The 533,826-nt window shown below is 46.8% G+C and overlaps 1 protein-coding gene and 2 pseudogenes across 1 annotated transcript; all 3 read right to left on the bottom strand.

Annotated features, from left to right (window-relative positions):
• Positions 1 to 79,306: 79,306 nt before the first annotated feature.
• Positions 79,307 to 79,449, bottom strand: LOC147717824 (5.8S ribosomal RNA; annotated as a pseudogene).
• An 864-nt stretch (positions 79,450 to 80,313) lies between these two features.
• Positions 80,314 to 81,647, bottom strand: LOC147717823 (18S ribosomal RNA; annotated as a pseudogene).
• A 3,771-nt stretch (positions 81,648 to 85,418) lies between these two features.
• Positions 85,419 to 519,547, bottom strand: LOC147717822 (regulator of G protein signaling 3-like). Its single transcript, XM_086924605.1, has 7 exons — positions 518,533 to 519,547; positions 334,901 to 335,518; positions 164,274 to 164,347; positions 126,567 to 126,641; positions 114,313 to 114,374; positions 112,676 to 112,842; positions 85,419 to 89,326 (listed from the first exon to the last, which is right to left on the bottom strand). The coding sequence occupies exons 2-7, from the start codon at positions 335,516 to 335,518 to the stop codon at positions 89,141 to 89,143; spliced, it is 1,182 nt and encodes a 393-aa protein (XP_086780731.1). The 5' UTR covers positions 518,533 to 519,547; the 3' UTR covers positions 85,419 to 89,140.
• Between the last annotated feature and the right edge of the window lie 14,279 nt (positions 519,548 to 533,826).

The raw sequence follows: 533,826 nt of genomic DNA, 5'->3' as shown, positions 1-533,826 counted from the left end.
GCATTTCATGCACATCAATATTTTGACTGAACGATATACTTCAGTATCTCGGTGCAATAGTGCTTTCAGTGGAGAGCAGAGATGTCGAGGAGCTGAGAGGTAAACCATTTCTCAAAGCGAAAAATCGATTCCATCTTCAGCTTCCTTGCTAGACAGGATAGTAATAAGAAAGTGCTGCATGTAATATTGATGTGCACTTTAGTAGTGATGTGCTCATAATAATGTAGGGAGAATGACATTACAAAATGTATAGAGCGGAGAGCGGATGCTTAGACTGCAGTTCATCACACGTGGCGCCAGCGGCCAGCTCTCCCAGATGTGTACGTTTCAAGCAATTTTATATGTATACACATATTGTTTATAATATTTAATGAGGCAATATCTAGGCAATGTACCTTTTTATTGGTTACTGCTTTCGGAACGCATTGTTTTATAATGCTGGCTCTCTCAGGACGTATGCGGAGATTTTTAAGGACTTATTGCTAAAATAAAAAAATAACCATAAAAAGTGTTGAACATTTTTTCCCAAGCCTGTCTTTGTGTTATGAAAAAAGAATGTCGGGAATTTCTTAGCTTTAACCACCCACTGCAGGGGTCTCTCTCTACAAACTACTGGTTCACGCATCTGAATTTCGTTGGGACTGATACAGTTGTTCATCTTTCTGAGGTAGGTAGAAGAGAACTATTGAGTTAAAAGTTTTCTTTCCAGCTTTCTATGCGCCAAGCAAGTTATTAGCCAACTGAAGGCTCCGGGATGTTCAAACCTCAGTCCCCCGAGATCCAGGAACAGTGGTGTCAGCAGGAATCCCAGAATGCATTGCCTGTGTGGTGGGCATGCCCTGTTAATATGTTCTTACTTGCCTCGTCGCATGTGGTTTATGTTGACTTAAGCAAGACATATTTTCAAGTCCATTAAAATCAGTTCCATCGATAAACACAAATCTTCGAGTCGTCACTGTGGGTGTCCTGGGAGAAGAAAAATCAATGCTTTCCAATTGAGTCACAAATGTTGGCGCGTGGGGGACCCTGATTAAGTGAAATATTGTGTCATCATCCCCGTTTGTCGATATTTCACCGGGCCCTGAGACACCGGGCACAGGGAGGATACCCCATGTAGGGTCTGTGAGTAGCAAGTAGGCTGGAAACAATTACACTGCCTTTCATATTACTTGGTGCCTTGTCATTCAACCAAACCGTCATCTGTCCAAGCAGTCATCCACCCGGCCATCTAACGATGAATAAGGCTCCCAGTTATCTGTTTTTACTGTATTTACAGATAAATACAGACAGAAAACCATGTGTTTCCTGTCTATTTAATTTTAAAAGCGGCTAAAAACAGAATATTGTGCTTCATGTGAGTGTCTCTCCGTGCTGTCCTTCATGACTTTCATGTCAATGGCTGAACAGATAGACAACATAGGGAGTTAAGAAATAGGATGAGATTACCTTAAATACCTTAAATACAGGTATATGTTAACATGTATTTGTATATATTATGCAAATATGTACCTGCGGTTGCAGTGTTTTGTTATATTTGGCTGCCCAATTTTCTAAAAGTGCAAGTTTATCAGTCAAATAAATGTGGAAATAAACCATTTTCCTACTCAATTTATTTTCAAACACAAAATAAATATAGATGAATATCAATAAGATTGTCAAAAAATAAATATGGATACAGACAGACATGTTCAAAAAAAGAAATACCATAAAACCGGGAGCCCTAATGATGAATAACACTGTCCATCCATTTACACATAAACTCAAGCATACGCTAATGTGTAGAGGGAATGACGGTCTACATATCACACTGTGGATTTGAGAAATATAGAAGCACTTTTGAGATTTGTATTGTCCTTCGTACCATTGCTGTTTAAAGAAAGGACCGGCACAGCTGTGCAAAAATATTTTTCATCTCAGATGCTAAGAAACAAAATAAAAGCATCAACGCGTTTCGGCCTTGCTCGTGATGCTGGTCACCATCTTCTCTCCACTTATAAAGAAAACAAGCATAAATAATAGACATTGCCATTCTTGTAAATGCAGGTGCCATGTTAAAGGTACATCATATGCAAGAACACAATATAAACCACATTAAAGTTAATTATTACATATTGAACTCATCCTAGTTACAAATCCTAAATAAGCTCAGCAGAGACATTTATCAATCTCGTTATGTTTCATCCCTCAACAGACATTTCTGACTTAGTGAGTAAAACACTACCTAATTGAGAGTACCGGATCACTGAAATAATATCGAGAGACAGAATATCGACCATCAAGAATATCGTTGACAAAATATAGACTGACAAAATATCGAGTTTCTATCTACAAACAGGTAAGTACAAAAATATCGAGTTAAAAATATCGTTTACAAAAATATAGTTATAAAAAATATCGACTTTACTAAAAACAATGTTAAATTAAATTAATATTAAAAATTAATTACTAAAATATACTCAAAAATACTTAAATTAACTTATAATAATTAAATAATTAATTAAAGTTAAAAAAAATTCATATTTCTTAAAACATATATATATAGTAACAAAATATAATTAAATAATAGCCAATATGTTAACGTACAATAACAAAAGTGTAAAAATTACTATTCCCACTCCAAAGAGTGCAAGCATAGTGTAAGCGTTGGATAGCGTAGGGGTTAAAATGACTATTCCCACTCCAGTGGGTGCAACAGTAGGGAAAGCGTTGGATAGCGTAGGGGTAAAAATTACTATTCCCACTCCAAAGAGTGCAATAGTAGGGAAAGCGTTGGATAGCGTAGGGGTTAAAATTACTATTCCCACTCCAGTGAGTGCAACAGTAGGGAAAGGGTTGGATAGCGTAGGGGTAAAAATTACTATTCCCACTCCAGTGGGTGCAACAATAGGGAAAGCCTGGTAGTGAGCTCAGGGGTTTCCCATGGGAGGGGGGGTTACGGGGGGGAAGGGGGTGGTAGTAAAAAAAGAAAAATATCCATTATCGATAATGCTCCAGTCGTCACACTTTGTAGTTATTTTCTTCCAACCGTTTTTTTTTACTGTTGGCAGATAAAAATAGGCACGAGAACCTATAGGCAGGTATGCTTGATAAACAGCTCCTACTCTAAGAAACATGAGCAGGCCTAGGATTCTGTCCTGGAATGTTAATGGTCTCCGCACCAAACCTCGAGCTAAAAAAATCATACAGTACCTTCGGGACGTGGATGCCGAGATCATTATACTCCAGGAGACACATTTAACCGAAAGTGAGATATCTGAGTTAGTGAAGAAAAATAGGTGGATACATTCCTCTATCTCAACATCTCAATCACTAAACACGCGGGGGGTTACAATTTTTTTTTAAAAATCTTAAAACTTAAATTTAAAAGTCCTTCAACAAAAAGTGGATAATGGAGGGAGATGGGCCATCACAGCTGTAGAGATAGGAGGGGCGTCTATAACATTGGCTGGTTATTACGGGCCTAATTGCGATGATCCTTCCGCATTAGAATCCTTATTCCAACACTTCTTGAATTTTCCCGAGCCGGTGATCATAACTGGCGATTTCAATATCACTATCATCCCTTTACTGGATAAGTCTACAAACAGCAGACAACAAGTTCCCTCCAAATCTAGAAATTGTTTACTGGGTTTAATGAAACAATATGGATATGTTGATATTTGGAGGCTGAGAGAGGGCCAAAAACAGAGTTTTTCTTTTAAAAATCTAAAATACAGACACAGCTCAAGAATAGACTTTATCCTAACAAGTAGATCTTTGGTTGATTCTATCATTTCGGTCGATTATATTCCATCTCATTTATCTGACCACTCAGCAATGAAGCTGGAAATGGAGTGGGGTACTAAGTCTTCTTCCCGAAACTTTGGTCATTTGACAGGTCATTTCTCACATCAATAGAAGATATATAATTCCTCCAATCTGAGACTCGCAAATTTTTCACCTTTAATACGGATTCAGCCCCTGCGGGTATAGTATGAGACGCCTTCAAATGTTCACTAAGAGGAACAGTCAAGAACAGGGTAGCTCACAGAAGAAGGCAGTATAGGGAAGAAATTTCTTCTATTGAGAACAGTATGTCAGTTATCCAGTCTTGTATAGATACTGACAGATCTTTAGATAATCATAACTTGTCCCTGAAACTCGCAGAGCTAAATGAGCTTAAAAACAACTTATCCTCGATAATGGAGAAGCGAGTCTTGCAGAAATGGGAGGCAAGCAAACTCTCTCATTTCCAGTATGGGGAGGGAGCGGGAAGGCTGTTGGCCTGGAAAATTAAATCAGACCGGGTTCGTAATAATATTGCCTCAATTACATCAGATAAGGGTACCCTTACCAGTGACGCTGAAATTAGAGAGACCTTCAAAACATTCTTCCAGTCAATATATCAGGAAGATCTCAATATCAATACTAACGATATTGGCAACTGGTTAGAGGGCATCTCCCTTCCCTCTCTGTCACCCGAACAGAGCAAACTTTTGGAAGAGGAAATAAGTGTTGCCGAAGTAGAGCAGGCTATAAGAGGTTCCAAAGGGGGTAAGGCGGCAGGAACCAACGGTTTACCGAGCGAGGTATATAAACATTTGCTCTCAGAGATATCTCCAATCTTAACAGCTTTGTTTAATCAAATATTGAGGGAAGGTGTAGCACCGCCTGCCTCATGGGATAATGCCTCTATAACGCTCATCTTAAAGCCAGGGAAGCCCCCTTCCGACTGTGGCTCATATCGGCCTATTTCAATCTTAAATGCCGATTATAAAATTTTTGCCACCATATTAGCCAAACGGCTTGGCCAGGTAGCCCCTGATATACTTCACTCGAATCAAAAAGGATTCATAAGAGGGAGACAATTAAATGAGCTTACTTACGAACTAATAGGATCTATTGATGTGGCCATAAAAGAGATTCTCTCATTGTCTGTTCTGACGTTGGATGCTACCAAGGCCTTCAACAGGGTAAATTCGTTATACCTGTCGGAGGTCTTGAGAAAGTTTAACGTTGGAGATAGATTTCGTAGGGCAATAGATCTGTTATATCGAAGTCCTTCTGCTTCAATTCTGATTAACGGGGGCCTTACAGCGTCATTTAATGTAACCAGAGGAACCCGACAGGGTTGTCCTTTGTCTCCTCTCCTCTTCGATTTGTATATAGAACCCTTTGCACAAACATTAAGAGATAGCGCACTTATTAAACCCTTTATTTTTGGTGATTGGGAAAAAAAGGTGGCACTTTATGCCGACGATATAATGATTTTCACGTCAGACATTAATGCAGCTTATCCAGAGGTGATAGATCTTGCTCTTGAATTTGGCAAAGTTTCTGGATACGAAGTAAATGCTTCCAAAACAGAGTCAATGACCTGGAACACAGTCTTAACTACTTTTAATGAGTCATCTAGACCTCAACTACGATACTTGGGTGTAAATATAGTTAAAGACATCGACCGGATCGCTTCCTTAAACTTTTCTATAATAGCAGCACAGTGTCGTAAAAATATGAGGGATTGGTCACATCTTCCACTTACTATCCTAGGCTAGGTTAATTTAGTAAAAATGTGTATTCTGCCTAAGATCTCCTTCTTATTTAATGCAATCCCACTTTTTTTTGATCCCAAATTAATCTCTAAACTACAAAGCGCGATTTCAACTTTCATTTGGTATAGTAAAAATCCAAGAATTTCTTGGAAGAAAATAAGACGCCGCAGAGAGAAGGAATGGTTAGCGGGACCGGATCTTCAGATCTATGCATGGGCTTTTCAGCTCTCGCACGCACGTATGTTGCTAAAAGTACCAGCAGCAACAGGGGTAGGCCATATGTTCTCTATGTTATTGAACTGTGAGGGAGTCGGACAGGGCAGCTTTTTGTTCAAATTCGGAGACCCAAAATTTAAAAAATAAATAAAACTAAAGACTTTAAAGGGGATAGCCTCCACATGGTATAGAATGAGGCAGGCAATTAAACTAGGATATTATCCAGAGAGAGCTCCAATATGGGACCTACCATCTCCCCCAGCTTGGGCAGAAGATACATTAACCCAACCATTAAGAGCGGCCGGCATCAACACCTGGGGTGATTTGTTTATGGACGGTACACTACCCTTGGGACTACTTAATAAACAAGGTCGGGCCAAGTTTGTCCAGATTCAAATTTATACAAATTTCAAGCTGGTCCCATGTATACAACACACAGACATCCCGGAGTAGCAGTTTACCTATAGGAGCCATTAGCGAATTAGTAACGTGTCTGCTAGATAGCCCCCCTGCAAAAAAGGAAATATCTTTGTGGTATAAGAAGATCATGGAGGAAATAGATGGCAAATTTTGCCTCCCTGCAACATTATGGGCCGACGTATTGCCAGGTATAGATTTGGAGGAGCTTTGGTCAGCTTCCTGTGTGGTACTGTGGGACCTGGTGAAGCCAGCTTGGCTACGTCGGAACCATATCTTCACAATTCACAGGGCCTATTACTCCCCGTTGAGACTGTCAAAATTTTCATCGACAGGTCCGGTCTTGTGCCCAAGATGCCGAATGGTTGCTGCATCTGATATCCATATGTTCTATGAATGTCCAGAATTAACAACATATTGGGAGTCAATAGGAAATGATTTATCTTTGGCATTGGGCTCTCACCTTTCCATAGATCTCGCTCTTGTCATTTTTGGCCTGAAGAACAAAGTACGTAATGCAGCTTCCAACCTCGTATTTTATTCCATTTTGGCAGCTCGCAGAGAGATCTGTAGACATTGGAAGGACGCCCAGCCTCCCTCAATCCATGAATGGCGAACCTCGGTACTCCAGATTTCCAAACTTGATCTAGCTAGAGGTGGAAAAGTAGGAGAGCTTTTTGGACACAGTTGGCACGGTCACATTGAGCCTGGGTTTTTTTTTTTTTCCCCCAGGGTCCTATGTTCCAACGAACAGCCCTAAGTAGGAATTTCCAGGCCTGTGTGAATGTACTGATGGGATTTGGTTTCCACTCCCTCTAACTAAGATCTCCCTCCCAGCTAACGCTGAGATGGTACTGAAGCACAGCCGGTTTTCTTATCTCTGTGGCTTATTCCGGATTGGATAGATTGGAGCTATGCACGCAAATGAGGATACAAAAAAAAAAAAAAAACAATAGGGAAAGCGTTGGATAGCGTAGGGGTTAAAATTACTATTCCCACTCCAAAGAGTGCAACAGTAGGGAAAGCGTTGGATAGCGTAGGGGTTAAAATTACTATTCCCACTCCAAAGAGTGCAACAGTAGGGAAAGTGTTGGATAGCGTAGGGGTTAAAATTACTATTCCCACTCCAGTGGGTGCAACAGTAGGGAAAGCGTTGGATAGCGTAGGGGTAAAAATTACTATTCCGACTCCAAAGAGTGCAACAGTAGGGAAAGCGTTGGATAGCGTAGGGGTAAAAATTACTATTCCCACTCCAAAGAGTGCAACAGTAGGGAAAGCATTGGATAGCGTAGGGGTTAAAATTACTATTCCCACTCCAGTGGGTGCAACAGTAGGGAAAGGGTTGGATAGCGTAGGGGTAAAAATGATTATTCCCTCTCCAGTGGGTGCAACAGTAGGGAAAGCGTTGGATAGAGAAGGGGTAAAAATTACTATTCCCACTCCAAAGAGTGCAACAGTAGGGAAAGCGTTGGATAGCGTAGAGGTTAAAATTACTATTCCCACTCCAGTGAGTGCAACAATAGGGAAAGGGTTGGATAGCGTAGGGGTTAAAATTACTATTCCCACTCCAAAGAGTGCAACAGTAGGGAAAGGGTTGGATAGCGTAGGGGTAAAAATTACTATTCCCACTCCAGTGGGTGCAACAGTAGGGAAAGCGTTGGATAGCGTAGGGGTTAAAATTACTATTCCCACTCCAAAGAGTGCAACAGTAGGGAAAGCGTTGGATAGCGTAGGGGTTCAAATTACTAATCCCACTCCAGTGGGTGCAACAGTAGGGAAAGCGTTGGATAGCGTAGTTGTTAAAATTACTATTCCCACTCCAGTGGGTGCAACAGTAGGGAAAGCGTTGGATAACGTAGGGGTAAAGATTACTATTCCCACTCCAGTGGATGCAACAGTAGGGATAAGCGTTGGATAGCATAGGGGTTAAAATTACTATTCCCACTCCAGAGAATACAACATTAGGGAAAGTAAATATTTCATATATTATTCAAAAATCTTAAAATAAATATCTATTAATAATTAATTTAAAAAAAATAAACATTTTATCTAATATAATAATTAATATTTAAAAATGACTAACAATAATTATTTCAATTAATCACCTATTAATACAAATTAATTAAACATTAACAATTAATTATTTAATAAGTAAAAATTAATTTACAATTATTTCCCAAAAAATAAATTGTAATTAATTTAATTATGTAAATAATTATTAATAAATTACTCCCCACCCTATTCCCCTATAAACCCACAACCCGCTACAGAAATTAAATTAGTAAAATTTACATAATTACCAATTAATCAATTAATAAAAATTATTTAACAATTATAATTAAATTAATTAACACATATTAATTAATTAACAATTAATTACTAATTACTATCAATAAATACATTTACACATTTAATTAATTATAATTAAATTACTTCCCACCCTATTCCCCTATCAACCCACAACCCGCTACAGAATTAAATTAGTAACATCTACATAATTACCAATTAATCAATTAATAATAATTATTTTCCAATTACAATTAAATTAATTAACACATATAAATTAATTAACAATTAATTACAAATTACTATCAATAAATAAATTTACATATTTAATTAATTATAATTAAATTACTTCCCACCCTATTCCCCTATAAACCCACAACCCGCTAAATAATTAAATTACGCAATAATTATAAAAACAAAATTCATTAGATAAAATTATTTATAACATAAATACACACTTTTCACACATATTATAACATAAAAATACACTATCAAAAATTATATATTATTAAAAAATCGATATTTTTAACTATCTATATTATATACTTCGATATTTTAACTATCTATATTTTTAACAGTCGATATTTCTTCACTTACCTTAAAAACGATATTTTTGATATCTATATTCTGTCCTGTCGATATTTTGTCCAGTCTATATTAAAAACTCAATATTATGTCCAATCGATATTTTGGACTCAATATTATGTCTGTGCACCGAGAGTACCATTTCGGACACGCCTCATATACAGAAGTGTAAATTTGTAGTCAAATTCATCATTCATTTGTGACCAGTTCATGCCCAAAGTATTTATATTTTCAAATGCATTTTAGTTTCAACATTTTTGCAAATTCATATTGGCTCAGAGAGGTCATACATCTATTTATAGTTTAGTAATATGGTTCAAAACAGATCTGCACAAGTGGGCTAAATTTAACAACCATCAATTGAAACAATTCACATAATCTCTCCTGAGGTTCTTATGTTCTACTAGCGAGATGCCTTATTGTCACCCACCATGGCAGTTTCTGTAAACACCCAAAAAACATTATAAAAAAGAGACTCCTACTTAAATTCGTCAACTACATAGTGGCGGCTCCCCCGCTATGGCGGAGGAGCATTGCCCCACTGCTTTGAGAATGCAAATAAAGGAAACATAAAATGATAATAACTTTGAGTTATTATCATGTTATGTTTCCGTGCTGCTTTGCGACTGGGTGGGGCTGCTCTGCTCTCGGAGCAGGGCAGAGGAGGAGTGATCTACTCACTCCCAACTGCACATGACTATTTGACCGGCCCTCTGGGACCGGCCAAACAGTCATGCACACTTTCCCTGTTCTCCACGAAGGCTGTATTACAGAAATAACAAAGAACAAAATATGAGGGGGGTCTGAGGGGAAAGAATATTTAAAGACCAACTTGCATCCTGTCCCCCAAACTTAACAGTTTAACAACACACAAAGGATGCTAAGGGTCTCTGAAAAAACTGTGAGAATACTAAACACTCAGTTGTAGTGTGTAGAAAGAGTTGTTCAGGTCAAAGAGGCCCCGCTCTGTCCGTCGTTGCCTCGGTCTATCATCTTCCCCTCGGCTCAGATGATAGACCGAGGCAACGACGGACAGAGCGGGGCCTCTTTGACCTGAGCGAGCGCCAGGCGAGGTGAGGCCTTCTCCATAACAATTATGGGAGAGTTCTTGTCACAATGATATGAGACTACTATATAGTAAGTTCTACACCACTACTATTTGTCTTTCTTTGTTCACTGTTGCAGTAGTGTACATTATAGGTCCTGATGAAAGCCTTGTGAGGCTGAAACATGTTGACCAACCAATATCTATAATTGATAGTAATATTCTTTTCCATACTATCTTCACTCTGCTTTTAATCATGCCGTTATGTTGATCACTCCCAATAAAGTAGTTCCTTGACCTCATAGCAGGCATTTTTAATACTATCACATCTACTTTTCACACTTATTTGAGCACTGCAACTCTTTCCCTTCAACCTACCAATACTACCTGCTGGCTGTCCATCTCACTGGCGGATCCAATACTAGCACTCTTCGAAAGAGATCTGAAGAGGTGTCTAGTGGATACCAGTTTCCAACTATAACCCAGATGATGAGGTTCCGCCAACGGGTGGGCTGATCGGTACTTTCAACTCATTTCATTCTCTAAACTGAACATCGACAAACTGCAGTTTTTTACTGCTTATATTACTAGTGAATTCGAAGTTAAGATCATTCCTATTTATCTCATCCCAAAAATGTTTGTTAGCTTGTTGAGTTGTACCTCTCCAAATGACGAGCAACTCATCTATGTATCGGATTCATAGAAGGATATTCTCTGACCATTTCTCCATCTTGGGCCAATTGAGCACCTGCTTCTCCCACAAGCCGATATGCAAATTTGCATAGCTGGGGCAAAGCTGGTGCCCATTGTTGTTCCCCTTTGCTGTTCAATTAACTCATCATTGAATAGAAAAATATTTCTTCAGAAGTATTACATTATGTTTGTAAACGGTCATGGGCCATCCTCTCAAAATGTGGGATGCATCCCTCATAGTTAGACACAAATGGGGGGGTAGAACGGACTGTTTTTTAATCAGGTCCAGCATACATGTCCAAAACAACAACAAAGCAAAAGGAGTAGGCAGTTATTCACATTGGGTGCAGGATAATAGGTGTTCAGATTGAAATGATCAATGTCATCCGTGGAGTCAGGATGGTGTGGAGAGGGAGCCTCTCCTTCGGAAAAAGCCCTCACACACCCAGCCAGCTAGGTGTCTTGCTTCATCATCTGTTCTGCTCCTTATCGGGCCGGCGGTGCAATGCCCGATCAGGCTCCTGTGATAGGACCTACTTGGCAGAGATCTTTTTTCCTTATTTGCCGATGGGTGAGGTGCGTTTGAGGGCCCTAAGTGAGTGTAGGTGTAAGAAGAGTGTGGGTGTAATTATTAAAATAGGGTAAGGGATCCACTCAAAACAATTTTAATGACCGTGGCCTCTATCCTATTTAAAAATATGCAACAAAGACGCAATGCTTCACTATAAGGATGTGAAGTATGTGTGTTTGTGAATTAAGGTCAACATGTTTCTCGCCTAAAAACCTAATCCTTGGCGATTCATCAGGACCAGGGGATCTACCTACACTTTTTGGTAGTGGTCAAATGACACTGTGGGATGTATAAGTGACCACCAATACAGCACCCTAAAAAGTGGTACCCAGTAGATCATATGAACACAACCTGCAAATTAAAAACATGAAAAACATTAAAAGTGATGAACAAATGCATGATTCAATAATCACAATGGATCGCCTCGCAGTTGAATTTTACTTGATTATTAACTCCATACCATTTGAAGTGACACAGTTATGTTATGTTATGTTATTCCTTTTTGTACAGCGCACGAATCACCGGGGGGCATATCAGCGCTTTACTCAAATCACCTCCTCGAAGGAATTATCGGAGAGCAGGGGCATGATTAAAACAGAAATGCTTTTAGGTGTTTCCGAAAACTAAGCTACCAAGGGATTTCTCGTAGCGGTTGGGGGAGGCTGTTCCAATATTTGGGGGCGATATACGAAAATGCCATGCCTCCTGATGGCTGTCGCCTAATGCGGGGCACCTGGAGTAGCTGCCGTTTGCCAGATCTAAGAAGGCGAGGTGAGGTGTATCTTTCTAGTTTGTCCTGGAGATACAGAGGGCCTTGACCCTGAAGCGCACTAAAATTAAGGCAGCAGATTTTAAAAAAGGCTCTTTGTTTGATCGGCAGCCAATGCAGCCGACGCAACAGGGGTCAATAGGGGGTGCCCGCCGGCATGTTCAAAACCAACCTGGCCGCCGTGTTCTGAATGACCTGCAATTTTTTCAGGGCTGTGACTCCCACCTCTGCCAGCAGAGCATTACCATAGTCCATACAGCTCATAACTAAGGCTTGGGTTATGGTTCTCCGGTGTTCCGTGGGGATGAAAGTCAGGATCTTTTGTAATAGCCTTAATCTGTAGTAACATGCCCCTGATATTGCGGCCACATGGTCATGTATGGACAGGGACTGATTTAATTTTATGCCCAGGTTGTTTGCACATGGCTTCGGAGTAGGGGGGGCGGGCCCAGTTGTGACGGCCACCACTCATTGGTCCAGACCGCTTCAACCATATGCAAATCAGCCTTGATCCTGTGCCTCATGGGAACAGTCCAGCCCAAACTGCCAAGCCATGTCTTTCCTGGACTTGAATCAAGCATCCTAGAACTGGTTTCTGACTATCAGCCGTCTTCAGCCAGGATAGCTTGACTCCAGTGGCGTGGAGAGCACAGGACTCACGTCTGAGCATACCCGTCCCACTCGGGGTGACAAATGCAAAAACAACAGTTGATGGACAGAATGCAGAACAAAATTCATACATTCACCCTAGTACAGAGATCTGGGCCTAAATCCATCGTTTTTTTGCTCACCACACCACCCCACTTCAGACATGGCCATAGTTCAGCCCGAACTGCCAAGCCATGTCTTCCCTGGACCGGAATCAAGCATCCTAGGACCGGTTTCTGGCTATCAGCTGTCTTCAACCAGGATAGCTTGACTCCAGTGGCGTGGAGAGCATGTGACTCACGTCTGAGCATACCCGTCCCACTCGGGGTGACAAATGCAAAAACAACAGTTGATGGACAGAATGCAGAACAATGTCATAAATTCACCCCAGTACAGAGATCTGGGCTAAATCCATTGTGTTTTTGCTCACCACACCACCCCAGTTCAAACATGGCCATATTCAAATCAGCCTTGACCCTGTGCCTCATGGGAACAGTCCATCCCAAACTGCCAAGCCATATCTTCCCTGGACCGGAATCAAGCATCCTAGGACCGTTTTGTGGCTATCAGCCGTCTTCAGCCAGGATAGCTTGACTCCAGTGGCGTGGAGAGCACGGAACTCACGTCTGAGCATACCCTTCCCACGAGGGGTGACAAAACAACAGTTGATGGACAGAATGCAGAACAATGTCATACATTGTCCCCAGTACAGAGATTGGGACCTCAGTCCATAGTTTTTTTGCTCACCACACCACCCCAGATCAGACATGGTCATATGCAAATCAGCCTTGATCCTGTGCCTCATGGGAACAGTCCAGCCCGAACTTAGAAAGTTGACATTTTCTTGTCCCGACCGTTTGGTGCCTGAAGCGTGATCCTGGGTCTCATGGCTAGGTATAGCTGTCAGTTTGTCTTTGTGAATTGCTTCCAGACAGTGAGACAAAGTGAAGTTAGGTGGGGATAGGATGGGCCACTATGAGTTATCAAGAAGGAAAAGCTGTCACCTACCACACGGACATCACAAAGACTCTGACTGGGCACTCTGATAAAGTGTTTGGCACTGGTCTTTTGTGACCCAAGACAAGTTGGGGCCAGGACAGGAAGGAAGGGAATGCCTGACACGTCAGGGGGGAGGAAACCTCTAGAAGCTGTCTCTATTTGAAAGTTGGCCCCAGGTATAAATATTGGACCCTTAAACCCTACTCTTCAATACCCTTCTGGACCTGTGGACAGTGGCGGCTCTTCCTCTATGGAGCTTTGCCTCACTGCTTTTAGCAGTGTCGAGTAGAAACATGAAATTATAATAAAAATAATTTAGAGTTATTATCATTTTATGCTTTGTGTCCTGCTGCTTTGCGGGTTGGCTGGGCTGCTCTGCCTTTGGAGCAGGGGAGGACTGGTTTGCCCACACCTAAGGGCACAATGACTGCATTGCAGCCTTGTGTTTGGCTTAGGGGAGCTAGCCTGGCTGCCTGCTTCCTGTTCCTGGAGTCAGAGACAGGAGAGCGGGAATGGAGACGCAAGACCCGGCCTCTAGGTACGTTTTTTAAAATCCCCCCGCATGACCCACCCACGACACCCCTGTGGCACCCCGCACCTGCCTCCCACCCAAGAGCCAATGCCGGACACCACTGCCTGTGGACTCTGCCAGAAAGGATGACTGCAAAACTGCTGGGCTGCTTTTCGTAAGGACTGCTGCCCTGCTGTTCTCTTGCCTGGGTGAAAAGAACTGGAACCTGCACCACTAAGCAGTTTGACTCCAAAGGCTACTTGGCTGGCCTACTGATAAGAAGCCTCTGGAACAAAACAGGCTTCCTACTACCTTGAACCCAGCACTTGAACTCTGCCATTTCTGGGTCCTGCCCTCCCAAGTGGTGCCGGACCCTTGGAAGTGGGCCTGCAAGTGCTCTGCCAGCCCATCTCAATGCAGGACTCCATATCTTTTTGCAACCAGGTTTAAAGTACTGTTTTCAGTGGACTTAAGTGGGACACTGTAGATGGCCGCTGCACCATTACGATCAACTGCAATTTGTGACTTTGTCTGTCTCTGGTGTGAGCAGATAACCACAGTTGGCACTATGTACTCTTTGGCACTATTTTCACTTAAATCTTTGAAATTGTGTATCTTTGATTCTACTGATTGGATTTGTGTTGTTTTCGCCTCGATTTATTTATTAAAATGCACTCTGATTTTCTAAATTGGTACTGAAATGTTCTGTGTGTTGAGTTTTCACTTTATTACTGTTTGAAATACTGCAGAAATACTTTACACATTGCCTCAGCTCTGTGCCAAGCTACCAGAGGGTTGAGCACAGATTAATTTGGGGTTTGCTTATGACTTCACACTGACATGGATTGTGGTTGCTGTTTGAGTATGGTGTTAGTAGATAAGGGGAACCCAATAAACCCTTGTAGGCTTGGGCAAAATGGATGATTCAAGTAAAAAGTATCTACAAGGGACTTTGTTTTTAGACTCAGTACATATAATTTAGACAATATCACTTCTGGAGTTCATAAATCAATTGAACCCGATTGTATCCATAGGATAACTAATGTATTCTAACGTTGTTCAGAAAATACATTTAATGAAACATCAAAATAAAAATAAAGATAAAAAGAGGAGAAATGGAAAGAGCACACAGCAAACTGATTGTATATGAAAAAGACTTGTATTTGAAGAAATCATGGGGATATATAGAATTCAATCAAAATGTAAAAAGTTATGAAAAGCTGTACATATAAATTCACAGGTCAATTCACAACATCTCATCAACTCCGTTAATTAGTGAAGAAGACACAATTCATAGTTGTACAAAGGTTTCTTTCAATGCACAAATGCTGAGGATATGATGTTTTTGGTCGACGTTTCGGTCTTCCTTGTAGACCATCATCAGGACTAGTGTTTTTTCAAAAAGAAAGCCGCTTGAAAGGAACTGGGCACAAATGCCAATGGTCTTCGAACTGGATATTTTTCTCGAGTCCAGAAGATCTGAGGTGGTAATATAGATCACTCAGTACTACAGAGATTTTGGTTCCAATGATAGCCGCAATGAAGAGGCCACAGTCATGGTATAAATCGCACAGCCAATTCGGTCTCGGCAGTTCAACCCCTCACAGTCTCGAGTTATGGTTTCACTCCCCCTCAACCTGAAACCCAATTTTTTACACAACGCATGCAAACAACATTTGTTGATGGCTGCGTTTACATTTCATGGCACATTAAAACCAGGCTTTTTGGTTTTCCCAAGGCATGTGCTGGAACAGTACCTACAAACAGATTAGTATTGCAGAATAGCAGGAACATTTTTTTATTAAGTTAGTGTCCATGAGTAGCCCAGCACCGCAAATCACCAGTTCAATAAACCATGGTGGAATTTGGGGTGTCCAACTAAATACCACAACATCACACTCTCTATTTGTGTTGGGAGGAGGAGAAGGTTCATTTCTGGTTGTAGTTATTCTTAAAAGGTGCTTTTTATTCCTTGCTAGGCTCCGTAGCACATTTGCAGGGGGTGGCACCATACTCCATGGATGGTCTTGGATAGAAGTGTGGGTTCTAGGGCATCTGATGAAGGAAGTGTTTTAATATTGTGCGTGATAAGCAGAGTTCCACTTATTTTGTGCGACCTTGGTGTAAAAAAAGTGAAATGAGCAGGAGATGGGGCGCCTAGGCAGACAAAGCGCTATAAATGGTTAGGAGTGTGAATGTATTGATGGCTGTGTGAGAAGTGCTCTGGTGTCATGCATGTTTCCAGAGGTTCCTCATGTTGTGTAGCTTTGCTTATGAATGAATATGAATTGAAGGACCGAGCAGGATAGGCCATTATGTCACCCTGGCATTTCCATGGTAGACTGCCATCTCGGGGGGTGCATTCAAGGCAGGGTGGGCTGTCACGTCTCAACGATGTACCTCGCAGCTCCATTCTTATCATGGCTCCCACAGAGATGTGCTGGTTTGAATAATCTTGCAATGGCTAGTTGTGGTTTTCAGTTGGCTTTGGTGGAGTTGAGACATAGTTCGTCGTGTGGTTGTACCTACCATCCTCAGCAGTGACTTTCTCCAGTTCTTATATTTTTTGTGGCAAATTTCACAAGTGCGCCTCAAACCCACTGAGAGTTTGCTGTGTGTTCCTTTTGGGGATCACAGTTCGAAGAACAGCAGAAAAGCAGGAGCATTAACCCTGCCTGCCTGGTTCAGTCATTGGAGCTTCCCTTCGATGGAATGAGATATACTGAACCTTTTAATTCAGCAGGGCCTACTCGAAACTTTGGCACAAGTTGGTTGCCCATTGGCCCTATATTAAGCGCTATCAAATTCAAATTTCAAATCTTTATTTCGATCAGGTGATCATAAAAGATATACAAAATACCACATCATTTAAAAATCCAAAGTATCAATATATCATTGGTATTAAATACATAAGTTTAAAAAGGAAATATTAAAACAAGGGTGACAGTAAATCAAGGGAAGGGAATTTTCAAGGGTCTCCTGCCATCTTTATGTATCGGGTTCGGGCATGCCACATTGCAGTTAGGAATTTAGCTAGGGCAAACACAGTTGGCGGTGATAAATCTGTCTTTAGAACTCTGTATGCAGGTAAAAATGTTCTAAATCCTAGGTTTTTAAGGAGGGGGACGAGCCAAAATTTCCTGCTTTTTTGGTAAACTCGACAGAAAAAAATGACATGTACTTCATTCTCCTTAGTATGGGCACATGCAGGGCACGTCTCTGTGGGGGACAGGCAGGACCATGCTTTGGTAAAAGACATTAGAGGAAGGGTCCCATACCTCCATTGCATGAATAGTTTTCTTGTTAGGACAGGAGTCATGCCATCCAAAACACTTTTAAGGTTATATGAGTCTTTGGTTATAATAAAGCGATGTATGAGAGATCCCTCTCGTGCACTGTCCAGGGCTCGGAGAAGCATTTTGTCGTAGTATGCTCTGGAGAGCGCTTTCCTTGGGATCCTGGTACTTGTGCTTTCTGGGTGTGACCATAGTTCTGGTAGTCCAAGGGTCTCACAAGTTCTCTTGATATAATTTAACCAAGGGGTCTTGGTGGCGTTAGGTAAAGATAGAAATTCCTGTAACTCAGTTCTATAGGAGGTGAGATCTTGGCTACTCCAGATACGATGCCAGAATGTTAATGGTTTGAACCCTAGCTCCTCTGTGATAGGCCTCAGACCCAAGTCCAGTCTCAGGGGCAGGAGTGGGGTACTTGGCGGGAGAGCGGTCAGCTGCCTTAGAAATTTATTTTCTGTGGTCAGCAAGTTGGAGGATGAAATGTGGCCCCACATCTCTCCTCCGTAGGTGACTCCCCCCGCGCCTGGGCTTTCTATATTTGAATAGCGGGGCTGAGAGGGCGGTATGTTGAATTGGTCGCAATTCTCATAATACCACCCACCTTCTGGGCCAGCTTCATATTCGCTTTAATCTGGTGTGCCCCCCACGTGAGGTTTTGGTTTAGGGTTATCCCCAGATACTCTATTGTGTGAACCCTTTCCAAGCGCACTGTGCCAAGCAGGGGATTTGGCCGCTTGAAGCACGTGGGATTTAAGATCATGAATTTCGTTTTCTGCGGGTTAATTTCAAGTCCCCTTTCTGTGCAGAACTCCAGGAAGCCATCTAGCACCCTCTGTATGCCCATCGGGGATTTGGACAGCAGCAGAGTGTCATCCGCAAACATGATTGCGGGCACCCTGCTGCCGGTCAGTTTAGGGGCGTCGGTGTTGGCAATCCCAGTCAGGTGTGCGATTACCCCGTTCACAAAGAGGCAGAACAAGGTTGGTGCAAGCACGCAACCCTGTCTCACCGCTCTGCGAACGGGGAATCTTTCAGTTAGATTACCGCTTCTCCCGCACCTGACCCGTGCAAAGTTGTTGTGATGTAGTTTCATCAAGATTGCAAGGATGTCTTTCGGGACGCCTAACTCTCCCATTACCTCCCACAGTTTTGATCTTGGCACTAAATTGAAGCGGCACATAGGTCCACGAAAACCGTGTACAAGGTGCCGCCCTCGATCAGTGCAGTCCTCCAGTACATGAGGTTTCATCTGAATATTTGGTCAATTGTGGAGACCCCCCTCCTAAATCCTGACTGATATGGGCTAAGAGTGTCTGTTTCCTCCAACCAATTCTGCAACCGGTCCAATATTAGCCTACCGAAAAGCTTCTGTGAGACATCGATGAGGCTTATTGGACGGTAGTTGGCTGGGAGCAGAGGGGATCCCTTTTTAAATATTGGGACCACCTCTGCGCCCAGCCAAGTGTCGGGGACCTCCATACCCTTGAGAACCGCATTAAATATCAGCAGGAGATACAGGGCCCATATCCCTGGCTCTTGCTTGAAAAGATCTCCTCGCACCCCATCAAGTCCTGGTGCTTTTCCTCCTGCCAACCCCGCAATTGCAGCACAAACTTCTTTTTCCGTAAAGGGTTCACCCTCCTGGTTGCTCAGAATAGTGCAATGGGGGGTGCTCTGGGACGCATCCTCCATTGCATATAAGGACTGATAGTGCTCTTGCCATGTGCCCGGGGCAATGTTGGGTTCGATTGCCGAGGGGAGATCTTCTGACCCGTTGTTGACTAGCCCCCAGAATTTACGGGAGTCTTTAGTGGCTAGTGCACCAGAGAGTTTCTCCCAGTGTTTTTGGTCCCATTCGGCCTTAACATTTACCAACAGTATCTTATAAGCCCGTCTTCTGGCTTGTATCTCCTCCCGGCTTCTACGCGCCTTTATTGCGAGTAGAAGTTCTCGTTTTGAGTCCCGGCATGTGACATTATACCAGGACTTTTTATGTGTCCTAGTGAAGTAGTGTGGCTCACTGGTTAGAGGCGGCAGACCCGAGAGCAGAGGACGGCCCGGGACCAGGGTTCGATTCCCGGCGCGGCAGGTTTCTGGACCAGGGTCAGCGGACTCGATAATTCTCTCGCCTCGGTGCCCACTCTGATCAGCGATCACACTCGGCAACTCTGGGCATTAGCTTGCCTCATCTTCACTAACGGCCCCACCAGACTGCCGGGGATGCCTGGTCTCACCCTGGAGATACCCATTAAGGGACCATCTCTCAGGGAAACCAGGAAGGGTTTCGCAGCGGTCGAAGCGCCTTGGGACCCTACGGGGTAAGTAGTGCGCTATATAAATGCCAATACAATACATACATACTAGTTCTACCTGCTCCTTTAACAAATAGATCTAACTCCAGGGTGTTTATTAGATCTTCGTGGGTTCGCCATAGTTGCTCTCTATTTTCCCCATTTTCTAATTCCTTAGCAAGAGCGAATGCGTTTTCCAGCACTGGGGTAATTCTGGCATAGAGCCTCGGTAACTTTACGCCACTTGTGGCCAGTTTCCCCCACCTAACTCTCCTCCTATTATTCTCCAGGAGTAACCCTGTCTTTGCATTTTCTTTGTCCAGTCCTATGTCCTCGATGCCTGGCATGGCATATTCAAGTTCGAGGGCGTTATGGTCACTGTCCTCTCTATAGTACCCTAAAGTCGATAATTCGTGACCAACATGACAATTGGACTAGGACATAGTCAAGTCTGGATTCACTTCTTAATTTATTGAAAGTGCATTTACTTGGGTTGTCTGATTTAGTGCGCCCGCTACATGCCCTTAGACCGTGGCTAAGGGTGAGTGCGGTTATCTGAAGTGCAAGGGGAGTCCAAGCTCTTGGTGGGGGTGCCACCGTGGCGGGTATCAGCCATCTTGAATCCTCCTCTAGGGAGGGTCCATCAAGGCCAGGGAGTGGCTCGTAGTGCGAGTTCAGGTCCCCTGCAACCATGTAGGGGAGGTTCCTTGGGATTTCGCTCAGGAAAACCGAGAGTTCTTCAATGGTATTCGATTCGCCTGATATAACAGCGCGTCTCGAATAGACATTTATTATCATCAGTTTAGCGAAATTTGGCCATTCTTACAGGACAGGTAGTATATCTTCAGAGTCGACAGTTAAGCACCTAGCCTTGCAGCCTAGTTGGGAGGCAACCAAAGTTGCCAACCCTCCTGACGGTCGTCCCCTTCCCCCCATTTAGCGTATTTAGAAAACACTGCGAACCCCGGGCATGTGTACTCCTTTCTTGCCCAGGTTTCCTGGAAGAGGCAGATACTTTTTGAGCTAATGAAAGACAGCCACTCCGGGCAATCCATTTTGTTACCAAGCCCAGCTACATTCCATGAAATCATGTTGAGTGTTGAAAGTCTTGGGGATGGCAACTCAGTATTGGAGTGGTTGTTCTCTTTTGTGACAGGATTTACCATTAGGTGTTGTGGTGATTCCCCCTGTCTAGCCCCTAAATTGCTACCGTTACCCAATGTATCTGCTATAGGGTTACCGGGGTCTTGGGAGTGGCTGGGTTCATTGGGAACAGTTATTAGTTCTATTGAAGGCTCGGTTTGTTCGCGGAAGGTAAATCTATCCTCACTGCCATCTGTTAGGTGAGATTGGTCCTGGCCCCTGACTTTGGACTCGAGCAGTCAGTCAACCATTTCAAGGCTGCTGTACCTGTTAGAAGTGGGGAGGTAAGCTGGGTGGTGCATTCTATATGGCCCTGGGACTCCTCTCACTCTTCCACCCCATCCACCCCTCCACCTAGTGCTATTCTCCCAACCCTCTTCATCACCATATGTAGGTAAGTATTCAGGCACCATACTCCTGTGGTAATGAGGCTCCCTCCTTCCCGCACTATTGCTCTCCCAATCTCCCAATAATTCTTGATGATAGCCCCATCTTGGATCTTCTGTTGTATACATGCTTGATGGGTAAAAGAATGAGAGAGGGAGAGACTGGATGTGGCTCCCTTGGGCGTCGGGGGCCCAGCTGCAGATGTAGGAGGCTGTCCTTGGTTCTCTAAAACTAACCACAACGCAATCACCTCTAATTGTCTTTCTCAGATTACCCACCAAGGCGATACGTCTCACCATAAGAACATCGCTGGTTGTGCCTTGCGGAAGAGGTCTATATATAGACAACCAGTTAATTACTTTGTTCTTGAGTGAGGCAGTCGTCTCTATGGCAGTGGGTAATAGTTCAGGTACACCCGCCAGGATCACTGTGTAGGGGGACGCCTCAGGTGGTAGGTTCACAGGTTTAATTTTACGGGGATTATTTTGCATGTTGTCTAAGGGTTTTGAATCGCTTTGTGTTTTATCAGAGGGATTAACATTATCTTTAGGGTTTGTGGATGTGTTTGAGGATGGAAGTACCGGTGCCTGAGTTTGTGTGGTTGGGATGATTTTGTTTGCAGTAGCCGGGGGTTGCGGGATCTTATTTTGGTTAGGTTTGTGTTGTGTATTTTGAGAAGTGGTTGGGCCAGTTTTCTTTGTTTGAGTTGTGGGATCGACACTCTTTTTAAGCTTTTGATCTAACCCCCCTTTGGCTCCCTTGGTTTCTATTTTGAGACTGTATGCCAGCTGGACTGTAGATTTTTCGATGTTAACCAACCTGGCTTCGATCTTTATCAGCCGGGCATCAAGGGGGCTTTGGAGCGACCTGAACAATGTACCTATGTCTGCGAGTGTAATGTCCTCACTAGAGGATTCTATAGAGATGTTGATGGAATGAGATGGTGTGTCCGTGGGTACAATAACAATTGGTGGGGCCTCTGCACCAATCTTAGATGATTGGCCGGAGGTATTACCGCCAGCACTAGCAGCGTCCTTTACGGGGTTGGGCTTAGATGTTTTTGGCTTACAACCTCCTTTGGTTTGCCCCCCTTTCTTCCTTTTTTGAATGGCTCCTTCCCTTACTCCCCTCAGGGGATCGGAGGTATTCTCGCTAATGGTGACCTATGGCCAAGTCCTTGCTGGGGATTGGGAGTGGGACAGGTGGTATTTGGGCCGTTGGTAGAGTCATAAGGCTCATATCCTCAAGATCGTTTAAGGCCTCCATGGTGAGGTCTGGGTTAATAGCTGACTGGTTTGCCCCTGGACCCTCCTGGTTAGAGATGTGAAGCTCTGGCCTTCCTTCAGGAGTCTTAGCCAGAGCCATTGGACCCATTGATGATCTCCTTACCCAATCGATTTCTTGAGAGATACGTCTTTCAAGTACAGCAATTTCGTCTATCAGAAGTGATCCAGCTTTGACAAAGTAATTATCGATGGTACCTTTGGCGGCTCCAGCCGCAACTTGTGCGGATTTTCTCCTTGTTTCCCTGGTATACATCCCTGCGCCTATGTGGTCAAAGGCTGTGACAAGTGGGATGATGGAATGATCCCGACCAGGGGGCTGGCCCGGTCCCAGTCTCTCCGGTCCTCGAACGGCCTCAAACGGCCCACCCTTTGCCCAGGCTTCGCTCCGCGCTACGTTCCGCGCGCGTCCCGCGTGTGCGGGTATTGTCTGGTTATCTGCGTGTTCACTGTGGGCGTGGCTTACAGGGAGAGCGGGCCAGGTGTCAGCTGTTGGCCTCGCAGGGGCTCCTGGTAGATGGAGTCCCTACCGTCACGCTCATAGCCCTGTAACGCTGCCACACACACCCCGGTGAAGCCCTTGTGCTGCGGGACCCGCGGAGCGGGTCCGGCGAACAGTTGTTGGAAACTGGGAAGTACTAGTGGGTCTGAGCAGCAAGTCCTGGAGTCCGCTGAATCCGAAGTGCAAAAGGAAAGAGAATCCCACCAGGTCCGGCGGGAGGGGCTGCTTTTTAACAAGTCGGTTCGCTGTGGGCGTGGCTTACAGGGAGAGCGGGCCAGGTGTAAGCTGTTGGCCTCGCAGGGGCTCCTGGTAAATGGAGTTCCTGCCGTCACGTTCGCAGCCCTGTAACGCTGCCACACACACCCCAGTGAAGCCCTTGTGCTGCGGGACACACGAAGCGGGTCCGGCGAACAGTTGCTGGAAACTGGGCAGTACTAGTGGGTCCGTGCAGCAAGTCCTGGAGTCCGCTGAATCCGAGGTGCAAAAGGAAAGAGAATCCCACCAGGTCCGGCGAGATGGGGCTGCTTTTCACCAAGCTGGTTCGCTGTTGGCGTAGCTTACAGGGAGAGCGGGCCAGGTGTCAGCTGTTGGCCTCGCAGGGGCTCCTGGTAGATGGAGTCCCTGCCGTCACGCTCGCAGCCCTGTAACGCTGCCACACACACCCCGGTGAAGCCCTTGTGCTGCGCGAACAGTTGCTGGAAACTGGGCAGTACTAGTGGGTCCGAGCAGCAAGTCCTGGAGTCCGCTGAATCCGAGGTGCAAAAGGAAAGAGAATCCCATCTTTGCCTCTAAGCGACACCACCACTCGCTTTCCATTCTCCTTCCTCTCCAGGAGTAAGAGGATGAGATATAATGCAGCACCATGCCCAGAACACATCTCTGGTCCTCATATATGACAACAAAACACATTGACCAACACCATCATCCAACCGTACTCTACAAAAGGACGTGTTGGCCAATGGCTACTTGGCCATCGAAACTGTAAGAATGGCGATCCCGGTGCCTGCTGTAAAGAACCAGGGCTTCTTGGGGGATAATGGCGGTTCTCAACATTCATAAGCACTTGGGGCCAGATGTAGGTGGCCCAATACCGGTCGGTAACGGCCTAAATTACAGAATTTCAGTCATTACCGACGGGTATTGGGCATTTGGGATGTAGATGGCCTACAAAGTGACACCCTGGCACCCTTGAATGTTTCCCCCATTTTACCGAATCGGTATTTACCGATTCAGTAATTGCCATTCATCCCTTTTGGCCTCCAGGCCCATAGGAACCATTCATACCTTTGGGCCCCCAGGCCCATAGGAATGAATGCCAATTACTGAATCGGTAAATACCGATTTGGTAAATACAGAATCTTACGGATTCTGTCATTTTTAACGAAAATTCATCTACATCCCATTTACCTATTCTATAATACCAAATCGGTAAAATTCGGTATTTAAGAATAGGTAAATTGGGATTACCTACATCTGGCCCTTGGTGTAGCCCAGGGTAATGTGTGTGGTCAACATAAAGCCAAACATTTGAGAAGAGAGATTAGGCTGGAAGAGAAAGTGAAGACCCTGGGCACCACCATTGTGAGTAGTTTCCTGAAGGCCAGAAGCTAAGGAAGGCCTGTGGGGGAAGCGAAGTGGGGCTTTCGATGGAGATCAAAGATCTGGATAAAGACGGGATCAATTGTGACTTTTGGGGGTTCTAGTCCGAGGATGGATGCCCTTCTTCAAGTCAATGCTGTGAAGGAGTCTGAGAGGTTGGAGGAGCGACAGGTGATGTGTGGTAGAGATGTGGGGTGGAAGTAGGCGGTCTACAATTCTTTGGTTGTGACAAGAAGTCTGCAAAGTAATTTTTTGTCAAACTTTTTAAAGGTCTCGAGAAATCGTTTCAATTTGGGGAATTTAGAAAACTTTTGCTTGCCTTCAACCATATTGAAGTTGTGACTTCTGTGACAAGGTATGTGTGATATATTCTTATTTAACATTAACAAAATTGATTCTGTAGAGATACCCCTTACAGAAAGCCCCTTTACTACTTGTCCTGCACAAAACCCCCAGAATATAAATACAATGCAAATAAAACCTGCTTCCATTTTACAGCCTGACTGAGCTTGATTGGAGCGACAACTGCCTAGCAATGGAAGAAACGTGTTTTAGCTACATGGAGAAATGCTTTGCACAGACAAAGACACTGCTAAAGTGGAGTGCCAATATTCACATGTGCTAAGTACGCCTTGTTTAAAAGTGAACAGGATCGAGCCTTCTGGCACAGTGCATTGAGGGGCAAGAAGTGACTTGTGTGCTCTGTACACACCTAGCATCTCGGGGCACACTGTTCCCATGAGGAGCTGCGTCAGTACTGATTTGCATAAGGTGGGCCTTTGTCTAGAGTGACTTACTGGGCAAAACCAATGGACTGGAATGCAGCCCTGGGTGATTGCCAGTGGCTGAGATTAATTCAAACATTCCAACCGTTGCCTTGTTGTAGCTTGTACCCAAGACACACCCCCTGCACAAAGGCCAAATCGTGTAATATGCAACATTTGCAAAAATGACATATAGATCGTGTGGAAATACTATGTTATTGACCTTTCCCCCATTAGTTGTGCCTGTTCTCACTTGGCGCTAGGATTCCAAAGAGAGCCATGATATGCTTCTTTACATGACTAGTCAACATAGCTTTGTGCGAAAGACTAGGGTGTTGCTCTGATGCCACCCCATTATGCCCACTTTGTATTGATCATCTGGAATTTTTCCCAATGCGATGCACGGCTTTTGTGCCAACTGCACGCAAACCCTTTTGCAGGTGAAAGTTGAACAGCGACTTTGTGGCTTAGACGGCTTGGCGCTTAATTTGAGAGAATCTGGGCCAAAGTTGAGTGGATTCTGGAGGCGGAAGGGAGGTAGAGAGGTAAATACGTGATAGCTTGAATGAAGGAGCAGTGACCTGGTACCTGGAATTTTTAAAGATGGCAGAGTCCTTTGCAATAAAGGGGTAGGGGGTCGGCACTCTGTTAACTCTGATGTGGTCTGGGTGAAAGGACATTAGATCTCCTGGCGTTGATGGCTAAGGCTCGCTAGGGTCTCAGGTGGAAGGAAAGTTTGTCCCCATGAAGCTATGGTCTCCGGGGTGTCAGTCAGGTGGAGGCTAGGCCTATTTCTAACACTGGTGGTGACAATTAACTCTTCAGGTGAGCAGGGTCCAACATCTTTTATTTGAGATTTAGAGATTGGTATGTGGGGTAAAGAAAGGAGACTACAGGGTCCTGAAGGGCATGCAAGGACATGTGTCATCTACAACAATGCTGGAGCTTAAACGCTTGGATTCCGACAGAGGCAACTTCTTAGTGGCTGCCCCACCCAGATCCATCAACCCATTGCACCATTTCTCTTTAGCACAGAGGCACCAACACATTCACCCAACCCCTGCCTCAACCAGATACATCAACACATTCACCCAACCCCTCCCTCACCCAGATATATCAACACATTTACTCAATCTCTGCATTACCTTGATACGTCAACACATTCACTCAGTCTCTGACTTACCTGGTGTACCATCCCATTGCACCCATCGCTCCTTAACACAGAGGCACCAACCCATTTACCCAATCCCTCCTTCAATCAGATACATCAACACACACACCCAATCCCTCTCTCTCCCAGATACACCAACACATTCACTAAGTCGCTGCCTCACCCAGAGGTATCAACTCTTCCACCATTACTCTTTAGCACAGATGCCCCAACATATTCATCCAATCCCTCCCTCAACCAGATACATTAAAACATTCACCTAACCCCTCCATCACTAGAAACATCAACACATTCACTCAATCTCTGCCTCGCCCAGATGTATCAACCCTTGTGCCATCTCTCTTTAGCATAGATGAACTGTTAGGTCTGGGGGTCTCTAGTTGGCAATGGTTATCAACTTTGTCCAAATAGGGACCCTTACTTCTAAGTCAGGATAAGAAGATTACACTCTTTAATAACCCCTGCTCACCCCCTTGGTAGCTTGGCACGAGCAGACAGGCTAATCTCAGAGGAAGTGTGTTAAGCATTTGTGAATATACACAGAAATACAGTGATAACACTACAGATGGACACAACACAGGTTTTATAAAAATATTATTTATATAGACTTAAACACAAGACCACAAACAACAAAAATCCACAATACTACACTTAAGATTGCTTAAAAGATGATTCAAGTTGCTTAGTTCAAGTTGATGATAAATGCGGCAAAGTTCTCAACAAAGTACCTGGATGAGTGAAGCAAAGTAAACAAAAGGCTTGCAAAAGGGGAGATGCGTCGGTTCCGTGATCCGGGGGAGATGATGCGTCGTGCCTCAATGCTTGCGCAGAGTAGGGGATGCTTCGTGCTTCTTACCGGTGCGGAGGTGATGCGTAGATTCTCGTTCTGTGGGCCCGTTGCGGTGTGCAAGATGGCGCCTTGATGCCATGCGATGATCCAGTTGCGATGTGAGAAGATGGCTCCCTTGATGCGGCGATGCGATGACGATGCGATGACGCCCTGGCAGCCTTGCGACGACTCTGTACTTTGGAGCCGTGACAGGCCCTGCGACGCGCTTCTCCGGTGATGCGATGACGGCTCTCTCAATGCGTCACACTTGCTGGCGATGCGACAGCAGGCAGCTTCGATGGACACACGCTTCCAGGGAGATGCGATGAAAGCTCGCTTCTCTGGCGTTGCAACAATGTCAGCTGCGGCGGCGACACGCTTCTTCTCGATGCTTCGCGCTTCCAGCTCCCGGCGGCACGCAAGTGACTGGAGTCAGAATTCCCAGCAAAGAAATTCAGGAGGGAGCTGGAGGTGAAGTCTTTTGGCCCTGAGACTGCACCAGGAGGCAAGCACAGTTCAAGCCCTTGGAGAATATTCTGTAGATAAATGACAGTCCTTAAAAAGTTCCTTCTCCTTTCCCTTGGCAATAAAGCAACCACTGCAAGCCAACCCAGCAAACAGCACACTGGCCGAGGGGCAGTCCAAACTCCTGCAGCTTCATTGGTTCTTCTCCTTGGCAGAAAGGTTTCTTGTTCCAGAAGTGATCTAAAGTCTGTGGGACTGGGTCCCAATATTTATACCCCAAAATCCTTTGTTCTCTGAAGGCAGAGGGGCCTCTGCCTAGTTCAAACCAGTTCCTGAGCACTTTGTTTACAGGACTCTTCTCTTCCTTTCACTGTGCAGGGCAGAAACATCAGACGCCCCACAGGAGGTGGAGCCAGCACAGGGGAGGGAAGATACAGCTCTGGAGCACTCTGTTGACATGATTTCCCCTCTCCTTTCACAGTGCAGGGCAGAGACATCAGACAAGCCACAGCAGGTGGAGCCAGCATTGTGGAGGGAAGGCCTAGCCCTATTCATGTCCCAGGTGCACACCTCCCTCCCATCTAGGTGCTGATCTCTCTATTCACCACTGGGCTGCCCCAGCCTGTCTCCTGGAATTTCCCCAGCCCTGTCACACACAAACCCAGACAAGGAATACACAAGTCAGCAGAGGCGGGCTCAAGTGGTTAGGAAGCAAATACCTACTTTCTAAAAGTGGTATTTGCAAACACAGGATATTAAAATAAACTTTACTAAAATATGTATTTTACTATTCTGAGTTCAGGCATACAAAATTCGAATTTCTACCATGTTCCCTGAGTCAGTTAGGATTGTAGGAATGTAACAATCTTAACTGCCCATTCTGGCCTATGAGAACAGGTAGCCTTCAATAGTGAAAAACGAAAATGGCTGTAATTCACTATTAGGACATGCTACACACATCAGAGCATGTCCTACCTTATACTTACAATGCACCCTGCCCTTGGGCCTACCATAGGGGTGTCTAATATGAAGCAAAGGGAAGGTTTAGGGACTGGCAAAGGGGTGTCCTTGGCCATGTCGACATGGTAGTCACAGACTACCCATAGGCCTTGCAGTGGCAGGCCTGAGACACAGTTTACAAGCTGCTACTGTGGGTGGCACAACCAGTGCTGCAAGCCCACCAGCAGCATCTGATCTACAAGCCCTGGGTACACATGGTGCACTGCACTAGGGGCTGACAGTAGCTCAAATAAGTCAATCATGGAATAACCAATTAATACATCAATTTAACATAGGGAGGACTTGCACTGTGGCACTGATTAGCAGTGGCACAGGGCCCAAAACATACAACCAGCAAAAACATAACAAAACAGAGGAGGCAATCCGTCAAAAATGGAAGGGAGACTCAGGCCAATGATGTCAGGTCAAACATGCACCAACACATTCACCCAATCCCTCCCTCAACCAGATACATTAACACATTCACTCAGTCTCTGCCTCACTCAGGTATACTTACTCACTGCACCCATCTCACTTTAACACAGAGGTACCAACCTAGTCACCCAATCCCTCCTTCAATCAGATACACCAACACATTCACTCACTCCCAGCCTCACCAAGATACACTAACATATTCACCCAACCCCTCCCTCACACTGATATACCAACACATTTACCCAGTCTCTCCCTTACCCAGGTGTACCAACCCATTGCACCATCTCTCTTTAGCACAGATGCACCAACAGATTCACCAACACTCAGTAATGTTTGCCTCACCCAGGGGCACATTCACCCAAAGTGCCACCAACAATGGAGCATCATGTTGGCTGTACTTACTCTGGGGGCGTTCAGACAATCATTGATTCCAACCTGTAATGCAACAGAGGGCAGCAAAGGGCCGTGATTTACAGCACAGGGTGAACTTTTGGCTAAGATAACGACCTCCGTCCAGTTTGTTATGGAAACTGCTTCCTGTCCTGGACTTATATGTGATAGCCTAATGCATTCTGGGTGCTGTGGTCTTATTTTGCACCATTGAACCGTTACACTAACCAACCTGAAATCAATGATTTGTAGGTGAATAGTTCATTGCTAGAGGCAATATCCGGCCGTAATAACCAGAAGTGAGGTGGTCACCCTATTTATGGCGTAAGTTAATTTTACCATGTATTAAACTTGGGGTGCATTTCCAAACGTTTGCATGATATTTTAAGCACCCTGGGGTCTTTGCCTATTTTCACACTTTTTGATTCAAGAATGATCCATATTTTTCCAAGATACGCCATGAATAGAGAACAGCCTATAGCAGAACGAAACCAATACCACTAGTGTTTGAACATCTCTGCAGGGATACCACTGTCCCCATGCTGGCAGGACCCTTGTCGCCACAACTTCTCTAAACAAAGGGGATACATGTCAAGTCTACTGTCAGGATTTTTCAAAAAGTAGACTGGATATCATACACCAGGGCCTTGAGGTGCAATCCAGACTTGCGGTGTGTTGCCTGCCACTCTTTACACTTACTTTGCCATTGAATAACATGTGGCACTACCTACAAGGTGTCGGTTTATTTCTTGCAGTACTTCTGCTCCTAGGAGAGTTTTCTTTGGTCCTTGAGAATTATCTTTTTATGGCTATTTTGATTTTTTAGTATATGTGTCTTTTGTGGGTTTATGTTCTTCTTAACTTGTTAATTTTTTTTACTTTCTTTTTCATTTCAGTTGTACTCCTTTTTTATTTATCAACCTCTTTCATTCCTTGTTTCCTTCTTTCTCATGCATTCTTTCCTTTTTAAAGTCTCTTTTCCCTTCCTTTTCCTCTATTTCTTATCAAATTTCCTAGGTCTTTTCTCTCAACTCGATCTGTTTCTTTTAATCTTTGTCTCTTTCATGCCATCCCATTGTTGCAGGGATTCTGCTCAGACACAGAACTGTGCACAGAGATCCAGGACCTCAGTGAATTGTGGTGGACCAAAAAACTCACCTCAGTACCTAGAACCCCTAACCCACTAGCATCAGTGTCACATTAGCTCTTCGTCCTATAGCAAAGGAACCAATGATTAGACAACCCAGAACATGCAACTTAGGTTATACGCAGGAATGGTGGGAATCAAGAACACTCTTTCGTTTGTTATTCTCATACCAGGCCACAACAGGAGTAAAAAGAGACACAGGAAAGGTTAAAATATTTATTTTAACGCCGTGCTCTAAGATGCAGTGTCTTTGCAAACATAAGCAGACATATGATTAGAAATAATATGATCAGCATTGTTACAGTCCCCTAAAAAACAAAAGGAGAAATCATAATACAATGATGGTAAAAACAGGTCTTATAGTGCCTAGTATAACACCCTCCCTAGCTAGGAACGATGTTTTATAAAATATAGGTCTCTTAGGCTTATGTGGGGGACTCAATACCTCCAAGATCAGCAAGAGTGAATCACATCAGGATCTACAAAAGCTCTCTGTCTCACTGGAAAACGGAATTCTTCCAAATGCCTGAAATCATGCCTACAGTGCAATATTAAAGGCGCCAGAATCTCAGTAGACTGCAGCTGCATGTATGTTATGTCTAAAGCGGGAGTCGATTAGTCCGAACAACAGCTACCTTGTTATGATAACCTTGGAGGCTTTAGCACTCACTGTGCAGACTAGGGTCGCGATGTAAGTCTAGGGATGCAGAAACAAGCCTTTCTCATGGGAAGTATTTCATGCAGCCTAACTTACGACAACAGCTATATGCAGCGTCATGTGCAAAAAGCAGCAAAGGTAAAATGGTGTTTAAACTTCTAATAAGCCTATGCTAACATAGCTACGTGCGCAAACAAGGCCCAGCCCTCACTACACTATCTTTTTTGTTTCTGTTTCCTCTGCTGTCCCACAGGTTCTCTTTTTCATTCCTTCTTTAATTTCCATTGGTTAACTCTGTTTAGGTCGAGCCTAGATCAGCGCACATGCGCTGCTCTGCAAGACTTGATGTAGAGGAGTATAGAGTTAAAACCCCGCCAACTCTCTGCCCATATTGGTCATTGGCTTGTGTCATTGTCCTTCGTAAATGCTGGCTTCAAATTCGTTAATAGGCTTATTAGTCTCTCCTTAGTACTGCCTTGATTTAATTTGTATCCTCCCATGGCGACTGGTTCTTTTACTTTGGTTGTTACACGCGATGCTTTATTTACTGGGTAAGCATTATTTTCTTTATTGTGTTTCTCTTACTGCAGGCACGACGTGTTTGAATGTAAGCAAAGCGGGTTGTGCCTGCAGTAAGCAGCCGGGACAATGGCGGCCGCTTCTTTACAGTGTCATAGGTCTTGCATTTAAATGCTAGACCTATTGCATTGCAAATATTTTTATTATTTACAGGTAAATAATGGCGGCCACGCATCGCATAACCGATATGGACGCTGCCTTTAGTAGCAGCCTGGTCAGTGTCCTTCTTCTCTCTGCTGCCTTCGGGAGGTACTCATTGGGGGAGAGACGAGGTGCTGGTGCTTGTTTCTTTAAAGTGCTATGATGTTGTGCTTTAACTTTAAATTGCCGGCAGACCCTAAGCGGCCCCGGGTCACCAGGAGCAGCCGCATCGGCACCCACAACTCACTGCGACTAAGAAAATAAAAAGTCCACCTAGTTACAGTAAAACGCACATCTTTTGTGAATATATATATATATACACATATACACATATATATATATATATATATATATATATATATATATATATATAAATGTGACCTATTGCAGTGTATTGCAAATGCTTTAAAAGAAAATAAAGTGCACGTTTAAAATACATCCTGCAACAAAAGTGTGCACGTTTAAAATACATACTGCTAAGAAGTAGAGCAGCCGTGTTTTTCTTTTAGTTGCTCTGCTTCATTGCGGTATGTATTTCACACGTGCGCACTTTTGTTGCGATATATATTTTAAACACGCGCACACGTTATTTTCTTTTGTTGCATTTACGAAGTTTCTCACAGTATAAAATGGCGATATACACATTTTATTTTTCTTGGGTTAGTCTCATTTCTATTGCCACATGATTCCATTAGTTTAAGCACATCATGGTGATCTTGCGGCAGAGTTGCAATATTGTTTGCCTTCATTAGTGTAAATTGGGCTTTGTGTGTATGTTGTGCTGTATGCAAGGATCATGGCAGGTAACCAGCAATTACTTTAATATTTATGCTGATACGCCAGCCACACCGTTTTGAAGGGGTTAAGATGCGGCCTGAGCGCTCCATTCCTCCTATACGCTCTTCCTCCCTGCCAATGCCGTCTGTTCGCTTGAGCTGCACATAGTAAACGTTTTAACCCCTTCCCTGCGGCAATAATTTTGCTGCGGTGTGGGGATTTAATTAGGGGGCGTAACCCCTTGCGTGCTCAGGACGGCCCCTGGCCTTCCTACGTCACGCTGCCCACTAATTAATTCCCTAGCGCAGACGTGGAATTTGTGCCGCGCTGGGGAATAGGCAGTGTTCGGACGGCCCCCGGCCGTCCTGAGCATACGCCTATCGTCACGTAGGACGGCCGGGGGCCGTCCTAAGCACTCAAGGGGTTAAACTGGGTCACCACCCGCATTGCCTCTCAGCTTTGTTATTGTCAGTTTGGGCCCTCCCAGGGAAGCGTGCAGCTTCCATCTCGTCTCCAACCAGGGACATTTCTTTAGATTTGTCATTCGATTTTTGTAATGTGTGGATTTGAACTGCAATTCGGAAAAAGGCGAACTGCAGTACAAACAAAAGTGACAAAAAGGCTGTCAATTAATGTATTTACGTTTTTGCTTTGTAAAAGAAACTGGGTAACCGACTTGCATAAATGTACTTGTGCTTTTGAACAAAAAATACCTAATGCTATCATTACAACTAACTGGTATGTCGTGTTTTCTTTCTTAAAAACGCAGCCGTTAAAAGAAATACGTTGTTTAAATTAAAAAAAATGGTACAGTTATTTAAAACAACTAAATGCACGTGTATTCTGCATGTGTTTTACAAAAAGATTCTTCAGTGCTTTAGCTCGAGCTTTTTGTCTTCTATGAAAGGAAACACGTAATTTTTTCAGTTTAGATTATGAGTGGTTACATTATTATTTATAGTTTATTTTACTGTGCATAAGGACTGACATGCAAAATATTTACGATCTAGCAATACATTAGTTTATCATTTAAATTGGTTTAATTTATCCCAGGGACCATGGGACTAAGGGGCCGATTACGATGGTGGGTGGATCGCCCCCGCCGAGCCAGCGGTGGTCACTGCCGGGCCGGCGGGGCGATACGCCCGCCATCCTGACTGCAAAGACCCCCTGCCATGTTATGATGGCTGGGGAGTCAACGGCGGACCGAAAGCCACCATATTAAACCCGTTTTCCGCCGGTTGACTTGTTGACCGGCGACAAACGGGTTTAATATGGTGGCAATGTCTGGAAGACACCGCCATCCATATTACGATGCAGGCTGTGATCAGCCTTTCCATGGCTGCATTGCCGCCATGGAAAGGTGCCTGTCACATAGTGCATGTAAAAGAACAACATGTATTTTTTACATTGCGGTGGGTGCTGCTTGCAGCACCACCCGCTGCAATGTAAAATATACAGGATGCGCCCAGGATGCATCATAATTCATATGGCGGGACCGCCGCAACTATGGTGGGCGGTCCCTTTTGCAGCTAAAATGGCGGGCGGTCTTTGTCAGCCTGCCATCGTAATTAGCCCCTATGTGACTCTAGTTGGAACAGTACGTGAAGGTAATTAGACCCACCTTTAAAAAGCATATACAATATTTATTATTTATTTATACTTGATCTGTCTAGTTGTGGAAAGATGAGGAGGTCAATTGTGTTTACAGTTGCTTGTGCACAAAGGATGTGGCCTCTGGGTGTACAAATGAGGCTGTTCGCGACCCACAAAGGGGGCCCAATAAGAGGGTGGCCACCTTAGTGCCGCATGAGGGCACACCCCGACAGGCTAGTGTTTGGGCCCCCCGGGGTCCGGCGCTACCTAATGTTGTCATTTCTGCCATGCTAGTGTGCGGGGAGGCAGGCATATAGACCTCCCCGCCCATCTGTCGATCCTTTTGCGCGCCACGACCTCACACCATTGGTCGGGTCCGGGAGCTCTTTGTTTGCGGTCACCCGTAATTGTGACTAATGTATCTGGTGATGTATGTGGCAATAGTGTGTGCAAGTGATAATGTACATAGAAGGAGGTACGAGTCAGCATATCTTTTCTGCTCAGCACTTACTATTCTAAGCACACAGGCATTTAAAGTCATACAGTACTTTATTTGTTAACAAGGGAATTCAATTTCAGGACTCAGTAGTGCTATATTTGTGCACTCAGTTCCTTGAAATCTAGCCTACTACTCACCACATACTTCCAATTACCCAATATTTGTGGACAGGCCTTATGCATAATGCAGCACATTTTATAATAGTATTACTTCATAATTTAGTCAGGTCAAAAACTAAAATTAAGGATGCTGTATTAAATTTGTTAACTCTTAAACAGCACCTTTAAATACAGGTAAGGACATCACCTCAATAATTTCTTAAAAGGCTCTAAAGGAGAGACCTATTGCCTATGCCAATGCTTGTTCTTTCTTATGCCTCTTTTCTTCACTAGTTTTATCTATTGTTTCATCAATTTTGTTTTCTCAACCACTCCGCAGGCTAGTCATGAATGAATACATGAAAAGTAATTTGTGTAGCGTGACTGAAGAATGAATTTACATCTCACTAAGCAGAACGGTCTTCAGCTGAGCCACATTCTCTCGCTTCACCTGTGTCTTGCCACCCCACCCACATAAAGGCCCTGAGGCTGGGTCATGGCCCTGTCAGGCACTGGGACGCACCCTCTGAGCTCGGGGCGCCCTGGGAACCGACAGTAAATATTTCTATAATACCTCTATGGAGATGCCTTTGCAAAATCGGTTTCCTGTGACGCCCAAAACAACTTATAAACTCTGGGAGATGTAACCCAGCAGATAATGAGCACAGTACCAGTACTGTGGGAACTGGAGCGTGACCTCTGACCTCAAGACTGACATCTTCAAGTCCACTAGTGTTTTCAAAGAAACCTACAAAAAACAAGCATCCATCTCATTTTACCATAAAAAGCTTGCTCGCGCGCACACACACACACACACGCGCACACACACCCACTCACACACACACACACACACACACACACACACACACACGTGTAACTCAACATCAAGGGCTGAGAGTGCCTGGTAGTTGGGCATCAGAACCTTCCAAGTACCAACAATTCCGCCAGCCCACGTGTGCCCCTGTACATCAAATTGTTTGTTGTGCAAACAAATGATGGACGGAATGCTGAACAAATCAACTATTTGCTCTTTTTGCTTTTGTCACCCTAAGTGTATTCCCAGGCGTGGGTTCCATGCTTGCGGTGCCACTGGATTCAGGCTAGCCTGGCTCATGAGCCCCAATACTGGTCCCAGGATGCTTGTTTCTGGTCCAGGGAGGATCTGGTCTGGCAGTTCGGGCTATACTGTTCCCATTGGGAGCAGGGTCAAGAATGATTTTCATATGGCTAGGTCGAAATTGGAGTGGCGTGGTGAGTAAAAGAAAAAGATGGATGAAACCCAGATCAGTCACTGAGGGTGAATGTTTGATTTGTTCAGACTTTTCATCCATCACTTGTTCTTTTTGCCTTTCCATCATCAGGCTGCTCTTCCTGGAGTCCCTGACCGCACGTGGGTGCTGCAAGAGCCTTGACTTCCTCACATCACAGGCAAAGAAACACCAGTGTGAAAACACAGACCCAAACTCTAAACGTCACAGTGGCAATGAGTGATAACAACATTTACAGACAATCTGGCGCAACCTCCTGCAAACAGAAGAGACCCATATTTATCAAATCTCCCAAAGTGGCTGCAGTGCTTGCGTGAGAGGGAGAGAGCAGGAAAGTACTGTATGTACTGGCTCGCAATCAGGCTGCCTATCGCCAGGCACACATGCCTTTGTGCCATAGTGCTAAGGTGTCTGTGTGAGTCTAGCATAGGTTTTATACTGGAAGGATATGCTACAAGTACAAAGTACTATGCCTAGACAAGCTTTAAAACTTTTCCAACGTCGGGTGTGTGCTAAACAATGCAGCACACATGTAACGTGAGAATGTTTAGGAGAAATAAGAGCCTTTCTCCTTTTTAATACCTTCTTCAAAGTGACATTATTTTTTGGTGCAAAACCCAGTAAACTATTGTTAGTATTTAGGGCTTTCTGTCAAAAAGCATGGGTGGTTGCACAGGAACAGCTATTAAAAATCAATGGTGCAGTCAGATGTTTAATAAATATTAAGGAAAAGTAACTTTTATAAAATTGCCCTTTACCTGCCTTAACTGTCAGAAGGGTAATTAGCTTAAGCCTCTGCCGGCTCCTAGCCTGTGCTCATGCTCAGGAATATGTGTGAAATGCCTCCCAAGAGCAAACAATAGGCTGTGCTGAATGCGCCGAGGTGACCACTCAGAACTCCTCAGAACATTCAGGGTGGGGGCTGTGGCATCCTGTTGATACCACACCGTCAAATCCTGCTTGGTCTGTTAAGCCACATGTAACACTTTGGGCGCATTTTGAAGGTAGAGTACTGGGTGCTAAGACAAGTCTTGTGTATGGCTTCTTCCAAAAGCTATTTCAGCTCTGGGGGAACGGTCCAGTCCTGTGGTACCAAGTAATCTGATTGGCTGGTTACAACTCAGAATTTTTTTTTGCTGTGTCCTGATAATGTTTAATGTGAATAAAGCGGCATGCTAAGGACATGCTGACCTCTGAGCACTTGTGGAGACACCCAAAGTAACCCCTCTAGAAGCCAAAATAATAAAAAGATGCAGGAACCAAGTACCACGGTAGACTTGTGGGACCTACTGCGGCCCTCCAATCAGGTACTGAAGTACTCCTGCAGGAGTAACTCCATTAGCTGCACACCATGGTGCTGCAGGATCGTGCAAGCTCCACCGTGGAAGTTTGCACACTACCGTAGTATCATGGGGTGAAGCTTGTGCGGCAGGTAAAGCAGGAGTTCCATGGTTCCTGAAAACGAGACAACTAAAACGTGGGCATGCATGCCCTTGTCGCTGGAGGCCAGGTCTTGTGGCCAACCCCCCATGGACATGTCCCAAGGCTGTGCTCACTTAGAGGGGAAGGGCGCGGGGGAAGGGGCAGTCATTGGCTGCCTGCAGTGGTTTTGGGTGCCCGTTCTGGTTAGAGGCCAGGCCCCGTGGCCAACCTCTCCTGCTGCACACAACTGAAGGGTGTGTGCAGCATAGACATTGGCAGGCCTGGACTGGCCGTAGCGGGCACCGGGCAATCCCCCGGTGCGCCGCACAGGTGGGGGCCGGTTTTGGGCCCTGGGGGCCGTTTTTGTTAAAGGGCCGTCTTTGCAGCATAGCTGCAAAGACGGCCCTGTAATAAAAATGGCAGAAAACCTGCCCTGGCAAAGAGCTTGGCGGCACCCCCAACTCCCCGCGGGGGAGGGGGTTAGGGCCGAGCACTTTGCCAGGGCCGGTTTTGGTTCCCAGTCCGGCCCCTGGCCATTGGCTTGCGGTTCCTGAGGGGGTTATGTATATGCTCAAGTTTGAATACTAACAAAAAAAACAGAAATTCACAGACAAAACCAAAGGTTAAAGTGACATTATAGTTAGGTATAGTAATAACATGTTAGCTTACATTAAAAGTAAATGGACATTATACATATAACATTATAATTAGGAGCCAAAATGAAATAATAACTAACATTTAAACAAAAACATTACCTGAAATTCACCAGTTATAGTTAGCTGAGCTTGCTATAACTTGCGCCTGGTCATTTGCTTTTTTTTTAACATTATTTACCAACAATGTAAGGTTACTGAAAAAAACCCTCATGGAAAAACTCAGAGATACTTACCTGTGATGTAACTGTAGCTTATCTATATATTTGTTCACCTCAAATGATAGCCACACAGTAAGTGCAGTGTCAGTTATACTGAGTGATGGCATTTTGTCTGTGCATTTTTGTAGAGGATCTGATTGGCTCGTTTTCTTGTGTGATTGCCTCAGCAGTGGTGTTTTTTTTGTATCGTCAAGTACATTTGTGTACATGTTCTTGGGTTGTGTTTTAATTATAAGCAAGTCACTGCAGTTGAAAGCAGCAAATATTTTTTTTGCTGATTTTAGCTTTCAAGAGTTGGGTACAATGAGTGTTGCCGTTAGGGGAACTCCTTGTTTAATTTATGTTCACCATATTTACATCACTTTTAACATCTGCCATTCTGGAATGTAAGTGCTGCTGTGGTTATCGAAGTAGCTGTGCCCTCTTTTGTGGTGCTTGATTAGTAGAAACAAATTTCGTGTCCTAGATAACATTAAATTGTGTGTACTTATCTGTTTAGTTTGTTTTACTCTATTATGGCCCAAAAAATAATGCTCAAGTTTGGAAAAAATACCCTGTGTAAACTTGGACGTCGATTCATCAAGATGCCAGGGGTGGCAGAGGTCACCTGTCCTTTGACCCCAATGAAATCACAAGAAGTGAAATTACAAGACGTTTGACCGTTTGTATGTTTCTCAACTGTCTCTTTTTTTTACTACACCTCGCTCAGCTGCCTGTCTCACCTGTTGTGGTCTCTTTCTCACTCCTCCTGTCTCCTTCTCAATGGCAACTATATCTCCCTCACTGATCTTGTAAAATCTCACATGTTCCCTTCTCTCACCTGAGCTTCTCACCTGTAATATCTGTTTGTCAGCTCTCTTTCACCTGTTTCCCACCTCCCTTGTCCTTCTCTTTCTAACATGTCTCTGTCTCAATATCACCATCACATCTATAGCACTCACGTTCCCTTCTTCCCACGTATCCCTCAGCAGTTTCTTCCAACCTGCTTCTGTGTCTCTCTCTAAACTGCACAATTAATCTGTCTTCCACTCAGCTCTGTCAATTTATCATCACTATTTCAATTGTCTCTCTTTTTCCCAGCAGTCATCTCAGCAGTCCAACTCTCCACTTCTTTTGCTGTCTTTTTAAACTGTTCCTTTATCTTGCCTCACTCTCACACCCATCTTCCCTTCTCTCTAATCTGTCCCTCTCATCATCTTTTCTATTACCTTTCTCTGACTCTCCTTGTCTCTCAACAGACTATGTATCAGTTGTCTCTCACCACTCTCTCCTCTTCCCCCTCTCTCTCTTATGCCTCTTTATTTCGGGTCTTACCTAGTTGTCACTGAACTGTATCTTTCTTACAAGTCTCACCTTCTTTCCTCTTCCTTTCAGTTGCCTAGCACCAGCTGTCCCTTTATGATTTTTCTTACATCTGTCTCTCCTCCTCGTTTTATCGCTCTTCCATTGGGGCGTAGGGGCGTAGCCCCACCAGCCACAATCGACCCGCATCGCGGCCGCCGGCCGCAATCCTATCTATAAAATACATTGCAGCAGCAACACTCAGCCTCAGCCCACCGCCGGGAATTGTGCAGGGGGTTCGGTGGCCTGCAGCTTGAGTGACACTCAGGCTGCAGCAGACCGTAGTGCGCAGTCCCGCTAGGGAACTTACAGTGCACTGTGCGCATGCTTGGGATAGTTGGCAACTATCTCAAGCATGCGCACTGTAAGTTCCCCAGCGGGACCCAGGGGTACTTGTTCGCCTGCCACAGCCCGGGTTTTCAAAGGGCGACAGGTCGAGAAGCAAATGTGCCCCCCTAGCCAATCTTGGCGCTGCATGAAGCGCCGGGATTGGCTGGTCCACCACGCAGCATCCATCATTGGATGCCGCACGTGGGGGTGGCACACACACGTCTGTCGCCAGGGCCGGACTGACAATGCCGGGCACCGGGAAATCCCCCGGTAGGCTGCCAGGGGTGGGGGCCGGTTTTTTGGACGGGGCCGGTTTTGTTGCTGGGTGTGGGTGGGGCCGATTTTTTGGACACTCAGTACAGTGTAGTAGTCACTTACTACTGTACTCTGCTCCATGCCTGCCTCTCTCCTCGCTCCGTGTGGAAAAAGGCACAACTTAATTAACCTAATACATTGGAGAGCAGTAGTGCCATTTTAGGGGGTGGGTCGCGTGTGCACGCAAACGTCTCCACCTCCGCGCTGCCTACTCTTAGTCTAAATTAACCCCCTTTTGGGCTGGGGGTGGGGCGGGCGCGGCTTTTGGATGTGACACATGCGCATTGGGGCTCGCGCAGGACCGTGACGACGAGAGGCCTTCTCTCACCGAACCATAATTTAATTATGTCTAGCCCCCCCTGGCCCTGCCTGTCCCAGTGTCCCTGCTGCCGAATGTCTGCCAGTGCCGCCCGCCGCCAGGTGAGTGTTGTTTAAATGTTTGCAATCACATGTACTCCTATGTACTGCTCGAAGGCGGGATCCATTCTTCTCATTCCAGGCCCCTGGACGGTGAATGTCTGCTTTCGTAACCACCATTGGAGAAGCTGTATGCTGTTTGCTTCTCAACAGTTGTACCGACTTTTTGCCAGTTCCGATCGAGTTTGGGTCAGGAGTCGATCGCGCAATGAACCACTCCACGCATCAGTTTTGCGTAAAAGGCCATTTATTAGGACAGGCATGACAGATTATCAAAACATAACATTATCAATTTATCAACTTTAACAATCCCCCCAACATTCTGCCTTTCAACCGTCATTCACTCACGTGCTCCACCATCCATTCCCAAATCACACCACAACCTCTTTGCATCCCATTCACTTCCCCCTTTCCACTTCCCGACTCCTCGGTCATTTCTGTCCATCGCACTCCCGTCTACCACTCTCTCCCCTCCTGCGCCTGTAACCCCCTCCCTGTAAGGGTGATTCTGCCCGTCATGGACTCCCCACCCCTCCCGGTTCCCGGAACGTCTCCCCCTTGCCATCCTGTCCTAAACTGGCACGTTGCCCAACACGGCAACCAGAAAAAACACCGCACCCAAAAACCCTTCTCCTTGTAGGGTGGGCGGGTGGCAAAACCTAACTTTCCCCTGAGGCCCCGGGGACAGGAAAGGAAGTCGTTCCCTTCCTGTCCCCCTTAAATAACCTCCTATCTAACCCCTCCCACCCCTGACCTAAACCCCCTACCTCACATCCGCCCGCCGTGTCCTCGCGCGAATACCCCGGGGGAAGACTAGTCTGTCGACCTGCATTCCCCCGGGGGCCGCATCGCGCAATGAACCACTCCACGCATCAGTTTTGCGTAAAAGGCCATTTATTAGGACAGGCATGACAGATTATCAAAACATAACATTATCAACTTATCAACTTTAACAATCCCCCCAACATTCTGCCTTTCAACCGTCATTCACTCACGTGCTCCACCATCCATTCCCAAATCACACCACAACCTCTTTGCATCCCATTCACTTCCCCCTTTCCACTTCCCGACTCCTCGGTCATTTCTGTCCATCGCACTCCCGTCTACCACTCTCTCCCCTCCTGCGCCTGTAACCCCCTCCCTGTAAGGGTGATTCTGCCCGTCATGGACTCCCCACCCCTCCCGGTTCCCGCCACCCAGGGAACCCCCGGAGGGCGGTTACCTGCCTCACCAAGCGTGCACATTTCGAACTCAATCTCTCCCACACCAGATGGACTCGTTCCACAGACAACTAATCAAGTCCCGCAGCTCCATAAGGTAGAATGCATTTCCCATGTGAGAAAGGTGCACGCCGTCGTCCCTGAAAAGAAGAGGTTGTTCCAGCTGGAGCCCGTCATGAGCCAGCACTTTAATCCCTCGATCTGCGCAAAAAAGGCTCATAGCCCTATTCAGTTTCCTGCGGGCCCTTTCCACAGCCGCAGGCTTAAGTGCACCCCTCCAAATCCTTCTTGGCACAAAAGCAGTCCACACAATGCAGGCGCCAGCCAGATTGTTCTTCATAACCTCCAAGTCCCTCTGCATCAAGTAGGTTAATGACACCCCCGATTGTCTCACCAAATCATTTTCCCCCAGGTGAATGATGATCAAATCCGGGCAGCCCAGCTGCGACACTTTCTTTGTCAGCCATGGTAACAGTTCGCCCCATCTCATCCCGCTCTTACCCCACCAATGCACTTCATGATGGCTGCTCCTCAGGCCCAGGCTACGACCGTACACCTGCCTGGCAGCATACCTCGAAGCCCAATGAACAAACGAGTGTCCCACGATCCAAGTGACCGTCTTGGCCCCTGGCCCCCGAACGCAACCTACGAAGAAAAAGTTATTAATACCAAGGCAGACAAGAAACTACGCCAAGCAGCGTCGCCGTCCAAGCGTAGCGCTCCCTCCCCTACTTACGCACGTAGCGTTCGCAGCACCGCGACCTCCAGCGACCAATCCTCCTGATCTCCTCCCATGACCAACCCAAACCCGCCGCCGCAGTAGCCGCCCCAATTCGAAAGGAATGCGTGCCAAAACGGGCCGGGTCCTTACCCAGCCTCCGCAAAGCCATTCGCAGCACAGCCAACAACTGACTCGACGTCAAACGCTTCCGTGACGCATGCACAAAAATCTCCCCCTCTGTCTGCTGCGCTTTCTGCAGAAAACACAGCCACTCCCTCACCGGACACACGCCCGCACACCCACTCACCGACAACCACACCCATTTACCCCGAGCCAGCTGATCAGTCTTGGACCGCCCCAACCAAATGCCCAGACGAAGCCCGTCCACCCGCACATCATCAAACAGCCTACCCGGAGCCCCCCGCGCCCCAAGCAGCTCAGACACCCGAAATGCTCCAAAAAACATCCAGATCATGCATAGGCGAAACAGCGCCAATTCCCCTTCAGCATAGCAACAAAAAACCAATTCCTGCAAAATCAACTTCAAAAGGTCAAACGTGACCGCCTCCCTGGGCAACTCCCCGCCCCCCAACTCAGCCCGCACCCGCCCCCAACCCTTCAACATTCTGCTCAGTAAATCCGAACTAGCCGGATCAAAACCCAAGTACAACAAGCAGTAAAAAGACACACCCGCCAACTTGCCAGCAATCGTTGTCTGTGATAGCCCTTTATCCATGCAGTCCAGCACAAAGTGCACAACCCGCCTCTCGCACTCGTCTCTCGGCAAACCCAACACCCCAGCTCCCAGACCCACAGACTCGCCAAACTCATTCCAAGCCAACCTGTACGCCCGCCTGGTAGACTCCGCCAGCGACCGTTCCACCAACCCCACCACTCTCACTCCCCCCACGCCCAGATACCCTCCGGCACCTTGGTCTTGCAAGCCTCCGCTCCCGGCGCCAACTCTCTGAAGCGCAGCCACTGCGAACGAGATAACGCATCCGCAATTTCGTTACTCGCGCCAGGCACATGTTGCGCGCGAAACAGCACATTGTAACGCAGACATAGCAGCATGAAACTTCGCAGCAAGCGCAGCACCCTCACATCTCTCGCTTTCTGGTTGTTGACCAAGTCCACCACCGTCATATTGTCCACGTGAAACAACACAGACCTGTTCATGAATTCCGGGCCCCACACCAGCAACGCCACCAACAAGGGAAAGAACTCCAGGAAAGCAATGCTCCTGCCCTGCCGCAGCCAATGATCCGGCCATCTTTCTGCGCACCAGCGACCGTCCCAGAAAATTCCAAAACCAGCCGCCCCTGCTGCATCCGAGTAGAGCTGAACCTGCCACACCATCTTGTCGCGCGCAAAATCCAGCGACACACCATTGAAATCCTCGAGAAAGACCAGCCACACCCGCAAGTCCGACCGGACCCCCAGCGTGATCCTGACCCTGTGATGTGGTAGGGCCACGCCCGACATGGCCATGCCGAGTCGCCTACAGAAAGTCCTCCCCGCCCTCACCACTCTACAGGCAAAGTTCAACAAGCCCAGCAAGCGCTGCACAGATCTCAAATCCAGCTTCTGCACCGCAATCGCACTCCGCAAAGCCTCCTGCATCTCAACCACCTTCACCGCCGGCAAGCGCGCCCGCCAAGCCACCGAATCCAATTCAATTCCGAGGAACGTCAGACAACAACTGGGCCCCGCAGTCTTCTCCGGCGCCAAAGGCACCCCAAAATCCTCAGCCAACAACTGAAACTGCCTCAGTGCCTGACCACAATCACCCGAACGTCCAGAACCCACAAACAGAAAATCATCCAGATAGTGAGACACCAGCCGGTGCCCACTGCGGTCCACAAAGGCCCACTGCAAAAAAGAGCTGAAAGTCTCGAAGAGCGCGCAGGAAATCGCACAACCCATTGGCAGCACCATGTCCACAAAAATGGCCCCATCAAACTGCATACCCAGGAGAGAGAAATCCGCCGGATGAATGGGGAGAAGCCGAAAGGCCGACTTGATGTCACACTTGGCCATCTCCGCCCCCCTCCCGCACAACCGCACCAACCCAATGGCATCATCCACCGAAGCATACAACACCTTCGAGTCCTCCTCAGCAATGAAATCATTCACCGACCCGCCTTCCGGCCAGGACAAATGATGGATCAACCGGTACTCCCCCCACTCCTTCTTGGGCACCACCCCCAACGGTGACACGATGAGATCCGCCAAGGGCCACTCCGAGAAAGGACCCGCAATCCTGCCCTCCGACACCTCCTTCTCCAATTTACACGCCACCACCCCCGGCAACTCCTTCGCTGACCGCAAGTTCTCAGCCCACCGCCTCTCCCTGGGCCCCTGATAGCCAATCCGAAATCCTTCCACAAACCCCCAGTACAGTCGCAATGCCGCCTCCTTATCAGGGTACCGGGAGAGCCATGGACCCATGGCCTCCACTTTAACCGGAGTACGGGCCCTTCGGCCCAGGCTGCCCCCTACCCTTGGCAAATTTCCACTGTTCTGACGGCGAAGCCAGGGTGAGGCACTGCGTGACCGGGTGGCGTCCCCCACACTTAGAACTTAGAACACTCATGCTTGAACTTACAGGAGGGGCGGTTGCAGAAACCTCTGTTAAACCCCCAGCATGCCCCCGAAGCGACCGGCTTGTACTGCTGACCTGCTGACCCGGACCACACGGGCTGGGCCCCATGACCACTTGTGGCACCATGGCTACCCGCCCCAGATTGGGCGGGACGCTGCTGAAAAGACCGATACGTGACCGGGAGACCGCTGGCCGTATGGGTAGACGCCGCCGCCTGCGTCGAAGACATCCACTGGAGCCACAGCTCCTGATCCACATCCCCCCATGGCTTATCCGGGTTAACACTGACCTGAGCCCTGAACTCCTCGTCATAGCTCAACCAAGCGAAACCCCCGAAGTGCATCTGTGCCTTCCTGATCACGTCCATGTACTTAAACAAAGCGATAGCCCGATCCCCATGCTTCTCGCAATAGATACTCGCATAAATCAGAAAGGCAGAAGTCCAATTCTCCATAGTAACCGGGACCCTCGGCCGCCTAGTCAGCTCCCATTCCTCCTCCTTAGACCCCTCCTTCGCCTGGACCTCCCTGTGCAAAAGCTTGAACACATCCACATACTCATGCCTCCAAATCCTTGCCCTCGTCTTCTCCGACAAATGAGACCCCAGAGGCACACCCAGCCCCATGTATGGCAACTTCTTCCTCAGTGTCTCCACCCCGGTCACACCCTCCAGATCTTCCACCTTGTCTGTCTGCGCACCGGCCGTCGCGACCTGCTTGCCCCCAACAGCCTTCACCGGCTCCCCCTCACCCAGGGCTCCAGCCCGCACAGACCCATCCCCCACCCCCACCGACCGGCAGGGCTTCTTCCTCCCCCCGCTCCCCCCATCCAGCCAGGCGTCCCACCAAGAGCCCTCACCTGACAAAGTTGCAGGAGCCCCCCGCTCCTGTCGCCGTGCGTCCGCCGGCCTCGACATCCCGCTGGTGGCCCGACCGGTGCCATCTCGTGCCTCCTGAGAAGCACCAACCTTGGTAGCTGCCCCTTTAGCCCTGCACACTCGCCCAGGCTCACGCAACTCACCCTCTTCCAACTCATCCTCATCCTCCTCGTAATCCAACCAGTCATCCTGGACATCCAGCGGCACAACCTCAGTCACAACTCGTTTAGCACCCTTCCCTTTCATACCAGGCGTAAATTCACACTCCAACAAGGTCGGTGCCCGCTCCCTCGGTGGAGGGCAGGCCGCCGCGGACCCCCCTGCATCTTCGTCCCGGCGTTTGGAGGCCGTTTTGCGCCCCGCCGGCCCCCCCCGGCCTCTGCCAGCCGACCCTGCTGGCTTGACCCCCCCCCCCCCGAGCCGTATGCGCTCGAGGAGGCCCCGGTGCCACCAGGTCTCTGATCCGTCAAGGCAGTCCCTGCAGACTCCACCCACACCCACTGGCCGCGTGCCCCAGAGGCCCCCCTACCACGGCCAACGGCCGACACCCCGCCTCGCCCTGATGCCTGGGCCCCATCGCCCACCGGCACCCCACCCATCTTCCCCTCCCGGGCGTCGCACAGGCGCTGCCACTCCCGTTCATACTCCTCAATGACCCGCCGCTGGTCCCTCGCCCTCTCCTCTTCTGTCATCCGGGCCCAACGTTCAAACATGGGTGTCTGCCCCGGCCCTCCCTTCCCGCTCCCGAGCCCGGGGGCCACAGCATCACCCGCACCGTGTCCTGCCCCACCCCGCTGCTGTACCTTGGCGGGGCCCTTGCCCTTAGAACCCTGGGACTTCCCCCCTCCTTTACGCCCCTTGGACAGGTCGACTGGCTGCTCCTCAGCCGAGAAACTAGCCTCCCCCCCAGACTCCTCGCCCGACAGCAAGAGGGCAAAATCGCCCCCAGCCGCCACCTCCCACTCCTCAGGGTCCTCCCCCCCACTGCCAGCACCGCTCCCCCCGTACCCCGACACCTGCACTTGCTCAACCGCCCCCAGCTCGGGGCCCCCCGCCTCCCCAAACCCCTCCTGGACCAATTCCCCCGTAGCCCCAGCCTCAGCCGGGAGAACCAGACTGCCCCCCCCCCGCCTTCGGAAGCTCCTGAACCTTTCTGGCCTTCCCCCTCTTGTTCCCTCCATCCCTCGACCCAGCAGGCTCATCCTTGCAGGCAGCTACCACAGCTGCCACCCCCGCCGACGCAGCCCTGGGCGTGCGGGTCATGCCCACCCAAGCCTGGTCCAGCACCCCTGGCTGGAGGAGATCAGCCCTCCCAGCCCTGCCCAGAACTAACAAAGCAGCCCTAACTGCCTCTGCATCAGGAACAGCCATTGCGAAAAACGGGCCAAAAACACCCTCCGCGGGATGCGCGAGGATCGTCAACCCGACCTAAACGTCCGCGAGATGCGTGACGTTCGGCACCCTCCGCTTGCCGCCCGGAGCTCCCGCTCCGAGAATTAATGAAGGCCGCTAAATCGCCCTCCGCCTAACCGCGCCGCGGAAACTGACCTGCACGTCGCCCTGGGACACCAGGGAAACGAACCCGTCTCAAATCACACACCGCCTAACTAAGTAACACACCACCTAACACAAAACCTAACTTTCCCCTGAGGCACCGGGGACAGGAAAGGAAGTCGTTCCCTTCCTGTCCCCCTTAAATAACCTCCTATCTAACCCCTCCCACCCCTGACCTAAACCCCCTACCTCACATCCGCCCGCCGTGTCCTCGCGCGAATACCCCGGGGGAAGACTAGTCTGTCGACCTGCATTCCCCCGGGGGCCGCATTCTATTTATTAATTGGAACGTGGCAGCGGGGCTTGTGAAACAAATGGCATCGACCTGTAAACATCTTAGTGATCATGAAAGTATGCATTATGCTTTGAAACAGCGCTGCTGTCTCACTTTCATGAACACTGATGTATTTAAAAAGTTGCACAATAGCAGCGCTGCGCTGTTTCAAAGCATGATGCGCTTTCACAATCCCAAAATATATTTTAAATGCCTCACAATCTGCATTGCACTACGAAGGCAGAACTTCTATGAAGGCTCGGCTCGACAAAAGCCAGACAATCTCGGGGAACAGTCCCGAGAAGGATATGGGGCACTGACCTGGAAATCTGTAACCACCATACCCCATGGAGTTCTCCCGGGTCTTCTGAGTTATCCCTAGAGAGTATTTATCATAGCTGCCTTTACCCAGTGCAATTCTGTGTTTGCTCTTTTGTCGCACTTAGCCTGTCCCCGCAGAGCATGAAACCTAGGATGCAGTAACTTCTGCATACATGTAGCCTTTCTTCTTTGCTTCTAAATCAATGCCAGATCATACAGAAGTAACCGTTCACTAGTGCTTTAAGAAAACTGCTCTCTATCACTCCTGGCTTTACATCCTAGAGCATTTGTGAATTGCCTCTTTAGATTATTTACGATGCCTGCCTGTATTGAGGGCACACCGTGCCCTGCCCTCTGTTGTCTAGTTACACCCCACAGGGCATTTATGCTGACCGCATATAATCAGTGCATTCTGCTAATCGTGTGATGTAAGATCTGTTGTTAGCCCTGGAGTCACGCTATAGTGGCTCTACTCTGACTAAGTATAACCAGCAAATGCTTGTGTGTCATAACGTTATCACCTCCCACCCTCCCTTGGTGCTGTGACTGCGTCCCCCTCCGACCTCACTTAATGGAACTCTGCTCTTCTGCTCTTTTTTTTTTTTTTTGGGTCTTGACCTGAGACTATGTGTATATATATGTATATAGAAATAACTCTAATCACTAGTATATGCAGTAGACCCTTGTACTCTCTACCATTCCTATGTGACTCTTAGAGTTTATCCATTTGTATCTCTTCCTTGAGTGACTGTACATCTTGTACATTTTCAATTTTTTCTGTTGGTATCTTTCATGTAACGCATGTAATCCTAAGTCCTTATGTTTTGCAACTGGTTCTTATGTAAAACGCTCTGACACCTTCGGGTAAAGTTTGCGCTACATAAAATCGCATTAAATAAATAAATTGAATAAATAAATAAAATTTACTTGCAGGGCACGTCTGTCTTTTTTTTCTTTAACCCCTTCACTGCAGGGCTGATTCCCCTGCTGTGCTGGGGGGCGGGGCGGGGGTGGGGGGCGCGCAGTGCCCCGGTGCTCATGACGAGCTCAGCTCGTCATGAGCCACGGTGCTCCTGACAAGCTCAGCTCGTCACGTCCACACCCGTTTACTTTGAACGCTCAGCACAGCAGGAGAATTAGCCCCGCGTGTGAGCGTTCTAATGGTCATGACGAGCTGAGCTCGTCAGGAGCATTGGAGGGGTTAAAAAAAGCTTTCTACTTGTGGCATGATTTACCTGTGGGCTTCCGTTGTTCCACTCACTCCTCCTGGAAAGATAAATATCACTCTCCAAATGTTCATTAAAAGGCTGTCGTGTGATGTAAGGCGTTCTGATACCCTGCATTGGGATGAGTTGTGGCACTTTCCATCCCAATGCAGGATGTCAGATCACTTTACATCACAAGTACACAAATATTTTAAATACCACTATTTTGCTTTTTCTTTTATAGCACCTTATCACTTCTGTAGTGCTAAAGCGCTATAAAAGAAAAAAAACAAAATAATGGTATTTAAATTGTAATTTGTGTAAATACTAGGGAGACCAACAAATCTGACATTCTTACATTCTCTGGAAGAGAAGACGGAACAAACAAGGAAAATGCCATCACGGAGGCCTCTTGGAAATACTTAGTCCATCAGTGGGAGTTATCTTTACATCATCAAAGCTTTGAAATGTGATTTACAGAGTACTGTTTTTGATAATGTCACGGTCAACATTTGAACAAAATTTGTTTGTTAAATATTTCTTATTGCCAATCATCATTTTTTCTCATATTTATTCATTATTTTAGTGTCTACAATTGTTAATCAAGGAATTTTATGCTAATAATCTATTATCACAGCACATGTTTGATTCATTAAAGGGTATGATGTGCAGGGTGTGTCTGAATGTTTCTTTACTTTTTTCATGATTGGGATTGGTCTATTTGTATGTTTTGCATATCCTTTAGAGTCACATGTTTATTTAAACTGCATGGTTTGAATGAAGTAGCGTCACTTACAGTGTTAAAAATTGGTAATCAATGACCGGTTTATTTTGTGCACCATTGAGTTGGTTCAACGGTTATCAAATTAAGCTGTCACAATTGGTTTATGCACATGGGTTGGTTTAACACGGGGGAACATTTTATTCTGTTCACAGTGTAAAAGCACGTAAATTCCAGTGTTGAATTTCTTTCATTGAGTTTATCTTTAAAACATCTTATGGGTTTTAGGACGGGCAGAGACTTTGAAAGCGTAATTAGTTGAAGTATGTTTTGATGTTGTTTTCAATATATTCACTTTAAGGAAGCCTTATTTTACTTCTATGATCTCCCAAACAATTCTTTCTGAATCCACCCCTCATGTATCCCAAACCTCATTTTACTACTGTGATTTCCCTAATCTCTTTCTAGAGACTCGTCCCACCTCCATTTTCCTTTTACACCTCACAATCCTCATCTCACTGCTATGATCTCCTAAAAAACACTTTCTAGACTATTCCCTCTTCCATCCCTCCATTATCCTATTCAATCCAACTAACAGACTCACATATCCCCTACTCAAATGAACATATACTTACAGATTCTCTTATACTAACCCACCACTAATCCTTTTTGGGTTCAGGAGTAGCGTGCTACTCGCTGAAAAGTGCTTTGACGCCTCATCACGGGTAGTAATATATATATATATATATATATATATATATATATATATATATATATATATATATATATATATATATATATATATATATATATATATATATATTCTTCTCCTCCATTTCACCTAGGTGTGAGGCTCCCAGTCAGGATACTCCAATAAAAAAGGGGTGTTATGGCCCCTTGACTTCAGTTTTTGTTATGCGCAGCATTTGTGCGCTGCTTCATGGCTTCTGTCACCCCATTAAAAGACTATTTAAAACAAAATACATTGTGGTATATGGATGCTTCACATTGTATTTCATCATGAGTTTCCTAAGAGGATTTGCTTTTCCAGAAGATGTGAATAGGTATTTATTTGATGCAGCATATGATTTGTACAGTGCATACTGTGAACTGAGTTGCATTCTGATTTCATGAAAAGAAGTTGCGGATGCATTTTTATGGCAGGACTTGATTGAGAGCTCTGGAGTTGAGACAGAATGCAGTGCTAGTTTCGTACAGTGCCTGTCAATGGGTCCCAGAGGTGTCAAGACTACATGCACCTCCAAACTTTGGCCTCTCCACATACCACAGAGAGTGACGTCTGAGGCCAATAACATGAGCTCTATCCAGGTGAATACGCACTATTAGGCAGTTTCTGTGATTTACCAGAATTAATACAGAGAGAGGGCTTTGGGTCGGCTCACTTCAATCAGTGCTTTTTGTGGGGCGTTCATGGTTTGCCATTTCTTGGAAGGACTGTCCATCAAGACCATGGCATGCATATCTGAATTGCAAATCTGTCTTGAGACCCCTCATATGGCGCTGTATGTGTGAAAATTCACTCTCTTTTCACATTAAGTAAAAGCTTGGAGTAGTATTTGCACTGATAATTTGTTGCTGCACTCGCATGCATGGTCGGATACTTGGTGCACATAGCCTTGGCTGCAGCGCACAGAGACCAAACACTGCCGCACACAAAGGAAAAAAATGTGAGGGAACATTGGTCAGGACCTTGGTAGGACCGTTCTACGGTTTCAGCAAGATTCTACAGCTCTTTAGGTAAGTAGCAAAGTCCCGCTGGTTGCATTGTCAGCCCCCCCTTCTCTGCGGGACAGTAAGTGCTTCCCACAGTGCGCTGGTGCTTCCCCTGGGCATTCTGTGTCTCCTCTGGGATGCTGAGCCCTGTGGGGCAGTAAGTGCTTCCCACAGTTCACTGGTGCTTCCCCTGAGCATTCTGTGTCTCCTCTGGGATGCTGAGCCCTGTGGGGCAGTAAGTGCTTCCCTTGAGCATTCTGCGTCTCCTCTATACCAGCAAGTTAAAGCAGAAATAGTGCGCTTCAATGTTAAAAAGGAGGAAAGAAATAATACCTTTCCAGGAAAGATATTTGCATGATGAAACCAATTGCTATTGGACACTTCTCCAAGTAGCCGGCCGGTATCTCGAAAGTGCACCCGAAAAGAACCCCAAACGTGTCCAACTTTCTTTTGAAAGGTCGAAGAGCTAAAATCCTAAACGTGTCTCCGAGTGCCACGGTTGCCACACGCGCTATACAAATAAATGCACTGAGCTAGGCGGCCTGAGGAGTTATTTCTTAATGAGCGGGATAGAAAGCAACTGGTTATTCGTGCATGGCCCCTAGTTTCTGGATTTAAATACATCTTAAATGAGGCAGTTTTAAGTAGTTGCCTCTTTAATCAAGGTCAAATTAGCCTTAAATTACATAACATAACCGTTTCCCCAGAACTGGGACTCAATGAGCAAATAAAACCTTTCATTCAAGGGCTATTTCTTAAGGAGCGCATGTACTCTGTATAGCACTCCACTCTCTCCTGAATGAGGAAATGTAAATGTACTTACATAATAAAGCCAATGCTTATTTCATCGAACAATATGCAGCATAATTTGAAATTCCATGCAGCATAAATAATTCAAACTCTCCTAGTAATCTTCGAGGCACTTCAGATAGCAACTCATTTCACTTGATGGGCGCTCAGTAGCTAGTTAAAAAATGTATTGTTTCTACACCTAGAATAACCATACAGAAGCAAGAGCAACTGGAATAAAACGCAATATTCAAATTGTTTCAGACTACTGGTGCTGCACAGCAGTATCTCAAGAGGAGGGAGGGAGGGACCGCATATGCCACTTCTATACGATGCATCTTTTTAAGCGGTTGTACATGTTGAAGCAGCACATTGATTGATTCAACAAGGTAATCTGTGATCTGCCCCGAAACAGTGGCTTCTATTTCCGCACTGTTGTTTATCTCATCAGTACTGCTACCTCGCTCAGACCGGCAGTCAAATATGTAATCAAACAAATACGCAAAATCTGTAGCAATTTTACACTGACTGACTCCATTTTGCCTGCCACTACAAAATGGTATAAAGAAACCATCATGCTGCAGTAAGGAGAGCCTGAGGCCAGACCACATCCATCACTTAAGAGGCATTGATTGGTAGAGGTACCGTACAGTAGAAATAACACCGGCCTTCCGTGTTGTAGTTTCTACCTAACTTTTCAAAATGTTCCCATTACAGTTTGCATTGCATTGCCTGCTAAATGATCTCGTTGCTATCTCTGAATAATTACAATACTGATCTGTTGAGAATAAGACCAGATTTACAGTACCACACTTAAATGCCTACCACTGCGACCCCCCCACACACACGAGATCACTGAATTGTACTGATAAAGCAGGAGATAATTGTATGTTATGGTTACATGGCCAGTGTCATATCTAAAACCCATTGATGCTATTAAAGCAAAGAAATGCTGGGGAGAAGGGAAAGGTAAGGGGTGAATATTGGAAATTTGGGAGTAGAAAGTAGGGGGAGATAACTAGAAAGACGTCCTGTTCACTCATAAGCTTGACAAAGGATCCATTTTGTCCTTTAGGAGCTGGTCCAGGTACACCATTGTACAGTAACCCAGGTCTGTGAGGTGCAGCACTCGTAAATATTTCTGCCAAGAGAGTTCTCAAAATGCATTTGTGAGAAAATCCAGGCAGGGGCCCTACTGCTTCTCAAACTGTTGCAGCTGGTGGTTTACTGTAGCTGAGATCTTCTCCATGATCACAGTGTGGTACAGCTTGTGAAGCTAGTAGATCTCTTCCGGCATGTCGCCCATACCCCAATGACCATTCACTTTTTGCATGTGAATTACAGATGAGCACGTTGTAGGTGTTGAAACAGGTGGGCAGAAAAGGAAAAGCTACAGAAAAAGTCCCAGCGCCATTAGCACATGTAAAAGGTTTTTTAGATACATATTGTTCATACTGACTGCTGAGACATGGTTAGATAAGTCGCTGTCAGCCTCAGATTCCTCTAAATTAAAATCCGGTTTCATCTGCTTTATTGAATCAAAAAAGGCAATTTTTGTTGGCTCTTAGGGCTCAGTGCACTTTACTACCACTAACCAGTGCTTAAGTGCTTGCGCTCTTCCCTTTGAAACATGGTGTCTTACACCGAATTGGCAATTTTAAATTACTTGCAAATCCCTAGAAATGTGGTTCTACATGTACCCAGGGACTTTACATTAAATGCTGCTAGTGGGTCTGCAACACTTATTTTGCCACCCACTTAAGTAGGCTATTTAAAGATGTGTCATGTCAAGGCAAGGGCCTTTTGTGTTAATTTTTCATACTTTCTGGCTAGGGTGCCATTTGAGACATTTCCATGCCTTCTGTCAGCCTGGGTGCTTATGTGTGACTTTTCCATGCTTTCTGGCCTGGGTGCTTAATTATGTATGCTATTTTCATAATTGCTGGCCTCAGTGACCTGGAGCTGGGGGCTCATGTGTGACATTTCCATGCTTACGGCCTGGGTGCTTATATGTGACGTTTGCATGCTTACTGGCCTGGTGATGTGACCAGGCCTGGGTCAGTGCCTTGGTGCTTATGTGTGAGATTTCCACAGTTTCTGGCCTCAGTCAGCGGCCTGTGTGGTCATGTGTGACATCACATCAGTGCTTAATTTGTGACAACATGAGTGACAATTTACTATGCTTTAAAAGTTAATACAATTTAATATGTAATGAAAAATGTGTTGGAAAATGCTTTGTTTTGGCCTTTCTGTCTCTCAAATTTTCTTGGGGGGGACAAGTTCAACAACCCAAACTCCCCCTAGTAGTGGTTGCTCACTGTGCTTGCTGGCTACACACCATGTGGGTGTTGGTCTCACTTTTACTTTGCTCTCTCTGATTCACTACTTGTGTCTATTTTTGATGCTCTCTGAAAGAGGAACAAGATTACTGACGGCCAACACTCAGGATCGAAATACTCGTACCTTGCTCTGTCCTAGATAGATCTTGCTCCTGGAGTATCCTCTGTTTCACTTAAATTCTAAAAACACCCAAGTTGCTCACCACCCTCACACACCATGTGGGGGTTGGTCTCACTTTTACTTTGCTCTCTCTGATTCACTACTTGTGTCTATTTTTGATGCTCTCTGAAAAGATGTCTATGGGTACATTTGACTGGGTGGCTAACCTGGTGCTCTTTAAGGTCATCATCTACTATTTACTGTACTTTGAAAGTTGATACAATTTAATATTTAATATGTAATGAAAAATGTGCTGTAAAATTCACCCTTTTGGTTTGTTGGTTTCCAAAATTTTCTTGGGGGGAGAACCCCACCAAACCCGCCCAAACCCCCCTAGTAGCAGTCGAGCTCGCTCGCTGCGCTCGCTCGCTACGCGCCAGGCGGGGGCTGGTCTGCAGAAATTTGCCAGGGCTGCTTTCAAGTCCCAGTCCGGCCCTGTCTGTCGCACGCGCTGCGAGGAGGATGTCGGCCCGCTTAACGGACAGGAAAATACCTTCCGAGATTAGCCAACTCCGGTGAAATGGCTTTATATAGCCCTTGGATCGCCGGTCTCTGAGGTAACGCAAAGTTTGTTTCTATTCGAGGAGAAAACAATCCCACACCTGAGGGCTCGGTGGAATGTGTCTTTCCTGCCAGTGGGAACGGGCTCTAGGTTGCTGGCAGGGTCTCCCTCATGCAGGTGGTCTCGAGGTCGGCTCCAACCCATGTTTCCTAATTGGGATGTATTGATTGTGGCACAGGCTAATGAGCACCCGTTCACTCTGACAGGCCGCATTTCCCAACACCGGAGGGATGTTGCCCAAAGCTGGTGTACGTGCTGGTAGGGCGGAGGATCCCACATTCAGCCCGGGCCTCCTTGGTCGATGCACAGGCACTGATTTATTTTACATGTGTGGTTTCCTTCTGCACCAGGTGACAATTCCGAAGACCAGGGAAATCCGGGCATTGCATGGATGTTGGCGTCTCGCTGAAAAGTGAAAGTGGGGACTGGGATGAAGGCATTTAAAAGAGTTGTCCCCACCTCTCACCTTTTCAACCTTGAGGGATTCATCCATGATCCATCTCAGGCACCGCATGCACAGTGGGTTGTTGATCATTTTGCCCAGCTGCACAGGCATATCCAGACACCACCGTACTAAACAAAGCAGTGGGCAGGAGGATAGTGAAGTATTTTAGCAACTGATGAATTGTTGGGCCCCGTGGGAAGAATTCTGAGAACGGGGTGGGCCCTGGAGCGAGCAGCCACACTGGGCCCTGGCTTCGGGCAGGGGTGTCGTGTTTACCAATATATTATGGTGTGAAGAGCTATTACTGCCTCGATGGATTGGAGGTTTTGCCTAGTGGAATCTTTAACTCATGTATGGTAGCACAGTGGGTTAACACACCTGCTGCAAAATGTGTGTACAATGCAGATCACAAGCGCATTTAATGTGACTAGCTCATTGGGTTATTCCGCTGCTCTGAGAGGTCCTGTTGTATGGCAGCGTAAACTACAAATTCTAGATTAGAGCGTGATAAAAGGTACCCAGCCTTTCAAAGGGCGCTAATAGGGTAGGAGGACTCAGTGGCAAGGGACAGTGCTGTTCAGCAGGCATGTTGACTGTTGGAGCATGAACCTGCAGTATGCAACACAGGTCCCCACTGCATTAGAGCCCCCCCACCCCGCTCTGTGCATGATGTGCACGGTCTGATTGCAGACACGGGCGTGTAGGCAATAAACAAAGAATTGAGCACTCCTCAACATCCCTAGATTAGCCTATCAGAGTGCAGCGCAACAGCAATTTTGCAGGCAATACCCACTTATGCTTCCTTTTCAACTTGCCAGTGCATATAATTATTATTAAGTATGGATGGCCTCTAGGTCAAGGGGTCATAGCACTAGAATTATTATTAGTCATAATATATGTGCACAGAAGGTGTGTCCAGACATCTGCTCCTTTGAGGGACGGGAGGTGGGTGTCCAACTGGAACCCTAAACAGATACCCCAAGTCGGAACTACCAGGTAGCAGCAGAGGGAAAGAAAATGAGACGAGAGGGAAAAGATAGCCTCATAGAGAAAGAGACAGGCATTAATAAGTGGCAGGCACAGCTGAGATGCCGAGGAGACGGGAAGTGATGGAGGTGGTGGTGAGAGAGAGAGAGATGGGGGCAGCGATTCCCAAAAAGAAAAAGGGGTTTTCAAAAAGGGGTTAAGAATAAGGGCGAGAGGGGCGAGATAATGAATGTATGTGGGTGGGGGTAAGGCATGCCTCAAAGGAATTAGGGAGGGGGGGCTCAGATATAACAATATGATGCCGTATTCACAAAGAGTGGAGCGAATTCACCCCTTGTTGTCGTTTGTCTTATATAACATGTCCTATACACTGTTTTACACACCTATGATTGCTAGTCTCTGTGTAATGTGTGCGTTATGTACAGTGCTGTTATGTACAGTGGTGTTCATTCGACTTCCTATGTTGCTGAAGTGCATTTGTTTTTTTTGCAACTGATTCTATGACTTTTTGGGGTGTATCCTCGAAAGTTTCCTGTTAATGTGGCTGACCTGCTTACTGCAGTGCACTTTATACTTGCTTTTGAGTTACACCAAGTATTGCTGGTTTAATTTGATTCCGTTTGCTGACTTGTGATGCACGGCTTGATGGGTGCATGCGTTTGTTTCCCTGTGACTAGTTTGTTCTGATATAAGTGTCTTATTTGCAATAGTTTTCAGTACACAGTTTTCTCAATCTGTTATGATTTTGTGTGACTACCTGGATTCCTGGAGTGCCTCTGACTTCATTCTGTTTCTTTACTTTTTGTGACTGTTGTTCCTGCGGGGAAACATTTTCAATTTATGTTGTCTTGTTTACTGGGAGCATTGCTTTTATTTTCCTTTAGTATAATAGGCTAGCTGGTGAAGTGCACTTCCCATAGTGCCGCTCGCAGTCGTAATAGTGACTCTGCCCTTTCAGCCGTTTTTGTGACCGGAGAAGTATTGCCCCTGTATCTGCCTGTGACTCTTGGGGTGTTGAGACAACCGCCGCTGGATTGCCGAGTCCGGGACTGCGAGGCCCACAGGTCTTAGCGCTCACCACAACACGCGCACCTGTTGCCTCTTCCCGGACTCCTCCCAACTGACCGGGGCCTCTACAACTACGACTCGCGGCCCCCGCTCCGTGGGAGCCGCTCGCAGTCGTAATAGTGACTCTGCCCTTTCAGCCGTTTTTGTGACCGGAGAAGTATTGCCCCTGTATCTGCCTGTGACTCTTGGGGTGTTGAGACAACCGCCGCTGGCTTGCCGAGTCCGGAACTGCGAGGCCCACAGGTCTTAGCACTCACCACAACACGTGCACCTGTTGCCTCTTCCCGGACTCCTCCTCTTTCTCCTCGTTAAATATACCCTGCCCTTACCGCGCTAGCGGGACGCGCGCGAGACAAAGCCCGGGGCGAAGCCTGGGCAAAGGGCGGGCCGTTTGAGGCCGTTCGAGGACCGGAGTGACTGGACTGGGCCACCCCTCTAACCACCTTCTTTTACATTTAACTTTTGTTCTTTTTTCTTTAGCAAACAGGATGTTAACTAGAGGAAATAAATCTAAGGCCTCTGGTAGTGCGGGGAAACTGTTAGGTCCCATGGATGATTTTATCACCAAGGCTAACACATTCATAGATCAAAGCATCTCCCTGATGGAGGAAAGAGTTTCCCTGGATCTAGAGTTTGCCAAAAGATCCTCTATGGGTAATTTGGCTGACGCTAGAACCCCTCTACCTATTAACAATAAAGAAGGGCAGAGGGCTCCTGGTGAGGGTAGGCGTAGTTTGCAAAACAATGTGAATCTGTGGGCTTCTCAACTTTCAGATTTACACCTAAGCTCAGATCTTGAAAGAACACCTGAACTACTGCCACAAACCCTTCCACAAATGACATCAGATGAAACAGTGAAAGCAAGGGGAAGGAGGGAGGGCGCTATAAGGAAAAGAAAGCCCCACTTGAAAAACCCTATACCTAATGAGACCGATAATATCCTTAGTATTCCAAAAAATCCACCACCTACTACAGAACAGTTAGTAGTTCCTGTGATGGTCCATCACCCTGTTCACGACATCCCTACCCCTATTCATTTAGAATCCCCTATTCTCTTATCCAGTAGTAAGGTACTAGTAGATAGCAATAATTCCCACCTGATAAATGAGATCGCTGAGCTTTTTAAACTTCTTTTGCAACCAGTGGAAGCAAAGGATGGAGACCCAACTATCTAAACTGGTTAATCGTTCACAGCAAAACCAATCGTCAGGGATGCAAAAAATGGGAGGAATTACTCACAACAAACAACCCTCCACTAAGCCCGGGAATACCCTCCCGAAACCCGCAATTACTCAAAAGAATATACCTTTAGCTGTAACTCCCATACCAACGAAAAGAAAGACTACAGTGATTCCATCCACCAATGTTACGACTTTGCCACAGGGAAACACCACCTCAACAATAACACCTGTTTTGAAGACAGTGGCATCAAATAAAGTAACATCCAAAACCTCGGCAACTCAAACTCCAGCTTCCAATCTCCCGATCCCTGTTTCTAACAGAGATGTCCTTAGTGTACCCGCTGAAGCCAGGTTTCCAGTAGATCTGCCTCCGGACGCATCCCCTTACGTTGTGGTAATGACTGGTGTGCCCGAGTTAGCGGACCATAATGCTGAACCTATGTGGTCCCTGAAAAATAAGGCCCAACATTGGCTACACACCAACCGTCCCATGCCCCCAACTTGGTATGGAAGGATTCTGACAGTACGTAGGACCCCATGGGTGGGAAAAGGTAGAAAAACGATTCCAGGAGACTGTATCGTGATTACTTTTGAAGATCCCCGAGTCGTAGACTATATTTGCTCTCGGCGGGTTTACGTCCAAAGGTAGAGGACAGGACGGCCCTTTACTTTTTGAAGCCATGTAAAATAATCTGCCTCCAAGAGACATGGACCACAACTGAGCTCCATCTCTTGGGCTATAAAACATACTTCATTCCAGCAGTCCGTAGCTCAACAGGTAGACCAAAAGGAGGGCTAATAACATATATTGCAAATACCTTAAAACTTTTAAAAGTAGTCAACGTCCACTCCGACCCAAATTTTCAAATCCTCTCTCTTTCCTTTGAGAACAAGGAGACGATTCTCTTGGTCAACTCTTATAATAATTTAGAGGATGACCAATTTTTGACCCTTCTACGAAATGTCCAAGAGAAATTAAGTCAACCTTATCGGCTGAAGGATGGACAAGGGGCAACTCATCTTTTATGGGAAGGGGATTTTAACCTTCATCCTTGCCCACAGATAAAATCCGCCTGCTGTGGGATTGTGGACGAATTTGATGCACCACTAGTGCATTTCGTTCATACTAAGGTGGGAAATGCCTTGAACAACCTGCTTTCTGACTTGGACCTCGTAATAGCTAATACACTAAATTCAGACCAAAACACTCTTCATTCGACTTATGTGGGCAGGGGTCATCAAACGACAGTTGAATACATCTTCCTGTCACCAGGCCTGCCCACACAGCTAGAGCCTTTCGGGTCATTGCCAACTCATTGAGTGATCATCTTGCACTGAGGATGGACATTAATCAGACCCTCCAGTTTATCGCGATTTCGCGATTCACGAAAAAATCGCGAAATCGGCAGACTACCGCGATGGCCGCGATAATAACCATATTGGCCGCGAAATTTAGAAAAAAGTGTCTCTACCGGCGGGAGACTGCAAAACAAACAATGCCTTTAATTGGCTGTGCGCCCCTCCCCACTCGTGTGTGTCAGCAGCTTCCCGGGGACACAGAGACAGTCTGTTTTTTAGCTGCCACCCGCAGCCGAGTGCTTAATAGGTCTTTTAAAAGACCTTTCACTTGTTAATGAGTCTTTGTGTTTCACCCTTTCTTTGACCTCTCTGCCTAGGGCTGGAATAATTAACCACAGGCGATCAGGACAGTCGATGTAAGCCACAACTCTTGGAGCCTTATCTTCCCCGACTCTGTAAAAAGGGAAACGGACTGTTAACCAACACTACAACTGCACTACAGAGCACAAACTATACAGATTAAATTTACGAAATCTTCTATCGAGCAAACCATGCAAATAAAATCAGATCTCAGTTAATGAGGGTTGACACCAGGTCTCTTTTTACAACCGAGCCTCACCAAGACAACAAATGCGAGCAAGGTATTAGTAACTTCTCCGCAGTATAAAAAATGCCTTTAACAAAAAAAAAAATTGTATTATATGCATTTCCATTATTGAGACAAGATTAGAGACAAAATGCATGTCTTAGAAGACTAACGGAAAATGATAGAAATCTTCAACGGGAGATGCTACGTTTTCCAAGAATGCTGCCTCACAGCATGGGCATCAGAAAGATGGCTATGACAATAGAGTTATGTTATATTCTTCATTCATATGTATTGTTTGTCTGCTTTTTGTATAATTAGAAATGCATCTCACATACACGAGCCGAGGGGAGCTGGGGGGTGGGGGAGGGGGCTGGGGGAGTGGCTGTAGTGTAGCCTTTTGAGCTCAATGGATGTTGCACACCTGGAGCTGTGGGTCCCGTGACACGTCCCCCGCCCCCAGCAGGGAGGCACAGAGATGCCCTCCCATGAGTGGGAAAGAAGAAGGAAGACGACGCAGAGAGATACTGATTCCCCCCCCCCCCCCCCATTGAGAGAGGCACAGAAAAGGTGGGTGGATGAATGATGGGTGGATGGATGGATGAAAGGCTGAAGGATGGATAGATGTGTGAAAAGGTGGGTGGATGAATGATGAGTGGATGGATGAATGAAAGGGTGGATGGATGAATGATGGATGGATGGAAGGATGAAAGGGTGGATGGATGAAGGATAGATTGGTGAAGGATAGATGTATGGGTGGAAGAATGAAAGGGTGGACGGAAGAATGGGTGGATGAAAGGGTGGATGAATGATGGATGGATGTGTAAAAAGATGGGTGAATGAATGAAGGGTGAATGGATGGATGGATGAAATGGTGGATGGATGAATGATGGATGGAAGGATGAAAGGGTGGATGGATGAAGGATAGATTGGTGAAGGATAGATGTATGGATGGAAGAATGAAAGGGTGGACGGATGAAGGATGGATGAAAGGGTGGGTGGATGGATGAATGATGGATGGATGGATATGTAAAAAGATGGGTGGATGAATGATGGGTGAATGGATGGATGAAAGGGTGGATGGATGAATGATGGATGTATGGATGGAAGGATGAAAGGGTGGATGGATGAAGGATGGATGTATGGATGGATGGGAGGATGAAAGGGTGGATGGATGAAGGATGGATGTATGTATGGATGGGAGGATGAAAGGGTGGATGGATGAAGGATAGATTGGTGAAGGATAGATGTATGGATGGAAGAATGAAAGGGTGGTCAGATGAAGGATGGATGGATGAAAGGGTGGATGGATGAATGATGGATGGATGGATGTGTGAAAAGGTGGGGGGGATGAATGATGGGTAGATGGATGGATGAAAGGGTGGGTGGATGGATGGATGAAAGGGTGGATAGGTGAAGGATGGATGTATGGCTGGGAGGATGAAAGGGTGGGTGGATGAAGGATGGGAAGATGAAAGGGTAGATGGATGGATGAATGGATAAAAGGTTGCATGGATGAATGATGGATGTGTGAAAAGGTGGGTGGATGAATGATGGGTGGATGGAAGGAAGGGAGGATGGATGTATGGATGGTTTTTCCCCTATTCACAAACCTAAAATTATACTGAGAGAGGGCCCTTTTCAGTGGCGGGCCCTGGGGGGATTGCTTTGGGGCATTTATTCATTAGTTTATGTCCTGTATGCAGCCTTGAAGCCAAACAAAGTGTCTACATTGTAAATAAACCAAAAATACATAGTTTCATGTTGTTAAACAACTAAAAAAACAAAGATATCTGTGTTTGTTGTAGGAAAAACCGCCAAATAAAATGCCGCTAAATTGCCGCTAAATTTCCATATTTGTGCCGCTAAATTTCCATTTTTGTGCCGCTAAATTTGCTAATCCATGCCGCTATATCCTGGGGGGTCTTTAAGCGGTTACAAGCCCCAAAATGCAAAACCCTTGCCCAGAACAAGTTAGATCTAGGCAAACGTAATGGCTATACTTTAAAATGGGGAAAAATTAATCCAATTGAAATCACAAAGAAACTGGTTGATGTGGCATATCCCAATATCATTAAATGTTTGGACTTATCAGCCAACTATGAAGAAGTCTTAAATAACTTCGGCCAAATACTAGAGAAAATTAAGGGACTACTGACTGTAAAATCGATATCTAAGACCCTCATAAAGAACGGGTGGTTTAATCATAGTTGCACCACAGCCCTCACTAAACTAAAACTCGCACTACATAACAAACCCAGAGATGCGGGGCAGATTCAACTCCTTAGGTCCCAATATGGAAAGGCACGCAAAATAAGAATTCAGGAATTGAAACAGAAACTCTGGGAAGATCTCCACACGAGTGCTGTTGCTAAAAATAGCGAGGCCTTTTGGCGAACTGTTAGATCTCCTTATCTCACCGACAACAATAGCCCAAAGATTGAAGTGGCCATTGATGAAGAAACATGGGTGGCTCACTTCACAAACATCTTTAAAAATAATTCCACTATTACTGAGCCTGCTAATATCCTCCCAATAGTAGAATATCCAATTCTACTTCATTTTGATATACCCGACCTATTGGTGGTCCTAGAATCAAGTAAGAACGGGAAAGCCCCTGGCTCAGATGGGGTCCCAGTGGACCTTTTTAAATACAACTTGGAGCTCTGGGACCCCATTCTTACTAGAGTGTGCACAGCAGCTGCAAATGTGGGTCTACTAAACTCCTGGACTAAGTCTATCATGGTCCCCATTTTCAAATAAGGGGACCGCCAGGATGTGAAATGTTACCGCCCCATCTCATTGCTGGACTCACTGGGCAAGGTTGTCGGGAGAGTAATACTCGAGCGACTTCAGCAATGGGCGGATGACAGAGCCATCATCTCTGATCTCCAGTTCGGCTTTCGAGAGGGGTTCGGAACAGTAGAACAGGCCCTAAATCTCAGTTTGATTCTGGGGAAATACACACAGGCAAAGAACAACATGGTGTACATGGTCTATGTAGACCTGTCCGCAGCTTTCGATTGCGTTTTGCATACGAAGCTGTGGACGGTCTTAAGGCAAATGGGTGTGGATTCCGCTCTTTTAGACTTCTTGAGGGAACTTTACTCTAGAGCTTCGGCAAGAGTGCGCTTTGGCCTGAACGGAGAGTTGACGGAGTCCTTCGGCTTAGAGCGTGGAGTCAGGCAGGGTTGTGTCCTGGCCCCCTTTCTCTTCTCGTTGTACACCAACGGCCTGGAGCCAGAGATGTTAAGGGGGGCCAATGCCCTCCCACGTGTAAAACAGCGCCTGATTCCTGCTCTGCTCTATGCGGATGATGCCGTCATTCTCGCGCGTACACAGCGAGAATTACAGAACTCTCTGAATAGGTACACAGCATTTATGGGCGGTGTTGAGCTAAAAGTGAACGTCAAAAAAACGTTTGTCATGATAACTGGTCCGAGGAAAAAAACGAGCAAAAGACATCTATCTCGATAGCCAAAAACTCGATGTCACTGCCCAGTACCCTTACCTTGGAATCATGATAGACGAAAGACTCTCATGGAGGCCAGCAGTAGAGGCAAGATGCCATTTGTTCAGAAGATCCACAGCGGCCCTAATGAGTTTCTCCCAGAGACTGGAGAGGAGGACACCAGTGGAGCTCCTGAAAATTTATAGCGCCAAGTGTCAGGCCATCGCATTGTACGGAGCGGGAGTCTGGGGACATACAGATACTAGTGCACTCCAGGTAGTAGAAAACACTTTTCTAAGATTTCTTCTAGCCACTCCGAGAGGAACGTCAATTTATGCCTCTCATTTGGAATTAGGAATACCTTACTTAGAGGATCTGCTAAAGATCCAACCATGATGCACTGGGCCAGGGTCAGACTAATTTGCATATAGCCAAGTTCTGAGCTGGGATGGTGCAGTGAGCTAAAAAACGGTGATGGATCAAGCCCTGATCTTTGGACTGGGTAAGAGTGGTCTGCTTAATTCAGACACTCTGTTCATCACCACCCCCTTTTCTGAATCATTTTTGTCCACCATAAGCGTGGAAGGGTATACTCAGATGTGAGTCCCTTGCTCATTGCACCATCAGGATTCAAGCAAGCCGGGCCGAAGACGGCTGAAATGCCAGAAACCGGTCCCCGGTAGCTTGTTTCCTTCCGAGTATAAGAATTGGCTTGGTAGTTTGGTCTGCCCTGTTCCCATGATGCACTGGGCCAGGGTCAGACTAATTTGCATATAGCCAAGTTCCGAGCTGGGATGGTGCAGTGAGCTAAAAAACGGTGATGGATCAAGCCCTGATCTTTGGACTGGATAAGAGTGGTCTGCTTAATTCAGACACTCTGTTCATCACCACCCCCTTTTCTGAATCATTTTTGTCCACCATAAGCGTGGAAGGGTATACTCAGATGTGAGTCCCTTGCTCATTGCACCATCAGGATTCAAGCAAGCTGGGCCGAAGACGGCTGAAATGCCAGAAACCGGTCCCCGGTAGCTTGTTTCCTTCCCAGTATAAGAATTGGCTTGGTAGTTTGGTCTGCCCTGTTCCCATGATGCACTGGGCCAGGGTCAGACTAATTTGCATATAGCCAAGTTCTGAGCTGGGATGGTGCAGTGAGCTAAAAAACGGTGATGGATCAAGCCCTGATCTTTGGACTGGGTAAGAGTGGTCTGCTTAATTCAGACACTCTGTTCATCACCACCCCCTTTTCTGAATCATTTTTGTCCACCATAAGCGTGGAAGGGTATACTCAGATGTGAGTCCCTTGCTCATTGCACCATCAGGATTCAAGCAAGCCGGGCCGAAGACGGCTGAAATGCCAGAAACCGGTCCCCGGTAGCTTGTTTCCTTCCCAGTATAAGAATTGGCTTGGTAGTTTGGTCTGCCCTGTTCCCATGATGCACTGGTCCAGGGTCAGACTAATTTGCATATAGCCAAGTTCTGAGCTGGAATGGTGCAGTGAGCTAAAAAACGGTGATGGATCAAGCCCTGATCTTTGGACTGGGCAAGAGTGGTCTGCTTAATTCAGACACTCTGTTCATCACCACCTCCTTTTCTGAATCATCGCATTGTACGGAGCGGGAGTCTGGGGACATACAGATACTAGTGCACTCCAGGTAGGAGAAAACACTTTTCTAAGATTTCCTCTAGCCGCTCCGAGAGGAACGTCAATTTATGCCTCTCATTTGGAATTAGGAATACCTTACTTAGAGGATCTGCTAAAGATCCAACCACTGATGCTGTGGAAGCGCGTTTGGACCTCTGTCAAAAACGCGCTTACACAGTCAATTGTAACTGATACAATGGCTCTTGATCAGTCCTCAAAAGTAAAGTGGCTTAGTTACATTAGAAATTTCCTAAAAGATCTTGGTCTTGAGAATTACTACCTCCAACCAGAGACAATGGTCCACCTTCCTAAGAAAGCCTTAAAGAATGTAGCACTCAGTCACCTAGAGACACTGAGACTGACTTCTGAGTCGTCAAAACCCTCGGTTCTGCATGCGAACATGGTTCAGACAACATACTCCATCCAGCCGTACCTAACACTTCAGCTCTCTACATACGAGAGGATGTTACTGACAAGATTCAGATTGGATACTTTTTTTTAGACTGGTGACATTCCCCGTAAGTAACAGTTGGTGACCTTTGCCCCTGCCTGCAGGGCTGGTCGCTCCACACACCGCGCAGCTCCCTCGCTGAGTGCCGGGACCCCCGACCCCCCGCTGCTGCCTCGCACAGGCGTGTGCCGGGACCGCCACTCCACCGGCTCACCTCCTGCTCTGTGCCCCTGATCGCCTTAGCGGTACTCTTGCCCGTGTACAGTGTTTCTTGGTATTTGTGTTTACTGTTTGTATTGACCTGTGCATTTTTCCCATATTGTGCCTCCTGTGCCGTCCTAGTGTCCTCCCCGCCGCTTGTCCCCCTCCCCGCCGCTGCTCCCCTGCGGCCCCGCCCAGCTTCGCTAGTTTTGCCGCCCATTGGCCCACCCCGCTCCCGCCTCCCAGCTGCCCCGCCCTCGCTCCGCCCACCACTACGCCATTTATGGCGGAGTCCACGCGTACGCGCAGCGTGCGCGTGCAGCGGGCACGCCGTTTGCGTGCCGAAGGTGCGCCAAAGGTAAGCCCGTCTGCGCCCGTCCGAGCCTGGACCACGCCCAGTGCCAGTACCCCTGGCCCCCGCAGGCCCCAGCCCGCCCGCCGGACGAACGACGCCACCACCCTCAACGCACTCAACGCTGGCCGATACCCGGGCTGCTACCGAGCCACCCCAAGCCGCACCCACGGACCCTTCTGCTGCAACTCCTGCAAGTTCACCTGCATCCGGACCTGCACTACTCCAGCACCAACCAAGACCAAGACGAGCAACAGCAGCAGCCACCTGAAATGCATCCTGCTCAACACCAGCTCCGTCCACAGGCACGCCATCGAGATCTGGAACCTGCTCGACACCACAGCCCCAGACGTCGCCTTCTTCACGGAAACCTGGATGAACGCCTCTTCAGCGCCCGACATCGCCATCACCATCCCAGACGGCTACAAGATCATCCGAAGGGACCGCATCAACCACACCGGAGGAGGCACCGCCATCGTCCACAGGAACACCATCCGCATCACGACCAACACCGACGACACCCTCGCACCCGCCGAGCACCTGCACTTCCAGGTCCACATCAACCCCAAGACCACCCTCAGAGGCACCCTGATCTACAGACCCCCGGGACAACGCACACAATTCAGCGAAGACATCGCCGACTTCATCAGCCCGCACGCCCTCTGCTCCGCTGACTACATCCTCCTAGGGGACCTCAACTTCCACCTGGAGAACAACAACGACAGCAACACCACCACCCTGCTGGACAACCTCGCCAACTTGGGACTCAAGCAGCTGGTCACCTCCCCCACCCACTACGCCGGACACACACTCGACCCCGTCTTCTCATTCAGCATGGACATCGCCTTCAGCCACGCCACCGTACTCCACTGGACGGACCACAGCTGCGTCCACTTCAGCTTCGGAAGGACTACGATCCACCACCACCAGCAACAGGTTGCACGCAGGAGCTGGAACAAGATCACAGCCGACCAGCTCGCGACCTCCCTGAGCATGAACCCTCCCACCAGCACAACGAACCCAAGCCAGGCGGCCACCAACCTCACGAAGTGGATCAGCGACTGTGCAGACGACCTCGCCCCCCTGAGGACCCCGCCTAGCAGACCCGGTAGCAAGAAAGCCCCATGGTTCACTGACAAACTCAAGAGCTCCAAGAAGAACTGCCGAACCCTCGAGAGAACCTGGCGCAGAGACCCAACTCCTGACAACATGACTGCCCTCAAGCTCGCCACCCGAAAGCACCACCAACTCATCCACGCCACCAAGAAAACCGCATTCAAGGAACGACTGGACAACAACGCACACAACAGCAAGGAACTCTTCAACATCGTCAAAGAGCTCTCCAACCCCAACGCCGGAAACAACGACATCACCCCTTCGCAAGACCTCTGCAACTCCCTCGCCTCCTACTTCCCCAACAAGATCGCGGACATACACAACAGCTTCAGCACTCAACCGACGCACGCCACGACCGAACCACCGCCCCACCACCACCCTCCGCGCCTGGACTCCGATCAGCACCGAAGACACTGTCCGCACGATGAACTCCATCCACTCTGGATCTCCGACCGACCCCTGCCCTCACCACGTCTTCAACAAGGCCGACGCTGTCATCGCACCCCACCTGCGGGACATCATCAACACCTCCTTCGACACCGCTACCTTCCCGGAGAGCTGGAAGCACGCCGAACTCAGCGCCCTACTCAAAAAGCCATTGGCCGACCCCACCGACCTCAAGAACTACCGCCCCATCTCGCTGCTCCCGTTTCCTGCAAAAGTCATCGAGAAGACCGTCAACAAGCAGCTGGCCGCCTTCCTCGAGATGAACGGATCCCTCGACCCCTCGCAGTCGGGCTTCCGGGCCAACCACAGCACCAAGACCGCCCTGATCGCAGCCACCGATGACATCCGAGCGCTCCTCGACAACGGAGAAACAGCGGCCCTCATCCTCCTCGACCTCTCCGCGGCCTTCGACACTGTCTGCCACCGTACCCTAGTACAACGCCTCAGCAACGTCAGAGTCCAGGAGAAGGCACTGGAGTGGATCACCTCCTTCCTCGCCGGAAGGACACAGAGAGTCCGCCTCCCTCCGTTCAGATCTGAAGCCACCGAAGTCATCTGCGGCGTTCCTCAAGGCTCCTCGCTCAGTCCAACCCTCTTCAACGTCTACATGAGCCCCCTCGCAGACATCGCACGCCAGCACAACCTCAACATCATCTCCTACGCCGACGACACCCAGCTGATCCTCTCCCTCACCAACGACCCCGCCACCGCCAGAGCCAACCTTCACGAAGGGATGAAAGAGGTAGCCGAATGGATGAAGAACAGCCGCCTGAAACTGAACTCAGACAAGACGGAAGTCCTCATCCTGGGATCCTCACCCTCCGCTTGGGACAACTCCTGGTGGCCCCCCGCCCTAGGCAGCGCACCCAAACCAACAGACCATGCACGCAACCTGGGCTTCATCCTGGACTCCTCCCTCTCCATGACCAGACAAGTCAACGCCGTCTCCTCGTCGTGCTTCAACACCCTGGGCATGCTACGTAAGATCTTCCTGTGGATCCCCACTGAGACCAGGAAGACGGTCACCCTGGCCCTCGTCACCAGCCGTCTGGACTACGGCAACTCTCTCTACGCCGGAACCACCGCCAAACTCCAGAAGAGACTCCAGCGGATCCAGAACGCCTCAGCACGACTCATCCTGGACATCCCCCGTTGCAGCCACATCTCCGGACACCTGAGAGACCTGCACTGGCTCCCGGTCAACAAGAGAATCACCTTCCGTCTCCTCACCCACGCACACAAAACCCTACACAACCAAGGCCCAGGATACCTCAACAGCCGCCTCAACTTCTACGCTCCCAAACGCCAGCTTCGATCGACCGGCCACGCCCTCGCCGCCGTCCCCTGCATCCGAAGAGCCACCACAGGGGGGCGGTCCTTCTCCTACCTCGCCGCCAAGACATGGAACTCTCTCCCGACCCACCTCCGCCTGACCCAGGACCACCTCGCCTTCAGGAAGTAACTCAAGACCTGGCTGTTCGAGCAGTAGCGGACCCCCGTACCCCAGCGCCTTGAGACCCTCTGGGTGAGTAGTGCGCTATATAAATGCGATGATTGATTGATTGATTAATTCTTCCCTTACGTCCCTGTGATGGGGAATCCAAACAGTCCAACATACATTCTATCATGTTTTGTAAATTCCATCACCCACATAGGAGAATCTGGATTTTACCAACATTGAGGCGTTGGGGACTTAGGCAATATCGCCCTGCAATGCTTCGTCTCCAAATGCTAGAATCTGAATCTGTTTGTTACATCGTTCTTAACTTCCTGAAATGTATTAGGAAACACAGGAGAAACCTATAAAAACTATCCTGGAACTAGTTTTAACCTGAATAACTGAAACGATTGTTACTCACTTTTAAAATCTTATAAAATTGTCCTTGTATGAATTTCTTCGGGACAAACTACTGTAAATTGTATTTGTGTGTAAATATGTGTAAATGTACTTTTTAAATGCTCCTTTTATGGTTTTCCTTTGTGAAAAGCCGAATAAAGAAATGTATATACTTCCCATAGTGTGCAGTCACTTCAATTTGTCTTTAGGTGACTACCTGGCCTGATGGTGGTTTTCTATTTGATTTCATGTAACTGCTTGTCTTGATGAGTGCATTGGTTTTAGTTTGTTTGAGGTAACTGCTTCACATGCTGGTTTCATCACACAGCTGACACCCAGCTGACACGCACCTTAAGAAAGCCAGAGCTGCCCTGTTAGTTGTATCAACACCAGTGCGCTTAGGTTCCTTACAGCTCCTTCACTTGAAGTGGGTTACCACCTACCCGTTACTTTTTGTATCCTGCTGCTCGTACCAAGTCAGATCCAGACTCAGACCAGTCCCCACAGTTGCTCCGGATTAAGGGACATTGTCATGTCATCTCAGGCACGATGTGAAGACTCCCAGTGAGCTGAGGACTCTTTTGGCTCAAGAACCAACTAGCTGGAGACCCTTGTGGTTGTTTAAAGATTTAAGATCAGCCTGTAACTCAGTCTTGAGCTGGCTGGGTGACCTCGATTACAAAGTGGCTGTGCCAGATGTCCCATTATGACCCCTTTTGCTTGTCTCCCCTTTTCAGACGCAGAGGGCATAAAACTGGGGGGTGCTCAACCCTGCCAAAAAACTGAGGGGTGACCCTAAGAGCACAGCTGCCATCCAATCAGTGGTGGGATGCTTTGGTGTGCTGGTCTGGTTTTCTGGGTGTATTGGCTCAAGTTTTTCCCATGTAATTGATTGGGTGTCTTGGTAAGTTGCTTTTATGTGAATGTCTGACTTATGACTGCGCATTCCTTTCAGTGTGCACTTGCTTCAGTTTACTTTTTGAGTCACTGTCTAGTTTGCTGGATGTATTGCTTTCATTTTTCTTTCATTAAACTGTTTGACTTGCTTGGTGCTTTTATGTTGCTGCCTGCATGCTGAGGTGTACTCTTCTTCAGTTTAAATGTATGTGACTGGCTTGTTGACTAGCACCCTGCTTTCAAAGTGAAGGTTCACAGGTTCACACTTGCTTTAGTTTACTTTTGTATGGTTGACTGCATGCACTGTTTTGCTGGATGCATTGCTTTAAGTTACTACTTGATGCATTGCTTTCAGTTTGCTTTCAAGTAATTGCCTCTCATTTTCCTAATGCTTTGTGAAGGCTGTTTCCCAACTGCTGTGCAACTTCTTCTACTCTTATAGCTGAGATTTTCATGAGAGTCTTATAGTCTGAATTCTGCACCTGAGCGTAATAGAACGGAATGTATGAAGCTCTGTGGTTATACTGAATAAGCAGCTACCTATGTTATGCCATCTATTAATGTAATAACTGCACTTTCACAATTGCTTTATTAACCTTCCTGCTTTCTCAAAATTGCTTGAAAATGCACGATTTTTCTGCTTTTTTTTTCAAAGTTTTCTTGGGGAAGGGGGGGAGGTAACCCCACCAAACCCCCCTTTTAGGGTTCTGGATCGCTCGCTGCGCTCGCTCGCTCGCTACGGTGCTGTATGCAAATCACTTTGCGCCCCACCGCTTTGAAATGTCACCCACTGCCCCTGGTTATGTCATCTGTCCTTTATCTAAAAAACATACATCATATGATCACCCCCTTTCACCCGTCTCTGCCTCTTCCTGACTCACAGTTGTCTCTTTGTCACCTATTTGCCTTTCACCTATCCTTCTCATCTTTTTTACTCTCTTTCACATCTGTTTATAACTCTCACACCTGTGACCTCTCTCTGTAATCCCACTGCCTGTCTCTCTCTTTCTCTCACACACCCATTTTTGTCTTTCACTCTCTCATATTTCTCCTTGTAGTGTTATCTTCCTGTTCTTCCTTTTATTTTTCACCCCTCGGTCTACCCCCTTGCCCCTTTTTCCCCCACTGTCTTTCTTGCCACCTTTACACGCCCCGGGGCAGAAGCAGGCACAGAGGCCGATTTAAAAGGCACCTGCTTCTCTTACTGTGGGATGGAACTCGGTTGGGCTTGCCCACCGGGCTACCTCATAAGACATACTCCCCGAGCTTCTGGTAGGGCGGGTGGAGTGGGCTACATTTTTAGAGATTCAATTTCCCTTTCAGAACTGGTGGTAAAAGAGGTGTTAGGATTCGAGCTCATGGGTTTCTCCATTATGGCCCAGGGCGGTACCTTGATAGCAGGCCTTTTATGAAATAGACCTTCCTCGTAGACCACAACAGCCCTTCAGTCATTGATCGATCTAATTTACGACCTCTCAAACTCCCATGCCTCATTTTTAGTATTGGGTGATTTCAATCTCTGGCCCTCTGGCCCTCATGATCTGGTCTATAGGGAACTCTGCCAAGCGGGTAGCAATATTCAACTTGTACAGCTGGTCTTGTCACCTACTCATCACAAGGGGCATACCTTAGATCTGGTATTTGCCGAGAAGGAATTGGTTGTGGTGAATGAGGTCGTGGCTCAGTGCTGGACCAATAATTTACTGATCAATATGTCTTTTGTCTTGCCTGCTCCGTTAAAATCAAGTAACTCGGGCGGCACTAAGCTTAATCGACAATGGTCCCGCCTTCTGGGGGATTCGATCCGACCCACTCTACTGCCCAGGACTTTTCGGGTGAAGGATAGTGTGGACAAGAGTTATGATGTCCTTTGCCAGCAAATCTTGACCTCCTTGGATGAGCTGGCCCCTTTGCGAAGGGTGAAGGACAGACCAAGAGGAGCTAATGCTTGGTTCACTGATGATCTTCGACAGCATAAGCTCCGTTGCAAACAGGCGGAGCGTACTTGGAGGAGAGGGTATAAGGAGCTGGACAGGGCAGCATATAAAACGGCCCTGCAGGTATATAAGACCCAGCTAAGAAGCGCTAAAGCCAAATTTTTAGAAGACACCATGGCGAAGGCTTCTAATAAATCGCAGACTTTATTCAAGCTGGTTAATAATTTATCTAATCCATCCTGTACAGTGCCAGCCATTCCGGCTTCCCAGGAACTCTGTGATTCCTTAGCCCTCGCGTTCGAGGAGAAAATTAGGACCATCCTGAATGGACTTTCAGTGTCCGGACAGTCTGCGCTGTCTCTATCCCCCCCCCTTGGAATCTCCCTGCCACTCGGTACCCGTATGGGATAATAACAAGGCAGTTTCTTCTCAGTTGTCTTGTTTTCCTATTCCCTCGTTAGAGGAATTCTGCGTCTTGGCCAATGGCGTATCCTCAGGTTCACCACTTGATCCAATGCCCCATAAGATCTGGAAGGCATTTCAAGCTGAGTTGTTTCCTCCACTCCATTCCATCTGCTGCCAGTCATTGACTACAGCGTCAGTTCCAGACAGTTGGAAGCTGGCAATAGTAACTCCATTGCTAAAAAAGGCTTCTCTAGACCCACTATGCTCGGCCAATTATAGGCCTATATCGCTTTTACCATTTGCGATAAAAATTCTTGAGAGATGGGTCACGAGAGCCTTGTCCAACTTCCTGGAAACAAACTCCTGTCTGGATGCAGCCCAATTTGGCTTCAGACCGGCCCATGGCACCGAGACTGCATTGGTTACCGTGTTGGACGATCTACGAACGCGTGTCAACAGGGGCAAGTCAGCATTTTTAGTGCTGCTTGACATGTCGGCTGCGTTCGACACGGTGAACCATGAGGTCCTCTTGGCCCGTCTTCAAAACGTGGGAGTAAACGGTCTGGCTCTAAGTTGGTTAACATCTTACCTCAGCAACAGACAGCAAGCTGTGGCGTTACCACCATTTCGATCAGCCACACGACAGGTGAACCAAGGTGTCCCCCAAGGGTCAGCGGTCAGCCCGATCCTTTTCAACTTATATCTCCGACCCCTGGTAGACCTAATCAAGTCATTCGGCATATCAGTCATCAATTATGCCGATGACACTCAATTGATTTTTTCATTTGAGGGCACCGAGATAGTTTCGAGGGACACTTTTCACCGCTGTATGCCGGCTACAGCAGATTGGCGGCGAGCTAACTCACTCCAATTCAATGGGTCAAAAACGGAAGTACTCCATTGTTCCCTAGACCGTCTCCCCCGCGGGTTACCGGATAACTTTTGGCCTACCTCTATCCCGGGCTCGGTGGAAGCTGCAGAATCGGCTCGCAATTTAGGAGTTCTGTTTGAACCCAATTTACAGCTCGATGCCTCTGTAAATAGGACTGCAGCGACCTGCATGGGCCTGCTTCGTGCCCTACGCAAGATCTTACCAATACTTCCCCGGGAAGCCAGAGCAGAGGTAGTGCGGAGTTCTATCCTCAGTAGGTTAGACTACTGCAACGCACTACTTCTGGGAGCTCCTAAGATCCTGATCCTAAAGTTGCAGAGGATCCAAAACATGGCTGCTAAACTGGCTTTATCTTTGCCACGATCTGCCTCTTCGTCTGCAGCACTAGCCGATCTGCACTGGCTGCCGGTCCAGCAGAGGATTGCCTTCAAGGCTTTATGCCTTGTATTCAGGGCCCTGCATGGACTAGGACCAATACCAATTCAAAATCTTTTCTCTTGGTATCAAGCTGCCAGACCTTTGAGATCTTCCTCGGCGTTCCTGGTGAGAATTCCCAGGATCAATAGAGTGAGGATGGGCGGCCGTGCTTTTAGTTTCACGGCCGCCACACTATGGAATACTTTACCTCTGGCATTGAGGAGCAGCCAAGATCTGCCCTCTTTTAAAAGGGATCTCAAGACCTACCTGTTTCCAAGAGCAATGTAAATACATCCCGCCTGATGGTTAGATACGGTCTCAGCGCCAGGATACCCTCCCGGGTGACAGCCGCGCTTAACAAGCATTAAATACATACATACATACATTGCAACAATAAATAATTGTTTTGCAAGTTTGGTACTTTTGCTTGAGGCCAGAGGTCAAAGTTACACTGCTAGGAGTTGCAGGAGACAATATCCAAATGAGTCCATGCCTGTAAAATATGTATCTAAACAGTAATCTGAGAACAAGGGCGCCCAGTGGAGGGCAGAGGGCCTGTGGTTTTCTAACAAATGGAAAAAGACAACTTGTGGATGTTAAACTACAGTTTATGCCGTCTCAATGGGACAGCTGCGTTATGGGCTAAGGTCATGCTTAGGGCTGTGAAAAGTTTAAATTAGGCAAGCTTCCCTGGCGAGTTGGCACACTCATACTTGTCCATTGGCTGGATCGGCCTTGAGAATGAAATGTCACTGGTGATGTTTTAGCCAACTCATGACGTTTTAGCCAACTCTCGCGCCAGGATACTATTTTTAGTAATAGAGCGCGCTACAAAAGCATTTATATCATATCATATCAAAGCCAACAAGCTGCTGCCCGGTGCCTAGAGCCATACCCTGCGCTGACCAGACCACATAGACGGAAGCCATGGCTTCACTCTTCTCTCACTGTTGATTACTGGATATGTTTAGCCTGTAAGACACACAGACTCTTCCACAGTCTTACGCCATTCTGCCCCGGGCAGGCTAGCTAACTCTGCCTGCTGGCTGGCAGCAGAGCCTACTTGGACCAGGCCTCCCAGGCAGAAGCTAAGGCTTAACCTCCATCTTATTGGGGATTGCTAGAACGGTTCACCCCACAGAAGCCCTGACTCCTTCTCGGTCCAACGCCACCCTGCTCCTGGCAGACTATGTGGCTCTGCCTTTGGAATGTCACATCTCTGCTACACTCCAGGGAGCACAAGAATCTGCTGCCACCCTGCCCTCAGTAGGAACTGTCACCTACATTCATCAGCTCAGGGCACCCCAGGTCGGTGCCTACAGCCTTCCAGCAACCCGGACCTGGCGAGCTAAGTAGAGTTAAGTCCCATTCACTGCCCCTCTCACCTGGGCCTGCCCAAGAAGCCATTTTGTCTTGACTATTAAACTCCACAAAGAGGGGCTTACAGAACATCCGGGGAGACACAAGTCATCATTAGCAGCATGGTCTTGCCCTCCGGTCATCTTGTTGACTTGGCGTCCAGAGTGGCCAGCCCACGGCAGTCGACAGTGACTAAAGTGGACATGTATGTTGAGGCCAGCGCTCAGGAGACTTCTACTTAGATCCACCCACTGGCTTGCCTCCAAATTACTCCACTGGGGCCTACTACTCGCCACCTGGTCGTACTGCTCACCAGTGAGGAATTGTGTCCTAGTTCCTGTACCAAGCTGCATGTGGTGGAAAGTGCCATCCACAGATGTGCAACCTGTCCCTCCTGCCAGAGGGTGGCAGAGGGACTCCAAGAGAGGAGGATGCCCACGGACGCATGCAAAAGCTTGGCTCAAAAGATGACTTTCATTAGATTGCAGGGAGGTAGCTCTCTGCTACTTCTGAAACCCTGACTCAAAATCAGGTCGTCTATTATTGATTTAGTACCCGGCACCACAAAAATTCAGTGCATTGATTGTGATGGAGGTGGCCCCTTCTGCCGTACTCGGGTCCCCAAACGAGCTGCTCTACACACCGGCCTGAGGCAGGCTATCCCAGGTCGACCAAGGTTACACAGTAATGAGGTATCATTACAGTTGGGGGTGGGGGGTATTGACTATGAGGAGTTCAATCATATTACCACAGGTGGCAGCTTCTCCCCACTGCCTCATCAGGCAAGCACATGCACCAAACTTTTGAAACTTCTCTTCTACTGAACCGGATTACTATTACAACAACGCATCATCAGTGGGGTGAAACTTACCAGTCTCATGTTGGTATAAACCCAGCTCACATTCTATATTAGTAGGTGAACAATCCTACGCCTGCTGAATAATGATGCACTATGAATAGAAGAGATTAAATTGAAGGATCAAAAAGTGATCTTGCTATGTACCGTGGGACATCCCAAACCATTTATCCTTGTGGTAAGGTTTCTGACACCTCCTGCTTGAAACTTGAAAAGTCAGCAGGATCACGATGGGCCACATTCAAAGTCCATATTTATGATGAAAATCGAGATCAACCTGCTTTTGCCTTTCTTTTCTGTGGGAAGTCTCTCTCCTCCCCAGCCAATAGTAATGATGGGCGTAGGGGGCCATGTGCCTCTGTACTGTCACACCCCGAAAGGGGCCAGGCAGTTGCTGGGGGAGGGAGTGGAGGCATTCAATCTCCCTGACCTCACGGACATAGTGAAGCTGCTGCCAGGGGGCTTTAATTCTCTCTGCAGGAGTGGAGAGGTACCTACCAACGTAAAGCCTTCCCAGCTGACACAGTCATAGTGCACCACTGTGGAAAAATCCCTTCTGCAACGGCCGGGTGCACCTAGGTGGTAGTCCCACAGAGGGGATCTACCCTCTCATATGAATGATCTTACAAGTTGAATCCTCTGGACGAACTGCGGATAGCCCTTGCATTTACCTCTCAGTGGTTTCAATCCCTCTTGAATTCTCTCTTCAAAGTTCTTTGCAACTCTCCCTACCAGCACTTGTTGGATATCTGTCTCACACCCGTATTTAGCCTTAGATGGAGGTTACCACCTACTTTGAGCTGCATTCCCAAGCAACCCACTCCAAGAAAACCCAATCCCAGTGCGCTGTAAACAACTCCAGGGAATTGTTCTTTTGTGCCCCACATTTCTCTCACCTGCCGTCGACTGGTATTAAGTGCTAGGCTCTTCTCTAGTCACTCTCCTTTACTCAGGGAATTCTTTTGCTCCACTTGTAATATTCTTAAATATGCTCAACAGGCCTGCATTCAGTGGGTTGCCACGTCTGATCTGGGATCATGGTTGGATGTCTAAGCATGGGGGACCCTGATGGATCGATGGGTTGTAGGTGGTGGAGGGGTGATTGAAATTCAAGTGACAGATCGGAATAGCACCGGGTGGAACCTGGAGCCACAAGGTGTTCAAAGTGTCGATGACCAATGTGTCCTGTAATTGACACTAATTCTCGCAGTTAGCTGCCTTCTTCATTGATGCATGAGCTAAGACTCAGGCAATGTTCACCCATCAGTTTGTAGGTACAGGAGTGGTGGTAAGAAAGTAGCACTATATATCCACCAGCCGTGTGGGGAGACAGCCTGGCACCCATCAGGTTTGCACTTAGGAAGTCAGCCTCCATGATTTCAAGAGTATTTCCAGATGCTCACACCAGGAGCCCCACCGTGCGGTCTCTGCATGATGAGATTCCACAGGTTAGGTGGCAGCTCCAGTCCATGCCAGTGAGCACCTCCTTGCCCTGCTGGGAGACACAGAGAGAAGACCCAGATTGCCTCATGCCATCAAAGGGATTTACCTACTACCCATTGGAGGTGAATCCTTGGAAGCCTAAGCAGTCAGGGGTGCCTTCCACCTCCCAACCCTCAAAGCAGGTCACACTGGCTTTGAGGGGCACAGCATTTCTGCTGAGAGAAGCTGGGGGTTCTCTTGTGGCTCAAAATCCTTTTAATCCGGGCTGTCCTACCACCAGAGATGGGCCACTCCCCGGTCACTCAAAACCAGGGAGGGCCGGGATCAGACACAGGAGGGCCCAGGCAGGAGCCTTTAGGGGATTCCAGCCCACAGAGGCCCTATGATTCGGATCCCATGGGTTTGTGCAGGGTAATCATGGGTTCTGTCTTGGGAGGGGTTGTCTGTCGTACCATGCCCCTCTAAGAGGAGTCATTGCCACCCACCCCAGTCCCTCATGTGTGGTTTGGGTCCTCCCATGTGTAGAAGCACATCCTGTACCTGATCCTCACCCAAGCGCCCAGCAGCTGTGGACTGCTTTGCTTGCGCGGACACAAGAGGAGTGTGTAGGTTCCATCAGGGACCACTACAGCCGAGGGCTTGGGTTGCTACCATCAGTCACTCGGGCCGCTGCGCTGTTAATGATTCTGCTGTAGTTTCACCTATGGAAACCTTGTTACGACTTTTACTTCCTCTAGATAGTCCAATTAAATCCACTTCTCTGGGATCTGCCATGGTTGATGCTGGCCCCTGTGGGGCTGGTCTGAGGACCTCACTAAACCATACAATTGGTAAAAGTGACGGACGGTGTTTACAAAGGGCAGGAACCTTATCAAGGCAAGCTTATAACCCAGCACTTATTGGAAATTCCTTTTTCATGAGAAATAATTGCAATCATTATCACAAACAGTATTTGGTTTCCTGGAAGATGCTCGGTGAGTCATGCGAACAATGCTACTGAATTGCTAGTCAATATAGTTTCTGGTTGGTACCAAGAAGGTTTTTCTCCTGATTGAACTTCCAACTTTCATTCTTGATGAATGAAAACATTCTTGGCAAATGCTTTTGTTTCTGTTCGCCTTATGCCTGTCCAAAAATATCGCCTCTAATGGCGTAATATGAATGCCCCCAGCCATCCCTCTTAATCATGGCCCAAGTTCCAAAAACCAGCAAAATAGAGTCAGAGTCCTACTCCATTATTCCTACCTGAAATACTCAGCCAAACAGCCTGCTTTAAACAATCTATCTTTTTCAAAGTAAACACATAGGACCCCCAGGACATTTAGTCAACATCATCAAGGGGGTGCGAAGAGGCAGAGACTGGCCAGGCCTAAGCTTGCCTCGTAGTGGACCGCCAGCTCGAATCCAAGGTCTAATTAGGAGCTTTTTAACTGCAGCAACTTTAATATATGCTATTGGAGCTGGAATTACAGCAGCTGCTGGCATCAGACTTACCTTTCAATGGATCCTTGTTAAAGGATTTAAAGTGTACTCATTCCAATTACAGGGCCTAGAGAGAGTCCTGCTTTGTTATTGTTTGTTGCCACCTCCCTAAGTCAGGAGTATGTAAATTGTGCAACTGCTGCCTTCCTTCAATGTAGTAGCCATTTCTCAATTTTCCTCTCTGAAATTGAACCCCAATTCCCTGTTACCCGTGGTCACCATGGTAGGCACAGAAAGTTCCACTGAGAGCTGAAAGGAAAGACATCCGACTGCATCATCACAGTCACAGAGACATGCGATTGGGCTGAGGCCATCAAGCATAAATGCATGCATCTTGGGAAGTCAGCGTTCCTCTGCGTACATTCGCTCTAGAATTACTAAAGTTAGTCAAGCAGCACATGAAGTAAACAAAGGAACCTTAACTGAGTTAATGAGCTATTTGCAGTTCCACTGTACTGGCTATGTGTGCTTACACGTGCATGGCTTAATTTTTGAGACAAGTATATGCAACTGGAGGGATCATTCAGGAGGGAGTAGGCGCCATGTGCCTGTCCAGGACCAACCGTAAAACCCTGCAGGACCCTGCACTCGGAGCCCCTTCTTGCCTCCAGGGGACTGATGGGACAGGGCAGTTACATGGGCATGGGCACCGGCACCTGCCAAGAAAGCTCCAAAGGATACAAGGGAGAAGTGTGCCCAGATGCAGCCTAAGCAAGACATTGATGTGCCTGATTGGGCATCAGGGACGTCCCACTGAGCAGTCATTCCGAGCTGCTGCAGAAATGCACTGGGTGGAGAATGTCAACAGTGTTGGGCATGGGGTCCTGACCACCAGGTGGCTTCCGAGACTAGTACCACCCAACCCCATCCACTCTGTCGGACTACTGGGGTCTCACACTGCCAGGCTGCTTGGCCTTAACTCTGCTAGGTGGCCTTCACGAAAAACAGACCCAACAGTCAGACAGTGCAGGGAGGAAGGAAGCTCATTGTTTGAAACAACAGCTGAGGCTGGCGAGGCAGTCCATCCCTAAACGGACCAAGTGCGCCCAATCGGTCAGAGTACATTGCTGGCTAAAATGTCCTTGAGCAGGCTGCTTTACACAGGGTTGTCAGCTACACAACTTTGCCTGCTCTCTGGAAAGGCAGCCTCGGAGGAAAGGCCAATTGGACAGGGCTGGAAGGCAGCCATGGACATGGGCCCCAGGCAGGCTGGCCCAGGACTTCGTGGAAAAATAACCTGATGACAAGAGGGTTTCTAGTACCTTGTCCCTAATAATCTGGATGGAGGGCCTCTGCCTTTCTTGCAATCAGCACAAATAGAGTGACTGAGGGGTCAGTGGAACAAACGCATGAGACCATCTGGAGCCCTGGATGGGCTCAAAGTGTCAAATGAACCCTCATCAGGAGTTTCAGGGCAGCCCGGCTATCCGGGTGCACCATAGGAATGCATGGTGTGCAACACGTTTATTGGGTTCAGAAGCCACTAGATGGCTGAGCTTGAATGAGCTGTAGCAGTCCGCTTTGCCATGAAGGCTTTTCTCCCTTCCATCTCAGAGAGCACCATTCAGATTTTGTCAGACAGCACCACTACAGTCTATAATATCAACAGACAGGGTAACATGGGTTAGTGAACTAGGCATTGGGAGGCGATGTGCCTTTTGCTGTACTGTAGTGTTGACTCACCTTGTAGGCACCTTCAACATAAGGGTGAATGCTCTAAGTCCTCTTTTACCACAAGATCACAAGGGAGTACTACATATCAAAGTGACTGATGTGAACTCCTCCAATTTACAGTGTCCATATGTGGATACCATGCCATGCTCAAAACAGGAAGTGTCTTACGTTTTGTGCCATACACTTCCTGTGAATGTTCTTGAGGAATGCCTTCATGTATAGGTGGTCTCAGGTCCTGCTATACATGTTTCCACCAATTCTGCTTCTTTCAAGAATCCTGCGGAAGGTGAGGGACGACTGAGCATGGGCGATCCTGAGCAACCCAGATTGGGTGAGGAGGGCCTTGTATGGCTTTTGTTGGCACTCTTTAATAGGTCTCACACACAGGGTGGGTCTGCGTTCACATCAGGAGAGCCAGGTCTGCCACTCCAATCCCCAAACACTGTGGATAAACACGTGGAGAGCGAGCAGTGTCATGTAGTCCTTTTGTATTCCTGCTGGTGTTTAGATCGCCACTAGTGGTGAGTTTTCCACAAGGGATACTTTACTTGTTCCTCCCACTCTGTTAATTTCCTAATGACATCTATATTCAGGCAGATGCGAAGTTGTCAGGCTCAGCTTCTCACTCTGAAGACTATTCTATAGATTGCAATAACTTCCGGCTGTAGGGTCAGAGAGCTTCATTAACCTTTCAGTTTGTCCGCCTTTCACGGTTATCAAACCAGATAAGTTGGTCCTCCATACCTGCCCATCCTTCCTACCCCAGATGATATCTGCCTTTCATTTGGGCCAATCTATTACTCTTTCTCCTTTCTTCCCTCTTCCTTATCCAACTAAAGAGAAAGAGAAGCTCCATAAACTGGAGTCCAAGCAATTTCACTAGTGACTAGACCATACTTTATATAATATAGAGCATGAAGAGCCTTTCGGTGACAAATGCACCAACTAAGTATTGGGTCATCTTCTGTATCAAGATCTAATACGTCTAAGCCAAGAAAGCTCATTCGATGTACATTCCTGCCCACTCTACTAGGGCCATGGCAGAAGCGTTCTGGTGGCTGATATCTACAGGGCGGCCAATGGCAGCCAAGTAGTCATCATTGCATTCTTTTGCAAAACATTACTGTCTCACAGCCGCAGCAGGCAGAGATGGGTATTGAACCAGAGCTTTTTGTAGGACTTCCTTGGTTAATTGCTTTGCACTTAATATGGTGAGGGACTGGTAGGATATTGTCACCATCACAAGTAAACTATTATTTACCTTTACTAACGGTATATCTGGTGGATACATAATCTTACCAAAGATCCCTCACTCCCTTCCCATCTCACCTGATGCATGCATGCATGCGTAATAACTTAAAGTACACAAACAGGTTATGCATTGTAATTGTGGCTGCCACTGATGTGGTCTCTGTCCTTATCTGCACACCTTGATAGGGTGGGTAAGGAACTGATGCCTGCATACCGGTTGGTACCTCATATAGTCCGGCGTCGTTGCATCCAGTAGGTAGAGTCCCACCTAAAGCTGCATGGCATCAATTGGAGAGCTATTGCTGGGCAAAAGTTTCAGGACCAGTCGGATATTCATAAGGCGAGGAATCCGAGGGATGATTTGGTAGCCACTGAAGGTAATACATTATTTTGCCAGACTTTACTTAGTATGGTGCCACTATTTTTGGGAATTATGACATCAGACAGAATAGTGCAGCAGACTCTCCAGGCATCAGGCATGAGTGTACAGAAGTCTCCTCCGGCATCAGCAAGTATTGTGCAGAAGTGATTCCTGATACTAGCCAGCAGTGTGCAGGAGTGTGCATGAGCCACATTCATTGCAGGTTAGTATCTGTGGACTAGTCATCCAGGCACCGGATAGAATGGGTGAGGAATAACCCCAGATATCAGCAAGAATTCAGCATTGACTGCCAGGGCTTGAGATATAGTGGAGGATAGACCACAGTTGTTACTTATTGTGTACGAACCACTCCAGGCATACGCTAAAACTGTACAGGAGCCTCTTCTGCCATACGCTAATATTGTGCAGGAACCACTACAGAAATACTGAAATATTCTGCAGGAGCCACTCAAGGCATGCTTTAATATTGTGAAGCAGCCATTCCAGGCATATGCTAATACTGTCCAACATATTGTGCACACCCCACTCCAGGTATACACTAACACCATGCAGGAACCACTCCAGGCATATGCTAATACCATGCAGGAACCACTTCAGGTATACACTAACACCATGCAGCAACTACTCCAGGCATATGCTAATACCATGTAGGAACCACTCCAGGCGTACGGTAATACTGTGCGAGAGGTACTCAAGGCATACACTAATGCAGGAATCATGCCAGATATCAGTCGGTGTTGTTCAGGCCACCAAACCTCCCAGACTCCAATTATATCAACTTAGTCTTCGCCATCATGTGAATCCCTCCACACCCATGATGCCAGGCCCTGGAACATTTGTAGCAATGTTGGATTTTGCACAGAATGATTTTTGTGGGGATTTGGTGAAGTTGTCATAGTCTAGTGAGGTCATTCTGCAGGTAAAGGTGGTTACTGTGTGGTATTCTAATACTGAACTTAGACTGGGTCAATGAAAACAACCAGGAAACACTCAGTTCAGTGCAGTAAATCTTTATTTTTGTAACAGTGCTTATTCTCTAAACAGAGTACTCCTCAGTATGGAATATTTGGTATCAAACAAAAAACACTCTTCCTGTCCAAGGAAAATCTATGCAGAATGATCACAGGTCCCAGCATGCATTGCCATTTCTGAAAGCAAGCCAAAACATTCCTTTCAGTAGACTTCTTCACACTGCCCCACGCCCTTCACAGTTGCACAATCAACATTTCCTATTTCTCACCTGCAACAGCAATACTTCACAATCCTTAAATACCTACTTTTGGGAACATAGAAGATGGTGGTGAAGAGAGGGGACAAAGAGCCCTGTGTGCAGTCAGATGTGAAGTTTCAGTACATGGGCTACAGTCCTGGTTGAGAGGGTGCCTCTGTGGGCTAGTGGTAAGAGTTCTAGCACCCAATCAGTCATCAGGCATTCCACGCTTGGTTGTGATAATGAGGTGTACTGCTACTGGCGAGAGCGTTGGGGCGGAGCTAGGCACACACTGGTTATACTGCATGGAATGAGGTCACCTCCCAGTTTATGGGAAGAATCTTTCCTAGGCTGGTCTGTAGGAACATATCGGTGGGCCAGTGGTAAGAGCTCAGGCGTGCAGTCAGGAATTCCTGAGTTCTAGGACTGTCTGTAAGAAATGAGGTGGGCGGAAATGGTGAACGCTCAGGGCAAAAGTCAAGAGTTCATGGGTCCAGGAGACATGTTAGTAGGAGATCAGGTGTGGGCCAAGGATCAGAACGCGAGGACAGAGCCAGGACTCAATGGGTTCCTGATCCATCGGTTTCAGACAAGGTGGGTGCTTTAGTCGGGAATCCAAGGTCCTAGTTCTTCTCTTAGGGACGTAAGATGCAGATTAGTGGCAAGAGTTCAGTCCCAGAGACAGGAGTCTGTACTTTCTAGATCTGGCAATAAAAGAGGAAGTATAGGCAAGTGGTGAGAACTCCAGGTTAGAGTCAAGAGTCCATGGGTTCAGAGATGTCTATGAAACAAAGGTGAGGACCAGACAGGAGTGCTCAGGAACAGATATGGCTGTGAGGATTGAGCATTGTGCTAAAGTTGAGAAATGCGATCGTATGTGGGGATTCCATGGATTCTAAGCCTTCTGTAAATGGTGAAGTCTGGACTAGAGTTACTTGGAGCCAGCGGACCATGGGTTTCAGTTCTTCTAGGAGAGACGTAAGGAGATGTAAGGCTGACAGCAATACTCATGGCAAGGGTTTGGAGGAGTCTATGGATTCCATACCTGTGTGAGAGAAGTGGTTTGCTCCTCAGGAATGAGTCACAAGTCCATGGGTCCCTGACTTGCCTCCAAGAGAGAAGGAATGAGTTAGTGAGAATTATGGGCTGTATTTGAGAACCACTTGCATCCAATCCTTCTTTAAAGAAGAAGATGCAGTTTAAGGAGATCTGTTTGTAACTGAATTCCTGGCTCTGTATGATTTTCTTGGGGTAAGTTCTAGGATGCCAGCTCAGAAAAGGACACCATGGATTGTATTCTTGGGTCTGAGAAAGCAGAAGTGCTCTGGCAGAGGCAGTATAAGACTGGGCGGCAATGAGTTTCAAGTTTAAATCTGCCTAGCCAATAACAGGGCAGGCACCTCCTGAAGTAGGACATCTGAGAAGTATGCCATGGTCTTATTGTGATGAACTGTGAACAGAGACTTTGAGACCACTTTTTCACAACAATGCAAAGGCCTTGTCAACACAAGGGAGCCAATCTAAAAGGGCATGCAAGTTCCACCAATGCTAGGGAGCTCTTGATAGGCATCTGTGAACTTTAAACTGATGCCAAAGGGGTTGTTATCCCGTGCCAGTGGGAATCGGCCTTTGGTAATCGCGCTCAGTACGTGCCATGTTTTCCTTCTTCATTAATCACACACCCACCTTCATCCATCTCCCAGTTCCACCAGGATACAGAGCCTCATCCAGGAGTTGTGTTGGCATTACTGTAGAGGTTCTCATGCCTGGAATGGTGAGCTATGAGGATGGAACTAAATCACCTTGAAATTGAACAATTATGTATTATGATAATGACTACATTTGGGGAATCAATGCAGCTTGTAAGAGAGTTGGCTCCCTTGCAGGGGAGGAAAGGCCCAAGGAAGGGGCTTTTGCAGGATGCAGGAATACAAACTGGCAAGATCTTAAGGTTGACATTCACCGTGTCTGGTATGTGCTCTCTCAATGAAAGAAGTAGTATGTGTGAGCCTAACAAATGACTAAACTATGTAGAGTTCCTTAGCTGCACAAATGCTGTAATACAGACAGGAGGCTGAGTGAACACTAACATTCAGTGTATATTCACTGAGATGGACAGAAGCTGGGCGTTTAGCTCCCACTAGAGCAGGGCATATTCAAGACACATTGGACAAAGATATGGAGGTGTTCATTTGACACCAATGAGGCAGGGGACTCCAGACCTCTGCAAATTGTATTGGATACAGGAAATACATAATGCCATTTTCCCAAACCACACCCAGAGACCACCTGTACAAAATAGCTTTGTTGATGCTACCACATCGCTTCACAATTTTAACAGGAACATAGACATTTTATTTGGAAAGAGCGTAGGTAGCGACCTCTATCCAAATCTTTCAACCAAAACAACAGTATTTTGGGGGACCTCACCGCCTATCCCCACAAAACGCAACTCCTTCTGAGCCCCCTACTCTGGTGGCCTCCACGCCTTCACTTTGAGTGTTTTGGCTTCAGAGTGTAACATCTGTGGTCTTCTGCACTCAGTAACGAAGCCTCAGTCGCTTTAGTCTCAGCCACCGCTTCTTGGGCGTACTTTGTATTGGAAGAAGTGCTGGAAGGCACACGCCATCTTTGTCTTTCACTTTCAGATCCATGTACATGAAATAGGACAGACAACAGACGTGAACGACACAGAGCACAAGATGACTGTCAGTGTACCGCAGAAAAAGGGAGAACTGCCCAAACTGCTCCACTTCAAGATGAACCCCACTGTGGAAGAGACAGCTATGTAGGAAGCAGCCAGTGAAGGACCTTAGTCCTACCAACAACTCAGCAAGGTTAAAGACAGCTTGACAGTGAGAGACTGTAGGGCAAGACTTTCACGCAACCTCCCTGGTTGATTCAATGCTCAGGAAGCTACCGAGATGCCTCGTTGATGATGGCCATGAACAATGCCCCATCTCTTCTTGGACAGTGCAGTATTTAGGGGCAAAGTCACCTTGCTAAAGGCATCTACCATTGAGGCAACACAGCACAGTCTATATGTAATGACACAGTGCTAATCGCTAAGAGTCACAATTCCAACTTCAGCAGAACAAACGTTGAAGGGCCGACTAATATAGGAGTCAACTTGCATAAAAAATGTCTTTAAAGGGACAGGGTCAAAAGGCATCTAGAGTCCTCTGCTCATGCCCTGTTCTTGACCCTTTTGTTCAGTGATTGACAGGATGTGAAAGAGACGAGAGTAATGAATAGCCATTGGGATCTCTTTCAGATGCAACATGTTGCTTTCAAAGCGATATCCTTCATAAGGTTTCGTACCTCCGGGAACTACGGAACTGTGACATTGCCTCCCGTTTCTGTGCCTGGTTTCGTACGGGTGGCCTTTGCGTTCCACCAGATACGCCAAGTCACCACTGTCCAGGCCTGTGGACTTGGGAGTGTATGGGAGGCCTCTGCCTTTGGAACTGCATGCGGTAGGTATTGGAGAATGTCTATCAATGGTGCTATATTGTCCCATTGGCTTGCTTTGGGTGTGCAAGCTCCTGGTAAAGCTCTGATCGGAGAAACCTGGGATAGGAGTCCTTCTCCATGAGTCCATAGATACGCTTCTGGGCCAGGTCGAAGCAGTTGCGTGTGGGCAGCAAGATGTTGTGGTTTGTAACCTCGCGGGTATTGGAGTCCAGGTTGACCTGAGAGAGAAGAATGAGACAAAAAGAGACAAGAAAAGGAAATTACATCACTGATTAGTTAAAGACTTGGAAACAAGGCGGAATTGTTAGAGTCATACTGGATGGGACATGTCTTAGGCAGCCATCTTGAGAGGTAACATATCGAAACCAATTTCCATGTCTATCGCCACATCCTCCTCCTATCCAACGAACCCAACACCGCCAGACACAACTTTCGAGAAGGCACGGAAACAGTCGCCAAATGGATGAAAAACAGCTGCCTACAACTAAACACAAACAAGGGCAAACCAAGACGCCTGGAACGACAACTGGTCTCCCCCTGCCCTCGGAAGCCCGCCCACCCCCAGGAACCACGCACGCAACCTGGGAATCATCCTACGTCGCATTAGGAAAATTAGCAGATTTCTTTCCCGAGACGCTCTTATTCAAGTCATTCTGGGATTGGTCATATCTCCGATTGACTACGCGAATGCAGTGTAAGTCGGAATACCTGCCTACCAAATGCATCAACTACAACTTATCCAAAATCAAGCTGTTAGACTCGTCTTTGGCCAGCCCAGGTCCAGTCACACCACACCTCTCCGTAGGAGCCTTCACTGGCTCCCTGTGGACCAGCGCAGCTTTTTCAAACTAGGCTGCCTGATCCACAGGGCCCTCTTCTTGCAAGGCCCTGCCTTCATCGCCTCTCGGATTCACCTCTATGTTCCCTCTCGCGCTCTTCGATCCTCTGGCTCTAACCTATTGTCTACAAGCATCTTCAGACGCAAGAAACACGGTGGCTTTGCGATTTTCCTCGCAGGCTCCACTCTTTTGGAACTCACTTCCCCCAAGTCTTCGTCTTACTCATATCATATCATGTCATCCTGGACTCAGAGCTCAAAATGGACCGCCAGATCAACTCAGTTTTGTACTCCTGCTTCCACACCCTCCTCCTTCTACGTAAGACCTTCAAATGGATCCCCCTCGAACACAGAAAGACCGTCACTCACGCCCTGGTCACCAGCAAGCTCGACTACGGCAACACACTCTATGCCAGAATAAACAAAAACCTCACCCGCAAGCTACAGAACATCCAAAACGCTGCCGCAAGACTGGGCCTCAACCTGCCAAGCCACTGCCACATCTCCCAGCACCTGCGCACACTCCACTGGCTCCCCATGGAAGCTAAAGTCACCTTCAAGATGCTAATTCACGCTCACAAGGCCCTACACGAAACCGGACCAGCATACCCGAACAGCCGACTCAAATTCTACGCACCCCAAAGGACCATACGATCAGCCCAGCTCTCCTATGCTGTGGTCCCCCGCATCAGAAAGACCAGATCGGAAGGCCGCTCCTTCTCCTTCCCCGTGGCTAGTGCCTCCACCTCAGACAGATAACATCGCTCCCCATCTTCGCATGAAACCTCAAAACCTGGCTCTTCGACAGACCCCCTTCTTGATGGACGGGAACCTGCAAATTACCCCCAACTCTCCCAGCACCTTGAGACCCTTACGGGTGAGTAGTCGCGCTTAACAAACACCTGATTTGATTTGTTTGCCTCAGTGAAGCTTGGGATTTAGTTGATGGATACTTGCAGGCATATAATACAACTTTAAAGTGGGGTGGGAATTTTCAAACTACATCTAACCTGTAGAACTCAACTGTCTACAAAGATGCCTTCTGTGGAACTATTATGATTTATCAAGTAATCTTTTTTACGCTTCCGAAACAATACCAAATGCTATATGATGTAAGGCAGCTTTTTACAGAATCGTGCTAGAGAATCTATATCTCCCCTGAAACCTTCCTCCTCAAATTCCTTTCCCTATCTGGACCCCCTTGGTTTAACTCTGCACTGGAGAGAGAACCCGTGCGACATTGCATGCCCTGTGGCTCTGTGTGAAGGGACATGCCCTTCATTGTCAGTGCCACGCTGGTCCGACATGACTTGAGTCAACTGACTGGCACTGAATGTCTAGAACACAAATCTAGCTCCTACATTGTATGTGAAGAATTTACGCACATACAATCTGCACGGTTACGGATATCAGTTAATGAACTAAGAGGAAGAAAACATTTTCCTAAAAAATAAAATAGGTATTTGTTGTGTAAAGTGCCATTTTACCATAGGTGCTGTAAGTAAAGGCATGGGGGAGGGGGTAGTGCAGCAGCACCCTCAAAATAACCATGCTGAAGTACAGAAGGGGAAGAACAAATAAGATGCCTTTACATTTTAATAGGATAAAAACAAATTAAGACATTTAACTTGGTGGTGAGCATATGATAAATATTTCCTGAAACCCGATTCCCATGCAATATTGTTTTTGCGCTTCATAGTTTTATTAGTGAAATTGTACATCAGTGGCCGTTTCGATGGAAGATGTGATGTCTGTAAATGACAGTGCGCTACCGCATCATGCTTTAGTAATGTATTTGCGACAGCGTGCTCCAAAATGCACCACCGGCTACGTAGCACAGCCTTACCGCTTGCCTGCTGAATGGGCGTGGCTCATTTTGCTACACTTGGTCGTTGCGTGACTCTTGGATTTTTCTCAATCTTAACGACCTCTTGATTGCAGCCAGGGCCGGACTGGCTATAACGACACCAGGCGTTTTCCCGGTGGGCTGGAATGGTGGGGGCCGGTTTTGCAGCAGTGCTGCAATATTCGCCCCCTGTAACAAAACAGGCAGCAGTGCTTCTCATTAGCATACATAACCCCAAATCCACCACCCGCCTCGTGACCCCCACCCTTTCTCCAGGGCCGGTCAAGATGTATTTCTAGGGCTGGATTGGGTTCCCAGTCCTGCCCTGATTGCAGCACCTGCATGTTGAACATTGTTCCAGCATCACTGCACATTACACTGACAAACCTTTAAAGAATTGCCTTGTTTCTCATCAAGTATTAACTTTAAGTTAAGTTATGAAGTCAGGTCTTGTTGCTACGACTAATGTGATTTATTGAGCATATGTGTGGATGTGGTAGGAACAAATGCATCTTTCTATGGATTTTAATTTCAACCAGTGTAGAGTTCTGTTTATTACAGAGGTGCATGAAACCAGTAAAATACAGATATATGTATGAAAACCCCTTGCCTGATTGTCTTATTACAGTCTGGTTGTAATATCACTAGTTGTCTGTTACCAGAAAATGACTTAACTACTCTGCTGTAATATGTTATTACAGCTGATTTGTGACATTACAGAGTCTGAAGCCAGAGCCGGGAGGCCAAGTGGCAGAATCGCAACAACTGTTTAAACAGTAAAAACTCAGACTACCACTTGAGTTCTTCTGGGATACTTTCTCCTGAAAATAAACAGCTACTAAAAGAGAGGAGGTATTTATGGCAGGGTATTATTTTTTAAGTGTTAGAGTTTATTACATAAACCCTGCATGCTATAGTGTATTTAGATGTCATGTTGTTAGAGCGGTTCCCATCAGCTAGAATGCTCTTACTTCCCATTCTCCTCACCAGCGCCATATTGGAGGTATGCTTACTCGTTAGCCTCCAATAAATCTGGGTTCTCATTATTCTTAATTCTACAGTTTCCTTCATACTTATATCTGTACTTGTATCTTGTATCTTGTAGTATGCAACCATTGAAACGTTCTCATAATAATTTGTAAATTAAATATAATAACTGTCCACATGTGAACCGCTTGCTCGCAGTGGTAACTGTCCTCGTGCAAACTCCTTTCTCACAGTGGCAAGTGTCCTCATCTAAACCGCTTGCAAATAGTGGTAACTGTCCTCGTGTAAACCCCTTTCTCGCAGCGGAAACTGTCCTCATGTAAACCGCTTGCTCGCAGTTGTAACTGCCCTCGTGTAAACCCCTTGCTCGCAGCGGTAACTGTCCTTGAGTAAACTGTATGCTCGCAGCGGTAACTGTCCTTGTGCAAACTGCTTGCTCGTAGCTGTAAATGTCTTTGTGTAAACCGCTTGCTCGCAGCGGTAACTGTCCTTGTGTAAACCGCTTGCTCGCAACGGTAACTGTCCTCATGTAAATCCCTTGCTCGCAGCTGTAACTGTCCTCGTGTAAACCGTTTGCTCGCAGCGGTAACGGTCCTCATGCAAACCGCTTGCTCGCAGCAGTAACTGTCCTCATGTAAACCCCTTGATCACAGCGGTAACTGTCCTCATGTAAACCCCTTGCTCATTTAAACGGCTTGCAAGCAGTGGTAACTGTCCTCATTGAAACCCCTTGCAAGCAGTGGTAACTGTCCTCATGTGTGCCCCTTGCTCACAGTGTTAACTGTCCTCATTTAAACCGCTTGCTCGAAGTGGTCACTGTCCTCATGTAAGCCTCTTGCTCGCAGTGGTAACTGTCCTCATTTAAACTGCTTGCAAGCAGTGCTAACTGTCCTCATGTAAACCACTTGCTCGTAGCGGTAACTGTCCTCATGTAAACCGTTTGCTCGCAGTGCTCGCAGTTTTAACTGTCCTCATGTAAACCGCTTGCTCGCAGTGATAACTGTCTTCATGTAAATCCCTTGCTCGCAGTGGTAACTGTCCTAATTTAAACCGCTTACAAGCACGGATGGACAGGAGGTTTCAGAGAAGAGTGTGTCAGAGAGGCAACTGGGGCAACGTCATAAATGAATTTAAACCCCAGTATTAGTATCTGGTAGAGTCTCTGCTCTTGAGACAACAAATGACCCTAGAATCTTTTGTCATGCATCAAGTCAAAGACATTTATAATTGAAGTATAATTTGTTGCATGCCCGGGATCAGCACATGGTAATTAATACTTATGCCCTCAGAGTTATTGAAGCGATCAAAACTGAAGCAGCACTTTTGAAACTACAGAGGAAATTCCCCTTTATGTAAGGGATCTAGAATGGGTACAGAGTACCCAAGTGAGGTTTCACTGACTTCAAACGCCATTGGTGGTGAAGGGACATTTCTATGCATCATTGCAAGCATTTCTCATACATTGTAAAATAAACGCTCTTAAACATTGCTAACATGGAACATGATGCAGTGCCAAAGTCACTAAAGGTGTCGCCCAGCCTACTCTCAAGGAGATGTTTCACATCTACACCAATTATGCTGAAAACCTGGCAGACAAGGGTGTTTTCACACTCTAGTTTTTTTATTATGTCCAATACAGCAGGTATGTTTTCCTGTAAAAAAGAGGGTACTTTTTTCACATCACCATCAATATGCGACCAAAGATCCTCACCTTTCTTGCCATTGGCATCATTCATCACTCAGCAAAAATGTTGTAATTGGTTGCCACATGGATAATATAGCATTCATAGCCCCTTGGACTGAGTAGCATCAGCTAAGGGACACAGTATGATGACTCTTTCTTTGATGCCACACAAAGCACAAACTGATAAATATTTGCGTTTTAGTTCCTGTGCATAAAAAAAACAGTGCACCAGAATGGACTAAAAAGTCAATAGCATCCCTCATTAACTCTGAAGATTGTAAAGATGCTTTCAGCATACCATCTAACAAGTTGCGAGGATCTCTTACAGGTAATTACTTCAGCTCAGGTATCAATTTTGACAGGTCATCACACAACTTTTTCATATACGTATCTGAATCACTGCAAATACAAACAATATCACTCCAATCTTTGTTGAACTTGGAAAGAACCTTTTTAGCAGAGCATTCCAAGTGACACTGTGTTCCATGTTTTCCAAAAGACTGGTGTCATGTTTTTAGCACAATCCCAGATGCTTGATGATAGTGCTCTTTTTACATATACTTGTCACTTCACCTTGCACTGAATGTTTAAAGCCTGAGGTGTTGGCAATTCACCTACTATCAATACTGACCCACTAGAAACTGGGGGATGATGTATTAAGGGTTTTAACCCATTCTCTGTGGGTAAATGTGGTGACACATATTACTAAAGATTCTTATGAAACCAGCTATTTTACCTATCAATGAAAGAATCAAATGCCGCCAAAATTTAAAATATGATTTTGATATTTCCTGATACTCTACAGTTTATAAAATAATTAATCAAGACATAAAATATGCTTCTAAATCCTGCATCTTTATACCAAAGACCACAAAACTGAAAAAAGTAAAAGGAAGAAGAAACAATCTTTTAGTGGAATCCCTAAACAACAAAACTCAAGCAGAACAATGTTAGTCCACTCTTTCTCACTGCTAGCTTGTATAACAAAGTTACATTGTATTTGCCCCTTCAGGAAGAAAAAAAACGACTCTTTCACTCACTTTTTCCTTTCTTTCAATGCCATTTAGTTTGTGGTTTTGAAAGTGTTTTTTCAGTGTTTTTATGTTTTCACTGGTGAGGGCTATTTCTCTTTCAGTGGGGTTTTATCAGTTATTATAGGTTTAAACCTAAAACCTCACAGCCTAACTACACTACACTGCAATTGTGATGCAGACTACCCATCCCCGGGAGCTGTGATCAGCGCCATTCAACCACAGGCGCCTGCAGTAGGTTGCCTCCCACACGTTCTCCTGTCCAGAGGAAGACCCGCAAGCGGAGGATTAAAATACCCTCTACGCGATTAGTTGGGTCGAAACGTCAACATTTATCCCCAAAGGATCCTGTGCCATATCCATATCACTACTATCCCGTTCAACCAACAGATGATATCTCTCTGTAACCTTTGAACATTATCTATAATAATGACAAAAATGAACTATCTTCACTATGTAACCTTTTCACTTCCATCTATTGCACATACGAGCACTTCTTCACACTCCTTCCTTTTGGAGAAATTTTATTGATTATTATACACTTGGTAATGTTTTTACCTTCTTAAATGTTCCTGTGAATAAAACAGATAATTTTCCTTAAAACAGTGGGTGCCTTCTCTTCCTCAAGGTGCATATTCTGAAAGTCCTACATGTAATAATTACCATGTGCTGATCTCAGGCATGCCAGTCAGTCAGTCAAAATTACTTTATTCGGTTATTATTAAAAACCATAAAACCATAAACTATAAAATTACACTTAAATTATAAACGTATTTGACTTTTGCGTGACAAAAGAGTCTAGGACCATTTGTTTTCTATACTATATGATACCCAGGTCCGTGGACAGTGATTGGGTTACTTCATTAGTCTATAATGCCTTAGCATTGAGACAGTTGACTTTCTGGCTTACGTGGCAGTGGGCGCCTCCAAAGAAAGTTCAAAAAGAGAGTGAGTACAGGAAAGTTAATAATTTTGTCCTGAGGAGCATGATATACAAATATTGTTTTGCAAAAAAATGCTACTTGCATATTGATTTGTTAATGTTGGTCCTATACAACCATACAGAGTTTTTCAACTCAAAGAACAAAAACTAAGAATTTAAGTAAACTTTGAGCATATGGTGGGGCCAAACATAAAATGGCCCCTACAGTAAGCATGGGCGAATTTTGCGAATCTCGCGTTCGCGAATTTTGCGGATTTGCAAACTCGCAATCCGCAAAATCCGCGAATTCTCGCGAATTTGCGGATTTTTTTTTGTGTTTGCGAGGGTTTCTGCCAGTTCGCGAGGGTTTTGTACAATTTCGCAAATTGCGAACTTACCTGTCGGGTCGCAAGTTTCGCGAACTTGTTGTTTCTACGTGTCCAGCCTGTTTGGGACACTCTTCTTCATCACTGCCACTCTCTGTCACCACTGCCACTCTCTGACTACTCATGCCACCCTCTGGCCCACCCATGCCACCCTCTGTTTCATCACAGCACCCTCTGGTTGTCCAGGCAGTGTACATTATTGTGGCAACGCAAGCACACCTTCCCTGCCTCAAGTGACCTGAATTAATTTGGGGCTGATTAATGTGTCACAGAATATTTTTTTAGCTGGCACCTGCTTCCTTAGTGCTTCCTGATTAGTGATCTTTTGCACTTGCTAAGTGCTTTCATTGTTGCAAAATTAGTTACAACACCTGCCCTGACCCAACTGACAATAATGAATTAGGGGCTGATTAATGGATTTGAACTTCCAGCCTGGCTCCTGCTTGTCTCCCTTAGCTGTAATTCAGGACCTTTGTGGCATATGTGTAACTATTCTGAGGTTCAGAGCAGGGTCACATAATAGTTGCAACTGGCAACTGAACTCTGGAGGGGCCCCTCAGGAAGCACTACAGGAAATGGCTACTAATGATGAGCCTGAACTTTTGAACCTGGTAAGTAGTTTCAGTTTTGCTAAGATCGTATTTCTGCAATTTTGCACTTATTCGCGGGGCGCGAAGTTGTACTGGGAAGCCGCGAACTCACGCGAACAGTGCAAGCAGTGCGAGCAAAATCCGCTGCTCGCGGATTTGCGGATTTTGCGGGAGATTCGCGAATCTCGCGGATTGCGAATTTACCGAAAATCTGCAAAATCCGCGAGCGAAACGGATTTTCCGCCCATGCTTACCCTACAGTAAATAAATAGGACATGGCAATTCAGCTCTGAGTTCCGTGACTTTGTAGGGGACCTCAGTCATCATTCCACTTTAGGGAACTCAATATAAGAGGGCAAGAAATGCTAATCTGTAGATCTGGATGGTACAGATGTCCAGACTGGACCTCGTAGGGAAGCACCCACTGCACATGCTGCACCTTTCAAGGCAGGACACATCACAGTGGCGACCCCAATGCTTCACCTACGTCATACTGACGTCTAGCTGAGGAGGATCTCAGAAAGAGCAGTGTTTGCGTCTTGTTTTTCCTTTCTCTGTGTATTTTAAGACACTGCTGGTGTTGTCGGGTACATGATGTCTTTTTACAATGCCAGTGTGTTCTGCCAAGAAATGATGATGCTTGCCCATTAACGGTTGGATGCAGTGCATTCATCTGAAAGGCTATCTCTGTGCTTCCTCACCCACTGTCCTCTTAAACCATCAATTACTGCGAGAAACAAGTATTTGCTATGCAATCGGTCTTGCCTTTGGGACCTTATATGTATTTAGCTATGCAGCACATTAGCCTGGATGCTGAAACATCTACTGTTCTTTAACATGGAGGGAAATAAGCACCAAACTGCGTGACATGTCAGGTATGGGAACACATGGAGAAAAATATTGCCTTTTAGCGTGAAATGGTATAGTCCAAAGCTCTGTTTTTAATATAAAATCGGGGTCTTCGGTGGTCATTTCACTGAAAATCCAAGATTAAAAAAAAAAAATTATTGTCTAGAGGTGCTCGTGGAAGACAGTTTCTATGGACTGGAATCTAGAGGATGCTAAAGTGATTCTGGTATTTTACTGACCTCTGCTGAGCGTTTTCTATCAAGAAAGTTAAATAGAGGCAGTTGCCAGAAAAATACAAAAAGAAAGTCCTTCAGCAGAAAGTAATGCTGGTATTTTACTGCCCTCTACTGGTTGTTTTCTAACAAGACAGTTAAATAGAGGAAGTTGAACAAGCAGAAAGCAATTCTGGTAATTTACTGACCTCTGCTGGTCATAACCAATTAAGACAGTTAAATAGAGGCAGTTGAACAGAAAAAAGTCCTTAACCACATCGCTGCTGCACATTTTCCCCTCCGGTGCTGAAGACTTCAGATTTACATAGTTTCATGACGAGCTCAGCTCGTCATCAGCACAGCTCCACTGTGCCTCATGACGAGCTGAGCTCGTCATGAGCATGGAAAGGGTTAAGCAGAAGCAGACAAGTCCTAGGGCTGATCTCTCGAGCCCAAAAAGTACTAAACATATAAGTATATACTAAAGTATATACAAGAGGTCTTGAATGCTCGACCTAAAAAATAAGTATATACTAAAGTATATACAAGAGGTCTTGAATGCTCGACTAATAAGGCAGAAAGTTAATTTTATTTTGCATTTCACAAGTCTGACAAGTGGCACTGTGACATGTGATCCCATTGGCCATTCCTGGCTTTTCAGCCATCAGTATGTTGCTTTCTGGGGCTTGTAGGTTTGTTAATAATACTTTATTATGGGTTCAAAAACCCAGCATGCAAAGTTCTCCTTTTTGCTGTTGTCTTAAGTGCTAACACTGACTGAATGTGTTCAACATAAATTGAAGCCACCTATTTTCTGCGTTTTAAAATTCTACAAAGACGTTGAGTTCATTTAAAAACTGAATATTTCACATTTAACACGAAAAGTAAAATCTGCTCACATATCTTTGAGCGTTCACTTTTATTCACATCATGCATTAAAACAGATATTGGTAATGCAAATCGATTTGTCTTTTGTGTAGATGAAAGTTTTATACCGAGCATCACAACACAACAAACGTACAACATGGGCAGTAGGAGTGCAATGTTCCCTCACACAAAGAATACATGAAGGACAGGTGGCGGTAGGAGGAACATTACATTGGATGGTTCTCTCACACATACAGGACAGGTACAACACCGGTGGCTAACACGCTAACGAGGGAGTGAGAGGCATTACACAGCTGTGGTACACCCACAAACAGACATAGAATAAATGAGTACAAATATTCAGGAAAAAGCATCCACACCTCTTATGGAATGACCCAGCATTGATTTATATTGCTGGATTCAATATACCCTTTTTTTTTCATTCAATGCAGAAACAGCAGTGCACCTCTACCTTACAGAACAAGTGCACCTTTGGCAGGAGCAGGTCAAGCTTCACTCCTTGAGTGGACTTGTAGGGATATGGCAGAATCAGTGTAGTCTTTCCCCATCACAGGAAATGCACAAATAAGACAACGGCTCTTCTTCCTCATAGAACAGGTACTGCATAACAGTAGAGAAGCAGGCTTCCATATTTCACAGAAGGCAGCCAGTGCAGCTTTCCATGTAAAACAGATCTCACAGAGCACACTAGCACAAGCTTCCCTACCTCACAGTAGGCAGCAAGTGCAATCATCCATTCCCTACAGAATGGATCCAGCGGGGCAGACTAGTGCATCCCTCCATTCCCTGTAGAACATAGCCAACGGGGCAGACTGGTGCAGCCTTCCATTCCCTATAGTACAGATCCAGCTGGGCAGACTGGTGAAGCCTTCCATTCCCCGCAGTACAGATCCAGCCGGGCAGACTGGTGCAGCCTTACATTCCCCGCAGTACGGATCCAGCCGGGCAGACTGGTGCAGCCTTACATTCCCCGTAGTACGGATCCAGCCGGGCAGACTGGTGCAGCCTTCCATGCCCTGCATTACGGATCCAGCTGGGCAGACTCGTGCAACCTTTCATGCCATGCAGAACGGATCCAGCCCGGCAGACTGGTGCATCCTTTCATTCCCTGTAGTATGGATCCAGCCAGGCACACTGGTGCAGCCTTCCATTCCCTGCAGTACGGATCCAGCAGGGCAGACTGGTGCAGCCTTCCATTCCCTGCAGTACGAATCCATCCCGGCAGACTGGTGCAGCCTTCCATTCCCTGCAGTACGAATCCATCCCAGCAGACTGGTGCAGCCTTCCATGCCCTGCAGAACGGATCCAGCCCGGCAGACTGGTGCAGCCTTCTATTCCCTGCAGTACGAATCCATCCCAGCAGACTGGTGCAGCCTTCCATGCCCTGCAGAACGGATCCAGCCCGGCAGACTGGTGCAGCCTTCTATTCCCTGCAGTACGGATCCATCCCGGCAGACTGGTGCAGCCTTCCATTCCCTGCAGTACGGATCCAGCCAGGCAGACTGGTGCAGCCTTCTATTCCCTGCAGTACGGATCCAGCCAGGCAGACTGGTGCAGCATTCCATTCCCCGTAGTACGGATCCAGCCGGGGCGACTGGTGTAGCCTTCCATGCCCTGCATTAAGGATCCAGCTGGGCAGACAGGTGCAACCTTCCATTCCCTGCAGTACAGATCCTGCCAGGGAGTCTGGTGCAGCCTTTATTTCCCTGCAGAACAGATCCAGCCCGGCAGACTGGTGCAGCATTCCATGCCCTGACGAAAGGATCCAGCCCAGCAGACTGGTGCATCCTTTCAATACCTGTAGTACAGATCCACCCGGGGAGACTGGTGCAGCATTTCATTCCCTGCAGAACAGATCCGACTGGGCAGACTGGTGCAGCCTTCCATTCCCTGCAGAACAGATCCAGCCCGGCAGACTGCTGCAGCCTTTCATTCCCTGCAGTACAGATCCAGCCGGGCAGACTGGTGCAGCCTTTCATTCCCTGCAGAACAGATCCAGCCGGGCAGACTGGTGCAGCCTTTCATTCCCTGCAGAACAGATCCAGCCGGGCAGACTGGTGCAGCCTTTCATTCCCTGCAGAACAGATCCAGCCGGGCAGACTGGTGCAGCCTTCCATTCCCAGCAGTATGGATTCATCCCGGCAGACTGGTGCAGCCTTCCATTCCCTGTAGAACAGATTCAGCCAAGCAGACTAGTGCAGCCTTCCCTGTTTCACAGAAGGCAGCAAGTGAAATCTTCCATTCCCCGCAGAACAGATCCAGCAGGGTTGATTAGTTCAAGCTGCCCTCCCTTACAGAAGGCACTGAGTGCAGGCTTTTATTCCCTGCAGAAGGAATCCAGCGATGAAGACTAGTACAGGCTTCCCTCTCTCACTGAAGGCAGCAATATCAATCTTCCATTCCCTAAAGAACAGATCCAACAGGGGAGACAAGTTGAAGCTTCCCTCTCTCACTGAAGTCAGCAAAAGCAACCTTCCATTCCCCGCAGAAGGGATCGAGCAGGCGGACTACTGCAAGCGTCTCTCTCTTACAGAAGGCAGCAAGTGCAATCATCCATTCCCTGCAGAACTGACCCAGCGATGCAGACTAGCGCAAGCTCCTCTGTCTCACAGAAGGCAGTAAGAGCAACCTTCCATTCTCCACAAAACAGATCAAGCAGGGCAGACTAGTGCAAGCTTCTCTGTCTCACTGAAAGCATCAAGTCCAATCTTCCATTCCCCGCAGAACAAATCCAGCAGAGCAGACTAGTGCAAGCTTCCCTCCCTTACAGAAGGTACCAAGTGCAGACTTCCATTTCCTGCAGAATGAATCCAGCTATGCAGACTAGTGCAAGCATCGCTCTCTCACAGAAGGAAGCAAGTGAAATCTTTCATTCCCCGCGGAACAGATCAAGCAAGCAGACTAGTGCAAGCTTCCCTGTCTCACAGAAGGAAGCAAGTGAAATCTTTCATTCCCCGCGGAACAGATCAAGCAAGCAGACTTGTGCAAGCTTCCCAGTCTCACAGAAGAAAGCAGGTGAAATCTTTCATTCCACGCGGAACAAATCAAGCAAGCAGACTAGTTCAAGCTTCCCTGTCTCATAGAAGGCAACAAGTGCAATCTTCCATGCCCTGTGGAACAGATCAAGCAAGCAGACTAGTGCAAGCTTCCCTGTCTCACAGAAAGAAGCAAGTGAAATCATTCATTCCCCGCGGAACAGATCAAGCTATGCAGACTAGTGCAAGCTTCCCTCTCTCACAGAAGGAAGCAAGTGAAATCTTTCATTCCCCGCGGAACAGATCAAGCAAGCAGACTAGTGCATGCTTCCCTGTCTCACAGAAAGAAGCAAGTGAAATCATTCATTCTCCGCTGAACAGATCAAGCTATGCAGACTAGTGCAAGCTTCCCTCTCTCACAGAAGGAAGCAAGTGCAATCTTTCATTCCCCGCAGAACAGATTAAGCAAGCAGACTAGTGCAAGCTTCCCGGTCTCACAGAAGGAAGCAAGTGAAATCTTTCCTTCCCCGCGGAACAGATCAAGCAAGCAGACTAGTTCAAGCTTCCCTGTCTCATGGAAGGCAACAAGTGAAATCTTCCATTCCCTGTGGAACAGATCAAGCAAGCAGACTAGTGCAAGCTTCCCTGTCTCACAGAAGGAAGCAAGTGAAATCTTTAATTCCCCGCGGAACAGATCAAGCAAGCAGACTAGTGCAAGCTTCCCTGTCTCACAGAAAGAAGCAAGTGAAATCATTCATTCACCGCGGAACAGATCAAGCTATGCAGACTAGTGCAAGCTTCCCCGTCTCAAAGAAAGAAGCAAGTGAAATATTTCATTCCCCGCAGAACAGATCAAGCAAGCAGACTAGTGCAAGCTTCCCTATCTCACAGAAAGAAGCAAGTGAAATCATACATTTCCCGCGGAACACATCAAGCTATGCAGACTAGTGCAAGCTTCCCTCTCTCACAGAAGGAAGCAAGTGAAATCTGTCATTCCCCGCAGAACAGATCAAGCAAGCAGACTAGTGCAAGCTTCCCGGTCTCACAGAAGGAAGCAAGTGAAATCTTTCATTCCCCGCAGAACAGATCAAGCAAGCAGCCTAGTGCAAGCTTCCCTGTCTCACGGAAGGAAGCAAGTGAAATCTGTAATTCCCCGCGGAACAGATCAAGCAAGCAGACTAGTGCAAGCTTTCCTGTCTCACAGAAGAAAGCAAGTGAAATCTTTCATTTCCCGCGGAACAGATCAAGCAAGCAGACTTATGCAAGCTTCCCAATCTCACAGAAGGAAGCAAGTGAAATCTCCCATTCCATGCGGAACAGATCAAGCAAGCAGACTAGTGCAAGCTTCCCTGTCTCACAGAAGGAAGCAAGTGAAATCTTTCATTCCCCGCGGAACAGATCAAGCAAGCAGACTAGTGCAAGCTTTCCTCGCTCACAGAAGGAAGCAAGTGAAATCTTTCATTTCCCGCGGAACAGATCAAGCAAGCAGACTTGTGCAAGCTTCCCAGTCTCACAGAAGGAAGCAAGTGAAATCTTTCATTCCACGCGGAACAGATCAAGCAAGCAGACTAGTTCAAGCTTCCCTGTCTCATAGAAGGCAACAAGCGCAATTTTCCATTCCCTGTAGAACAGATCAAGCAAGCAGACTAGTGTAAGCTTCCCTGTCTCACAGAAGGAAGCAAGTGAAATCTTTCATTCCCCGCAGAACAGATCAAGCAAGCAGACTAGTGCAAGCTTCCCTGTCTCACAGAAAGAAGCAAGTGAAATCATTAATTCCCCGCGGAACAGATCAAGCTATGCGGACTAGTGCAAGCTTTCCTCTCTCACAGAAGGAAGCATGTGAAATATTTAATTCCCAGTGGAACAGATCAAGCAAGCAGACTAGTGCAAACTTCCTGTCTCATAGAAGACAACAAGTGCAATCTTCCATTCCCTTCAGAACAGATCCAGCAGGGCAGACTAGTGCAAGCTTCCCTCTCTCACTGAAGGTAGCAATAGCAACCTTCTATTCCCAGCAGAATTAATCCAGCAGGGCAGAGAAGTGGAAGCTTCCCTGTTCACAGAAGGCAGTATTCTGTACAGAACAGGTCCAGTGGGGCAGACTAGCACAAACTTCCCTGTCTCACAGAAGGAAGCAAGTGCAATCTTCCATTCTCTTCAGAACAGATCCAGCAGGGCAGAGTAGTGCAAGCTTCTCTCTCCTCTCACTGAAGGAAGCAATAGCAACCCTCTATTCCCAGCAGAATTAATCCAGCAGGGCAGAGAAGTTATAGCTTCCCTGTTTCACAGAAGGAAGCAAGTGCAATCTTCCATTCCCTTCAGAACAGATCCAGCGGGGCGGACCAGCGCAAGCTTCTCTCTCACATAGAGGGTTGCAGAAGCAACCTTCCATTCCCTGCAGAACAGATCCAGCGTTGCCGACTAGCTCAAGCTTCCCTGTCTCACAAAAGGTAGCAAGTGCTATTTTCCATTCCCTGCAGAACAGATCCAGCAGTAGAGACTAGCATATGGTTTCACCACTCACAGAACATGAGAGTTAAGGTTTTAGTAGGGTTGGGTGGAATTGGTGGAGCATGTTTCCACAGAATTCTGTGGAATTACATTAAAATGCCATGCGAATCCCTGGAATTCCGCAGCAGGTGGAGTGGGCATCTGGTGCCATTTTCTCAGCGCAAAATGCAGCCTCTTGTGCAAAAACGGATGCGAGGAAGCATTTTGCGCTAAGGAGATAGCACAGCCACACAGCAGTCGGCTCCCTTACATGCTCTGTAGTGATTGCTGCAGAGTACATAAGAGCACCACAGCCGTGTGGTATGCAGAGGTTTCTTAACTTTACAAACCACAGCACCGCACTCTGCGGTGCACACCCCTCGACGCCCTTACACACTCAGCAAAGAGTGTAAGGGCACCGAGGGGTGTGCACTCCAGTGATCTCTAAACAGGGTGGGAGGAGGGAGTGTTTAACCCCTTCGATGCTGATGACGGAACGGTTCCGTCATCAGCGTCGGTTGAGCTGTGCTGATGACGGAACCGTTCCGTCATGACTCCGCCCGCGCAAGGCGGAGTCAGCATGGGCGGGGAATTCGCGCCGCACGGATGCGGTTAAACTATTATCTGCGGTGATGTTTAAACATAGAGGGACCGCTTCTTCTTCCAGCCCTGTTTTAGAAACACATCAACTGCAGGTTTTGTCCGCTTGCAGAGAGGCGGAATTATCAGTAATTCTGCGTTATACACATTCCTCCGATTCCACCACCAGGAGTAAAAATTCCGCCCAGACCTAGGTTTTATTGAAATGCACGATACAGAGCGGTCTCTGGAGCAGATGCTCGAATTACTGCGGGGATTGGAGAGGGGGATGAGGGAGTGAATATATGAATTCTGACACCATTTTAATTTAGCTGATTATCCTCCATCCCGAAGGTCCTGATGCTGTAACTCGAAGGCTGTGGGGATTCGTTGCTTTTCCACACATTGAGAAGTGGCCTTTATTTCTGCCTTCCCTTCCTGTGAACAAGGTACCTTCTCAAACTCGTGAGTGCATGTTTACTGACCAGCCCGAGGAGACAAGTGCTGTGTTTATGTTTTTATGCAACGTCCGCTACATTCAAATGCATTTCCTCTGAAACTGCGACACTACTAGGGGGAGGGGGCGTACACTGATGAGGACATTTTCCCGCCATTCCTAGGCTCTCCGTAGCTGTATCAGTGAATCCCCCCGAGGCTTTTGTAACAATGCAATTTGCTGATCTCCTGACAGTGCAGAACCATCTGCCGCCAGAGGGGGCGCCAAATACCTTCGGAAGAAGGCAGAACAGTACCATATCTGTTTATTGACTGTTGAAAAGCGCAGCAAGATTTGTGGATCGTGTAAAAAAAAGTTTTAAATAGTGCCCATTAGAAAAACATACTCGGAACAAGGTGAAACTATGCAGCAAAGTTTGCGCACCGTGTGTCAGAAGAACATTTAAAAATAACATCCTCTAAAAAAAAGTACTGGACGAAGTAAAATTAAATAGTATACTTGCATAACTAGGTAACTAGTAGCAAGACATGAGTATAAGCTATTCAAAATCTCATTATACCAACGTGCCTATATGCTTTATGAAATATTCTGGAATTTGAAGGTAGTACAGAAGACCATAAAAGTTAATAAATAGAGGGAAAAAACAAACTTTTCTCCCCACACCAGAACACCTCTCTAGTGTCATATGTCATGTAAATAAATACGTCCACCAAGACAACAATTAAGAAACAACAACACTAAGAAAAGAGCTTCAGACTGCCTTCTTCTCCTCCAGTGGCATGCTCCCCTCCGCCCTATGGTGTGCTTGAAACTGTCCAGAATGAGAAGTCTAAAGCTTGCCCAGGGGAAGGTTCTAGTCTGCCCAAAGAAGTGATCTGGAAAACGAATGGGGTGATCAAGTACAGCTGTTCTTAACCTTTTAACTTCTGTGGTGCACACAAGCTTTATTACCAGAGTCTGGGGACCCCCCACTGTGCCATTATTGGAATCCAGGGATCCCCGGCCTAGGCATTTTCCAATATTTGAACCTCAAAACATTACAGAAACAGGTATACAGCAATCAAACACTGAAATATTGAAATGATCTATTTAGTTCACAATCCAATATAGAAAAAACTAAATTGGAATTTGAAAAGGAAGGTTGGATCTTTTATTAATTTGGTATTTTCATTCTTACCGACAAAGAGACATGCTGGCCACTAGCATCTCATGATGTCTTTTTTGCTGCTAATGCATTCTTTTATTTTGCCGGTGCTTCAACCGAGGCCACCCATCGTCGGTACTATCAGCCTGATTCATCAAGCTGAATTGGGCTCGCAAAGGGACAGATTCTGAGAATCTGGCCCTTTGCGAGTGTGATTTTTGCATTTGGGATTCATCATCCCAAATGCAAAAATCGGTAATAGCGATTTCGCAAATTTGCGAGGTAATACATTTAAGGAATCTCTATTTGAGATTCCTTAAATGCAATTCATCATCCATTTTCAAATTGCGAAATCGCAATTTCGGGCCGCTATTTACAGCGAGGTCAAACCTCGTGGTAAATAGCGAAAACTCAGAAAAATCCTTTTAAAAGCATTTTTCTGAGTTGCATGTTGCACACACACATGTCCTTTGGACATGTGTGTGCGCAACCCCTGTTTATATTAGCATTTAAGGGGTGCTACAGGGTGTCCTCTGGACACCCTGGCACCCTTTACATCGCTATCTTATTTGTGATTAGCTAATTGCTAATCACAAATAAGGAATACTCCCCATTCATTCCTATGGGCCTTTTGGCCCATAGGAATGAATGGGGAGTTATTCCTTATTTGCGATTAGCAATTTGCTAATCGCAAATAAGGAATCTGTAGGAATCGCAAAAAATGTTGCTATTCCTACATGAATCCCGTTTTGCGAGTCTGAAATAGCGATTCCTTATGATTCGCTATTTCAGACTCGCAAAACCTCCCAATGATGAATCAGGCTGTATGTTCTGCTGCTTTGCTTGCGCTGCTCTAACTATTCAAGCTAAGGATGCCAACTACATGTTTTATATCTTGTTTCCCGCACTTTCTCTGTTATGCTTTCAAGTAAGTGCCCCAACTGTACATGACACAGACATTACTGCACTGAGGTCTACTGTGCCAAAGAAAACATAAGGCCGCACACCTCTTTGTTTAGTCCTGCTAGGAAGTCAGAGTTTAACAGGGAAATATTTAAAATCCACTTGATGGGGATGAAAGGTTTCAAAAAATACACAAGTTACAATGACAGCCTACCTCTGTTACAGTTAACAGATGCAAGGAAGTTACAAAAAAAGTGCAGTGGTTAGAAAGGATGACTTTCTCTGTTTGAGATTTATCAAAGGGTGCCAACGTTTTTAGAAACGACAAAAAGGCAGGTCCATTAGAAACAGAATCCTACCTATAACTATATCTATATCTATCTATATATATATGTATATATATGTATATATATATGTATATATACATGTACATATATATATATATATATATTTTTTTTTTTTGTAGAATATATATGCATATACATATATATATACACACACACATTTATATATATATATTCTACAAACAGAATCTGTTCAAAAGTAAATAAAGATCCATGAGCTACACCGATTTGCAGTATTCAAAGTATTTATTTCAGGCAGCAACATTTACGCATGTATATATAGACATATATATCAGTTAATTTTTAGGGCATAGATTCTAGTGGTCATCTGGACTTCCTAGGTCGCAGGGAGCTGTAATGCAAAGTACTACTGAGTGATTATGAAATAAATCCTGCCAATTATGCTTTGAAGGGCCATCGACTTCAGCCACTCGAAGTTAACATCCAATACAAGTCAAAGTGTAAAACATTTTTTTTGCCTCAAAGGTCCTTTTACAGAATGGCAAAAAAAACTATAAATTAAAATAGTGACTATTAGATAAAAAAAACTTTCCAACTTTAAAATGAGGTACCTCCTCAATATTTTGTCCAACACCCTGCGATAAAAAGCAAATGGCGCCAAAATTTCAATATTTCAACTAACTTGTAGATAAATAATACATTCCAGATTGAATATAGAGGTGCACAAAGTATGCCCGCGGCACACACATAGGGTAGGTTTAAGAGGCAGGCGCCTCGCCGTAGGTGCCGCCGCTGACTTGACACCGCGCATGTATCGTGAGACGGTAACAAGGTTATCCCCCCCCATACCTGCGCGCCAATCCAATTAGTCCCTCGCTGCTTCCTGCCTGGCTCAACCAATGCGGCCGGATCTCCCAAGGGACCCGGTCCTGAAAGCAAAGGCAGCTTTTAGTCCTTTCACTGGCTGTCCCCAACACAAATTGGATCTCCTGTTAACCCCTTCATTGGCTTCTGCTGAAACTGGAGATATCCAGTCGATTTTGCTAGAAAAAGGCGGGTGAACAGTTTTGCTCATTTTGGTACAATTTCGCGTCACTACATGCCCTCGCCCAGTTGCGCAACGCAAAGTGATGGGGCCCTCATGCAGAATGGGGTGAGGGGTCCCCGAGTCTCCTATATCTCCCTGTCCCCTTCCTTTGAGAGTGTTCTCTTACTGCTCATCTCTACAAGGTGGTCCTCATATTTCCAAGAGTACAGAGGGCTCTTTTTCAGTCTACTCATAGGTGGCACTCTCCCCCACTGCACTCTCCAGAGGTCGTCTCCTGGGCATTTATCTGATGTTTGGTCCTGTCCACCCCTCAGAGGTCCCCATTAAATGATACCCTCTCTCCAACCAGTGTGACCCTCTGCCAATATAGTCAAAGCTCCGCACTCTGCGGCCTCAGGATGTTCTTTCATTCTCTCCCTTCATCAGAGGTCAGGGCCTTCTCCAGGCCTCGTGGGTCCTTTTGTGCTCTTCACCCTCTGGTATCCACTCTCTGAACACATCCAAACGTCTGCAAGGACCAAAGTGGAGAACATTCATTCTGCACCTTTGAGCAGGACAGTGCATCACTCCACGTAACATCTTCTGCGATGCACAGCAGAAAAAGAAGAATTCACCCTCCCTCACACAATCTCACCCTTGCATCAGTGAAATAGCTGCACCATGAGTGCCCTTTCCAAGTAACCAATGGCTGATGAACGGGGGCGGATTAAAATTTGAATGACACAACAACGAATGGCTGTGTGGGCACTCCGCATTTGACCGTCTCTAACTGTATAGATGGTCTAAGCTCTGCAAGAAAGCTTCAGCTGACTCTCGACATAGGTAAAACCCCCTGAGACAGACGCGATGGGGACACTGGAATGACAGAGTAAAACCTAAGCTTTAGGCTAAATAGGGTCTGCGACGTTGAAGGCGGCAGAGCAACTGGCTTGGTTCTCCATTACTGCCACCACTGCGCATGCACGTGGGGCATCTGACCTATCACGAAGAGCTCAAATTCTGATTGACAAGCAGGGCACACCCCACCACTGAGCAGCAAAACCTGCTTATGGGTAAACCCAAGTCAACTGGAACAGCTATCTGAATCATGGCGGGACATGTGCATTTGTAAAAAGCGGCATGATGGGAGCGAGTAATCACTTATGGAATTTGTCAGACCATTGAAGAAGACGCAAGGTGACCAGCAGCCCGTGCGGCGAATAATTGTGGCTCACACCAGCGTGCATGGACAGGCATACACATATTGGATATGTACAGACAAGGATGACCCAAGTGTACTGGGAGCCAGTGAGGTGGATAATCGTGGGTCAAACCAACATGCCTGGACATGCACACGCCTCAGACACACACGGATGGAGATGAGCTTAGAATCAACTGAGAGTGAGTGAAGTGAACCATCCAAGGTCAAGTTAACTTGTGCTGGAAATGGAATAAGCAAGTCAAGAGGGCTACAGAGGCCGGTGCACTGGAAAATGGAGATTCACTTCCACCTCACGATAAAAACGAGCAGGTGACGACTACCTGGTGGACCAGGAGTCGTCCTGTGTAAGATGCACACACAACGGATGCCGGCAGATGGAGATGGTCCTAGAATGGGACAAGACCTTTTGAGGGGAGCAAACGTGTGTCAAACCTACCTGGCCTGGGAGCCACTGCAGTGGACAGGATGTCTCAAGGTATACCCCCACACACACACACATAGATGATCAGAGGATGGGATCGAACCCAGTGAAGCCGGTAGTCGTTGGGTAAGGAGGAAACGAGGTCAAAGCTACCTGCACTGCATGATCTGACTCAAGAAACAAACCCATGCATAAACAAGCCTTGTAGCCAGAGAGGTGGTCATTCTGTGGTCAAACTGTCTGCATTAGACACAGTGACACAGGATTCATGCATACATATACGCGTGCAAGCATGCACGTGCGCTCACACACACTCGCACACATACACAGATAATGATGACTTCTGATTGGAAATCAGCAAATGTAGGTCACACCTGCCAGTGCAGAGTGTTCTGGCACATAGAACAAACATATAGACATACATATGTACACAGATACACAAGGACACCAGGGCACATACACAATGGCACAAAAGATGACCCTAGGGATCTCCTCAGTCCCGAGCACTGCCATTAAGAATCTTGGTTTCTGGATGGACACAGATCTGACTATGGAGACCCAAGCACGGAAGGTGGCAGGCACATGCTTTGAGCTTTTACGAATGTTCCACAAGATGCTTGAGCTAATCCCCATACAGCTCAGCAAAACAACCATTCATTCCTTGGTCACATCACGTTTGGACTACTGTAACTCGCTCCTTCTGGGCGCACCCACATATGTTATTAACAGGTTACAGGTAGTCCAGAACGCAGGGGCCATATTTTTGTGTCAAATCTCAATGAAGGAATCAGTAAGTACACATCGCAGAAACTTACACTGGCTCCCGATCGAGGCGAGAATCAAGTTCAAAGCGCTCTGCCTAACCCACAGAGCCATGAATAACAGAGGGCCAAGAAAGATCAGAAATTTGGTGAGCTTATACCTTCTCAACAGATGTCTGAGGTCAGGCACTGAGTGCCTGTTAAAAACCACCAGAATAAAAAGGGCCAGATGGGGAGGACAAGCCTTGTCCCACCTGGCACCCAAACTATGGAATTCACTTCCGCGGGAGATCATATTTACAGCCCCAGAAGCAACCTTCAGAAAAAAACTGAAAACTTGGCTGTTTAACAAATGCAACTAACCTCCCCCTCCCTTGCTACACCATGTCTTAATCCTAGCGCTGGGAAGCCTTTGGGTAGCCATTTGCTCCATAAGTCCTAATACCAATGGCACAGGAGCATGTGAAGCGGACATTCAGGGGTCGAAATACCTACGTGCCGATACAAGATGCAGCTACATGTAAACAAGGAAAGACACAGCAGCCACTGAAGTGGGCAGTAGGGGGTCAACCTACTGCGTTAGGCACCTTAAGACAAGATTCACATGTTCAGAGCAGGTTCCTTCGGTGCAGGAATGGCTTCAGAAAATAAAAAGAGTTCGAAAAAGCGAACAATTCTATGCTCAGAGGATCGGGGGGGTGAGAAAATTTGAAAAAATTTGGGGATCATATTTTGATTAATTGTTTATAAGATTTTGTAGATCAAAAATGAATGTTAATTGATGCTTGTATCCCCCGGCTGATTCGTTATATGCTATGATTTTTGCTAAATGTGCCTTTATGTCATGATTAATGATGTCACTAAGAACTTCAATAAAAAAAAAAGACAAGATTCACACATCTACAAACAAAGATGACCTTGAGAAGAGACCAGAGTCAGAGGGTGGACAGTTGGGTGTGATGTCAACTTGTGCTGGAAACAGACACCCAAGAGATACAACCACATCCCAGGCAGAGGCCGCACACAACAGCTGACGGTGGTGGTACCTACCTCTTTGGGGGACTGGATGGCGATGAATTGATCGAAGATCTTGCGCGCCTTGCCCTGTAGTTTGGCGTTGGCTTTACTCTTCTTGTACTCCTCACAGGCCATCCAGAAGTCCAGGTTCTCCTCGCTGAACTCAGTCTGGAGGAAGCCACGGAAGGCGGCCTTCCCATCTGGGGAGCGAAGGGATAGGAGGGCATGTTACTGGAGGCCTGAGCCTCACTCAACATCTTATGTCACAGAATGTCTTATAATTAACCATGTGATATGACTGAAGCTCGCACTGTCACTCAAACGCTCACTAGATAAAATGTGACGTCAATCACTGTCTACCTTTAGAATGATGATAACCTCTCACCAGCAACACTTAGATGCCACAAAACATATGAATATAGACCATTTCATGTTACTGAACATCTTAAGACATGCAGTGAGATGTAATAAGTTATATTTAATTTATTTAACACCTTAGTATATAAAGTTTGATGATACCTAGAGTTTTATATCAAATGTGCTGTCACTCAACATTTTATTTTGTAGCGTAAGTGGTGTTATTGTACATGATATCTTGCAGTGAATAGCTTGGACTGGTGTATCTAAGCAGCTTATTCTACAGGGGCGGCTCCTCCGTAATGGTGGAGGAGCGTCGCCACACTGGTCAGAATCCACCGCCTCATCCACATTTGGAGTCTGGCTGCAATAGATGTAGCAAGGTCTCTACATCTGATAAATGGAGCCGCTAAAGCAGGCCGTCTGACAAATTTACATTTACATTAAAGCATGGGCCAATATCCCTTTTATATAAATTAGTGGTCGCGGCAAAGGAAGTCGGCCATGTTGGGTAGGGATGGAAATCAGATACAAGTTTGTTTGTGCTTGGCGCTTCCTTATGTCCACAGGAGCTTCCACTCATGATGCAAGGACTGTGGTGTGCAAGACCTGGAGTTGATTACCGGTAAGTAACCGGGCGATTGACACCATGCCTGTAACTTGACACCAGACATAGGGAACTCTTGCCAGGAGTTTTAGGTGGAATGTGATGTTGTAGAATACATAAAGTGTCATGAAGCACATATGCTGTGATGCCAAAAGACCATTTCATTGTACTTCACTTCAGGCCTTATGGAAACAAATTCTCTAAGGGGATGTGCCAGGCCTTTGGTATAGCCGAGGTGAGGCCTCCTTCCTTTCTTGTTGGGAGGTACTGCACGTTAGACTGTTGTTTACTACTATGGCATCAAAGCCACAATTTTTGCTCTTTTTTCATTGTCCAAATAGTAAATTATAGGAAATGGAAAAGTTTGCTGTTTATAATGATCATGTAGGGGGCCCTATTTTAAGTGTCACTAAAATCACCTTTAAATATTTGAAGATGCAAAGATTCTTGTATGCAAATGTAATAATTATTCATGGGTTGGCTATGTTCCCAAGAGGAGTTATTTTCTATTGCAGTTGCATTTCTATAGCGCCTCAAATCCCTGATGAGACCCTGAAGTGCATTTGCAGGTAGGTAGCATTCTAGTCTTTGCTGCATTCCACATAAGAGTCGCAGAGTAGGCCGTGAACACTCCACTCCTGTGATGTGGTTGACACTCCCAGCACCCTTTCACATGCAGTAAAATTCAAGCCCCATTAGTACTCACACTGATCCGCCAGCAGCTTTTCAAGGGATTCTCCCCACTTCAAGGCTTCGTGAGCAGGCGGCCTGCAGGAACCAATAACAAGAGACAAACAATGAGGTCAGGCAAGGACAGGCAGAGCAGGCACTTGTAGTAAGACAGACCGACAGCAGGGGGACTTGTCTGTCAAAGAAGGCTTTTGCTAGTCTTACACAAGTGCAGCAGAAGAAAAAACTGTTGTGACTTTGGCAGGGAGGGAGGCGAGAGGGGCCAGCTCCTACCATCGATCACTAGAAACCCTCCCTCCACCATGGAAGTGTGAGATTATTTGGAATGTTGGTACATTCAGTTCTGGGCCACTCTCTGCTAAAAAAGGGTAGCCACAGGAAAAGTATTAACATGGGTTGCACAAGGTAGCAGAAGTAGAACAGAGCAACCCCAAGAAAATCTAATTTCCCATGGGGTCAGTGCTGACTTTAAGAGGTTATAGGCAGCTGCCTTAGAGCATTGCAACAAGAAGCCACATGATGGTGCTAGACTACAACAAATTACCTTAACATGGGTTTGTCATTAGGCTAGGAAGAGAACCCAAATGGAAAAAATAAATGCTTGGGACTCAGAAATTCTTACAACAAAGATGCCTAAACGAACTATGCACCCAGAGAAAGAATGTTATCCAACCTTTGCCACAGCATGTCGACATCTCAACAGACGTCTAGCTAATCAGCTCAAAGTCCGGTAGAAGAGACATTATGATGCAGGGCCCACTTTAGCGCTGGTGGCGTCAAGTGCGACAATCATTTTTGGCGCCCCTGCACCCAATAACCACCTCTCTCACTACCACCGGGCAAAAGCGCCCATCGTCTCTCCAATCATAAGCTATTGCTAAACACAGCGCCCCCCTGAGGTCATCGCCGCCCCCACATGTCAGCGCCCAGTGTGGCCGCACCAGTCACACTGCCCTAAAGCCGGTCCTGATCTGATGAGATACATCTGTGGGAGGTGAGGATGGTGGGAGATGAAGGGGGGTGCAGTAAAGATGGATTGAATGAAGCTTACAAACTGGGAATTAAGTTAGATGTTTGTCCAATGTTCTCCCACAAAGGAGGAGACAGGCCCAGCTCGCAGCATGTCGACACTGCGCTACGGCTCAAGCATCAGTTCCTTCAGCCATATTGGTTCAATTGAATGGAAAGCAAGACTACAAATCCCAGAATGCAGCGAGATGTGAAATTAATTTGTAAGACTGGAAACAATGACATGAAAATTTGCTACAGACATTTACAGCTCAATTGGTATATTGAGATATAATTGATGGTGACAACTAACTCAATGTTATTCATTTTATTGACTTCTGGAGGGAAAAAAGCTGAGTGGAACGACGGGATTTGAACCTGCTTCCATGAGTTCAAACACAGATCCCTGCAGTGAGTGTATCAGTGCCCTGAATCACCAGACCCGGCCTAAGATGGAGAGAGGAGGCGACCTTCCCTAAGATCTGACCTGCAAGAGGAAAGCATAGGAAAGGACAAGCATCCCACAGTAGGACCAGTGAAATGACACTACATAAGAAACAGGGGGCAGCCAGAGCCCCACCAGGCCATGAAAGGAAGCGGAGAAAGCACCACAACCCACAGAAAACAACTACAGATGAAACACCCACAGATGATCTGGAGAGAGTCACGGCTGAAGCAGAGGCTGGGCTCGGTATGCCAGGGATCAGGGAGGGCTTTCTATCCTCACCTGTGGGGGGCAGAGGAAGCAAACTGAGGCCCCTGAAGGGTTAATAACTGAAGGGCAGACAAGATAGGGATGCCCCCTCCCCTGCTGCTCTTAGCTCTTTACATATAAACAAACACTGGCTGATTATTACAAGAAACTCCGGAAAAATATATATATATTCATTTCAGCTCCTGGGAAATTAGGATGCACTTGACCCAGGGGACTTTGCAGATTTCACATCCGGTTAACCAGCCTCCGTCTCTGGGGTCGGTGGGTCTCACCAGAGTTTGGCTGGGCCTCCGCCCCCACATCTGGCTTAAGAGAGGCCCGTCTGAGGGTCCCGAGCTCTGCACGCTGCGGCAGTGTAGACACTTAGGGCTGCGGATCACTCGGGATGTAAAGTATACCGAAGTGCAACGCAATGGAAGGGCTACTGAGGAGTAGAAAAATATTTTCAAGAAATAGTCCTATTTGCTCAGGGTTGGGTGAAAAGTTTAAAAAAAAAAGCGAGAAGCCATACAATCTAAAGAAATCATGTGGAGAAAAAAAAAATACGCGATAACAAAATCATTTAAGAATTGAAAACAAAATTGTGTCATAAATTACACAAGTTTTCAAACTTTCAAGGTAGGATCAACCTCAAATAAGTTAACAAGGCTAAACATTAGACACCCATTCGCAAGTTTTCAAAGAATGCCAGAAGCTTTCTAAAGCTGCATTCAGGGGGGCGTGGGGGCATCAGTCCGCCTGGACATTGCACGGGGTTTATTTATGCCTGGATGCAGAAGAGAGCGGTTCTCCGGGTACAGAGCTAGGCAGAGGCGGGGCGAGGTATTTGAGGGCCCTTGCTGTGAATAAAAGAGTAAAGATCACTTTGAGGACAATGAGGGGTGCTAGTACGCAGAGGAGGTGTAGTAGGGGGCAGAGAAGAGTACTGTAATAGTAGAATTTATTTAAAGGCCATCACTAGCAAAACCACCACCCGTTGCAGGTCAGTTGTGCCCAAGGACATGTTCAAAAGAGAATTTTGTTTGAAAAATGATTTACTTTTGATTTTATTTTAAAGGATGATACCCACTGAGAGTTATATTTTTTGAAATGTTATGTTTACAACAAATTACATGGTTGGGTGCTCCCCCCCTTTGCACTTGAGAAAGCCCCAGTAGTAGCGAAATAAACAGGTTTGTGTGAGCCACCAAACAGGCTCTGAACTGGAGAAAGGGGTGTGTGCAGGTTACAGACGCGGAACTCCAAGTGAACATGGATAACATATGGCAATCCAGAGGAAGATAGAAAGAGGTTTTACCAGGACAGGGTAAATGAGGAGAAGACAGAAAGCAAAGAAGGAGGTGTAACTTTCTGATTCTTCCATATTTTCATGCGTATCCCAATCTTAAAAATAATTGCATAAAAACTTTGCACATTTTCAGTAAAATCACTGAGGGTACGTGAATTTGTTTGGATTTTATGTATTATCCTTGCGCTCAAGCAATATTGAACAATCCTCCTAGTGACTCTCTGCAAACCAGCGGCAGGTGGATGGAAACAAGAAAGGGTGAAGAGATGTGGTCGAATGGCTAAATCTGTCCACGTTTGAGCACAGTTCGAGTCCCGGCATTGGCTCAATATCCTGTGATTCTGAAAAATCACTTAATCTCCCTATACCTAAAAGACACAGCCTCTGATCTTGTGTAAAAGGGGGAGCTCCATTGACTGCCTGCTCTGTACTGGGGGTCATGAAAGATTGCTGCCAGGTTCTGCTGCTCCTATTCAGCCTACATAGACCAAACACATTTAGAGAAGGGTCCAAGGGCAAATTTAACGACTAACACTAGGTACATGCCCCAAAACCGTATTTGCTCCTATTCAGCCCACATTTTTCTGCTGCCGTCAGAGGATCACCTTACGAAGGGTCGAGCCACCATGGTAACCACCATCGTTGATGGAGACTTTGCATCCCACAATCTCCTTCTGCCCACATACCTGTGCAGGACTAAGGCCCTTCAAGGGGCCCATCACTCTCCTGCGCCCAGGCTAAGCCTGGAAGAGGCTGGGTTGAGCCCCCCCTATTGGAGAAGCGTGGCTCAATGGTTAGAGCGGCAGACCCTGATGCAGCGGTCTGGCCCGGGGCCAGGGTTCAATTCCCGCCTCGGCGGCTCTTGGACTCAATCTCCCCGGACCTGATAATTCTCGCCTCGGCGCCTACTCTAATCATGGGTCCCACTCTGTGACTCTGGGCAATAGCTTGCTTAATCTCCACAACGGCCCCAGCAGCGCTTGGATGCCTGGCTTCACGTTGGGGGTGCCCAGGAGTGGACATCTCACAGGAAAGCCAGAAAGGGTTCCACAGCGGTATGAATACAGCGCTACGAGACCTCTGGGTAGAAGGCGCTATATAAATACAAACACATTTACATTTACATTTTACATTTACACATTTACATTTACATTTACATTTACATTGGTTGGTGAATTGAACTGCACTAAGGTATGTGTTTATGGTCTCATCCAACTAATATCGTTCAATAACTTCCATCTTGTGTCCTGGATTTAAGATCTCTCACCCTATTCAACAACATCGACTTGTTAAACCATATTAATGGCTCAGGATATGAGTTAGGTTTGTTGTTTTTTATTGGTTTCGTTTATTCCCATTTCAATTATAGCCGACTATAGGGTGAGGTAATGGGCTAATGGAAAGCTCTGGATTGGGCAAGGGGCACAGCCAAAAACCCCAAACATAAAGTTAATCCAAACGTTAACACTCTTGAAAAAATTGACCACCTGATTGAAGAGGTGGAACAGTTGATTGGTCCAGACTGTCAAAACTCAGAACAAACTGTGGCTAATTCCAAATCTCTACCTCGCGCGGGGGCCATCCCCAAGAAAAAGCCTTGCGGAAAACATCAGACCAGAAGCCTTCCAACAAATAAAGGGCTGTTAAACCTGTAAGAATTGAAAGGCTTCTATTAGCCCAAATTGGGCCCAAGCCTACCTCCCTTCTGTTCCTACCGGTGCTAACGAGCACGCTGATACATTGACTCCACGCTCATTACCTTCTCCCTCTGTAATTTCGTGCAGCAATCGTTATTCTCTTCTTGCAGAAATCGCTCAGTCCATGATGACCGCGGGGACGACTCATGCGCCTGTATCCCAATCCCCCACAAAGGAGTCTGTATTAGCTAAATGATGCCGTCACATTGACGAGCTTAGGGGGGAGGGGGGAATTGGAGATCTTAAAGCTACGGTCATTACCTTTTCTAATACCTTACAGCGTGTCCTTGCAAGCAGCAGCGGCCCGTGCAGGTACGAGCGGTGAGGCTGGGTTGGGGGGATTTCGAGAGACAACCACAAGGAAAATAAAATAAATATTTAATATTCCCTCGTCGTCGTATGTCGAAATCCCCCCCCCCCCCAACCTGTCCCACTGTTCTTACCTGCACAGGCCGCTGCTTCTTGCAAGCCCCTCCATACTAGCCAATATCCATGGTACTTTGTGCACAAAAACCACAGTTGGGAAACCAGGTACCACAGAACCATCCAATAGGGGGGAGGGGGGGTGATTCCCAGCTCCCTTACATAAGACCCCCTTGTCAGGGAGTCTCAGAAGGAGGGATGGGCGGGCCATACCACTTCTATTAGGGGCACCTAAACTCGCATTCCCATACTTTCCCATCCTGGTATTACTGGCACAACTCATAGGGACGAACACCCTTTCAGGCCCACGCCCATTTCCACACGTCATTCCTCGCGCCAACCAGAGTTTGAGAGCTCAGGGCATAGACGTTCAATATTCTTGATCAATGTACCAAAGCCCCAGGGACCTCACACATAGAAGATGAAGAATCTCTAATGAATAAAAAACATTCACTGGATAAGAAGGGTGAAGGGTTGTCGCTCAATAATCAGAGGACATACTGGCAGCTCGAAGGCGCTCCCGGCACAGTTCCTATCCGACAGTATCGAACTTACAGTTAGTAATCGGGACCTATTTGAAGTTTTATTGGACTTCAATCCCCACACTTCTTATCTGACCAAGATGACCAGCCAATTTAAATACAACTGCCCAGGTAATAGTCCCAGGTACTAGTCTACAACCCCTTAATGTCACTGCCAAGATAAGACCACCCACCAGGGTCATCGACTGACAACCACTCCCGCCCCACTCACCCGGGTTTCTACTTTCTGTCCACACTGATTTCTAGATTCCTCCTCCTCCAAATTTCACTACACAAGATTATGCATTGACTCAGACTGGCTCTGCTAGACCGGACATTCATCTGATAAGCGGGGACCCTATTACACCTTCCCAAGTACTTACCTTTGTTGTCCCTGGCCTCATGGAACATAGCTGGACTCAGATCATAAGCAGCCTCACCTGATTGGTTTAATTTTATCGAGTCATTTTATATCGGTTTGTTCCAAGAAACCTGGTTGACAGAGCCAATGTTTAAAATGGGATTTCTTAACTTTTCTGTCCCTGCGCTACGTGGACCTATGGGGCACCCACATGGGGGTCTGACAATATGGATTAAATAAGGTATAGATTTTAAAGTTAGCGACCTACACATTAAGGACCCTGATGGGGGTCGGTCTAAAATCCAATAGCATAACCTTCTTAGATGACCATCTAAGGATGCAACACAATTACTCACATCTAATAATAGCGGGGGACTCCAACACAACGTTTGAGCAACTGGATTCTGAAGACATTGACCTAGCTCTTGAGGAGGATAAGCAGTGAGGTATCCTTTGACCAGAACTCCCAGTAAATAAAAAATGGACAGAAGCCGCCCTGCAACTCAAAGCAATTTCCCTAGAGTGGGGCCTCCTTGCAGTAAATGGCAGGTCCAACTCTGACAGGGGCGGAGCCAACACCTTTAACACCTTGGCTGCTAGGCGTTTTCCCCCTCCTGTGCTGGACATTGATATTTTACATTATTCATGACGAGCTCAGCTCGTCATCAGCACAGCTCAACTGTCAGCTCGTCATGAACATCGAAAGGGTTAATAATAATATTGAGGACAGTCATATTGACTGCGTTCGGCTTAACTTCACTGCGGCCTTTCCTCTTCGACGACATGTACGTCAATGAAAGAATGGAAAGTGATCACAACCCATTGTGCTGGGAAACATCGTTTACAACGCGGTCGTTACATCGCGATGCCATTACATTGCGTTTTTTAGAACGCTAGTCGTTACAACGACTTGCGCTGGATGGCGCTCTAGGACAAGGAATAGCATAATTTACTATCCAACACCTTCCCTACTGTATGTAGACTGGAGTTGGAATAGTAAATTATACTACTCCTAAGTCCAGCGCTCTCCAACGCAAGTCGTTATAACGACTTGCGTTGTAAAAACCGCGATGTAATGACATGCGATGTATTAGCATGTATTGTAATGTCATACACCCATTGTCGTTACCCTGGAGTCCCTTGTCCCAAAAGAGCAGATCACCCCACCCCACTTACTATAATCAGAGACATGTATCCAACAAATGATATAGGGCACATCAGGTGGTCTCAGGTCCTGGCAATTCCAGACATATTGCTTGCAATACAAGAAGAAGTTACATCTACCATAGCGGCGCTGGGTGGGCAGTTAACCAGTTAGAAAGGGTAGGGTGAGGTTACTGAAATCCACTCCAAGTCGTTTACACAAATAAAATCTTATTTTTTAAATCCCTATAGCAGGGAACCGTAGGCCTCAATCTGCTAAGGGTAGCTGGTTTAACAAAGAGTGCAGGCATGCCAGTAATACATTAGTAGTAGCCATAAAAGCCAAAGATCTACCCAGGATCCAATTATCTAGGAAGCATTACACTCTCTCAGGTCAGAGTTAAAAAAAATGGGGATAATGAGCGATGGTTAGAACTAAAAAAAACTGCCAACCCAAAGATTCAGTTACATTTTGGTCTCTTGTTAAGTGGGGCAATGGCGGAAAGCCGCACCCTCCTAACAACTGTATTTCCCCCGAAACTTGGGCATCTCATTTTTCATCCCTGTATTCTGAGAAGGACACACCGAACATCATGACTAGCATTTGTTCACATATCCTGGTTGAGGATTTCCTTGACCTAGCTGAAGTATCAGGAGCCCTTGACCAAGTTACGGTCAGCAGAGTACCCGGCTCACACAGTATTCCTGTAGTCAGACCTATTCCTTTACGACAGAGGTAACGGGTCCAGATATAATCTTATTCTGGCCAACGCCATAGTACGCGGTGCCCCTATACTGGACTCTTGGCAGGGCGCAAAGTTAATTCCTATTTATCAAAAAAGTAACAAATCCACAACTGCCAACTATAGGTCCATAAGCCCTAACGACTCAGGGCCAGATGTAGGGCGGGAAATACCGGTCGGTAACGGCCGATTTCGGCCGTTACCGACAAGTATTTGGGTTTTGACATGTAGGTGGCCTTAATTTTAAAATACCGAATCGGTAAATCCAGATGTAGGTGGCACTTTAAACAGTGCCACAGGCCATTACCGATTTGTTATTTACCACCAAAATACTATTTGGTGGTAAATAACGAATACCTGTGTACATGCACATCTGTGCATGTACACCTGTGCCAGCGCCCTAAGGGCATGTATGTGTGTCACATGGCACACAAGCCAAAATCAGGGGTGCAACAGGGTGTCAAAGTGACACGCTGTTCCCCTTGACAATTCTGTATTTTTACCGAATCGGTATTTACCGATTCAGTAATTGACATTGATTCCTATGGGCTTCAAGGCCCAAAGGAATCAATGGCAATTACAGAATCGGTAAATATAGATTCGGTAACTACCAAATCCTACCGATTCGGTAAAAAATACCACATTTTTAGCTACATTTCATTTACCGAATCTAGAATACCGAATCGGTAAAATTCGGTATTTTAGAGTCGGTAAATGAGGATTGCCTACATCGGGCCCTCAGTCAAAAAAATCTTGGCGTAGATGGTCCTAGCCAGAATTCAGTTCAGAAGTGGATTCTTGACAATGATAAACTATCTCCCTTTCAGGTGGGATTCCGTGGGTGTATCAGTACGACAGACCAGGTCTTTCATTTTGTTTTACTTTGCTGTCGAACTGTAGTAATTGGCAAGGGCAGCATGTATGCTGCCTTTGTCGATCTTAAGTCCGCTTTCGACCTGGTCTCCCGGAATAGGCTATGGAAAGTTGTATCTGAATTATGTTTGCCCCCGGTCTTGTTAACCATACTGACCCAGCTAAACAATAATAACTTTGACCAGGTTTGTTGGGGTGCTCAGGGCCAACTCACTGACCATGTTCCTATTACTAAGGGGGTGCGCCAAGGGTGTGTCTTGGCTCCCACTCTATTTTCATTATTTCCCGACAGCATCGTCCAGTCTCTCAACAGTTTTCCTACAGAAGCTCCAACCCTGGCAGGCCTCAAAACCCCCATATTAATGTTTGCAGATGACATGCTCTTAATCTCCAAAACCCCAAGTGGTCTTCAGCGTATTCTGCTCCGGTTTGAAGAATTCTGTAAATGTAGGGGATCTGATAATAAATGCAGACAAGATCAAATATATGACATTTAACCAGCATAAATCCTAAGGGGTACTGTGAAATTGGGGGATAAACCCCATAGAAAAAAACGGCATTTTCAGCTATCTGTGTATTAGACTCGTCTCCAATATTCCCTGGAATTATCAGGCAGAAATTATGGCTTTGAAACTCCAAATCACAGGAGCACTGACCAAAGAATTTAACAAATCCCTCACTAAGCTTATTCGCAGTTCTTCAAATTTATGATGCCAAAGTTTTGGTTTCGGTCCGACATGGTTCTGAACTATGGGGCTGCTCTAACATATCTATCCTAAGAGCATCTGAAAATACATGTTTGAGGAGTGTGACATGCCTTCCGCAAACCACACCCACCAAACCACTGTTGTTAGATCTTGGCGGGAAATCAGTTAACAAAGCAAGACTCTGCCCAATACTTTACCCCCAAGATGGTCCACTATGCTTCTGCTTTAAGAACCGTCATAGACACTGACTTAGCTGTTGTACACTGTACATAGCGACACTGGTAGCCAAGTAGTATTTACCAAGTCTTCTTTATTGGTTCCAAGTCAAGGGAGCATCAATCTCTGTCTAGCCAGCTCTGGTCAAGTACCAGCCATGTACCAGCCATGTACTAGCCATGTACCAGCCATGTACTAGCCATGTACCAGCCCCACCAGGAGCAGCCTGCCTTTTTTAAACAAGAAGAGATGGCTTTTATGAATACGTCTTTGAAGCTTTTAAACTGGTTCACAAGCTTGAAGTTGCGGTGCAGGAGTCCTCATGACTATGAGCTACGTAGCGTACTTTAATTTTCGTTTTGCCTCTTTCCAGCCCAATCACAGTGCATGGCGGATACAGTATTTGGGTATGAAGTAAAGGTACTTTCATCATTTTTAAATTTTGGCAGTCCACTTTGTTTCTATGCCGTCACCGGTCAGTGTTTTGAGCCGGCCTTAACAAATGCGTGAGTCCTTGCTCACAACAGAACATGCTTTATTAATCTTTGCATATTGTGTTGTTTATAACATATGTCAAGGGCTTAGCATTGCTTACTTATGTTAATGTTTATGGTGTTACAACTCATCTTCATTTTCGCGATTTGTATAAGTGTGTTGTAAGCATTGATACCCCAACACAAGGGTGGTTCTTATTTATTACAACTCAGGTGAGTGATCGCTCACCGGCGTGGGGCACAGTTCACTAATGTTCTACAATTATTGGAGTTGTATGTGTATTTTCTTTCCAACAGTTTAGTATGTAGTGATACCACAGTTTTACGCTGTTTATTGGATGGGTCATCCATGTGTTTGGTGGGTGGACATCACAGTTGATCCCTTACATGAGGGATATGTTTTGGCCATAGCACACCCTTACATTTGGGTTGGGTTTGAGTCCCAGTTAGTGACCTCTACAGGAGGTTTGGGCCATGGGTTAGTTCTCATACATAATTGTTATTGGGTATAACCCTTACACAGGGTTAGGATATGGGTTTAGACCCAATTTACATGTTGCGCGCAGTACTAAGGTACAGCCCTACATAGGGTGTGTGTTATGTGTTGGCCCCTTACACAGTTTCCATGGGTCACTGTCCCATATACTTGTTTGTTCCCTTGCAGTTGGGATTGGTGTCGCTGGGTGTGTTACCCTTTGTGTCACTCGCCATGATGTTAGATAGCATTGGTGTTGCGAGGTGGGTTACCCTTTGCTTCGCTTTACATGATATTACAATGTGTTTATGCTTCTAGTGTTTTAATATTTATCATGGGTAGGATGGGGGATATTGATAAGTCTGTATGTTGTGTTTTATCCATCCTTTCTTGTTCACTCTCTCGTGATGTTTTGCTACTTGTTGCTTCCCTGAGTTTAGAACATTACTGCTTTATTGTGCATAGCTCTTCTCTTGAAGTTTTTCATTGTTGTTTTTATTCTAAGGAAAGTGATAGTGTTATATCCTGTGTATTGTATTTACATGTTAAACAGGTCTCCTAGCTGGTCAGCCAGAGTGAGAGATGGTGACGGAATCTTGGTGTGACTGTGATGAATGGAATGCCTGCGTGCCTGTGTGGATGAGTGGTGACAGTTGGAGATGGGCTGAGCAGCTAGGCAGGCTGCTCCTGGTGGGGCTGGTACACGGCTAGTACATGGCTGGTACTTGACCAGAGCTGGCTGGACAGAGATTGAAGCTACCTTGACTTGGAATCAATAAAGAAGACTTGGAAAATACTACTTGGCTACCAGTGTCTCTATGTACAGGGTACACCATTATCCTGTTGGGTAGCCCGGCTTCAATACATTAAAACACTGACACATCTGGGCCTGAAAGAGCTGTGGGATAAGCCTACAGGAGCCCCAATCTCTTCTGCTGAAAAATTGAAAGAGCTCTACTGGTCAACCATTTCCCTAGAAAAGCATCGTGTGGTAGAAACTTCGTCCCTGACAGGGAGGTGTTTAGAGTTCAAACCCACCTCTTCTATGGAAGCCTAATGGGACACTATATCGGTGCCCCAAGATAGGAAATCACACTTTCAACTTGGGGCAGGATCGTTGCCTTTAAATTCATTTACCACCAAATGTCTATGTACGCTTTTATGACATGCATTGTGGAAATAAAGCCAGCGATGGATGGTAAATGTAATATGGTGCTCATGTAAAGCGCTATAATGCCCTTAAAAAAGTCTCTTCTCTCTTGCAACTGATTAATTAGCAGATTTAAATACATTCACTGGAGAAGTTTCTTCAAAACTCCTTTGATGAAAAACTGCAACAGATTGATTAATGAAAGGAAATGCGATGCTGGAAAATTTCCCCCAAAGAATGTGAAAGATGATACTACTGGGAAAAAAAAGAAACTGTAAAAGAAAAATAATCGAATGGGGAGTAGAAAAACATCTAAAGAATTAAGCAATACAAATATATTTTTTTAGAAAAATCTAAAAGAAAAAAGCAGCACAGAGAGGAAGAAATAGTACAAAGATCCATGGAAGAAGCAGAAGTAAAATGAGGAAGAGATACGAGTTGATGCAAAACATGTACCTTAAGCCGTGGATATGGCTGGACAGGGGGGTCCAGAGTCTGAAGAGAGTCAGGTGGCTCCTCTTGTGCTTCTCCCTGCAGGAGGAAAGAAGATGAGATGCTCATGAGAGCTGGAAGATATCAAAAGAGAAGGATGCTTCAAACTAACAGAGTTTGTTCCAGGCTCCATCCTTTGAGGTTAAAAGACCAGTCGCAGCTATTCCGCTAAGGCTAAGAGTCGGCTAAGAGTCGCCCCACATGAAAAATGAAATGATAATAACATAATGTTGCCCAGTTTTGTTAAGGAGTAGTGTGGGGCTGGGCTTTCAGCCAGCAGGGGGAGAAGTGGTATGTGCACTTAAGCGTGAATGACTATTTGGCCGGCTGTCTCGGGCTGGCCAGACCATCATGCACACTTTGCATGTTCTCCACCCAGACTTCATTACAGCTTAGGTGGAGAACATGCCCAGTCTCCCACTCCCTCTCTGAACACTGAACAACGGCACTCAGACCAATCACAACGCTGCTTTTAGCAGCGCCGTGATTTGCTGGGAGAGACTGGGAGCATGGTGCTTCCTCTTCCTTTGTTGTCGACGGAAGAAGAACGGAGAGGCGGCAGCCATGTAAGTGTAACATTCTTTCTCGCCCCTCACCGCTCCCCCAGCCCGCCACACCACCACGGCCCAATAGCAGCTGAAACCATCATGCACACTTTGCATGTTCTCCACCCAGACTACATTACAGCTTAGGTGGAGAACATGCCCAGTCTCCCACTCCCTCTCTGAACACTGATCAACGGCACTCAGACCAATCACAACGCTGCTTTTAGCAGCGCCGTGATTTGCTGGGAGAGACTGGGAGCATGGTGCTTCCTCTTCCTTTGTTGTCGATGGAAGAAGAACGGAGAGAGGCAGCCATGTAAGCGTAACATTCTTTCTCGCCCCTCAACGGTCCCCCAGCCCGCCAAACCACCACGGCCCATTAGCAGCTGCCACTGTTAAAGGCACTGCAATAATACTGTCATACTTTGTGGGTGGCGCTGGCAAAACTCAGGTGGGGAAAAAGAAGAACAATTCCTACCAAGCACAATCTTTCGAAAAAACACTCTTTATTAAAAGAATACTTTGCAATCAGTTATTCATTATTTTGCAGTCTACACTGCACAAATATCTTCACAAAATCCTTAGATCATGAACATGACAAGTGCTCTGGAAAGAGGTGCTTCAAAAGGGGTTTGCAGAGGATTGTTATTTTTTAGATCATACCTAGTCAAGGTGCACAGGTCCTGGCAAGTGGAGAAGTGTGGCTCACTGGTTAGAGCAGGCAGACCCTGAAGCAGAGGTCAGACCCGGGACCAGGGTTCAATTCCTGACGCGGCAGGGTCTTGAGCTCAAATGTCCACGGACTCGATAATTCTCGCTTCGGTGCCTACTCGAATCATGGGTTCACACTCTGCAACTCTGGGCAATAGCTTGCTTAATCTTCACTACGGCCCTCCGCGATGGGATGCCTGGCTCTCACCTTGGGGATGCCCTGTAGGGGCTATCTCACAGGGAAAGGCCAGGACGGGTTCCCAAGGCAAGCGCTTAGAGACCCCTGGGTGATAAGCGCTATATAAATCCAATATACAATACAATACAATACAATTGGAGATCAAGCGCAACGTGTCAATGCCGACACCTGACATCATTTTGTGATTGGTGATGCTTTGTGTACACTTGTGTGAGTTGCTTGTGTTCAGGTTCAAGAAGGACCGGACCTGGCAGTTTGTGCTGGACTGTTACCACGAGGAGCAGGGTCAAGACTGATTTGTATATGGCTGGGTCCAAACCAAGGTGACATGGTGAGCAAAAGATAGATGGGTTAGGATGCTTCCCTATGGCAATGGCTAGACTTATTGCAAGCAGCCTCCCATCACCTTTTGTGCGTTTCATGTACCGCCCTAAGTGTCATTGGTATGCCCAGACGTGGGTCCCATGCTCACTGTGTCACTGGAACCCTGCTGATGAGCCCATAACTAGGGCAAAACTGGTTCTGGCTTGCTTGTGATCCTAATCGTGAAGGGCCTGGCTTGTCAGTTTGGGCTGGACTCTTCCTAAGAGGAGCAGGGTCAAGACTGAATTGCATACGGCTGGGTCCAAACTGGGGTGGCGACGTGAGCTAAAGAACAATGAGTTGGAGTGCTACCCCGAGTGATTGCCAGTGGTTAGACTTATTGCCAGCATCCTCTCATCACCTTGTATGTTTAAAGCTGAACATCACTCGTCTCTGCTAGGATGAAAAACTCCAGAACACCTTCCAGCAGTGCACAAACCAAAAGGAGCCATTACCTTTTCTGTAATGTGCTGAATCACTACCCACAAGCAATGCCTTTCAGTGCTCCTCTTGAAACCTTCTGCACTCAAGTCACCAACTCTTCTGCAAGTGACATTCTGCCTTTTCACCACCTTCTCTACATGCTGTCATCTTCCCTGACACTGTTGGAGAGAACAAGCAGAGGGCAGAAGAGCTCGAGCCCAGCTCCCTGCAAGGCTCCTTTTGATGTGTGAAAGAATGATAAGCACAGAGGTTTTAATGTCTCTTTCCCTCCTAAACCATCTGAAAACAGAGTTGTAAATCCCTTCCGTTCGCATGTAATAAAATGGGCCTCACAGCAAGAGCTCTTCTAACAACCAGAGCTAATGTTTCCAATTACAGCTTCAAAGCCCAGCTCAAGAGTGCTTCCTGCCCACATCAGCATCATGCATCTCATCCTAGGATTGTACTGCCCCTTACACAGATATCTTCTTCATCCCTTGGTCCCAATGCCAACCTCCCAAAAGCTGAAGCTCCATGTGATCTTAGGCAGAGGGACCGACCAATGCTCACTGTTTTCCTTTCCAGTTTTACCTCTGAACCACAACAATGTGCTGCAATTATTGCCTTTGGGCTGCCAGATGAATGCATTTGTGAGGTTCACAACTTTCCCATAAATGCTCACTCCTCGTAGTAGCAAATGGCAGGTTCCGTTAATGTAAAGTGAGTTCATGTGCGCTTATATCGTATTTACAACTGCATTCACACAGTGAACCTCTCTCAACCTTAAAACAGCCCATGTGAAGCAAGTGAGATATCATGGGCCAGATTCACAAAGGTAAACTGAGACGAAAGTCTAACTTTATGACTTCTGATATATGCACAGAGGGCATATAAGAGTAGAAAAGTTAGATTTTTGCCTCCGTTAAACATAAGATTTGGTCTTAAGTTTGAACTTAAGATCAAAACTTAAGTATAACTGAGACAAAAGTCTAACTTTACTACTCATAAATGCTTTTGTGAATACCGAAAGTTGTATAGTTAGGCTTCGTCTCAGTTTATCTTTGTAAATGGGGCCATGTTTTTAGTTATGACTTCCAGCTTTATTTTTTGCCAGCCTAATATTGAAATGAAATGAAACGAAAGGAGTCTTGTCGTGCGCAAACTTAGCCCAGTGGGCGTCAAGGCGCCTAATTCAAAAAACCAGCTCATAACAAAAACCCAGCAGTTCATCCTCAGTAGGCTCTTGAAAAGCACTACGTTTTTAAGGCCTTTTTAAACAAGTCTAGAGAAGGTAGAGTTTTAATCTCCATAGGCACGGAGTTCCAGAGCTGGGGGGCAGCGACGGAAAAGGCCCTGACTCCCCATCTGGTAAGCCTGAAGCGAGGGACAGCCAAACTAACAAATTCGTAATAAAAATACATACATTTTCATACAGAGGCTTTTATTCAGACCACTTCATCCATTGGTCTATTTAAGTGTCACAGGCTTTTACATTTTGCTTCCACCGACCACAATATAGAGCATAGAGTGATGTAACTTGCACAGTCATCAGCCTCAACTCCAAAGCTCACAACCGTGCCCAGTCATGGACACCCACGGACAACAGAACTCACCCAAACAACTACTGGTGACTCTGTATACAAGAGTTATACATTGCATGCAAACTAAACTCCAGAAACACAACTTCTGGGAAAAGGAAAGGAATAGGGGCATACAAACAATACACCATCAAGGAAAATGTGATCAGGAAGTGCACTGTTGTCTTGGATTGCCTCAAGGGTTTTTAAATTCATTGCAGAGAAAGAGATCATTATTTGATATGACAAAATAACTTCTTTGCAGATCTGCCTATTAGCAAATCGATGCATCTCAAGTACCTCCTTACAGATGCTTTGCAATGGTGGTAAAGTAAGATTGTACCAGTTCTTTGGTGAAATATTGTGCGATGTGCCCAGAAACAGGGATTCTAGCTTTCTAAATTCACTCAATTAAATACTCAGCCATAACCCAACTTGGAACTTTGTTTTTGAAAGAGTGCTTTTAAACCATCCGGGAAACTCCTGTGCATCAAGTGACTCAGATCAGTGTCCAAAATTTAGGATCAGTTAGAGAGTCGCACTGATACTTTCATTAATTCCTTTTTTTCCGGGGGAGATTGACTAAGAGTAGCACGGCCTGAGCTGTATTTCCAATCACCCCAAGCTAACAGCAGTAGCTGAGATTCATTCAGGCAATCCATACATCACCTTGTTGCTTATTCTGGTAGACGCACTACTTCCTAGGCAGATGCTGTGCTCACTGTGCCGCAGGACTCAAGCTATACCTCACTGATGAGACCTAAGTATGCTTAAAACAGTCTGGGGTTGCTTGTGTTCCCGTCTGGAGATAACCTGGCCTAGCAATTTTGGTTGGTCTGTTCCTATGGGAAAAGGGCAAAGACTGATTTGCTTATGGCAGATTTCTGCCTAGAGTTTCACAGCTGGTAAAAAAAAACAACAGACTGGTATGCAGCCAGAGCAGTCACCATTGGATGAGATTTATTGAAGCATTCTTTCCAAGACTTTGATTTTTGTTGCAATACTTAAACTCTTGCCATCTGCAATGATGCAACCTGGATGGAGTCTCCTACCGTTGTGGAACATTACAGACTGACTGCTAGTGGTTTACAGTCTGGGAATTGTGGTACTTCTGCCTGAGCTCAGTTTCATTTGAGTATAGCATGAGTGCTGTGTTTTATTAGTAACCTACTGTTGGAAAACGAGGCAGCATCTGTGAGGCCTGCACAAATAACATGACTACATTTGTCCTTCACTGGGATCCAAACACCCAATTGTAGTGCCTGGCTCTCAGAGGGTAGCGTCGCAGAGCAGTCTGAGGCTTACTCAAGGGAGGTGGTGTGAGCTAGTAATCGCCATTAGCAGGTGCGCAGAAATAACACTCAATAACTGATTGTCCAGTCTGTACTTTGCTTTGTACAAGTAAGAGTACAATTATTAACGACACACACTACTCAATACTATGCACCTATTTACAAATATACATAAGCTGTTGGAATTACTTTGTGACATTGCACAGCATCTCCACCACTCCCACGGGGGGCTGGGATCTAGTACCACCACTCCCATGTATGCACATCATCTTGCCCCCAATGCAGTTAGTTGAACATAACCTGGAGAGAGGGCCCTGCGCTCTGGCACCATCCCAGTGGCGACCCACCCCATTATCTCAACAAGCCTTTTGAATAGGTAACCCTGCCTTGGTGACACACAACCCGGATGAGCGTTTCCTATTGACCATGAAGTATGCACCACTACATCTTAAGAGCTAGCAGTCTGAGTTCTTCACCTAAACGTAGCAGCAAGAATACATGTTTAAGCATCACTTTAGAATGACAGTTTCCTTACAGCTCCCCTTCATTCTCATGACTCAAGCTCTTGCTCACCACTGACCTTGTGCTTTCTCCGTCTCATTCCTGGTTTGCTGGCTCTGGTGGAGGCAGCCTAGAGACAAACTATACTGCTAAAATGGACACACTTTCTTCTGGAAATGCTGGGACCTTCTTTTGAAACCTTTCCAAGCTTTCTAAAGTTTGCAAATAATGTGATGTATTTCAATACAAATAGTGTGTAAAAACATTCTGCAAAAGATTTCACAGAAAACAACCCCAACAAAAATCTAGAGTTGCAGAGAAATACTCTTGCAATTTGTTAGCAATACAATTGTGCAGCGGAAACAGGTTTATAAAATGTTTGCATGTATGTGATTTGAATACTTCACAGGTAAACTTATGATTTTGGCACCTCTGCTCCAGGCAGGTTTTCAGTATGCGTTGGAATATTTGCAGTCAATGAAGAGAATTGATACGTCTTTTCATGAAAAATTAATTTTTCTTGTTTGAACTGTAAGCCTGCCTATCTGCCTACTATGTTGGAAGTAAAGCACTACACAATGCTAAATTTGAGCCGGTGGTTTTCGGGGTTCGGCCCCGGCAAATATTTGTCGATACCGGCACTTATGACTGTCTGCCACATGGTGGCGCTGTTCGGGCAATGTAGAGATGAGCACAAAAACAGTTGTTTATACTGTGATGCGCATCACAAATAAATGCAGCCCACGCGATTCTCATAGTTGTTGTGGTCTGCAATAGTCTGAATTGTCACACTTGTAGTAGGGTGATGGTTAGTAGTTATGTTGATAGTGTCATTGGCAGCTGCAATGTGTGGTGCAAGCTGCTGAGGCGAACTGACTATAATACCCCTTGCGATTATAAATTAAGAATTAAGCACTGGTACTACATTGTTGAAGAATACATTGGAAAATTGGCGCACAAGAGCGCAAGTCACACAAAAAGTGCATAGCTATTTATTGCCAGAATAATTATCCCATAGAATTCACGTTCCGGGTTTAAGAACATATACCCACTAACATACCTGGGGAAACAGATAAATGCATTTTTGAATTGATAGCGCCTGGATACCCTCACAGGTGACAAGCAGAGCTCTACAAATCCACCTCACATGTACATTACATTATAAAATCATGATATTCATGCATGCACATTCTATAAGGGTATGAACAAAGTTGGGCTTCACCTCTTTTTTTTAAGTGGTTCCATTTCTATGCATTCATTAGCTCATGAACAGGTTTGTACATGCACTGCTGTGAGACTCAGGGCCCAGGGGACTCACTGCTCGAGAACAATATGGAAAGTTTACACTGAACATTAATTTGGTCCTTAGAGATGATTCACTAATCACAAAATGAAGTATGTGATGTTTGCATTTGGGCTCTGAAGGATGAACGTTAGTAGACTAAATGCCTTTGCCACTCTGAGGAGTAACTCTGGAGCAACTGCTCCCGGAAATGTCATGTGACTACTGCATGTTTTAGCAAATAATTCTGCATTTACATATGAGTCAACACATTTTTGAGTCTACATACCAGTATCCATTTATTTATTGTGCACTTGTATTTATTAAGAAGGCATAAAAGAAAACACATTCAGATGTATGGGCTACAATCCCAAACATCATATCCAGTACAAATATTTATTTAAAAAAACAATATTTATAATTGTAGTTTGTGTGACTGACATTTTATGTACAGAGTCATCTGGCGTTGAAGAATCTTTTGATTTATTATATAAATATTGTTTTATCCTTCTGAAGGTGGATGCTCATGTCCCACCTCCTTACCTTTGTTTATTGGTTAGGTGTTTGCTCAAGTCTGTTCATTGCTGGGCAGTTTGCAGAAATAGCAGTAATAGAGAGTAAGGCACACAGCGATTCAACAGAGTAGGAAACAGGAAGAGGATGGACGATGGGTAAGGAGAGGGTCATTCAATAGAAAGGAGGTGAGGGAGCAATCAATAGTTTTATGTGAAGGTCAATTTTCCATGCATGGTTTGTAGGAATATAGAGGCACATGCATCAAGCTAATTACTGGTAGCAATCGGGCCGATTTGCAGAATCGGCCCAGTTGCGACTGGTAATTAGACTTTTGGGAAGCATCAAGCCCAAAGCCATTCGCAAAATAGGTAATCACATAATTTGTGATTCTCTATTTTGCGAATGCAGTTAGGGAATCACAATTTGCGATTGCCTAAGTGCAATGCAAGAAGCATTCTCAGAATGCAACTTTGCATTAAGGATTCACAAATTAATATCAACTTCAAGTTGATGGTAATTTGCAATTCCTTAGAAAAATTCACAAAATTGCATTTTTCATAGTGCCATGTGGCGCGCACACATGCCTTTGGGGCATGTGTGTGTGCCACGTGTGCACACATGGAATTTTGGGGGTGCATCAGGGTGGCCATTTGGCCCCCTAGCACCCTTGAAATTGCATGTGCAAATTGCCATCACCTTTTTTGTAATCGCAAATTCCTTATGTTGATGTATGTGCCCCATAGTGAAATAAAGACTTTTTGAGGTAGCTGCCAACCTTTCGACTCAGCTCTTTTTAATGTGATGTACTGTGCTATGTTACAAGTCCAGATAGCTGGTCCTTTGGAAATGATAAGTAAGATTTGGGGGATTGACCGATTGAACCATCTCTGCGATTAGTTGTGATCATTCTTTTATGTCCTGGTTCTCCCCTGATCTTAGTGAGAGGATTCTTGTAAGGAGGAGTTGCAGATTTGGTACTCCCTTGATTTTAGATCCCATGGGAATTTCTCTGCAGCCAGAGAAACCAGAATTTGCATTGGCCTTTGTCTTTGTCATATAGGTTCTCCGGGGATCATGTTGGGCATAACCAAATCTTAACTATTCTTTTGAATTCTACCTGCAAAGATTAGAGCCACGGAGAATCACTTAAAGGAAGTTGGCTGCTTGAACTAAGAAGGTGGTGCTGTCCAAAAGATTTCTTCAAGTAAGCTGGAATTATTAGATGCGGTGCCAGCCTAGGGTGTAAGTTTCTCCGTTGGACGTATTTGGTGATCTTCTATTTAAGACATTTTGGTCCTTTGCCAATTATTGCTTAGTGAGAGATGCATAATATCTTGAAAGGGGGTCTTCTTGAGAATGGGAGCCAGTGGAGAGCCTTCGGGACATAAAGGTTCAGAGTTCACATCTTTACACTTCGAAGTAGTCTTGTTGCTGAATTCTCCGCAGCCTTCGCATGACTGAGGATGGAAAGCGATGGTGCTGTGTAGTACTGAACCCAGGAGGGCAGGAAGATCGGGGGGGGGGGGCAATTATACTGGGAAAGCTTGTGAGAAGAGGAAGGTTTTGAGCGCCTTATGGAAGTGCGAATATTGAGTGGAAGATTTAAGGTGGGTAGGAAGAGAGTTCCAAAAGGCAGGGGCAAGAGTGGAGAATTTCGTGCCCCCCCACTTTTTACGCCTGAAGCGGGAAACTGTCAGCAGTTGTTGAGAGGATGAACGTAGTTCTCTGACGGGGATGTAGGCCTTGATTTCCGAGGAGATGAAGGCAGGGGCTGCGCCGGCCCGGGCCTGAAAGGTGATACATCCCATCTTGAACTGAGCTTGTTCTCGGATAGGGAGCCAGTGCAAGGACTTCAAGAGCGGGGTGACATGGTGGAATTTGGCCAGGTTGTAAACCAGGCGGGCAGCCTGGTTTTGGACCAGCTGTAATCGCCGCATACTGTAAGCGGGCATGCCACAGTATAGAGCGTTGCCATAGTCTAGGCGAGAGATTACCATTGCCAGGACAATGAGCTTTAGGGCGGGGAAAGAAAAGAAACGGGAGACTTTACGGATGGTGCGGAGTGAGAGAAAAGAGGAGGAAGCCACCGAACCGACCTGGGAGTGCAAGGTGAGTTGGTCATTCAGTTTGATTCCCAAGGTTTTCACAGAAGGAGAATGAGAAGGGGGGGACCTAGGGAGGGGGGCCAGAAGAGAGGGGTCCAGGGACTGGAGCAACCACCTGTCAGAACCAGCTCGGTTTTGTCAGGGTTTAACTTCAGGTGGTTGTAGTTCATCCAGTCCCAGATAAAGATCATGATAGACTGGAATTTCTCCATGGACTCAGAGGAGGGGGATAAAGTAAAAATAAGCTGAAGGTCATCCGCGTAGTTGTAAACGGAGACCTCCATTTGCTGTAGAGCAAAAATGAGAGGGGCAATGTACAAATTAAATAAAAGAGGGGAAGGGAGGAACCCTTGGGGACCCCGCATTGCACTTTCCGGAGGTCCGCCGAGAAGTCGCCCAGGCGTACTGCCTGGGTGCGGTCCCTCAGGAAGGAGGACAGCCAGACTAGAGCTGAGCCTCCGACCCCCGCCACTCTGACACGGGAGATTAAGATAGAATGATCAACCGTGTCAAAGGCGGCGGAGAGGTCGAGGAGGACCAGGGCCTGGAGGTGGTTAGTGTCCATGCCCGCTCTGAGGTTGTCAAGGACCGATAGCACTACGGACTCAGTGGAGTGTGCGGGGCGAAACCCAGCTTGACGGGGGGCTAACACCCTGTTTTTCTCCACAAAGGTACTGAGGGCTCTGGTGACATGGTGCTCCAGTACCTTCCCCAAAAAGGGTAGAAGGGAGATGGGGCGATAGTTGACAAGCGCGGAGGGGTCAGCACCTGTTTTTTTGAGGATAGGGACAATAGTGGCCGTTTTTAGAGATTGGGTGACGATGCCCTGGGACAGTGAGCTGTTGAGAAATTTAAGAGGGGGCTGAGCACAAGCCGAGTAGATGTGCCTCAGGATGTGGGCAGGGCAGGGGTCTAGAGGTGAACCTGATTTGACCATAGGGAGGAGGGAGAGAAAAGCCTCCTCTGTCAAAAGAGGGAAGGAGTCGAGGCGTGCCCCGACTGAAGGAATCTGGGGATCGACGAAAGAAGGGGGGGAGAGGGGATGTTTGCTTTGATGTTAGAGATTTTGTCCAGAAAATAAGTGTTGAGAGAGTCACATAAGGTCTGGGAGGGGGAGGGTTTGAGGGTGGCTCTGTCGGAGTAGGCAAGGTCGTGAATAATAGAAAAAATTTCTCTAGGCTGGTTTTTGGCCGCCAGGATTTTTGAGGAGAAGTAGGCAGTCTTTGTTGCCAAAATTGATTTTTTGTATTGAGACAGGAGGGTGGTATACTGGGTTTTGAGGTTGGGGCAGTAGTCTCGCCTCCAGGCCCGCTCGGCTTGGCACACTGTGAGTTTTAGGGCCTTGAGTTCCTCATTGAACCAGCGATTAGCGTCGTTTGCGCGTCTAGAGGACACCCGTCTAAGGGGAGCGACAGAGTCGCAACCTGACAGAAGCCAGGAGTTAATACAGTCAGCTTGTGCGGAAGATGACAGACCGTGAAGATCCGGACTGGATGCGGAGAGTGTGGCGGAAAGAGCGGCCACATCCACCTTGCTCCAAGAGCGCGTCCAGGTGTTTTTGGGAAGAGAGGGCTTGGTGACTGGGCTAAGGTGTAGAGAGAAAGACATCAGACATCTAATCCGTTAGCCGATTACATCTGATATTGAGCCCAGGATCAGTCCTATCAGGCTTCAACTCAGGAGTCTCAGAATTACTTCCCCCTGTACCAGACAAGGAGACATCTACGACGGCCCGCCTCCTGCAGAAACATTGTCACACTTAAAATGAGGAGAGAAGCCTTGCTTTGATAAAACAATTAATGGTTCTCAGTCTCCACGCATGCGCGCAAGAGCAGCGACTTCCTCAACGCGATTTGCCGCGAGGATGCTACATCTCACGTTCTATTCTGGCTCCACGGTGATTTTATCACCCAATTAACAGGAGCTTTATAAGGAGTAAGGGCGCTTGGGCTTTCACCTCCACATCCGCTCGAATTTGAATCGAGGGCACCGACGGACAGGTGAGTCACGGAGTGCTCATGAGTGAAGTGCAGTTCTGGTTTAACATTCGGTAATAGTCAAATCTCCGATGTAATAGCCAGTTCAGTTTAACCTGGTATGGTCCCCAATTCTCAATTTGCCTTAGGGCCAGGGTACTCTGCCTGTTGATATGTCTAAAGAGGTCATAAGCCCATTAATATGGGTGACCGAGGCAGCTACGTAGGGGTTTCTCTCAGCAATCCCCCACTTATGCAATAGTGCTAAAGTCCCCAATAGGCATTTAGCTTTCGTGTAATTCTACACATCTGAGGATAACTACTATATACATTTGAGAACAGTATTTTCTCATAATACTTTGTGTTTTAGTTCAAGGTATATATCATTATCATCATTTTAATATGAGTCATCTTGAGATACACGTTGAAACCAATGGACTAGGTGTTCTTCATGGCTCACAAAGTGAGCGAGTCCTATGTACCTTGTAGGAATCTTTTGAGTGGTTAGTGTTGGGTGTGACATTTTGCCTACTATCACACGTCAGTTGGGTTATATGTGTAGAACCATTGGGTTGGGCATAGTAAAGTGGTGTGCTTACTGTGTCTTTTACTTCTACACTACAGAGCGGGGCCTCACACTCCCGAGCGGTTGCCGGGTGAGGTGAGGTTATCACCCACACAAAGCTGGGTGAGTATCACAGAGAGGTAATTCCTCTAAGTGATGAAGCTAGTATGCTTTTCATAATGCAGAATGTTAAATGAGTTCTGTAGGTGTGTCTGCACGGTTTCTGTGTGTGTACGATAGGTGGTTGTGTAAGACTTAGCTTTGTCTGACACACTGTCTTTGTGTTCCTTTTCTCTTGATAGGAAGAAGACACTTTCCCTCCAGTGGACATATAAGTATACAAGTTCCTGGTATACATGTAACTCTGTACCAGTACATGTCTATTAACCTTCACTTTAACACATCACGTGTGGTTGCAGTAGCTGATTTCTATTATAGGTCCTGAAGAAAGCTGGGCTCATTGCTCTTAAAGCTGAAACATGTCGACCGTACTGCACAGCGCCATAGAGTAGTCTTACTACTTGGCGTGCTTTTAACCTTTGACACTTAGACTTCTACTGCAATGCTCTTCGGAGTCTTGGTAGTCAATTTTATCATCACACATTTTTTTGAGCACTGCACTTTTTTCACTTACACTACCTTAGAGTGTCACAACAAGACTATGGTCCTAACTACCCTTCCCGCCTCGACACTATATGGTCGTACCTGGTATGGGAAGTTCAGTGATTCCCACATGACGCAAACTCCACCACATGGGTGGTCTGATGGGAATTTTTTTAGTCTTTTGTGACTAATAGTCTTCAATTGTTTCACAATCCTTTGTCTCATACACTCACCATCAGTGTCTCACGGTCGCTGTTGCAGCTTCATGCCGTTTACAGACCTGGTCTGCTCTTTTGTGTGTTTTTTGCTTGTGCGGAAGATGACAGACCGTGAAGATCCGGACTGGATGCGGAGAGTGTGGCGGAAAGAGCGGCCACATCCACCTTGCTCCAAGAGCGCGTCCAGGTGTTTTTGGGAAGAGAGGGCTTGGTGACTGGGCTAAGGTGTAGAGAGAAAGACATCAGACATCTAATCCGTTAGCCGATTACATCTGATATTGAGCCCAGGATCAGTCCTATCAGGCTTCAACTCAGGAGTCTCAGAATTACTTCCCCCTGTACCAGACAAGGAGACATCTACGACGGCCCGCCTCCTGCAGAAACATTGTCACACTTAAAATGAGGAGAGAAGCCTTGCTTTGATAAAACAATATCTAACCATCTTGTCCTGCAGCTGATGTGCCACCGGCCAAGTTACATAAAGAACTTTATTAAAAGATAACTGATTTGTTCAAATGATCATCAATCAGCCAGATAAAGACAGGACTGATTCCTGCTGAATTAAAACATGCCTGAATAATTCCACTGTTGAAAATGCCATCCTTAGGTCCTGAATTTTGACAGGTGTGGTCTGATTTGCCAACTTCCAAATCAAAATAACCTTCTCGAAAGAGCCATTTTAAGCAACTTTCAAGTGATGCTGGGCACCAATTGTTATTACAACTCGCTCAGGGGTGTGCACACAAAGGGAATCTTGCCACTAAGTAACCAGGGACATTATAAGGCATGGGCAAAGGGGGCAGTGGCCCAGGGACCCAGCCTTTCATGCCCCCACCCCTTTATAGAGCCAGCTCTGTTCTGCACAGTCTTGCTCTGATTACCTTGATTAATTCTTAAATAGATTGTTTCAAATACCGTTTTCCTTTAATTTATCTAAATGGGGGTGATGTGTGAGAATCTATTACATACATTTTGCAGAGACATTGTGTTTTTGTTTCATGCAACATCTATAAGAAAAGTTTAGGTTACATCAGAACAGGACTTCACATATAAGAATTGGGTGGAAATCACAGAGATTATTTGCAGTAATATTGTGAGCTGCTGCTGCTGCGTTACAATATTTTTTTGTGGGGGATCTCTTTATTAGATTTAATACAACCAAGTGGAAACACCCCTCCACAAACAACTAAACAAGAGGCCTTTTAAACAAAGGTAAATTACAATATTGAACACTCATGTCACTTCTCTAAATATTTTACCATGGCTTATGGACTGAGGAAATCACCTCTCTGGCATTCTGGTTGGAACAAACCACCTAGTTGGCACCAGTACACTCTCCTATCTAGGGATGCTTTTTGTCTCCAATAGTTCATGGCTTCCCAACATAATTGAGCAGAAAACTAAGCTCTCTAGGGTGGCTGGATCACTGTTTAGTCTACCGTCCCCTCCAGGAGGTCGAGGGTTCGCCCCATGGTAAAAATGTATTCCAGGCAGTGCGCCCCAGTTGCTACCAATGGGTGGGAGTTTGGGGCATTAGGGATGTTTCAGCTATTCAAAGAGAAGAAAATCATTTTTGCCGCAAGCTCTGGTCCCCTGTCCTTGTTCCACTTTATGTGCCATATCGAGCTAGGATTCAGCCACCTATGCGATTTGGTCAGGCGCGCAACACCCATTGGAATCAAAGGGCTTTAGCCCCCCCGTCGTGTGTGGCAGCCCGGGCTCAGACAGCTCTCGGGCACGCACACAGCCGCACCGAGCACTTCACAGGTCTTTAAAAGACCATGTGCATGTTAATGAGGCTTTGTTGTTGTTTTACCCCTTCCAAGAGCCCCTGCCGCTTCACTCAGCTTATTGCTGAAAGTTTCAGCCCCACCCCCCCCCCGAAATTTTTTCTTAGACCCCCCCAAAATGTCGCTCTAGTTGCGACTCTGGAATTGGTGCAAATTTGCCCCACTTTGCTATGGCTTTCGATATGAAAAAATGAAGAGGCGTCTCTTACAAGAGATATAATAAAAGATCGTCTAGTTTGCGACAAAGGCCTTGATATTCCACGGCTGGCCTCTGTTCATAAACTTTTGCCGCTATCGATCGCCCTCAAGCAATCACAAATGATGAAACCTGTGCCACCCTGGGCAGGAAGCTAGTCCGGCCTTTATTATCAACCCGCGCCAGGAACAAAAGGCTCAGCACGGAAACAACAAAATCCTATACTTTGCTGTATCTCAGGAGGATCATGATAATGCCCTTAGTAATCATCTGCGTACAAAGCGAGGAAGGAGGGAATGCTCTTTATTGTTTCGGCCGACACAATAACATATCTACTTTGCTTCTCATGCTTTTATATTGAAGGGCCGCTGTACGTTCCAGACAATCCATGCACTTTGATAAAGCACATCGCACTTTATTTAAGCTGTTTGTATTGCTGTTATTGCAGACTGCCCAGAACTGTAATAATCGCAAATGTATGAGTAGTTTGATGTCTGGTACCCGCTTTCATATTTTTTTATTTTGTTCTTTTGTGGCTGCATGTTCAGCCGAATAAAGTTGATTCGACTTTGGCTTTGACTAGTGAGCTGCAGGTGTGTTCAAATATTTTAGGCGGGAATCCATTTATCGGATTTAATGCAACCAGATGGAACACCAGTCCGCAAATAGTTAAACATGAGGCATTTTAAACAAAGCTTTTTCATCACTATCCCTGAATATTCGATGTAAACACATTCAGAATATGGACAAGTGTGTCCTGGCCAAAGAGGGCATGAAAGAGCTGAAACTGGATCATACATTCAAAGCTGTTCTGAACAGGGGCCCCAAAAATACATTTGGACCAAGGCCCCCAAAATCCTTAAGATGTCCCTGTAAGTCCCAGATGTATCATGAAGACCAAAAAAGGAAATACCTAACAGGAGAGAAACATTGAAGAGAGTTTCTAAAGGACATTTAGGAGGAAGTCATTTTCTTAGTGACTAGGAAGGTTATTCCACAATTTAGGGCCCAGAAAGCACAGAGAATAGGCAACCATGCAGAAAAATTTGACACAAGGAACTCGGAAAAGGTATTGAGAGCTACAGTACAATATTCCAGCAGGAAGATGTCCTGGCAAGCAATACTGAAAGGAAGATTTCTGCTTTGACAGAAAAGCCTATGCATAATGCAAAGAGGTTTAAAGGGCACATGCTGTTTAACAGGGAGCCAATGAAGCTTAAAGCTTGAGTCAGTTACATGACTGAACTTTAAAAGGCTGCAGGTTAGTCATGCTGCTAGATTTTGGATTCTTCAGAGTTTTACCAGTGAGGAGTCCTGCAGGCCTAAAAATAGAATACTGCTTTCTACTCTGAACAGAAGAGAAGCAGATACCACTTCAGCATGTGACTGAGGAGACAGGGCAGGAAGCATCTGTTTCAAGTGTTTTAAGAGGGCAAAGCAAGTGGAAGAGACAGAATTGATTCTCACCGAGAGAGTGAGGACCTGCTCAATTTAAGCTCCCAGAGATTTAATTTTGTAAGGGCTGGGAGGAGTATTGGAAGCACGATCCAGGGGGTGGGGTGGAGGGGGAGGGGGAGGGGGGTTATGATGATGTAAGTTCTAGCCTCAAAGAAGAATCTCAGTTTTGTTAGACTTGCACTTGAGATAGTTAGACAACATCCACTCCTGAACATTTTAACGGCAGCAAACAGACCAGCGGCAGAGGAGTGAGGGAAAGAGTTACGTCTGATGATAAGTTGAGTGGTGTTGGTGTAATTGCACTACAACTGAAGGATCTAATAAGAGAAATTAAAGGACAGATATATAACTTCAAAAGCATCAGGGACTAAAAAAAAAAGATGTTTTATTTTTTTTCAGGGACTAAGAAGAGTCTGGGGGATCCCACACTATGGTGGGGACTGATAAAGGGGGCATGGCAACAGATTCACGAGAAAGGAAGAGAACCAATTGAGCACCACAGGTCTGATTACAATCTTGACACATGGAGATCCCATCCACCATATTACAAGTTCCATAGGATGTAATAGAATTGTAATTTGGCGGACAGGATATACATCACGTTTGTGATGGAGCAACCCTCTCCATCAAGATCGTAATCAGGTCACACAAAACAAGAACAGCAGAGCAACCTTAGTCCCAAATCATCTTAGTTTGTCCAGAGCCAAGGACAGAGGGGGTTCAGTGCTTTAGCCAGGACAAGAGCTAACGTGCCCAGAAGAAGGCAGAATTCTAAGAAGTTTGAAAGTTGTTTAGACACACACACTCTAAGTTTTCAACAGAAAGGCAGCAGGATAAGAAATTCTATCAATATTAAATATAGAGATGTGGAGATTTGTTTTTTTTTATGAAGGGAGTTTTCTATTCTATCGAAACCGAATATAAAGACAGGGAAAGGTTCATAATTAAAATAATAACCAAATGAATTGAAATAAGGACTCTGGACATAAATCCTCAGGAGAATCCAATTTCATTAGCTTAAACAAAGCTGTAATCCTATCAAAATAAGTAGAAGTAAAAACTGATAAGTAGGAGGAGCCAGTGGGTAAAGATATGAATTGGGAATCTAGAGGTCCGGATTGCAGGTTCTTGATATTTGAGTAAATGAGATGTATTTTTCCCCCCAAAAAGAATTTGCCACAGAAACTTTGAGAATGTTGAACCAGAGCAGTGCACCCGGTCTTGAAAATTTTAAAAACTACTTACATGTTATATATAATTTCCTGCTTACATTGTTTTTATAAGTGAGTAATAGTTCTTTATAAGCTAAAGGATCAGCTTCCCCATGGGAATTTCTTCACTTACGCTCGCGCTGTCTGAGAGAGTGGGAGTTCAAGGTTCTTCAAGGAGCCAGAGAACCACTGGTGAAACACCTTGATTGTCTAAAGTTTCCTAGCCTTAAAAGTAGGGGTGTGTAAAATTTGCCTTCGTATAATAATGCAAAGTTTCAGCAAAATTATGCAAAGTACAAACCTGCCTTTTTGCGCTATATTTTAGTGAGAAAAGAGTCCTTGTATTCATTTTTGACATGAGGACACATTTCGTGCTAAAAAATAGTGCAAAATAAAAAAAAGCATCGCAAACAACAGTGTTCTATTGCTCCATGCTTTGATGGTGAATGGCGTGTTTGCACTGAATTATTACTGTGAATGGCGCTGGATTACGGAATGTGGTATAATGCTGTAGTTTGAGGGATTTCTAGTAAAAACGTAACGCAAAATACCTGAAACTTCAGAATTACACCGAGGCCTACTTAAAAGGAAGCTCATGGTTTAGAACTTCTTAAAGAAAGGAACTAAAAAGAGTTAATGCTTCAGAGACAGAATTAAAATATAAGCCAGTTTCAGTAAAACTACATTAATTTCTCTGTGGTTTCAGACAGGGAGGGTTCACCATAAGCTGCTATGGAGTCACCTGTCGGCCGTGGGAATAACCGATGTAGCTCTTCAGTGGTTTAGGAGTTTTCTTTAACAACAAACAGTATCTAGTGGTCAAACAAAAGGTGAAACTCAACTCAGAATACCGTCCAAGACACAACCAAATAATAATTTATAATAAAGTGGAAACCCAAGTGTACAAGTGTGTTTAACCAAATAACCATGGGCAAAAACTCAAGGACATTGGTGAACTTTTTCCCATCAGTTGCCGTTCTGTACCGCCCTTTTACATCATCTGGGTTCTCTTTGCCCAGGAGTAGATGGCCACAGCTAATAGATGGTATAAGGGCTGTGACCACACTTTTAAGTAGTGTGTTATCAAATGGGTGGTGCAGGGATTAAATTAATGTGAAAGGCAGCTGAAAAACCAGTGCACAAGTGTAAGTGAAAATAGAATGAAATTGGATAGAACTGAGTAGAAGCTTGATTTTAATATTTTCTCTCAGCTCGTCCAAATCTAAAAATTATGTGAAAAGAATAACAGATTTGACATAATATCTGTTAGCAATGTAGGTCGACATGTTTCGGCAATCATGGCTAGTACGCCGAATGATGCGGAATGATGCGGAACATCCTGTGATTCTGGGCAAATCACTTATTCTGCCCGTGCCTAACAAAAATGAACGTGTCCTCGTGTAATGCATCTGGTGCTATGTAAAGCGCTCTGATACCCGATTCGGGTCAAGTTCACGCTATATAAAATTCTGTTAAAAAAAAAACTTTTGATGCTCAAGAGGATTAATAATTTCTTTCTCCCAAAAGATACACATCCTTAATGCTTTCATCACAGCACAACTGGACTACTGTAACACAATTTACTTGGAACTACCTACTAAGTCACCAAAGAAGCTTCAATTGGTTGAAAACTCAAGTGAAGCACTCAACTTCATCTCTGATGTCATGGCATTCCTTCATTTGGCTTCAAGTGAAGCAATGTCTTTTGTTCAATTCACACTGTCTAGTACATAAGGTCCTTTTCAATCCTAAACTCGTCACCTTTATGTGAACAGTTTGCTTTCGACAGACCTCAGCGTTGTGCGTTGTCTTCTCTCTGTCCATGCCATTTGAGTGGTTGTACGTAAAGTCCATCGTACAACTATTTTTTTTTTTCTCGGCGGAAGAAGCAAAATATTGGAATGTCTAACCACTATCCATAAGTTCTCAAAACTCGAGGATGTGTTTTTTTCTGTCTGTCTGACATCCATTTTAAGTTTTGTTAAACTAGGTTGTTATCCTGGTTGGTTTTGCAGCACCAAGATACCTCCTGGTGATAGTCTTGCTTTAAAAGAAACCAAAATAAATAAATACCATGTCCAACTGAACATTCATGGAAGGTGCAGAATCAAAAACAAGTACACGATTTTATACCTCTTTAGCATGGAGGTCCTAGTTAATCCAGCCAATCACAACTTTTCCGCACATAGCACATCAGTATTTCATTTATTGAAGCATTTAACTTTTGGTGATTCCACGGCATCCATTAATCTGTGGATCTCCAGGCATCTTAGGTTTTTCCGATTTGATAATGATCTGTGTGTCATCCTCTTAACAGCAGTTTGCAAGTTCAAAACTGTTAATAAGGTCTGGTAGTGGTTTCATGCATATATGGAAAGGTAGAGGAGAGTACTGGTGCTTGTGAAACTCCTGTTTTAATAGTTTTAGGAGCTGTTGTTTAGGTGAGAAGAAATCCAAATCCTAATAACACCAACCAAGCAGACTTTGAGTCTTAGAATTAATGTACGCTGACACACTGTGTCAAAAGCTGCTGAAAGATCCACTGAATTGGAATGCAGCTACACCATTTTTTAGGTTTCGACCTGGCCGTAGCACCTGCGAAGCAGGTGCTACGCCCAGGGCGAAATCTTATGATCCTGCACTATGGGGCTTAGTCCCGCCTAGGTCTTCCATTGGCTAGCTCCATAAATGGAGGCTAGCCATTGGAAGAGATTGGCTGTCAATCACGCTTTCCCTGTGAAAACGCGATTCGGGGGCGTTTCTGGGTCTTTTTTTAAGCCCCGCCCCTTAATGCCGTGTGTCCCGGGCCGCGCTGTGATTGGCTGCCGGCCCGGGACACCCCCGTGACGTCATTCCCCAGGCCGCGCTGTGATTGGCTGCCGGCCAGGGACTTGACTTGTTTTTTTTAAGCTTTCTTTTCGCCATTTCGTAAGTGTCGTTTTCAAGGGTGGGTTGCGATGTCCCGCTGTCCGTTCCTGCCCCCCCCTCCCGCTGTCCGTTCTGCCCCCCCTCCCGCTGTTCGTCTTCCCGCCCCCCCCCATTCCCACTGTCCGTGTGTCCGTAGGTGCTTGTATTTTGTATGTATCTACATAAAATAAAGCTATGCACAGTGCAGGACGTTTTAAAGTGGCACGCTAAAGTGAGGACTGTTGTTTATGCTGGTAAATAACCGTGTGATGTGGTGCCTGGTGTTTAACAATGATTGTAATTGGTGCAACGTGGATGCTTCTATCGTTACCACCAGCCTCGTTAGTGTTTTAATGGGGCTCTCATTCTGCACTTCTAGATCCCACCTTTATTTGCGAGACTGGCGGGTTCCTCGGCTGTACCGGGAAAATTGAAACGTGTTTTTTGGTGAGAAAGTGACGCCTGCAACGCAACTGGTACTCAAGTTAAGCGCTCTGATGCCTTCGGGACGAGTTCACGCTATGTAAAACTGCAAAAAAAATCCTGTCAATTTCATCTTAGGGGACGAAGACAAGGTATCGAATAAAACACCCAAAACACTTTCGTATCTTTGTGCATTCACCGGGGCTTTGCAGATAGAGCCTGTGGTATGTAGTGATCTCTGTACAGCACAGGGGGGGGCGTCTGATGGCTACGAGAGGTTACGTAGACATTCATATACGTGGCTCATACGTATTAGTGACCTTTATAGTATTTCCCTTTCTATTACATTTGTACCTTTCTCTATGTCAAGCACTTCGTCTGCCAGTGCATGGTGTCCAGTGCATGGTGTTCATGCTTCAAAATATTACTAATGAATACGAATATGAATCTGTACCGACATAAACTTTTCATGAGTATTGTAGTTTTTCCATTCCTGTATCAGGTTTTCCTCTCCATCTTCTTGTTGGGAACAGGTGAAAAATATGAAAATTTTCAAGAACTGAAAACGCAGCACCGGACAGTTATAAACAGAAAGAGGCTAGAGTGGAAATGCTGGCTTGCACAGGTGGCACTGTGGCTTAGTTGGTTAAAGCGCCTGTCTAGTAAACAGGAGATCCTGAGTTCGAATCGCCTTACTTTTTTTCCAGACAATCTATAGAAAACTAATTAACTAAAAACCTCATGAATTATATCAAATTCACGCTGTTTCTATTAAAATTGTGCGGTACCCGATAATTCTCCCTCGGACATAAATAAACGATTTTGATCTTAAACTCTACTTCTTTAAGGTCTTGAAGGAGCTCTCTGCAAACAGACTTCCTAACACGGAGATATGCTTCCTTGCGCACTGTGATTTGTTAGCCAGCTTTTTTGTGGAGAAGGTAAACACCATCTACCGCTCCTTTCCCAAAGCTGACTCTGACAGTACGACCTTTACATTGCGTACATCACAATGCCTGGCTATCCTTCCCATACCGTCGGAACTGGAGTTTAATCTCCTAGTAGCCAAGGTTAAGTCTGGGTCGCCGGATGACCCTCTGAGACCGGCCCAGTTTTTGGACTCCGCGCCTAACTGCCTCCCACCGATTCGAAAATTGGTGGATCAATCCCTCACCACCGGGTCAGTGCCACCTAATTGGAAGGCGGCCTGTGTTATGCCCATCATAAAAAAGCCGGGACTGGATCCAGTGAAGCCGGAGAGTTATCGACCCATCTCTCTCCTTCCATGGGTGTCAAAGATCACAGAGGCCCATGTGAATAACATCCTAACGAAACATCTGAACTCCGCTCACCTTCTAGATCCTACACAGAATGGTTTTAGATCTGGCCATAGTACAGAGACGGCACTCTTATATATGGTTGAACACCTCCGCTCTGTACTAGATGCAGGTCAAACGGCGGCACTGGACTTATTAGACCTTAGTGCCGCCTTTGACACTGTATCCCATACCATTCTTATCTGCAGGCTTGGTGAGGCGGGCATATCTGGCAAGGCGTTGGATTGGTTCCAGTCGTTTCTCGCGGAACGATCATTTCAGGTAGTAGTGCCACCATTCAGATCAAAACCTCACGCCATTACTCAAGGAGTTCCGCAAGGTTCGGCGCTGAGCCCCACTCTTTTCAACTTATACGTCCAACCTTTGGCGACGGTTGCGAAGAGTTGGGGTCTCACTATGGTATCTTACGCCGATGATACCCAGCTGGCAGTGGTTCTTAATGGGGACTCTGACCAGTCGGCATCCAACTTTGCGGATGGTTTGAGGGCTGTTGCTAGCTGGCTCACTACCAACTGTCTACAGCTCAACGCCCTCAAAACCGAGGTGATGGTGCTAGGGAAACATCCTGATCTGTGGGGTGCGAGTTGGTGGCCCAACGAGTTGGGTCCCCCACCCAAACCGGTCTCTGAACTCAAAAACCTTGGCGTGTGGCTTGACTCCAAACTTACCTTCTCGTGCCACACTAAGAAGGTGGCATCTACATGCTTTGGCATCCTGCGTGGTTTGAGGCCCATCCTCAAATTTTTTGATGCCCCCACCCGCCAGTTAGTGATTCAAGCCAGCATAGCATCAAGGCTTGACTATGCAAGTTCACTGTTTTTAGGCGCCAATCAGGCGGAGGTCCTGCGACTCCAACGGGTGCAGAACGCGGCTGCCAGGGCTCTGGTAGGCCTGCCACGATTCTGTTCAGCCCGCAGTACAATTTGTAAATTACATTGGCTGCCAGTAATCAGGCGCATAGAGTTTAAGACGATGTGTTTCGCATTTAAAATTCTTAAAACCGACACCCCTTCCATCCTCCAGCATCTTTTGACCCTATATGCCATCTCGCAGTCTTCGCTCTGCTAGTCAAAATCTAGCACTTGTTCCACGCTTTAAAAAAAGTAGACTAGGTGGTCGTTCTTTTACTGTATTGGCTGCCAAGCTTTGGAATGCGCTTCCTGGGCACATTCGAGCCTTGGAAGATCTTCTGGTTTTTAGGAAGGCTGTTAAAACGCATCTCTTTCCCCTGCCTTATTAAAATTTTCTGATCTTTTCTGTTCTGCCTGTTATGTTGCTTTTCCAGTTATAGCGCCGGGACGTCCCTTCGCTGGGGCAGCTGTGCGCTCAAAAATCTTAGTAACATAACATAACATAACTTGCACTTGATCCGTGTTGCCTATGGCAGCAATTAGGTTTAAGTGGGCACAAGTAGGGGTGATGCTGCTATCTGTATCAAAAGCGTCTGTTTCATAGGCACCGACATGTCTTAGATAATGGGGTATTTTATTGCTTAATACGTTCTAAGTGTGCACAACACCATATGCACTTAAACGACTGTAAATAATTTAAAAGTAGTGGCCCAAGAAGCGATTTTGACCTACGGCTGGATTATAACTAGCTGCATTTTACTGACGCCACCATCTGCACTAGAAGCGTCCATTCTAGATGCATTGCTCAGTTTCGAAATGGGCCCTTCCTACGCCTCAATAAATTACAAGTTTGCACTGCACCATATGCACTTTAACTGCTGGGCGACTGCAGATGTTCTAATCGACTCACAAATATAATTTAGGCAGCGATTGCTGGGCATTGGGTTTATGGAAATACTCGCACTAGACGCAAGAATGATACATGTGATTGTTTAAATCATGAAATCTTTTTAATCACCCATGCACTGTAAATGATCGAGTTAATTTTGATGTTAAATTGAGACTATATTGTGTCACAAACTCGAGTACCTTTCACTTTCAAAGACCTATTGACAAAGCCAATCAGTTTGGCTTTGTTTAGTGAGAAGATTTTTCCAACATTAACTAACATGAGCAAGCTCATGTTAGTTAATCGTGTGCAGTGCAGTGGGATTGCAGAGCGAGAGATTAGGCTATTGGCTTTGTAAATGACAATGCCATTTATTTATGTTGTCAAAGCCAACACATAAATAAAAATGTTGTCATTTACAATGCCAATAGCTCTAACTTTTTCAAAGGCGAAACCGTTGCATTGTAAATGCTTGTTTGCCTATGTTTTTCACTTTATCCCACATTATGACTAGGTCCCTTTAATCCCTCTTCCTGGGCAGAAACCTGTTTGCAAGTCTGAGAGTACTTTGTTTTCTTCTATGAAATTCAAGAACTGAAGACATTCTGCTCTCTCCATGAGACTGAGTTATTCATAATCTGTCTGGCTGGGACGGCCAGCAGAGTTGATTGAAGAATCTTCCTATTAATGAGTACATGGCGGGGGTCTGATGGGCGCCATCTGTGTTTTTGGTTTCTACCGGGTTCTCTAAATCTGATGGTGTCATTTCTTGAAAAGATTAAACAGATGGTGATTGCTTTTCAGCTTGTTTTTGGCAGTATAATTGGGGTTTTGTTGTTTTTCCTGATTGTTAGATGTGAATCCAGTGTGTCAACTTGTATTAAATAATTTGTTGCTAGTTTACTGCCATGTCATGGTGGGATGTAGATTTGACCGCTTTCTTAATTGTGAAATTGTGATAGAATATTATGAAGTTCTAACCGGGCATTAGGCATTTGCCAATCCTGTTTGAGTACTGGATTCTTGTGGCCTTTTATTAATATATGATTTGTACAAACTGTTTTGCATTTGTGGACATGTTTTGTCTTGAGGGTTCTGGCATATGTATCATCTTTGTTGGGATGTAACCTTTTATTTTTTTTTTAACTCTTCATTCATCCAAGAAGTTTTTTTTTTGTCTTGCTTTGAACTTCTGATTTTTTTAGTGTGCCAAATAATGTGGTCATCCATTCATAACGTTTCTCAGCTGACTTTATTGTATGTTGTGTGTGTTTTTGGTTAGGCGAGATTCCAACTGCTGCATGCTTAATTTGTTTTATTGTCTGTAAGTTGTTGTGGGGTGGGAGATTTAGCTGATGTTTTCTTTGGGTTCTTGAGGGAGAAGATAACCGGTCCATGTGAATGGTACATTTTGTTGAATAATGATAAACTGTGGGTTGGAGGAGGTGACATCCTATGGATGACTTGCTATGTTGGTTGATCCGCAGCCATTCTGTTCAACTCGGACACCTTGGCGTATCGCTGAGGCATATTTGGTTTATCGAACCAGATGTTTAGGTCACCGAGTATACGTACATTAGTAAGTCTGGTTTCCAGACCTGATAATGCGTCGTTGAAGCATCCGTAAAGGCTCCGTTGTTGGGTTGGAGTCTGGAGAGCAAGATACAGGTAAAAGTGGAAATGGGTTCCCATCTAGTAAGAAGGGCTTCAGAACCCTAAATAGTTACCTATACTTTTGTTGGCTGTTATGGTATCCTTTAAGACAGTAACCAGCCCACCTCTTTTCTTTGCTTGTCATTTCTGAGTAATGTCTTGATAGCCACATGGGATCAATTCATGAAGTCCTAGAGTCCAATCTTTTCTCAACCAGGTTTCTGTGATGAATAGTATCTCACGTTCTGTGTCCGTCTGTGGACCCGTGGGAGTTTTTGCTCACGGAACACCGGTTCATCAGCAAATTATTTAGATGGAGTAACTTTCTTTGGTGGAAGAGAGGGTTTGGTTTGTGTCCGGGTTGGTGTCATCCATTGAGCACTGTTCTTCATTGGGAAGCTCCCGCAGAAAAGTTTTTTTTTAAATGTAGTAAACTAGTGCATGTTTTAGCAAAAAGTCCCCATAGTGCCCTTTCTCTGTGCAGTGCCACACATGGATCATGAGTACAGTGCTCACATGTGCTGCCCATGTTCCATGTACTGACCCTGCCTCCACCATGCCGCTCGGAGTCTTGTATTTGTAGATGGATACACATGAGCATGGGGGGTACAAGGTGCATGGAGACCGGGGAGTGATGCTTTTGCGGCTGTGAGGGGATTATGAGACAGGGCCACCATCCCTCCTAGATGCACTCTATTCTCTGCTTTTTCATTCCTTCCCTTCCTCTATACCTCTCCACAGGTATACACTACTACTCATTAGTTCATTCCATTCTTTTTCTACTCCCTCTACATCCCTCTCCCTACTTCCCCTCCCTTCATTTTGCCTGCCCCGTATTCACACTGTCTCACCCAGTGCCTCATGGTTTCTCTTTATCGGCCCTTCTTTCTGTTCTCATTCCTTAGATACTTCAAGCTCTCCCATACCAGCAGTGCCTTCAACTTTATAATACAAAACTCAAAAACGCAAGAATTTAAACAAAAAACTGTAGCATATACACCCCTTCGCACCAGATCTGACACCGCGTCAGATCCTCGACTCTCCCTCCCTTCTTTCTGAGCATCAACACATATCCTCTCACCCTTGCAGATTGCTCGTCATTTTACACATCTCCGATCCCTCTATTGCTTTCTAAATCTCAATATAATCTTTCCTTATCCAACTACTTCTACATCCCTCTCTCCCTTTTGGCTGCCTCTTTTGCTCATCGACTCACCCTCATTTATCTACCCTTCTTTCTAATCTCCACCCTCTTCCGCCATTTCTGTAGAGGGTTCAAATGGCCCCATGTGAGGTGTAAAAACCACCTTGGAGAGGAGCCTGAGAAGGATACCCCCCAGAACACCAAACCAAACTGAAGTTGCACAATCTGGTGCAGTGCTTAATTTGAGCTGGTGGCTTCCGGAGCTCGGCACCGGCACTTAATTGTCAACACCGGCACTTATGATAATCTACCACATGGTGGCGATGTTTATGTAATTTAGAGATGAGCACAACAGCAGTTGTTTATTAACCCCTTGAATGCTGGGGCTATTCCCCTGCTGTGCTGGGGGGCGGGGGGCGCGCACAGCGCCCCCATGCTCATGACGGCTGAGCTCATCACGACCACGCCCGTTTAATGGAACGCTCAGCACAGCAGGGAAATTAGCCCAGCGTGCGAGCGTTCCCCGGGCCATGACGAGCTCAGCTCGTCATGAGCACCGGAGCACCGTGGCTCAAGACGAGCTCAGCTCGTCATGAGCATGGGAGGGGTTAATAGAATACACATTAAAAATGACTAATATCTGCCTCCCAAGCAATTCCTTTAGCTTTGGGCCCTTGAATAGTCCTTACTGTCACACTTGTAGGAGTGTGGTGGCTAGTAGTTGTGTTGGTACAGTCATTGGGGAAATGTGTGGTCAAGCTGCAGTGGTCTCCATACGAGGTTCCCTGGCACTTATTTTTTTTTTTTTTACACATTAAGCACTGAATTCTACCCAGGACAAGTCCACTGCTTGTAGTAGACCTGTCACTGGCTCTTTTACAGTTTGCAGAGACAGCTCAGAGCAGCCAATGCAGGCCAAGGTGATTTTCATCTGTGCCTTCATCTGCAGCTGATGTGGGCTTGTTTGACCTGCCCCCTGGGGCTGTAACTACGGGCAATGACATTCAGAGATGTGTAATCATGCTGCTGCTGTAATACCTTGGGGAGAAGCTCTGCAGTTTTTTTTTGGCAGATTACAAAGTGTTCTGGAGCGTGCGCTCTCTCCCCTTGGAAATGGCACACATTCCAGGTCAGCAGCAAAGGCAACTAGTGCCTATAAACGAGAGGAACATATTTAACTCACTCCCATGCAGGCTCCGCCGTTTATCCTTGTAGATCGGATAAAGTGAGTACCATTACATTAAGTGTCAACAATACCGGTTATCAGCGCCTAGAGGTAATTGAGATTATCGAGTGTGTTATATCATTTAAAATTGTTAAAATCAGAGTATTTATTGCTTTGAAATTAAAGCGACGGGAGAAAAAAGGCTGCTATATCTCAAGTTAGGATAGGGACCACTCCTGACAATCCTTGTGTGAAAAGGGCAGCTTTATTGGGGGCAAGCAGAGCTCACTACTGCTACAGTCTTTGTTTTAACTATGTGGATTGATAGGTAATGGGGGTAATAAAAAAAAGAAATTTAGTAAAGAGGCTTAAACGGCAGTAGATATGCACATGGCTGATACTGAAATGTGCATATTTTCATATAAGTGCATTGATTTATCTTCCGCGGGTGTTCATATCACTGAAACCTGGCAGGCATTCAAGCAAGACTGCATATTAATTGGCTCAAAAATAAATGTGGAACTATACCAGTTTCAACTTTACTTTTCTCACAAAACCCATAATAAATATGGATAAATACAAATAAAGTTGACAAAAAATAAATATAGATAAATACAGACGGAAATGTCAACAAAAAAAAATACCATAAAACCGAGAGCCCTAAATATAAGCAGTGGCCATTGAAATGGGTCCCTTCCGGGCCCTGCAGTCATGTCCTTAACTTTTCAGGCAAAAGCACTCACTAATTGTTGGCAGGTTCATCCCTGAACTTTTTGCCTTTTAATGTGACCTGATACTAGTAGTTTGTCGCCTCTGCGCACTTTAGTACTTTGGCACAGTGTAAAGTGCGTGCGCTCTCTGAGTGAGAGTGGTGAGATTGGCCTGCCCTCCCATGGAATGCATGGGGATATGTGTGTCCATGGTAATTCCTGGTATGAGAGGAGTGCAGGGGGGGGTTCGGTATGTGCGAACTCATGAGAATAAATGCTGCGCAATGGTGTGCGCAGATTTATTGTGACTGGTGGAGAAGTGCCGCTTTTAGAAGTTGGCATTTCTGTGTGCAGTGCGTCTGCCTGCCTGATGTGAATTGCAGGTCTGGCTTGTGATTGACAGGGGCTGGCTGGTGTGGTTCGCTCCAGGAGCCAGGATGGGTCTGCCCGGTGGTGAATAGGGAGATCTGCATGTAGATGGGAAGGAGGAGTTGCACCTGGGATAGGGCTGTGCCTTCCCTCCGCAATGCTGGCTCCACCTCCTGTGGTGCGTCCTGGCCTGTCCTGGGAATATAGAGGGGAGCTGAGCAAAACAAAGTGCTGCTGAACCAGTTGTATCTGGTTCTCCCCTTGCCCTACAGTTGTAGACAAAGGAGAATGGTGTATAAAAGAAGGGGCTGTGACCCCATGTAAAATGTTCTCTTTTGGATCCTGACAGAGGGGGGCTTGCTGCTGGTGGGGCCCAGGAGGGACCGCCATGGGGTTGCCTCCTGTGTGCTGGCCCCTGGGCCCTACATTACCCCCTTGATGCCTCCAGGACTCCTGGGACCTGTTGCTCTTTATTTTTGCATTTGCCAAGGTTTGTTATAGCCATCCAGCGCCTGAGGAGCGCTTTATTCTGCTTTTAAACTTGCCCAGCTGAGGGAGAGTGTGGGCTTTGCAGCGCCAAGCTGCCTCTCGCCTGGAGGGAATCCCCAGCATAGGGATTCCCCCGAAATGACCGAGGCTTCATGGGTGCCCACCCCACATGGCTGCTCTGTTTCAGAATTACGGGTGCCTACCCCGCTTATAGTTCTATCTTTACAGCGGGTGCCCACCTGCTTCTACATTTATTTTTGAGGGAGCCTACCCCTCTTGCCGCCGAGAGAATCACTGCTGCGGCCCTCGCGGAAAACCTGAAGTCAGGCAGTCCTGCCTGTGACGTGGGCGGGGCCTGAAACCAAGCCGGAAGAGGCCGGCATGAGTTTGTGGCACAGGGGCTCCCATGCTCGAGGAAGAACCCCGCGTCGCACAGACTGTGAAGAAGAGACAGCATCCCCCGCTGCCGCCGGAGAGCAGCTTGGTGAGTAGAGCTGCCTGGAGGGGGGGAGGGCGCCAGATCGAGGCACCCATGCAATGCTGAGCGGCCCCACTTGACAGTGGGCCGCTCCAACATGCCTCTCCCGTGTGTGTCCCGGAGGAGGCACTGTGCTGGATCCCTTCTTTCCCTGAGCAGCCCCCACTTGATAGTGGGGCTGCTCCAGCGATGGGGCCAATTTGATTTAGAAGCTCCCAGTGCGTAGGGAGGCACAGTGTTGGTGCCTGCGCTGTCCCGCCATTGCGGGCCGCTCCGACAGTGGGGCATCTTTTGGTTTTAGAGCCCGCGTGGCCCTAGTGATGGGCAGGAATATTTCCAGAGCGCTCCATGGGGGCAGATTTATTTTCAGAGCCAGATGGCTCCATCGCTCCGCAGTATCTGTTTTAGAGCCAGATGGCTCCGCCACTCTGCAGATTTATTTTAGAGCCCAGATGGCTCCAACCAAGGGGACACATAATTGTTTACAGGGCCAGAGGGGCCAGTGTCCTTTCTCCAGTGCTTGGGGACATGCTTTTTTCCAGAGCCAGATGGCTCCAACGTGGGTCACAGTTATTTCCAGGGCCAGTGAGAGCCCATGCCTCATTTGATTTTTTTACAGATGCGCAGCAATTAGTGCCAGCTGCACCGCTTAGGCCCTCATGTTATGGTTCTCAGCTGCCCAGGAAGAAGTGGGCAGCTGCTACGTTTAGGCCTGCGCAGATTGTGCACCCTTGACTTGCGCTGCATTGACAGCGCGCCCTGACTTTGTGCACATAGGGCATTTGAGCCCCCCCCCCTATTTGAGATGGCCAGTTGGCCAGGGGGATTGTTAGATTTATAGGGCACCAGGCTCTAATGTGACTTATGTGCTGAATGTGATTTTGGTGCTAGGAAATGTACTGTGTGTAGTATGTTTTACGCATCCTGTGTTATACCTCTAAACTGTGGTTTAAGATTATGATGTTGTTTTGCATATTATGGTTTATGCTAGTGAGATTATGTTTCACTGTGTGAGTTATACCCCTAATGTGAGTTATGCTTAGGTAGTTAGGGTCTAAGGTGTTTAGACTTGTGAGGTTGGCGCAGAATGTAATTCGTGCCTGATGTGATACTGGGCATAATTTAGTTTATGTCACAGGCTGATGCTAAGTATAGTGGCTACCAGTGTTTACTGGTTGTATGTGAGGAGCGGGAGAACAATCACAGACTTATCGGGGCATCGCCATGGGGAGAAGTGACTACACGACAAGATCCATACTCCTCTCCTGTTTACCCACAAACGCGGGTGTCGACAATGACCCGGAAGGACCGCCTACAGCCTCCTTGCCTGTTTATCAACCCGCTCTCCCACATTGTATGTTTATGATCTAGTTTACTTTTACTAAGTTCACTTTGTGATGGTTCTGACAGTGGTCCATGTGGCCCTGTCAGGTGTATATATTCCCTTGTGAATATTGCCCAGTGCCAGTTGGCACAGTGTACATTACATCCAAAACGCCTCAGCAAGACTCATACTGGACATCCCCCGTCAAGCTCACATTTCCGGTCACCTGAAAGACCACCACTGGCTCCCCGTCAACAAGAGAATAACGTTCCGTCTCCTCACCCACGCACACAAGGCCCTCTACGACCTAGGACCCGAATGCCTCAACACAAGACTGTCCTTCTACACACCCACCCGCCTACTACGATCATCCAATCAAGCCCTCGCCGCAATTCCGCGCATCCACAGATCCATCATGGGAGGAAGATCCTTCTCCTACTTAGCGGCCAAAACCTGGAATTCTCTCCCCACTCACCTCCGCCTCACACAGAACCACCTCTCCTTCAGAAAACAGCTAAAAACTTGGCTCTTCGATAAGTAATGCACCCACCCTCCCTCAAGCGCCTTAAGACCCTCTGGGTGAGTAGTGCGCTATACAAATTATTGAACTTGAACTTGAACTTGAACTATTTACTATTCTAATGTGTTTTGAGAATACAAAGGCTATTTTTTATATAACCTTGTGTGGAGTTCCTTTTATAGTGTGCCTGGGATGTTGTTGCTGTGTGCGTGCGCAAATGCTTTACACATGGCCTCCGGGATAATCCTGACTGCTCGTGCCAAACTACCAAGGGGGTGAGCAGGGGTTATCTTTGGCGTGTAACTCCCAAGCCCTGACAGAGTGGTGGTCTCTCCCTGGCTTTGGCGCTAGCCTCCGCCAACCAGAGATCCCATTTCTAACACTCATATTAAATAAACCTTACATAATCATGTGTATCTATTGGTTGAACTGAATAACATAATTAGCTATAACTGGCCAGTGAAATGACAAACAAATACTAAAAATTGGGATGTTTTGCACATTCTGGCCACACCTCTGACTCTGCCCACTGATCCAACCCTCAGGTTATTCCCGCCCTCTGATTCTCTGCCCACAGTTCACCTACTTTTTTATCCCCACTTAGACCACTGATCCTCTGACACTACACTTTGAAAGCAGACCCTCCCCGCCCTGCCTGCTTGTGCTAGCCACACATGCCTGCACTAGGGCGAGTGGTGTGCCTTGCATCATGAACATTTTTTAAATCGTTTTTATATAGATTGAACTTGGCCCAAAGAAAGGCATTAGAGAGCTTTACATTAGCACCAGGTTACATTGCACAAGGTCAGACCTTTCCTTTTGAGATACAATTTGATTAAGTGATTTGCCCAGAATCTCAGGATGTGGAGCCGATGCTGGGACTTGAACCTGGTTCCCCAGTTCCAAGGTTTGCAGCTCCTCTCCCACCTCCTCCTTTCATCCATATTTCCTTCTGTTTACCCTTCCTTTACTCCTTCCCCCATCCATCCATTTTTTTTTCTGCCTACTTTTTCTTTCCTATCTTTCTGGTCCACTACCTCTCTTTGTCGCCCTCGCAAATGACAATCACGGGATCATAAAATAACTAAAGACTGAACACATGCTAGGAAGGTGCGAAGACTGGGTAATACCAAGAACTTATTAGCGGGAGCAAAGCAAATTTCTTAAATACAAGGACACAATTAAAGTTACCCTTAAAGATTATTTTTCTAACCCTAACATATTTTCACAAAAAATACATAGTACCCAAATAGGGGTGTGCATATTACTTTGTGTCCAGTGCATTTCAACATGTGTTACAAGCTATAGTTAACATCTGAGAGCCCCTTCTCTCTTTGCGGAATATAATCCCCTACTGACCCATCCGCCTTTGAGTTTAGGTGGGTGTGCAGACCGTGGGGCAACCACTTGCATCCTATATGTCACTTATCACATTTGTAGATCTCCAGACTGAAGACTGGGCCTGAATAGACACTGTTTCCTGGTCTCATCTTCAGCCCCCTCAACCATGTGGGCTACTTCGGCTCTGCCCCTAAACATTCCTTAAACACTGCTAAATTGGGCCCTATGCTGTATTGCTCTGCTAACCTCATATAGGTCAATGTACTTCTGTTAACTCCTCTGTACCTATGTTACCTCCATATAACGCAATGCGACAAGAGAGACCACTACTTTTCCTAGCACCCGCACAGAGCGCCGGTCAGAGAGACCAAAACAAATAATATGAGGGGGCAAAGCCCCTATTCCCACAATAAGTAGCCACCACTACCAACCGAGGTTACTGAATACCAAGGTTTCCTAGTCCTGATTCCATTTGATGCCTCTTTCTTTCACCACCCTACACTTCCTGTCTCTCTATCCCATAAATACCATGGGTGACTAGTCTTAATTCCACCTCGTGCCTCTTTCTTCCACCCCCCTACTCTTCCGGTCTCATTACCTCATAAATACCATGGTTGTGTCGTTTTGATTCCACCTCCTGCCTCTTTCGTCTCCCCTACATTTCCTGTCTCTTTAATGAATGCCATTGGCGACTAGTCTTCTTGCTGCCTTCTTGATTTCACCGTGTGTCTCTTTCTTACAATCCCTACACTTCCTGCCTCTTCATCTCATGAGTACCATCGGTGACTGGCGTTTTTTTTTGTGTGCATATTTTATAAAGCACGAACTCGACCCGAAGGTATTGGAGTGCTTTACATGAGCACCGTATTTACATTACACATTCAGGCAAGGGGAGATTAAGTGATTTGCCCAGAATCGCAGGATGTGGACGCGACCCGAGGCTCAAACCCTGGTTTCCAGCACCAGCGTCGGGCGTTTACGCCAATGGACAACATCCTCTCCCCAATCACAGGATGTGGACGCGACCTTGAGGCTCGAACCTTGGTTTCCATCACCAAAGTCAGCAGTCTAGCCGACGGACCACATCCTCTCCAGGCAGTGGCGGATTGGCAAGGCGGGCATTCGGGAATGGGCCGAAGGGCCGGTGCCTCAGTGCCCTCTGTGGGCCGTTTTTTTTCTGCCCCGTCCCAGTCCACAGAGAGTGGACTAGGAAAGGGGAGAAAAAAAACGGCCCACAGGGTGCACGGAGACAGAGACTGGGAAAATGAAAGCAGCCTCGCTGTGCGGCCAGACAGCGATTGTCAGCTGTGGGCTCTCCTTCACCCCTACCCTGCCAAGCAATCAAGCTGAGGCTGGGCTGGGGAGGGGTGATTGTTTGCACTAATCGGCCTCTCTGGGGGCCAGGTGTTTCTCTGGCCTTTGAGCCATTTTCACCTCGGCCCCCCTGGGGCCCATGCAGCCTAGAAACGGTGTTAGTCTTAACACCGCGCCCACAGCCCTTCACATTCAGGGCATAGTGGGCGAGGAAGAATGGGTCTTGCTGTGGGGGCCTGGTGATGTTTGGAATTTTTTTCTTTAATTTATTTATTTATGCGATTTTATATAGCGCGGACTTTACCCGAAGGTGTCAGAGCGCTTCACACTAGGAACAGCAATAATACATGAGGAGAACATTATAAGTGGACAAATTACAAAAGCAAACGTTAAATTACATGAATCAAAAGTGACAATAGTGAGCAACCAAAATACAAGAGGAGCAAACGATACATTACAGGAGGAAAAATAGATATGTGTGCAGGTTACAAAAGCGTGCAAAGTACAAGTAGAGGAAATACTGCAATTAATGGCAGACACTCCAGCACAAGAACAAACGTTACGTAGGCAATGGTGGCACTTGTGCAAGTATCTAAAGCAAACAAAAGTGAGAGGTAGCAAACAGTGTGTTACAAGAGAAAAGTGACGTGTGCAAGTTACAAAAGGGTACCATACACAGGTACAAGGGTAATACTACAGTAAATGGTAAACACTCAAACTGCCAGAACACACAGGGAAGGCACTTCCCATGCACCAGCTTCACCTCAGCCTCCCCCCTGGCTACCTGGCTACCTTGGATGACCCAGAAAGCTGTGTTTTGTGCTCCCCTGCCAGGACATTTTCCCAAGGCCTGGAGGGTTGATTAATTTACTAATTGCAGGGGCCTTACCTCTGTTCATGTGCTCCTGAGCTGAAGGTCTGGGGAGGGCTGAGAAGGTTAGTAATAGCAGGGGCTTTGCTGCTTTTCACGTGCTCCTGCGCTAGAGGGCTGGAATAATTTTGTGACAAAAAGGGGCCTTGCTATTTTTTTTAGTTGCTCAGCATGTAGGCCATTGTCACCTTGGCCCTGTGTCGTGTGCAAGAACAGTATCCTCCCACTTTCATTCCTTGTATGTGCAAATGGTGTTTCATGAAAGGGCACGCCCCTTGAATGTGGGCCACGCCCCTTAAATATGGGCCACGCCTCTTGAATATGGGCCACTTTTTTCGTCAGTGCCCGGGCCGAATTGTGATCCCAATCCGACCCTGTCTCCATGATTCCAACTGATGCCTCCTTCTTCCACCCCTGCACTTCGTGTCTCTTTATCTCATAAATGCCATGGGTGCCTCTTGCCTCTTTTTTTCTCACCCTACAGTTTGTGTCTCTTTATCTAATGTATACCATCGTTGACTAGTCTTCCCAATTCCACCTCGAGTCTCTTTCTTCCACCACTGCACTTCCTGTCTCTTTCCCTCACTCTTGAAGTCTCTTTTTCATCACTAATTCTCCCTTGAGTTTCCTGCACTTCTCTTCTTTCTGTTTGAAAACCCTTCCGCTCCCTTTCTCTATTTCAAAGTCTGAAGATGAAAAGTGTCGCTCGCGCACTGAGACCTTGCTTTTGAAAATTGAAAAAAACCCACGGAGGGCGGCGCTTCCCACGCGGTGCTGCGCGGCGGCCGGTCAGCAGGGTGTACTTTCCTCGACAGTGCTGCCACCTTGTGGGCGGAAGCGCTGTCGCAGAAAAGTCCCCTTCAAAAGGGGTTGGCGGCGGCAGTGCGGGCGGGCACTCAACTAAAACTGAGGCCCAGAGGCTGCATCCTGTTCTAGAGCCTTCTGAGAGCCGGGAAGGGTTCCAGGCACTTCGTTTTTGGGAGGTCTGCTCTGTCAGTTTTATTGCCAAGAAGCCTTTCGCAGTTTTATACACTATAAAAAAAAACATTAAAGCATAACGTAACACAACGATGGTACTATTTTTAAAATTGCATTATAACATGATAAGCTAGTTTATCCTCCGCCTGGAAATATATAGAGGGTCTAAACACAAGAGACAGCTGAGTGCGCCTGTCTGTGATAGGATTAGCACATATTAAGAGACAGAAGTGTATATAAAAGCCAGGGAGAGAAGAGAGGATACAAGCCACAGCTGTATATGTCTCACACAAGAGACAACTGTGTGTGCCCCTGCGAGGGGGGAGGGGGCCCTTGCAGTAAGAGACGGCTGTGGAGCTCTAAGGGGAGAGAATGTGGCTTAACGGCCCCTTGGAGCTGGGGAAACGGGTTCGAGTCTCGGCAGGGACACTCGACATTCTGTGATTCTGGGAAAATCATAACAAAATGAATGTGTCCTTGTGTAATGGGACAGGTGTTCATGTAAAGCGCTCCAATACCTACAGGTCAAGTGTTAGTGCTATATAAAACTCCTTAAAAATATAAATATTTTTTAAAGTGACAGCCCTACAGATCTCATTCTCATACAAGAGACAGCTGCATATGCCCCTGTGAGGGAGAGGAGGCCCTCGTAGTAAGAGACGGCTGTGTGTCTCTAAGTCGGAGACAGCTGTATTTGTCTCATTCAAGAGACAGCTGTGCATGCCAGGATGTGCCCATATTAAGAGACGGCTGTGTATATTAAAGTCAAAGAGAGAGGTGATGGGGGGACTCATACAAGTGACAGCAGTATATGTCTTATCCTAGAGACAACTGATTAAGAGACAATCACACAAGAGACAGATATAAATGTCAGTGTCAGAAAGAGTAGGTCCCCGTAGTGAGAGACGGATGTATATCAAAGTCAGAGAGAGGAGAGATGGGGTTCTCAAACAAGAGACAGCTGTATATGTCAGTGTCATGGAGAGGATGCCCTTGCTATAAGAGACAGCTCTTTAGATCTGAGTGTCTCGTATAAGGGTCAGATGTATACGTCAGGGCGGGGTCTCGCTGTAAGACACAGATAAGTATGTTAGAGTCAGTGAGAAGAGGGCTGGAGGGTTTCACACAAGAGACAGTTTGTGAGAGAAGGGTCCCTCATTAAGAGACAGGGGGACCAAAAGCGAGAGCTACATTTGTATGTCGGGGTCTAACAGAGGACCCTACAGGAAGAGGCAGTGTATGTCACCTTGGAGCCGCCTCTCAGAGACTCTAAGAGACAGCTGTGTGTGTCCCAGAGGTTGTGGTGTTTGCGGGGAGTCTCACTTTAAGGAGACATCTCTGTGTTCAATGGAGTATATGCCTTCCCCTCACAGTTACCTCTTGTGCTGATGCCGGGGTCTCTCGCCTTCACACTCCAGCCCGAGGTCCGACTCCACACTGGACGCCAACGACTGTAAGACAAGGAGAGAGAGTGATTGAGAGAGGAAGGAAGAGAGAGCAGAGGGTGTAACACAGTGACGTCATATTTCTGAAATGAAGCAAAAGCAAAAATACATGGACTGTCTTTAAATCCTGCGAGGAAGACTTGAGTTAATCACACACGTGAGGTCAAATGTGAGACAAATTAAAATGCAGGCTAGCAGCAAAGCCTACTTTCTTTGAAGGATTAACAGGCAACATTTGTTTTGTATGGAATATAATATGTCCCTGCCCCCTCTGTGCCAAAGATGGTACCTTCAAAGTCATCTCTTTAAAAGCTACATTTCTAAAACATATCATTATGTAAAACGGCACTGTTCGAATATCCTAAAGAAGACTACTGTTCCATCAAATAGAGCTGAAACATGTCAACACAATAAATAAATACACTCAAAGATCTGCAGAAATGTGATATCTTCAGAGAGTTTGTTTAAACGAGGGAGCCCAGTTTTGATTATAGAAATGCTCTTCTCCCTAACTACCGCAGAGTGAGTGAGTGAGTGAGTATGGGTGTGTGAATGTGTGAGTGTGTATGTTTCAGATGTCATCAGTGATGTTATCAGTGATGTGATAGAACACTTAACAAGTGATGTAGTATGTGAGGTCATAAGCAGTGCATGGCGAGGGAATGAGATATAGTTCTTTAAGTTAACTATAACTGGAGAATTTCAGTGTTTTTTAGAGTTTAAAATGTAAGATTTTAACTGACTTTTTCACCTAACTATAACATCGCTTCAACCTTTGCATTTTCTGCTGAATTAATTTCTTTATTTTTATGTAAAGTAATATTTTTTTGCCATACCTAAGTAGGCCTACCCTGCACCATATCACAGTCTTTGGCATCAAACTCCCTGCGACCTAGCTCCTGCGTGTTGCCAATCCTGTGCCATGCGCACAACTTTTGTGCGTGGCCAACCCCTATTTGTTGGTCTACCTGTCATGGTCACACAACAACCCACAGACACCCACCCAATGTTTTTTTTTGTGTCACAGTAATCTTGGCGTAATTTTGTGGTACTCTAGCTAAATTCCACACTGATTATAGCAAGAATATGAAATCATGTTTAGGAAGAAGTTGAAAACCTGCCTCTTTACCATGTGATTGGTTTCCTCTACACTATCTCACACTCTCTCCACAGCGCGGGGACACGCCGGGAGGCGTCACCAGGCGCTCTACAAACTCCTTTAAATTAAATTAAATAGAGCTAGAGTATTGAAAGTCTGCGGTGACGCAATTTGTTTTTTAGTTTGACCCAAGGGGGGGAACCCTCAGGGACCCCACAAGGGACGGGGTGGAGGGGGTCAAGGTACTCCTACCTACCTACCCTGTAGCCACATTTCTCTTCATGTTGCGGCCAGTCAATCAATATGATTAATTTGCAGTTTAGTACCTCTGTACTCCTTCGGTACTCCCTCAGTAGCACTGTGTCACTAGATATAAACAAACTTTGAAGCTTAATTTCTCTAAAATGGCAGAACAGATTTATACCAAATCACAAAAGGTATGCTTTACTGGTACAAATCTAGCTTTCTGTGAAATTTGGTGTAATTCCATTTGGCCGTTATGGCTGCAGTGTTGTCTAAAGTTTCTATGGGAAATCGCATGAGGAAAACATGATTTGGGACCTCCTTTTTCTCAGCCCCATTTCACGGATCGTCCCAAAACTTTACAGGAAGGAGTTGAGGGGGATGTAATTTGTTGATGAATGTTTCATGAAGATTAGTCAAATGCATATACATATCTTTTACATTATCCATCTAGATGTGGTATTTGATCTCTAGAACTGAACACAATAATTTAGATGAACTTCATAGAATCCAACTCGATCCTCAACACTTCTAAATCCGGATTCCGCAGCAACCACAGCACAGAGACCGCCCTCCTTGCTGCCACAGACGACATCTACACTCTCCTTGACCAATGTCACACGGCGGCCCTCCTCCTATTGGACCTCTCAGCAGCCTTCGTCACGGTCTCCCACTTCACACTAGACACCAGACTCCATGACGCAGGCATACAGGGAACTGCTCTAGACTGGATCCGATCCTTCCTCGCGGAATGATCTAAAAAAATCAGATTGCCGTCTTTCCTCTCCGAACCCACAGAGTTCAGATGAGGAGTACCCCAAGTTTCCTCATTCAGCCCCCGGTTCTTCCACATCTACAGGACTCCACCCGCAACCATTCTCAGAAAATACGGACTTAGCAAAGTATCCTATGCCGACGACTTCCAGCTCATCTTTTCCCTCACCAAGGAACCCGACACCACTAGACTCATCTTCCAGGAAGGAATGAACGGCGTTGCATCCTAGATGAGCACCAGCTGCATCAAGCTCAACTCAAGCAGACAGAAGTTCTCGTCCTCGGATCCAGCCCCTCAGGGTGGGACGACACCTGGTGGCCACGTGCCCTTTGCAACCCTCACACACCCACGGACTACACCCACAACCTCAGTATCATACTAGACTCCTCACTCACCATGAACCAACAGATCAACACCGTATCTTCAACATGCTTCAACACCCTCCACTACTCCACAAGACCTACAAGTGGATCCCCTGCCAAACCAGGAAGACCATCAACCACGCACTCATAACGAGCAGACTGACTACAGGAATGTTCTCTATGCCAGAATTAACAGATGTCTACTCCACAAACTCTAGACGTCCAGAATGCTGCAGCCAGACACGTCCTCGGCACCCCACGACAAGACCACGTCACCCAGCACCTACGAACCTCCACGGGCTTCTCATCAAAAACAGAGTGACCTTCAAGCGGATTACTCATGCCTACAATTCCACTCCACAACACCAGACCCCAGTACCTTAACAAAAGAATCTCCTACCACACCCCCAAGAGAAACCTCAGCTCCTCCGACCTCGCCCTGGATGAAATCCCTTGCTTCTGGAAAGCCAGAATGGGAGGAAGGGCTTTCTCCTACATCGCAGCCAAGACCTGGAACAAACTACCCCTCAGCATCAGACAAACCCCCACACAAGCATTCAGGAAGAGCCTCAAGACCTGGCTTTTTGGATGACGCAGAGCTGCCGGACACCCCTCTGGCCCCCAGCGCCTTGAGACCCTCACAGGTGAGCAGTGCGCTTCACAAATCCCTGATTGATTGATGAAATCTCTGGAAATTAAGTTGATGCTTTAGATTTGGCTCCAGAAATGGACACAATGTAACAAATGAGGACTGGATACAATACTGTAGCTGTGACCAATACTCTGGCTGTATCCTACAGAACTGGCAGATAATGCAACTACAATAGGATGTGATATGCTAGATGGAGATACACCATGCTAAAGGTGGACTGGGCAGCTGGAGACTGAGTTATTGATCTAATCTCCAGTAGAGGGTGCAGTTCAACAAATGAGGCCTCATATCTGATGCATGCAGTGATACACTCTTTGTGTCAGATAAACCTCAAGTGGAAACTGCCCCTTGGGTGCGTTGAATAGGCCCTACACTGCTGCCCGGCTGTCACTGAGACCTCAAGGGCAGAGCCGGGCACATATGGTCAGAGCTATCTACAGACCACTGTTGAGGTAGATGGATGAGAGTGAGGAGCCAGACCGTGCTGCTGGACAGACTTAAGGTGTGAAATAAAAGAAGATATGTGGCCTGGGATAGCCGGCCACCGGGCCAGTGCAGAGAGCCACTCGCTTGGGGAACACAGCACGGATGGAGCGGGCCACCTCCATCATCCTTAGTGCACGGTATGCTCATGGGGCAAGAAATCATTCGTAGACAACCTGATTCTGGTCCAGAACACAATACTACTAGATTTTGATCAGCTCCCACTCCAGAGAGAATCACTATCACCTTTGCAGCTGTAGTTCTTTTTCTTAGCTGCAGCTCTGCCTCTGCCCTGTAGAGGGTGGTACCCTCTGAACTGCAGCTCTGTCTCTGCCCAGCAGCATATATTATCCTCTGAGCTGGAACACTATTTCTGTCAAGTGCAATTTTTTAGTCTCTGAGCTGCAGTTCTGCCTCTGTCCAGAAGAGGCCGTTACTCTCTAAGCTGCAGTCCCTTCTCTTCCCAGTAGGGTTTACTCTCTGAGCTGCAGTTCTGCCCAGCAGATGGTGTTTCAAAATCCCAAAGGGTGCTGGGGCACTTTACAAAGAATGCATACTGTTTTGCTGCTGTATTCAAGACATGAACACACAAGACGAGAACAATAGTAGAGCGTAATTTATACAGGCGGGATAACATTTTAGCAAACAGTAGAGGCAGAATTGTTGGGGCCAAAACTGGCCATATTGGCACATCGCTGTAGGCGAGTACCGCCCTTTGGATGACATGAAGGAGTGATTCAATAAAGAGGCGAACACAAAGCACAATAATGATCCATGTACCACAATTAAAAAGAGTTTAAAAATGTAATTAACTAGAGATAGCAGTCCCTAGAGGGGCAGGGAGGGAGATAGAAGAAAACAAACCAAAGGGTTGAGGGGGGAAAACGGCGCCCAGAGGAGGGAGTTAAATCAAAGCCATTTATTCACTTAGAACAATTGCTATGTGTTGCCTTGTTGCCTTTTGATTACCCTAGAGTGCTGATTTCATGATAAAAACAGACATTAATTGAGGGAAGAGATTGCAGCCCAGTGGGACAGGGTAAACATGTCTTTATGGATTTCACTTTAAAGCAAGTATGAATAACTATTTTCAGCATTTTCTTGGACCATTTAATATGGGATTAGACCCCGTGGATGGGGCATTAATTGGATGAAAAAAGTAGGGGGTCCCAAAAAGGGAGGGGCTTTATAATTAAGAGTGTTGCTGAACCATGTACACTAAAATTTGCATCCAGTGCCACTCTACCCATATATTTGCACATAATCACAACTGCAACTGACATACATGACTATTGCCCTGTGGGACATATTGTTTGGGGTCAAGAGTAGCAAGTTTTCATGTGTATTTTATCCTTGGGCTACCAGTTTACAGTCCCCATTAAGGATCAGGGAAAGGCATTGCCTGCAGTTAAGGTAATATTTGTGTCCATGTGTTAATGCTGTTCAAACTTGTATTTATGGTTCATTAGTGCAAAGGCTTTATTATTAGGGTGAGGACTCTAAGTAAATGTTGTAACCTCTGACTACACTACTGACAGTGGTCAGAGTATAAAAAAGTATACACACGTTTTCAATGTTTAGCAATATGAGGCTATGGATAATGCTCCCAGAATGCTTTCTGATTAGATGCAAATATTTGCAGAAGCTTGAAAGCAAAACTGGTGATTCTTTGCTTTCAAAATAGAATGTTCACAAAAAAAATGCAAAAACATTTTGCTAAACTACTGAAAAAAGTTAGGTATTATTTCTTTGCAGCATCATTTATTAAAATGTGTTGATGCATGCTAGTATTTCCCAAAAATATCCATAATGGAAAATCGGTGTAACAAGTTTTAATAAGATTATGGGAAACATAAAAATAAACAAGCATTGTTAAAGCCAGTATGTCTGAAATTGATGGTCATCCCTTTGGTTTTGTCAATGTGTGACTTGTTTTGGTATGGTTTTTGTAAAACCTTACTAGTGTGGGAGCTGCCGGGCCCTCACCAATATAACAAGCATTGGCCAAAGCAAAAATTGTTTGGGTCTCAAAAAGCAAACATTGCACAGTATTTCCTGGCACTGAACAAAAAGACTGTGTGTAGATATGCTCCTTGTGTAAGAACAGAATGCTGTCCCTCACAGTGAAGCTAGCCAATAGACCGTAAGGGAGGGACAGAATTTTAATAAACACAAAAAGGTCATGGTTAACGCCAGACCTAATTAGGGGCCCATTTATTAAATAAAGTGCACTCATGTCCTTGGATTAAGTGCAGATATACGACTTTCGTGAATTCACAAGACTTTGCAGAAGTAGGCCAAGAAATAGCACTCCTAGAAAATACTTGTGAAGGGCATTTAAGCACGAGCAAATATGCAGGTGTAGATTTGCTCATGCGGAAATCTGAGTGTTTGCAAGTTCACTTTCCCTCCAACCACTGTTTTTCCCCAACCCTGAAAGAAGCTTTATGTTTGCCATTGTCAGGAGTAAATTTCCAACATTTCTCAGTATGTGAAGCGATTAAAGAAGAGTTGGTGAAAACCCCCCAAACATGCAAGTTAATTGGTTTGCACAGACTCAAAAGGGCATTCCAACCCTGGAAGTGTTGCTTACCATTACCTTTAGCCCTAGTATGTAGATCTGCGGAAATGTGGCAACATCATGGAATTGCTAGTAACAAAACCCAACTATGGAAGGAGCCCTCATGTAATCAGAGAGGCTATTACAGAGCTCTTATATAAATAGATTGCTGCTGTAATTTGTCGCCGCTATACATGGCACACAAATGACAAGTGGGTTTTGTTACAGGACAAGTAGATTTATAAAGCAACCTGCCCCATGGACAAGTAGATATCTGAATAAATGCCACAACCCTGGCTTTGTGACCGAGGGCAAGCATTGGATGACCACATATTCTGAACAGGTTTTTGCCCCACTGACAGGAACTGCGAGAAACTTGCATTACATTCAGCTGCAACTCAATTGCGCCCTGTTATAAACACCTGGATGCCACTCAATGCAAATTAAGTAGTACAGAACAGTAATAAGATGCCCGACAAAAAAATGACCAAATATCCTGGAAAAAAGTAAAGACTCACAGGGAATGGAAAATTAAGTCAAATATGTGAAATATAACCAGGAACGATATGGACCAACTTAAGTTTTTTACAAGCACTTGTTCAGAAATCGATCACTACTTTTGCATGAATAGCTATGGATATGAATACAGAACCCGAAAGGAACCAGTTTCGAGGAATGTTTTAAATTACTTCCGGGTCTGAGACAACTTTTAAAACAAGCATTTTCAATGTAATAGGACTCGCATTTGTGAGAGTTTAAGCTATTGGCATTGTCAATCAATCAATCAAAGCATTTATATAGCGCACTACTCACCCGGAGGGTCTCAAGGCGCTAGGGGAGGGGGGGTCCGCTACTGCTCGAACAGCCAGGTCTTGAGCTGCTTCCTGAAGGCAAGGTGGTCCTGGGTCAGGCGGAGGTGGGTCGGGAGGGAGTTCCAAGTCTTGGCAGCCAGGTAGGAGAAGGACCTTCCTCCTGTGGTGGCTCTTCGGATGCGGGGGAAGGCGAGGGCGTGGCCGGTCGATCGAAGCTGGCGTGTGGGAGCGTAGAAGTTGAGGCGGCTGTTGAGGTATCCTGGGCCTTGGTTGTGTAGGGCTTTGTGTGCGTGGGTGAGGAGACGGAAGGTGATTCTCTTGTTGTACGGGAGCCAGTGCAGATCTCTCAGGTGTCCGGAGATGTGGCTGCGACGGGGGATGTCCAGGATGAGTCATGCTGAGGCGTTCTGAATCCGCTGGAGTCTCTTCTGAATGTTGGCGGTGGTTCCGGCGTAGAGGGAGTTGCCGTAGTCCAGACGGCTGGTGACGAGGGCCTGGGTGACCGTCTTCCTGGTCTCGGTGGGGATCCACCGGAAGATCTTACGTAGCATGCGCAGGATGTTGAAGCATGACGAGGAGACGGCATTGTAAATGCCAATGTCTTTTACTTATGTGTTTTTAAAACCAACACATAAATAAAAAGCATGGTCATTTCTAATGCCAATAGCTCAAACTCTCACAAATGCCAGACCACTTTCTTAGTGGCTGTGCCCCTTTCTTTAGAAGCTGCTCACCGTCGCCCCTTTCTTTAGACCCGGCTTGCTGTAACCTGAATATGGCAGCTGCTTCTAAAAAAAGACGACCCTTGCTCATTGCACCATCAGGATTCAAGCAAACCGGGCCGAAGACGGCTGTAATGCCAGAAACCGGTCCCCGGGAGCTTGTTTCCTTCCCAGTGTAAGAATTGGCTTTTGTAGTTTGGTTTGCCCTGTTCCCATCATGCACTGGGACAGGAACAGACTAATTTGCATACAGCCAGGTTCTGAAACTGGGATGGTGCAGTGAGCTAAAAAACGGTGTTGGATCTAGCCCTGATCTCTTGACTGGGTGAGAGCTTTCTGCTTAATTCAGAGACTCTGTCCCTCACCACCCCTTGTTGTAAATATTTTTGTCCACCCTAAGCGTGGAAGGGTATTCTCAGATGTGAGACCCTTGCTCATTGCACCATCAGGATTCAAGCAAACCGGGCCGAAGACGGCTGTAATGCCAGAAACCGGTCCCCGGGAGCTTGTTTCCTTCCCAGTGTAAGAATTGGCTTTTGTAGTTTGGTTTGCCCTGTTCCCATCATGCACTGGGACAGGAACAGACTAATTTGCATACAGCCAGGTTCTGAAACTGGGATGGTGCAGTGAGCTAAAAAACGGTGTTGGATCTAGCCCTGATCTCTTGACTGGGTGAGAGCTTTCTGCTTAATTCAGAGACTCTGTCCCTCACCACCCCTTGTTGTAAATATTTTTGTCCACCCTAAGCGTGGAAGGGTATTCTCAGATGTGAGACCCTTGCTCATTGCACCATCAGGATTCAAGCAAACCGGGCCGAAGACGGCTGTAATGCCAGAAACCGGTCCCCGGGAGCTTGTTTCCTTCCCAGTGTAAGAATTGGCTTTTGTAGTTTGGTTTGCCCTGTTCCCATCATGCACTGGGACAGGAACAGACTAATTTGCATACAGCCAGGTTCTGAAACTGGGATGGTGCAGTGAGCTAAAAAACGGTGTTGGATCTAGCCCTGATCTCTTGACTGGGTGAGAGCTTTCTGCTTAATTCAGAGACTCTGTCCCTCACCACCCCTTGTTGTAAATATTTTTGTCCACCCTAAGCGTGGAAGGGTATTCTCAGATGTGAGACCCTTGCTCATTGCACCATCAGGATTCAAGCAAACCGGGCCGAAGACGGCTGTAATGCCAGAAACCGGTCCCCGGGAGCTTGTTTCCTTCCCAGTGTAAGAATTGGCTTTTGTAGTTTGGTTTGCCCTGTTCCCATCATGCACTGGGACAGGAACAGACTAATTTGCATACAGCCAGGTTCTGAAACTGGGATGGTGCAGTGAGCTAAAAAACGGTGTTGGATCTAGCCCTGATCTCTTGACTGGGTGAGAGCTTTCTGCTTAATTCAGAGACTCTGTCCCTCACCACCCCTTGTTGTAAATATTTTTGTCCACCCTAAGCGTGGAAGGGTATTCTCAGATGTGAGACCCTTGCTCATTGCACCATCAGGATTCAAGCAAACCGGGCCGAAGACGGCTGTAATGCCAGAAACCGGTCCCCGGGAGCTTGTTTCCTTCCCAGTGTAAGAATTGGCTTTTGTAGTTTGGTTTGCCCTGTTCCCATCATGCACTGGGACAGGAACAGACTAATTTGCATACAGCCAGGTTCTGAAACTGGGATGGTGCAGTGAGCTAAAAAACGGTGTTGGATCTAGCCCTGATCTCTTGACTGGGTGAGAGCTTTCTGCTTAATTCAGAGACTCTGTCCCTCACCACCCCTTGTTGTAAATATTTTTGTCCACCCTAAGCGTGGAAGGGTATTCTCAGATGTGAGACCCTTGCTCATTGCACCATCAGGATTCAAGCAAACCGGGCCGAAGACGGCTGTAATGCCAGAAACCGGTCCCCGGGAGCTTGTTTCCTTCCCAGTGTAAGAATTGGCTTTTGTAGTTTGGTTTGCCCTGTTCCCATCATGCACTGGGACAGGAACAGACTAATTTGCATACAGCCAGGTTCTGAAACTGGGATGGTGCAGTGAGCTAAAAAACGGTGTTGGATCTAGCCCTGATCTCTTGACTGGGTGAGAGCTTTCTGCTTAATTCAGAGACTCTGTCCCTCACCACCCCTTGTTGTAAATATTTTTGTCCACCCTAAGCGTGGAAGGGTATTCTCAGATGTGAGACCCTTGCTCATTGCACCATCAGGATTCAAGCAAACCGGGCCGAAGACGGCTGTAATGCCAGAAACCGGTCCCCGGGAGCTTGTTTCCTTCCCAGTGTAAGAATTGGCTTTTGTAGTTTGGTTTGCCCTGTTCCCATCATGCACTGGGACAGGAACAGACTAATTTGCATACAGCCAGGTTCTGAAACTGGGATGGTGCAGTGAGCTAAAAAACGGTGTTGGATCTAGCCCTGATCTCTTGACTGGGTGAGAGCTTTCTGCTTAATTCAGAGACTCTGTCCCTCACCACCCCTTGTTGTAAATATTTTTGTCCACCCTAAGCGTGGAAGGGTATTCTCAGATGTGAGACCCTTGCTCATTGCACCATCAGGATTCAAGCAAACCGGGCCGAAGACGGCTGTAATGCCAGAAACCGGTCCCCGGGAGCTTGTTTCCTTCCCAGTGTAAGAATTGGCTTTTGTAGTTTGGTTTGCCCTGTTCCCATCATGCACTGGGACAGGAACAGACTAATTTGCATACAGCCAGGTTCTGAAACTGGGATGGTGCAGTGAGCTAAAAAACGGTGTTGGATCTAGCCCTGATCTCTTGACTGGGTGAGAGCTTTCTGCTTAATTCAGAGACTCTGTCCCTCACCACCCCTTGTTGTAAATATTTTTGTCCACCCTAAGCGTGGAAGGGTATTCTCAGATGTGAGACCCTTGCTCATTGCACCATCAGGATTCAAGCAAACCGGGCCGAAGACGGCTGTAATGCCAGAAACCGGTCCCCGGGAGCTTGTTTCCTTCCCAGTGTAAGAATTGGCTTTTGTAGTTTGGTTTGCCCTGTTCCCATCATGCACTGGGACAGGAACAGACTAATTTGCATACAGCCAGGTTCTGAAACTGGGATGGTGCAGTGAGCTAAAAAACGGTGTTGGATCTAGCCCTGATCTCTTGACTGGGTGAGAGCTTTCTGCTTAATTCAGAGACTCTGTCCCTCACCACCCCTTGTTGTAAATATTTTTGTCCACCCTAAGCGTGGAAGGGTATTCTCAGATGTGAGACCCTTGCTCATTGCACCATCAGGATTCAAGCAAACCGGGCCGAAGACGGCTGTAATGCCAGAAACCGGTCCCCGGGAGCTTGTTTCCTTCCCAGTGTAAGAATTGGCTTTTGTAGTTTGGTTTGCCCTGTTCCCATCATGCACTGGGACAGGAACAGACTAATTTGCATACAGCCAGGTTCTGAAACTGGGATGGTGCAGTGAGCTAAAAAACGGTGTTGGATCTAGCCCTGATCTCTTGACTGGGTGAGAGCTTTCTGCTTAATTCAGAGACTCTGTCCCTCACCACCCCTTGTTGTAAATATTTTTGTCCACCCTAAGCGTGGAAGGGTATTCTCAGATGTGAGACCCTTGCTCATTGCACCATCAGGATTCAAGCAAACCGGGCCGAAGACGGCTGTAATGCCAGAAACCGGTCCCCGGGAGCTTGTTTCCTTCCCAGTGTAAGAATTGGCTTTTGTAGTTTGGTTTGCCCTGTTCCCATCATGCACTGGGACAGGAACAGACTAATTTGCATACAGCCAGGTTCTGAAACTGGGATGGTGCAGTGAGCTAAAAAACGGTGTTGGATCTAGCCCTGATCTCTTGACTGGGTGAGAGCTTTCTGCTTAATTCAGAGACTCTGTCCCTCACCACCCCTTGTTGTAAATATTTTTGTCCACCCTAAGCGTGGAAGGGTATTCTCAGATGTGAGACCCTTGCTCATTGCACCATCAGGATTCAAGCAAACCGGGCCGAAGACGGCTGTAATGCCAGAAACCGGTCCCCGGGAGCTTGTTTCCTTCCCAGTGTAAGAATTGGCTTTTGTAGTTTGGTTTGCCCTGTTCCCATCATGCACTGGGACAGGAACAGACTAATTTGCATACAGCCAGGTTCTGAAACTGGGATGGTGCAGTGAGCTAAAAAACGGTGTTGGATCTAGCCCTGATCTCTTGACTGGGTGAGAGCTTTCTGCTTAATTCAGAGACTCTGTCCCTCACCACCCCTTGTTGTAAATATTTTTGTCCACCCTAAGCGTGGAAGGGTATTCTCAGATGTGAGACCCTTGCTCATTGCACCATCAGGATTCAAGCAAACCGGGCCGAAGACGGCTGTAATGCCAGAAACCGGTCCCCGGGAGCTTGTTTCCTTCCCAGTGTAAGAATTGGCTTTTGTAGTTTGGTTTGCCCTGTTCCCATCATGCACTGGGACAGGAACAGACTAATTTGCATACAGCCAGGTTCTGAAACTGGGATGGTGCAGTGAGCTAAAAAACGGTGTTGGATCTAGCCCTGATCTCTTGACTGGGTGAGAGCTTTCTGCTTAATTCAGAGACTCTGTCCCTCACCACCCCTTGTTGTAAATATTTTTGTCCACCCTAAGCGTGGAAGGGTATTCTCAGATGTGAGACCCTTGCTCATTGCACCATCAGGATTCAAGCAAACCGGGCCGAAGACGGCTGTAATGCCAGAAACCGGTCCCCGGGAGCTTGTTTCCTTCCCAGTGTAAGAATTGGCTTTTGTAGTTTGGTTTGCCCTGTTCCCATCATGCACTGGGACAGGAACAGACTAATTTGCATACAGCCAGGTTCTGAAACTGGGATGGTGCAGTGAGCTAAAAAACGGTGTTGGATCTAGCCCTGATCTCTTGACTGGGTGAGAGCTTTCTGCTTAATTCAGAGACTCTGTCCCTCACCACCCCTTGTTGTAAATATTTTTGTCCACCCTAAGCGTGGAAGGGTATTCTCAGATGTGAGACCCTTGCTCATTGCACCATCAGGATTCAAGCAAACCGGGCCGAAGACGGCTGTAATGCCAGAAACCGGTCCCCGGGAGCTTGTTTCCTTCCCAGTGTAAGAATTGGCTTTTGTAGTTTGGTTTGCCCTGTTCCCATCATGCACTGGGACAGGAACAGACTAATTTGCATACAGCCAGGTTCTGAAACTGGGATGGTGCAGTGAGCTAAAAAACGGTGTTGGATCTAGCCCTGATCTCTTGACTGGGTGAGAGCTTTCTGCTTAATTCAGAGACTCTGTCCCTCACCACCCCTTGTTGTAAATATTTTTGTCCACCCTAAGCGTGGAAGGGTATTCTCAGATGTGAGACCCTTGCTCATTGCACCATCAGGATTCAAGCAAACCGGGCCGAAGACGGCTGTAATGCCAGAAACCGGTCCCCGGGAGCTTGTTTCCTTCCCAGTGTAAGAATTGGCTTTTGTAGTTTGGTTTGCCCTGTTCCCATCATGCACTGGGACAGGAACAGACTAATTTGCATACAGCCAGGTTCTGAAACTGGGATGGTGCAGTGAGCTAAAAAACGGTGTTGGATCTAGCCCTGATCTCTTGACTGGGTGAGAGCTTTCTGCTTAATTCAGAGACTCTGTCCCTCACCACCCCTTGTTGTAAATATTTTTGTCCACCCTAAGCGTGGAAGGGTATTCTCAGATGTGAGACCCTTGCTCATTGCACCATCAGGATTCAAGCAAACCGGGCCGAAGACGGCTGTAATGCCAGAAACCGGTCCCCGGGAGCTTGTTTCCTTCCCAGTGTAAGAATTGGCTTTTGTAGTTTGGTTTGCCCTGTTCCCATCATGCACTGGGACAGGAACAGACTAATTTGCATACAGCCAGGTTCTGAAACTGGGATGGTGCAGTGAGCTAAAAAACGGTGTTGGATCTAGCCCTGATCTCTTGACTGGGTGAGAGCTTTCTGCTTAATTCAGAGACTCTGTCCCTCACCACCCCTTGTTGTAAATATTTTTGTCCACCCTAAGCGTGGAAGGGTATTCTCAGATGTGAGACCCTTGCTCATTGCACCATCAGGATTCAAGCAAACCGGGCCGAAGACGGCTGTAATGCCAGAAACCGGTCCCCGGGAGCTTGTTTCCTTCCCAGTGTAAGAATTGGCTTTTGTAGTTTGGTTTGCCCTGTTCCCATCATGCACTGGGACAGGAACAGACTAATTTGCATACAGCCAGGTTCTGAAACTGGGATGGTGCAGTGAGCTAAAAAACGGTGTTGGATCTAGCCCTGATCTCTTGACTGGGTGAGAGCTTTCTGCTTAATTCAGAGACTCTGTCCCTCACCACCCCTTGTTGTAAATATTTTTGTCCACCCTAAGCGTGGAAGGGTATTCTCAGATGTGAGACCCTTGCTCATTGCACCATCAGGATTCAAGCAAACCGGGCCGAAGACGGCTGTAATGCCAGAAACCGGTCCCCGGGAGCTTGTTTCCTTCCCAGTGTAAGAATTGGCTTTTGTAGTTTGGTTTGCCCTGTTCCCATCATGCACTGGGACAGGAACAGACTAATTTGCATACAGCCAGGTTCTGAAACTGGGATGGTGCAGTGAGCTAAAAAACGGTGTTGGATCTAGCCCTGATCTCTTGACTGGGTGAGAGCTTTCTGCTTAATTCAGAGACTCTGTCCCTCACCACCCCTTGTTGTAAATATTTTTGTCCACCCTAAGCGTGGAAGGGTATTCTCAGATGTGAGACCCTTGCTCATTGCACCATCAGGATTCAAGCAAACCGGGCCGAAGACGGCTGTAATGCCAGAAACCGGTCCCCGGGAGCTTGTTTCCTTCCCAGTGTAAGAATTGGCTTTTGTAGTTTGGTTTGCCCTGTTCCCATCATGCACTGGGACAGGAACAGACTAATTTGCATACAGCCAGGTTCTGAAACTGGGATGGTGCAGTGAGCTAAAAAACGGTGTTGGATCTAGCCCTGATCTCTTGACTGGGTGAGAGCTTTCTGCTTAATTCAGAGACTCTGTCCCTCACCACCCCTTGTTGTAAATATTTTTGTCCACCCTAAGCGTGGAAGGGTATTCTCAGATGTGAGACCCTTGCTCATTGCACCATCAGGATTCAAGCAAACCGGGCCGAAGACGGCTGTAATGCCAGAAACCGGTCCCCGGGAGCTTGTTTCCTTCCCAGTGTAAGAATTGGCTTTTGTAGTTTGGTTTGCCCTGTTCCCATCATGCACTGGGACAGGAACAGACTAATTTGCATACAGCCAGGTTCTGAAACTGGGATGGTGCAGTGAGCTAAAAAACGGTGTTGGATCTAGCCCTGATCTCTTGACTGGGTGAGAGCTTTCTGCTTAATTCAGAGACTCTGTCCCTCACCACCCCTTGTTGTAAATATTTTTGTCCACCCTAAGCGTGGAAGGGTATTCTCAGATGTGAGACCCTTGCTCATTGCACCATCAGGATTCAAGCAAACCGGGCCGAAGACGGCTGTAATGCCAGAAACCGGTCCCCGGGAGCTTGTTTCCTTCCCAGTGTAAGAATTGGCTTTTGTAGTTTGGTTTGCCCTGTTCCCATCATGCACTGGGACAGGAACAGACTAATTTGCATACAGCCAGGTTCTGAAACTGGGATGGTGCAGTGAGCTAAAAAACGGTGTTGGATCTAGCCCTGATCTCTTGACTGGGTGAGAGCTTTCTGCTTAATTCAGAGACTCTGTCCCTCACCACCCCTTGTTGTAAATATTTTTGTCCACCCTAAGCGTGGAAGGGTATTCTCAGATGTGAGACCCTTGCTCATTGCACCATCAGGATTCAAGCAAACCGGGCCGAAGACGGCTGTAATGCCAGAAACCGGTCCCCGGGAGCTTGTTTCCTTCCCAGTGTAAGAATTGGCTTTTGTAGTTTGGTTTGCCCTGTTCCCATCATGCACTGGGACAGGAACAGACTAATTTGCATACAGCCAGGTTCTGAAACTGGGATGGTGCAGTGAGCTAAAAAACGGTGTTGGATCTAGCCCTGATCTCTTGACTGGGTGAGAGCTTTCTGCTTAATTCAGAGACTCTGTCCCTCACCACCCCTTGTTGTAAATATGCTTCTAAAAAAAGGGCACAGACACTATGTAAGTGAAAGCATGGTATGGAGGCTGTCACTGCACAAAAAAAACCAAAATGTAATGTTTCATAGCATGGCCGCTAAAGTTAAAGCAGACTGCACTGCCAAATTAATTAAATAAATAAGCACGGCCGCTATACTTAAAGCGGATCACGCTGCTAAAGTAAATAAATAAAGAAACGCAGCCGCTATTCTTAAAGCGGACCTCTATTAGTAATTAAAATAAAAGCGGGCAGCATGCTGCTTATAGGAAAGCATATCGGGGTGGAATTGGGGCAAATCATTGAAGAAAATAGTGCTCACAGCCCAGATAAAGAAGACCTTGTAAAAACACAAGTAAAAAGCCCAGTCCTCATGGGAAGGTACAAATGCAGACAAGGCGGTACCAAGGGGGGACTACTAAGCCTATTCATGAATGAAAAGCAACGATTTAGAAAGGACAGTAACAGGAGCCAATTGAAAAGTTGGGTGGAGCTTCAAGTCCCTACCTGAATACAACTTGCCTCGCGCTGCCCAGGCTCGACCTAAAAACCCAGATTGTGGGTGCCCTAGCATGTGTACTTTCGCCCAAAGAGATCTTTCTGCGCGTTTCAGATTCTAGTAGGATCATTGGTTAATCAGTTGGGCAGGACACGGAATAGAGGTTTCTGATTGGGGTAAAATGTGAAGCCAGTTCCAGCAGGCTCGTGGGCCTTTAACACAGTAAATTGCATGGAGTGCAAAGCGCCTTGAAGGTAATCCTGGCATACAGGGTGGCAATGAGGCACTTGAAGGGCGGGTTTGGCGCAGTCACACTTTTTGCGGTTCTAGAACATTCAGGCTGCCAGGTTCTGACGGCACTGCAGCCTGGCAGTCAGTTTATTGAGGACGCCAGTGCAGATAGTATTACAGTAGTCTCGGCATGCCATGACAAGTCTGCGCCACTAGGAGGCAATTTGGAGCAAACACTGGATAGTTGAATATTTCAGCGTAGAGACAGCTGCAGTTGACACTCTTAACCACTGCATTTGCATTTTTTTTATTTAAGCACGAACTTGGCCCATGGGCATTGGAACGCTTTACATGAGTGCATTATTACAGTACACAAGGTCAGTTGTTTTTTTGTTTTCAGCCCAACAGAGTAAGTGATGAGCCACGTTGGGACTCGAACATTGTTCTCCAGTTCTGGCAGCTCTGGCCCTTACACCACATCTTCTCCTTGCATTGACTTAGGGAGCCGACATAAGATCAGCGTCAACACGTTTCGCCGGATTCCTTACTTTCAAGCACATGATCGAAGCATGAAGTAGTGTTGGATGAACTTTCTGGTCCATTATTGAGTCAGAAGTGGGTCTGTGTGTTGTGTGGAGATTCACCAGGTGTTGCTGTAGAAGCTGTGCCAGGGACCTCACCGGTACATTGAAAACTAAGCGAGGGGTACTATCGGGGACACTCTGGAGGGAGCTACGTGTAAGCTTTGGACGACCCGAGCGACCCAAACCCGATTTGTTGGCTGCACTTGGTGAGAAATGATTTGATGTTTATGTTTTTGAAATTTTTATTGCGCACAACTACCCTGGGGTGTCTTGGCGCATGTCGGACTTCCTGGGACAGAGAGCAGCCAGATGATCATTGATTGAATAACCAGGTTTTCAGAAGTTTACGGAAGAGGATGAGAGTGGGACTAGTTTTGATGAACAGAGGGAGAGAATTCCATAGCCTGGGGGTTGCTACTAAGAAACGTCTGTCTCCCCAGGTAGTGGTTCTGGTACGTGGAACAGGGAGAAGATGGGTGCAAGATGAGCGAAGTGATCTTTTTGGAGCATAGATACAAAAAGCATCCTTAAGAAACCTGGGTCCTGAGTCATGGATGGCCGTATAGGTGATACAAAGTGCCTTAAACTTTATCCGACTCTTGACCCTTAGCCAATGCAGATGACGTATGGCCGAGGAGGTGGGGCGGTGACCAGGGATGCCAAGCAGAATTCTGGCTGCAGCATTTTGGACTGATTGCAGTTTGGTTAAAACCTGTTCTTGCGTGTTGAGGAAGAGAGCGTTGCCATTATCCATCTTGGAAAAAACGAGGGTGGTAATCAATGTTTTTCCTGCCGCTGGAGGGAGATATGGCAGCAGCTTCTTAATCTTCCTCAGCATATAGAAGGAGGATGCGACCACTGCATCACATGGTGTTTGATGCACTGCACAGTGTGCCCGGCCATGCCAGCCCATCCTCCAGTCTTTCCATTGGGTACCATGTCAACAGAAGAGCAGGCAGTGGCAAGATTGGGCAGAATCAGAGCACTTTTCTATGCCTCATTCAAGAAAATAAGAAGCTGGTCCCTGATGCTCGCTTGCACCCCTCAGATGGTTCAATGCCACATGCTCTTGACATCTGTATGAAATATATACTTGTAATTAGCACATTTACCCCTTGTGGCATGTTGGCTCTGAATACTGCATCTTGATTGGGTGTCCTTGAAGTTGCCAGATCTCCTCCCATTCTGTGATTTTGCTGGGGCAGTGCAGGCTCCAAATGGGCCTGTGGTTGGGCAGTATCTTTGTGCCTGTAAATGGGTTTTTTTTCCAGAAGGATGGTGATGGTGGCATAGGAGCTCTCCTAAGGTTTTTGCAGAGCACTGGTTGTGCCTGCATCACCAGTGTGGGTGGAAGTGGGTATGAAATTTCAAATGTTACCTTAGCGTAGCTGTTGCAGCCTCCTTTCTGCTCATGGTAACCAATGATTCAAGTTGTGGCGGGCTATGACGTGTAAAGCCTCGCTTCCTTGCTTGGCTCCTGCAGCAGACATTTCTGACGAGCTTGCTTTGTGGTCGTCTGGATACTTTCTCATGACTTCAGAATCTTGCACCTGTGTAACTCCTTTGTTTCAGTCTCACCGCACGATCTCCCTTGGAGCCGTTTACAAAAACCTATAAATACACGCCTTGAGCTGTTTGCACAGTACATGCCCATTTGAGGCGCTAGGGGGTCCCAATGTCGCCTGTTTCTGCGACTCACAGATAGTTTTATTTTGCAAATAAACATTTTCATACTTTGAACTGATATTGCCAAAGGCTTTCTTTAACAGGACTGTGATCTTCAAATGGTAGTGTTAAGTGAGATGTAAACAGTGCTTGGCCCTGAACTGCAGGCATGTGAACAGGCAGAGTTCTGTCTGCCCAATGAAAGTGGCTACCGTCCCAGCTACAGTTCTGTCCACTGCCCAGCAGGGGAAGTTATCCTCTCAGATGAAGTTTTGTCGCCTGCCCAGCAGGGGGAGTGATCCTTCCAGCTACAGTTATGTCTTCTGCCTAGCTGGGGGAGTTATCCTCTCAGCTGCAGTTCTGTCCTCTGCCCAGAAGGGGGAGTTATCCTCACAGCTTCAGTGTTACCCTCTGCCTAGCATGGGGAGTTATCCTCTCAGCTGCAGTTCTGTCCTCTGCCCAGCAAGGGGAGTTATCCTCTCAGCTTCAGTTTTGTCCTCTGCCTAGCAGGGGTAGTTATCTTCACAGCTACAGTTATGTGCTCTGTCCAGCAAGGGGAGTTATCCTCTCAGCTTCAGTTTTGTCCTCCCTCTGCCTAGCAGGGGGAGTTATCTTCACAGCTACAGTTATGTGCTCTGTCCAGCAGGGGGAGTTATCCTCTCCGCTTCGGTTCTGCCCTCTACCTAGCAGGAGACGTTTTCCTCTCAGCTGCAGTTCTGTCCTCTGCCTAGCAGGGGATGTTATCCTATTAGCTGCAGTTGTGGTCTCTGCCCAGCAGGGGGAGTTATCCTCTCAGCTGCAGTTTTGTCCTGTGCCTAGCAGAGGGAGGTATCCTCCCATCTACAGTTATATGCTCTGTCTAGCAAGGGGAGTTATCCTCCCAGTTACAGTTCTGTCCTCTTCCCAGCAGGGGGAGTTATCCTCCCAGCTACAGTTCTGTCCACTACCTAGGCATATTATCCTCTCAGCTGCAGTTCTGTCCTCTGCCAAGCAGGGGAGTTCTCCTCTCAGCTCCAGTTGTGTCGTCTGCCCAGCAGGGGGAGTGATCCTTCCAGCTACAGTTATGTCTTCTGTCTAGCAAGGGGAGTTATCCTCCCAGCTACAGCTTTGTCCTCTGCCTATCAGGGGGAGTTATCCTCTCAGCTTCAGCTTTGTCCTCTGCCTATCAAGGGGAGTTATCCTCTCAGCTGCAGTTCTGTCCTCTGCTCAGCAGCGGGAGTTATCCTATCAGCGTTTAGGTTTTACCACAAACTTGGCCCCGAGAATTAGATTTTGTTACACTTTTTTTTTAGGACAGGGAGATATACATGATTTGCCCAGAATCATAGGAAATTGAGCCTGGTACCAGAGTTCAAAGGTCACAGCTCTACCCAAAAGGTAACCTCCTCAGTTCTTTTCCCGACTACTTATTATGTCGTTTTGTGATTTTATATAGCACGGATCTGGCCTGTGGGCATCAGAGCGCTTTAGAATAGGCCCAAAACAAAACAAACACATTGTGAATACCATTTACAAAGGGACCCAATGTAAAAAAACACACACATTGTGAATATCATTTACAAAGGGACCAAAACTAAACAAACACATTGTGAATACCATTTACAAAGGGACCCAAAGTAAAAAAACACACATTGTGAATATCATTTACAAAGGGACCAAAACTAAACAAACACATTGTGAATATCATTTACAATGGGACCAAAACTAAAACACATTGTGAATGTCATTTATAAAGGGACCAAAACTAAACAAACACATTGTGAATATCATTTACAAAGGGACCAAAACTAAACAAACACATTGTGAATACCATTTACAGAGGGACCAAAAGTAAACAAACAGATTGTGAATATAAATTACAAAGGGACAGAAACTAAACAAACATATTGTGAATATAATTTACAAAGGGACCAAAACTAAAAAAACACATTGTTAATATAATTTACAAAGGGACCAAAACTAAACAAACACATTGTGAATATAAATTACAAAGGGACAGAAACTAACCAAACACATTGTGAATATAATTTACAAAGGGACCAAAACTAAGCAAACGCATTGTGAATATCATTTACAATAGGACAAGAAAAAAACAGTCACATTGTAAGTAACAAAAAGAACCTCAGATTAGAGCGTGCATTTAATAGAGGGAGGAGATGAGAGGAGTTAATCCAAGTGTCCATCGAACAGAAATACTTTGAGATCTTTTTAGTAGGTAGCATCAGTGGCGGCCGCCGCTAACAAAGAGTGGTGGGCGGGTGTAGGGAACGCAGGGGAATGGGGGACGCAGCATGCGGAGATTGGCCTGAGCGGGCAGGACAGACGCTCCACTTAGGTCATAGAGACTGTGGGGTTTCTGCAGCCCGGCTGCTGATGCATGGACTGGAGAAACCTAAGTATGCATGTGTGTTTTGGTCGTCCTGAGGCGGCCGGCCAAACACATATGCATACTTAGGGAGTGCCCAAGCACTCCTCCTCCCCCTCCCATGCCCCACCCCTCCATACACAAGCTGGCTCAGAACGGCAAACCAAAAATAAAAGGATGCTAGAGCACTGTTTTATTTTTTGTTTGCTGGCTCTGCACCAGGCAGTGGGGCGGCGCTCCTCCGCCATTGCGGAATAGCTGCCACTGGGTAGCATGGCATGTGGTCAGGAAGTGGGACCACTGGATGAAGTTCTAAATTCTTGAGGCATTTTCGGAGAATGATTTGCTCGTGAATCGCTCTCGACTGCAGACAGGAGCGCAAGGAGAAAGGATTGACCATTCTAGACCCCCGGTTGGCACCCACATTTTTTAATTTCTCGATTAGGTATGAGGGAGAAGAGGAGGGCAGCCCTGTATGAGTTCTGCATGTGGTTTGGAATTGGCCTCTCGCCTCTATGGGAAGCCACTGGAGGGTGAGCAGGATCGGAGCGAGGCGGTTGAGTTTCTTGTGACCGGTCACAAAGCATGTAGGACTGCTCTGAGCAGGGGTGGGTGGACTTTGAGGACACCTGAGACAAGTGCGATCCGGTAGTCCTATCTTGAGAGAACCAGTGCCCGAACAACTGTTTTTAGGTCCTGTTCTGGAATAAGTTGCCTATTGTCCATAGCAGCCTTAGTTGGAACCGGGCGCTCTCGGCCATGGCTTCGATAGGTCTCTGGACGCGGAGATGGCTGTGGAGAGTGACATCAAGTGACTTGGCATTCTGGATAATGGTAGGAAGGGGAGATAGTCAGGCAGTCTCAAACGGAAGGAGTAGCTTTCTCCGGGGATATCAGAAGAAATTCTGCTTTTGACGGATTTAGTTTGAAGTGGTGATTTGACACCCAGGATCAAGTATTGTCGGGTGCTGGATAGGAGAGTGGTGTCTTCTGGGGACGTACTTCAGGTAGAATTGGGTATCATCGGTGTACAGGTGGAAGAGGACTCCAGAATCCCTAGGGATGGTACAGATGGGTTCAAGGTAGAAGCTGAAAAGGGTTGGAGAAAGGATTGAACCTTGGGTTGTGCCTTGGCATGGAGAAATGCCATTTAAACACAAGATTAAATGCGTTCACTGAAGATACACCATTAGAAACCCAGTTTGTGATGGATACTAAGGTTTCAGCTGCAGTTCCACCTCTGTCCGCCAGGTGGAGACATGCACCAGGTGTGGGGCCGCGTCAGGCATGTGCGGACCCGTGTGCCTCAGCACACACTGTTCGCACCAGGAGCAGCTGGGCATACAGTACTCTGTCGCTATCTCAGCATCTCCATTTTAGGTTTGTTTGGGGCCTACATACCGTGACAGGAATGCCCGGGCCGGGGGAGGCATCTGCCTTCTCTTCTTGCCCCGGAATGAGATGTAATCTACATTTTCCGTTCTTCCACTTCGGTTCGGTGAACTGGCATTTAAGGAGCTGCGAAGAGAGGCCGCCGTGCACTACTAATCACGGTGTTTATATAGCGCTTAATGCTGCCAGAGGGTCGTTTCAAAGCGCTGCGGTGACCGGGAGAGTAAAGGGGAAGAGAGCAAAGGGGAAGGCAGAATAAGGAAGTAGTTTAAAGAAACCAGGGAGGGAGTGAAACATGATCTTTTATCATCTTACAGCTGGGTATTGTGAAGTTGCTGGCACCAGAAGGGTAACAGAGGGGTCAAAGAGGGAAGAAGAGGAAGTTGGGAAGGGCGACAAAGGGATCACAATATTACGTGACACTGGTCCTTGTATAGCGCTTAGTGTGAGCTTCAAAGCGCTGCAACGGACAGGAGGGGACTGAGGGGGGAGAAAAAGGATAGTACAGTAGTACTGATGCGTCAATGAGGTTTCAGGTTGATGTTTGCATAGTGCCTAACACCCTCTGCAGAACACTTCCAAGCGCTTCATGATCCATACAATCAGGGTCATTGGAACTAGACGCCACTGGTGTACCACACTATACAGCAGGGAAAGGCAGATTATCTGGCAATTATGCTGCATCTCTTCCCATTAGAAACAGAACAGTACATTTAATTGTTGTTTTTTACATGACTCATTAAGAGGTGCTTTATTTCTGTGACTTTATGAAGGAATTGCAATTGAATAAATATGATTGAGCACACCATTGCTGTTTCTGTGTATCTCTTGCAGCCAGTCACCAAGAGCTATTGGGAGCTCGAAACGCGTTTGGCAGAGTGCAAAGGTGAAGGACAGGGTTACGCTGAAGCGCCCGGAGGTTGTGTGCTGATTCCCTTCCACGTGCGACCTCTCCAGTGGGGCAACCTGGTGTTATATATATATATATATATATATATATATATGTGTGTGTGTTGTGAGAAAGACCGCGGAGGAGGTCGAAACGCGTCATCAGAAGCAACAATAAAGTCTATTTTTAAGCGAGCCGGAGTGTGCCATTGCCTGTTTTAGAATTGGAAGCAGGCGAGTTGAATTACATATATATATATATATATATATATATATATATATATATATATATATATATATATATATATATATATATATATATATATATATATATATATATATATATATATATATATATATATATATATATATTGGACGTGGAAGTAGTGGCTTATCTACAAGATTACACAGAAAGACGACCGCTGGCAACACAGTATTGCACGCGGCCAGCCAACATCCACAACATCTGATCCGCAGCATCCCCTACGGGGAGATGTTGCACATCAGACGGATCTGTAGTTCCGAGTCAGAATGTGCCATCGCGCAAGAGGCCAGTAAAAAGCGCTTTCTAGAGAGATGTTACTCAGAAGAGACGCGCCTCTTGGTTTGGTGCTCCGCATTTGCCGATGAACTTTTGGATTACGTGCATGGACTGCACAAATGTGGCGCCCCCCCAGCCTGGACTCCGAGTGAGCAATGGGGAAAGAGTAACAGCTGGTCTGTTTTGGAGTTGGCTCGAGGGATGCAATTCGCCATGCTCCACACAACGAATGAAGGAGCGGGGCAAGCTGAGAACTGACTTTGTCAGAGCGCAACTGTGTGCTTGTGGGGGGTCACTGTACCTGGCTCACTAAACCTCGGATGTCAGCGGTTCCTTTAAGTGTGTGGGAGGCACACTGCGAGTCATCTTGGGCCAGGGGAGGGGGAAACACCACAAGTCCTCCCCCAGAGAAGTCATCCAATTGGCCCAATGATACGACTCACCTGGTGATTTAACCTGCCCATGAATGTCCGTGTGAACTTCACCTTCTCAGCAAAAACGGCATTGAAGAAGGCACTACGCCGAAACCGGTCTGCCAAAGCTGAAGGCAAAAGGCAGCGCGAACATTTTGCAGTGGTGCAATTGGCGGCATTAAATCCATTTGAAACCAATTCCAGCATGTGTCAGCCCGTTTTTTATGGAAAGCGGGATTGGAGGAGATATATATATATATATATATATATATATATATATATATGTGTGTGTTGTGAGAAAGACCGCGGAGGAGGTCGAAACGCGTCATCAGAAGCAACAATAAAGTCTATTTTTAAGCGAGCCGGAGTGTGCCATTGCCTGTTTTGGAATTGGAAGCAGGCGAGTTGAATTACATATATATATATATATATATATATATATATATATATATATATATATATATATATATATATATATATATATATATATATATATATATATATATATATTGGACGTGGAAGTAGTGGCTTATCTACAAGATTACACAGAAAGACGACCGCTGGCAACACAGTATTGCACGCGGCCAGCCAACATCCACAACATCTGATCCGCAGCATCCCCTACGGGGAGATGTTGCGCATCAGACGGATCTGTAGTTCTGAGTCAGAATGTGCCATCGCGCAAGAGGCCAGTAAAAAGCGCTTTCTAGAGAGATGTTACTCAGAAGAGACAATAAATAAAGCAATTGCAAGAACAAACATTTTTTCTAGACAACAGGCATTGATCCCCAAGGGCAGTGTTGGGAAACCAGATGATGTAGTGGGAAAGTAGAGTCATTCTAACATTTAGTAGACAGCATTCTGAGATCAGGAAACTATTCTACAAGAACTGGAACTTGGTGAAGAGGGATCTGGCGATAGGCGGCTTGGTGGCTAACAAACCCGAACTGACCTTCAGAAAATCTCCCTCTATGGGCAATGCCTTGGTTAGGAGTAACCTTGAGGCCCCGATTTCAAGCACATGGATGGCGTTAAGTAAAGGTTTCAAGAAATGTCCATCATGTAAGGCTTGCCGTTACTGTTGTAACAAGACCCATTATTTTAGTCCATTTAACTCCATTGCTGCTAGTGGAATTCCCCTCCTGTGCTGCCCCTCATTGAAATGGGTGTGGTTGTGACAGAACCATTCCGTCATCAGCACAACCCAACCGTGACTGATGATGGAATGGTTCCGTCACAAGCATCGAAGGGGTTAAGAGTGAACCAATACCCATCACCAAGAGATTAACCTGCAAACCAGACTATGTGGTCTATGTGCTGCAGTGTCCATGTGGGCTAAGATATGTGGGCAGTACCCGTCTGCCCGCCCACAAAGGGATCCTGCAGCACATAAGGGCCATTTTAGGAAAAGATAAAGCGTACCCAGTAGCGCATCACTTAGAAATAAAACATGATAGTGACCCCAAACTTTTCCAGTATTTTGTAATCGATACTATTCTACCTTTAAAACGTGGAGGGAATAGAGAAGCAAAATTACGTCTCCTTGAGACTCGCTATATATTGGAATTGGACAGCAAGAATCCAGGCGGTCTGAACGCCAGTGAAGACTTGTACACCTGTCTTTGAACTGGGTAGGCGACAGTATATGGAATAATAAGATTGCCAGTTGCCAAGATGACATGCCTGGTAGGCAGGTCAGAACGGCAAATGAATAATAATTAGGAGAATGGGACATCTTCATTACCTAAAATCAATCAGGATAATGATTTTTTATATAAAGGCACGGCTCTGTAACTGTAGGGTTTATTTCAAAAAACTTTATTCGGATATCCAAGTATCCACAAAAGTACAATACATTAGAAAAAATGAAAACAGTAAATTAAAAAACACCATAATAATAACATAAAGGATCACCATGATACATATACAAAAAAGCCGAAATTATGGATCAAACATCGTCTGTCTGTGGGGTTTATAGTATCACTATGTATTGGCACATTTTTTTAACTGTTTTCAATTCATCAACAGCACCCTTGTGAGAGAGGAATAGGAGTGCCGTTTACTAATAATTATTAATAGCTGGCTCATTTCATACTTAAGTCCACAGGGGCTTTATTTAGTTGGACATAGGATGTATTATCTGAGATTTAATCAGCGGGAAAGAGGCTGATGAAGTCTATGAAATCAAAATAGGCTTGGATTTAGACATTGATATAACATAGAAACATCCATTGGGATTGTAAATATGTACACATTTGTAATTACTGGTCTGTAAATTATCATGTATATATTGTATATATATGAAATTATTCATTGTACAGAGTAGAATTTTGATACGTGCTATGAATTTATATATATATATTTTTTTATCTGATATTTAAGGAGATTTTAGACACTATGTCTTTCATTGTTATCAAATGTCGAGAAACTATATACAGTATTTTTACTATGTCCATTTTGAAATGTTTGAACTAAATGAGCTGCTATTTTCGCGCACTTTTTGCACTTTAAAAACTCTCCTCTATGTCCATGACACGTCATGTGATCAAGCCTCAGGTAGAGGCGAAACGCCTCATGATGGACTGCTGGGCAATATTTATGCACTGAAATAACACTACAAACGACACCTTTTTGTGGGTCCACTCATCGTCATTTCCAAGATTGGAGGTGTTTTTGCGTTGCGAGAACTTTGTGATATATATATATATACATATATATATATATATATATATATATATATACACATATATATATATATATATACACACATATTACCTACTGGCGATAGCCAGTAGGTATATATAGTTAGGATTTTTTCTCTATGGGACTTTTGAAAATTCTATGTCTAATAACTTTGGCGTTTGTGGACGGAATCGGCTGAAATTTTCAGGAAAATGGCACATTTTGTTTCTGAGCAGCTCCTGGAAATTTGGGGGGGTTTCGTCAAGGGGGGGCTGAGAAAAAAGGGGGGTCCCAAAACGCGTTTTTAACATTGAGTTTTCCATAGGGCGGTTGGACTCACTTTTAGCTCGAACGGCTGAATGGATTTGCACGAAACTTGGCAAAATTGTAGGGACTGTTAGCCCGATGTGCCTTTTCTAGGTCTCAATATATGTGCTTCAGTGGATTTTGAGAAATTAACGTTTAAATCAAGATATATATCTGTAACAGCGCTCCGGGCAGCGATCCGGTTCGCGTACTTTTCGCTTATCGGAACTATGCGAAGCGAAGCTGATTGGCTCTCCGGTGTCTGTCAACATTCTAAACAGTCCGGTGCGGCCGCCATCTTGTCTCTCGGTAGGATCGAGAGACAAGAGGAGGCCAAAACAAAGGGGGAAATGAAGGAAAGGGGGCAAGGTAGACCCCTTCTGACCCCCTAGGATTGATGAGGGGGATATTATAGAGCCACGCCGGGCCCAAAAAAAAAAAAAAAATCCGATTTTTTCGCCGTAGAGACGCGTCTTGGTTCGCGAACCGGGCAGCTAACCGGGCAGCTAACCGGGAAGCTAACCGGCAGTGTAACCCAAAAAAAAAAAAAAAAATCCGATTTTTTCGCCGTAGAGACGGGTCTTGGTTCGCGAACCGGGCAGCTAACCGGGCAGCTAACCGGGAAGCTAACCGGCAGTGTAACGGGAGTCTGAGGAGTAGCTGATTGGCTGTCAATATTGTAAACAGTCCGGAGCGGCCGCCATCTTGTCTCTCGGTAGGATCGAGAGACAAGAGGAGGCCAAAACAAAGGGGGAAATGAAGGAAAGAGGGCAAGGTAGACCCCTTCTGACCCCCTAGGATTGATGAGGGGGATATTATAAAGCCATGTGGGGCCAAAAAAAAACAAACAAAAAAATCCGATTTTTTCGCCGTAGAGACGCGTCTTGGTACGCGAACTGGGCAGCTAACCGGGCAGCTACCGGGAAGCTAATCGGCAGTGTAACGGGAGTCTGAGGAGAAGCTGATTGGCTGTTATCATTGTAAACAGTCTGGAGCGGCCGCCATCTTGTCTCTCTGTGGGATCGAGAGACAAGAGGTGGAAAAAAAAAAGGTGTAAATGAATGAAAGGGGTAAGGCAGACCCCTCCTGAACCCCTAGGATTGATGAGGGGGCTATTAAAGTTCCCTGGGGGGTGAAAAAAAAAATTTGCGATTTTTCGCGGTAAAGGTGCTTCCTGGTACGTTAACCGGGCAGCTAACCGGCAGCGTAACGGGAGTCAGACATATTGTGTTTTTTGAACGTTTGTGATATGTGCACGTGTGGATTTTGTCTAATTAAGGTTAAAAAAATATATATATATCTTTAAGCGTGTTCTGGCGCGCTTACGTTTTGGGTTTGGTTTGCGCTGCAGAGACGATACGTCACGGTTATGCGATGCATCATGAGGCGTCTCACGGGCTACGTGATACGTCACTTAATAAAGAATATATTTTACAGCTATAGATATTAGCTTTTAAAAAACCAATGAAATTCACAGAAAAAACCATAGGTTATAGACCATATATAGTTAGGAATTTGCATTTACAAAACCTTGAAAATTCACTGAAAAAACCATAGGTTATAGACCATATATAGTTAGGGATTAGCATTTAAAAAACCTTATTTTATTTGCACAAAACCATTGAAATTCCATATATAGTTAGTTGCACTAACTATATATCGCGGACCCGCAATCCACTGCTAATGATGTCACATATTACATCATTCATGACATGGTCAGTGACATCACTGATGACATCACTGATGACATCTCAAATGACATCACTGATGACAACACCCAGTGACTGTATGTTTCTGTAAAGTTAAAATATGTCTTACATATTGAAGAATGAGTGGATGTATAAGTGTCTGGATGAAGGATTTAGTAGGTGCATGACTGACTGTATGAGAGAATGATTAAATGTGTCTCACTGAGTGCATGGGTTAGTGATTAAAGTGTCTTAATTTGGCAATCAATATTTATGTTCTTCTGTAAACTGCTGCATGTTTAAATCAGTAGCTATATCAGTAACTATATGGGTTATTGAATGGTTGCCCAAGTATTTGTATGGGAGACTGAGTGTGTGTGTGGGTGGCTGGGAGGTGTATAACTCTGTGCATAGATGTGTGAGCGGTTGATTCCCTAGGTGTATGGCTTCAAAAGTGCATGTAGAAACAGCTGTATGGACAGTTGACTGTGTGCATGAGTATATTGGTGAGTGAATGGATATCTCAGTTCTACATGTCAAAGTAAGTACATATGTAAAACACACTCCATGTGAGAGTTGACATATATAAATAACTGAACATAAGAGTCAGTGAATGTGAGAGTGGCTGTATGAATCATTGTGAACTTGTATCAAGGATTGTATAAGAGAGTAAATATGTGTTAGTATATGTTTGAATAAGTAAGGTGTGTATAACTGTATAGTTAAGGAAATGGAGATGTGATTGATTCTTTGCATGACTGAATAGGTGTGTGAGTAACTCCATGGATGTGTGACAGTCTGTGAGTGCCTGTTTACACTGAGTGTATCAAAGGTTATAGTAGAGTCTGAAGATGTATTATCCCATAAATGATATCATCAGTGATGTAATCAGTAATGTCAAATGAGATGTCAGTGATGTCATCAGTGATGTCATTTGAGATGTCATCAGTGATGTCATCAGTGATGTCATTTGAGATGTCATCAGTGATGTCATCAGTGATGTCACTGACCATGTCATGAATGATGTAATATGTGACATCATTAGCAGTGGATTGCGGGTCCGCGATATATAGTTAGTGCAACTAACTATATATGGAATTTCAATGGTTTTGTGCAAATAAAATAAGGTTTTTTAAATGCTAATCCCTAACTATATATGGTCTATAACCTATGGTTTTTTCAGTAAATATATATATATATATATATATATATATATATATATCTCCAATACCATATTCCCTCCAGCCGAAAGGAATTGAGCCCACACTGGTACCAGGAGCACTTGCTTTATTTTAGAACACCACAGGCACAAGCACAGGCACAGGATCGACTTTTTCAAATGCCGCAGAGTGTAGTATTCCTCATTGTCCACTTGTATATATACACTTTAGGTGAAAGACTGGCTGCCCGTGCAGATCATTCTTCATAAACATATAAAGATCTGACAAGCAAAGTGCATTTTTAGGCCTGGCTACACTCAACCTCAGCTGTCTAGATGACCTATTGTTAGCAAAACTTTATATAGTGTCTGCTTTGGCTCCACTCCTGGGTAACGTGTTGTCACATTGAAAAATATCATTTATGAGTCGAAGATTGTCCGACCCAATCTCTTTGACCTCTCAGAGTCTTTTTATGAAATGCACAGTGGAGACAGGGTGTTGCCATCAATGTTACATCACTGAAGTCTTAGGGATTGCACAACATCCAAGTGCCGCACAGAGAACAAGTGACACCAATGCGCTACCCCAATCCAGCAGGAGAGCGGTGAGAGTGTGGTGGGAAGCTGCTGGTGCATTTGGGAGCACACTGTCACAAATGTATTACTATAGCATGGTGTGGTAGCGCACTGTCATTTACAGGCCGCACATTTTCCATTGCAATGGTCACCAAATTCACACTAACCTGCGTTTTTACTGAAAGCTATATATAGCACAGGGATGATAATGTGCGGAAATTGGGTTTCAGCAAATATTTACCATTTGCACATCACCAAGTAAAGTGTCTTGATTTGTTTCGATCCTATTAAAAGCTTTGCGTCCATCACACTTCAGAATGATTAGGACCCGGAACCCCCGATAGTGCCGGACACAAGCCACACCCCAACAAGTTACGAACAGGACACAAGGAGCTTAGTTGTGGGTCTTTTATTAAACAATTTCTTTATCATGTAAAACATCACACGTGAAAAGGTGCATAAAACCATAACTAATGTCTAAGAACAAATATAAACACTCACTTGGCGATAACTGCCTGCACATTCACAGACCATACCGCAAGGAGGGTAAACCATGCAATCCTGGACACCATTGGACCACACAAGGTGCAACGCACCTACATCCGCGAGGGGCAGTCCCATACCCCTGTACCCTTGTCCTCAAACTGGGCACCGCCACTCGAACACCGAGCTCCCCAGAGGCTGCGTAAAAGGTGGGCAGGGCACCCCATGCCGACCCCAAGATCTAACTGTGCGCCTTTTTCCCACAAGTTGGTGTACATCCTCTGGTTGGCCCAGAACTGTCTAACCATTCCCCCTTGTAACTGGTCTGAAGGGGGAGGAGACTGCTTCCGTAGGACTCCCCCCACCCCCCACTAACTGGTGGAGGTGACTTATGTGTTCTTATACCCTGCAGACCCACAATAAGCCTAAAAATCAGGAATCAGGGATGGGTGGGAGGGGGAAAAAACGATAGGCCGGTCCAGTGGCGCAGACGGGATGACCAGGTGAGGAAAGGCCAAGGCCAATGCGCCCAGGGTCTTTATACCCTCACCTGGCCAGCCCCTCCGTGGCACTCAGCGATGATGCAGTTCCGGTCACTCACCAGTCCGGGCGAGTGGCCAGAAGGCACAAAGACCAGGAACCGGCTGAAACTGCCCGTGGCCGGCATCCCGCCAGAGGGCGTCGGTCCATGCCCACGGGGGCCCGTATCCTAAGCTGGGTGTCCACTCCCCATTTGGGGGTGGACGCTACGTCCAAAAACTAAATGCTTCATTTGTGCTTTCCTGGCTACTGATATATTTCGAAATATTTGTATACTTAATTTAAAGGTATTTAAATGTTGTTGTGTGTTAATAATAAAAACCTCACATCCTACAGCCTTTCCTTCCACACATTGTCACATGGGCCAATTTACAAAATCCTTTAACTTTGCAGTCAGGAAAGTGAACACAAGTGTCTGTGTTAACAAATAGGCGGTTTTTTATCAGAGGATATATATAGCCTGACATTTGACCTTTGAACCCACGCATATGTGACAAGATGGAGATAAAATCTATATTGCACTTTCACCTGATTGTTTTGGGGGTGCTGCCACCCCTCCCCCCCCACCAGCAGCCCTACTTCTAGTGCCTCTGGTCATACAATGTGCTTCTGGCGTGAATACAAAGGTGGATTTGCTGGTTGTGGAAGTGGCTGAATGGCAAGCACTAGGGCATGAAGACCTTTGCACTAGTGTGCCAATCTGCACCAGCAGCTCACAATGCGCACCAGTGTCACCACTTTATATATTCTGCTCATGTCTTCTTTGGCACAGCCTGCTAGTGCCGTTTCCGTTTCAAAAACTTTATTCGATTCAATGCAAGAATCATAAAAGTAGAAGTACATTTAGGACACACAGTTAAAAATTCGCTATGAAAACAGTTTTACAATTTATGGCACTATAAAAGTTCATTGGCAGATAAAATCACATAACCATATTATTACTTTAAGTTAATCATCTCTGGATAATACATAATTTTATCAGGCAGGGGTGTTTTTGGGAACAAGTAAAAATAATAAAAAGAATCACGGTACAGGATTATAAAGTGCAGGATTATAAAGTGCACATATCAAATGGTATAGTTCTTGGGGCAAAATTCTAGCCATACCGTTTCCTAATCTGGAGTGACACTCGTATAAAGTTCAACATTGCACAGCAGACTGTAGGGGATGACAGAGATATTAAGAAATCATAACCCTCTTTATAATGGCGTATTTGTTCTTCCTTGAGAATCGGTTTGATAAACCTGGTTCTCGGGTCTTTATATAAGGAACAAAAAAGAACAAGATGCATTGTGTTTTGGCTATCTTTATAATTACAGTTGCAAGGTGGGAGTTCCTTACACCAGCCCCCCTGTATGGGGAATGCAAAAAGAAAATGCAAAGTATGTAGCCTGAATCTTGTCAAGTAAAAACGCCATTGTACATGATTTGTAAAGGTCAGATAGAACTGATGCTGTAAGACAGCCTTGGGGGCATAGGGACTGTCCATACAATTTACAATCGATGATTTCCAGTAATGCGATTTAATTACATTTTTGATATCTCCCTGTATGTTTCCAGGGTTGTCAAAGGTGTCACCCAAGCCTATTTTATGGAACATTTCATTTACATAGGATAACCAGGGGATTTGGTTCATATTTGACAATTTCAAACAGTCCTGGATAATATCCTTAGTAAGCTGTAAGTCCTCCGATACCCATATTTTGCCCCATAACAACAAAGGAGAAAGACGAATAATGTCGCTTACATAATTTAAGCCTAGTTCATTGTGAGCGAATTTATTTGAGGAGCCTGATGGGATAGCCAAGACACGTTTTAGGAATTTATTTTCCATAATCTGTATCGTGTCGGGGCTATCTGTCCCCCAGACCCCCGCCCCATAGGTAGCAATTGACAGACATTTTGCTTTATACAGAGTTTTTAAATGTGAAATGGGTTTTTGGCCTAATTTGCCACAAAAGCGGAACAATCCCTCTATTGAGCGACTAGCACTCTGCACTCGTGTTTTCATTAATGGTGCCCAACTTAATTTGTGATTAAAAAGGTTTCCCAGATAATTAAAATTTTCAACTTTGTCAATGACGGAGGTACTCACTGCGAACTTTCTGCTCTTTGTGCCCTTCGGGCCACAGACCATGCTAGGCCTGCTAGTGCCCCCCCTCTAGGCTGCCAACCGCAGCACACTTCAACCCCTTCTCAGCAGACCTATCTCTTCCCATCACACTCGACTCACTCTGACCTATCACTGAACGCTTCTCACTGCTCACCAATGCCACGTCTCTCACTGAACACAAGCGCGTGCTCCACAACTGTGCATGCTCATCACACTTTCAAAGAGCCCACTCATCCCAGAGCCATCTTCTGGTGCTGCACAACAGTGCCAGAGCTGCATGACGCCAACCAGTGCCAGCTTTTCACTCAACCCACCAATCTCACCTCCTTACACTGCTCAGTATCGTCTTCTCACACTGGAGAGGTTGTGCCTGCCTTGGACACTGCTAACTCACAGTGCCCGCAGGTGCGGGGTCTTCATACTGTTCACCAGTGCCTAACCATGGCAGCTGCTCATACCGCCCACCAGTACCAGCTCCTCACACTGCCCACCAGTGCCAGCTCCTCACACTGCCCACCAGTGCCAGCTCCTCACACTGCCCACCAGTGCCAGATCACACTGCCCACAAGTGCCAGCTGCTCACACTGCCCACCAGTGCCAACTGCTCAAACTGCCCACTAGTGCCAGCTCCTCACACTGCCCAGCAGTGCCAGCTCCTCAAACTGCCCACCAGTGCCATCTCCTCACACTTCCCACCAGTGCTAGCTCATCACACTGCCCACCAGCACCAGCTCCTCACACTGCCCACCAGTGCCAGATCTTTACTCTGTCCACTAACTCAACTCCTTCAAACTGCCAAAGAGAGGCAGCTGCTTACCCCACCCATCAGTGCGAGATCTTCACTCTGCCCATCAGAATCCTCTACTCACACTGCCCAACAGTGCCACATGCTCAAGACTTAGATCAATGGTGGCTTCTCACACTGCCCAGCAGGGCCAGACTATTACAGTGCCATCAGTGCGGCCCCTTCACACCGTCCCACAGTAGCCACTGCCCACACGGCTCAGAAGAGCCAGGTTTTCACTTTTCCCACTAATGCATCACCTCACACTGCCCAACGGCATCACGGGTTCAAGATATAACAGTGCCAGCTTTGCACTCGGTTCACCGGGCAGTGATGGTCGGATTTGATTTAATGTCACAATATTGTGGTTTTACTATCACCCTGTCAAACTATTGTATCTAGGAAATTGACAACCATTAACTGCTTTGCCACGGCAGAGTGCGTAAAAAAATTAGAGTGCGTAAAAAAATTACGCGTGCGCAGTTTGGACGGCCCCCGGCCGTCCGACGCATGGAAGAGGTTAAGAAATCAGCAAAACAAGCGCATACGCCACGGAGGGAGTATAGTCGGACCCGTGTTGTCTTTGATCCTAAGTGGCAAGTGTGTTTCAATGTCGTGCGTGACGACCGCCTAGGTGCGGTTATCGTGTTACGGCACGCGGCCCGTAGTGGTGTGGGGGATGAAAGGGTGTGGGAGTCGGAGGCACAGCGTTATGGTTCTGGGAGTGTGCTGGGAGCTTTGAACAGCTCTGCGGTTCCCTCTATGGCATTTCTTATGATTATAGTCAGCTTAGGAGGCACTGCTGCGCTGGGATGTACCATCTCAGATCAGAGGGGGGCGAACCAGCAAACTAACTGGAGGGCCAAGGCAGAGCCGAAACAAGGGTCGGCCCGGGCTCCGAGAGCCCATACATACACTAGCACAAGCTTGAAAATGTTTGTTATGTATGTTATGCAACAAATGCAATATTAGAAAATAATAAGGTGTCTTCAAAATTCAAAAAAAGTGAATTTAGCAGAGGAAAGTGTCTCACCCTACTACATCAAATGATATCTCTGCATTGAGAAGTATTTATTAAAATGGTCGTTTTTAAACATGAAATAAACATCATTCCTGCTTCCACCCCGATGACAACGCGGTTAGTGTATTAAGACTCAAGTCTGTTGTCATGTGTATCCTACACGTGGCCTAGAAAGGTAGTATAGATGGGGCCACATTATAGGTTATTAACTCAATCACAAGAAAAATGTTTTGTATAGCGCTCATCCTGAACGCACTTATTTGAAAATGCTCAAATAAGTGAGCATGAACGAAAAGGAGGTTCTTTGAAGAAAAGCATTTGCCTAGGATCACACATTTGGTCAAGCAGAAAAGCTGGGATTGATCCCACATTTCCAGTTTCATATTGTCCAATTCATACACTAGATGGGTGGCTCTTGCTATTAAAGGTTAATGCTTGTTGTGAATTCTTGGAGGCTGAGATTCGAGCTGGTGACCGGCACAGTCCATATTTTATTTTGGGCAGTTTTAGGTGGGGCAAACCTGGCACATCGATATTAGAACGCTACAGAACAGACACATGGAGATCACATGGTGCTGAGATGAGACTGGGATTCGAACCTACTTTCCCATGCTGTATGGTCAAGAGCTGCAGACACAAGGCCTTCTCGGCTCGGCTCGTTCTGGGCTCGAGGTTCCACGTGGACCTTGAGCCGAGCCAGGCTCTGGCTCGAGCCTTCGACGGCTCGCCCCCTCTATCTGAAATGCCAAACTGGCAGGTTTAACATACACACACGGTCGTCAATAGGTGCCAGAGCCCCCGCCCCTCCCCACAGGCTCCCAGGTGCAAGGCCTGTTGGGAACTGGAGCGTGCGGCTTCAAGGGCGCGAGGAGGCTCGAAGATGAAAGGAGTACACGAGAGAAAAGGAGACAAAGACCGGCCCTGGGCGCAGAGCATCAGCGAGAGAGAGAGAAGAGAAAGGGGAAGAAAAAAACAGAAAAGGCGGTGGTGAAAAGCGACGACGTGAGACTGCAGGAGAAGGATGTCAGGTTCTATGACCTGGAGGGCGCGCAGGCTGAGGGCGCGCCATTAAGGACTCACGCGGACACCTTATTCAGTTCGTCGCGCGGTCCCGACTAACTCGGGGACCCGCCCACCTTTATTTATGTAACCTACGCGGCGCCGTGCGCCACCGCGTATGCGTACGTCTACGTACGCTAATCAACTAGACCGCAACCGTGCGGTCACAACATTACATTCCTTTTCACCTTTGGTATGAACAACTATCCCCCCCCCCCTTTTCAAAAGTCTTGCTCTGAGTGTCCCAACAAATAACAAAACATGGCCATCCGGCCTGTTACCAGTCGCTTCAGGATCTCTCAGCCCACGGCATAGTCAGCCATCCTGGAGGAGGGCACCGGGTTTCTTCTCAGCCCATAGCCGGCCGCTTGGCCACGGAACAGCACTCTCCGGGGTGGTTCACTGGAGGGAGTGCTGGTGCCCAGGGGGCTCTGGGGGTTCTCGAGGAGAGCGGCACTGGAGGTGCCGGAGGCTCGTGGTTCCTCTGCAGAGTCTATGCCCCACTCCTGTATGGCGGCTTCGGGAGTGCTTTCTGGCCGGGTTGGTGATGCTGTTGATCCTCCCTTCCTCTCTGAGCTGGATGGATCGTTCTGGGGTTCGGCAGCTCTTTTGAAGAATGATACATTCCTGGTGACCGTTTCTCCTTCTCGTTGTGCGGTGACCATGGTCCCGTTCCGGGCAGTGACAGTCCATGGTTGCGGCTCAAACGGGAGCCTGAACTTGCTTCCTGGGTACCTGTCTCGGACGTACACTCGGTCATTTTTGGCGATGGATGACTCTTTGGACTTCCGCCGGAAGCTAGCATAGTCGTTGGACTTTTTCCTGTTGTGCACAGTCCTCCAAGATTCTGCACTGGCGGGGTTCCAGGTGGGGTGATTTGGGAGGGTGTCTCGGATTATTCGTCCCATCGTGGACGGACCTGGGGCTGCCTCAGTGGTGCGGTGTGGGGTGAGCCTGTATTCTCGGAGGAAGGAGTAGATTCCCCTTTCCACCGATGTTCCCTCAGCATGGGCAATCCGGATGGTTTTGTTCAACGTGCGCATAAATCGTTCCACTTCTCCATTCGATTGCGGCCATCGGGGTGTTATTTTCCGGTGTAGGATCCCCCACTCCGCTAGATACTCCGCAAACTCTTGGCTCTGAAAGGGGGGACCGTTGTCAGTTTTAACTCTCACGAAGATGCCATGGGTTGCGATGGTTTTCTCGAATTTGGCAATCACCTCTTTTGCGGTGAGTGATGTGATAATCTCCACCTCTGGATATTTCGTGTAGTCATCCATGATGACCAGCATGTGTCTGCCATCGGGCAGGTGACCGAAATCGGCACTGACGTGTTCCCATGGTCTTTCCGGGCCAACTTCTGTGATGACTGGCGGTGGGTTTTCTGGGAGGCCCGCTGCTTGGCACCACTGGCACGCTAATCAACTAGACCGCAACCGTGCGGTCACAACATTACAAAGGACAGGGCTGGAAACGGGTATAAACAAGAGAAGAGGAATGGGAAACCAAGAGAAGGAGAAAGGAGGCAGAAATAGAACTGTGACAAGTATGAAAAGACATGACAAAAACAGAAATAGACAATTAACAAGGTGGAAAGAACAAGCGGTAAACAGAAAGATGAATATGACCTGGGCATGCTTGAGTCCAGGTAACAGGGCCGGCGCTAGGCATGGGCAGTGTGGGCAGCTGCCCAGGGCCTCGCACTCAGCCCACCAGGGCCCCACACTGGCGGTGTGTCCTGTTGTTTCTCTGGCGATCCATTTTAAAGAAAGGTGTCACCTTGCAATTAGGGTCCATGGGAGGGCCCCACCTCCCTGGGCCTCTCAGGGATGGTGTCTGGAGGCCTAGGGGAGGGAGACGCTTCCTCTTGTCCCAATTGAAAGGAGACCATTCAGAGACACTGTGGGACGCCCATTGTCAAGCATTTTAGTGCCCAGCAGCTTTAACTTTTAGCCCACAAGCAATTCTCACACCTATACTGCTGAAGGTGTAAGAATTGCTTGTGGGCTGAAAGTTAAAACTGGGGGCGCAAAAATGCTGGACAATGGGCCTCCCGCAGTGTCTGTGAATGGTCTCCTTGCAAGGGGCCTCCCACATTCCCTTTTTAGCCCAGGGCCTCGCAAATCCTAGGACCCCAAATCCTAGGACCGGCCCTGGCAGGTGATATAAACCTGGCCCCAAATAATACTAATAATCCACATTTGTGAAGCGTAAACAATCACTGTAAGGGTCTCTAGGCGCTGGGGGCCGTCAGGAAGATTAAGCAAGCTATTGCCCAGAGTCACATGGGCTGGGCTAATCTGCTGCTAGCGCCGGGGATTGAACCCTGATCCCCAGATTCCACCGTCAGTCGCCCTGGCCGCGGCGCCACACCTCTCCCTACACATGCTAGGCAGGCATATGGCAAGCGTAGAACACAAATAGGGTTAAATTTGTCACTTCGTAAAAAACAAATAGAAAATTTGGGTGCAAAATCTCTCCTATTCTACCACCCCGGGTCAGTGCCAGATGCCCCCAGGGGTGGACTGGCCTATAGGACATTCAGGCAGTGCCCTGTGGGCTGACCCGACAGATCAGTGTGTGGGCTGCTATTCTGGCTGTTTGTGGGTACCAGTGCTTTATTTGTGTAACAATAAGTGTCGGGCCTCTTGTCAGAATGCCACTGCAGCTTGCACCACTCAATGCCACTGTCAGCACTGTCAAAGACAGCACTTGCACAACTACAAACCATCACGCTTTCACAAGCTGGACAATTCAGACTGTTCGAGGCTCCCAAAGCTATAACAAGCACTGGCACAACCAATAGGTCCCGTCTTTGGGACCTTCTATGTGTTATCTATTTACAGTATGTTTTTTTTTTAAATTTTCGTGTTGTATATTACCTCCTCGTTAGTCTTCCTCGCCACATGAGTTACAAAGTGAGCTTCAGCTCCACGACAGAACCCTCCAAAGTAAAAAAAAGCCTCCCACCCCCTCCCAACATGGCCGACCAGTCCCACCTGACCTCTATAAGAGGCGGGCCGGCCCAACCAACAGCCTGTTTTTTTTGTTCTGCGCGATTCTCTCCAGAGGCGCTGTGCAGGTAAGATGGGCCGGCGTTGCTGGCCCTTGGGGTTTGGGGTTGAGGATCCTGCTTTAGCGGTCCCTGTTACCTTGGACTCAAATCCCCCCCCCTCTTCCTTCCCCCGGTCCTGTGGGGCCGGTTAGGTGCTGCAATAGCGTGCCATGGGTTTACAGGGGGGGGGGGGGGGGGCGGCCGGGGATGTGGGGTGTTTATGCATTCCCGTGTCTCCCCTGGTCGTTACTGTAGGGCCCTTGCCACTAGGTGGGCTTTGGGGTCCGGCGCTGGGGGTTCTCCTATGTGTATGCTGGGGCCCCGGTTGCCTTTGAAACGCCTGGCGTGGTCCTTGGGACTCACGCTGTCACAATGGCCCCCACAATGCTAAGGATGCATGTCTACCACGTTGGTGCGGCGCGTTTCCTTTTTGCACCTGCATTCTGTATGGGGGACCAGTTGATCTTGTCCTTGATGATGCTTTTGCTAAAATTTGAGCGGTGGGCGCATCGCATGTGTGTGACCCCGGGTTCTTTACCGCTTCCCTGCCTTTGCAGACGTCTCCGGGTGTCCCGGTTTACAAGTGATTGACTGCGTTTCTCGTGCCTCGCCTGACGGGGCTGCTTATGCAGCGGTGCTTGCAATGACCGGGGTTGTGTGCCTCGGAGTTATGTGGGCTCTGGCTGGGGAGTTTTGGCTTCTTCGGTAATGCGGCTCCTATCTACTGGCAGCGGGGGCGGGCCTAATGGTTAGAGCAGCGGACCCTGAATCTAGCCCGGGACCAGGGTTCGATTCCCCGCCTCGGCGGGTCTTGGGCTCGGGCCTACCTCGTTGGTCTGCGGGTCCTCGGGGGCTCTGCTGGCCGGGTCCGGGTGTTCTTTTTTACGGTCTGAACACGGCGCTGGTCGCTTCCGCCTCCGGACGGGATTTTCTGTGGACTTCCCTAGGACCCGCGGCTGGTTGCAGCGCTGGGGTTGGCTCCGGCCGCCTCCCGCCCCTTGTGGGCGGGGCTTTGTTCTGCCAGGTACGGCCTGTGTAGCGGCCAGGGCTGTAGGGTGCACTTACTGGCGGCAGGTCGCTGCGGCCCACGGAGCTGTGCAGACGCCCATGGGGTCCAGGGGTTCGCCTTCCGGTGTGTGGGGGTATTAGCGTCTCCGGCCGTTTGTTTACATCCTCCGACCACCACTGCTAGTGGAGGACGTCCTCGGGCAGCTCTGCTAAATGCACGGCTAGGTTCCCCGGCACCTGGGGCGCGATCAGGCGCGGGTTCGGACCCCGCTTCTGGAGTTCCGTTACAGCGTCCTGGGGGCCCGTGCTTCTCCCGGTGGGGAGGTGTGCTGTGTAGTAGGGGCTTGGCACTACCTGAGCCATCAGGACGTGTGTTCCATGGCGCCGGACTCTTGTGAGTCTGTTCTTCTGTGAGGCTGTGCTTTTCTGGTCCCCTCGTGGTGGCGTGGGTCCTGGCCCCTCTTCTGTCGCCGTTGGCGGGGCCTTCCTTTTCCTGCTGTGCTCGCTTCGGCAGCACATTTGCAAATAGTGGTAGTGGTGAAGTGTGGCTCAGTGATTTGCGGCGGCCCTGATGCAGTGGTCTGGCCCGGGACCTGGGTTCAGTTCCCTGCCTCGGCGGGGCTTGGGTTCATTATATTCCGCGGACCTGATAATTCTCGCCTCGGTGCCTATTCCACTCGTGGGGACCCAATCTGCAACTCTGGGCAATCGCTTGCTTATTCTTCATGCTTTCCCTCCTCCGGCGGCGGTGGTTGTTCCCGGGGTTTCTCTGGGTGCGTTCTCTACGCATGTCTCCGGACTCCCTTCCTCTGTCGGCGTCCGTTGTGATGGGCGTTGTGGAGGTGGGTTAGTCACCTTGCCCGCTCTGGTGGCCGCGAGGCTGGCTCGGCCGTCTGGTCTGGCTGCGTCCTTGTCGGCGGTGACAGGGTTTTCTTCGGGTGGCCTATTCTGGCGGTCTCCTGTCCTTTCATTTGGGGCCCGCTCCCCTGGGCGCGGCCTACCTTCGGTCTCCTCGTCCGCCTGTGGGTGAGGGCGTCCCGCCCTTGCATGGGTGGGGTCCTTCGGCCATTCCACCCGGATTACAGGGTGTCGGTCTTCACGAGGTGCGTTCAGGTTTGGCTTCCGGGCCCGAGTTTCGGCTATTCCCGGTCTCGTCTTGGTGCTGCCGCTCCCTTTTTCGCCCCTAGATCCTGGCTTTCGGCCATCTCACTCCAGGGGGTTCCCTGGGGGGGGGGCTGTCGCCGCCGTTACGTCCCGTCTTGGGACGTGGCTGTCTCGGTTCTTGGGCTCTTCGGGCTTGCTGGCCGGTGTCCGGTCTTGCTGGTCTTGCGGACTTTCCACGGGGTCCCACCTTCTCGACGGGTTCGGGTACCGACTCCTTCCCTTGTCTGAACTGAAGGGTTTTCTGGGACCATGGGTTGGCCTGTGAGGCCGGACTGCGAGTAGGGGTTCCCACTCTCGGTTGCGGGTGCTTCCGTTGGGCTTGCCTTCTGGCTCGTGGGTGTGAACTGTTCTCCTGGCCCGCCTGGTGGATCTTCTTCGCCGGGAGGGGGTCTTGGTGTTCCCTGTCTGGACGTGTGATACATCTCGGCCTCGTCTTTTTCATGGGTGAGGCTTCACGTCAGGCGGTGTCTCCCCTCCATCGGCTCCCTGCTCTATGTGCGGTGATCCCTTCGGTTCCCGTCTCGGGCTTGTCCTCCTTCGGGGGTCGTGTGCCTGGACCCGGTCCTCCCCTCTGGTTCATTCAGAGGGGGGCGTCCTTTGGCGCCGGGTCGTTTGGGGGTCGTTGGGATCTCCTGCAGTCACGCAGCTCCTCGTGCTTCGGGAGTTGCTGGCAGTCCTCCTGGCCTGCCGTCTTTTGCTCCTTTGCTTCGAGGTCCCCATGTCTTGGTCAGGTCAGTCGACCTGGTGGTGTGGAGCGGTGTCAGCCTTCAGAGGGGGTGCAAGGTTCGCTCCCTTTGTTTTCATACTGGTTGTTTTCTTGGGCGGAGTCGTCGGTCCTGTCCCTTCGGGCTGTCTTTCCTCCGGGGTCCGACTATGTGGAGGCGGTTCGACTGAGTCGGATCTTTCCTTCGTTGCCTTGTCTCGCCCTGACCCCAGTGGTGTTTCGGCGCCTGGTGCCTCGACTCGGTCTGCCTCTGGTGGATCTGTTCGCGGACGGGGACTCGGCCCTCCTGCCCAGGTTCTGCTCTCTCCTCCCGGGTCCGGGGGTAGGGCGGGTGGATGCCCTGTCATTCGCTTGCCCTTTCGGTCTGCTGTACGCGTTTCCCCCGTTCCCACGGATACCACGGGTCCTCTGCTAGATTCGCTTGGGCAGGGCCGGGGTGCTTCTGGTGGTTCCCGGCTGGGTCCGCCGCCCCTGGTACCCTCTCCTTTGCAAGCTGGCGGTTCAGGCCTACTGGCCGATCCCGGATCTTCCCGTTCCGTTGTTGGGACCCCCGCTCCCGGAGTCGGTGTTGAGCCGGCTCTATCTGCAGGCCTGGCTCCATCTGCAGGCCTGGATCTTGAGCGGATGACGCTGCTTGCTCGGGGTTGTTCTTCTGGGGTTGTGGTTTTGCTGCTGGGCTCCCGCAGGTCTTCCACATTCTCTTCCTGTGCCCGACACTGGGCTTCTTTCTCGCGTTGGTGCGGTCGGCTTGGTGCTGACCCCGCCACCGTGGGCCCCTTGTGGGTTTTGGAGTTCCTGGCTGGGGGTTTTCCTTGGTCTTGGCCCCTTCTTCCCTGAGGGCCCAGTGGGCTGCCTTGCGGGCCTTCCGCAGTCTGGTTTTCGACCGGCTGGATTCCCTGGTGGCTCGCTTGGCTCCGGAGTTGTTTTCTCCGTCGCCCTCGGACGCTCTGCCTGTCTCCCCCTTGGGATCTCCCTCTCGTTCTGCTAGCACTTCAGGGTCCGCCCTGTGAGCCCCTGGCCTCGGTGGCTTTGCGGTTCCTCACCTTACGGTGGTTTTTTCCTGGTGGCGGTGGTGTCTGCTGGGCGACTGGGCGTGCGGGGGTCGTTCCTCCGCTCCCCTCCCTTCTTGCGGGTTTTGCCGGACAGGTTGTTTCTCCGGCATGTCCCCCGTTTCCTTCCCGGGGTCCCTTCCCTGGTGACCCGGGCTCGGGTGGTGTCATTACCGCCCTTCTCTCCCGACACGGTTCCTTCCTTGTCCATGCTGGATGTCCGGCGTGCTGTTTTGGCTTCTCTTGAGCGCACGTCTTCCCTTTCCCGGTGTGTTGGCCTGTTCGTGGCTTTCGGTCCAGTTCGTTCTGGCCACTAGCCCTCTTTTTCCGCCTTGAGTCGATGGCTGGCACAGGCTATCATCCTTTCCTATGCTTCACTGGGTTCGGTGGTACCGGCGGGGGTCCAGGGTCGGTCCTCGGGGAGTGTCTCTGTGTCCTGGGCCCCCTTCAGGGGTGTCTCCACTGAGGAGATTTGTCAGGCGCCGACGTGGTCGTCCCCCCACATGTTCATGGTACTCTTTCGCATTGTCTTGGGGGGTGCTGTCCCTGGGGACTTCGCTGGGGCCGTTCTGAGTGCAGGAGCTGCGGCTCCTTGATGGCCTATTTTTTCTTTATGTCTTGATTCGGGTTTCCTGTAAACCATGTTTTCTTTGCATTGTACTGGATAGACCTTGTGTTGGTTTATCTGCATCACCGTGTGGTGATGTTCTTATGGTGGTCAATGAAGCCTTTGTTGGCTTGGGTATTTGCTCACTTTGTAAGTCATGTGGCGAGGAAGACTAACGAGGAGGTAATGCACGGTTACTTACCGGTAATCTTCATTACTCCGAGTATAGTCTTCCTCGCCACATGAGTTCCCTCCCCCCCTCCCTGTCTGGCTATCGGCTTCATTGTTTGCTTGGTAGTTCAGGCTGTTGGTTGGGCCGGCCCGCCTCTTATAGAGGTCAGGTGGGACTGGTCGGCCATGTTGGGAGGAGGTGGGAGGCTTTTTTTACTTTGGAGGGTTCTGTCGTGGAGCTGAAGCTCACTTTGTAACTCATGTGGCGAGGAAGACTATACTCGGAGTAATGAAGATTACCGGTAAGTAACCGGGGCATTACTCTTGTATAGCGCTTCATCTTAACCCCTTCCGTGCTCATGACGAGCTCAGCTCGTCATGAGGCATGGTGCTCGTGTGCTGAGCTCGTCATGACCACACCCATTTCTATTATGGTCCAGCACAGCAGAAGATTATCTCAAGCAGCCACAGTGTTAAAGAGCTAACAATAATTAACAGTCAGTAAATAGAAAGCTCATAGATGCAGCAAGCTGCGGTTAATCGGCACAGTATGGAACTCAGAGGTTTACTTTACCTGTGCAATCAACCGACTTAATTACATAGGCCCCCACACTTTAGAAACTACCTTCCCCCTCGCCACTTTTTTCAGCCCGTAAGGCCCAGCTTGTTAGGTCTAAGGAGTTACTGACACAAACCAAAGTGAAATGGTGTACTTGGGGATTCGCATCTTCAGAGGTTCCGCTGTTCCGTAGAACTCCAGCCGATGCAGTCTGCAGAACTCGGAAATTTACCAGGATTTAGTTTGTGTTTTTTTCTGGGAAAGCGGGTTCCAAGATAGTTGTTCAAACATTATGACAGTACAGTGAGAGGAAATGTGACTAGAGGACTCAGTTATACTGGGTTCATAATCATAATGCACTACAGACCCCGCTATTGAAATAAAGCAGGGCTTGAGTGGAGGGTACACGCAGTTACACGGGGTCCCCCCCAGTCTTTTCTCAGGGTGGGCGCCGTCCCCCCTGCCAAGAAGTTGGGCCCCACAGAAATATGCTGAACTTTTCCGGGTGTAATTTTCAGACACCGGGACACGTTCAGAAGCACCTGCATGAATAGTGCGCAGAGGTTTAAAATTTACATTTAGCCCCATTTTATTTCATGTATAGAGCTTCATCGTGACCTCATGGGGTCATTTGCATATTGTCTTACTTGCCCAGTCCCCCCACTTCTTTTTATAGAACTTTTGCTATGAATAAAATATTGTGTCACTTATAACGTGCAAGGTTTCGGTAGCTTGAAAAAAGTTAACAAAAAGGGAACCTGCGAAAGCACGTCTAGGGCCAAGGCGGACTCTTTTTTACATAACAGTGGCGGAATAATTTCAGTACTGAATGCTGAACACCAAAGTTTCGATCAAATATGTGAATGGGCTATGACGAGTAACCCACAATGTGAGCTTCAATTTAAAGCAGTACTGCCTATTAAGTTAAAAGAGGTGATTTGTCGTGATGAAGGTGTGTTATTGCGATCGTATCTCTAAAATAACAGATCAGAGGAGTTGGCCTAATGGCTAGGGTGGTCGACCTCGAATCTGGGGAACTGGGTTCAAGTCTCGGCAATGAAGCCTAACAAAAATGAATGTGTCCTCATGTAATGCAAGTGGAGCTATGTAAAGCGCTCTGATACCCAATTCGGGTCAAATTCATGCTATATAAAACTGTTTAAAAAAAAATTAAAATATTAAGACACATGTATATCACACAAACAATTGCAACGTGTATCTTAGCTGGGTGCTTTGGTAATTGTGTTGTTCTTTCCCTAATTGCTCTTTAGGTGCAAGTGTATACTTTAGCAGTGTTGTGTGGGTGAATATACTCAGAAGTCTCCTGTGACATGCAGTTAGCCTGCTGCCTGTCCCTGCACACTGGGACAACTTTTAGATGTCAAAGCCATTCACTGTGCAGTCTTTCTGCGATGAAGCGGTTGTCTAGTCTAAGAGGCGTGTGGTTGTGTTTTGCACCCAGTCTACACCCTGACTGTACTCACCCTGGGTATGTAGTGAGCTGCATCTCTTATGTGAATTTGTAGCATATTTGGCAAGCAACGGCTGCGCAATCCAGCTTTACCATATAGTAATTCAATTGCATAGCCAGGGTGAGAGACGAAACATACAGGCTTGCTCTTGTACGGTGTGTGCATGCATGATGATAACACTTATATTACGCGCTCCTACGTAAAACATTTTAGATGCCATATAGAGTGTACCAAGGCTATACCAGGTAGCAATTGTGTAACTTGAGGGTGACCGGGCGTCCCGAATTTGTCGGGACACATCTGATATTCTTCCAGCTGTCATGGCAGATTTTGAAAAATTTAGCTCATGTCCTGGTTTTTAAAGAGGTTTGACGGCAAACGGAGGGAGGTTGTTTTTTAGGTGCTCAAAGTCAGGACGAGTTCACAACTGAATTAATACTAATGAGGCTGGGTTCAAAAGTTGCTTTTAATTGCGTTCCGTAGTGCCTCGTTGTCTGTGTTTCTGTGTTGACGCGCACTGTCATTTAAGTCATTTTCTGCCCCATGACTGAAGTAAAAGCGTAGTCCTTCTCTATCACCGAAAATGTCCCCGGTTTTGGTTTTCAAAATCTGTTCACCCAAAGTAACTTGAGTGGGCAGTTGTTAGGGTGACCAGGTGCCCCGAATTTGTCCGGACAGTCCCGTTTTTTTGCCAGGTGTCCCGGCAGATTTCAGGAAATTAAGCTCATGTCCCGGTATTTTGAGAGGGTTGGCTGAAAACGGTGGGAGGTATTTTTTTATGTTTTGCAAAGCAAGAATAGTTAGCAGCTGTTGTGATGAAAGGAATTTAATTAACAGGCATACACCTGGCTTTAAAAATTGCATTTATGTATTTTCTTACTGCCTTTTCTGTAATTTTCTGCTAAGGAGCACCATCATTCTCTGTACTGAAGTAAAATTGGAGTCATCTTTCTATTTTTTTGGAAATGTCCCAGTTTTTTGCTGTAAAATTCTGGTCACCCTAGCAGTTGCTCATTACAAAGTAGTGACTGAGCAGCTGGGGATACATAGTGTGTATAGAGGGAGGCTCGAACTAGGGTGACCAACCGTCCGTAAATTTCACGGACCGTCCGTCATTTTACTATGATGTCCACCAGGCGTCCGTAATTTGGGGATCTCAAATTACCGACGCCTTACAGACATCATACTAAAATCGAAATGGGAAAAATCAGAAAGGAATGCTGTTTCCCATTCGAGAGGCCCCAGGTGAGTTAAAAAGATTTCACTCGGGCCTCTCGCTCTTATCTTTTAAAATGAAGAGGTTCCCTGCAGCCGCCCCTCCCGGACCTCCCTCGTGCAGACTGTGGAGCGGCCCATTGTCAGTCTGAGACTCCAGCTGATTGTCATTCTATAAGTGCTAATGGGCCCAATTGCAGTGACAGCATGTGGTGTACCTACTCCTGCAAGGGACTAGGGCAGAGGTCTTCAATCTGTGGGGCGCGACCCCCAGGGGGGTCGTGGAGTCCTGGGAAGGGGGTCGCAGATTCTGCCAGAGTGCAGTTCCTGGTGTCGGGCTGATCGAGGGTGCTCAAGGCGGAGGCCGCCTAATTCACATCGAGGTGTGAAAAACATCAAAGCCTCGTTAACAAGTAAAGGTCTTTTAAAGACCTGTGATAGTACTCTGGTGTGCCTTTGTGTGTGTCCAAGATGTTTCAGCCAGGCTGACATACAGGAGCTGGGGAGGGGGGGGAGAGGGGGCTGTAGCCCTTTGAGTTTAATGGACTTAGCTGTGGGTTTATTTTTACTTTTAACGTTTTATATAGCGCTAGTTTAACCCGTAGGTATCAGAGCGCTTTACAAATACACAGTAAACAGCAGAAGGACAGCAGAAGGACATTACAATCATATCATTGGTTCAAGTCCAGCGAGCCCTCATACCTGGCGCCTGTGCAAGAGAAATGTGGCTGAGAGTCTGTTCTTCATGGTGAGATGTTTTCACAGCCGGCTGCCACCCCCCCACCCCCCCCCCCCCCAAGCAGGGAGGCGCAGAGATGCCCTCCCATGAGAGAGGAAGACGAAGCAGAGAGATACTGACCCCCCATGAGAGAGGCACAGACAAGGTGGGTGAATGAATGATGGGTGGATGGATGGATGAAAGGGTGGACGGATGAAGGATGGATGGATGAAAGGGTGGATGGCTGTATGGATGGACGGATGGAAGGATGAAAGGGTGGACGGATGTGTGAAAAGGTGGGTGGATGAATGATGAGTGGATGGATGTAAAGATGAAAGGGTGGATGGATGGATGAAGGATGGATGGATGTGTGAAAAGGTGGGTGGATGGAGGATGGATGGATGAAAGGGTGGATGAAAGGATGAAAGGGTAGATGGATGAGGGATGGATGTATGGATGGATAAAAGGTTGCATGGATGAATGATGGATGGATTTGTGAAAAGGTGGGTGGATGAGTGATGGGTGAATGGATGGATTTAAGGGTGGATGGATGAAGGAAGGATGGAAGGATGAAAGTGTGGATGGATGGATGAAGGATGGATTTATGGATGGATAAAAGTTTGCATGGATGAATGATGGATGCATGGATGGATGTGTGAAAAGGTGGGGGATGAATGATGGATGGGTGGGTGGATGGATGGATGAAAGGGTGGGTGGATGAAGGATGGATGTATAGATGAAAGGGTGGATGGATATATGGATATAATAATGAAAGGGTGGATGGATTAATGAAAGGTTGGATGGATGAAGGATGGATGTATGGATGGAAGGATGACAGGGTGGATGGATGAAGGATGGATGCATGGATGGATGGATAAAAGGTTGCATGGATGAATGATGGATGGATGTGTGAAAAGGTGGGTGGAAGAATGATGGGTGGATGGATGGACGAGTGGATAGGTAAAGGATGGATGTATGGATGGAAGGATGAAAAGGTGGATGGATGGATGAAGGATGGATGTATGGATGGATAAAAGGTTGCATGGATGAATGATGGATGCATGGATGGATGTGTGAAAAGGTGGGGGATGAATGATGGATGGGTGGGTGGGTGGGTGGATGGATGGATGAAAGGGTGGGTGGATGAAGGATGGATGTATAGATGAAAGGGTGGATGGATATATGGATATAATAATGAAAGGGTGGATGGATTAATGAAAGGTTGGATGGATGAAGGATGGATGTATGAATGGAAGGATGACATGGTGGATGGATGAAGGATGGATGCATGGATGGATGGATGGATAAAAGGTTGCATGGATGAATGATGGATGGATGTGTGAAAAGGTGGGTGGAAGAATGATGGGTGGATGGATGGATGAGTGGATAGGTAAAGGATGGATGTATGGATGGAAGGATGAAAAGGTGGATGGATGAAGGATGTATGGATGGATAAAAGGTTGCATGGATGAATGATGGATGGATGGATGTGTGAAAAGGTGGGGGATGAATGATTGATGGGCGGATGGATGGATGAAAGGGTGGGTGGATGAAGTATTGATGAAAGGGTGGATGGATATATGGATGGAATAATGAAAGGGTGGATGGATGAAGGATGGATGTATGGATGAAAGGGTGGATGGATGAAGGATGGATATATGGATGGATGGATGGATGGATGGATAAAAGGTTGCATGGAGGAATGATGGATGGATGTGTGAAAAGGTGGGTGGAAGAATGATGGGTGGATGAATGGACGGGTGGATAGGTAAAGAATGGATGTATGGATGGAAGGATGCAAGGGTGGATGGATGATGGATGTATGGATGGATAAAAGGTTGCATGGATGGATGAATGATGGATGGATGGATGTGTGAAAAGGTGGGGGATGAATGATGGATGGGTGGGTGGATGGATGAAAGGGTGGGTGGATGAAGGATGGATGTATGGATGAAAGGGTGGATGGATATATGGATGGAATAATGAAAGGGAGGATGGATGAAGGATGGATGTATGGATGGAAGGATGAAAGGGTGGATGGATGAAGGATGGATGTATGGGTGGATGGATAAAAGGTTGCATGGATGAATGATGGATGGATGTGTGAAAAGGTGGATGGATGTGTGAAAAGGTGGGTGGAAGAATGATGGATGGATGGATGGGTGGATAGGTAAAGGATGGATGTATGGATGGAAGGATGAAAGGGTGGATGGATGATGGATGTATGGATGGATAAAAGGTTGCATGGATGAATGATGGATGGATGGATGTGTGAAAAGGTGGGTGTTTGGATGGACGGGTGGATAGGTAAAGGATCGATGTATGGATGGAAGGATGAAAGGGTGGATGGATGAAGGATGGATGGATGTGTGGAAGTGTGGGTGGATGAATGATGGATGGATGGATGGATGTGATGAGGTCTAACAGGCGCATTTATGGTTGTCAATAGTTGTTTATGATGAGGAGTACCAGTTTCTAGAATCTTTTGTCGGAAGGGGGTCCTTACGCCTAAAAGGTTTTACAAGGGGGTCTCGGCATCAAAAAGTTTGAAGACCTCTGGACTAGGGCAAAGCATTCTGCTTTTGTCTTGGTGCCAATGCTGGAGAAAATAAAAATAAAATAACTAACTCCGTTTTCACTGTACATTTATAAGACAGATTTCAACATACAAATAAAAAATACTTTTTATTAATGTTTATCGTTGCTAGCACAAATCTTGATTGCAGAAAGGGCTCGATGTCGCTTTGCAAAGTTGCGCGCATACTGAAAAACTGTGAAGTGCACGATTGGCTCAACCATATATAAAATTATTTTGACTTGTATTTATTTTGGTTGTCTATTTACTTACTTATATATTATTGTGCCACCTCCTCTGATATGTCTGTAAAACTTATGTTTGTCCCAAATTTTTGTCCTGAATTCTGACCCTTTGTCCTGAATTTTTACACTGACCATCCTGAATTTGCACCCTGCCAGTTGGTAACCCTAGCTCGAACATCCTGTGATTTTGGGCAAATCACTAAACCTCCAGTGCCTAAAATGAATGTGTCAGTCTGTACCGCAACTGGAGCTCGTGTAAAGTGCTCCGATTCCTTCGGTCGAGTTTGCACTGATGTAAAACTGCGGAAAAAAATGTGTTTAGAATCGCAATGTGGGTGGCGCTTTGTCTCATTAATGCCACGAATGCACACTGGCGGGAGTGTCGACAAAAGCATGAAAGGCAGCAACGGGCGGTAGGTGGTGTAGGTACGGCGAGTGAGCTGAAAGAAAACAAAAAGTAGTGCGCCAAACGTGAACCAGTGGCTAAAAATGAACTGATCCATGTAACTGGGTCAGTCGACGGGGCTGAAAAAAGCCCCAAAAGGGGGGGGGGGGTCAAAGACAACAAAGGGACCATAGAACAGTAAGATATTAAGAGGGGCACTAAAAGGAGCGCATTACAAGAGATGGGCGTGGCCAAACTTCAAAGGGAGACTACACCAAGCCTTGCAAAGCAGCGCATGCGCGCTGCTAGGCTCGACCTAAATATGACTTGGGTGGCAGTCGTCACTTTTTCTTAATGTATATTGAATTAATAAAGAGCTGCTGCTCTGCTCGTCTTTAAATTACTCAAACAGCGTCACCATGTGTGCAATATTGGCAATTAAGTGCCTTGCCGGTGCTGAGCACCGGAAACCATAGGCTCAAATTAAGCACTGTTGTGGGTCTGTTTTATGAGATGTGAGCCTCGTTTTTTTACTGGTGAATTACTGGATATTACAACAATCATTGCCTGCTGCAAGAGCACACGAGCACACGCATCTAGTCTCCAACAACTAGCAGAACCGTATGCAGTCTGTCTTTACAGGTTGGAACCTGCCCTGATTTGAAATTGGGGGCCACTTTTGTTAATTTTAACAATTAGCTATTGAACTGCAGTATTTCTTGGAAATGTCTATTTCTGATGAAATTTCGGTAAATGTAAAATATTTGTCATTTGACTTTGGTAAAAACCTGTCAAGACATCATTGTCTACTGGGCAGATGTTGACAGATTGTCTTATAAGTTCTTTGAATTTTTCAGACAGGGTTTTTCCAGGGCAGCCCCTAAAGCAGAACAGGCGGAACAAATATTTCAAATTCTCACAGCTGAACCCGTTTGTTTGGCCGGCTTTCAGTCTTGGGGCGACTTTTCACACATTTTCTTAGAAACAAGGTTATAAAAATAAATATTCACTTTAAAAATAAACTTTTAAAATCAGGTAAAAGGGGAGTAAAGACAAGGTTGAAAACAAAGTTGAGAGCTTAGGAAAGTACATCAGGCGGGGCCAAGGACAAACAGCCTGGGTGATTGACATTTCAATACTCCAATACCATGCCTTAAGCAGGGATGTGCAGAATACTTAGTCAAAGAGGTTTTATGAAGTTGGACACTTTTTAGATGTTTATTCCAACAGAAACATTAGTCAAACTCAAATGTACAGAAATATGCCATGCAGAAAATACAATAAGCTGTTTTTATTTCCATAAAACAAAAATGTTATACATAAATAATGCATGTACACACAGCTTACCCTTCTGTGAAAGAAGGATGTTTCTGTTTCAATTACTCTGTGAAACTCTCTTGAGGAGAAAAACTAATACCTCTATTAGATCAGAAGGGCTAGTAATTCCGCTGGCCTTGACTCAGGCTGACCGCCTGGAGATTCAATGAAACATTTTGGCAAGGGACCTGACGGGCAGTTTACGGGAGAGATTTAAGACTATCTTAAACTCTACAGTTTCAAAGTTTTGCAAAAAAGGCCGGTTGAAGAATTGCAAAGTGTATTTTCTGTTTGATCTTTCATTTTTGTTACAAATAGTATTTTACGTAATGTGAAAACATTGTTCACTCTACAACAAAAGTGTAGGCACTGTGATGATGAGCAGTATTGACCCAGAGCCATATGCTGCCACCTGAAATGTCGTTTTTGGGTGGAGCGGCAGCTTCTCCACTAAGGTGGAGGAGCGTCGTCCCACTGCTCTCTGATCAGTGCAAAAATTAAAAAATAAATTGATAAAAACGCAATGTTTTTAACATTTTATTTTTCCGTAGTGGCTCAGTTGTAGGTGCAGGACTGGGCAGTCAAGAGCCGGGAGAGCAGTAGTGGGCACTCTCTACATGATTATGGCGGTTTGGCGAGCCATTTTGTGCCGGCCAAACAGTCACGTGCGCTTAGCATGTTCTCCACAAGGCTGTGTTGCATAGCCAGGGTGGAGAACATGCACATGCTCCCAAGTCCCTGTCTGAGAGCTAAACCACAGCACTCCGACCAATCACGACATTGCTGACAGTAGCATCGGGATTGGCTATGGGGAGCCTGGTGCTTCCTGCTTCCGGAACTTTTCAGGAAAAGAAGCGAGGACGGAGGAGAGGCGGCGTCTGTGAAGAGGTAAGCATAATTTTTTTTGCCCGGCACCTCCGATCCATGCCAGCCGCCACTGCTTGGGGACCAAAGTCCTGAAGCCACAAGTGAAATGCTGAAAGACCCTTGCTCTTCAGTGACCATTCTCAAGTAATTAAGAGAGTGAGTTCTTGCAATTTAAGAACCTCATGGGCAGACCCTCAAGGGAAGAATCTGTTGACATGATAATTTGCTCTACCCTTCCCATGTATTTGGTGCTTTAATGTCAGGCTAAAGAGGATAAGAAAAAATGGCTGTATTATTAATGAGAAAACCCAAACACCATTCATTTGAGAAGTCAGTTTAGAAACCGTGCCTATAAGTGTGAACGCAAATCATAACATGTGTATTGAAGCACACGTTAACCTTCATTTTTTTGGGTCATATCGTTGAGCAAAATCTTCGAGGAAGCAGTTGATGTTAACTCTAATCCAAATTCTAACTATAACATTTGTCTTGAAGAAATTGGGGGGCGTGTCCAAGATGGCGCCCGTGTAGGAGGGTTTCTCCAGATCTCTGACGAGCCACGCCATTAGATAGGGGAACGCAACGTCCGTGCTGGCCCTTCAGAATTACAGGCACCTCCCGGACACGCAAGCTACTCAACTGTAGGCACCAACCTATGCCCTGCGATACTGGTAAGCAGCCCATCAGAACAAGTGACTGCAGACAGCCTGGCTACCCTTAAATGAATGGAAGAACAACCGCTTGCAGACCCCATCTTGCTCTGCCCGGGAGTAACTGCACCACGCGATGTTACTAGCAGGGGGCACGTGGGAGAGCCGAGAGGAGAGGGAACTGCTGAGAGCCACAGTCTGGAGGAGCCAGGGTGCACCCATGACAGGAAAAGGTCCAGACAGACAGCGGGCACTTAGGAAGCACACCCCAGCACCCACCCCTGATAAGGACAAGTTGTTCAGAGGGCTATAATACAAGGACTGGGTGGGGCAACATGCCCTAAACTGGAGATTGGTATCTTGCCCGGCCACACACCCGTATTGTGGCAGCAGGCTAGTGCTTCCACAGAAGCAGTGCAGAGCCAGTGAAGGCCATTGGCCATGGCAGGAGAAACCCGTGCTGCATAACAGGTCCTGGATATTTCGGTCTAGTAAGTTAGACGGGGAAGAATCAATGGCTGTATGGAATATCAGGGGATATATTGCACGATGCCTGGTCTGCCCCCAAAAGTATCACTACAGCTGCACTAACTGGTGTGCAGACACACCACACATAGCATCAGCGCTTGGAGGAACAACCTGAACACAGAGAAACATAGCTCTTCAGACCAAGAGCGTCCACACACTCAACACCACTAGGGGACAGAGAAATGGCGAATACCAGGACCAAAAAAGACCCCTCCATTAAGGACCTCTTCACTAAAACCCCCTCCAAGCATGCGGGGCAGGCCCGGGAGGCAGCCTCACTGGAGCGACAGTCAATGTGGAAAATGCAGGTACAGGATGCAAGTGAGGAGTGCTCAGTTACACATAGATTCCTGGAATCCCTCTTTGGTGTACTGAGGAATGACATTGCGACATTGAAGACAGAGATGGGCAGTGAAATGAAGGAATTGCGCTGTGAAGTGTGCGAACTGGAACAGCGGATGGACACCGTGGAGAGGTCAGGCCATGCCAGAGAAGAAGAACTGGAACTATGATGAAGCAAAATACTGGAACTTAACGACCGCAAAGCAGACCTTAACTGCTACTTGGAAGACCTGGAAAACAGGTCACGGAGATCCAATATTAAAATCAAAGGGGTTCCGCTCCAGGCTGATGGAAAACGCCTAGAGGACTACGTCACATGGCTCTTCTGCCAGTGCCAGATTGTCCCTAAACGGAAGGATGCTGAGATCCCCATGGACTGCACACATAGAGCGGGTCGTCCATCCCAATCTACCTGAACTCCTCAGGATATTCTTACGTGTCTACACAACTACCACCAGAAAGAATTTATAATGAATGTGGTACATGACCAAACCCACGTTTTGTTTGAAGGGATCAATGTGCGCCTATTCCAACACCTCTCCCCTATCACTGTACAGTGCCGCCGCAATATGAAGCCAATTACAAATTTCCTGAGGGACAAAGGAGTGCGCTACAGATGGGGTCACCCCTTCCTGCTGCTATTCATATGGAATGGATAAACATGCTCGACCCGTCAGTGAGCGATCGGCCTTGCTTCAACACCTCAACAAGCAGGACCCCACACCAGAGCAAGAAGACAAATAACTGCCCTTGAGACAGGTACCATACTATGAACCCTGAGGTCATGGTGTGGACCGACCATGGCAGGAGGACAGCAGACCTCAGCTGGGTACGGACTATGAAAGATGTAAGCCGGGCACCAGGATCTACCCCAGGTTCGGGTCTTAACACTAGCTTGCATCAACGGAGATCTCAACTATTTGTCAACATCCTAGACGGCCCGCAAGGCTAGCCGATAACATGGACCCCTATTACGTATTTACCAGTTTTTCACCACTTGGTGATTTTGGTTTTTATGTTTTATTCTATTTTTTTTAATGCAAACCTATGCGCCTCTGCATGTGCCGATCCACCATATTGTGGGGGTACACAGTGTAACAACATGGAGCCATGGCTTAGCCTCACATTGAAACCTTGTCATGGTGTAGGTGGTTAGTCTTAATGTGAGAGGCCTAAACTCTCTGGCCAAGAGAATAGCACTCTTGTCACAACTGAAGGCAACACAATGTGATAGATGCCTTGTGCAGGAGACCCACCTTGTTAAAAAGGATTGGAGTAGTAGTCGATCAAATTGGTTTGACCGGCAATTCTGGTCGACCGAACCAAGCAAGAAGGCAGAGGTAGCAATATTACTTGCTACACATTTTCATGGTTGAGTCATTCAAATGCACTCTGAGATCACGGGCCGCATAACAACAATTTGGAGTCCGTTCCTTCAATGCTAGCCCCGGGCAGAGACCTCTGCTCCGCCTGCAGAGTGTACGCAGATTTGTCTCCTGCGCGTTCTGCAGAGAAGGCAAATCCTGCACACTCCACAAAGTAGCGGAGTTGCCCATCCCCCGCCTCCACCCCCCTATATTAACAATGAATTATACAACTGAAAAGTAAATTTAAACCACTTACCTGAACTGCGGCGACCCCGGGCTGCCCTCCTCCTCTTCATCGCCGTTTCTGCTCATTCTTGCGAAAACTGCGCATGCGCGTGTGTATTTCTTGTGAGAAATGCGTGGGCACGCGCAAATGCGTAGTTTTTGCAAGAATTAGCAGAAACGGCGATTAAGAGGAGGGCAGCCTGGGGACGACGCAGTTCAAGTAAGTGGTTTAAATTTACTTTTTAGATGTATAATTCATTGTTAATAATTTAGGAGGGTGGAGGCGGGTGGCGTAGCGAGGCTACGAGGAGGGGCACGAGGGCCACGGAGTTTGTTCGTACCTCCGTGGCCTTCTGTGTAGCCCCACTACGCCATTGCAAGCCTTTATGCCCCAAACGACCACCAAGAATCCTTTATTTGTCAGGCAATTGGGTCAATCCTCACTACTCCATTCTAGTTGGGGGGGGACTTTAACATGGTGCGAGACACTGCGTTAGATCGGACTCCCCAGAGAGTAGGCCCAGCAGGAGCACTCACCCCACAGGGGCTTCAATGGCTCTCAGACACGGGATTGGTGGACGTGTAGAGGGCTCAACACCCCACTACAAAATCGTTTACACATTTCTCATCTGCACACCAGTGATATGCCAGAATTGACTTTTTCCTAGTCTCCACCTCTTTGTTGGGGTCAGTAACGAAACCTGACATTGAAGTATCCTCACTCTCAGATCACTCCCCCATATCCCTGATGCTGCGCCTGCCCGACCGTAGACAGTCTCCACGGTGTGGTGCCTCAACCCTAATCTACTTTGATACAACTCCAATGTTTAGGAGATCCGGGGGTGATTCAGGATTGTCTTGCCATCAATGATACACCACATATGCTGATATCCATGCTGTAGGATGCCCTTAAGGTGGTAGCGCGGGGAACTTTCATAGCTATAGCGGCAAAGCACAACAGGGAGCACAGGGCAAAGCGCACAGAGCTAGAGGAGACGGTGAGGGAACTAGAGGAAGCGCATAGGCTGACGGGGTCACACAAGACATGGCAGCAACTGAGTACCGCCATAAAACAACTCAAGGCCTTAGATATGGATGTAGCGGAGCATGTTTTGTTCCGCACACAGCAGAGATACTATGCTGGGGAGAACAAAGCGGGCAGGTTGCTTGCACATAGACTAAACACCCAAACACAGGCCCGCCGCGTACAAGCGTTAACAGACCAAAACCAACGCTCCCTGGCGAAGGATGCCAAAATCACAGCAGAATTCGGCCAGTTCTATACCCAACTCTATACAAAGAAGAATCTACAGCCTGCACACGGCACCACTTTTATTGAGCAGGCCCCCCTAACAAAACTGATGGAACCTTTAGCCGCGCCTCTAGAATAGGACATAACCATACAAGAGGTCCTCGATGCGACAGGAAGACTTCAAGTAGATACAGCCCCAGGACAAGATGGTTTTATAGTTGCCTTTTATAAATTATTCGGGGAACAGCTGTCCCCCGCACTGGCCCGACTGTATAATTCCTTTAGCTCCACATGTGCCTTCACAGAGACCATGTGAACTGCCATATTAACGGTCAACTTCTAGTTGGTGGTAAGTAGCGAATTCTTTCAAAAAGCATTATTTTAAAAATCAAAAGGTGCCATGTGACGCTCATACATACCCTTAGGGCAGAGGTCTTCAATCTGTGGGGCGCGACCCCCAGGGGGGTCGTGGAGTCCTGGGAAGGGGGTCGCAGATTCTGTTGGAGCGTGCAGCAGTTCCTGGCGTCAGGCTGATTGAGGCCGGGTGATCACGGTGGAGGCCTAATTCACGCCTCATTAACAAGTAAAGGTCTTCTGAAGACCTGTGAAGTACTCGGGTGTGCCTTTCTGTGTGTCCCGAAGCTGTTTCAGCCGGGCTCACTTACACGTGCTGGGGAGTGGGGGGGGGGGGGGTGTCTGGGGGAGGAGGCTGTAGCCCTTTGAGTTCAATCAATGGACTTAGCTGTGGGGTTTATTTTTATTTTTAACGTTTTATATAGCGCTAGCTTAACCCGTAGGTATCAGAGCGCTTTACAAACACACATAGCAAACAGCAGAAGGACACATACCTGGCGCCTGTGCAGGAGAAATGTGCCTGAAACTGTTCTTCACCGTGAGGTGTTTATACAGCCTGTCTGACCCCCCCCCCCCCCCCCCCCCCCCCCCCCAAGCAGGGAAGCACAGAGATGCCCTTCCATGAGAGAGGAAGAAGGAAGAAGACACAGAGAGATACTGACCCCACTCCCATGAGAGAGGCACAGAAAAGGTGGGTGGATGAAGGATGAATGTATGTGTGGATGGAAGGATGAAGGGTGGGTGGATGGATGGATGGATGGATGGAAGGAAGGATGAAGGATGGATGGGTGGATGTAAGGATGAATAGATGGATTCAAGGTGGGTGGATGAATGATGAGTGGATGGATGTAAAGATGAAAGGGTGGATGGATGGATGAAGGATGGATGGATGTGTGAAAAGGTGGGTGGATGGATGGATGAAAGGGTGGGTGGATGAATGATGAGTGGATGGATGTAAAGATGAAAGGGGGGATGGATGGATGAAGGATGGATGTGTGAAAAGGTGGGTGGATGGATGGATGAAAGGGTGGATGGATGAAGGATGTATGACAGTATGGATGGATGTGTGAAAAGGTGGGGGATGAATGATGGGTGGATGGATGGATGGATGGATGAAAGGGTAGGTGGATGGATGAAGGATGGATGGATGAAAGGGTGGATGGATGAAGGATGTATGTATGGATGGAAGGATGGAAGGACAAAAAGGTAGATGGATGAAGGATGGATGTATGGGTGGATAAAAGGTTGCATGGATGAATGATGGATGCATGGATGGATGTGTGAAAAGGTGGGGGGATGAATGATGGGTGGATGGATGGATGAAAGGGTGGGTGGATGAAGGATGGATGTATGGATGAAAGGGTGGATGGATGTATGGATGGAATAATGAAAGGGTGGATGGATGAAGGATGGATAGGTGAAATGGTGGATGTATGGATGGAAGGATGAAAGGGTGGATGGATGAAGGATGGATGTATGGATGGATGGGTAAAAGGTTGCATGGATGAATGATGGATGGATGGATGTGTGAAAAGGTGGGTGGATGAATAGATGGGTGGATAGGTAAAGGATGGACGTATGGATGGAAGGATGAAAGGGTGGATGGATGTGTGAAAGTGTGGGTGGATGAATGATGGATGGATGGATGTGATGAGGTCTAACAGGCGCATTTATGGTTGTCGATAGTTGTTGATGAGGAGTACCAGTTTCTAGAATCTTTTGTCGTAAGGGGGTCCTTACGCCTAAAAAGGTTTTACAAGGGGGTCTCGGCATCAAAAAGTTTGAAGACCTCTGCCTTAGGGCATGTATGTGCGCCATATGCGCACACATGTCATTTTCAGGTGTGCAGCAGTGTGTTCTTGAGACACCCCTGCATCCTTGAAAATATTCACAATTTGCGATAAGCAAATTGCGATTCGCAATTTCCCCTTCATTCCTATGTGCCTCCTGGCCCATAGAAATGAATGGGAAATTATTCCTTAATTGCGATTAGCAATTTGCTAATCGCAATTATGGAATTTTAAGGAATCGCTGAAAAGAAGCGATTTTCTATAACCATACCATTTTGCAATTTCTAAATAGCGATTCCTTAAAAATCGCTATTTAGGAATCGTAAAACGGAATGTTGATACATATGGCCCTCAGTGACAGGGTAATATCATTGGGACCGCAGTACACGGCCCGTTGCCTGGTCCTACCCTGAAGCCGGGTGTGGATTTCACTCCTAGGCCTGAACACTTGATGGTCCATTCGGTAATCTCACCCAGTCCTTTTATGTATTTTAAACTATGACCTTTGCCCTACTTAAAATAGAGAGAACGGCCAGTGTTAAATTACGTACCTTGCCATTTTCCGTGGTGGAAATAATGTCAGAGGATTTGGAGTCGTCTTGGTTGTAGCGAAAAGCAGGACTACATTTCCCAGAGTGCACTTGGCTCGCACTATATGGAATGGGTTGATGAGGAAAGAGGTGAGTTGAGAGCACAGAAGCGTGCCTCAGCTTGGCCCCTGTAGACCACAGCAGCCCCCCCCCCCCCCTTGACCCTCTCCCTCGTGCCGCACCACAGTCTAGGTGGGGTGCACTGGGACCCCCATTCTTCGGCTTTCCCACTCTCTGCAGTGAACAGGGGCTCATTCTGCTGTGACCGGAAGTGCTAGGCCCCTGGCCCGTTCTCTCGGGGCCCCAGGGTCGCAGGAACACAGCTGCTCTGCAGAAGTTCTCAGGGTTGGAAGAGGAAGACGGGGAGTACGTGCCTGGAGATGCGTGAGACGGGAGGGAGGCGAGGGACAGGCCGTTGGGAGGGAGGGAGCTGCCCTACCCCCCCCCCATCCCTCCCCCCCCCCCCCACACACACACATGTACACACAGTACTAGAATACAACAAGCAGTATTTATAATAAGTCCCAGAACAGACGAATCACGTGACTCGTTTATATAGCGCTCAGTGCCTGCAAGCCCCCCTTTGGCGCTCAACACGAGTGGGCGAGCTCGCTTGCCTCCCTCCATATTTTAGAAATATTTTGTCATTGGTTTGGAACAGAGTTACGAACTGCAGTGGGACCGGGGTGGGCGGGGGTAACCCCACACCTAGCTAGAAACTGCTATATCGGGCCTTGCCCTTGTGCGGCCCTTTGCGCAGGGTGCGCAAGCGGTGCGCAACAGAACTCGGAGCAAGCGGACGGTTCCGCTAATTTACTAGAATGACTCGCCGTCTTCGGTTGGTAATTTTTAATCTTTCGAGCGACAAAATAAACAAAAAAAAGTAAATAACGTCCCGGCTCCTCGCTGTTCCTCTCCTTCCTGCTGTGTACCTCGCCCCTGCCAGTAGCTTCGCAGCGGCGGCCCCTCCAAAATTGAGACGCAGGCCGTGTGAGAGATCAGTGAAACACATGCAAAGAGTACAGCGCACACTTGTGTTTATGAAAATCAAGTTCCCAAGCATTCGACTGACTGCTACTGGGAGAGGAATGACCAAGAAGACACTCCAGGCACCACGGGACACCCGCACACGATGCAAAGTTGAAGACCGATAAATGCACTTGTATAACCTGCTGTCTTGGTGTGTTATCTGTCCATGTGAGCACCCCCATTGTTATTGACACTGTGATGTTTGCAGCCGTGGCCGGTTAACATTTGACATCAGATACTACTAGCGACAAACTTTTTAAATGAGGTGCTTCTACTGCAAGACATTCTAACATCAGGGGCATTCGAATCTTCATTTGTTAATACATGTAAATGATTTTATAGGTTTTAGCAGCACAGCGGCACCTTACCGATATTAAACCCCAACTTCAACTTCTCAGTTTGATGAATATACCTTCCAGGGGTTCAGGTGTTAATAACACAATGGCACTTGTATTTATCATTATCAATCGTGCATCAAGATTTTGTGTTATTTATGTAGAATTGAATATATGGCAATATTGTTATGGTTTTTATTAACTTAACACAATAAACTTTGACAGCGTAGTATGATGGGATTTAACACACGCCGTGAGAAACTTTCCATTTAACCCCTCCCCTGCTGGTGACAGAACCACTCCGTCATCAGCCGCGGTCGCGCTGTGCTGATGACGGAGCGGTTCCGTCACAGCCCGCTCGGCGCGGATTCCGCACCTGCGCCGAGCGTTCTATTGAGAGGGCGGGGCCGTGACGGAACCGCTCTGTCATAAGCACAGCGCAACCGACGCTGGTGATGGAGCGGTTCCGTCACCAGCATGCGCCCGCCGCTCGGCCGCCGTCCCCACTTAGCACTGCGGCGGAATAGCCGCCGCAGTGAAGGGGTTAAAGTACTCTGTTTCATATTTCCACATTGGCTCATGAGGTGTGACGTTCTGATCCCCACCACTGTGAATTACTAAATGGTTGCTTTTTATGTTTACAGTTTTATTAGGCTTTGGAGTTTTAAATGACGGAACCCATTTAAGTCATAAACGTATTGGATAACACACGCTTCAAAGGGATTGATGTTTTGCCAGAAGATAATTAATTGCATTGAGTGAAATTCATTTTTCCAGCATTAAAGATTTATATGCGTAGAATTTGGTGATCAGCCACTTCATTAAATGGATTGAGCCTGCGAGCCCACTCGTGACAGTGCGTCTTGGGACTGATCAGCCGTTTTCTGCTACCAGCATCATCGTAGCATACACAGTGACACAGCAAGAGGAAAGGAAACAGAGCGCGACAGCCTATTGGAACCATCAAACAAAGGCCCGGGCAAAACATCCAGGTAACCCGCAAAACGATTCCTTCACACGTGCAGAAGCCAATTAAGTAACCAAACCATCCAGGTACTCCTTCAACCAACTTCCATATAACTGCAGAAGTCAACTAGAAGCACCAGCAACTAAGAGCCCCTGCAAACCACCCAGGTACCCCTCCAACAACTACCATTCAACTGCAGAAGCCAAGTGACTGCACCAGCAAGTAAGGACCCCTGCAAACCATCCAGGTATTGTTATGTTATGTTATGTTATACTTGATTTTATATAGCGCACGGCTACTCAAAGAGTGTCCCGGCGCTTTGGTTTGCACACCTATCTCATAACATAACAAGTAAAAGACAGAAAAAAAGAGGATCCAGAAAAAACAACCCCAGGGAACAACTAAGAAGTAAAAAGCCAGGTTTTGAGACCCTTCCTAAAAGCCAGTAAATTTGATGTACTGCGCAATGCCACTGGAAGTGTATTCCATAGCTGGGGGGCCAGCAGTCTAAAAGAACGGCCTCCAATACGAGCCCTTTTTACACGCGGAACCGAGGCGAGGAACAAGGATCCTGACCTCAAGGGCCTGGCTGGATGGTAAAAGGCAAGCCTTTTTTGAAGGTATTTCGCTCCTGAGGCATGCAGAGCTTTATGCGCCAGAGTCAAGGCCTTGAAAATTATCCGCTTCCGGACGGGAAGCCAGTGCAGTGACTGCAGGAGGCCCGAGTCTCTGGCACGGCGTGATAGTCCAAAGATTGCCCTTGCTGCCGAGTTCTGGACCACCTGCAGCCGTTGAAGCAGATATTCTGGCAGGCCGAGATAAAGAATGTTCGAATAATCAATTCTCGAGCCAATTATCGCCTGCACTGTAATCTTCCTATGCTCCTCCGATAGTAAGGGGAGAAACTTGCGCAACATCCAGAGCAGGCCAAAACAGGTGCCAGTAAGACCGATTATCTGAGATCGCAGTGTTAGGCCGTTGTCAATCTTAATCCCTAGGTTTTTAGCCACCTGGGACGAACTTGCTGGTGGAAACATGTTCTCTGGCCACCACACCTTCCAGTCTGGATCTGAGCTGCACCCAAAGAAGAGGACCTCGGATTTATCCGAGTTGCACTTGAGGCTGTTATGTTGGAACCATTGAAAAACAGCCCCAAGGCAACCCCGGATACTCTCTCCGTCGAAATCCGCACCACTCTCACAGGTAAAGAGGAGCTGGGTGTCATCGGCGTAGGAAACGATCTGAGCCCCGAAGGACTCCGCCAGAGCCGCCAGAGGGGTCATGAAGATGTTGAATAGAGTCGGGCTCAACACTGAGCCCTGAGGGACTCCGACACCCAATGGCGACATCTCGGCGGAGCGGGCAGAGGCCCAGACCGTTTGTCGACGGCCTGCCAAGAACGAACGGAACCAGCTGAGCACCGTCCCCCTTAGACCGATCTCAGAAAGTCTTGCGAGGAGACCCTCGTGGGGGACGGTGTCAAAGGCCGCTGACAGATCTAACATCACCAACAGCGCCTTGCCTCCTGCATCCAGCACCTCCTTAATCGCCTCCGAAACTTCCAGGAGAGCTGTTTCGGTGCTAAAATTGGTGCGGAATCCAGATTGAGTGGGGTGCAGTAGATCATGGGACTCCAGATAATCGGCAAGCACCTAATGCACATGTTTTTCAATAATCTTGGCGAAAGCAGGCAACAGCGAAATAGGCCTGTAGTTCGCCAGCAGCTCCGCGTCCAGTCCGGGCTTTTTAAGCAGGGGAATAATCCTCGCCTGCTTCCATATCTGAGGAACCACACCCTGCTCAAGAGAACAGTTCAGCAGGGGGTTCACATATGGGTTAATGGCTACTGCCATTTTCGCCATAAATTTGGCGGGGCAGGCATCCCGAGGTGAGCCCGATTTTAGACAGGCCATCAGATCCAACGATGAGGCAGTGGAAAGAGGGGGAAAGACTGCCAGAACCGGGCCTGCACTGGACAGGACGGCCGGAGCATCCTCCACCTGGCAGGGCACCTCTGGCTCCTGCACGGGGAAGGAGTCCTGGATCAGCCGGATCTTAGAAGTAAAAAAGTTAGCAATCGCGCTGACCCAAGACTCTGGGGGAGGAGTCTGATTCGACGAAGCACGTGAAGCCGTAAACTCCCGCACAATGGCGAATAGCTCCTTACAAGAGTTAGAGGCAGCTTCGATTTTCCTCGCGAAATAACCCTTCTTCTCAGAGAGGATGTCTCGGTGATAAGCTCTTACTAAAGACCTGTAGGCAAGTTTAGCCGTCGGGTCATATTTTGCGCGCCATACTCTTTCCGCTACTTTGCATTGCCGACGCGAAGCCACCAGCGCTTCCGTAAACCAAGGGGCAGATGCACGTTTATCCAACTTGCGAGGGGGCCTCACAGGAGCAAGATCATCAAGCCTCTCCAGGAGCCATGCTTGCAACCCCTCTACATCCTCGTCTAGGTCCCCTGTCAGGATGCAGGGATGAGCCGCACATGCCTGTGCCAGCAGTTCCGGAGTGACCCGATGAAGTGCCCTAAATCCCTGGGCAACCTGCCGAGGGGCACAAGAGAGTTTCCTTACCTCCGAGATATAATATTTAATCAGCCTGTGATCCGACCATAGCACCTGAATAGGTGCATGCATCTCTATGGGAGTGGTTGAGAAAATCAGATCCAGGGTATGTCCCTTCTCATGGGTCGGTACCCCTCCAACAACTACCATTCAACTGCAGAAGTCAACTTCAACTAGAAGCACCAGCAACTAAGAGCCCCTTCAAACCATCCAGGTACCCCTCCAACAACTTCCATATAACTGCAGAAGTCAACTTCAACTAGACGCACCAGCAACTAAGGACCCCTGCAAACCATCCAGGTACTCCTTCAACCAACTTCCATATAACTGCAGAAGTCAACTAGAAGCACCAGTAATTAAGGGCCCCTGCAAACCATCAACTAGAAGCACCAGTAACAAAGGGCCCCTGCAAACCATCAACGAAAAGCACCAGCAACTAAGGGCCCCTGCAACTCATCCAGGCACCCCTCCGACAACTTCCATATAACTGCAGAAGTCAACTAAAAGCACCAGCAACTAAGAGCCCCTGCAAACCACCCAGGTACCCCTCCAACAACTACCATTCAACTGCAGAAGCCAAGTGACTGCACCAGCAAGTAAGGACCCCTGCAAACCATCCAGGTACCACTCCAAAAACTTCCATATAACTGCAGAAGTCAACTTCAACATGCCGCACCAGCAACTAAGGGCCCATGCAAACCATCCAGGTACTCCTCCAACAACTTCCAAATAACTGCGTATGTCCACTTCAACTGGAAGCACCAGCAACTAAGAGCCCCTGGAAACCATACAGGTACCCCTCCAACCAGCAACCATTCAACTGCAGAAGTCTACTGGATGCACCAGCAACCAAGAAACCAAGGGCCCCTGCAAACCATATAGATACTGATCTCAACACCTCCTTTACAACTGCAGAAGGGCAACTGGATGCACCAGCAACGAATGGCCTCTGCAAACCATCCAGGCATCCCTCCAATCAACTCCTTGACAACGGCAGAAGGCAACTGGATGTATCATCAACCAAAGGTCCCTCCAAACAACTGTTTTATAACTGCAGATGTACCCCCTCCAAACCAATCCTTCACAACTGCAAAAGGTAAATTGATGCACCAGCAAACAGGGACTTAAGCAAACCACCCAGGTACTACTCCAGAAGGCAACTAGATGGACCAGCAGCCAAGGGCCCCTGCAAACCATCCAGGTACTCCTCCAATTAACTCCTTTACAACTGCAGAAGGGCAACTGGATGCACCAGCAACCAAGGGCTCCTGCACACCATTCATGTTCCCTCCAAACAACTCATTTACAATTACAGAAGGGCAACTGAACGCACCAGCAACCAAGGGCCCCTGAAAACCATGCAGGTACTGCCCCAACTAACTACTTTAGAACTGGAGATGTCACCTGGATGCACCAGGACTCAAGGGGTGATGCAAATCATCCAGGTAACCCCCAAACAAATCTTTTACACCTTTACAACTGCAGAATGGAAACTGAACGCACCAGCAACCAAGGGCCCCTGAAAACCATGCAGGTACTGCCTCAACTAACTACTTTAGAACTGGAGATGTCACCTGGATGCACCAGGAATCCAGAGGTGCTGCAAATCATCCAGGTAACCCCCAAACAAATCTTTTACACATTTACAACTGCAGAAGGCAAACTGAATGCACCAGCAACCAAAGGCCCCTAAAAACCGTCTAGGCATCCTCACAAACAACTCCTATACCACTGCAGAAGGGCACATGGATGCAAGGTCTTGTGCAAAAAACATATAACTTGGTGGACACAGATCCACAACTCCTCCTGCCACAAAACACTCACAATAGTAAAATCCTCCTCACCACCAATGCAGGAGAGCACACCATGCTCATATGATTGAGGATGCAGAGGTAGGCAATTCAGTGGAAGGTACATATAACCGAACTCCAACATGATGGCAAACTCACCCTCATGCAAAGCAATGCCGGTGCGTACACTGTTGCCACCTCAAGCTGCAAATTAATTGCACAGAAAATCAACAGTGACATAGAGGACAACAACCACTCTCCAACAACACAGCCAAGGCAAGGTAATAGATTATCTGCCTAACACTAATAGTGCTACTCACTTTGTTAAGGTCGAAGTGAGTAACACTCTGCCATCGTTGGATCCACTATGGTCATACCTTCCGCTGGTTTGGGCGGCATACCTCAACCACTCACCCATAGACTGGTCTTCCATCCTTCCTTCCCTCCATTACATATGAGACTTGATCTATGCTGTGCTCTGGAACTCATCCGATGGACATTCACCAATCCCTCTCATGGCCTCCTGAGACCCTGCACTCTTTTCTCAGGATTGCCAGCTTCATCGCATCTGGCTGTGACATCGGTCTTTGCGTCCTGTGGCTACTATCCCTCTAGACTTTGGATAATCCTTGATCCCACAGAGCCACCAGAGACTGCCAAATAACTCGCGATGGCCTTACTAACTGGAGTTTGAGCTCAATGTGCCGTGGGTCGCCGTATACAACAACTGGCCCATGGGTGGACCCTCCGGGGTGGGACCTTGAGGGGACTGGAGAATAGCAGTGATTCAGGGTACACAGGAATGTGCTCCTGTGCTCCCTTCGCACTTCTTCCAGACACATACATGAGCACAGTGCCAGAATACACAATGAATAGTACTGCTCATGACCTCATGAGGGGAGAGAAGGGCAATCACTGGATGGTCATCCTACATTAAAGTCTACTGCTGGGCACCTTTCATGCTCTGCCCAGCTTGCATTCATACTGTGTAGGGCGGTGGTTGCAACATCCCACCAGGCTCTTGAACTATTTCCTCTTGAGATATCACCCATTATGGAGTATCCCGTCCACCAAATTCTGGTTTAGGAGAATTTCTTAAGTAACGCTGGAGGAGTGTGGGCCCTTGAAAGAGGGACAGAGGTATTTTTCAGGGCGGTATATTTTCAGAGGGTACTTAAGTTAGTTGCTATAGTTGGCTAGTCTCATGGATGTGGGTCACGCGCTATAAGTTGAACGACTGGCCAAAGAAGACCCACAGGCGTGAGGAGTTTTCTTGAAGGGCTGCACCTGAAGCAGCAGGAGATGGTCAGCTCATTTGAAGCATGCTGTTTTATAGATGCATCCATTCAGGAACAAATTTAAGGAGGGCAGGCGGTTGATATTAATTATGCTGTACCATAATTACTTTTGCTGCAGCTTCATTAAGTTTTAGATAGTTCCATAAGAAGGGCATTGCGGCAGTCTAAGCGAGAGAGAACAAGCGATTGCACTTCTGCGTCCAGACCCTTGTGCTTTAGAAAGTGGTTGCAGTGCGAAGTAGTTTAAACTCTCCACTGCCGGATGTATGACGTTACAACGCAGGCTATTACAACGCCTGCCTTTACAACGCGGTTTTTACATCGCATACCTTTACAACGCATAGCGCTTAGAGGTGCTGGATAGTGAAAAGTTTAATTTTCTATTCCATCTCCAGTCCCCGTGGACACTAGGGAAGGTGTTGGAAAGAAAATGAAAACGTATTCCCTATCCTAGAGCGCCCCCCAGCGCAATGCGTTGTAATGGTCTGCGTTGTAATGACCGCCTTGTAATGGTAGTGCGTTGTAAATGTTTCGTTGTAAAGGTTGTTCACCTCCACTGCCAGATGTATCAATGCGCTTTACCTAGCATGAAGCACAAGAACCAGGGTGACTTTCACAACAGAGAGTGGGAGAGTGTGTGTGAGGTTTTGTCTGTGTGTATATGACAATTTCTGGTGCACCCAACTTTGTATCAGAAAATACATGCATTAGGGGGGGTGAACACCCCCAAACACCATCCCCTGAAGCCACGTCCCTGACAGTTAGTAAAGTGTGACTATTTTCTAGCTGGGCAAATTCACAGAGTTTTTTTGTAACTTCGCGGAGTTCCGTGTAGCAAAACCCAGCAAACTACATCCAGGCTTATGAACGACACTGGTGCTCTTTGGACAAGATACCGCCTAAAACCTCCTTGGTTAGTGTTCTATACATGAGTTCCATATCATCCAATCAGTTGATCACTTTCCACCTCAATGTAACACCGCAGAGTGAAGCCAGCCCTCTAAATTCTTCCCCAAATGCCGAACATTGATTGCAGCATGGCTAGTTGCCAAACAGAAGCAGTAGGTGATTTTACGACAGAGGGCCTGAGGGACGGGTTACTCTGTCACAACGGTGACGGAGATCCCATCCACCGAAATACAAATCCCATGGAATATAATGGGATATATATATTTCGGTGCATGGGATCTCCGTCACGGTTGCGATGGAGTAACCCGCCTGCTGAGATCTAAATCAGTCCCAGAATTCTATTAAAAGCCTACAATTACTGAGCACCACTGATAAGAGCTTGCTAGAAGAGGTGTGCGGTCAAAAAATCATAGTGTCAGCAGGAGTCACATCACATGGCCTGTGTCTTTGAGGCGACATCAGAGAAATTGAAATCATATGGAATTGGTTACTGATGATTTCACAGGAAGCGGCATCACTGTCTTTCTCATCTATGGATCTGATGACACCACAGAAATAAGACGTGAATCCTACAAAAAATCTAATGTATATCCATACGCTAAAATTCTTCACTTTAAAGGAGATGCGCGGAGGGGTGAAGGATGTGCCACTACAGCCCCTGGTGACCACTAAATGGCATCACCGCCGTAAGGTACTGTGCTGCAAAGGGCCGTGTCACATATTGTATCCTATATGTCTACCAGGCCCCCCTTATCTCATGCATTTGCACATTTGCTTAGGTCATGTACGTTGGTATTCCTTTGCAGCAGCGGGTGCATTTATTCTCATTATTTCGCAACGAAATTCACAACATGCATTACATTTAGTGTGCATTTAGATTGTATGTTTCTCATTCACATAGAAATGTGTTCATTTGAATAGAGAACGCATACTAGTTTAAGCTTTAACATGCATGTGCGAGGGAAAGCTCAGGGTATTTTGCTCCCCTTACATCACGATAATGAGGTTGATTTTTCTTAAAATAAACAGCATATAGAGTATATAAACAGCTGTTCACAGCTCTCTCCAAACCAGAGACCAGGAATACAATAACAATATAGACAACAAAGCAGAGGAGCTCAGAGCATCCAGGCTGTCTGTCTCAGAACATGTCTGTCCACAGAGACACCTCAGGTCTGCCTTGTAGACAGCCCTGTGAACTGGACAAACATACATGAAGTACGGGTCCGACCGTGTGCGGCTCTATTGAAAACAAGAATCCTTCTTTCAGCAACCCATCTGAGGTTTGAACGTTAGCCACGTAAGGATTCTTAAAAAGGCACCGCACATAATATGTTGTATGTTTGTCAACATACTTGGGCTCTACTTATGCAGATACTACCCATTTTCTGATCTCTGTAATTAATTTGTATCATTTATTATCCACTAAAAGTGGACTATAATAAAGCCTTTGAAAATGACAGTCTGGATTTCTTGTGATTTATTGACTTACAACTTGAGGACATTGGCATGGTCAAGCAAAACCGCTTGTCAACTTAAAGATCAGCCGCGCATCACTGGCACCGAGCTAGCAATGTATGCAGAAAGTAGGTTCTCAGGAGGTTGCATAGGGGCTGTAGGTAAATACTGAAGAGAACTGCTGACACGCGTGAGCCTCGCGGAGCTCCAGGTGAAATAGCCTGGTCTACACGAGCAGATGGGACAGCTACAAATCTGGCAAAACCAGGTGGAGGAGAGCTCTGAACACCCGGCACCGCCCCTTGGCCTTTCCAGAAACGTGGCCTGGCGTAAACTGGATAGGCGATAGACCAGTCCAACGTCACCATCATGGAGCCCGATGCCCTGGTGGCCGCTTACATCCTTCAGAGCGGGAACCCTTACTATAGGCATTTCCTCAAAACTGCAAAAGTAACACTTATAGAAACAATATCACCCACATATTAGTTGAAAAGATAAATAGGTTGAAAAATGACCACTATCACAAGTAATTGTTCGTAAAGATATCAAAGTAAATGCAGTGTGAACTGAGCGAATAGAGTTACGGTTTAAGGATATAGGGTATAAGTATGGGGATTAATAGTGTGGGGTGAGGGATACTGAGGAAAGCATGTGAGGTTTAGGATCAGGGATAGTGGAAATGATAGTTATGAGTATGGGGTTAAGAATTAGCAGTTTAGGGTTAAGTGTCTAGGGAGTAGAGGATGGAGGGTAAAGGCTGGATTTAGAGATTGAGGGGACCGGTTTTAGGATTAATGACACGGGTTAAGGGTTTGGTGGATAGAATTAATAATTTGGGAAACTGAATTGACTGAATATACTTATGTGTGTAAGGGTAAAGTTGTGAGGTTATAGTTAAAATTAAAGGTAACGGGTTAAAGACATACCGTTAAGGTACTGGGGTTTAGGATTAAGGATTTAGGGCACGGGGTGGTTAGGGATAAATATAAATCCTAATTATGTTTTTATTTGTTTTTTGTCACCATTGGAAATGCCTTTAATTTAAGCTGTTTCAATGATTGTTACAAATATTTTAGTTTTATGGAAAAAAACTGAAATGTTGCTTTTCACTCTGACACTGAACTGAAACCATTTCAATGAAACACACTATAGTTTTGAAGTAGTGCATTTAAAGGGTCAATAGCGAGCTACAGTATTCTCAGTAAAATGCAAATCAAATTAATGAGGTACAATCATACTATGCATGCTCAGAAACATCACAGACCCCTATATGAGCACGCCTGACAGCTGTGTTCGGTATAGTTGCCATGTCCAGAACTCCTGGGGTCAGGCAGATCCAAGAATGCCCTTTTAATAAAGGGTCTGACCTGAGAATACTTCAGTTACCTCTAGGACTGCCCAGATAGACCCATGGACAGGAGCGGGGGCTTAAACCGCTTGAGAGTTATTAAGAGGATAACAAAAGGAATCTTTCATTGTGCACTAATCTCCCTGGTATGTTCTTCTCCTACATTAGAGAAAACTCAAATATTTGTGGCCTTAGCTCTTAAGTATTGAAATAATGAAATGACAAAGACGGATATTGTTGGAGCCATCTGGGATAGATGAAGATAATGTACGACAGATAATAGAGAAAAAGCTGAAATTTCGAATTGCACTATTATCCGCATTTACAGACAACCGACCATGGCAGCGACTACTGCTATTGCGTTTACACATAATATTTGCCTCCCGATGCAAACATGCTGATATTCAGCATAAATAAGGTCAATCAGCGAGACGAAGACATAACAATGGAAAAATTCAAGAATGTCTGATATAGAAAGAGGGTAGTGATAGCAATGAGTGCGCATGTCTGGGGGCAAGAGATGGGCACAACAGAGAGCCGGGTGGTCCTTATCTTCAAACACGAGACGTTGGCCAAAATATACAACCAAGTTGGGAAGATCCAGAGAATCGGTATTGCGTATTGAAGAATCTAAATGCAAAAGTAGAGTCCAGTCAAAGTCAGAGCTTGGCTCCTACAGACACGTAAGTCTTACATATTATTTTTGGAAAGACTCCCAAGTCCTGTACAGACCAGGACATTTTGCCCACAAAAGCAAATTGACATAAATTATTATGCATGGAGTCCTTCTAAATATATCTGACTAAAGAAAGGCGAGAAGTATTTTTGGATCTCTGTAATTATTTTTATTTATTCTACACTAAAGTGAACAATATTACAGACTTTAAGATATCAGTGTGGGTTTCTTGTGTGTGTGCACTTGTTGTAGCAATAATTCATAAATATGCCTGACAGTCTCTGGCACCGTTACATGCCCAGTTGGCATTATCTCGAGGTGTGTTGAAAGAGATGTGTGGGTCCTACCTTGTTTGTCCCTTCAGGTCAGTACTGATGAGTTGGACCATATCTGTGCCTGCCAACTTCGACAAAGGATCTCTTGGGACGAGTTTGGCGAATGCTTGTAAAACATAGCCTCAACATCATTCCAATGCTGGTCCACCTAAAAAGAGGGACTAAAACCTCTTCTTCCTCAGACCTCATGTATGTCTGAGATTCATTCCAGAGACCACTGTATCACAGAGGCGAATAACACGAACAGGGGGGGTTGGAACAAGAACTCCTGGTGACTCCTAAATGACATTGATTATTGACCTACAACTTGAGAACATTCGCTTGTCAACTTTTAGATCAGCCGTGCATCAGTGGCACTCATCTAGTAATGTATGCAGAAAGTAGGTTATCAGGAGTTTGTATAGGGGCTGGAGGTAAATACTGAAGAGAACTGCTGACAAGTGTGATCCTCGCTGAGCTCCAGGGGAAACGACAAGGCGGACGGAACAGTTACAAATCTGGCTAAACCAGCTAGAGCAGATCTCTTAAAACCCGGTACTTCCCCTTGGCCTTTTCAGAATCGTGGCCTGGCGTATAATGGAAAGTGATAGACCAGTCCAACGTTACCATCATGGAGACCGATGTCCTGGTGGGACGCCTACATCCTTCCGAAGGTCAAACCCATACTATAGGCATTGCCTCGAAACTGCAAAATTAACAATTTTAAAACATAGTATCACCCACATATTAGTTGTAAAGATAAATAGGTTGAAAAATGTACACTATCACAATTGTTTGTTTCCAAAGGTATCAAAATAAATGCAGTGTGAACTGAGAGAGTGGGTTAAGGGTTATGGGTCAAGGATATAGGGTACAAGGTAAGGGAATTAATGGTGTGGGGAGAGGGATACAGAGGGAAGCATATGGGGTATATGGTTAAAAGTTATTGGGGCTCAGGCCATAGGGGTTAAGGATATAGGAGTAAGTGTTACTGGTATAGGGTTAAGAGTATATAGTTAAAAGTTAAGGGTTATGGCTTGGGGTTTGCAGTTAAGAGTTTGGAGTATAGGATAAAAGGTTATGGGTATAGGAGTTAGGCGTATGGGGTTAAGGGCATAGGGTTAAAGGTATAGGGTTAAGTATATAGGATTAATGGTCTAGGTTTAGTAATTTAGGATCAGGGGTTGGGCAAATTTTAGTTACTGGTAAGGGGTTAAGGATTAGCAGTTTAGGGTTAGGTGTCTAGGGAATAGTGGATGGATGTTAAGGGCTGGATTTAGAGATTGAGGGGACCGGTTCTAGGATTAATGACACAGGTTAAGGGTTTGGTGATTAGAATTAATAATTTGGGAAACTGGATTGACCTTACGTGTGTAAGGGTTAAGATATGAGGTTATAGTTAAAATTAAGGGTAACGAGTTAAGGACATTGAGTTAAGTACTGGCGTTTAGGATTAAGGATTTGGGGTTCATGTTGTTTGAGATAATGTTTAATCCTATTTATGTTTTTTATTTAATGATTTTTACAATTATTTTAGTTTAAAAAAAAATGAAATGCTGCTTTTCACTGGGACACTGCACTGAAGCCATTTCAATGAAACACACTATAGTTTTGAAGCAGTGCATTTCAAAAGGTCAATAACGAACTGATGTATTTTCGTTAAATAAAAATCAAATTTATGAGGTACAATCATACTATGCATGCTTCAAAACCTCACAGTTCTCTATTTGAGCACGCGTGACAGCTGTGTTCGGTATTGTTGCCATGTCCAGAACTCCTGGGGTCAGGCAGATCCAAGAATGCCCTTTTAATAAAGGGTCTGACCTGAGAATACTTCAGTTACCACAAGGACTGCCCTGATAGACCCATGGACAGGAGCGGGGGCTTAAACCGCTTGAGAGTTATTAAGAGGATAACAAAAGGAATCTTTCATTGTGCACTAATCTCCCTGGTATGTTCTTCTCCTACATTAGAGAAAACTCAAATATTTGTGGCCTTAGCTCTTAAGTATTGAGATAATGAAATGACAAAGACGGATATTGTTGGAGCCATCTGGGACAGATGAAGATAATGTACGACAAATAATAGAGAAAAAGCAGAAATTCCGAATTGCACTATTATCCGCATTTACAGACAACCAACCATGGCAGCGACAACTGCTATTGCGTTTACACATAACATTTGCCTCCCGATGGAAACATGCTGATATTCAGCATAAATAAGGTCAATCATCGAGAGGAAGACATAACAATGGAAAAATTCAAGAATGTCTGATAGAGAAAGAGGGTAGTGATAGCAATGAGTGCGCATGTCTGGGGGCAAGAGATGGGCACAACGGAGAGTCGGATGGTCCTTATCTTCAAACACGAGACGTTGGCCAAAATATACAACCAAGTTGTGAAGATCCAGGGAACCCGTATTGCGTATTGAAGAATCTAAATGCAAAAGTAGAGTCCAGTCAAAGTCAGAGCTTGGCTCCTACAGACATGTAAGTCTTACGTCTTATTTTTGGAAAGCCTCCCAAGTCCTGTACAGACCAGGACATTTTGCCCACAAAAGCAAATTGACATAAATTATTATGCATGGAGTCCTTCTAAATATATCTGACTAAAGAAAGGTGAGAAGTATTTTTGGATGCAAGCAGATGTAGATCTGATCTATGTAATTATTTTATTTATTCTACACTAAAGGTGAACAATATTAAAGCCTTTAAGATATCAGTGTGGGTTTCTTGTGTGTGTGCACTTGTTGTAGCAATAATTCATAAATATGCCTGACAGTCTCTGGCACCGTTACATGCCCAGTTGGCATTATCTCGGGGTGTGTTGAAAGAGATGTGTGGGTCATACCTTGTTTGTCCCTTCAGCTCAGTACTGATGAGTTGGACCATATCTGTGCCTGCCAACATCGACAAAGGATCTCTTGGGACGAGTTAGGAGAATGCTTGTGAAACATAGCCTCAACATCATTCCAATGCTGGTCCACATAAAAAGAGGGAATAAATCCTCTCCTTCCTCAGACCCCCTGGATGTCTGAGATTCATTCCAGAGACCACTGTATCACAGAGGTGAATCACAAGAACAGGGGGGTTGGAACAGGAACTCCTGGTGACTCCTAAATGACATTGATTATTGACCTACAACTTGAGGACATTCGCTTGTCAACTTTTAGATCAGCCGTGCATCAGTGGCACTCATCTAGTAATGTATGCAGAAAGTAGGTTCTCAGGAGTTTGTATAGGGGCTGGAGGTAAATACTGAACAGAACTGCTGACAAGTGTGAACCTTGCTGAGCTCCAGGGGAAACAACAAGGCGGACGGAACAGTTACAAATCTGGCTAAACCAGCTAGAGCAGATCTCTTAAAACCCGGTACCTCCCCATGGCCTTTTCAGAAGCGGGACCTGGCGTACAATGGAAATCGATAGACCAGTCCAGCGTTACAATCATGGAGCCCGATGTCCTGGTGGGTCGCCTACATCCTTTCGAGGGTCAAACCCATACTATAGGCATTGCCTCGAAACTTCAAAATTAACACTTTTAAAACATATCACCCACATTTAAGTTGTAAAGATAAATAGGTTGAAAAATGTACACTATCACAATTGTTTGTTTCCAAAGATATAAAAATAAATGCAGTGTGAACTGAGATAATGGGTTAAGGGTTATGGGCCAAGGATGTAGGGTACATGGTAAGGGAATTAATGGTGAGGCGGAGAGGGATACCGAGGAAAACATATGGGGTATATGGTTAAGGGTTATTGGGGCTCAGGCCATAGGGGTTAAGGATATAAGAGTAAGTGTTACTGGTATAGGGTTAAGAGTATATAGTTAAAAGTTAAGGGTTATGGGCTTGGGGTTTGCAGTTAAGAGTTTGGAGTATAGGATAAAAGGTTATGGGTATAGAAGTTAGGAGTATGGGGTTAAGGGCGTAGGGTTAAAGGTATAGGGTTAAGTATATAGGATTAATGGTCTAGGTTTCGTAATTTAGGATCAGGGGTTGGGAAAATTATAGTTACTGGTAAGGGTTTAAGGATTAGCAGTTAAGGGTTAAGTGTCTAGGGAATAGAGGATGGATGTTAAGGGCTGGATTCAGAGATTGAGAGGACCGGTTCTAGGATTAATGACACAGGTTAAGGGTTTGGTGTACAGAATTAATAATTTGGGAAACTGGATTGACAGAATATGCTTACGTGTGTAAGGGTTAAGATATGAGGTTATAGTTAACATTAAGGGTAAGGAGTTAAGGACATAGGGTTAAGTACTGGGGTTTAGGATTAAGGATTTGGGGTTCATGTTGTTTGGGATAATGTTTAATCCTATTGATGTTTTTATTTAATGATTGTTACAATTATTTTAGTTTTAAAAAAAATGAAATGCTGCTTTTCACTGGGACACTGCACTGAAGCCATTTCAATGAAACACACAACAGTTTTGAAGCAGTGCATTTAAAAGGGTCAATAACGAACTGATGTATTTTTGGTAAATAAAAATCTAATTAATGAGATACTATGCATGCTCAGAAACATCACAAACCCTTATAAGAGCCCGCGTGACAGCTGTGTTCGGTATAGTTGCCATGTCCAGAACTCCTGGGGTCAGGCAGATCCAAGAATGCCCTTTTAATAAAGGGTCTGACCTGAGAATACTTCAGTTACCACAATGACTGCCCTGATAGACCCCACGGACAGGAGCGGGGGCTTAAACCGCTTGAGAGTTATTAAGAGGATAACAAAAGGAATCTTTCATTGTGCACTAATCTCCCTGGTATGTTCCTCTCCTACATTAGAGAAAACTCAAATATTTGTGGCCTTAGCTCTTAAGTATTGAGATAATGAAATGACAAAGACGGATATTGTTGGAGCCATCTGGGACAGATGAAGATAATGTACGACAGATAATAGAGAAAAAGCAGAAATTCCGAATTGCACTATTATCCGCATTTACAGACAACCGACCATGGCAGGGACAACTGCTATTGCGTTTACACATAATATTTGCCTCTTGACGCAAACATGCTGATATTCAGTGAGGAAGACATAACAATGGAAAAATTTAACAATGTCTGATAGAGAAAGAGGGTAGTGATAGCAATGAGTGAGCATGTCTGGAGCAAGAGATGGCGCAATGGAGAGCCAGAAGGTCCTTATCTTCAAACACGAGAAGTTGACAAAAATATACAGCCAAGTTGTGAAGATCCAGAGAAACCGTATCGCGTATTGAAGAATCTAAATGCAAAAGTAAAGAGTTCAGTCAAAGTCAGAGCTTGGCTTCGACACACATGTAAGACTTACATCTAATTTTTTTCAAAAACAATGGAGTCCTGTATAGACTAGGAAATGTTGCTCACAAATGCACATTTATATAAATCAATATGCATGGAAACCTTCTCAATATAGCTTACTAAAGAAAGGTGAGAAGTGTTTTTACATGCAAGCAGAGGTATATCTTCTAAATAATAACAGAAAGTGTTAAAGGTTAATAGGGAGATGCACACAAGGTTATTTTTTGAAATTAAGAAACTTTGGAATGAGATTTATGTCTAAAGGAATGACATCAGGTTCACATTCAGGCTTTGGAGAAGGGTGGACTCTTCCAAGCAGCGCAACATATGCAGTTCTAAAGCCCTTAGAAAAAACACTTAAAAAATATATAGATTCTATGGAGGTTTCTGTCAAGTGCTCAGGACAATTACACATCAGCAATACGTTTTTGTTCCGGATCTTAAAGCATTAGTATTTGCACTGTGTATAATCTCATCTGTTAAAAATAAGCAGCCAAGAAATAAAAACAGTCCTACCTTTTCCGTCGCTGTAAGTCAGTACTAATTTGTGGAATGACCACTTTAAATACAGTTACCAAGATTAAGTGATGCGTGTGAGCAGCAATATATGAGTCTTTCATTATTGTAGAAAACAGTGCAGGGAGAGTAAACTCTCAAACCTTTGATGAATCTTTTTGTTAAAATATATTTGCTGAGATCACCAAATGTTGTAGGTGAGATCTGGACAATTTGTTCGTTTCAACACACCAAGTATTTAACCAACTTCAGGCACTCAAAAAAGTAGGTTCTTGGGGGGGTTGTAAAGGGGAAGAAGATGCCCAATGGAGAGCATACAAAGGGTCAGTAAGATGTAGTGTAGGTATACCTTAAATACAAACCAAGAATTGGATCAGATTGTGCTCATAGATAAACACGTGCAATGCAATACGGTACATGAAAAAATGTGTTGCTTTTGCTGGTGTTTGCACTAATACTTTCCTGCAAAATATGAACTGAAAATGGATTTTACCACTCATAAAGGCCAAGATCAGACCACACCGAGCGAACTTTGGTGTGTGGTGGGTACTTTTCTTTATGAAACATTTAAGTTAACGGTAAAAGTTCAAATATGGGTCACCTTATTATTTAACTGTAAGGCCAGCTTGAATAACAAAGTAACATATATCCAATAGAAATTGCATTGCTTCTTTGAAATCACTAATGGTATAACTAATTCATCCTTGAAAACAAAAAAAAAGTTAGTTGGTGAATCACATTTCGGTCATTACATTACAAATAATATTTGATTATTCCAACAATTTGTTAAACATTTTCCGAACTCAAAATTTCTTCCATAAATACATTCTTAGTAAATGGAAATGTTCACAATTTTTGCTAAAATATTCCCTCTATTGGCGAGAATATTTCAGCAAAAACTGAGAAACACAGTTTGAAAATATTAACCAAATTGATGGAATAAATGATACAAGAACGTGATATTTGGTATGCAGAGTAGATTTTGATTGCCCAACTAAGCACTTTCATTTTCAAAGGTAATTCACCATTGGTGGATCTATTTAAGTGGACATTGATCCAGATTCCCTTAGCATAAAAGTAATTTGAACACTGTGTTAAAATTTGGGAAATTGGTGAGCAGGGAAATTTACATATAATATGATCACTCTGCACTAGTGCTTGAAATGGAAAAATAGAAGTGCAGATACTCTGTGACAGAGTACCTGCTTTTTTCTGTGAAGTGCAAGTCCACTCCAATTAAAAGTATAGCATTTCTCTTGAGAAGTGCCGGTTCTCTCCCTCGCAAAATAAAAAAGTGCTGGTACTCTGTACCGGACAATACCGGCCCATTTAAAGCACTGCTCTGCACTGGTATTTCAACAGATCACACAAAGGGGACAAATTACAACAGATTAAGGCAGGAAAAAGAGATGGTTAATCACTGGAAAGTTAAAATATGGCATAGAGTCTGTGCAGTCAAGGGTTAGTGGTGCTTGTGGAGATTATCGCTGTTGGCCTTGCCAATGATTTTAAAGACCAGTTGGATGAGGGCTTGGGGAAGCTGAACATGCTGGTTGTATGTTTTACCTGAAACATTCAGAAGGCTTCTTTTGATAGAGTAAAGTTAGCTCTACATCTCCTCTGAGTGACACTAGAAAGCTGCCTGAAAACTGACAAAATGCATGAATGTTTAGCTATGGGATTTCTCTGTCAATTTACACCCTTAGCAATCAAGCATCTGTGAGCAGCCATGAAAACAGATGTTGTGTCTGACTCCCAACGATTGTCAACAAAGGGAACATATCCCCAGATGGCGCTAGAAACAGAAGCACTTTAATGCTCCCCGAAAAATGTTGCTTGTACTTTTCTAGAATTTGTTAGATCCAGAGACATGGAACCCATACCCAGGTCAAAAAGCACCCTTCCTCTGTGTCACTTGATGTGTTGATAGAAGGGATCCTTGCATCGGTGAAGGGGCTAACGCCTTGAGCCTGGAGTTTGATGCTGAAAGAGAATTGGTCTGTACATGCGTCGACAGGCGAAGGGTACTTTGTATCACATGGTAAGGGGCTGTCCAGTCATCCAGGGGCATTGACAAAGAATACACAATGCTTTGGCCGACATTCCAAGTTCCCCCATGGTGATGGACCCCAAGGAGGCGTTGTGAGAATGATGGACGGCGGGGTGGATTCAAGACACTAGAGGGTAATGGCAGGTCTTGGGTTCCTAATGGCAAGAGTGGTATAGCCCGCTGCTGGACGGAGGCTTCTGCCCCCCTCAGTGGCAGGCTGTATCCGAGGCATGGACTACTGTGCTGTGATAGAGAGAAAATGGTGTATAAATGGAGGGTACTCCATTGCAACGGCGACAGTGTACCCTTTCCCCCAACACAATGGTCCACCCAATTTAAAGGCAGGAGGACCTTTGGTGTAATGATGGCAGAGACTACACCAACTTGGCCGCAGTTACACCCCTCCAATGGAGTAAAGGCCATCGGAGGCTGGCCAATATGTCCACCCACCTGATTTAGATGGGTGGACAGACACCCTAGCGATAAGGGGCAGTAAAAACTGCACAATGCCCCTTACTGCCTTGGGAAATAACTCCCATTTCAGGGGGGTATTGTATTTTTTTTTTTAAATCACTCTCTGTGGTTTTGTTTTTGGGGAAAAAACTGTCAACTTTCTGTACCATATAGCAAAGTTGCGATACAATGGCAGGAAGCACCTTGACAGCACTTCCTGTCAATGCCTGAAATGTCCAACTGTCTGATGGACATTTCAAAATGTGGTCATCGGGACCTCCACCAGGGCAACAGAGTACATTACTCCATCACCTTGTTGTAGTGCGGCCTGACTGCTACATCTTAAATCGGGCTCTCAGTGACTTGCTTAGAATCTAAGGCTGTTGAGAAAGCTCAAGCTAGTGGGATTCACACACGGTTCCCCAGTTCACAGGTTGGCAGCTCTAGTCACAAAGATGCACCTCCTCCCCACGTTCAAGATAAAATAATAAAATGGCCTTCTGGAGCCCTCGGCCACCTCATAATTTGATTTATAAGGGTATTGAGAATACCATCACCAGATGTTCAAATTCAAATGAGACTTTATTTTGGTTTGATTCAACCATAAAAGTACACATTTCATACTGTACATACATAAAACATTGGTGAAGTGTAATTACAAAGATACATTTCCCTATCTACATTAGTTCTACAGAACTGTAATTCATTAATATATTAACATTCATTGATCCAGACAAATTCTCATTCTAAGAGACATTTTTAAAAATACAATTATTTGGAGGATACTATCACTGTGCAACAATTGTAAATATAAAAAGTCTGGTCGTATCTGATTAAAATTAAGTTTCTTTAAAAGAACAAGCAGGTAGCGTTTACGTGGATATTCATAAAATCTACATAAAAACATAAAATGCAGCATATCCTGTGGAGACTTTCTGTCGCAGCCACAGGATGCAGGAAGTTTATTAAAGGCATCTTTTTTTGGTCTTATAAGCAGATGATGGAACAAGTTCAATCTAAATCTTGTTAACAAGAACTTTTCATGGGTACTAAATGTGCCGAGTAGGTAAGGCTCCATTGTCATACATGTTTTAACCATGATATATTTCCTTACACTTGTTTTCTGTAACTCAGCACCCTCCCTCAAGGCCTTTCGTCTCAGGAGAAAAGACTGCTTAATTGCTTCAACATCCCCTTTTACAATTTCAGTCGGACGATCAAATAGTTCAGGGCGGCCCAGCTCACAGAAACTGGTTTTTAAATACTTCAGCCATGGGGTACCTAGTGCCTTATCATGAGAGATTAAATCATTTACAATCAGGTGTGTTAGGGGGATGTCTCGGCTCAGCCACAGTTTCAACCAGCAGGTCAATGGGCGTAGGGAGAGAATATCGCTCAAATATTCTACTCCTAACTCCTCATGAACTGCAAAGTTGGAGGTGGCGGCCGGGACACAAAAGGCGTTTTAAAAATGCATTTTCTGCAATCTGTAATTGTTCACAAGCCATATAACCCCAAAGTTCACTACCATAGACTGCAGTTGCTACTGAATTAGCATCATATAATTTCATCATTGCGAGCATTGGCTTTTTCCCTAACCAGATGTTGCAGTCCAGGGTAAGAAGACTACCTCAGTCCTGGACCACAATAAGCGTTACGTGCATACCCTTCCAGCAGTAAGAGATGTTGGGTCGAAAACTTTCTGGAAAATCAATCAATCAATCAATCAATCAATCAATCAGTCAATCAATCAATCAATCAGATTTCTTGTAAAGCGCAACTGCTCACCCGTAAGTGTCACAAGACACTGACGGGGCAGGGTGGATCTGCGGTTCAGTGGAAGCGCCAGGTCTTGAGGTCCTTCCTAAATTGAGGCAGCGACGGTGATTACCTGAAATGTAGAGGCAGGGAGCTCTAGTTCTTCACAGCAAGGTTTCAGAAGGACCTTCCTCCAGCCGTGATCTTGTGGATCCATGGGAAGGAGGACCGGGCCAGTTGGGTGGAGCGAAGATGTCTGGTGGGATTGAAGGAGAGGCGGTGGTTGAGGTATGCAAGTCCGGTGTTGTGGAGGGCTTTGTAGGCGTGCGTGGAGAGCTTGAAGGTAATTCTTTGGTTGACAGATAGCCAGTGAAGGTTTTTCAGGTGACCATTGATGTGGCTTGATGTGGCTTCAGCAGCGGGTGTTCTGGATGATTCTGTTGGAGGCCTGCAGTATTTTTAGAAGTTTATGAGTGGTGCCGGCGTAGAGTGCGTTGCCGTAGTTGAGTCTGCTGCTGATGAGTGCATGGGTGACCATTTTCCTGGACTCGGTGGGGATCCACTTGAAGATCTTCTGAAGCAGATGGAGCGTGTGGAAGCTGGAGGATGAGAAGGTGTTGATTTGGCAGTTCATTGAGAGTGAGAAGCCTTCATCCCGTTGTGTAAGTTGCTCTTGGTGGCTGTGAATTGATCTATGAGGGAGAGAATCAGATGGGTGTCATCGTAATAGGCGACTATGTTGAGTCTGTGGCTTCTGACTATGGCTGCAAGTGGGACCATGTTGATGTTGAAAAGGGTGGGGCTCAGGGAGAATCCCTGAGGCACTCCATAGCTGATCTGTGTGTGTTCTAAGTAGAACAGTAAAAGTCTGACTCTCTGTGTTCGGCCTGTGAGAAAGGAGCGGATCCACTTTAGGGCTTTGCCACGGATGCCGGCATTGTGGAGTCTTGTGCCGAGGGTGTGGTGAGTGTTGAAGGCTGCTAAGACGATGGACGATGAGAGCTACAGTCTCACCTCGATTGAGGTCTCATGGTTTGGCAGAGGGTTTCTTCAGCAGGGGGTGATAATGGTGTGTTTCCAGACTGTAGGGAACTGGTGGATTTGATAGAGCAGTTGATGGTGCAGCAGAGTACAGGCGCGATGGAGGTGAGGTCAATATGGTTAGGGCAGGGATCCGAGGGGGCTTCTTAGTGGATGCTCTTCATTATCCTGAGGGCGTTGTCAGAGGTGAGTGTGGTTCAGTTGGGCAGGGTCTACGGAGGTCTGGAGCCATTGGGTGCGATGGTTGCGGGCAGGGTGGGTGGGTCTTGGGTTAAGAAACTATCGTAGTTCTCCTTAATCTTGCGGTGGAAGTAGGTGGCGAGGTTGTCGCAGAGGTCTTGAGATGTGGGAATGTCCGCTGTCTCTGTGTTGGGTTTGGTGAATTCTTTGACCACGGTGAAGAGTTCTTTTCTGTTGTGTGCATTGGCATTGATGCATTTCTGTATAACTGCTTTCTTTGTTGTTCTGATGAGGTGGTGGTATGTGGTGATGTGGTGATGGCGGTTTTGAAGATTGTGTCATCTGCTGCAGTCTTGCTGCTCCTCCATCTTTTCTCGAGCAAGCTGCAGGTGCACCTAGACTCTAAAGCAGGACAGAACCAGCTGGATTTATTGCAGGGCTGTTTGCCAGAGGGGAGCTAGTGTGTTGGTGCAGTTGGACACCCAACAGTGTAGTTTGCGTGCTGAAGCGTTGGTGTTAATGGACGTCAGTGGTGGAGTTTTAATGAGGGAGGTGGTTAGCTGGTCTTCGGTGACCGTGTTCTAGCTTCTGCGAAGATAGCAGTGGGCATTTTTGCTTACCGTCGGTTTAGTAAAGGAGAAGTGGACGCAGTGGTGGTCGGCCTCAAATTGGTACTGGAGAACCAGACGGATGCCGCGTGCACAGTTGTTCTGGCAATGCTGTACCATGGAATACACTCAATGTGGATTCCCTGGCATTTGTCGGTATTGTTTTAATAGCTGCATTTGTTTCCAAAAATGATAAAATGAATTATAAAAAAAAAATGAATTATAAAAAAAAAAAAGAATTGGGCAGCAACTGAAAATGACCGAGCACCTACAAGCATGCTCTTGGCTTGGAGGAGTGGCTGACGGAGATGCTGTTGCTTGCGGAGCAGATGAGGTTGAGCATGTGTCCTACTGAGTGGGTTGGAGAGGTTACCAGTTTGAGTCCGATGGTGGTGAGGTTCTCAAGTAGGGATCAGGTGATGTTGTCGTCGAGGTTGTCCAGATGGAAATTGAGGTCGCCAAGGACGATGTAGTCTGTTGAGGCGAGGAAGTCGGCTATGGCTTCATTGAAGGGGGACGGGGTCTAGGAGGTCTGTAGACGAGGGTGCTATGGGAGGGTGGCATCTGGGTTGGTCTGGATCTGAAAGTGAAGGTGTTTCATGTTGGGTAAGTGGCTGGATATGAGGTGGAGGGTGTTTTTGTGTGCGATGGCAATGCCTCCTCCTGGCCGGTTGACGCGGTCCTTGTGGATGATTTGTAGGTTTCGGAAATGGTGGTTGCAATGTCTGGGGCTGAGGTGGTTTCCATCCAGGGTTCTGTGAAGAAGATGACGTCTGGGGTGATGGAGTCGAGTAGGTCCCAGATCTCCACAGCATGTCTTTTGAGGGAGCAGGTTTTGAGTGAATGCAATTGAGGTTCGGTCTGGTTCTTGAGGATCATGCGGTCGGTGGGTCTGGTGTTCGGAGGCATGAGAAGGTGCAGTTGCGGCAGGTGAACGTGCCTTGGGTGTTCTTTGGTGACGCGAGGTGGTAGGTGATGGAGCGTCTGGGGTTGAGTGCGCGGAGGGTGCTGGTGTCATAGCAGTGGGGCCCGCAGAAACCGGAGTCCATGGAGCCGGGTGCAATCCAGGCGCGGTTGAGTGCAGATGTACATGCCTTTGGCGCCCTGCAATCAGGGATGCCATTAAGTAATGTTGGGGAGGCAGGAGGGCTTGTCAGCTGAGAGGTGGGAAAACAGCACTTTGTCTGGTGTGTTTGTGCCCCTTGGTGTTGCGTCCTGCCCTCTGTTGTTCCACGTCTGGTGTGTTTGTTCCCCTTGGTCTTGTGTCCTGTCCTTTGCTGTCCCATGTTTGGTGTGTTTGCGCCCCTTGGTGCTGTGTCCTGTCCTCTGCTGTCCCATTTTTGGCGTGTTTGTGCCCCTTGGTGTTGTGTCCTGTCCTCTGCCTTTCCATGTCCAGTGTGTTTGTGCCCCCTGGTGGTGTGTCCTGTCCTCTGCCGTCCCATGTCCAGTGTGTTTGTGCCCCCTGGTGGTGTCTCCTGTCCTCTGCCGTCCCATGTCCAGTGTGTTTGTGCCCCCTGGTGGTGTGTCCTGTCCTCTGCTGTCCCATGCCAGGTGTGTTTGTGCCCCTTGGTCTTGTGTCCTGTCCTTTGCTGTCCCATGTCTGGTGTGTTTGGCCCCCTGGTGGTGTGTCCTGTCCTCTGCCGTCCCATGTCTAGTGTGTTTGTGCCCTGGTGTTGTGTCCTGTCCTCTGCCGTCTCATGTCTAGTGTGTTTGTGCCCCCTGGTGGTGTGTCCTGTCGCCTGATGTCCCATGTCTGGTGTGTCAGTGCTCACTGGCGTTGTGTACTGTCTTGGTCTTTTAAGCCTGTGCTGTGGCGTAACTTCCCTGCGGGAGAGTGCTGCTGGGAGAGCGCTGCGGCTGCGCCTGGCGTCTGTCAGTGTCTCAGCTGGGGATGGGCTGAGAAGCAGACATTACTCAATGCAGTTATATCAACAGGTCATATCAAGTTTGCAAAGGAAGCTGTTCACTTGCGGAGCGAATACAACGCCACAGATTACAGCCGGAAGGAAGGAGAGTGGGTCCATGAGAGAGAGGGATTGTGTACTGCCCGTGCAGCCAAGAGATGCAATCACTCCCTACAGACGCGGTCCTCGCCAGTGGCAGCCCGCCCTGATTGCATTGTATTGTAATTGCATTTATATACCTTTTCGGCGAGTAGCGCGCCTACCCGGGCCCCATAAAGGATTAGTGGTGAATTAGTATATTGAACTATGAAAGTGATTTGAGTGATGGATATGTCAGTCAGTTATTTGGATTCGGAAGGATAGTGGAGGGATAGAAGAGGGAACAAGTTTTGCATTTATATAGCGCTTGCTACCCCTGATGAGGTGTTGAAGCGCTTTTTCGGCTGAGGTTGTGCTCCGCTCTCTTTTTTTTCTTTTTTCTACCCCTATTTTATTCCACCAATAGGGAATATTTGTCTGTTACACACCATTGATATAATGATGTAAATGTGTAAATGTGTTGTATTTGTATAGCGCAAACAGTAACCCGTAAGCATCCCGGCGCTTGTACTCCTACCACAGGGGAACCCCTCCTGGCTTTTCCTTGTGAGGTGTCCACTCCTGGGCATCCCATGGTGAAACCAGGCATCCCTTGTGTATCGGGGGCCGTTGTGGAGACTAAGCAAGCTATTGCCCAGAGTTGCAGCGTGGGGCCCATGCTTAGATTCGGCACTGAGGCGAGAATATCCGGTCAGAGGAATTTAAGCCCGTTCCCACCGAGGCGGGAATCGAACCCTGGTCCCTGGCCAGTGCTCTGCATCAAGGTCTGCCGCTCTAACCATTGAGCCACACTTCTCCATTGAGCCACACTTCTCCATGATGAAATGTGACCCTCGCTATGTGGGCCGAGCAGAGGACTGAGATAGACAGTGCCATCTGTCTGATGGAGGGTGCAGGCACACAGATGTACCTGCATCAGCCAGGCTGTTGAGGCCACTGAAGTCACAGTCCAGGCCTTAGGGGCTTGTGACACCTCAGGGCCTCCCCAAGTTCGATGCACAGCTGCCCCCCCCCCCCCCTCACAGGTAGCCCAGTGCGCGCCAGGCTTAAGCCATGCATTACCAGGGACTACCTATCAATCACCTGGTCACCTCACTCTCTCCCTTATTATCACAGGATGAGGTGGGGTCAGGACCTGCCTAAGTGTGCACGCACCAGCAGCTGAAGCAGGATGGAGCTGTGTGCCTGCCTAAGTGTGCAAGCACCAGCAGCTGAGGCAGGAGAGAGCTGTGCGCCTGCCTAAGTGTGCGTGCACCAGCAGCTGAAGCAGGAGGGAGCTGTGCGCCGGCCTAAGTGTGCACACACCGGCAGCTGAAGCAGGAGGGAGCTGTGTGCCCACCTACGTGTGCATTCACCAGCAGCTGAAGAAGGAGGGAGCTGTGCGCCTGCCTAAGTGTGCGTGCACCAGCAGCTGAAGCAGGAGGGAGCTGTGCGCCTGCCTAAGTGTGCATTCACCAGCAGCTGAGGCAGGAGGGAGCTGTGTGCCCGTCTAAGTGTGCACACTCCGGCAGGTGAAGCAAGAGGGAGCTGTGCCCCTGCCTAAGTGTGCATTCACCAGCAGCTGAAGCAGGAGGGAGCTGTGTGCCCGTCTGAGTGTGCGTGCACCGGCAGCTGAAGCAGGAGGGAGCCTTTTGCCTGCTTAAGTGTGCGTGCACCGGCAGCTGAAGCAGGAGGGAGCCTTGTGCCTGCCTAAGTGTGTGTGCACCGGTAGCTGAAGCAGAAGGAAGATGTGTGCCTGCTTAAGTGTGCCTGCACCGGCAGCTGAAGCAGGAGAGAGCTGTGTGCCTGCCTCAGTGTGCACGCACCAGCAGCAGCTGAAGCAGGAGGGAGCTGTGGGCCTGCCTCAGTGTGCACGCACCAGCAGCAGCTGAAGCAGGAGGGAGCTGTGCGCCTGCCTAAGTGTGCGTGCACCAGCAGCTGAAGCAGGAGGGAGCTGTGCGCCTGCCTAAGTGTGCACTCACCAGCAGCTGAAGCAGGAGGGAGCTGTGTGCCCGTCTAAGTGTGCACACTCCGGCAGGTGAAGCAAGAGGGAGCTGTGCCCCTGCCTAAGTGTGCAAGCACCAGCAGCTGAGGCAGGAGGGAGCTGTGCACCTGCCTAAGTGTGCACGCACCAGCAGCTGAGGCAAGGGGGAGCTGTGCCCCTGCCTAAGTGTGCACTCACCAGCAGCGGAGGCAGGAGGGAGCTGTGCACCTGCCTAAGTGTGCAAGCACCAGCATCTGAGGCAGGAGGGAGCTGTGCACCTGCCTAAGTGTGCACGCACCAGCAGCTGAGGCAAGGGGGAGCTGTACGCCTGCCTAAGTGTGCACGCACCAGCCGCTTGAGCAGGAGGGAGCTGTGCGCCTGCCTAAGTGTGCAAGCACCAGCAGCTGAAGCAGGAGGGAGCTGTGCCCCTGCCTAAGTGTGCACGCACCAGCAGCTGAAGCAGGAGGGAGCTGTGCACCTGCCTAAGTGTGCACGCACCAGCAGCTAAAGCAGGAGGGAGCTGTGTGCCCGCCTAAGTGTGCACGCACTAGCAGCTGAGGCAGGAGGGACCTGTGCGCCTGCCTAAGTGTGCACGCACCAGCAGCTGAGGCAGGAGGGAGCTGTGCACCTGCCTAAGTGTGCCCTCACCAGCAGCTGAGGCAGGAGGGAGCTGTGCCCCTGCCTAAGTGTGCAAGCACCAGCAGCTGAAGCAGGAGGGAGCTGTGTGCCCGTCTAAGTGTGCACACTCCGGCAGGTGAAGCAAGAGGGAGCTGTGCCCCTGCCTAAGTGTGCATTCACCAGCAGCTGAACAGGAGGGAGCTGTGTGCCCGCCTAAGTGTGCTGAACCAGCCGAAAAAGCAGGAAGGAGCTGTGTGCCTGCCTAAATGTGCATGCACCAGCAGCTGAAACAGGAAGGAGCTGTGTGCCTGCCTAAGTGTGCAGTACAAAAGGGGGTGGTGATGGACGGAGCATCTGAATCAATCCTTTGACTGGGTGTGAGTGTTTGATTGATTCAGATGCTCCGTCCATCACCACCCCCTTTTGTACCTGCCTAAGTGTGCGAGCACCAGCAGCTGAAACAGGAAGGAGCTGTGTGCCTGCCTAAGTGAGCGGGCACCAGCAGCTGAAGCAGGAGGGAGCTGTGTGCTTGCCTAAGTGTGCAAGCGCCAGCAGCTGAGGCAGGAGGGAGCGGTGTGCCTGCCTAAGTGTGCACGCACCAGCAGCTGAATCAGGAGGGAGCTGTGTGCCTGCCTAAGTGAGCGGGCACCAGCAGCTGAAGCAGGAGGGAGCTGTGTGCTTGCCTAAGTGTGCAAGCGCCAGCAGCTGAGGCAGGAGGGAGCTGTGTGCCTGCCTAAGTGTGCGTGCACCAGCAGCTGAAGCAGGAGGGAGCTGTGCGCCTGCCTAAGTGTGCACGCACCAGCAGCTGAATCAGGAGGGAGCTGTGTGCCTGCCTAAGTGAGCGGGCACCAGCAGCTGAAGCAGGAGGGAGCTGTGTGCTTGCCTAAGTGTGCAAGCGCCAGCAGCTGAGGCAGGAGGGAGCTGTGTGCCTGCCTAAGTGTGCGTGCACCAGCAGCTGAAGCAGGAGGGAGCTGTGCGCCTGCCTAAGCGTGCAAGCACCAGCAGCTGAGGCAGGAGGGAGCTGTGCACATGCCTAAGTGAGCGGGCACCAGCAGCTGGGGCAGGAGGGAGCTGTGTGCTTGCCTAAGTGTGCAAGCGCCAGCAGCTGAGGCAGGAGGGAGCTGTGTGCCTGCCTAAGTGTGCACGCACCAGCAGCTGAGGCAGGAGGGAGCTGTGCGCCTGCCTAAGCGTGCGTGCACCAGCAGCTGAAACAGGAACGAGCTGTGTGCCTGCCTAAGTTTGCGTGCACCAGCCGCTTGAGCAGGAGGGAGCTGTGCGCCTGCCTAAGTGTGCAAGCACCAGCAGCTGAAGCAGGAGGGAACTGTGCATCTGCCTAAGTGTGCATGCACCAGCAGCTGAAGCAGGAGGGAGCTGTGCGCCTGCCTAAGTTTGCGTGCACCAGCAGCTGAAGCAGGAGGGAGCTGTGTGCTTGCCTAAGTGTGCAAGCGCCAGCAGCTGAGGCAGGAGGGAGCTGTGTGCCTGCCTAAGTGTGCACGCACCAGCAGCTGAGGCAGGAGGGAGCTGTGCGCCTGCCTAAGCGTGCGTGCACCAGCAGCTGAAACAGGAAGGAGCTGTGTGCCTGCCTAAGTTTGCGTGCACCAGCCGCTTGAGCAGGAGGGAGCTGTGCGCCTGCCTAAGTGTGCAAGCACCAGCAGCTGAAGCAGGAGGGAGCTGTGCCCCTGCCTAAGTGTGCACGCACCCACAGCTGAAGCAGGAGGGAACTGTGCATCTGCCTAAGTGTGCACGCACCAGCAGCTGAAGCAGGAGGGAGCTGTGCGCCTGCCTAAGTTTGCGTGCACCAGCAGCTGAGGCAGGAGGGAGCTGTGCACCTGCCTAAGTGTGCACTCACCAGCAGCGGAGGCAGGAGGGAGCTGTGCACCTGCCTAAGTGTGCAAGCACCAGCAGCTGAGGCAGGAGGGAGCTGTGCACCTGCCTAAGTGTGCACGCACCAGCAGCTGAGGCAAGGGGGAGCTGTGCCCCTGCCTAAGTGTGCACTCACCAACAGCGGAGGCAGGAGGGAGCTGTGCACCTGCCTAAGTGTGCAAGCACCAGCAGCTGAGGCAGGAGGGAGCTGTGCACCTGCCTAGGTGTGCACGCACCAGCAGCTGAGGCAAGGGGGAGCTGTATGCCTGCCTAAGTGTGCACGCACCAGCCGCTTGAGCAGGAGGGAGCTGTGCGCCTGCCTAAGTGTGCAAGCACCAGCAGCTGAAGCAGGAGGGAGCTGTGCCCCTGCCTAAGTGTGCACGCACCAGCAGCTGAAGCAGGAGGGAGCTGTGCACCTGCCTAAGTGTGCACGCACCAGCAGCTGAAGCAGGAGGGAGCTGTGTGCCCGCCTAAGTGTGCACGCACTAGCAGCTGAGGCAGGAGGGACCTGTGCGCCTGCCTAAGTGTGCACGCACCAGCAGCTGAGGCAGGAGGGAGCTGTGCACCTGCCTAAGTGTGCCCTCACCAGCAGCTGAGGCAGGAGGGAGCTGTGCCCCTGCCTAAGTGTGCAAGCACCAGCAGCTGAAGCAGGAGGGAGCTGTGTGCCCGTCTAAGTGTGCACACTCCGGCAGGTGAAGCAAGAGGGAGCTGTGCCCCTGCCTAAGTGTGCATTCACCAGCAGCTGAACAGGAGGGAGCTGTGTGCCCGCCTAAGTGTGCTGAACCAGCCGAAAAAGCAGGAAGGAGCTGTGTGCCTGCCTAAATGTGCATGCACCAGCAGCTGAAACAGGAAGGAGCTGTGTGCCTGCCTAAGTGTGCAGTACAAAAGGGGGTGGTGATGGACGGAGCATCTGAATCAATCTTTTGACTGGGTATGAGTGTTTGATTGATTCAGATGCTCCGTCCATCACCACCCCCTTTTGTACCTGCCTAAGTGTGCGAGCACCAGCAGCTGAAACAGGAAGGAGCTGTGTGCCTGCCTAAGTGAGCGGGCACCAGCAGCTGAAGCAGGAGGGAGCTGTGTGGCTGCCTAAGTGTGCATGCACCAGCAGCTGAGGCAGGAGGGACCTGTGTGCCTGCCTAAGTGTGCGTGCACCAGCAGCTGAAGCAGGAGGGAGCTGTGCGCCTGCCTAAGCGTGCAAGCACCAGCAGCTGAAACAGGAAGGAGCTGTGTGCCTGCCTAAGTTTGCGTGCACCAGCCGCTTGAGCAGGAGGGAGCTGTGCGCCTGCCTAAGTGTGCAAGCACCAGCAGCTGAAGCAGGAGGGAGCTGTGCCCCTGCCTAAGTGTGCACGCACCAGCAGCTGAAGCAGGAGGGAGCTGTGTGCCTGCCTAAGTGTGCATGCACCAGCAGCTGAGGCAGGAGGGACCTGTGCGCCTGCCTAAGTGTGCATGCACCAACAGCTGAGGCAGGAGGGACCTGTGCGCCTGCCTAAGTGTGCACGCACCAGCAGCTGAGGCAGGAGGGAGCTGTGCACCTGCCTAAGTGTGCAAGCACCAGCAGCTGAAGCAGGAGGGAGCTGTGCCCCTGCCTAAGTGTGCACTCACCAGCAGCTGAGGCAGGAGGGAGCTGTGCACCTGCCTAAGTGTGCAAGCACCAGCATCTGAGGCAGGAGTGAGCTGTGCGCCTGCCTAAGTTTGCACGCACCAGCAGCTGAGGCAGGAGGGAGCTGTGCACCTGCCTAAGTGTGCACGCACCAGCAGCTGAGGCAGGGGGGAGCTGTACGCCTGCCTAAGTGTGCACGCACCAGCCGCTTGAGCAGGAGGGAGCTGTGCGCCTGCCTAAGTGTGCAAGCACCAGCAGCTGAAGCAGGAGGGGGCTGTGCCCCTGCCTAAGTGTGCACGCACCAGCAGCTGAAGCAGGAGGGAGCTGTGTGCCTGCCTAAGTGTGCATGCACCAGCAGCTGAGGCAGGAGGGACCTGTGCGCCTGCCTAAGTGTGCACGCACCAGCAGCTGAGGCAGGAGGGAGCTGTGCACCTGCCTAAGTGTGCCCTCACCAGCAGCTGAGGCAGGAGGGAGCTGTGCACCTGCCTACGTGTGCACGCACCAGCAGCTGAAGCAGGAGGGAGCTGTGTGCCTGCCTAAGTTTGCGTGCACCAGCCGCTTTGGCAGGAGGGAGCTGTGCGCCTGCCTAAGTGTGCACGCACCAGCAGCTGAGGCAGGAGGGAGCTGTGTACCTGCCTAAGTGTGCACGCACCAGCAGCTGAGGCAGGAGGGAGCTGTGCACCTGCCTAAGTGTGCACGCACAAGCAGCTGAGGCAGGGGGGAGCTGTACGCCTGCCTAAGTGTGCACGCACCAGCAGCTGAGGCAGGAGTGAGCTGTGCACCTGCCTAAGTGTGCACGCACCAGCAGCTGAGGCAGGAGGGACCTGTGCGCCTGCCTAAGTGTGCATGCACCAACAGCTGAGGCAGGAGGGACCAGTGCGCCTGCCTAAGTGTGCACGCAACAGCAGCTGAGGCAGGAGGGAGCTGTGCACCTGCCTAAGTGTGCACGCACCAGCAGCTGAGGCAGGGGGGAGCTGTACGCCTGCCTAAGTGTGCACGCACCAGTAGCTGAGGCAGGAGGGAGCTGTGCACCTGCCTAAGTGTGCAAGCACCAGCATCTGAGGCAGGAGTGAGCTGTGCGCCTGCCTAAGTTTGCACGCAGCAGCAGCTGAGGCAGGAGGGAGCTGTGCACCTGCCTAAGTGTGCACGCACCAGCAGCTGAGGCAGGGGGGAGCTGTACGCCTGCCTAAGTGTCCACGCACCAGCCGCTTGAGCAGGAGGGAGCTGTGCGCCTGCCTAAGTGTGCAAGCACCAGCAGCTGAAGCAGGAGGGAGCTGTGCCCCTGCCTAAGTGTGCACGCACCAGCAGCTGAAGCAGGAGGGAGCTGTGCACCTGCCTAAGTGTGCACGCACCAGCAGCTGAAGCAGGAGGGAGCTGTGTGCCTGCCTAAGTGTGCACGCACCAGCAGCTGAGGCAGGAGGGACCTGTGCGCCTGCCTAAGTGTGCACGCACCAGCAGCTGAGGCAGGAGGGAGCTGTGCACCTGCCTAAGTGTGCCCTCACCAGCAGCTGAGGCAGGAGGGAGCTGTGCCCCTGCCTAAGTGTGCAAGCACCAGCAGCTGAAGCAGGGGGGAGCTGTGTGCCCGTCTAAGTGTGCACACTCCGGCAGGTGAAGCAAGAGGGAGCTGTGCCGCTGCCTAAGTGTGCATTCACCAGCAGCTGAACAGGAGGGAGCTGTGTGCCCGCCTAAGTGTGCTGAACCAGCCGAAAAAGCAGGAAGGAGCTGTGTGCCTGCCTAAATGTGCATGCACCAGCAGCTGAAACAGGAAGGAGCTGTGTGCCTGCCTAAGTGTGCAGTACAAAAGGGGGTGGTGATGGACGGAGCATCTGAATCAATCTTTTGACTGGGTGTGAGTGTTTGATTGATTCAGATGCTCCGTCCATCACCACCCCCTTTTGTACCTGCCTAAGTGTGCGAGCACCAGCAGCTGAAACAGGAAGGAGCTGTGTGCCTGCCTAAGTGAGCGGGCACCAGCAGCTGAAGCAGGAGGGAGCTGTGTGGCTGCCTAAGTGTGCATGCACCAGCAGCTGAGGCAGGAGGGACCTGTGTGCCTGCCTAAGTGTGCGTGCACCAGCAGCTGAAGCAGGAGGGAGCTGTGCGCCTGCCTAAGCGTGCAAGCACCAGCAGCTGAAACAGGAAGGAGCTGTGTGCCTGCCTAAGTTTGCGTGCACCAGCCGCTTGAGCAGGAGGGAGCTGTGCGCCTGCCTAAGTGTGCAAGCACCAGCAGCTGAAGCAGGAGGGAGCTGTGCCCCTGCCTAAGTGTGCACTGTTAGACGGACCGGGAGGGTCGGCCGAGATTACGGGGAGAGGTCTCCAGGGAGAGCCGTCTCCAACGACTGTACAGATAAGTAACTTCCCCCCCACAGACGGACACCACACAAGATTGAAGGTTAACGAGACTTTATATGCACTTCTTAGGTTACGTTGATATAATACAAGGAGGTCTGGACTCAGGGGTCCCCTCGGTTCTGATCTCTGGTTGAGGAAAAGGGTAGCGGGACAGTCTTAGTTACCAATGAGTTCAATAGCTCTCAATCCTCGAGCTCGGCGTGGTTGCTGATCGGGCCGTGGAGGAGCCAAGCAGGTCCCGAGATGGATGAAGGTTGGTCGGCGGGCCGTGGAGAAGCCAAGCAGATCCCGATATGGATGAAGGATGGTCGACGGGCCGTGGAGAAGCCAAGCAGGTCCCGATGCAGATGACAGTTACAACGGTCCGCGGCCTCGCCAGCAGATCCGGACGACGGTGAAGGATGAAGGTTACGACGGCTGTGGCAGCGCCAACAGGCAGGATGATGGTGCACAGGACAGAGCTACGGCAGCGCCAGTAGTCCGTCCAGGATGAGTTCTTCTTTCGTCTCTCGACTCCAAGATACAACTGCCTTCCTGTTCTGGAGCTGCCCCAGTTATAGGGCTGGCGTGCTTTGATGTCCGGACCCTCGCACTTGGAGGTCGGGAGGTCCGGGATGAGGGAGTCCAGACACCCAGCAGGGGGGTGGAGCCAGCGCCCGGGGAGGCGATGGGCGAGCGGCACTGGCCGGGGGAGAACCATCGACACCTCTTTCTCCCATTGACTGGCCAAGTAGCTCGCTCGCCTCCTGGGTGGAGGGTGGTGCCGGAATGTCTGAGGCCGGGCTAGGCCCAGGGTTGAGGTCGATCGGGGGCCAGGCGGCCTCGTGGCGAAGTGTCCAAGATGGCGGCCCGGGCTGGGCGCGTGGGTCGGCCGTGGATCGGACCCACGAGGTTATCATGCCCGAGGGCAGGTGTCCTGAGGGGACGTAGGACGTGCAATGGTGGTGTGTGGTGCTTGTATGACTGGCTCGGGCTTGGTCGAGCCGGGGGAGAGCGGCCCGTCATGTGGCCTGTCCAACATGCGTCCCCCCCAGCTGAAGGCGGGGAGAGTTACCCATCCTCTTGGGGACTCTCTTCGTCGAGGCGGAAAAACCGGGACAGGCCATCCGCGTTGGCGTGGTCAGACCCAGGCCGGTGTTCAACGGTAAAGTCCATACCTTGCAAGGAGATGGACCAGCGTAGCAGTTTTGGGTTTTCCCCCCGCATATGCATCAACCACTGCAGGGGTCGGTGGTCAGTCTGCACCCGGAAGTGGGTGCCAAAAAGGTAGGGTCGGAGCTTCTTGAGGGCCCATACCACAGCGAAGGCTTCCCTCTCTATGGTGCTCCAGCGTTGCTCCCGTGGTAGGAGTCTCCGGCTGATGAAGGCCACCGGTTGATCAAGGCCTTCGGTGTTCACCTGGGACAGGACCGCCCCAATGCCCTGGTCGGAGGCATCCGTCTGGACGACGAACTCCCGGCTGTAGTCTGGGGCCTGGAGTACAGGAGCGGAACACATGGCGGCCTTTAGCTGTTCGAAGGCCGCTTGACACTCTGGGGTCCAGTTCACCTTCTTGGGCTGATTTTTCGACGTGAGTTCGGTGAGAGGCCCCACGATGGTACCATAGTCTTTCACGAACCTTCGGTAGTAGCCCGTGAGGCCCAGGAAGGCTCGCACCTCAGTTTGAGTGTTAGGGGGTTGCCAGTTCTGGATGGCGGCAATTTTCAGTTGAAGAGGGGCCACTAGACCGCTTCCCACTTGGTGTCCGAGGTAGGTCACTGACCCTTGTCCAATTTGACATTTGCTGGCCTTGATCGTGAGGCCAGCTCGCTGAAGGGCTTGCAACACTGCTTGGAGGTGGTGGAGGTGCTCGGTCCAGTGGTGGCTGTACACAGCGATGTCGTCCAGGTAGGCGGCGCTGAACTCTTCGAGCCCCGCCAGGACCTGATTGACGAGCCGTTGGAACGTCGCTGGGGCATTTTTCATGCCGAAGGGCATGACCGTGAAGTGATAGTGGCCATCGGGGGTGGAGAAGGCAGAACGTTCTTGTGCTCGGGGTGTGAGGCCGATCTGCCAATATCCTGCCGTTAGATCGAAGATGCTGAGGTAGCGGGCAGCACCCATTCGGTCGACCAGTTCATCTGCCCGGGGGATGGGGTGTGCGTCCGTTCTGGTGACTTCATTCAGGCCCCGGTAGTCGACACAGAACCGGAGTTCGGGTGTGGTTCCGGGGGCGGCTGCTTTGGGGACCAGTACGACCGGGCTGGCCCATGGACTGTCGGAGGGCTCGATGACCCCGAGCGTGAGCATCTTAGTTACTTCCGCCTGGATGCAGGCCCGTACCCGATCAGGTACGCGGTAGGCCCGGTGGCGGATAGGAGGGCTGTCTCCGGTGTCCACATCGTGCACACACCAGGAAGTGACACCTGGGGTGAGGGAGAACAGGCTGGCAAACCGTGATAGGAGGGCTTGGCACTCTTGGCGTTGTTCCTGGGAGAGGGTCTCCGAGAGTCGGACCCCATCCACGGAGCCGTCTTGCTCCTGGGTCCGCAAGAGGTCAGGGAGAGGCTCGGAGTCGTCCTCAACCCCGTTGTCTGTGGCCATCAAGAGGCTGAGTTCTGTTCGTGCAAAGTGGGGTTTCAGTCTGTTGGTGTGGAGGACTCGGAGCGGATTCCGGGCGGACTCCATATCGATCAGATAGGTGGCGGGTCCCTTGCGCTCGATTACTTTGAAGGGTCCCGTCCATTTGTCTTGGAGAGCGCACGGTTCTGTGGGGGACATTACCCAGACCTGTTGCCCCGGCTCGAATTCAATAGATGAGGCGTTCTGGTCATACCATCTCTTCATGTCCTCTTGACTGGCCTCTAGGTTGGCTTTCGCTAGGTCTCTGAACCGCTGGGACTGGTTGCGGAGGGTGAGGAGGTACCGGAAGACATCTGGAGGACTCTTGGCCGGAGGCAACTCCCAGCCTTCTTTGATCAGGCTGAGTGGCCCCCGTACGGGGTGCCCATAGAGCAGCTCGAATGGGCTGAAGCCTAGGGACTTCTGTGGGACCTCCCGGTAGGCGAAGAGGAGGCACGGCAGCAGCACGTCCCACTGGCGACGGAGGGGTTCTTCCAATCCCCCGATCATCCCTTTTAGAGTGCGATTGAACCGCTCAACAAGTCCGTTTCCTTGGGGGTGATAGGGGGTCGTGAAGCGGTAGGTGACCCCACACTGTTGCCAGAGGGACTTCATGTATTTGGAAATAAAGTTCGTGCCTCTGTCACTGACGACTTCTCGGGGGAACCCCACACGGGAGAAGATCCCCATCAGGGCCCTGCCGACCACTGGGGCTGTGACGGTCCGGAGAGGAATAGCCTCAGGGTAGCGGGTGGCGTGGTCCACTAGTACTAGGATGAAGCGATGGCCTTGTCTTGTACGTGGGTCTAGGGGTCCCACAATGTCTATTCCGACCCTCTCAAATGGGGTCGTGACTACGGGAAAGGGTTGCAGGGGGGCCTTTAATTTGCGGCCGCTCTTCCCACTGGCTTGGCACGTGGGGCAAGATCGGCAATGCTGGTGCACATCGTTTCTCATTTTTGGCCAGAAGAAGTGGGTCACTAGGCGGCTGTAGGTTTTATCTTGTCCCAGGTGCCCTGCCAGGGGGACATCGTGGGCCAGATTTAGCAGGAAGTCTCTAAAGCGGAGTGGCACCACTAGTACTCGGTTGGCCCCCAGCTCGGCGATTCGTTGCTCGCTGTACAGTAGGTCATTGTCCCAGTAGACCCAATGAGTTCCGGAGGTATCCCCTGCGCTTTGGGCGAGCGCTTGTTGTCGGAGTCCCTCAAGGGAGGGACAGGTCTTCTGCTCCTGACGAAATTGTTCTTGTGTGGGCCCCCCTTCTTGAGCCCACTGGTCGAGATTAGCAAGGTCGGAAGGTTGAGCAGGTTCGAGGGGGATGCCCTGGTCGGGGGTCTCGGCGGGGGCGACCGGAGGCGGAGGCGCCGGCCATTCTGGTTCTTCCGGGTGATGGTTGGCACGGGCGGCCATAGACCGGGTGGTGACGCACGCCCAGTCTGGGACGCCCAACATCCCCAAGTGTTCTTTTCGCTCCACGGCTGCCCACGGGGAGCTTTCCAGGTCATTTCCGAGGAGGCAGTCCACGGGGGCGTCGTCTCGGACCGTTACTTTCAACATGCCGGAGACCCCTCCCCACTCAAAGGGGACGCAGGCCATCCGACACAGACTCTCCGAGTTGTCGGCTGATCGTACAGGGCAGAGAATGTTCGGTAGATATTGTTCTGGGGTCACCAGATGACAGCGGACGGCTGTCACACTGGCCCCGGTGTCTCGAAGGGCTTCGGCCCGTTGTCCATTGATGCTCACCCATTGGCTGTACTTCTGGGTGTTAGCGGGTAGGGGGACCCGCGGGACCATGTCTCTTCCCCCTAAGCACGCGAGAGTCATGGCGGCTGGCTCCCACCCTTGATACTCTTGCTCGTCTGTTTCTGGTTCCTCGGAGATCTGTTCTTCCCCTAGTGCCGCGGCGGCCACCTGGCGGGGTCTTGGGCTCGGATACTGCGGGCAGCTTGGGTCATTTGCATAGTGGCCTACTCGTTGGCATCGGTGACATGTAACATTGGCTCTGTATCCCGGTCGCGCCGGGGTGCTGCCCCGGTTGGCCGGGGGGGTGGTGCTGGTAGTGGGGGCGGCCGGAGTGTTGTCTCTTCCTCGTCCTTGGCCCCCTCCTCCTCCTCTGGATCGGTGGTAACCATTGTTGTTCCTGTTCTGCTCGTAGGACCCATTCCGGCCCACTCGGGTGATCTCCCACCGGTCAGCTTCGGCTGCGAGCTGCCGGGGATCGGTTAACTTGCTGTCGAGGAGGTGTTGGCGTAGTTCAATGAAGCAGTTGTTGGACAGATGCTCCCATACCATCAGATTGAACAACTGCTCGTAGGTCGTGACGTTGTTCCCTCTGATCCAGCCTTCGAAGGCTCGGCTGAAGTACGTTACATAGTCCACCCAAGTTGTACCTGGAATGCGTGTGCAGTCTCGGAACCTCTGACGGTACATCTCGGGCGTGAGGCCATAGCGAGTGAGGAGGGCCGCTTTCATATGGTCGTAGGAGGTCATCTGGTGGTCTGGGAGCTGTAACAGAGTATCGCGGCCCTCATTGAGGAATTTGCCCCATAGGCCGGCTCCCCAGTCGGCTCTATCGATCCGGTGCGCAGTCATCGCGATTTCATATGCCTTAAACCATTGCTGGATGTCGTCTTCTCGAAAATATTCTCGGACCACATCCTTGGGGATGTGCACTTTTTTGTCCGTGGTCCCGGGGGTGGACGGTCTGTCGGGCACCCCTAATTCTTTATTCTGTTTGCGCAGGTTGATCTCGGCTAGGTTCCGCTCGTGCTCGTACGTTAGTCTTTTTTCCTCGAGCTCCCTTTGCCTCTGTTTCTCCTCTCTTTCTTCTCGGAGGCGAAGGTGCTCTAAGTTTATTTTTTGCTCGGCCAATTTGAGTTCTATGTCCATCTTGAGTCGGGCCATTTCAAGTTCGTGTAGTCGGGCTTTTTCTCTTTCTTGGATCTCGTCTTGCGAGAGACCCGTTCTTTGCTCTTCAGGGGCCGTGTTGGTCTTTTTCGCGGTGCTTTGCTCCGGGGCTTCGACATCCCCGGTCTCTGCCCAAGATTCTAGGGCATGCTTAAAATCGTCCTTGGTACTTAGTCCGGTGGTAGCGATACCTAGTTCGATGCAGAACTGCTTTAGTTCACGATGGCTGTATTCCTCTAGCTTTTCCATTTGGAACTTCTCAGTTGATCCGCTCTCTTTAGTCGACATTGTTGTTCGTTGTGGGGTGAGCTACTCTCTGTACGTTATGCGGTGATTCGGATCGCGCCGCTGGCCACCAATGTTAGACGGACCGGGAGGGTCGGCCGAGATTACGGGGAGAGGTCTCCAGGGAGAGCCGTCTCCAACGACTGTACAGATAAGTAACTTCCCCCCCACAGACGGACACCACACAAGATTGAAGGTTAACGAGACTTTATATGCACTTCTTAGGTTACGTTGATATAATACAAGGAGGTCTGGACTCAGGGGTCCCCTCGGTTCTGATCTCTGGTTGAGGAAAAGGGTAGCGGGACAGTCTTAGTTACCAATGAGTTCAATAGCTCTCAATCCTCGAGCTCGGCGTGGTTGCTGATCGGGCCGTGGAGGAGCCAAGCAGGTCCCGAGATGGATGAAGGTTGGTCGGCGGGCCGTGGAGAAGCCAAGCAGATCCCGATATGGATGAAGGATGGTCGACGGGCCGTGGAGAAGCCAAGCAGGTCCCGATGCAGATGACAGTTACAACGGTCCGCGGCCTCGCCAGCAGATCCGGACGACGGTGAAGGATGAAGGTTACGACGGCTGTGGCAGCGCCAACAGGCAGGATGATGGTGCACAGGACAGAGCTACGGCAGCGCCAGTAGTCCGTCCAGGATGAGTTCTTCTTTCGTCTCTCGACTCCAAGATACAACTGCCTTCCTGTTCTGGAGCTGCCCCAGTTATAGGGCTGGCGTGCTTTGATGTCCGGACCCTCGCACTTGGAGGTCGGGAGGTCCGGGATGAGGGAGTCCAGACACCCAGCAGGGGGGTGGAGCCAGCGCCCGGGGAGGCGATGGGCGAGCGGCACTGGCCGGGGGAGAACCATCGACACCTCTTTCTCCCATTGACTGGCCAAGTAGCTCGCTCGCCTCCTGGGTGGAGGGTGGTGCCGGAATGTCTGAGGCCGGGCTAGGCCCAGGGTTGAGGTCGATCGGGGGCCAGGCGGCCTCGTGGCGAAGTGTCCAAGATGGCGGCCCGGGCTGGGCGCGTGGGTCGGCCGTGGATCGGACCCACGAGGTTATCATGCCCGAGGGCAGGTGTCCTGAGGGGACGTAGGACGTGCAATGGTGGTGTGTGGTGCTTGTATGACTGGCTCGGGCTTGGTCGAGCCGGGGGAGAGCGGCCCGTCATGTGGCCTGTCCAACATGCACGCACCAGCAGCTGAAGCAGGAGGGAGCTGTGTGCCTGCCTAAGTGTGCATGCACCAGCAGCTGAGGCAGGAGGGACCTGTGCGCCTGCCTAAGTGTGCATGCACCAACAGCTGAGGCAGGAGGGACCTGTGCGCCTGCCTAAGTGTGCACGCACCAGCAGCTGAGGCAGGAGGGAGCTGTGCACCTGCCTAAGTGTGCAAGCACCAGCAGCTGAAGCAGGAGGGAGCTGTGCCCCTGCCTAAGTGTGCACTCACCAGCAGCTGAGGCAGGAGGGAGCTGTGCACCTGCCTAAGTGTGCAAGCACCAGCATCTGAGGCAGGAGTGAGCTGTGCGCCTGCCTAAGTTTGCACGCACCAGCAGCTGAGGCAGGAGGGAGCTGTGCACCTGCCTAAGTGTGCACGCACCAGCAGCTGAGGCAGGGGGGAGCTGTACGCCTGCCTAAGTGTGCACGCACCAGCCGCTTGAGCAGGAGGGAGCTGTGCGCCTGCCTAAGTGTGCAAGCACCAGCAGCTGAAGTAGGAGGGGGCTGTGCCCCTGCCTAAGTGTGCGTGCACCAGCAGCTGAAGCAGGAGGGAGCTGTGCGCCTGCCTAAGCGTGCAAGCACCAGCAGCTGAAACAGGAAGGAGCTGTGGCCTGCCTAAGTTTGCGTGCACCAGCCGCTTGAGCAGGAGGGAGCTGTGCGCCTGCCTAAGTGTGCAAGCACCAGCAGCTGAAGCAGGAGGGAGCTGTGCCCCTGCCTAAGTGTGCACGCACCAGCAGCTGAAGCAGGAGGGAGCTGTGTGCCTGCCTAAGTGTGCATGCACCAGCAGCTGAGGCAGGAGGGACCTGTGCGCCTGCCTAAGTGTGCATGCACCAACAGCTGAGGCAGGAGGGACCTGTGCGCCTGCCTAAGTGTGCACGCACCAGCAGCTGAGGCAGGAGGGAGCTGTGCACCTGCCTAAGTGTGCAAGCACCAGCAGCTGAAGCAGGAGGGAGCTGTGCCCCTGCCTAAGTGTGCACTCACCAGCAGCTGAGGCAGGAGGGAGCTGTGCACCTGCCTAAGTGTGAAAGCACCAGCATCTGAGGCAGGAGTGAGCTGTGCGCCTGCCTAAGTTTGCACGCACCAGCAGCTGAGGCAGGAGGGAGCTGTGCACCTGCCTAAGTGTGCACGCACCAGCAGCTGAGGCAGGGGGGAGCTGTGCGCCTGCCTAAGTGTGCCCTCACCAGCAGCTGAGGCAGGAGGGAGCTGTGCACCTGCCTAAGTGTGCAAGCACCAGCAGCTGAGGCAGGAGGGAGCTGTGCGCCTGCCTAAGTTTGCGTGCACCAGCCGCTTTGGCAGGAGGGAGCTGTGCGCCTGCCTAAGTGTGCACGCACCAGCAGCTGAGGCAGGAGGGAGCTGTGTACCTGCCTAAGTGTGCACGCACCAGCAGCTGAGGCAGGAGGGAGCTGTGCACCTGCCTAAGTGTGCACGCACCAGTAGCTGAGGCAGGGGGGAGCTGTACGCCTGCCTAAGTGTGCACGCACCAGCAGCTGAGGCAGGAGGGAGCTGTGCACCTGCCTAAGTGTGCACGCACCAGCAGCTGAGGCAGGGGGGAGCTGTACGCCTGCCTAAGTGTGCACGCACCAGCAGCTGAGGCAGGAGTGAGCTGTGCACCTGCCTAAGTGTGCGCGCACCAGCAGCTGAGGCAGGAGGGAGCTGTGCACCTGCCTCAGTGTGCACGCACCAGCAGCTGAGGCAGGGGGGAGCTGTGCACCTGCCTCAGTGTGCACGCACCAGCAGCTGAGGCAGGGGGGAGCTGTACGCCTGCCTAAGTGTGCGCGCATCAACAGCTGAGGCAGGAGGGAGCTGTGCACCTGCCTAAGTGTGCACGCACCCGCAGCTGAGGCAGGAGTGAGCTGTGCACCTGCCTAAGTGTGCACGCACCAACAGCTGAAACAGGAGGGAGCTGTGCACCTGCCTAAGTGTGCACGCACCAGCAGCTGAGGCGGGAGTGAGCTGTGCACCTGCCTAAGTGTGCACGCACCAGCAGCTGAGGCAGGGGGGAGCTGTACGCCTGCCTAAGTGTGCGCGCATCAACAGCTGAGGCAGGAGGGAGCTGTGCACCTGCCTAAGTGTGCACGCACCCGCAGCTGAGGCAGGAGTGAGCTGTGCACCTGCCTAAATGTGCACGCACCAACAGCTGAAACAGGAGGGAGCTGTGCACCTGCCTAAGTGTGCACGCACCAGCAGCTGAGGCAGGGGGGAGCTGTACGCCTGCCTAAGTGTGCGCGCACCAGCAGCTGAGGCAGGGGGGAGCTGTACGCCTGCCTAAGTGTGCACGCACCAACAGCTGAAACAGGAGGGAGTTGTGCCCCTGCCTAAGTGTGCAAGCACCAGCAGCTGAAGCAGGAGGGAGCTGTACGCCTGCCTAAGTGTGCACGCACCAACAGCTGAAACAGGAGGGAGTTGTGCCCCTGCCTAAGTGTGCATGCACCAGCAGCTGAAGCAACTCAGCACATCTAGCTCAAGCCAGGTCAGTGGGACAATATCTGTACAATTTTGTGGCTGTGCATGCAAGTATGAGAGAGAGTGATTGCACGAGGGAGAATATTTATCAGTGAGAGCATGTGTGTCTGAGTGGAACTGAGTGAGGGAAGTGACTAGGAACTACTGGGCGAGAATGAATGAGTTATTGAAACCAAGTCAAAGTGAATGAGAGTACGCTCGATTGGTGAGAGTGAAACTAAGATTACGAGTGATGGAGACTAAATATGAGTGCAAGTGACTGAGTGAAATGAATGAGAGTGAGTGTGCATTAGTGTGAAAATAAGTGAACATCAGTGAGAGTGTGTTTGTGTGTGTAACTGAAAGTGAGTGACAGGGAAGTTAGTGAGAGTGAGTGAATTTGTCAATGAGAATGAGTAAGTCAGAGTGACAATATGTATGAATAGGTGACACTGTATAAGAATGAGACTGTTAGACTGAGAGTGATTGTGACAGTGAGTGAATGAGAATAGATGAGTGTGAGGACATGAGTGAAAATGAGTGACTGAATGTAAGTGAGGTGAGTGAGTGATTGAAAGTGAGTGAGTAATGCCGAGTGATGAAAAAAGTGATGGTAAATGAGTGTGAGTGAGTGGTGAAACTGAGAATGAATGAGAGTGAGTGTGAATAAATGAGAGTGAGCCTGTGAGTGAATGAGTCTGAGTGACAGAGTAAGTGAGCACACAAGTGATTGTGAGAGTGTGTAAATGAATGGTGAGGATTAAGGAAGAGTGTGTGAGTGAGAAGGAGTGTGTGTAAGTGAATGTAAGTGAGCATGAGTCAGTGAGTGTGTGAATGAATGATGAGGAGTAAGGAAGAGTGTGTGAGTGAGAAGGAGTGTGTGTAAGTGAATGTAAGTGAGCATGAGTCAGTGAGTGTGTGAATGTGTTGCACTTGTAGGCCTGCTGCTGGACCGGCTTACTGTAGTGAAATGCCTCATTTGTAATAGGGGAGGTAGGCTGGGGCAGAATTACAATTACTCCAGTGAAATTCTCATAATTTGGGGAATTTTGCCTTATACCTGTTGTGTGAAATTCCTGAAATGATGCCATTATGCCACTCTCGCAGCTTTGCAGTAATAATTTACTGCCAATGCTCGGGAACAGCCGACTGTCTGAAAACTGACGCAAAGATGCACTTCACGTTAAAATATAGCGCAGAATAATGCATTTGCATTCGGTGTAATTACATCTAATTCTGCTGACAATTCATGCCATTACACGCATTTTGCTCACTCTTAACATTACGTAATACTTAGCATCAGGGGAAACTGTGACAGAATGCTGGTTAGAGGTTATTCTTGGCATACAGGGCACTTGTGGCAATATGTGCCCGCTGGCACAATGCACATAATTCTTGCATTATGGGACACCCTTAGTCCAATGGTGACACTGGCATTTTGGGGGTAAATCTTGGCATATGCGGTACCCAGGGCACATTTCTGCCACTAGTATACTCGAGATCATTCTTGGCATAAGCAGCACCTGTTGCTGCTGCTAATTATAGACAGGTCTTGGCATAAGGGGCCCCCGTGACAGGGTGCTGGCATAGTGGGTGTCATTCTTGGCATCGTGGAACTCAATGGATGCCCATGGGGCAGAAGACAGGCGACTGGATACCACCCCTCCCCTGAGCCGCAGGATGACCGAACTGGTAACAATGTCACTCATTGGTAAACAAGCCACACAAACTCTGCTGCTGTTGAAAAACAGCATAATAATAATTAAAACATAAGTGCCGGGGCTCTTGTCAGGAAGCAGCTTGCACCAGTTAGCGCCACCTAAAACAGAACCAACTGCTAACCTTGAAAGTGTGTGTGTGTGGGGCGGGGGGCGTAATGGCTAGAGCTGCCGACTTTGGAGCAGGGCACCTTGGAAACCACCAGTCAGAAATGGATGGCTGTCTGAAATCACTACCGCCTGGTGGCACAATCCACCAGGCGCATGGGCCGGCGGTATATGCCTCGTGCGGTTCCTTCGTTTCACTGCTGACCCCGTGACCTTCCTTGGAGCTGTGTAAACATCGGTCTCAGTGCCAGAGCCCTGCTGAACCAAGGGCACCGCGCGCTCTTACCCAGGGGGGCCCTACGGCATGGAGCTGCCAGGCCTAGGGTGACGCCACTGCTACAGACACCCGGCGGTAATGCCATGGTACTCGCAGCCTTGCACGCCCTGGCATCGCGTGTGCCCGCCCTTGTATCGCGTGTGCCCACACACAGGTCCGGATGCCAGTGCAAATGCCAGTAGACATTTCAAAGGCTCTGCCATGTAGGGGCGCGCACGTCTAAATGTCAGGATCTATTTACTAGTCCTGCCAAGTGCAGACGGGTCGGTAACGTATACCAGGACACACTCGAGAGAGATTGAAGGAACACGGCCGCGAGTCGGCGGGAGTGCCGCCTTCCAGGATATTTTCGGGGTGTGTGCCAAGCCCCTCTTCACAGGTCTGCCTTCCAAAGTATTTTTATTCAGACAACTTTATGATCCTTGTCTGCATAATGTCTCGAAGGAAAAACATAAAAGGCCTCCACCCACGACCTGAAATTCTTGGTGCCCCGCTATCAAGCTTTCTGCGGGAGGGGATTAAGTAATAAAAACCCCCAGACTGGCAGAGCGGGCATAAATGGCATTCACAGCTGAGTGGGAGGGAGCCTCAACTCCAGTCTGAACTGGTTTATAAATCAGCCTTTTTCTGCTCTGATGAATTAGTTCCACAGTGAACCAAAAGTTGTAAAGGGACAAAAAATACTATTCAAGGAAAAGACCGGGAACTAGAAGAGGTTTATAGGTCGATGTCTCCCCGCCCCTGCTATTAGTTAATTTTAGCTCTGAAGTCCTCCTAATCACGCGGTTGATTACCCTGTTTTGTCCCGCCCCCCCCCCCCCAAAAAAAAAAACCACAGACACTCTTCGAATCACCAGGTGCACTTGGCATACATTAACACCCTCTGGGTAGAAAGCCTAATTTTTCATGTTTTAATTCCGCTGTCATCGGGCGATGGGGGGGTGGGGGGGGGGGTAAACAACATTAGCAGAGCATTAAGTCCTGTGTCTTTTAGTGTGACACCTCAGCCCCACTCTCTGTACAGTGCAAACAGTTTCAGCCCACTTTCGATTATCTATGGAGTTCTAGGTCTGCCCGACTCCGTCTGTGGAGCCCCTCTCAGCAACGACCTGTGTTTCTGCTCCGGATGGACTGTACTGCATTGGAATTGCATTTATAAAGCGCTTACTACCCCTGACGAGGAGTCAAAGCGCTTTTTCGGTGAGTAGGACCGCCCGTTGGGCTCAAAGGGCAATAGCACCCCCCCCACCCGCTATTCCCCCCCACTCCCCACGCCCCGGTCGTGTGTGGCAGCCCTGGCTTAGACAGCTTCCCGGGCACACACACAGACGCACCCGAGTACTTCACAGGTCTTTAAAAGAACATTTACTTGCTAACGAGGCTTTATTGTTTTTGCACCTCTTTTTAGAGCCCCTGCATCTCCACTCTGACTACCATTGGAAGAATTGTCGTCCCCCCCAAATTTTTGGTACGGTCCACCCCAGTCCGGAATCAATAAAGGATTAGTGGTGATTTAATATAGTGAAATATGAACGTGATTTGAGTGGTGGGTGTGTTATGTGTTAAACGGGCTTTGGTGCTTTGGACATCATTACAAGGTGGACATTTATTCTCGACATCTTGGTAAACTCCTGCTACTGCACATATCAAAATTACGCGTATTGTGATAAATATTGCATCCTCAGCAGGTCAAACGGCAATATTTAAGAAGGGAAAAAGCAAGGTAGACATAGGGAAATGCGGACTAGGGTATAGTAAGCACCACCATCTGCAGGTTATTCCTCATTATCAGGGCAGATATAACTGGGAGGTATTTATTGCACCTGATACATTTTAACCCATCATAAATCATCGCACCAGTTGCTGGTCAACGCGCAAGGGCCTTTGTGTCCTGGTAACGGCAGCCCGCCCTCCCCTCACACCTTTGGAACTACTGTTCACCTTCTGTGCTTACTTCACCTGTTTGCGACACGAAGGTGTTTGGTGAAAGTGAACTGCACAAGAGCTACAAAACAACATAGCATAACACGACATAACACAACATAACACAATATAAACATAACACAACATAACATAACCCGACATAACATAACCCGACATAACATAACCCGACATAACATAACACGACATAACACAACACGACATAAAACAACACAACATAAAACACGACATAACACAACACAACATAAAACAACACAACATAAAACACGACATAACACAACACGACATAACACAACTTAACATAACTCAATATAACACAACAATATAACACAACACAACACACACAACATAACATAACACTCCATAACACAACATAACATAACTCAATATAACACAACACAACACAACACAAGACATAACACAACATAACATAACACGACATAACACAACACGACATAACACAACACCATTACATAACACAACACAACACAACTTAACACAACACAAGACATGACACAACACGACATTACACAACATAACACACCATAACACAACATAACACAACATAACACAACATAACATGACTTTGAGTTGCCAAAGTGTATGTCTCATGCTGCCAGCCCGTTTGACGTCACATTTTGATGCCATGCCATGGCTGACCTCTTAAGAGTTGCCGGCAGGGGCAGGGGCATGCCCCGGTCTTCACTCTGCAGGCGTGCACTCTGAACCCAGAGGTGTATCAGGAGTATTTATTGTGTAGCAGTATATAGCACAAACAAGGCCCTAGGATATTATTTGCAGTCAGTCAAAAGGACTGAGTTACAAGAGTAAAATAATAGAAGAACTGAACAAATATACATCAAATGACTTAGGGAGCTTATTCAGAAGGAAAGCTGGACAAAGGAGAGGGGGTGTCAAGGGCAGGGACCTGACAAGCCAGAACGCATCGTAAACTCAGAAGACCTAAGAGAAGTAAACACATCAGTGGAGAAGGCTCGCTGACCACCATGAAACGTACAGATGGACGGACATCCTGGATGTCCTGTTCTGATCAAACCCTGGCCCAGTTTCTGCTTTGACTGCAAAAAGCACACCTGAAAGAGCTCCTCCTGGGTCTTAGCGTCCACTCTCTGCTCCAAATGTGAGGGACTCCTGTAACCATTGCTTTATCTGGCACACTGGTCAGTTCATGAAGCTGTGTATTGCTGAAAGTGTTGTAGTCTGTCCTACTCTGCCAGTGCAGAGCGGGCATTTCCAATCTTCAATTCTATAACTGTTGTTATGTGGTCACATCACCCAACACCTCTGCGATCTCTACAGGCTTCCAGCCGAAAGAATAATAACCTTCAAACTCCTCGACCACGCAAACAAGGCCCCTTCACAACTCCGGACCTACAAACCTGAACAACCACCTCTCTCCCCCTCCCCCCCCCCCGAAAAGACACCTCCGATCAGCCGATCTCTCTCTGGCCACCATCTGGCTTCCGAGCAAAACACAGCACTGAGACCGCCCTCATCGCAGCAACAGACGACATTCGAACTCTACTGGACAATGGAGACACAGTCGCCCTCATCCTCCTCGACCTCTCTGCAGCATTCGACACAGTCTGCCACAGCACCCTGTTACAACGCCTCAATAACATCGGAATACAAGGAAAATCACTTGAATGGATCACCTCGTTCCTCACCGGAAGAACCCAGAGAGTCCGCCTCCCACCATTCAAGTCCGAGGCCACTTAAGTCATCTGTGGCGTACCACAAGGATCCTCACTCAGCCCCACCCTCTTCAACGTATACATGAGCCCCCTCGCGGCCATCGCCCGCCAACACAACCTCAACATCATCTCTTACGCGGATGACACTCAACTAATCCTTTCTCTCACCAATGACCCCAGCACCGCCAAAACTAACCTACACGAAGGAATGAAAGAAGTTGCCGAATGGATGAAACAAAGCCGTCTGAAACTGAACTCAGACAAAACAGAAGTCCTCATATTAGGTACATCCCCCTCTGCATGGGACGACTCTTGGTGGCCGGAAGCCCTTGGAAAAGCACCCATCCCAACAGACCACGCACGGAACCTAGGCGTGATCCTGGATTCTTCACTTTCAGTGAACAGACAAGTCAGCGCCGTATCCTCATCCTGCTTCAACATTCTTCGCATGCTCAGGAAAACATTTCGCTGGATCCCCACCGAAACAAGGAAAACAGTCACCCATGCTCTAGTCACGAGCCGACTGGACTACGGAAACACCCTCTACGCAGGTACTACCGCTAAACTCCAGAAGAAACTCCAACGAATCCAAAACGCCTCAGCCAGGATCATATTAGACATCCCGTGCAACGAACACATCTCTGGTCACCTGAAAGACCTCCACTGGCTACCCGTCAATAAGAGAATCACTTTCCGACTGCTAACCCACGCACACAAATCACTCTACGACATCGGACCAGAATGCCTCAACTCACGACTGTCCTTCTACACCCCCTCCCGCCAACTACGTTCTTCCAGCCAAGCCCTCGCCACTGTACCTCGCATCAACAAGACCACCATGGGAGGCAGATCCTTCTCTTACCTGGCTGCTAAAACATGGAACTCACTCCCCGCGTACCTTCGCCTCACCCAGAACCACCTAGCATTCAGAAAGCAACTTAAAACATGGATATTTGACAAGTAATCCTTCTCCCCTTTCTAAGCGCCTTGAGACCCTCTGGGTAGGTAGTGCGCTATATAAATTCTCTGACTTGACTTGACAATCCCATGCATCAACTAGACCACAACAGGAGTAAAGTCCTTCTCCTACCTCACAGCCAAGCCCGGAAACGAACTCCACCTCTTGCAAGCTCCCACATTGCCCCAGTTCAGGAAGGACCTCAAGGCCTGGCTCTTCGGATGACCCCAGCACTCAACGGAGTTGCCCCCCCAGTGCCTTGAGACCCTCACGGGTGAGTAATTGCACTTTACCGACCCTGATTGATTGTGCAGGCAGTTGGTGAAGCCCACCAGACTGGCCGATCCGCTAGTCTGCTCCAGTTAAATGGAATAAACATACCTTGGGTTTTACTCACTGTGTAACCCTGTGTCTTTTCACTTTGTCAACAAGCAGGAAACACAGGAGCAGGCAAGAAGTTACATAAAAACTCTGTGAGATGCTGCGGAGTTCTGCCAATGGGCAGGAAATAAGCACGTTGTGCTGCTCTTGCTCCAATTTAGCATCAATAGTGCAAACAGTGCCGAAAAGTCAGCGCAAATGCACCGTGCGCCCAACCATTCGAGTTAATTTTGCTGCTGCTCGAGAAGAAAATCTACTCATGCGTCAGTTAATCTGCTGGACAAGCAGCCCTCTGACTGCGACGGCCCTCATTAGAAAATGGCGCTAAGGGACGCCAACTATTACTCTCACTCGCATTTCTGGAGCCTCGCAGTAAAAAATCCTACCTGCGGCGAAGAGCAGCTGAGTTACTCGCCAAATTGTGCCAGTCTGCCCACCCCTAGAGTAGACTAGTGCTGGACCCTCCATAACTGTGCTCGGCAGCTGATTTTCATGCCTGTAAAGGGCTCATCGCAGCTAGCTAGTGGAGGTGACCGAGCTGGATGGAAGATGGACCAGCACGGAGTTAAGAGAACAGCCCTATGAGAGGACGTTTACTCCGGGGTAGAGTAGAGATGTGTAGCCGGAGTGAGCTCGAGATGGCTCATGGCGGCTTGATAGTCCTCTCTTCGCGTGGGTTGGTGCGTATGTGCACGGTAACGCTCTATTCAGTCAGTTCATCGGGATTAGGCACAGACGTTGAGTCGAGTACACGCATCATGTTCCAATATCAGAGAGGTGGCCATCTTACAAGCATACACAACACGTTCCAACAACAGGGTGCCGGTCATCGTACAAGGAAAGCTTGGCTATTGCAATTTAACTAAATTGATAACTAGCAGGAAGGATTCTATGCAGCATCCAAACACAGTTGCTCTTTGTTTTATGAATCCAACGTTAGCAGCCAAATATCCATTGGAGAACTGTACTGGCACTAATGATATGCCTCAAAGTAAGGTATCTATTCACAGACAATTGTTTTTTTGTGTGGGGCTGCTACAGGAGGCTTTTGGTCTTATCCGAGCATCTCCTTGTACCACCTTATACATAGTGCAACCAGTGGGGCACAATGTTCCTTCATTGCTGTTAATGAGCGTTCTTGGTATCAATAGTGCCAAAAATGGCCCGCGTTGCTGCTCCTCCTTTTCCTTGTTCAAACAGCGGGGAAACCTCTCAATGAACGGGAAGGGTGCTATCCTATTTTTCTGCTTACGTTGAGGTTCTAGAAGGAGAAGAAGGCTCACCTCAAAGAAAGCTCTCGCTTGTTAAGCACGGTTTAAGAAGATCTGGTCATAAGGAATTTAAGAACTTACCTCCCTTGGAGAATGCAGGAAAAATTGATTATTTTGAGTATCATGTGAAACAGCTGACCATGAGATGCAGGAGAAAACATAATACTGTGAGGGAAATGTATTTATTTATTTTATTTGCGGGTTTGTATCGCGCTAGATTCGACTCCCGGAGGAGTATCTCTGCGCCTTTGGCAGTCACAACAACAAAGGGGGAGGAAAACCAGGTAGAATGTATGCTAAAATTGGAACAAAAAAGTTTTAAGTTGTTTCCTAAATGATAAACGTTCTGAGCATTGTCTGAGAGCTCTGGGGAGACTGTTCCATAAAGAGGGCCCAGCCACATGTACAAACTTTATTCACTCGCACAGGAGGAGGATGAAACTACTGAGGAGTATGTGTCAGCCCTAATAGCACTGGCCGTATTGTGTATATCTGAAACAATGACCCATGACCACAATAGTTCACGGTCATCTTACAACTAATTTGTTCGGTCATCTCCGGGTGACATTAGCAAAGAGGAACTGAATCTATATTCATGCAGTGAAATAGTGCTCAGATGGTAAGGCTATATGATGTTTAATAATTCTGTGCTCGGATTTGCCGGACTGTATTATTTTTGCTCACACCATCATAAAACTGCACGTACAATATATTCCTATGAGAAGATTTCCTACATAAACCCTCAAATTTGGGGGGTGCCACGGACCTTTCTGTTGCTACGAGGGATGATTTTGATTGTCATTTTGCTCTTAGAATAGTTGTGATTTTACTTACTATTTTTGTATTGCTCTAATTCTGAGAGCCTTAGTGGCAACAACTTTATGCATCTGCACTTTACCATTTCTCTATTGTACCTTATGAATATTTGTAATAAACTCTTTTAAATATTCAAATTTCATACTAGAACTCACTCATTGAGTCTGCCCTTACTTAACTGACGGTGTTCTTGATATGTCGTGTTGTGCCTTATCTTCTGACACATTACCTCATGAAATTGAGTTTCAACAACGCCACCGGTCTATCCACCCATGCTGTGTTATTGAGGTGTCTTTGTGGGGTGAAAGAATTAAGGGGCTCCCAAGGCCTACACGGTCGTACTACGCAGTGGTGTACATCTCCTGCACGTCTCTCTTCTAAGGTACCGCAGATCTCTCCATCACTTTCCACCCGACCTTATCAACGAAAAGGCCTCTTTACGAAACAAAGCACTCCGGCGAGGAGTTGAACCCTTGTTGTCGGTTCCAGGGCCTAATCGCAGGAAACTTACCTTTTGTTTGAGTCTAGCATGACGAAGGCGCCAAGAATAGGAGCGGAGGCCTGCTGTTCAATGGGATTCAATTATAGACCTTTGGAGAATGCCAACACGCTGAGTGGCCAAAGCCTTGGCAAAGAGATAGACCGCTGGCAGCGACGTGGCCACAGCGCGCCTCAACAAAGCCAGGTTGTCATGGCAACTCTTAGCACAAAGCTCTGAATGACGGACAGCACAGCAAAAGCAAACTCCTATACAGCATTAATGTTTTTCTGGGCTGTTATTGTGATGGTCAGCGGAAACACATATGGCAACGCCGTATGCGCCAACAGCGGGATATACCAATTAGAGAAGTTTCATCTGGATTTCCACAACGACCTCCTCCCCTAATTAACTCATGCTCTCTCTAGGAGAGGATGTTTGCCATGGGAATTTACGTTTTTAGCCATATTTAGGAATTTAGCAGCAGTTATTTTGAGAAAGAGCTCTTTTTGTGAGTAGCTATTGTCTGTGTGTTGTAATTCAGTAACTATCGGATGTTAGCTATTCAATAACTGTTGTTGCGAGTAGTAACTTAGCCGCCATTTTGTGGACTGTAGCTTGAAGATGTGTCACGTGAGCTTACACCAAGTAGCTATTTCGTGTAAATTGCAACTTTGTGGTTAGTTTGTAAAAGGTGTGATTAAATAACTATTATGTCTGAGATGTAACCCAGTACTAACTCCTGCTAACTGTTACCACGTAGCCATTTTGTGTAAACTGTAATTCAGCAACAATTATGACCCGTTTCTATTTTGTGCTAAAATCTATTTTTAATTGTGCGCGCATTGTAATTCAGTAACTATTGTAAACTGTAACTCAGTCGCTATTTTCTGCTGCCTGTAACAGAGTAGCTAGTTTATGAACTGGCTTTCAGCTGTGCCTCAGCTGTAGCTCAGTAGGCATTTCCTGGCTTCCACACAACCATTGTTTTTAGGTGTGGCGTTAGCTATGACCTTTTGATTTTAATAACATTATATATGTAATATGCTTCTTATCAAGGCATTCAGCCACCTCTCTTTATCCATTGGTCTGTTAATGTTCCATTCACAATTTTGTTCCGAACACCACAGCATACACAACGACGCACAGCATCAGCCCACTTCAGCCATTGGCTTGTCTCCCTGCGAATGACTGCATTCCACTGTAGCACAATGTGCACTTGCACACAAAAAAAGTAGTCCACTTGTACAGTTTTACAAAAACATTCACAAACACTAGCAAAATGTCACTAAGAGACAGAAGTAAACTCACTGCCCCCTATAAGCAATGCTTAGTACTACATCCGCATATGTGGAAGCGTTACGGCAGTGCGGACTCATTGTCAGAAGAACTGAGGGGACACACTGACCCCTAGAAGCAATTATTAGTACTACACTCACGTATACAGTAGCGTTACTGCTAACTCGTTGTCAGAAGACCTGGGGGAACACACTGCCCCCTAGAAGCAATTCTTAGTACTACACCCGCATATACAGTAGCGTTACTGCTGACTCGTTGTCAGAAGACCTGAGGGTACACACTGCCCCCAGGAACAGTCATTAGTATTACATCAGGGTGTGTGAAAGAGTTATCACTATCTGGGGGGTGTCAAAGGTCAGGCACGCCTCCCTGTTTTTGAAACTTTGGTGTTGGTTCTTAGTGTCACACGGGATTAAGTTGTAAAACCACAATGCACTCATCGGCCAGCTGGTACTAGAAAAATGAGATTAATAAACGAGTGCTTATTAAAGATGGATAAATATTTTGAAATATTTTTAATTGGACTCAAGTACCGCCAGAGTAAATATTTTATTCAGCGTTCACTGTGTCGTTAGTCAGACACCCGGGGTATGCAGCAAGTGTAAACCACAAGTCTTCAGCGAGCCTGGTCCTGTCGACAAAAATGATTTACTTTTTTGTTCTTGGACTCTGGGAGACTGCTGAGTAAATTAAACTTTATGTTCTAAGGAGCATTTTTAAACACTGATCCCTGCCTCTCTAAGCTACTCACAAGCTCAAATTCTGATGTTATGCCATTGCCAACAAAGAGTTTAAAGAGCTCCATTACCTCTCTCTCTCTTTTCCTGCAAATATATAACGCTCAAGTCTGGCTACATAGGCCTGGTGTGTTGATCTGTGCACCATATTGGTAGTCTGTCACCTTGAAACAACACCTCATGACAGGTTGGTGGCATCAATTCTATTCAAGAGTAGGGCAACTCCAAGATGCCGCTGGTCATGTGGACATTTAGGCACCCGTCGTGGTTTGCTTGCCAACAACCAGGCACCATCGCTTTGACAAGGAACTAGGGATGCATCACCCTTCAAAGATGGTCTCTGTCTATTCCACCAGTGCTAGGCTGATCCTTAATGTGAAATATTGAAGGTCCAAGCCTCTGTGTCAGCAAGGACTTCACAGCACCAAGAAAAAGAGTCTGAACAGGTAATTTCTTCCTTTTTAAGTTTATATGTAATCCCCCATTGTGCATAAAAACTTGGCCTTCAATTATACCATATATATATATATATATATATATATATATATATATATATATATATATATATATATATATATATATACACACACACACGCACATTTGTAACCTCTGTCTCAATCATGTCATTTAAATGCACGTTTTCTCGACTCAAGCCTTCAATATCTTGCATTTTGGTACTGCACGCAAGCCAGTGATTTGCCCAGTGTGGGAAAGAGTCTTCTGTATTTTGAGGTGACATGGAGTCCTGATCCCACCTCAGCAGATATATATTATATATATATATATATATATATATATATATATATATATATATATATATATATATATTTATATATATATATATATATATCTACCAAAATCACTCCTCTTCACAAGAAGAGCATCAACTCCAATTTCAAAGTGTTTATGCGCTTTATTTCACTTTGGAGATATGCCGCAGATCACTTTCATCTTCCTTACGCGTTTCAGCCCTCTCCGGAGCCTTGATCACAGGTGAGTATGTCCATTCCAAACTGACGGTGTGTCCTTAATAGACGAATACCAAACCACTTTTTTCTCAATAGCAGTTTTCGGTCGTGTTACTTCTTGGAAACGCGCATTGAAAACCAATGACAATTATCGATTTCCACAGCGGCGTGTTTTTTCAATACCAGTTCATCATTAAACACTGCAGTTTGTATATCTCTTGCGAGGGGCAGATTATGGCCCAGAAATCTTTAAAAAGTGGGTCATGACTCACAAACCTACATAAATAAAGAGTACCGTGATCCACAACTACCAGTGGCTGAGATTAATTCAAGCATTCCAGTCTTCACTTTTTTTGTTTTCCCAATCCCTTCAGCGCCAAAAGCCATAGACCTTTCCAAGGGCGCGTCCCAGAGCAGGGTCTGGTAAACTGATGGCCACCATTTATAAATCCTGCACCACGGTGTGTTAGGAAAAGGTCAAAAATCGAAGCCGGCTTTGCAACCGGCCCTTTCTAAACCACAAGCCCTGTAGAGTTCTCTGGCCAGTTCTCAAAAACAGGAGTGCGGCAACAACACCATGCAAATGACTACCATGGGTTCACCGGGCTAAACTCACTCACTCTACTTGAACGGAGGCATCCACGCACAGCAGAGACGTAAAGTAAACAGGAGCCATCTGGCCCGCCCTGCATAGCGCAAATTTACTTGGATTGGATTCCGTGCGTTTTCCCGCTAACTCAGATCCTATTCACTATGTCAGTGACATCCAACTTATCCGGTATGACATAGTCCAAGTTCAACATCTTATGAAGTTCCTGTTCGCTTTCATGCATCAGGAGCCCACACGCCCTTTTACGCCCTTAGCCTCTGTGCAGAGGCTGTTTATGATCAGCCCCTCCCTCATCCCCACACTTTTGTCCTGATGAAGACCCGGCGTAAGGGATACAACAGCCTACTGTTCTATTGGGGTCGATTCGTCGACATTTGGCTGTGTAGCCAGCATAAACATCAGATATTTCCTACTGTGTTATTATTTAAACCATGGCTGCGTATTGTTTCTGTTAAACTGTGTTTAATAGGCTCGATGAATGAGCCACATAGTTTTAAAAGTGATGCCCTGTTTCTGATTGACACTTTATCCTACAATCACTTCCCTATCCTCACTGAACCACTATCACCTAACCCCCCCCATCATGTTGCTGCCTGTCACATGTAATAATGTGTAAATACCTTCACTAAGAGATCAATGCTCAGTGTGATTAAAACACTGTGTGCAACAAATACCTTGTGTCTTATGTTTCGTTTTGAATATATGTTTTGATTTTGTACATTGTTTTGTTGCTTCCTGGGACCATTGTTCCGATGTACTAAACTCAAGGGCTGCGGAGCAGTCAAAGGTGTCAATGACATGTCTACTTCTGAGGGCTTTGAACGACTCACGTGAAGTCATTAGCGGAACATACAACAAAGGTCTACAGAGTTACAAGGTCAGAAGCAGACTGACGCTTTAGGGCAGTTTGGGGAGAGTCCACTGGCTGCTGGAAGGACCCATCAGGGTGGGCCGCCATCTCTAGGTTCGAAGGAGGTGCAGAAAGCCCCAGGCAGCGCCTGACACCTAGGCCACTGCAGAGGGCTCATCACGCCCAGCTGGAGCTGGCCTCTAAGTGCAGAACCAGGCACAGGCCTTTTACTAGAGGATTGGGTCTCAACTCTCAGGTCATGGGGAGGGGTGAGATTTTGCCCTAAACCCGGGCTTTAAGTGGGCTGGGCCTCCGACCCTGTACGAATTAAAAACAGACACTGCAACAGGTCTTAATCGGGCCCTCTATTCAAGTTCTTAACTTTACTGGCAAAAACACTGATCGACTTCTGAACAATGAACTTAAGGTAATCCATGTCAGCGGTCTAGTTCCTGCTTGTATTTCACACCTGCACTCAATCTTGCCTTCCCGACGGGGTAAGCTGTTTCCAGCGACTTGAGACCCTCACGGGTGAGTAGCGCGCTCTATAAACCCCTGATTGATTGATTGATTCAAGGATGTCATGTTTCTGTATTTCATTTTTGTAGCATATTATTCCAGTACAGTGAATACTCTCCTCTGAGTCACCTCCAGGTGTTTATAACGGGCCACGATTGAGAGGTCTGTAATTGAGGTTGAAGGCCGAGCGAGTGCTGAGCGAGTGCTGAGCGAGTGTTGAGCGAGTGCTGAGCGAGTGTTGAGCGAGTTTCTCATGGTGCCTGTGAGTGAGCGGATCACAGCGGTGTTCAGAATACACACTCATTGAATCCCTGGCCTCTCTGCAGAGTACACAGACCAATGGTCACGTATTCCAGTTGCAATTGTGATTCTGTGTACCCGATTCGGATCAAGTTCGCGCTACATAAAACTCTGTAAAATAAAATAAAACGTTTTTTTTACTAAGGCAGTGGATGGTTGTCAAAATATTGACAGTGCAAAAGTAATAGAATATGCAGAGTTCACATGTGAGTGAACGTGTTGTGTGTTTGTGGTGAACTGAAGGAGATGTGAGGAAGGGCATTCAGGAGAGAGTGGAAAGAGGGCGCTGAAGAGGAACGAGATGAGGTGTGAGACATGCAGAGAAAAAGGGCACACATGTCAATTGGAGCGCTTGAGACACTCTTAAGAGCACCACCCCTTCAGAAGGCCTCTAATCTTTAAATCACAGGTGCATAGTTACAGAACTGAAACATTTTAAAAATATAAGTTATTTACAACAAAATCATTGTTGTTATTTATTTATCTTAAACAATAAACAAGCACTGACAAAGCCAAGTCAGTTTTTGTGTTATATATCTGGATGCAATAACAGAAAGCTCAGAGAAGAACCAAAACATTTGTTGGGTGGCATGCTATGGGTATCAAAGAAATGTTGTTTGTGTGTTTAAGCCACTTCCTTAATAACATAGGACATGTCTCTTTTAGAGACCCCCCACACTTTTTCTATCCTATTGAAACTGAACTGTCAGCTCATATTGAAGAAAAAAGTGGCCCCAAATTCATTTCTCAGCCTTTGACGTCAATCTCTGTATAGAGATCTGCTTTTGCAAAACTGTATGTCCTGTCATGAAACTTGGCTTATTGTAAAGTGCTCTAACACTTATGGGTAATGGCCATGCCATATAAAAATGCATAAACAAATAGGATTCTAATCAATGGCGGAAAGGGGCGGGGCTTTGGCACCATAGAGCTACTGGCAGGAAGTAAGCGTGGGTCAAGAGCTGCATCCAGTAGCAGAACAGCGCCCCCTTAAGCCAGGTAACAAGAGGTGGAACCCAAGTGCAGATGAAATGAGAGAGTACAAGGGTGGCCTGGTGACAGCAGGCAAGTTGCACACTGGGAGACACTACAAACATCAATGCAGAGGTGTGAGGGCAAAGGGGGGTCCTTCGTGTGATCAGTCACACCCCTTGATTTCTCCGCGATGAGTGGGAGTTGGGAACATCCCTTCATAAATATTCAAAAGATTACCTCTGCTTCTCTCCATCTAGAGGCAATAAAGGACACAAAGGCGAGCAAAATAGAAGGAGAGAACAGGAAAACGTTGTTTGATTTCTGAAAGGGAGCGGGATTTGTAGGCGCGCATGTGAGGGCAGGCCAGAATCTAAATTACACCCCTCCCGCAACCCCTGTACTTAAATTATGGGCGGTGGTGTAAGTGTCTTTCTGCTATAAATAGATATAGTTTATTTAGCGCCACATATACGCCTTCTGAGGCATCTTGGCACCAAGAAATCAAAGATGCATGGCCCACTGAAAATGAGGGAATCCCTTACCTCTGCACCCACGCCATATTACAGACAATTAAAAGATGGCGCACTGTCAGTGAGAACCTGATGGCAGCCCTCTGGAAGTGGTGAAGGGGGTCCTATGGAACCCCAAGACATCCCCTGACAGGCGGGTGCAGTCACTTACTGCACCCCCCTGCAAGGATAGCCCTAATCCCCCCTTAAAAGTGCAGGCTGGACACTGCCTGCTCAGTGAAACATGGAGCGGCTGCTTCAAAGCCGCTCCGTATTTCACTTGAATGTGCTGCCCCAAGGGCAGCACGACTTTCCGGCTGCCCTGAGTGCAGCGCATTCAATATAATATGGCGCACTCTCCTTGTTTGCGCAGGGTGTACCTTTTGAAAGGTGCGTCTGGTGCAAACAAACAGAGCACGCTGGATCCTGGAATATAGCCCCAGGCCATCATTCGACCAGGGCATAGCACGGCTTTTTCCCAAACTGGCTTCACTTCCTTGCCAGTGCTGGCAGGTCCAGTTCATGGAGCTTCAAAAGATAACTTGAGACTTTGAAACTGGATAGATGTTGGCCATCTTTTTCCTCGAAACTCCTCAAATTAGCTGGGAGAGTTCTAATTTTAATGTAGAGATGTCTGCAAATCATGGGATGTTGACGGAAGACAAACTTTAGGGCTACTAGAGGGCTGCTGTAGGTAGACCTGTAGACACAGGACCTCAGCCAGGATCAGAAGCTGGTGGACTTGTCGCAGTAGGGATGTCGTGGGGCTGGAGTTGGGAAGTGGGGTGGAAGGGATTGGGGAACGAGTTTGGGGGGGGGGGCAGGGTGGTGGCTCAAGATGAATAAGACTGTGATGTATCAGAGTGTGGTGCAGCAGTAATTTGGGCATAAGCTTCAAATGTCCACCCTCGTCACCTGAGTCCATGAAGATAACAATGGCGTGTTTACAGTGGTGTAACACAGGCCCCTTGAGACCCTGCAGGGGTTCCCCAACCCTCCAGTAGACCGCTGACCCTTTAGGGGGCCCCTTTCAGACAAGGGCCAATGAATAACTGTAAAATATGGAAGACTCTGGCCCAACAGGTTGGGGGGCATTATTTTGTGTTATACCACTGCATGTTCAAAAGACGCGACTGAGAAGTCTGTGGTACCATCCATGCTTGGTTCGTTCTCCCCTGTGTTTAGGACTGTCTTCAAAAGAATGAGGAACTTAGCCATCAATGTGGGCCAAGGCGAGTCTAGCCAGAGGTTGGAGTTTGCCCCTAGCTCAACCACCATAACTTCTGAATTGTTGGAAGTTGTAAGGGACACGTGCTCCGATGCTTCCGGAAAGCTGGCTCTCTAGTGTAGTGAGCCACCTGGCGTCAACAGGCCAGCCGGAGATGTAGGATACTCAGGATAAATAAATGACACTGGGACTGCTTGAGGTCTCCGATGAGTTAACTCAATAACACACTTGCGTTGTACAATCAATGCTGTGCGTTCTTTGATGGTCAGCCCTGCGGTCCGGTCCTGAATTGAGTGACCTACAGGTGAATATCAGATTTAGAACTCAGCTCTACAGGGGGTTGCCAGATTGGAAATACACGTCCACAAACTTTGGGACTACCACCAGAAGTAATCGTGCTGGTTTGAAGGATCCTGTAGGAATGAAAAGCTTTGATAGTAATTCTAATAGGATTTCTTTCTCAGAGCTCTGTAGTGGCTGTAAAGCATCCTTTTGGTGCTACAGAAAATGCCCAAATCAATCAATAAATGAATGAATGAATGAATAAATAAACGTCGGGCCTTGTTTTAGAAGGGCCCGACAGTGTGAACGATAACTCCATGTCTCATTGGGAGCCCAAGAGACCAACGCATCAAGATGATGGGACCCAGTTAGCAAACTGAGACATAAGGCGGGCTGCTCATTTTGCAATATCTATTGTATGTCAATGTGGCACGAGGTTTTCCCAGCTATCCTAGTCTGCAGAATTCAATTGGCCAATGCTCTGAAATGAGAGAAATTACTCTATTACCGGGGTGAACACAAAAGACCCTTTTCCAATCTACTGACCGTATGGAATTGTGTACTCATGCACTTAGTCACTTTGGAGATATTCGTCCTCTGAACATTTATGCTATCTGCTGTGTTTTGATTAAGTTATCTTTTTTTTTAATGTCACTGTGTACTAGCTCTTACCTGCAGAAAATAGGATAACTTACCTTTTTTTTCTGTTTTATTAGCCTTTTCTTTTACTTCTTTTTTTACATCTTTTGTAAAGGTTTTAACTAACTGAAAAAAATAAAGATGTATTCATTCGCAGAATTCAACTGCGACAGAAGAAAGCGAGTGCAGCCAGCACCATATGGGAAAATGTAGGCCAAGGAAGAGGCCACGATGCAAGGATCTTAGATCCGAATAATACTTGTCATTTGGCCGTTTTTCCACTGTAGACAGAAAATGGCCAGTGCTGAAAAAATGAGAAATAAACAAGCAACCATTTAAAAAAAAAAATAGTTTGGCGTATGTATTCATGGAAGCTACAAACGCAATTCGTAGGACATTGGCACCAATTCTACAGAGATAGATCAAGGAGATGAATTGCCCAACTGAAGCCATCTGCGCTCTGCTCGGAGGTCCAGCCGGTAAATACACAGGAAATGAGCGACAAGCAAGCGATGCTTTAGCACTGCCTGCAGAGCTGAAGTATCCTCTTAAGAATTATTAAAATAAAAAGAGGAGAAGCGAAGAAATGAAAAGGGAACTATAAAAGGAGAATTTCAAAAAGTAAACGACTGGCCAAACAACCCTGATGATGAGAGAACGCATTTCCAGGTGGATGTACACATGTGATCAGAAAATGCCGGCATTCACAGGGCAAAAGAGCCAATGACTAATGCGGACTGAACCAATACACCAGGCTGCTGTGACGGAGGGAAGCAGAGAGTAAATGGCACTCAGACAGACCGCTGGCAGAACAAAGATGACCCAAAGGCCCTCTATCTTTTCTTAATACAAGACCCTGGCAGACAGCCAAGAGATTCCAGCAAGAACTATTGCAGTGCAAATAATTTCCCTCTAGGGTTTGTCAGAGGCGAAACCAACACCAACAAGGATACTGTGACATTTCATGTAATAAAATACCTATCTGTAGGCTTTAATGCAGAGAAATAACAATACACCCTTAAATATTTTACGTGACTATAAACCCATTTCAATTCTGCTAGCAGGGGAAAAAATGCTTGAGAAGCTAGTGAATAGCCAACTCTCTTTTTCTGGAATCTAATCAGTTGTTCCATGATTCTCAATCTGGCTACAGAACAGGATTTGGGGCCAGATGTAGGTCGCCAATTACCGGTCGGTAACGGCTGAATTCGGCCATTACCGACCGGTAATTGGTGATTGAGATGTAGGGGCTATTATTTTACAGAATCGGTAAATTTACCGAATCGGTAAATTTACCGATTCTGTAAAATACCGAATCGGTAATTTTACAGATTCGGTAAATCAAGATGTAGGTGGCACTCCACAGAGTGCCACAGGCCCTTAAGAGTCGGTATTTTACCACCCAATTCTATTGTGTGGTAAAATACCGAATCCAGGTGTGCATGCACATCTGTGCATGCACACCTGTGCCATGTGACACACAGACATGCCCTTAGGGCATGTCTGTGTGCCACATGGCAAACAAGCCTGCACTTGGGGTGCTAGAGGGTGTCAAAGTGACACCCCCTGCACCCTTGCTGGATTCGGTATTTACCGATTCGGTAAATACCGAATCGGTAAATACCGAATGTTACAGAATCGGTAATTCAAAATAAAAAATTACCTACATCTCCCTCCTTCTAATTTACCGATTCATAAATACAGAATCGGTATGATTCGGTATTTAAGAGTGGGTAAATTAGATTTACCTACATCTGGCTCTTGGTGCGGAATCCAACTTGCTTTAGGTCACAGAATTCATTAAGAGCAATCTTGAGCAGAATTCCTTGGCAATGGTGGCACTACTTGATCCATCTACAGCTTTTGACACATTATTTCATGCTCTTCTTTTAGGTATACAGGGTAAAATGGGAATCCAAGCTTAGGCCCTGGCCTGATTTACAGTGTGTTCGGAAGATAGGTTGCGGTGTGTTTTTCTGTCTCCTTTTGCGTCTTCGTCCAAACCCCTCGAGTGAGGGGTTCCCCAGGGCTCCACTGTGAATCCGACTCTTTTTAATGTCTACCGGGAGCCCTTAGCGAGTCTCACTGAACCTTGGGGCTTGCGGGTGATCTCTTATATGCATCATGCTCAGGTCCTCTTGTCCTTTCAGGACAATGACATTGAAGCTCTTAGTTCTTTTAAGCTATGTAATAAATCTGTCAGTGAGGGGATGAGAAGTAATTGTCTTGAGCTCAACTCTGATAAAATGAAGATTCTCTTCTTTGGAACTAAATATTGCCCTGATTGTAACTGGCGGCCTTCGGAGTGGGGGACCCCTCCTTCTCCCACACTGACTGTGGGAAACCTGGGTATCAGATTTTATTTGGATCTCTCTTTTGAACCCCATGTTAAAGCTATGTCTGATAGTTGCCTTACAACACTCCAATCCTTGAGGAGGATGGATTATCTGGTCCCAGAGAAAACTCAAAAGATCATTGTTCACTTTCTGGTCAACTCAAAATTGCACTATTCAAATAAAGTTTCCTTGTGCATGCTGGGTTACCTGATCCAGCATCTTCAGATTATTCAAAATGCGGTAAAGCGTTTAGTCTTGAAAAAGTTTGCACACCTGTCAGTTTCAACATATCTATGACAACTTCCCTTGCTTCCCGTTATTAAACGGATTCAGTTTAAGGCCCTAGCCTTTCCTTGCAGAACCTTCAAGTGCAAAGGTCCCCTCTACCTAAGGAAGAGGCTCAAGGCCTACTCTCAGTCTAGGTCCTTGAGATCTAATAGCTTAAAGCTTTTATGCACCCCTCGCTTTTGCAAAGTCAGGAGAGGTTCCAGAATCTTTGTTTATCTCACGTCTAAGCTCTGGAAGTCACTCCTGCTAGGTCTTCATGTAGCACCTCGAAAGCTATTTTCAGGGAAAACTTGAAGATGCTTCTTTTTAACTTTAACCTATAATCATGACAGATAGCCTTTCAGCGTCTACATGCCGGTAGCATGTGAGCTGTGAGCTTCATAAATACTTTTGAATTGTAGTACTTAGGCAAGGTCGCGGAAAGGCACGTGAACACCCATCTCTCCCAGCATCTTGAAGCGACGGAAGGCCTGGACTATTCACAATCTGGGTTCAGGCCAAACCACAGCACAGAATCAGCCCTTCAAACAGTGACCAATAACATCAAAATGGCACTGGATGACGGCAGCTCTATGATTCTGGTGCTGCTGGATCTTTCCGCCGCTTTTGATACGGTGTCTCACACGGTGCTTCTCAACCGCCTAAGGAAGGTAGGCGTGGAGGGAGGGGCTCTGGCATGGATGGAGAGCTTTTTGTCTGGTCGATCCCAAGAAGTTAGGCTGGGCTCCCATAAATCCATTCACAGGGAGCTCAACAAGGGAGTGCCACAAGGCTCTTGTTTAAGCCCCACACTTTTCAACGTGTATGTGGCCCCCCTAGCCAACTTAGCAAGATCTTTCGGGTTCACCCCGGTGTCGTACGCTGACGACACCCAACTCCTTTTTCCCTTCAAAAACCTTACACCTACAATAAAAAGATCTTTTGCAGATGGCATGAGAGCCATTGCAGAATGGATGTTATCAAACTGTCTGCAGTGTAATGTAGGGAAAACTGAGGTCATGCTGTTCGGGCAAGCGGCAACACACTGGTCATCTGACTGGTGGCCCCTAGAGCTAGGCCCCGTCCCCATTCCGAAGAGCACGGTTAGGAACATGGGAGTGCTACTTGATCAGCAACTTACATTTAAAGATCATGTAAATCAAGTTGCCGGTACCTGCTTTGGGGCTATTGGGATGTTAAGACGAGTCTTCCCCTACTTACCGGACCATCATAGGAAAACGCTTGTACAGGCTCTTGTCATCAGCAGGGTGGATTACTGCAACGGTTTGCTCCTTGGAGCAAACGAGGAACAACTTAACAAACTGCAGGTAATCCAAAACACAGCAGCAAGGATTGTCCTGAACGCTCCACCAAAGACTCCCTCCTGTCCCCTACTGACTAGACTCCACTGGCTCCCAGTGAGGAAACGAGTCCAGTTTAAAACTCTATGCACCATCCACAAGAGTATGATAGGGGAGGGCCCTAAATATCTGATTGAAATCTTCCAGCCCTATATCCCCGGGCGTTCTTTGCGCTCCAGTAACCAGCAGTTACTGCAGGTACCTAGAGTAAAGAAGACCAGACAAGGTGGCCGTGCGCTGGCCCATGTTGGACCAGTACTCTGGAACTCTTTGCCCTCAGAATTAAGATCACTTACCAGTCACCTGATTTTTCGGAAAACCTTAAAAACATACCTGTATCCCAGTAATTAATGCCTCTCTTGCTTACATACCACCACTGGACATACCATTATAAAACAGTCCTTTTGCAGCAACAGCGCGGAGATACCCCTTCGGGGGACTATTCTGGCGCTTTACAAGAACATAAAATAAACATAAAATAAATTGTAAATGCCTAGGGACTTTAAAATATGCTTTTTACAGTCAATATGTCAGGCCTAATGTGTTTACCATGTTAATGTTAATGTTAACTGGCATTTATTGAGCGCTCGTACGCCCGGAGGCTTCATGGCGCTGTAGGAAGGAACAGGGCGCGTCAGTCATTTGATAGAAGGAAGCAGCTCAATGATGTGCCTGAGAAAAGAGCCAGGTCTTCAGAAGATGTCTGAAACTGAGGAGATTATCGCCTAGTTTTAGATGAGGGGGGAGAGAGTTCCAGAAGGCAGCTGCGAGATGGTCAAAGCAGCTGCCTCCGAGACGTTTCGTCTTGTACGACGGCACAATCAAAAGGGATTTATGGGTGGACCGGAGATGTCGGGAGGGGCTGTATTTATGGAATAGGTCCCTAATGAATTGGGGGCCAGTATCATGTAGGGATTTGAATAAAATGCAGCCCGCTTTAAAGGCCACACGTTGTTCCACCGGCAGCAAGTGTAATTGTTTCAGGCCAGATCTGACTGATTGCCTTCTAGGGATGTTCAGAAGAAGTCTGGCTGCTTGATTCTGAACCAACTGGAGGCGTTTAAGCTCTCCTTTTGGGAGCCCAAGATAGAGACCATAACTTTTCTTAATAATCAGATCAGCTCTACGGCATCAGAAATATTTTTTCCTAGGGAACCAACTAGGCATTTAGTTGCTATCATTGACTAGTCATCATTACTGAGGTCTCTCCGACTGAGCTGAAGCTTTTCACAAGGCACACAGACACACAGTCATAAAATGACATACTATAAAAATTATAGTTGGCAAAGCAAAATACGATCGCGCCTAAAAGGACATACTCAGGATGTTGACAGTGCAAATCTTCTATACCCATGGTTTGTTGGCGGGGGTTAACTAGCACCATAACCCTTGCTAACCATGGTAATCTGTGAGATTCCATTACCCAAAATACCTACCAGTAGGTTTTAGATTATAGACTACTCAAATACCCATTGACTTTAACATAAGCTTTTCACAATCGATATGTCAGGCCTATTGCCTTTATTGTAACTTCATCATAAGCAATCAAGTCGATAACCATTATCATCGACTTGTCATCATACCCAACTCAGACCTACTGTGTTGGTCAGAAGCCTTCCCACAAGGCAGCCATCAGGTATACTGTAATAAAATATTACACATTTGTACAACATGCAGTATTCAAAACAATATAAACAAATGATTATTAGAGTCTAATAAGGACTACTCTAGTGCAAATTGTATATCTCCATGGTTGGATCAGGTGGGTCATCAATACCAAAACCCTGGTCTAGGGCTACTTAGGTGATCTGCGAGAGTCCATGTAGCAAAACACCCGCCTACAGGCATTAGCACAGTGTAATAACAATCCACCCGTAAAAACGAATTGCCTTTAACACGTTCTTTTCACAGCATGTAAAGCCTACTTGCTTTGTCATAACTTCTCATTATAAACAGATCCCAGCTAAGGAATCTGATATAACATTTCCTAATGAACAAATAAGGCCTGTTGCATGCACCAGTGACTTGGCACTATATACACAACACAAGCCCGCTGAAGTGTGCATAAGCTGGAAACCATTATGCATACAGTTACACATATCTACGTACTTACAGTTGGCAGTATATTATACATCCCTACAATAAGGTTTAGCAAGAATCATCACAGTGAAATGCGACTCCCAGGGTTTGACGGAGTGGGTGACCAACACCATAACTCATGCCTATGATGGAAATCTGTCAGATTACACGTAACCAAATACCTTTCTACAGCCTGTAACATAATGTGATAACTATCTACTGGTAGGGGCCTTTCGGATTTAACATATGCTTTTCACACCAAATAAGCCAGGCCTACTGCCTTAGGAATAATGTTTCATGATAAGCACACCAGATCCGTGGCATCTGGCGTAACCTTTACATGTACACGAATGAAGACTACAGCTGTCATCACGGGCTTGTCACCGTAACCAACTCAGGCCTGCGTACTGAGTGCCAGCTTTCCCACAAAGCAACCATCAGGCATGTAGTCATAAAACTGGAAACATATTCAAAATGACAGTTTTCATAGAAAATTCCATCTACCCTAACAGTGGGAGTCAACCTCATCCTCCTGCTGCTTATGCGGCAAAGGAACAGACGACCAGCCGCACTTGCTATGCTATGTATTTGCAAAGAGCTGCTCAAAGCTCCTTTTAACCCCTTCGCTGCTGGATGTTTTCCCCCCGCTGTGCGGGGGGCAGGGGGGCTGTGCACGGCGCCGCCGTGCTGGTGACGAGCTCAGCTCATCATGAAGGGCAGCGGAGCTGCACTCATGACGAGCTGAGCTCGTCACGGCCGCACCCGTTTTTAGAACGTTCAGCACAGCAGGGTAATTACCCCCGCGTGCGAACGTTCCAACGGTTGTGACGAGCTCAGCTCGTCATGAGTGCAGCTCCGCTACGCCTCATGACGAGCTGAGCTCGTCACCAGCATCCATGTGGTTAACTACAGAGGGATTCGACCCGGAGACAGGCAGTGCTGGCCTGCTTCAAGCCTGGAGACCTGCAGCTAAACAGCAGGCTGGTAACATTTCTTGGGCTGGTGAAAAGGAAAAAGCCACCAGCCAACGTGCACACGGCACTACTTGCACCTGATGTCATAACGGAAGCGAGCAGCTGAATCCAAGCATCCTTGTTCTCCTATGGCCCTCTGACGTCAGGTCCATGTGCTTTGTTCCAGCACCGACACTGAGGTTGATCTCAGAAGGATGCACTGCACTTCGCTCTTTCTGACCTTGGCCCACAAGAATCGTTTTTCTCAGGACACAGCTGACAAGGAGGAACATCCTTTTCTCAGCGGGCACACTGCGCTTTCCACATTATGGACCAATCTCTCGGGTGATTACTGGACCATCACCAGAAGCATATTTGGAATACTGATAATGCGGCACATCTGGCTCATATAATTGGACTGTTTACACATCAGCTTTTTTAGCAGAACGATCTGCTTTTTCTAAAGGTTGTAGAGTCATTTTAATTGATGTAAAGTTGTGTTTTTATCATGTTTTCACTCATTTTTAACCAGGCACTATTATGCATTCTTATGATTTCTGTACTGCACTGGTTTTTATTAACTCTGCAAATAAAATTACTTACTATCTACCCTAACATGGCTTTACAAGTATTCTTGCAGTGGAAAGGTTCCTCCGGGTGGATCACCAATGCCAAAAACCCTTGGCTACTACAGTCATCTATGAAATTCCATGTAACAAAATACCTGCCTACAGGCTTTAGCGCAGTGCAATAAATAACGCCTTAAAAGCTATCTGCTTTCAACACGTGTTAACAATAAGCAGGCTCGGCCTACTGGCTTTGTTATAACATTTCATGATAAACAGAAAACACCTATGAAATCTGGCACGACTTCGCAATGGACTGAGGAAGCCTTTACTCTTTTTCTACTGGCTTTCCACTATACCTAAAACGGGCCGATTCGAGGGCATGTGCAGAAAAATGCAGATTGCACAACAGCTTACAACAAACACCTCTCAACAGGGCCAAACAAGATTCATCACAATGAAACACCCAGGTTTGCCAGAGTGGGTGTCCAACGCCAAAACCTTGCCTACTACTACAATCTGTGGGATTCCATGTAACAAAGTACCTGTCTATAGCCTGTAACACAATGTTATAACAACTACCCCTTGCAGCTGGCCTGCACCTCACCTATCCATCAGCCTATGGCGGTATCTGCGGCTCTGGTATGTGTTAAGAGCTGCCGTCATGTAGGGTGGGGTGTGTGCTCTTACCAGCCTCTCTGCTGAGACCAAATATGAGGCCAGGCAGCATTCCTCTATCTAACCCAACTTGACTCTGGGTGTTGGGCGTTGGCGTGAAAGGAAGGCAGAAGAAACGCCAAAAGGCACTACTGGAGCAAGAAAGGGGTGTTATCTACCAGGCAAGGGCGTAACTTCAAGAAGCCCCGCAGGCTGCTTTGTGCACTATACTTACTCTCTCTCAGCTGCTTTCCTTTTCTGTCCTTTTCCATCTCTCTCTTTAACTATAGATAGTCCTGGTGCCATTAACTCCTACGCCAACAAATGCCAGAGTTTTTCAATTGATGCCAACCATATACCATTGGTGGCCTTTTTGTCTAAAACTACCTCAGTATGTCAGGGCCAGCATATTGTTATGGTTACCACCCTCCCTTATGCCAGGTTTCCCACCTTTATGCCAAGAATTACCTCTATTGTGCCAGCATCACCGTTCTTCCACTGTTGTCCACGTGCCAAGAATCCTCTTCAGTATACCAGTGTTTTGCTATGGGCATTGTATATGCCATGAATTACCTCTAGTGCGCTAGTACCAGTATTTTACCATTGTGCCCTTTATGAGAAGAATTACAAACACAATGGGCCTGATCCACAAACCGCACTTTGTAGTAAGTTTTGTAGTACTACATTAGTATTACAAAACTTACTACAAAATGCTTTTCACAAACTGCACTTTTGTAGTAACTTACGCTTTGGAGTAAGTTTACTACTTTTTCGGTATTCACAAACTGCACTTTTGTGGTAATGTACACTTTTGTAATAACTTACACTTTTGTAGTAAGTCCCAAACACCATTATTTTCTGTGGGAGAGTGCTGTTTTTATCAGTGATTGCCCATCTGTAGCGCTGGACTTACTACAAAAGTTTAAGTTACTATAAACGTGTAAATTACTACAAATATGCAACTTGTGAATGCAAAAAAGTAATAAGCCTACTCAAAAGGGTAAACACGTGCAAAAGTGTAAGTTACCTTTGTGACTGAGGCCCTCAGGCCCAACTTTACAAACACTTTGTGATGCAACCTGCCACAAAGTATTAGGGCTGGATTTACTATCCGAGACAAATCAGGATTTGTTTGCATTATGCGCTGCTCTGTGTTAATTTGTGACGAGGGGGTGTTCCCTGGGTTTTGACATAAATCTGAATCTACAAACATTGGCAGAAAGGAATTTGTGCTTTTCTTTTCATCTCTCCGTACTGTCTCTTCCCTTATCCTCCCTTTCCCACCTACCCTGCCCCTCCACTACTTTTCTCTCTCCTTAATCTCATCTCCTAATTGTATTGCATATTTTTATTTTTGGGGGGGGGGGGGGGGGGGGATTTATTGTGTAATTGTTGAACTTTTGATGTTACATTGTTAATTCTCAGGTAAAGCGCTCTGATACCTCCGGGTCTAGCCAGCGCTATATAAAACTCTTTAAATAAATAAATAAAATATCTTACACCTCCACAGGGAGGCATAACTAGGAGGAAAATGTTCATTTCTCCTCGTTTTTCCAACTGAACATATACGAAACATGTGGGAAAGCCTTAGAGCACACAGACCTCTTCCGGTACAAAACTTAAGCTTCCGAGAACGCACATACCCTTGCAATATCGAACAAGGATGCGGGCAATGGTGCATGGCTGCTAAAAGTGTGCCTGCAGATAGGGAGACCATACATTCACAATATCTTAGTAGATATGATGCATATGTTCCCCCTCTATTTGACACAAGGTGGCGCGGCAACTTTCGTGCAGGGTTACCTTGTGTCAACGAAGAGTAAATCTTGGCCTCAAAGATTAATACATTTTGGTTGCAATTGCACACAATCCCACTCCTATTTGCCTACACATACACATGCTGTCTCACTTAAAAACAATCTCACCCGCAAGCCCGCACACAACATACACTTAAAACCATTTTTACTTACCACAACTGCCACCAAATGTCCCATTCTAGATAAGCGTGCTCTTTTTTTATTCCACCAATAGTGAATAATAGATTATTATCATTATTCACTATTTGGATAATGAAAAACGATCTGGATATGAGGAATGCAGAGCCTCCCTCCTCCCCCCTGTGTTCTTGGCACTGATTTTGCCACTACTGAGTCCAGGAGTTACAAAAGAAGTGCCAGGGGCTGCATCGGGCATGCCAGGGGTCGCAGCGGGGATCCCTGGCAGCCCCTAAGTGCTGTTTATAGAAGCAGGCTTGTACATGCTGCTGGACTGGCTCGCTACTATTGAGATGATAAGAACAGAGCGGATGAGTAGACGAAGGGCACCCTCTTCGTCAATGATGACCACTAAATGACGTGGACCGCTGACGACGTCCTGCTGTCATTAACATCACTATATATCTGTTTTAAGCAACTAAAAAAGCAAGTAGAGAAATTCAAAGTGGTTACTGGATGTAAAATAAATAGTAAATAAATATGAACAAGTTGGAAATACTAAATCCTATGCTTTCTCGGATAGGGTGAACATTCTAGGCTCCCAAACCCACCACAGTCCTCTGCCACTCGCAGCAGGTGGGCTCCTGAGAGCAGATGATCCGGCGGGTTGTGTAATAGTTGCTCCTCTGCTATTCCTGGGTGGACTCCTCCAGAGTATCCTACGACTGGTTGTATAATAGCTGCTCCTCTGTCACTTATAGGTGGACTCGGGAGAGCAGATAATGTGGTTTGTAGTGTAATGCGTGCTCCACTGGGTGGATTCCTCAATAATATGTTATGGTTTGCTTGAACAGTGGTTGCTCCTCTGCCACTGCTGGGTGGACTCCTCAATAATATTTTATGGTTTGCTTGAACAGTGGTTGTGGCTCTGCCACTGCTGGGTGGACTCATCAATAATATATTATGGCTTGTTGTACAGTGGTTGCGGCTCTGCCACTGCTGGGTGGACTCCTCAATAATATTTTATGGTTTGCTTGAACAGTGGTTGCGGCTCTGCCACTGCTGGGTGGACTCCTCAAAAATATTTTATGGCTGCGTGTACAGTGGATGCTCCTCTGCCACTGCTGGGTGGACTCCTCAATAATATTTTATGGTTTGCTTGAACAGTGGTTGCGGCTCTGCCACTGCTGGGTGGACTCCTCAATAATATTTTATGGTTTGCTTGAACAGTGGTTGCGGCTCTGCCACTGCTGGGTGGACTCCTCAATAATATTTTATGGTTTGCTTGAACAGTGGTTGCGGCTCTGCCACTGCTGGGTGGACTCCTCAATAATATTTTATGGTTGGTTCTACAGTGGTTGCGGCTCTGCCACTTCTGGGTGGACTCCTCAATAATATTTTATGGTTTGCTTGAACAGTGGTTGCTGCTCTGCCACTGCTGGGTGGACTCCTCAATAATATTTTATGGTTTGCTTGAACAGTGGTTGCGGTTCTGCCACTGCTGGGTGGACTCCTCAATAATATTTTATGGTTTGCTTGAACAGTGGTTGCGGCTCTGCCACTGCTGGGTGGACTCCTCAATAATATTTTATGGTTTGCTTGAACAGTGGTTGCGGCTCTGCTACTGCTGGGTGGAGTCCTCAATAATATTGTATGGTTTGCTTGAACAGTGGTTGCGGCTCTGCCACTGCTGGGTGGACTCCTCAATAATATTTTATGGTTTGCTTGAACAGTGGTTGCGGCTCTGCCACTGCTGGGTGGACTCCTCAATAATATTTTATGGTTTGCTTGAACAGTGGTTGCTTCTCTGCCACTGCTGGGTGGACTCCTCAATAATATTTCATGGTTGCGTGTACAGTGGTTCCTCCTCTGCCACTGCTGGGTGGACTCCTCAATAATATTGTATGGTTGGTTCTACAGTGGTTGCGGCTCTGCCACTGCTGGGTGGACTCCTCAATAATATTTTATGGTTGCTTGTCCAGTGGGTGCTCCCCTCCCACTGCTGGGTGGACTCATCAATAATATTTTATGGTTTGCTTGAACAGTGCTTGCGGCTCTGCCACTGCTGGGTGGACTCCTCAATAATATTTTATGGTTGGTTCTACAGTGATTGCGGCTCTGCCACTTCTGGGTGGACTCCTCAATAATATTTTATGGTTGCTTGTCCAGTGGGTGCTCCCCTCCCACTGCTGGGTGGACTCCTTAATAATATTTTATGGTTTGCTTGAACAGTGGTTGCGGCTCTGCCACTGCTGGGTGGACTCCTCAGGGACATACTACAGCAATGGACTGTTACCGGCCATGCCGTAGTGGATGCAGCAGAGCATGTACCATGGGCAGTTGAATAAGCCTATTCCTAAGAGTTGCTCCTCTGCCGCACCTGGGTGGATTCCTGGGGAATAGATTATGAATGTTTTTATAATATTTGCTCCTCTGCCACGCCTGGATAGTTTCCTCAATAATATATTATGGCTTGTTGTACAGTGGTTGCGGCTCTGCCACTGCTGGGTGGACTCCTCAATAATATTTTATGGTTTGCTTGAACAGTGGTTGCGGCTCTGCCACTGCTGGGTGGACTCCTCAATAATATGTTATGGTTGCTTGTACAGTGGTTGCTGTTCTACCACTGCTGGGTGGACTCCTCAATAATATTTTATGGCTTGCTTGAACAGTGGTTGCTCCTCTACCACTGCTGGGTGGACTCCTCAATAATATTTTATGGTTTGCTTGAGCAGTGGTTGCGGCTCTGCCACTGCTGGGTGGACTCCTCAATAATATTTTATGGTTTGCTTGAACAGTGGTTGCGGCTCTGCCACTGCTGGGTGGACTCCTCAATAATATTTTATGGTTTGCTTGAACAGTGGTTGCGGCTCTGCCACTGCTGGGTGGACTCCTCAATAATATTTTATGGTTTGCTTGAACAGTGGTTGCGGCTCTGCCACTGCTGGGTGGACTCCTCAATAATATTTTATGGTTTGCTTGAACAGTGGTTGCGGCTCTGCCACTGCTGGGTGGACTCCTCAATAATATTTTATGGTTTGCTTGAACAGTGGTTGCGGCTCTGCCACTGCTGGGTGGACTCCTCAATAATATTTTATGGTTTGCTTGAACAGTGGTTGCGGCTCTGCCACTGCTGGGTGGACTCCTCAATAATATTTTATGGTTTGCTTGAACAGTGGTTGCTCCTCTGCCACTGCTGGGTGGACTCCTCAATAATATTTTATGGTTTGCTAGAACAGTGGTTGCGGCTCTGCCACTGCTGGGTGGACTCCTCAATAATATTTTATGGTTTGCTTGAACAGTGGTTGCTCCTCTGCCACTGCTGGGTGGACTCCTCAATAATATTTTATGGTTTGCTTGAACAGTGGTTGCTTCTCTGCCACTGCTGGGTGGACTCCTCAATAATATTTCATGGTTGCGTGTACAGTGGTTCCTCCTCTGCCACTGCTGGGTGGACTCCTCAATAATATTGTATGGTTGGTTCTACAGTGGTTGCGGCTCTGCCACTGCTGGGTGGACTCCTCAATAATATTTTATGGTTGCTTGTCCAGTGGGTGCTCCCCTCCCACTGCTGGGTGGACTCATCAATAATATTTTATGGTTTGCTTGAACAGTGCTTGCGGCTCAGCCACTGCTAGGTGGACTCCTCAATAATATTTTATGGTTGGTTCTACAGTGATTGCGGCTCTGCCACTGCTGGGTGGACTCCTCAATAATATTTTATGGTTGCTTGTCCAGTGGGTGCTCCCCTTCCACTGCTGGGTGGACTCCTTAATAATATTTTATGGTTTGCTTGAACAGTGGTTGCGGCTCTGCCACTGCTGGGTGGACTCCTCAGGGACATACTACAGCAATGGACTGTTACCGGCCATGCCGTAGTGGATGCAGCAGAGCATGTACCATGGGCAGTTGAATAAGCCTATTCCTAAGAGTTGCTCCTCTGCCGCACCTGGGTGGATTCCTGGGGAATAGATTATGAATGTTTTTATAATATTTGCTCCTCTGCCACGCCTGGATAGTTTCCTCAATAATATATTATGGCTTGTTGTACAGTGGTTGCGGCTCTGCCACTGCTGGGTGGACTCCTCAATAATATTTTATGGTTTGCTTGAACAGTGGTTGCGGCTCTGCCACTGCTGGGTGGACTCCCCAATAATATGTTATGGTTGCTTGTACAGTGGTTGCTGTTCTACCACTGCTGGGTGGACTCCTCAATAATATTTTATGGTTTGCTTGAACAGTGGTTGCTCCTCTACCACTGCTGGGTGGACTCCTCAATAATATTTTATGGTTTGCTTGAGCAGTGGTTGCGGCTCTGCCACTGCTGGGTGGACTCCTCAATAATATTTTATGGTTTGCTTGAACAGTGGTTGCGGCTCTGCCACTGCTGGGTGGACTCCTCAATAATATTTTATGGTTTGCTTGAACAGTGGTTGCGGCTCTGCCACTGCTGGGTGGACTCCTCAATAATATTTTATGGTTTGCTTGAACAGTGGTTGCGGCTCTGCCACTGCTGGGTGGACTCCTCAATAATATTTTATGGTTTGCTTGAACAGTGGTTGCGGCTCTGCCACTGCTGGGTGGACTCCTCAATAATATTTTATGGTTTGCTTGAACAGTGGTTGCTCCTCTGCCACTGCTGGGTAGACTCCTCAATAATATTTTATGGTTTGCTTGAACAGTGGTTGCGGCTCTGCCACTGCTGGGTGGACTCCTCAATAATATTTTATGGTTTGCTTGAACAGTGGTTGCTCCTCTACCACTTCTGGGTGGACTCCTCAATAATTTTGTCTGGTTTGCTTGAACAGTGGTTGCTCCTCTGCCACTGCTGGGTGGACTCCTCAATAATATTTTATGGTTTGCTTGAACAGTGGTTGCTCCTCTGCCACTGCTGGGTGGACTCCTCAATAATATTTTATGGTTTGCTTGAACAGTGGTTGAGGCTCTGCCACTGCTGGGTGGACTCCTCAATAATATTTTATGGTTTGCTTGAACAGTGGTTGCGGCTCTGCCACTGCTGGGTGGACTCCTCAATAATATTTTATGGTTTGCTTGAACAGTGGTTGCGGCTCTGCCACTGCTGGGTGGACTCCTCAATAATATTTTATGGTTTGCTTGAACAGTGGTTGCTCCTCTGCCACTGCTGGGTGGACTCCTCAATAATATTTTATGGTTTGCTTGAACAGTGGTTGCGGCTCTGCCACTGCTGGGTGGACTCCTCAAAATTATTTTATGGTTTGCTTGAACAGTGGTTGCTCCTCTGCCACTGCTGGGTGGACTCCTCAATAATATTTTATGGTTTGCTTGAACAGTGGTTGCGGCTCTGCCACTGCTGGGTGGACTCCTCAATAATATTTTATGGTTTGCTTGAACAGTGGTTGCGGCTCTGCCACTGCTGGGTGGACTCCTCAATAATATTTTATGGTTTGCTTGAACAGTGGTTGCGGCTCTGCCACTGCTGGGTGGACTCCTCAATAATATTTTATGGTTTGCTTGAACAGTGGTTGCTCCTCTGCCACTGCTGGGTGGACTCCTCAATAATATTTTATGGTTTGCTTGAACAGTGGTTGCGGCTCTGCCACTGCTGGGTGGACTCCTCAATAATATTTTATGGTTTGCTTGAACAGTGGTTGCGGCTCTGCCACTGCTGGGTGGACTCCTCAATAATATTTTATGGTTTGCTTGAACAGTGGTTGCTTCTCTGCCACTGCTGGGTGGACTCCTCAATAATATTTCTTGGTTGCGTGTACAGTGGTTCCTCCTCTGCCACTGCTGGGTGGACTCCTCAATAATATTGTATGGTTGGTTCTACAGTGGTTGCGGCTCTGCCACTGCTGGGTGGACTCCTCAATAATATTTTATGGTTGCTTGTCCAGTGGGTGCTCCCCTCCCACTGCTGGGTGGACTCATCAATAATATTTTATGGTTTGCTTGAACAGTGCTTGCGGCTCTGCCACTGCTGGGTGGACTCCTCAATAATATTTTATGGTTGGTTCTACAGTGATTGCGGCTCTGCCACTTCTGGGTGGACTCCTCAATAATATTTTATGGTTGCTTGTCCAGTGGGTGCTCCCCTCCCACTGCTGGGTGGACTCCTTAATAATATTTTATGGTTTGCTTGAACAGTGGTTGCGGCTCTGCCACTGCTGGGTGGACTCCTCAGGGACATACTACAGCAATGGACTGTTACCGGCCATGCCGTAGTGGATGCAGCAGAGCATGTACCATGGGCAGTTGAATAAGCCTATTCCTAAGAGTTGCTCCTCTGCCGCACCTGGGTGGATTCCTGGGGAATAGATTATGAATGTTTTTATAATATTTGCTCCTCTGCCACGCCTGGATAGTTTCCTCAATAATATATTATGGCTTGTTGTACAGTGGTTGCGGCTCTGCCACTGCTGGGTGGACTCCTCAATAATATTTTATGGTTTGCTTGAACAGTGGTTGCGGCTCTGCCACTGCTGGGTGGACTCCTCAATAATATGTTATGGTTGCTTGTACAGTGGTTGCTGTTCTACCACTGCTGGGTGGACTCCTCAATAATATTTTATGGCTTGCTTGAACAGTGGTTGCTCCTCTACCACTGCTGGGTGGACTCCTCAATAATATTTTATGGTTTGCTTGAGCAGTGGTTGCGGCTCTGCCACTGCTGGGTGGACTCCTCAATAATATTTTATGGTTTGCTTGAACAGTGGTTGCGGCTCTGCCACTGCTGGGTGGACTCCTCAATAATATTTTATGGTTTGCTTGAACAGTGGTTGCGGCTCTGCCACTGCTGGGTGGACTCCTCAATAATATTTTATGGTTTGCTTGAACAGTGGTTGCGGCTCTGCCACTGCTGGGTGGACTCCTCAATAATATTTTATGGTTTGCTTGAACAGTGGTTGCGGCTCTGCCACTGCTGGGTGGACTCCTCAATAATATTTTATGGTTTGCTTGAACAGTGGTTGCGGCTCTGCCACTGCTGGGTGGACTCCTCAATAATATTTTATGGTTTGCTTGAACAGTGGTTGCTCCTCTGCCACTGCTGGGTGGACTCCTCAATAATATTTTATGGTTTGCTTGAACAGTGGTTGTGGCTCTGCCACTGCTGGGTGGACTCCTCAATAATATTTTATGGTTTGCTTGAACAGTGGTTGCTCCTCTGCCACTGCTGGGTGGACTCCTCAATAATATTTTATGGTTTGCTTGAACAGTGGTTGCTTCTCTGCCACTGCTGGGTGGACTCCTCAATAATATTTCATGGTTGCGTGTACAGTGGTTCCTCCTCTGCCACTGCTGGGTGGACTCCTCAATAATATTGTATGGTTGGTTCTACAGTGGTTGCGGCTCTGCCACTGCTGGGTGGACTCCTCAATAATATTTTATGGTTGCTTGTCCAGTGGGTGCTCCCCTCCCACTGCTGGGTGGACTCATCAATAATTTTTTATGGTTTGCTTGAACAGTGCTTGCGGCTCTGCCACTGCTGGGTGGACTCCTCAATAATATTTTATGGTTGGTTCTACAGTGATTGCGGCTCTGCCACTGGTGGGTGGACTCCTCAATAATATTTTATGGTTGCTTGTCCAGTGGGTGCTCCCCTCCCACTGCTGGGTGGACTCCTTAATAATATTTTATGGTTTGCTTGAACAGTGGTTGCGGCTCTGCCACTGCTGGGTGGACTCCTCAGGGACATACTACAGCAATGGACTGTTACCGGCCATGCCGTAGTGGATGCAGCAGAGCATGTACCATGGGCAGTTGAATAAGCCTATTCCTAAGAGTTGCTCCTCTGCCGCACCTGGGTGGATTCCTGGGGAATAGATTATGAATGTTTTTATAATATTTGCTCCTCTGCCACGCCTGGATAGTTTCCTCAATAATATATTATGGCTTGTTGTACAGTGGTTGCGGCTCTGCCACTGCTGGGTGGACTCCTCAATAATATTTTATGGTTTGCTTGAACAGTGGTTGCGGCTCTGCCACTGCTGGGTGGACTCCTCAATAATATGTTATGGTTGCTTGTACAGTGGTTGCTGTTCTACCACTGCTGGGTGGACTCCTCAATAATATTTTATGGTTTGCTTGAACAGTGGTTGCTCCTCTACCACTGCTGGGTGGACTCCTCAATAATATTTTATGGTTTGCTTGAGCAGTGGTTGCGGCTCTGCCACTGCTGGGTGGACTCCTCAATAATATTTTATGGTTTGCTTGAACAGTGGTTGCGGCTCTGCCACTGCTGGGTGGACTCCTCAATAATATTTTATGGTTTGCTTGAACAGTGGTTGCAGCTCTGCCACTGCTGGGTGGACTCCTCAATAATATTTTATGGTTTGCTTGAACAGTGGTTGCGGCTCTGCCACTGCTGGGTGGACTCCTCAATAATATTTTATGGTTTGCTTGAACAGTGGTTGCGGCTCTGCCACTGCTGGGTGGACTCCTCAATAATATTTTATGGTTTGCTTGAACAGTGGTTGCTCCTCTGCCACTGCTGGGTAGACTCCTCAATAATATTTTATGGTTTGCTTGAACAGTGGTTGCGGCTCTGCCACTGCTGGGTGGACTCCTCAATAATATTTTATGGTTTGCTTGAACAGTGGTTGCTCCTCTGCCACTGCTGGGTGGACTCCTCAATAATATTTTATGGTTTGCTTGAACAGTGGTTGCGGCTCTGCCACTGCTGGGTGGACTCCTCAATAATATTTTATGGTTTGCTTGAACAGTGGTTGCGGCTCTGCCACTGCTGGGTGGACTCCTCAATAATATTTTATGGTTTGCTTGAACAGTGGTTGCGGCTCTGCCACTGCTGGGTGGACTCCTCAATAATATTTTATGGTTTGCTTGAACAGTGGTTGCTCCTCTGCCACTGCTGGGTGGACTCCTCAATAATATTTTATGGTTTGCTTGAACAGTGGTTGCGGCTCTGCCACTGCTGGGTGGACTCCTCAATAATATTTTATGGTTTGCTTGAACAGTGGTTGCGGCTCTGCCACTGCTGGGTGGACTCCTCAATAATATTTTATGGTTTGCTTGAACAGTGGTTGCGGCTCTGCCACTGCTGGGTGGACTCCTCAATAATATTTTATGGTTTGCTTGAACAGTGGTTGCGGCTCTGCCACTGCTGGGTGGACTCCTCAATAATATTTTATGGTTTGCTTGAACAGTGGTTGCTCCTCTGCCACTGCTTGGTGGACTCCTCAATAATATTTTATGGTTTGCTTGAACAGTGGTTGCGGCTCTGCCACTGCTGGGTGGACTCCTCAATAATATTTTATGGTTTGCTTGAACAGTGGTTGCGGCTCTGCCACTGCTGGGTGGACTCCTCAATAATATTTTATGGTTTGCTTGAACAGTGGTTGCTTCTCTGCCACTGCTGGGTGGACTCCTCAATAATATTTCATGGTTGCGTGTACAGTGGTTCCTCCTCTGCCAGTGCTGGGTGGACTCCTCAATAATATTGTATGGTTGGTTCTACAGTGGTTGCGGCTCTGCCACTGCTGGGTGGACTCCTCAATAATATTTTATGGTTGCTTGTCCAGTGGGTGCTCCCCTCCCACTGCTGGGTGGACTCATCAATAATATTTTATGGTTTGCTTGAACAGTGCTTGCGGCTCTGCCACTGCTAGGTGGACTCCTCAATAATATTTTATGGTTGGTTCTACAGTGATTGCGGCTCTGCCACTTCTGGGTGGACTCCTCAATAATATTTTATGGTTGCTTGTCCAGTGGGTGCTCCCCTCCCACTGCTGGGTGGACTCCTTAATAATATTTTATGGTTTGCTTGAACAGTGGTTGCGGCTCTGCCACTGCTGGGTGGACTCCTCAGGGACATACTACAGCAATGGACTGTTACCGGCCATGCCGTAGTGGATGCAGCAGAGCATGTACCTTGGGCAGTTGAATAAGCCTATTCCTAAGAGTTGCTCCTCTGCCGCACCTGGGTGGATTCCTGGGGAATAGATTATGAATGTTTTTATAATATTTGCTCCTCTGCCACGCCTGGATAGTTTCCTCAATAATATATTATGGCTTGTTGTACAGTGGTTGCGGCTCTGCCACTGCTGGGTGGACTCCTCAATAATATTTTATGGTTTGCTTGAACAGTGGTTGCGGCTCTGCCACTGCTGGGTGGACTCCCCAATAATATGTTATGGTTGCTTGTACAGTGGTTGCTGTTCTACCACTGCTGGGTGGACTCCTCAATAATATTTTATGGTTTGCTTGAACAGTGGTTGCTCCTCTACCACTGCTGGGTGGACTCCTCAATAATATTTTATGGTTTGCTTGAGCAGTGGTTGCGGCTCTGCCACTGCTGGGTGGACTCCTCAATAATATTTTATGGTTTGCTTGAACAGTGGTTGCGGCTCTGCCACTGCTGGGTGGACTCCTCAATAATATTTTATGGTTTGCTTGAACAGTGGTTGCTCCTCTGCCACTGCTGGGTAGACTCCTCAATAATATTTTATGGTTTGCTTGAACAGTGGTTGCGGCTCTGCCACTGCTGGGTGGACTCCTCAATAATATTTTATGGTTTGCTTGAACAGTGGTTGCTCCTCTGCCACTGCTGGGTGGACTCCTCAATAATATTTTATGGTTTGCTTGAACAGTGGTTGCGGCTCTGCCACTGCTGGGTGGACTCCTCAATAATATTTTATGGTTTGCTTGAACAGTGGTTGCGGCTCTGCCACTGCTGGGTGGACTCCTCAATAATATTTTATGGTTTGCTTGAACAGTGGTTGCGGCTCTGCCACTGCTGGGTGGACTCCTCAATAATATTTTATGGTTTGCTTGAACAGTGGTTGCTCCTCTGCCACTGCTGGGTGGACTCCTCAATAATATTTTATGGTTTGCTTGAACAGTGGTTGCGGCTCTGCCACTGCTGGGTGGACTCCTCAATAATATTTTATGGTTTGCTTGAACAGTGGTTGCTCCTCTGCCACTGCTGGGTGGACTCCTCAATAATATTTTATGGTTTGCTTGAACAGTGGTTGCGGCTCTGCCACTGCTGGGTGGACTCCTCAATAATATTTTATGGTTTGCTTGAACAGTGGTTGCGGCTCTGCCACTGCTGGGTGGACTCCTCAATAATATTTTATGGTTTGCTTGAACAGTGGTTGCGGCTCTGCCACTGCTGGGTGGACTCCTCAATAATATTTTATGGTTTGCTTGAACAGTGGTTGCGGCTCTGCCACTGCTGGGTGGACTCCTCAATAATATTTTATGGTTTGCTTGAACAGTGGTTGCTCCTCTGCCACTGCTGGGTGGACTCCTCAATAATATTTTATGGTTTGCTTGAACAGTGGTTGCGGCTCTGCCACTGCTGGGTGGACTCCTCAATAATATTTTATGGTTTGCTTGAACAGTGGTTGCGGCTCTGCCACTGCTGGGTGGACTCCTCAATAATATTTTATGGTTTGCTTGAACAGTGGTTGCTTCTCTGCCACTGCTGGGTGGACTCCTCAATAATATTTCATGGTTGCGTGTACAGTGGTTCCTCCTCTGCCACTGCTGGGTGGACTCCTCAATAATATTGTATGGTTGGTTCTACAGTGGTTGCGGCTCTGCCACTGCTGGGTGGACTCCTCAATAATATTTTATGGTTGCTTGTCCAGTGGGTGCTCCCCTCCCACTGCTGGGTGGACTCATCAATAATATTTTATGGTTTGCTTGAACAGTGCTTGCGGCTCTGCCACTGCTAGGTGGACTCCTCAATAATATTTTATGGTTGGTTCTACAGTGATTGCGGCTCTGCCACTTCTGGGTGGACTCCTCAATAATATTTTATGGTTGCTTGTCCAGTGGGTGCTCCCCTCCCACTGCTGGGTGGACTCCTTAATAATATTTTATGGTTTGCTTGAACAGTGGTTGCGGCTCTGCCACTGCTGGGTGGACTCCTCAGGGACATACTACAGCAATGGACTGTTACCGGCCATGCCGTAGTGGATGCAGCAGAGCATGTACCATGGGCAGTTGAATAAGCCTATTCCTAAGAGTTGCTCCTCTGCCGCACCTGGGTGGATTCCTGGGGAATAGATTATGAATGTTTTTATAATATTTGCTCCTCTGCCACGCCTGGATAGTTTCCTCAATAATATATTATGGCTTGTTGTACAGTGGTTGCGGCTCTGCCACTGCTGGGTGGACTCCTCAATAATATTTTATGGTTTGCTTGAACAGTGGTTGCGGCTCTGCCACTGCTGGGTGGACTCCTCAATAATATGTTATGGTTGCTTGTACAGTGGTTGCTGTTCTACCACTGCTGGGTGGACTCCTCAATAATATTTTATGGCTTGCTTGAACAGTGGTTGCTCCTCTACCACTGCTGGGTGGACTCCTCAATAATATTTTATGGTTTGCTTGAGCAGTGGTTGCGGCTCTGCCACTGCTGGGTGGACTCCTCAATAATATTTTATGGTTTGCTTGAACAGTGGTTGCGGCTCTGCCACTGCTGGGTGGACTCCTCAATAATATTTTATGGTTTGCTTGAACAGTGGTTGCGGCTCGGCCACTGCTGGGTGGACTCCTCAATAATATTTTATGGTTTGCTTGAACAGTGGTTGCGGCTCTGCCACTGCTGGGTGGACTCCTCAATAATATTTTATGGTTTGCTTGAACAGTGGTTGCGGCTCTGCCACTGCTGGGTGGACTCCTCAATAATATTTTATGGTTTGCTTGAACAGTGGTTGCGGCTCTGCCACTGCTGGGTGGACTCCTCAATAATATTTTATGGTTTGCTTGAACAGTGGTTGCGGCTCTGCCACTGCTGGGTGGACTCCTCAATAATATTTTATGGTTTGCTTGAACAGTGGTTGCTCCTCTGCCACTGCTGGGTGGACTCCTCAATAATATTTTATGGTTTGCTTGAACAGTGGTTGCGGCTCTGCCACTGCTGGGTGGACTCCTCAATAATATTTTATGGTTTGCTTGAACAGTGGTTGCTCCTCTGCCACTGCTGGGTGGACTCCTCAATAATATTTTATGGTTTGCTTGAACAGTGGTTGCTTCTCTGCCACTGCTGGGTGGACTCCTCAATAATATTTCATGGTTGCGTGTACAGTGGTTCCTCCTCTGCCACTGCTGGGTGGACTCCTCAATAATATTGTATGGTTGGTTCTACAGTGGTTGCGGCTCTGCCACTGCTGGGTGGACTCCTCAATAATATTTTATGGTTGCTTGTCCAGTGGGTGCTCCCCTCCCACTGCTGGGTGGACTCATCAATAATTTTTTATGGTTTGCTTGAACAGTGCTTGCGGCTCTGCCACTGCTGGGTGGACTCCTCAATAATATTTTATGGTTGGTTCTACAGTGATTGCGGCTCTGCCACTGGTGGGTGGACTCCTCAATAATATTTTATGGTTGCTTGTCCAGTGGGTGCTCCCCTCCCACTGCTGGGTGGACTCCTTAATAATATTTTATGGTTTGCTTGAACAGTGGTTGCGGCTCTGCCACTGCTGGGTGGACTCCTCAGGGACATACTACAGCAATGGACTGTTACCGGTCATGCCGTAGTGGATGCAGCAGAGCATGTACCATGGGCAGTTGAATAAGCCTATTCCTAAGAGTTGCTCCTCTGCCGCACCTGGGTGGATTCCTGGGGAATAGATTATGAATATTTTTATAATATTTGCTCCTCTGCCACGCCTGGATAGTTTCCTCAATAATATATTATGGCTTGTTGTACAGTGGTTGCGGCTCTGCCACTGCTGGGTGGACTCCTCAATAATATTTTATGGTTTGCTTGAACAGTGGTTGCGGCTCTGCCACTGCTGGGTGGACTCCTCAATAATATGTTATGGTTGCTTGTACAGTGGTTGCTGTTCTACCACTGCTGGGTGGACTCCTCAATAATATTTTATGGTTTGCTTGAACAGTGGTTGCTCCTCTACCACTGCTGGGTGGACTCCTCAATAATATTTTATGGTTTGCTTGAGCAGTGGTTGCGGCTCTGCCACTGCTGGGTGGACTCCTCAATAATATTTTATGGTTTGCTTGAACAGTGGTTGCGGCTCTGCCACTGCTGGGTGGACTCCTCAATAATATTTTATGGTTTGCTTGAACAGTGGTTGCGGCTCTGCCACTGCTGGGTGGACTCCTCAATAATATTTTATGGTTTGCTTGAACAGTGGTTGCTCCTCTGCCACTGCTGGGTGGACTCCTCAATAATATTTTATGGTTGGTTCTACAGTGATTGCGGCTCTGCCACTGGTGGGTGGACTCCTCAATAATATTTTATGGTTTGCTTGAACAGTGGTTGCGGCTCTGCCACTGCTGGGTGGACTCCTCAATAATATTTTATGGTTTGCTTGAACAGTGGTTGCGGCTCTGCCACTGCTGGGTGGACTCCTCAATAATATTTTATGGTTTGCTTGAACAGTGGTTGCGGCTCTGCCACTGCTGGGTGGACTCCTCAATAATATTTTATGGTTTGCTTGAACAGTGGTTGCTCCTCTGCCACTGCTGGGAAGACTCCTCAATAATATTTTATGGTTTGCTTGAACAGTGGTTGCGGCTCTGCCACTGCTGGGTGGACTCCTCAATAATATTTTATGGTTTGCTTGAACAGTGGTTGCGGCTCTGCCACTGCTGGGTGGACTCCTCAATAATATTTTATGGTTTGCTTGAACAGTGGTTGCGGCTCTGCCACTGCTGGGTGGACTCCTCAATAATATTTTATGGTTTGCTTGAACAGTGGTTGCTCCTCTGCCACTGCTGGGTGGACTCCTCAATAATATTTTATGGTTTGCTTGAACAGTGGTTGCGGCTCTGCCACTGCTGGGTGGACTCCTCAATAATATTTTATGGTTTGCTTGAACAGTGGTTGCGGCTCTGCCACTGCTGGGTGGACTCCTCAATAATATTTTATGGTTTGCTTGAACAGTGGTTGCTCCTCTGTCACTGCTGGGTGGACTCCTCAATAATATTTTATGGTTTGCTTGAACAGTGGTTGCGGCTCTGCCACTGCTGGGTGGACTCCTCAATAATATTTTATGGTTTGCTTGAACAGTGGTTGCGGCTCTGCCACTGCTGGGTGGACTCCTCAATAATATTTTATGGTTTGCTTGAACAGTGGTTGCGGCTCTGCCACTGCTGGGTGGACTCCTCAATAATATTTTATGGTTTGCTTGAACAGTGGTTGCGGCTCTGCCACTGCTGGGTGGACTCCTCAATAATATTTTATGGTTTGCTTGAACAGTGGTTGCTCCTCTGCCACTGCTGGGTGGACTCCTCAATAATATCTCATAGTTGTTTGTACATTGGCTGCTGCTCTGCCACTGCTGGGTGGACCCCTCTGGGACATACTACAGCAATGGACTGTTACCGGCCATGCCGTAGTGGATGCAGCAGAGCATGTACCATGGGCAGTTGAATAAGCCTATTCCTATGAGTTGCTCCTCTGCCACTCCTGGGTGGATTCCTGGGGAATAGGTTATGAATGTTTTTATAATATTTGCTCCTCTGCCACACCTGGATAGTTTCCTCAATAATATATTATGGCGTGTTGTACAGTGGTTGCTCTTTACTGCTCCTGGTTGGACTGCTCAAGAGCATACAAAAGCTGGCCGTCTAATGCCCACATGAATAGGCTGCTCCCTGCTATGCTTGGGTGGACTCCACAGAGCATGTACCATGGCCGGTTGTAGAATGCCCATTCCTATGAGTTGCTCCGCTGACGCACCTGGGTGGACTCCACAGAGCATGCACCATGGCCGGTTGTAGAATGCCCATTCCTACGAGTTGCTCCGCTGACGCACCTGGGTGGACTCCACAGAGCATGCACCATGGCCGGTTGTAGAATGCCCATTCCTACGAGTTGCTCCGCTGACGCACCTGGGTGGACTCCACAGAGCATGTACCAAGGCCGGTTGTAGAATGCCCATTCCTCTGCCGCACCTGGCTGGATTCCACAGAGTACAGACGGTAGTTGCCCCTCCTAGGGATGGCACCCTACTCTGGACACTATCTCTCTCCCGCTTACATATTCCATTTGAGTTGATACAGACTACTTGGCAGGTGTGCGCATGTACAACTGCATCTATTCTCACACTCCTCACCTACACTTGTATACGCGGAGCTACAAGTGCAACATACACATACGGTCTCTATCCATCTATACACTGGTATCTATTACTAAGTGTCCTCCCCTCCTTGTCGCTTTAAATGCATGCATAGGTTGTGTGGGAGAACAACTAGAGTACATCACTGGTCCTCATGCACACCATAAAAAAAAGCACTACCAGTGTAGGCTGCATTCATAGCACAACCTGGAGTAGCGTGCTACCCATCTGCAAGTGCATTTCTAACTCTCCTTCAGTGTTTCGACCATGAGATAAATGCATCCACAATAAAAGTCTCCCCATCATAAGCTACATCAAGTCTCTGTGGCCCTTTCAGGCAGCTCCTGCCCCAGTTTAGCCTTCTTAGCACCTACCTTGCCGCCCGCCCACCAAAGGCACCCATGCTGAGCTCTGCCAGCCCCTTTGAGTGTTTTTGGAAAACTCACTCTGGTCATAAGACGCCTAAATCATTCCCTCTCCCTTGAGCCCTCCATTTACCACCCCATCCTAGAGCTTTGGGTGGACTCAGGGCTGCACTAAGCACTTTACAAGCAACCAATTTGAATGAATTTGGGGGTTTTTCCACAGCTGGCGTATTGGTTAGGTTCAATGAGCCATAAAATGGGCAAGTCAGTAGTAGGCAGGTTTGCAGCATAACTAGAAGTCCAGGGCGATCTGTCCAGACTGCGGTCATTGTGTCCACTCATGATCTGATGTTTAACACTCCTTCCGTCACACAATCTCAAGTCACTACCACCTTTTAACAGTGCCCCTTAAGTCGCCATAACCACTCTCAGATGCATTTAATTAGTTATATATAGCCCAATACCAGCCTCATACCAGTGTATCACACACACATTAAACAGAGACAATCAATCATGCATGTGTAAATCAGCGTATAGGAAATGTTACATAAGTCAGAGGACTACAAGGTGTAGGAGTGACATGCATCCATACTGGTTGGCAATATAGTTTAAGAGTGCTTTATCTGGAGAGGCGTCAACTCAGAATTGAAAATTGAACACCATAGTTGGGGGTTCTCTTCAATAATAAGAATTGATTTCTACCCAAATGAACTTTTTTTGCAACATAATCTATGCTCTCATCTACACATTGCAATGTGCATACAGTTTTTTTATGACAGTTAACAATTCACTGTTCTATATTAGGATTTTAATTTAAAAACTGCAAGTAACAAAAGGATGTCTTTTAGAAAAGCAGTAACCCCTTGACCTATTTATATTATATGCACTTTGTGATCTGCATAGTACATGTATTTTGCAGCAGGCATATGAATCATATGTGCTATTTTATGATCAGTCAAAACCTCAAGTAAACAAAACGCTGATCTCTCAGAACATTAATCACTGTAACTATCTCAACATTTTTATTGTTGCCTGGACATTGCTGGACAAAAGGGGGTGGTAATGGACGGAGCATCTGAACCAATCAAACACTCACACCCAGTCAAAAGATCTGGGTTTAATCCATCACCGTTCTTTAGCCCACTCTGCCACCCCAGTTCAGACATGGCTATATGCAAATCAGTCTGACCCTGTGCCTCATGGGAACAGTCCAGCCCGAACTGCCAAGCCATGCCTTCCCTGGACCGGAAACAAGCTTCCGAGGACCGGTTTCTGGCAATCCAGCTGGAGGCAAGGAATTTGGCAGCAGGTGCTTGACTGCCACCTCCCTTGTTTTTCCCGAAAAATTCACATGATGTGCAGTTAATCTCCACTCCTGCAGCCTCTGTGCAAGTTGTGCAGGTAAATTGCAATCACCTTTCCTTTTATAGTCAGAGAGGGCACTTACATTGTTGCACTATTAGTTTGACACCACTCCTTAATTTCCTTGCAGTGAAGATCTCACCCAGTCCCCGTCCTGAGGAGAACCTTTCAATTTCTACGGTTCGAAAGGCGTTGACCCTCAGCCTGTGACAAGAAAGAAGGGTGCAGCCAGGGAATAATCAATACCACTGCAGTGGGCCCTAGCTGTCAATCCTGAAAACACTTTATCACAGGTTTTGTGAGACAGGCAGGCAGTTTCATTGTATCCTTAGTTCCGCCTGTCCACTGGTATTCAAGTTGAAGGACTAGTTCTTTTTGTGTAATGCTTTTCCTCGTTTAATGTCTCTCATGTTGCAATTTGTTTTGTATGTAACAATTATGTAATAAGTTGTATGTTGGTGTCGTGAATTTTGAGTATCCACTGTGAACCTACAACTGTATATATTGCGCACACAATTGTCTGTTGTTGATTCGACTGATTTGACAGGATATTCCTTTGAAGACATAGGGTTGGATTTATGAAATTTAATTAAAAATGAAAATAAATCTTTTGTAACACAAAACGTGTGGTTCACGCAGCACAAACTGGCTGTGGGTGTCTTAACTTATCACAAAAAAAACCTGACTAGCCACCTTGTTCTGTTTTGCAATTGTTGAGGTCCGGGCTGGTCAGTTGTAGGACCCAATACCTTCTTTTGTTCACAGTCTGGAATGAATGAAGGACATGATGGCTATGGTGGTCTGGGTGGTGAGCAGAGACCAGGTGGTGATCATTTGGCTGGTGTGTGCTGTGTGGTCGAGGCTGTTGAGGTCAAGAGCAGTGGGTTGGGGGTCGAAGTTGTTGTAGATGGTGACTGTCTTGCTGTGGAAGTAGTCCAATAGGATGTTAAAGAGCTCTTGGGAGGGGTGGAGTGTGCTCTCTGTGGCTGCCGGGGGTTCGAGAATTTCTTGACTATTTTGAAGAGTTCTTTTGTGTTGTGTACTCTTATCGTTTTTTGTTCTTGCACCTATGCAGGAAGTTTAAGCAGAAAATAATTGAGCAATTGGACATTAGATGCAATGTATGGATGGACGTAAAGCGTTTGGGGTGTGTGACCTGTAAGGGTGTCATGGGAGTAAGGAACACTACTTGCACCTAAACATGGGTATAGGAGACAAAGTTAGAAAATACACTGTTGAGCTAATATGCAAATACCTATCAGCTTGAACTGGCTCTATGGTACGGTAGAGCTGCAACTATATTAAATGCTTTAGAGTTCACAGAGGAACAGCAAAGGAGCAACCAATAAGAATGGAAATTGTGCACCTGACCATGGTATAAACTACACAGTGTTCACCTAGAGTTGCAAGGAGAAACCCATGAAAATGCATTATACACCCATCCACAGGATATGCTATGAAAAGTCCATCTAGGAATGGCAGGGGGCATCCAATAGGAATGGTCCCTATGCAACCAAGTAAGTATGTGCTCTGATGAGTCCACCGTGGAGGGACAGAAGAGCAAATGTAACTGTTTTGAAAATACTGCTCTCACTCACACCTACCTGCAGGGCGCCATGTCGAGTTTACATCTTTAATAAACTCGGTGAGTACATGAATAGGAATCACAGTATACATCTCTCAGTGACGTTGCATGTGGGTCATATATCCTGTAAGTTAATACCACTACTGGATACATGTCCCAGACTTATGAAGATATGTAGATTTCTGTATGTTTAAAGCATTGCACATAATAGTTTTCTGATTCAAATTGATGGGTGATGAATACATTATCCCCTTAGGCTATATTAAACGGACCAATTCTAGGATCCTTTTCTTGGCAAAATCAATGGGGTGGCTGAATTATATTAGGCACACACCCTTTTACAACATATTTATATAGTATTATTATCATTCCAGTTTTTGTTTCCCGTGTTGTTGGGATCCCCTCCACACGTTGATTCAACTGGAATCGCGTGTGATCAGTTATTTGGTACTTTGACCGAACTACGGTTTGACCAATAGCAGGACTGGTAGCAACATACGTCCTGAAAAAGACCAGGGATCCTTCTCGGTCGAAACATGTTGACACTAGCGGTATCAGGAGGGTTGTTTTGAGAACTTCATTTTCTCTTAGAAACACTACCCATCCTTTTTTTCTCCTTTTAATCCTGGTTGTCGAACCTATTAATAAAGTTTTGTTTGGTATCCCCAAACCAGTTTCAAACACTTCCCTATTAACTGCACGTGTTGTACACCAGTTCTAGTCACAGGGTGACATTCACTGATCACTTTTTGTTGTGTATATATGTTGTTTGGTTTTGTATCTTTTGGTCTTTTATGTTCAACCCCTCCCTTATGCTCCGTCCAGATTGTGGCTACACCTGGGTGTATTGTAAGCAGACCTGATGATGAAGCATGTCACACACTTCGGTGTGTGAGTGAGGGCAGTATTTTCAAAACAGTTACATTTGTTCTGTTTTGTGGTGTTATGTGTGTTTTGTTTTTTTAGTCTCTCCACCCCTCCATGTGTGTATGATTGTGGTTCAGGGGATTCGGGGTGGTAGAGTTGTAGATACGGTTGACCCTCTTCCCTTACTTGTATTGAATGGGACAGAAGAGCACCCATTATGCCAGCACCAATAATATTTACTTGAAGAAGCCACTACGATGTTACAGGAGCACCACATAGAAACTGTAATTATACAGCTTACCACAAATAGGCTCCAATGGGCTCAATGGTCACGCAGGAAAGACAAAGAGCAACCGACAGTAAATAGCATTATACCACCAGCCATCCTACATGGATGTGGTGCAGGGGCGGCTGGTCCATAGGGGCGTTGGGGCAGCGCCCCACTAGGCAATCACGAAGCACTGAATCGGGCAGCAAAGCAAGAATGTAAGCAGACAAATTGACAAAGAAATTTGACAATTCGTCTGTTTACATTTCCGCCCGTGTGCTGGCAGCTGCTTCACTGCCTCATGTGCGCATGCCAGAGTAACAAATGCACAGAGCACGCAGGAGCAGTAGGAGTCCTTCCAGACTCCGACTGCGCATCTGCGAGGGGCGCTTTTTATTTCAGCACCCCCACTGCATTGACATTACATTAGGCATGCTGCGCATGCCTAGTGTAGTGCTGGAGTCTGGAGATGGGATCCTGCTCGGGCGGTGAAGTACAGTCGCCCTGTGTCCTGTCCCAAGCCAGGATACAGCAGAGTAGCCGGCAGTCGCATCCAGTCCTCTTCTGATTTGCCAGTCAAGTTCAAGGAAAAGAGCGGGGAGAAGTTACTTCCTCTGACGTGATGTGACGCGGCGGGACCAAAGCCGGAGATGCCAGGTAAGTTTATTTGTTTTTATAATCATTAAAGTAAACGCCTCCCCCGGACCGGTATGTTGCTATTATCCAAGTGATAAGGTTGTCTGTATAATAAAAAGAAACGTGTGTTTTTATATAGTGCTGCTCGGCACATTTGCCACTGGCAGTGCAGCGCTGTATTTAACTGATAATGCGATTACCCAGCCTCGTGGTACTAACTCAGGATCACCTCGGATGGATGAAAGGCTGGGATGGCTGGGCAGGGATTCACCACTGTGTGACCTTGTGAACGAACGAACCCACATCTCGGCAGCCCTTGCAGTGTGCACTTTGAGTTTGCCGATGGCCAAATTTGTTTAAAGAGCTCGCCGCAGGTTATTGCACAAGACACTGTAGTGTCTTTGTAATAAGAAGAAACGTGTGTTTTTATATAGTGCTGCTCGGCACATTTGTCACTAGCTGCGCAACGCTGTATTTAACTGTTATCAGCTGCATGCATGGCTTTGAAAAACGGAGTGTTTTCATTTCAATCCACCAGCAGAGACCATTGAAGTTTTATATTTTGTATGCGTGGGTGCAGAGTTACAGTCGCTCCACTGGGCACAAATGTCGTTTTTTCACCGGTTGGCAGTAAGGGTGAGGAGGGCAGACCTGCATTATGAAACTGCTAGAGGAGAAGGGCAGTGTGATGAATGTGTCACTGTTCTCGGTCTCGCAGGGACCTCTGCCTCATTGCTTCCTGTTTGCTCTGTAGGTGGTGGCAATTTCCTGATCTTTGACATGACCTCACCGTCTGACATGGAACTGTATTAATATATATATATATATATTTTGGGCCTCTTCCCTGTCGGTTAGTTTCAACTAGTGTATGTTGTTGTTCATTATCTTCACTGTATTGATGATGATCTTTGGCAGACTGTGCGTGGCTGCAAGTGACTATTGTAGAGATTGTGGCATTATATTTTTGCAATTTTAATAGCGGTAGGTATGTGCTTAACATGTTGTTTCTTGTATGTGTGGATTGCTGAAGCTCTGCGATGACGCCGTATTCTGGGCACCTTCTGCATCAGCAGTAGCAGCACTACTCGGTCAGACTATTTACAAACTGTTGTCACTGCCGTCTCACCAAGAGGAGGAGGTTAACTTTCAGTTCAGAGTGACTCCTCGAAAAAGTGCTGCTTTTGAATGCAAAGTAGAGGGGATGTTTCTCCTCTTTCCTGTTTTGCTGTTGGTTCCAATTGGAGAGCGACTGTTTTGGTCCTGCTCTGGGCAAAGCACTTTAGAATTCCTGGATCGAAATACAGCGCTGAGCCTGAGTCCGCTGTTTATATGGAACAAATGGCTTGAAACCTGATTAAAACTGCTGGAAGCAGGCACTTCCCCACCCCTTTCAAAATGCAAGCAATAAATACAACCTTTTGTCAGGGCATAATAAACATGGGGCCTGTAGAGATAGTAATTTGTATAACTAAAATTTGGCCAAAAAGACAGCGTTTTTGCTCTGCTGCAGTGTAAACAATATAAATAGGTGCAGAGTCAACCCTTGTGCAGGTAAGATAACTGAAAGCCTTGCTTGCCACAATAAACAGTTTTAATTCAATAAGATACGTAGCATTTGTTATGTGTTCATTTTATTTAAATATTTCAAGGCTGCACTTTCACCATTGCTTTATAAACTTTAATGCTTCCTCAAGTTAGCTTAAAGTACCATTTCCCCACTCTATTTCCAAAATATTCCCGTGGGTAGAACCCCATAAACTCACCTTATGACGGTAGGACTCGCGCGCGACAAAGCACCCACCCCCAACTTTTTCGCCCCACCACTTTCAAAAGTCACCAGCCGCCACTGCTCACTACAATGTTCTTTATCCAGTTTTTCTCCTACAACTGTATTAATTGGGTTTAAAACAAACTCTCCTCAAGACAAAAGAGCCATTTTTTCTGACCCCATAACTTTGAATTCCTATTTACCAGTTAAATTCTGCCTGGCTTTGTGCAGAGGGGATAGGGGTACTCTCTGTGTACCTTCAGGTGTGTGCATATTACTGTTTCTCATTTTATTCCACATATTCTTATTCAAAAGACTCTCCATTGCCTTCTTGAAGTTTTCTCCCACTGCTGTAAACACATTCTCTGACATTGTGCTACGAAATGGAGTGATACACTGATATCGCGGACAGTGTATCGAGGGACACGATACGGAAGGTAAGTGCACATAGAAGAAGTAAAGATGTACTATTCTTCACATCCATGCCCCGCGATGGATATATACACCAAGGAGGACGGCAGAGGTGTGGTGCCGCAGCCAGGGCAGCTGACTTAGGTGCACAGGGTTCAAGGTTCGATCCCTGGCTCCGGCAGCAGCTCAACCCAGACCATGTGACTCTGGGCAATAGCTCACTTAATCTCCACAACGGCCCCCAGCGCCTTGGGACCCGTAAGGGTGAGTAGTTTGTGCTTTACAAATACGGATTACATTTTTTTTTACGGCACTCAGTTGTGGTGTCAAAATTGTTTATTCAGTGAACACACAGCAGTAGCGGCATCTGGGCTTTTTGGCTGTTGAACCAGCCTTGATCACAAATGTATATCGTGAGGTGCATATATGTGGAGTTAGGTATAGAAAATCTATAATTACCTTTCAATATTTTGCCCTTCAAAATTATGCCCAAGATATTTGATACCATCGAGATTCCCACCTCCCAATTCCCGGGACACACTATGCCTAACGCCTGGACCACAACTCTGGCAGAGAGATTTCTGTTATGGGTTTTGGACAATGCCATGGAAAATGGTGGTTTATTCCACTCTGGCCATCAGAATAGCTACATGTAGTTACAAGTGCTCTTTTGTTTGGATGGAAATGCCCAGTTAATTACCAATACCTTTATTACTCTGACCCTTTCTCTTCACAGTCCTATCCTTCCTTCTTTCTTTAGTTGAGTCCTTCTTGGGGGTTGAGGCTGGTGTGGTTGGTGGTGTAGAAAGTGTGATGCCCCGCTCCTTCCTGTCACAGACAGGAAGTGGATGGGCCATACCTAGGCACCTGACGGCAGCGGTTAGGGTTCATTTAGTAAGGGCTGGGACAAGGAATACGGATGAAGAGGTAAGGAATACGGATGAGGAGGTAAGAAATCTATCCCCCTCCTCATTCGCACCTAAACAGGTCGGTGCCCTCAGTGAGGGAGGAAGCCATAAAATCTATAAAAGTTGCCATTGGGCCGGTCTCCTCTGGGACAGGACAGCCATGGCACAAAAGCACACAGCATGGTTTTTACCACATCAGCTCAAAGTATTCTATGATTGTTGAACATCTGGGAGAGATAAGTGTATGTTGTTGACAAAAAGGCATTTAAGTGACATTCCTATTAAGTTATTTCCTTATTTAAACGATTTGTCATACCTGTAAACGTAGCCTTCGTAACACCCAGGTATTTGCATCAGTAAAGCGGCAGATTACTCTCGAAGTACTGATGCAAATATTTTAGCATTACAGAGTGAGCATTTGCATATTTGCAAACTCTGAATGTACCACGTTTCTGAGTGAACTTCCTTGATCAAAAGAGCTGGGAGTAGATAGGATAGATTCAAATGACTAATGTAGAGTTTACAACTGCACAGGCTGTATGACAGAATATGGACTATGACAATATCACAGGCCAAAATATAGAGATCTGGATATCGAGGACGAAAATATGAAGAAGGTAAGTGCGCCTAGGTAAGTATAGATAGGGAGAGGTGTGTCAGAGTGGCCAGAGAGGCAGGCTCCGGAGCATGGGGCTCACGGTTCGATCGGTGGCGGCAGCTCAGCTCAGCATCATGTGACTCTGGGCACTAGCTCACTTAATCTCACCGGCGGCCCCCAGCGCCTTGGAGTGATTAGCTTCACGCTTTACAATTATATATATAATATATATATAATTTACAATTATGAGATTTATTTAAAGATTCACTATTTTAACTCCACAGCTACGTAGCTTGAAGATATATATGTGTGTGTGTGTGTATTTATATATATATATATATATATATATATATATATATATATAAATATATATATATATATATATATATATATGTAGATATAGATATATATCTACATAGATAGATAGATAGATAGATAGATAGATAGATAGATAGATAGATAGATAGATAGATAGATAGATAGATAGATAGAACTATATATATATATATTGAGGCCTAAATAACGAGAAATAATTGATCATTAAGGTTTGTGCATATAGGTAAGTATAGGTGTACTACACTTAGCTTCACACATATATACCTTTATGTATGTGTATATATATATATATATATATATATATATATATATATATATATATATATATATATATATATATATACGAGTATGTTCGCCACCTTTTCTAACTTACCGTAAGGTTGAAAGGGACTGTTTCTAACTTAGAACACCTCATTCCATGACTTGGGAGTGAATGCTGAATGATGATACTTTAAAGAATGACAGCTGATGAAAGCTCCCAGGGCATTCTGGGACGCTTTTGGGCAGCCATGCGCTTTATAAATCAAATTTCATTTCATTTCATTTCATTCTGCACTGCTCATCCCCTTACCTGAAGTGACACCATAGGCGAGGTGTATTCAGTATTTATCTAGATCCAGCCCAAAGTTTCACGATATCCGCAAAAGCTGAATTCAAATTCGCTGCCGCTTGGTCATCACAAGGTCTTCCAAGGCTCCAGGTGTATGTGGTCTACAGCTCATACTCCTGCTACAGGCACCACTTACGGGTCCACCTCTGACCTTCTCATAGTAAAACCACGCACCTTTGTCTGCTATGGACCTTGCTGAAGGTGGATACTAATCCGGGCTCACTACAGCCTCAGGTGACATCTTGCTTTTACTTCCTTTCAGTTTAGATAGCGCTCCTACGTGAGACAAGTCTTCCATGAAGACCCCTAGTTCTGGGCTCACTCCTTCACCGCAATAGGTTAATCTTTCAAATCTCGCAAGCAGATGTGGAGCTGGGGTTAAAAGTCGCTGAGTGCTCATTGGTTCGGCACAGCTAGCCTATTGATCATCTAGTCAATGGAAGCTAAGATGGGCTTCACCAACTAGGATAGCATTGTTTAAAACTTCTCCAGTTTCACAACATTGGTGAAGTTTAAACAAATAGTAGGTGAAAAATAAAGATACAAGAACGTTCTGCAGATACAGTTTGTGGAAAAATTCTGAGGCTAAACATTGTTCTGTAGGAACATTCAGCCAAGCACAGATTTGTAAAGTTGCTACTTTTTCAATTTTGAGAAGAAGCACATTTAAATCCATCATCAATGCAAGCTACAAAGTCACGATTGTGCACACCTTGAGTCCTAGGGAAACTGCTACTAGGTTTTCTTGAAGTCTGATTTAAGGGACCTTATTTAGGGACAGATTAAGGGTGAGGTTGGTTGGAGACTCAATTCACTGGATCTGATACAGAATTTAGGTTGACGCATCCGCCTGCCGGATTTAGAGGTACTCTCCCTTTAATCATAGCGAAATCTGGGTGGTGAACTCCGCTCTGCTTGCGGAGTTTGCGAAGATTTCCGCACTCCATGTTACAAGTAGCTCGCAGAGTTCTGAAAAACTCTGCTCCGCGGAGAGGAGATTTTTCCCTCGCTCTCATTCATCAATGTCAAGTTGGCAAGCACGAGTGAGGAAAAGCCACCTCCCAGTGAGATTTTTCCTCGGTCGCGATCTTCAACATTAAATTAGCGAGTGCGAGCTTGGAAAATCAACCTCCTGGCAAGATTTCTCAACGCAGGCAGTCAGATTTCTCATTGCGAGTGGTCGCATATGCTTGCAATCACTCGCAATGAGAAACTGCCCGCTCGCGTTGAGAAAGCGGCTGCTCGTGGAAGAATCTACTAGAGCGGCAGAAAGGAAATAGTGCCCACTTGCACTGTGCATGGTGCCAATCGCGATGATTGCACAATGCAGACAAGCACCTGGCACTGAAAATCACAGCGAACAGCATTTATCCAAAGCATTTTGCTACTTGCGGCGCTCCGCGTAGCGCGGCTGAGTTTTTTTTAGCAGAACTTCGCGAACTCCATCCAGGCTTAATCATAACATGATTGTTGCATGCTCTTTTTCTTTGTGGTTACAGGAGGTACAGTTGTTCTTGTGCCTTTTATGTCCTTCACTTGGGCCACAGCACCAGTTAGGGAGGGTTTGCTAGTTGGCTGATGTGAGGCAGTGCAAGATGTCTACCCAAGCGACAACTCTGTGCTCAAAGTCTTTGTAAGTGTGGGGGACAAGTGGATTTATTTCCCTTAATCCCCATATTTTGGAATGGGTTGCAGAGCAAAATATCTCCCTCCCTGGCCTAGATTTTGAAGTAGAAACTGAAGATTAAACAATGTCAGACAGAACAAGTCTCTCTGAAGACAAGCTGCACATTTCCTAAGCCTCTATGAAGTGCTGGAATATGAGCATCACATTCTCTGGGGGCTGCAAGACGTCTGTGTTTTGTTAATTATTTAATGAGGGTCATTGAGGTGTTGAGCCATCAGTCTGTGCGTCAGGAGAGCAGAGGCAGGGAAGGCAAGAAATTCTGTTTTATGTAAATGTTTCTGCAGGGTCAGATGATTTAAGAAAAAAATATTTTAGTACCTGGTGAACTAAATGACAGCAATTAAATATTTACAAAATAAATTATTAGGTCTCATAACCTCCACAGAAGTAGTCTCTTTTAGATAACAGCTGTTCAAGGAGACATTGCAAAGTGCAGCATATTTTCGTAGGGGCAGAAGTGCAGCATAATTGCATTCGGGCAGAAGTGCAGCATAATTTTAGAGTGGGAGAAGTGCAGAATTATTTTATCGGGCAAAATTGCAACATAATATTATAGGGGGAGAACTGCAGCACAATTACATAGGGCCAGATGTGCAGCACAATTTCACAGGGGCATAAGTGCAGCATAATTTTACAGGGGCATAAGGGCAACATAATTTCACAGGGGCCTAAGTGCAGCATAATTTAATTGGGGCAGAAGTGCTGCATAATTGCATATGCAAACAAAACAGGTGATGGACCGAATGTGGATCAATGTCACACATTCACCCCAGTCCAAAGATCTGGGCCCAAATCCATCATTTTTTGCACTCCACACCACCCTGGGTTAGACAATGGCGATATGCAAATCAGCTCTGACCCTGTGCCCCATGGGAACAGTCCAGTCCGAACTACAAAAGCCATGTCCTTCCCAGAACGGAATCAAGCATCCGAAGGACCGGTCCTCGGATGCCTGATTCCGGTCTGGGAAAGATATGGCTGTGTAGTTCGGACTGGACTGTTCCCATGGGGCACAGGGTCAGAGCTGATTTGCATAAAGCCATTATCTGACCCAGGGTGGTGTGGAGTGAAAAAAACGATGGATTTAGGCCCAGATCATTGTACTGGGGTGAATGTAAGACATTGATCTACATTCTGTCCATCAAATTGTTTTTTGTAATTTTCTCCCTGAGTGTACTGGGGTAGCTCAGCCGTGGGTCCCAGAGCCTCCACACCACTGGAGTCAAGCTAGCCGGGCTGATGAGAGGTGTTACCTCAGAACCGGTCCGGTCCTCGGATGCTTGATTCCAGTCTGGGAAAGATATGGCTGTGTAGTTCGGACTGGACTGTTCCCATGGGGCACAGGGTCAGAGCATATTTGCATAAAGCCATTATCTGACCCAGGGTGGTGTGGAGTGCAAAAAACGATGGATTTAGGCCCAGATCATTGTACTGGGGTGAATGTAAGACATTGATCTACATTCTGTCCATCAAATTGTTTTTTGAAATTTTCTCCCTGAGTGTACTGGGGTAGCTCAGCCGTGGGTCCCAGAGCCTCCACACCACTGGAGTCAAGCTAGCCGGGCTGATGAGAGGTGTTACCTTGAAACCGGTCCGGTCCTCGGATGCTTGATTCCGGTCTGGGAAAGATATGGCTGTGTAGTTCGGACTGGACTGTTCCCATGGGGCACAGGGTCAGAGCTGATTTGCATAAAGCCATTATCTGACCCAGGGTGGTGTGGAGTGCAAAAAACGATGGATTTAGGCCTAGATCATTGTACTGGGGTGAATGTAAGACATTGATCTACATTCTGTTCATCAAATTGTTTTTTGTAATTTTCTCCCTGAGTGTACTGGGGTAGCTCAGCCATGGGTCCCAGAGCCTCCACACCACTGGAGTCAAGCTAGCCGGGCTGATGAGAGGTGTTACCTCGAAACCGGTCCGGTCCTCGGATGCTTGATTCCGGTCTGGGAAAGATATGGCTGTGTAGTTCGGACTGGACTGTTCCCATGGGGCACAGGGTCAGAGCTGATTTGCATAAAGCCATTATCTGACCCAGGGTGGTGTGGAGTGCAAAAAACGATAGATTTAGGCCCAGATCATTGTACTGGGGTGAATGTAAGACATTGATCTACATTCTGTCCATCAAATTGTTTTTTGTAATTTTCTCCCTGAGTGTACTGGGGTAGCTCAGCCGTGGGTCCCAGAGCCTCCACACCACTGGAGTCAAGCTAGCCGGGCTGATGAGAGGTGTTACCTCGAAACCGGTCCGGTCCTCGGATGCTTGATTCCGGTCTGGGAAAGATATGGCTGTGTAGTTCGGACTGGACTGTTCCCATGGGGCACAGGGTCAGAGCTGATTTGCATAAAGCCATTATCTGACCCAGGGTGGTGTGGAGTGCAAAAAACGATGGATTTAGGCCCAGATCATTGTACTGGGGTGAATGTAAGACATTGATCTACATTCTGTCCATCAAATTGTTTTTTGTAATTTTCTGCATAATTGCATATGGGCAGAAGTGCAGCATAATTTCAGAGCGGGAGAAGTGCAGCATTATTTCATCAAGCAGAAGTGCAGCATGATATCATCAGGGGAAAACTGCAGCATAATTTCATAGGGCTAGAAGTACAACATAATTTCATAGCGCAGAAGTGCAGCATAATTACAGAGCGGGAGTAGTGCACCATAATTACATAGGGGCAGAAGTGCCACATATTTCATAGGAGCAAAAGTGCTGTATAATTTTATAGGTGTAGAAGTGCAGCCAAATTTCATTGGGGCAGAAGTACAGTATATTTCATAGGAGCAGATGTGCCGCATAATTTCACATGTGCATAAGTGAAGGCATAATTTAATTGAGGCAGCCTCCGGGGAGCAAACGCTCGATTCCAAGTACGAGAACAAAGAAACTTAAGGCACCACGCCTGCCCTGCACCACCCTTCATGGAAGATTGTGCTGGGCCATGAACAAAATTTAGGAAACCCGAAGGCTTCCAAAAGATAAACTATGTGTCCCACAAGAACACACACTGCCCTGAAGAAGACCTTCCACCGAATTTAGACCTAGGTTCAACTCAGAAGGTCGAAACGCGTCGGCACGTTCCAACCTGAGACCAAGAGTCACCATGAACAATTGATTGGATCACAAAAGGCACCATAAACTAAAGCATAATTAAGATCACTTAGACAGGAATCCATATATCTATGCTCTGACCTCTACAGGACCTCAATCATACTACCACAAAACTGCACATGGAAACAAGGGCAAAAGGTCCCAATTTCAAATGTCAGTTGGACACTAAATTACTAATGTATGCTGTGGCACACAAGATTTGTAATTCTGTGTTGGATGTGTGCATTGCAGTAAGTCACGTCTCATTGTACACGAAATGTCTGTGTGTAAAATGTATTGTCACTTTATGTTTTAATCATTATTTCATTTACTTCTGTATTTGCAATTTGTCGTCATTGAGTCATGTGTAAAAATGTGTTACTGTTATATTTAAGTGTAAAAACGTGAGATTGAATCTAGAAGAACAGAAAAAGATAAATATCTAACCAAGTGAATAACCTGGCACGTGAGTATTCATTTGACAAAACCAGTTGGGTTACACACCTAAAGTAAGATACGGGAAACACCAGTTTTTTTCATTAAAAGCAATCCAACTATGGACAGTTCATTGGTTGAACAATGATAGAGAGTTCTCTTTCGATGAAATAAACACAATCTTTGGTCTGGGAGGCATTAAACCGTGAAGCGATTTAATTTTGATTCCAACCTCCACAGTCCGTAACAGAATCCCTCCCCATTAGTAGACCCACATAATTTCGTAGGGGCAGAAATGCAGCATAATTTCATAGGGGCAGAAGTGCAGCATAATTTCATAGGGGCAGAAGTGCAGCATAATTTCATAGGGGCAGAAGTGCAGCATAATTTCATAGGGGCAGAAATGCAACATAATTCCATAGGGGCAGAAGTGCCGCATAATTTCATAGGGGCAGAAGTGCCACATAATTTCATAGGGGCAGAAGTACAGCATAATTTCATAGGGGCAGAAGTGCAGCATAATTTCATAGGGGCAGAAGTGGCGCATAATTTCATAGGGGCAGAAATGCAGCATAATTTCATAGGGGCAGAAGTGCCGCATAATTTCATAGGGGCAGAAATGCAGCATAATTTCATAGGGGCAGAAGTGCCGCATTATTTCCTTCAGGTATGTTTTGTCACTGTGTTAGATCTTTGGAGTCTGTGTAAACATTCCGAACGGAAAAACACAACGTTTAATCTTATGATTAGCACATGAATAGAAGGGTGTTCATGGTGTCACTTTGATGGAAGGTGAGGTAAGTGTGTTTATTGAACCCTGTCAACTAACACTAATTGGATAACCATAACTGAATGACACGAAACTCTAATCTGTAGTGTCAGGCGGACTAGGGAAGGATGTGAGCCTGCAATTGCTAAACTGCACAATATGCAATCTTGGAACTCAAATCTCAGCTTATCCACTTGGCCAAAATGTGTAATCTACAGCTCATTGCTTTACTTCTCTCGATATTATTTTTTCTTTAACCATCCAGTTACAAAGCACATTGGAGTAATTCAGTACACCATCTGCACGATACAAATATACATTATAAATGGTTAATATAAAATAATCTTACTTTGATTATACTATAACAATACAGGTTATAAATAGAGAACTTGACAAACTGACACATTTTAGGTCACTCTCGGCAACATCATCCGGTTCTGTGGCACCCTGGAATGTTTTAATTTTTATGAAAAAATGACTTTCAATAAATATGACTCAATTTAGTGATGTAATCGTATATACTTGAGACACTCATAAATATTGAAAATAAATGTTGTCCATGTTAAAGTATATATCCTATTGTTCCATGATATTTGTTGCCTGATTTATATCTTATGGTGACTAAGCTCGTGATTACTCCTACAGCCACGCCAGACCCCTCGCTCGGCTCTCTCCAAGGCGGTCAATGAGCCCCCAGTACTTTTAGTGTCTGTGGCCTTCTCTGTGCTGGACTCCATTTCCCAGAATCCTCTAGGATGGTGCTTCCAGACGAGACCACAGATTCACACGCCTGTGGGACCATATACTCTGAACCCAATGAGACATGTCTGCTCGCAGCAGGCCTGCTTACGCATCATTCTGTGCATCAAAAACGACTCTACATTTGCAGTTCTGGTTTGGTGCTCCTTCCTTGTGTAGTGATTTCTACACGCTCCAGCGCTGTCCTCGGAGTTAACCATTCTGGAGATACTCTGCCAATCTAGCAGGGCCTGCTCCGGCGGCTCAGAGGACTAATGTGTCCACTATAGGGGCCCATGTTCGACCTCATGGTCACAGGTTCAAATCCTAGCGGGTCCACTCAAACGTTCATCCTCCTGAGGTCGATAAAATGAGTACTATTGTGTTGGGTAACAATAAATATATGTTATTCAACGCCAAGAAACCATCTGGGTGAACGTGCGCTGTACAAATACACATTATGTTTCCTGTGACAGACTGACCCTACTTGCTTCTGAACGGTTTCTATGCCATCCAACGCTACCCGCTTCTGCCTGTTCTTGCACCAGCCAGCCACTGCCTGCTTCTACCAGCTGGGCACGGAGTGATCCTGGCTGTTTTTAGTTCTTCCTATATTCTCCGTGCGTCCAGCAGTGACCACTCCGCTAATTTTCTGCTAAGCTGTTTCTTGCAGTTCCCAGGTCAGAAGGCACTGGTAATACACACCTGGTGACAGTGCTTAATATCTAAAGCCAAAAAGAAAATTCAGGGCCCTTGTCAGGAGGCTACTTACTCTTGCACCAGTTCTGCCAATTACAGAATGAACCAAACTACTAACCATCAGACTTGTACAAGTGTGACAATTCTAACTATTCCATGCCCCAAACCTATAAGAATGGCGGCAGGTATTAGTAATTTTTTTTATGTATATAGAATTAATAAATAACAGTTGCTGTGCTGGTCTCCAAATAAGACAAACAGTGCCGCCATATGGCAGATTGTCTTAAGTGCTGGCAATTAAGTGCAGGTGCCGAGCACCAGAAACCACTGCCTCAAATTAAGCACTGCCTGGTGTCTTCCCTGTGTTTTGTCTGCTTGTGCTGGTTTTTCCGTTTCTTTAATATGCACCTTTCTTGTTTGCTTCAATTTATCATTTGAATTTGGGAGATTCCTAGAGTTGTGGCCTGTCAGACAGTAGCCTCTGGTGACACAATTTTTTTTGCTCCTCACTTCTTGCACCCATGTCCAGCACTCTGTTACTCTCTGGCTGGGTTCACACGCTCTGAATACCTATATGTACCTCCATACATTGAGCTCGATTCACAAACTGCATTTTGTGAGTATATAAAGTAGTACTACAGTAGTAGTGCTCACTACAAAATGCAACTCACAGCTCTACGGGCGGAGAGCTCCAACTCCCCAGACATGGGGAGATCACCCTATGTGTAAGTTTACTACTTAGTGTTAAACGTGGGAGGGTTCGGGGAGATTTCTGAAAAAATGGGGGAATAACTACCACTAAATGGTAGAGATTTAAGAACATTTAAGGAGTGTTTTAAGGAGGGACATGCTAATACCAACATACAAAAAAAGTACATATTTGCACTTAGGTTCAGGAGTAGATTTACACATGAGTAAATCTACACACGTACATTTATCATTGGGAGCTAGTCCCTCTGTTATGTATTAGTGCGCACATAAGTCAGCCCACGGTACACAACCTGTTCCAGCCATCCCCTGATTGCAACTTCAAGAGTTTCAAGGCAGATTCTTACTTCTCATTTGGCGTTCTATCACCTGCTCTACACCTGCTCCTGATTGGAGCCCTCTGTCACTGCTGGAATATCCGCCTACTGCAACAGGTGTAAAACATTGGCCGCTTTTAAAAGCATGCTTGTCATTGGTCCTGAGGATTCTTAACCTGTGAAACTCAATTGATCATTCAAGTTTTCTCTCAGCGGTATAGTTATCATTGGTGCGGCTGGTGCAGTGGTACCGGGGCTCTAAGGTATGAAGGGCCCACTGCAGTGCTTAATTGAAGCCGGTGGTTTCCGGTGCTCAGCACGGCACTTAATTGTCCTCACCGGGGATTGTACCAGTGTGCCACATGGTGGCGCTGCTAAAAATGACTATTGACTGCCGCCCAAGCCCTTCTTTTAGCTTTGGAGGCCTAGAGCGGGCTGACTTGTTTAATGTGTGATGGTTAGTAATTGCGCTGGTACTGCCAGTGGCAGCGCTGAGAGGTTCAATGTGTGGTGCAGGATGCAGTGGCCTCCTAACGAGGGCACGGGCACTTATTTTATTTTACAAATTAAGCACTGGCCCACTGAGCCATGGTTATTGTAGGGGAACATTTTCCTTGCTTGTACAAGTTCCAGTGGTGCCCTTGCTATCATGATATTGTCTTCTCTAGTAAAGAAGTGAGCTTAATTGAGTTGTCCCGTGTGATCTTGGGCAGGTGGATGGCTGATGCATACTGAGAACCTGCTCTCCGGACTCTCCCTAACTTGTAATCTACAAGAAAAGAATACTCTTGCACAGCCTATAGGTTAAAGTGACCTAAATGTCAGAACTTAAAGGGTGATTCCCGTTACTGGTTTCATTTCTTTACCTTGTTCACCCTGTCAATCTGTATACATCAATTCTGAAGTAAAAATGCAACCTGTCAGTAGTGGCTCTCACTTTATTTCGTAAGGAGACCCCATGCAAAATCCCTATTTTTATACCATATATACCCATATTGAAGATGAACCACTATCAACTATTCCACATAAAAACACCTATGAAGTTATGCAAACACATGCTAATGAAATCCAGATCTTAGTTATTTTGCATCGCATTAAAAGTGAGTGATCAAATTAGGCTGAAAACATTGTGACTAAAACGTAATTGTATTAATGCTCCTTATATCACAGAAATATCCAGAACTCTATCTAGGGCAGTGAACAGTAGCGGCCGGAATAGGTAAGAGCGGTGAAGCGGTGGGGCGGTGGGAGGTCAAGTAAGTCAACATTGGACGGCAGAAGTAAAATAAAATAAAATAAAAAAGAAACCACTTACCTTGAGTGCAAGGTAAGTGTTTTTATTTAATTTTACTTCTCCCGTCATATGCCGACTTACCCGACCCCACTCCGCCCCAGAGCCCCACCGCTCTTACCTGTGCCGGCCGCTACCAGCAGTGAAGAGACCTCAGAGTTGAAGCATGGCAGTTTGGCAGGGTTGTGTTTCTTACCTTGAAGTGCACCCTCGCGGCAGGAGTGGGCGTGGCGAACACAAGGGGGTCAAATTTACTATTCGAACTTCAGTCCTGGAATAAATGGGAAAAGGGCAACTTTCACAGAAATATTCCAGGAGGCTTCCTTACTATTCTAACTCCAGTCCTGGAATATTTAAGGGGAAGTTCTGAATCCCCTAAGTATTTTTAGGAAGGGTTGAAAAGTAGTAATGTTGAATTGCAGACATTGCTGCTCCGATGGCGCAGCTCAGGCCAAAAACATAGGAAACGACGCATGCAAACTGCCTCAGGCCACTCCTTTCCTTCCTCTCTATGGTCTTTGGTCCTCCACATAAACTGAACAGGAAGTAAACTCCTGCCTTGATTGCTATCAAAGCGCTTTCAAGCGCGGATTGTCCAAGTCAGGCAGCTCTTGGTAACTCATAAAAATATAAGTGAATTTGGGTAATTTTCCATCACTTTTGGGTAGCTACGAAGATTTCAGAGGTAGGATATTACCTGCTTTGGCTTCTTCTAAAAGACCATCTTCAACAAGAAACACCACATGCCTAGGAGGCTAATTTTCCTTATATGCGAGAGATCAACCAGCTGGTCACAGGATACACCCCTACTCCAAATTCCTAAACCTCCACAATCTGAGACTATGAAGCAGGCCTCCACCCTCTTGAAGTGCACAATCATTTGTATCACACCCCATGTTCACTAAGGCATCCCCCACTTTCTCACTAGTCGTTGACACCACTGTAGACACCACATCTGCATCACCAAGAGGTCTTACCTTGCTGGATCCACCGAAGAACGAAAGTAGGTGCTGCTTGGCGGCAGCCATCTTGGCCGCCCGCCGTTTCTTCCTCATTGACTTAGGCGAGGGGAGGCTCCACCCACTGCCAGTTGACTTCATTTCCTTATTTTTGATCAAACCATCAGGCACCTCCACACTATCCACCCGGTTCAGGTGGCTCTCACTGTAAGTCCGCCAAACCATCCCGCCGCTCCCACCGTCTGCATGTAGGCTTGTTTTTCTCTTTCCCCGTGCCAGGTTCTCCCGGCTGCGCTCCCCATCAGATTCATCACAGCTTTCATAGCCCAAGCACTGCAGGGTGTCAACGCTTAGGCTATAGGCCTTGTCAACACGCAGCTCGGGTATTACCATGTCTGTCTTCGGAGATGCAACATCGGCTTCCCCGTCCAGTCCCTTGGAAGCAGCAGTGCAGAGGTTTGGAGCAAGCATCTCCTGAGGCGGCGGTGACAGCATCACGGCCTCCTCCTGGGCTTCATCTGAAGTGCTTGAGGGTTTCCGCTTCCGGATGGCCGCTCGTTTCCATGAGATTTGGTCACACTCACTAAGGCAGCTCTCGGACCCCGATTTCCGCAAAGGGCTAAAAGCTTTCAGCATCTGCAAATGCAAAAAACAAAACAGTTAGAACTGGGATATTTTTTCACCTCTGTCACTGGATTTGTCAGCTTCCTAGGTTAATATCTCTTACAACTTTTTTACCCTTCCAAATCTTTCCTCACATTCATGGCACTACTTGCTGGGATATGTGAGAGAGGTAGTTCCTATTTCCTACCACCTGGGGCAGATGTTAGATATAACAGTCATTTTAATTTCCTGCACTAGAGGGCAACATGCTGCCGCTGCATCTTTTTACAACTACAGTTCATTGATAGTATGTAGCGCGCTATATACATTTTGACTTGACTTTGACTTGACTTTGCAGACTTTGCCAAAGCGACAGATCTCATTTCTCACCAGCAGGGGCAAATAATGACCTATCTGAAGATGCAAAATTTCTGTGGACATAAGGAAGAATTCTCCACTAGTGGGCTTCTCTAACTTTAAATGGAGTCCTCTAAAAGTTCAAGGGTCAAGCAGAATACTATATAAACTGTGAATTCTATGACAGTAAATCAAGTTGGGGGTTTAAGCAAGTTGTGTTAGAAAGTGCCCCTTGTGGTCAGTTTAGTATGCAGCATACATGTAAATGGCAGGTCCAATGCCCTTTCATCCGCTTCGATCTGTGGTCCTGGAATAATAAACCAGATATACAGCTGTGCTTAATTTGAGCCAGTGGTTGCCGGTGGGGGCCACCAGTACTGAGTTTTAGAGACCAGTACTTATTTCCCATATCAGACATTTCCCAAGATCAAGAGAGGGAAAACTACAATAACAGGAAAGGAGGAGCAAGAGAAGGATGGAAAAGCCACACCCAAGGGAGGAGCCTGAAAGCCTCTCGGGGGATATTACAGCACAGCCACACCTGCACCGCCCTGGCTCCAGGGTAGTTAGCCTCCGAAGTGCCACAAAATGTGAAACTCAAATATGAGCTTTGAATATATTTTGCAAATTCAGGCATTTTTGTCCAAACATCAGCATGTGAGTTCTAAAAATACACACAATTTCCTCTCCTGTACACGGTTTTCGATGTTGGCATACATATGTTAATTCAACCAAACAAGAGCTTCTAATTTAGCAGCCCACTAAATTGTGCTGGGCTGCATGCAGGGGAGCTACTTACAGGTAGATGGAGAGAACAGCGGCTCAAGAGCTACTCAACGGAGACCCCTGGTTTAAAGGAAGAGAGAGGGGGGGAGAGGAAGATAGAAGGAGAATAATATGAGAAGAGAGAGAAGAGAGAGAAGGAGAACGATTGAGAAAGACGCCCTCCCGGAAATAGAGAAGGGACTAATCTGGACTGCCCGTCATCAGACAGACATGGCTGCCAACAGGTGCCACGTGCCAGGCTGGCCCAGGCGCCCCGCCCTCTGTATTTTGACCAGAGTCGCTTCTCTTTCGTTGCCCCCAGATGAGTGCTGAGTGAAAGGGAAGAAAGAAGGCACGCGGCCCACGCACGTGAAGGGCACTCGCTACTGCCTCCTGTCAGAGTAGGTCCTGGAGTAGGAGCCAGGGGATGGTTAGCACAGCTGGACGCTGTCACGCCTGGCACCCAGACTCAACAGACCATCCAAGGAATCAAACAGACTCGCTCCCCACGAGCTGAAACCCGTAGCAAACTGTTCTTTGTTGTCAAGCTCTCGAAAGTGACTTGAGAATTTTGTAGACAAGCATCTGCAATGCAATAGGTCTCGCATTTGTGGGAGTTTCAGTTATTGCCTTTTAGTTATATTTTGTTTTTTAAATCATAAATTAGAGGCATTGTCATTTACGATGCCAATAGCTTAAACTCTCGCAAATGCGAGACCTATAGCATTCCAAATGCTTGAACGCATCGCTGCGTTGCCCCATCTGTCTCCCATGGCCTGCTAGCCTTAACCAAGCCGGTGGTCACAACTGCACACGAGAGACCCTCCTGCAGTAGAGAAACTCATTATAGAAAACAGTGCTGCAGACTAAAGAAGGCTTACCATGTAACAACCGAAGTAAAAGGGCCAGTCCTCATGGGAGGTTACAAATGAAGACAAGGCGGTACTTAGGCGGGACTAATAAGCCTAATGACAAATCAAAAGCTAGCATTTACGAAGGACAATGACACAAGCCAATGACAAATATGGGCGTAGAGTGGGTGGGGCTTCAAATACATACTCCAATACAGCATGGTTTGCAGAGCAGCGCAAGCGCTACCCAGACTCGTCCTGTAAAGCCAAATTATACTGCAGCATTTCCTTGTTGCAAGGTATGCGGCAATCTCGCAAATTAACACCCTCTTCAAAAGGGTGATAGCAGGGGAAAATATTTTTTAAGGGCAGGCAGTGGTCCAGAAACCACTGCCTGCCCTTAACCCCTTCCCTGTGTGGATAATTCCCCCACGGTGCGGGGGAGAGCGGGACCGCGGGGCTCCTGACGAGAACAGGCCGTCAGGAGTCACGATTGAGCTGTGCTCATGACGGCCTGATCTCACCACGACCCCGCCTACTCATTAATTCTTCTCCACAGGCAGGGAATTAACCGCGAGTGGGCGGAGCGGCGGCGTTTTGACGAGACCAAGCAGTCAATAGCACGGCTCAATTGTGACTCATGACGGCCTGGTCACGTCATGAGCACACAGGGGTTAAAAAACGAAACGGAAACTTTTCAATTTTTTTTTATGCATACCATTTTCCTTTAAGGAAAACGGGCTGCATTTAAAAAAAACTGCTTTATTTATAAGCAGTCCCAGACAAGGCGGTCTGCTGAGCTCAGCATGCCTGGGAGGGCCTGCCATTCACGATGGTGTTGCAAAGTGCGAGAGGCTCATTAATATTCATGAGCCTCTCTATTTGTGACCCCATTGGGAATCGCTAACAGTGGTTTACACACTGTTGTACATCCAAAATAACGCCCTGCAAATTGCGAGTCACAAAAGACTCGCAATTTGCATGGTGCTATTTTGGCCATCGTACATCTGGCCCATAATTTGTAATGTTGTGTGTCCTTTGCTTTGATATGTTAGTGTATGATTGTACAATAATGACTATTTTCACAGCACACAATGCACACTGAGTTCAATCTTATACTTAACAGGTGTAAATTACCACGCGTCCTCATTTAAATGAAATTTCGATTTGTTACCACAAGGACGCACGATGGTTGCGTAAAGATGTTTTCAGCAGGTGCATTTCCTACTGAACAATATAGCGTGATCTGACCTGCCAGGAAGTTTAGAACAATTGAAACCCACTGCACAGCCTTAGAACGACTCAGATATGTGGCCTGCAGTTTACATACAGTGTGCTGCAGAAGGCACGTGTTCTGACTGGTGCTAAAACATGTGATCAACTCCTACGCAAGTGCAATGACCTTTGGAGCTAGCTCACCAGTATGATACCCTGCGGAGAGTTTTGGAAAACATATAGATCTATACAGCAGGTGCTGTAACCCCCTAAGCTGTCTTAACAACAGGTATATTTTACGAGCAGGTGGAGTTGGTAAGACAGCCAGAGTGTTTAATGCTGCTATTGTGGTAAACTGAGGGCAACCCTGAAGGTCAAAGGTTTGAGCCATGAAACCATCAATCAGGATTTGTAGAATGCAGCTGCTTCACCCGTGAGGGTCTCGAGTAAGCCTGGGCGGAGTGCAAAAAATACTCTGCCGGGCTACACGGAGCTCTGCAAGCTGCGGAGTGAATTAGATAAATGCTATTGGCGGTGATTTTCAGTTGCAGGTGCTTGTACACACTGTGCAATCATCTCAAACGGCACCATGCACAGAGCAAGCGGGCACTGCTTCCTTTCTGACGCTCGAGTAGATTTTTACTCGAGAAGCGGCTTTCTCAACGCAAAGGGATGGTTTCTCAACACGAGCGGTTGCGAGCATGGGCGACCACTCGCAATGAGAAATCTTAACACCTGCATTGAGAAATCTCACGGGAGGTTGATTTTCCTTGCTCACGCTCACCAACTTGATGTTGATGATCGCGAACAACGAAAGATCTCGCCGACAGGAGGAGTTTCCTCGCTCGCGCTCACCAACTGGACATTGACAAACACGAGCGAGGAATAAAACTCTGCTCCGCAATGCGACGCAGAGTTTTTCTGATCTTCCCGAGCTACGCGTAACGTGGGGAGCGGAAACCTCTGCAAACTCCGCGAGCGGAGAGGAGTTCACCACCCAGACTTAGTCTTGAGGCGCTATGGGATGATGCTGCCAGTTCTCCGATTGGTTGAAGATCTGTGTTTTGAGGTCCTTCCTGAACTGCTGGAGTGATGGTGAGGCTCTGAGATGCAGGGGGAGGTAATTCCAGGTCTAAGCTGCCAAAGGAGAAAACTGGGTTACTGCTTCCACCAGCATAAATAAAGTAATCATCAATCTATGAACATTGCTACCAGACTACAGGGCTGTTAATAAGTAACATGCAATGACCACAAATATGTGTTCATATACCTACATAGTTGAAAAGAAAGTGCTGCTTAGAAGCGTGTGATGTTATGGAGGATTTCTAAAGCGCACTATTGCCTGAGCTTCTTGGCGCTACGAGTGCCATTTTCACATGTGGGCGCTAATACTCCTGCTTTAAGCAAAGAAGGCAAACCTATGGTGATAACTAGCCAGCTGTTTTTTTTATCCAGCACAGTTGAGGATTCTAGGCAGGGGCGGCTCCTCCATGTGGGCGGAGGAGCGTCGCTCCACTGCTTTCTCGCAGTGCGAGAAGCAGAAACATAAAATGGTATTTTAAACACCATTTTATCTTCCTGCTTCTTGCACTGCGAGAAAGCAGAAGGCAATCTTTGGTTGGGGGCGGGTGGGTGTTAGGTCCTGCTCTAGGGCATGGGAGGAGTGGCATGCCCACTGTTGTGGGTGCTGACTGTTTGGTCGGCCGACCAAACCAGTCATACGCACTCTGCATTTTCTCTATGTGCCGACGACGTGGGACGGGAAGGCAAGGGGGAGTGAATGGATTTTTTTTTAATTATTAATCCCCCCCCCTGCACAAACCCCTCCCTCCGCCTCCTCGCCTCCCACCCGGAAGTCATACCGGCTGCGACTTATACTTAGAGCTGAAGTTTATTAGTTCTGGAAGTGGGAACCTAGATCTCTTGTTATTTACAGGGCTTTGAGACATAAGAACAGTAACATGAAGCGCTATATCAAACAAGCTGTTGTCTTCATTCTTGTTAACAACAAGGAAGATGTCCCTATAGAGAGCCAGGCTGACTCTAGTCCTCAAGGACAAGGAAGGACGCAGTGGCCACAGATGAGCAGAGAAAGAACAGATGGAAAGAAACGTTTCATGCCTTGGGCTCTGCAATGGAAGTGTTTCTGAGAGACGGCCTCCCAGGGTGACCTCCAAGTGACTCACCACCGTTGGGCTCCGCTGGGGAGTTTGGTATTTAACAAGGGCTGTGCTAATGGCACCGTCTAAATATATCCACCCTCATCAGATGGAGGACAAGGAGCTGTTTGCCTTCGCAGCGGAAATTGGATGTTTTTTTCTTGATTTAAGAAGTTGTTTTTTCAGCACATTGGCAGCAGGCGGCTCTGAGCGTAATGTGTTTGTCATTAAGGAAAGTCATGCCAAAATATAGCTGTTGAAAAGAAACAAGAGAGGGACATTGAAACCAACACCGGAGAAAACATAATCAATGCTGCGAGAAACCCACTAACCACCTATCGGAGAACTGAAAGCCAACAAGCATCAGGAGTTCCTCAATGCCCAGTAATGCGAGACCGACCTCAGGACCAAATAGTTGTACACCAAAGCTGACATCAAGCAAAACGTTCCTAATGCAGCGAGAAACCCACAAACCACCACTATGGGAACTGTAAGCCACAAACATCAGGAGTTCCACAAGCACAATAATGTGAGACCGACCTCAGGTCCAAATAGTTGGACACCAAAACTGACATCAATTAAAATATCCCTAATGCAGCGAGAAACCCACAAACCACCACTATGAGAACTGTAGGCCATCAAACATTAGGAGTCCTCCAGACCAGTAACATATGACCATTCTTAAGACTGAACAAAAGTACACTAATACTAACATCAAATAAAATATCCCTAATGCAGCAAGAAACCCACAACCACAACTCAGAGAAATGTAAGCCAACAAACACTGGTAGTCCTCCAAACCCAGGAATATGAGACCGACTTCAGGACCTAATAGAAAGGCATCAAAACTGACATCAAGTAAATGTTCCTAATGCAGCGAGAAACCCACAAACCACCACTATGAGAACTGTAAGCCAACAAACAACTGGAGTTCCCCAAGCTCAATAATGTGAGACCGACCTTAGAACCAAATAGTTGGACACCAAAACTGACAAGTAAAATATCCCTAATGCAGTGAAAAACCCACAAACCACCACTTTGAGAACTGTAGGCCATCAAACACTAGAAGTCCTCAAAGATCAGTAACGAGACCAATCTCAAGACTGAATAAAAGGACACTAAAACTGACATCAAGTAAAACATCCCGAATGCAGCCAGAAACCCAATTACCACCACTATGAGAACTGTAAGCCAACAAACACTAGGAGTCCTCCAGACGAGTAACATGAGACCAACCACAAGACTGAATAAAAGGACACAAATACTAACATCAAGTAAAATATTCCTAATGCAGCAAGAAACCCAAAATCCACAACTCTGAGAACTGTAAGCCAACAAACACTGAAAGTCCTCCAAGCCCAGGAATATGAGACCGACTTCAGGACCTAACAGAAAGGCATCAAAATTGACATCAAGTAAAACATTCTGAATGCGCGAGAAACACACACACAACCCACTATGAGAAAAGTAAGGCAATACACGTTAAGAGAACCCCAAACCAAGGAATATGAGACCAACCTCAAGACCAAACATGAGATCAAGTAAAATATCCCTAATACTGCGAGATACTCACAAACCACCACTATGAAAACTATAAAGCAACAAACATTAGGAGTCCCCAAAGCCCGCTAATATGAGACCGACCTCAGGACCAAATAGTTGGACACTAAAACTAACACTGAGTAAAACATCCCTGATACTGAGCGAAAAACACAAATAGGGGAACTGTAAACCAACACTAGAAGTCCCCTAAGTTCAGTAATATGAGACTGACCTCAAAACCAAGTAGGACACCAAAACTGACATCAAGTAAAACATTCCTAATGGAGCGAGAAACGCACAAACCACAACTATAAGAACTGAATGCCAACAAGAACCCAGAATCCTCCGAACTCAGTTATGAGACCGACCTCAAGACTAAAATAGGACACCAAAACAAACACTGAGTAAAACATGCCGAATACTGCAAGAAATCCACAAACCACAACCATGAGAACAGTAAGCCAACAAACACTAGGAGTCCCCCAAGCCCAGTAAAATGAGGCCAACCTCAAGACTGAATCAAAGAACACCAAAATTAAGATCAAGTTAAACATACCTAATGTATCAAAAAACCCACAAACCACCACTATGAGAACTGTAAACCAACATCCATCAGGAGCTCCCCAAGCCCAATAATACAAGACAGACCTCAGGACCAAATAGCTGGCCACCAAAACTGACATCAATTAAAGCATCCCTAATATATCGAGAAATCCGCAAACCACTACTATGAGAACTTTAAGCCAACAAACACTAGGAGTTCCCCAAGCCCTGTAATAGGTGGCCGACGGCAGGACCAAGTTCAAGGACACCAAAACTAACATCAAGTGAAACATCCCTAATGCTGCGATTAAATCGACAAACCAGCAATTTTAGAATTGTAATACAACAAACTCTAGAATACCCAAACACAGGAATATGAGACCAAACTCAAGAGCCAATAGAAAACCAAGTAAATTATTGCTAATACTGATAGGAACCCACAAACCACCACTATGGGAACTGTAAACCAATAAAGGTTAGGCGTTCCCTAAGCCCAGTAATAAGAGACCAACCTCAGGTCCAAATAGAAGAATAGCATACCTAACACCGAGTAAAACATTCCTAATACAGTGAAAAAACCACAAACCATAACTATGAGAGGCGTAACCTAACAAGAACCAAGAGTCCTCCATGACCAATAACAGGACTGACCTCAGGACTAAATAGGACATCAAAACTAACATGGAATAAAACATTCCTAATGCAGCGTGAAACCCACAAATCACCACTATGATACTTGTAAGCTAAAAAACACTAGGAGTCCTCCAAGCCCAGTATTATGAGACCGGTCAAATAGAAGGACACAAACAATAACACTGAGTAAAACATCCCTAATACTGAAAGAAACCCACAAACCACCACTATGAGAACTGTAAGCCAACAAGCGCCCAGAGTCCCTCAAGCCCAGTAATGAGACCGGCCTCAGGACCAAATTGGACACTAAAACTAACACTGAGTAATGCATCCCTAATACTGTGAGAAACCACAACTATGAGAGCTGCAAGCCAACAAACAGTAATATGAGACTTATGTCAGGACCAAATGGAAGGACACCAACACCCAACACTGAGTAAAACATGCCTAATACTACGAGAAACTCACAAACCACAAAACTAAAGAAAGTGTAAGCCAACGCAAAAGACTCTAACGCCAAGGCGAGGAAATTCTCAAAGTCAAGGTTAACCCACATGCCTTGCTGGAGGATAAACATGAGCCCACTGATATATGAACAAACACAAGCCTGCAATAGCCCAAAAACATGGTAGCAAGTGACCCGTCCCAAATTAAAAAACTTCAGCTCAGCAATATGAATTCATACCTACCGACCTCCCAAGCCAATATTTAGAGTAGAGATATTTAAAGTAGGGCCCAGGGCTGCAGGAGGTCTTCCTGCCCTTTGCATGTGGCAACCCTCACACCAGCCCCCGCCACCACCCAACTAACCGGGCTGCTGTTTACTTGGCTTAGCACTGACATTCACAGAGCTGTATTTACCCATTAATTGAGGTAAAAGCAAATGCAGCATGTTCTGCAGTAACATAAACATAACATAACAAGTGTATTAGTAAAGCGCACTTATCACCCATGTGTCTCAAGGCGCTGAATAACAGATGTTTATTGTTACCCAACATAATGGTACTCATTTTATCGACCTCAAATGGATGAGTAGAGGCGCCGGGATTTGAACCTGTAACCATGAGGTCGAACATAGGCCCCTGCAGTGGATGCATTAGTACACTAAGCCACAAGACCAAGTACTGAGCTTCAGAAATACCTTATATTTTAAAGCCATTGTGAAAAAATATAATATTACCGCTTTAAAATTGAAGAAAGCGTGTTTTATTACCGTGTTAAGCTTTTCAACTTACCGTATCAGAATATATCACTGCCTCGAAAGGCATTAATTAAAAGTGGTGGTTATTAAACATGAGCTCAGAAACACTCAGGCCATTCCTGAACTGACAACAATGGCTTTAGTTAAATTAAGCAAGAGGCAAGTCAGTTGTCATGTGCACCCGCTACGTGGCCTCATTTATTAACAAGAGGTATTGTACAAGGGGACTTCCTGATCTCATGTATTTCAAGGTACTCTCAAATGTGATTATCAAGAAAAAGGAGGCAAAGTGAAATAAAACAATGGCCTAGGTTCTAGTGCTTAATTTGTAAAAAAACAATTAAGTGATGGGGCCTTGTGGGGAGGCCACTGCAGCCTGCACCACATATTGCCCCGGCCAGCATGGCCAATGACAGTAAGAGCATAACACTTAACCATCACACTCCTACAATTGTGACAATTCAGACTATTTCAGGTCACATAAAGCTACAATCATGGCGTGAGAGGCTATTAATATTAATTTTCAATGCAGTTCGACTTAATAAACATGGTTGTTGCACTATGTGGTGGACTGTCACTAGAGTCGGTGCTGAGAATTAAGGGCATCATTACGATGCCGCAAGGTCGGACTGCCAACTGCTATCGTGGCAGTCACGAGACCGCCCGACAGGCAGTCGGTGGTACGATCGTCGAATTATGATGGGGCCGCCGTACTAGCGTTCTGAAAAGTGCTCTTTAACACAGCGGCTTGTATTGCGGCCTCGGAAAAGGGCCACAGCGCAAGCCGCAGTGTAGAACAGCACTTTGTGTACATCCATGCACTGTGTGCCATGCACCTTGTGGTACATGGTAAACGGTGCATGGGTATGTGTGGAGGCACTACATATGCCCCCAGGGCCACTTAGCAATGGCCCATGAGGAACGGAGACGGAGTTCATGTTCCAGTTTCTATCTTGCACAAAAACTGGAGCATGAGTGGTAATGATGGTGAGACTCATGGACTACTCCAACCAAAGTTATGCCACTATGCTGTGGAATGTGCTCAGACTTTAAATACAGATTTCACAACCACCATATTTTGGTAAAGTGGTACAGCCAGGATTAAATGTCAAGTCTCATAGTAACATGGCTAAAACTAACCCTGGGCATAGTGTGTGTAGCGGGGCTACGCGGAGTACCACGGAGGTTGCAACAAACTCTGTGGAACTCCGCATAGTTCTGCTACGCTGCCCGCCTCCACCCTCCTATTAAGATATACTTTAAGAGTACATATAAACAATTAAAAACCACTTACCTTAACTGCGGCATGTGCGGGCGTGCGTGTATGCGCGGGCATGCTCGCATGCACAGTTTTCTTAAGCTGTATACGAATGTGGAGGAAGAGAGGAGGAGAGCAGCCTGTGGACGCCCTGACTAAGGTGTTTTTTAATTGTTTTAATGTACTCTTAAGTTATATCTTAATAGGGGGTGGAGGCGGGCGGTGGGCCAACTTGGCTCCGCTGCGGAGTGTGCGGAGTTTTGCCCACTCCGCGTTCTCCGCGTGACGTGGAGCAGGCACAGCTCCGCACACTCCACGGGCGGAGCGGAGTTCTCCGCCCACGGTTACCTAAAACTTCCCCACTCTCCTACGTCTAGCGGTGGAGGATGGGTGTTTGTGTCTGCCCACCTCAGTGAATTGAACACCTTGTTGGGGTCAAGGATCTTTTTATAGCACTTGCTACCGTAACAGAGCACGTTTCTAAGCACCCTTAATGTTTACAGATAAGAGCCTAAACGCACAAGGAGATTGTAAGGCCAAAGATTATATTTCATTCCAATTCAATAATCAAGTTACTTCCATTGTGAATTTGACTCACCAAAGGTAGCGATAGCAAGCAGAGAAGGCTTGCCCCAGGGAGCGGTAGAGGGATAACAACTCAGATACAGCATAACGCACCATTGTCAAATCTATTACGCTTATAAAGACTAGAGACTTACATTTATAGGGTAGTATGGAATCAATCAATCAAAATAATTCCATCACCTGTTGTGCACACAATGTACATGCTTCACTTCCCCTATGTTAAATAAGTGTGGAGAGTGCACTCCTATGGATTAACTGATCGTAAACCTATTTAAATAGTTTTTAACTGTTATGCGTGCCCTGTGTGACTCATGTTAGCCTAACATGTGAACTACAGTGAAAGTGGTAAAACCCCGTGAGGCGGTTTGAACTCACACAGGCACAGCTAGAGGGGTTAATACTGACAATTATACCACAAATTCACAGTTTAATTATAGTTTTCAAAAAAAAAAATGTTAATTCATGTCATTTTAATTTTCACAAAAGTGGAATCAGAAACAAAAATAGCAGCTCAAGCCTTGCAGAACACTGAGTGCAAGCAAAACATACGATTGCTCAATTAAAGATTACTACAAAGAGAAATATTTTGGATAAAAACACTCCACACGCTAATGCCGTATGGTCTCAATGACAAAATAGATATGGTTTGTTTCTTATAAAAGTACATAAACAGTAAGATCTTGTTCATTCAATAACACACCTAATCCTTATTTAGGAACAATTTTTTACATATAAATCAGAGTATACCTAATGTTAAGTCCTATGAAATTAATAATGGGACTAATTCAGGTTATTGCCACTGTGACAGTTGGAGGGTTGAATCGAGTGTCGGTGCACATGATGGTGGACATAGTGTTCATGGAACGAACCGAGGTTACACTAAGGGAAACTATATTTAGTGCATTCTTTTCATGTAGTATGTCGCTACGAGGCAAGACAGCCATTGGATTCATTACGAGTTATGCTTTTTAGTGGATCAATAGTTAAGTTTGCGTTCCAACTACACCACTCCAAGATGGAGTCTTCATTACTGGGTAGCGTGCATAGTCCGTCCTTCAGGTTGGTAGCTAGTTTTATACCGGAAGGAAAGCTTGGCGTTTTGAAGCGATCCACGGTTTGGATGATTGGGGAAAGAATACGCACCGCATAGGTAAGCACAGGTAGAAGCGAGTGAGCTTTTAATGCGAGATTGCACGGAAGGGTTTTACTAATTTTGGTGCATTATATACAGGTTGTTATCAAGGCTCCACAGAGGCTAGCTACGACAGGGAACGCAGGCGGAAATTAAACGAGTGAATGGGATTGCATATACACGGTGTACTGAAACTGTCACTTGAGGTAAGACGGCAACTTATTGTGAGAAAAGAGAGTAAGACTTAGAGAAGGAGTCAGTAAATGAGAGTATTTTTGGTTGTTACAGGTAGCCAACACAGATGTCCTTCTGTCACATGAAAGAGAACTAGGATTTCTCTAGTCCCAGGTCTACGAAATGTCCAACCTTAAAACTGATCAATCTAAACTTAAGACTTTGATAAGCCTCAGACATAAGAATGGAATGGCCATAAACTCAGTAATCTAAAACTAACCAGGAGGCTATGATCAGGCCAAACCTAAGCACAAGAGAATTCCTTACCCTTGATTGGGATGGCCCTAAAGTGAGCAATTTAACACATTCTCAACACAGGTATAACCCCAACCCCAAATTAAGCACTAGGAAGAGCTTAAACCCAACATTAGGAGAACATCAAACAGAGCAACAGGAGCAATCTTGAGATCAGAATAACCACAAATTGATCAGTATGAACCCAAATGTAAGACCAAGCTATACCCAAACCTAGCAATAAAAGACCAACTATAACCCGGGTGTGATTGAAAACCCAACAGTAGAAGAAACCCAGCCAAAACACACCCAGCAATATATGACCAAAGCCAAGACTAGAGAAACTACAAAGCTAAATCTAGGGAAACTTCAAACCCAAGAATATGAGACCAAATACCACAATGCGTTAATCCAAAACTCCAGCCATATCAAGACATAAGATTCAACAATAGGAGATTCCCAAAACTCAGTAACATGACTCCAGACTAATGACTAGGAAAGCTCAACTTCAAATTATACAAACCAAACTCAATACTAGGACAATCCAACAACTAGTGATGCCAAAGACTTTCATAAGGCTAAAGCTAAAACTAACATAATCCCAACCACAATTCTAGGATTACTCCCAGATCACTAGTATAACTTGAATATTAAAAAAAACATGGCGATCATGCCCAACAGCAGAAGAAACTCAGAAATAGCAATACAAGGCTGCTAGTGGTACGAATTTCTGTTCCTGTGGATGCCCCTCAAAGGCTTATAATTGGTTTGGCAACCGACATTTTGAAGTAGGTTTCACCTCCTCCTCTCCTGTGTCCACACACCTTTCACTCACGCGGTGATCTTGAGATGCCGGGTCTCCCAGTAGAGTACACATTTCACTGCTGCATGGTGGACCTCTTGACTTGCACTTTACTAAGTGTTTTATTCAAAGCTGTGGGTTCTAGTGGCTTCTATTGGTATAAAGAGTGGTATGAAAAAAACAACAGCCTCTGCACTGTAAAACACTCAAAACCGAACACCGAGAAGGACACCAAAGCCAACGCTATGAGACATCCTAGCACAAACCTAAACAACCAGTGCTGCACTGTAAAAAAAAAAACCCAACACTTCACAAACCAAACACTAAGAACATTTCAAATCCAAATTCTAGGGCAACTACTAACTTAAGTACTATTAGGAGAGCCCTGAAAACAATCTCATGGAGAACCGGTCAACTTTAAGATGACCCAAACCTCACATTAGTACAAACCAGTGTTTTTACACTCACCATGGAACCACTAACTGCCATCATGAGCAAGAGGTTATGCGTTGGGGAGGATGGGACACATTCTGTCTCATCCTATGTGGACAACAGTTGCTCTATTAGAAAAATATTGACTCTGGCCACTATATTGTAGGTTCTATTCTGCTTAGATGTGGCAGAGTGGTGGGACTAAATGTTAACTTCTCAAAACCATGCATTTTTCCTCTCGGCCTGCACGTCCTGCTGACAGCATGGACTTTGGAGGTGGCCCCCATTCCCCTGATAAGCTAAATCCAGTGGTGGATGAGTATCGCCCAACTGCTCAAAAAAATTATAATAATGTATTATTATCATTTTATTTTTTCAAATTGAAGTCAGTGGCTGTTCGGGCGGAGTGGGCGGGGCAGACTAGAGCAGGGAGAGGAGTGGTTTGCACTCCTTTAGAGCGCATGGCTGCTTAACAGCCCTCTTAGGCCAGCCAAACAGTCATGCGCACTTAGCATGTTCCCCACCAGGCTTGCTTTACTTAGCCTGGTGAAGAACATGCAAAGCCTCCCAGTCCCCATCTGAGCGCCGAACCACAGTGCTCAGACCAATCACAACATTGCATTGCAGCATTTTAATTGACTATGGGGAGACTGGGAGTCGGGTACTTTCTGCTGCCGGCGAAGACAGGAAGAAGGAAGAGGACTGAGGGGAAACGGCGGCTGTCCAACCCAGATAAGTGTTTTTTAATTTCATTTCCTCCCCACAAAGACCCCGCCCTTGCCCCACCACTCCCATCCGGTAGTAGCCGCTAATGACTCAATCACGTTTCCTGATGCCGACCTAGTGTGCCCCCAGGGCAATTCTCCCTAAGCCGATCTACATCATATGCAGTGGCGTTGTCCCACTCTGAGGCAGTATTGGCGCCTTGTGGGTCAGATATTAACTACAATCACCCGGTGACATGGCCTTGACAACTGGCAACCATGCGCAATAGGTTTAAGTGTTCTAAAAGGGACAGGGTGGAAGTTCGCATTGTTGACTTTCCATTATTAATAGCTAAACGCACCCACACATTAAAATGGAGAGCAACAGCACCCCCCTCGTAGGTTTCATGGCAACAATCGCTAACCCGCTAGGGTGAAGCTGAGAGCAAGGCACTGAGGCGCGAGGAGGCAAAGAGGCTCAGCAAGCATCCCGCCTCTATGGAGTGGGACATCAAGCTACTCCAGCTCCAGGAAGCCAGAAAGGGCAACTCGCGACGCCCTTGAATTCTCAAACACCCACAGTCATGGATCCCGTGAGGACCTCCCTAGCTTTCCTGCGCTTCCTGGTCTCCAGACAGCCTGCATCCACTTTTAATAATCCATCATACTGTAGGGTTGATTAGTCCTCTCTCCTCTGCCACTATTCTGCTGCTCCGCCTGAAGCACTGTAGATGTTTACGGAGAGTGAAGATCGCTGTCCTCTTAAAGCACTCTTGTTTACGGTTAGAGCTTTGGCGACCTGGCTACAGCGAAGCGTGATGTTCCAGGCCGCCCAATACTACACCGCAAGCAACGTTTAATGTTCAATCGCTAGAATATTCTTGGAACTACAAATAAGGAGATATATGTTTCCAGCCTAAAGGACAACACTAAGAGGTCGCTGAAGATATACTAAATGTTTAAAAACAGAAGCATGTATTATTGATATGTTTACTCTTTTTGAAACTTTTAGTATAAAAGAAAACGAAATATGTTTTTTTTAAATGTACAAACCAGTGAAGTTTGTAAACCCAGCATTGTGATAAACCACAAACCTAGGAATATGGTGGTCACAAATGCAAACCCAAGGCCACCTCAAGCTCAACACTAAGCTCAACACCTAACAACCTGTAGAGACCAAAAAACAATGTGACCCACAGATACCAAATGCCATCATTACCCAAACCCCAACCCGGGGATGGCTACTAACAAAAAACTGTGAAGACTCCCAACCCAAAATATGTGCCGACCCCGAACCCTGCATAGAGGACTACAAAGAAAGCACTCTGAAGAGACATCACTCAGCCCTACCATAAACCACACCCATCATTATGAGACTAATGTATGCACAATGATGGTTCCAAACCCGACACCAGAAAGACCTTCAAACTTAACAGTATCAAAACCCAAACTTTAACATTTTTCAGACTTAAGTGCCATTCCAGACCCCATAACTACCAGAACCTCATAACCGACTGAAGGACAATTCCAAACCACGATTATAGGAACACCCAGTTCCATCATAGGGGACAGTAATCCCAAACCGATGAAGAGCGCAGGCATCTAACATCTGAACTGATACACTTCTACGCCTTGACATCCCTTCTCCACATCGACTGGCGCACTTGTCAACGATGGAAGGGGTACTCCATGTGGAGAAACAAGACGCGCTTCTCAGCATCATGCAAGCCATGGTTATCAGGGCTAGCGAGGCAAAGCACGTGTAAACCAGCACACATTCTCAGGGAGTGCCAGGAAGTGATATCCCCGCAGAGCTCCAGGTTATTCCCACAGACTGGCTGGACTGGAATGGTGATTGTGCAGTGTTGGGAAGAGATTGCTTTACCCCTTGGGAGTATGCCAGCCTGTGCTTTCCTTTATTGCATTGGCTTTGTCATGCATTGAGGGGGGCTCTAGATTTCAGCATGGCTCTCCAAGCGGAGGGAAGCATTTCTGCGAACCCAGCATGACCCATATCCCGGATCAGGCCCGGAAGCGAAGCTGGGGCTGCATAAGCGCCCTGGGCTTGTCTCCGCGCATACACAGTGAAGGGAGCAGCAGGCTCACAGCCAGCTCAAACAGCCAGAAGAGCACAGCAGTGTGAAGTATGAGGCCCTTGCAAAGATTTTAACAGACAGGCGCCATGATGCCAAAAAGATGAGTGCCAGCCAGAAGAATAAGGAACCAGCTGAAGAGGTGATGCAAAGACTTAAGAAATACCCCACAGCAAGAGCAGACGTGACAGCTGGACAAGGGAACACAACTTTTAATAAATGGATACTTTGCAAACATCAGAAAGAATGTATTTTTTTCTGGAGATTAAGTTCTTATTTCACTGGTGAGGTTGATTTGTTAATTTACGGATTTCGCCTTTCACCGTGGTTGCAGAAGATCCCAGATTAATTCTGAAGCGTTTCTCCACATTACACACAACTTTCACAGCATACCAACACAATTTTCACTATAATCGTACCCAGTAAAGATAGAAAATTTCTTAAAAATATATTTTTCCTCTACACGTTTACCTTTTGTATAAATATTCTTTTCAACACAAGCTCACTGTCTTAAACTTTATCAGGACATTGCAATGTTGGGGGCTTCGTTGAAGATAATGGAGAGCTCCAGGTTTATAATGTCCGGTTGAAGCCTGGAGCATCAACATTCCAATGTTTTTTCAAAGAACTCACGGACCCCTAAGGAATTTCAGCCCCCTCGGGCTTCGTGAGGCCTTTGTTTTACAAATTAGTATATTCTGCTCTCCAGGGGGGGGGGAGCTCTAATAGCCATAGATCCCTCCGTAGTGAGCTCTATCGGCCATTAAAGGCATGCTCCCTTGTTAAAGGCCCTCACCGAACGCTGGAGCTGGCCTTTAATGGCCAGTAGAGCCCACGATGTCCGCCTCTGAGGCTATAAAAGAGCAATCCAGACTTCAGAAACAAATCGCTATCAATCACCAACAATACGCATTCCAGAATGTTCATTTTGTTCAATGATGTCTGCTTGGGTTTGGAAACCTTTTGTGACATCATTCACATAATGGCACCGTTAAAGGGCACTCACCATCATCGCCCTTTATCGGAAGACCACAAACTACAGAAATTATAGTTGTTGCCCTTTTCGGTTGTTATGGTTTCCTTTCTGTCCAGATTCTGAAGGATTACTTTCAGCGGAGACTCAAAGCGAAGCCACAATCAAACAATGGGCATTCTACAGCATTTCACGGTGAAAAGAATATATTGTAAAAGTATGCAAAGGAGAGAAACGCAGGTTTGAAGAGAGCTGTCCATTCTCAGAATCTCACCCAATACAGGTAAGACACAAAGGTTACAGCTGCTTAGGCTCTCATGATATACATAGCTTTCCAACTTAGGCTACTATCCTTAGATCGCATAGATTGCTAGTCCTGACAAAGTACAAAAAAGGTGGGCGCAAAGGGTTTTTCAAATCTGTTGAGCATTTTCCTGATTTTGGCTCTTCGTGAACTTTGCAAATTTTCCCAGATTAAGGTGAGAGTCCATAGGAGGATACAACTCTCATCTTCATTATGGGCGGGACCCCCCCTGAAGTGTATCTACCCACCAGAACAATTTATAGAAGACACCTTCTGAGGTTACAACATCCCCATTGTGATGGACGTGAGGCTCCACGTCACCATTATGGTGCGTGATACAGTTTTTGAAGTTGTAATGCCCCAACCAAACATTATCCTTCCAAGACTGCAACACCGACCTCCACGGTGCGTGTATTAGTCTTCAATCGCTCACCCTCCTGTTGCATTCGAGACTCCAGCTGAGGCTAGAACAACCATCCTCATTAGGGGGGGTGTACATTTATAGAAATTTGCTTTCACGCAATTTTTGTGTAATTACGCAAAATGCAAAACTGGCATTGAGCACTGTATTTACCTGTGAAATGCATCCTCATGTTCACACAAACGGTGTATATTGCGTTAAACAAAAATGTGGACAATGCACCAGAAGCACCCCAAACAACAGATGTTCACAATATGTTGTTTGCGTTCTTCCGGTGAGCTTACTGTAAATTTACCATGAATGCCACATTTGTGGTAAAGTTTTCCTGAATATTGCATACAATTAACATGATGTGGCATAATAGAGAAATTTCATGTAACAATATTCATGCAAAATTATGCTAAGTTATACTGTCATAATGAAAGGTTCGCCTGGGTCTACTCATGACGTGTGGAACCTCATTTGGAACTATATCAACCAGCCTCACTGTGTGCAGAAGACACCCTTGGAGGTTCCAACACTGGCTGCCATGTTGTCTGAGGGTTCCATCAAAGGCCACAACACGCACAATCGCGGTGTCTATGAGACTCCCTCGGTGACTACAATATCTCACTCTCCTGATGTACATGAGACTCCATCTTAAGAGACAATACTACACCCTCATGATATAAATGAGACTCCGCCTCATGATGCGTGGTACTGCATCGGAGGTTATGATAGGCCGCCCCCGTGATGTCTTTCCAACGCTGCATCACCTACACCCAAGCTGCACATGAGACTCCATCTGAAGTTACAATGCTTTACCCTCATGATGTACATAAAGCTTCATCTAAATCTACAACGCTTCACCCTCGTGATGTACATCACCTAAGTCTACAACGCTTCACCCTCGTGATGTACATCATCTAAGTCTGCAACGTTTCTCCCTTGCGTTGTGTGGCACTCTATCTGACTCTCCACCCCACCCTCACAGAGGACTCCCTGTGAGCCTACAACTACCACCATAATGTTGTATGAGGGACTACATCACAGACCTCAAACCCCACCCTCATGATGTTTATGAAACTCACTCAGAGACTGCCACACCTCACTCTCACGAGGTACGCGATACTCAGTCTTAAGCTATCAGTCCCCACCTGCACAATTTCCTCCCAAGGCTACAAAACCAAACATCAGGCGCATCAGACTACAACACCCATTCTTGTGACATACGTCCACCTGAGATTCCAAAACTGACCCTCATGGTGTAGAGAGCGATCCGTCAGATGCAAAACACATGACACTCTATGCAAGGAAACTCTTGACATTACTAGTCAAATACATTCAGGATGATGTGCAACAAAAAAATACTATCTGAGGAGAGAGACTCTTTGCAATCATCTCAATTATAAATATTTTGCCAGAACAGAGGAGTTCTTGCAGCTCCTTGTTGGTTACTCCGGGTTTGGCCACACAGCTTTCGTCTTGGAAATCTAATGTCTCTCAGCATCTCTGCGTTGTAGTTTTTTTACATTATTTGATATAACATGTAAGTTACCCTCCCTTATTGCATCATGGCATCTATCCAACTTGCTATGCCGATGGAAAATTGTACCTGATAGGCTTCTCAAATTCAATTTGCTCTTGGAAATTTAGTAACTGATTACATGCCTCTCAAATAAAAAAAACTCTTAATAGGAAATTGGTAACTCTCTACTTCTCTAGGAAATCTATCTGAATTAAGCTCACAGATATGTACTTGGGAACAGACTAACTCTCTGCATTACCTCAATTCACTGAGGAGTGCCACACAACCCAAGAAATCAAGCAAGGCTGGATTCATCAAATGTAAATCCTTTCTGAGATTAATGTCTCTCTACACGGGGCGTGGCTTGGACGCCGAGGTAAAATGGCGGATCCAGCATGAGCTCCGCTCCTCAGCGGGACTCGAAGTCATCTTTAGAGCCTCTTCTCTGACGCTTTTTTAACCGGAATGTGGGGCATCGATCTCGGATTATGCGGTGAGTCTCTGGACCACATTTGGACTGCATTCATGCTTTCAGTTCCACGCTACAGACTGCAGTAATCTCTTCATCATCTCAGACACGGCCAGCCGCCATTTTAGGTCGCCACGTCTCATCAGCCTGTTAATTTTATTTTATATACTCTTCTAAGGAACTTTCCAACCTGTAACCTGGTTTGTTGATTCCTATTGTCAAAATGCTCTTGGGAGGCAATAGTGCTTAGACTTACATATTATTCCAGCGTGTGCTTCCGCTTGTTTTGACAGGAAGCTATATCTTTACTGAAAGGCTTTTTTCAATACACGGAGTGCTGTATTCGATTTGCTGGTCATGTGAAACGATTTGAGTCTGCATTGTTTCTAATTTTACTCCACCTAAGCCCATCATGGTTTATGGCAATATTTTTCATATTGGAGATGTGGGCGGCCGCCATTTTTAGTCACTGAGCTCATGTTTCCTCATACTTTTTTGCTATGCCATTGCTGTTACACCATTGCTACCATGCTTTCATTTACATTATATATTTCGTGCAGTTCTTTCTGAATTAGATATGGACTCAGCCTTGTGTTTCCAGTACCAATTGCCTCTTCACGAATGCCAATTTGTTACACTTGTGCTTGATTTTCCTTACGCTACTGTCAAATGAAGAAACCTTTATCATCTGTGTTTTTTCTGAGGAATTGTTCTTGTGCATTTCGAGATTCTATCTACTCGTGTCCTCACTTCCAGTTCCATTCCCATTGGATTCTTTATTGTGTCTCCTTTTTTATGTTACAATGGCCAACGATACCCTCTCTGCCAGGTCCTCTGTAACGGGTACAAAACCAAAGAGACATAAAAATTACCCACCGTCTCCTATTCATTCATCTCAGAACCCGGTTCTGGACTCTATCTTAGATGAAGTTCGGGGGTCTTCAACCATTTATCTCTACAACAAATGAAAAACTAAAACAAATTGAGGAGAGATGGATTGTTATGGAAGGTAAAGTGTTAGAATTGGAACAACGTGTTAGCGACCTACAGGATGTATCTACAAAGATTACAATACTAGAGCAGGAAATTTATAAACTGAAAATCCACACAGAAGACCTTGAAAATCGAAATCGTAGAAACAACTTACGCCTTTATGGCCTTCCGGAAAATGTTGAAGGCTCAAATATGGTACTGTTTCTTCAGAAATTCCTTCCAGAGCTTCTAGATCTTCCATCTTCAACTACTCCCCTCAACATACAAAGAGCTCATAGTTTGGGGCGCCTAAACACTAATGCTACGAAACCACATGGCATCATCATGCTTTTACTGGAGTTTACTGAACTAATGAGTATCTTGAAGGCAGCTAAACTCAAACGCTGTCTTATTTGGTCTGGACATAATATCTTCATTTCGCAGGACATCTCTAATGCAACTAACGCATGTCGTAAAGAATTCCTCACCCTGCGTCCTCAGACAAGACATATTAATATTCAATATGGAATACTCCATCCTTGTCTTTGCAAGATTTCCCATGATGGGAGTTCACTCTCCTTCGATGATCCGGAAAAACTCAAACTGTTTCTCCACAACCTCTCTTCCAATGGAATGGATACTAACACCTGATTTTCCTAGCTTTTCAGAATTGCCTCTTTAAACTCATTTGTTATGTTTTATTCACTTCTCTCTGACACAAATTGCTTTATTCTCTTTTTGTTTCTCATTAGCCTGAGGTTCTCTTTCTATTATCTCTTTTATTCTTATTTCTGAGGTCCGCTCTACCTTGCAACACTATGTTCCTTCTTCATTGTCTTCCTTTCTTCTTACAGATATGGTTGTTTTGCCTTGATCTGTTTGTTTGCTTCTTCCTTTTATTTCCTCACTGCTTTCAATTCTGTTTCTCATTTCTTTCCTTTCTTTTTCTCCTTCTCTCTATCTCTTTATCTTTTCCTATCTTCTTGTTGGTTTTTCTTGTGTTATTAACTCTACTCAACTTGATGTTTGTGTATATTGGTACTGTGTGTTTTTCTGCAATGTTTTCTTTATATGAATTTCATGTGTGGTGTTTTATTTTTGGTAGCTGTACTCCTGATGTGTATCAACTCCACTCGTGTCTTACCCTCCTAACCCTCCATTATGTGTAAGTTTATGGAACGTTCGTGGTCTTGGAAACCCTGTCAAAAGACAAAATGTATTATCTCATTTATCCAAGCTTGACTCTCAGGTTTCTTTTCTCCAAGAAACTCATTGTACTGATGCAGAGTCTCTTAAGTTGAAATGGCATTGGGTGGGGCAAATTGTTTATTCTCCTGCATCTAGTAAAAAAGGGGGTGTTGCTATATTATTTCATAAGTCATTATCTGTACAAATTTTGTCTATGCAGAATTATGATGATGAACGATGGGTAATGGTAAAGGTTGTTATACACAACAAGACTCGAGTCTTGCTAAATATCTATGGCCCTGTTAAACCAGATCCTAAGTTCTGGAACAACATTAACATTTTACTCTCTTCCATAGATTGTCCTAATATCATTGTTGCTGGTAATTTTAACCAATGGATGGACCCTTTCTCTGATAGATTATCTAAATGTAAGTTTAACCCTGATAAATCTCACAAAGCATTTCAATCAGCCATTGCCTCTCGTCCACTATATGATGTTTGGAAGACATGTAATCGTGAGTCTCTTGAATATACTTTTTTCTCTAATGTGCATCACACTCGTTCTAGGATTGACTATGTTTTGGTTAGTAAACCCCTGCTCCCTTCTATTCAATCTTCAGAAATTAGATCCATTTTTATTTCTGATCATGCTCCTGTCCATGCTGTAATTGACCTCTCACTTACCTCCCTTCAATTTAGTCGCTGGAAACTTAATCGTTTTTTATTATCTGACACGGTTTACATTAAAGAAGCCACCACTTTTATTAATGTTTTTTTTTAACTTTAATAACCCACTGAACACCTCTGTTTCTAATAACTGGGATGCCATCGAGGCCTCTTTTCGTGCCTTCACTATTTCATATGTCTCGAATAAAAAGAATGCCATGCGGAAAAAATATGCTGACCAATTACACCATCTCAAATTACTAGAACATACTTATTTTACTTCCACATGACCTTCCACTCTCCATGAATTAATTAAGGCCAAGTTTGAACTCAACAAATTAGTAACGATTGAATCTTGTAATACTCTTCTCAAAATTAAATCCAAATATCATGGTGGTCAAAATAAAGCGGGTAAAATGCTAGCCAATTATTTGAAAATGAAGTCTGAACGTAAAAATATTGGTCCCATCTTTAATGAGTCTACTAAAACAATGGTGTCATCAGATGAAGATATCGCCGAGGTTTTTCATGAGTATTTAAAGCTCTCTTTATTCTGATGACACATTTCCCACTAATCAAAATTTAGATACCTTTTTCTCGGGCCTCCCTTCTCCCCCTTCTCTTCCTGATGAATTTAATGCATTAGAAAGAGAGGTCACATCTCAGGAGATAATTAATGCTATTAAATCTTTTTTTAAAATCCTAAGCCCCAGGCCCTGATGGTCTATCTGTTGAATTTTATGCTACCTTTACCTCCATTTTGTTCCTCACCTTTTAGCACTTTGTAATTCCTTTATTGCAAATGCCAAAGAGTCTGACTTTTTTATGGATGCCTTAATTATTATCATCCCCAAACCAGATTAAGATCATTCTCATTGTAAACATTTTCGTCCTATATCTTTAATAAATTATGATTGTAAAATATTTGCCAAGATTCTTGCATCGACTTGAAACAATTATTCCTTTATTGGTTAAAACTGACCAAGTCGGATTCGTGAAGGGTAGATTGGCATCAGATAATGCACAAATGTTCGCAAATATTATTTCATATGGTAAAAAATACAAATCTCCCCTTGCAGCATTATCATTGGATGCCGAAAAGGCATTTGATTGCATTAACTGGCAATTTATGTTTGGTTTTGTCCCTACCTTTATTTCTTATATTAAAATATTATACTCCTGTCTTTGAGCTAGTATTTTTGTTAATAATAATTTTTCTAAATTTTTTCTTTATCCAGAGGTACAAGACAGGGTTGCCCGCTTTCACCTTTACTATTTGTTCTATGCCTTGAACCTTTCCTGGAGCGTATCCGTATTAACTCAAATATTTCTGGCTTTATTCATAACTCCATTGAAACCAAAATATCTGCTTATTTTACCTTTAAACTCCATATGTTACCAATTTATGTTCAATGATACTGATTTTACTTGGTGTCCTACAAAAATCAAATACCTTGGTATTTGGTTTTTCACCTCATTGCCCGCCACAATTAAATACACGTTTAATGCGTTACTCACTAAAATTCAATTGCTTCTTCAAACTTGGTCTCCCCTATATCTTTCCTGGTGGGGTAGGTTGGATACTATTAAAATGATGATTGTACCTCATGTTCTCTACACATTATCTATGTTACCTTATCGAATTCCCATCTCCTTTTTTTCTCAAATTAATTCCATTTGTATAAAATTTTTGTGGAGCAAGAAACATCCACGTATTACTCTTACCAGGCTTATTCATCCTAAATCTGAGGGTGGTGTACGTTTTCCAAATTTTAGAGCGTATCATTCGGCTTTTCTGATCAAGCAATCCTTTGCTTTATCCTTTGATTTTGCTGACATCCCTATTCCTAGATGGATTTTTTTAATGCTCCTTACTAAAAGGCTTTTCTTTTCAAAATTTACTTTTTATGTCCAACAGCCCTTTCCTGTCAAATAACCCTATTTTAAAATATTCCCAGAGTTTATTATATAATACATTTTCTAATGGTTTCACTCCCTTTCAGTGTTTTTTTACAAACAAATATCTTAAATATAAAGGTAAATCATTCTAATACAAATTCTGGAAAGAGAAGGGACTTATTTTTGTTTACCAATTGGTTTATCAAAATTCTGTTATTCCTTTTTCTACTCTACAAGTACAATACCATTTACCTGATTCTTGTATTTTTGAATATATTGTAATTTCCAATGCCTTACAATCAAAATAACTACTTTTGACCTTCCAGCTGATGCACCTTTCTCTTACCCCATCCTCTCCTTTATATCCTTTATTTCCCACACACAAACCTAAAGCTGCTCTTCTATATAAGTTATTGTTATCAAATGTTACTGAGAGACCCAAATCCCCTATTGAAATTGCATGGGAAACTGAATTGTCCGTTTCTTTTCCCATTACAACTTGGGATAAATTGTGGTCTAAGTTATTTAACGTTTCTGCTGCTGCTCATATTACCCAATCTTTGTATTTCATTTATAATAGAGCTGTTATAACTCCTGTTGGTATTTCTAAGTTGTGTCCATCTTCTTCTCCTCTATGCTGGTCCTGTTCTAACGATACTGGTACATTGAGACATCAACTTTATGATTGCTAATGTATTTACATTTTGAAAATCTGTTTGGTCTATATGCATGAAAAAATTTAAGTGTGATCTTACATTAACGTTACAAAATGTTTTTCTAGGTTCTTCCTCACCTGATTTTGAGGACTCATCTTCTGTTTCCTTGTTATTTGACCTTTTTATTGCATTAGCTTTTAAAGTTATCTTATCATCCTGGAAAGATAATTCTAAACTATCTTCATAAACCTGGTGGAATTTTATTTGTGATGAGCATAGAATCGCTAATGTTTCCTCCATTTTTATCTGTCAAAAAATTAAATCTGATCTTCTTTGGCTTCCATTTCATCATATCTATCTACTCATATTCCTGTACACTAACTCTTTCTTTTCCCTCTCTTTTCTTTTATATTATTCTTCTACAGATTCTAGACCTTTCTTACCCTTCTGTTTCTTTTTCTTTCTCTTCTATCTCTCCCCTCTCTTTCCTCTTCTTTCCTTCCTCTTATTTCTCTAATGTTATGCTTATATTAAACCATTATGTTATTTCTTTACCTATGTTTTATAATATGCTGTATATATTATGATTGTTTTTTTTACTTTTTAATTTTATTGTCCTTAATTTCTCTCCTGTTTCTTGTAATTGAAAACCCAATAAAAACTTCTTAAACAAACAAACAAAAAATGTATCTCTACACCTTGTAAAGTCCTTCTGCGTTTACCTCGTGGGGTATTGCCTTGGGGCTATTCTCTGTGGCTCTTGCAAACTACACCTCAGTTACTCAAACTTACAAAATGACTTTCTTAGGAATGGATTAACTCTTAAATCTCCATATTCCTACTACATCAAAAAGTCCAACTTAATACATGTTGGGAGAAATGGGTGTGGCTTTACACTCTTTGTAATGGACAACTGGGCTAGTCCCGCAATATGGTATTCTGGAATCGGAGTTGGTCGACAAAAATACTGTCTTGGTTTTGAATACATTACTCACAGTCCTATTCCATACATCACCAACTTCTCTACTTGCATTAAAGTTCCTTAAATCCTGGTTAACTATCAGCATACATGATACACATCTATTTCATGTATGTGTGTATGACCAGAGCTGTGCAGAAGTTTATTACAGCTGTGACAGAGAGTAGGGAGTGAGGCCAACAACAAAAAATAATTTAATCAGCTCTTTGCTATGCGTAAGGTCTGCTAATGCACTACTGATGTGCTATCTTATTTACTGAACACTATCTTAATGAAATGATTATTGTTTGATCTGAGTCCATGTGACTGCACTCCTGGCACTGCTTGCATTGCTACCACATGACAACCAGGTACAACACAGACAGAATACTTTTCATGCACCAAAAGGAGCATAGCTCAGGGTGCAGGTGGCTGTTGTGGTGCCCCCAGCAGCACCCAATGCAAAGAAACACTGCACACCTCTAACCGAACATATGAGAGAGAGACAACCGACACACACCCACCGCAGCCTCAGAGCGGATTATGGGGGTGGCGGAAATCAGACGCATTTATTTACCGCAATCAATGAATTACAGTAGACCAGGATGAGGTATTTGATAGACGGAGTAAATACCTTATGGTACCATGTTTGTTTGCGGAAAACATGGAATTACATGTAGAAAGACGGGTTTATGACAGGTGTTTAAACTCACATAGGACACAGACACACTTTGGCAAGTTTGACCTGCTGAAATGTATGGGGGGAAAGTTGACCAAGTGCGACCACTACTGAAAAACTAATTGTTTCTACGAACCAGGAATCAAAACCATTGCTGGCTATAAGAAGCCTCCAAACAGCATCTACCTCGGACAATCAATCAATGAATGTGTTTCTGTCTTGTGCGCATATATGTACAGTTCACGTGTTGCTATAAACACGATCAGGTCACCACACTCTCTCTTGCACACAACACTTGGCAAAGAGCCACTTCTGACTCAGCAGCACAACCCTCTTATTATAACAACTTGCATCTCAGAGCCACAAGGCGTGACGTTAGGAAAACCAAAAAACACCCACACATGCACAACACTGCTTCAACCACAATGGAAATGCGATGGTCAACAGAAGAGCTACCTCAGGCTGGGCAATCACTGTACAGAATGGAAAAAGGGACAGTCACATGGACAACCTACCCATGCACAACACATTAGCAAAATCCCTACCAGGATACTTCATATTTCTCCTCTGAAATCAAAACTGACCATTGTTAAACAATTCATTGAGTCTTTACTTATCAATTTCAATAACATCAAATCACCAGGACAATGAGAAACTCACAGAACTGTCTGCCAAGGACATCAAGTCATGAAGCGCTGTGAGACCGCACAGATCACAGACCTGGGCTATATAAATGCTGATAACATAACACCTACGCTTGTGATGTATGTATACACCACTCAAACTGAGGCCAGAAGACCCATCCTCATAATGTACATGAGACTTAAACTGATGCTGCAAAGACCCTCACCATCAGGATGTACGGACTCCAGGATCCAACCTCAGGCACATCCGAAGCCAGCTATGGCCACATCACCCCGCATTCAAGGTCTCAGCCTTTGAAAGGGCACACAGTCTACGCAGGTCATCAAAATGGATGGTTGCTCTAGATTTTACCTCATTCATTTGCCAGCAGTGTAGTGGGTGGCGGGGGGGGGGGGGCGCAGCCATTAAAAGGTTGCACAGATTCTGCTCATATTACCAAATGCATTACTGGGCCTACTGCGATTACCCTCTTTCTGTCTTTTGTCCAAGTTTATACTATGTAGATTCCAATCCGCACAAAAGAAGTCCATGCACCTGCAGATAAACAGCCATGAATGATCTGGTACAGCTGGCAGCAAAAGAAAAAAAACGTCCAACAGAATACAATCAACAGACCACCTTTGATACACCCAACGCAACACAGATATGTCCAGTAGTGGCTATGGCCACGCTCACCACAGCTCTTCACAGTACTATACCCACACTTTAATAGCTAATAAAGAACATTGGACAGAACTCCTAAAATATACTCAAAGCCACAAAATCGTCTCTTGGAGAGTACCCAACAATACATCTCTCCATTTTGCAGGCTGGAATGGGTATGCCCAATGGTCCAGAAGATTCCTTTGCAATTGTTTTATCCCTTAAAAATCCAAAATCGTATACCCACAACTCAATGAATAAGACCTCGCCACCTAACCAAGAATAGGGTCAGAACACAATACCAGCAACGCTCACCACAAGACGAATCAGACTCCTATCTACCAAGGCAAACTTGAACACAAGAGAGGCAATGGACTGTTGAAAGAAATGCTAATAACAGAAATAAACGACCATGTGCTTCAGTCTAAGCTCCACCATCGTCACATACATGAGATACTAGGCAAGTATCCGAGCATTGCCCAAACCAAGATGGCGACCTTTGTGGCCTTCAATCTATGTACTGACATCAGGGCTCGAGTCGGGGTACCAGGCGGGTGGACGGCGTCCCCCCACTTATTTTACCGGGTGGACACCGTCCCCCCTGCTCAAAAGCTGGGCTTTCTGGGATGGCGTCACTTGCCCGCACTGCCGCTCCCAACGACAGGGCTGGCTACCACGTAGTGTCAACACCCCCAGCTACGGGACTTTAATCTTGGTTTACGGGCATTCTCTACTTCCTGCTGGTAACCTTTAGGTTCTATCCCGTACCTGGGTCTCGGGCACAGCTGATGCTAAAGCCCCAGGGAATGGTTTCTGTGATCGCTCACCGCGGAGGAGCTCACAATGCACCTCAGAACACTTTGGCGGCCATCAGACAGGTGTGCATATTACCCTAGAACGCTGCCAGTGAGTGACATAAATATCTCAATGTCAAACGCGAGGCTCTGTAAAAAGCAAGTGCTTGCATGTATGCAGTGTGTACTTGGTTTATTGTGTTCACGCCATATTTAAACTGTTCTGCATGAGGCTTTCTCCAGAGCTTTGCCTCCTGTGTGTCCATGTGAAAATACTTGTTCTTTCGGGCACTTGCAAAAGTGTGGCCAGACCCAAACACAGTTCTAGGCCATAGCTATCAAATGTCTCTTGTTATGTGTGACATACAAGTCCTACTCATTTTTACTAGCGGCAGCCATGTGTTGAAATGAAAACTATGAATACGTCAATTGCGGCAAATATTTCTCCACTTCAGGTGAAACACTGTTAATGTCAGCCCAAAGATAGGTTTTCGAAAGGCCGTTTGTTCCTTGAGGGTTAAGATTCGCAGACAAATGTGATATGTTTAACAACAGAGTTGGCACGGACATTCAATGAAAAGGAAAATCTGTTTTTATTGAAGGGCATGCGTCAAAATAAAGAGACATACTTTCTGATTTAGAGATGTAGCCTGTCTGATTTAAAGACTTGTTGATTTAAGGATATTTTGGATTTGGTTAAAGGTTCCACTCGTTTTCTTACAATATCGGCAGTGCTCTTTTCTCCTCTCGCTTCCGAGTGAGCGGGATCTGGCCGAGCTCAAGAATGTAATGTTCGCGGCCGCTTTGTTAGCGGTCTAGTTGGCCGTGCACCAAAAGGGGCGCACACGCGAGCGCGTGATGTAACGCGCTCGCATTTATAATAAAGGGGGCGCAGTAAACTAAACTGTGTGTCCCGAGTCTTATTCCCGCCGCAGCGCTATTGCCACCATGCGCTTGCGGCCTAACGTCTCAACACTGGCGACGAGGGTCTGAGAGCCCATGCAGTGCCCCAGAGCACCAAACTTTCTGCCGGCTCCGAAAAGTGAGAGCACACGGCAAAGCACTACCCCCATCAATCAGCAAGCCGGCGCGGGGAGCTCATCCCGCGACGTGTGCCAGAGGAGTGGAGCAACCACGTGCGCCCATCCCCATGATTGGGTGGGGACATCCCCACACAGCGTACGGCGTCGCCGATCGACATTGTGTGGCCCCGAGGGTCAGAGCTGATACCCAGGCCCGGAGGAGCAACCCCCGGCGTGAGGCCCGAAAGGAGGGAGTGTGCGTGCGGCCTACTCCAACACCGCAGCCCGAGCCAGGGTGACTGGCCGGTGCATCGAGAAGGCGGAAGGTCAGTGCCAGCGTGTGGGGAATCCAGTCGATTCAATTCAACAGCACACGTGCAGCCCACTTCGCCCCATCACGCGAAACAACCCAGGCAAGGCCGTATCTGGCTAGGACCGGAGTGCCACGATCAAGGGTGACCCGGGCTGTGCGCTAGGCCCTTCCTCATGCCAATATGGCGTCAATTCCCGCCATCGAACAATTTGTAGTGGACGGTGCCCCAGCATCCCTGACGCCTCGCTGGAAAGACTGGACGGACCGTCTACAGATCTATTTTGAGGGTGCAGGCACGGCAAGGGAACGCCGTAGGGCGCTGCTTCTACACCTGGGCGGGAAAGACATCCACAGGATTTACAAGACCTTAGTGGAGGCTACACCCAAGACCTACATCACACTCCTCAATGCTCTCAATGCGCATTTCGAACCCATGGCTAGCAAAGACTATGAAAGGTTCATCTTCCGTCAAGCGAAACAGGAAGCAGAGGAATCACTTGACGCTTTCCACGGCAGGCTGAAAGAACCGGCCAGCACCTGTGGTTTCCGCGACTAGCAAGAGGAAATACGAGGACAGATAATACAGGGGTGCTATTCCTCTAATCTGAGAGTAAAGATTCTGCAAGAAGATGGGAAGCCGCTGGCTGACATCTTAAAGCTGGGGCGCTCCAAAGAACTGTCGCAAGCAAGAGCGTCACACATGGAAGCGGCTCTCCACCGGCCGGTGAAGGCGGAGCAGGTCAACACGGCTGAGCAAGTCAATGTCGTCCGACCGAAAACACGCCAATACGGTGGGAAGAAGCCGCAAGACAAGCGCAGAGAATGCGGATACTGTGGAGGCCAGCCCCACCGCGCTCAAGACTGCCCGGCGCGAGGGAAAAGATGCAGCTCATGTGGGTGGATGAACCATTTCGCGGCGGTATCATGGTCGACTAAGTCCAAGAAAGAGGCTGCCCATGCCATAAGGGAAAGTCGGGACAGCGAAGACATGGACGATGAATCCAATGACTACCCCGTCCATTATGTGTTCGCCATTGACCAACCGCAGCGAAAGAAGAGGCGTCTCCCGAAGTGTCGCATAAAGATACACCAACAGGAAGTGAGGGCCACAATTGAAACAGGAGCCTCTATTGAGATCATGGCGGTGAACGTGTATAATCAGCTAAGGACCAAACCACCTTTGCAGGCAGCTAGGATCAGAGTGTTTGCGTATGAGCAGAAGACACCAATTCCACTAATAGGATGCTTCCAGACTGAACTACAGCATCAGGGCCTGAAAGTCCCGACGACCGTCTATGACACCAAAGAGGGCAGCGGCATGCTCATCAGCGGGCAGGCGGCAGAAGAACTCAGACTGATATCATTCGCCATGGCCGTGCTGACGGAAGAGCTAGACATGATACTGGAGGAGTTTGAGGATACGTTCCAGGGTATTGGGTGCCTAAAAGGAAAGGAGGTGTCCCTCCACATGGATCAATCGATCCAACCAGTCGCACTCAGGCACAGGAGAATAGCCTTCCACCTCAGAAAGAAAGTGGAGGAAGAACTGGAAGCCCTTGAACGACAGGGCATCATTGAAAAGGTCAGTGGACCTACTCCGTGGTTGTCCCCAATCGTGGTGGCGCGCATGCCAAAGCAGCCTGGCCAAGTCCGCATATGCGTGGATATGCGTCTACCCAACGCGGCAGTCAAGAGAGAGAGGCACCTGACTCCCACAATCGATGACATTTTAGGAGAACTAAACGGTGCACGGTGGTTCTCTAAGATGGACCTCCGTTCGGGCTATCACCAACTGCCCCTCCATCCTGACTCCCGTTATATCACCACGTTCTCCACCCACGTAGGCCGAAGACGCTACCGTCGTCTCAATTTCGCCATCTCAAGTGCCGCCGAGGTCTTCCAGAACACCATCAGGGAGGTCCTGAGTGGACTCCCGGGAGTCCTGAACGTCAGCGACAACCTGCTGATCTATGCCAACTCGATCGAGGAACACCACCAAAGGTTGAGAGGCGTGTTACAGAGAATCAAGGACTCAGGCCTGATACTGCACCGTGAGAAGTGCCAATTTCCCCAGAACAAAATCAGTTTCTTCGGCTATACCTTCTCAGAGCAAGGGATAGCCCCGGACCCGGATAAAGTAAAAGACGTACAGGATGTGCCGACCCCTCCAATATATCGGAAGTGAGGAGCTTCCTGGGCATGGTGAACTTCTGCGGAAGGTTCATCCCGGACTTATCAAACCTCACCCGGCCTCTCCGAGAATTAACCAAATCAACCACCCCCTGGCAGTGGGGCGAAGAACAGGAGATGGCGTTCCGCGACACTAAAGCGGCGTTGTCCGCAGACAGGACTCTATCGTACTTTGATCTGGCGAAGCCTACCAACATAGCAGTGGATGCCAGCTCTTACGGCCTGGGAGTCGTGCTGACCCAACGCCAAGGCGAGAATGAGTGGGCCCCCATCGCCTAGGCCAGTCGATCCTTAACAGACATGGAGCAAAGATACTCCCAAATAGAGCGGGAGGCGATTGCAATTCACTGGGCCTGCAGACACTTCCACGTCTATGTGTACGGGCACCCATTTACAGTGTCAATGGATCACAAGCCTCTGATCCCACTATTCCGAGGGTCAGTATCTAAGCCACCCCCCCAGATCGAAAAATGGATTCTCCAACTGCAAGAGTACGACTACCAAGTAGAGTACAAGCCGGGAGCGACAAACCCAGCAGACTATCTCTCCAGACATCCTCGCGCTGCCACCAACGTGGAAAAAGAAGATGCGGAGGAGACCGAAGAATATGTGAAAGTTGTGCTGGAGAGATCGAGACCCCTACCCATGAGTCTGGAGATGATTATTGAGGCCACTCGTAACGACAAAGTACTCTAGCTGGTTGTGAGTGCCCTACAAGCAAACGATTGGAGAGCGGTTCAAGCCTCATTGAGCAAGAGGACACCACAAGCCAAGACTTCCCTGGAAACCTTCCTGAGAGTGAAAGAAGAACTATCGGTTGACAACCGGGGGTGCCTACTAAGAGGACCCCCGATAGTGATGCCTGAAAGTCTGACCCGGCAAGCGGTGGAGCTAGCCCACCAAGGACACCAGGGCATGGTAAAGCCCAAAAGCAGCCTTCGAGCCAAGGTGTGGTTCCCGGAAATGAAACATCATGGTGGAACAAGCAGTCAGGATGTGCCGATGGTGCCAGGCCGCGGGGCAACCCGAGCGACCGCCCCCAGTCCTCACAGAAGACAACCCGCAGAGGCCGTGGGAGTGTGTCAGTGCAGATTTCGGGCACCTCCCAGATGGAAGATATGTACTCATCATCATTGACGACTTCACAAAATACCCTGAAGTTGAGGTCGTAGCAACTCTCACCGCCAAGGAGGTCATTGCAAAATTTGAGAAAACCATAGCCACGCATGGCATTTTTGAGAGTATCAAGACCGACAATGGGCCACCCTTCCAGGGACAAGAGTTTGCTGAATATCTCAAGAACTGGGGAATCCATCACCGGAAGGTGACCCCCAGCTGGCCTCAAGCCAACGGGGAGGTAGAGAGGTTCATGTGCACACTAAATAAAGTCATAAGAATAGCCTATGCAGAAGAAGATCCCCTGGAAAGAGCAATCTACAGTTTCCTGAGAGAGTACCGACTAACACCACATCGTACCACGGAAGTTGCGCCAGGTCCCTCTGCCATAGGACGAGTGGTCAGGGACACCCTCCCCAGTCACCCTGACTGGGCCCCGAACCAGGTGGACCCACAAAGGACTTTATCTAACAGAACCCGGTCCAATAACTATGCCAGCTTTCGGCGAAGAGCTAAAGCATCAAAGATCCAAGAAAGAGATCGTGTCTATGTGAAGGACAGATATCCGGGAAGCAAATTCCGAGACTCCCATTCGAGACCAGACCGTGGACCGTTATGCGCCATACCGGCACCATGGTGACAGCTCAACAAGGACCCGAAACAGTCACACGCAATGTATCCTTTTTCAAGAAGGCTCACCCAAGCACCACAGACTCCCAGGGGCAAGAACCAGAAGACGAAACCTCCAGCCAACCTAAAGGGCCGAGCAGTCCAGAGGGAGGTGATCGCGATGCCTTAGGCGAAGACGTGGCGGCAAGTCCCTCGACATCTGGAACCCCCAGAGACAGCACCCCCCGATCCCCGGACGATCCCCGGGGCGCCCGAGGGTCCCCTCAGGTGACCCCACGGAGGGCCCCCACCTGGGGAGAAGCAGCGGGATATGGGCTGCGGGGGAATCCGGCTCCGTCTTCCCAGCTAGCGGACTTTGCTGTGGGCTGATCACGAACTATCTTCTCATCGCACTGGTAATTGGCCGGATGGCCCTGTTTCCCATTTACTGTGACTCTAGTGACTTCATATATGTTTTTCTTTTGTTTTAAAATAAAGGTTAGAAGGAATGTAATGTTCGCGGCCGCTTGTTAGCGGTCTAGTTGGCCGTGCACCAAAAGGTGCGCACACGCGAGCGCGTGACGTAACGGGCTCGCATTCATAATAAAGGGGCGTGGCCGGCGTATGCAGTCCGGACCATGCGGTGAACTAAACTGTGTGTCCCGAGTCTTATTCCCGCCGCAGCGCTATTGCCACCATGCGCTTGCGGCCTAATGACTCAACAAAGACCTCCCTGGTCAGCGAGTCCAAGGGCAGGCTGTAATAAGAGGGGACTACCTTTCATGACATCACTTCTTGTCACAACATCACTTCCGGTGACACCACCTACCTTGGAGCGTCCCCCCACTTATTTTGTTAGGATTTGTGCCCTGACTGATATTGCACTCTAGCTTCGACACTGCACTAGGCCACTCAATTGGTTAATCTGCCCTATGACTAAAGACATAAATAAAATAGGTATAATTAATTTAAGCCACATGAATACTTCCTGGCACTGCCATTCATAAAACCTCATGCCAAGGAAGATGAACAAAGCCCAAGATTCGTAAACTTGTCTCCCACTGCGGACAGGATCAAAAAGAGAAGCGAAGAGCGGCAACGCTAGAGGAAAGTTATTTTAATTGAACAATAACAAGAGTGGCCTCTCAGGACGTCATGACGCACTCACGTGCATCCGGTGAGCTGCCGGAGGTTCCCTCTAACGCCTTCCCCAGCGGGGCGCCGCCTGGAGTCTGGCAGGAGCTGCTCGGGAGGGAGTCTGCGCGCCTTCTGCTTTTATTTTTGTCGTATTTTTAGCGCCTGCGATTGTTGTTTGCAGGCGGCATCAGAGGCTTAATTGGATAAATGTCCCAGATGCCGCAGGGATCGAAAACAACATGTTTTCGACGTTGCTGCCTGCTCCCTGAAGACATGTGTACCTGCACCACCCTTACATCCCTGGAGAGACCTTTGCCCGCAGTTTATGAGAAGATTCTGTTTGTGTTTCTGTGACGCTCGGATTCCTTGGCAAATTGCTTTTAATTCCGGAAGTAGAAGAGGCCAAGCACAGCAGGAGCCATTATTCCTGCCTTTAAAAGATTGCACAGCTTCAGTGAAATATAGGGGTATGTTTACTAATATTTCACGCAACGCAGCAAGACAACTTGGTGTGTGACGTGCTCCATGTCTACATAGATATGACGCATTTCTTGTGTCTCCTAGCGCTGGCGCACTTGTGGCAGCCTAGCGCCAACGCAGGCTTCCTTGTCCCACACTGCATGGGTGCCTGCGTTAACCCCTCCCACGCTTATGACGGAACCGCTCCGTCACGCCCCTCGGGTGGGCTGTGCTGGTGACGGAGCGGTTCCGTCATAGCCCGCTCGCTGCGCCGCTCTGATTTCGCGCCTGCGCGGCGCGTTTCATTGAGCGGGCGGGGCCATGACGGAACCGCTCCGTCACAAGCACAGCCCACCCGAGGGCCGTGACGGAGCGGTTCCGTCATAAGCGTCGGAGCGCCGCGAGGCGCCCCACCCCCTTAGCGCTGCGGCGGAATTGACGCCGCTGCGAAAGGGTTAATAGCAAGATTGTTTTTGTGAAGGGAGGGACAACTTTATGCAAAAAAACAAAACTCAGGCATTTTTTTTCCTTTTCTGTGGGCGCTGCATTCTGCGGCACACATAGAAAGAGGAGTTAACAAGGAGAACTAAAGATATTTCTGTGTTACGCCTCAGTCAGGAAGGCACAGCTTTTTGGCACAATGCCAGGTTTATTAACTTAGTAAATCTGGTATTGAGCCAAAAACCATGGTAGGATACAAGGGCACGCCCACGACCCGCGCATGGAACTCCCCCTGCCGCAAGGTAACGCAAAGCAGTGGTATGTGCTGCCTTGTATTACTTTGGATTCACTAAAACTCACAGACCCATGCAAAGCGGCTTTACGTGGCTTCGTAATTACCACTTAATGTCCTGCATTGCCTCTCGATGACTTGGGTCACGCTAGGGCAAAGCAAGTCCTCAGTAAATATGCTCCATAATATTTACACGAAAGTAGAGGGTGTTATATCATCACTGAAGGGCACCCCTTTGTTTGTCCGACATAAGGGGTATTTTTAAACCTCAAGTTCAACCAGCGGGCATCTTGGCACCATTGGTGCAGCAGGTGCAGCGGCACCAGACCACAGAGGGGCTCACTGAACCCCGATTATTGCTGTAGTCGATCAAATAAACTGCAGCCCGGGGGCCCATTCCCTTCCCTGCACTAGAACCCAGAGAAACGCAGGTTTGAAGAGAGCTGTCCATTCTCAGGATCTCACCCAATACAGGTAGGACACAAAGGTTAAAGCTGCTTTAGGCTCTCATGATACACATAACTTTCCATCTTAGGTTACTATCCCCAGATGACATGTATCGCTGGTCCTGTCAAAGTACAAAAAATATGTGTGCAATGGTTCTTTCAACTCTGTTGAGTACTCTCCTGATCTTGGCCCATCGTGAACTTTGCAAATTTTCCCAGGGAATGGTATCTGTGATCGCTCACCGCGGAGGAGCTCACAATGCGCCTGAGAACACTTTGGCGGCTATCAGACAGGTGTGCATATTACCCTAGAACGCTGCCAGTGAGTGACATAAATATCTCAATGTCAAACGCGAGGCTCTGTAAAAAGCAAGTGCTTGCATGTATGCAGCGTGTACTTGCTTTATTGTGTTCACGCCGTAATTAAACTGTTCTGCATGAGGCTTTCTCCAGAGCTTTGCCTCCTGTGAGGTCATGTGAAAATACTTGTTCTTTCGGGCACTTGCACAAGTGTGGCCAGACCCAAACACAGTTCTAGGCCATAGCTTTGTTTGTCCGACATAAGGGGTATTGTTAAACCTCAAGTTCAACCAGCGGGCATCTTGGCACCATTGGTGCAGCAGGTGCAGCGGCACCAGACCACAGAGGGGCTCACTGAACCCCGATTATTGCTGTAGTCTATCAAATAAACTGCAGCCCGGGGGCCCATTCCCTTCCCTGCACTAGAACCCATGACACACAACAAATAGATGTAGGCCTTAGAAGGATGAAAGGCTGTGCAATCCACCGGGACTTGAACCTCTGACCATGAGGAGGATAACAGGCTCCTGAGGTGAATGCATTCGTTCTCTAAACCATCATATTTGACATACGTAGAGTTCTAGAGTGAGTGGCTCCTCTCTTGCTGCCAGTATATGTTTATGGGGTCAGTCAGAGGACCCTCTTTTACTGCCAGTAAATATGTCTCTATGGTCGGTGGAAGGCTCCTCTCTTGCACTCAGTGTACATTTCTATGGTCGGTGAGAGGCATCTACCTTGCAGTGTACGTGTCTAGGGTTAGTGGGGGGAGCCTCTTGCAGTCACTATAAATACATATATATGGTTTGTGAGAGGCACAACTCTTGCCATCAGTTTACGTTTCTATGGGCAGTTAGAGGGGCTTCTCTTCCAAGTACGTTTCTATAGTTCGGTGAGAGGTGGCTCTCTTGCCATCAGTGTACATTTCTATGGTTGGTGAGAGGTGGCTCTCTTGCCATCAGTGTACATTTCTATGGTCGGTGAGAGGTGGCTCTCTTGCCATCAGTGTACATTTCTATGGTCGGTGAGAGGTGGCTCTCTTGCCATCAGTGTACATTTCTATGGATGGTGAGAGGTAGCTCTCTTGCCATCAGTGTACATTTCTATGGTTGGTGAGAGGTGGCTCTCTTGCCATCAGTGTACATTTCTATGGTTGGTGAGAGGTGGCTCTCTTGCCATCAGTGTACATTTCTATGGTCGGTGAGAGGTGGCTCTCTTACCATCAGTGTACATTTCTATAGTTCGGTGAGAGGTGGCTCTCTTGCCATCTGTGTACATTTCTATGGTCGGTGAGAGGTGGCTCTCTTGCCATCAGTGTACATTTCTATGGTCGGTGAGAGGTGGCTCTCTTGCCATCAGTGTACTTTTCTATAGTTCGGTGACAGGTGGCTCTCTTGCCATCAGTGTACGTTTCTATAGTTCGGCGAGAGGTGGCTCTCTTGCCATCAGTGTACATTTCTATGGTCGGTGAGAGGTGGCTCTCTTGCCATCAGTGTACATTTCTATGGTCGGTGAGAGGTGGCTCTCCATCGGTCGGTGTAGGTTTATGTGGTCGGTGGGAGGACAACCGGAGTGGCTGGTCCTCTGATCTCGAGCACACCTCCAGGAGAAACCTACCCAACCCTGCTCAGAGTTAAACACCTTGGTGTCTAGTTTGACACAGATCTTTCCACTGCATCCCCATGTTTCAGCTAGCCTGGGTTTAAAAAAAGTTTTGCCTTTCCTTCCTAGTATCATGCGTTGATGGTCACCTCTTGTCCTGTCTCGCTTAGACTGGGCTAATGCGGTCTGTCTTGGGCTTCTTGAGGCTCAGATTTCCATCACATCTCCAACGACAAATAGAACACCGGCTGTCGGCTAAAAGCACGTTCACTTTTGGCCCGATGCTTGGCTCACTCGGCCTTTCACCAGTAGGAACAGAAAATTCTGGCCATGCCCCTCAGCCCTCTCTGTCTCTCCCTCCTAAACATCCCACGCTACAAAAAGGAACCCGCGTGGAGGGTTGAACCTTTTGTGTCTTGGGCTCCAAACTCTGGAATGCGCTGCCCTTGGAACTGCCACAGGCCTCTCACTTTTTGACTTTTCATAAAAAGCTGGAAATATGGGTATTCTGCTGATCCCTCAACCAGCCTTTTTTTGCCTTGTTTTTTATTCTAGCGCCATGATACCTTTGGGTGACGCTTTCTGTGCTTTATGATTAAATATATGGGCACTAGGAAACTGGATTGAAGACATACAGAACAGAGACATTTTTATATAATAACTCCAGAATCATAAGGGCTAAAAAAACGGTAGGATACGAAGGTGGCCAGCCTCAGCGTACAGAACAACAATAACTAACGTCCCCCTATGCATTACTTAATATATAGGTGGTACATCCTATATTGGAGATAACATAATTGTCCCACAGACTGTTATAATTTTCTTATTTTATTATATCAAAAACTTTTTTTTGTAATCATATATATATAAATTCATTTATAAAAGAATTCATTACTATAGACAGATTTAAATGGAGCAGCCCCACCATAACATTATACAAAATCTACAAGGACATAACAACACCACAGATTGCACGCACACCAAACATACCATACACAGCTCAATAAAGAAAAACAATCATACATCCAAATGACCATCAATAGAAAAATAACACAGTTAACATTTCAAAATTCATGACAAAACAATACATAAAAAGCGCCGACGCAAGTTTCGGAGTGGAAGTGAGACCAACAGTTCCTTCATCAGGGCACAGAACCTGACCACCTCATGATTTGCTGCTTCTGCGCCCTGATGAAGTAACTGTTGGTCTAACTTCCACTCCAAAACATGTGTTGGCGCTTTTTGTGTGGCTGTTTTTCTTTATTGAGCTGTGTATGGTATGTTTGGTGTGCGTGCGATCTGTGGTGTTGTTATGTCCTTGTAGATTTTGTATAATTACAAAAAACAAGTTTTTGATATAAGAAAATTATGACTGTCTGTGGGAGAATGATGTTATCTCTAATATAGGATGTACCTCCTGTATATTAAGTAATGCATAGGGGGAGGAGTTAGTTGTTGTTGTTCTGTGACTTTCCCTGCCCTCCTCTCCCTATATTTGGAATCCAGGGACCCTCTCTTTTGTATTTTCAGCCTCAGCGTACAGCAACGAGGAACCATCTTCCGCAGGTGGTCCTGTCGTTATTGTCAAATCGCCTGATACATAGCGGTAAAGGCTTTTGATCTGATCATGGTTAAATTGACCATCGCGAGAGTGATCAATTCTCCGCCAAAGATAACCCTGGGGGACGTCTCTGCAGATGTACCTCTGGCTTCCTGCACCACCCCAAGAAGATGCTGACTGCAGGGATGCTCTGTGCAGCAGATCTTGCGCTGAAACACTCCAGGCTGGTAATTGATTCATATTCCCCTGCGAGCAGGGAATCAATTTGTGAAATAATTGACATCTCCCTTCAGGATAATGATCTAAACGCGGTTTCTCAGAAATCCTTGCTATCTGCAGGGCTCATTAAGTGTAGAATTCCCAACAGCTCTGTTTACAGAACCCCTGTCTGCTATTGCTAGATTATTTTTTTTCTTTTTAATTTTGGCCTTCTATGTCCAAATAATTGGGTGTTGTTGGCAGAGTTTCCGTCCAGCATATTTGTCATAACTGCTCAGAAAGAATGGAAGCGAGATATAAAGCCATGCGGGTCTGTCCCATAGGAATGGCCCATAGGAATGAATGTCAATTACCGAAACGGTAAATACCGATTCGGTAAAAGGGGGAAACATTGAAGGGTGGCAGGGTGTCACTTTGACACCCAGTTGCACCCCTCAATTGTGTATGGGTGCACATGTTGCAGACATACATGCCCTATGGGCATGTATGTCTGCAACATGGCACTGTTGGAAAAGCAAAAAAAAATGCTTTTTCTAAGGTTTTCATTATTTACCACCAACTTCTAGTTGGTGGTAAATAACGAATCTTTAACTAAAGAATGCACTAACTTGAGTGCTCCCTACATCCCGGAATTCGGTATTTTACCGAATCCTTAAATTACTGATTCGGTAAAATACAGAATCCTACAAAAATGCCACCTACATCTAAAAAGCCCAATACCGGTCGGTAACGGTCGAAGTTCGGTAATTTCGGCCGTTACCGACCGGTATTGGGCCACCTACATCTGGCCCTTAGTTGCTTTGCTGCCTTTATTGGTGCTAGTTCTAGTCAGAAGTATAAATTTGGACCCAATCAGTCAATCAAAATGTGAGTGCAAGAGGGCGGTACTTTAATGCAGATTGTCACAATAACACGTTATTTCTTCATAGTGTTACTGTGATTACTTTACAATTGGCACGAATTCTATAAACACTATAACGTAGTATTTAAATAGTCATTGGTGTTTTCGTATCTAAGTATAAAGGCAACACGGTTTGTCCCTTTAGAGCAAAAATAAGCTCCTGGGTGCTTGATCCCTTCCAATTCAAATAAAAAAAAATTGTACTTTTAAATCCGTTGGCTATTGTTTTGATATACATGGACAGTAACACATTTTTATGTAGATTCCCATAGCCCACGAGATACATCTCTCACTGTTTGTTTATATTTTCATAATAATAAAAAGCAGTTTTTCTATAGTGCTTCAAATCAATTGTATATTGGGCAATAGCTTGCTTAATCTCCACAACGGCCCCAACAGCGCTGGGATGCCTGGCTTCACCTTGGGGGTGCCCAGGAGGGGCATCTCACAGGGAGAGCCAGGAAGGGTTCCACAGCGTTATACAGCGCCGGGACGCCCCGTTGCTGGGGCAGCTGTGCACTTTACAAGTATACTACAAGTATACGTACTTTTCTGTGGTCAGAGATGAGCCCCACTGCCAGTGTACCTGTTTGTGGTCAGTGCCTGGCACATCTCGTGCTGACAGTGCATGTATGTGTTTTTGTGGTCACTGAAAGAAGGGCTCTGCCACAGTCAGGGCACATGTTTCTATGGTCAGTGACAGGGACATCTCGGGCTGACATGTTTCTGGTGTCAGTGAAAAGGGGGACTCTTGCTGATAGGGTTGTCATCTGACAAGTTGTTTTTACTGCCATGGCCATTTTTTGGTCTCGGCCTAGTGTACACTGCACAGCAGTGTTCGCGCAGACAGAGTCCTTTTGTACGCGTTTTGAAATTGGACCTAGAAATTCCACACAGCTTGTGCGTGTTATTTTCTAGGTCCATTTTCATTGGGCTTTGTGTGCGTGTATTTTTAAAACAGAACACGCAATAGGCCATGGGAGGTCGCGTAGCTCCGCCCATGGCCTATTGGTGTCTGTTACGCGCACCAAAGGCCATATGTCTTCAATTACCGCGGCCAGACACTGCAGCGATAATTGAAAACATATGCTCGCAGTGGGGAGCACGTGTGCACCACTCGCAGGCGTTTTTGTTTTTTACAATCCTTTCAGTGCTCAGGCAACAGATTCTTCTATGTTATTCCTGTAGATGTTTTCAATACCCGTTTACCAAAGCGCTGCAAAGTGAAATAAAAGTAACATGGTTGGTGCTATATTGAAGGCTAGCTCACTACTGTACTGCAGCCGCAATTCTTGCTTCGGTAGCTGTACGAATGTTAAATCTGGTGTTCTTTCACAAATAATATTGTCTGAATTAGTGCACACCTCACAGTACCTTTGCCTTGTGCATTCATGATTGTGCACGTCATGTGAATGTGGGATTTGTATTACTTTTGCTCATAAAAATAAAACACCAGTTAGCTGTGCTGTGCATATGACAGCGCCTGCGCAGGTGCGTGAATGGAACGCGCAGCTCCGGCAGCATTCAGGGAGGGCTTTCCATTGGGTAAGCAGGCAGATGGATGTCCACCCCTGGCTCTCCTGCAGGAGCCGACATGCTGTGACTGAAGTGAAATGTAATTACGTACAAGGATGCGAACCCGGTGGCTCAGCAGACTAATTGCTCCGCTTTGTTCCTCTCTTGTGCTCTGCCGCCCCGCAGCCCGCAGCCCCGAGAGGAAGAGGGAAGTGAAGCAGGCGCCGTCAGACATGTGCTGTACCAGCCAGCAGCAGACGAACGTCAAGATGGGACTGGGAGCACGTCTGCTTAGCCAAGATAGGAGCTCCCTTCCCGTTGCAGACAGACGTATCACCCATGAAAGACAGAGGCCACTGAGCCGCCCTCCATTTCACCGCCGAGGGTTAGTGATAGTGACATATCGAACCAAGCGATTCAAATTGTTAAATCTGCCCAGGGCTCGATTCCCATCCTAGCTAGCCACCACACTGGTCATCATTACAAGGCCCTCCTCAGTCTGAAACAGTGTCCTCCAAAATCCCAGCCATTCTTTCAGGGCGGAAGCGTCGTCATTCCATGGGCACTTGGCGCCTGCCATGCAGAGGTGAGACTAGGGTACATTAAGGTATATGATTGGGGGCAGGGTCTTGTAGATGAGACAGGGGTCTTCATGCTATAGGGTCTAGAGGCTCAACCCGACCACAGAAAACTGAGTTCTCCAAGGCATATTGTGGGAATCTTGCCCTATTCCACAGGTTAGTTTTCTTGATTGTCCCTTAGGATGGGGGAGGTGGGTGGTCGGACAACAGTGGATTTCAAGTTACATGGCGGGGTGGGGAGCCCACCGGAAGAGGCAGTGGTGTTCAAACCACAGTGTTCCAGATGTGCTTCGGGGACCTCCGGGAGGCAGGGGGGTCTCCGCATCCCCTGCATTGTGCGCGCGCATAGACCACCCGACCGTCCCCCTACCTCTCGCGGCACCAGGGGGTGACAGGTTGTGGCATCCCTTGCTGCCGCCTGCTCGTTTGGATTATCGTTTTATGGTTCCGTCCTGCCTGCGGGATTATGCATGCTTGCATATAAAGAAGAAAGAATCCTACTCATCCACTGGTGCGGGGTTTCATAAGGTGACTCTAGCAATAACGAGAGTTCAGCTTTTGTTCTACCTTTTTTTGGCATTCCCACCCCACGTTCCTTCTAGATGTTAGCGCTCAGTCCTGAATTAACCCCATGTGGTGAAGGCTGTGGTTTTTAGGGACCATCGACCAACACAGTGAGGAAAAAACGGAATGCAAGTGCTGGGTGATTTCTTCGGCCCTTTTTAAGGCAGTGCTCCTGTTCATCATATTATAGGATAGGTAATATTTAGCTTAGTGCTTAATTTGTAAATAAATAAGTGCCAGAGACCTAGTCATGAGGCCATTGCACCTTGCACCACCCATGGCCTCTGCCAGCACTGCCAAGTGTGACAATTTAGACTGTTCCCAGCCCCTGAAGCTAAAGGAATGGCTTGGGTGAGGTGTAGTCTTTTTCAATGCACATTGAATTAATAAACAACTGTTTACCACACACACATAAATACACACAACCAGACCTAACCACACACACAACCACACGCACAACTACACACACAACTACACGCACTACACGCACAACTGCACACACAACCACACGCACAACCACACAGACAACCACACACAACTACACACACAAAACCATACAACCATGCACACACAAACTCGCATACACACAACCACACGCACAAATACAACCACAAGCACACACACAACCACAAGCACACACACAACCACACACACACACAACCACACACACACACACACTGTTAGTTGCACTCCTCGTTTTATTTCGATTTCTGATGCTTGTTTTGTATGTTCACGGGCTGTTTCACTCATTGGTGGGAGTTTCCTTTCTGGGCTTTTTAATGCGTCCGTTCTAAAGTGAGGAATCTCGGCGGCAGGACAACAAGCGCCTGACTGGAGCAATTATGTGCATGTATGAGGACACCTCATGCCTTCCCTCAGAGATGAGGGGCGTGCCGGGAGATGCAGCACAAGCTGTGGCCCAGGAAGAGGCAGTTTATCTTCAGGGGTATCCTTTTTGTATGTGTTTTTGTCATAGAGTTCATTAACATAATTAATAACTGATCACCGTGAGTGCTGGGATAGGAGGGGATATTTATATTAACATACATAAGAAACGCGCTCACACCTTTCCTCTTGCACGTGGTTCTCACACTCCCCCTTTCACGTGCTGTTCACTACTCACTGATGCTAAGTCAGTAATATCACTTACAAAACATGCGTCTTGTGTCCCCAAATTCTTGATAAGGGGGTTCGACATTGACCTTTTGGACCTTTAAAACAAGTTTGTAATCTATACTACTATTATAAAGAGAGAACTCAAACCTTTTGGCAAGGTAAACTCGGGAACCACAGCGCCAATCCACACACCCAATACATTGTTGTAATCCTCAGGGTGTGCAGATGGACATAGGCTATAGAAAATTTAAAAAAAAACGTAAATTTAAAAATATAACTTAGAAAAAAAAGTAGTGCCCTGAAAGTAGCGCCGGCTGCGACGCTGACGGCCACGACGTAGTGCTGGCCGCAACGTACGTGATGACGAGGAGGAGCAGTGGTGAAGTGAGGAGCTCGGGGAGGAGCGGCGGCTCAGGTAAGGCTCTGGGACACGGGACGGGAGGGAGCCAGTACGGGAGGTTGGGCCGGAACAACTCCGGTAAGGCTCAGGGTCTGGGGGCAGCATTTCAGGCTTGCGAGGAGGAGCGGCGGTGAAGTGAGGAGCTCGGGGAGGAGCGGCAGCTCAGGTAAGGCTCTGGGACACGGGATGGGCGGGAGCCGGTACGGGAGGTTGGGCCGGAACAACTCCGGTAAGGCTCAGGGTCTGGGGGCAGCATTTCAGGCTTGCGTGCACTCCTGCCCGGGCCCCCGCCCGCCACGACATTGTCCGGGACACAGACAATGTCGTGGCGGGCGGGGGCCAGGGCGGGAGTGCACGCAAGCCTGAAATGCTGCCCCCAGCCCCCTTCTGCCCCAGGCAACGCTGGGGCGGGCTGCTAGTCTAACATAAACTGACACGTGCCCCCAGCTGATAGCAGCACTTTGCACAAGATTGTAGCGCCTTTCGAGATATAAAAGGCTCTGTATTTCATAGCGCCGACTATAGGACCCCGCCCCTACAGCGCCTTGTAGTCGTGGACCAGTAACAGGGCGCTGTGGTCGTGTCCACCTGCATGCTCTGGGTTTAGATGTCTGACAGAATGTTAGGATTGTGGGTGTCGAATACTGTGATTACGGATGTCAGCCGAATTTTACAATTGTGGCCGTTTGACATAACTGTGTGTTTGCGCGTGTCTGTTGGTTTCTGACGCCATGTTGTGATGGAGGTGTCTGCCACACTGTTGTGGCTGCAGGTGTCTGCCACACTGTTGCGGCTACATGTGTCTGCCTGAATGTTGTGATTGCGGTGTCTGCCACACTGTTGTGGCTGCGGGTGTCTGTCAGAATGTTGTGATTGAGGTGTCTGATATGAACCAAATGGGATGTGACTCCGCACTCAATAGTTTTCAGTGATACTGTTAGAAGTTTGTAATCTTCTTCAGCAATGTGGTTGGTGCCTTATGTGAATCTCCCACTGAGCATTGGGGGTAGATACTGATTCTGATGCGTGTTTCTTGACTCCAAGATTCACAGTCACATAAGCACTCAAAACGACTCAGTTCATATACTTTTCAAATAAATGTGTTCACATATTTTTTATGTTCTGTTGTCATTTAATTTTCAAAGGTGCGTCGTTATTCAATCATCATAACTTTCAAAATTCATTTCATTTTTCACTCATAATGCCAGATGCATTTTGAGCTAACTGCTCTTCCTCAGGGGACTTTTTCTTGGGCGGTTCTTGCGATATCTCGTGCCCGATACGTATGCGTGTCAAAACCCGCGACGAGGCAGTCTCACTCCGTTATTGTCTGCCAGAATGTTGTGGCTGAAGCTGTCGGCCTGAATGTTGTGATTGCAGTGTCAGCCACACTGTTGTGACTGTGGGTGTCTGCCAAAATATTGTGATTGCGGTGTCTGCCACACTGTTGTGATTGCAAGTGTCTCCCTGAATGTTACAGTTGGGGTGCCTGCTACCACACTACCTTAGTGGGTTTGCATTTGATAGGCGTGGGTGTGTTTGCCTGACATAATGTTATCATTGTGGGTGTCTGACTGACAGGGGCTCGTTATCTGTGACGTACTACTGTGGGCTCGCCCTAACGGGAACGCAATGTGTTTTCCAGGTGTGACGCATGCAATCTGAGGCCCGGTGTCTGACTTAGACATCGTGAGCTATGCATTCCTGCAGTAGTGTTACCGGGTGTCTGACAGGCTCTTTTGATGTGATGTCATGTGCTTGACTGTAGATTGTGGCTGTGCAATGTCACATGATGCGGGTTACGGATGTCTGATTGTAGATTGTGATTTATCAATGAGGATGTACTGAGTCTGGAGTACATTGTGGGTGGGGGTAACTCACAGCACACTGCCCCCCCTTCCATACAAACTCAGCTACACAAATAACAATGTTTCTTCCTGTGCCACGCGTCACACCCACCCAGGTTTGTGTTTTCAGGAACAAAGGTGTGAATATTTTTAACACCTGTCTCTGTGCTGTTCACAGCCCTCCAATGTCTGTGGAGTCAGTAATATTTGGGTGAGAGCAGACACACACAACAGAAAGCCACAGTGTGTGTGTGTGATGTATGCATTCTGGTTGCCCTCCTGTACTTCCCTCTGTTGCTTTCTCGCCTGTGTGCTTCTCCCCCCCACGCCATGTTGCTGTCTTGCTTGTTGCTCCTCCATCCCAACTTTGCCCTCCGTGTTGCTTCCCCTTGTCCTCCTCTGTTGCCCTTTGAATTTCCTCCTCACCCCTGTACTCCCCCGTTGGCTTCTTGCCGGTATGCTTCTCTCCCGCCCGCTCTACTTTGGTCTCTTGCCCATTTCTTCTCCTTCACTCACGTGTGCCCCAGTGTTGCTCCAGGCCTCCCATGTTGCTTCCGCTCTCCTGTGCTGCTTCCCCCAACTACTACTTAAAAACAAGCATTTGCAATCCAATCTGTCTTGCATTTGTGAAAGTTCAAGCTATTTGCATTGTAAATTATATTGTTTTGGACTTATGTTTTTTGCTTGTAGTGGAGTGGATGTATGTTGTTTGCTATTTGTAGAAGTACTGTATACTGATGCATGGAGTAATGGAGTACCAAGTTTGAGCTATTGGCATTGTAAATGACAAGGCCTTTTATTCATTTTTTTGAAAACCTGGAATCGGTGCATAAACACGCACTTTGAACGTAAAATCCTTGCTTACGATGAGCAAGGCTGGCAGTAAAAGAGACTGCCAGCCTTGCTTCTCATTAGCATGGACTAGAAGTACAAAGTGCTTGTTTACGCACCGATGCAAATGAATAAAAGGCATTGTGTTTCTGTCTCTCGGTGCACGTGTCCGTCTCGGTGTGCCTGTCTCTATCTGCGTGTATTTTTCTGTGTGTGCGTCTCTATATGTGAATTTGTCAATGTAAGTAAGTCCCTTCTCTGTGTGTGCATCTTTGTTTCTATGTGTGTCTCTGTCTGTGTGTGCGTCTTTATACGTGTGCCAGTCTCTATGTTTGCGTGACTTTCTGTGCGTCTCTGTGTGTATGTTTCCATGTGCGTGTTTGTCTCTCATGCCACATCATTTCACTACACAAATACACTCCACACCACACAATTTCACGCCTCACAATTCCACAACTAACAATTCCAATCCAACCCACATAATTCCACTACACACCACATGCATACACTCTGTAACACATGGCTAACAGACTTTGCCATTTACAATGCCATTAGCTCTAACTCAAATAAATCCGAGACCTATTGCATTTCCAATGCTTGTTTTTTTATTAGTACATACTTTAAAAAGTAATTATAAGAATGAAGGACTTTAAAATCCATTCAAGAATTATCATAATCATCCTGGACTGATAATTAAAGGAAATAAAGACAGACAAGTCATGTTGAAAATGAATACCCGCAATTTGATATAAATCTCTATTGAAGCATCATGTCCTAGCCTTTGCAGTGTTTTTCTGACCGTTTTCGTTTCTACAGTCAGCACGATGCATCACTCTTCCTAGCAGTGTACATGTCTCCATATACGCCACCAGACTCAATTCAAGTGACAGACTCCAGATCTTTAACGCCAAAAATGCCTTTCATTTAGCTTCCTCCTGCCTGAAAGTCTCCCCACAAGTCAATGGGGAAAATATCACTGCTGTTGCTGACACTTAGACTATTTCTGTTGTCAGTGAGAAGTACGCTCTTGCTAACAATTTCACAGTTTCTATGGTCAGTGAGAGGCACCACTCTTGCTGACAGATTCACTGTTTCTATGGTCAGTGGGAGGCACCACTCTTGCTGACGGATGCACTGTTTCATTGGTCAGTGAGAAGCACACTCTTGCTGACGGATGCACTGTTTCATTGGTCAGTGAGAAGCACACTCTTGCTGACAGAAAAACTGTTTCTATGGTCAGTGAGAGGCATGACTCCTGCTGACGGATACACTGTTTCATTGGTCAGTGAGAACCACGCTCTTGCTGACAGATAAACTGTTTCTATGATCAGTGAGAGGCACCACTCTTGCCGATGGATGCACTGTTTTGATGGCCAGTGAGAGGCACCACTCTGGCTTACGGATAAACTTTTTCTTTGGTCAGTGAGAGGCACCCCTCTTGCTAACAGATTCACTGTTTCTATGGCCAGTGAGAGGCACTGCTCTTGCTGAAGGATGCACTGTTTCTATGGTCAGTTAGAGGGACGTTCTTGCTGACAGATTCACTGTTTCTATGGTCAGTGAGAGGCACGCTCTTGCGGACGGATGCAATGTTTCTATGGTCAGTGAGAGGCTCGCTCTTGCTGACAGATACACTGTTTATATGGTCAGTGAGAGGCATGACTCCTGCTGACGGATGCACTGTTTCTATGGTCAGTGAGAGGCACGCTCTTGCTGACAGAGACACTGTTTCTTTGGTCAGTGAGCGACATGACTCTTGCTGACGGATACACTGTTTCAATGGTCAGTGAGAGGCACGCTCTTGCTGACAGATCCACTGTTTCTATGGTCAGTGAGAGGCACGCTCTTGCTGACAGAGACACTTTCTATGGTTAGTGCGAGGCATGCTCTTGCTGACAGAATCACTGTTTCTATGGTCAGTGAGAGGCACGCTCTTGCTGACTGATGCACAATTTCTATGGTCAGTGAGATGCACACTGTTGCTGACAGATAAACTGTTTCTATGGTCAGTGAGAGGCACACTCTTGCTGACAGATTCACTGTTTCCATGGTCAGTGAAAGGCACGCTCTTGCTGACGGATACACTGTTTTGATGGCCAGTGAGAGGCACCGCTCTTGCTAATGGATGCACTTTTCCTATGATCAGTGAGAGGCACCCCTCTTGCTAACGGATGCACTTTTCCTATGATCAGTGAGAGGCTCTGCTCTTGCTGAAGGATGTACTGTTTCTATGGTCAGTTAGAGGGGCGTTCTTGCTGACATACAATTTCTATGGTCAGTGAGAGGCACAACTGTTGCTGACAGATACACTGTTTCTATGGTCATTGAGAAGCACCGCTCTAGCGGACAGATACACTGCTTCTATGGTCAGTTAGAAGGATGTTCTTGCTGTCAGATGCAGTTTCTATGGTCAATGAGAGGCACACTCTTGCTGACAGGTACACTATTTCTATGGTCAGTGAGAGGCACCGCTCTTGCTGACAGATGCACTGTTTCTATGGTCAATGAGAGGCACGCTCTTGCTGACATGCAGTTTCTATGGTCAGTGAGAGGTACCACTGTTGCTGACAGATACACTGTTTCTCTGGTCAGTGAGAGGCACCGCTATTACTGACAGATACACTGTTTCTATTGTCAGTGAGAGGCATGCTCTTGCTGATGGATACACTGTTTTGATGGCCAGTGAGAGGCACCGCTCTTGGTAACGGATGCACTGTTTCTATTGTCAGTGAGAGGCATGCTCTTGCTGATGGATACACTGTTGTGATGGCCAGTGAGAGGCACCGCTCTTGGTAACGGATGCACTGTTTCTATGGTCAGTTAGAGGGATGCTGTTGCTAACAGATACACTGTTTCTATCGTCAACGAGAGGAACGCTCTTGCTGACAGATACACTGTTTCTATGGCCAGTGAGAGGCACCTCTCTTACTGGCAGATACACTGTTTCTATTGCAAGTTAGAGGGACGCTCTCGCTTACAGATGCAGTTTCTATGGTCAGTGAGAGGCACCACTGTTGGTAACAGATACACTGTTTCTATGGTCATTGGGAGGCACCGCTCTTGCTGACAGATACACTGTTTCTATGGCTAGTGAGAGGCACCGCTCTTGCTGACACGTACACTGTTTCTATGGTCAGTGAGAGGTGCCTCTCTCGGTCAGCGTACATGTCTCTATTAGCAGTTAAAGGCACCTGCCTTGCTGTTTCGTGCTCGTCAGTTTATATACAGCTCAGTGTACATACCTCTGTGGTCAGTCAGAAGCCCCTCTCTGGACGTCAGTTTATATATCGCTTTGCCTCACCGTTAATGTATACACTTCTTTATAATTAGGAGTCACTTCTCTAGCCGTAAGTTGATATAGTCCGAGGAACATGTTCCAATAAAAGACCCTGCAGTGCAGTCAGATCTGCCGTCGTATGACACCAGGTCTCGAATTCAGGGCACCGGGCAGGGAAGGCACGAGCGCACTCTGAGCCCTGGTAGTTTGGGAGGAGGCGTAAGTGTGATGCGAGGGCCATATTGCTGCCATATCATCTTCTGCATGAGGCATGGAGAAGAGCACTTTCCCCGGCAACTTGGAAGGGAAAGCTCACTGCCCGCTCTGGCGCACAGGGCTTCAGGGTGCAACTGAGGATTTTGTACAGGTAGGAGAAGTTTAAGATGGTACTTGGTTGTGCTGCTGAGGGGGCGGGGGTGAAACAGAGAAAAGGAAAGTAGAAGATATGATTAAGTGCAATTTGGTGGAGAAAAGGAAGCCTTATGGAAGAATGGAGGCAAGAGTCGATTCGGAGAGGAGGACCTGGTCTAAAGGTGGGCTGGCTTGTCGAGTACATGGCTGATCACAAGGACACATGCAGCCCTGCCAAGTGCCATGCATCTCGAGTTACTATACCAGGGCCAATGGAATTATGCGACTGTTTGGGCACAGCTGCTTTTTCATAATTGTATATTTGCTGCATTTGCGACAAAATCCATCTGCCATATAATCCACACATTTTAACAAAAGCAAAAAAATTCTTCTAGCTCAAATAGTATAAAAGTTAGCAAAACCCCAGTGGCACGTGTTGCTGCGCAGTGGAAGGGCCTTTTCAAAGGTAGACTGGTCCCCTTTTCTATAGCTTATTGCTATATTTGGGTTTTAAACTGGTACTAATGAGATGCAACTAATACTCAAACAGTGTTAACAATTTTCAAAATGACTAAATAATGAAACAATACTATCACAAAATGTGCTGCAAACGGCTGCATAATTCGCCTTTTCTTGCCACATAATGTACTCATCCCTGCCGCATAATTTGACCCTCCTCTGCCACATCATTCCAGTGGCCTTGCTTATAACGCATTTTAGAACAAGCATTTACAATGCAATGGTCTCGGCATTATTAAAGATAAAGCTATTGGCATTGCTCATTATTTTTATTTTAAATCATAAATTAATGGCATTGTCATTTACTTTGCCAATAGCTTAATCGTTAAATAAATGGCATTGTCATTTACAATGCCAATAGCTTAATCGCTCGCAAATGCATGACCTATTGCATTTACACCCACACAGAGCCACCCACACAGAGTCATTCACACAGTCATTCACACAGAGTCATTCACATAGAGCCACCTAGACAGAGCCACCCTCACACAGACAGAGCCACCCACATATAGAGCCACCTACAAAAAAAGTTAATCACACATAGAGCCACCTACAAAAAAAGCTATCCACACCGAGCCCCACACAGACACACAGAGCCACACACACAGAGCCACACACACAGAGCCACACACATATTAATAGTGTAAATAGTTATATTCACCCACGGCTATGCATTACGACATACATCATGGGAAATGTTTCATAAAATCACCATCCAAACCAATTACATATGACTTAAGCCATTAAGATGTCTTGGCAGCCAATTTAGCCTATTTAATTATGTAGAAACTGGATAAGAAAACCTGCATTGGCGATGTCTAATGGTCTGGCCTTGGCAAGCAAGCAGCATTTTATTTTGTTTATGCATTTAACTGTATAGCAAACATTGGCACTTTATTTTGCATATTGCATAACATTTAAAAAAAGGAGTGAGTTGAGACTATTACATGTGTTAGAAGGAGTGGGGGGCAACATCTACAAAAGGCACCTGCTCCTACTAGGCCTTACCCTAGCAAAAAGAGATATTGCACCGGCCTGGAAGGATCCCAGGGCCCCAAGGTGGTTGTGTGGAAAAAAGGCCTTGACTTTTGTATGGGACTGGAGAAACCGGTGTTCTTGGCCAGGGGCTGCCCCAGAAAACATTATAAAATTTGGAAACGGTGGGCGGATTACATGGGCCTGTGGCTGGAGCCTCCGACATCAGCGAGAGACAATGAAGAATCAGTGTGATGGGTATTTTAATGGTATACTATACACTTTGAAGTATTCACGCTTAACCTGTACAGTACTGATGAGACGTTGTGCAAGGGGGGAGGGGGAGGGAGGAGTTTGGGAAGTTGGGGAGAGGGGCGGGAGGTTGCAGGGGGGGGGAATTTTATATAAATAAATGCATCGCTATTTATACTGTACTATACTGGCTACAGCTTCTCCGGAGTGCGGAGTGCTGTGTGTTTTTTCAATGCGATCTCTCAATAAAACGTTTTGAGAAAAAAAAAAAAGGAGTGACCTGAAGTGCACTACTTTAAGGGAGCTCTGCCATGTGATCAAGCAAAATGCTGCCACTCACAGTGCAAGAGAGCAAATGGGTGAAATGTACTGACCCACTGCAACATGGGTACGATGGGGCGGGCAAAGTGAAATATGAAAGACACCTGAACAGACCAATGATTGAGAGCGCTGAAACACCTGTATTCATTCATATTAGTAGGTAATGGCAAAAAAAGCTTTCAGGTTAAAAGGTTGAACGCTGCATGCAAGGCAAATCTTGCACTATTATAACAGGAAAGCCATACTGCACCTTTTAAATGCCTCTGATGCATACCTCTCACATTCCCCAGGTTGCAGGAGAGTTTGAACGGCTGGGTCTTTTAGCTTCTCCTCATAACCAGACATGAGCCCGCTTTTGCTGATCTGAGCTACCAGTCCTCGAATGAAGCCTCCAAGGCACAGTGTATCAGAGTCTTGGGCCCTGCAGAAATGGAAGCCAGCCGGTGAGCTAGGCCACAACAACTCTGTGATGAGCGCAGTCTTACCACTCCCAGGTCACCTAACCAAAAGCACCCTCCAACCCGTCCCTTTCCCAGAAGGGGCGGTAGTAGCATTGTTCCCAGAAAGAGACCCAGGAGATGGATCCACACCCGAGCTGCTACAGCAGCTGTTTTTTTCCTGGAGGCAGTGCTGAACTTTGTGGAACATCCACTCTCTACAGTAAAAATGTTTTCCATGTAGCAAACGTGTTTGAGCCATTTTACCGAAATTCCTGAGCTTCTTCATCAGTAGCTGAAAGCACGGTCAGCACCTTTGATCAAAGCAGCTCCAACTGCAGGTCTCAAGGCTAGCCTCGATTTATCTCAGCGGGGAATCCGCCAAGTAAGCATCACTTTCGAGCAATCTGACACGAATGTCAATTTTCCAGCTCCCTTCCATGACTGGATCTGTGTTTCCACTCACAGGCTGCTGGCTCATCTGGTTAACCAGTTTGGCAAGATGGGCTCAACTGACTCCTCTGGCAAGGACAATACGGCTACCTTGTGATGCAGACTGCTACACAAGAAGTTAGGAACAGTTGAAACATATTCTAGATTACATTATCGGTAACTTCCAAAATCTGATTGTTCCACATGTATAGTTATACATATGACCACGTTTAAAACAATGACTAGAGAATGTTCTTTTAATTTACGGGATGCATTGTAAATGTAACATGCCCATATATATTTTCAAAGTAGCCCTTGGCTGGTGTCTGTAGTGTTACACCTGGTCTGTAATATTTCACTGGCGCACAGGCAACATAAACAATATGATTTAAATGCATGTGGTCCAGGTTTCAGGACATGCAACGTATCAGAACAAAGCTGAGCACCGGATGAAACAAGTCCTGACCACCCCCTTTAACACTTGCTTCCCATAATGGCCCCAGCTTGCATTTCGTTTTAAGAACAAACAATGACGTATGGATTTACTATGGTTGCCCATTTAAGACAGATCAAACTCAGTACATTATGTTTAAATAACATTCTAGAAAACCGTAACACTAAACGGACCCGCTGTCCAATCTCACTTCATTATTCTTCCGCACTCCCTGCGGCCCCCGTCGCCCCCATACCTTCCAGCATGCTGACATACATGAAGACACAAATATTCACACACAAACAGACGTGCACACTCAGACGTGCACGCGCAGGCACACAGCTATAGGAGTGTTCGCACAGCAGACAGGCACGGAGGCATGGGCACAGATACTGGCACACCACGCCGCAGGCACGTGCACACTGGCACACTTATGGATGGACTGGCGCAGCTGCACACACACGTACACATGCAGATGCACTGTTACACGCATGTATGGGCACAGATACTGGCAAACATGCAGAGACTGGTACAACCACGTGCACACATTCAGCATACCCATGTAGCACAGGTACATGTGAATACAGACGCACACATGCGGTGGGACATCTCAGGACCTAACACTGTTGATACTCACGCCCCCCCTTGCCTCACATCCCGCAGCACAGCTACCCGCGGGGTCCCTCTGAGGCTGAAGGACGCGCAGGTCCGGGGCAGCGAGGGTCGGAGTCCATGGAGATCCGGAATCGGACCGAGCATCCAGCGCTGTGTGCCCTGCGCTGCCCACAGAGAGCGGGACGGCGCGAAGTGTGCTCCTGGGCACACAGAGACTGCTAGGTGGAGGAGGCTGGGTGCCAGGGTGCCCTACGCTGCCCAACGAGACTGCTGCAGCGTGATGTGTGCTCCTGAGGCTGAAGGACGCGCAGGTCCGGGGCAGCGAGGGTTGGAGTCCATGGAGATCCGGAATCGGACCGAGCATCCAGGGCTGTGTGCTACAGTCAGGCTTCTAAACGCCTGTCTGCCCACAGAAAACGAGACGGCGCGATGTGTACTCTTGGGCACACAGAGACTGCTAGGTGGAGGAGGCTGGGTGCCAGGGTGCCCTACGCTGCCCAACGAGACTGCTGCAGCGCGATGTGCGCTGGGTAGAAGAGGCGGCGGCAGGGTCCTGCGGCATGACGGGCCTCTTGTAGATCCGTGGGGGCATAATGTCAGCCGGTTAGCGCGTTTTCTGGTTCTCCCCGGACATTGTGAGCTCTGTTGCAGTAATGCAGCAGCAGGGGCGAGGACTCGGCGACTTCTTGGGGCGGCGGTCGTTGTGAAATGGCCTAAAGAAAAGCGCCACCATTTTCAGATTCGGGGGCGTGTTCTGCTGTTCAAAAGAGGCGTGGAGAAAAAAGTGGAAATAACAGCAAGGAACACGCCCCCGATTCTGAAAAAGACGGAGCCTATTTGGAGGGACGGCTCTCTCCTCCAATGGCTGGCCTCCGTTTAGGGAGCCAGCCAATAGAGGAGAGGCAAAAAGAGAAGTCGGGAGAAATAGCCATCCAAGCAACTTAAGATCTCGGTACTTCCGGTTCTGCCTTCGGCAGACTGGATATTACCTCGACCTAAAAATGATTGCATCACCACTAGGCAAGTCATTTGTCACGCTAATCATCTGTGAGCTGACAGCTTGGTTTTAGGTTTACACAAGCTGAGGGTCAAATGACCTCTTCTCCTCTCCCTGTCTATTTGTGTCTAATAGGACTACAAATCACGGATTATGACAGCAAGCCTCTGGGTGACTGAAAATACCTCCACTGGGACTGGATGGGCAATCTGCATTCCCAGAGACTGGTCACGTTTGACAGAGGGCGTTGGCTTGACTAGGTAGAGGAACCGGCTTGATGGATGAGGTGTGGCGCAGAGGCCAGGGTGCCTGACACCGGACTCCAGGGTTCACGGTTCGATCCCCGGTGCCGGAGGCAGGTTAGCCCAGCACCATGTGGCTCTGGGCAATAGCTTGCTTAAGCTTACTGAGGGCCCCTAGCGCCGAGACACCACTTTGGAGGTAGCTGTGCATTTTACAAATACTGGTATTTATTTATTTATGTGTCAAGTCAGCACTGGACTCAGCAGTCCCACTAGTACAATATTTATAGGTTGTAGCATACTTAAAACTCGCAGTCGGCAGGATACCCCAGAGCTGCCCGTTCCTCTGGCGGGAGTGACCCTGAGGCTTGATGTGGGAGCTTCGAGCCACAGAACAACTGCTCACTCTTGTCAGCACTGATGACTCTTGTCAGCACTGCTGACTGTGCAGGGACGAGACAGGAAGAAGTGCTCCTTCCTTGAGTTCTACCCTCAGTGCGGTGCGGTATGAAACCCTCTGGAAGGCCCAAGGTAGTCAAAATTTCGGGGGCCCCCTTGTAAATTATCTCCTAATACCCAATGCACCAGATTTACCAGAAGATGAGCTTTCAAGAGACAAATTGTTAAGTGAATCTGATGTCTCTGATTTATGTACTTTAAGTTGTATTTTGATCTGTTGTCCCGGGGCCCCAAAAAGGAGTGGGGCCCGCGGCCGGTGCATACTTTGTCTATTTTTTTAATCTGGAACTGCCTCAGTGTGAGGGACCCTTTCCACCGTGCACTTCCTTCAAATTGCAATAAACTTTTTTAGTGACTGAAGATGTACAGCACCCCCAGCCTGTTGTCCCTTCAGTGCATAGAGTCTGTCGTAAAGTAGCAAGTGTGATAGCGCTTTGTACCCTCAACGAAGCGCTAACAGTACTCTGCTGTCAGTGAACTGCTGCTGATTGGCAGATGCACTTCATGACACACATTACAAAAAGAGGGTCAAGCGCGTGGAGCAGACTAATATTTTTAGAGCAGAGGAGAGCTACCAGGCCCCTTCCAGAGTACAAGGCTCCATCACAAGTCCTCTAGTCCACAAAAGGCACATGTAAGCTTGGAACCCAGAAAGACCGAATAATATATGAAATTTTGTTCTGCTGCAGTCTGCAAAGCCATCTAATTTCCTCACCAGAGGACCCATTGAAGGAATATTAAAGGAATTATTAACCCCTTCCCTGTGGCGCAAATTCCGACGCGGTGCGGAGATTTATTTAGGGGGTGTAACCCCTTGCGTGCTCAGGATGGCCCCCGGCCGTCCTAAGTCGTGGTAGGCGTTTGCAGAGGACGGCCGGGGGCTGTCCGAACTCCGCCCACTAATTAATTCTCCCGCACAGGCGTGGAATTTGCACAGCGCTGGGGAATCGGCGGCGTTCGGACGACCTCCGGCCGTCCTGATCACACGCCCAGTCACAGCAGGAAGCTGACAACACCAACAGTTACACTTGCTAAGGGTCGTCTCTCAAATGGGAGCTTCAAAGCTTTTTCTTTGCATAAAGGAATGACAGTTAATAAGGGGACTCAGCGGTGGCTGCTATCTGTTAGCAGCAGTGCGACAGGTGGGGGGGGAGGGGAAATAGGTTAAAAAAATAACTTACCTCTCCTACGTCCTCTACCTGGCTTCTTGGGGACACAGGAAGTAGGAAGCACCAGGGCTCCCAGGCTCCCTGCAGCCAATCACAACGCTGCAATGCAGCAGCACTCAGCCAGGGGCTCGAGGGGTGGGCATGTTCTCCATGCAGGCTGTAATGCAGCCTGTATGGAGAACACAGTATGTGCGCACTACTGTTTTGGGCGGCCGAGAGGGCAGGCCAAGCACTCATGCTCACACAGGGAGTTCCAGGTCTGCCTCCTCTAACCAGTGAGCCACACTTCGCCCCATGGAGATGCAGCAAAGAGGAAAACTAAAATAATAACAGTTTTCCTTTTTGGGCCCTGCAAAAAGCAATGGGGCAACGCTCCTCCGCCTTAGCGGGCAAGCTGCCACTGAGTCACTGGCGCGTGCACTTGTGTGTCTGAAAGCGCCTGGTGTGGATGAGTGCGCAGCAGCCCTGGCTAGATTCCAGCCATTTTATTGTCAAAGTTGCCAATTTTAGGCCTGCTGAGCGATGCTCCGATAACCTTGTATTATCAGTCATTCCTGAAAACAATTCAGTTTGTTTCTCGGGTTGATAAATTAACAGTCTGGAAGCAACTTTTCCCAATAGTTCTTCGGGCGGGCTCCGCCAGCCCTCTTGGAAAGTTCGTGGCCGCTGGTCTGTGCGCCCTGGAGCTCCCGTGAACATTTCTCACCAGCGGGGCCTGCTGCTTGTGTTTCCCAGTCCAGCCCCGCCTGGCACCACCCAAAGGTTTCCGTGCCGGCCCTTGCCACTGCGCCTGCCTGGCATGCCCATGCTTGCTGCGGACGCAGGTGCGGCGAGGCGTCGATGAAGGCACCCGCCTCGGGGGCCCTTGTTGGGACACCGCTCTTGCGTCACGCGGCCTCCCCCTGAGTGCACCTCACAGGGCCCTGACGCCACGGAGCCCGGCCGCCACCGCCTAATTGAAGATTTGTGTTTACAAGGCTGGAACTTTGTACGACTTTGGACGCTGCAGCACACTCCAGGGGCGGCAGGGACACCGTGGGAGCCTGCCAACCTGGCGGCGTCATGCACGCACCTACAGGGGCAGGAAGCCACCCTGGGTTTTCAAATGGTATGAACCGCGGTGCCACAGAGAGCAGACATGTTGTGAGCCAAGCATGTACTCAGAAATGACGTGGAATGAACCACAGTGTCACTGAGAAAATAATGGCACGGATAAAGGAGGCCCCCAGCAGTGAGATGGAATGAACCATACATAATGTTAGTAAGGCCAGATGTGTTTTGAACCAGTGATACCCCCAAAAGTGACATGGTAGAAACAACGGGGTTGCTGGCACTAGGTATAGTATTACCCAGGTATGAACCGAGGTGGCACTCAGAATAGAGCGGATATGAATGAGGTATGCCCAGGCCCGGACTGACAATGCCGGGCACCGGGCAATCCCCCGGTCGGCTGCCAGGGGTGGGGGCCGGTTTTTGGGACGGGGGCCGGTTTTGTCGCTGGGTGTGGGTGGGGCCGATTTTTTGGACACTCGGTACAGTAGTAGTCACTTACTACTGTACTCTGCTGCCTCTGCTGCGTGCCTGCCTCTCTCCTCGTTCCGTGTGAAAAAAAGCACAATTTAGTTAATCTAATCTGAGAGCAGCAGTGCCATTTTAGGGGATGGGTTGCGTGTGCGCAGATGTCTCCACCTCCGCACTGCCTGCTCTTAGTTTCAGTTCACTCACTTTAGGGCTGGGGGGGCGGTCGCGGCTGTTGGAGGTGACACATGCGCATTGGGGCTCGCGCAGGACCGTGACGAGAGGCCTTCTCTCACCGCACCATAATTTAATTATTTCTAGCTTCCCCCTAGCCCTGCTTGTCCCAGTGTCCCTGCTGCTGAATGCCTGCCAGTGCCGCCCGCCGCCAGGTGAGTGTGGTTTACATTTTTGCAAACAGAAAACCCCTCCTATGTACTCACCGAAGTCGGGTCCATTCTTCGTATTCCAAGCCCCAGGACGCTGATTGTCTGCTTTCATAACCATTGTAGAAGCTGTATGCTGCTCGCTCTTCGAAAGTTGTACCGACTTTTTACCAGTTTCCATCGAGTTTGGGTCAGGAGTCGATTCTATTTAGTAATTGGAACGTGTCTGCGGGGCTTGTGAAACAAATGATTGCATGGCCCTGTAAATATCTTAGTGATCATGAAAGTACGCATCATGCTTTGAGACCACTTTCATGAACACTGATATATTTAAAAAAGTCACCCAATATCAGGCCCTGCGCTGTCTCAAAGCATGATGCGCTTTCACAATCCCAAAATATATTTAAAAGAACACACAATCTGCATTGCACCGCGTTTTACTTGCAGAGCACGTCTGTCTTTTTTTTCTTTAAAAAAAGCTTTCTACTTGTGGCCTGATTTACGAGTTGGCAATCGTTGATCCACTCACTGCTCCTGGAAAGATAAAGATCACTGCAAATGTTTATGAAAAGGCTGTTGTGTTATGTAAGGCGTTCTGATACCCTGCATTGGGATGGGTTGTGGCACTTTCCATCCCAATGCAGGATGTCAGAGCACTTTACATCACAAGTACACAAATATTTTAAATACCACTATTTTGCTTTTTCTTTTATAGCACTTTACCATTTCTGTAGTGCTAAAGCGCTATAAAAGAAATAAAACAAAATAGTGATATTTAAATTATAATTTGTGTAAATACTAGGGAGACCAACAAATCTGACATTCTGACATTCTCTGGAAGAGAAGACGGGATAAACAAGGAAAATGCCATCACGGAGGCCTCTTGGAAATACTGGGCTGCACCTAGTCCATCAGTGGGAGTTATCTTTACATCATCAAAGCTTTGAACCGTGATTTACAGAGTACTGTTTTTGTTAATGTCAAGGTCAACATTTGAACGAAATTTGGTTGTTAAATATTTCCTATTGCCAATAATCATTATTTCTCATCATATTTATTCAGTATTTTAGTGTCTACAATTGTTATTCAAGGAATGTTATGCTAATATCCCATCATCACAGCACGTTCGATTCATTATTGGGTATGATGTGAAGGGTGTGTCTGAATGTTTCTTTCCTTTTTCATGATTTGGATTGGTCTTTTTTTATGTTTTGTATATCCTTTAGAGTCACATGTTTAATTTAAACCGCATAGTTTGAATGAAGTAGCGTCACTTGCAGTGTTAGAAATTGGTAATCAATGACCAGTTTATTTTGTGCACCATTGAGTTGGTTCAACGGTTATCAAATTAAGCTGTCACAATTGGTTTATGCACATGGGTCGGTTTAACATGGGGGTACATTTTATTCTGTTCACAGCGTAAAAGCACGTAAATTCCAGTGTTGAATTTCTTTCATTAATTTTTAAAACATCTTATGGGTTTTAGGACGGGCAGAGACTTTGAAAGCGTAATTAGTTGAAGTATGTTCTGGTGTTGTTTTCAATATATTCACTTTAAGGAAACCTAACTTTACTTCTATGATCTCCCAAACAACTCCTTCTGAATCCACCCCTCATTTATCCCAAACCTCATTTTACTACTGTGATTTCCCTAATCCCTTTCTAGAAACTCGTCCCACCTCCATCTTTCCTTTTACACCTCCCAATCCTCATCTCACAGCTATGATCTCCTAAATAACACTTTCTAGACTATTCCCTCCCTCCATTATCCTATTCAATCCAACTAATAGACTCACATGTCCACCACTCAAATGAACATATATTTACCGATTTTCTTATACTAACCCACCACTAATCCTTTTTAGGTTCAGGAGTAGCGTGCTACTCGCCGAAAAGTGCTTTGACGCCTCATCAGGGATATATATATATATATCCTTTGTTTCCCCTCCATTTCATCTAGGTGTGAGGCTCCCAGCCAGGATACTCCAATAACAAGAGGCCTTATGGTCCCTTGACTTCAATTTTTGTTATGGGCAACAGTTGTGCGCTACTTCATGGCTTCTGTCACCCCATTAAAAGGTTATTTAAAACAAAATACATAGCGGTATATGGATGCTTCACATTGTTTTTCATCATGAGTTTCCTAAGAGGATTTGCTTTTCAAGATGATGTGAATAGGTATTTTTTTTTATGCAGCATATGATTTGTACAATGCATACTGTGAACTGAGATGCTTTCAGGTGTCTTGAAAAGAAGTTGTGGGTGCATTTTTATGGCAGGACTTGGTTGAGAACTCTGGAGTTGAGGCAGAATGCAGCGCTAGTTTCGTACAGTGCCTGTCAATGGGTCCTAGAGGTGTCAAGACTACATGCACCTCCAAACTTTGGCCTCTCCACATACCACAGAGAATGACTTGTGAAGCCAATAACATCAGCTCTATCCAGGTGAATCAGCACTATTAGGCAGTTTCTGTGATGTACCAGAATGAATGCAGAGAGGGCTTTGGGTCGTCTCACTTCAATCAGTGCTTTTTGTGGGGCGTTCATGGCTTGCCATTTCTTAGAAGGACTGTCCCATCAAGACCATGGCATGCATATCTAAATTGCAAATCTGTCTTAAGACCCCTCATATGGTGCTGTATATGTGAAAATTCACTTTCTTTTCACGTTAAGTAAAAGCTTGGAGTAGTATTTGCCCTGATAATTTGTTGCTGCACTCGCCTGCATGGTCAGATAGTTGGCGCACATAGCCTTGGCTGCGGCGCACAGAGACCATACACTGCCGCACACAGAGGAAAGAAATTAGAGGGAACATTGGTCAGGACCGTTCTACGGTTTCAGCGAGATTCTACCGCTCTTTAGGTAAGTACCAAAGCCCCGCTGGTTGCATTGTCAGCTCCCCCTTTCTCTGCGGGGCAGTAAGTGCTTCCCACAGTGCGCTGGTGCTTCCCCTGGGCATTCTGTGTCTCCTCTGGGATGCTGAGCCCTGTGGGGCAGTAAGTACTTCCCACAGTGCACTGGTGCTTCCCCCGAGCATTTTGCGTCTCCTCTATACCAGCAAGTAAAAGCCGAAATAGTTCGCTTGAATGTTAAAGGGGAGGAAAGAAGTAATACCTTTCCAGGAGGGGTATCTTTGTCATGATGAAACCAATTGCTATTGGACACTTCTCCAAGTAGCCGGCCGGTATCTCGAAAGTGCACCCGAAAAGAACCCCAAACGTGTCCAACTTTCTTTTGAAAGGTTGAAGAGCTAAAATCCTAAACGTGTCTCCGAGTGCCACTGTTGCCACACACGCTATACAAATAAATGCACTGAGGTAGGCTGCCTGAGGAGTTATTTCTTAATGAGCACGATAGAAAGCAACTGTTTATTCGTGCATGACCCCTAGTTTCTGGATTTAAATACATCTTAAATGAGGCTGTTTTAAGTAGGTGCCTCTATAATCAAGATCAAATTAGCCTTAAGTTACATAACATAACCGTTTCCCCATAACTGGGACTCGATGAGCAAATAAAACCGTTTATTACAGGGCTATTTCTTAAGGATCGCGTGTACTCTGTATAGCACTTTGCTCTCTCCTGAATGAGGAAATGTAAATGTATTTACATAATAAAGCCAATGCTTATTTCATCGAATAATATTCCGCATAATTTGAGATTTTCCATGCAGCATAAATAATTCAAACTCTCCTAGTAATCTTCAAGGCGCTCTAGATAGCAACTCATTTCACTTGCTGTGAACTCAGTAGCTAGTTAAAATTGTTTATTGTTTCTATCCTTAGAATAACAACACAGAAGCAAGAGCGACTGGAATAAAACACAATATTTGAATTGTTTCAGACTACTGGTGCTGCACAGCAGTATCTAAAGAGGAGGGGGGAGGGACCGCATTGCGCACTTCTATACGATGCATCTTTTTATGCGGTTCTACATGTTGAAGCAGCACAATGATTGATTCAACAAGATAGTCTGTGATCTGCCCCGAAACAGTGGCTTCTATTTCCGCACTGTTTATCTCATCAGTACTGCTACCTCACTCAGGTCGGCAGTCAAATAATCAAACAAATACGCAAATCTATAGCAATTTTACACGGACTCACTCCATTTTGCCTGCCACTACAAAATGGTATAAAGAAACCATGATGCTGCAGTAAGGAGAGCCTGAGGCCAGACCACATCCATCACTTAAGAGGCATTGATTGGTACAGGTACCGTACAGTAGCAGAAAACGCGCAGCCTCGTAGAAATAACACCGGCCTTCCGCGTTGTAGTTTCTACCTAACTTTTCAAAACGTTCCCATTACAGTTTGCATTGCATTGCCTGCTCAACAATCTCGTTGCCATCTCTGAATAATTGTAATACTGATCTGTTGAGAATGGGACCAGATTTACAGTACCACACTAAATGCCCCCTACTGCGACCCCCCCACACATGAGATCACTGAATTGTACTGATAAAGTAGGAGATAATTGTATGTTATGGTTACAAGGCCGGTGTCGTATCTAAAACCCAGTGACGCCATTAAACCCAGGAAATGCTGGGGAGAAGGGAAAGGAAAGGGGTGAATAATGGAAATTTGGGAGGAGAAAGTAGGGGGAGATAACAAGAAAGACGTCCTGTTCACTCATAAGCTTGATAAAGGATCAATTTTTCCCTTTAGGAGCAGGTCCATGTACCCCATTGTACAGTAACCCAGGTCTGTGAGGTGCAGCACTCATAGATAATCCTGGCAAGAGAGTTCTCAAAATGCATTTGTGAGAAAATTCAAGCAGGGGCTCTACTGCTTCTCAAACTGTTGCAGCTGGTGGTTTACTGTAGCTGAGATCTTATCCATGATCAGGGTGTGGTACAGCTTGTGAAGCCAGTCGATATCTTCCGGCATGTAGCCCATAACCCATCGTTCACTGTTTGCATGTGAATTACAGATGCGCACGTTGTAGGTGTTGAAACAGCTGGGCGGAAAAGGAGAAGCTACAGAAAAAGTCCCAGCGCCATTAGCACATGTAAAATGTTTTTTAGATACATATTGTTGTTACTGACTGCTGAGACATTGTTAGATAAGTCCCTGTCAGCCTCAGATTCCTCTAAATTAAAATCCGATTTCTTCTGCTTTATTGCTTCAAAAAAGGCCATTTTTGTTGGCTCTTAGGGCTCAGTGCACTTTACTACCACTAACCAGTGCTAAAGTGCTTGCGCTCTTTCCTTTCAAACATGGTCAAATTGTCTTACACCGAATTGGCAATTTTAAATTACTTGTAAGTCCCTAGAAATGTGGATCTACATGTACCCAGGGACTTTACATTAAATGCTGCTAGTGGGCCTGCAACACTTATTGTGCCACCCACTTAAGTAGGCTATTTAAAGATTTGTCATGTCAAGGCCAGGAGGGCCTTTGTGTTAATTTTTCATACTTTCTGGCTAGGGTGCCATTTGAGACATTTCCATACCTTCTGTCAGCCTGGGTGCTTATGTGTGACGTTTGCATGCTTTCTGGCCTGGGTGCTCAATTATGTGTGCTATTTCCATAGTTGGTGGCCTCAGTGACCTGCAGCAGGAGGCTCATGTGTGACATTTCCATGCTTACGGCCTGGGTGCTTATATGTGAGGTTTGCATGCTTACTGGCCTGGTGGTGTGACCAGGCCTGGGTCAGTGCCTTAGTGCTTATGTGTGACATTACCACAGTTTCTGACCTCAGTCAGTGGCCTGTGGGCTCATGTGTGACATCCCATCAGTGCTTAATTTGTGACAACATGAGTGACAATTTACTATGCTTTAAAAGTTAATACAATCTAATATGTAATGAAAAATGTGTTGGAAAATGCTTTGTTTTGGCCTTTGAGTCTCAAATTTTCTTGGGGGGGGACAAGTTCAACACCCCAAACTCCCCTAGTAGTAGCTTTGTTTTCTCTGATTCATTACTCGTGTTTTTGGTGCTCTCTGAAAGAATGTCTATGGGTACATATGATTGGGTGGCTAACCTGGTGCTCTTTAACCCCTTCCACACTCATGACGAGCTGGGCTCGTCATGGTGTAGCCTCCTCAAACACTGATGACGAGCCCAGCTCGTCATAATAAGAGGAAAATAGCAATTCCCAGCACAGGAGGGGAATTGCCTTAGCAGCCATGGAGTTAAGGTCATCATCTACTATTTACTGTACTTTGAAAGTTGATACAATTGAATATGTAATGAAAAGTGTGCTGTAAAATCCACCCTTTTGGTTTGTCATTTTCCAAAATTTTCTTGGGGGGAAAACCCCCCCAAACCCCCCTAGTAGCGGTCGAGCTCGCTCGCTGCGCTCGCTCTCTACGCGCCGGGTGGGGGCTGGTCTGCAGAAATTTGCCAGGGCTGCTTTCAGTTCCCAGTCCGGCCCTGGGTATGCCTGCCCCCACCCCTCCGGCAGTGGTGTGGTATAAACCGCAGTGCTGCGGAGGACAGGCCTGTTATGAACCGGGGACGCCCCCCACATTGGCATGGTAGTTACCAGGGAGCCACTGGCACTAGGCCTTTGGAACCCAGGGTTCCCCCTGCGGTGACATGGTCTGAACGGTGGGATGTCGTATTTTTGAGGTTAGTAAAAAGTGAATGCACCCGACAGTGCCTTGGTATGGCCCACGGAGTCACTGGGCCACGGGTGTTTATCTCGGAGTCCCACAGCAGCTAAAATGGTGCTAATCGGTTTGCCTAGAGTAATATATGGCCCTTTTACGAACTGCACTGTACGCATAAAGAAGCATTCGCTGCAGGGCGAAACCATTTCTGCCGCAGAGAAGTGATTTACTGGGTAGCAGGTGGCTTGCAGTTTACGAGTTCCATGCATGCCGGGAGACACGATTCAGGCTTTTCAGGATATTTTAGCTGTCTCGCGTCTAAAATTGACTCGGTTTTAATATTAGCCGATGGGGAAAATAAAATCCCTAATTTCTTTCACTTTTCCCTCTTCCTTAATGTCGGTGTGTTATGCACCTCCCACACCACGCACCACCGCAGGCACAGAGGAATTAGGTCTGGCCCGCAATCACCACCACCACCACCACCGAAAAACCCCTCTAACTCTCCCACCTTTCCCATTCACAGAAGTGGTCCGCATTTCATGTTCCACCATCGAGAACACTCTATGCATGTTAAATAGAGTGACCAGAATTTTAAAGCCAAAACATTTCACACAAAAATAGAAGAGGGACTACAGTTTTATTTCAAGCGAGCGCACAGAATGACAGCGCTCCTCAGCAGAGAATTACAGAACAGGCAGCTAGGACACACATACAATGCAATTTTTAAACCCAGAAGCTTGCCTGTTAAATTAAATTGCTTTATTGAAACAACTGCTAACTATTCCTGCTTTGTAAAACATAAAAAAGCACCTCCCACAGTTTTCAGTTGCCCCGCTGTAAAAACCGGAAGAGGAGCAACATGTCCTGAAATCTGCCCGGACAGCTGGTGAAAAACCGGGACCGTCCGGGCAAATCCGGGACCGTCCGGGCAAATCCGGGACGCCTGGTCACCCTAATGTTAGACCCAGGAACCTATAGAACGTAAACTACGGATGAGGGGCGTGTCCCTCAGATCCCCGCATCTCACAGGAATTCATAGGCCTTAGGCTAATTGCGAACGTGCCCTGCCTGCACGCCGCGTGGTCTACGCCAAGCTCAGTCCTGGACAAATCTCCTTTCAGGTAACGGGGATCACCAGTCCATGGTCCTCATTGCAAGTTAAATCCCTCGCGCAGCCATTGAAATTAAAAGAGGTCTGATAATTATCCCACCCTCACAGTTTTCCCCTGACAGGCCCTCATTAAGAGTGGCCTGGTAATTGGTGTGATGCTTCAGATCTGCCAACTTCAGAGAAAATTCACCATGTGAGGAGTGGCGGAGCTTCATGTGATGGAAGTGCGTGAGAGAGACTTCTGTTTCCTTCCCGCCATTGGCCTTTCTCTCTCTCTCTCTCTCTCTATATATATATATATATATATATATATATATATATTTTTTTTTTACATTTTTTTCATGCGCTTGCGTTGGCCATTAACAGGGTTTTCACACTGTTTATTGGACACCAGCAGCCTGCAACAACAAGGTGGAAACCCACTCTATGCAGGTGTTTCAGCTCGCCTTCCCTGCCACCGTGTGATAGCTGCTCCTTGCTGACTGTGTGACGAGAGCCGATATTGTGTGACCCAGGGTGGCACTGTCCGAGTTTGCCGGTCTGATATTTTTTGTAGATGAAAATCTGCCTCTGCTGAGTGACTGGATGTAACGAATACCATGCAGTTACATACTTTTGGGGGAAAACATGGATTTTGGTGAACACTGCACGAAAATCCACATGCTCGGTAAACGGTGGTTTGACCTGACGATATTCATCACAAAACTCATCATTGCAATATGTGCAGTGACAGCAGTTACCGCACATATCACAACTATCTGGGCCATTCATAATGAGGGTCACAGATTCCCCAAATCCAATCTCCTGAAATATATTGTGGGAAAAGGTCCAGAAAAAAGGCAAAACAAGCAGAAATTGGTGTATGGTAAGCTTCATGGTCATATTACAAACTCAGAATAGGCGGTAATTACCACAGGTGGTAATTACCTCTCTCCGGGACAGTGGTATTTACTTCTTGTGGTAAATACCCACCCTATCCTGTCTAACTTGTAATGAGGGCCTAACCCTCATGCAAACTCAGGAAACGTGCCAACATCCTAAAGAAAAGTTTCTGGACTAATGCCCATCTTATGCCGTCATTACAACTTCAGGGCTAAATTTGGTCCCCGTGCAAATGAATTAGGAGTCCTCACAGTATTCCGTCATACCTGCCAAAATTTACCAGAGGAGAAATATCTGTAAAAAATAAATAAAAAAAAAGGCAAAACATGTGAATTTCAGTGTGAACCATTTCACATGCTTTGCAAGTTGAAAGCTCAAATTAGGAGTTAAGGTACTTTCAATATGTGGTAAATATCTCACCTTAGAGTAATGATATTTGGCATGTGTGGTAAATACCTCACCCTATTCCGCCTTTCTGGTAGTGAGGGCCTCAGTTGTCTAAGTCCAAATCTCTTCCCACCCACGGTACAACAGTTTGATTTGATTTGATTTGTTACTTGTAAAGCGCCCGAATGCTGTGGCGTCTTGGCACTGATTGAAGTACATGGGAGTGGAGAGCTCTGAACGAACCATTAGATCGCGGAAAACAGCCAAGTTTTCAGCGTTTTCCTAAACATCAGTAGGTTAGGTTGGAGTTGTAAGGTGGACAGAATCTGATTCCATAGCTTAGCCGCACGAAATGACAGGGTACGGCCCCCCCACCTTACCATGCATATCTTCGGAGTGCAAATGAGGCCCATCATTGTGGATCGAAGTGTTCTGATGGGAGAGTGCCAAGAAAACAACGTTTGTATCTCCCCAGAGATTCCTGCATAAAGGGCCTTATGCACCAGACAGAGGGACTTGAATTCAGCTCGTTGCTGGACAGGGAGCCAATGCAAAGTCCTGATGGCAGCTGAGGTGGAGAAAGCCTTAGGGATGTTCATAAGTAATCTGGCTGCAGCATTTTGTAGGGATTGCAGCTTACTCCTCTGCACCATATCAATTCCTACAAAGCAGGGGCGGCCTTAGGCATGTGCAAGCTGTGTACCAGCACAGGGCTGCCAAACCCCAGAGGCCGCCACGCCAATATATATCCTTAATATAATAATCCTCTGAGGATGGATACATATTGGCGTGGCGGCCCCTGGCAGGGATTTGGCGGCCTCCGGCTCTGTTTCACTCCCACACACCCTGACCCCCCCTACCTACGCTCCCTGCCCAGGGCCGCCATGAGCCTGTACAAAGAGCGCGTTGCAGTAATGTAACTTAGAAAGAAAGAGTGCCACTAGAACGGTCTTTTAGAGTTCATGTGGAATGAATGGAAAGATTGAACTGTGAAGAACTGTGGTTGCACTTGGCCATTGACTTGGAGCTGCTAGAGCTTTACTGGAAACTTGGTGACCACAGCAGGGGCAGATGGAGTGGGGCAGCAGTTGTTGTGAGGGCGGGAGAGAGGAGAGCACTGGAGGCTACTAGAGCCCTCATTACAAGCTTGGGAGAATAGGGTGAGGTCTTTACCACAACTGGTAAATACAATTACATGGGGGTGATGTATTTATCACCTGTGTTAAATACCTCCTGGTCCTAGTTTTTGACTTGGAATTGAGGGCCAACATGTTGAATAGGTATTTAATATGCTAAATTCATAGGTTTTGCCTTTTTATGTTTTTCTCTGCAAGAAATTCTGCTGGAATCTATTAGCGGAAGATTGCAAGGGTGTAATAATTATCACACAACTCATAATTCCAATCTCTGTGCAAACAAGCGTTTCCACAGGGATTGCGATTTAGTCCTGAACTTTTAATGCGGGCCTTATTAGTAGTGTCACAGTAGGTGTGCTCTGTGTACAAGCATGGCCTGATTATGAATTGCACTAACTGTAATTACCAGTACTATGTGGCCACATCTCACCAGTAGTATGCAATTAAAAGTTAAACCTCTTGGAATGGGGAATAACTGTTCAGACCTGGATTTACTGGGCAGAATTCCACACCCCATTCACTATTCGGAGGTATTTAATGCCACATTTATCTCTTGCTCTAAGCAGGTGATAAACATTGGCAAGGGATTGGGGGTATTTTGTGAAGGAGCTACATTCAACCTGCACCCTCATAAACAGACATGGCCACTTCTGCTCGTAAACCAAGAGTCTTGAGAACCAGCTCAGACCACAAATGTGCGACTACATTTGGCTTCTGATCGGTGTAGAGAGACAAGACCTTGTAGAGTTTCTGAGAGTGAAAATCCCAGATCTGCTAGACAGTCAGACTTAAGAACATTTTGTGGAGACCAAAGATATGCTCCAAGAAGAAGTCACTGGAAGGACGATGGTTGGATGATTCCATTCACAACCAGTGAGATGCAAGCTGTGAATGCGCATCTGCGGGCAGCGAGAAGGACCGGTCGGCTGAAGATGGACCTGTTCACCATCCATCAGTTTTCATAGAATCAGCGGTGATAAAAAGGGGATCGTGGGACTTCAGAAAGGGATTTAAGAACTAGGAGCAAGGTGGGCATTGTATAACAGACCAATGGTATAGTCGGACGGCAAACTGGATCTCATCTACGGAACAGAAAAGGCAAAAAAAATGCTTCACTTTCTGAAAAAAAGATCGGATATCCGATAGACCAGGTTTTTAAGGGGCTCATGTGTATTACAAATTTAGATATATGTCCCTCTTCAAGGCGCATCATTGATGACACAAGATTTTTAATCTGTATATACATTTTGTATATGTATGGTTTTAATTGTATCAAACGGTTTGCAGACTTGAAAAAGTCAGTTGGGCGAAACACGTGTCGGCTGCCAGTGTGTTTTTTATATGAATTTTGAGAAGAAAAGAATAAGAGAATAAAGAGAAAGGAATACTTTAAACTGACTTACTGTGATTACTAGGTTGGTTACTGCCTATGTTACAATATTGGCTAGTTCTGTGTGCCTCTGCATATGTGTAAGTTATTTGAAACTCTACTGAGACATTTTCTCTCTAGAGTGTGTCTCTTTGAGGGTGGAAGGAGACTTATTGCTTGGAGAGCACCACATTGTACTGTATAGACGTGTATACGATTTTCCGGCTGATTTGGGTTATAGATGTGCATTCGCAAATAGGCATTTCCACCTCAGTGCAATTTGTGTAAATCAATCTATTCCTTTTTTTTTGTCTTTATCTCTTTTTTCAAGCATATTTCTCTGTCACACATTTTCGAATAAATAATAGTTATGCATGCATGCACTACGAAATAATCTCAGTAACCCATCCTTTAGGTCACAGTACATAAGTACTGCTGAAAAAAGTTTCACTTATAAACAAAACAAACACTGAAGCCTTCCTATGCCCACTTCCTTTCCCAACATAGTTCCCTCTCCACCTCTATCCCATGACATTCGCTTTTTCCAAGCCCCATTTTTCAGTCAAAAGCATCATCCGCTCTCTTTTCTCTTCAATAGGTTCTCCCATTCCCTCGTCCCCTAAAGATACATCTGGACTTGTTTATCCCTCTGCAGGAATGGAGCCGCCTGCTACAGAAACAGCAAATAAGCCTCCCAATGCCTCATGGGAATCAAGGCCGGATGCAACTGCCAGCGGTGGCAAAAAAGAGTAGGCTGTCACAGTGACACTCTGCTCCTTTACATAGCTAGGCCCACTGCTAGGAAAAAATAATATTTTTGCTCTTCATTGTGCACTACAATATAATGGTTCGTTGGTAGGGCAGCCATTTTGTTTTCTGAAGTAACTCTGGCTAAGAGCGGACCTCTGTGCCTTCATTCTGCTCCTAACCTGTGATCGAAGGGCAAACTTTTTGGCCGGGTTCTCAGGTACCATTTTCCAAAGACCTATTTTCAAGTTGAAAGTAGCCTGTGTGACCACTAGAGATTGGCTTAGTCTGACAGCCAATCTTGTCTTGCATTGCAAGTTTGACAAGTTGACAGCGTCAAGCAATTGAGAAGGTAGGTAAGGCTATACAAAGGATTGTCAGGGGTAGGAGGAATCTCTTGCCAGCAATGACTGAAGCGGCATGCCTGCCTCCAAATGGAATGAGACGGAAAATTAAGAACATTCTATCTCCTTATCTAGTGCGGCAAAGACAGCCAGTCCAAAATATCCTCTACCACAATATTGTGAAGGTAAATCTATCTATCTATCTATCTATCTATCTATCTATCTATCTATCTATCTATCTATCTATCTATCTATCTATCTATCAATATATATAAAAATATATACATATTTACAAATTTACTATTACTAACTCTAAATATATGGTACGTACATGTATTAATTAACTTTAAGGCCTGTAGATGAGGAGTTAAGAATAGTAAACCTGTACTTACCTGTGTATACTTATCTCCAGAATATTATGGTAATCAAAATACCCAACTTCGACTTGGAATGCTAAATTAAATCTCATTCCTGAATTACTAGTTACATTTGGAAACAGGCAATCAGATTTCGGACTTCTGATCAGATATCTTGCGACAACCGCAGTCTCAAATTGCTATTTAAAATTCTGAAAACACCAGTTGGTACTTTTAAAGACAAACTAAAATATCTATTGACCATCTGCTCTTCTGGAAGATTGATTGCAGTTTGCGATGGCCAATCGCAGTTGAGCATGATCTGTTGCAGCTCTAGATGTTCATGTGAAATTCTGAATAACCTGTCATAGTCATGTATGACCAAATGAATGGCCCTCTTCATCTCCAAGTACAGTTTTCAATAATTAACTGCAATGTAGAATGTCCAAGTGCTGCTCTGATGGATTACCCACCACATGAAATGACTAGGAGCAATTTCAATCAACCTTCTGCAATTTTGAAGACTGATCAGTTTCTGAATGATTGATCGCTACAGCAAATCGGAATAATTACAAACGTAATACCATAGAAATCCAGGAACCTGATTCTTTTTGCCTGCATTTGGAATTTGGACTAGGTCTGGATGAACTATTTTAACTGAACTTGAAATCACAAGACTTTTCACATGATTCAGAGTTCATCTGTTGCCCACTTAACATTTTAGTTCTGGCCTGTGTCAGCGCATGGGCTCTCATTTTTGAGAGAGATATTGTGTTCTACAAGGGGCTTAGAGCCTGTCAATTGCTTATCATTTGTGGCTTGATTGTTACCTTGTAATTGGGCAGCATGAGCCACCTTCACTTCCTCTTCTTTTGGCTGGAGCATGGCCCAAGTACTGATTACTTCATGTGGATTAGGGTCCTTCTGCTGCTGCCCTGTGATTGAGATGCTTTTTTTTCCTTTCTTTCTTCTTCCATCCTTGTTAGTGTTGCTCCTTACTCTCCCACCTCCTGTCTGTGTTGCTTCTTCCCACCCACCCTGTCTGTGCTGCTTCTTTATCCTTCCATTCCCTGTCTGTGTTGCTTCTATCCCACCCACCCCTGGCTGTGTCGCTTATCTCCACTCACTCCCTGTCCCTGTTCTTTATATTCCCCCTTGCCCTGGCTGTGTTGCTTATTCCCCTGCTGTGCCCCCGGCCATGTTGCTTATTCCCCTCAAACCTCCTCGTCGCCTCTGTTGATTATTCCTCTCCCACCAACTACCATAAGGAAATAATAAGTGGTATGACGTGGCCAGGGTTGGCCGCTTTATAAAGCTTTTTTTTTTAACATCCCATTCCCTAGCACCCACCCTCCTGTTGTTCACCCCCCGCCCCCATCCCCCCGATTGGCAAAGCCAATAGCTTGCCTAAAGGCGAGACCTATTGGCTTCGTCAATGCTTGTTTAAATTGCAGAGGCCTAGGTTTGAGAGTTGAGAGTAGGCTTCTGCTGAGCCCAGCAGTTTTTTCTAATTTCTTTTTATTATTTATGGGAGAAAAAGAAGTCACTGCCTGGCAGTATTTGTTTATTCCTAATATGACCTGCAGCCTTCAATTGAAGGCGATTTCATAGAAAAAAATACTAGAATAAACTTTTAGAGAAATCATTTCCCCTATACTGTTTAATGGATCTTTTCGAGATGTTCAGCATTTATCATTTCATAGAAAGCAATTCATAGAATACATTGTTTCTCAAAATGTCTTTTTGCAGGCTTATTTTGAAAGTGTAAATAGTAATAATAGAGTTGTCTCTTTTTTTTAAATTAAGGTTAATAGATCCTCCCTGCTGCATTTTTAGTAATTGGATTCAAAGTTCTTACCTAACCTGGGTTTGATTTGGGGTATTTTCGTGTTCCTCATGTAAACGTACATTCAGTTGCAGAGTTACTGTACTGCCTGATTCCTAAGTACAATAAAATAATAATACAATTTTTTCCTGTTTTTCGGTTTTAATCATTTTCGATTTATGTCTTTGTAACATTGTCTTTCCTTTAACATGTTTACTTTGTTTTTAAATTTATTTGTATTTCCTTAAAGTTGCCTTTCTTAAAATAGTTTTTTTTCATGAACTGGTTTCTTTCTACATGGTATCTCAGTTTTCGTTTTTCCATTAACTCACATATTTCTTCTCTTCTGGCAGGCCCATGCAGCGAACAAAAACAGTTGAACAAAAAAAAGTTTCATGCATAAAGTAAAATATTTTACTTATTATTATAATTTTTTCCTCGGGTGTGCCAAGAGACTATTTTCTATGCATACAGCTGTCAAGCCAAGGGAGAAAATGCCCAGTAAGTGCAAGATTTAAAAAATATTTTAACTTCTCCTTCTCTGTGTGGCGGTTACTGGTTGGGTTCCGGGATCCACCGCAAACTTGCAGCAAAATTCATGAAGCCAATCGTTCTGCAAATGTATTGATTATCCACATTTTATTCAGTAAACCATCAAAAATGTGCAGGCGGATGTGGGGAACATTCCTCCATGACTATTGAGATGACAGTCGGGTTGGGGCAATCAAGCATTAGAAGTGCATTTTTCTTAAATTTCCAATGAAGAGCTGCGGGTTCATGCCGCGGTGATGCGTGTAATTAGCTCGGATAAAAGTACTGTGTCCGTGTATTGATAGTGAATTGATCTGAGCAGATCTGAGAATAATGGTGGCTAAGTGACCATTATCGCATGGGCCAAATGCCGAAGAGTTGAAAGTTCGATGACCCCGCCCGATGGAGCAAATACTCCCCAACCCAATCCCTAATTCTATCTCATTGACGACCATTGATGACATCACTGGAAAGTACAGAGACCTGAAGGCCCTTCTGTGGCCAGGGAAGTCACCTACCTAATTGTTTCCTGAGGGTGCAGGTTGAATGTCCTTGCGTACCAACCTAGATACACTCTTGCTTCCCCTTCGATGCACACCAAGGAAAGGCCCCTAGTGAGCATCTAGGAGTGTGCAACCCACAATAACCTCTGGCCTAGACCCAGTTTTAGCGAGACTACCCCGCACTCATAATTCGGTTATTATGTGTGGATACATGATGTGGCGTAAGGGCCAGAGCTGCCAACTCTTGGGCTGGGGAACCAGGTTTGAATCTCGGCGTCAGCACAGCATCCTGTGATTCTGGGCAAATCACTTAATCTCACCGTGCCTGCCTAAAGAAAAGTGTCCTTTGTAATATAACTGGTGCTTATGTAAAGCGCTCCAATTCCTTCGGGTCTATTTCGCGCTATATAAAACTTCCATAAAAATCAACAAATACAGGGCATGGTTGCCTGCAGAGAGACATTAAATGTCCTACTGCCCACGCCTCTTGAAACTGTCAAGTCACTGCAGTTACTATGTCACTAGGGCAATGTTTCCAACACCTAATGCATTGTGGAAGTTGCAGTTTTAATTTACTACCTTTGAACCAACCAGAAAAATATACCAAAGAACGACTTGTAACACCTAGGACTGGAATTAGTGTTTTTTAGGAGGAAATAACCACCCTTCCACCAACAGGGCTCCCCCCAGACTGGTCTCAAAGCCACCTTTCCACAGTGGCGGCCAGCAACGCTCGCGGGGTGGCTTGAGGGTCGCGGGGGGTAATTAAAAAAAAAAAAAGTTGCTTGCAGCCGGGTCCCGTGTCTCTGCTGACTCAAGGAACAGGACGCAGGCTGCCAGGCTCCCTCCCCTAAGCCAATCACAACGCTGCAATGCAGCGTTGCCCATGGCACTCAGCCAGGGGCTGGAGGGGTAGGCATGTTCTCCATGTAGGCTACCAGCCTGCATGGAGAATGAGGAAAGTGCGCATGACTGGTTTGGGCGGCCCGAGAGCGCCGACCAAACAGTCATTACGCACTTAGGAGTGGGCAAACCAGTCCCCCCTGCTCCATGAGCAGATCAGCCCCACCCACCCGCCCGCCAGCCCGCCAAACCGCAGTATGAAAAGCATAAAATGATTATAAATCTAAGTTATTCTCATTTTAGGTCTCTACTTGGCACTACTTAAAATCAGTAAGGCCAAGCTCCTCCGCCATAGTGGAGGGCCGCCACTGCTTCCTCTGCCTTCCTGTGCAAGGCCTCCTTCCTCCAGAATGGCTACTGGTTTCAGATATATTTGGAACGGGTTGGGATTTGACCGATTTCGTGGTATTTTGACATTGGCGTCTCACGTCACCACGAAAGAGGCCACGCTCCGGATGAAAAATGGGGCGGGGGAGGAAACAGCCAAGATTTCGCCCCCTCTCTCGGAGGACAACAGATATAAACTTACACTTTCAGTATAAACTCCCGTCATAAACAGTCCCCTGCGATAAATCCAAGTGTAAATAAAGGCCCGTGCCTGGAATCCGCTGCTTATTCTACAGCTGGGAAAAGCCGAGGGTCGGCTCTGACCGGGGAGCTTCTTGGAAGCAAGTATTTTCGGACTTTATTAACTTTCAGATAAGCCGCGGTATCGGCCAATCAGGGAGCAGGGACCTCAACATTCCAGACCGGACCTAAACAAAAACAGTTTCGGTTCACAGGAGGTTCAAGACTAAAGGCGCGTCACAGAAGACACAACAGGGACTTTAGGAGATAATTCTTTTCAGACGCCATTTTCCAGTTTAGACAGCGGCTTCATCAGGACTCTGGAATTATGAGATTCCAAGGTTTTTTTCGCAAAATAGGGACTTGCAGCATGTGCCACACAATCCATCAACTGCTGCACAATCTGCAGGTTTTAACAAAAAAAGTATGTTGTTTCTCGGTAAAAGGAACCAAAAATTACAAACAACATGGCGACGTGTTCGTCCACCGTGGAATGCCCTTCGTAAAGGTTAACAGGACCTCTTTCTGCTTCTCATTTCTGCATTTGTTGTTAAACGTGCACTATTTATGTGACATCTTTTCCTGGAGAGTATCACTATGTGTAACAACCATTGGCAAAGACAATAGGTTTCGCCTATGCAAACATATCAGCTTTGTCAATGTTTTTTTACATGTTGCACACCAGTGCAAGCTGCCGTGCAACCTGGCTTAAATGCATTTTTTAAAATAAAAGCACTGACCCTTTCATAGTGTTTTTTTTTACTTTAAGCCACGTTGCACAGCAGCCCAAACAGCAGTGCGACAAATAAAAAACCAGCACGGGGCTTTGGGACAAGGGAGAGGGGGGTAGAAAAGACAATAGTGAGTGGGATAAGGGAGTGGTAGAAACAGGGGTGGGTCAGAAACAAGAGGAAAGCAAGAGGAGGAGGAGGGTTTAGAACCAAAGGAAAGTGGGAAGTGGGTTAAAGAGAGAGAGAGAGAAGAGGACAGTGAGTGTGTTTTAAAAGAACAATAGGAAGAGGGTAGGTTTTTAGACTAATGGAGATCGGAGGGAGGGTGGGGATGAAGGAGAGGGCACGAAAAGTTTAAAAAAAGAGTAACTGCAGGATGGAACCTGCAGTGGAAGGACATTAGCCACCAGAGACAGTACTTGGTCCAGGCTCCACGGCAGGACTAAGACTCGAAGCCCAGAGGAAGACGTAGGCGGGTAGGCGGTGCTGACCAATAGGAAGCAGGAAAACAAGAGTGATGTGGAAGCCAGCCAATGATAAGTAAAGGTAAGTAATAAGCGGGCCCTAATGCTGTTCTAATCTTTTTTTTTTCCAAATACACGTAATTTCACAAGCACTGTGCAGGTGAAACCTAAAAATAACAAAATAATGAAGTAATACAATTAAAAAAGCGTTGTATTATAATGCATACTATGACTTTTTGTGCCACATAATTTGGTGGCCCCCTTCCACATAATTCCATTGTCCCTGACTATACTGTACATGCTCTTTAGTGGTATTTTTCTGATCACGGTATAGTGCATCGTTCCCAAGTCTCACTTCACAAAGGTTTCACCTGCTTTTGTTCAGTTTGTTAAATCTCAAGCCCCAAAAATTTGTGAAAGAAAATGTATAGTCAAATATACATGAACAATACAGTTGCTGACCCAGTTTGCACAGGAGAGCACTGTTTTTGTTCAGAGTTTGTCTATGGTCCCTTTCTTCGGCACTATGAGATGTGTAATTCGAGGGAGTTTCACAGAGGTTTGTGTCCCACTCTGGGCTGCCACTTGTTATTGCACGTTTTGTTCTTTCTACAAAATCAGAAGTGGGTCTCAGATGGTGATCCTGTTTCTCAATGGTAGTAAAAAAGGTTTCCAATATATCTCACCGACAGCTCTACCAGAGTATTCCATCCATCAACGTGTAGTACCTACAACTCTACCAGAGTATAACACCTATACTAGTGACAGCTCAACCAGAGTAAACAATCCATCTACAACATATAGCTTCAACAGCTCTACTAGAGTATTCCATCCATCAACGTGTAGTACCTACAAATCTACCAGAGTATAACACATACCAGCGACAACTCAACCAGAGTAAACAATCCATCTACAACATATAGCTTCAACAGCTCTACTAGAGTATTCCATCCTTCGACCGCTCTACAAGAGTATAACATATATACCATTGACTTCTCTACCAGAGTATTCCATCCATCAACGTGTAGTTCCTACAGCTCTACCAGAGTATAACACATATACCAGCGACAACTCAACCAGAGTATACAATCCATCTACAACATATAGCTTTGACAGCTCTACCAGAGTATTCCATCCTTCAACAACATATAGCTTCAACAGCTCTACCAGAGTATTCTATCCATCAACGTGTAGTACCTACAAATCTACCAGAGTATAACACATATAACAGTGACTGCTCAACCAGAGTAAAGAATCCATCTACAACATATAGCTTTGACAGCTCTACAAGAGTATAACACATATACAAGCGACAGCTCTACTAGAGTATTCCATCCATCAACGTGTAGTACCCACAGCTCTAGCAGAGTATAACACATATACCAGTGACAGCTCAACCAGAGTATACAATCCATCAACAACATATAGCTTTGACAGCTCTACAAGAGTATAGCACATATACAAGCGACAGCTCTACTAGAGTATTCCATCCATCAACAACATATAGCGTCAACAGCTCTACCAGAGTATTCTATCCATCAACGTGTAGTACCTACAAATCTACCAGAGTATAACACATATACCAGTGACAGCTCAACCAGAGTAAACAATCCATCTACAACATATAGCTTTGACAGCTCTACAAGAGTATAACACATATACAAGCGACAGCTCTACTAGAGTATTCCATCCATCAACGTGTAGTACCCACAGCTCTAGCAGAGTATAACACATATACCAGTGACAGCTCAACCAGAGTATACAATCCATCAACAACATATAGCTTTGACAGCTCTACAAGAGTATAACACATATACAAGCGACAGCTCTACTAGAGTATTCCATCCATCAACAACATATAGCGTCAACAGCTCTACCAGAGTATTCTATCCATCAACGTGTAGTACCTACAAATCTACCAGAGTATAACACATATACCAGTGACAGCTCAACCAGAGTAAACAGTCCATCTACAACATATAGCTTTGACAGCTCTACCAGAGTATTCCATCCTTCAACAACATATAGCTTTGACAGCTCTACAAGAGTATAACACATATACAAGCGACAGCTCTACTAGAGTATTCCATCCATCAACGTGTAGTACCTGTAGGAGAGTAGGGTCTGCAATCCTATGATCACCCAGATTTTTTGCTTTTGTTTCACTGGTTTACGACTTTCTCTGGCTGTGGGCCTGCTAATCAGACCCACAGCCTGGCTGTTCTCTTTCTAAATTACGATATGTACCCTAGGTGCATTTACCAATTGGTACTGGGCCACCTTATCAGACCCCGTAACGCAGGGCATAGGTGTACCCAGGGCCGCCAGGGGCTGAAGCATGTATTATGCCACCCCTGGCTGGCCTCCTAAATTTGACACAACTGGCTGCACGACAGCTGGGGCGAAGACGTGTAACCACCCTTCGCTTTAGGTATAGTAGCTCTATATCTAACCATACAATGGACACCCGAGTTCCTATCAGTCACTCCTATGGCAGGCCTTAACGATCCTGAAGGCAGAGTGCGTGGGCTCGTGTGAGCTAGGTTCAGGCCCGAGCCGAGCCCGGTTGCAGCTTGCGGAATCAAGACCCAATAGCTGTTCCATGATAACGCGTACCATATCGGTAACTCCGGTGTCGCGTTATCAAGGCATGTCGAGTAAGGTGTCATACGAATCGGGGTGCTGCCCTCTCACCAATGCTGGCGACGAGGTTAGCATTCCACCCTTCTAGAGGGACACGACATGTACGTAACTGTGAACCCCGGTTAAAGTTAACTGAAGCCTCAGCTCCACAAAATGGATGCTGCCACCACAGACACGAGTCTGGCCTCCTGCTGCTGGGAGTCCTTCCAGCGAGGAGCGCTCGGACAAAGGGTTTCCTGTCGAGGGCGGTGTTCGCACCGTCCCAGACAGGGTTTGTGTATTCTGGGTAGGTAGGGCTTTGGCGAGAAGGTGACTGCGGAGTGGCACCCCGGTGCTCACTACGCATCTGCCGGTTAGAACCAGTTCCAGGGGCGACAGCCCTGGCCTGGGGAAAGTCCGGCAGGGGAGAGGGGTGTAACTACCCCCCTTCCTGGTCCCACCCTTAGGGCAGGACCTAGTCATGTACCCACCCCTTTCTTTAGAATAAAGACCGGAGCGGGGACCCTTCCAAATTAGATCATCTTTGATTCAAGAACTACTTTCTACGAAAGGACATTCAAGACTCTTCTCAAGATTTCTCCCTTGTGACTAAGGAGTAGTCACCCTGCATCAGCGGGCACCAACTAAGAACTCTGCGGTTTGCTGTAAGTCCTTCCTCAAGGAATCCGACGGCCCAGCTCGACGAGAACCGGCTTCCCTGGCACCTCTGACCTCTACCCACGTCATCAGCTCAGCTGTGATCTGTGGGTGCGACGAGACCTCGAGGGACCGGCCATCATCAGAACCTGCACGCTCTTAAAACCAGCACGACCATCGAGGTAACTCTCTGGTGAGTGCTCTGGGGTCCGAGAAGCCCCGACCCTGAGCCGCTCCAGCACCGAAGTGCAGTCTCCCAGCATCTCCACGATCTGCGTGGGGCCCTTCTGCTCGCTGCTCAGCACGTTGTCTGGTCACTAGCCGCTGGCTTGTGCCCTTCTGTGACGACATCCGAGAATCATCACTGCTGGTCTGGTTGCTCCAGACTGGCCCTTGCTTCCATCTTTGCGAGAAGCACCCCGGACCCTCCTGGTCCACTCAAGACGCCATCTTAGGCCCACCACGTGGCCCTGAGATCTGCCAAGGCTTGTTGCCCCATCCTGGGCCCAGCGACGCCGACAGCATCATCCTTCGTGGGACAGCTCGCACCTCCACCGTGGTCGCCGACAACGCCTCCTGGTCCGTGAGACTGCAGAGCCTAGCGTCGCCCACTCACCTGGTCGAGGTGACGGCCAACCGGTGCCTTCCTGGTACCCTCTGACTACTGGCTAGTAGTATGAACTTGGTCCCCTCTGCTTTCAGGTATCAACATTCTCTGATCCAGGCTTGGATCTCTACGAACTATTCAGCACTGGTCGCCGGCCAGCAACTCCTTTTCTTCCGGCTCCTGGCTCGTCAGCGAAGACCCCGACGCCTGTAAGACTTGTGCAGCCGCAGCCCTCGTGGCTAGGTAACTCGGCATTTCGGTGCCTGCATAGCCTCCTTACTCTAGGGTCCTGAGTCCCTCGCTTCCGACTTGCCTTATCGGGTCCGCCCGAGACCTTAACCTTTCCGTGTCCTCGGACACTTGTTTTAATTGTGCACTTGAAGTATTTGCTAAAGAGATTTGGTTTGTGCTTAGTACCCTGTCCTCATAAAGAGTACAGGGCTGTTGTGATTCTTAATAAATATACTGTTTATTTTCATAACACTTGTGTGGTGTCCTTTCACTGGGTGTTCAAGGGGTACATGTGTGGTAAACAGCTGGCTTAACGCGCCCTCTCGAGTCTTTAGCCTTAGACTGCTCGTATCCACGCTACTAGGATAGCTGGTCTATAGGTTGACTTACAACCAAACACCATAAGGGTCGTTGGAACGATACATAGCGGTCGCTAGAATAGCGAACGTTGCATATCAGGCCAACTTCTCACATTGGTGAGCAGCGGTTGGGATTTGAGCTTGCTGTTGTTTTACCACACGTATCCTAAGAATATCTTGTTGAAAGATCGCACAAGTACTGTTAGTACATATAACTAAAAGCTTAGAATACTCTGAGTTCTACTGAACCAGCGGTTGTAGCTCCTCAAGGCTTAGCACACCTTGGCTACAACTCTTAGCAAGGGTACAGTAGGTAAACACGTAGTGTAGGTAGGTGCATCACTTACACCACACTAGAAACAGTATGTCGGACAAAGGAGGAAACTCTGGGTCTCCCCTTGTGTCAGTTGACCCTCCACAGGTCATCCCTTCAGGATATACTGTGCTGAGCTTCAAGGAGTTAAGACGACTGTGTCACTCCAGGAAGATTCAGCAGGGGTCTAACCCCACAACGTCCTTTCTGATTGGTCTCTTAGAGACTTATGATGCCAGAAGAGCTGAGAAACTTCGTAGCTCTTCTAATCCAGAAGGAGACATGCCTCCCCTCGAGGGAACCCGAGACGATCCTGACCTCATCCACCTCGCAACTGAGAACGAAGATGTGGAGGAGGATGAGGATGAGGATCTCTCTGGGGATGAGGCAGATAAGGGACAGGTAGAAGTCGTCAGACTAAGCAGGTCCAACTTAAGCAAACATGATAGCGGTACTGGGGGACCCCTGGGGCCACTATCAGGTCAGCTTAACATTGGGAATGGACGAGCCCGATCTCTGTCAAGAGACTCTGGCAGATCCCTTCAAACCAATGGCTCTCACAACTCTTCTCAGAGAGGGATGACGTCCCCTCAGAGGAGAGTGTACGAAGCTAAGGAAAGGGCAGCTAATCTGAGGATCGAAAGGGAAGAACTTGCCCTGGCCAAAGAAAGGCTTGCCTTTGCTAGAGAGCAACAGTTAAGTGGGGCAGTCCCCACTGGTGGCAGCAATGTACCTAGTAATAGGGAAAAGAGTTTCGATACGAAACACCTTGGTAAGATAGTGCCCCCCTTTAAACAAGGGGACGACATCCACAAATGGATTACTGCTTTGGAGAGGGCCTGCACTGTGCAGGGTGTTCCCCAGAGTCAGTGGGCAGCTATCTTGTGGCTCTCCTTTGAAGGAAAAGGAAGAGACAAGCTCCTCTCCACAAGGGTGGAGGATGCTAACAATTACCAAATCTTGAAAAATACACTCGTTGAAGGGTTCGGCCTAACCACTGAGCAGTACAGGGTGCTGTTCAGGGATACCCAGAAAACGCAGTCTCAAGATTGGTCTGATTTTGTCGATTGTGCCACTAAGGCTTTTGAGGGCTGGTTGCTGGGCAGTAAGGTTACTGATTATCAAGGATTGTATAATTTGATGATGAGAGAACAAATTTTAAACAATTGTCAGAACCAGTTGTTGCATCAGCATCTTGTCGACTCGGATCTGACCTCTCCCCAAGAATTGGGAAAGAAGGCAGACAGATGGGTTCGTACAAGAGTTAAACAGAACCAGGGCCAGAATCAAGGTGGTCAGAAGAAAGCAGACCAGAAGGGTAAAGATTCTAAAGGGGAACAAAATGACCAGAAGTCTTCGACAGGTCCCCAACAACCCAAAGAGGGTGGGGGTCAGGCTCCCCAAAAGAAGAAAGAAGGCCAATCCAAAAGATGGTGCCAGTACTGTAAAAGTAAATCTCACTGGTTTAGTGAGTGCACCAAGAAAGGAGGAGGGCAGACTCCTGCCACTGCAGCCCCTAAGGCACCTGTGCCCCCTAGTACAGTCAGCAGTGGTAGTGCGCCTCCCAAGGGTTTAGTAGGGTTAACCCTGGGTTCTGAGGGGCGTGACAACTTAGTTGGCACAATCACTCAGGCTGTCCTTGTCAGTACAGGGGACGCGGACGTATCCCCTGACGTAAGCCCCAATACTTTGGGCAAATACCGACAGACGCCTTTCATAAATGGAAAGATGGCTCAGGCCTATAGGGACACTTGTGCCAGCGTCACCATGGTGACGCCTAACTTTGTGGACCCTGGACAGATCATGCCAGGTACAGAATTCCTGGTGACCAATGCAAGCAATGTCACTACCAATCACAGTATGGCAATTGTAGCTTTCTCCTGGGGAGGGGTAACTGGCCAAAAGAAGGTTGTAGTTAGTCCAGACCTCCCAGTGGATTGTTTGTTGGGCAATGATTTGGAGTCGTCACAATGGTCAGAAGTGAAGCACCGGACTCACATGGAAATGTTAGGTTTGCCAGCACATGTGTTCGCTGTGACTAGGTCACAGGTCAGGAAATGCCCCACTGAACAGGTGCTGGATCCTGGAACAACGGACCAGACACCTCCCAAGAAAAAGAGCAGTAGGGTTAAGGCTGCGCCTTCCCCCTTGCCCCAGGTCGAGGATCAAGTCTCAGAGGAGGCTGACCTACAGGAATTGAGGGAAACTGAGCCTAGGGAATTCGAACTTGATCAAGTTGAATTCTTGGGTTCAGGGGGACCCTCAAGGGAAGACCTGGGGAAGGACCAGTTAGACTGCCCTTCTCTTGAACCCCTCAGACAGCAGGCTGCTGCTGAGGCTGCTGGGAACGCCACAGGTACCCACAAGGTATACTGGGAAGATGGACTCCTGTACACTGAGTCAAGAGACCCCAAGCCTGGCATGACCAGGAGGCTGGTTGTACCCTTGTCTCAGCGTGGTTTCCTACTTACCTTGGCCCACGAGATTCCCTTAGCAGGTCACTTAGGCCAGACGAAAACATGGGACAGGCTTGTCTCACACTTTCACTGGCCTCACATGAACGAAGATACCAAGGAGTTTTGCCGCTCCTGTGTCACTTGCCAAGCCAGTGGTAAGTCAGGTGGCACGACAAAGGCCCCCCTTATACCAATGCCTGTGGTGGGGGTGCCCTTTGAACGGGTGGGGATCGACATCGTCGGTCCCATGGAACCACCTACAGCATCAGGGCACAAGTTTATACTGGTGGTAGTGGATCATGCCACCAGGTATCCTGAAGCTATTCCCCTTAGGACCACTACAGCACCTGTTGTGGCAAGAGCCCTAGTTGGAGTGTTCTCCAGAGTGTGCTTCCCTAAGGAGGTCGTCTCCGACAGAGGTGCAAACTTTATGTCGAGCTACTTAACTGCTATGTGGAAGGAAGGTGGTGTTAACTACAAGTTCACTACACCCTATCATCCACAATGCAATGGGCTTGTTGAGAGATTCAACAGGACCCTAAAAGGGATGATTCATGGACTACCGGAAAAGCTTCGGCGTAGATGGGACGTCCTGATCCCCTGCCTCTTGTTCGCCTACAGAGAAGTCCCGCAGAAGGGGGTTGGCTACAGCCCTTTTGAACTTTTGTACGGGCATCCTGTAAGGGGACCCCTGTGTTTGGTGAAGGAAGGATGGGAGAGACCTCTCAAAAAGCCTGCAGCCAACATAGTGGACTATGTGCTTGGCCTCCGCTCGCGGATGGCTGAATACATGGAAAGGGCATCTGAAAACCTTAAGGCCAGCCAAGAACTCCAAAAAGCTTGGCATGACCAAAAGGCTGTCTTGACTGTTTACCAGCCCGGACAGAAGGTGTGGGTGTTGGAGCCAGTGGCCCCAGCAGCACTCAAGGACAAATGGTCCGGGCCCTACACCATCCTGGAGAAAAAGGGAGAGGTCACCTACCTGGTCGACCTGGGAACTCCCCGGAGCCCCCACAGGGTGCTTCATGTCAACAGGCTAAAAGCATATGTCGACAGGAAGGACATGAGTTTGCTCATGGCCCTAGATGAGGGACAGGAAGAGGAGAGTGACCCTCTCCCCGACCTGCTCACTCAGAATCCTGACGATGGCTCGGTAGATGGTGTTGTCTTTTGTGGCAGCCTCTCCGAACATCAACAGAGCGACTGTAAACAGTTTCTTCAGTCGTTCAGACATATGTTTTCTCTAACACCCAGTCAGACCGATTGGTGCACCCATGAGGTTGACACTGGCGACAGCTTGCCCGTCAAGAGTAAAATCTACAGGCAGCCTGATCACGTTAGAGACTGCATCAAGAGTGAAGTGCAGAAAATGTTGGAGCTGGGAGTCATTGAACCCTCGGATAGCCCTTGGGCTAGTCCCGTAGTTCTAGTGCCGAAACCTCACACCCAGGGTGGTAAGAGAGAGATGAGGTTTTGCGTAGACTACAGGGGTCTCAATGCAGTCACTAAGACTGACGCCCACCCAATACCAAGGGCAGACGAGCTTATCGATAGATTGGCTTCGGCCAACTACTTAAGTACGTTTGACCTGACAGCTGGGTATTGGCAAATCAGGTTAGCTGAGGACGCCAAGCCTAAAACCGCATTTTCAACCCCTGGTGGGCATTATCAGTTCGTGGTAATGCCCTTTGGTCTGAAAAATGCACCTGCCACCTTCCAACGGTTGGTGAATCAAGTCCTTACTGGGCTGGATGACTTCTGTGCGGCGTATCTTGACGATATCGCTGTCTTTAGCTCCACCTGGGAGGATCACCTGGTCCACCTGCGGAAGACGTTAGAGGCACTGCAAGCAGCAGGTCTCACTATCAAGGCCACCAAGTGCCAGATAGGGCAGACACAGGTTGTATACCTGGGCCACCTTGTAGGTGGAGGTCAGGTTCAGCCACTGGAGAGCAAGATACAGTCAATCAGGGACTGGGCTCCTCCAACCACCCAGACTCAGGTTCGAGCTTTCTTGGGCCTGACTGGTTACTATAGGAAGTTTGTCAGGAACTATGGTTCAATTGTGACACCATTAAACGAACTGACCAGTAAGAAAATGCCAAAAAAGGTTCAGTGGACAGCGAGCTGTCAAAAAGCATTCGATGACCTAAAGCAGGCCATGTGCACGGCGCCTATCCTCAAGAGTCCGGACTACTCCAAACCATTCATTGTCCAAACAGATGCTTCTGAGTTGGGTGTGGGAGCTGTTCTATCTCAACTGAATTTTGATGGTCAAGACCAGCCCATTGCTTTTATAAGCAGAAGGCTGACCCCTAGAGAGAAGAATTGGTCAGCTATTGAGAGGGAGGCCTTTGCTGTGGTTTGGGCCCTGAAGAAGCTGAGGCCATACTTGTTTGGCACTCACTTCAAGATTCAGACCGACCATAAGCCCCTCTTGTGGCTAAATCAGATGGAGGGTGAAAACCCCAAACTGCTTAGGTGGTCCATTTCCCTACAGGGGATGGACTTTACAGTGGAACATAGACCTGGTACTGATCATGGCAATGCCGATGGGCTCTCCAGATATTTCCACTTAGAACAAGAAGACTCACCTGGTCAAGGTTAGCTTATTGTTCCGACGTTTGGGGGGGGGTCATGTAGGAGAGTAGGGTCTGCAATCCTATGATCACCCAGATTTTTTGCTTTTGTTTCACTGGTTTACGACTTTCTCTGGCTGTGGGCCTGCTAATCAGACCCACAGCCTGGCTGTTCTCTTTCTAAATTACGATATGTACCCTAGGTGCATTTACCAATTGGTACTGGGCCACCTTATCAGACCCCCTAACGCAGGGCATAGGTGTACCCAGGGCCGCCAGGGGCTGAAGCATGTATTATGCCACCCCTGGCTGGCCTCCTAAATTTGACACAACTGGCTGCACGACAGCTGGGGCGAAGACGTGTAACCACCCTTCGCTTTAGGTATAGTAGCTCTATATCTAACCATACAATGGACACCCGAGTTCCTATCAGTCACTCCTATGGCAGGCCTTAACGATCCTGAAGGCAGAGTGCGTGGGCTCGTGTGAGCTAGGTTCAGGCCCGAGCCGAGCCCGGTTGCAGCTTGCGGAATCAAGACCCAATAGCTGTTCCATGATAACGCGTACCATATCGGTAACTCCGGTGTCGCGTTATCAAGGCATGTCGAGTAAGGTGTCATACGAATCGGGGTGCTGCCCTCTCACCAATGCTGGCGACGAGGTTAGCATTCCACCCTTCTAGAGGGACACGACATGTACGTAACTGTGAACCCCGGTTAAAGTTAACTGAAGCCTCAGCTCCACAAAATGGATGCTGCCACCACAGACACGAGTCTGGCCTCCTGCTGCTGGGAGTCCTTCCAGCGAGGAGCGCTCGGACAAAGGGTTTCCTGTCGAGGGCGGTGTTCGCACCGTCCCAGACAGGGTTTGTGTAATCTGGGTAGGTAGGGCTTTGGCGAGAAGGTGACTGCGGAGTGGCACCCCGGTGCTCACTACGCATCTGCCGGTTAGAACCAGTTCCAGGGGCGACAGCCCTGGCCTGGGGAAAGTCCGGCAGGGGAGAGGGGTGTAACTACCCCCCTTCCTGGTCCCACCCTTAGGGCAGGACCTAGTCATGTACCCACCCCTTTCTTTAGAATAAAGACCGGAGCGGGGACCCTTCCAAATTAGATCATCTTTGATTCAAGAACTACTTTCTACGAAAGGACATTCAAGACTCTTCTCAAGATTTCTCCCTTGTGACTAAGGAGTAGTCACCCTGCATCAGCGGGCACCAACTAAGAACTCTGCGGTTTGCTGTAAGTCCTTCCTCAAGGAATCCGACGGCCCAGCTCGACGAGAACCGGCTTCCCTGGCACCTCTGACCTCTACCCACGTCATCAGCTCAGCTGTGATCTGTGGGTGCGACGAGACCTCGAGGGACCGGCCATCATCAGAACCTGCACGCTCTTAAAACCAGCACGACCATCGAGGTAACTCTCTGGTGAGTGCTCTGGGGTCCGAGAAGCCCCGACCCTGAGCCGCTCCAGCACCGAAGTGCAGTCTCCCAGCATCTCCACGATCTGCGTGGGGCCCTTCTGCTCGCTGCTCAGCACATTGTCTGGTCACTAGCCGCTGGCTTGTGCCCTTCTGTGACGACATCCGAGAATCATCACTGCTGGTCTGGTTGCTCCAGACTGGCCCTTGCTTCCATCTTTGCGAGAAGCACCCCGGACCCTCCTGGTCCACTCAAGACGCCATCTTAGGCCCACCACGTGGCCCTGAGATCTGCCAAGGCTTGTTGCCCCATCCTGGGCCCAGCGACGCCGACAGCATCATCCTTCGTGGGACAGCTCGCACCTCCACCGTGGTCGCCGACAACGCCTCCTGGTCCGTGAGACTGCAGAGCCTAGCGTCGCCCACTCACCTGGTCGAGGTGACGGCCAACCGGTGCCTTCCTGGTACCCTCTGACTACTGGCTAGTAGTACGAACTTGGTCCCCTCTGCTTTCAGGTATCAACATTCTCTGATCCAGGCTTGGATCTCTACGAACTATTCAGCACTGGTCGCCGGCCAGCAACTCCTTTTCTTCCGGCTCCTGGCTCGTCAGCGAAGACCCCGACGCCTGTAAGACTTGTGCAGCCGCAGCCCTCGTGGCTAGGTAACTCGGCATTTCGGTGCCTGCATAGCCTCCTTACTCTAGGGTCCTGAGTCCCTCGCTTCCGACTTGCCTTATCGGGTCCGCCCGAGACCTTAACCTTTCCGTGTCCTCGGACACTTGTTTTAATTGTGCACTTGAAGTATTTGCTAAAGAGATTTGGTTTGTGCTTAGTACCCTGTCCTCATAAAGAGTACAGGGCTGTTGTGATTCTTAATAAATATACTGTTTATTTTCATAACACTTGTGTGGTGTCCTTTCACTGGGTGTTCAAGGGGTACATGTGTGGTAAACAGCTGGCTTAACGCGCGCTCTCGAGTCTTTAGCCTTAGACTGCTCGTATCCACGCTACTAGGATAGCTGGTCTATAGGTTGACTTACAACCAAACACCATAAGGGTCGTTGGAACGATACATAGCGGTCGCTAGAATAGCGAACGTTGCATATCAGGCCAACTTCTCACAGTACCCACAGCTCTAGCAGAGTATAACACATATACCAGTGACAGCTCAACCAGAGTATACAATCCATCAACAACATATAGCTTTGACAGCTCTACAAGAGTATTCCATCCTTCAACAACATATAGCGTCAACAGCTCTACCAGAGTATTCCATCCTTCAACAACATATAGCTTCGACAGCTCTACAAGAGTATAACACATATACAAGCGACAGCTTTACTAGAGTATTCCATCCTTCAACATCATATAGCTTTGACAGCTCTACCAGAATATTCCATCCTTCAACATCATATAGCTTTGACAGCTCTACAAGAGAATAACACATATACAAGCGACAGCTCTACTCGAGTATTCCATCCATCAACAACATATAGCTTCGACAGCTCTACCAGAATATTCCATCCTTCAACAACTTATAGCTTCGACAGCTGTACAAGAGTATTCCATCCATCAACGTGTAGTACCTACAGCTCTAGCAGACTACAACACATATACCAGTGACAGCTCATCCAGAGTATACAATCCAGCAACAATATATAGCTTCAACAGGTCTACCAAAGTATTCTATCCATCAACGTGTAGTACCTACAAATCTACCAGAGTATAACACATATACCAGTGACAGCTCAACCAGAGTAAACAATCCATCTACAACATAAAGCTTTGACACCTCCACCAGAGTATTCCATCCTTCAACAACATATAGCTTTGACAGCTCTACAAGAGTATAACACATATACAAGCGACAGCTCTACTAGAGTATTCAAGCCATCAACAACATATAGCTTCGACAGCTCTACCAGAGTATTCCATCCATGACGTGTAGTACCTACAGCTCTAGCAGACTACAACACATATACCAGTGACAACTCCTCCAGAGTATACAATCCATCAACAACATATAGCTTCAACAGCTCTACCAGAGTATTCCATCCATCAACGTGTAGTACCTACAAATCTACAAGAGTATAACACATATAACAGTGACTGCTCAACCAGAGTAAAGAATCCATCTACAACATAAAGCTTTGACACCTCCACCAGAGTATTCCATCCTTCAACAACATATAGCTTCGACAGCTCTACAAGAGTATAACACATATACATGCGACAGCTCTACTAGAGTATTCCATCCAGCAACAACATATAGCTCTGACAGCTCTACAAGAGAATAACACATATACAAGCGACAGCTCTACCAGAGTATTCCATCCATCAACGTGTAGTTCCTACAGCTCTTCCAGAGTATAACACATATACCAGTGACAGCTCAACCAGAGTATACAATCCATCTACAACATATAGCTTCGACAGCTCTACCAGAGTATACAATCCATCAACAACATATAGCTTCGACAGCTCTACCAGAGTATTGCATCCATCAACGTGTAGTACCTACAAATCTACAAGAGTATAACACATATAACAGTGACCGCTCAACCAGAGTAAAGAATCCATCTACAACATATAGCTTTGACAGCTCTACCAGAGTATTCCATCCTTCAACAACATAAAGCTTCGACAGCTCTACCAGAGTATTCCATCAATCAACAACATATAGCTTCGACAGCTCTACCAGAGTATTCCATCCATCCACAACATATAGCTTCGACAGCTCTACCAGAGTATTCCATCCATCAACGTGTAATACCTACAAATCTACAAGAGTATAACACATATACCAGTGAGTGCTCAACCAGAGTGAACAATCCATGTACAACATATAGCTTCGACAGCTCTACCAGAGTATTCCATCCTTCAACAACCTATAGCTTCGACAGCTCTACAAGAGTATAACACATATACAAGTGACAGCTCTACCAGAGTATTCCATCCTTCAACAACCTATAGCTTCGACAGCTCTACAAGAGTATAACACATATACAAGTGACAGCTCTACTAGAATATTACATCCATCAACAATATATAGCGTCAACAGCTCTACCAGAGTATTCCATCCATGACGTGTAGTACCTACAAATCTACCAGAGTATAACACATATACCAGTGACAGCTCAACCAGAGTATACAATCCATCTACAACAGCTCTACCAGAGTATTCCATCCTTCAACAACATATAGCTTTGACAGCTCTACAAGAGTATAACACATATACATGCGACAGCTCTACTAGACTATTCCATCCATCCACAACATATAGCTTCGACAGCTCTACCAGAGTATTCCATCCATCAACGTGTAGTACCTACAAATCTACAAGAGTATAACACATATAACAGTGACCGCTCAACCAGAGTAAACAATCCATCTACAACATAAAGCTTCGACAGCTCTACCAGAGTATTCCATCCTTCAACAACATATAGCTCTGACAGCTCTACAAGAGAATAACACATATACAAGCGACAGCTCAACCGGAGTATACTATCCATGTACAACATAAAGCACTGACAGCTCCACCAGTGTATACTGTCCATGAACAACATATAGCACTGTGAGGGAGCTCTCATGATGGGATCTCAAGAGTGAAGTCTTGTGGAACTGCGAGTAATGGCTAGTGGTAGAGGCCTATTGCTTTGAGACGTTGGTGAAGGAAGAGAGCTCATATTGTTTTAATGCGTGCATGCTGGGAGAGAGATTGTGTGATGAGAACAGAGCTCTTCACCAGATCACAGGCAGTAGGAGGAAGGGGTCCTGGGTACGAGACGGCAGTTCATAGGTAATGTGAGGTAGATCTCCTGAGATCCAGTGGCATAGCAAGGTAGGGTGGTACCCAGTGCGGAAGAATTCTTGCCACCCCCGGCTTGACAAAATGGCAAAAAGATGTGTTTAAAACACATATTTTTGCCATTTTGTCACCCCCTCAGTGATGACACCCAGAGCAGCCCGCACCCACCGCATCCCTCTTCCTACGCCCCTGCTGAGATCTGTGGACAAAAGGCGGCAGCACATTACGTATAACGTCACAAATCACAAGAAGTGTGAGGCATGTATGATGTGGGGAAAGGCAGCACTCAGCGCCGTCTCTTGTGAGTGAGGCACTCTGGGGGGAGGTGTCTTGGTGAGAAACAGCAGCACACTCTGTATACGATTGCAAATTGTTTGAGAAAGGTATAGTGTGAGCAGGGACAGCTTTTGGCATGGGTGAGCTTGGGGAGGCCCAGGGAACAAATCTTCGGAGGCGTGCGAGGAGTTATTTGCACTAGGATAGTGCATAGAGCAGAGTCCCTATCACCTGGCTCCAGTGCTGCAGGCACTGATTCAAACACTCATTCAGGCTGCTGTCTTGATCTCCCATCTCACTCTCACCCCCTGCTGCCTCACTCTATTTACGGTCCCCACCTCCCCTGAGCAAATAACTTAGCACCACTATGAGGAGCTAATCTGTGAGTGATTCAGGTGAGTTGCAGCGATGCATGTGCTCAGAGGCCAGTCACAACTCTGATTTAATCAGCCACGGTCTGACCTCTGACCACAAAAGGGCTCTCCACTGCCTCGTTTTATTCACCAGAATCAGCGAGGGTGCCAAATTTATATCTGCCCAGGGCGTGGCCATGAAAAATGCAGACTCTTAGTGTGAGTGTGATTCAGTGGCCCAAGTGGCATGGATCTGAGGAGCATGATGTGCCCATGCTTTTTTTTAATTTAAGAAAAATAGTTCCCCTACATTCTTTAAAACGACATAAGTCCTTGGACGGTTAATTCCGAGAGTTGAAATGCTTCAGCTGAAGTGTAAGGCAGGGAGTCTCCTGTGCAGGGAAACTGTGGGAAAGGCAGACAGCTAAACAAGCCTTTCGAGAGTGCCTGCTTGCCTGACAGAAATGTAAATGTGCACAACTAGCAAATCTGCAAATGTAAAGGGTGCTGGAAGCCGGTATTGGCTTTAATTGATGGAACCACTTTAAGCTTCATGATGACAAATAGTTATTATTTTTGAGTGGAGCTGCAAGGGAGTTTCCAGCTGAGCTGTGAAGCCTGTGGTTTTAAAGGACAGTTATAAAAAACAGATTGCACTATGAACAGTCTGGGTAGTAATAAAAAATATATTTTGGAATCATATTTTTATCTTAAACCTTTTTGCACATTTTGTAGCTGCCTATCTTATGTTGTATGTAAGCCAAGTTTTAAAATAATGTGTACGTATTCACACTGCTTTCTATCACAGACTGAGAACTCGTAGCACTAAACATACACAAGTCAATATTCTCCACTGCACCAACCAGGGTTTACTTCTGTGGCACTCTGGTTACGGACACAGACTTCTGCAGTACATTACCTAATAAAGGTTTTGTAATGTATGATGGATCATTTCCCACTGACTAACTTAACTTGCACTTATTTTTCATTTATGCTATACGTTATGTTATATGTAGTTACCTGAAGGTGAAAGACCAAAAAAAATATATAGAATATTTTATTTCCATAGCCACGCCTTTGGCCCAGCCCCATTACTCACTTAATCTATACTTTTTGGGTTGATCCTAGGCAGCACAGTATCTTCATTACATGTTGTATACACTTTATGAGCTTCCAGCCCGCCCTTTGTCTTTTATTTGTCCCTTCGATTACCCTTTGAAATGCTTACTCGCTAGAAGTGTATCCTTCCTCTTGGTCCAACCTTTTTGGTTTTTGTTTCCTACACGGAGCACCGCCCAAGAACCAGTATCTTTACGCTTCAGTGTTTAAGTTTAAATGGGGACTGTTGTAAGGGTGAATACCCCTGTACTATTTTTCCTGGACTTGTGCCCTTGATTTGGAGTTTATTCGCAGAGGGGGGAAGAAATAAATAGTTTATAGAGTCATTGTAAAACCTACAACATGACACTTGTAATTGTTTATATGGCCATGGAATGAAATGCTAAAGTATCTTGGGAGCAGGGATTGCCAGACGGTGACACTTCCAGAAGCCTGCTTAGCTGCTTTCCCAGCAGAACCAGCTGTAGGACTCCGGAAATACATAATGTTAAAAGGCAGAGGTCAGCAGTGAGGTCACTGGTACCAGTGACCAGCAGGACAAGCAACTGAGCTTTTCTGTCTTCCCTCAGCTACTGTGTCTGCCTTGGTCAAAGGGGACTCTGATGAAGAGAAAACACCTTAAGGCAGCAATTAAAGCAACCCACCTGTCAACTTTGAATCATACACAACCGCATTACTAGATAACTGAGGCTGTTTTGTGGTGCAAGACTTTAAAAGGAATGTTCCACCCAACATGCTTTTTAGGTCTAGCTTCACAGGTATGGCTGTTGCTGTACTCGATGTGATGAACAGAAAAATAACTTCAAGACACAATGCACTGAGGGCCTTTGGCTCTGCTCACATGGTAATCTTCCTTCTTACTGTATTTGTTTGAGCAGACCGGGCCGGTCCTAGGCATGGGCGGTATGGGCAGCTGCCCAGGGCCTCGCGCTCAGGAGGCCCCGCAGAGTAGACCGCAGAGCAGGGGGCCCAACATGAAATGCGGGAAAAGCGTTGTGCGCACTCGCCCAGGCAGTTGGTTAGTGGAAGTGCACTGTTACCGTGCAAAATGCAGGAAAAGTGCTGCGCGCACGTGCGCAGGCAGTTAGTTAGTGGAAGTGCAGCACCGTCACCATGCATGCACGCACCACCACCTAGCTTAGTGGTGGTGGTGCCTTAGTGGTGGTGGTGCCGTGCGCGGTGCGCAGGCGGCAGGCGTATCTGTTTATGATGTGGGTCCCAGGGCCGTCAATCTGGTAGCGCGCAAAGCCCTACCAATGACGGCCCTTGACATCATTTTGGCCAGCCCCCACCCGCGCGCTGTGCTGCTAAAAGGCAGTGACGCAGCACGCATGCCGCACACGCTCCCTGGCCTGTACAGTCTCTTCAGCCAGGAGTGGAGTCGGGAGTCGGTTCGGGCCGCGTTGGCGTAACGTCTTAGATGGTAAGGTAAGATTATGCATCACAGTTTACTATCTCTGGAACTGAACTATATAGGAAAAGAACAGATCCTGTGCACACGCTGATGTACTGATCAACAATTGACTTATAAAAGACATCTTCACCCACATGAACCTTTGTGTCTAATCTTTTGAACCCTAGACGTATTTTCCATTATCTTGCCATTGTGCGTCCTGGCTGCAGGACCATCGATTTCATCAGCGTGTGCACAGGATCTGTTCTTCTTCTATTTCGGTTTAGGCCTTCCTGTACCATTGCAGGGGTGTTTTCTCCCTCTGGGTTTGTGTTCCCCTGTCCTGCATTGCACCGCGTGCCTACCGCACGAATAGCACCATCAAAAGATCGCACCGCTTAGAGCGCCACTTCTTCCTGTTCTCTCAACTCAAACGCAGTCTCTTTCAAAAAACGGAACTATATAGGATCGACTTGAAACTGCCAAGGCTTACAGTTACAGATCAAAGCAGATGTGAGTGGGGAGCGAGCGTCTCACTCTGAGTCGGCCTGGCACCTGCCCGTGATACCAGGGCCTGTTCGGGTTACTTCGCTTTGGGGTCTCTGTTGACCCGTGTCTCACAGACACCCAGGAGTGGAGTCAAGGACGTCTAATCACAAAGGAGTGTCAGGATTGACTCGGTATAAATAGCTAGTAGTTTGGAAATACACATTTTTTGTTGGCCAAAAGCACAGCCTATGAATATTGGGGGTTTAAATTAGAATGTACTTTCATTATTTGCTCATCAATTTTCTTCAAGCTAAGATCTGCCCCTTTATTGAGTTTAGAAGCTGGGGTTGCAAAATCTATTTGTGCAGAAAAGGTTCCTTGCCAAGCCACGGCCCATGGCTTTAGCTTCTTGAAATCGGGGTGGGAAGTAGTAGCGGTAGGGGTTGGAATGTGTTTCAGTGGGCGCCTCTTTTCCGGGCAGGTTCCTTGGGGATCTCTACTCTTTCCCTGTGTGCCTCGTTACTGGCCAACTCCTCAGACCATTTTGACCGAAACATTTATTGACACTGGAACAGGAACAGATTGAAAAAAAAATGGTTACACGGTGACGATTTTGTAGATGTAACAGGCAGCTATGTTTGAGAACTGAAGACCAGCTTGTTAGAAAGGAGCGGCTGGGCTTGGGTATGAAATGTTTTTAAAGCATTAAGACTTTTGTTTTCTAGTCTCTGTTTAAATGACCAGGATATAGTGCTGTGTCGACTCCCAGAAAGTGTTGTAAATGGTGGTTGATCGTATTCACGTAAGGCATTGCATGTCTGTGATAGGATGCTTCTGGGGTAGACTGCAAAGGATTTTTGCTCACCTGTTTTCCATCCTCTCTACTTTTCGTCCATGTTACTGATATCCACATTAGTTTGCTTCAGTGATGCCAAATAACTAAGATCAAAAGTCCTGCGAAGTCACTTTCTGTGATGTCACTTCTTGCAACGCAATATGCAATTGGAGGGGCCTCACATCTTCACTTTCGCCCGGGGCCTCAGAAAGCCTAGGCCTGCGAGCAGAATTTGATTGCTTCCGCCGAAAGAGTACCTGTATACCACAGTAGGCATGAGTTGGCTTTGATGACAAGCCAATGAATGAAGGCTTTAAGACTGATTGATTCATTGGGATGTAATGTCACTTAAACCTGTCACCGGAGTGTGATTACTTTCAGTAGCTATCCAAACTCATTCTGAACCTGGGTGAGCGGCTCAGCTATTGGAAAATATTACAAAATTAATTGAAAACCTGCTAAAGTACAAGTTGAAAAGAGTGTGACGTTACTATATAGCTCTTCAATCCCTAAATTCCAAGCACACAGGATAATGCGATGCATGGCTACACTCTTATAAGATCCAAAAGGCGAGACCTACTGGCTTTGCCAATGCTTGTTTTAGTGTATTATTATTATTATTATTATTATTATTATTATTATGGAATTTGATTAAGCGCACGGCTACCCCCACCGGGGGTGTTCCGGTGCTGTGGACAGATACGGTAGTGACTGAGTCGGCTAGTAGCTGGAGAACAGGTATGTTTTCAATTTGGACCTGAATAGGGGTCTGATTCAGTGAGTCTGAGGTTAAGTGGTAGGGAGTTCCACAGCTTAGCAGTGACCACCGCAAAAGCTCTGCCTCCTCTTCTAGAGCGATGGAAACGGGGAGGGAGCAGGAGACGGAGATGGTTCGATCTAAGGGAACGGACTGATTGGACCTGCTTCAGTCTGTCTCTGAGATAGCCTGGTCCATTCCCATGGAGTGATCTGAAGGCCAGGACCAGGGCTTTGAACTGGATGCGATGGGATATCTGAAGCCAGTGCAAGTTCTTTAGGTACGGGGAAATGGAGTGACGATAGGGGACGTGACAGATCAGTCTTGCCGCCGCGTTCTGGACAATCTGTATTCGGTGACGTAGATATGCAGGAGTCCCTACATAAAGACTATTGGAGTAGTCCAGATGTGAAGTGATGAGGGCGTGCACGACAGTCCTCATCGAGTCCGTAGACAAATAGGGGGAGATTTTTTTAATCATTTTTAATTTGTCAAAACAGGCAGATGTAACCTTTTGGATTTGTGTTTTGCATGAAAGTTCATTGTCAATATAGAACCCAAGGTTCCGGCGTGAGTTGGCCGGGGTGGGGGGTGGGTTCAACTCAGGTGGCCACCATGTGGAGGACAGCAAAGGGGTTTTCAGATTAAAAATAGCACCTCAGTTTTATCGGTGTTCAGTTTTAATGTATTAGATGTCATCCATTGAACAATGTTGGTGAGGCAAGATTTAGAATTATCCAGTCCTTTCTCAGAGTGGTCTCTAAAGGAAAAAATCAGCTGAGTATCATCAGCGTAAGAGACCACTGACACCACAGGCTTCAACCACCCTTGCCAATGGTGACATGTAAACATTAAAAAAGAGAGGGCTGAGGGCCGACCCCTGGGGGACTCCACAGCCAAGGGGCATCTTATCTTTCGACAAGTAGGGGCGACACTATACCTGTTGCGTTCTACCTGGCAGTGTACTTCGACCGCTGGTGTGACATACGTCACTTCACAACCTCTGAGAGAAGTATTGTTCTATAAGAAATGTATTTCAATTATTCTTACCCACAAACATTTCAGATACAAGGAAGTAAAAAGCAGAGTACAAATCACGAAGAAAAACAAACTCACTCGGTCCAATGAGCTCACACCTCACCAGCTGAGCTGCCCGCTGGTTGTTGGTGTCGCCAAATCAAACAAAACCCACCCTTGACGTCTAATTAAGCGCATACCTAACTCCTGTGAGCAATGAGGCGCTATTCAACAGTGCTTCACTAAAACGGAGATCAGATCAGTTCTCACCCCAACCCCCGAGAAACAGGTGTGCCCGCCTTGGCCCTGTGCCATCCCATGATCCCCACCCCCCTCCCTCGTGATTTCACTCACGTTCTACCCTCTGCAGACGCTGACCTTTCCTGCGATGTTTTTTCCCGCGAGTCTCTGGCCGGCAGCAGGCGCCCGCCGCTCAGGTTTGGATTACTTGAGGAAGTCTTTCACAGAACAATGCTCGACCTTTTATAGGGCAAATCAATCGCTTGCGCGGAAGATTAATGTTATCCACCCTATCGGCTTGGAGTATCAGGGACATGCAGAAATAACAGGCCGCGCCTGGGGCAGTTTCCTCCTCCTGGCGCAGAATATATCCAATAACTAGAAAGATATGGGGAGAAGAGGGGAATGGGAGCACGGGACCGACTGTGAAATGTAAAATTAAGATGTCCCCGGTGCTGGAGGCCCTGGTGAACAGACGAGGGAGTGATGCGCCTCTGCAAACATCTGTATGCAACATGCAAGCTGCATCATGTAACTCAAACTTTAATTACCTCAAAGGTAATAAAAAGAGGACCATCCATAGGGGAGTAATTAACAGAGAATAAGTGACAAAAAATGTACTATGTGATTAGTGTTAATTAATGCTCTTGTTCAAACTGTAAAGTGACAGACAAAGTGAAACTTTGTATTCCCAGATGGGCAGCTAAGCGTGGCACTGTGCAGCTGTGCTGGTTTTGACTGTGATCACCCGATCCATCCCGGACAGTGACAAAATGCATTGCTGATTGCCCTTGAAGTGAGGCATTTGGTGCCGGAGGGGGGAGGTTGCAATCTGTCGGCACCGGTGGCGGGGGTTGTCGCTCAACTGTGAAGATGAATGGATGACACTTATCGGCCAGTGCTTAATTTGTACTGGTGCATTTGGGTGTTGGATACTGGCACTCATTTTTGAGGACCAAAACCGGTTTTCATCGTGAGACTTTCAACCAGAGTAAAAGAGAGAAAGAAGGAGGAAGAGAAATATAGAAAAACAGTGGTAACGGATGAAGCAGGGGCAGGAAGAAACCTGCAGGAGTGAAATACAAAGTTAGGGCAGGGGCAGTGGGAATGTTAGGACTAAAATTTGAGAGTCATACAGCAAAACCGGGACCCAAGTACCTGCATAGTGTGGGTGAAAGTGTTGGTGCAAAAAACAAACATTCTCAGCAGATACCGGCCTAGACCTTTGTCTCCCCAATCCTGGGCCCTCTGTCTCACTGATACAGAACCCTCAGCCCTCTGTCTCACCAGATTTTCAATCCATAACCAAGACCACTGGAATTATGTGCCAGGGGAGGAACAAATTATGTGTCAGACATGATAAAATTATGTGGCGAGAAAAAGCAAATAATGCAACGCAATGCATTACCGTTTGTGATAGTATTACTTGATCGCCTTAACACATTCTGCGCAAAGGTTTCATCTCATTAGTATTTATCACAAAGGAGGGGAGAGGGTCAACAAGTGAACTCCACCACCCGAACCCCCTAATCAAATAATGTAAACACATAAAGGGGTGGGGAAAAAAAGGAAACTCGGAGCAGACAAAGAGACAGGGCTGTGAAAAATCTAAATTATTTGAAAAAACTGCCCTCACTCTTACACAATGTATGTGACATGCTTCATCATCGGGTCTGCTTACAATACGCACCCGCGTAGCCACGCAGGGGGTGGAGCTTAGAGAGGGGGGGAACACAAAACTCAAAACGAACAAAGATCAACACAAAAGTGACAAACAGTGATCACAACAATAAGTGTTGTCCCTAAGGACTGGGTGAGTGATAGACATAAAGTGCAGTTAGATAGTGCTCATTAAATTTGGCTCATGGATACCCGTTAGTACTTTATTCATAGGTTCTACGGTCAGGATTAAAAGATGTGAAGGATGACTAAGTGTTTAGGCAGGAGGTCAAGATCCAAAAACACTCCTCCTTATACTGCGATGGTCAACACGTTTCGACCGTATCAAAGTGCCCTCAATTACATGGGTCACGTTGGTCTTCTTCAGGACAGTCTAACTGTCCCAGTCCTTATTTACCTCTTACCTCAATCTGATAATTATCAGAGGGAAACCACGTGGAGGGTACTTCCACAACCGTGGATTGTTATTACGAGTCTATTGTTTCTTAAGGCTCGATTTGGCGTCAGGCGGGTGGAGTTCCAAAGAACACAACTGTTCTGATGGAAGCCTCCGTCACCAGTAGTGCTCGCCGTATGATGCGCCGTGAAGATTCATCTCATTAGTACCAGTTTAACACTGAAATAAAGCTATAAGCAACTGAGAAGTGACCAGCCGACCTTTGCACAGAGACGTACACTGTGCGGCAACACGTATTGTCACAATTTTAGTAAAGACTTTGGATTATGTTGCAAATGCAGCAAATGGATAATTATGCATAAAACGCAGTCGCCACAGAATGGCATAATTGCAGTGGCCATGCCCGTAGCCCACTCACCATATCCACAACACATAACCCTCAGTCTCACCCACCCATGGCCCTTTGTCTTGCCAGATACCCGCTCCCGCTCTCTCCTAGCCCTTTCAGGTACCCTCTAGCGCCCTCTGTAGATAGTCTGTGTCCTGCTATGTTTCTTCTGTATGTGTAGCCTCTACTATCCTCCCCACTGATTTAGCCCTACTTTTCTCCCTAGATGTTTCGCTTTTCCCAAGGTGTTGTCTCTTCTACTCTATTACTCTCTCCAAATACAGCCCTGGTCTCCTCTGACCCTCCCCAGACCTCTCTGGGCGTCATCCCTTGCCCTTTCTTTTTTCACTGGGTTATGTTCCCTCCTTTTCTCTGTATAAGTACCGCCTCCCTCTCTATTTTTGACCCTCGGTGTATCCCCTAGCTCCCTCTTTTCTCTCTGTGTACAGCCTCTTCCATTCTTTTGGGCACCAGGAATAGCTCCTACCCATTCATGTTCTTACTGGGCAGAAAAATCGACCTCCTTTTCTCTCCAAGTACAGTCTCCACCTCTCTCTCTCTCTTTCTGGGTAGATTCCATCGGTCCCTCTTTCTCGCTCTGAATATTTCCAGCAGCCCCTTCTTCTCTCGCTGGTTGTAGCACCCAGCGCGTTGCTCGTAGGTCTGGGTGACAACGCAGCTGCCAAACAGACCTACTGCTTACATTACACTTGGAGCGGCTTCGGGGCTCCTCCTTTCAACTATTGGCATTTCTGGCGCGCTTCTTTCAGCCATCGACAAGACTTTGTCAATCACACCCTGACCTAGGCCTTTGGAGTGTCTTTCTTTCTCCCACCCTCCACCCCTTCTCATGCCTACCCCTCTCCCTGCCCTCACTGCCCTGTGTGTCCTCATTCCCATGCCCACTACTCTTATTTGTATCTCTCGTATCTCCTTCCCCTGTTGGCTCCATCTCCTTCCACAACACCCTCGTGTTCCCAGAGCACACCTTTCCCTCCCAGTGACTTCTCGCTTGTGCCACTGGGGTAAAGCATTTTATCCACCTTCCTACAATACAGTCCTCTTTTTATTTCCATTGCAAATGTAGGCCAAGTGGGAAGGAAACCCTTAAATTTCTCTATTGTCTTTGAAACTAAAGAAGGACTATAATTCATACTCCATTGTCCCTCTTCCTGTATTTGACATAGAAAACAGACACAGGTCAGTAGCACAGGCAAAGACGCGTTCTTCAGAGACACGTTTTTTTTCTTTATTTGGCTTTAATATGCTTAGCCTTTAGCAGACTAAAAAGAGCCCTAATGGTTGTACCAATGCTTATTTCACTTGGTCAACTCTTTTGCCCCTCTTCCCTCCCCCCTCCATGAATACCCCTAAACTCCCATCTCCTCCTATGTGTACCTACGCTCCCGCTTTCTTTAAACAAGTTCCCTAACTTAGCAGCTCTTAGACTTTTGTGGACCCCTACGTAAATACCATAGCAAGTCGGGGACCCCCACCCTGAGCAATTTCTAGATGGAAATATCAAAACAATACACAAAAAAACAGAGACAAGTATACATCAAGTGGATACAAAATGTTGAAATCTTTTATGTAATTCACAATAAAAAAAAATACAAAATGTGCGACTTTTATGGCAAGTCTGGGGTCTTTTAAAATGTAGTGTAACTTATGAAAGGTGCAGCGTTATACTACACTCTAACTTTTGATTTTTTGCTCTTGGGAGGCCCCCAACGGTACACACTAGATTCTGTTTGCCGCACATGCACAGCCAACGATTCACGCCTAGCATATCAACTTTATCTTTATCCTCAATTTGAAAATCCTCCTCATATACAGAGCGTATCAAAATGTTCAGTTTTACATTTGCCTTCATGTACTTTATTAAACTTTCCACTTTTATTTAATTTTCTGAAGTCACGGACCCCCTCAATACGCCTCACTGACCACTAGGGGTCAGTGGAGCTCAGTTTAAGAATTGCTTATTTTCTCCCTGTGCCCTAATTTGCAGGTCTTTAACTCCTGACCTTCACTTGTGCACTAAAACGCATGGCTGCCTCTTCTCCCATCGCATGCACCATTGCATGCACAGTTTATTACTGCAGTCACTAGTGCCCTCATATGCACTATTGTGGCATCACTTCCTAACTAAAATAACATTGATTCTCCTCTTGGGAAGGCAAATACATACAATTAAATGTCTTCAAACATTCAATCACAACCATACCACACATGTCAAGTGTCTACAATCATAAATCGTACCATGTAAGTATTGACTTTGCACAGAGCTTTAATATCGTATTCAATTTCACACAGGGATTCTGTTATCAAAGTTTACTCATATAGGTTGTACATTAACAAATCTTCACAAAATTCTTAAATAAATAAAAACAATGTTTACAAAAATTGGACGCTTCGTGTTACACAAAATCAAATGTACCTGTATAAACCAGTCCCCACAATATGATGCAAACATTTTTTTTCCTGAAAACATTTAAATATCCCAGTCAAAGTACATTAAAAAGGGAGGCAACCCAAGATAGTTCACATAAAATTATTCAAGTAATGCTGATCCGGTATACTCAAAGAGAATATGTGATGTTTCACAATAATAACCATCTACCATATCAATGTGTCAAGCAGATACTACATAGATAGAATATGTCAACGCGTTTCGGTGAAATTTATATGTTGTCACCTTCTTCAGGACAAAAATAAAAAATACACAAACTCCCACACAAGTTCATTATCTTTTATGATTGAGCCCCTGCTCTGAGGGAATACTGAAGGCAAAAGGCAAGGAGCCTGGATTGAACTGTCCCGTCTCTTGTTTGGCTTACTTTCTAACTAGCCTCTCATGATTCTCAGTACATTAGATTTAGTCTCTTCTGCATACACCATTGCACTCTCAGTATCGCACTCGCATCTTCCACTCAGTACACCACGCTTGGGCCCCCTTTTCCTCCTTGTGTACTCACCATTACACTCTCACTTTTTTACCCAGCTCCTTCCTCACCAGTTGTCACCTCAGCGCACTTTTTCCCTCATGTATGCACTTTCCCCACTCACCGTAGAGTAGTCACACCCCGGCACCATCTCTCTCTCACCTCCTCATGCCACAAGTATGGAGTCAGCAGGCCTGGTGAGGCGTGCCTCTCGCTGTGAGGACCTGTCATCCTGCATCGCTCGAGCCAGCATGCCCTGGCGGGCAGGGAGTTTTAGGAGGATTAGATGTTAATGGGCATCTAAGAACATTCTGTGGTCCTAGTCATGGCTTTTCCCCAGTAACAGGGTGTGCTTGTGCATGTTTGCATTGTGCAAATGCAGTCGAGTGGGAGAGCCGTTGCACAAGAGCATGTCACCAGCAGACAAGGGAGGGGCGTCACAACCCGCAGTTCCTCCAGCAGTCCAGATTCACCAAAATGTTGTTTTTTTAATTTGAAAAAAACAAAACCGTTTTGGTCCCTTCCCGTTACTTCTATACTTGGAGAGAGTATGACTTTTTTGGGAAGTCACAAAGATTTCCACGCATAGTTATTTTCACATATGGAAAAGGTACAGTTGTACATTTTTGCATGGTGAAATGTGACACATTCAAGTGTACATAAAAAACATGTTTTTTTTTTTATTAATCCGAATGGAAAACTGCCATGAACTTTCATTAATTTTGGGGAGTCACTTCCTGCTGCAATACCTCTTTTACCTCGCCTTCAAAAATGAGGACAGCTATCAGCGTGTTTTTAGTGAGAAATGATGTGCAAAAGAGTGGCAAATACCAGCAGACTTGTGAGCCTGTTGTTGTTCAGCTTTTGCTAGTGCAAGAAGCAGCCCCTGGTACCAGTTTTGGTCACGCGGATCGGGCGGCCTTAGGCATGTGCTAGCTGTGCACCTGCACAGGGCCACCAAACCCCAGGGGCCACCACGCCAATATATATCTTAATATAATAATCCTCTGAGGATGGATACATATTTGCGTGGCGGCCCCTGGCAGGGATTTGGCAGCCTCTGGCTCTGTTCCACTTCCAACCACCCTGATCCGCCCCCTCTTCACTGGCCTCCGTGCTCCGCCCCGCCCGGACCCCCTCTTCCGGGGCCCCCTACCTACACTTCCTGCCCAGGGCCACCATGAGCCTAGAGCCGCCCCTGGGAGTTCCACTGCACCGGGTAAAAAACTTTGTGAGCAAATCCCATTTGCTCCAGTATATCCCAACATTCCTGATAATGTGAATTACTATTTACACTCATTAATTATTTTTTTATTAAGCAGACTATTTTTTTAGTTGCGCAAAATATTTTGTGAAAATAATTTTGAGATTTGGGACCTGCAAAGTTAGCATTACTTTAGAGTTGGCCTATTTAGCCAAAACACAGACGTCTCTTGAAGAAGTCCAGTACTCAGAGGCAACCTTCATGGTAGCCCATCAGTAATACATACTGAGCAAGGGGGTGAACTTTCTAGTTCATATATTTTATATTTAAAATATATATATATATATATATATATATATATATATATATATATATATATATATATATATATATATATATATATATATATATATATATATAGTGTATATCCACCACGTAGGTGCTGCTTCAGGGCAGTTATTTCAAAAGCAAAAAAAACCTAAAACAATTGACAGCATAAAGAAGTGAAAAATTCAACACTGGATTCGCTGGGTGGACTGAGGTACATTGTGACGTCATCAGTGCTGCTTTTGTCACCAGCTCTCATTTCCAGGGACCAGGACTCATTTTCCAGAACAGGTGTGAGAAAGGCAGTCAACAGAGAAAGAAGAAGGAGAAAGCTGAGAAAACACTGATAAGGGGGAAAGCAGAGATCAACAAGAATCAAGAAGAGTGAGATGTAGACAAGACACATGAAGTCTAAGATAGAAGAAAGACACGTGAGATTGAACCAAAGCTGGAATGGAAGCCTTGGTGTTTGGCAAATTTGGCAACATAGAGAGGGGCAATAATTAATATTTGTGCGCCCAACTTTATTTATTTATTTATTTATTTAATGCGATTTTATATAGCGCAAACTTTACCCGAAGGTGTCAGAGCGCTTTACATAAGAACCAGTTGCAAAACATAAGGACTAAGGATTACATGTGTTACATAAAAGATACAAACAGAAAAATTGCAAATGTACAAGATGTAAAGTCACACAAGGAAGAGATACACACAGAAAGAAAAATTGTAAATGTACAAATAGTAAAGTCACTCAAGGAAGAGATACTAATGGATATACTCTAAGAGTCACATAGGAATGGTAGAGAGTACAAAGGTCTGCTGCATATACTAGTGATTACAGTTATCTCTATGTACATAGGGAAGGGATACAAATGGATATACTCTAAGAGTCACATAGGAATGGTAGAGAGTACAAAGGTCTACTGCATATACTAGTGATTAGAGTTATCTCTATATACATAGGGAAGGGATACGAATGGATATACTCTAAGAGTCACATAGGAATGGTAGAGAGTACAAAGGTCTACTACATATACTAGTGATTAGAGTTATCTCTATATACATAGGGAAGGGATACAAATGGATATACTCTAAGAGTCACATAGGAATGGTAGAGAGTACAAAGGTCTACTGCATATACTAGTGATTAGAGTTCTCTCTATATACATAGGGAAGGGATACGAATGGATATACTCTAAGAGTCACATAGGAATGGTAGAGAGTACAAAGGTCTACTGCATATACTAGTGATTAGAGTTATCTCTATATACATAGGGAAGGTATACGAATGGATGTACTCTAAGAGCCACATAGAAATGGTAGAGAGTACAAAGGTCTACTGCATATACTAGTGATTAGAGTTATCTCTATAAACAGAAAAGCAGAGTTCCATTAAGTGAGGTGGGAGAAGGGATGCAGTCACAGCACCAAGAACTGTAAGTTCTAGGTATATCACTAACACTTTATAAGGAGCTTCTCGCGCACTTGTAATTAATGTAGGGGTGTGAAAAGGTTTTTTATTTTTTCTCTTGACTTTTGCGTATTTATGTCAAAAACTATGAAAAATACTTTCCCGTGGAAGAAAGACATCAATGTTTACCTGGCCATCCCACGTATCTTGTAGATTATAAATAGAGCTCCTGCTTTTATAGTATTCATTTTTTGGACATTTCCATCTGTATTTATCCATATTTCTTTTTTTGTCAACTTTATCTGTATTTATCCATATTTATTATGGGTTTTGTAAAAAAAAGTTACAACTGATATATTTCCACATTTATCTAACCAATAAATATGCAATCATGATTTATTGCCTGCCAGGTTTCAGTGATATGAACACCCGCAGAAGATACAACAATGCACTTGAATGAAAATATGCATATTTCACTATTTAGGTCCCTTTACTAAAATTCCTTTCCTTTTTAACCCCTTACCTATCAATCCATACAGTTATTGGCCTGTCAGTCATAGCAAAGTGTATTTATAATCACTCAAAAAGCACCCAATTTCCGTTTTTATCCACATTAAAAAATAAATACAGAAAAGAAAATACATGGTTTTCTGTCTGTATATATCTGCAAAAATCAATAAAAACCTAAAACAGGGGCCCTTAATAATAAAGAAGGCTGTCCTCCATAACCACAGTTTAAACACTTGGAAACTCAAACCTATGACTTCCTTGAATCGTTAATTTCTATAGGAACCTGTATATGTGACAAGGACAACCCGATCTGTCCATGTGCACCAGGCAACGTGTTTATTATTAGCCCATTTGCCCCTAAGGGGGTCCCTCAAATATGGGAACCTTGCAAGTGCCTTAGGGGGATCAGAATACAAATTCTGTTCTGATTCATTGAATGACAGAATAAATGTAAAGAAAAAGCGCAGATCAAACTTGGCTTCCATCAAAATGACATATAATCAATTAATATGCAACAAATTTTGACAAAGTGACTAATGTAGTCAACGCGGTGCTCAGATTGTGAATATATTTACATAAGACACTGTACAGTTCCCCATGGCTGTATACCCAGTTTGAAGTTGTTCATAAATGAGGTTGTGTTAACTCACACAAAGCCCATTTGTATTAGGTGAATTTGGCAACCAAAAGGAAGTGTTTGTCGACGTTTCGACCACGTCTGATCATTAGGGCCTCTTCAGGACATAGTCATCTGACTACCAACCTGTAGTTGTATTTAGGTAAAATTAATTAGGCGCCGTTGCACAATAATACATCGTCCGCTTTATATTTAAATAATACAAAGAGGCAGGGTGCAACTTTTTTGATCTCTTTCTGAGGCAATTTCTCCTTTTGATCTGACTGTCTTACGACTGAAGCTATGTTTGCTGTTTATCTCTTTTCTCCCTCAACCACTCTTGCCCTTCCCTCCCCACAGTTGTTCGTGCACTCTTCACTAGGACATCCTTTATTGAGCTGTGTTTTTAAAGTGTTTCTGATAATATTGTGCACAGGTCTGTCTTAAACGTAAGCATACCCTCTGGCTTCCTTCTTTGAAATAGTTTTCTCAGACTACATTGAAGTGTGCCGTGTCTCATTTACTCTTTTGGATACTTTTGCTTTATAATTTCCTTAAAGTTCAATTCTCAAGCAATATCAAACAAGAAGGAAGGACCAGGAGTGATCAAGGTACAGCATATGTGCTCCCTTACATACATCAGAGAAAAAGGGATATGCAGTTCCTAAGTGTTATATGGGTGAGTACAATTATGGCATTCCCTAAAAAATGACGGGTGGAAAATAGATTTGAAAATGAGGAGCAAGAGCCCTCCCCCACCCAATTGGGTGGCACCCTTCATCATTGGCCAGTTTCTCGTTGAACCGCCACTGCAATGCAAGGGGGTTCTTTGCCGGAGATCTTTTGAAAAAAGGTACCATATAAAGCTGGTAGTGAGTGCAGATGTTCAAATTTCTTATATTTTTATGTTTTCATAATTTTGTCTAGGAAGGGTAACCCTCGCCGTAGTCCCAGAAGTATTTTACTTCTTGTGACTTTGCAAAGGTGAAAAAATAGACTATTTGTGCGTGTAAACTGAGTTCACACGGCACATAGCTTTGCTAGTCTGACTCCCAGTGAGGTGGACTTTGCAATGACGACTACAGAAATCTGTTATTAATGGCGTAGAAAGCCTTGGGTGAAAATCAGGCGTAAGTAATCGCTGGAGTACAAAACCTCGAAAGACATGAATTTCACAGATAAAGATGCTAGTTAAACCTCATCGCTCACCACCCCTGTACTAACCAACTTAACCAGAAAACAAGAGGTTTGATTTCAGTGCCTTGAGACCCTCACAGGTGATTTCCCACGTTTTATAAATCTTGATTGATTGATTACATTTGTGCTGCAATATAAAATTAAAGAGGGCTTGTGACAATAGGCCACTAAACACAACTGTAACAAGCAGACCTAAGACAGTCAGCATGACTGCTCCAACTGCATTGGTCTTCATTAGTAGTGGCCTCCTAATTCCGAAGAGGGCCCTAACAGCTGTTACTAGCCCTGTCAGGATAATGAGATCTGCAAAAACCCTGCAGGTTTCCTACCTTTCACTTTGAGACTTCGGCACTTAAAAACAGCCGAAATCTTTGGGTGAAAGTTAATCCCAAAACAAGGATTTACCATGGGAGCGGCACTCGAATGAGCAATTCCCCAAGTAATTACTACTTTCTTAGTGCACCCTCCGGATACAACTCGTTATAAGCCAGATCTTAAAATCTGGCCTACTTACCGGGCCACTCATAATGATAGCCTTACAATACACTTAGGGTTGCTGTCTTTAACAGGGGGAAAATACCAGCCATTTGTTGACCTTTTAATATTCTGCAAAGGTCGAAGACACGATTGTTAATCAGAACTTCATGATATTGTCTTTATTCGTTTTTTAACATGGCATTTCGGTCTTTGTTTACTTTATTTATCAGTCAGGAGGTCATTAAAGCAGCTGTAGAACATGTTTTTCAGTGCTTTCCTCTTACAGTTTATGTTTAAAGTATGTACTGATAAGGAAAAAAATACAGGCTCACTTTCTTTTCCTAACTTTTGTGCCAGTACGGATTATAAAATATTGGTCAGGCTCAGTGGCGGCTCTTCCGCTGAGGAGAAGGAGCGTCCCCCCCACTGCTATTCAACAGTCTAAGAAAAAATTAAATTATAATTACTCAATGTTATTATCAATTTCTTTTTGTTGGTGCTGGCGCAGCAGCTTTGGGATGCGGGGCAGGGTGGGGCTGCACGGCTGACGGAGCAGGGGAGGGGTGGTTTTCACTCCCTACAAGCGCATGAATGTTTGACCGGTCGTATCGGGCTGGCCAAACATTCATGCACATGTTTATGGATTTATAAAGCGAGTAGCTGACCTTAGGCTTCCCAGTGCTAGGAGAAAACATAACAACGGTGTACTCGGTCAGGCTGCCTGCGGCGGGAGTTTAGGGTAAGAGCAATGTTTTGAGTCTCTTCCTGAAAACCAGTTCGTTGGTTAACATGCGCATAAAGCATGCTCCCTACCCTGGCTGCATTACAGCCTGGGTGACAAACATGCTCATGCCCCCATTCCCTGTCTGAGAGCAGCACCACAGCACTCAGACCAATCACAACGCTGCATTGCAGCATTGTGATTGGCTCAGAGGAGCATGTGTATTTTCGGTGTCCTCCCTGTTCCGGCTGCTCCAGAGTGGGGAGATACGACAAGGACGACACGGGACCTGGACAGGAAGTACGTTTAATTTTTTTTATTTACCCCTTACCCCCACTCCGCCTCCCCGTTCAGTGCCGGCCGCCACTGGTCAAGATGTTATAAAACCAGCCGGGAGGAAACAGCAGCTGCCCTGTGGTTATGAAATGGAATCTGACCTGTGGCATAGCAAGGTCAGGTGGTACCCGGTGCAGAACATTTCATGTCAATCCCCCCCCCCCCGCCCCCCCCCCCCCCCGCTTGACAAAATGGCAAAAATATGTGTTTAAAGTTATTTTATTATGTTGGAAAGATAATTCTAAAATCTCAGTTCACACATGGAATTTTGTTTGCGATGAACATAGGATTGCTATCGCTTCATCCTCTTCTGTTCCCCTGAAAATTAAATCCGATCTTCTTTGGCTCCCTTTTACTTCTTATCTTTCCTCCAACCGATTCCCTGACTGATTCTTAGTCATCCCACTTATTCCCCTCTTCTCTTCTCCTCTCTTTCTTTTTCTTTCTCCTTCTCCTCTTTTGTCCTTCCATTCTTCTTTTCTTCTTCGCCTGTATCTTTCTTTTTCTTTCTTTCTTTCTTTCCCTTTCTATATCCTTATTAATATTGGTTTTATTGCTCATTGCATATATTTTGTAAATTTTTCTTCATATTTTTAGTTTTCCATTTACTTATGACATATGTTTGTATTTAATTCAAAATGCAAATAAAACTTTCTTAAACTAAAAAAAAACAAAAAACACATTTTTGCCATTTTGTCACCCCCATCAGTGATGACACGCGGGGCGGCCCGCACCCACTGCACCCCCCTTCCTACGCCCCTGAATCTGACCTTTGCACTGTGTTAATGAATGTGTGATACCATAACTGTTTTCAAATTTATGCTTATAGGAGCACGCTTGTTGTCACTGGCGTGGCATAAACACGTCTATACGTACACAAGTGCACACCCCAGTGAAACCTGCATGACTGCTTTTGAATCTGTTACACCCAAACATTGTCAAAATGTCATCACTGTGTACTTTGTGATCTCAGGACATGTTATTGCTGCAGCATGCATCACTCCACCCCTCAAACCGGGTACGTCTGTGAAGCAATGAAAACATATTTCATGTTTAAAAACAACTAAAAAACGACTTCTTCTAACAATATAAAATGAGCACATTACTGGAATGGAGAGCTCCTCGACAGGGGAAGAACTGTTAGGGGGTGCCCGTGGAATAGGGCTGTGCAGAATTCATGTCATTTACTTACTTTCATGTAATTGTAGAACAATTCAGCAAAATTGCACGTAGTTATGCGAAATTCACACCTGTGATTTCATATTATATAATAGAGCAAAATGTGTTTTTGAAGCAAGGATGTATTGTTCGCTAAATAAAAGTGAAACGAAAGCACTGCTAACAGCCATTTACAGTCTGTTGTTCTCATGCGTTTGTGGTGAATTTTTACAAGGAACAGCATGATTGCGGTAAATTTTACTGCGACTGGCATGTAATCACGCGAAATGGTCCAGTGGAATAATTGTTTGAATTTTGCATAATAAGTGTATGGAAAATTCCCAAAGTTACGCTAATTACGGTAGTGTTATTTAAATTTCGCCCTTTCCTACTGTGGATAGTTGCCTCTCCCTACTTTTGCGATTCTTTGGCCAGATAAGGCGAGTTCACATGGGTGTCAGAAGCTTCCTTCCTTCCAGGTCCACCTGAAAACGGTGAAGTCACAGCTCTTTAAGGCAGCACCCACTTTGACCTCGTTCTTTTCCTCCTTGTGACCTCTGACCTCAACAGGCCATCCAAGCATAGGCGTTTGGGGACATGTTGATTGATGAAGTAACGCTGACCAGATCACTAGTCAGTCCAACCAGAGTCTTTCTTCTCCATAATCAACTTCGGATAGCGCTGAGTTTGGCACGCGACATTTCTCATTCGGTGGTAAATTTACCACAGGGTTACGGGAGAAGTCTTCGAGTGTAGGGCATCGGGGTTCAGCTCCTGGTCACCGAGCAAAGGGTTAGACCCCCATAATACAAGGGTTTGGTACAGGACAGAGAGGGACAGAACCACACAAGTATCCGGTGGGGTAGAGGTACAGGTTGGGGATAACCCCCCAAGATGGGCTGAATTTCCCTGGGTGGATGGAATGGAAAGTGGTAACCCACTGCTGTTGAATGGATACGCAATGCTTGGTGCAAAGAGCACAGCTGCTGCTTGTCTAGTCAAGAGTTAAATCGAATTCTTAATGCCTTCATCATGTGAGGACATTGTATTGACTGTAGCGTTTTAGTGCCTGTTCCTTGAGAATCACCTGCTCTCCTTGTGTTTTGAATAACCAGATGCTGTCTGATTCATCCACAGATGCTTGCGTTGTCTGTGACTTGGAGGGGGAGCATGGGCGGATATAGAATGGGCCACTCCCTCCCTGGCCTTTAAATGTAATGTCTCTTTCTGTGCTTTTCTTTCCATAATTAGTGTTTTTGTCTTTATGATACCGAATTATCAAACATTGCATTTTATAACAAACAATGGAGAAATTTGAGTGCTACTTTACTTTGCTGTAGTGCGCATGGGTGAGATGTCTTTGTTTGCGCAAGAAGATACATCACAGACTACTTTGGTTGAACTATTTGCCTCAGTGGGAAGACCCTGTACAAACTTGCATTATTCTCCAGATCGTCGCTGGAAGGATGAAAGTCTGCTGTGGCTTGATGAAACTGGCCTGCCCCTGAAGTCTATGAGTTAGAGGAAGTCTCCAAATTCCCACACGCCAAGAAGTGTCTGGCCTCTACTGGTCACGGGGGACCGCTAGGTCGATGCAGTTGTTAATTGGAAAACATCTGCATACCACTGGAGTGCAGTCTACTGACCGCCCTGTGCAAGGTTCACACATTCACGTGAAACAAGCCCTACACTCACTTATGTATGTGTCTTATGAGTGATTTAATGCATGGCTGATATCTACTGAGGAATGGTGTGTGTTCTATCCAATAGCGGGCCAGCATGCGTATATCGCCCTCCTCAACCCCATGACCTACACCCAGAGTCTGCGGTAAGGACCTGAGACCAAGATGTTGGGTTCCTTCTTCCCAAAGTTCAGATCAATGTCCTGGGACAGCAGTAAGTTGGACCCCTGACCAGGTCCTCCAAACTGAATTAATCTGTGATGCCGTCCCTTAAAGACCTGTGCACACTCAAGAGGAATTCCTGGACGGGGACCAGTGCGCTGCTCATTCTCTTCTAACTGGCCACACCTGGAGGAAGTTCTTCCTGGGTCCCTATCCGTAGGCAGGAGTTAGGTGTCAGTCACCACCACCAGGACCCGCTTGTCGCTTTAACCGGATACGGTAGGGGCTCACCATGTGAGGGCCAGTCGTTACATGATGGAGAATCAGCAAACTGTAAACACAACTTATTTATAGGCACATTGAATCAACCAGTGAGGTTACCCCACCATGAAGGAATGGTTATTTCCTTTAACCAAGATGTTCTACCACCATCCGCAACCGGTCCTCGTTCCACAGCGGCCATGATTTTTGTCACGGTCTTTGTGTGGAGTTGTTTAATTTACTGACAACCCTTCCCTGTCCAACAAACGTGTCCATCGTCTGTCATGGTGCTCTCTGAGCTCCTGGGTATAGCCTAGCTCATTTACCCCTAAATTCAGGTTGCTCATAGTGGGCAGTAGGCATTTCTGTGTTCAAAGAGCCAACCTCTGCAAGGTAGAAGATCTCAGCCAAAGCCTTTGACCTTTCCTGAAGCCACTAAGACTTGACAGTTTCCTCGAAGGATTGGTGAACATGATTAGAGTTTAACACCATTTCCATCCTCTACAGCACCAAGAAAACTTCAAGGGGTTCATGCACTTTAAAAACTATTTTCTGTACATATAGTTAGAGGCTTGTAGCCTCAGTTGATCTCCAGTCACGGTGGGCTTGAGGTCCACCAATGGCCAGCCCTGTATAGATCAAGCGACTGCAACTTTACTTCTTGGCCTGTCGAAGGAGGTAAAGTCCCTCCCGGCTCCAAAGTCTTCCATCTCAATGCTTAATGGAACAGCCGCAAGTCATTTAGAACCTTCTGGTGGAAGCAGAACTACCACCACCAAGATCCAGAGGTATCAAGTGAAAACAACTTGTTTCCATGTACCTACACCAGGAGACGGCAACTGAGTGCTTATTAGCAATAACTACATTCATAATAGAGGTGTTTGCCACCATCTTGCTTATATGAATTTGCTATGTAAACACTGCATGGAGTTATATTTGAAGAAGCATAAGAGCCAACCACCTCTGTTTATCACCATGATTGCTCCACCGAAGTGCTTTATTTAAATCAAAGACATTGGTCTTGAGTAAGTGCATGCCACCTCCTCCACGTCAGCCTTAACTGCTGGACCACTGCTACCACTGGAGAGTCAAGGAGATGGAGGGAGAATTGTCTACCCATCTGTAGAACCAGAGAAAAAGCAACTATATGCTCCTCAAGAATTGAAATAAAAATGTAGTGGTAATTAAATTGTCTTCCTGATTGTAATATGGGAGGGAGGTGGAGGGGGGGGGGGAGGGGGAAGGAGACACAGGGACTATTTAATGTTGAGAAAAAAATTTACTTTGGCATGTCAGAGTACAACAGTGTGTTGTGTTTTGTTCTTCGGAATGTCTTCAATAAAAAGATTTGTATTAAAATTGTCTTCCATAAAAGGTGCCAAAAATGTAGAATCCTACATATTTATTTTTTACAAAACTGTGGTTTAAAAAATGAAAATGTTGGATTTTTTTATTAATTCTTATGATTTGTTCATTATTTTCTAAAATATTCGGTTTATTGAAAGAGACAAGGGTTAGGGTGAATGTAAATCTTGGGGTAAAGAGGATTAAGTGCTAGGGTAAGTGAAGAGGCACAGGGAAGGAAAGGGGTAAAGTTAGGGATTCATGTAAACATTGGGGTTATGGTGAGGACAGGGACGGGATTGGGATGAGATTAAAAATGGGGATTGGTCGTGGAGTTGGGGTTAGATTACAGAATATGTTTGGGATTAGGGATGAGGTAGAGAAGCGATGGGTTTGTGATAAGGAGAGAGATTAGTATTAAGGAAAATGATGAGCTTCAAGGAAGTGTAAAGTTAGGTTAAGGTAAGTGTTAGGGTTAGATGAAGGGATGTGGTTAGGGTGAGGTATAAGGTTCATGTTGGTGGTGTGGTTGGGGTTAGAGTAAGGAATGGTAGGAGTTTAAGATTAGGGAACAGGAAGCAACAAGGTCACTATAGTTTTGAATTTCTAATTGAAATATCTTTTTTTTTTTTTAAATTATTTTCCAATGCTTGCTTAACAACCTAGTTGTTGAACGGGCAGTACACGCTAAGATAAATATGATATGCCTAATTACAGCATTATATACAAATCAGTTCTTCATATAACAGTTTATGCTTCTTTATAATCAAATTAAAAACTATTTACAATATAGAAAAGCCTACAGCTATTTATATATTGTTGAGTAGAATGCAAACTTCACCCAACCGTGTTTCAAAGCTTTTATAGAAGAAAGGTGTGTGAACACCAGGCAGACATCAACCAAGCATTGGCCAATGTAATACCAGAGGGGACTGTTTACAGTTCAACGCTTCCTAAGTGTGAATAAGATAGGTAGAGAGGATCGCAGTGTATGGGAGGGACACAATAGTAAACAAGGGATAGGGACATAAGTCGCAGGAGTTAGAGGGTTAGAATACAGATTCTTTCTCATCAAGCGAGGAATAACCATGTAAGCCTATGGGTCCGAAGGTACATATATCCCACTAGCTCTAACCTGAGGTACCAACGCAATATGGTGGCCACCCGATGCCAGGTCATTACGGACACCGTCTCCAGTCCTGAACTTTTCACCTACAAATCATTGATTTCCGGTTTATTACTGGGATTAGCTCATTGAAAGCAAAGCAAGACTTCAACAGCCATTCATCGATCACACTAACGTCCAGGATTGTAAACAGTGTCCTCGTGATATGGTGGAGATGGTCGCCCTACAGTACAACCAGTGGCGAGAGAGAGCAATCGGCACAACAGAAGCATCTTTACCCAAGGTTCAAGGATAAGGGAACAGGCCACTGGAAGGTCTGGGTGAAATGAATGGGAGACCGAACTGGAGAGATGAGGCAGAACAGAATTATTTTAAATGGTACAGCAATGGTCACGTGTTGGAGAGGCTTACAGTGCAAAGAAAAGAAATAAAAATTAAAAAAGTAGGGAGGATACATCACTCAGATGAGAGTGAGAACATACAGGTTGTCATTAACAGCAGAAGTTCAGCACCATTGAAATACAAACATAGAAAAGGAGTAAGTAAGAATTGGTCACAAAAGCAGTAACCTGAAGCAGCAACTAAAGATCTAATATGATGAGCTAGAGGACAGGCAGCTGGCCGAAGGAGTGTGGAGTAGCTGGAACTTGAAGAGTCCATGACCCAGAGTCAACCACAAACTGGATGTGGTCCAGTGTTTTATCCCCAGTTTTTCAAAATATGGTTTGGCCTAGTTAGACAAACATTTTAACACCATTGTCATTTACAATGGAAGTGGGAATGTCCTCGAACGTAAATACATTGGGCAAAAATTCAAAAACAGAATCAGCATTGGCTCTTTCAACCACTGTGACCACAGACCACCTTGAAAACAAATCGATCAAAACAATCAAATACTTATATTACTCACTGAGAGGTCCCATAATATCCATGGCTACTGTTTCCCAAGTAACCTTAGGACGGACTCCATCACTCATAGGTGGTCGTATCCGCAAGGACATATCAGTAGTAGAACAAACACAAAAATCACGTACAACTCTTTCAACCCAGACCTCCATTCCAGGCCACCAAAATAGTATTTTAATAACAGACTTGGTTCTGACGATACCTGTAAGCCCTTCATGACATAACTCAACAATAATGCTGCATAAGCCCTCAGGTGGAATAATCCTTTACCCTCTAAATAAAGTACCCTCCTCCACAGCCAATTCAAATCTCACCTCCCAAAAAGGATTCTTTGAGGAATTAAAAGAATCTTTCCTTGGCCATCCATCCAACGTGTACGATAGTTACTCTTGAAGAACGAAGTCCTTAGCATATTCCATTGACCATTGACTCTTCTCAATGGCAGCAAACCCTTGGTCATGAATTAATGCCATTTCAAACCCAGTCCATTCCTCATCTTCACACTTTTCTAACAAGAGCAGCATCCTTGAGAGGAAATCAGCTACTGCATTGTCCTTGCCAGGTGTATAGACCATCTTATATACAAAATTCTGCATACACGTTGATATTCTTGCAAGTCTTGATGAAGCAGTGGTAGAACATTTGGTTGTTAGAATTTTAACCAAAGTTCGATGGTCACTATGGATCGTAAAAGCTTTCCTGCAAATAAAGGACTTGAAATGCTCCGGTGCCCATGCGCATGATAACGCTTCTCTTTCAATGATAGGATATTTTTCTTCACAAGGGGACAGTGATTAGGAGGCATACACAATAATGTTCTCTTTCCCATCACCATCCAACTGGGATAGAACCGCCCCTAAACCCTTGTTACTGGCATGCTTGGTAATGATGATATTCAATGATGGATCAAAGCTATGTTAGGCTGTAGCATTTGCAATTGCTAGTTTGGTGACTTTAAAATCCCCCTCACCATAAGAGGCCAAGGGAATATACTATTTTGTTAAACGATTGGTGAATATTGAATGTTTTTTCACCAAAGTTAGGAACATGCTTGGCACAAAATTCTGCCATACCCAGGAATGATATAACATCCTCCTTGCTTGTTGGTGTGGAAGCTCCCTCAATTGCAGACACCAAAGCAGGTTTGGGTTTGACACCAGACTCATCAATTACATGCCAGAGGTAAGTCACACTTCTTTCTGCGAATTTACACTTGGTATGTTCCACAGTAAGACCTTTTTCTTCTGAGATCCCTAATGCCTGCAATTACCTAGACGCATGCTCCTCTTTACTTGAGCAGAAAATCAGAATATCATTCTGGAAGTAGCTCACACCATGTTCTTTACTAAACAATTGGAAAATTAGCTCCTGATAAACAGCACCTGCTGACTCTGCCAAAGGGCATACGCCTGAACTGGAAGCAATCAAATGGGGTGATGTTTCATGGACTCTGGTGACAAACAAATTTGGTGTTAAGCTGCTGAAAAGTGTATTGTAGAAAACCATTTAGCAATTTTTGGTTAAGGGAATCTGTCTATAACTATTTTGTTGTTTAGCTGTTGCAAGTCTACACATAGCCTAATTTTTCCATTGCTTCGTCTGGATATATAACAAGGGGAGAAACCCAATCAGATGCTTCAATGGGTTCTATAGTGTGTGTGGCCAATATCTTATCCAGTTCCTTCGAAACTTCGTCACTCACCAGTATGGGTATGTTGCGACCCTTGTGTACTTGGGTACTGCATTCTCCATCAGGATTCTTTGATGCTCAAAGCCCTGAAGGTTAACCAACACTTGACTGAATACTTTAGGAAACTGTTTCAGCCTACACTAGTACCAACACCTGTTCCTTTTCAGGTGTAGGACGATATGTAATTGTTTATGATCGAACCATCCAAGAACTGTTGGAACTGTTTTAGCTACACACAATATCCCTCTGGCCTCTCTACCTTTAAATTTAAAAGTAAACCAATGGTAACCTATCAGATAAATGGTTTGGCCACAGTACCCTGTGGGTGTATGTCCGGTTCTAACAACGGTTTCCTTACTTTTTGTATGAAGGACAAGTTCCATAAGTCCTCATTTATGATTGTGTTTAAGACCGACACATCTCCTCACATAGTTTTCGCACTGTCTAAGTTTCTCCTAGCAATGTGGTCCAAAAGATGCTCCCACATTACAGTGGCACCAAGGGGCGATTTTATACTCTGTTTCTGTCTGTGACTATATATTATGTGTTTTAATTTACTCTTTTTAAATTTGTTTTTATGTAATGTGAATTGTATAGTGGCTCAACTGTTTTTACTGCAATCTTTTATGACTGAAAAAATGTCGAAATAAAGATTTAAAATGAAAATAAAAATGATTGTATACGGGGATCCTGAGTCCGCATACATTTTTATGTCCATCCCACCAATTTCCATCCAACATTCAGGTTTGGTCCTGAAATATATATCACTAATGGTAATCACAAGATTATTATGTACATTAATCACTAAGTTACTTGTGGGAGTATTATCATCACTTCCTTCTTCATCCATTTCAAATTTTGTGCCATCACCCTCCCAATCATTTACAAATTTGACTTTAGATTTCCTTCTGCTACATACTTTTGTTAAGTGGCATATGATGCCGCAATTCACACATTTCATTTTTGTGTGTTTTCCGGACAATCTAAATACTCCTTACTATCACATCTAAAGCATCCTGCTTGAACCCTCTCTTTAATTTTGCCTCTACTAGATGTGAAAGATCTCTTCTTCTCTACAGCAATGTTAACTTTCCCACCACTTCTTTTACCAGAGATTCCTGCTTAAGTGCAATAGCGCGGCTGCTTGGAATTTCAGTTTTGCACACAATGGCAAGAATCTCCTCTGACGATGCATCACCTTTAACCAAAAGCCTCACCTGTATGACCGGTTTACAGGCATGCATGGCCACCAGCTCTCTAATTAGCTTGTCATGTAAAGCCCCACACCTGCGATCCAACACATGCTTCAGAGCAGATATATACTCATCAACAGTTTCGAACATACCCTGCTGGAAAAACTTAAATCTTGTATTTCCATACATATAATATAATAACAGTTATCCAGATGTAATAATGCTAAATCATACACATTAATATCACCAGCAACAATAGTTTTAGTCATTTGGAGGTATACTTTTAACCCAGTTGGCCCTAAAGAATGTAGAAGTAGTCTTTTCTTCTGCCCTGGTGTCATCTTGCCAGCTTCATCCACTGCTTCAACATAACTTCAGAAATAAACCTTCCATTCCAACCACTCAAGGGAAGGCTCTGAACCTGAATCCCAAAATGCCTGGGATGGACTGAGATTATAACTCTGTGTGCTCATGGGGAGTGGACTTGTCCAATGTCCTTACTTCACCTTCACCGTCCTGTTCTTTAACACCACAATGAGAGCAAAACAGGAAGAGATGCAGCCAATGTAAGCAACAAAGCTGGCAAACAAACAAAAGGGAAAAATGAAAAACAACAATTAATGTGCACAAACTGCCTGCAAAGGACCCGCTAAAAATAATCCAAAAGGAACACTCCAATCCTAAATGCTGCTTCTCACATTGAACTACCAAACAGCATTCCTATGCAAACAGGAAGCACAGTGGTTGACAGACTCCCCATCCTATGTCCCACTTTGGGTAAGTATTGAAAAATCTTTGATTGGACACGCGCCTCTATCGTCCCTGCTCACTATGGATCTGTCTCATCTGCCTCATTCTAAATACATTATGTTAAATACCAGGCGGGCTTTGTTGAGACTCGTTCAGACACACAAAACTAACCTAATAGTCAAAAAATCCACCCTTATGGCCCTTTGGAGAAACCCCTACTTTAAATGTGACGGTAAAACCCTCTATTGGGACTCGTGGTCCAAGAAAGGTATTAACTTGGTGATGGACCTTTATGATGGTGCACAACCGCTCCCGTTCTCGAGCTTACAAGCGGCACATGACCTTACACCTATGGACTTCTACGAATTTCTGAAGTTAAAGGCCATTATATCTGCTCGTGGCTTTACTCCTCACATACCCTGGCTAGTAACTCATCTCCCACGCCTCTTGTCTGCCGGGCACTTCGTTTCTAGAGTGTACAAGTTGCTACTCCCTCTGCCCAGGAAGTCCCTTAGAAAGAATGAATCCAAGTGGGAGGCTGAACAGAATTCCTCGGGGATAGAGTTTGACTGGGATACAATACACAGAACTGCCCTATCTAATAAGGTTTCGCCCATCCTTTTCCAAACAAAATACATGCTCTTGAATAGGGCGTTCTGGACTCCTGATAGACTTTTTAAGTGTCACTTGAGAGACACGCCCGTATGTTGGAACTGTCAGTCAGGGCCTGGCGATCTCGCCCATATGCTCTTTCACTGACCCTCCCTACAGAACTATTGGGAGAAGATTTTTGACTGCATCCATCACGTTTTCAAACTGAAACCTGTAAAGGAATTTGTATATGTTATATTAGGAGTTCTTGATCCAAATCTGTCAGACGCACAAGACCGCCAGCTCCTAGACCTGATGTTAACACTTGCCTGTAAGGTCATCTTGTGCAAATGGAAGAACGCGTCCGAGGTTAACTTTAAAATCTGGCAAGAATGGCTCTCATTTCTGAGAGGTGCTGACAATCTGGCACTACAGTCGGCTACATGGCGTCCATCCAACAAGAAACTATGGAAATTGCTTGACATGTCCTCCTTCCACTTTGATCCGCCGTAATGTAATGATTATAATGTAATGATTATCCTGCTAATGCGGAGTTCGGTGCCAGACCTAATGGGTGTTAGATGGAATGTCATGTAACTGTACATTTACCTGATTCCCTTTCTTCATTTCCGAATTGTGTAATTTTTTAATATGCAGTCCTGTCTGCAGGCGTTATTTGCAAGCAAAGTGTGTTCTTATTTTAGGTTTGTGCTTGGTGTTCTGTCCTCAAACATCATAATTGATTTCACCTATGTATTGGAAGATTTTTGTGTATTGTCCCTTTCCTTTTTTTCAAAAATAAAAATAACCTGAAATAAAAAAAATAATAATTTCCCCTTCACGAAGAGTAAGCTCCAATACGGATGTATGGATCAATCAATATGGCTGCCGTGATCGAGGTCACATAGTGTGTCCCCGAGTGATGACAGCACTTCCTGAATTGTTCAGTGTAAGAGAAAACGATGCGGAAATACCTTCCGCTCAGTAGAGCACCATGCGGGTGCACAAGAATGGCGGCATGATCCACATGCACTAGCAGGACAGTTTGCCACAAGGAAACAGCTCACGCACAGACAAGTGCGCATTATAAGGTCAAAACAGTTCATTCTGATACACCGACTCCAAACCAGCATTATATCCTTCCAATAAATGGAGTCCAGTGGAGTAAAAGTAAAGATAGACTCCAAAATTAACTCCGAAACAGCAGCAATCCAATTTAAAGATCATCTGAGTAGGTTCTCGCCGCTCCTCAGACCTCGTCGTCAGTATTGCAGAGATCAGCACTTGAAATCCATGTAAAAGTAAACGTATTTATTCCAGCTGAGGAGCACAGGTGGACAAGACCTCGCCCTAAAAAATCCAACCTTCCAACTGCAATTCGCAAAAATCAGCCATTAGCGATCGCAAAATGGCCTTTTGCAATGCATGAAAGTTTTTGAGATTCACAATTAAGGTAATCGCAATTTCTTGCAATTACCTACATTGAAAATGCAAATCGGGAATCGCAACTTGCATTTAGAAAAGGCTTCTTGCATATGCAATAGGGAATCGCAAAGTTTGCATTTAGGAAACCCTAATTAGCATCAACTTCAAGTTGATGGTAACCATCTGCAAACTTTGAAAAATGCACAAAACTGCATTTTTCCAAGTGCCATGTGATGCACATATGCCCCTAGGGCATGTGTGTGACTTACATGTGCACCTGTTTTTTGTTAGGGACGCCTCCGGGGGGCCTTAGGCCCCCGGTCACCAATTGCCTTTGCGTTACCTAATTTGCGCTTACCAATAAGTAATCACAATTGAGGCAATACAAGACCATTCCTACCTATGGGCCTGGAGGCCTGTAGGAAAGAATAGAGTCGCAATAGCAAATAGCGATTCCCTAATTGCGTTTGCGATTCTTAAGGAATCGCTATTTGCAGCCTGTTTTGATGCATTGAATTTTGTGATTAACAGATAGAGATTTCTTTAAAATCGCTATTTGGTAATTGCAAAAATGTAACTTTCATGCATGTGCACCATTGTATGTTACTAAGCAACATAACATCACAAACCTTAAAGAGCAAGGACCCATTATGTAAAAAAAAAAAATTGCCTCGCTTAACCTGGAGGGTCTAAAGTGCCAACTCAAGGCTAAGGCTGTCCTGTATCTTTTCAACAGTCAGAAAACTTCCCCAGAAGCAAGATTCTATCTTATCCAGGGCTTTAATGATTCTCCAGGGGTCTTTAAGGCATCCCCTCCCAAAACGTCACAGTCAAAACCTGGGCAACATTCACGCAATTTACTTTTTCGATACTAAGTAAAATTATGCAAAATTACATTTTGTTATTAAAAAAATGTCAACCTTTCGTTTAGCGCTTAAAATAAGTTCAGAATTGCGCGTGACGCGAACGCCACTCACTAGTGTTTGGCTCTTTTACGTTGTTCTTCTGCTACCTCAATATGAGTTTTACACAAACTAAGTTCCATATACGCGATGTTGCGTAATCATGGCCGTTTTGCATCACATAACCATGGGCGGAGAACTCCACTCCGCCCGCGAGTGTTTGGAGGTTTGCCTACTCTGCGTGCCGCTGAGGCTGCGGAATAGGAAAATCTCCGCACACCTCGCGTAGCCCTGCTACGCACACTACGCCCAGGGTTAGCATCACAGCCGTAATGCGAATTATTGGAAATTACGGAAGATCCTGCTGGGGTTAAAAAACTTTCAGCCTGGCTTTCATTGAATACAACTGGCGCAATTTTCTCATCAAACTGCTATAAGGCGGGAGGGTGTTTAAAGGGACGGTCCAGTGTAGAGAAAAGAATGTTCTGCTCCCACTGCTGCATCACTAACAACCCGCAGCAATACGCGTTCTAGAATGTTTGTTTGATGATGTCAGTTCCGGTTTTTAAACCTATTCTGCCATCATCCAGCGATAGCCCTTTAATTAAAAGGAAAGTACACTTCCTGCTTTAGGCGCGGTTTTTAGAAATTGAAATACATGTACACCCACATTTCTGCCATAATCTTTACAGGTCTCCATTTCTTTGCTACTACGTTTTACACATAACCTGTCCTACAACCAAAACGATTTGAAAAAAACCCAGAAAAGAAATGCAAATAGTATAATATTTGACATTTGTGTAGCATGTCGCTGCAAAGAGCACGTTAAAGTCCAACACTGCATTGTTTTATATTGGTGTGTGAAATGCACTGTGTAACAAGATGTCATCATGCCCCATATAAGTGCAGGTCCTGTGCTTTCATTTCACAACATAATGCATTCTGGGAATTGGAGTCTCGTTGTAACTTCCATTAAACAGATGAAAGAGTTGGGAAGTCCTGGCGAGTAAACACCGTCTCCTCACCATGGTGAGGGAGGCGGCAGTACTACTTCCCCGAGAGAAGGAGTTTTTTTATAGTTATATCTGCGCGTTCGTGCCATTTTTCATCCGACTTTTCCATACATGGGCCATGGGCGCTCAGTTTTGAAAAGGGCATTGAAAACACGGGGGGTGGGGAATGTGGAGGTGCACAGACAGAGCTCTAGGAGTGTGAGCCTGTACAGCAGGGGATTATGGGTCAGGATACAATGGCAGAGCTCCCAGAAAATTAGGGCTGAGGTGCATTGGCAGAGCCGAGGGTGCTGCCAGCGGTACAGGTCAGGGTAGGGTTGCATTGGCAGAGCTGAGCCTGGCTGGCAGCGCTACAGGTCGGGGTATCGATGCTTTGGCACAGCCGGGCATGGCTGCCGGTGGTACAGGTCAGGGTAGAGTTGCATTGGCAGAGCCAGGCATGGCTGCCAGTGGTTCAGGTCAGGGTAGAGTTGCATTGGCAGAGCCTGCCTGGCTGCCAGTGGTACAGGTCAGGGTAGAGTTGCATTGGCAGAGCCGGGCATGGCTGCCAGCACTACAGATCGGTGTAGAGTTGCATTGGCAGAGCCGAGCAGGGCTGCCAGTGCTACATGTCAGGGTAGAGGTGCATTGGCAGAGCCGGGCAGGGCTGGCACAGCCACAGGTCAGGGCTGCATTGGCAGAGCCGAGGGGGGGCTGCCAGCGGTACATAGCAGAGAATGTACAGGTCAGGGTGGAGGTGCATTGGCAGAGCCGGGCCCGGCTGCCAGCAGTACAGGTTGGGGTAGAGTTGCATTGGTAGACCTCTGCCTGTGTCCTAGCTATGGATCAGCTGACACTCAGCAGGTCAGGGTGCACTGATCTAGTCCCAGACCATGATTTATTTTTAGCCAGAGGGGCCCTGCATTGGATGGGCAGGGGTGCTATAGGCCAGTGTGAAGGAGGAACAGATCTCTGCCTGTGCCCCAGTCATGGAACAGTGGAGACGCAGCAGGTCAGGGGGCGCAGATCCGGCCCAGGCCATGATTTATTTTTAGCCGGCGGCCTCCAGGGCTCCCTTTTGATGCGGCTGACACCTCAACTTCCCTCCTAATTGGACATGAGCTGTGTGACCCTGGGGAGCGCACATGATTTACTGGCCGGAACGCTGTTCCGCGGGCGGCAGCTGTGTGCCTCTGAGAGGGCAGCATAGAACGGCCTTCCAGGAGCGCAGACCAGCCTCGCTCTCCACCCCCTCTCCCCCCCCCCCCCCTCCCCAGCACCTCTGGAGTATTTTTAGTGTCGTTGAAGGGTGCCAGGCGGACAGTGCTGCGGGCCGAAAACAGAGCCAGGGGAAACGGAGCCGAAAGGAGAGACCTGGAAGGGAGGAGAGAGAAAGCAGAAGAGAAGAAAGGTGGGTGACAATCAAGTATGGAAAGGAGTAGAGACAGATGAGGAAAGAAACGAAGAATGAAGGAAGAAAGAAAGGAGCGCAAAGATGGCGGGAAGAATTGAAACAAGCGCTGGCAAAGCCACTGGGTCTCACCTTTTGGGCCTATTGGCGTTGCCATTGGTCTTTAGCCCAGCTCCGGATAGGAAACCCGAAACAGAAGCTGGTGAAACCAACCCCAAATTGCAAGTGGCTGGGATTCCAAAGGGGTCAAGGGTCATGGGTGAGTCCTGGCAGCCCACCCAGACCCAGCTCTGAAAGCAGCAGACTGGCCTGCAGCCCACAAAGGGGAGGGCAGTGTGAGAGAAGGAAATCTGGCTAAAGAACACGAGGGGGAAGAAAGAAGAGACAGAGTAAGGGACAGAGGAAGAGGGAGGGAGCAGGCAAGGAAGGTAAGAAAGACTGAAAGAAGGGAGAGAACAGTGAGTACAGCAAGAAGGAAAGGAAGGAAGGACGAGCAGTGGAGAAGGGAAAGCTAGGAGAAGAGGAAAGACGGAGCAAAAGCAGTGCTTGAAATGGAAAAGTATAAGTGCAGGTACTTTCTGTACCAGAGCAGCTGCTTGCTTCTGAGAAGTGCCGGTACTCTCCAATTAAAAGTATTTCATTCCTCTTGAGAAGTGCTGGTACTCTCCAATTAAAAGTATTTCATTCCTCTTGAGCAGTGCCGGCACTCTCCAAATAAAAGTATTTCATTCCTCTTGAGAAGTGCCGTTACTCTCCAATTAAAAGTATTTCATTCCTCTTGAGAAGTGCCGGTACTCTCCAATTAAAAGTATTTCATTCCTCTTGAGAAGTGCAGTTACTCTCCAATTAAAAGTATTTCATTCCTCTTGAGAAGTGCCGTTACTCTCCAATTAAAAGTATTTCATTCCTCTTGAGAAGTGCCGGTACTCTCCAATTAAAAGTATTTCATTCCTCTTGAGAAGTGCCGGTACTCTCCAATTAAAAGTATTTCATTCCTCTTGAGAAGTGCCGTTACTCTCCAATTAAAAGTATTTCATTCCTCTTGAGAAGTGCCGGTACTCTCCAATTAAAAGTATTTCATTCCTCTTGAGAAGTGCCGGTACTCTCCAATTAAAAGTATTTCATTCCTCTTGAGAAGTGCAGTTACTCTCCAATTAAAAGTATTTCATTCCTCTTGAGAAGTGCCGTTACTCTCCAATTAAAAGTATTTTATTCCTCTTGAGAAGTGCCGGTACTCTCCAATTAAAAGTATTTCATTCCTCTTGAGAAGTGCCGGTACTCTCCAATTAAAAGTATTTCATTCCTCTTGAGAAGTGCCGTTACTCTTCAATTAAAAGTATTTCATTCCTCTTGAGAAGTGCCGTTACTCTCCAATTAAAAGTATTTCATTCCTCTTGAGAAGTGCCGGTACTCTCCAATTAAAAGTATTTCATTCCTCTTGAGAAGTGCCGGTACTCTCTCTCTCGGTTCGGTTCAAAAGCTTTATCCGATTATTTAAAAACAATCATAAAAGCACACAAAATATGTACAATGTACATCCATAAGTTCTAATACAATTATCACTAAAAAGAAGCAAAAGGAGTTACCAAAAATGCAGATACAGTGCAAATTCATATGTCGACGAGACTGTGAAAAGATTAAAAGACCATGCTTTTTCTAGCAGCTATTGATTTCAAGATGTACGCTTCAGTGAAAAAACAGATATTGGATCATCTAAGGAAAACAGTAACCTCATAGCCGTTTTGACCGTCGTTACTGCCTTTTTTTTAAATAACGGTTTCAAATAGGCAGTGCGGGGGTGTAAAAAGAGGTCACAAATAAAAAGAAAGTGAACAATACTCTGTTTCGTAACTCCACCACATGGGCATGGTAAAGAAGGATGGCTTTTCGTAAGAGGGAATGCCACTAGGTGATGTACAATTCCAAGCCGTAGTCTAGTGAGGACAAACCGGTGCGATGGTCTGGTGACTACCTTTAAGAAATTCTGAAAGCCAGTTGTAACCGTGTTGGAATAATAATACTGAGGGATTGTTAACAACATGTTAGCGTCTCTACGTACTTGGGCTTTCTTCCTCAAAAAAATACACTTAAGCTCTTTCTTGGGGATATCGGACGGGATCATCCAGGATATTTATATTGAATAGATCCCTGGCAGTTGACACAACATAATTGATCCATTAGATCTGTGAGCTTTTATCTAGGCGAAGGCAGTCACTAATGATACTTCTAGTAAAACTAGTTTCTTCCTTCTGCCAAATTGCTCTCCATACCATCAGTGGTCTTAAACTAATTAGATCTGACAAATAATCTAACCCCACCTCCTGGTGTGTTATCTCTGTGGAAGCTGACACAGGCAGACATAACAGTTTTTTTATGAAGCAATTTTCCTCAACTTGCAAATCCACATGGCGACAATACCCCCAAACACCAGAGCCGTAAAGTGCAATTGAGACACATCTATGACGATATATGTGCAACATGTCGTATATACGACAATCCCCTAGCTTGATCGCAAATTTAAAATATTCCGTAAGCACTTTTAGACATCTTGGCTTTAACATTGGTTATCTCTTGAGACCACATGCCGTTACTACTAAAAGTTGTACCTAATTAGCAGAATTTTTTTACAATTTCTATCTTTTGGCCCTCTATGTAAAAGGGCCTCAACTTCCTCATTTTGTTTCCCCATGACATAATAAAAGTTTTGGTATTATTAATCTTGAATTTCCTATCCTTAATAAAGCCTGCAAACCTGTACATCAATCTCTGCAGGCCGCAAGGGGTTCGTGATAAAAGTACAGAATCATCAGCATAAAGCAAAATCGGAATAGCCTGACCATCTATTTGAGGGGCATCAGAGTTGACCAGCTCGAGGTCTGCGTCAATTCCGTTAATAAAAAGGGAAAAAAGAAGGGGCGCAAGGACACAACCTTGTCTTATTCCTAAATGAACTCTGATACTATTGGTGCAGTCACCCCTTGGGCCATACCTTATACAAGTAGATAATTTGGAATAGAATCTCGCCAGGAAATAAATAATCTCAGCAGGGGCACCTTGTTCCAACAGGGTCGACCATAATAGGGCGTGGTCTATCAGGTCGAATGCGCTGCTCAGATCTGCAAAGCAGAGGTAGACCGAGCCCTGCTTAGCGCGTGTATACTTCCCAATTAAGAGATCTAGATTTATGCATTATTCAATGGTTCCGAGCCCCTTTCGGAACCCGAATTGGGAACACGCAAGGACTCCGCTATCCTCCGCCCATTCCTCTAACCTGACCAGCAGCACCCGGCTCATTATTTTGAGGGGAAATATCCTTTACGACGCAACTTTTACAAGCAAACCATTACAACGCATTGGCTGGGGGGCGCTCTAGGATAGGGAATAAGTTTAATTTACTATCCAACACCTTCCCTGGTGTCCACGGGGACTGGAATTGTAAATTAAAATATTCACTATCCAGCACCCCAAAGCGATATGCGTTGTAAAGGTTTTCGTTGTAAAAACCGCGTTGTAAAGGCATGCGTGGTAAAAGCATGCGTTGTAATGTCATACATCCTATCTTGAGGGAAGAATCTAAAAGGGAAATAGGTCGATAGTTTTTCGCCTCATACCTAGCTCCCTTTTTAAAGATTTTGAATAATTACAGATTCCCCCCATGTAAGCGGGGTGCTTTCCATAACTGCAGCATTAAAAACTTTGGTCAGGACCGGGCCCCACAATGCCCTATCCGCCTTGTACAGGTCGATAAGCACCCCATCAGGGCCGGGTGCTTTCCCTACCTTGCTACACCTGATGGCGTGTTCAACCTCCGATACTGTAATGTTTAAGGGGATTACAGGCCATGAGTCATCATCCCCCCCGGGGTGAATCAACCACTCCCTCTTGATCAAAAATATTCGTAAAGTGTGAAACCCAGTGTTCCTCGCTAACTTGGGCGGTAAGGACTGGGGTGTCATCGCTCTTGAGGAAGGGGCTATTAACCGTGTTCCAAAAGAGTTTGCTATTCGATAGTTCTACGGCTCTGGTCAGGTTATCCCAAGCTTCCTCCTGTAATTCACACTTCGTTCGCTTGAACTGCTCTTTGTAAGTGCCCCTAAGATTAGAGATAAACAGCCTATCCCTGGGCCTACTAGATAAAGCCTTCTTTAGCTTCTGCAATGACTCCGTACAAGCGGAGTCAAACCACCCTATCATTGGTTTCTTGTTGATATGCTTAGTGGTGGTCAGGATGTTATCGATTAAAATGCTTATTCTGATAAAACTAGCTAAAATCCCTATAGAGTCTGTGTTACCGTCCAAACAGACGTACAGATCGGGCAAACTTGCCGCCACAATTTTTGTCAAGAGTTTTTCAGAGTTATCTCCTCTCCATTTTATCCTGTGGCCATTTGGTCTACATAGGACAATATCATTGACAACAGTTTTAGCTGCCGAAACTTTATTATCCCAAATAAATAATCTCACTGTGATACAATTATGGTCGCTGATCGCAAGATCCAATACGACCGGAGTATCACAATAAATACTAATATCATGTGAGATCAACAAATGGTCAATAATATTGGCGGAGTTCCTCCCGGTAAAGGTTGGGATGGAGTTTCCCTCTCTATCTTTGGCAGTCTGTAATATGATTAAATCATACTTTGCCAAAACTAAATTCATTGACTCTCCTTAGGTACTGTGGGTAAAGTGAATGCAGCCCTCACCTCTATCATCATTGACCCCACATGCCTTGGGCAGTGATAAGGGGCACATTGGGATATTAAAGTCCCCACCCCAAAGGAATGCAAAATTAACGCAATCTAGAACCTTCTCTAGTTCATTAACAACAGATGAACGTGAAGAGTCAAACAAATTATTATAGTGATTGATCAGCAGGATGTTCCGGCCATTTTCGTGGCGTAGTCATATCACTTGAGAGTGACAACCGACCTTTTCGTGTGAAATAACTTTCACTGGGAGGTTAACCGAAAGTAAAATAAGGAGTCCGCCCTTGGCTCTACCCATGGTCGATTCCTGTGCTGGTAAGTTAAAAGAAACAAATTCCTCATAATTAATATTATCCACGCACCATGTCTCTTGGAGGCATAATATATCATATTTATTGACAAAATCTCTCCAACCTAGGGAGTCCAATTTGCTAATCCATCCTGCAATATTCCAACTAGCTAGATTGTACCATCTACCATTAGCTTCTAATCCAGGTTCGGGGGCTTCCTTTGTTATCCTTTGGGTAACCACTGCAGGCTCCATTTGTACTGTATTAGTAGTTAACCTGCCATTTCCTACTGTAGTAGGGTTACACTCTCCATGTATCCCAACCTGGGCCACATTATCTTGCGACATCAAAACTAGGTTACCCCAGGGCCATATTCCTCCAAAACAGACTGTTCTCGAGTTGACAACGCTAAGGGTTATGATGGTAAGCCTAAACCTCCTTCCTGGTCCGGTGGATTCCCATGTTCCTGATTTGAATAGTACAGTCAGTCTACTGCCTCCAAACAGCTAAAACGGCTATAACTGTGGAATGTGTCAGGGAAATACATGGGGTCTGGTCTACCCTGGACCCCCCTATATCCTCCCCACTACTCTAATCCAGTCATCAGACCTCCCCCCCGGTCTCCCCGCACAAAATGGTGGATAGTAAAAGGTCAGTGGTAGTGTCTGGATGGTAGTATCCATCGTATGGTTTACCCGTGCACATATATGAGAGACCGCTCTAGGGTCTCTAAAGGTCACCCCTACACAGTTGCCTTTTATCATTTTGGCCGTTCTGCCCAACCACGGAATCCTCCTTACCATAATAATCTCACTTGAGATAAGAGGGGGCAGTGGTCTGTTTAAATTAAGCCAGCTAACTACCTTAATTTTAAGTGAGGCAAATGGTTCCTTGGCCTGCTCTCCAAGGGCTGGCACACCGGCTAAAACCACTACGAGGGGGTTAGCTTCAGGGGGCAAATCTGGTAGTAATGTTTTCCCCTCTATACTACTAACTACTTGTGCCTTTTCTTACTCTCTCTTTCAAAATAAAAAAGTACCGGCATTCAGTACCGGCCCATTTAAAGCACAGAGCAGAAGTGAATAAAGTGTGGCTTGGGGTGGTAGAGAAGCAGGGAATGGAGAAGGAAAGAACAGGTTGCAGGGATGTGGTTAGTGAAGAAGCAAAGAATTAAGTAGGAAAGAAGAGGTGGCTGTGGGGCCTTGGGGCAGTGGAGGAGCAGGGAATGGAGAGGTGGCTGCAGGGCCTTGGGGCAGTGGAGGAGCAGGGAATAGAGAGGTGGCTGTGGGACCTGGGGCAGTGGAGGAGCAGGGAATGGAGGAGGAAAGAAGAGGTGGCTGTGGGGCCTTGTGGCAGTGGAGGAGCAGGGAATGGAGAGGTGGCTGCAGGGCCCGGGGGCAGTGGAGGAGTAGGGAATGGAGAGGTGGCAGCAGGGCCTTGGGGCAGTGGAGGAGCAGGGAATGGAGAGGTGGCAGCAGGGCCTTGGGGCAGTGGAGGAGCAGGGAATGGAGAGGTGGCTGCAGGGCCTTGGGGCAGTGGAGGAGCAGGGAATGGAGAGGTGGCTGCAGGGCCTTGGGGCAGTGGAGGAGTAGGGAATGGAGAGGTGGCTGCAGGGCCCGGGGGCAGTGGAGGAGTAGGGAATGGAGAGGTGGCTGCAGGGCCCGGGGGCAGTGGAGGAGTAGGGAATGGAGAGGTGGCTGTGGGGCCATGGAGCAGTGGAGGAGCAGGAAATGGAGAGGTGGCTGCAGGGCCCGGGGGCAGTGGAGGAGCAGGGAATAGAGAGGTGGCTGCAGGGCCTTGGGGCAGTGGAGGAGCAGGGAATAGAGAGGTGGCTGCAGGGCCTTGGGGCAGTGGAGGAGCAGGGAATAGAGAGGTGGCTGTGGGACCTGGGGCAGTGGAGGAGTAGGGAATGGAGAGGTGGCTGCAGGGCCCGGGGGCAGTGGAGGAGTAGGGAATGGAGAGGTGGCTGCAGGGCCCGGGGGCAGTGGAGGAGTAGGGAATGGAGAGGTGGCTGCAGGGCCCGGGGGCAGTGGAGGAGTAGGGAATGGAGAGGTGGCTGCAGGGCCCGGGGGCAGTGGAGGAGTAGGGAATGGAGAGGTGGCTGCAGGGCCCGGGGGCAGTGGAGGAGTAGGGAATGGAGAGGTGGCTGCGGGGCCTTGGGGCAGTGGAGGAGCAGGGAATGGAGAGGTGGCTGCAGGGCCCGGGGGCAGTGGAGGAGCAGGGAATGGAGGAGGAAAGAAGAGGTGGCTGTGGGGCCTTGTGGCAGTGGAGGAGCAGGGAATGGAGAGGTGGCTGCAGGGCCCGGGGGCAGTGGAGGAGTAGGGAATGGAGAGGTGGCAGCAGGGCCTTGGGGCAGTGGAGGAGCAGGGAATGGAGAGGTGGCAGCAGGGCCTTGGGGCAGTGGAGGAGCAGGGAATGGAGAGGTGGCTGCAGGGCCTTGGGGCAGTGGAGGAGCAGGGAATAGAGAGGTGGCTGTGGGACCTGGGGCAGTGGAGGAGTAGGGAATGGAGAGGTGGCTGCAGGGCCCGGGGGCAGTGGAGGAGTAGGGAATGGAGAGGTGGCTGCAGGGCCCGGGGGCAGTGGAGGAGTAGGGAATGGAGAGGTGGCTGTGGGGCCTTGGAGCAGTGGAGGAGCAGGAAATGGAGAGGTGGCTGCAGGGCCCGGGGGCAGTGGAGGAGCAGGGAATAGAGAGGTGGCTGCAGGGCCTTGGGGCAGTGGAGGAGCAGGGAATAGAGAGGTGGCTGTGGGACCTGGGGCAGTGGAGGAGTAGGGAATGGAGAGGTGGCTGCAGGGCCCGGGGGCAGTGGAGGAGTAGGGAATGGAGAGGTGGCTGCAGGGCCCGGGGGCAGTGGAGGAGTAGGGAATGGAGAGGTGGCTGCAGGGCCCGGGGGCAGTGGAGGAGTAGGGAATGGAGAGGTGGCTGCAGGGCCCGGGGGCAGTGGAGGAGTAGGGAATGGAGAGGTGGCTGCGGGGCCTTGGGGCAGTGGAGGAGCAGGGAATGGAGAGGTGGCTGCAGGGCCCGGGGGCAGTGGAGGAGCAGGGAATGGAGAGGTGGCTGCAGGGCCTTGGGGCAGTGGAGGAGCAGGGAATAGAGAGGTGGCTGTGGGACCTGGGGCAGTGGAGGAGTAGGGAATGGAGAGGTGGCTGCAGGGCCCGGGGGCAGTGGAGGAGTAGGGAATGGAGAGGTGGCTGCAGGGCCCGGGGGCAGTGGAGGAGTAGGGAATGGAGAGGTGGCTGTGGGGCCTTGGAGCAGTGGAGGAGCAGGAAATGGAGAGGTGGCTGCAGGGCCTTGGGGCAGTGGAGGAGCAGGGAATAGAGAGGTGGCTGCAGGGCCTTGGGGCAGTGGAGGAGCAGGGAATAGAGAGGTGGCTGTGGGACCTGGGGCAGTGGAGGAGTAGGGAATGGAGAGGTGGCTGCAGGGCCCGGGGGCAGTGGAGGAGTAGGGAATGGAGAGGTGGCTGCAGGGCCCGGGGGCAGTGGAGGAGTAGGGAATGGAGAGGTGGCTGCAGGGCCCGGGGGCAGTGGAGGAGTAGGGAATGGAGAGGTGGCTGCAGGGCCCGGGGGCAGTGGAGGAGTAGGGAATGGAGAGGTGGCTGCGGGGCCTTGGGGCAGTGGAGGAGCAGGGAATAGAGAGGTGGCTGTGGGACCTGGGGCAGTGGAGGAGTAGGGAATGGAGAGGTGGCTGCAGGGCCCGGGGGCAGTGGAGGAGTAGGGAATGGAGAGGTGGCTGCAGGGCCCGGGGGCAGTGGAGGAGTAGGGAATGGAGAGGTGGCTGCAGGGCCCGGGGGCAGTGGAGGAGTAGGGAATGGAGAGGTGGCTGCGGGGCCTTGGGGCAGTGGAGGAGCAGGGAATGGAGGAGCAGGGATGGGCAGGGGGCAGAGGGGGTGCGGTGGGGAGCAGGGAAGGGATGCAGGTATGGGGAGGGGGCAGAGGGGTGCAGTGGGGAGCAGGGAAGGGATGCAGGTATGGGGAGGGGGCAGAGGGGTGCGGTGGGAGCAGGGAAGGGTTGCAGGTATAGGGAGGGGGCAGAGGGGGTGCGGTGTGGAGCAGGGAAGGGATGCAGGTATGGGGAGGGGGCAGAGGGGGTGCATTGTGGAGCAGGAAAAGGATGCAGGTATGGGGAGGGGGCACAGTGGTGAGCAGGGGAGCGTTGCAGGTATGGGGCAGGGGGAGGGGGTGCATTGTGGAGCAGGAAAGGGATGCAGGTATGGGGAGGGGGCAGAGGGGGTGCATTGTGGAGCAGGAAAGGGATGCAGGTATGGGGAGGGGGCAGAGGGGGTGCATTGTGGAGCAGGGGAGGGTTGCAGGTATGGGGCAGGGGGAGGGGGTGCATTGTGGAGCAGGGAAGGGATGCAGGTATGGGGAGGGGGCAGAGGGGGTGCATTGTGGAGCAGGAAAGGGATGCAGGGATGGGCAGGGGGCAGAGGAGTGCGGTGTGGAGCAGGGAAGGGATGCAGGGATGGGGAGGGGGCAGAGGGGGTGCGGTGGGGAGCAGAGAAGGGATGCAGGTATGGGGAGGGGGCACAGTGGTGAGCAGGAGAGGGTTGCAGGTATGGGGCAAGGGGAGGGGGTGCATTGTGTAGCAGGGAAGGGATGCAGGTATGGGAAGGGGGCAGAGGAGGTGCGGTGTGGAGCAGGGAATGGATGCAGGTACGGGGCAGTGAGAGGGGGGTGCGGTGGGTAGCAGGGAAGGGATGCAGGTATGGGGAGGGGGCAGAGGAGGTGCAGTTTGGAGCAGGGAATGGATGCAGGTATGGGGAGGGGGCAGAGGGGGTGCGGTGGGGAGCAGGGAAGGGATGCAGGTATGGGGAGGGTCACAGTGGGGAGCAGGGGAGGGTTGCAGGTATGGGGCAGGAGGAGGGGGGCAGAGGGGGGTGCGGTGGGGAGCAGGGAAGGGATGCAGGCATGGGGAGGGGGCAGAGGGGGTGTGGTGTGGAGCAGGGAATGGATGCAGGTATGGGGAGGGGCAGAGGGGTGCGGTGGGGAGCAGGGAAGGGATGCAGGTATGGGGAGGGTCACAGTGGGGAGCAGGGGAGGGTTGCAGGTATGGGGCAGGAGGAGGGGGGCAGAGGGGGTGTGGTGTGGAGCAGGGAATGGATGCAGGTATGGGGAGGGGGCAGAGGGGGAGGGGTGCGGGGTGGAGCAGGGAAAGGATGCAGGTATGGGGAGGGAGCAGAGGGGGGTGCGGTGGGGAGCAGGGAAGGGATTTAGGTATGAGGAGGGGGCAGAGGGGGTGCGATGGGGAGCAGGGAAGGGATGCAGGTATGGGGAGGGGGCAGGGGGGTGCAGTGTGGAGCAGGGAAGGGTTGCAGGTATGGGGCAGGGGGAGGAGGTTGCGGTGGGGAGCAGGGAAGGGATGCAGGTATGGGGAGGGGGCAGAGGAGGTGCGGTGTGGAGCAGGGAAGGGATGCAGGTATGGGGAGGGGGCAGAGGGGTGCGGTGGGGAGCAGGGAAGGGATGCAGGTATGGGGAGGGAGCAGAGGGGGGTGCGGTGGGGAGCACGGAAGGGATGCAGGTATGGGGAGGGGGCAGAGGGGTGCGGTGGGGAGCAGGGAAGGGATGCAGGGATGGGGAGGGGGCAGAGAGGTGCGGTGGGGAGCAGGGAAGGGATGCAGGTATGGGGAGGGGGCAGAGGGGTGCGGTGGGGAGCAGGGAAGGGATGCAGGTATGGGGAGGGGGCAGAGGTGTGCGGTGGGGAGCAGGGAAGGGATGCAGGGATGGGGAGGGGGCAGAGGTGTGCGGTGGGGAGCAGGGAAGGGATGCAGGGATGGGGAGGGGGCAGAGGGGTGCGTTGGGGACAGGGAAGGGATGCAGGTATGGGGAGGGGGCAGAGGAGGTGCTGTGTGGAGCAGGGAATGGATGCAGGTACGGGGAAGTGAGAGGGGGTGCGGTGGGGAGCAGGGAAGGGATGCAGGTATGGGGAGGGGGCAGATGGGGTGCGGTGTGGAGCAGGGAAGGGATGCAGGGATGGGGAGGGGGCAGAGGGGGTGCTGTGTGGAGCAGGGAAGGGATGCAGGTATGGGGAGGGGGCAGAGGGGGTGCAGTGGGGAGCAGGGAAGGGATGCAGGTATGGGGAGGGGGCAGAGGGGGTGCAGTGGGGAGCAGGGAAGGGATGCGGGTATGGGGCAGGGGGCAGAGGGGGTGCGGTGGGAGCAGGGAAGGGTTGCAGGTATAGGGAGGGGGCAGAGGGGGTGCGGTGTGGAGCAGGGAAGGGTTGCAGGTATGGGGAGGGGCAGAGGGGGTGCGGTGTGGAGCAGGGAAGGGTTGCAGGTATGGGGAGGGGCAGAGGGGGTGCGGTGTGGAGCAGGGAAGGGTTGCAGGTATGGGGAGGGGCAGAGGGGGTGCGGTGGGGGGCAGGGAAGAGATGCATGGAGGGGGCAGAGGGGGTGCGGTGGGGAGCAGGGTCGGCGGCATGCTTCGGTTCCTGGTTGCCTGCAGGGGGGTGATGCTCAGGGGGCCTCATTTACGCCGCTCTGCAGTTGATGTGTTTTCATAGTTTTGTCGCCGCCGCGCGTTGCAGGTTGTTTGGTTCCAGCGGCGGAGGGAGGGAGGGTGAGAAGCAAATGAAGGGAAGCCTTCCCAGTATCTACTCTCCCGCGAGGCCTCTGCTGAACTCATTCCCATGCCCCCCCTTTTCCCATGGCTGGGGGCAGGAGTGGGGGGAGGACGACAATAACTCTCTCTAGCCCAGATCTCGGGCCCATTCATCAGCGGCGCTGCAGAGGCGGCGGGATATCTAATGATAAACATCCGATGATCCATCACCCCCCTCACAGCCCCCCCCCCCCTGCTCGATAGCGCAGCAGTAATGATGCTCGTCCTCCCACGAGCACACGTCTCACCGAGGGGCTGCCGGCAGCAGAGCCGTGCACGACCTCAGCTCTTCCACTCAGGGCTTTACACTGCTTCCCTTCTTCCCTGAAAACCGCATGGACTCACAGCCGTACACTACCTTCGCCCCCTTCCACCCTGTACAGTATGAGCTCCCAGCCTTACACTACCTTCATCCCCCCTGCACAGCATGGCCTCCCAACCTCACACAACCTTCATTCCATTCTGCACAGCATGGACTACCAGCCTTACGCAACCTTTATTCCCCCTGCACAGCATGGCCTCACAACCTCACACTACCTTCATTCCCCCCTGCACAGCATGGCCTCCCAACCTCACACTACGTTCATCCCCCCCTGCACAGCATGGCCTCCCAACCTCACACAACCTTCATTCCCCCCTGCACAGCATGGCCTCCCAACCTCACACAACCTTCATTCCATTCTGCACAGCATGGACTACCAGCCTTACACTACCTTCATTACCCCCTGCACAGCATGGACTACCAGCCTTACATTACCTTAATTTCCCCCTGCACAACATGGACTACCAGCCTTACACAACCTTCATTCCCCCCTGCACAGCATGGCCTCCCAACCTTACACTACCTTCATTCCCCCCTGCACAGCATGGCCTCCCAACCTCACACAACCTTCATTCCATTCTGCACAGCATGGACTACCAGCCTTACACTACCTTCATTACCCCCTGCACAACATGGACTACCAGCCTTACACTACCTTCATTACCCCCTGCACAGCATGGACTACCAGCCTTACACTACCTTCATTACCCCCTGCACAGCATGGACTACCAGCCTTACATTACCTTAATTTCCCCCTGCACGGCATGGCCTCCCAACCTTACACTACCTTCATTCCCCCCTGCACAGCATGGACTCCCAGCCTTACACTACCTTAATTTCCCCCTGCACAGCATGGACTACCAGCCTTACACTACCTTCATTACCCCCTGCACTGCATGGACTCGCAGCCTTACACTACCTTCATTCCCCCCTGCACAGCATGGACTCCCAACCTTACACTACCTTCACCCCCCCCTGCACAGCATGGACTCCCAACCTTACACTACCTTCATTCCCCCTGCACAGCATGGCCTCCCAACCTTACACTACCTTCACCCCCCCCCCCTGCACAGCATGGCCTCCAAACCTTACACTACCTTCATTCCCCCCTGCACAGCATGGCCTCCCAACCTTACACTACCTTCATTCCCCCTGCACACCATGGACTCCCAACCTTACTCTACCTTCATTCCCCCCTGCACAGCTTTGCCTCCCAACCTTACACTACCTTCATCCCCCCCCTGCACAGCATGGCCCCCCAACCTTACACTACCTTAATTTTCCCCTGCACAGCATGGCCTCCCAACCTTACACTACCTTCATTCCCCCCTGCACAGCATGGCCTCCCAACCTTACACCACCTTCATTCCCCCCTGCACAGCATGGGCTCCCAACCTTACACTACCTTAATTCCCCCCTGCACAGCATGGCCTCCCAACCTTACACTACCTTCATTCCCCCCTGCACAGCATGGCCTCCCAACCTTACACTACCTTCATTCCCCCCTGCACAGCATGGACTCCCAGCCTTACACTACCTTAATTCCCCCCTGCACAGCATGGACTACCAGCCTTACACTACCTTCATTACCCCCTGCACTGCATGGACTCGCAGCCTTACACTACCTTCATTCCCCCCTGCACAGCATGGACTCCCAACCTTACACTACCTTCACCCCCCCCTGCACAGCATGGACTCCCAACCTTACACTACCTTCATTCCCCCTGCACAGCATGGCCTCCCAACCTTACACTACCTTCACCCCCCCCCCTGCACAGCATGGCCTCCAAACCTTACACTACCTTCATTCCCCCCTGCACAGCATGGCCTCCCAACCTTACACTACCTTCATTCCCCCTGCACACCATGGACTCCCAACCTTACTCTACCTTCATTCCCCCCTGCACAGCTTTGCCTCCCAACCTTACACTACCTTCATCCCCCCCCTGCACAGCATGGCCCCCCAACCTTACACTACCTTAATTTTCCCCTGCACAGCATGGCCTCCCAACCTTACACTACCTTCATTCCCCCCTGCACAGCATGGCCTCCCAACCTTACACCACCTTCATTCCCCCCTGCACAGCTTTGCCTCCCAACCTTACACTACCTTCATTCCCCCCTGCACAGCATGTCCTCCCAACCTTACACTACCTTCATTCCCCCCTGCACAGCATGGCCTCCCAACCTTACACTACCTTCATTCCCCCTGCACAGCATGGCCTCCCAGCCTTACACTACCTTAATTCGCTTCTGCACAGCATGGCCTCCTAGCCTTACACTACCTTCATTCCCCCCCTGCACAGCATGGACTCCCAGCCTTACACTACCTTCACCCCCCCCCATGCACAGCACGGACTCCCAGCCTTACACTGGGACTCATGCTGCCCTGTATCCTCTATTAACTGGGACCTACCCAACACTACCCCGAGCATACAGAGAGGTTCAAATATCAGTGTCACAGTGAGCTGCATTTCTGTTCCCATAGAAACCATCAAACACATTTGGAGTCAGAACTCCTCAACCGGAAACACTAGGCACTTCCGCTGTCCACCTCTGTGCTCTTTATTACCTGCTCTGTTTTTCTTCTTTTATGTAAAAGTATGGATGTCATTTTCCAGAGAACTGATTGGGGATGAACATGTAAGTGCCAAACACTGATTCTGACTTGAACATGCCCCTGACCCTAAAAACAAGGCCTCGCGGTGTGCTTTCTGGTATCTGCAGGGATTTGGAAGGGGTAAGGTTACCATATGACTCGAAGGCACCACAGGGAGCTGTAGTCCTGATTTAGTTTATCCAGTTGAGCCACGACACTGGAAAAAGATTATGTGTAAAAGAAAATCCAGGGCCGGAGTAGTGTATCCGGGGAGATATGGATCCATAAAGGCAAATACCAAACAACAACTTTCTTAATGGCCGAGATCAAAAGTGTTCCTCACTGAACTTGCACTATTGTAAACACAATTTGGTCTGGGTTTTGAACAAACACCACTTCCCATTGGATATATGATGTTACAACGCGGACTGTAACAACGCATACTGTTACAACGCGGATTTTACAACGCGGATACTGTAACAACGCATGTATTTACAACGCATTTTTTTACAACGCAGGTACCTTTACAACGCAGACCATTACAACGTAAGTATTGGTAAGTATATATTAATATTAATATTATAATAGTAAATTAATTTTTAAAAATATAATTTAATGTAATTTTATTTAATTTAATTTCAGTTAATTAATTTAAATTAAAATTAATATTACTTTATTTTTACCCTGTACCCCTGTACCACAGAAACTCAAAACTGACCCTCAACCCCAAAAATAATGTAATGTAATTTAATTTAATTTATTTTCAATTAAATAATTTAATTTAAAATTAATTTTAATTTATTTTTACCCTGTACCCCAAAAACTGAAAACTGACCCTGAACCCTAAAAATACCCCTTTACCCAAAAACTGAAAACTGACCCTGAACCCTAAAAATACCCATTTACCCAAAAACTGAAAACTGACCCTGAACCCTTAAAATACCCCTTTACCCAAAAACTGAAAACTGACCCTGAACCCTAAAAATACCCCTTTACCCAAAAACTAAAAACTGACACGGAACCCTAAAAATACCCCTTTACCCAAAAACTAAAAACTGACCCTGAACCCTAAAAATACCCCTTTACCCAAAAACTAAAAACTGACCCTGAACCCTAAAAATACCCCTTTACCCAAAAACTGAAAACTGACCCTGAACCCTAAAAATACCCCTTTACCCAAAAACTGAAAACTGACCCTGAACCCTAAAAATACCCCTTTACCCAAAAACTGAAAACTGACCCTAAACCCTAAAAATACCCCTTTACCCAAAAACTGAAAACTAACCCTGAACCCTAAAAATACCCCTTTACCCTAAAACCCAAAACTGACCCTAAACCCTAAAAATACCCCTTTACCCCAAACATATAACATTTAAAATATAACTATATACTTACCAATACTTACGTTGTAATGGTATGCGTTGTAAAGGTACCTGCGTTGTAAAAAAGATGCGTTGTAAAAACATGAGTTGTAACAGTATCTGCGTTGTAATAGATGCGTTGTAACAGTAGTGCGTTGTAAAAAATGCGTTGTAACAGGTGCATACCCTTCCCATTGCATGGCTTGTCGCTTCTGCCTTCCCAGTATGCTGGGCCAGCATAAAAAGGAATGCTAGCTAAAAACCCAGAAGTGAATTAAATGTTTTTTCTTCCAACAGGAGTCCTGCTGACAACTGTGAAACGATTACAGTGAACCTGCAGAGATGTAAATGCACAGAGATTGTCTCCAAGTCAAAGTGAAAACCATTGACATTTAAAAGCGAGTGCCCCTTACTTTTAAAAGTGAGCTCCATTTACATTTAAAAGCGAGTGCCCTTTACTTTTAAAAGTGAGCTCCATTTACATTTAAAAGCGAGTGCCATTTACCGTCCACTAAACACGAGGGGCATATTATCAAGGGGGTTTATCTCCGCTTTTTTGGCTTTAAAAGCCAAGAAAGCGGAGATAGAATTATCTCCCTATTACCTAGCTTTCGCTAACACCAGTTAGCGACAGCTAGTAGGAGACAGCAACCATCTTGTGCCCCGCTTTGCATGTGAGTGATATTTATCACTAATGACATGCAAAGTGGGCAAGATGTTAGCGACTGGAAACAGTCGCTAACATCGCTATCTCCTATTACCAACTTTTGGAGATATTTGCGCTAAGCGCGAATATCTCCAAAAGCTAACACCTGCCCCTGAGCAGTTCTTAGCCATGTTATCCAATGGGAGGTGGATAACATGGCTAAGAGCATTAGCTCGGTAATGCAGGAATATCGCTGACTTTTCGGCGATATTCATGCATTTTGGCCGATTTTTATCGCTTAGGAGATAAACCTTGATAATAGCATGGTTCCTAAGCGATAAAAATCGCCGCAGCTCGGCGATAAAAATATCGCAGCTAAACCAACATAGCGATAATTATCGCTAGTTGTTGGTAATATGCCCCAGAATTCCCATTAAATTAGCGGGTCAGGTTTTAACGCAGAAAACGAAATTAAAACGGACGCAGGGCAACCTTAACGTCTCCTAAAGGGTCCCGTTCCTGAGGTTAAATCTGACAGTGTCACGTCCTGGGTCGGTATTTGGCGCAGAGCCGTGGTTATCAATGGCGCAGCAAGTGCAGTGGCACCGGAGTCCTCTTCATCCCAATCGGTGTATGTTTTTTTATTACAAAAGTAAGTGACTCGGCCTCCGTTTCCAAGCCTACACTGGGGTCCATGGAGCCCTTGCTACGCTGCTGATTGGCTGAAAGTGAGGAGGGCTCCAGGAGAGGGGAGGGCAGCGATTGGACAACATTCTGGGCTGTTAGGGGCACCTCAGCTCCGCATAGAGGGAGACCGGTCACCGCGCAATAAACAGACCACGCTGGTGTCTTAAGCGTAAAAAAAAGGCCATTCATTAGGACCAGGCTGCGCAGCATAATCAATATCAAATAACATCAACAACAACAAACAAACCACCAACAACAACTCTTCATTCCTTCACTCTCTTCACCCACTTCTCCAACCACTCCATGACCCGTTCCGTTCTTCATCCATTTCCACAGATCTCCTAGTAACCTCCCAGTATCACCTGGCATTCCACTCATGCCTCCAGCTCCCCCCATCATTCACCCCCCCACCCGAGGGATGGGTGTGCCCGCTATTGACTCCCCCACCCCTCCAAAGTACTGCCAACCGTGCAGCCCGTCCTAAACTGGTACGCTCCGCCAACCCTACTCCCGAACCCTAGTAACTGCTGGGCGGGTGGGTGGCCTTTTTTTAACTCTACCGTCCCAATGATGCCAAGAATGCAGGAAGAGGAAGATCCCATCCTCCCCTGCATTCTTATACCCACCACCTAACCCCACCCCTTGACCCTGCCTGTTCCTCCCCTGCGCGAACGACCCCGGGGGAAGACTAGTCTGCGACTGTGCTTCCCCTGGGGCCCACCAAGGCGAGAGTCTGACAGACACTGGTTCTAATCCTGCGGGATCTAACGTGATTACCCTGGACAACAAACACAACGTTTATTAACGACAGATAACCAATACTCTGCTGGTACAGAAGGGAAGACAGATGGTGACCACATTCCAGCTTTCACCTTGACTCCACCACCCGGAACTCACGCGCGGAAGGGGAGGGGCGACCTTTTAGAACCGGAAGTCGGGGACTTGCGGAAGATATGGGACATGCTTGTACATAGACAGATCAGGTCATTTGAAGATTGCGGAAACACACACACACACGTGATCAGAGCGGGCCCTTGTGGAAATAGCGCCCTGGCCACAACCAAATTTGGCCCCCACTCCTACCCGCCATCCTTAATTGTAGATGTGTTTGAAAAATGGGAGCGGTACGGGGAAAGTGATGGGGCCAAGAGTTAGGAAAGCCAGGGAAATAAAAAGACGCAAAAGAGAGATACAGATGCAAAAGCCTTCAGAAACAGTGGTTCCAGTGCTTAATTTGAAACAAATAAGTGCCAGGTTCATCATCAGGAGGCCACCGCAGCTTGCTCCACCCATTGCCTCGCCCAGCACTGCCAATGACAGTTCCAATACAAGAACAAGTGTGGCAATTCAGACTATTCCACGCCCCTGAAGCTATAATATTGACTTGGGTGGCAAGCATTTTTCATTTTAATGTATACTGAATTAATCATTTTTGGGCTCATCTCTAAATTAGACAGACAGCGCCACCATGTGGCAGACCGCCATAAGCGCCAGTGTTGACAATTAAGAGCCAGTGCTGAGCAGTGGAAACCACAGGCTCAAATTAAGCACTTGTTAACACACTTTTCTTTACAGCTATGCCAGAGGGAGATATTGCTGTGGACAGGTGATACATTTTGACCTGCTGAAACGTAACGAAGGTGCAGGTATTAAATGCATCCGATAATTATTAGATGCCTAAGTAACACAACTCGTAATTCCTAAATGTGCATAAACAGAGGTTTATATACGGATTGGTAAGAAACAGCAGAGGCCCCGATTATGAGTTGCTCATTAAATTTCGGCTCACGCTTAACCCCTGTTTATGCACTGATCAGAATTATAGATATGGTGTCAATGAACCCAATAGATAATTATTTGATGCATGAAATTCTTCAAGCTTTGTTAAATTTTAGCAGGTCAAACCTGCCGATATTTAACAGGGGAAATGTGTACGGTATTTACCGTTTCATGCGGATTTTGGTGCTTTAATCATCTAAATCTGCATATTATTCCCCAATAACTTGTAGTAGGTGTTATTTATCGTACTAGATAATTTACCTACCCCATGGTATCTTTATTTATCAGCAGCAATAATTAACTCATCAACTCGAAATCAGGGCCCAACTCTTAATCAGAGCCATAGTGAGACTCCAGCTGACAGACAACTCTGCCACTGTGACTCTGGGCCTGCCCCACATAACCGGGAAGAGGGGACTTCCAGCCCTTGGAAACTTACAACCAACTCTTATGAATCGTTAGGAGAACCATAGCCAGACAGAAAGACAGACACACAGACAAACACAGAAGACAGTGCTCCAGTCTGAACTGGCACACATGGTGCTGGAGAATGTGAGCAAAGGAGGCAGTGGAGACGAGCTCTGCTCACATCACGAAGGAGCTAGGCGTTTTTCTGAGCCTTTGGGTACCAGTCAACGGAATTCAACTGAAGCAGTGGTAGTGGCAGTCATGGACACCCTCAGGGACTGTGCAGACAATCGCATTCCGCAGGCTTTAGTGCTCCTGGATCTGTCAGCCGCATTTGACACGGTCGATCACACCATCTTGATCGACCGTGCCACTCAGGCTGGCATCCAGGGCACGGCAGCCGGCTGGCAGAAGTCCTTCTTAGCGAACCGCTCTCAGGCAGTTCGTCTGGGCAATCTAGTGGGCACTAAACAAGCCATCACTTGCGGCGTACCTCAGGGCTCGTCCCTATCACCACACCTGTTCAACCTCTACATCTCCCCTCTAATCCAGGCTCTTAGAAAGAAACGGGTTACGGTGCTGAATTATTCGGACGATTTACAGCTCCTATTTCCAATTGACAACTCAGAAACGTCCATTGCATTTTTCCAGTCAACAATGAGGTTCATCCAAGCCTGAATGAACGAGAATCATCTGAAACTGAACCCAGGGAAAACCGAGCTGGTCCTGACTGGGGACAGTGTTAAGTACTGGGGCCCACACTACTGGCCAACAGACATGGGTCAAGCCCCGACTCCCTCACCATCGGCAAAGACGCTTGGCATCACCTTAAACAGCGACCTCTCACTCAAAACGCAAGTAGGTCAGGTGGTCTCCAAGTGCCTTTTCTAATTAAGGAAAATCCGGAAGATTCGTCGCCTTCTGACTCGCGAAGCCCTGATACAGGTGGTGATCGCTACTGTGATCTCCCACATAGAATACGCCAACTCGATTTATCCAGGTCTTCCTCAGTTCCTCCTGAAACGACTTCAGATGGTGCAGAATCATGCAGCAAGACTGATTCTAAGCCAGCCTAGATGGCACCCAGCAACCCCTCTTTTAAAAACACTTCACTGGCTCCCGGTGGCCCAGCGCTGCACCTTCAAAGTCAGTTGCATGATGTTTAAAGCACTCTATGGCAAAAGTCCCAAATTCATTTCAAATCTGATCATAAAATATGCCCCGTCCCGAAGTTTACGTTCAGCACATCACTGTCTTCTACAAACACCCTCATTCAAACGCAAGCACACCGGCGGTTGCAGATTTGGCACCCTGGCACCTCGCTTATGGAACACCCTTCCTCTCGAGATCAGGCTATGCCCTGACCTCATGTCATTCAGGAAACTCCTAAAGACCTGGCTTTACCAACAAGCATACCACTAATTCCATAAACTTTCAACTCTGACCACTCTCTGTCTTTACAGCGCCAGGAAACCAACCGGTGTCAGTGCGCTATACAAATCATTGTTAACATAACATAACAGTCTTAGAGATATGAAGGCTAACCATTGGGGCATAACATCCCCCAATGAGCTCTGAGGAGGTTCGACTGCTGATGCAGTCTCTGGCCATTTCATAACTGTAAGGGGACGTGTACTATATCATTACCTCCTCGTCCGTCTTACTCACCACAGTAACAACCAATGAACATTCTGCTCCCACAGAAACTCCAAGCAAAAGTTAACATACTAGTCTCCCTATCCCTCCAATATGGCCGCCAGTAGCTACCAATCAGGTAAAAGGATACACCAGCCAGAGCACGACCTGTAAACAAAGCCTTAGACATGAAGCCACAACAGAGGGCCAGGAGAGAAGGGAACCTATACTGTGGCGAGGAGGACTAGGACTCGGAGTAATGAAGATAACTGGTAAGTACCCGGGGCATTATATCACCTCCTGTGCTCTGAGTGAAAGACGTATACGGTGGGTTGACGTTTAATGGTGACTCATTTACGGTGTACCTTCCATTCAGAGCACAGTTGATGACTATATGATCAGTGTGTTCCATCACTGAGATGTATAAAAAAATATATAAGAAAAGGAAATATAATGCACTAGGTGTATATTATACCACGAAAGATTAATGTTTTAGCAACAAAAAAAATAATGCAAAGTAGGCTCGAAGAAAATGTATTTTATGCCAACAGAATCTAGAGTAATTTCTACAATTTTTGCTAATGCTTGATATAGGAAATTCCCAAGATTACACCAAATTGTGTAACTTAGATTTTGTTTATGTATACATCTTTTTCGAGGAGCACGGTAATAACGCTAATGACCAGTGTTGTTCACATCGCGTGTGATTTTGCACTATTTCTTTAGTGCAAATTCAAGACCACGTTCAAGAAGAACATTAGGCTGCATTTCATGCAAAAAAAAAAAAATCATGATTGAAATGTCATACTGGACCTTCATGTAACAACTAAATAATGCGTAATTTCATGTACTTTTTTGGGGTATTTCGCGTAAGAAATGATGCTAAATTACCCTAATTTCGCCAAGGTCTATTGCAGGAAACACGGCTGCGTAAACAAGAACCGCACATGAAACGCAACCTAAAAAAAACAATTGCCAAACAAAACCAAAAGCGTATTTCAAAGGAAACGGGATCTAGAAATCGATGGCTGGAAAGCAAACAATCTGAAAGGCAATAATATGTTCATTAAACAGAAGCAATCAATGTCCCAAGACTAAAGCCAATTCAGAAGAGCAGCAAAGCAAATCGATGCATCTGGAAGGAATGCCCACGAGCCAATTTACAAGATGTTTCTCCAAAGGAAACAACTGAAAGAAAAGAACTGAGCTAATGCAGTGAGTTAAAAATAAAAAGGCTTTGAAAAACAAGGTGTTATTTTTATTGAGCACGGAGCCGGGTTACCGCCATGTCATGGGCTCAGAGGTGGAGGGAGCCTGACATGATGTTAAATCAATCTTGAATTTTGAGCCACAAGCAAAATACACACTGGGTTTCCCTCTTTCAATTATAGGTTTAGGCCAGGGCTCCACTTCCAAGCAGCCTTCGCACTATTGGCTGAAAAACCAGGACTGGCTGAAAGTCACCCTCATGACATGGAGCAGTTAGTCTCTTAGCATTTGGGGATGAGGTAGAAATGTGGCAGACCTCAAAAAATCCCAGACCCTGGACAAATATATGTTCATTTGATGTGTAGTATTTCATTCTGTCATTAAAGCTAGTAATTTCTGGCAAGTTTCCCAGGTTTGTGTGTGACTAGTTAGGCCAGTACTGTTTTTCTTACATTTTACGGTATTATAGACTTATTTATCCCGGTTTAAAACTACAATTACAAGTCCCAGAATTCTAAGAAGAAAAAAATCTTACCCGGGCTTTCCATTTCTTATCACGTGTCAGTCAAATTATTTCAATTGAATAGCATTCGAACTACAGTTCCCAGAATGCATTGGTTTGTTAAATGAATTCACAGGTCCAGTAACATGGTATTCCGGTGACATGAGGGTCACCTGCTAACCCGAATAGGACTCAGCATCAATAGCCCACCAGTGACTCCAGGTCAGCGGGGGCAAGCTCCAGTCCTGAGTTTTCTTCACAGACCATCCATTCCAGGTGTGTCCAGTTGCATTTGTAGGTTAACCTTTCTAGGTGTTCATCAAGGTCACACCGCTATCTGTAAATGGCACGATATGTCCATCTCCCCTCGAGCCATCTTTGTGGCCTTACCTGTGCCTCTCACCCCCAGGTAACATACACCAGCCCTGACTCACTGCATCATCGCCAGACCCCGGAGCATCATAACAAACGCGCGACGCCCACGTCATCCCACCTAGCGCCCGTGAAGTGGCCCGAGAGGAAACGCTGAGCACGTCACGACACTAAAAGCCACAGGCACAAGTGGTTTTCGCTTCTCTCCAGCTCTGCGGCTTGTGTTGGTGTCCAAGTCACGGGAGCTGCAAACTGAACAGAAAGGTTCGTAAAACTGCACTTTGTGGCACTTGTAGAAACCGAGAATTGTTTAAGAGTTGAGCTCTGCTAACCTCTCATTCATATTTTTTTAGTTTGAAAACACCCATACTGCAGTATTGCCTGGTGACGTTTTGGTTGTTTTGTTTAATTAAAAATTGTGAAAGTCTCTGAGCCGGGCCTTCTAGAAGCTTCGGTGCAATGCAACCCTCACACAGAGGCCTCAAGCCTTCCAGGTCCGTGGAGATTACTGCGTCCAGGCCGGGTTTTTCCTTGGCATTCTGGGCCTTATAGTTCTTATTATATAAGGGCATAAATCAACCAGAATCAGAAAAATCTTTATTCGGTTATTTACACAAAACAACCATAAAAGCACAATTGAGTAAAAACATCATCATAAAATCAGATATCTAAAATCCTCTTATCCAGAAATAAGAACACATTTGATCTAGTGCAAAGATTTACAGAGTTTCTAGGCATTTTAACCCTCCATACTGTTTCTAAATTTTAGGGATAGTTTTAAAAAGCTGATTACAAATAAAGTGCATTCATCTTTTAGCAGCTGTAAATAGCAAAGTGCAGGTCTAACCTGGGTAAAGTTAAATTTTTTAAGAAGAGGTTTGAGATAAATCCTCCGAGGTGTATCATAAAATGAACAAATAAATAAAAAGTGCACCAAGTCCTGCGGAGACACATGGTCGCAGCCGCAGGACGGTAGCACTTGGCCTTGGTTAGCCTTTTGGGACTGCTAACTGTAAATGAAAAAGACCCAGACGAAACCTAATTAACAGGAAACGATCAAAGCTTGACATTGGCCAGGACAAGTAGGGTTCCATACAGAATGTGGTTTCCCAAAACGTATATTAAAAAAACCCGGCCTGGATGAGGTACCGAGGCATGGACCTGGGAAACCCGGGAGATATGAGGTTCAGTGGTGGCGCACATTAACTTTTTGTTCCCCTTCGATTTCTTCCTTTCCCTCTCCGTGGAAATGAGGGCCACTCACGAGTCAGTCACCGACTGCCCTCTGGACCACATGAAACGTTTTGATCAGCAGTGTCCCACCCTGCTGGAGCAGTGCCTGCCCCCACCCGCCTTGGGTGCACGCGGTTTAATTGAATCAGACCCAGAGCAGAGCTCTCGAGGTCCAAGCGGGAGTAACCAAGTGCTTTCTTTGCGGTCTGACATTTGCAGGCTGTCTGCGCCCATTATTACACCAGAACTACAAGTCCCAGAATGCAAAACAAAATCTGGACTGGAAGCTCTACTGAGGCATGAAACTGTGACACTTTGAGATCCTCTTAGCGAGGTCACTCTGAGCCAGTTTCAGAGCTCTTCACGTTTCCAAAGTCATCCAGTCTCGGATTCTTCTTTGCATCCTGGGATATGTAGTCCTTATTTTATAATGCAATAAACGGGGCTACAATTTTAGATTGCAAAGTAAAGACCTGGAGAGAATGAGCTGTTCATACGTGGAAAAATAGAGCTGGAGTCCTTGTCTCTCAGCACTGTCGGCAAACCCCCCTGCATGTTCCTAACTTTCACAAAGATTACCCCCGCATCAACGTGGTACTGCCCTAAAGGCGAGCTTGATTTACTGCACTGGAATATGTTTGGCAATTTCTGTTTTGGACTATACCCATTGCATTCTGGGACATGCAGTTTCATATTCCCCCTCATGTGTATGGGTCCTAGCATGAGAAGTAATTTTAGGAAAGCAAGGTCTAGATGACAATGTAACGGCATACGCGAAAAAACTTCACAGCTACAAAGTACTCAAACTGACGTCATGGCATTCACGAAATTCCAAACACGATTCCCTGGTCCTACCCACAATCCTGTGTTCCACAGAAATCTGTGACCTCCCTGTCACTCACGGCAAAGAGTGGTTAAATGAGCATTGCAAAGCCAATCGATCTTACATTTTAGTCCTGACAAATACATTTAAAAAACCTGCTGTGATGGGAAAGAATATTGTTTTCTGTATAAAATTCATTTATAAGAAAAATAGTTTGTGTGATTACTCAGGGTACTATATAGGTGTAAAATAGTCTCTTGTGATGCGCAATGTCAGTATTCCATGGGAAGCAGAACATTACACTAAACAGCCAATAGCAAGAGGTGAGAGAGCAATGCTCCTCTGAGGTGAGTGAAAGGCAACTCTATATGGTCAATAGGTCTAACAGATGTTGTGCTGTCAATCCAGAAGCTAACAAAGGTACTTTGTAACTCCAGGACTGTCCTTAAATGACTGCATTCGGAGTATGAACATGCACAGTTGTCAAACAGCGGCGGATCATGTGTGAAACATTGCTTTGTTCGCCCTAAGTTGGCAGGGTATGCCCAGACGTCGGCCCCTTGCTCACTTTGCCACTGGATTCAAGCTATCCTGGCTTAGGACGGCTGATTAGCCAGAAACTGATCCCAGGATGCTTGATTCCGGTCCAGGGAAGACATGGCTTGGCAGTTCGGGATGGACTGTTTCCATGACGCACAGGGTCAGACTGATTTGAATATGGCCATGTCTGAACTGGGGTGGCTGAGTGAGCTAAAGAATGGTGATGGATTAAACCCAGATCAATTGACTGGGGGTGAGTGCTTGCAATGTTCAACACTCCGTCCATCATCCCCTTTGGTTTTGCTATGTGCGAAACCTCAGTCAAAGTCAAGGTTTTTAGCTTTTCGCACTTTGCATGTTGGGATTTTGAGTCCCTGCTTACACTCCTAAAAGTGAAACTCCAGGTCCCACGATGCACTGTAATGTTGGCTATCATGAAAGTGTCACAGAGGAGAACTGTGCAGGCTCGGTGTAACACTCTTAAAGCCACATTGAGAGCCTCAGTGTGGGGCACCCTTTTAGTGCCTGGCGAAATAACGATACAGTGGGTGCTTTATTACGCATGGTGGTATCTGAGTTGGAGAGGTCCGAGTTAGGCACACCATGCAACTTCAACATTTGCAAACCTGAAAACGGCATATTTTGCCTCCTTTTTAACCTCTTAAATCTAAATTTTGCTCTGTTTCTTCTTGTGAAATTTGCTCTAGTGAAGAACTTTCAAGCGTGAGACATCTGCTTTGCTAGTAACTTCAGTTTTGGTGCGAACTCCTGTGCACTTCTTCCAATAGAGGCCGGGTAGTCTTCTGTTTTATTTTTTATATGCAGTTTTACATGGCCCGAACTTGAGCCAAAGGTATTGGAGCACTTTACATAAGCTCCGGTTATGTTACACAAGGACACATTCAAGCACGGAGAGATTAGGGTCAGATGTATGAAGCTCAAATGGGTTCGCAAACGCCGAAATTCACATTTGAGCAAAATGGTATGTATGTAGCAAATTTCAGTGCAAAATAAGGAATCGCAAATTTGTGATTCCTTATTTTGCGATTGCATTTAAGGAATCGCAAAATTTGCGATTCCTTTAAATGCAATGTATGATGCAAAAAAAAATTGCTAATTGTCCCTAAGGAATCGCAAATTACCACCAACTTCAAGTTGGTGGTAATTTGCGAATTTCTTGAAAAATGCCCATGTTTGCATTTTTAAAAGTGCTTTGTGAAGTATATACATGCCCTTAGGGCATGTATGTGCACCACATGCGCACCCATGCTTATTTCAGGGTTGCAACAGGGTGTCCTTTGTACACTCTTGCACCCTTGAAATTATTCTCAGTTTGCGATTAGCAAATTGCGAATCGCAAATTGAGAATAATTTCACATTCATTCCTATGGGCCTCCTGGCCCATAGAAATGAATGGGAAATTATTCCTTAATTGCAATTAGCAATTTGCTAATCGCAATCAAGGAATTTTAAGAAATCGCTAAAAAATAGCGAATTTCTACATACATACCATTTTGCAATTCTCAAATAGCGATTCCTTAAAAATACCTATTTGAGAATCACAAAAGTGTATCTTGATACATCTGGCCCCATGTGACTTGCCTAGAATTTGTCCAGTGCTTTGCTCGGTCATGTGGCAATCTCAGTTTCAATCTTAACATTGTGATTATGGGCTCAACAAATAATCCCAGCATGCAAAGTGCTGTTGGTTAAAAGCAGGACCTGGCTGAGGGTGTCACACATGTCATGACCCCTCGGCACCTGGGCTCGGGTACCTTTAATGTCAGACAAAGGACTGTTCTCCTTGGTATTCACTGGAAGACGTGAACCTCAGATGGCAATGTGTATGTGTCACTGTATATATGATTCATAAACAGCTGTCAAACAGAGGCAGATGGGAGACCCTCAGAAACCCACATAAATTACACAGAAAGGACCCTACTGCACTTAGGGCTCTGCAAGTACTCCCATCTCCAGTGGGTGGCGTTACCCACCTCTCTGAGCCACTGACAGTACTCTGATCTGCAATGGAGTGTTTACTCAATACCCCAATGTGTTACAGGTACTCCCATCTACAACGGGAGGGGGTACTCACCTCTGAGCCACTGACAGTACTCTGACCAGCACTGGAGTGTTTACTCAATACCTAAAAGTGTTACAGCTACTCCCATCTCCAGTGGGAGGGGTCACTCGCCAGTCAGAGCCACTGACAGTACTCTGACCAGCACTGGAGTGTTTACTCAATACTCCAATGTGTTACAGGTACTCCCATCTCCAGTGGGAGGGGTCACTCACCTCTGAGCCACTGACAGTACTCTGACCTGCAGCTGAGTGTTTACTCAATACTCCAATGTGTTACAGGTACTCCCATCTCCAGTGGGAGGGGTCACTCACCAGTCAGAGCCACTGACAGTACTCTGACCAGCACTGGAGGGTTTACTCAATACTCCAATGTGTTACAGGTACTCCCATCTCCAGTGGGAGGGGTCACTCACCAGTCAGAGCCACTGACAGTACTCTGACCAGCACTGGAGGGTTTACTCAATACTCCAATGTGTTACAGGTACTCCCATCTCCAGTGGGAGGGGTCACTCACCAGTCAGAGCCACTGACAGTACTCTGACCAGCACTGGAGGGTTTACTCAATACCTAAAAGTGTTACAGCTACTCCCATCTCCAGTGGGAGGGGTCACTCACCAGTCAGAGCCACTGACAGTACTCTGACCAGCACTGGAGTGTTTACTCAATACTCCAATGTGTTACAGGTACTCCCATCTCCAGTGGGAGGGGTCACTCACCAGTCAGAGCCACTGACAGTACTCTGACCAGCACTGGAGGGTTTACTCAATACCTAAAAGTGTTACAGCTACTCCCATCTCCAGTGGGAGGGGTCACTCGCCAGTCAGAGCCACTGACAGTACTCTGACCAGCACTGGAGTGTTTACTCAATACTCCAATGTGTTACAGGTACTCCCATCTCCAGTGGGAGGGGTCACTCACCAGTCAGAGCCACTGACAGTACTCTGACCAGCACTGGAGGGTTTACTCAATACCTAAAAGTGTTACAGCTACTCCCATCTCCAGTGGGAGGGGTCACTCGCCAGTCAGAGCCACTGACAGTACTCTGACCAGCACTGGAGTGTTTACTCAATACTCCAATGTGTTACAGGTACTCCCATCTCCAGTGGGAGGGGTCACTCACCTCTGAGCCACTGACAGTACTCTGACCTGCAGCTGAGTGTTTACTCAATACTCCAATGTGTTACAGGTACTCCCATCTCCAGTGGGAGGGGTCACTCACCAGTCAGAGCCACTGACAGTACTCTGACCAGCACTGGAGGGTTTACTCAATACTCCAATGTGTTACAGGTACTCCCATCTCCAGTGGGAGGGGTCACTCACCAGTCAGAGCCACTGACAGTACTCTGACCAGCACTGGAGGGTTTACTCAATACTCCAATGTGTTACAGGTACTCCCATCTCCAGTGGGAGGGGTCACTCACCAGTCAGAGCCACTGACAGTACTCTGACCAGCACTGGAGGGTTTACTCAATACCTAAAAGTGTTACAGCTACTCCCATCTCCAGTGGGAGGGGTCACTCGCCAGTCAGAGCCACTGACAGTACTCTGACCAGCACTGGAGTGTTTACTCAATACTCCAATGTGTTACAGGTACTCCCATCTCCAGTGGGAGGGGTCACTCACCAGTCAGAGCCACTGACAGTACTCTGACCAGCACTGGAGGGTTTACTCAATACCTAAAAGTGTTACAGCTACTCCCATCTCCAGTGGGAGGGGTCACTCGCCAGTCAGAGCCACTGACAGTACTCTGACCAGCACTGGAGTGTTTACTCAATACTCCAATGTGTTACAGGTACTCCCATCTCCAGTGGGAGGGGTCACTCACCAGTCAGAGCCACTGACAGTACTCTGACCAGCACTGGAGGGTTTACTCAATACCTCAATGTGTTACAGGTACTCCCATCTCCAGTGGGAGGGGTCACTCACCTCTGTGGGCCACTGACAGTACTCTGACCAGCACTGGAGTGTTTACTCAATACCTCAATGTGTTACAGGTACTCCCATCTCCAGTGGGAGGGGTCACTCACCTCTGTGGGCCACTGACAGTACTCTGACCAGCACTGGAGTGTTTACTCAATACCTCAATGTGTTACAGGTACTCCCATCTCCAGTGGGAGGGGTCACTCACCAGTCAGAGCCACTGACAGTACTCTGACCAGCACTGGAGTGTTTACTCAATACCCCAATGTGTTACAGGTACTCCCACCTCCAGTGGGAGGGGTCACTCTCCTCTCTGGGCCATCGACAGCACTCTGATCAACACTGGAGAGTTTACTCCCCTTTGTAATGTATTTACTCACTCTTACAAGGTATAGCAAGAGAGTATTTACTAACTCAATATGTACTACAAGGGAGTATGTATTGACTATTATAAGGTATAGCATGGCAGTATTTACTCACTTTTGTAAGATATTGAAAGAGTATTTACTAACGCTTATAATGTACTACAAGGGAGCATGCATATAGCAAGGCATTATATACTAACTTTTGTAAGGTACTGCAGGAGAGTCTTTACTCACTGATATAAGGCATTGCAAGATAGTATTTACTCACTTTTGTAAGGCACTGGAAGAGAAGCTTCACTCTTTACTCACTGTTGTAAGGTCAAGCAAGGCAGTATTTACTAACTCTTGTAAGGTACTGTAAGAGTATTTACTCACGGTTGTAAGGTATAGCAAGGCAGTTTTTACTACCTTTTTGTTGCGGTACTGCAGAAGAGTCTTTACTCACTGTGGTATGGTATAGCAAGGCAGTATTTACTAACTCTTGTAAGGTACTGTAAGCATATTTACTCACTGCTGTAAGGTATAGAGACAGCAGTATTTACTAACTCTTGTAAAATAGCGCAGGAGAGTCTTTACTCACTGTTGTAAGGTATAGCAAGGCAGTTTTTACTACCTTTTTGTTGCGGTACTGCAGAAGAGTCTTTACTCACTGTGGTAAGGTATAGCAAGGCAGTTTTTACTAACTCTTGTAAGGTACTGTAAGAGTATTTACTCACGGTTGTAAGGTATAGCAAGGCAGTTTTTACTACCTTTTTGTTGCGGTACTGCAGAAGAGTCTTTACTCACTGTGGTAAGGTATAGCAAGGCAGTTTTTACTAACTCTTGTAAGGTACTGTAAGAGTATTTACTCACGGTTGTAAGGTATAGCAAGGCAGTTTTTACTACCTTTTTGTTGCGGTACTGCAGAAGAGTCTTTACTCACTGTGGTAAGGTATAGCAAGGCAGTTTTTACTAACTCTTGTAAGTTACTGTAAGAGTATTTACTCACGGTTGTAAGGTATAGCAAGGCAGTTTTTACTACCTTTTTGTTGCGGTACTGCAGAAGAGTCTTTACTCACTGTGGTAAGGTATAGCAAGGCAGTTTTTACTGCCTCTTGTAAGGTACTGTAAGAGTATTTACTCACGGTTGTAAGGTATAGCAAGGCAGTTTTTACTACCTTTTTGTTGCGGTACTGCAGAAGAGTCTTTACTCACTGTGGTAAGGTATAGCAAGGCAGTTTTTACTGCCTCTTGTAAGGTACTGCAGAAGAGTCTTTACTCACTGTGGTATGGTATAGCATGGCAGTATTTACTAACTCTTGTAAGGTATTGTAGGCATATTTACTCACTGTTGTAAGGTATAGAGACGGCAGTATTTACTAACTCATGTAAAATAGCGCCGGAGAGTCTTTACTCACTGTTGTGAGGTATAGCAAGGCAGTTTTAGTACCTCTTGTAGCAGAACTGCAGAAAAAGTCTTTACTCACTGTGGTAAGGTATTGCAATGCAGTATTTACTAACTCTAGTAAGATAGCGCAGGAGAGTATTTACTTACTGTTGTGAGGTATAGCAAGGCAGTATACTCTCACTTTTGCAAGGTATTGCAAGAGAGTATTTACTCACTTTTGTAAGGTATTGTAAGAGTATTTACTAACTGGTGTAAGGTATAGCAAAGACAGTATTTACTAACTCTTGTAAGATACTGCAGTAGAGTATTTACTTAGTTGTTAGGTACTGCCAGGGAGTATTAACTCGGTGTTGTAAGGTATAGCAAGTCAGTATTTACTAACCTTTTGTAGGGCACTGCAGGAGAGCATCAACTCACTGCTGTGAGGTACTGCAAGCCCCTTCACCTGCAACCCGAGGGCTTACTCACTACCCAAGGTATCCAGTTCTCAGAGACCGACAAAACTCACCCTTGTAATGCCCTGCAGGGGACCATTTACTCGCTGCTGTCAGCTACTGCAAGCCCTCTTACCTACAACATTAGCTGTAGGTAAGAGGGCGCCACAGACATCTGCAATGTATAAGTGAGTGGATGAAGGGAAATGAGTCTTGAAAAGCAAGGATACCCAGAAATGGGAGTCTTGGCGCTCGAGCTGGAGCAGACAGAAACCGGTTCATTACTAGGAAACAACCAAGGCCTTCATTTTCGACAAAACGAGGACGGGTCCATGAAAGGTAGGATTCAAGGGGAGAGGCAAGCACCACGGGGTGTCTGGCTCTCCTAAATCTTGGAATTGGAGAGGGTTAGCTGATGCAGGTTGTAGGGACCATCAAGGAATGTAGGAACAAAGGGCACGTGTCTAAGGAGTCATGCATCAAATGCCATGTACCTTAACCCCTCCCATGCTTGTGACGGAACTACGTCACAAGCCACGGGTGAGCTGTGCTTGTGACGGAACGGTTCCGTCACGGCCCGCTCGCCGCGCCTGCGCGGCGCTGATTTCGCGCCTGCGCTGACGCTTTAATGGGCGAGCGGGTTCGTGACGGAACCGTTCCGTCACAAGCACAGCTCGCCCGCGAGCCGTGACGGAGCGGTTCCGTCACTAGTATGGAGCCGCCGCGCGGGTGCCCCACCCCCTTAGCGCTGCGGCGGAATAGCCACCGCAGCGAAGGGGTTAAAGACGGATCACAGACCTCAAGACGCCAAAGCAGATGATGTACTCGACCTGTAATGGAGAAGTCCTGAAACAAGGCGGGCAGCAGCGTTTTGCACCAGTTGAAGGCGCTGGGGACGAGGCAGGGAGTCCCAAGGAGAAATTGTTACAGGAACCATTTTTTTGAGGATTTCTTTTTCTGCAGTTTTATATAGTGCTTGCTTGGCTCTAAGGAATCGGAACGCTTTACGTGAACACCAGATTACATTATAAAAGGTCAGATTTTTTTTCAGGCACAGGGAGAATAAGAGCCTGATTTAGATCTTGGCGGACGGGTTACCCAATCAGGACAGTGACCGATATCCCTTCCGCTGAAATAGGAATCCCATTGGATACAATGGGATTTATATTTCGGTGGACAAGATATTCGTCACTGTTGTGACAGAGTAACCTGTCTGCTGAAATCTAAATCGAGCCCTAAGTGATTTGCCCAGAATCACACGCAGTTGAGGTGACGCTGGGACTCAAACCTGGTTCTTCAGTTTTAAAGTCGGCTGCACAAGCGGTGAGGCCACATCACCTCTCCTACAATCTGTAGACAATAAATAGGCTTTCCTGTTTTCAGTTTCAATCTAAGAATGCAGTAGAGTGTAATTTTTTTCACATCACTCTCAATATGCGACTGAAGATCCTCACATTTTTTGCCTCTGGCATCATCACTCCGCAAAAGTTCTGTAAACGGTTGCCACTTCTATAATATAGCATTCATGGCCTCTAGGACTGAGAACCACCAGCTAAGTGACACAGTTGGGATGACTCTCTTTGATGCCACACAAAGCACAAAAGGAGAAATATTTGTTTTTTAGTTCCCACGCAAAACAAAACAGTGCACCAGAATGGACTAAATCGTCAATAGCATTCTTTATTAACTTTGAAGATTGTAAAGATGCTTTCAGCATGCCATCTAGCAAGTAGCAAGGATCTCTTAAGGGAAGCGCTTCAGCTCAGGTATCGATTTTAACAGGTCATCACACAACTTTTTCATATACGTAGCTGAATCACTGCAAATACAAACAATATCACTCCAATCTTTGTTGAACTTGGTAAGAACTTTTTGCAGCAGCATGACACAAGTGACACTGCGTTCCATGTTTTCGAAAGGTCTACTTAGATCCGTCTCAGTGAGTGAGTATAGTGTGCGGTGTCAAGTGGCTAATGATGGGTGAAGTCAGGACAAGGGTCTAATGGAGAGCCAGGCTTAATCTCAGCCAGTGTCTGAGCATATGAAGGTGACACGAACACCCTTAATCTTCCTAGGGAAAAATGGTGAAAGTGAGCTGCCTGAGGGCACAATGAAGCAATTGTTTACTCAATAGACGGGCTCCACTGCACACACTCACGGGATGAAGATTATTTATTATTGCCCTGGAACGCTGCTGGCACTCGCCACTGGACGACACCACCACTGGGGTATCCTGGCACTGAAATCAGGTTGTGTAAGATCCTAGCTCCATTTGCTGACGCCCACAGTTGGGCACAGGGAACCAACCAGGTCTGAAGTGCCCTCCTGAATCTTACAAGATCCGGTACATCTTTGAGTAAAGCCGTAAGTGAGTTCTATTTCTGGCCGGCGATGACCGAAAAGGCCGGCCACCTTCGGGGCCATTAGATTGAGATGAGCAGGTCCCCTCACAGGGCAAATGTGCAGATATTGGTCGAGCTGGGCACTAAGGGGGTGGGAGGGCTGCTAGGTGACTGGATTGCCTTATTTATTTATTTATTACATTTGTATAGCGCATTATCACCGATTGGTCTCTAAGCGCTTGTACTTGAAAAACTAATCCTTTCAGAGAGCGGACAACCAAGTTATATCACACCCCACGGTTCTCGGAAGAGCACCGTTTTTAATGATCGCCTAAAAGGCAATAAATTTGGTTCCTTCCTAAGACTTGATGGTAGCTTGTTCCAGGCTGCGGGAAGAGTGGTTGAGAAGGCCCGTCCACCAAGGGTGGTTCTTATGAAACAAACATAAGGATTTCAACATAATTCCCTCTCTCACCAGTCTAGACAAAGTTGGGGTAATGTGGAAATTGTGGTGGACACCACTAGCTAGCCTTCCTTGAACATTTTGAATCAGCTGTAGTTTCTTAATAAGGGATGCTAGCAATCCCAAGTACATTATTACAGTAGTCTAGATGCAAAAAATGACCGTATTAAAATGTTTTCTTTTTTTTGAGCTGGAATAAACAAGTGAAGTACTCGTTTAAAGCAGAGCAGCTGACCAGGTAAGATTTATTTAACCACTGCCATTACTTGTTCAGTTAAGGTTAAAGAGGTGTCAATTTCTAACGCAGAGGTTACCGACAACCTGGACCAGCAAGGGTATAGAGCCCACGCTGGATGGCCAAATCTGTCCGGTGTCAGCTCTTGAGGTACCAAGAATCTCTTTCAGAGCCATTCAGCTTGAGCTGGTTGGAGTTCATTTAATGATGGTCATTTCTTAATTAATCGTGTAAATCCAAAGAACACTTGGTGACAAAGACTAGCGTTTATCTGTCTGTCATCAGCATAGTGGAAAAAATGTTATCCAAAGAATTTGAGGTACAAAAGGGGGTGGTGATGGACGGCGCATCTGAACCAATCAAACACTCAGACCCAGTGAACAGATCTGGGTTTAATCCATCGCCGTTCTTTAGCCCACTCTGCCACCCCAGTTCAGACATGGCCATATGCAAATCAGCCTTGACCCTGTGCCTCATGGGAACAGTCCAGCCCGAACTGCCAAGCCATGCCTTCCCTGGACCGGATTCAAGCTTCCTAGGACCGGTTTCTGGCATTACAGCCGTCTTCAGCCCGGCTTGCTTGAATCCAGTGGCAAAGTGAGCAAGGGACTCATCAAAGAATTTGGTCAAGTAAGTCAAAGGAGTGACATACAAAATAAAAAGAAGGGGAGAAAGGATGGCGCTCTGTGGAGCACCACAACAACCCAGCCTGGAAGAAGATTCACAGGGAGGCGGTCTGGCGCGGAAGGATCTATCGGGCCAGCAGGTCTTTCAGCCCCGCATTTCTGAATCGGAAAGTCTGGTGTAAAAGTGGGGTCTGGCTAAAACTGAGACTGTAGTTGGTCTGGTGCTGTGCCCCACACGAAAACCCATCCGTGCTACATGGAGAAGATGGTTGATGGGAACACAACTGGAAAGATGTTGGAAGTGTCAGTGGTTGCTCACTGCTCTTGAGTACTCCACTCCCACTTATTTGCAATATGTGCCCACCCACCACACTAGGCCACAGTTCACAGAACTCTTGCAACAGCAGGAGTCTTAAAAAAATCCTCACTACCCTTGAATGCTACTCTACCGTTCTCTGCAATATGTGCATCGACTCCCCTCGCTAACCCACCGTTTAAGTAGGAGACCCCACTCGTTGCCATGATCTGTGTAAGGAACACTAAATGGAGCAAAAATCTGAATTTCATTTTTACACATACTTTCTTGTATAGAGCACTCTGAATAACCCGATGCTTTTTTCAAGGCGCTTGGGAGGGTTTCCTTTGTTTGTGTAGGTGTTGGTAACAATAAGTGACCAGGGCCCTGGAGGGGTGACAAGAGGCACCCTGGTTTGTAGTGACACTGGTGAGGGCAATTTGTTGAATACATCTCTCTCTCTCACAGGTGGAGATGTTGGGACCCTGAAGGGCTTGAATGTTATTCCAGAGGAATGGTGCCTCCACTTCAACTTCCTGGCCACATCTGTTCTTCTCCCTTCACCTTAGTGGGACTAGAAACTTTTCTCCTGTTCAGCTGAGTGGGTGGGAGGTCTTTCAAGGCCTGTCCTTCCATGCACACATGTATTTTAGGGCAAGGACCGTGAACATGTTCTATTTCTGAGTAGGTAGCCAGTTATGTTGATGGACAGGAGCACCTGTTTTGATTGGGCACAAGTTAAGTGCTTCCACTGGAAAAAGTGTTTAACCCCCAAGAGCTGCAGCCATTTTCTTATCACTTTGCCAGAGCTCTCTAGCACATCTAGCTACTGTGTTCCAACAGAGCGTAACCTTGATGTGAAACGCATGCCACTGCAGTGGTATGTCTCTTAGATCATAATGGTGTTTGTTCTCCTATGCTCTCGGCACAGATAGGAGGAGGACTGTTGCTGTACTACTGGCCCAGTAACCCCCTCACCCCCTTTCCATCATCAACTTCAGAGACACCTTAATGTGCTACCCCTTAGAAGAATGTTATTTTTCTTTATAATTCCCAGTTTGTAAGATGTATGGACTCGAAAGACTTTTTCAAGCTCCTCTGCTTCCAAAATTGAATTTTGCTCTTCATTCAGATTATCTGTCTGTCTGTCTGTCTGTCTGTCTGTCTGTCTATCTATATTTATTTTCTTTAAATGATGGAGCTGATATTATAATTAACTTCAAATGTGATACTCCTATATTATATTAAATTATCTTCTTTAATGCACATTCAAATACCCTTCACTGAATCCTAAAGAATGCTTACTGGACGTAAATGCTACCATCCTGGCACCCTATAAATAAATCTCTTGCTAGCTCTTAACGCTATCCTTCCCTGAAACAAAAAGAAATCTTACTACCCCTTAACGCTACCAAACCAGAACCCTAAAAAAAACCCTTACTATGGCTTAATTCTACCCTTCTCTGAACCCTAAAAATTCCTTACTGCTCATTAACACTACAATCTTTGATCCCTAAAAACCCTTGCTGCTGCTTAATGATGCCCTTCTATGAACCCTAAAAACTCAATACTACAACTTAGCGTTACCACAACTTAGCGCTACTGTTCCATTTACCCAAAAAGCCTCTACTAGCCCGTGATGCTACCCTTCCCTGACCATAAAGACCTAGAACTACCCCTTAATGCTACCCATCACTAAATCCTTAAAACCCTTAAAACACCGTACAACAAATCTTCCCTTAACCCTAAAAAAACGATGCTACCTCGTGATGATACTCTTCCCTAAAATGGAAAACCTTACTACCCATTAAGGGTGCCCATCCCTGACTCCCAAAAACTCCATTGTGTTTCTAACTATGCTTGTATCTTCTTTTTTGAAAACCCACTCAGTATTGGCCATACAAGTTTTCTTTTTGCTAGTATGTCTTTATCTCTTACCATCAATAGATGATTTGTTATTTTATTGATTGCTTTTTTAAATAATTCCCGGGTTATTGTAGTTCTCCAGAATGGCATCACATCAAATTCTATTCTTCTAGCGCTGTATTTAAGTATTCCCAGGCTTGTAATTTTCTGTTTTCATTTAATTCCTGCCATAATAGCTTGGACATTTGATTTTCATGGTAATTTTTTATTCTATTCCATATTTTAATAAATTGGCCTTTTCTTGCATACAACTGGTTATTTAGACCAAAATCCAGCCTTATTTGTGCTGGGAATGCGTTATTAGGTAGGTGAAAGAGGGCTTTAAACGATTTTGAGACCGCATTAGTTACGATCACAGCATCTTTCCCACTTAGAACCTCACTACCATATGTTAAGGTAGGCAGTAGTTTTGTCTGTGGGCAGTGGTCACTGCTGAGAAGCTCGAACTCTACCGCAGGAAGGGCGGCTCTAGGCTCATGGCAGCCCTGGGCTGGGAGCGTAGGTAGGGGGCCCTGGACAAGGGGGTCCGGGTGGGGCGGAGCCCCCCAGAGCTCAGGAACTAGGAGGAAAGCAGGCGCAGAGGACAGTGAAGAGGGGGGACTGGGGTCAGGGTGATTGGAAGTGGCACATAGGCGGAGGCCGCCAAATCCCAGCACTTGACCACTACGCAAATATGTATCCATTTCAGAGGATTATTATATTAAGGATAAGTATTGGTGTGGAGGCCCCTGGGGTTTGGTGGCCCTGTGCAGGTGCACAGCTTGCACATGCCTAAGGCCGCCCCTGGAAGGTGCACGGGTGCCAAGAACCAGCAGCTCTCACTGGAGCAGGGGTTCACAATGACGAACCCTGGGCAATATTTAGACGATACCAGCGTACTTTGTGTCATATTGGACAGGTCGTGTTATACTTGCTATGTTAAAGTTCTAGAATCTCGCCATGCCACCCATGTGTTTGCTTCACTGTTGCGGGAAAACTGTACAGAATCATGGGAGCGCAGAAGCAGCCAGAACACGAGTGGCCGTTCTTGGCGGCAATTGGGATTTTGTGCTGTAATCTTTTAACACGAAATACTTCCTTCTATCAAAAATTGACACGAGGATGCATTTTGCATTAAAATATAGTGCTAAAAGGTCGTATTTGCGTTTTATGTTATTATAACTAATTTCATGCATATTCCCGAATTTTGCACAATTTTGTGAAAGCAAATCATGTAGATCGGTGACTGCCCTCTCAAATGAAGCACGTTTGGGGCACCCCTAGCAGTGACTGTCCTCTTAAATGTTAAATGTCGTATACCTGTAAAGCGCACAGCTGCCCCAGCAAAGGGGCGTCCCGGCGCTGTATACTGCTGAGGAACCCATCCTGGCTTTCCCTGTGAGATGGTCCCTCCTGGGCATCTCCAAGGTGAAGACAAGCATCCCCGGCGCTGATGGGGCCGTTAGTAGAGATTAAGCAAGCTATTGCCCAGAGTTGCTGAGTGGGACCCATGGTTGGAGTAGGCACCGAGGCGAGAATTATCGAGTCCCCTGACCATGGCCCAAGACCCTGCTGCGTCGGGAATCGAACCCTGCTCCCGGGTCGACCTCTGCTTCCGGGTCTATCGCCTCTAACCAGTGAGCCACACCACTCTACAAATGAAGCACGTTTGGGGCACCTTTAGCAGTGACTGCCCTCTCAAATGAAGCACGTTTGGGGCACCCCTACCAGTGACTGCCCTCTCAAATGAACCACGTTTGGGGCACCCCTAGCAGTGACTGCCCTCTCAAATGAAACACGTTTGGGGCACCCCTACCAGTGACTGCCCTCTCAAATGAAGCACATGTGGCGCACCCCTAGCAGTGACTGCCCTCTCAAATGAAGCACGTTTGGGGCACCCCTAGCAGTGACTGCCCTCTCAAATGAAGCACGTTTGGGGCACCCCTAGCAGTGACTGCCCTCTCAAATAAAGCACGTTTGGGACAGGAACAGACTAATTTGCATACAGCCAGGTTCTGAAACTGGGATGGTGCAGTGAGCTAAAAAATGGCGTTGGATCTAGCCCTCATCTCTTGACTGGGTGAGAGCTTTCTGCTTAATTCAGAGACTCTGTCCCTCACCACCCCTTGTTGTAAATATTTTTGTCCACCCTAAGCGTGGAAGGGTATTCTCAGATGTGAGACCCTTGCTCATTGCACCATCAGGATTCAAGCAAACCGGGCCGAAGACGGCTGTAATGCCAGAAACCGGTCCCCGGGAGCTTGTTTCCTTCCCAGTGTAAGAATTGGCTTTTGTAGTTTGGTTTGCCCTGTTCCCATCATGCACTGGGACAGGAACAGACTAATTTGCATACAGCCAGGTTCTGAAACTGGGATGGTGCAGTGAGCTAAAAAATGGTGTTGGATCTAGCCCTGATCTCTTGACTGGGTGAGAGCTTTCTGCTTAATTCAGAGACTCTGTCCCTCACCACCCCTTGTTGTAAATATTTTTGTCCACCCTAAGCGTGGAAGGGTATTCTCAGATGTGAGACCCTTGCTCATTGCACCATCAGGATTCAAGCAAACCGGGCCGAAGACGGCTGTAATGCCAGAAACCGGTCCCCGGGAGCTTGTTTCCTTCCCAGTGTAAGAATTGGCTTTTGTAGTTTGGTTTGCCCTGTTCCCATCATGCACTGGGACAGGAACAGACTAATTTGCATACAGCCAGGTTCTGAAACTGGGATGGTGCAGTGAGCTAAAAAATGGTGTTGGATCTAGCCCTGATCTCTTGACTGGGTGAGAGCTTTCTGCTTAATTCAGAGACTCTGTCCCTCACCACCCCTTGTTGTAAATATTTTTGTCCACCCTAAGCGTGGAAGGGTATTCTCAGATGTGAGACCCTTGCTCATTGCACCATCAGGATTCAAGCAAACCGGGCCGAAGACGGCTGTAATGCCAGAAACCGGTCCCCGGGAGCTTGTTTCCTTCCCAGTGTAAGAATTTGCTTTTGTAGTTTGGTTTGCCCTGTTCCCATCATGCACTGGGACAGGAACAGACTAATTTGCATACAGCCAGGTTCTGAAACTGGGATGTTGCAGTGAGCTAAAAAATGGTGTTGGATCTACCTGCACGCATCTCTCACCCTCCTGAGGCGGAAGCCGGGAGGTCTCTAGCTCTTTTAAAATCGTAAATTGTTTTTATCGATCTGAAACTGTGGAAATTGTATTTTTTTGTGCACCTGACTGTAATAGGTGCTTGCGACCCCCCTGTTGAGCCCCCTTGCGCTTCATAGCAACAGAACCCCTGATTTTCGAACCGGACCTGCTCTCGGCCGAGTATTGACGCCGAGAGCAGAGCACCGGTTTTGGCGGCCATCTTAGGTCAGGCAGCTAATTGTGACGCGATTTCTGGCGCCATAAAAGGGACGCGGAGGAAGGAGCTGGTAATTCTACCTGCACGCATCTCTCACCCTCCTGAGGCGGAAGCCGGGAGGTCTCTAGCTCTTTTAAAATCGTAAATTGTTTTTATCGATCTGAAACTGTGGAAATTGTATTTTTTGTGCACCTGACTGTAATAGGTGCTTGCGACCCCCCTGTTGAGCCCCCTTGCGCTTCATAGCAACAGAACCCCTGATTTTCGAACCGGACCTGCTCTCGGCCGAGTATTGACGCCGAGAGCAGAGCACCGGTTTTGGCGGCCATCTTAGGTCAGGCAGCTAATTGTGACGCGATTTCTGGCGCCATAAAAACGGGCAGTGATGACTCCGCGCAGCGGACGCGATCAGCGGGAGCGCCGGATCTGCGCCGGAGTCGTGCCAGAGTCCTGCCCGTCTGCGCCCGTCCGCGCTGAGGACGCGCTGCTGGACGGGCTGGACTCTGGGTCTCCCGGCGACTACACGCCCATATCCCGGGAGGATTTATTTGCCACCCTTCAATCCCTTAGACCCCCGGCGCTTGGCTGCCATCATCAGCTTAGACCCGAGGTACTGTGTTGCGCCCACAAGTGTCCCTCTTGCAGCGTCTCTATTGCCGGTCCCACTCAGGACCACAGCTTCTCTATTCTTCCTTTGCCGGCCAGTCATACTTCCCAATCTAAACATGGTTTTTTGATCAATGCGCGTTCACTGATCAAACATGGGATTGAATTCCACGATTTCGTTAGTTCAAGGAATCCTGATTGGATCTTTGTTACTGAAACGTGGGCCACTGAGTCCTCGGGCCATGATTTGCTTCTGGCCATACCTGAAGGATATACCTGTCTAAGGTTAGACCGAGAACGCTGTAGAGGGGGTGGAATTGCCATTCTTTTTAAATCTACTCTCACATGTACCATTAAACCCCTATCGGTCTCTACGGATCCTTTTGAGGCGCTTTACTTCTGTATTGTCCACACTCCAGTAAGCTCCTTTTCGGGCATACTACTTTATAGGCCCCCGGGGTCCAGAGCTAACTTTTGCTCAGAACTCTTCAGAATTTTGGAACCCTATTTTGGTAGACCACATCTTACTATTCTGGGCGACATTAACTTTCATCTAGAGGATCTTACTTCTAAAGAGACCTGCTCCCTGCTCAACTCTCTGGAGGCATGTGACTTTGTCCAACGAGTTCTCCTCCCGACTCATAAGGCGGGACACATCCTTGACGGGATCTTTTCCAACGACCCCAGATTAGGTGTTGGCACCCCGGTCCCGATTACCTGGTCTGACCACTCAGCAGTCCCGCTGTCCTTAGACATCCCCTGCCCCGTTGTCACTGCGGTCCCGGGTAAAAAACAATTCAAAAGGAACTTCAAAAATTGTACTCCGGAGGCTGTGGCCCCTTTCTTCCTCAATGCCCATATCTCATCTCAGCGGAATGTAGATGAGACGGCCCAAGAACTCGCTGATACCATCACCAGAGCCGTCGACGAACTAGCCCCCCCCTCCCTGAAACCTGCGGCTAGACAGAAGCCAACTGCCCCCTGGTTTTCCGTCGATCTGAGGCGTCTCAGACAATCTTGCAGACAGAAGGAACGTAAGTGGCGTAAATCCTGGGATCTCAAAGATAGAGAAGACTACAAGAGCCTACTTCGAGAGTACAAAAATAGAATCATTAAGGAGAAACAGGACTACTTTTCCGATCTAACCTGTTCCCTAACATCGTCCAAAGAGCTCTTTAAAATAGTGGACTCTCTCTGTTCTCTCCAGGTCCCCGATCCTGTAGTCGCTTCCCAGGAGCTATGCAATGACATATCTGACTTTTTTTACAAAAAGATAGATGATATCTACATAGCTCTAAAGTCGCAGGGGAACTCGCTTAGTGCGGATGACCTCTCCCAAATTACACGCCTGGAAGCCTTGACTACTGAATCCTCTCACTCCCTTGATCATTTCCCTGCCCTTTCGCTAGAGGATCTTAATAGCCTGTTGGACAGAACTAAATCGTCATCTCCTCTTGATCCAGTTCCTCTGAAAGTTCTGAAGAACTGCAGAGAGACTATTCTCCCTTCAATGCTGGAAGTTACGAATGGAGCATTGGAGCAGGGTATCTTCCCGTCACTTTGGAAGAAAGCCATTGTAAAACCGCTGCTGAAAAAGGCCACCTTGGACCCTGGAGTACTGAAGAATTTTAGACCCATCTCTCTTCTGCCGGCCCCGGCTAAGATGTTGGAGACCCATTTGAATCTCCATCTTTCAAACTTCCTCGAGACCTCTGGTTTCCTGGATGGGTCCCAACATGGCTTCAGAAAGCTGCATAGCACGGAGTCGGCGCTGACGAAAGTCATGGATAACATCCGCAGAAAAGTAGATTCGGGTCTAACCACTGTACTGGTGCTGCTAGATCTCTCAGCAGCATTCGACACCCTGTCTCCCCTTACTTTAACAACTAGGTTAAGGGAGGCTGGGGTTGAAGGACCGGCACTCAGTCTCCTGAGCTCCTTTCTTCAACAAAGAGAGCAACGTGTCATGCTAGGTGAATACCTCTCCCCTGCTAAATCTTTGCAATGTGGGGTGCCACAAGGGTCGGCATTGAGTCCGACCCTGTTTAACATCTACGTGGCCCCACTTGCAAGACTAGTAAGATCTCAGGGGATGGAGGTAGTGTCGTATGCCGACGACACGCAGATTATGGTATCCCTGACTCACTCTGTTGGTGAAACTGCTTCTAACTTTAGAGCCTGCATGCAACTTGTTGCAGAGTGGATGATTGCCAACTCTCTAAAGTTGAACGGGGACAAAACAGAGGTCCTGGTCTTTGGCAAGGACCAGGGCATATGGTCAGACGACTGGTGGCCCCCTTCTTTAGGTAGCTGCCCAACACCGACACAATCTGCCAGGAACCTAGGCGTCATCTTTGACACCCAGCTCTCTATGGAGCTCCAGGTCAACAGAACGGTGGCCACCTGTTGGGGAGTCATCAAGACCCTGAAGAGAATCGTACACTACCTGTCCCCACAAGCACGGAAACAGGTGGTAATCGCCCTTGTTGGTTCAAGGCTTGATTACTGTAACTCAGTGTACGCAGGGGCCAACAAGGGTCTGCTCTTGCGCCTGCAGGTCATACAAAACGCGGCAGCACGGTTTGCTCTCGCTCTGCCCTGGCTAGCCTCTATGACCGCAGCGAGGAAGAACCTTCATTGGCTCCCCATCCCCTCAAGGATTACTTTTAAACTCCTTTGCCTTACTTACAAGGCCTTAACTGCAGGCTCAGCTGATGCCCTTGGATCATTACTCTCTAGATATGTTCCAAGTAGATGTCTTCGATCCAGTGAGCTTAATCAACTGGTCATCCCGAGAGCCAAGAAGGCTAGATGGGGGAGCAAAGCTTTTTCCATACTGGCTCCTCGGATATGGAACTCACTCCCCCTGGAAATCAAATTACTGCCCTCCCTGGACCTCTTTAGGAAGTCATTGAAAACGTGGCTCTTTATCAAAGCATACAAGTAGGCCCTGTTTCTTTCTGCGTACAGTTTTTATTTGGACTAGGCGCCTTGACGCCCACTGGGCATAGCTGCGCAATATAAATAAAGTTTCATTCATTCATCTAGCCCTGATCTCTTGACTGGGTGAGAGCTTTCTGCTTAATTCAGAGACACTGTCCCTCACCACCCCTTGTTGTAAATATTTTTGTCCACCCTAAGCGTGGAAGGGTATTCTCAGATGTGAGACCCTTGCTCATTGCACCATCAGGATTCAAGCAAACCGGGCCGAAGACGGCTGTAATGCCAGAAACCGGTCCCCGGGAGCTTGTTTCCTTCCCAGTGTAAGAATTGGCTTTTGTAGTTTGGTTTGCCCTGTTCCCATCATGCACTGGGACAGGAACAGACTAATTTGCTTACAGCCAGGTTCTGAAACTGGGATGGTGCAGTGAGCTAAAAAATGGTGTTGGATCTAGCCCTGATCTCTTGACTGGGTGAGAGCTTTCTGCTTAATTCAGAGACTCTGTCCCTCACCACCCCTTGTTGTAAATATTTTTGTCCACCCTAAGCGTGGAAGGGTATTCTCAGATGTGAGACCCTTGCTCATTGCACCATCAGGATTCAAGCAAACCGGGCCGAAGACGGCTGTAATGCCAGAAACCGGTCCCCGGGAGCTTGTTTCCTTCCCAGTGTAAGAATTGGCTTTTGTAGTTTGGTTTGCCCTGTTCCCATCATGCACTGGGACAGGAACAGACTAATTTGCATACAGCCAGGTTCTGAAACTGGGATGGTGCAGTGAGCTAAAAAATGGTGTTGGATCTAGCCCTGATCTCTTGCCTGGGTGAGAGCTTTCTGCTTAATTCAGAGACTCTGTCCCTCACCACCCCTTGTTGTAAATATGTTTGCCCTCTCAAATGAAGCACGTTTGGGGCACCCCTAGCAGTGACTGCCGTCTCAAATGAAGCACATGTGGGGCACCCCTAGCAGTGACTGCCGTCTCAAATGAAGCACGTTTGGGGCACCCCTAGCAGTGACTGCCCTCTCAAATGATGCACGTTTGGGGCACCCCTAGCAGTGACTGCCCTCTCAAATGAAGCACATGTGGGGCACCCCTAGCAGTGACTGCCCTCTCAAATGAAGCACATGTGGTGCACCCCTAGCAGTGACTGCCCTCTCAAATGAAGCACATGTGGTGCACCCCTAGCAGTGACTTCCCTCTCAAATGAAGCACGTGTGGGGCACCCCTAGCAGTGACTGCCCTCTCAAATGAAGCACATGTGGTGCACCCCTAGCAGTGACTTCCCTCTCAAATGAAGCACGTGTGGGGCACCCCTAGCAGTGACTGCCCTCTCAAATGAAGCACATGTGGGGCACCCCTAGCAGCGACTGCCCTCTCAAATGAAGCACGTGTGGGGCACCCCTAGCAGTGACTGCCCTCTCAAATGAAGCACATGTGGGGCACCCCTAGCAGTGACTGCCCTCTCAAAAGAAGCACATGTGGGGCACCCCTAGCAGTGATTGCCCTCTCAAATGAAGCACGTTTGGGGCATCCCTAGCAGTGACTGCCCTCTCAAATGAAGCACATGTGGGGCACCCCTAGCAGTGACTGCCCTCTCAAATAAAGCACGTTTGGTGCACCCCTAGCAGTGACTGCCCTCTCAAAGGAAGCATGTTTGGGGAACCCCTAGCAGTGACTGCCCTCTTAAATGAAGCACATGTGGTGCACCCCTAGCAGTGACTGCCCTCTCAAATGAAGCACATGTGGGGCACCCCTAGCAGTGACTGCCCTCTCAAATGAAGCACATGTGGGGCACCCCTAGCAGTGACTGCCCTCTCAAATAAAGCACGTTTGGGGCACCCCTAGCAGTGACTGCCCTCTCAAATGAAGCACATGTGGTGCACCCCTAGCAGTGACTGCCCTCTCAAATGAAGCACATGTGGGGCACCCCTAGCAGTGACTGCCCTCTCAAATGAAGCACGTTGGGGGCACCCCTAGCTGTGACTGCCCCCAGGCCCTGGGGGGTGGTCTGCCCTGTGCCCCTTTGGGGTCCTGTTGTGGGAGGGACGCAGGGAGGGGTCTGCTGCAGTGCAGAATGTGCAAGAGCATCTCTCACAACACATCTCAGAGGGCAACGAAGGTCACGGGGTTTGTAAGCACCTTGGCGTGACGGCGAGAAAGAACAGAGGGAGATGAAAGAGGGAGGAACAGAGAGAAACATAGACACAGGGAAAGAGTGAGCGACGAACAAAGCGAGACAGAGGGAGAAACAGAGTGGAAGACAAAGGATACAAAGAGGAGAACGTGTGAGATAAAGAGACAAAGTAAGAGAAATGATAGAGAGAAGACAAAGAGACATGGATGGGTAGAGGAGAGGGGGGAAGAGATGGAGAGAGCAAAGAGAAAGAGACGTGATGGAGCGAGAAAGAGCAAGCTAGAGAGACAGAGGCGATGAGTGAGAAGGGAGAGAAAACACGAGAAGGGAGAAAGATAAAGCAACAGAGCAGGGAGAGAGAGAGGGAGGGGAAGTGACAGGTGGGGAGAGAGACAGAGATCGGAAGCAAGAGAGACAGCGAGCACAGAGCGAGAGGAGAGGGGGCTAGGGACAAAAAAAATAATCAGAAAAGCAGACAGACCTGCAAAGAGGCGGCAGAGATGCAGAGGACACGAGAGAAGGGAAAAGTGGGGGAAAGATAAACAGACATAAATTAGGAAATAGAGAGCAGGAGAGGGATAGAGTAATGGGATCAAACTAAGGTGAAAAGAACAGAAACGGAAGAGGAAGGAAGGAAGAGACGAGGTGGAAAGAGGCAGATTTGAACAGAAAGAAAAGAGGCAGTGAGAAAAGAGAAAGGCAAAGAGCGGAAAATGGGGGAGGAGTCGGACACTGGCGGAGAAAGAGAGATGTGACTTAAGAGGAGGCATAATTCAAAGATCCGGCTGCCAACTCGCCTGTCTCCTGTGAGACACCAGGGCTGTCGGGTGTCTCGCATGAGAGCAGCGCGCTGACACGTTCAAGGACATGTTCAGAGTGATAAAGACTGGCGTCAGGTGTCACACATGAGACGAGGTCACGTGACGGCTGCTTGAGGGCGGTATACAAGAAGAGAGAGAGAGAGAGAGAGAGAGAGAGAAAGAAAGAAAGAAAGAGGAGACGCACAGGTGTGTCGCATGAGATGAGACCACGCAATGGGTTCCGGAGCGGAGAGAGCGGTATACAAGAGAGAGAGAGGGGGGACCAAACCGGTGTCTAGCATGAGATGAGGCCACGTGACTGCTTCTGGGGGGGAGAGAGCGGTATACAAGAAGAGAGAGGGAGAGACGGACAGGTGTCACTCATAAGACGAGGCCACGTGACGGCTGCTGGAAGGGAGAGAGCGGTATACAAGAAGAGAGGGCGAGAGAAAGGAGACGCACAGGTGTCACGCATGAGACGAGGCCACGTGACGGCTGCTGGAAGGGAGAGAGCGGTATACAAGAAGAGAGGGCGAGAGAAAGGAGACGCACAGGTGTCACGCATGAGACGAGGCCACGTGATGGCTACAGGAGGGGGGCAGCGGTATACAAGAAGAGAGAAAGAGAGGCACAGGTGTCACGCATAAGACGATTTCACGTGACGGCTGCTGGAGGGGAGAGTGGTATACAAGAAGAGGGCGAGAGAAAGGAGACGCACAGGTGTCACTCATGGACACTGCCGGCTGCTGGAGGGGTGAGAGTGGTATACAAGGAGAGGGCGAGAGAAAGGAGACGCACAGGTGTCACGCATGAGACGAGGCCACGTGACGGCTGCTGGAGAGGGGGCAGCGGTATGCAAGAAGAGAGGGCGAGAGAAGGAGGAGACGCACAGGTGTCACGCATGAGACGAGGCCAAGTGACTGCTGCTGGAGAGGGGGCAGCGGTATGCAAGAAAAGAGAAAGAGAGGCACAGCACAGGTGTCACGCATGAGACGAGGCCAAGTGACTGCTGCTGGAGAGGGGGCAGCGGTATGCAAGAAGAGAGGGCGACAGAAGGAGGAGACGCACAGGTGTCACGCATGAGACGAGGCCAAGTGACTGCTGCTGGAGGGGATAGAGCGGTTTGCACGAAGAGTGGGGGAGGGGATGCGAGGCTGAGAGAGGGGAAGAGGGCGAAAGCTAATAGTGAAAGAGGTTCAAGAGCGGAAACGCGAGAAAGGGGCGTTAGAAGGGGGGATCTGTGAGGGGAGAGTGTGGAGTGCAAGAGAGTGCGAAAAGGTGATGACAGAGGTGATGGGGACGGAGGAGGAAGAGTGGGTCAGAGAAGAAGAGGCAAAGGAGGGAGAGGTCGGGGAGGGGCGGGGCGGGTGTGTGAAGGGGGTGGTAGGGTGACCACCTGTCCCGTTATTTCCCTGAACGGCCAGTTATTTCAGGGGAATGTGCGTTATCCGTAATTGTTTTTAGAATTATCAGTAATTTGTCAAGTTTGCCCCGGCGCGCCCCTGCCCTGCCGCTCTCGGTCCCTCGTGCCTGGCCTCTTTGCTGAGAGTTCTCTTCTGCACGCAGGGCAGGGGACTTCCGGGCCATGGCTGCTGAAGCCCCTCCCCCCATGCTGGTCTGCTTTTGAAGTTTTGCTTCATTATTTGCAGTTTTGGATTGTATTCAAGGCGCAGGCCTTCACGCGCTTCAGATGTGTTGAAGTGCAGGGCGCTTTGAAGTGTCTGCCTCTGTTTGGACGCCCTTTACATGCAGCCGTAGTTTAACCCTTTAGTGTCTCCTCCTCTCTAGCTCGCACGAGCCGCATGTGCTCGTGTGTGCACAGACATGCAAAGCTGCCTGTTAATGCGCACAGACCGTCTCTAGTATGTCTGTCTCTCACCTCTGCACGTGTGATGCCACATTCTAGCGCAGCGGCGCGCGCTTGGGAATGGGATATGTCTGCAGAGTCCGCCTCTCAACCTATGCATTTCTGTTTTTTAAACTTTGCCCTAAGGACATGTGTGATTGCAAACCTGTGGTGGCTTACTTTTTCGTTACAGCCAAACTGCATTTTAAAATATCCCATGGGGTAATGGGGGCATCGCCAAAAACGTCCAAGGTACAGTAGCGGAAAGATAACTCTGGTGGTTAATGCACTTACTGTGGAGTGAACACAGCCGACAACACCAGGCCACAGATTTGTAATATAGAATTTAGTGAGTTACTGCTTTGGCTGCAGATATCCTTGTGTTTTCGAGATCAGGAGTGGAGAAGTGTGGCTCAATGGTTAGAAGAGGCAGACCATGAAGCAGAGGTTAAATTCCCGACGCGGCAGGGTCTTGAGCCCAAAATGTCCACGGACTCGATAATTCTCGCTTCGGTGCCTGCTCGAATCACGGGTTCACACTCTGCAACTCTGGGCAATAGCTTGCTTAATCTCCACTATGCCCCCTGTCCCCTCCCCCTCTTCCCCCCCCCCTCCCCCCCCCCCCGCGGGATGCCTGGCTTTCACCTTGGGGGTGCCCAGTACGAGTTATCTCACAGGGAAAAACCAGGACAGGTTCCCAAAGCAAGCGCTTAGAGACCGTTGGTGATAATGCGCTATATAAATTACAATTACAATTACAAAGTAGGGCTCGGGGCCTGGCCCCCCTGGACAACTGCAGAACAGGGCATCTATTTACTGGACTCGGCGCTACCATTAAACATTTTTTAAATAAACAGCAAGCATTTATTTCAAGATTAATTCCATTTAAAGAAATGAAGTAACTAGGGTGTACTGCTCCCCTTAACTTTAGGAACACCTGCATTTTTATAGACCACAAACGTGTAAAAAAATGAGTCTCTTCAATAGTCAAAAAGTGTATTTCATTAACCTGCATAACCGTTTCTCCTTACTAAATCAGATTATAGGAGTGCATTCAGAAGCATGTTTCTTTAAAGTGATAGTCTTCAAACATGAATTTAGAGGAACATTCATACTCCCCCAACCCCGCCCCGCCTCTCTCCCCATAACAATGTAGTTAGTGATTTAATCCAAACACAGGAGGTGGTTTTGTACAGCACTCATTCTGAAGTCATGTATTTCGAGGTCCTCTTATATGTCATAATGAAGAAAAGAGGGAAATTGAAATAAAACTTTGCCCAGGATCACACAATGTGGGCAAATGAGGAAGCCAGGATTCACCCCAGTTTTTCAGGCTCCACATTGTGCAATTCAGTTCAGCCATTAGATCTACATGCTTCGCTTCCTCTACACCCATTTTAACCCCCCTAACCCCGAACAACACCCTGCTGGCATCATCGTGGCCCTCAGTCACACCAAAGACCAAACTTTATGGCCCCCGGGAAAATGTGTGTGAGTGCCCCTGGTCTAAACTCAAAGCACTAAGGCCCTGCTTACGGGTGCAGCTGAGTTATCTGACCCAGTGTATGCACAGGGGTGCTAATCCGAATTACCTTGGAGTTTACAGCACACAGTAATTGCAAGATGTGATAAACTGGTTTTCAACTGGTTCTTATGTAATGCAAAAATTTGCAATCATTCCACGCATGTAACCGTCAGTCCTCATGTTTTCAAATGGATCCTATGTAAAGCGCTCTGACACCTTCGGGTAAAGTTCGCGCTATATAAAATTGCATAAATAAATAAAATAAAGTCCTCGCCATCTGTTAGATATCGGAAGGTTAAAACTGCTCGAATTTAACAGAGCAAAACAGTACAGTGGTGTGGATTTTGTTGAGCACCAAAATTGTATGCTACTCCCCCAAAACTCAGGATCCGTGCAATCTATTGCCCCAATACATTATACATCTATTGCCCCAATACATTCAGGACACCAGGGAGGCAGATATCAGGTTCGACTAATCGGGTCCTATTTCACCTGTGGGAGTGCACCTTTTCTTTCTCCATGGCCTGTTCACCGCTCTTCAGGCCACTGTTCCAAGCTCGCGAAGGATGCTTTGAGTGCGGTTCTAACCATCCTCAGAATATTGGGTAACAAAATGAGGAACTGAGTAGCAAACCAGTCCTCCACCCTCTTACTCTGCTTCCCGGGAGACTGAATCAAGCACAAGCATGCCGAGGGATTTTGTAAAGTTTTGGGAGCGCTGGGTAACCTACCTGGTAAAGTGGTTTGATTTATTTTGCTTTTGGTGCCATCATGCGTGGTAAGAGGGCAGAATCCTATGTCAACTGCCCCTTATGTCGGCTCTCAAATTTGAATTGACACGGCTGCTAGTTTTTGAATCTTCAAATGCATTCACTTGCATATGAATGTTTGTACAATAGTGCCATGTGCTATACAAACCACAGAACACAAGCCTATTGTGACCCGCACTTGTATAAGACATCTATTTACTTTTATGTCATTGCTTGACCCCCTCCCAGGTGTCCATAAAATTGACCCTTTGTCCTGAATTCTTACAGTCACTGCCCATAATGTGCCCTATGCCCAGTGGTAGCCCTAGAAGAGAGAAAGTGTGTTAGAGATGGACAAGAGTGGAAGAGAGACAAAGTGAGGTGAGTGGAGTGATGGTGTGTGTGAAGGGGATTGATGGGGCGGGCAGAGCTCGTGGCTTATACTGGTTTCGAAGAGTCTGGCTGCAAGGTCTGGGTCCACCTCCTCCAGCAACCGATGGCTCTCCAGGTACCCCTAAGAAGCTCGCCTGTGTGCCGCCTGCTAAATAAACAGCTTTCGCTCTGTTAAATTAATAAAGAGCACAGAATTTGAAAGTGTGTATTCAGAGCCCAGAAGCTGGTGCTAGAGTTTCTCCAAAACTTTACAGCTGACATGAGCGGCCACTCGTGCAGTACAATCGATTAATCAGGTTTCTTATAAAGCACGACTACTCACCAGTAAGGGTCTCAAGGCGCCGAGGGAGACGTATTACTATTGTTATGACCTTGGCGCCAAGGGCATCGCATCAGCCGCAGCCCGGTGTGACCCAAGGAGTGGCATTGCACATTGATGCCTTTTGCACGTCACTTCTGACAACTCTCCCAGTGGTGTGACATAGGCCCCCTGCAGCTCCCGCTGTACGGGGGGGGGGGGGCCCTCAGCTAAGCACCCTGACCTGAGAGCTTCTGATCGAGTCTGGAGGGGGCCCCCACTCCGTGTACCGTGCAGGAGGGTCCCCTCAAGTTACACCACAGCACTCTCCTGATGCACTGAGGTGGTCACTGCTGCCAATCTTGCATGGGGGGGGGGGGGGGGGCACGGCTGTAGCCTCTTCTGGCGTGGTCACTATTACAACACTGGTAATATAAGTAGCTCTGGATGTTTTTCATTGGCTATAAGTAGCTCTTATTACAGAAAAGGTTGGAGACCCCGCTCTGGTAGTGAGACAGGGAGTGAGTGACCATCAGAGGTGCCCCCTGAAGTATGAGACCCCCCCTCCCCCTGAAAGGGACTGCAGCCTGGACACCATGGTGTGGGAGGAGTGGGGGACTTCAAACCTGCACATTCTTTGCATTACTAGAGAGAAAGAGACGGTCGACGAAGGGGCTGCGCCTGAGAGCGGTCTCCTCAGCACTCTGAGAGAGAGAGAGAGAGAGAAAGTGCACCGGGAAGAGACTGCGCCTGGTGGCGGCCTTCGAGCTTCACCAAGGTACAGGGAGGGCACAGCCATGACTTGTATCTGAACTCTCAGCAGAAAGAGACAGGGAGCGGGGTGTCTCTTGAACCAAATGTCAGCAATGTGGAGGCAGACTTTTCAGTACACCACGGGACAGCATGGAGAAAAAGACTGCACAATGAAGTGTCTTCTGTGTTCAGAGACAGCAAGAGTAAAGGCATGAGATATCTGTGAAACACGAGACAGCAGGGCGGAGATAAAACGTGTTGCTAAAAAGACAATGCGTGCGGAAGAAGAGACATCCGTGGGGGACAAGGCTGCTCCTGGTCAGAGATGTCGTGGCGCCAATAGACAATGCAGTGAAGAGATCGCGCGCCGAGACCATCTTCTCGGCGCTAAGAAACAGAACAAGGGAAAGGCAAACTCTGCGGGTACCTAAGGTCTGAGACCGGCGTTCAGTAACTTGAACTAAGGTCAAATGTCAGAATGAGAAAGCGCAAGTTCAAAGCAGGGAAAATAGAAGAAACAAACATAATGCAAGAGAAAGGAATGAAAAGAACAAATAAAAACTATAGAGATGATAGAAAAGAAAATGCAAATAGAAAAGAAGTTGTTAAAGTGAAAATGAAGAAATTAAAGAAATAACGAAGGGATAATAGGTGAAGAAAGGGGGGAATCAAGAAAGAAGCAGAGAAAAGGTGACCGGAAAAAGGAAGATAGAAAGGGAGAAAGAAAGACTGCCAGAGACCAGGCTAGAGTGGTCTCTGCCCCCCGCCCCATCCCTGCCCTGGTGCCAGCGCCCCCTTACCTTCTCTCTCCCTCCCAGCCGGGGAGCTGCCCTGGCACCGCCGGCCTGTGCTCATGTGCTTCCCCCTCTCCGGTGCCTCGTCCTCTTCACCGGCTCTTCTGCCAGCCCTCCGGTGCCAGCCTCGGGCGGCCCCCTGGGATCCTCAGCCGCTGCTCTCCTGGGCCCAGCCTCTCCTCTGCCAGCTCAGGTGCTCCTCTGTTGCCCCTCCATCGCAGCCCTCTAGCGCTGCCCTCAGGCTGCTCCTCTGCAGCACCCCTTCCGCCTCTCCTCTGCCAGCTCAGGTGCTCCTCTGTTGCTCCTCAGATGCTCCTCTGTTGCTCCTGTGCCAGCCCTCTGGTGCCGCTCTGCTGTACTCAACCCGCTCCTCTGTGGATCCCCGCTCCTCACTCTGCTGCTCCCTTCAGCCACTTCTTTGCCGCTCCTCTCAGTCACTTCTCTCAGTCACTTCTCTGCCACTCTGCTCGCTGCCTCTCCACCTCTGCGTTCCTCTGCGTTCCTCTGCGTTCCTCTGCTCCTTCGGCTCCTCTGCTGTCCCGCTCGTCAGCTGCTGCCGCTCCTGTGCCCTCGGCTGCCCCACCTCTGTTTCTTCGCTGCTCGTCCCCTGTTCTGCAGCTGCCCCACCTCGGTCCTGCTCCTCTGCTGCCCCGCGTCGGGGCTCTGTCGCTCCACCTCTGGGCTCTCCTCCCCAGGCAGAGGGTCTGCTGCTCCTCTAGAGCCGTAGTTGCCCTGCGTCGGGGCAGTTGTGCTCCTGTGTGCTGTACTCTGTTGCCCCACCTCGGGCTCTCGTCCCCAGTCTGAGGCTCTGCCCTCCAAGCTCCTCCTTAGCCTCCTGCCCGCCTTGCTTCACCTCCAGCTCTGAGGTGTCAGACACGACCGTTGCACGCCCCCCACCCCAAACAGCGTCAGCACACCCGCCCGCCCCCCTGCAGGAACCTCTTCTATTTTAAGGCTCGCACAGGTCCCCCCTGAGACGCCCTTGGGCAGGGCGTGTGCGGGGTGGTGCCAGGGAGGCGTCGCCTCTTCCTGCTTCCAGAAGGAGGTGTGCGGCTCTCGCTGCTGGACGCGTGGGAGCGCTGCCTGCCTGCCGCTGCCTCTAGGCGCTGACTTTGCAGCCACCCTCTGCTGAACCCCGAGCGATCGACGGGGGCCTTCGAGCCCCCCGTTCCACTCAACACCCGACGATGCGTGTGGCGTTAAATCACATTAGGACATGTGCCCGTCGGTGCGTGGGAAACAGTCCGGCGAGGGCGTCCTGTGACCCTTTAAAGCGCCGTCTGGAGCTGCCGGAACGCACTGGTGGTGTCGCCACAGCAGGGCGGCCAAATCATGGCGGGGGCGGAGGGGTGTGATTAATGCACACGCATCTGTAAGCGCTAGAGTGAGTCTCTGTTTCTAAGCTCTCACGAGTGTTCTATATGGGCATAGGGGTGAGGATGAAATGTCTTGCTCAGTCACACAGTTTGTTGAAGTGGGAAAGGGTAGATTACCGCTGGGGCCAACAGACTCGTCGGCGATGAAGTTCAGCAAGCAAGACCAAATGTCATTGTATACAACGTGTAACCCTTTGACTGTAAGTGCCCCGCATCGTTACTGTACTGTATTGTATTATACCTGTAAAAAAAAAAAAAAAAAAAATCAATAAAATACTTTGAACTAAAAAAAAAAAAAAAAGAAGTCAAACAGCCTTTGTCTACAAAAAAAAATTATCCACCAAACATCCTAACTTGTGGACCGGTCAACAGATCTACTCAACCAGTAGATCACTTCTCCCTACGGCCAAAAGGTCATGTCAAATCCGATACTAGATCACATCCCAGCTTTGATACTAGATCACACTTCATATTAGACACAAGATCAGACGTCACTTTAGACATAAGGTCCCATCTCACCGTAGATACTAGATCACACTTCAAAGTAAACACACGATCACCTCACCAGATCACACGTCCTCTTAGACACAAGATCACATATCTCTTAGGCACTAGGTCACACATCACCTTAGGCATTATATTACATCTGACCTTAGACACTAGATCACACTTTAAATTAGACACAAGATCACCTCACCTTAGGCACTAGATCACACGCCACCTTACCCACCAGATCACATCTCACCTTAACCATCAGATCGAATCTCATCAAAGACACTACATCACACCCTACCTGAGATCGTAGCTCACACCTCGCCTTAGACACAAGCTCACACTTCGCCTTAGACACAAGTTCACATCTGACCTTGGACCAAGGTCACTGGATCTATACAGCAGTGGATGACCAAATTATGGGGCAAGGTTTACTAAATTATGCAGAAAGAAGAGGCAATTTATATACAATGTTGCAGCACATTTTGTGCTATACTTAATGATTTTGTCATTTATGCATGTTAACACTATCTGGGAAAAGGTTTGACCTCGTTAGTACCAGCACAGGGGACATATGAGAGGCAATATATATCAATGAACAGATGGGAAAAAGTGACATGTGCAACTTGAAAAAAACAATAAATAGACATTGTTGTTGTTGCCTGTATGCTTCTTTATTTCAATTATGCTTGGTTTGTCAGACATCAACAGCCAACGCGTTTCGACCAAACATAGCCTTCTTCAGGGCATAGGTATGGTTGCGGATATCTCACCAAGTGAAGGTAAGTATCATCAACGCTTTTTGGCGAATTCGTCCGTATCCGGACGTGTAGATCAAAATATGGCCTTGGTAAGAGGGGATCACCTATAGGTCCATATAGTGCAGATCGCAGGCCAGTAATGATTGTGTCCTCAGTGTATATAAGTTTGAAAGTAAAATGCTGTGTCGTTCGGAGACTGTGTCCGTAGCGTTCTGTCTCCGCGAGAGGAAGTATCTCTCATTAGTACCAGTCTGACTTCCAAATACAGCAATAAGTAGCAGAAAGATGACTAGTCAAACTTTGTGAAGTGTCTTTCACTACACAGCAGCACATGTTGCTAGATTTTTAGAAACATTTGACCCATTTGAGCAAGAGGCGAGTTTTGTGGTTAAAATATGCACATTGGGGGCGTGGTTTGGACTGCTCGCAAGATGGCGGCTTGTTCATTTGGAGATTTTTGGTGGTTCCACCAGCTTCTTCATGTTGAATTTGACCACTCCATTAGGTGGAGTAGGTTGGGGGTACACTGGGATTTTTTCTGATCCTTTACCTAATAAGGTTGTTATTAGTTTCTCCCACTTGCCGCTCCTCACCACAGCGCGTCGTGTCCACCAATTTGTATGAGACACACAATTCCAGCACTGTTTTTCACTCATTAATTTTTACATTTAAAGTTTAATGTCTCATTTTAAAAAAAGCAATGATTTTAGCAGGCGATTTAATTAATGCATTAAATGGCAGTGACTTTGAAGCAGATATTATTTTTGAAGTTTTTTTCCAATAAAGGCTTGAGTAATTTTTGTTCAAGTTCAGTCTTCTGCAAATGCATCCCCTAACGGTCAGATGTTTTGAGGTGGATTTGTATAATTGCGCACTGCATGTGGTTTTTGTAGTACTTCCATCCAATTTTCCACTAGAACTTGATTTGTTCATGCTACACCTGGCTGACTCTTTATTTAACAGCCTTACAAGGAAAAATCTTCAGTTTTTGTTCCCAGTTGTGTTGGTTGAGGTACTTGTTAGTTCCTTTTTTATGGCACATTTTTATGAGCAATAATTTTTTTTAATGTACGTTGATATTCATACAGTGAAATGTTTTCAAATCGTCTCTTATCTGTGCATGGATAGAATCAAATGTTTGCATTATAAGTAGTTCTCCAGGAAAAAAACAAAATGGTGGAAGTTTTGAGGTCACAATCTCAAATTGCTACATCCGGTATTCCAAGCCTGTTTGTTCCAAGTTGTCAACAGCATCATCAAGAAAGGATACTTTTAGCTCTGGAAGTTCTAAAAAAAAAGACCTAAAAAAGACCCCCTTATTTACACTCACTGTGAAATAAATCCTGAAATCTTCGCAATAAGCATTCATTCCTAAATTAATTAATGTTGAGCAATATGGATTCATCAAAGACTGGTATATTACTGATAATTCCAGAATTTTCCTAAATATAATCTACAGTGCTGTTACAGGGATTCTGTCTAAAAACAGAACTATGCTTGGGACCGCAGGACATCAGAATGTAGGGACTGAGACACCATACTACTGTACCACTGTCAATAGTACCACTGGAACTATTGACGCTAATCGTCCGTTTACATGAGAACAACTACGCTAGAATCAGGTGGGCTGGCCAGGGTGAGGTGTCGGACACATTCCCAGTTGAACGTGGGGTGCGGCAGGGGTGTGTCCTGGCACCAACACTGTTTTCCATCTATATTAACGGTATTGTAAAACATCTAAGACGCACGCCCACTGATGCACCGATTCTGGCGGAGAGCGTGTGCCTGTTCTCATGTTTGCGGACGACAGGCTCATAGTGTCCCGTACACCTAGTGGGCTCCAGAAAGCAGTAAACGCCTTCGGAGAGTTCTGCAAAGCACATGGACTTGAGTTAAACACATCCAAAACCAAGTTCATGTGCTTAAATCATCGGAACACTTTTAGGGGCTCAATATACTTTAATGGTATCCCCTTAGAACAAGTCGAGGCATTCACATACCTAGGAATAAATCTCCAATGTAACTTGAGTTGGAAAAACCATATTGATATGGCTGCCCTAAAGTTTCACCAACTGGCAGGAGTGATGGCTCACAAATATAAAGTTTCACAGACAAAACCCATTACCCCTGCCCTTGAAATATATAACATGACCGTGATTAGTGCCACCATATATGGATCGGAACTTTGGGGTTTCTCCAATCTAAAACAATTAACACTAGCAGAAAATAGTTTCTTTCGAAGGTTGATTGGGGTCCCCCAAAGTACCCCTACTGTGGCATTGGCATATGATTTAGGTAGGAAACACATCAAGGACCTGGCACGCCTACGACTGTTACTCTACTGGAGACGCCTTATGACCACCCCTGAACTTGTGCATTTTGCAACTGCCCTAAAGGATATCATTAGGGCAGACCGTTTTCATTTGATTGTGTGGCTGAAGGAAATAAATGGGCTCCTTGGTAAGCTGGAACTAGACCATTTGTGGAACTCGTCCAATGTTGATAGCTTCCCTTCAAAAGACACATTGAAGACCATGTACTGGGAAATGGTATGGATGTCCACCCAATGTAAAGGCTCTAACACAAACTTAACAGGACGCTATTTAAATATTAAATCTGTACCATCTTGTGAGCTCTATTGGGACATCATCGAAAAACCATTCGATAGAAAGCTGTATTTCCAGTTTAGAATCGGGACGCTACCTACAAAGGCGTTCACCTGAAATTGGTCGAAAATCCAGGATGATAAATGTCCCTTCTGTAAAGATCTGTTAGAGACCGTGGCCCATATATTGTTTGTTTGTCCCCTGTACGTCAACCCTCGACGCAAATGGATAAAACCAGCCTGCAAAAATTTAGGAACACACAGGTGTTTAGAGGCGCTAAGAATATTAGAATCTGATTGTACCCCCTTTCTGGCAATTGCTGTGGCAAAATTCCTAGGTTGGTCATGGACCTTACGCACCCGCACTTTACAGCAGCTAGATATTGCCTGATGAAATTATTGACATGGCTGATTGTATGATTTTATGTAGTCAATCTTTTAAATGACAGGCTTGTGTTTAATGAGCCTTTTAAGAAAATGTGAAATGTTCTTAACTTTTTTGTAGTATTTAATGTGTAGGGAATATTGTAAGATTGCTTTTATGACAGCTGTTGAATAAAGTTTTGAAACTTGACTTGACACCATACCACATCAGTACCTATGGGCAAAAATCCGACTCGCTCCTAACCTTCCCATAGTAACTGGTGAATTGGCACCCAAAACACAACTCTTCAGCCCTCAGGGGCAACCGTGGAAACAGATCATCACCTTTATTTTTCTCACCCCTGCATGTCCATAGTAAACAACAGAAAAACATGAGGAATGTTTACAATATTTATTGAAACTATCGTGCTGCGTGCTAGTAAAGTAGTTGGCATAGAAAAGTAAACTGTATACGACGGGCAGTCCGACTATAGTGACTGATATATCTCCACAGAGCTGAGTTTTTTTCCTCGTTCGCCAACGTTAAGTTGGTGAGCACATTGTTGCTGAATGAGGCTGCCCTGCCTTAGACACAAGATCACATCTCACTATATTACATCTCTCCTTAAACACCAGATCACATTCACCTTTCACACAAGATAATATCTCTGAGGAACCTGATCATGCAGCCACTGGAATACAGAAATATTTTGGCATCTTGCACCAGCCGCCCCCCACAAAACTTCCTCCAATACCTCTCCTCTTTGATGGAAGAGAAGTGTCACAAAGTGCATAGCTCAGTGGGTTGCTGCTTTTGTCACAGAGATCCTTTTGTTACTGTGCAGTTCATAAGTAACAATTGTAATCTAGGTAACATTTTATGGTTTTTCCCGGTCTTCCATTACCCTAATTTTACTAAAAAGGGTTGGTTTGGGTAGTAATAAATTCTTATTACTATCGTGAACCCTAACCACTGTGTTACGTTCTGAATCCTGAGTTTGTACTTCCCTAGACCAAGCACTCTCAAAAAATGCCTACACCTTATAGTCCCCTTTGTCATATGTAACATTTTCTATACACTGATTTACACACGTATGATTCATTGTCTCCTTATGTGTGATGTAAAATTCTCTGACACCCTACACAGGTAGGAGAGGCACCACAAAACAAATGACATTCAGGTTAGAGAGGGTCTATGGAGAGACGAGAGGCACTTTTGGAGAGTGATAGTGAGGGAATCGTGGAAGAGGCCCAATTATTATTAAGTGTTTTTATAGGGTGCAGTGTCCCTCCCCTAGGCTTCCACAGACCATAAGGGTTCAACAACCAATGCCAGTGCTACTCAAGTTGTCTGAATAAACAATTTTTTTTTTTTTTCCTGTAATATAGTTTCCGAGTGTTCCAGTCTCCGCTCCAGAGGAAGAGAGTTCCACAACTTTGCAGTCAAGTAGCTGAAAGAACGGCCACCCAAACCTGCTTGTTTTATCTTTTGGGTTAGAGTCCGAACTGGCCCTGAAGACCTGAGGCATCAATTCGGATGGTCCAATTAATAATAAGTCCTGGGGCTCTCGTCAACAGGCAGATTTCACCAGCCCATTTCTCCTGTTCAGACCACCTAAAACAGTACCAACTATGAAAGTGGGTATATGATGAGGCATAATGGCCAGAGATACCGACATTGGCGCAGGGGAACCAGGTTCAAGTCTCCAATGGTCAGGGCTGGACTGAGAACCAATACCGGCCCTGGCAAAGTGCTCGCCCCCCTCCCCCTGGGGTTGGGGGTGCGGCAGAGCTCTTTGCCAGGGCCGGTTTTCGGCCGACTTTTTTTTTTTTTTTTTTTTTTTTTTACAGGGCTGAAAACCGGCCCTGTAACTAAAACGGCGCCCAGGGGGCCAAAACCGGCCCCCACCCATGCGGCGCACTGGGCGATTGCCCCGGTCCCGCTACGGCCAGTCCGGCCCTGCCAATGGTTCTGGGCAAATCACTTCATCTCCCTATAAGTGAACGTGTCCTTAACTGATGCTCATGAAAAGCGCTGGTATTGATGATTAAGTGCCGGTGCTGAGCACTGGAAACCAACTGTTCAAATTAGGCACTGGAGACAAGAGGTAATGAGGACCTTTCTGATTCAAAATTGTAATGGCTAATACACAGGACAGGATAAAGGTTGCCCTATCCTGTTGCACTGAAAGTTCATCATTTACTAAGCTTTAAAAATGAAAACAATTAAATATATAAAGAAAAACGTGTTGTACAATGCACCATTTCCCCCTAAACGCCCTTGTAGTAGTCCGGCTCGCTTGCTGCGCTCTCTCGCTATGCACCGCACATGGGCTGGGAAGACAACATTTACCGGGGTGACTTTGGCATCCGAGTCCGGCCCTGGCTGGGGTAAATGGTGCAAAAAACTGGAACAGGTGAGGCAGAACCCGGGGTGAACCAGAGAAGAACAGACTGAAGCGAAGGGGGGAGAGGCTGCTTGGACACTGATAGAAAGGAGAGGGGGTCGAGCTACCTTACCCTATTACCCCCACTCTTTCATCTATTGCCCCATCAGTTCTAAACCCTTCCCTTTTGAGTTCCACCCTATCCCTTTTCGGGTAATTTTACCCTATTTTGCCCCAGCTCTTTACCCCATCCCCACCCGCTTATTTTACCTCATTAACTGCTTGATTGTTTTACCCAATTACCCTCCAGCCGTTTCAACTCATTGTGTCTGCATTTCGTGTACCCTCCTCCGAAGGGGCGGGGCACGGGGAGGAGGGGCGGGGGGAATGAATGGATGACGCGGGGTACGTGTACGAGGGAGTCCATTAATGATAGTAAGTAGAGAATGAATGGCTCGGCAGTGAGTTACTGCATCAGTGGATGAATGTTTCCCTGGAAAACTGACAATGCGAACGGATGAAAGAGCGAGTTAATAACCGGTTCTGTGAACGAATAGTGACCGGGTAGAGGCGCTTGCAGATTCAGAGACGGACGCAGAGCCACGAATGTCCGGACGGATGGATGCATGACTAGATATGGAGATAGGCGCTATAGCTTTAAATAATCGATATGCATGGTCTGCAAACCAGTGGCGCAACTAAACATGCGTCCCCTTCCGAGCCCCGAGCTTCGGTCCCAGTGCCAGAGGAGGCCCCCTGGAGCTTCAACCTCCACCTGCAAGGCGGGGGCCATTGTTAGGCCACTGCTGCAGGCATCAACAGGCTGTCTGTCTGCCTGTCCGAGACGGGCAGTTCATGGAGTCATTGTGGCTTTAAGAGGCAGAGAGGGGCGGAGAGGCTGTGTGTGTGTGTGTGTTTACCTCCCAATTAAATCTCGGCATTTCTTCATGTTCTTCCATGAGGGCGGGCGGCGCCTCCGCCCTCTCCGCACCGATCGAAGCATTATCACCTCAGGGCGCTGTGTATAAATACATTTGTTTGCCTGGCAGACATGGCGCAGTCTGCAGCGGGTGTGTGTCTGTCGCTGTACTATTGTCTTTGTTGGTGTGCATGTCTGTGAATCTGCCTATGCCACGTCTGTGTCAGACTTGTGCTCGTCGGTGTGTCTGGATGTATCACAGTCTCAGTGAGCCTATCGGTGTGTCTGGGTGTACTACTGTCTCTGTCAGCGAGCCTGTCAGTGTGTCTGGGTGTACTACTGTTTCTCAGCCTGTGAGTGTGTCTGGGGTTACCACTGTCTCTGTCAGTGAGCCGGTCCGTGTGTGTGAGTGCATCATTGTCTCTGTCAGTGAGCCTGTCAGTGTGTCCGACTCTATGGCTGTCAGTGTGTCTGGGTGTATCACTGTCACTGTCAGTGTGTCTGGGTGTAACACTGTCTCTATCAGTGTGCTTGTCAGTTTGCTTGGCTCTATCGTTGTGTCGGTGAGTGAACCCGTCAGGGTGTCTGACTGTATTGTCGTCTTTATAGTGCGCACGTCTAATTGTCTGGTTGTATCACTGTCTCTATAAAGGCCTGGTTGTAACATTGTCGCTGTCCATGTGCACCTCAGTGTCTCTGGCTGTATCATTACCTCTGTCAGTCTGCATGTCTGTGCGTCTGATGGTGTGAACATCTGTGTGCCTGGTTATATCCATTGCCTCTGAAGGTGTGTGTACATCTGTGTGCCTGGTTGTATCCATTGCCTCTGAAGGTGTGTACATCTGTGTGCCTGGTTGTATCATTGCCTCTGACGATGTGTACATCTCTGTGCCTGGTTGTATCATTGCCTCTGAAGGTGTGTACATCTGTGTGCCCGGTAGTATCATTGCCTCTGAAGGTGTGTACATCTCTGTGCCTGGTTGTATCCATTGCCTCTGAAGGTGTGTACATCTGTGTGCCCGGTAGTATCATTGCCTCTGACGGTGTGTACATCTGTGTGCCTGGTTGTATCATTGCCTCTGAAGGTGTGTATATCTGTGTGCCTGGCTGTATCATTGCCTTTGACTGTGTACATCTCTGTGCCTGGTTGTATCATTGCCTCTGACAATGTGTACATCTGTGTGCCTGGTTGTATCATTGCCTCTGACGATGTGTACATCTCTGTGCCTGGTTGTATCCATTGCCTCTGACGATGTGTACATCTCTGTGCCTGGTTGTATCAATTGCCTCTGAAGGTGTGTACATCTGTGTGCCCGGCAGTATCATTGCCTCTGACGATGTGTACATCTCTGTGCCTGGTAGTATCATTGCCTCTGACGATATGTACATCTCTGTGCCTGGTTGTATGCATTGCCTCTGAAGGTGTGTACATGTCTGTGCCTGGTTGTATCCATTGCCTCTGAAGGTGTGTACATCTCTGTGCCTAGTTGTATCATTGCCTCTGACGCTGTGTACATCTCTGTGCCTGGTTGTATCCATTGCCTCTGAAGGTGTGTACATCTCTGTGCCTGGTTGTATCATTGCCTCTGACGATGTGTACGTCTCTGTGCCTGGTAGTATCATTGCCTCTGACGATGTGTACATCTCTGTGCCTGGTTGTATCCATTGCCTCTGAAGGTGTGTACATCTCAGTGCCTGGTTGTATCCATTGCCTCCGATGTGTACATCTCTGTGCCTGGTAGTATCATTGCCTCTGACGATATGTACATCTCTGTGCCTGGTTGTATGCATTGCCTCTGAAGGTGTGTACATGTCTGTGCATGGTTGTATCCATTGCCTCTGAAGGTGTGTACATCTCTGTGCCTAGTTGTATCATTGCCTCTGACGCTGTGTACATCTCTGTGCCTGGTTGTATCCATTGCCTCTGAAGGTGTGTACATCTCTGTGCCTGGTTGTATCATTGCCTCTGACGATGTGTACATCTCTGTGCCTGGTTGTATCCATTGCCTCCGACGATGTGTACATCTCTGTGCCTGGTTGTATCCATTGCCTCCGATGTGTACATCTCTGTGCCTGGTTGTATCCATTGCCTCTGACGATGTGTACATCTCTGTGCCTGGTTGTATCATTGCCTCTGTAGGTGTGTACATCTGTGTGCCTGGTTGTATCATTGCTTCTGACGATGGGTACATCTCTGTGCCTGGTTGTATCATTGCCTCTGAAGATGTGTACATCTCTGTGCCTGGTTGTATCCATTGCCTCTGACGATGTGTACATCTCTGTGCCTGGTAGTATCATTGCCTTTGACGATGTGTACATCTCTGTGCCTGGTTGTATCATTGCCTCGGACGATGTGTACATCTGTGTGCCTGGTTGTATCATTGCCTCTGACGATGTGTACATCTCTGTGCCTGGTTGTATCCATTGCCTCTGACGATGTGTACATCTCTGTGCCTGGTAGTATCATTGCCTTTGACGATGTGTACATCTCTGTGCCTGGTTGTATCATTGCCTCTGACGATGTGTACATCTCTGTGCCTGGTTGTATCCATTGCCTCTGACGATGTGTACATCTCTGTGCCTGGTTGTATCCATTGCCTCTGAAGGTGTGTACATCTGTGTGCCCGGTAGTATCATTGCCTCTGAAGGTGTGTACATCTCTGTGCCTGGTTGTATCATTGCCTCTGACGATGTGTACATCTCTGTGCCTGGTAGTATCATTGCCTCTGACGATGTGTACATCTCTGTGCCTGGTTGTATCATTGCCTCTGAAGGTGTGTACATCTGTGTGCCTGGTTGTATCATTGCCTCTGCAGGTGTGTATATCTGTGTACCTGGCTGTATCATTGCCTTTGACTGTGTACATCTCTGTGCCTGGTTGTATCATTGCCTCTGACGATGTGTACATCTGTGTGCCTGGTTGTATCATTGCCTCTGACGATGTGTACATCTCTGTGCCTGGTTGTATCCATTGCCTCTGACGATGTGTACATCTCTGTGCCTGGTTGTATCAATTGCCTCTGAAGGTGTGTACATCTGTGTGCCCGGTATTATCATTGCCTCTGACGATGTGTACATCTCTGTGCCTGGTAGTATCATTGCCTCTGAAGGTGTGTACATCTGTGTGCCTGGTTGTATCATTGCCTCTGAAGGTGTGTACATCTTTGTGCCTGGTTGTATCATTGCCTCTGATGATGTGTATATCTCTGTGCCTGGTTGTATCATTGCCTCTGACGATGTGTACATCTCTGTGCCTGGTTGTATCATTGCCTCTGAAGGTGTGTACATCTGTGTGCCTGGTTGTATCATTGCCTCTGAAGGTGTGTACATCTGTGTGCCTGGCTGTATCATTGCATTTGACTGTGTACATCTCTGTGCCTGGTTGTATCATTGCCTCTGACGATGTGTACATCTGTGTGCCTGGTTGTATCATTGCCTCTGACGATGTGTACATCTCTGTGCCTGGTTGTATCAATTGCCTCTGACGATGTGTACATCTCTGTGCCTGGTTGTATCCATTGCCTCTGAAGGTGTGTACATCTGTGTGCCCGGTAGTATCATTGCCTCTGAAGGTGTGTACATCTGTGTGCCTGGTTGTATCATTGCCTCTGAGGATGTGTACATCTCTGTGCCTGGTAGTATCATTGCCTCTGACGATGTGTACATCTCTGTGCCTGGTTGTATCCATTGCCTCTGAAGGTGTGTACATCTCTGTGCCTGGTTGTATCCATTGCCTCTGAAGGAGAGTACATCTCTGTGCCTAGTTGTATCATTGCCTCTGACGATGTGTACATCTCTGTGCCTAGTTGTATCCATTGCCTCTGAAGGTGTGTACATCTCTGTGCCTAGTTGTATCATTGCCTCTGACGATGTGTACATCTCTGTGCCTGGTAGTATTATTGCCTCTGTCGATGTGTACATCTCTGTGCCTGGTTGTATCCATTGCCTCTGAAGGTGTGTACATCTCTGTGCCTGGTTGTATCCATTGCCTCTGAAGGTGTGTACATCTGTGTGTCCGGTAGTATCATTGCCTCTGAAGGTGTGTACATCTCTGTGCCTGGTTGTATCCATTGCCTCTGAAGGTGTGTACATCTGTGTGCCCGGTAGTATCATTGCCTCTGACGGTGTGTACATCTGTGTGCCTGGTTGTATCATTGCCTCTGAAGGTGTGTATATCTGTGTGCCTGGCTGTATCATTGCCTTTGACTGTGTACATCTCTGTGCCTGGTTGTATCATTGCCTCTGACGATGTGTACATCTGTGTGCCTGGTTGTATCATTGCCTTTGACTGTGTACATCTCTGTGCCTGGTTGTATCATTGCCTCTGACGATATGTACATCTCTGTGCCTGGTTGTATGCATTGCCTCTGAAGGTGTGTACATGTCTGTGCCTGGTTGTATCCATTGCCTCTGAAGGTGTGTTCATCTCTGTGCCTAGTTGTATCATTGCCTCTGACGCTGTGTACATCTCTGTGCCTGGTTGTATCCATTGCCTCTGAAGGTGTGTACATCTCTGTGCCTGGTTGTATCATTGCCTCTGACGATGTGTACATCTCTGTGCCTGGTTGTATCCATTGCCTCTGAAGGTGTGTACATCTCAGTGCCTGGTTGTATTGTCATATGGATACTTCGTTACATATATTGCGTTAAGTTAGCATGAGTGTATTACATGTTTAAACAGCCATTTTTCCTTCGGCTTCAGTTTTGCACACGACACCTACTTGTTGTTGTCGCTTTCACCCTAGAAGCGGTGATGTGATTTATTTGAGAATAATCTGTTATTACTATGCTATCAGCTTTGCTTGGTACACTTGGTACAACTGTCTGCACACTGAGAGCTGCACACTCTAAGAATAACCTAACACAAGGTTGCTGGGAGGCCTGATCCTCGCACCACATTAGACATAACACAAATAATGTTGATGCCAACATTCTGGGCTCTACGCGGGTTTAAGATAGAGTTACAGGGAATGAACGTAGACACTTGGTGCTGCGCATGAAGAGAGCTGGTAGCTGTTGATGTGATCTACTCCTACTGACATTTAGAGGTATGGGTCCGCCCTGCTAAAACCCGAATGAGACCTTCTTAGATATAAAATAATATGCTAAATAGGGTGCGCGAAATATAGGTGATATAGATTTCTATAGATTTTGCATTGTAACATGCTATCACCTTTTGCTTAATATGGATTAGTGACTATGCTGCTAACTCTGATTTTTATAATATGCATTTTGGTATTATACAAGATACTGCGTTTGAGAACCTTGCATTGAATAATAAATATTTCAAACTTGCACGTGTGTTCTTTGACTCTCAGTTTTGGTTTGAAATGATTATATATCGAAAGAGTGTTCATGTGTTCCACGATTCCTGAGGTATTCTAAAGTTCATGTTCTGGTTTGTCTAAGACATGGATCATTTCATAATGATCCATGAGACACTGTAGCTAGCTAGGTAAGGGGATTTCTTATACTGAGATGAGTTTTGGATCATCCTAACTCACTGAGGTTCTAGATCTCTATGCACAGTTCTGTGGGGGAACGGAAACCCTGCTACATGGCGCCCGTACGTTGTTGGCCTTATATGATGACACTCGAGTAGTATATCATTCAAACCTTGACACCTTCATTCCCGTTTCCGGTAAACGGTGGTGTCGGAAAAACCTACCTGTTTTTTCAAATAGGTCTTTTCAAGCTTGAATTCTTCTAAAAACGGTTTCTTTGGATTACTACCCAGTTGTGCTACAAAGTGTTCTTTGTCTTTTTTCTCTTCCTGTGCTAACATGGCCGTGGACATACCGCAGCATAGCCGCATCGCGGTTCGTGACCACTTGCGGGCATATAATGTCCCTGTGGATGGCTTAGCTGTGGTTCTAATGGTGAGTGCGGAACATGCGTACCCGTACGAATTGTTTTATTCATGGGTGACATTTCCGGCAGTGGACGCTAATTCTGGTGTGTTCCATTCATACACTGCCTCGGCTGTACCGGTGGCTTATGCTCCGTACAGGGCACTGGAAGTACCTATAGATGTTTGGCAGCACGGAGTTTGGTTTGGTGGCGCCCTACCCCATTCTTTAACCACTCCGAGGTTAGGTCCTTTGTCCATTCCGGGCACAAATTGGCCCGCTTTGGGTGGATTTACTCCTCACCCTAATCGCGCTACTTGTAATGTGGCTGAGCTGCGGCGTCTTCATGAAGTCGCGGTTGGAGTGATTAGGGCGCTTGTTCATGACATTAGCCGTAATGTTCATGGCGCAGCCCCCGCAGGTGCGCAGCTTCGAGCGGAACAGTCTGGTTTGAAAATCAGTCCTGTCATGGTGAATTCCGTTATGGGCAAGAAGCCCCAGGATAAGGATGATTTTCCTTTCTGGCTTGCCGAGAAATTCGACCAGCT

The sequence above is a fragment of the Lissotriton vulgaris genome, chromosome 5 (genome assembly GCF_964263255.1).
Source record: "Lissotriton vulgaris chromosome 5, aLisVul1.2, whole genome shotgun sequence".
NCBI lineage: Eukaryota > Metazoa > Chordata > Amphibia > Caudata > Salamandridae > Lissotriton > Lissotriton vulgaris.
Note: the sequence above shows the minus strand (reverse complement) of the source record. Positions and strands in the feature narration are given on the sequence as shown.

Coding starts and splice junctions, on each gene's coding strand:
- LOC147717822 (XM_086924605.1), bottom strand. CDS start 335,518: ATGCTGAAAGCTTTTAGCCCTTTGCGGAAATCGGGGTCCGAGAGCTGC. Junction 164,348..334,900: donor TCTTCGGTGGATCCAGCAAG/GTAAGACCTCTT, acceptor CTTGTCTTACAG/TCGTTGGCGTCCAGTGTGGA. Junction 126,642..164,273: donor CCCCGGCATCAGCACAAGAG/GTAACTGTGAGG, acceptor TTCCTCCTGCAG/GGAGAAGCACAAGAGGAGCC.